The sequence below is a fragment of the Aquila chrysaetos genome, chromosome 10 (assembly GCF_900496995.4).
Source record: "Aquila chrysaetos chrysaetos chromosome 10, bAquChr1.4, whole genome shotgun sequence".
NCBI lineage: Eukaryota > Metazoa > Chordata > Aves > Accipitriformes > Accipitridae > Aquila > Aquila chrysaetos.
The window spans coordinates 18,342,084-18,918,799 of NC_044013.1; the positions used below are offsets into that span (position 1 = coordinate 18,342,084).

At 39.4% G+C, this 576,716-nt stretch overlaps 5 protein-coding genes and 4 long non-coding RNA genes across 33 annotated transcripts; 7 read left to right on the forward strand and 2 right to left on the reverse strand.

The window, feature by feature from the left end:
- Positions 1-261: 261 nt before the first annotated feature.
- LOC115347055 lies at positions 262-11,042 on the reverse strand. Of its 2 annotated transcripts, XR_003925361.1 has the most exons (5): positions 10,916-11,042; positions 7,535-7,607; positions 6,439-6,507; positions 2,106-2,184; positions 262-613 (listed from the first exon to the last, which is right to left on the reverse strand). It is a non-coding gene; the product is annotated as an uncharacterized LOC115347055 (long non-coding RNA). The 2 variants fall into 2 exon arrangements; XR_005933383.1 differs by having other exon boundaries at positions 262-2,184.
- Positions 11,043-21,770: 10,728 nt separating this feature from the next.
- On the forward strand, positions 21,771-34,161 carry SLC16A14 (solute carrier family 16 member 14). Of its 3 annotated transcripts, none has more exons than XM_030027955.1 (6): positions 21,771-21,820; positions 26,068-26,209; positions 26,480-26,756; positions 27,614-27,757; positions 31,156-32,151; positions 33,848-34,161. In XM_030027955.1, exons 3-6 carry the CDS (start codon positions 26,495-26,497, stop codon positions 33,994-33,996), a joined length of 1,551 nt encoding a protein of 516 aa, XP_029883815.1. In that variant the 5' UTR covers positions 21,771-21,820; positions 26,068-26,209; positions 26,480-26,494; the 3' UTR covers positions 33,997-34,161. The 3 variants fall into 3 exon arrangements, with proteins under 3 accessions (XP_029883815.1, XP_029883813.1, XP_040982657.1); XM_030027953.1 differs by having other exon boundaries at positions 21,800-21,820; positions 25,976-26,209; XM_041126723.1 differs by lacking the exon at positions 21,771-21,820 and adding an exon at positions 23,540-23,644.
- A 2,239-nt stretch (positions 34,162-36,400) lies between these two features.
- FBXO36 (F-box protein 36) lies at positions 36,401-68,646 on the reverse strand. 2 transcript variants are annotated; one of them, XM_030027956.2, is made up of 5 exons: positions 68,227-68,646; positions 59,952-60,026; positions 48,124-48,232; positions 41,832-42,004; positions 36,401-37,889 (listed from the first exon to the last, which is right to left on the reverse strand). In XM_030027956.2, exons 1-5 carry the CDS (start codon positions 68,320-68,322, stop codon positions 37,698-37,700), a joined length of 645 nt encoding a protein of 214 aa, XP_029883816.1. In that variant the 5' UTR covers positions 68,323-68,646; the 3' UTR covers positions 36,401-37,697. The 2 variants fall into 2 exon arrangements, with proteins under 2 accessions (XP_029883816.1, XP_029883817.1); XM_030027957.2 differs by lacking the exon at positions 59,952-60,026 and having other exon boundaries at positions 68,227-68,644.
- A 28-nt stretch (positions 68,647-68,674) lies between these two features.
- Positions 68,675-150,086, forward strand: TRIP12 (thyroid hormone receptor interactor 12). Of its 13 annotated transcripts, none has more exons than XM_030027933.2 (42): positions 68,675-68,897; positions 96,047-96,193; positions 104,784-104,909; positions 105,895-106,694; positions 114,260-114,365; positions 115,626-115,762; positions 116,711-116,794; positions 118,175-118,270; positions 119,221-119,369; positions 119,690-119,725; positions 119,813-119,908; positions 120,341-120,433; positions 120,567-120,728; positions 122,358-122,426; positions 122,533-122,698; positions 123,410-123,527; positions 123,665-123,821; positions 124,134-124,287; positions 124,829-125,057; positions 125,802-125,920; positions 126,558-126,765; positions 127,907-128,007; positions 128,133-128,307; positions 128,715-128,856; positions 129,808-129,999; positions 130,699-130,850; positions 132,685-132,857; positions 133,296-133,369; positions 133,476-133,675; positions 134,431-134,558; positions 134,849-135,000; positions 135,496-135,638; positions 136,938-137,094; positions 138,350-138,448; positions 138,991-139,105; positions 139,500-139,654; positions 140,172-140,336; positions 141,537-141,701; positions 145,351-145,464; positions 147,204-147,298; positions 147,499-147,602; positions 148,701-150,086. In XM_030027933.2, exons 2-42 carry the CDS (start codon positions 96,096-96,098, stop codon positions 148,895-148,897), a joined length of 6,201 nt encoding a protein of 2,066 aa, XP_029883793.1. In that variant the 5' UTR covers positions 68,675-68,897; positions 96,047-96,095; the 3' UTR covers positions 148,898-150,086. The 13 variants fall into 13 exon arrangements, with proteins under 13 accessions (XP_029883793.1, XP_029883795.1, XP_029883796.1 ...); XM_030027935.2 differs by having other exon boundaries at positions 132,700-132,857; XM_041126719.1 differs by lacking the exon at positions 68,675-68,897 and adding an exon at positions 70,335-70,355.
- Positions 150,087-153,372: 3,286 nt separating this feature from the next.
- Positions 153,373-161,172, forward strand: LOC115347799. Its single transcript, XR_003925612.2, has 3 exons — positions 153,373-153,535; positions 159,231-159,345; positions 160,532-161,172. It is a non-coding gene; the product is annotated as an uncharacterized LOC115347799 (long non-coding RNA).
- Positions 161,173-168,150: 6,978 nt separating this feature from the next.
- Positions 168,151-302,526, forward strand: DNER (delta/notch like EGF repeat containing). Its single transcript, XM_030028859.1, has 13 exons — positions 168,151-168,534; positions 220,521-220,817; positions 232,059-232,153; positions 234,554-234,720; positions 249,387-249,532; positions 256,301-256,454; positions 261,820-261,933; positions 271,868-272,092; positions 283,601-283,723; positions 287,032-287,145; positions 288,261-288,392; positions 294,214-294,460; positions 301,440-302,526. Exons 1-13 carry the CDS (start codon positions 168,271-168,273, stop codon positions 301,549-301,551), a joined length of 2,190 nt encoding a protein of 729 aa, XP_029884719.1. The 5' UTR covers positions 168,151-168,270; the 3' UTR covers positions 301,552-302,526.
- A 3,321-nt stretch (positions 302,527-305,847) lies between these two features.
- Positions 305,848-411,380, forward strand: PID1 (phosphotyrosine interaction domain containing 1). 8 transcript variants are annotated; one of them, XM_030028990.2, is made up of 4 exons: positions 305,848-305,933; positions 306,000-306,266; positions 355,937-356,083; positions 409,405-411,380. In XM_030028990.2, the coding sequence occupies exons 2-4, from the start codon at positions 306,120-306,122 to the stop codon at positions 409,879-409,881; spliced, it is 771 nt and encodes a 256-aa protein (XP_029884850.1). In that variant the 5' UTR covers positions 305,848-305,933; positions 306,000-306,119; the 3' UTR covers positions 409,882-411,380. The 8 variants fall into 8 exon arrangements, with proteins under 8 accessions (XP_029884850.1, XP_029884849.1, XP_029884852.1 ...); XM_030028989.1 differs by lacking the exons at positions 305,848-305,933; positions 306,000-306,266 and adding an exon at positions 320,193-320,345; XM_030028992.2 differs by lacking the exons at positions 305,848-305,933; positions 306,000-306,266 and adding an exon at positions 320,407-320,538.
- Positions 313,647-317,676, forward strand: LOC115347516. Its single transcript, XR_003925511.2, has 3 exons — positions 313,647-314,876; positions 315,091-315,491; positions 317,101-317,676. It is a non-coding gene; the product is annotated as an uncharacterized LOC115347516 (long non-coding RNA).
- Positions 411,381-436,489: 25,109 nt separating the features above from the next.
- Positions 436,490-451,357, forward strand: LOC115347806. Of its 2 annotated transcripts, XR_003925617.2 has the most exons (5): positions 436,490-436,703; positions 437,384-437,460; positions 441,221-441,350; positions 445,615-445,743; positions 450,031-451,357. It is a non-coding gene; the product is annotated as an uncharacterized LOC115347806 (long non-coding RNA). The 2 variants fall into 2 exon arrangements; XR_003925618.2 differs by lacking the exon at positions 445,615-445,743.
- The last annotated feature ends 125,359 nt before the right edge of the window (positions 451,358-576,716 follow it).

Genomic DNA, 576,716 nt, shown 5'->3' on the forward strand with positions numbered 1-576,716 from the left:
TGATCTCTCCCTGTCCTTATCTCGACCCACGAGCCCTTTGTTATATTTTCTCTCACCTGTCCAGCTGAGGCGGGAAGTGATAGAGCGGCTGAGTGGTGCTCAGTTGCTGGCTGGGGTTAAACCACAACATAGTAATAGGCAAATAGCTTTAAGCTTTGTTACAATCCAAGCACAAATGATTACTTAGTGTTTCACTGAGTGCACCAGTGGTAAATATTGCAAAGGCCAGCATATGCAGCAAGACACTGGTTAAGTGACATCAAAGTAAAAGCTCTTCTACAACTTGTTCCTTGTACTCCAAAGATTATCCAGATTACAAATTTTGAAGTTCTCACATCAACAACTTGTACTGTATAACAGACAGCACCAAGGTCACAGAAGAGGGAACAACAGAGGAGGTGACGGCACAGGAGAAAATACCAAACTTCTTTCTTCCTTTGAAAGCATTTTGAAACTATCTTTGTTATTAGCAACCTAACTGAAGTAATAAAAATGAAATCAATGCTATATAGGGATGTTTTTTACTACATATTCTATATGCAGTGATACTGAGCGTTTTCCTTCTGATGAATTACTGAACATGTTCATGATCTTTAAAGCCAGCTCCCGGGTCCTGTGAAAAAAAACAAAAACAAATCAACAAAACCCCCAAAGGTATCATAATTTGTACAGTGAGCTTGATGGTATTTTACCCCACAACCACAAGCATTGTTAGCAGCTATTCACAATAAGAGAGGTTTGTCTGCACACATTTGTTAGCTGATTTTACTGTAACCTTTACATGGGATATATTGGTTTTCATGGTTGAAAGAGTATCATACCAGAACCTGTAAAGCATATCCTTAACTGTCTCCTTTTGATAGCTACTTAGCAGAAAGATGAATACAGAGAGTATGGAAATGAAAAGTATCCTCATCATAAAAAGCATCATTTTTGATAGCTAAATTGATTCAATCAGTTGGGCAAACCAAGAGACAAACAAAGAGAATAAGATGCTCACTGAACTTTCTTGATGGTCCCTCAATTGGCAGATGGGTAGTGCAGGGAAATAAACTTGCAATACAATAAACCTAATGGCTAAAATATTTCAGCCTCCAAAATCATGATTCTAGAATCTTTCACAAGTACTACATTTACTAGAAAAATAAAGTACATTCATGATAGTATCTATATGGCACTTAGTATGATATAATCTGCTCTGAATGTTTGCTTTCAAATATCCAAATAGATGACCGTTCTGAACAGTATTTTAGATAAAATTTTAGTCAGCAGGATATGATTTTTCATTTAAAGACAAATTGGCTTTGCCAATTATCACTAGCGATTGGCTTTACTTACCAACTTAAAAAAAACCCACAAATGAAAAATAGATAAATATAAAAGTTATGTGCACAAAGTCTTTGAAACTATTCTGTTGTAAGCATCAGTCCTCCACTGAAGTTTAGCCATCTCAGGGTCTTGTATTTCTGATATTTCAATGCCTCCCCAACCTCGAATATTTTCTTAATTTTATTTAAATGCAGAATCTTTTAAATGCAGTCTTAAATGCTGGGTTTCCTTGAGATAACTTGCGATGTAATTTGTGTTTGATTTTCAGGCATCTTTAATAGATGCTCCCTGCATTTAACCAACGTACACATTACTAAGAAGACTGAACTTAATACTTGAAAACAGAGACGAGCACTCAAAGAATGATATTTTAGAGGCAAGGAGGATACTGTAAATGATCTGAGGAGTCTCAGCTTCTTCCGTGTGACCATCAGCTAAGAAAGTATGTATGTACACAGATACTAGAGTTTAAGCCTTTCCAAAGCAGTTAGATAATTTGGGAGCATAAGTCCTGTTTTCAAAAGTCATATAATAACTTTGATGCAAATTTCATTTTGCTCATGGCTAGTCGTCACTCAACTGTTAGCCACAGGCTTCCTACAGACAAGCAGGTTTCCAGGCTAATATGGCTGCTTCTGAGAACACAGTGGCCTAATTTTTATTACATCTAAGACCAGCCTGTAGTTGGTTATTAGATAACAGTAAGCCATAAACACAGGCACTACATATAGTTTCTGACTTGACAAAACTGTATAGCTAGATTTTACATAACATACCTACAGTTATCTTCTTCAAGAATACTTCTGAATACAGACAGTACACGGATGGGGCAGAGTCAGCATCTCCTTACTGAGTCTGCATGGTGCAAGAAAGTGACATGTAGTATCCATAGATATATGTGGCCTTTGAGCACATGAAGAAGAGATAAGCATGCTTTAAAATGATCTACACGTGCAGCAAAAAGTTTTGGGAAAAACACAGAGTACAGGAAGTTTATTTTGATGAATATATCAGGGACAAACATTGCATGTGTACTTGCTTTTCACAAAAAGAGAAACATTAACATTTTTTCTTTTATTTAAACAAACGGGAAAGCAGTGGCCAGCGACTACAGCTTCCCTCACAGGAGGCAGAGTCACCTCTTCCTGTCAACCTATTAACACTAATGCATTACTTCAGAGTTATGGCTCCAAAGCTTCAAACTACTCCACACAGGCCAGCTTCTGTTTTTACCAGGGTTCTGTGCAGTCATACAGCTTCAGTTCAACAGTGTCAACACTGGCATGTGGAGCTATTTTTAAAATGCACTGCATTGTCACAAAACAGCGTCCTGGTCTCCTAATATAATCTGTTTAGCAAGTGGGACATTTAGCTACTTCAGCCATAAATATACATATACAGTAGGCACTCTATCTTCCATTTGTTGTGTACAAGGATGAACTCATCGAAAGTATGCACTAAATACACAGAAAACTGCTATTGCTTTTGCTAGAATATGCAGAATAGACAAAGTAAAATTAAACCGCTGTCTCCTGTGGTTGTCAGGGGCCCTAGAAAGTTAACTTCATATGTGCATAAATAACTAATGCTTTGCTTAGTCATTTGTCTATCAGTTGGTCATTTCCTATGTATGGGCAAAAGGAAACAGTAGCTTAAGGGCCTTATCTGCAGTTTAGATCTGTATGCTGATTTAGATCAGTATGCAGGCATACTGTAAAATTTCAATTTATGAATTTTCACAGCTCTTGTAATGGAGCCATGGGGCCTGTTCACACAAGTCTTTACCCACAACACATTCAAGCATGGCTTCACACCCAGTGTGGGCAGCAGCTCCATACTGTCTGCAGTGCTCCTAGTTGGCATTTAACAGGAACCTCAGTTCTGTGCTTAGATGCGAGATGGCTATTAGGAGGTAGTCTGCAAAATCAGAAGGATCTTTAACAGGGAATGATCAATATCAATATGTCTTACCGCAGTGCATCTTTTGTGAACAACACAACCCGATTCAATACAGACACTCAGGTTTATCATATTACAGCAAAACTTTCACATGCTACATATCTTTATACTACCTGCCTGGTTAGAAATTCATAGAGTATTTTCACCTATCATATTTATATCACTCTTTGCAAAAGTGAAATTTTTTTTTGTTTAAAAAATCCAAGATTAAATGCATGGTCTGGGATGGCAGAGCCTTTTTTGACTCAGCATAGCAGAGCTTCCCCAGGATTTTCATTGGAAACTTGAGAGTTGAGGCACTGGGATGGAAACAAGATTTTGTTTTCATCTGCCACAAAGGCAATCACTGTCTATTGCTCTTATTTAGATTGGATTGGCTTTACACTAGTGTGACTCTATTAGCTTAATAGTAATTATGTGTGGGTGAGAAATACTGAAACAAAGCCCCACAGGTTTTACTTGCGTGGCTGAAGAAACAGAATTTCTGAGATGCCACAGTTTTAAGCCACCTTTGAGCTGTCCTCATTTGGTAGACTATTCAGCTACCAGAAAAACCAAGAGCAGCCTTCGGATCATCCTGGCAGATACTGAGAGACAGATTACCCTAATTTAGCAGTTTCTCTAACATTTCATGGGCTTCACCACAACAATTCCAGGACATCTTGTAAGGTCTAGATTGCATATCACTCAATGCCACACTGATACCTTTCTAGGATATTCTAGGATTTTTTTTTCTAGGAATATTTCTGTTTTTCTAGGAAATCTTCTGTAGCCCTCTGCCATAGTTGAAGGAATTTCCTGGTATAGAAGTCTTCATCTTGCAGATTTTCCAATATTAAAAAGCTTAAAAAATGTTAACACGGGATTTAATAGGAAATGAAACCTGTTTGTGCATCAGCAATGTTTATAGATGAAGCTAAAGCTTCATTTTAAAAGCATCACAGAATTCATTTGGAGTTTTTAATTAGACTATCTATAGAAGCAAAGCTCTTCCGTTTTGGGACTTACACAAAATAATAAACCCATGATATATGTTAGTTGTATTATTTCAGGCACTACTAATGGGCATTACACTGATATTACGCTGAAAAATTAGGAAAGATTTAAAGGAAATTAAAACCAGATCTCCACTCTAATCTGTCTTATACTATCTTTTGTAATTGCTACATCTATTGACTTTCAAAACTCCATACTAATTTTGACTGAATATGTTTAAAAATTTTTCATAATCTGAGTCACTGAAAATCTGAAAGTTTGGTCACTGTGGAAATAAAAAGATTTATAATACTTATATATTTAGCTGCTGAAGAGGTCTGGTAATGCCAATAAAACAGAATACACTCTCAGCAGAAGGAAACTCCACCCTCTCAAGACGGGCAGGCCAATCTGACATTCAGGACCTCGTATTTACTAACTGCTCAGCCAGTATCATGGTGAAGTGTCTGGATCTAAGGGGACTATGTGGTCCTTCCTGCAGTCAGTGATGCTGCTATGTGACATGAGAAGGAACTCCCCTTTCAACAGTGGCAGTAGCTGTGACAGTACTGACTCTACGCTGTCTGCTGACAGTACGGAGGGGATTTCACCTACCTAAAAACAGGCAGCTATAGTGTGTCCCACCTTTCAACCACTTTGTGCTCCAGAAGAATAAGGGTCTCCTTATTCTGACAGCCCCATCATATCTGACAGCCCCATATGGATGCCTTGGGCAACTCAGGATGTTTTAAAAGGCACTGGAAGCCTCTATTTAGGAAACTGAATTTCATCCCAAATAGCACCATATGAACAGCTCTGATTCTAGCCTAATTCTAACTGTAATCCTAATATGGGGATTTCAAACAAGAAAAAATGTGGATTACAATGTGAGTTGCTAGGAAGGCATCACTTGTGAACAGGTCACACTGATGTTCAGATAAGGTATTTCTAAACTGTTCATAATGTCATAAAGCTGACTGAATCTAATTCTATTTGGAAAAAACTCCACATTTGCAATATGTCTGTAGGCTTCTCTGCCACCTATGTGATATAGTAACAACACACTAGCAGAAACAATGTCTTGTTGCAAAACAGGACAAATACAACCACCACGTTATTTAAAGACAATCATCTCTCTACAGTGCAGAAGTGCCTTATTTACTTACATTGTGATGACTTCTTTCCTCTCAGAACTATTACATATGTACCCAGAATGTTCTATTATTTATGATCTGAACTCCTGATCTCTGATTTTTCATTTCCTCCTGCCTGGGACCACAATGGTCCTCATCATAACTAAAAACAAAGGAAACCCAGATGCCTGGAAGGACACTTTGTGACTTCTTTACTGTCCTTAGATGTAAAAAAACTACCAGAGATCAAAGTACATGATGCCAGAAAATTATGTATAATTCCTGCTAACATAACAGGTTGTCTTCCACTGAAGCATAAGGGTACTGCTGGTTTCAATGGGACAGGACTGGATCGAGATGGAAGCGTGATTGTGGGATTTGATGCTAAATGCTTTCTAGCTTGTATCCCAGTTTTATTCAGACTCATGAGAAAGAATGTTGTTAACTATAGGTAAAAAGTTAAGAAGATGGGACACATTCAAAAGTATTTTGGTTTTGTACCAATAACCTATTCTGAAATTCAGGAATGTCATTTGGAGAAGTTTCACAATACAAAAAGAGTATAGGAACACAGTGAACTTAAATTATGAGAATGATGATCTAAAAATAATTCAGAAGTAGGAAAATTTGGTAATAAGGCAATACTTAAAGACATATGTCATCAAATCTTAGGGAGCAGGCTCACTGAAGAATATCAAGATTAATTTTCAAATATATCCTGCAGAGTTTAAATATAAAAGTACATTTTCCAGGAGTAGTTTTTCTTACTACTGAGAAAAATAATCTGGTGTATTCCCATTCATCTGAAGTTTAGGCTACTGGGTATAGTTTTATTCTTTCAGTGTCACACAAACTGTAGTCTTAAATTCAACCTTTTATTTTTAAGAGTTTCATGTAGAAAATATCCAGGCTTTTATTTGGAAAGCATGAGTTTAAAAAAAAGAGATAATATGCATTTTAACAGTACACTCATGCCTATCAACACCTGATAATTAAAGGAATATGATATAATTTGATTGTATGTTCAAAAAAATTAACCTACCCTGTATTTTGTCTCTGTTGAAACTGGAGTAGTTCATGCTTCTGTTTCCTTCTCTGTGTTGTTAAAATACTGCTCATTGTAAAAGAAGAAGCAAAAAAAATTAAAAGAGAAGCTAAAATAAAGAAGCTACTTTAAAAAACAAAATGTCTAGGATGTCTTTACGTATGTAGAACGTGAATCTTTCTCTAGGCATTTACAATGTTTTTATGCCACCTCAGACTCAACCAAAAGAGTAACAGCAAGAGATACAAATATTGTCATAAATACAATAACCTCACAGCTATCATAGATTTGCCATGGTTGTCTGAATTTTTATAGAAACAGAAAAAGTAACAAAACTCAGATCCTCTACTTAGAATGTAATTCTCCTAATTAATTAGTTGTGTTAAGTAGAATACCTGTTAATAGCCTATGGCATATTATACACAATTGAGCTGCTCTGATTCTCTTTCACAGAAAAGGGAACATATACACTCATTGTCCAAATTTTTTGTTATTTGGGGAGGACGCTCTATCACTCTGTCAATATTCTTTGGGTTCCCAATGTATTTTCTAGGATTCCCCTCTGAAAATTTTACAAAAATCCTTCTTCCACCCAGGTAGAATAGAAAAAAAAGAGCTTTTGGTATTTTTCTTATGGCATGAATGATATAAACTATTTAATTGCATGTAGTTCACCTCACCTGTCCCTTAAACAAGCCTTCAAAGCTGTTTCAAAATTTTCTAAGAAATGCATGAAGTGTTTCAGAAATAAATCCTCTTAAATAACGGAATATTAAAAGTAATATGAGAAGGAATAGGGAAAAGAATAGCCCATGGGAAATAGGTTGAGTGATTCTTACAAGGTCATGGCACTCAGTAAGGTAAGTATAGATAATCAAGATGAAAGATGTGATTGAGCAAGCATACCTCCTTATACATCAGCACTACCCATTCTCACTGCTTATTACTCAGTTCTGCATCTGAGATTGGATTGTTGCTGTTTTTATAAAGTACTATGGCCTTCCATTTGTCCAGGGGGTTTCAAGAGAGCATCTTCTAAGTACTGTAGAAATAAATACATGTAAATAATAATATAACTGAAAAATTAACTCACCTTTAATGAAAATTCCTTCCTGGGACTCTCTTCATCACTTTTGAGAATATCAGATGTACACAGTGAATTTTAACTGTGGAAGAAAAACCTAAGTGGCTTGGAAAATGTGGGTTAAACAACCACAAAACCTCCATATTTTTGATCCAAATTTTGGTTCCAAGCCTTAGAATGACAACAGCCTTTCCCCAAAGCAGATGTCTATGAAAGTCCTAAGAAGTTAGCTGGAGCATTGTGATGGTCTGACAAATTATAGGTAATGTCTCAGACATTCGTTAAAGAACTCCAGTTTCAACAGAGACAAAATACCCAAGTGTCAAGTCAATTCTAACTAAGGAAATCCATGAACCTGAGTCGCTCCAACCTCGGGATACAACAAGCATGCCTTGCTTTGTTCATGTTCACTACCAGCTGCAAACTGGTATCCTGTGTAGAAAACAGCAGCAAGCAGGGATATCTGCACCAGAATATTTTGTGTAACGACAAGGGCACTGGGTAAAACATGTCTACCATCTTCTCTGACTTGCCCTTGAAAGCTCCTCCTTTGCTCTAGCCACCACGGATTCGCAGACAGAATTTCCTTTTGCGGGTTCCTCATGCTGAGTATACCTTGTGGCTATCTCCATTCACAGTATATGCTGAATCTGACTTACATTACTACAGTGCACTACCTTTTGTTGGTATTTCTCAGACAGGGCTTGTGGCTTGAAAGGGGCTGCAACGTGCTTTCAGCAAGACGCCAGCGCGCTTGCCAGCTTTGGGATTTTTTGGATACAATTATATGGAATTGGGGTCATAAAATTATTCTGGTTGATGGAACAGATGGAACACATCTGAGAAGCAGGTTTATTGCTATTTCTGAGAAAAAAAACCACTAGGCAATATGCTGCTTATTACCACCTTGAGTGGTACTGCAATTACTAGTATTCCACTTGTCAATATCAAAAGGTAAGGGCAGAGAGGATGGGGGCCCTACATCTGTCAAGTTATTGTCAAGCTGAAGATTATCAGGATACTGTTACTACAAGCAGTCCTCTCCCGGTGATGGTGAGCAAAGACTGCAAAACTGGTAAGGAGAATTGCAACAACACAAAGCCTGCTTTCAGCTAACATCCTACAAGAAGCCGCTACCAACATTAAATTAGCAATGAGAAGCAACAACGTGCAAGTTAATGGGTATGCACTGAGGCAGTAAGCAGGCCTTTTCATAGCATAGCGCATTTGGGGTGCGCTGCAATTGAGGTTTGCTAGGTGTGCTGCAAACTCAGGAAGTGCAATTTGCACCTCGTTGTGCCAGAAACGGAATGAGTCAGATCCTTAAAGCTTCAATTTTAGCTCTGCTTCTGCCTCCTCATTGTTCTGACTAATACGATGTTATCATAGCCATGCAAGTATGGTAAAAAGCAGCTGCACAGCGTCTAGGTTAGAGCAGAGCCAGGCTCACGCTGGTGTCAAAGCTAAAAAACACCCACAGATTTCAGTGGAGCAGCTGCAGGCCACTCCAGCTAACTGCAAGCAAAGAAGTTATTAACTGCACTAAGAAACACATAAATCAAGATACATTTAACAATACAACACACTGTACTGCTATCAAAGCATCAGAAGTCATTGCATCTCAATTTTTAGGTGTCAAATTTGAAACATCTTAAAGCAGCCAGAAGTTCAGAAGGAACAAAGCAGATGGACATAAGACCTCTAAAATATTAAAAAACTAATAATCCCCCCAAACAAGAGACTTAATATAGGCATCAACTTGAAATGCAAATCTAGCTCTTTAAACATAAGGAAAAAAAAACCCCAGAAAAATATTCTGTATCATTTAGGCCCCAGATGTGCACACTGCAGGATTAATGTCATACATGTTAACTTTTTATGGACTTGGTCCTGTGTAATAGGCAATAATGAAACTGATGTTTTTCATGAGACAGACTCTCTATATAAAGACTTCCTGGCAATTTTCATAGTCAGTGTACACATTTACTGAATCCAGGCTTCTTTACAATTTATTCCATTATTTATTATAAATAAAGTATTTCACAAAACATTTTTTATCACTGGGTAGGACTTTTTTTTCTTCTGTTTATAAATGAACTTTAATTAGTAGTGAATGAAACTGAGGGTAAAATTAGTTAAAATAATTTAACATTTGAAAGATTTAGTAACAGTTTTCTTTCCCTGTGTTCTCCCACTGAAACCATGACTTGGCAATCAGGTGATGACTGTTCCCCCTTCTGATTTTGCATAAGTCAAAACCTTGGTCTGACAAATGATACTGTGAGAACAGTTACCTAAAGCCGCCTGGAGCTCTCTGGCAGAATCAGGCCAAGGGACTTGATGAGAACTGTACAAAAGGTAATGAGGGTTTGCAGTTGGCTGTTGACAGAGTAAGGTTAGATTTGGTTCTATAAAGCTGCTGTAACTATGGAAAATGAAGACCTCATCATTTAGTAGTCTTACTAGTTAGTCCACAACATTTTTTTCTCAAAAACCGAGGATAAGGTCAATCCTCACCTCCCCAGAAGAACTGCAGGGAGAACATCCAGGGTAATTTAACTTCGACACAAAGGTCAGACATACACTTTCTGTACTATATTCTATACTCAAAATACTGCAGCCGTCAGCAAGGAACCCTCCCTTCTACAGATGTCAGGTGTGTTTCAGTAAGTATTGAAACCATGGATAGATTTCTGAGCCTGATGTGAACACCACTAAGGATTCTAAGGTTTACTGCACGCAATTTGTAACCTCCTTAGAGGCCCAGGATTATCAGCCTTACCCGCCTATCAAGCATTACCCGCTTTTTGGGTCAAAGAGTCATCAAAATGGGGTCAGAGGACTAGCTCATTATTTCCAGTCTTCTCAGCAGTCTGCTCCGCGTCTCTTGGCTTCTCTGTGACGTAAATGGCATTGTTTGTGAAACAATGTAATGTTTATAATGATTTGTAAAGCACTAGGAATTGTGCATACTAAAGATACTCAACAAGAGTTAACAGCTGTTATTTAGCGCAACAAACGTTTATAAAATTCCAAGGATACAGGCTAACTATTTGTTGAACAATAAATCCCCTTTTCCTATAATGGCCTTACTTAAATCACCTATCAAAACGTCAGTAAGTTGACAACAGCGTAAGATAAATTAATATAGGAATTCAAAAATATTTTAAATCTTATTTGGTACATCTGAAGCAGCAACTTTTTCAGATGGATTTTGGTTAAAACAAGTATTTTAAAAAGTGTATCCTTACCAAATAATTCAACATTTTCAGAAAGCATAACGTGTCTGATTCCTATGTGACCTGCTGTCACTCCACTGATTTAACTGGCATCATTCCCCACTCCCGCCTGCCCGAAGAGTCTGGTATGTCACATCTGCATGTGATGCACCTTACTGAGCTGCTGTTTTCATCCGTGACAAATTCAGGTTAAAGACGTGCCTAATTCGGACTCCTGGAACACAAAGCAAGCAGCCGTGAGGGTAAAGTCCTCTAACGGCACGACTCTGCAACACCAGCCTCCCCGCTCAGGCCTTCCGCCACTGGCCGCCCCGCGGGGCGCAGGGCCGCGCCGGGCCGGGCCGCGCCGGGCCGGGTTGGCTGCGCCAACAGCCCCCCCTGCTGTGGCGGCCGCCATCGAGGTCCTCGGCTCCTTCTCGTCCCTGAGGCGTCCGGGTTTGGAGGGGTCTGCGATGGCTGGAAGCCGCAGAGAAGCCCTCGCTCGGCACAGCAACTACGAGAGGAGGCGGCTGCCGCCAGCAGCCAGCGCGTCAGGGGAGCAGTATCTCCTCCGCCTGGGTACCGGGGGGAAAGGAGCAACCGGAGGCGCAGAAACCTTATTATTTTTAGGGACGGTGACATGTAGTGGTGACTGTTCATTCCGGGAGGCCTCATTAGTGCTAATTATAGCTTCTCATTACGGTCTCGTTACATTTCTGTTAAGAAACAAATTAAAAAATGCAAACTCGGCGAACTGTCAGGCCAGTAATGAAATGAGCTGAATAAAGCACGTGCCCTTTTAAAGAAAATCTTGAGGTCAGTAATGAAATGAGCTGAATAAAGCATGTGCCCTTTTAAAGAAAATCTTGAGAAATGGGTCTGCAATATTGAATCTTAAAAACAAAGTGCCCCTGAAAATACTAAAAGGCAGAAATCATCATCATCATCTCAAAGTTAGGAACACATTAACTGGGCGAAAAACCATTTCAGAACATGAACTAAAAGTGCTTCCAAAATGAAGCTTATAAAGGTTAACAATCATTCCCTTTCTTAACACGTAAAAAATAAAGTTGTATTAAAAATCATATCTGCATTCTCTATTAATGCAGCTCCACAGATGATCAACTGATTTAAATTAGAGAACATGTAATAGTTTTTCTTTTTTTTCTTTTTCATTTTGTGTGTTTGGTGCCACTTCAGCTGTAGCCATCGCAGCAAGCAGAAAGGGCATCTCCAAACATCTGCCAGGTCCTTTTGACAACTACCGACCGCTACAGCTCAAGACTCCATTTTGAAACCAGGGAAAAGTTAACAACCAGCTCTGAATGCCCCAGGAGCTGATGCACTCTCGCTCATAATAATCTTTATTACATTCTTATTACACTAAAGGGAAAGGAGTACAGCATTTGGGAAAACATAACCAACCAATACAGGCTGGTGTGTGTGATGACATTACTACGTTATCCTGGCCAGCAACCTATTACTTCTCTCTCCTCATTTGATAATATGAACAGTGAGTGGACAAATGTCCCTTTCACACTTTGCTCCTCTGCTTTTTGTTGACTGCCACCCTCCCTAAAACACCACACAAACTAATGGAGCCGTAAATACTTTGTAAAATTCCAGAGCCTGGGATGTGTTTATGCCAGCCTATCTCTATCAGGTCGAAGTGCAGAGCTGCTGCGACAGCCACAAAAGCACTGTCTCTTACATCCCTCTGTCCCTCCATTCCCTCTCTTCTTCATGCTGGAGGAGATTTTCAAGCACAGATAGTCAGGAGGCCATACTGGCATTTCTGAAGAGCATTCCACCATCTCTTCTGTATAATCTCTTAGTGCACTGTTTCACCCCACTCTTTAAGTTTCTATGCTACTTACAGCAATTGCAATTAGAGTGACTCATTGCACTGCAGTCCTTGGCGTCACTCCCCCCGTACAAGAAAAGAAAAAATTTTCCTTATTGCTAAGAGGTCCATTTTCTGCTGGTACTTGAATGGGACAGTGGCAACCCAGAACCGTCACCCAGCACTTCTTGTTAAGTAGCTTTTTTACCCTTTAGTGCCTTGGTAAGAACAACAAATACACAAACTCAAATAAACTTGAACTAAAATGCTAACAGTGACACACTCAGTGCAAGGTAGCGACTTGCAGGTGGAGAAGGCCCCTTTCCTAAGAGCTGAAGACTCTGGAGTTACCTACATCCACACCATCTTTCAGATTCCCCTGGACTGACAGCTTCTCCACCTATCTGTGTGAAGTTTTGTATGGCAACAAGGAAGGGAAAGAAAAATACTAATAGAGAAAGTGAGATAATAAAAACACAAAATAGAAAAATGTGCTAAAAAGAAGGTCAGCAGCAGAATAAGAAACTTTCCACTGAAAACAGTAACACAAATCTAGCCAAGAAACAATGGTCTTGTTATATTTTGGAAACTAGAAGTGGAGTAATTATAGGCACATCTTGTTTAATCAGCAATACATAAGAAGTATTTTCTACTACCCTAATTATGGACTTAGTCCTGTAAATCATTACTTACATAAGCAGTTTGCACTTACAACGAATACTAAGTGCTTGGAAGATGTTTATGCTGTTCTTTAAACATTTGTTTATTAGGAGACTGAAACAAAACAGTAGATTGTAACATCTAATTTTGAAGAAGAGAGGGATACACATTGCATCCAAGTATTGTGGCAGTCTCCTTCTTCTCTTAAGGTGAACACCACAAATGCTGAAAACATTTGGATTAAATTAAAAAGTTTATCATTTAGGCACATGCTTTTTAAACTGAGGATCAATCTGGCAAATGCCAACATGCAAGATGCTCCTGTGTTCAACATCAAGCATGCTGTATTTTACTTTTGAAATTAGGATTTATTTTTAACCTTAACCGCTAAGCTTGTATTGCTACTTTAAAATGTGTCTAGATACCTGTAAATATTTACACACATAAATACTTTACAATTTATACCATTAAGGATCTCCTTAAAAACGGTGCACTTGCAGAAAAAATATTAATATGAAAATATCTCTTATTACACTGCTATTCATATAACATTTATGTTATACATTAAACACAAATTATGATCTATTCTTGTTCAGAAAAGCTTTCAACCTCTGATAGTATTATTTCGTGGTTTATACACGCAAAAACGGAAAGAAAACTATTTTATTATCCTCCACTAGAGGGAGAGAGAGTATCTTTTGTTGCTAGGCAGATTCTGAAAAATTAATTCTACATCATTTAAAGCACTAATGTCAAATTTGGGGAAAAAAAAAAAAAGAACAATTTAGTCCATTATATTACCAAATATGAAGGAATTTCTAAAATATTAAAGCCCTGAAATCTGAAATTGCATTGGTGCTAGGTTACGTTCTGCGATCATTAGGACTGCACGACATGATGAACACAGATACTTTAATTTCATATGAACGGTCGACCACGGCTCAATTAATTTTTTTTTACTTCTATTTACTACACCATGTTGATTTCTTTAGACATGGATGTTAACATATCTATAAAAAAATCTAAAATAAATAGCAAAAGTAACAGAAATGGTAAAATTGAAAAACAGTTACTAATGTGACAATAAAACAAAATGACCTATATTGTACTTTCTGTTCTGTATTGAATGGGAAACATTCTTACAGGTACTGTATGGTTTTCACTGCTTGCTTAGAAATCAGAGCATGATTTCTTCCACCCAACAGGTCACCCCTCTATCTCAGAAGCTCAGAGAAGTCTTATCTCCCCAAAGACAATTTCACAGTAACTGCTCAGAATTTGTGGATGTTTCCTTTTCATATAAAAACCCTCATGATCCAGACCATGACATCCACACAAGTGATCTATCACTTTTAGTTCTACGTACTCTTGATCCTGTTGGTTTGCAGTTTGTCATATGGTAAGAAAACAAGCGATGGTGATCTCTGTGCCCCACACAGCACATGGGAACTGATCCAGCTCACAAAAGCATGAAACAGATGGTCTAGCTTTAGAGACTACTGATTAAGACCAAGTTTCTGATGCATGTAATGTCTTTTGGAAAGTGGGCACAGGATGCCGAGTACCCTTAGGACTACCATGGGTGGCATATCATCAAAGGTTGAAACGTTGACTTCACTTAGAGCTCACTGGAGAAATGTACTGCAGAAAGGGTAAGAAGAAATGTTGTGGGAGGGGTTCATATGTAGATTGGCATAGCGATAATATAGCACTGAAAGTTTAATTGACCTTGAAAAGTTGCAATTATTTCTTTATATCCTGACATATGGACAAACTAAGCACAAGGCAATGATTTTTTAGTTTGTACTCTTACCGATTTCAAAGGAAGCCCTCTGTTTATGGTTCAAGAATGAAAACTTAACTCAGGCCTTAATATAAATGTTTGAATTTCATTTTGAAGTTTACAAAATGCTCGCAAATAAAAGAAACATAAAATGTATTACTATTCTGCACTCCTGTTCATATTTATTTAAATTTTCTAAAGAACTTGAGGCAGCTTAATAAAGATTGAAAAATGATGGTCCAAGGATTGCATTCCTTTTCCCTATCTCTGTTTAGGGAAAACTGTGGCCCTTGAAAATATGAGTCCTACATAGACAAGAGATTGAAAAAAACCCAACAAAACAAGCAAGTGACATTGGAACAGTTACTGAGAAGGAAGGAATGACTCTATCTTGGACACATCACATCAGCTTTTATACAAATTGTTCTGGCTGAACTCTCACAGTGATCTCTGTTGCAGGATCTCTGGGTTTTGTTGGCCTAATGCAGATCAGTCGCATTCTGGCCCTCCAAAAATGCCCGTGCAGCTTTGGAGAGTGCCACAGCAGCAAAGTCCAGGAACACCCTGGCAGCTTCCTGCAACATGAAAATATCTGGTTCAAGTACTGATGCAGATGACCTTATGAGATTTGACCCGCTAATAGCACAATGCAATTTAGCTGTGAACTAAGTTACCTACTGTAACTTGGCTAAAATAGTTACAGCTCTTGTTCCAGTGCAGGACAGTACATATGTCTCCTCCTGTCTCTAATAATTGTTTCCTTGCTCTGTTCTCATGAATATTGTTGCAGTTCTTGTGTTTCAAAAATACCTTTTTGAAAAAGATATTGCTTTGGGATTTTATACACATCAAGTTATTAAAATTTTGATGTTAGTATTTCATAAAAGCTATGATATTTCATGAACTGTTTATCAAAAAAATGCAATACTTTAGCAATGGTGCTACAGAGAATAAAAAGAGAAACAGAAAAGAAAATCACACAGTTCAAATCCATCTCAGATGAACTCAAAGTTTACAAGCACAGATACTGTTTTATATAATATTTTCAAAATGTTTACAGATCAGGAGATTCTTTTGGCCTAAGTGCCTGTCAAGATAAGCATAAAGCAAATGACAGAACAAAGCTAGCAATATATTTAAAACACTATGCTTAATCTCCAGTAAAAACAAATTTATTGGTTTAGACAAGACATATGCAAAACATTTACTTCGTACCCACTGGACTAAAATATTTCGAGAGAGAAAATTTAGAAAACTACTGCACACAGATTAATACTGTGGCTTGAATGCCACAGACTGCAGGACTAAACCCTGGTACCACTGAAATCAATACTAGAATTTATATTAACTAGTTGAGTGCTAATTTGACTTTACTGGAATTTGCAGTTAATTTGGTATATTTGCAACAGGTGCGACGCATGACCAAGTCATACACTTCTCACTGAATGCTCTGAGATTTCTTATACGCACAAGTTTGACGCAGAGGAGGAAGTGACTGCAGTGCAACTGTGAGTCATATCAGAGGGCCCTTGAGTTCTTTCTCCTAGTACAGTACTTCTGATGTTTAACCAACTGCAACCACACCTTTAGGCTCACACGTTTTAAACCAGAAAAGCGAGATTCACCATGTGCAAAACGTGTGTTACAATAGCACTTAAAACTAATAGGATTTTTTTGATAAGGTAGTTTATTTTACCTTCTCAACATGCAACCTGGATTGCTAATGTACAAGGCTGAAATTAAATAATGCTGCAACAAAGGACTGGTTTATCACATCTTCCTTTGTTTTGTGAGCAAGTGCCATTTCTCCTGTGCTGTGACTTTCTGAAGCAGGGAAATAACTATAAGGAGTCACAGAATATCAATCCTCCAATTGGCTTCTTCATCTACAACCTGGAAACACAGGTTTGCTGCTGCTGCCGCCCCTGAAGCACTTAAAAGTATGTGGGTGGCAGCAGTTCAGTTCAGAAGCAGAAGCCACTATACATACTCCTACCCATCCAATGTCCCCTGCCAGCTCTCTGGGCTGCTTTTGCAGCTCAGTGTCCTTTTCCCACTCACTTTTCCCCTTCATTCTTGCTGCACTTCTTGTGGCAGGAAGAACCTGGCCCCAACCCCTCATGTGTGAAATAGCAATATTCAGTTTTGCTGGGGGAATCTCTAATATGAATCTTGACAAAGCACTGATGAAATAGCCACGCCACTCTGAGGCAGGATTGTTAACCTCTTCAGCATCCCCATCTGCTGAAGACCATCCTTTTGTCCTTTTAATACACTCCAGGAAACTTTCATATCTCTCACAGGATGCACATAATGGTTTTTTGGACATGGTGTCCCTAAAGGATCTAAGAAAATCAGACAGGACATCCGATCCCTCCCATATCTGTAGCTGCTATAATGCATCAGCTCTTGGAAAGGGAAGAAAGAGAAAAGACAAGTAGCTATTGTCCAAATGGAAATCTCCGTGCCAGCAATGATAAAAATGTTGCTTTTTCTTCCACTTTGGAATTCCATTCCCATGGTCTATCCTCAATCTTGAGTGAATTTGAAGATAGCAAGTTAGTTCATTCTTTCCCATTTGGGTAAGACTCTGCAGCTATCATGGGAGGAGGTGGGGGAACTGCTGAAAATGTTTATACTTGCTCAGGGTATTCTTTGAGGATGTTGTTTTGTGGTAAATCCACCGAAGATACCAAGCATTCTCTTCAGAAAAGCAGTGGGAAAAACAAGGAAGTATGTATATTTCTGTTTGGCAGTCCGGAGTTGCCAAAATGAAGAGGAACCACAAGCTTTTATGGTATCATAAGCAAGCTGTACTAGTGTGCAATCTCTATGCCAAATTAAAATATTGTTTGGCTTGTTTTCCTTTTTTTTCCTTTTTAACCCAGGACCTTCCAAATGCCCTTCCAAATATACAGAATTCTTCAGTAACCCAGAGAGGTTACTGAAAGAAAGAGGAGGCGAAATCTTTATATACCATAAATTAGCTTTCTTTTTAACAATAACTGTGTAGCAAGAATTGACCAGGTTCTTTGGTGATACTGTGCACTGGTTAAAAGTACAAGGATCAAACTAAACTGGGAGCAAGATGCTTTTCTCTTCTGCATCTTGATAGTGCAGCAACCAAGCTGTTATTTCAAATCTTTATTTCCTCATCAATCACTGCAGTACTACCATTTCATGGGAAGCAGGGTGGCAACGACTTAATGAGATCTTTAGGGAGGAGAGCATCAGCACTGGAGCAATAGTAGAGGAAAAGTGCTGGGAAGCTAAATCAGCACTTTATATTTTCATCAATACACATTTTCAGAGGGCTAAACGGTCTGTAAGCTCTCCAGCACAGCTGCCATTTTGAGCAATGGGGATTAAGCAAGTGGTTAAAGCCCAAGGTGAGGAAAAAGCTGGAGTATGATCTGGATGGATGAATGAACTGCTAGATGGGTTGAAGCTGGGTGGATTGCTTGAAGAGTAGTAATCAATGGGTTGATGTTTACTTGGTGGCCAGTGCAAGCAGAACACTCTGGGGTCAACACTGGGGCCAGTATTGTTCATTACTTTCATTGTAACTTGGATGATGACACAGGATGCACCTGCAGCAGATTTTCAGACAATACTAACTTAGAAGGGATGGTTCTCAAACCAAACAGTGGAGTTGAGAGGACTTTAAGAAACTTAAAAATTGGGTCAACAGAAACCTCATGAAGTTTAACAAGGAGTGCAAAGTTGTACACATGGGGCTGAATAGTGCCAGGCACCAGTGCAGGCTGCCAAAGCAGCTGAAAAGCATGTGGCTGTCACAGTGGACACCAAGTTGAATATGAGCCAACAGGGTGTTTTCATTGCGAATAAAGTGAACCACAGACTGAGCTACATTAGGAAGGGAGCATGGACAGCAGATGAATAGAAATGATTATCCCTCCTTATTCAGTGCTACTGAGTCCACAGCTGGGATAATGTGTCCTGTTTGGGGTTCCTCAGTTCAAGAAGGACATCAAGAAACAGGAGAGGGGCATGCAGAGGGCTGATGAGATGGTTAAGTGGCCTACAGCATATGACTTGTGGAGAGATGTTGAAGATGTTGGGCTTGGTTAGCCTGGCAAAGAAGAAAATGAGGGGAGATGGGCTAACAATCTAAAACTACCTGAAGGGGAATGGCAAAGATCATTGAGCTGAACTCTTCTCGGTAGTAGCAAATGGTAAAACAAGGAGCAAAGGCCACAAATTGAGTCACTGGCGTTGTGACTAGATGCATGTGATTGTGTATGGGTAGTGCTGCACAGGAACATACTGCCCAGAAAGGCTGTCAAGTCTCTATCCTTGAAGGCTTTCAAGGGCAGGCTAGGCAAAGCCATGGCTGACCTGAAATACCAGAGGTCACAGTCCTGCTTCCAGTGGAAGGCTGGACTGGGTAGACCCCAGAGAACCCTTCCAACCACCACTTCTATGACTGTAAAAGTCTAAGCCACCATAGTGGCCCCCAGATAGTAAGCAAAATTGAGTTACCAATTCCTCCTACTCCTGCCTTCTTCCCTCTCTCCCTTCCTTTGTTCCTGTCTCCCTTTAAGTTATATTATGACATATAATTAACATCATGTTTAAGGGACTAGTAAAAAGTTCCTCCTTTTCAGTTGGGGTTACTCTGCTTGCCATCCAACCATTTTATACAGTTACGATTTCTAAGGCACCAGGGTCAGTCAGACTTTGTTTACATCTTATTTTACTGGATCAGGCACCTTATGCATCTTTCCTAAAAACTGCAAACTTTTTGTGATACCATAGAATTGTCCTTCCCATTCTTACAAAACAGACATTTTTCCTTACTGAACATCATTTGTACCCTTGCTGCTAGACCTGAACAATTTCATGGTTAAAATTCAAGTAGACCCATACATACTCATCTTCCCAAGAGACAACATAAATCCAAGATTTTAGCCCAGAACCGCAATGACATATGAACCAGAACTGCTGAAGCAGTATGACACAGCTAAGTGAATTCTCCATCAGATCAAACTGTAAAAACAGAATCTCTGTTAGCACAAGGATTTAAGCACGCAGGTGGCATCTCAAGTACTAGAGAGAACATGGGTTAACAGCCAAACAAATATTTTTGTAACTAGTCATCCCACAATCCCAGTAAATCTGTTTCTGTGGTAGGTTTAATAAAGTATGTTAGCATATTAGATGATTCACAAATCAAAATGTATGTGTGTCAACCTTGGGTAACAACACTAGCCAATAAGCAGCAAGTTTCAAGTGTCAAGCCCCTTGCATTAAACCTTTTAAGAAACCAGACTCCAGCCAAAAAGCTAATGCCAAAGTTAAAATCTGAGATACGAATGCCCATACACTTTTGGGCAAGGTATTATAAAACACAAAGCAATCGGGGAACATGTATACTTCAGAATGACACACATTTGCAATGCAATACTGTAATCTTTTAAAATGGGATATCTAGTTTTGTTTACGAGGACAAGTAAATGAGCCCAATCACAAGTCTCTGACACTAATCTAGTTGTTTATTCTGGAAAAGGATTATCTTTTCAAGACTACAATGCAAAGCAGTAAAAGATTTACGTAAAGACTGAAGCCATAGCAATAGCCCATAGTCGGCGACACACTTGAACCAAAACCAGATAGAAGTGTTTCATATCGATATATTTGATGGACTAGATGTATAATGGAACAGAATATTAAACTTTAAGAAAAAATAGATGAGATTTGCATGTGTAAACAGCACATAGGCCAGAGTATGGTCAAATAAAAATTCAGAAAAAATATATAAAAACCCCCAAACACATATTTTTAAAGCCCCCAAAACCAATTCTAACAGATTCTGAACCACAATATTATGTACATAGACAGCATGTGTAACATCATTAAGACATTTCTGTTGGTCTCTCCTCATTTTGTCTTCTCTCAAACTACTTCTTACATCTTCTTGAACTGCCTTTATTTATGCTGCACAATGCACTGCTGTAGCACACCAGGATTCCCTGATCATGAAAGTTTTGTCCAGTGGCATACAATCACTTTAGCCTGGGTAAATGCACTGCAGATAGTCAAAGCAATAGTCTGCAATACGCAGAATGCATACCTCATTAATGTCAGATTATTCAGAAAGATACAGCTGAGGTCTGGATACTGCTTTGAAAAAGTAGAAGTATTTCTGCGACTCTTTTCTTCTCCTAAGGGAGGAATATTTTTGAAGCTTATTTATTGCACAAATAAGGTACTATACAATGAAACTTTCAAGCTTCATTCGTAGGGTGGTTTGGCTACATGAATTCAACCACCCTCTCTGAAGTAAACATAATCCAACGGCCATTAAGATCTTGATACTGGCTGCTTTTATTGGATTATATCCTCTAACTCACTCAGATGTGAATTTCCGGCGATAACCTGTGCAGCAATAAACTTCATTCAGCCACAAGAGTGTGCATGTGAGAAGACTGCAAATCTCCTCCGCCAAACCAGAATTAGCCGGTATCGCAGGAATGAAAGAGCGTGGAGATTTGAAATTGCAGGGAATGGAGACAAGGCGGTGCAGAAGACGAGCTGCCTGGGGGGCAGGAGGCCCAAGACCGGTGCCAGACTGCTACAGAAAATAAGCCCCGGGGCGGCGAGCGGGGGCGAGGCTGAGGTGGCGCGGGCGGCTGAGCGGAGCCGGGCGCAGGTGGACATCGGAGCCTGCAGCAGCTCTCGGGGAGCGGAGCTGCGCCGCGGGTTTGGCTCACAGCGGGGGCTCGGCGCCGTGGCGGGCTGGGGCGGCGGCGCTGGCGGGGCCCGGCGCGGTGAGTACCTCGGGAGGAGCCGGGAGCCGCCGCACGGCACCGGCACCCGCACCGGCACCCGCACCGGCCCCGGCGCGGGCGCGGGCAGGAGAACGCGCGATAGCCGCGCCGCCCGCGGCAGAGGCGGCCTGGCCCGGCGCGGTGCAGCGCGGCCGCGGGGCCGGGTTGTGCGGGGGCGGCGGGGGGCGGCGGCCCCTCCGTGCCGCGGCGCGCTGCGAGCGCCGCCGCCGCAGCGGGGTAACTAGCGGTCATCCTTTGTGCTCCGGCGGGCGGGCGGGCGGCGCCTGCAGCCGCGCCGTCCCCCCAAACGCCGCCCCGCCGCCCGGCCCCGCCGCCGCAGCCCCCGCCGGCCGGCGAGGCGGCTGCGCCCGAGCCCGCGCCCCCGTCCCTGCGCCGCGGGCTCTGCGACAAGCGCCGGCCCCGTGGCAGCCCGGGGCTCGGGGGATGGCAGCGCTCCCCGTCTGAGCAGCGTTTGGCGTAGATGAGCTCAACTTGAATGCTCGGAAGGGCGTAATATGTAAAGCTCCCAAATTTATTATCTTGGGGGGAGGGGGGGGAGTATATCCCCTGCCCGTCGGGCTACTCCTGTAGCTGCCTGTAACCGTTTACCGAGTAGAGGTACAGCCCCTGATGCAAACTGCCCATTCCCTTGGCACCAAGGGGAGAAGAATGTTTACTACCTGAGCGTATTCCCGCCGTCCCCGGGGACTTGGGACCAGTCGTGGGTCACACTGAGGCAGAACAGCGTGCCGAGGGGTCTCCCGGAGAGGTCTTCTGAGCAGGGCCTGGGAAACAGCCCTCGCAGGCAGAAGGGCAGCAACCTGAGTGTGCAACTTCATGCAAACTTGTGACCCTGGCAGTTAGCTTAGCGTTGTAAACGTTTAATTTCCCCTATTTACTCTTCCTTGCTGGGCGTGCACAGTTAACGCGCCGTGGCTCTGATCTGCAGAAGTGGCTAGTATCCACATCTCCAGTGAAGTCATGGGCAACTGAAGTACTTAGCGTATTAGCAAGCTCAGGTTAGGCTGCCAAAACTTATTACACCCAAAATAAACTATGTTTTTAACAATGTTTTTTCTGTACGTCTTCAAAAGAGAAATAATTACGTGTGGCATGTCTACTGGGAATACTGTGAAGCAAAACTCATTACTATTTATAATGCGTTTATGAGTTAGCCATTGGAAGTGCCTTTAAAGCACTATTTTATTCTATACTTTTTAACTCTAGGGCAATCAGGTACTAGCAGAGGTTACCCAAGTATATGTAAATTACTCATCATACGGACTTTTTATATCAAGATCAGATGTTTTTCGATGCTCCAGTTCAACTACAAGCTAGAGAGCCATAGCTCCACTGATGGTACAGGGAACTTGGGTGTTTTGCTAACTTTGGTCTTATTACAGCACCTGCATTTGTCCCTAAAATAGCTCATGACTCAGATTTTCAAAAAAGCTCCACATCTTTGTGGGCACTAATGTTTGGGCCAGTTTTCTAAGAGCTCTGCATGCTGTGTGTGCATACAATATAAAAAGCTTTTCTGAAAAAAAATCTAGTTCTTCTCCAGCTGACCAAACAAGAATCCTGATTATTCTGCCTTTAAGTGTGATCCCTTGTGAGGGGCTGTATTGAAACACTGTTACTGTGAGTGGGTCTTTACTACCTTGCTCATTGGGGAAATAGGGCTGGCTTCCCAAATCAGCTGCTGTCGTTTTCATTGCAGTTTCTCTAGGATTTCACAATGGCAAAGAGCCCCCTGGGCTTCTCTGCCTTCTGTGATACTGTGTTCTTGGCAGTGTGGTGGTGTGGGAGGAAGGCTGAGGGCAGGTAAGTGCATTTCTCCTGGGTGCAATAGGCCACGGGGCGATAAGGCAGTAGTGGGGAGAGGATCCAGACACCCCGTCCTTGCTTTATCCAGAGCCTGAGAGTTTGTGCAATTATTGGAAATGACCGTCCCTGCTTTTGAGTATATTCACTCTGAACTTGTGATGTTAGTGGAAAGTTAATAGTATAAAGGTAATAATAAGGAAGAATCTGGTTCAAAGGGAAAATACATGCATTTTCTGAAGATTTGTGGGGGTTGATGCAAGCATGACATTAACTCGCATCTACTCAATCTGAGCCCGTTCTGTCAGTAAGATTGCAAAAACGAGTGTCATATCTTTGCATCTCAATGTCAATTATTTCTGCTTTAAATAATTTAAAATATATAAAAGATGTATCTATTTCCCGTCCAAAGAAGAAAATTTCTGTGTCCAGTGTCAGCATTCACGTGCACACAAAACCAGTCAAAAGCATGAAAGAGAAAGGTGAGGCTCCACATTTAATCCTGACTCTGAATCTTCAGTTGCATAATTTTGTATTCCATTATCTAAGACATACTGTAAGATCCATCATACATTTTCATTAATCTTATACAGAGCGTGCTTAACAGCTTGCAATTTTCCTTCATTCTGCTACTTCTGATTATTTCCCATTAGCATGATTATTCACTATCTTTATTACCTTTATGCAGTTAGTATTTCTCTCTCTTGTGAGTGGGCTGAATCCTCCATAAGTAGTCATATAAATTACATCAATGGGGGATCTAGCTCCAAGTATACTAACAGGAGAGAGTTGAGATGTCATCTTTAAGACCTACCCTCTGTAGAGGAAGGATGAAGTATAAATTTAACTAAGGCTGTCCCAGGCTGTCCTCTTATGTTCAAGAAAAAGTCTGCACCACCGCATGGCTCTGACTTGTTCCCTTGCTACCCTTCCTGCCTCAGACACCCTGCAGGACCTCTAGAAAGACCTCAAAGCATAATCCCCCTTCTCTCTGCCTCTTGATTTGGAAAGAAAAAGCCAGTAAGTCATTTCAGTATGTGTTTCCACTGGCACCCAGGTATGGACTCATCAATTGGTCCCAGCTTATCTGCTCGTGTGGCAAGTATTCAATGTGCACAGTTCATCCTCGCTGTGTCACCAATACCTTCCATGGCCAAGTTAGGACTAGTGACAACTTAGTCTGTAAAGAGTATCCATCTATGAAAAATCTGATATCAGGAGTACAACATATTTTAGCTCCAATTCAATGTATGAGGCAAATCATTGTGCTCTTGGAGGAACCTACATGTTCAAGCTGCCCTTAGTTACACATAATTACCTGTACTGCAAGTAAGGGATATGTGGCACTTAACTACAAAGGTAACTTACCCAGCAGCCAGTCTGCAGAAGTTACATATATCAGCAGGTTTTCACTGTTGTCTGTGAAAGAAATGGTAGCTTTGACCAATTAGCTCAAACTTCATCTATGTATTAGTATGAAATACTTCAAGGCTTTCTCTGTATGTTTATCTAGCAATAAGAAAAAAAGTAAAATAGTTTGGAAAGGTAGTCACTTGAGAAGCAAAATATACTAATGTATTTAAAGACAACAGCCCAATTTTTCAGTTAGTACCGAATCTGAATTACTCCATTGACTGCCAGTTTTCAGTAGTGAGGACCTAGCACTGAGGCACACCTTCTGAGGGCTCACAGAATACATAAGGAGCTTTTTTAAACAATTTTTGATAACTTTCTTCTCTCTTTTGACTGTTGTGAAGCTGATGGCTCTTTTTATTTCTCCAGAGAAGAAGAGAAGACAGAAAATTACCATCTCTGGTAATTTGTATCATTACATTTCTAGTCTCCATGGAAACTTATGTGGTGCTCCACAGTTGGGTAACATTTCAGTACGTTGCAGCAGAAATCAGATGGAGGGAAGACTGGCTTCTGCACCTTGCCTGTTAATCAATTAAAAATGGTTTTGAAATTATTTCCACATTGTGTTGCAATCACTTAGAGTAACAGTGGAAGAAATTAAAGTAATCAAATTAAGCTATTATGGCCTGATCCTACATACACCTATGCAGATAACTCTGCCCCTCAGTTTGATTCTGATAGGCATTGACATGAATTTGGAAGAATTATTTGGTTTTAGTAGGATTATATGGATTAATACTATGGAAACTGAAAGCATAATAGCAAACTGTTTGTCAAGCTGACTCTAATAAAAAGCTTGCCAGAGAGGTAGTAACAATCCCCTTGTTTTAATTTATGTAAGCAAAGCATTTTGAAAATCAAGAACCTTAAATCTTTATCTTTCTCTGTCTTCACTCTTGTTCTTCCACTACTAAGGAAGAAACACATCTCAGAACTGCTTTCCTCTGAAAAGATACAGTAACTTCATCTGCCCGGCTCTTCAGGATTTCCTTGTTTTTTATTCCAAGCTTTATCAACTTGAACACAAAGGCACATAATCTTACGGGGACAGCAGAAGGTGATACAGAGAAGGAATATACAGGGAGAGACCAGTCTTTTTTTGTGACCACAGTCAACCCATGAAGAGTGAGTGCTCTCAGCCACCTACAAGTAAGTAAAGTATATAGTAATGGAAATAATGCAGCCTACTGTCAACCTGTAAATACTCCTGCATAGACATCCATGATAATAAGAAATACCTTAATTAGAGATTTTTCTAAGCATCTTAGATTTGAACAATGAAAACCCAGTATTCACTTTACAACTGCACTAAACCACAGTGGTGAAATACGGTAGTGATTTATGCTATTCACTATAACCAAACTACAAAATCTGATAATTTTGTATGTATTTTGAAGGTATTTACTGCATTTGTTTCAGAATACTGGGGAGAAAATGTATGCTAGTCGAGAGGATATTGGATACGATTTTGGAGATGACTCAAAAGTGGGAAGTAAGCCAGTTAAGCCTAATCCAAACATCGATGGAGGATGGGCTTGGATGATTGTACTTTCCTCTTTCCTTGTGCACATACTTATCATGGGGTCCCAAATGGCCCTTGGAATACTCAACATGGAATGGCTTGAAGAGTTTAACCAAAGTCGTGGCTTAACAGCATGGGTTAGCTCCCTCAGCATGGGCATTACACTTATTGTAGGTATGTTCCATAATTTATTTCCAAACTACATAAATTTTTAGAATATGTTTGCCACTCATCCCTCAAGTATTTTCTTACAGTTTTCCATTTTATTAGCAGAGCTGCCCAAGTTCTCCTGAGTTGCCTTTTTAAAGTCACCAGGACAAATTTTACAAATTAGAGGGAGAAAGGGAACAACAGGGAAGATGACAGAGAAGACAATTACTCCAGGAGACAGCATGAGCAGGAAAGGATGCCTATGACTTCAAAGTCTCACTAGAATTAAGAAAACATATGATCTGTGAAGCTTCTGGTCCTCCCTGTAATCTATCTGGGAGGAGAAAATGTTGAATTTGGACAGTTTATATTTCAGTTTGGCAGCTGAACTAAAATTTATTTTTTAAGTTGTGATTGGATCAACCCAAAATAATATCTGGAGGGGTATGTTTGTGTATATATGTACATACACACTTCTGTCTCCCTAAATTAAGATTGAAAAAGTTGTGTTTAGGTCTGCCTAAAATATTCCACTGAAAACAAAATAAAATGTTTACTTTCTAATTACTTGTGAAAAAGGCCTGCACTCCCACAGCTTTAGTATTGAGAGCAACGGTTTCAGTTTCTTACTCTGTTTAAACTGTCCCTTCTTCATGGGGCAACTTTGATTTTAGGTCCTGTGGGTATGTGCTAAGTATTTGGTCAGTTGATTGAATTTTTCTTTCTACAATTTTAAACAGTAATGAGAAAATAAACTGAATTGCATGAGTAGCCTGATGTTTAACATTTTGTTTAAAACATTAAGAATCTTCATGTGAAAAATATTAAAGAGTGTAGAGAATTAAATAAATAATTTATAATTTTTTCATGGTTTTTAACAGGTCCTTTCATTGGTTTATTCATCAGCATGTGTGGGTGCCGCAAGACAGCTATAATTGGAGGGATATTGAATGCCCTAGGTTGGATATTGAGTGCTTATGCCTCAAATGTGCACTACCTCTTCCTTACTTTTGGAGTGACAGCCGGTAAGAGCTGTACTAACGTTTGAAAGTTCTTTCAGTCATTTTTGATTCCTTTGAAGGTTACCTGTGTGAGTAAACAGGGAAGTTAGACTGTAAAGTTATTCCAGCTTTTCCTTCACTCTTTACAGCCTGTTAACTTTTCAGAAAACTTACTTATTTACTCTGTGGATTGGGCCCAATGACTTTTGTTGTCATTTAAGTCTGCCATGTGAAGATGGTGTTTTTATCACTTTCTCCCAAGTGAATGTATTACAGGACATTTTCAGTTAGAAGAATTAATGTAACCCAAACTCTAACGAGTAGAATTGAAAGATGATAAAACACTGTTGAATTACATATCTAGCTAACTAACTCCTCCCTTTGTCACAGGAAGAAACAGCAAATGTTTTCTACAGGAGTTGCTTCACATTAATAAAGTACCAGATTATGATAACTATGTACTGCTTCAAAACCCATTTTAAAGGGCATTGTGGGTTCCTGCTGGTAGGCAGCTAAGCTTGACACAGCTGCTCGCTTACTCTCCTGCAGTGGGATGGGGCAGAGAAACAGAAGGGTGAAAGTGAGATACGAGTTTAATATGTAAAGCAAAAGCTGCATGCACAAGCAAAGCAAAATAAGGAATTCATTCACTACTTCCCATGGGCAGGCAGGTGTTTAGCCATTTCCAGGAAAGCAGGGCTTCATCATGTGTAACCATTACTGCGGAAGACAAATGCCACAACTCCGAATATGCTCCCTTCCTCCTTCTTTCCCCCAGTTTTATTGCTGAGCAAGACGTCATATGGTATGGGGTGTCCCTTTGGTCAGTTGGGGTCACTTGTCCCACTGTGTCCTCTCCCAGCTTCTTGTGCACCCTCAGCCCACTCACTGGCGGGGCCACGTGAGAAACAGAAAAGCCCTTGATGCTGTATAAGTACTGTCCAGCAACAGCTAAAACGTCCCTGTGTTATCAACAGTGTTTGGGTCACAAATGCAAACCATAGCACCATATGAGCTACTATGGAGAAAATTAACTCTATCCCAGCCTCAATAGCATACCCATACCATAGATTTCAGTCATATAAATTCCTGAACAACAAACAATAATTACAGGCAGGGTTCCACCCTTTTTGGAATTTCTGTTTCCATATATATTGAATATAATCAAGCAGACAGGAATCTACACACTCTTTCTCTCAGCCCTTGCTGCTTTTCAGAAAGAGCATACACAAAATATCAGCCAAAAGGCAGAGATTATGCAGAGAATTTAAAGAGGGATGAAAGTCATATTCTGAGAAAAAATCCGAGGCAAGTTTTTACATGAGGTGAAGAAGTGAGATGCTGTTGCATGAGTAATTCTGGCCAGAAAACCGGTGTAGAGGTGCCTGAGATGCCCTCGGCCACCATCTCCTCACGCACCGTGCCTGCACTCATGATCCCCTCACTCACCCATCGCCTCAGCCCCCGTCCACTCACACCCCGCCTTGCTCACAGTCACCTCACTCACTGCCGCCTCAGGGAAGTTTCTTTCATGTTCTCATGGCTGCTAGATGTAAGACTGCTGTTCACTTACGGTGGCTGCCTCCTGCTGCGGTCACTTCTGGGCCTCCATGCAGGGCTTGTGGGCTTACTGATGGCTCCTGTTCTCCCCGTTGGTGACCCGCCTTTCCAGATGCCCTCACACAGTACGTCCCTACGATCCCAAGCTTGTTCCCCCAGCCGCAGCCACCCTGCCGCCTCAGCTCCTCTTTCCCAAAGTGCCCCTCACCTCAGCGTGGTTCCCCTCCCCCAGCTCCTCACAGCCTTGTCCCCTCACCTACTGGCCGATAGCTTCATCTCAGCTCCACGGGCTCTCCTCTCCGCGGCAGCAGTGGAGGGGGGGCAGAGGAGACTTCTCCCCCATCAACCGTCCCGGGGAGCCCCGGGGTGGGCGCCTGGAGCCGGTGGCAGCAGGGAGTCCCCGTGGGCTGGGGGGCAAAATGCCCCCTGAGGCCCCGCGCGGGGGGCTGGGGGAGGAGAGCAGAGCCGGCCCTGCCGCCGCCGCGGTGTAGGGTGACAAATCTGTGAGGGAAAGAGTGGCGAGGCCTGTGGCCCCTGTGTTTACCTGTGAAGGTGGCATGCCTTTGCATGTAATTAGACTACATTTTGCTATGTAGCCCACAGAATGAAAAGATAAGACGAAACAATTTTAAAAACGTCTTGCTTCTCGGGATGCGCAGGGAAGCGCGGTAAACGCTAACGCAAGCACGAGCCTGGGCTGTTTTTTCACAGCAGTCAACAGCAGGCTGGTGTCTGAGGAAGCAGGCAGTCTTCTGGGGGGCAGAGAGATTTCCTTCGAGTTTGTGGCTGGGTTTGGGGAGGGAGACCTTGTACAAAATAAAAACCTGATCATGTATTTGCATAATAGAAATAAATACTTCTAACAGGCGAAACAGGTACACTGCTGTGATGTTGAGGTGCTTTTTTTTCAGGCTTTGATGGAATGAATAACTGCTCTTTCCCCAATCTAGCTGTAGCTAGATCATGCTGTAGCTGCATGTAGCTATGTTATCAGCTATTTAGGAAAACTTTTAAGCCCAAAACACTCTTCTAAATTACAATCAGTGAATTTGAAAGCATCTTCTGCATATACCTCTTCTGGTCCAAATCCCCTCTGTCAGGAATTTGCTGTGAGAAAAACTGGGCAACTTTTGCCTTTAATGATGTGTTTGCACATCTCTCAACACTTTCTACTGTACCATTAATACCCTGTTTTTTAACAAGTGAGGGGTTTTCTACAAAATTAGAGATCTGCCTTTTAAGGATATGCCTGTGCAGCTACTGTGTGGCCCTCCCCTGGAGTGCCCAAAGAGAAACCTGGAAGCCACCCAAGGTCCCACCACCAGGCTAACATCCCGTGCAGTCTCCTGAAACTTACCTCACGGTCACTGTGGCTCCACAGTTACAAAGCAAGGACAAAAACTCAGTCTGGATCTTCCTTGCTGGTGAACTTAGGCAAAAGCAACAAGATGGGCCCACTAAGCAATCTCTGGTCACTGATACAATCAGATGCAAGTATTACAAATGCAGGTATTTTAAAATAGGTTTTGTTTATGTTTGTCCCCATATTAACTGTCACTGATTTACTGTGGGATGTTTGGGACTTTCCAGAGGGGTCATGCTGAACTGAACTAAAGGTTTTATTTTCCATGTGTTTCAGTTTCTCCCGCAGTTAAATAGCAGTATGGTATTCTCACTGGAATGAGCATTGCAAATTTTGGAAAATACAAGACAGAAATGGAAGCTAACATGAGAATTGAGTACTTATTCTCGGTTTTACTATTATGCTTGCGCAAAAGTTGGGAATAAAACTGATTTGTTTTTCACCGCTTTTCATCTTGTTGGCAAAACGTTCAGATTGATTTGAGTTTTTATTTTCATAGGCATTGGAAGTGGCATGGTTTATCTGCCTGCAGTGGTCATGGTAGGACAATATTTTCAGAAGAGAAGAGCGCTTGCACAGGGACTCAGTACCACGGGAACAGGATTTGGAGCTTTCCTAATGACTGCCTTACTGAAGTACCTTTGCATTGAATTTGGGTGGAGGAATGCCATGTTCATCCAGGGCGCCATCTCCCTGAACCTTTGTGTCTGCGGGGCACTTATGAGACCACTCTCTCACAAAGACATTGTTAGTGAAAAATACGTTGTGAGAAGTAATAGTGAAGATAATCAGGCAAAAGTTCTGTCCCACTCTGCAGAGACTATAAAATCTAATGGAGTCCTCAGTGAAGAACCAGAAAAAAAAGAAGCAGCAACAAATGAAGAAGTGCTTGACAGTGTTCAGCACATAGAAATTGGAGGTAAATCTAGAAGCGGAAGGAATATGTACGGACTGCGCATTCTTAAGACAGTGAGCCAGCTGACAGTTACAGTCAGAAAGGGCTTTGCAATATGGTACTCCAGCTACTTTGGAGCTGCATCACTGTTTACCAATAGAGTATTTGTGGCCTTTATAATTTGGGCTTTGTTTGCCTATAGCAGCTTTGTCATTCCCTTTATTCATCTTCCAGAAATAGTCAAGCAGTACAACTTATCTAGTCAGAACAATATATTTCCTTTGACATCCATTATAGCCATTGTTCATATTTTTGGTAAAGTGATACTTGGAATCATCTCTGATCTCCCATGCATCAGCACATGGAACGTCTTCCTCATGGCTAACTTTACCCTGGTCACCTGCATTCTTACTTTGCCGCTAATGCAAACATATGTTAGCCTGGCTGTGGTTTGTGCTCTAATAGGATTTTCTAGTGGCTATTTTTCTCTAATGCCTGTTGTGACTGAAGATTTAGTTGGAACTAAACACCTTGCAAATGCCTATGGCATCATCATTTGTGCCAACGGAATATCTGCATTGTTTGGACCACCCTTTGCAGGTAAAAAGTTCAAATTGCTAACCAACAGATATTTGTATAATAACCGTGTGACTTGTTATATTATTAAGCTTTCTTATGGTATGAGTATGTGTAGTTAACAAAATTACAGCTGCTCCAGGAAGGACCGTAACATCCAGCTTTACATTGTACAAATTTACAGATCCCATCTGCTGGGTACCAGCTCACTATTCACACATGACAAATTACAATCCTTGCAAATAACCCCAAATCTATTACAATCTATCCTTTCAATGGTATGTGTCCTCAGAATATTATCATATACTTTTTTAAAATGGGAAAGGTTTAACCTATTTTTATGTGTTTTGTTTAGTATATGCACTAAATATACTCATGCCTCTATCTAGATGAAAAAATGATGAATAATTTTCAGGGTAGGCAGGTGTTTGTACCATAGTATTACGCCCAAGAACTATAAAGTGTGTTTGGGCGTCACCACTCTGTTGATTTAACTAACTTAGTTTTGCCTTCCTTCAGCTGGAAGTACCTACTTTGGGGACTGCACTGCTCATGATCTCTTTACTGTCATCCACAGCAGAAGTATATGTATGTTATCCCTAAAGTTACTTAGGTTTAAACAAACATTCATTATAAATTTTCTCATAGAAAGAGGCGGGGAAGTACAGAAGAGATCTAGGTACTGATTGTCAATACTATAGCCAGACTACAGCTATCTTTTACAGAGATGCAAATCAGAAGAAAGCAGCAAGAAACCTTGTGAGTAATGGCTGTGATCAGCCAGGGATCACACTAGGCTGACCTGAAGCTATTAGCAGCACAAGCAACCCAGCAAAGCGACAACACTCTCACGTTCTCTCCCCACTACTGAGTGAGCCAATACGATTTAGAAGAAAGCTCATTCAGTGCCCTTTGAAAAGCAGCAGTGTTTTACTCTACGATATAGTCTTTCAGCACCTCTCAGTCTGTGCTGAACATGTCTTTGTATTTGGTCATTAGTAACAAAGCAAATAGGATGCAAGTAGTTGATGTCAAAAAAGCGTCTGATCTTGGGGTTACATCCAAATGCAACCAGCATGACATGAGGGAATTTTGCTATTTTGGGCTCTCAAACCTTTCTGAATTAACTTTAATGTATTTTTGCAAAGGAATTAAGGTTGGAATGAGAGTAATTGCAGTACTGAGATTGTATCTCTTAAAAAGTCTTTTATCGGTATGTGAGTCTTTCAGAAAGCTAATGGGAATGTGTGTGCTTGCACAAAGCACAGCATTTGAACTAGCCTGCAATATCAGGCATTTTACAAAGACAATACCAGGGTGGAAGAACTAATTGGTTTGGGATTCCAAAATGTCTATTTTAAAGTCAGACCTGTTTTAACTTGTTTGGAAAATGTACAGTTTTAGAGAGAAGGTTGCTTGGCTTCTTAGGATGGCACATAGCTAGAGTCCCATTTTTAGACTTCCGTGATACTTAAATGAGGGGATAGGTTTTGCACTGGTTTTGGGTTTTGGTGAATGAACAAGAGATTCTGTTAATGTTATGTTTCCATTTGTAGTAGCATCTAGAGGAGGAGACAATCACCACCTCTTTTTTCCACACAACATCTATGGATTTGACTGAAATGTCATGAGAGAAATGTGCAGTATTTTTCGTATTTTCCCATGCAATGTACCTTGTTGTCAAGGTTTGTAACGAACATGTTTTGTCCTTATTTTGCAGGCTGGATCTATGACATCACACATAAATACGATTTTTCTTTTTACATATCTGGCTTGCTATACATGGTGGGAATAATATTTTTACTTATACAACCTTGTATTCAAAAGAAACAACCAAGAGAAAAATCTACAGAAGAAGCACAAGTATAGAACAAATGCCAGAAGTTTTTTTCTGAATTTTTTTGTTTTTATGTTTCTATTGTATGACAGTATGAAGCTGTTTTTCTTATGGAACCAACCACATTGAGCTGTACTTAAGTGAAAAGCAAATGTGCTCCAAAATGCCAATAAATTATTAGAAATATGCTTTTAAAATGAGTTAAGGTCTTTTACTTTAGGACTAACAAATACAGCGATTAAAAGCACCCTGCTAGTCTTAAAATTGGAACAATGCTAGGAGCCTTTACCCTTGCTTCTCTTTTAACTTTTCACCACTACCCATTGGTGAAACTCCATTGACTGCAGTGCAGTTACTCCTGATTTACACTAGTCCTACAAGAGAATTTGATCAGGATATGAATGGTTTGTAAAAGTCCTTCCTACTACGTATTCTGTCTGATAAAAGATTAGTTACTGAGTATGAGAAAATGATTGTATTTCTTACCTGGCTAGTCAAGTACTGTTGAAATGCTGGTACAGTAATTCAGTTAATTCAGTGTATTAAAATTACTATTTCTGTCATGCAAAACTGAAGAAAAGTTCTTATATTTTTCTGAAACAACTCTCTACTTCAAGGATTTTTTTATTTTATTTTTTTAAAGTATCAACTGCATAATAAGGTAGCCATCTTCAATACATAGGCGGCATTATAAATGCTGTGATACTTAATGTTTCTGAAGTAAAACAAACATAAAAGCAAAACCAGGCAACATATGGAAAATATTCACAAACTGGAAAATGTTTCCAGGAACAGTTTGAAGTTTCTGGCTGCTTACCTAATTAGAGGTATTGTAGAACTTCGTAACGTTGCCATTGACTCCTTCCATGGGACTTGTTTGTCAAGTAAACAGTACTAAAGAAACAGAGCTGGGCAAAATTGGCCAAATACAGTTTTAGAAAGAACTGGACTACAGCATGCTAAATTTTGTTACAATTAATTTAATTATGAGCAGTCATATTGCTGCTCAATGTATGCCATGAACTGTCTAAGACTGGTGGCATTTGAGATGTTTATTCACTAGAAAATTAGATAATCCAGAGCATGGAAGAGCTAAAGACCATTTAAAATATTCAAATAAATTTTCTTAAACAACATTAAGCACCTGGTAATCAATGCAGAATGTTTTGCATGGTGGTACGAGACATACTTTTTTCAGCTTTGAGAGTCGAGTCGGATGTTAATTTTCCTATCAAATAAAAGTCACTGTAGTTTTTTTTCCTGCTAGCCTTATGAAAGTTTTTTCATGGCAAATCAGGTTCTTAGTTTAATACTGATACATGCTGCTGGAATTCTTTAAAACCAATTGATACTGTTCAATTATATTGAACAAATATTGCAAAACAGTTCATTATATCATTATACAGATCTTTTTTATAGCTGCAAGGTTGGTTAAAAAGAAGTTCTGAACTGCAGCTCGTATTGTTCTATATTGGAATTCACTGGCTTCTTAGTTTCACACTTCTACAACTGTTGGCAGGGACATACTTTAAAATAGATCACTGAAATGAGCCAAGTTAAAAAAGAAAACCTTAAGAAAACCCCAAACTACTTTAAGATTAAAATCAGTTCATTCATATAGGATAGTTATGTATGGCCTTTAAAATTCATATTAAAACAACTGAGGTGGCAGTGAACTGCAACACATGGTGTGAACACGCAGTCAGTAATTTCTTACAATTGGCTTTTTTGTTGGAGAAAATGTTCATGTAAACGACACTTTCACATCAGTTCTTCTGTTACAGGTTTAATGTCTTCTTGGTGTGAATGCTGCTGCTAGTTTATTTTAACTGAGTTATTGGTAAAATATATAAATACTGAAGTGACGATTTCCCTCAATTTCATTTTTTATCTTTTTGAAAGATATGTACCCTTCATACTTGGATCTTCACTTTGTCTTTTGTCAAAATCAACTTTATTTGCATATTATTGTAATGAATAATATGTTGTTCACTTATAATAGCTGCAATATATCTTTCTACAGAAGTCCTTACTAGGCCATATGATGGGAATAAACTTATATTACCCCAAATTCCACTTTCTGTTCATTTACTAATTAAGTTCATTTTTTTAAGCTTAAAAATGAAGATTCTCCTGCAAAATGATTGTTCTTATTTCTCGTAACAGAAGTGACAGGTACATGGTTGATCAAGGAGAACAGAAGGTGGGCTGACAACGTCAACTTAAATTAGGATTTTAAATTAATATTCGCTCAGTCCATATTGGCTAGCATGGGTTCTAGTTTCCCAATCTGAAACTGCCTAAATCTGTTATGAGAGCACACGCTAAGAAAAAATTCATTGGTGGTAAATTGACAGAAAGTGAGAAAAGAGGATCTGTTGTTTCGTAGCTCTGCTCACATACTGTAGTTCTCAAAATCATCCCTCTAAAGCAAAATCACATTTCATAGTGTTTTATTACACAGAATGGAAATTTTATGAATACAGTATTTTATACACATCATGAAATTTGTATTTGTCATTCTCCTAACAGGAAATAGTCACAAAGAGGAAAGAATATACTTAAGTGTTTCTTCTACCTAAAGATCTACAATCACCAAATGCTTCAAGAATATTGGTATATAGTTGTAGAACAAAATACTCTTAATCTAAATTAGCAAATATCTTTTAAGAATTAAAATACTGCTTTATAAAGAAACAATGATATAAGAACCCTGTATTCATAGTTTTCAATCAATTTATAAAATTCAAGCTTGACATGTTAAAAAATTGTAAACCTAATACACTCTTCAAATTTTTCACTATTATATCCAAATACTGCAATCGCTGTTTTTAATACTCAGGTCTTAAGTCTAGTCAATGACAAACGATATATTAATCAACATGTACTTTCAGAGTAGTAATATTTGGCCTCTTAATTACTGAAGCTAATTGTTGGAGTAAGTCAGTCATATAAGTAACAACTGCCTTCATCTTACAACACTCTTAAGTAACCATTGTTACAGTCTTGTAATATAGCTAATGTATCTTATCACATATGCAACTTGAACAATGGAAGTCAATAACTTTCAAAGGTTCCTGCATCAGCAACAACCAAGGAAAAATTTTGCCCATATACCATTCTAGCAGAGTGCCTCAAATGTGATTTTGATGGATTGTCCAAGGTGAGGATGATCGTTTGATCTATACCCTCAGTCACCAAAGAAGTTTCTTCTTGGTGGCAAAATTATTATTTGCTTGAAGTTTAGATAATTAATTTAAAAACATTTTAACACACATCAAACTCTGGAACCAGCTACATGTTATTTGCATATAAACATTGCAGATTTATCATGATGGACAGTAAAAACCTCAGCATTCATCAGCAATTTTTGTATTAAGAAATGATAGATGGTTTTTTATAAAGGCAATAATGACAATGCCATAGCATCTGATATAAAACATGGATCGTGTACAGCATATATACAAAATAGAGAAGTCAGAACGAAGAAGTACAAAGAAGCCACAACCTTTTCTATTGCTAGTAACTGTTATGATGCTGACTATAATACAATTTCAGGATGCTCAACATACTAAATGTATTATTTATATGTTGCTCCTAGTAAGACATACTTTGTTTTTCCTCTTTCAATCCTTAAAATAATCTGCTTTCCCTAGTAAAGAAGTCAGTATGTCCAACCTGATAAACACCAAATGCACACCTTAGAACAACTGCTTCAATGAAAAATGCATCTTTATTCAGTTACTTTTTTGTTCTGAGCATCTTGTTTCTGCCTCCTCCTTCGGAGCTGCAGCTGTAGCTGAAGTCTGTTTGTGAAGAAGAATTGTTTCCAGCCCATTTCCTGTGCAAGTTCTTTCATTTCTGGTGTAATTGTGTCACACAAGTTCTCCACAATATTTTCCCATAGTGCATTACTGTTACATATCTAGTTGTAAGAGAAAGCAGAGTCTTTAAAATCATGATTTGGCTTACTCATCGCTGATTATTTTACTACACAAAACGTGTTTAGACAACACAGATGCCTTGTGTGAAGGTCACTTACAGTGCAAGCTGCCCACTCGTCTTGAAAGACACAGTATTAGTTAAAACTCACAATGACATAAGTGGAAGTTTTGCCCTGTGTTGCCAACGCAAGACATTGCATGTTCTTCTGTGAAAAATTTGAGAAGCTTCTTTTGGTATGATATCAAAGGCCTTTATGCCCCACTAAAAGCAGCTGTAATGCCACATACTCTCCTGGTATGTAATTCATACAGCCCCACTGAAATCAATGAAGCTGTGTAAGATTACGCCAAAGAACTTGTCAGGATGTAGAAATCACATCACAAATACAAATCTGTTTTCAAGTTAAGTAAAAGAAGCAAATTGCCTTTGGACTTCATCAGAAATGCAATTTTAGGAAGCTTTCAGAAGCACTGTAAGGATTAAGCCTGTTTCTCAGGAGATGCTTCCCTCTTTCAGAATGACTCCATAAACAGAATTGGGCGGAAACATTATATTATAAACAGGAAGAAGAAATAATGTAATTTGTTAGATGACAGAACCATCACAAAAAAAGACTTAGGAAGATACTCTGTGTCATTGTATATTATCTACCCACTGTAAGTTATACAATACAAGAGCAGAGTAATATTGATTCTTCCCCCAAATGTTCCATTTTTCTAAATGTGTAATTGCAGGGACCTAAGTGGAGTTGTACTAGGTGACTCCAACGCAAGTGGCTGGTATGTCTATCACAAGTAGTAACAGAAATGGAAAAGCAAAAGTCATGGTATAACTTCTGTTACATACTGCTGATGTAGCTGGATACGTTAAACTACTTAATTCACTGACTACAGCAAAGCTGTATCAGAGTATGTATGGTCCTATTTTTGTTGTTCTTGAATTGTGAGGCAGGCACACACAACATGCTAGCGCATTTTAGCAAAGGAAAAGCAGGGATTATTGGGGCAAAATTGCTGTGGAAGTCCTGAAATGAAAACATATGCATTTTAAAAATTTTCTTTAAATTTCCTCTTGCTCTCCGTCTGTCACCATTCTGCTGTTCCTATGAAAAATGGAGACCATTAAGTTAAAAATAGTGGAGACTGTTTTTTTGTATCATCTATCTGTATTTCCAAATGCAGTGTTCCATTAAAAAAAAAACCCAACATACAGAAAGAAAAAGAGATAATCACTGTCATTATTGTGGTTTTCTTTCCGCGCCAATGGCTTCTGAATTGCGTCCTAACAATTAGACCTTCACTTCTGTAAATCAGAGGCAAGAGCTGCCCGGCCGGCGGCGCGGAGCCGGCGCTCACCGCGGGCTTCCTTGGGAGCCTGGCTCCCTCTGGCGGGAGTAGCTCCCTTCAGCTCATAGAAAAAAGTATGTTTCTCTCTGCAGTTTAATTTTGACCGTTTTGGCTATCTAAAGACCTTGTACAAAATAAACTAAACGAATCCTATCCGGAGCTTGTGCTGGGAGACATCACAATCTAGCAGTTTGCTCAAAAAATGTTTGGAAAACTACACAGTGCTTGAACGGTGGAGGACTTCGGTACTTTGTTTCATTTGAGATGGAGTTTCTTTTACCATACTTAAAAATAGTACCTAGCAAAAATCTAAAATACTTTGAAACACATATTGAAAGCATCTGAATACTCTGGAGAGCAGGATTTATGCTCAGAACTACACAGTCAGAGAAATGCCATGCTTTGGGTAACAAATGGAGATACCTGTTTAGTTCAGCCTACGAGGATGCATGGCACGGGATGGACGTACAGAGCCTTTCACACTCTACTTTTCAGTCCTGAGTGCAGAGACTGTTCTATTTTTTCCTATTTGAAAACCTGAATATGCTATTTTATAATTCCAGAGAGAGCAGCATTCCAGCCTACATAGAAATTAGCCTGGAAATGAAAACTCATAGTATTGGGGCAAATTTTTAATTCTGTAAAAATACTGCTGAAATGAGAGAAAGACAGCATGGCATTACTAGTTGTAATAGGTTACTTCATTGTGACAAAATCATATCTTTATTATTATGCAACTTAATTCTTTCTAGGATTTCCTTAAATTCCAGAATATCCAAGGCTTTGTGTTAAACTAATGAAAAGTTTACTGCCCTCCACAGTATCTCATCCTACTGCACTCACACTCTGCAAATGACAGATGGATTCCAAATATACTAATAAATAATTTCCTGACCTCTCTTCTATCCATTCTCTTCCTCCCCTTTAGCTGTTTTTATTCTCTCATCCTCTACCGGTTGTTTCCCAGTCACAATATCAACTGTTTTATCTTCAAACTGAAATAAAGCCCAGAACTCAGCAAGCTTATCTACCTCCATCTGCCCTTCATTTCTAAATTCATGGCATGCTCTATTTTGCTATCTCGCCATTTTCTCCTGTGTTTTCTCCTATTTCTTGTGCTCTCTCTCTCTAAAGCATCTATAATGTCTTTGTAGCTACACTATAGGAACAGCAGTACAGCCATGTGCTCTTGAACTGTCAGTCGTCTTCCACAGGACTTTTCTTGAAATCTTGGGCCTCATAGCCTCAAAATAATACAAACCCTGTGAGTAATCTCATCCTGATGCAATATGGAGATGTACTCTGTACCAGAGACATGTCCTGTTCTGCAAACTAAAAGGTTAATCTGTCTCTCTGAAGTCTTTCAGAGAGTATCTAGCTGTCACATCAGACTCAAGATGACTAAACCTGTTTTTATCTTCCTTCTAAAGTCTCACCATTACTTATGTTTTCAGTAACTGTACAACCTATAACTTGACAGGCTTCATTCTAGGCTCCTACAGCACCCCTGGGGATAAGAATCAAGTTATTTTTCTCTTTAATATGTTTCTCTTCCTATTTTTCATAAGGTAAAGCCCTTTTCTCCCCCTACTTGAGTTACTGCAGCAGCCTTTTCTCAGGCTCTGACTGGGATAGAAAATGCAATTTTGACGCGTTCAGACCCACAAAAATAAGGTTCCTAGATCACAGCTCTGAACATACTATCTTTCCATCCCTCCAGTTACCTGACCCTGCACAGACCAGGAAGTTGGAATAGACGACCTCTGAAATGCTTTTCCAACACAGCCTAAGTTATCCTATGACTTTTCTTTTTGCACCAACAGATTTGCCCTCATTCTCCTGGGACTTCCAGGCTATCCCTCCCTACTTGTTACCCCTCATTCAGCACTGAGAGGCTACCCATAGCTCCAATCAGCTAATAGTGGCAACTGCTGTTACTCACTCTTTAAAGTTTCAATTCAACATGTTCATCCTATTTCCCATACTTTCCTGATAGTTGGAAAGAGCTTCCTAGCAAGCAAGCATAATGTCATCTCTTTCTCTTCCTGCATTTCTTACAGCTCCTTGCTGCAAGGTCTACAAAAATCTTGAAAAAAAATCTCTTCCCTTGTGTCTTGTCTTTTGTCAAAGACTTAAAATGTAAGCTCTCTAGGAAAGACAATGACTTTTTTGTGCGTTAATGAATCTAGCGTAAGGGGATCCTGGTGTGTGGTTGAAGTTTCTAGACATTACAATAATACAAATCATAATGCAAAGCATAGGTTTTACATTTCAAATACTTAATCCTGGAAGTAGTGCATAACACCCAACCATGGGTTACAATGGAATTATCTGGATCACTGTGTTTATTATATGCAACAAAAGTTTGCAGGATAAGCACAGTCTCTCTAACAGCCTTTCCAAGATCTAGCTTTTACTGCACCCATTCAGTTGTTTGTATACAGATGATTAATTTATTGTCTCAAACTTTAAGTAAAGCAGACAGATTGATGATTATATTAAACGTGAGATGAATCAAAACAAAAACGCTACACAGCTAAGCTATCAATTTTAAAATAGAAATTTTTTTTTCTTACCATTTCAAATCTGCGTGAAACTTGAGAAAGCCTGGCAATATCTTCAAGCTCCAGAAAGGAAATGATGTACAGGAGCAATGGGACAGGAAGCCATTCCAGGAAGTCATAGTTACCTCGGCACAGATTGAGGACATGTTCCAGAACCTTGGCACCAAACACTATAGCAATCTGAACTGTGATAAAAAAACCCAAAACCCAAGAGACAACAGATTTGTAAAAGCCTGAAGTTTCTTTCCAATAATCCCACATTATTCAGATACATCTTAAAAAAAAAAAAATCAGAAAAGTCAGCTCAAATTTTTAAAATATTTTCTAGAGAAAATAACATATCTTATCTTGAACATTAGTAATTTATAGTATTCAATTCATCTTAAGAGTTGCTAGTGTCATCCAGGAAGCCTACGTAGTAAAACAAGGCTTTAGTTAAAAAAAACTGTACATTGCTTAGTAGACAGCAAACTCTTGTCTCAGCTGAGGAACTGAAACTTGTCCAGATCCATTTTGTCCACCTTTCCACACACATATGTATTTCTTTACATAAAGACTGTGCTATTTACTCAGGATGTTAGTAAAATAACTGAAAAAAGTACTTCAGTTGTATGCTTTGAGGAAAATAATGATGGTTGTGACATTAAGAGTCCCTGTACTTCTGCTTCTTGTCTTATGTAGGTACAGTTAAACCATTAAAATGAAATTGAAGACAGTTTTCTTCTACAGTGACATGACATTTTTTGCCTCATTCACTTTGTGATCCAGTACAATGCCAAATTCTTTTCTATAGATCTGCTACTTAGTGAGCTACTCCCCATCCTGCATTCATACATTCATTATTTCTGTTTCAGTGTTCAACTTGGAACTTGGCCTTTTGAATTTAACACAGTTTCGTCAGATCATTTATCTATTTTATCAAATTGCTTCAATAAAAATACTAGTTCATTATAAAACAGGATCCTGAATTCAATTTGCTACACTTCTAATGAATGGTCAGTGGTAAATTTTGGAGCTGCATGTTGTTTCCTAAGGTGTGATGACATGAATGCAGTCATCCAGATTTGTAAATGACTTTTTTTTTTTAATTTTCATACAGGGACACAGGGATCAAAATTTAAATTTAAAGCAGAATTACTACTTTTTGTATTACGAAATTATTCTAATGCACCTGAAGTGTTTTTTTTTTGTTATTGTTGTTTTGGGGATTTTTTGTTTTGTTTTGTTAACCAACCAGAGTCTATCTTCTCATGTATGTTAGTCATAAAAGGAAAGAAAAACAGAATCATAGAAATTGAAACTATACTGACAATACCCAGTAAGTGCATCCAATTTTGATGCAGCAGTTTTCCTTCCAAAATATTTTATAAGATTAGTTACAAACCTCAAGCTTATGTGAATACATTTGAAAGAGCTTTCCAAATTACAAGATTTCACTGTTAAGATGTTAAGACTTTTTTCTTCTCTTTTTGTTCCAAATATTCCTGAGGTAATTATGTAGAAGGAAGCTACCACCTTATCTTCCTTCATGTCTTTGCATAGATGGCCCAATACTGTTCAAGCTTTCTTTTATGTTGCTATATCAAACTGCAAGCACCAACAGTTTGCTGTTAGCTCTCATTTGCTTTTTTGCTTTCCAAGCATCTCAGTTCTATATAGTTTGCAATTTTCCTCAAATTCCTTATACAAGTACAAAAACGATCTACACAGTCAACTAAAAATTGTCTGGCTGATCTAATTCAAGCTGATACATAAGAATGATCCAAATCTTTGCATACTAGGGATGACGATAATAATGCTTGTAGTGTGCATCTATTTCATGTTGAATGATTAAGCAGGCTACCGCATTAACATTTGCTGCTCCTTGAGATTTTCTTGAAAATTATCTATTTCTAGAAATAATGTGACCTTGTTTGGCTATTTTAAAATATATTTAGCTGTATTTATCTTGCTTTATAAAATGTATCTGCAGCTAATGATGAACTAACTGCGAAAGTATCTTAAACTTCAGGTTTTCTGTGAGATTTTCATCCTATGAGTGCTGGCTACTACTTGATGACTTGTACTATTTGTTCACTCATCCAAAAATGTGAATAGACCTCTATTCTCTTGCCCTACACTATCATCAATTAATTTTCCATCTTTGCAAAACCATAATGAAAATCTAGCCATATACAAAATCTTGCTCTTCCCTCTTGGCTCTATCAAGATTATGAACAGAAACTAATGATACCTTACTTCACTGTCCAAAAAGAAAAGAAAACATTTCAAAACAAACACGGATGTTTACAGCTGTATGATAGTTAATATAAATTTACTAAAATGTTAATGTTTATTATAAAATGTTTACTTCGTCAGTTTTCTGTTGGATGCTTCAAATGCCTGTATGGGATACTGACAAAATGTTTCTTTTGCAGGGGGACTATTCTTCCTATGCCCATTAGAAATAATTTAAGCACCTTTTTAAAAAAAAAAAAAATTAAAAAAAAAAAAACAAACAACCCAAATTTTCTCTAAAAATCTCCAACCATGTGAAAATAGATAAAATCTTAGGAATGGGAACTAGGAGATAACAACAGGAAATACTAATACTTAACAAAAGATAAACGTTTTGCTGGTAGGGGTGTACTACCATGGGTCTGGTGAGGAGTCTTGTATTTGAACCCTCATTTGGCAAAAAATTCAGTAAGGATAATGAGAATACTATTCCATTATATATATTTGTGGAGAATTATAGGAAGAAAAAAAATCTGTAATACTTAGGAGAACAGCAGCAAAGCTCCTTTTAACAGGAGGTGAGAAGGAGGTGTAAAAACATCTGATTGTGTGGAACAGCAAGAGCTATGGACAGAAATAATATCAATATAACAATACAACTTCTCACAAACATAGTAATTTATATTCGTAATACTTCTATTTATGTTAGCATTTTTCTGGAAACAAAATAATTTTATTTTAAAATTTTACTAAAAACCAGAGGGAAAACCCCATGTGGTTTCCTATGGGATAGGAAACCTCTGAAGCACCAATAACACTTTTCAAGAAAAAGCAGCCAGGTTTTATTTGTAACCTACTGGTTACACAGGATAACAGTAGAAAACTGCATGTTAACAATAATTTAACTATTTGAATCATTGTATCCAGGTAATGTAAAACAGATGTTTTATTGTGACATTATATTAATACCAAATGCCACAGGAAAATCTTACAGTGTAAGCAATGAGGAAAAAAACCAAGCTAAAGTCCTCACCAATATATATTCACATATCAAATCTACTTTTATGAGGTAAATAAAAATTTAATTTTAATTTTTTTTAAAAATAAAAAACTAAAACCTATTGCTAAAATTCAGCTATAAATTCTGTGTAATTCTTGGCAAAAATGTATAGAAGACTACTTCTTTGAAAGCTCAAGTTTATAAAAATTGATAATCAATTTTCTAAAATTAAAATGTGGTGCAACTATTTGCATCAACTAATGGAGTGATTATAAAGACGTACTGCAAAAAAGCGTAGCATATTTAAAGACTCCCTGAGCACTAGCCAAATTCAACAGGCAGTCCATTTTCTGCTGGTTCATGATACATTCGTTCCCCTTCTAGCAAAAACAAGTAGTACTAACTGAAATTAAAGATTTGTTTTGTTATGGACTGTGAGTGCTGACTGAAACTTTTTCCACTGTTTGTGCATATATCCAGTCACGTGAGCTCAGAATGTGCAGCTTTTCCATCAATGCAGCACTAACAGCAGTCACATGCAATCTCCCTACCCAACTGCCTAAGGAAGTGGTATTATTTCAAGCAAATTGACTTGAAATTGGTCAGTTGCAAAAGTTATAATGGGGATCAGAAACACAAACCTAAACATAGATATGCAGACCACATTAACTCACCAGGGCTAAAAATGTCTTAATTGTGCTGTTGGAAGTGGTAGATTTTAATAAGCAAAGCATAGGAAACACGTTGGTCTTATTTCAGACCCTAAATGAAGATAAAATCAAGTTTACTCTTGAAAACAGGTATATTGTCTTGAGGAAAGTTTTACCCTTGTATTGGGTTTGTGTGGCAAGGTTTCAGTAGCAGGGGGGTTACAGGGGTGGCTTCTGTGAGAAGCTGCTGGAAGCTTCCCCTATGTCCAACAGAGCCAATGCCAGCCGCCTCCAAGACGCCACCGGCCAAGGGCAAGCCCATCAGCGATAGTGGTAGCGCCTCTGGGATAACATATCTAAGAAGGGAAAAAAAGTTGCACAGAAACTGCAGCTGGAGAGAGGAGTGAGAACATGTGAGACAAACAACCCTGCAGACCCCAAGGTCAGTGAAGAAGGAGGGGGAGGAGGTGCTCCAGGCGCCGGAGCAGAGATTCCCCTGCAGCCCATGGGGAAGACCATGGTGAGGCAGGCTGTCCCCCTGCAGCCCAGGGAGGTCCACGGGGGAGCAGATGTCCACCTGCAGCCCGGGGAGGACCCCACGCCGGAGCAGGGGGATGCCCGAAGGAGGCTGGGACCCCGTGGGAAGCCCACACTGGAGCAGGCTCCTGGCAGGACCTGCGGCCCCGTGGAGAGAGGAGCCCACGCTGGAGCAGGTTTTCTGGCAGGACTTGTGACCCTGTGGGGGACCCACACTGGAGCAGTCTGTGCCTGAAGGACTGCAGCCTGTGGAAGGGACCCACGCTGGAGCAGTTCATGGAGGACTGCAGCCCACGGGAAGGACCCACGTTGGAGAAGTTCGTGAAGGACTCTCTCCCATGGGAGGGACCCCACACTGGAGCAGGGGAAGAGTGTGATGAGTCCTGCCCCTGAAGAGGATGAAGCGGCAGAGACAACGTGTGATGAACTGATCCCAACCCCCATTTCCCATCCCCCTGCGCTGCTGCAGGCGGGTAGGTAGAGAATCCGGGAGTGAAGCTGTGTCTGGGAAGAAAGAGGCATGGGGGGAAGGTGTTTTAAGATTTGGTTTTATTCCTCATTACCCTACTCTGGTTGATTGGCAATAAACTAAGTTAATTTTCCCCAAGTCGAGTCTGTTTTGCCCGTGACAGCAATTGGTTGAGTGATCTCTCCCTGTCCTTATCTTGACCCATGAGCCTTTTGTTATATTTTCTCTCCCCTGTCCAGCTGAGGCAGGGAGTGATAGAGTGGCTTTGGTGGGCACCTAGCCTCCAGCCAGGGTCAATCCACCACAACCCTCTCCCCTACCACCTGAGATTCATATACTTCTTGGTAAAGTGACCTCCTCTGCCTAGGTATAAAGAAGATGATGTCTACCAAAGCTGTTGATGAGGAAAACAGGACTTCATTTGGAAATGACATCTTCCAAGTTCATTATAAAAACAGGATAAATATGAAGTCACATCTGTAACTAATTTTTTTTATGTCTGTACCTAATCAGAATACAAGAGTGGCTTATTTAAAAAAAAAAATCTCACCAATGCGAGGCGTTTTGAGTGCTACCTAGTCTCTTGGGCTACAAAAGCCTCAGATCTCAATCCAGTCCCTGCAGGTGCAGTTATGAAGTTCTCCATTTTCAGACCACGTCATAGCTCAGACCTCAGCTATTCACTGCAGTTGCTGAATTAACGTGTCTTTGGCTTAGTATTTTCAGGAAACTCTTTCCTCTGAGCCATGACCAACCACATCTTGTGACACGACATCTCTTAAAACTAATCAATTACTGAGAACCAAGATTCTAAGAAGATGCAGAGCAATAACTACTCAGGACACATAGTCCCATGGAACTTTGGGAAAAAGCATAATTATTTCAGATGTTCTCAGTGGCCAGTCTACCAGGAACAGGTTGGAAGACAGCTCCATAAATCTACCTTTTGAGATTTATTTAGTGGTGTCTCCGCTGCCTTTCTTTTTCTGGCTGTATGCTCCTAAAGTCATATTGCACTTGTATAATCCCAAGTACCTGTTGCACTTGGCGTTACTTATGTTAAATCAGATTGGGAATCCAGGTAGCTTTTATGACATGGCCATAAAAACAAATGTGCTGGCACAGACCATTTTAAGGACTAAGTTATTAGCAATAAAAATACTGCTTTCTGGCCTATTTTTGTTCCTAATAACTCTGTCATTGATAGTTTCATTATAAGACAATGTTGCTGGGATTTATCCTATATTTACATTTACTGTCATGTCTTTTTGTTTTTCCAGTATTCATACATTAATTTATATTAATAAATTCATACAGAAAAGCCTGTTAGCCAAAGAAATTACATCTTTCATGAAAGTTACTACAGATCAATACTGCTAGATTATTATATTATATGGCACAGCAAATTTGTAATTATTATTATCATCTTACTATGAAGAGATGAATCATCCAAGAAATCCTCCTGGGATTCTTTAATTTCCCCAGGTCTTGATTCATGAAATTTATTCCTAAGCGAAATTTTCCACCACCTGAAAATTACCTACAATTGTGGAAGAAGAAAAAGAAAAAAGGAAGAAGAAATTAATATCAAGTACCATGAGATAAGTACATTGCTAAGATTCAGGACTCTGGTTGTGTAAATATTACTACATTCCCAAAACAAAGTTATCATAAGAGATCAGACCATGGTTGCATTACCAGTGGCCCTACAATATGCTTCAAAGGACAATAAACATCCCATAATGCACCTAGACAAGTGTGAAATGTTTTTACATACAAAGAAAACGTTCTCAACACATGTGCAAATTGTTCGTAGAAATTAACACACGTTTAATGACATCTCAACTTGCAAAACTATAAACATTCTCCTTTTGTTCTTCATTTAGTCACAAACACAATTCATCAGGCATTAAGTTATGTGGTTAAGTAGAAATACCCATTCAACTGCTCAGGCTTTCAAAAGTGGCAGTATTAGAAGTTGAACTGTCATTTTAACATTTTGTTAAAATCAAAACTAATAGGACAGTTCAAAGCTCAACACGTAGACTGTCTGAAAACTCTGGAAAAGGCTCTCCAGAAGTACACATTCAACCCACATTTTCAGAGTCAGAAAAAGAAAAGAAAGCCTGCATTACAAAGCATGCAAGTGAGACAAAAGATTAATATGAATAGTAAATTACGTAGCTATGAAATGATGGAGAACAAGTAGCCCTAGCTATCAGTAATTTTCCCAGAGTTCTCTTAAAACGTTACATATATGCTTGAATAGTGTGTCAGCTTTTAATATCGACTTCTGTTTTGTTGCTGTCACAGCTCAGTCTACAGGAGAGGAAAGTCGTAACCAGGCCTCTTCCTTCACACAAGTTGTTAGCAAAGATCACACTCCAAGCCAAAAGTAGGATTCAGTTGTTCTTGTGGGCAGGGTTAAAAAAAAAAATAATCTTTTAATCTTACTAATATTAATCTGTTTTATTTCCCTCCATTTCATTGAGCAAAGTGAGGATTTTACATTGTTATATGTATAGGTGGATTCCTGACACAGAGAGCGATAAAACTGACAAATGAGAATATTACTGAGGTGTACATTATAAACACTCATACATGTATATAAAGAATACATTCCATAGAGTCTTATTTTTTCTACTGGCATGTAGAAAAGCAAAATTAAAAGCAAGCTTTGAGTTAACTGTCAATAAGCAACAGAAGACTACTCACATATACTGACTGAAGAACACAGAGTTAAATTTACGATTACAAATCTTATATCTGACAACAGTGGTTTACATCTCTCAACATGAAATTTAACTTTAGATCTCTCTGGTATTTCAGTGTCAAAATGTAGATTTTAAAGTTGAGAAGAATTAAGTATTTGTAACTCCCAATGAGTTGCATTCACTTTCATAATTCAATTTCAAATTAAAGCTCAGATTCCAGACAATCTGCTAAGGCAGGCCCACACCAATCACTTCTGTATTTTTCGAGTCTTACTTGTATCCTGTTGATATCTCACATACAGTAACAGTAAATAAGTCTGAATAAAGGCTTAACATCTACAGTTCAATGTCAAATGTAGACAGCTAAAATTTATCATTTTGATGTTTACTGTGGCTAATGTATCATTATAGGGGGTAGTTGGGATGACTAAATAATTTCTGATAGCATACATACAAAATAGCTTCGATTAACTCTCAGACATATCCACAATACTCTGTAAAATAACCCTTATTATGTGAATAAAAGAAAAAACATCCTCCTCAGTTGCATAAGTTCATCCTATTTTATGACGACACACACTATCTTTATTCCTTTGCAGTGAAACAGTTGCCTCTTTGAGGGCAAAACCCCCCATTCATCTAATCTGCATTCTAGAATTTAATATATGAAAACTAAATTACATCACTGAAATATTTTATAATAGCAGAATTAACATTTCTGTAATGTACATGCACAGTATAGACCACCATGTTGCTAAAATAACACCACTTAATATACTAGTGGTAATATGAGGATTCAGTGCAAAAGAGATTATAAACCACTTGTCATCTGTTCCAGTGATGATCTCACTACCTGGGAAGGCTTTAAAACTAGTATGTTTGTAGCCCACCATGGTGACAATAGGACAGTGAATGCTGTACTGTACTTCCAAAAGCTCTTTTTATCTCTAGCAATGTAGGGAGAATCAGCACGTAAGGCTACTTCCATTCTTATTTGTGGAAAACATGAGGCAAGAATAAGGTCAGAACAAAACTGATATGCAAATGGAGAAAGAAAAGACATCCTTCTACATGTTCCTCAGCTTGCATACCCTTCAAAATGATATGCAAGAATACAGTGTATTATAGTGAAAAAAAATCATTGTTAAAGGAGAAAAGAAACCTGGTTAATATGCATATGTGTGTATAGACTCTTAAATAAGATTTTATCTTTATACAATCCAACCAACCCTAAAATGGAACACTAAGTCAATACTCTACAAATTAAATACTTCCGTCCTATTTTTAGAGCAATTACAGTAGATGTTTTAGTTATAAAAAGTTACTTTCTTGTAGTATTTTTGTACAATTATAAATTACAAAGTATTTTAATGCTAATTTTAAAAACTTCAAAAAATTACAGAAATACATATTTCAATAATCTCTCCTCTTCTTAACTGCTATACTACGAAGCACACTGCAACAGAACTATCTGCCAGAATGCGAAGATCAGGCCAACACGCAGAGGCACAGGGAAAGTAAAATATTCAAGTAATTTAATATAAACACCACTGCGTGTTTTCTAAACATTATTCTTTGATTTACAAACTGTCAATAGCACTATTCCATTTAAAAACTTCTGTATGTACAAATACCCAGGACAAACTACAGTTACCTCAGTAATTTGTTAGCACATTGTTATTTCAAAGAAAAATATTGCACAGATTTTGTAATACCTATACTTTTTGCATAGATTAAAAAGATGAAGAATGGAAAGTATTATAAGTGCATCCTGGTTACCATGGACACATTTCATTCTCGATGTTATTTGGAGGTACAAGTGTTAAAGCAATTCACTACCACATTGCTTACTCCATTGGCATTTCTTCATGAAAGAAGAGAGAAGAGGAAAGGATGAGCAGAACCTAATCGAAACAGCAGCAACCAGCCAAGGTTTGGATAAAAAGTCATAACAAATTTTAAAACAAATAAACCAACTAAAATATTTAAGTGAAAATTAGCAACAAATAAACTATTTAGGAAGTATCTATTGTCAAAATTAATCTGGACTGTAGATTACCAGAAGCATAGTACTATTCAGTACTACTCACATTGTATGACAAAATAATATTTGAAGTTTGTCATATGGTGAGCCATCTTTTAAGGATGCTGGGCTCAACCTTCCCTTAATCTATTTCGGAAGTTATAGAACGAGTAGACAAGTCTCACATGACAGACTCATACTGTATAATGAGAAACCTCTGGGGGAAGCTGAAGAAAGACGGTGTGAATTGTGAAGCCCTGTTATAATGGCTGTTTCCTTCTCCAATACACATTTTTAGGATTTCAAATTTCTCCAGACTTGGCTTTCTGCTTTGCTTAAAACTAGTAACTCAAAATACAATTTCTCAGATTACAGGTTATTTGGAGATTAATTTTCCCTATTTTCTCTCAAGTTGTTCTACTTTAAATAGTTAAACATTCATTGGAGGAGGAAGGTGATGCCGGAATCTAGAAAACAGTGCTTGCTGAGATTTAGGAGATCTAGATTCAAATATTTTCCTCTGTCCCAGGTGAATGGCCTAAATCCCCAGTCTTTCTTTTTGGCCTTGGATTTGTCACTGCAGTCCAAGCTCTCACTCTCCTGTGCAGTGAAGAAGCCATTATGCCTTCTACTGAAAACAACAGTGACATTCTCAGTTAGTCTTAGAGACTTTACCTGTACTAAACCCCTTCTCCCAGGCTGTTTTATCCCATATTCTATTACTTTTCCACAGATTAAAAAAAAAAAAAAAAAAAAAGAAAAAATCTCTGCTTTTGGCTGGGTTTTGTGGATTGGAGGAGACTATAAAAATTTATGTTGCCTTACTATTTGATTTTGAAATTAGAGTATTCAAATGCTCCTGTCCCTCATTTTATCTCATTTTCTCTTGCAGATTATTGTTGCATTTTTGCTGCAATATCAAATAAATTATTATTTTTGAAGCATTCAATTTTCATGCACCTCAGTATAGAAATCACCCATTTCACCCTCACATAAATCATTACAAAATAAAAGTGGAATAAATATCAACGTTACTGAAACATCTTCAAGGAGATAGCTTTAAAAATATTTTATAGTTATGATCTGTATACCTAAATATCTTTCAGTTAATTGATCGCTTGAAGCCAGTATCAGCTAATCTCTTACCTGAGTTTGTAAACCTAAGCTGAATTTCCAAGCCATGAAGTCACTCTCACTAGATATATAATTTTTTTTAAATTCTGAAATTAATTAGCAGTGAAAACTACCAGCTTACCTGCTTCCTTCACCTTTCCAGTCCCTGTTAGTATAGATGCAATTTTACTTATGAAAAAGCACTCCTCCTGTCATAGCTTTTTCTACTCTTATTCTAACATAGCCATATCTAATTGAGAAGCTGATACTATAGTACTGTAAAGCTTTTTAAACAGTTGCAGCTACATCCACACTACAGCTTTGACTGCATAAGTAATAAAGGAAAATTTGAATAGGACAATAGAAATCTTTAGGTTTAGACAGAGCTATGCTTATTTTGCAAGTGAATGAAGCTTAGGCTTCTAGGTCACTTTAAAAAATGCAAAATAGGTACCTTAAAAATTTACTCACTTTTCACCAAGATGAGGCAACCATGTACTATATCCAAACTATGGAACCAAGTAGCACCAACAATGCACAGGTATTTGCAAAAGAACTAAAATAAAATGTTAAATAAATATATAAAGAGCTAGACTGAGGCTATCCTTATGCATTGACATTGATGCAGCTAAAGCAAATGCTATTTTGATCCCTCTGGGATAAGCTGTTGAAGAACGGTAAGACAAATGAGCAGTTTCATGCAAGGCTACTAATGGCATATTGTGATTAACTTAAAAGCAAGAATGCAGATCTTGTGGAACTGAAGAATCTGTTAAGTCTCCTTTTTTTCTCCTGCCCCCAAAACCAACTGGATTCTTGGCAATGAAAAGACACCTTTGTTTCAATAAATATTCTCACTGTGCCTTCACACAGCATAACAAGCAACATATAGGTATCTCACAAGATGTTGTGAAACAGTTAAAGAAAATGGCACTCTCATGTTTAAGTTCATTAATGATGGCTACACAAAAATTAAAAAGCTCTTTCATATCCACTGCTTGCAATAAGCTTTTTTTTGCAGCAGGACCTAAGCCCTGCAATCAGAGAGGCATCTTTTGCCAGTTTTATGAAATTCCATCAGCATCTCAATCTGTTAACACTGAGGTTTCTCTCTTGTGGCCTACTAGATTTTTCAGAGCCTTGCTATCATGTTGTATGGAGCTTTTTGGCAAATACGATCACCTGAGGACACTTACCTGAAAATCCAAACTTTTGCCCAACCCTATAATATGTATGGAAATAAGGTGAATGTTCAGCTGGCTATTTCAGTCCTTTGTAAATATAAAAATATGGATAAGAGCCAGCAGAGGATGAGGATGGATGGCCTACTGTACACCATCATTATCTCACAGCATTGAGCTTGACCTAGAGTATAAAAAGAAGAATTCATAAGGAATTCACTATCCGTCAGGACAAACGGTTATTTCCAGCTTCCTTATTCCATTTAAGAGTGAGATTTAAAAAACAAAACCCAAAAAACCCTCTTAATATATGTTTTTAAGTCTGCCTTATTTTGGAGATTTTGGGTTGCTGTAATAAACATCAGAGCTGAAAAGCAGTTGTAATCACTCATTGCTATTGAAGATGGGTATCTTCCATCTTTATCTTCTAAGCAACAACAGAAAAACAGCTTAATTTTATAACTGGGCTTTAAGATCATAAACATGAATAGCTTAATAGAAGACAAAATGCTTCAAAACTACTGCTAAAATACTTACCTAAACATTTTATCTAAAGTGAAAAATACTGTTTGCACTAAACTCTTAGCTCCACATCATACAACTTCACCAGTACTATCTTGAAAGTGATTAAGGCTCCTATCCGATTAAATAATTTGTTCATTTACCAATGAAAAACAGAATAATAGAAGACTCCTTATAACACATTGTGTCTTTAGATCCATCTCCTTAACCTGATCATTCTGCTATTACAGAGTTTAAAAGATGAGTTATGTTTTAACGGACATACTGGTGAGTCTTGTAAGATGTTCAGAGAAAAAACAATACTGTATGAGACAGGTAGAAGGACACTATTAAGAAGTGTAAATCAATACAGTAATATTTAACTCTGCTTCTCCCAATGGATATTGCTGTGCAAATAGTTGTAACTGAAGAGGATAAAATACAGTACATTAAACAACCTAACCAGCAAGACCATTCTCCCTCCCAATTACACCACACCAATAGAAAGATTTAATATGTTCACCAATTAAAGTAAGTCTCCAACTGTGCTAGGCTAGTGAGCCCGCAAGCTTTTATTGCTGCTATACAGTCGCTTCTTAAATATTCTTTTACTTTCTGACCAGCTACTCAGGGACAATGTTCCACCTGTCCTCTCACTAATTAAGTAGTATCAGCACTGTTACTTGTATATATTTGTGCCTCCCACCATTTAAAAAAAAAAAATCAGCACTCTAAAGTTTTAGATAGTAATCAGTAAAGACAAGTGTACATAAATATTTGCATAAGAAAAGTAGTTCTTGTAAGGTAGCAGCAATTTGAAGAGAAGACTGGTTTATCTGGATTAAATGACCATCTTCACAGTTCACCATTATTTCTTCTTGATATACTGAAATTCACATGTAATAAAACTCCTCAGTTTATTGAAGCATATAGAATACATTTGAATTAAAATCAGAACATTTATAATGCACTTAAGACCTACTTAAATTACTTTTAGAGTAAATCACATGGCAGTGAGGAATAGTCACACAATGCTGTTAAGGTACAACACATGAACTGCAGACCTGCACGTTTCTTTGGAAAGACCTAGAAAATAATAATGCCTCTTTAGCCTTTACAGCTTGCAGAACGTAACAAACTAACTGTGCTACTTCCATTGCAACTGTTTTCTTTAACAAACATCCAGTGGTCATAATTACAAACTCCACAAACTACGTCATAACTACTACAATATATAGCACATTTCCTACAGTCTTGGAGAAAGATGGATTCAGGAAGGATTGTGTGATTTGAAGTTTTTAATCATACAGAGAGATGGAAGCACAGAAGTAAACAGAGTTGATTGTTATGATTGCTTTGACTTCTTTTTTCTTTCTTTTTTTTTTTTTTTTAAATAAAGACTTTATTTTTCTGCTTGATTTAGAACATTTGCAATTAAAGCTGTTACTTTCCTATGATTGGCCAAAGGAGATTATTTTGAGAGTCTTGATTTGGTTAATATGCAAGAATGTAAACAATGTTTGTTAGCAAATGCAGCCTGGCAGAATGAACTACACTGGTTTCGAGGAGGGTGAGGGGGTGTGTGTGTGAAATAATACTTGTGTACCTCAAAATTGCTGGCAGGTTTTGACCTGCTCCATTGGATATGAAGGCAAAATGGACTATTAACAGGGTGCAGTTAACGAAGCCTTCATTTATTTAGGGTTCTCAGAAGTCTTTGAAGGAAAACTTTCTAGGAGTAAGAACAAAAACTGAACCATATCTGGGTGCAACAGTGCAAGAGTTCAAACTGCAATTAAACTAAACCCATGCACTGATGCCGTTCCACATTTCAGGCATGCACAGTATGAAATCAAATAGGTACTAGCTGCTGCCTGTTATGTCTGTGAAATTGGATGCTTTCTGCTCTTCTGGCAAATTATTACCTTTTTTCCAAATTTAAAGTAGGACTTGCGACACCCATGCTTCATTTGAAAATTGCTACAAAATTCTATGTTTGCATTTGCTATAGTACAGGAAGTTACACAAATTACTATTTTGTCTACACTGATAGGATCACATCTGTACAGAATAGTAATTTCCTTCTTGTTTGCACTCATGAGGAAAAAAAAAATTAGATGTCTCTGGCATTTATTAGACATAGTCCATTTTTCAATCTTTCTATGGGATGTCCAGTTCAGATATACCAAAGAGTCTGAAGTGCCAAACTTAATATGCTGTGCTAAAGAAACTGTTCTACAAGAAAAATAAAAAGTTCTCTCAGAGCATCAGGTTGAAATTTCAGACAACAGTGTGTACTTGCAAGTTTGTACAGATTCTTCTCAGGATCACAATAGCCATCATGCAAGCCCACATACTTCCCTCCCCTACATCTGCTTTGGTTTTGGAGAAAGAAAACCAAACTATTAATAGCAAGAAAAGATAAAACCATTTAGTTAGCAAACAAAAATAAAACAGTGACTGCAGTAGAGTACAGCTGTAAAGACAATGGCATATGGAAAGAAAGATGACTTCCTGGTGTCAATGCAAACTGTTCTGTGACTTGCTATTAACAAATATTTCAAGTGCATGGAGAAGAGGAGAAAAGAAACGTCACAGTTCCAAAATTTCATATGTAGCAACTACAAAGCTGTTAATTTTTCTCCCACTTCACTCATACTCAGAAACATGAACCCCCTTAAACTAAGGGATTAGCTCTGTGCATGCGTGTGTGTGCATGACTACCAAAGGTTTCCACTTAAAATATCTGAAAAATATTTTCGTAAAATACAGGAGGAAGATGGAATAAAAAGCTTGGAAAAAATAATTATCTTTTCCCTTGGGGAATGTAGTAGTTACGTTTGAGCAAGAAATCTGCTGCCTCGCCCTCCCTCTCTTCCCTTCCTCTCAGTTACATACCAGGTTTATTCCTATATTAGTATCTTTTCTCATTGGCTTTCCCAGAGCTTGCAGGGGGAAAGAAAAAATAAATAAAAAGGCAAGAAAATAAGCAAAAAAAAAAAGCTCAAGGTCTTTGTCACAGGTGCTTTGCAGCCTAAGTTCTACCTTTATACAGACTTGTGCACACAGATCAGAGGAAATAATACAAGAGCAGAAGAGTGAGAGACAATACAGAAGGGAGGGGGGTATGTGCTGAGGGGAAAGCAACACTATCAGAGGGAATAAAAAATTACTCTTGAGGATCAGAGTCTTCAATTATGAGCATGATACTTGCCATTTATTAACACGATTAAACAGGCAGACCCTAGATAAGACTGCCACAGAGAGATTATTCCACTATTTAACAGAACAAAGGATGCTAGCTAAGTGCAAGACATAACATTCCTTTCTATATGGATAAGACACTGGTAGGTTTCATCTGAAATCATTTCTTTTAGTTTCGTCCTCCTTACTTCAGTTTCAAGGTCTCCTTGTTACAATTTCAGGTCTTAAAATTTCTTCTGTTTGTTTTTTTTTTTTTTCTTTTAATTCTTCATTAGAGTAAAAAACCCAAACAGTCAGACTCCCTGCTATGTGTATAAAAAGTCCTAAAGTCCAGCAGTGTTAAAACGGAAAGTCCTTTTCTATAGAATCTGCATCTCCTTTAGCAGAGCATGTGAACATCACTGGCAATCCTTTTTATTACAGATGAAGTCTTAGTTCCATCATCCCACTGCTCCCTTCTTGGATACTTCTTATTATCCTGATTTGTATATATCTGCAACTAGTTTAATCTAGTATCTGCTGAAAACTGTTTTCCTATATTCTTACATGGTCAGCTCACTTTCAGCATTGACATCTCTTACTCTGAATTTTGAGAAATATCTATTGCACTGGCCCCTAAAATCTCATCACACTTTTTAAGAACAGACTAACACTCTCAATGAGTTTTTCAAAGTTCCCTTGCAGTATATTTACAGCTTTAATTCCACCTGATCAAACGACAGGAACACTAAAGAACCCATCACATTGTGCAGGTATTCAATATACTTGATTCCTACCTGTGTCTCCAGTTGTCAGAAAAATCTGTGGTGACAAGTATGCCCTTTTTCTCAGTACTACAGGTAGCATGCTCTCTGAAAAGTTGGTGTTTTTTTTCTTTCTGTTTCTTCAAACACTAGTTTTGTCCAGTTCAATTTTAATTACTGGTTTTACATTAAACTTAACACTTGTTACCTCTAGGTTTCAGTCTCACTGTAAACTGCACAGGAGGGAACAACTGCACAATTCAGCTGTAGCACCAACTTAGTGAATACTGAAATCTATCCTTTCATTATCAGTTGTCATAATCATTTGATGTGCATGTATATTAAAAACATACATTGCATTTTCTGTCACAAGTATCTGCTTGCTCTTTTGATGCTTTCCAGCTACACAGCTTCTCTTGCCTGCAATCCCCATCTGTTGTCATTCCTTTTACTCTGTTGTTCACAGTCATCCTCTAGCTTCAGACACTCTCTTCTAGGCTTCTGCTTCTACCATATAATTTTGCCTTTTTCGACAAATTATTTTAATCAGTTTGCTGTGCACTAATGTTCTTTCTTCTAGTTACTACACTGCTCCAGATAATTTGTCTCATTCAGGTTTCATCCAAAAAATGACATTTACACTGGTTGCACCCAGTGCACAATTTTAATCTAATTTAGCAAAGTCCATCCAAAAGCTGCAGGCACTTTTACTTTGGTTTAATTTAGGCTTATTTCAGTTTAACACAAATTGATTTAGTTTATACCCAATCAAAGTCAAGTAAATCTTTACAATAAGCATCCATAGAGCAGTTTAGACCAGCTGTCATCGTTTAACCTCAGCCAGCAACTAAGCACCATGCAGCCGCTCACTCACTCATCCAGTGGGATGGGGAGAGAATCGTAAGGAAAAAGGTAAAACTCATAGGCTGAGATAAGAACAGTTTAATAGAACAGAAAGGAAGAAAATAATAATAACAACAGTAATAAGAACATGACAATACTAATAAAAGGATTGGAATATACAAAACAAGTGATGCACAATGCGATTGCTCACCACTTGCCAACTGATGCCCAGTTAGTTCCTGAGCAGCGATCCCCTCCCAGGCCAACTCCCCCCAGCTTATATACTGGGCATGACATCACATGGTATGGAATACCCCATTGGCCACTTTGGGTCGGCTGCCCTGGCTGTGTCCCCTCCCAACTTCTTGTGCCCCTCTTAGCCTTCTTGCTGGCTGGGCATGAGACACTGAAAAATCCTTGACTTAGTATAACCACTACTTAGCAACAACTGAAAACATCAGTGTGTTATCAACATTCTTCTCATACTGAATCCAAGACATAACACTATACTGGCTACTAGAAAGAAAATTAACTCTATCCCAGCTGAAACCAGAACACCAGCTTTAAGAAGTTTGTTTAAAAACAAACTTTAAATTACACTGGTGCATCTTTAGATAAGACCTTTCGTAGCCTAGCACACCTTGAGATAAAAATCCTGATCCTTTTCTAGCTTTGCCTTCTACTCTTCTTCTTCCTTCCCTTGAACAGACTACTGAGTGCATTTAATTGATTTTTGATAAATGAACAAAGTATAAAATATACGGTACACCTAGTCAAGTAAACATATCTGATGGTTCTTCATGATGAATGCTGCTGTGTATGTGGAAAATAAGAAAATTGCTCTTAGTTAAAGGCAACAGAAAAGAAGAAATAATTATTTTCCTAACTTGAAGCAAGAAGAAGGGAAACAAGACAACAGATAGGAACACAAACTTACCTTTGGTAACACAAAAGCAGAATTACTCCTGAGGTTTCCCAAGACAGAGAGCAACAGGGATAAGGGACGTACTACCTAAAGTAAGGCAAGTGAAGAATATAACTAAATGTTTCTCTGGAAGAGCAAGCACTGACAATAATGATCATGTAAACAACAGACACTCAGGTACCTTAGGAAACATTTACTTAATTAAGCAGAAGACAGTGGTGATTGCTTACCTTGAGAAACTATTACACCTTCATGACCTGAAAATCATTCTTGGCAGGTAGAACTAGATCGAGCATGATACCTTTGAAGAAAGCCACAAATATTAAAGCATGCATAAAACTTAAAATAAAATGGGAGCTAAACCATTGCAATTCAGTGTGATACTGCTGTCTGCATACTAAAGACTAGTTATAAGTGGACAAAAACCAGCCTAGACAAAAGAAAAAATTCCTCTCTAGGCTACCAGTTGATACAGAAAACCAGATTAATAGTAAATAATGCTAACAGAGAATTAACTAAAATTACTTTATTATCTTTAACATACCTTAATTGAAATTGATATGAGAATATTCCAATGCATCTTCAAATAACAGCTCAACCACTATTGAAAAAGGAATTTTATAAGTCCACATGACAGTACTGAATTATTGTAGGCTCACAAACAACTGAAATTCACAAGTAATAACCACTGAAGGACTCAGTATCAGTTATATCTCTAATTTCAAATTCATAAATGAATGTTTCATGGGGTTACACATTTAGTAATGTTTCATGGGGGAAAAAACCCAAAACAACAACCCAAAACATGAGAGAATTGAGTCTTCTGGGAAGGAAAAGCCCCACCCCTTACATTGCTGTATGTGATGCCTTCTGCAGAGAAACCTTGATCCACCAGTAAGGAAAGCCCTGAAATGCCAATTTTGCTACTGCAACACATCACAAATTGCATTTCATTTGTTAGAAGTCCAAATTATCCTATGTCAGTTGGGTTCTTGTGCTGGATTACATCTTCAATGTTGCAGCATGACCAAAGAATCCCCAAATCTTCCCCAAAATGTTACGGATAAGTTCTAGCAACTGCATACATCCAGAGCTGGTGCATTACGGATGAAGTGAGAGATACTATCAGGCATCCAAACTATAACACAATATCACAACATTGCTAAACCAACATATTTTAGCTTTGGACAGAAATACCTGACAACAATATTCATGGTTTTCCAATACAGCATTATTTCCCCAGAGAAGCTATTTCCATTTTCCAAACAGCTCTGCTGTTTACTTAGATATCTGAATTAGAGACAGCAAAAAAGCAAAGATTTCCCTACGTATTTTAGGCATAACAAACATTCTCCTGATAATAATTGCTTAATACTGTATGATACCATTACCAGGAAAGTGTTCAATTATTTTGGAAATACACTTTTTCATTATAACAGAACATTTCCTGAGCTGGAACAAAATGGTTTCCTTCTCCTGAAGTCACCAGCCTATGCCTGAAACAATTCTGATTTAAGACAACAACAACAATAAGTTGCTAGTTTTATGCAATTAAAGTCCTCTATGCAAATAGCTCATAACAAAACTATCATTTTTAAAATCCTCTTTAGAGACATTTCTGCTCTCTTTTTGTTTGTTAAGAATTCAAAATTCTCCATTTGAAATGTCAAAGAGACTTGAATAGAATTGGTCCAGCTCGGCAATAACTGGTATGGCATCCTTCAGGTTTCAAATGCAAATAAAATAGTATGACTTTGAAAAAGGTTCACCTCCCACAGAGCTATACTTAAAAATCAGACTTATCTTGCAAAACAAAGTTTCATATAACATGAAATTAATTTCAGCTTAATTACTATAATAACATCTGTCAATTTTTTTTTCCCCAATCCCTCTGGCTTAAGCACTTCAAATGGCATCTTTTGTCAATCAAATAGGTTATATATCAAGTGTCATGATTAAGACTTAAAAACAAGCCCAAGATACAAAGGCAACACTTAGTTAACTTTACAGTACCATTTTTCAAAATGGAGGAACTATCCTTGCAGGTTTCAATAGAGCCTGAAGGTACTCACAACTGAAAAACAACCAATCCACAACCAGTAAAACAGTCACTTATTAATGTCTCATAAAATAAAAATTTTATTGAAAATGGTAAGGTTTGTTTTTTTTTTTTTTTTTAATTTAGGATTTATAGAGATCTGACATGGAATCAAGTTGTTTATTGGAAAGGGATTTATTTATTTTTTTTAAAATGTTTTTTAAGATTTAAGTCCTGTAGGTTCAGAAGTTTTACTTACAACTAAAAAAGCCAGAAAAAACCCTTATTTTTGAAATGAAAATAATGAATTACAGGATCTTTTAAGAAAATATTGTAGTTCTCAGTATCCAAAATAATATGCTGTGCTCAGAATATATCGATTTAATCAGAAACTGACTGAAGATATAGAAGTGAACACTAAACAATAGGAGCAATGATGGGTAAAGAACAAGAACAGTCATCAGAACTGTTTGCCTAGTTACTTACATTATATGCTCATCTAGATGTCCTGTATATATTTGTTAGAGAATCTAGCTGCTGATCTCTGACAAAACATACAATTCTGCAGTTACATATTCGATACAATTCAGTTATCCTGACTGTTATATGAGCAGATCATATGTGGAATATTGCACAGAATGATGTTAGTTTTGTATACATACGATGCCTGTCTTTTTCGGGTAAGTAGCTAAACATTTTACTAACATGACAAAATCCTCTGATTAGCACAGCATTCATTAAATGGTGACAGATGCTAGTATTAATTACACGTTGAGTGGATCATTTTCCCATTACGTTTCTTTTGTTACCAGCTTCATCTTTCTAGTTATCAGCCTGTCCTATAAGCACATTAAGCACCAGACTTTTTTTTTTTTTTTTTTTCCCGAGGCAGGGGTGGTGATGGTGTCTATATTCCATGTTTGACCAAAATGAGTGACCGACTTTTTCTACACTACCCCACCATCTGGATTCCTCTCTTGCACTTTTCAAAACCTGTACTTATCATCTGTAGACAATTTATAAGAAATTTTATTTTGAAAGGTTATTTGTGTGGCTATCTGAAGTCATCTTATGTTTAATGTTGGAAGCCATATGATTTATTGCTTGCTTTGTACAAACAGATAATGCCTATTGTTGTTTGTGACAAACCTTGCCAAATCGTAACTGGCATATCAAATATTAATTTGGCATTTCAAGAGTGACTGAAAAACACCTACAGTGAAAGGTAGGTGGAAAGGCATATGTTAAGTTGCCATCCTTGATGTCAGTCTTGAGAGAAAAAGGTTCTCATTCTATGTAATATTACATGCACTCACACAAAACAAAAACTATCCACTGTTCCCATGAATTCTAGCAGGATTCCTAGTACATGTTTTATGGCCAAGCATGTTTTTTCTATTCAGTATGTTTATCCTGACATGTACACCAACTTCTCCTTCATAACAACTCAAAGCACTCCTGGGGGGGGGGGATAAAAAATTGAAAAGTACAAATGGCAAAGTCATTCATTAGAAATAATTTCTGCCATAAACCAAAACTGAAAGTTGACAGAGGAGAAAGACATTGGGATAATAACTGATCAAAGGATGATCTAGAGTCACTGATGTGATTTTTGGTAGAGAAAATTAAATACAATCCTAAAATTTAAATCACACGGAATTTTCCAGAAGACACAGGGAAGTAACAATGCCTTTGCACGTGGCAGTCATAAGACTTATTATTATTAAGAACAGAAGTTCTAATGGGAAGAAATGCAGTGAAAAGATACTAAAGTGACCAGAAAGCAGAGAGCCTGTTTCACAAGTGGAGACTGAAAAAACAAAACTAACCCTATCAAGAGGGCATATTTATTAAATATATATAACATTTTTATACACACACACACAAACATGTATACACACATATATAACATTGTTACCTACACTCAAGGGCGGTATTCAAGCTAAAAGATATCCACACACAAAATAAACTGTAAATTAGTCTGTATAACTGCATTTGTAACCATCAGAGAAGTGATGATCTGGAGCAGTTGTTCTGTGTGAAGTTGCAAGGCAAAAAAAGCCTCACTACCTTTGAAACACATCAAGTCCCATTTATGCCATGAAAATCTATTATGTGGCTGGATGAAACAGCAGGGACTAGGACTTGATGACTTGAAGTCATCTCTTTCAGTCTTATATTTCTGCAGTGGGACTGGTAGATGCCCACACAGGGGAAGTATGTGGGATAGTTTCCCTGCATTTGTAAAGTTACGATTGCAGCCTTAAAATAGCTACTTGAAAAAAAAAATTCTTTTCACTGATGGTTCAAAAGATGTCTCCTTCTACACAGTCCAACTGGTTGAACTGTATTCCATGAATACTCACTTATGCATCTGTACCTCTATACAGTCTACTTTTAGAAGAGTTATTTGCAATGAGTTACAAGGCTCTCCCCTTCTTACACTTCCTCCTTTAAGTAGCTTATGTAGAAACTAGTTGGTAATCTTCCCTTCCTAACTTCTCAATGGAAGTGCATGCTCACTACTTTGTAGTCAATACCTTTGTTTATAAAGTCCTGATTAACGGCTCTAATTTTGAAATGTAATTGAAATTGAATTTGCATATGGGATGGCAGCTGTCTCTTGCTGCAAAATGGAAAGTTACCATCAGGGTCTCCTTGTCACATTTTGGACACAAGTACACCCACACAGACAAGTGGGTGTATTTCTACCTTTTTTTTTTTTTTTTCAATTACTGCTGCATTTGATTGATTAGAAAAGTTCAAAGTAGCCTCTGCTCTTGTCTTCTTCCAGTATGTTGTTTGCCCACAGCAGGCCCTGCTTTCCTCTTTCCAGGTGTTCTAGTTTCTCTAGATTCAAGTTAAACACAAACATGCTGAATACACCTTGCTATTATTACAACTGACAACATTGAAAGTAATAAAATAAATGTTTTTCAATTTATTTTTGCAGTAATAAAATAATTCACATGCTTACAACTGAGGATGTGCCCTGTGCTATCACTCTTTAGGTACCCTTTTTGTCTGTCTTGTCCTCTTTATTTGACTACTGTCCTATACTTAGCTTCAGCAAACTTCTTGGTGTATGCTTAACTCTGCTCTCAGAGACTTCCTTTAATTTACAGCAATTCCAGTTCATTTATTTTTAGTTATAGAATATACAACATTTTGGGCCTACTGTGCTGATCTTGAGGCAGTAGCAGGCTTCAAAAATGCCTTCATGGACAACATCCCTAACATACCAGGTTGCATGATGGAAGATAGATATCAGTTCCCTACAATAAGGGAAGAGCTAAACAAAAGCCACAGATGTTTCACACGACTTGTCTGAACACAAAGCCTGCTGCCATGGACTTGCTTTTCCCCCCAGATATGGCCTCCTCGTCCAACTAAATTTCTTACCCTAACACATCCTTAAGACCTTCTGTATTTGTACAAAATTTCTGGTTCTATGACAGTTTGACTTGATAGTCAGCTGATACCTGGAACTCCTGGCCATGACCACAGGTACATGCACTCTGGAGCTATATAAGACATGCCTGGTAAATTAGTAACTTCATCCTGAAGGAGCTGAATTTACTGCTCATGTAAAGACCATGTAGACCATTCAAAGTAGGGCAACACACACAGAAATTTGGGAGCCTTCATACAAATCCACCATGCAGCCACAAACTTCCTTTTTGTTTTTAAAGAAAAACAATGGACTGTTTTGAAACCACTGACTTTGAAGAATGGGGCTATTCAAAGTAGCAAATTTCAGCATTCATGTAACTGTGCGAAGTTGGGAGTCTTAGGCTGTAAGGTCTTTCAGGCAATGACTATTATTTTTTAGAAGACTGCAAGATAGCATACTGGGAATGTGAACCAACAAAACTAGGCCTCCTAGATGCTAACACAGTATGGCTAAATATATTTTACATGATACATAACTTGGCACATCAGTGATGCATATACCTCCAATTATTATTTTTGACACAGACAGCTACTCGGGAGATTCCATAGTCTGCAGAAAGGCTAACTAGCATCCAGAAGTTTTACATGTATGACAGTTAAAACTGCAGAAATTACTTATGTGAAGTTAGTTGTTTTCAGCAATGGTGAGTTCACATGCGATTGAATTGGGAAGTTTTGCTGGAATCGGATACATCAGCTTCAGAGGATATAGTGATATATTCAAATACATATGTTCACTGCATCATACTCAAATAAAATGAAGTTCTTCAAATAATCCAAAACAGTTCTTTTTCAATGACACTAACTTCCTGGTAATGCTTTTGTACAATAAACATTTACAGAATAATTTTAACTTATTTCCACTGACAGTTGCAAAGCTTTTTGCACAGTTTATGTTAACTGGCTTTGGTTTGTTTTGAGGATATATTTGGGCAGCTAAAAACAAAACCAAAAATAGATATCTGAAGTATTTATTTGACAGGAAACTGATATGAGAACCAAAAAAATGAAGATAATAAGGAACATCTTATTTTTATTATCTGAGTGCAAAAATGAATGGTAAAAAACCCGTAACACTTGATTACTTACTCCATGAACAAGCATGGCACTGATGTGACTCCCATGAGGTCAATGGGACGGGCCCATTGCAAGACTTCAGCTACAGAAAAGCACGTATTTCCCAGCTATTGTGCAGCACTGTAATTAGTCTCAATTTTGGTGGAACTCAAAGCTCCCTAAGGTTGCCTTGTCAGTTCTACCTTAAACATTTCTTTTGAGGAGAACAAAACCAAAACCCCTTCTGAAACTCCTAAAGACACTGGTGACTTAAAAAGAAAATCTCGGCACCAGAGAGACCAGAAGAAGGAGTATGTAATATACAGAACACAAATAATTTGGAATTGCTGCTGAACTTCAGTTTGTCACCTCCCCCTCCCTCTAATTTCTCTGTTACAAACCTGACAATTCCCTCATCCCTGGAAGAAAATACGTTCGCTATTTTGGTTTACTTTGGGAAAACCAAACCTTCCTCCTAGTTTCAAAAAACGCTGGTTTTTTGTTCCAGCGAGACATTTAAAAAACTTTCTCAGAAAAGTTTTTGAAACTTCACAACTTCTAAATCAGTATGTCCAGTGTGACACATGCTTCTATGTTCATCTCTTATACATACGACGTCAACCCAGTCAAAAATAGGTCAAAATGAAACAAAAATTATAGAAGATTTACATTTTTATTTCATAACCTTATAAACTCATAATCAGATTTGTTAAATCTCATTCATATACTGTCAAATATTCCTCACTGATGATTACTATTAGATTATTCTGAAAAGTGTTCATATAGCACATTTTGCAGCATATTTCAAAAAAAGTTCAAAAAAAATCTCTTCCAGGATATTTAGCATTGGTTATTTCCCTGATTGGAAAACCAGTTATGTACACAGCCATAAGACAGGACACCTAAACATCTTCAGGTACCATATGGAAAATATACACAGTCTTCCCATTCGCAAATGGGCAGTTTAATTTTACTTTCCTGGAATGAGATGTTAGACTGTTGTGTCCCCCCCACCTCTGAGAGTGCAGCTAAACTTGTCTCTCCTTAGGAGAAATACTATGGCATTACTTAAGGATTTGTTATTTATTTACTTTAAATGTTACCGTCTCATTTATTTGTGAGGCATTTCTGAGAGTAGACTTAAGTTTAAGGTTACAAAAATCACAGATGTGTACATACTTCTTCGCAAGGCTACTAAGTCACCGTTTTGAAGGATCTTTTTCCCCCCTTCCTCTGGCCCTCACCCAGAGGCCCTTTCCACAGGCTTGGGATAGTCGATGTAGAAGGCATCTCCCACATAGAGAGGCTCCTCGTCCATACACACTTTCGCCTACGCTAGGAAATAACCCTTTCTGGTAGCAAACCCTTACCTGCTCCCCAGCTGCTTACCGCCACCCCATCCCATGGCGGCATGCAGCAAGACGCTCCCAGTCCTCCGGAGGTCAAACCGGCAGCACTTACTGCTGGCGCCTGGCGGGTGGCTACCTGCCGGCGTTAATAGGCGACCCCCGCCCTTCCCCGGCATGGCGCTGCGAGCCCCTCCGCTCCTCACCCGCCCTTCCCCAAGGACAGGCCCTCACTGAAGCCACTGCTGCCTCAGGAGCCGGGGACAGGCCCCGGCCGCCTGCCTGCCTGCCTTCCTTCCCGGGCGGAGGAGGAAGCGGCGACCACGAGGTGAGGGGAAGAGAACGGCGGGGCTGACACCGCTCCCCGCCCGCGGGCGGGCAGCCCGGCACCCACCTCCCGCCGGGTGACGAGCAGCTGGCAGAAGTCCTTGCTGGGGGCCGGGGCCTGCCCGCGCGTCTCGAACACCTCCTCCCGCAGCAGCGACGCCATTTTGGGACGCTGGCAGGCGGTGTCTATGGCAACCAGGAAGAGGCGGACATCACGCGGGGTCACCGGGAGCCCAGCCCCCTCTTAAAGGAGCCGGGCCGGCAGTAACGCGGTGGCCGGGCAGGGTCTTCGCCCCCGCCGCCGGCAGAGCCCCGCTCCCCCGCCGGCTCCACCTCCCTCCCGCGCCCCCCGCCCTCCCCCGAGGGGAGACACTCGCGCGGACCCAGGGGTGACGACCCCGGCGGAGGGATACCGGCCGCCGGCCGCCGACCCCGCCGAGCGCAAGGAGCGGGGCGCGCACACGGCCGCAGCGGGGGCTGCGTGGGGGGCGGCAGCCGGGGCAGGGGCCGCCCGTCGGCCCGGGGGGCGCGCAGGCCCCGGCGGAGCCCCGGCGCCGGGAGAAAGTAGTCCCGCAGCCTCCCCCTCGCGCCGCTGGAAGGGGTTCGGCGGCGGAGGCGGCGGACGAGGCGCTGCTCGGTGCTGCGGCTTCAGCTGATAATTGAAGGGAAGAGAGGCGGCTGCTGCCGGGAGGAGGGGAGGCACGGAGCGTCTGCGGAGGCCGCATCGGGACAAACTAGGTACCCGGGGTCCCTCCGCTCTTTCAGGGGGCGCCGGGGAGGCGGGCGCGGGGTGGCGTGGCGCTGGGCCCCTCGGCAGGCTCCGGGCCGGGCTGCCGGGCCTGTTGTGTCATCCCCGGCATTAGCCGAGCTGCCCTTCCCGGCGGCCCGGGGCAGGGGGAGGGGAGCAGCGCCATCCCGGAGCATTGTTGCGGATGGGGGGGGCGGGCGGGAGACGGGGACGACACGACGCCGCGCTGGTGAGTCTGGGGGGGGGGGAAGGCCCGGAGGTGTGTAATGGGGCGAGGGGAGGGGGCCCTCGCTGAGGAGGGAAGCGGTGGAAACGGAGCTGACAAAATGGCCAGGCAGTCACCGGAGCCCGCTCTAGGGACATCCCCTCTCCCCCCGGCGCCGGGCAGGTCTGCTGCCTGCCGCGTCGCCTCGACCGGGCTGCCCGGCGTGTGGGGGGAGCGCGGCCTCCCCTCCCGGGGCCCTCTGTAGCTGCTGATACAAAAGGGCAGTGTCAGTGTTGACACTGCCGTACCGATTTGTATGCCCTTCCCCGTCTTCTCCCTCCCCCACTCCGGTAGGCCCCCTTTTCCCTTATGGCTCTTTCTTTTTTTTTTTTTCCCCCCCTTTTTTTTTTTTTTTTTTTTTTTTTTTTTCCCCCTGAAGGAGCTATCGAATATCTTAAACGAAAAAATAGCAACTCCTCTTTCCTTCCCCCCCTGCCCGGCTCGATAAAAATGCTAAATAATCGGCCGACGTCCATATTTCACAAGCTTTTGGAGGGGAGGAAGAAGGTGGGAAGAGAATGGAGGCGCCTGTAGGGTCGGAGTTACAGTGCTGGCTACCCACAAGAGGGGTTATTTTCGCAGTTAATGTTTTAGAGCTGATGTTTTTGTTGCTTTCAGTCAAGAAGCAAGTTGCCTGGTCCTCGCGTTTGCTTGCATAATGCGTCGTACTTGGAGGCTGATCAAACGCTGGGTTCTGCCTTTCCTGCCTTGCTCTTCCTCCTTCCCCTTCCCCGGCGGGCTGGGGGGGCTGGGGAGTGGGAGAAGTTTTGAGGTGCTGGTAGCACTGACGCCAGCCGCCTCCTGGTTACTGCTCTGGTTTTCTGGGGCTGGGAAACAAACCGATACCGGGGCTTTCGCCAGACCTGTAGGCCCGTCTTCCTGCTGTTCAACTTTTTTATTGTTCCCCCTTCCCCCCCCCCCCCCCCCCCCCCTTCCTAGTGCACTGGCTTTCTCGACAGCCAGGGGTTTTCACAGAACGGGAGTCCGAAAGTCTAGACTGTGAACCGGAAAATAATAGGGGAAAGAATGGAAAGTTATGTCAAGGGCTTTGGGGGAAAAACATCGACGTATCGAACAAAGGTCCTGCCTGTATTGGAGAGAGAGGCCTGCATGTGAGGCCTGATTGTGTCGCATTTACACACGGGGAAGAAATGAGTGCTTGGTACTGGCCTAAATTTATTCTGTAAGTCTGGCATGCAACTTGGGAACATTTTTAGAGTGTGTGCAGTTTGTTTTGAGGGTGGTTTTATTATGTGTAGCAATCCAATCATAATTTTAATTTGAATTTTTTTTTTCCAAAATAGTTTAGTGTTTTTTTTCCTTCCTGCCTTGTTCAGCAGAAATGATATTGATCCAGAGGTTCTAACACCATAACACAAAACTTTACTCAAACAGGGTAACTTCCACAGTTTATGTATTGTGTGTATTATGAATATTGAGCTTCCTGGTGCTTTAAAGGCTGTCAGAAAGAGGAGTTGAGTAGTTACCACCTGACAAATATGAAGTACATCCTTCATAATGAGAAAGAAGAGAAGTTCTAATCACCTAAATTTAAATTAATTTTACAAGCTTTTCTTAGGGGAACTGTCACTGTGGATATACTTTCTTTGTAAGACTTCAAAAGCTAGCAAGCATTGCTGTGATTACTTCTGTTTATCTCTGCTATATTCTCTTCTCTCCAGTTCTCTCTCTCTCTCTCTCTCTCTCTCTCTTCTCTCCCACTCCCAAGACTAGACTTCTAATTGTACAGGGGTGTTTTTTGGTATTTGATTTCTGCTCAGATTTGTGAGGTTTTAAAGTTTTTTTTATTAAGGTAAAACTTTTAAAATATATTTTTGTATATATAAAAATATGCATAATGAACAGGAGAGCACTTGAAAAATAACTGTATACCTTTCTATTGTTCAGTAGCCTTTTTAATAAACATTGATAGGAATGAAAGTATGTATGAAAACATTAGTATTTCAGTTTCTGCAGCTTATACTTTTAACAATTAATGTTATACTTGAACTAAAGTTTAAAAGCAGTGTTCTGATGAGTAAATACTGTAAATAATACTTCAAGTTTTCAGAGACTTACATGTTTTTAGCTTGTAATAGTTTCTATATTTGTAAAATGTAGCTGGCTGTGAATGGCTTGGGTCTGTATATAGACTGGTTTTGATCTTATAGTGGGAGGGTTTTTTTAGTTTTTATTTTGTGTATCCTGTTGTTGTGTTAGAAATATAGGTAATCTGATTTTCTTTTCAATCCTAAGGAGTCTCTGAAAAAATTGGGAGTACTAAGCTTGAATTGATAACTTTAAGTCTGAATGTTCTTCAGTCTCCAGATGGCTCCATAGGTGGGAGCCTGAACAGGTCTTAGCTATTAGTAGAAAAATTGTAGGTCATTCACAGTGTAACATTACTACTTACTAATATAGCAGATCTACTTCAGTAGGAGTGCCGACCTGTTGAGTAAGAGGCTTATGAAAATGGTGTCTTCTGATGTCTTGCAAAAGTTCTTCAGGCCAAAGTGACCATTAGGGAAACAACCTGTGTCTTCCCAGTAAATGAATAATCAGAACTGTCATTCTCAATCAGGATCATGCAAAAGTTCATTTTTTATTTTCCTTTTTATATTGCATATTGACTGTTTGTCTTCATACCCAGAATGTAAATATTACAGGAAAAAAAATTGTAATGAAAACTTGTTCTTATAAAATCATTCCTAAATTTGAGGCTGAAAGCTGTAGGTAACAAAGACACTGTATGCCTTCTGCAGCAGTTTAGCAAAAAGATAATGCAGTTGACTTCAATGTCATGAATGAAGACGTGATGAATTTCTGTGTGGGTCCTTGCATCACTGATAAGTACAGTTACTTACTTTGGGACAATCCAGGAAGATTACCTGACTAAATTCCTTTTGTTTCTAAGCAATGAAGCCAAAGCATGAGTAGGAAAGTTATTGTTTGACTAACTGACATGTTTGTACTTAATTTGCAGTGTAAGCGAATCTCAGAACTATGTGTGTTAATCTTATATTTATACACCGTGCTATATTTTCTAACAAGCTAATTAGTAAGCATCATGTAGAACACTTCTGATCATGAGTCTGTCTTCTGTCACACTGAGACTAAATTATTGTGACAAAGTATAATCAAATCCCAAAGTTGTACAACACGGTGTACTATCACATTGTTAAAAACTTAACCTGGAATGTTTCTGGGATTTCCCATTGGCCTGTTGCATGATCTGTGTCCTGTTCATCAGCTGTCAAATTAGAAACACTCCCTACAAAGCACTTTGTGGACTCTGACACTCTTAATAATGGAAACCCTTCCTCAAGCTGTTATTGCCACATTCAGTACTGACTCTGAAGGTAGTAGTACATCTGAATTTTTTGGTAGGGTAGAAGATTACTTTTGGGTCAGTGTATTTATTTTTCTGAAGAAGTAATACTTACTTTGAATTTGGTCTTAATATTTTAATCTATATATAGTATCATAGAAGATTTATGGCAGTATATGAATCAACTTCTTGCTGAGTGTTTTCATAGCTAAGTTTTAATTTGGGACATGAGGTTGGTAACTGCAAAACAAAGTCACATTAACTCTTTTTTTCCTCCTGATATTTTTTTCAATTTACGTGAAATAATGTGTTTCTCAAGGAGCAGAACTTTTTTCAGACTTCTCGCTGGTGATCAAGCATGACAGAGTGCTTCTATGTAGCTGCTTGTTTCAGGATGTCTTAACAAAATGATTAACTTTAAAACATTAATTCAGCAATCTTCTGTAACTAAAAAATTTCTAGCGACACATGATATCAAGCATACACTCTTTGTGAAAGACAGTGCTAAGTCAACTAGCTTCTCCACTGCATGCTTTCAGATGCCAGTGGTGGTTACTTTAGCGTGAAGGTTAGTTTTGAGGAGCAATTTCTCTCTGAATCCTGCCATGTGATAAAATTTTTCTTGTCAAGTTGGTAGAATCTAACTGTGTAAATATGCAGTCATATTCTCCTTCAATTCTGTCTGGCAGCCAGGGTTTGAGCACATATAACCAATCTGCTTACTCTCACTGTCTATAATAAGGCTTGTCTTGCAGTGTACTGACTGTTGCCAGTCTTACTTGACTCATGAACATACTCAGTACAAATATGGCAGAAAACTGTCATATATGAGCAATAGATAGTCAACTTCTGAAGTGAAAACTTTTATATAGGAAAAACTGGAAAAGTTAAGTATATATCAAAAAAGTTAATAATGGTGATCTAATACTGGACTTCAATACTAAAGATGCGTGAAAAGTATTAGCAATGGTATTCAAGCCATAGTTGCCTTTAGTTGTTCCAAAAAAGCCTCTCTTGCCATGATTCATAGAGTAAGCCAGTTTGGAAGGGATCTCTGGAGGTCACTTGGCCCTGCTTACCACTTGACTTTATCTACTCTTGAATAAATAGTTTTTCACTGATCACTGTGCTAATAAAATAACTCCATCTTCTCGAGTGATAAGAAAGGAAAAAAACCCCAACAAACCTACAAAGGTATGTGTGGAGAGGAAACTAGAAGGACTCTGCAATGTATAGCAGTATGCTGCTGCCTCATGGAGCAGGGAGGAAATCATAGTTTCTCAGTGTTTTCTGAATGGATTGGTCTGTTTTGTGAGGGTGTCCACAATAAAGTGCACATGCTGAACTGCAAAGATTTGACCTTCTTAATAGGTATGAAAGGGTCTGAGTCATCTCCTGGAATGGGAACCTTGAGTTGTAGGGAGCAATTTCATATTTCAAAATGAAAGCTGAGGTCCCTGGTACTTGTTGAACAAGAATGCTTTTTTTAAGATCTGGAGGGCAAGGTATATTTCATGTTTATTCTGCTTTGAGTAACTTGTTGCTGACAACCCTTGTTTTATTACATAACATCCAAATAAGTAAACTTAGTGTAAAGAAGGGCAACTACTTGCTAGACTTCTGTAATGGTGGAAATGAAAGAATACAAACATGTTCTTTATTTTCTGATGTACATGTGTTATTTGGGGACAAAGGTATTAAACTTTCAGAAGGCTGTCTAGTTAAGAGAGGCATTAGGTTCAATACCACCAATGTGTGTCTCCTTCAGATTTGTGGCTGACTACTGTTGTGTACTTAAAGCGTGGTTAATATCAATTGGTATTAGCAGAGCAGTAACTGTAATGAAGAATTTTTACTTTGATTTTTAGGCGTAGTTCCTAAAGGTAACACCATTAGGAAAAATAAGCCTGGGACAAACCTTCATAGGTCATCTGGTATGTAGTTCCACTCCAAGGTAACTAGGTCTAGTCTTATGCTATATTTGCTTTTAGAAAGCATGCATGCTGTTTTGTTCTCCCTTATCATTCTCCATGTCTAACTTCTGTCTTATTTGCTTTGCTATGAGCTTGTTATGGTTTGTCTTATCCACTCTGGGTAGGAGAAATTATCTTCTCTCTGTACTGTGGGCTTTTATGTGCTTGGAAGTCTGTTCTGTACCTCCTCTCTTAGTCCTAGACTGCTTAGATATAAAAGTAGAAGTGCAGGTAAATAAATGTGGAAATCAAAAATACACTTCTATGTAGTATCTACTAAGTTGAAAACATGATTTTTTTTTTTTTTTTTTTTAGGAGTAATATAAATGAGTTGAGGCACCAAAAAAGGAAAGATGTAAACAATGCATAGTAACACTAGTGAGGGTGGACTTCAACATCCCCCATGCCTGCCTGCCTCCCCCCCACCCCAAAGAAAAAGGAAACCACACACATATATGCACCCTGTACCCCTCTCCCCCCGCCCCCCTTTAGGGGACTTGCATTAAATGTCCTTGATGCTGGTATAATCATTAGATGCTTACTTTAACTCCTGGAGTTAGTAAGGAGAAGCTGTCTTTACATCATATATCTCTGTGGAATATGAATCTGTGGTAGATGTCTATTTTTGGACAGGATAATATTGTAAGATGTGGTTAACATCAGGGCTAGAAGATGGCATCTTATCCATGTTAATAATGTTCTGTGACTTCTAATGTCAAATCCCTTATGTAATTAGCGTATTCAGTATAGAGAGTGTCCCTTCCTGGAAGGTGTGTGCAATGTAACTGAACCTTCTGATCACAGGTGAGATGTGGCTATGCATTTAAAGAGAACTAATGAAGAAAGTAACTGAAGGTGCATATTAATAGGCTGTGTGCTGAATACAAACTTGGAACTCTGCCTTCTTTAGTGACTGTTCTCTTTATTTTGAGGATATACTCCATTATAATCAAGGTACTGGCTGCGAACTGTAATTTCTCTTTAAAACTTCAGTTGTTTTGACCTATGCAGTTGTTTCAGGTGTATAGCTTGATGAACTCAAACATTGTAAAAGGATGAGGGGAAAGTGAGAAATCACCAACTTGAACAAGGGTATGCAGACAGTCATGGTCTGGGTGAATAAGCCTGAGTGAATAGCACCTGAAAAGCTGCATAGCTAGGTTTCAGATCTTTAGGTAACACCAATAATCAAAATAAATGGATTCAAGTAATGAAAGGAGCAGGAATACCATTGGCATACATAAAAATGCAATTTGATTTGAAGTTAATAAGAAAATTTCTGGAGAAAACACCATTTCAACTGAATCTCATTTAAAGAAAGTGATGGAAGCTGCAGAACTTTGGCAAACTTTGTCAGGATTCCCAGTGTTAAAAGCTGTGCTTTAAAGATCTGCTACAGTCTATTCCACAATGTTTTTCATGTTTATGTAATGACAATGCCTGCTGCCATATTTTACTCTGGTAATATTCTGCCTGATTTATTTAGCAGATAGCTTTCTACAGTAAAACACTGGTAATAAAAGTGAAGACCTGCATTATACCATAAGATTATGGATTAAAGAAGTTAGTTTCATTCCCTTACTCAATTAAAAAAAGCTTGGCAGAAGAACAAATATATTTCTTTGCCAGAAATAAGATAGCAAATATGCTTTTTTCAGATTTCTTGTATGACAACTTTTAAGTTGATACAGTTCTGCTGCATACTCCCTATTTCTCATTTACCTCAAGTACTTGTAGCCTTGCAACTGAACTTAGACATGTTTTATACTAGACTCTTGACAACAAAACTCCAGCTCAAAACTTTCATCATCACTTTGTAACTGGAATTGGAGGAAGCATTGTTAAGAGAAATGCCATTGCACACCTTAATCTGCAAATTTAAATACTCCATGGAGAGAGTGGAAACTGAGCTTTCTTCACGTTAACTGTGAAGAGGAAAGATGAATTTTGTGGAATTTAGTATGTGAAGGAACGGTACCACTTAAATGCCTTCCATTAATGTTTAAATACCCGAGTACTATGGTCACAGTAGTAAGGATGGGAGTTATTTTCTTTTTTAATAGCTTAGGGTTTTTTACATACTGCCAAAACTGAACTGGAGTTGGGACAGAATGGGCGCTGAAGATTCTGACGTTAGCAATGCTGTATGCAGATGAACTCAAGTAAACTAGAACATGAGAACCTTTTATTTGGAAACTTGAGGTAAACGCAAATGTAATAAGTAATGAGTTACATTTATTTTAAGTACACTTTCAAAAATTAAAGTTTCTTGTGAGACTCCACTGAAGTAACAGGCAAAGTAATCTCAATCTGTCACTTTCAAAATACAATGCAATGAACAGAGTTGTTGCTATACTTTATTGCTTCCAGAGGTTGTCTGGAGTAAAGTATATTCCCTGGGTGCATCATGCTTTTTTGTCTGTCACAGACTTAGCCAAAAGCCGTTAAAACTATTCTTGCAGTTTTAAATAAAGTAGATTCCTATTAGGTAACTTAAGTCAATGGATAAACTTAATTTAGTTGTATCATCTATTTTTCAAAACTCTTTACTTCCTGTGTTTTGTTCAGATGAAGTCTGAATTTCTATCAGATTGAGATCTTACACTTAAATTCTAACTATGCTTCTTGCTGGCAACACCTGTAGTGTCACCAGAAACTGTCAGTTCCCTTAACCTGTTCTTAAGACTGTGCTAAACTAGTGTTGTGTCTGTTTGTGGTATCTGTTTTGTTGTTGCAGTTTCACAGCCACTTGAAATTACTGGAAACCCTATTAGATCTCACCTGTACTATTAATGCAATTAATTTTAATCTTGTTTTAGTGGCGTTGGAGTATTTTTAAAACTTAATCAGAAGTAAGCCAAGTAGGTTGCTGTGCATTGCAAAATTGCTTAATGTGTTTTCATATAAAAGCTGTTCCCCTTCAATTAAGAAATGGTTTCTTCCTTACAGATTTTTAGGTTTGCAGTATTGTTTTCCTTCAACAAAATTATGTCAAGCTATTTGGAAGGTCAGCTCAGTAAGATGGCAAATTAAAACTAGATAGCAGGCAATACTGTTAATTGATCTAACAGAATTAAATTAGTCTTTTGACTTTTCTCTGTTCTGTAACCCATTCTGAAATACTAGTTGTCTTGAATGTTGTTAATAAAAGTTACAAAATCTCTGTTGTACTTTATAGTGTTTCTATGTTTTTGTCTGCTAGTTCTACATGGAGCTCTTTCCAAAAATCGAGTAGCTGGTTTGGTTTTCTGAATGTATTAACTCTGGCATATTTCCACCTGCCCCGCCCCTGCCCTGTGTGCACACTTTTGGGAGATATCAAAAGTGAACATATGGGCACAGAGTGACACAGCAATAGAAGGATCAAGCTGGATAAACAACCTCTGCATAGAATAACCATATCCAAAAGTGTGGTGTATGGTTTGTGGTTTTTTATTTTTAAATCCTAGAACTCACTCCTTATTGCAGTAACTTGCTTTGTGGAAAGCTATCTTCTGCCTTCCCCCCCTCTTTCCCAGCAGAAGGTGTGGCGACAAGTTTTCTTTCCTTAGTCACAACAGAGTTTCAGTGGTAGGTGCTACAGGACAGGACAAGAGAAGCTTCGTGAACTCCAGATAATATAGGTTTGCTTCTTTGCAGTGTCTTCTCTGACTTCTTTTACCTTCTGAGAAAGAATAGGTGTTCTAAGAAGAATTGTATTCCAGTTAACTTCCTTAGCAAAAGATCAAAGTGGGGGTACTAGCCTTTTCTTGGAACTGAGCCTTTAAAGTACTTTCTGTACCTAAGCAAGTCAGTCCTGAGCAACACGAGCATCTCATCTCTCCATTGGTTGGCCTAGTAGAACAACAGAACTTGTTATTTGTCAGTTGTCTGTAAGGACAGTGAAATACTACTGTCTAGGAATAAGCTTAGTAAGAGACCTCATAATGTCAAAAGTGTAATCTGCTAATATTGTTGGTATATCACTTAAATCTCTTAACTTGCAACTGTCTAAAAAGCAGCTAAGGGCATGCGTTGGTTTTGTTTTCATACTTGCCTTTTTTTTTTTTTTTTTAATTCTTCAGTCCTCCTGAGAGATTCTTTCAGCATGTTGTTTCTTGAAATTTAGGATCATCTCATTTCCAGCCTGAAAGTTTCTCATAACTGTTTTGCCTGCTTACTGTATTAATGCTATCCTCTCACTTTAAGTAATTTTCTTCTCTTGGTGTTTTACCCTTGGCACTTACAGAAAGCATTGGTAACCTTCTTGTTGCCAGGCTAAATAATACAGGCTTTATTAGTCACCACCTGTAAGAGCACTTTTCTGTTCTTTCAACTGGAATTCATCTCTCTTGACCAAGGTCAACTGTGATGAGAGAGAGTATTCCAGATAAATCTTGTACAAAAGCACTGGAGAATTCTCAGTAACTCTGTAATGGTATATATACCTAAGCATTGGTTCTTCTTCCACATCCCCACACCTGCCCCCCTGTTCACTTGCAATATCACTCTGATTAACTGGAACATGTAGTCACTAATGTTTATGTCAACTGACAAGGGCTTGGCTTATAGTGAAACTTCTTAGTTTTAGTACTGGGGTATAGGATCTCCATGCTGCTTGGTATTATTGTACTTCATAGCATTGCAAGTGTCTCGTTAGAATACTGTTCAATGTTTTTGATGCATACTTACTATTTTGGGGGAGGGAAGGATGAGAGGAAAGGGAACTTGTAAGGCAACTTTTAAGTTTTGATAGTTTGGAAAAAAAAAAGGGGGACTTTTGAGGGAACAGCTCTGGCTTTAGATAACCATATAACCTGGGTAGTTATGTTGAAATAAGCAAAGCTGTAACAGTAATAAAGCTTTCATCTTATTTCATAGTTTCCTTCTATGGGTAATAGTCTGTTCATCATTACAAATGCTTTCTGCTAAACTCATATGATGATGTATTCTATTTGGATGCTACTTAACAGCAATTGGTTGTTTAAATAGTTTTGGATTTAACAAAATAGAAATTAAAGAATGAATGACCTCTCTTCTATAAGCCTGGAAATAGAAGCAAGTGTCCTGAGTTCTGCTGTCAAAAAAATTTTGCACTTCTGGAATCTACTAATGTCCTGTCACTACTGAATTAGGGTTTCAAGATTTAATTTCATCACAAGTTTAAGATTATTTCCTGCCTTCAAGTGTTACAAATGTTTAAGCACCCATAGCTTACAGAAGCTGTAATTTCCAACTTTTTCTCAACATTGAGCCTCAGTAGCTGTGAATATTTTAAGTCTAGCTATGTCTAAAAGATGGAAGTACTTTAAACAAATATTCATGCTCTAGTGTGTTTGCAGTAACACAGCTTTGAAACTGACAGGGCTGGAAAGCTGTAGTGTAATAGTCCTCATCAAAGAGTACTTGTACTCTTTTGCTAAACTCTGGTTCAGTGAGAATGTCTATCTACATATATTCATAGAGTACACAAATATAATTTCATGGCACTACTGACATAGTGAAGGAAGGCAGGCTGTCCTGTGAAAAGTATTTGAAAGAACCAGTCTTAAATCTTTGTTTCTCAGGAAAGGGAAGGACCTATTCCTGGAAATGCTGTCAACACTAATGGGATCTCTTTTTAAATAGATGTTTTTTATTTGTTTGGTTTTTTTAAAGCAAAGGGACAATTCTTCCTTTCTGTGTTTTTGGAACACTTTAGATTGGAGTACCTTACATGCCTGACTTTTAGCCTAAAATATCTAGTTGCCATCTAAAGGCTAACAGGAGGAGGAAAAAAAAAAAAGTGCAAAAGTATGTACAGGTGTTCAGTTTTTATACCTCTGACTCTAGCTGTATTGTCATAAATGTTACAGCTGTACCATGAAAGGTAGTTGCTCCCACGGGGATCTCTGCTGAGTTCTGTCAAGGGAAGGTGTACTAAAGATCTTAACCTGCCATGCTTAAGCTTTGAATGGCTGAGGCAAGGAATTCAAGGACCCAGAGTTTTGTGCCCATTGACTCATGAATGCTGCTCAAAGATTGGAGTGTGACAAGTAGAGAAGATGCAAACTACTGTATTTCCTCTGATTCTCAGCTTGTGTGAGACATAGCTGAGCTGGGGCTTGTAAGCCCCTATCTTTGCTTTATGTGTATTATCTAACTTGTTAAAAAAGCCTACTTCAGAAGGGTTTGGTCTTTCTGTTGACAATATCAAATGCAGAAAGTGACTAGTGCAAGTCCAGACCTGTGGCAGCTAAAAGCAGAAGCTCAACCTATAGTAGAATATAGTGATTTAAATGTCTAAGTTTAGTTAAGTCAAGGTGCATCCAAAATCAAGGTAGTTTTTTACTACTTAATAGCATTCCAGGTTATGGCAACAAACTGTTCAGAGTTGCACCTACTCTTGGTGTGTGGTTGGTGCGTTGCTGGGGAGGTGGGGAAGGTTGGTGGCCTAGCTTTGAAGTAGGAATAATTTTAAAATACACATTTGTGACTGGCTATCATCTAAGCTGTTTTGTTCTTTTATACTTGCATAGAGTGGAGTAGCATTTGTCATAGGAGGGTGGAAGAGAAGCTGATGTAATTTCAGGTTGCTTCAACAGAATTTGAAAGCTTTTACTGGTGACAGTTGGTGATAGTTCAAAGTGTTAGGTTTTAAAGTGTCTATATGAACTTGTACAGATGCAATCTTCTGTATTTTTGACCAGCTCTTGAAGTTCGATGTGCTGAATTCTAACATGAAAATGGTCTGCACAGGCATTAGAGTGAAACTAATAGTTGTACTCTATCCCTGTACCTTCCGAGGTATTTGTGTAAGTGAAGGAGTTTGAAATAATGACATCAAGGTAGAAACTTTGGATAAACACATGTAGTAGTTGAAAACTATGTTCTACCAAGTACACAAGACTTTGACTTAGTTTTTGGATTAGAGGAACTAACTTTCCTTTCTAATTTATTTAGATGACCGCACTCACTAGGATGTCTCCCAAGAAAAGTAGTTGGGTTTTTAACTTCTATCAGTTCTGTGGTACTCTTTTGAAAATAAAGTGGAGTTCAGCTGAAAAACTGCACAGTGCAGACTGATGGGTCTAATGCCTTAAAAGCTGGCTTGTTTAGGTTTTCTTTTCTTAGTCTGTACTGTAACTTTAGTAGTAAGTTAAATTGTGTATGAAGAGTATAAGGAAGTGTAATCACTATTAAGCTTAGAGTTAATAGAGTTATGAGGGGGAAAAAAAGAGGTGTGTTTGGCTCAGAATGTCTGTCATACTTGAATATGTACAGAATGTTTATGCTGTCATTTTAATTAGAAAAGTATTAATTATAAAACATACATGGCTATACCACATCTGAAATGTTTTTCCGGAAAATAAAAAAAGCACCCCTGAAACTGAGGGTCTTATCATGCAGCTGTTTAATGTAATAAATATTGTCATATTAGTATATGCTAATGACATATGCTGTCCTTGTTATTTGAAACTAGAACACCAGACTGCTGATTTGAAAATTCAGTGTTAGAAGCTTTATACCCTCAACACTCTAACTAGTCAAAATAAACATATAATAGGAAATAGTTGAAACTATTTCTCAGTAGATGCTGCAAGTTTGGTGAGCAGTGTTTTCAAACTATTAAACTTTCACTTCTGTGGAAGAAGTTCATGCTGGGCAGATCAGGCTGTTCTCAAGTTGCAGTACACAGTATCTGTGTCCCAAAACTGTTCTGCCAGGGGAGCCTTTAAATACAAGGAAAAACATACAAATAAAGTTTGAGAAGCATAGAAGACAGACCTAAAGTTAGTACAGTTACTTCGGCATCTTTGTTAGCTAATGGGGGTTGGAGGTGCTAAGAAATAATTGATTGGAGAAAAGACTTATTTCAAAGGCTTGAAGTGTGGAAGTAGAAGTAGTAAAGACACTGTGATTACTAGAACACTTCGTTGCTCATTAACCATATGTGAAATGGGGATGTGCGTGCTCCTAGCTGGGTATCTTTGATTAGCAAAACAGATATAGGATTAAGAGAGGCTGCAGCCTTTATGAATTACCTAAATTTTGCATTTGATAGGTTAAGATACTGTGCAGAGGGGAGGGAAGGAAGCAACTGTGCTCACTTCTGGGCCTACAGGTATTTTCCTTCTTCTTTCACAAACCTACTTCATATTCTTCCTTTAATCTTTCCCTAAAGCCACTCTGTTCTCTGTGTGTTTTTTTTTTTTACTCAAGTGTTATGAAGAGAGTTGTTTTATCTTGCATCATGATGAAGCTGCTCTCTCCAGTTAAATATCCTTTTGTCTGTCTTGTCTCCCTTACTAGTGGATTTTATTAAATGGCTTAAAATAAATAGTAAAGAGGACGACACGCGGAATAGTTCTGAAGCCATATGAGTGTCTTGTGGATATTTTTTAACCAAAAAAAAAAAACCCACCCAAGCAAAAAAGACAAGACATCTTGCATAGGAGTTAAGTGAAATTTGCTTCCAATTCCTTGTCATCTTAACGGTGTGGTATTATTTTCACGTTTGCAAACATGTCTTTCAGGAGCATAGGAAGATGGATGCATATCTTTGCTCCAACGTATTCTACCTTGATGTACACACAAAGTACTTAAAAGAAACACTGTCTTCCTTTCTTTCCTTTCTTCCTCACCATATTCTTTTCCAATCCTAGACAAGGCCAGAATCAGTGTGTGAGTTTGGGGGTGATAGGTTATAGGTTTGCTCATGAGGCATAGTTAAGCATTAGTGTAGGATAAAAGGTCGCCTGTATAGGAGGCAACTCTTGAGTATTCTGGTTTGGTCACAGAGCAAATTGCAAGAGCAAAGGTTTATCAAATCAACTATGGCAATATCTAGTTCTTAAATAATCATTTTGGTCCTAAGATCAAGCTATAGAAAGCTTACAGCTCTGCTTATTCTTTAAGTATCTCGGAGCTGTGGAGAAACTTTGTTCTTCTGATAAGTGTTCTGTATTACTGGTAGTCTGTGAATCCTTTCAGTACATCAGAGAGCAGCAGTTTAGCTGGGAGGTAACAAAAAGTATTGAACAGATTTAGGTAGCATCTATTGGAACATCTCCTTGTCAGGAAGTAAGTAGCTTTTCTTCCAGCTCTGAAGCGATTGACTATTGGCAAGGAATTCAGGCTTTGGCAAACCTGGCCTTGTTATGACCCTGAGGAAAAATACCTTATTAGTGTCAACTTGTTAATCTAGTGAACTATAAAATATAAGCATAGTTACAGTTGTTGCTTGTGCAAGGAAAGTGTGTGGATAGCCTGGGAGACGAGGTAAAAATCATTTGTGAGGTAAAGCAGAAAAAAGGGCTGGTGGTACTTGCACATAGGTGAAAGAAGAGAGGAATTTGTAGTAGACTTTTTTGTGTGTATTGAAGTTTGGTGATGGTGAGTTCTTGTCTAGCTTAAAATTAAGACTAAGGCTGGCATCCTGCTAAAAAGCGTTTGACAGAGCTCTAATATTTAGATCTGCTCATTCTTTAGATTTGCTCAAGTTCAGTATCTTAACCTTCTGTATTCAGGTTCTTGGGACACTCATTTGCCATTCCCATAGTCTGTAATCCCCATGTACAACACCTCATTCCCACAAACTTGTTTTATTTGTTGAGTACTGAAAAGGCACCTATGTGCAGAGTGGAGCAGACACTCTTGTCAATAAAGTGTGTCATAAAGTTGTTTAATTCTTTCATAAAGCTTCGTGCTCTGGCTTTTGATAACGTTCTTCATGACTCTGAAGGTTGGAACCTTCCTAAAATGCAGTTGTGGAAGCTAGTATTGTATGTTCTTATGTGTAGCTACCATGAAAGAATAGCTCTGAGCACTGTAAAGTCCTGATCCTATCAATGATAGGAACAGCTTTAAGACAGCTTAATCCTTAGTGTTTAACAGGTGTTTCTCTGGGTGTGACTTCCTTTTCTTCAGCTTTACACAGAACTTCTCTTCTGTTTCTCTATACAGATATTTGGTAGGTAGTTTGGTTCATGATTTCATACATTTACATAAAGGTAAATGTCTTTAATTGTGCCTATGTCAGTAATTTGGTATGTGTATTGGAGCTTGTTCTTAATTACATCACTGCAAGATATAATGTCAATGTATAAATTGTTTTTCTTTGGTTGAGAAGATGGCATCTGTGGCACATAATTCCAAGATACCATTGGTTTGAGCACTACCCAGTTTAGAAACCTTAAATATGTTTTAATCCCTTTGTTTGTTGTTGCAGTATCCTTATGATAGCTAAAGATCCACATGCAGATGCAGTGCTGAGGAAGCCGGAAACTTAACCTGTTTTAATTGGATTTCTTCCTCAACAACTACAATTAAACAATTTCCCAGATGGTATCATGTGGCACAGGAATTTTGCTATGCATTAGGCCTATGACCTTTTTTGTGCAGCATTTGGATAGAAGTCTTTGTTAAGGAGGATAGCATCACCTGCTTTTGAGACAGTGTAGGAAAGGAAACCTCAACAGACATCAGCTTTAGTCAGTGCTAAATATCAGTGATTAGGAGAACAGAAGGAAGACTCCTGATATCCTCCTGATTTGTCCAAACCTTTTCTAAATGGTATTTTGAAGATGCAAAAACTTGAGACCCATTCTAGTCAAGTAGAAAACAGATGAGTACTCCCCCTCCCCGCTTCCCTTGGAAATGTAGATTATTTTTTAAATTTTTTTTTAAAAGTGTTTCTGTTTAAGACGTGCTAGTATGAGTGAACAGGCTTCTCAACTTCTGGCATTTCTGTGTGTAAACTAGTCAAGCTGAAGCTGAACATTATCAAAATGAAGACCTAGTCTCCTCCCTCTTTACCTTGTTTTCAAGGTAGATCTACATAATGCCCTTAGACCTGTAATCTTGGGTTTATCTGTGATACTTGTCTAACCTGCATGTACAAGTCAACTGTTTTTTGTGTTTATTCTTCCAGCAGTAACTTCTGTAAGCTCTAGTCTCTGAATTTTTTCATTGTAGTGGCTAATTAATGTTCTGGTTTTTTTGGTTTTTTTATTTTTTTTTTTTTCCCCCTGCCTCCCCCCTTCTAGTTGCCTAGAAGACTGCAGAGATAATCTTATGTTAATTTAGACTTTGGGTGGCCAAACCATGTTTTACTAGCCACTGAGCTCGCTAGGTCTCTGCAATTTAAGACAGCTTGGCAAAAGTTGATTAGGAACTTGGCAGGGTTCAGGCAACCTGCCATGCTGCAACCTGGGGCATGTATTGTCTAACAGGCTCTGCAGGTAGGACATAGGTATGTACCATATCAGTATTTGTCTTGTGCTATTGCACTTGATTTTATTTAAGGGCTGTGTGTGCCAGATACAAGTGAATGGCGAACTGCAAATAAGGCACCATCTGGTCTATGGAGTTAGAACAGGGAAGAAGCTTGGTGTTGTAATAGTAGGTTCTGCATTCAGACTCATAATGTTGAAGTAAATGGTGCTGTGCAGCTCAAAGGCAGCTGGGCATTAAGAATTGGGTAGGGTACACTTGGAGTGGGTGATGGTTTTGGGTACTTCTTGGTTCACTTGCATGACAATACTGAAATCAAGCTTCTAAATTGAAATTTGCACTAATTGCTGAGCTGACTTTTCTTCACTGGTAGTAAACACCCCCTGCTCCAACTTTGCCGCACCTGTTTACTTGGTCTTAACTTGACCACCTACCTGCTAGCTTGTCTTTATTTCTGGCAGTATTGCCAATCTGTACTTCATGAAGGATTCTATGCTTTTGTTCATGTTGTCTCACAGAAGGTAAAAGCTCCTAATTCAAATTCATTCCCCTCTTCTGAAGAGAATGTTCTTCCTCACGCTTGCCAGGCAGCATGTTTTTTTATAATGTTGGTGAAAGCTTAAGGCACCACACAGATAGTGAATTTTGGCTCCTACTAAACAAGGTTTTCTAGATAAGCTGAAAATGAAGGACAGATGAGATTTTACTTCTATTGCTTGTGATGGGTTTTGTTGGGAGTCTGCTAGAAACAAAGAATAATTCACATCAATTCACTCTGGATACAAGTGGCAGAGTTTTGGTCAGAATTTGGCTGCTGGAAAATAGGTTCTTTTCCCTTAAAGAGATACCAGTTGCTCTTGTTTAATTTAAAAAAGGAAAAAAGTGAGTGTTATTTCCATTGTTGCTAACAAGTTGGAACCACACTTGTGTTGGCACCAGGTAGCAGAATTGCATACTGAGACTGTCATAGGGTAAACTTTTCTCTGTCTAGCAGCTTGTCATTCACTAATTTTAAAGTTCCTGTAGAGGTGAAGTCAAGGTCTTGCTGTAGGATCTGATCTGGCAGAGAAATTTTGCTCTGTGACACAAGTGTACAGAAGAATAAACTGTGAAGACACCTGTTCCTCACTTTCCCCTTCTCTTCCCATTGCTGTGCTAAAAGGGAAGAAGATATGTCAACAAAGAGACAGAAACTGGTTCGGTATTCTGCAGCTAACATTTGCTATGTTTATATGTGCCTCTTTTCCCTGTGGTATAACAAATCTTCTGTGTTACTGAGATGGCTTAAATATCTCTGGGCTGCTTCTTAAGCTGAGCTGTTGCTGGCTGACTTGCAGCTATCCAGATTAGACTATTCTTTTACTGAATATAGATTGATTCCGAAGTTTCAGGGTTCTAATGGTTTTGATAATCGTTATATCTGTGTGCAGAAAAAAATTTAAGTGCTGCAGAATTGACTGAATTATGCAACAGAACTTAATGTTTAGCTGGTTTAAAAAAACTAGAGCACTGAAGGCTGAGAAACTACAGGTGTTGTAAACATGAAAATATTTTCTTGAAGTGTTCAATCCTGGCATTCTGCCACTGAGAGAGCATTCCCTTCCTTCATTAATGAATTCAAGTCAAACCATACACAGGTGGAAAAACTTAAATTGAACTCGTTTGGATGTGTTACAAATGGTGACATGGAAGGGTAACAAACTCAGGTTTTTTGGAGAACAACTTCTTTGATTATTTTCTTTTTTTCTTTTTTTTTTTTTTACAAGGGCAGATTCTTTGAATTAAGTTGTGATCTACCCTTGTAAATAAATGTTCTGAGAGATTGTTTTTATAAACTCCATTGTTGATCCTCTCAAAACTGAGAGGAATAGTTGCTGACAACTATCCAAAGATACAGAATGCTAAACTATAGAGAAACAAGAGAATAAAAAGAAATGCTTTCTATTTTTCTTCTCTTTTGGATGAGGATCTAAGATCTAAATGACACTTGTGTGCTTTCGTGAACCAAAATGCAGTCTAAAGAGTGACACAACTTGTAGTATTTCTGTCCTTGATGAACATAAGAGAAACAAAGCAGTGAGGTGGCAGAACTGAAGAAGGATGCCCTCAAAACAGCATTATATTTCTTCCATGCAACTCCTTTATTTTTTTACCTCATACTGCAGCTTCCTGTCTTCTAGAGGATGGAGTATAGGAGATAAAGGCTTTTGCAATCTTAATGTTAGTTAGCCCCCTTAACCAGCTTGCAAGAATTCAGTTAAGCAATGAAATGAAGCTATGGATTCCTGTGTACCATGAGCTGGGGACACAAGTCGTACAAACAGATGTGAGACACCTGAGCTCACCTTTTATGTCCTGTTCAACCATATACAGAATAGAACATGAGCTGTGTTTTTTTGCTGCCTTTAAGCTGCCTAGATGAACAGGAATGTTCTGCTGTCTAACTTCTGCAGGTGTGCTTCTTTTAGCTAATTTTTGACCCTCCCCTTCATCCATAGTTTTCTCTTTGTTCTTGAGCTGTTTAAGTTCTTGAACAGTCAGTTGTACTGTTGACTGGTTATAAAGCCATGTGCCAGTGATACCTGTGCTTCTCTGTAGTTTTGAGTAGTGCCCTGTTTGCTATTTCAGTTTGACTTTTCCACAGCCCCAAAGGACTTACTAAGGTTCTGGCTGTGGTGTACAGGCCAATCCACTGTTTTCTTTTGAAACCAGTGGTGGGTGCCGGGTCTCAGTATTCTTTATGGAACAAGGTTTTAAGCTTTTTCTAGGTCACTGAAGACATCTTTGGTTTGCTTTTCTGTAACAGGCCCAGGGAAAGGCCTGTGCAGTCTGAGACTTCAAATTCACCTGACCTGCTTGAAGCAGAGGAGACTGTTCAGCTTTTGCAACTCAGAATGTCTTCCCACTGTCACAAAACTATTCTTACCAACACTGGAGCATGTGATAGCATGTATTTAGATTTTTTCTTAAACAGAATTTGACCTCTTGACTTCCCCAGACTATGTGTTCTCAAGCTATGGTATCTTTTGCACAGATATCTTCCAGTCCTTTCACCAGACAGAAGTCAGTAGGTAAGAGTGCTACTTTTCTGGCTCGGGGTGATGGCATGTGTAACCTGTTGGATCACACAGTCCTAACAACCTGGGCGTTCCTCTGGTGAGCAGTGTTGTGCATCTTCTCAGAGGCATTTCAGTGTTCTTATCTCCTGTAGGACCTTGTAAATCTTTAGTTTGAGGCAATGAATATTCTGACTGCTGATTAGCAGTATAGTTCCCCCTGATTCCAAACCATGAGATCACAAATGAAGGTATTTTTTGCTCTTCTCTCTTCCTCTTCCTTGCCAAGAATTTCTTTTCCCAGTCTTTGTCTATAGGTCATTGTAGACATATACGCATAGATGCAGTCTAGAGAATCTTAACCTGGTGGTTACATCCTTTCAAGTTCCTAGCCACTTGTTTTGCTGATTCTGTGAAGGTGGCCTTTGCATTGCCACTGTCTCAGCTAGAAGGCTAAGGCAAGGTCTAAGCTCTTGGAAGGCTGCAAGGGAAAGCTGACTTCTTCCTCATGTAGCAAGGCCCAAAGGTTGCTATAATCTTCTGATGGCTGTTTGTTGTAAAGTCAGTGGAACAGGGGGTAACTCCTGCTCCTTTACTGATTTCCAGCCCCCCCCCAGGAGTCTGTAGCTTGAGTGCATTTATGGCCTACTGGTATTTGAGAAGTTTTCTGCATTATCTATACCTCTTTTAATATATGGGGTATTTTTGAAATGGTTAAGAAATGCTTCTACTCTAATGATTACAGAGTAGCTGAATGAAAAAACTCTTCCACTGTAAATGAATCTGAGAAGAATATTGTGCTGAAGCTTTTTTTTTTTCTGTCAGCAATTCAGAAAAATCTGTCTCTGGCTAACAGCTTATGTATTGTCTAAAGTTACCCAGTGTAAAAATGGACATGTGAGCTAGTCCTAAGTCTATAAAGTGTTCAGTGACTGGACTCTTGCGATAATTGTAGTTTACATGCCCATTTTGCTTACTTCCTCATCTTAGTCCGGGTTACTGGATTATGTTTTTGAGGAACTGAAGGGGAGGGAATGCTTTCTGAGCTATATGTGATTGCAGTGAGGAACAGGGCCAGAGTTGTTTCTTTTCCCCTCAGAGAGGTTGTCCTTGGGAGAGATGGGGAGTGTGTCCTTGCACACCTGTACATCTACACAGATCTGAGATCTTGGGTTACTTGAACTGACATCTCTTGCATGACTTACCAAATGCTTCTGTTGAACATACTGTTTTCTGATAGTCTGTTAGTGTCTTCTCTGCATGCATTTATATCTGGCATGATTTTGATGTTTTTTTTTTTTTCCTTTCCCCTTTCTTCAGGGTATCTCTCTTGATTCACCTTTTGCCTTTCTCCTCTTGCTCAGAACTCAGAATATATTTTGTCATTGTGGTTGGAAATTCTCACTTTTCAGCAGAATGAGAGATCTCTAACATAATCTAAGGTCTTACTTTTAAAAGGAAGTTGGACCAGATGATCTGGAGAGATCCTTTCCAGCCAAGGTTTTTATAATGATTCGAACTTAACTCTTGTACTCCACTGGAACTCTGCATCAAAAAGGCATCCAGTCTGCAGAGTAGTTTGTGTGCTGTTAAACTCAGCTTGTCTTCCCATCAATATCTTAATGTCTTCCAAGAGAACTGACAAAAGTGATGCAACTATTTAAGTTTGTAGAAATTCTGTGCTGGAAGAGGTGTAGAAATCTTTCCTTACCACCTAACATGCTCATTTTAAGAAGAAACTTCCTCGATACCTGCTTGTCTTGTCTTCCCAGCAGTGAGGTAATGTTACAGTACTAGGAGGCTGTAGGATCTTGTTTGTCCTGAAGATTTTTCTGTATATACTGAATTTGCTTTGGTTAGTGTGCCTGTGCCTGTATTTCTGTGTGTAGTTTGTTTTGCTTTTGTTTTTTTTTCCTTTAGCATCGGAGGGGGAGAATACAAAAAGAATACAGTTCAACCTAATTAATGTATGATTCAGTGCAATTTTTTGTGGTTTCTGTACCAAGAGAAGTTAATCTGATAAAAGTCACCATGTGAATTTTACATCATTAGATGCAGCACAGCACGTAAGCCTTAGTGTATTCTAGCATCTTTACATCATGTAGGCAGCTTATGGCTATTCATGGGGAGAATGTAGAAGTGGAAGCAAGTAAGAAAATAAGTGGTAGTTTGCTCTTTCTATGTTGGAAGAAGAAAAGCTTGTCATTCCTTAAGGCTCAATGCTTTCATGCAGCTGAATAACTCAGGATTTGCATAAACGCAACCAAAACATCTCACTGTACCTTACAGCATCTTGCAGCTCATGGGACAGTATCTTTTTCCCTTGTTTGTGTATAGAAATGTGCTGTCAGGAAGAAGGGAGGGATAGTGAGAATTTGGGAGAGGTCACAGAAAATTTTTCTAGGAAATCTCTGGTATGTTGTTGTACCCGCTTCCTAAATTATTCCATGAACTATTCCTACAAGCAGAAGGGGCAAGAGGCTGCTAAACTGAAAATACAAGCTTCTGCCTGCATGGAACTTTGACATGAAAATTACATTTGGAGGTGAGGACTGCAGTTGAAAAAGAACTGGGCAGAGTGGATAACTACTGAATTTAGGGAGTATAGCGAGGAAGAATATTGTGTCAGAATCAGCTGTACAAGACTCAGTTTAAAGCAACTAAGTGGACTAAAGAGTTGTCTTAATAATTAATTTCTGAGTCAGCTGGTGAAGTAGTAGAAGTAATTGAATGAGTGCTTGCAAGTGCTTGCTTGCAAGGCAAGAAAATAGGTGTGTATGTTTGCAGGTAAATGAGGAGAACCTTGTAAGCAGTGAGCAAAAATGAGGTGCAGCTATGAGATCAGTTTAAAATGAAGTAATGTAGGTCCAAACCAATTCAGCAGTTACTGAACCATATACAGTAAGTTCTTCAGTTCAGTTGCAATTAAAATCTCAGCTCTTAAATGTGTATTGTATGTGTATATATTTAGAATGTTGCTTCTACTGTAACTGACTAGATTTGTCACAGATACAGTTGATCAAGTAAATTAATGTTATCCAGATTGAAGTGGAGGGAATACATATCTGAAGTCTTAGACTTAACATTTACTGATGAGTACGCTGAACTCTGGGTTATGGCTGGCAAGATGTGCAGCTTGCTTGAAGAAAATGTTCTGAACTTACAAGGCATATAAACATCCTCCTGTCTTTTCCTTCTTTCCCCCCTTTTGCCTAATACTGACTTCAGGGCAGTAAGTCTTTGCGATTTTGAGAAGCTGGATTGCTGCAGCAGCATTAAGTAAGGCACTGTTTTTTTTGGGCCAAGGTACAAAAGAGACAGTATGCCGACCAGTGTACTTAGGTCAACTCCAACCCGACAACAGGTGTTATAATGGAGTATTACAGGGAGAGGTGCTAGGCATATCCATAAATATTCAGGAAATTGGAGTGCAAGAGCCTGAAAAATTCTTGCACTACCAAGACTTTTCCAAAGACCTTAAAAAAAAAACCAAAAAACAAAACAAGAAAACACCCCAAACAAGTTCTTCTAGAGCTCATCAAAGCAGATTAAGGAAGCCCTTTTCTTGTGAAAGGGTTCAATTCTGTTTTTACGGGGGTTGTTACTGGTTTGCCTTGTTACAATCTTAGTGGCCTTAGACCCTATTGGAATACTTAAGTTTACTCATTCTCTTTTCATCTCTGTAGCCTACATCACAATAGGCTACGTTACAGTTCACAGTATTCTTCAGGGAGTGATTTTGGTGTTAAGTAAAAGCTGCTACAGGCTTCTTCTGCAGTTGTCCGTTTCCTCTGTTTGTTTCAAAGACATGGAGAAGTGTCAGTTGCTTCCTGTTGGCTTTTCCATGAGAAGAAAGGTGTAAAGGCTTCACTGCAAGTTGAGGGGTGGCTTTTGTATCTTGTGTTCCTGTGGAACCTGTCTTAAGTAATGTGTTGGCTATACATTAGCTATAGTGTTTGTAATAGGTACATTAGGTCTACAGAAAATAATTCTAGTTGCTTTCCTGTACAGTAACAAGATGACTGTTAATGGTATTCAAACAGTGTTTACTAAAACTCAAGAATATTATGCAAGATAATAATTAGATGCCAGTGCTGTTAGATGTCTTCAGAAGATACGCTGTGGATTTATTTAAAATGCTGGGTTTTGATCTAAAGAGTCTGCTTATGAGGAGAGCATCTGTGGGCCAGTGCTTTGGCATCGTTACAGCTAGGAATATGGAGTTGTGAAACATTAACTAAAATGGCTTGTTTACAGAAAACTTTATGCTAGAAGAGGACCTGAACTTAGAATTCTCAAATTGCAAAGCTTGTCAACTGGAGCACAGAGGTCTGATGTACAGTTCTAGCTTTTTCTTATTGTGGGTGTGGAGAGAATGCTCAGTGTAGTTGAGGAAATAGTCTTAAAATGTGACAGGACTGCACTGGCGCATTCAGCTGATCTACTGGGTTGCGCATCTCCTTTGAATTTAGGTATCTAAAGAGGGGGAAGAATAAGCCAAGTGCTGGAAGTGAGGCTTACAGATGGCAGGACAAGTCTGAATGAGAACAGTTCAGATTTAGGAACCTCAGGGCTCTTTTCTTGTCATTCTAGCATGTGGAAGACACAGTTGTGACCCACTGAAAAGATGTCTTCCCTACTGGACTAACTGGGCATGTGGTATTGTGTGGCTTCAGATGCTTGCAGTGAGATTTAACATCAAAACATAAACTTAGAGGTCATAGCCGAATCTTGAAGCAGCATTGTATTCAAAGGCAAACTGGGAGTCGTATAGTAACACACTACACAATAAGAAATGCAGTTGAGTTGAGAGGTTTCAACATAGAAGGTAACTCTGGACATCATCTTGACTTGACAGATGCCTTGCAGGATAAAACAGCTGCCATTTCATTCTTCTACACAGCTGAAATTATCATGTGTGTGACAGCACACTGCTGTATAATTTCTAAGCACAGACTACTTAAAGTGGCTGGCTGACCCAGACAGATCAACGTTGAACTAAAGTTTCCCTAGACAGCACCAGGATTGCCTGTGTGATGGTGTCTTCTTCAGCTAACTCTTCTGGTGTTTTGTGGAGGAGCCCGTGTACTGGCCTTAGGTGGGAAAGCATGTGGCTGACCTAGGAGAGCTCTAGAGTGAGCACTGCTCTTTGCAGAGTGAAACCTGCTGGAATGCATGTTCTTATAGTCCATACGAGGTAGTACAATAGATCTATGGCAACCATTTCATAGTATGACTCATAGTTTGACATTAGTACCCAATTTCAACATCAGTTGACCTTTGTATGGGAGGGCACACTACTCCCCCTTTTCAGAAAATGCACAAAATGTGTCTCTGCTGATGTTTATGAAGAGATGGTTTTTTTCATTTGGTGTTTGAATACTAAGAAATAAGAGAGAATGCACAACAGCATTTGACAGTGCCTGTGATCAGCTTCAGCTAGGCCCCCCAGGCAGTGCTGGAACCTTGGTCAACTTTCAGCCTGGTTAATGCTAGGCTCCTTGTCTTCCATCTACGGTGTACTCTGAAGAGAATGCTACCACTTACGCTCTCCTCAACCTCACTAATCTGGCTGTACCAGCAAGCTGGCATAATTTCCAGCTATAGCAGGCTCTTTCTGTTCTAGGGTATATCCTTTTGTGCTCTAAAGTATAAGAATTTGTAGACTAAAGGTATCATGTATTACTTAAAAGCTTTAAACCTTTCTGTTAGTGGGAATATTTGCTATGATTAAGGAGTTAGGATGAGAGAAATAATAATGAAGAGGGAAAGCTCAGCTTCTGAGGAGTAGGGTTTACAGTTTTCTCAACCTACCAGTCATCAAGACTTTTAGCTATGAGGTTCATTGAACAGCTGTATTTTGTGGGATTGTGTATTTTGTGCTCTATTTATATTCTTTCAAATTCCTAAGCATAAGGTAAAAAAACCAGGTAAAGACAATGATTTGCTAATTAATCCTACTTTTTGTTTTTGCTGTCTGCTGTTCTGTTGGACTCCTTAGTGGAAAGAACATGAACTTTCAAAAGATGCTTTTGACTCGTGTGGTGTGGGGGATTAGGATGGATAGCAATACTTCTGCCTAACTTGTGTTCTTATTTGATTCCCAGAGCTTATTTAAAATATTTCTGGCAAGCTAACTGGGATCCTGAGAGTTATTTTATTGGAGGCATTCAAATTTGAACTGAGCCTTAGTTATATGCAGCTGAAATGTTTTAAACTTTTTCATGGCAGACTTCTTGCTTACTGTGCTATAGATATAATAGATACTGGATCAGCATATAGAATGTTGTGTTCTTAAACTTGGGTTCTTTTCCTTCTTGTGGCTTTTTTCACCTGCAAATACTTTTTTTTTTTTTTAACAGGTTCCACACAATTAGGAACAGTAAAACTGGATTTGCTGGTTGTGGTCCTGTTGCTATGCTCTCTGCATAGAAATACCAATTTAGCACAGGATACAAAAGTTACCTCTCTTCACTGGGGAGCTAAGTGAGGCTTGATCTTGAAATACCTCTGTTTGAGGACTGCAGCTGGGTGTTATGGTAGTCTTCCATAAATAACTACCAAAATAATATCTGTGGACCTCTAGCAGTCACAAAGCAGTTCCAAAAGTAGTAATGCAAAGGCATCGTATTGATTTTTTTTTTTCCAGTAATTGTGTACAGTCATTAATTCTTCTGTCTCAAATACCTTTTGCCACTAATTAAGCTCTCATGAGCAAGAACTTCTTGCTTATATAGCTAGGTCTCTTCTCCTGAGTTACTGTGTATCTTTCTTTATGTAAATGGCAGTTGCTTAAATCTGACTAAAGAAAGAAGCTGTTTTAAAAGCACAGTAGTTACTTCTGTAATCTTGTGGATACTGCTGCTTATTCCTGAATCTGGCATTGTAATCTCCCACAATTAGAGTTAAAATACTTAAATACTATTGCTCTCTATCAGGCATTGAGTTTTACTAGTTAGTGTGTTTTTCCTTAATATTGACAAATACAGATGGTTCTAAATCGCAGTTGTCTTGCCTCCTTAAAATAGAGAAGCCTGCCAGAAAAGAAGCGTGTCATTATAGAATCATAGACTAGTGTGGGTTGGAAGGGACCTAATCCAATAGGTCATCTGTATGCTATATATACTGAATACTGGTTGCTCTGTATTAAGGATCCAAATGCTCTTGAGAAGAATCTTGGTCTATGTGTCTTAACTAAAAATTGTTTAAAGGTTTTTGTCTTTAAGTTTTTGCTTAAACAATAGCATTTTATATTTGCCTCTTGAGGCATGGCTGTGAGTCTTCATGCCACATGTCTTATGACTGTATCTCTCTTGTCTTTCAGTGAATGATAGTGTCTAGAAAGGGTATGTCCCTTCAGGAGAGAGGTGCCAATGTCCAACCGGCCTAATAACAATCCAGGGGGGTCACTGCGACGTTCACAGAGGAACACTGCTGGGGCCCAGCCACAAGACGACGCAGTAGGAGGAAGGTATGACTGTTATCTATGAGTGTCTTAATGTAGAAAAGCAAAATTGATGTGATTTAATTAGAGAATGAAGTTTTCCACCCTGCAATCCAAGCACTGAAACTTGCGTAAAACCTTTTTGCCCCTGAAATGCTACCTGTACTGTTATTGTGTGGGATGAAAACATGGATAAGTCACTATTGTGCATGTTCAGCTAGAATAGCAGTAGTAGATGTATGGGGGAAAAAGTTTAACTGACCTATAGTCCACAAATCACAGGTAGTAACAAATTACTTCCCCCTCTTTCTTCCCTGATAATAAAAATATGTGAGGGGGGCAGGGAGACTGTGGTACGTGAAGTCTGGGAAAATCTGTGTCCCTGTTAGAGAAGGCTGAATAACTGGCACGTCTCTGTTCCTTTGCACTGTGTATTAATCCTGTACAACTTTTGAATTATTCAAAACCAAAATGTTTGTTATCCTTTAATATACTTGTACCAGTAAGCAAGTGGACCAGGTTGTATTTGTTCTGTAAGTGGTTGCCTCTACAATGCAGAACAAAGAAGATTCTTGAAACTTCCCTATGGATGCTGACTGTGTAATTATTGCCATGTCCTTTGAGGAATTCAGAGTATTCATCTGAGTGAAGCCTGTATGATAAGTTTTCCTTTAATTTTGTTAAAATATTAGTCTAATGAAGAAAGGTTATAGTATCATGGTAGGCAGCATCCGTCTGTATTCTACTTCCTCAGAGGTGTTACTGGTGCAGTTGTTTGAATGTGTGTATCTTGGGCTTGGGTTTTTGGTATAAGAGTATTAAAATATTGCAGGTCAGTGGCACAAAATAAAAGTTTTTTACTATGAAGGAATCAGGCTATAAAGTATAATGAATATGAGGTGTATTTCTTACTAGTATAACATCTAACTGAGAACAAGGTCACTGTTGAATAGATGAAGGAGGCTAGATGTTGTTCTAAGGAATGTTGAGGGGAATAATTCTAACTGCGAAATGCAGAACTTTTTCTAAACTAGTCTCTACTGTACAAATGGAAAAGCAGATGATAAACACAAGGCTTCTGTCCTGGGCTTCTGTAGCATAAGGAGAGGGAAGTTGCTACCTTATGTAGCTGATTATTTTGCAAGCTAGAATTGTTTTTGGAGAATACTCCTCTTTTAACTGAGGCATGGTGAACTGTTCATTCTATTCTGTCTATTCTGTGTTATCTCTACATCTGAATGGGTGTTTAAGTTAGATATTGCCCAACCACCTCTTTCATTTTACACTGAACTTGACCTGGGGTAAATAACCCTCTCCCTAGAATAAAGAATTAGAGGCGATTTATTTGGGCGTGGAGTAGGGGACTCTTCTTTGGATATCCACTGTTTATTCAGATTTTATAGCAGAATTCCAGGGAGAAGCTTTACAGCGAGTCAGACAAATTGAAGAATTTTAGGGGTTGCACTATTGTCTTATAAGAAAGTTACTCATCCAGTGTTTTGGTGTATTGTGATCTGTTACTTATGCTATCACACAATGATGCAAGATGTAGCTTGTCTTAAATGACTGGACCTCTTCCACCTCTCACCGAATCTGTATTGGTCAGAGTTCCGTGAGCAAGAGTGTATTGCACTCCTGAACTATGTTAGACCTTTATCAGAACCAAAGCTCTTTGCTTAAGTAAAGTGGATGGAAGCTTACAGTCGACTTTGAAAATGCATGCTCTTTAGAACAGGACCTCCCCTGCCTTTCCATCTCTGAACAAGCATTTTTGGCTGGCAAAGCATATGAAAGGCCTGGATAAAGCATGCTGGTTAATATAAACTTTATAACGAATTAGGTTTCTTTTACCGTCTTCTGTATCTCCTCTTCACTAAGCTGCTGGGCAGAAATAGCTATTGTACAAGGAACAATCTAAGACAGATCTATCAGGTCCTTGAAAAATTTGTAGATGAAATGGAAAAAGACAGGCTCTCAGATAACAGTCACTTATTCTCTGATTGCCTGTCTTCAAACACAAACTTAGGACTCATCCTTCCACACATCTAGCATGCAGTGGGATAGTATATTCTAGTTCTGCTGCTGAACAGTACATAGGAGGGTCAAGAGTTCACAGCTTGATGTACCTTCTTCATTATGCCTTGCTCTACTCTGATATACGCTGCTTTGGCTGCTATATTTGAAAAACAAACCCCCAAAACAACCCCAAAGCAAACACCGCTTCCCCCCGCACCCCCCCCCCCCCCCACCCCCCCCCCCCAAGCAAACACACCTTTTCTTACATTAGTTTTTTGGAGACACTTGAGACACTAACTTATTTCCAGTCTCTTTCTTGTGTTTGTCATCCGTGAAGTGAAACTCTTCAATGTCAGCTGTAAAATCATTTAAATAGAATGGACGAACTGTGGGAAGACTGGTTTCAATAATATGCTTGCATTGTGCAAATAACTATGAACTTAGGATGCATCTGTGTTAATGTTTTAGTTGGGAATGTTCTTCTGAAGCAGATCTGTCATCCTCACCTGCTGTGCTTTGGCTAACATCGTGGAATGGTCTTGGAGCACTTGAATTGTAATCTTGGATGAAAGTAAACCCGAAGTTGTGCTCTAGGAGAGCAGTTCATGCATCCTGGTTGCTTGTGGTTGTAATTTGGTCTGCTTTGAAGTAGAAATCACTGAAATGTATAGATGGTGGACGTTGGTCCTTAATGGCAACTATCGTGCTTCACAGATTTTCTTCTGTTGATCTACTCAATGTAGTTGTACAGACAGTATGAGATTTTATTAAGCCACTTTTAGATACATGTGTTTCTTAAAATCAAACCAATACACAAATACACACACCACACCTCCCCAACCCCACACAAAACAAAAAACTCTAGTGTTGTAGAGGGAATTAAGCAGTAATGTGAGTCTGTAGGAGGTTGTTGCTTCATGCCTAAAATTAGCCGCAAAGTTTATAAGCAAACTTAAGGGCCACACCTTCTAAAGTGTTGGAGAAGGTTACTTCACTTTGGTCATAGATATGCAATCATAACCCTTCAAGCAAGGACAAGTTTCGATACTGTCTGAACTTGTGTACTTGATTACACTTCTGCTTTATATTAATAGCTTTCTAAATGTTGGAAATGCAACAGCTTTTTTCTTAAAGCTTTCTTGTTGCTAAGGTGCACACATTTTCAAAATACAGATTAAGTGACAAAAACTTGGAGAGTTTCTGCCGTTTGTCACTCATACTGTAATTTCAGACTTGGATGTGAAGTCCACTAATCTAATGTAAGCAAGTGGTCGTATAGCCACTGGTAGTATAGCCAAATGGCTTTGTAATAGCCTTAGCTTTGCCTTTGTGTCTTACGCTCTGACTGGAGTAAACACTATGATAGATTTCAGTTGAGGAAGGTGTTAAAAAGGAGAGAGGCTGGAGAATTATATCACTTCCAAGCTGAAATGCTAATGCCTGTCCTTCTATAGTCTTTGACCCTTTTGCAGCTTAAAGGTCTTTTGTTAAAAGTTTATCAGTTTAACTTGTTGAGCAGCCACTGTTCACTGGCATGAAGACTTTGGAAATTCCAAACTCCTCTCTGGTCTAGTGTGTAAAACCTAAATGCAGAATCTTCCTCCTGTGACATCTAATACTGGCAGATTTGGCTTAACCTAGAAGCAAGAATGCAAACCCATTTTCCTCTAGACTGGGCTTATTTGATGTCACCCTAATAACATCAATACTTTCAGTCAAAATGAGTGGGGGGAGCCTGTGATGTGTTTTCTGCTGGAGTTTGCTAGCAATTTCACACTCAACACAGTAACTTGCTATGAGCTTTGAGTGTTTGATTTTTACAGTTGCATTTGTTTAAAAACAATGATACTAGGTTCACAGACAGTGTAGAAAGATTGTTGCAGCACAAATTGGAAGTAAACTAATTGTCTATGATGTATGCTTTTCTCTAAAGGATGCAAGGGATGTGTGTTTGAAAGCAGGTGTATAAACTGGTGAACTGTTTGTTTTCCCCTCTGTGTATGCACATAACCAAACTGGCCTTGGTGAAGTTGGACTAATGTGATTCTTCACTTTTTGTGAAGTGAAATAACTTTGTGCTTTGGATGACTTTCTGCTCTTGTGGATATTACAGTTCTTACTGGCTTTACTACCAGATTGAAAAGTATTCAGTGTTATCCTCCTAATTTAGAATTACAGTTGCGATGGCACCTTCCTATTTGTACAGCATGAACCCTTGTCTGAACTACGTCTTCCAGCACTTTCCACTGAAAGATGACTCTTTGCAGGTTTTTAAGGAAGCAATAATGATACTAAAGCTTCCCTTTGCAGCAGTAAACCAAAGAAGAGTGGGAAGCAGATGCATTAATGAGAGCACTGTTTTCATGGGGGCAGGAGAAGGGGGTGGAAGGTACTTACTGTCACTTTCTTAACTCTGTATCCACATTGTCACCATGTGTGTTGAAGAATTGTGCCCTTGTGGCTTAAGTTCCCAGTGATGCCATAGTATTTACTTTGAATGGGAGCAATTTGGAAGCGATATTGTGAGGCACACAATAAGATCTTTTCTGAAAGTGGTGCAGTTGACTGTTCCTTTCAGTTGTGAGCAATGTTTCAGTGTATTGGTATGGAGTAATGCAAGTGGTCCTCTGTACTAAGAAGTATTTACTAGTGCTGCAAAAATGTTTTCATTTTTTTTAGTGGCATGAAATGAGTGGCGCTTATTTTTTAATCTGCATATTGTCACTTCTGAAATCTTTAGGAATAGCAGTATTTAAGTAGGATATAAATTTGACTTAAATGACTGCTATGCTCTTGCAGTTGTGTATGAAAGTATGATACTTTACAGAAATTCTAAGTTTTTGGAATGTAATATATATATGTTCTTGTGCATTTGGGATTGAAGGCTAAATGAGAAATGAGAGATCCTTGTTAGCTGCATAGAGGACATTGGTATAAGCAGAATCTGGAAGACACTTTGGACTGACCTTTTTCAAATACTAAAGCAGGAAGAATGCTTTTGTTAGTTATACTACTTTTGTTCTGAACAGGATTTATAATATGTTAACTGTTAACATCTTACCTGAGACTTGTGTAAAACCTAAATTTAATGTTTGAATTGGTGGGGAAGATGGTAGAGTATTTCTAGGGAGAGAAAGTAAGTTTTTTTACACAGGTTATTTCATCTGTGCTACTGCTTTTTTTAATCTCACTTTTGACAGAAGTAAAAGCATGTTTAGTTTTGTAGACTTCGTGTTTGGAAGCATTTAATACCTCATGCTCAGCTGCTGAGGAACATGACTTAGATGAAACACTTTGTTTATGAACTAACTTCAAAAGTCATGGGGTTTTTTTAATATGTACAGAGTAACTCTTTGACGACAGGTTCTAGTTGGTTCTTTATTATGATTTTGCTAGGGAAGGCTAAGGGCTGGCAGTTTCCATGAGATTTGTTTACATAAACACTGCAAACTAAATGGTGGGTCACTTATCAATTTCTGTATGTGTGTTACTCTAAACTGAGTGTCTTCCTATGAATTAAAACGTGTATCAGCAGACAGCTTTGTCCAGTTGAGTGAAGCCTTGCAGTAGATTATGAAACTGTCTTTAAGTTGTGGGGAAAAAAAAACAAGGAAAAAACAAAAAACAAACCCCAAGAAAAAAAAACCAAACCAAAAACACTTGAAGGTGCAGCAAGTGCTCAGTCTTCCTGGACCTGCCCCTGTGAATGGAAGTGGACAAACACAAGCTCATAAATACTTAGCTTATCATTTTTCATCATTAGTGAGGGACTTAGCCTCTCAAAATACTTGTTGCTAGAATATTTGTTTAAATGAAGCTTCTGAGTGAACGATACATTCATGGAAAAGAATCAAGAGCTTGTAACTGGCTAAGTTGCAAGTTAAAAGTCTTCAATCACGAGCAAAAGTATGGGTAGCTTACAACCTTTAACAAGAATCAATCTTCCAGCTGCCCATGTACCTTTCATAGCACTTAGTTCTCCAAGCGTTACTCTTTTTGTTTCTAGCTCATCAGACTATTCTAACTACCTTTATATGTAAGTTAACTTTTAACGAGACCTTAAGCAAGCTATCACATCCTTAATATAAATTGGGACAATGATATTTGTTGGTTGGTGCATAGTTAAAGTTGTTTTAACTTAATCCTGCAGTCTCTCCAAATTGTCAGTCTGCTTGCCATCATATAAATCTTAGAGAAGGGGAGTTAATGTCATGCTCCTTTTAACTGACATGCTACTGCCTGTACAGTTGCTATTGTCTTGTGTACCTTCTCTTTGCAACACGTGAGGTGAATGATTAGACTCAAAGAATGAGAAGTTGAGAGCACATTAGGTTTTTAAAAATAAAATTTAAAAATATTCTCATCACTTTTGATTCCCCATTTGTTATGCTTCTAGTGTAACCTTTCTGCTTTGGCTATGTGTGTTATTTCTACTGGTAGTTTGATGGATAAAGAAAATAAAGCAAATGCAAATAGTCTGCATGATACAGTATTCACAGTCCCCAGGATATGGTTGTAGCTTTATTGGTCCACATAAATTGGACATTGTTATGAAATTATATTTGTAAAACTTGTAAGAACCTGAAGGGTTTAAAGGTGAAAGGGGGGAAGCCTGGAACAAGTGGAAACTCTTTAGTGCATGATTTAAGTACTTGATGTTTTGCTTTAGCCATATTTTGGTTGAAAAGGTCTTCAATTATTTGTGTTCTGTGAAGACTTAAAACACTAAGTTGAATCCAGTTCTAATTAAAGCAAAACAAAAAATCTTTTAAGGAAAATAACCTTTAAAATATACTTCAGAATAAATGAACCCTGATCAGTTAGCTTACATAAAAAAATAGATTCCTGCCAAGTGTAAATTATGTAATAATGTCTGTTACTCCCATTATAAAAACATTTCAAGGGGAAAATTGAATTTTACAGCTTAATCTTTTGTTGGGAAAAGGAAAATCCAAATACTTAGGATTAGGTGAAACATTGCCAAGTTTACCTTGATGGAGTTTGCTATTGTGCACTAAAGATCTAACTTCTATTTTACTTGCTTTTGATAGTAAAAATGATTTCTTTTAGTATGAGAAACAAAAACAAATTACTGGAGTATGGAGAAGACGCTGTTAATTTAATCTTTTCAGACTGTTATGCTCTTAGAAAGATGAGCCACAGAAAATGTTTTGAATATGTGCTGTGTAGGTGCATTCGTCTGTTTGAGTAACTGACTAAATGAGAATACTTAGGAAGAAAACAGAGGAAGGAGAGTTATCAAGAAAAACAGTCATATTACTGAAGTTTTACCATTTCGACTCTGTAAGCAAATTATCATGTGGTTATCACTTAGGTGATTATGCTTGGTACTTTTTTCCTTATAAGGTTTATGTTTAAGTTTGTGTTGAAATCCTTAAGAGGGTAGTGAAACTTTCTGGTCGATAGCAGGTTTTAGCTCTGCCTTTGCTACTAGATTTCTGGCATTTGGTTGGAAGAAGCTATTTGAAAGCTTGTGGAACTCTTCTACCTCTTCTTCCACTTACTCTTTTGGCCTAAACTTTTTAATGTTTGGGGTCATGGATTGGGTTTGGGGTCATGGGTTGGAGCAGGGCACTTAAATCCGAAGTCTGTAGTTCTCCCCTTTCCCCCATATGATTCAAAGATGTTTGCATAGCTCAACTCAAAGGACTAGATAGTATAGGTTAATAGCATATAAACATATAATCAGCAGTTCTTTAACTTTGAAACGTTGGTTCTTCCAGCATTAATACTAGGCTAGTTTGAGATTTCATTAAAAGTTAGTGGTGCTTGGAGTTTCTGTATAGGTAGGATATGAGCAGTAGAGTTTTCCTGGTGAGTCAGGAAACGTACAATAAATTTTTTTTTTGCATGCAGCTGAAAGCTACTAGGAAGACCTCTTGTATCTTATCTATATGAAACTCATTACTTTCTCTGACATCACAGGTTTCCTGTCTCATCCAACTGCCTTCATCGGTAGCATGCATTTCTTCGTTCCTCTTCAGCTGTTACCAAATACCTCTCAAACCTTTGAATTGGTGGATCTGCAGCCAGAAAATAACTGGCAGGGTTGAGCTTTCCTATCGAGTGGAACTGCTTGCATTCCCTTTCAGAGCATTTGATTTTCTTAAACTGAAGAGCAGAGACAAACTTGTAAACACTCATAACTGGATAAAGTCTTAATGCATAGAATCTTGAGGTTGATGAGTATATATCCATTTCTGAGAAGAGGTCTTTGACAGGTATTCTAGTCTTGTCCCTTACTGTGCTAGCTTAGTGCTTAAGTGAATTATTCAGTAATCTTACACACCAGAAAAATTTGAATTTATCTGCACAGCTCAGGTGTGAGAAGATGTTTTATTCATTTAAAATGACTAAATAATTGTGTGCTTTACAGAACAGTTACACTGGTAGTGATTTGTAACTGCACCAGGTGATTCTTTTGAAATATTGCTTTAATGTTAGGGGTTGATATGGAAGGGTTTGAAGCTGTAAACTAATATTTGTAAATGGTCCAAAAAATAAATAATAATTCCACCTACAGGTTTGTATCTGTATCTTGGAATCCTGATAGCTTTCTGTTTTGACTTTCTGCTGACAGGTCACATTTAGGGCAGGCAAAACATAAGGCACATAGCCCTCCTGAGAGTAGAAAATCTATTTCAAAGACACCCAAAGTGCAGTCTAATACTACTTCTGAGCAGTCCAAGGGACACTTTTCTAAAAGGTAATTGTGCTTCATATTCATATGTTAACTAGTGTTATCTGCACTTCACAAATGTGTATAATATATCCAGTTATACAGAGTTCTTATAATATGTATGACTACTACATTTTAACTAATCTAGATATTGCATTCAGTGGATATATTTCAGTGTTTCACATTCTGTTTATGTTTTGTTTTTCTAACTTGCCAACTAAGAGCATTCCATCAGTGATGGGGAGGAAATGATTTCTGCATAACTAGTCCTGGAATACTTGCAAGGTCTTTCTCCCCTTTTCCTGCTTCATGTTGGGGGAAGATTGCCCAAGGAGTTCTGAGCAATGTTCAATATTAATTGAAACATGTAATAATCTAAAGTATGTGTGTGTTCAAGGGTAATCATCTTGGCCATGCTTTGTCTGCTTTTTATACACTTCTGCTATATTCACACTGGAACAGTTTTCTATCATGTTGAAAATTTTGCCATTTTTGTGTGTGATTCATTACCTCAATTTCAAGATTGATGAGAAACTATCCTTTCATTAAGAGTCTACCTTGAACTAGAATCCAGTTATGACTAGTTATGCATTACTGAACACTCCTTATTCTCTTGTGGAACTTATGTTCTCAAACATTCGGATAATAGCTTCATGGCTTGATTTTTTTTTTTCTTTTTAATCAGTTTGACGTATCTATAAAAAAAAATTAGATAGTAAAATCTATCCAAGATACCTCCTATCTTCCTCTTTAAAAAAAGCCATGTACTGTGCTTTTATTTTGGAATTGATTTTAGTTTTCATGCTAGCAAAGATTCACAGTAAGACTTTCTCATACAAGCATGGTTTGTTTTTTTTTTTTTCTTGTTTCAATGTAAACTTGGTAATCAACAGTGTTTCTTACCTATGGTTTTCTTTATTATGAGAGAATGCTGATGTTTATCTTGCAAAACTGTTGCAACTGTGAGGTTTCTTGAGTTCAACACTAATGCTGTTCCTGCTTGCTTCTACAGAGGCTGTAGTTCATCTGCCGTTTTAATACCACAACAAGAAGATCCAGAGAGAGTCAATACTTCAGAAAAGCAAAAAACGGGGCAAGTGCCTAAGAAAGACAATTCTCGAGGAGTTAAACGCAGTGCTAGTCCAGATTACAGGAGGACCAATTCTCCTAGCTCTGCTAAAAAACCCAAAGCACTTCAACACACTGAAACTTCCTTGGAAACTAACAAGCCACATACTAAATCTAAGAGAAGACACTTAGACCAAGAACAGCCCAAGTCTACACAATTGCCATCAACAAGTAAGGCTCACACCAGAAAGGGTGGAGCTGGTGGTAGCTCCCGAAGTCAGAAAAGAAAAAGGACAGAGAATCTGTCTTGTATAAAGAGTGGTTCAGCAGTTGAATCAACTGGCGCTGAAGAGAAGTCAGCAAAACTCTCCAAGCTGGCTTCAAAATCGGTGACCTCAGCCAAAGCTGGGTGTAGCACCATCACTGATTCTTCTTCTTCAGCTTCCACATCCTCCTCCTCTTCTGCTGTTGCCTCTGCTTCTTCTGCTGTTCCTCAGGGTGCCAGAGTGAAACAGGGAAAGGACCAGAATAAGGCTAGACGTTCCCGTTCTGCATCCAGCCCCAGTCCAAGAAGGAGTAGCAGGGACAAAGAACCGAGTAAAACAGGTGGCTCTTCAAAGTTCGACTGGGCTGCTCGATTCAGCCCAAAAGTCAGTCTCCCTAAAACAAAACTGTCTCTACCAGGCTCTTCAAAGTCAGAGACTTCAAAACCTGGACCTTCAGGACTACAGGCTAAGCTAGCAAGTAAGTTGTTCTTTTGTGGAAGAATAAGCATGTATGTTTTAAAATCAAGTCCTCTAAACAAATAGTTCTGTTGTTTTCAGGCTTCTTGGGATCTTTATAGAGAGATTAACTTTTAGTGTGTTCTGCTGAGCTTTTAAGTAAAGCTGTGACTGAAACTCTTTACAGCTAAAGCAAGTGATTTAGTACAGTCAGTAGTCTGTAAGTTTAAACTGCTGCTCTGTCTTGCAAATCAATTTTAAAAATAAAATATATGCAAAATAGTTGGATGTTTTGATGGGGACATACATGTTATAAAACTGTCTTGATTATATTCCTCCTGTCAGATTTTTTTTTTTCCCTCATTTTCTTGAGCTTTCTGTCCCAAAGTGGGAATGATAAATGCTGGAAAACAAGTGGATAGTATGTGGTTTCTTGTTTCAAGCCCACTTTCCTAATTTTTCCTTGCTGTGAGAATCTCTGATGTTACTTTAAGAACAGTAATCTTTTATACCTAGTGTACCTAGTGCCTGGTTTGTTAGTCACTTTATCCTTTAAATTGTTCTTAAAAGTATGTCCTCTCTCTGGTGCTGAACTTGAATAGCTGGTACTGTTCTTGGACATTGTCACAAAGAAATATAGGCTGACTCCAAGGAGAGCACCTGCTTGCTATTGTGCAGATATGCTTGTAGCTCTGTTGCCTTGAACAAAATTTTTTTTGAATAGTATTATGCTGCCGTTGTGTACTGTATGATTTACTTGTAGCATGTATTCTCTAAAACTTGATTTAAGAAGTTGGATTCCTAAGCTTGTTTGCTGTTGTTCCTTTACCTAGGCATGATCAGAAGTAGCCTGTCCCAACTGGGCTGTGTCCATAGCTAATGCTAATGCAGGAAATACGTGAAATAAACAAGAGCAACTGGATGTCTTCCTGTATAATCAAAATAGATTTGATTGACCTAACAGGCTTGTTTTGGATAACTTGCATGACTGGAGTATTGATTCTGGAATGACCTAACCTAATTGACAAAGATGGCATTGGGGAAGGGGAGAGACCTCTTTAGCAAGGTTTTATCTACTTACTCCATGGTTCAAGACTTAGTGGGTGATGAATTCCAGAGTAAAAACTCTGAATTTGCATAGGGTGGAGTGAGGCGGAAGTGGGTAGGAATCGGGCAAGAATGGGACTGACCAACAAGTTCTTAGCTAAGTCTGTCCTTGTTGCAGGCAACTTTTTTAGTAATGAAGAAAAGCAACAGGGAGGAGAAAGAATTTACCTCCAACAAGTGAACAACAAGAAGGTGAAGGCAGAGAGTAATTTATGTGACAAGTTACAAAACTTCAGCAAGGAGTGAGAAGGGGAAGGGTGGGATAGCACAGTGTGAGGGGAGGTGTGTTGAGTAGCTTGAAAAACAGCATTGAGAAGATGAGCCTAGACTGTCTCCACAAAGAATGTACTGAGAAAGCCAGCTTGACTAGCTTTAGCTCTTCTGTGACCTGAAAGTCGTCTTTTGCAAAAAGATAAACTTAAGTTGAACTAAGACATTTAGGTATGTCACAAAACCAAGTTGGTATGGACTTGTAGGTATGTGTGTATGTATAAAAAGTCACTGGTAAGGGGGATAAAGCATGGTGAGAGACATTTCTAGACTCCAATAGAGGTTAAAGTTACTTTCTCTAGATGGTGTCCCAGTTTTTGGGGGGAGGCGGGGGGAGGCACTAACAGGTGATACTAGGAAGTCTAAAGTGTCTAATGCCTCTTTATTTTACTGTAGATTACAGCAAAACTTATTCCAATGGTGGTTATATTGAATACCGTAGATCAGAGTAAGTGATTATACTGAATATCACTAGGTAAGAACTCGACCTAGAATAGAAGAAAAGTGTTAAACTATGGTATTTTCAAATAGTCTCAACCTTTCAAATAGTGCATTAGAGCTCTTTGACAACAGATTGAAGTGATCTTGGAATCAATAGTAACTATTGTTAGCTTAGCCCTTTTTTTAAAAAAGAGAAGACTTGTCTGTCATACAGCTTTGCTAACTTGAAAATATTGGTGCAAATTTGAAGTGTTTTAACAAAATAGGCATTTTGGATAATGCTGAGAAGTGTCAAGAAAACATTAAGAAAATAAACCTCCCGGGTAGGTTTCTTTAAGGAAGAATGGGTAAGTTTAAATTTATTTTCTGTAGCAAGCTAGTACCCTTGGATGATAAGTGAGCAGAAGTGATTTTTCACACAAATAGTGACACCCCTAAAGCTTTCTAAAGCTGTAGGTCAAACAGTGATCTAGAATAAATTATTGAGGTGTACACCCCTCTGCCTGGAGACATGTCCTTAGAAGTCATAGTAATCCTGTGTAGAAAGTGAAAGCTAAAACTCAGTAGGCTTATATAGGGGTATAATATGAAACAGATGCTTGAAGAAATTTGCAATAGGGCTTATAGAACTAGTGGAAGATAAATAAAAAACAAACATGCAAACCTAACTGTAAGGAGCTGCAAAAACTTCAGGAAAAATGATGGGGGGGAGTGGTTCTAGGAAGAAAAGTGGGAGGAGAGGGGAGATTATTCTGGCTAACATACAGTCAGTCATGTCTAAGCAAATGCAATGCTGTTCATTTCCGAGTATTGCAGTTCAGGAAATAGAAGAAGGATTATTAGTAGTTGTGATCTTTGAAGGAAAAACTAGAAGAGATGAGCTGGCTTACTCTACTGAAGAGAAGAATGAGGAGAGACATGGTTGCCATTTTTGCAGAAGCTTTTCACATATTGGAGGGGAATATCCTGAGGTTTCTTGTCCAGTCCTCACTGGATAATTAATGAGTGTTAAATGCAGCCAAGGTGACTTTCAGAGTCTTCAGTGACACAGCAGTCTGTGTAACTGAGCAGTGATGTCACTGAATAACATCTATAGAATTTGTTGGAAGAATAAAAACAGGCTAGACAACAATAAGTTTCTTGTTTTGCTCTCTTGATTTGACTATTTTCACATCCCTTTCAAGCCCTATATTTTGTAGGAGCTTTTTAAATGTTGTGAATCGGGTCATCTCACTGATTATGTAACAATATAAAAACAAGCTTAATTATGTCTCCATTATTAGGGAAATATCTACTGCCTTTTGTGTAGTGTTTTGTGGCCGTTAAGTAGGAAGAAGCTGGCAATGATGGCTGGGACAGTGCTGAGAGCTGGGTAACTTAGGGTAGCTGTCCCTGACTGAGAAGCCTCTACCTAATAGTTTAAGATTTGCGGGGCTGGAGAGATTATTGGGATACACTGAAAAGCCACATGAAGGTGAACACAGGGCATGAATGGTGTATAACTCTTGGCTTCAAGGGATTTGGCAGAGGTGAGGGAGAAAAGAGTCTGAAAATAGCTCTGAATTAGTTTATTTGGGTTTGTGGATGACAGTGTTGTCTGCGTGGTGGTTGCTAGAGCCTTAGAGTTGTGGATTTAAGATTGAGGAAATAAATTGTGGATTTAGGATTGAGGAAATAAGATGACTAGCTTTGAAATACTTGGTTTAATTGTGGTGATGGGCTGTGTGGAGCTGTAATCAAGAGCTGGGGATGTCTGGTTTGGTGCTGAGGGAGGGGAATAGCGGAGTATTAGAATCACAGGAGGTCATCTTGCCGTCCCCTGCCACAGCTATTTTCACCCTATCTTTATTGTGGGAGGAGGAGAGCAGCCCAGCATGGGAGCCAACCTCAAGTCTAAACTTCTAGTGCTAACAAGTAAATCTTTACTGATAATCTTTCTGAACTGCAAATAAAAGGCTTTCCAGGTTATGCACTGTGAAAGTTTGACTAACTTTGTTTTGGCCTGGGTAATACACTCAGACTTAAAATAAGTGAATGCAGTACAGCTGCATACAGAACTTGTTTCTTTCAAGCAACAAAAAAGCCTTAAAAAAAAATAAATGCTGTCCAGTAAACACACTTAAATGTGAAGGTGTTCTTAAGATTTTTTGTTTGTTTGTTTGATTTCTGTTAGTCTGTGCTGTTTCAGGTTTAGCCTGTTTCCTTCTGAGTCATTAACACGAGTGTTTCGCATGCAAATAGGATGATGTCAGGGCATAAGCAATATATCTGTTTGCCATAAGGAAACCTATGCCTCTGCTTTAATTCTGAAGTTTACATCTGAAGTTTTTGCAGTTGCTGAATATGAACTGCTTAAACCCAATTTTCTTTTGGTTTATTGAAAGTCCATCTCTGTTCACAACTCTTACTAGCTGTTTGAAACAGATCTCTTGATGATAGATCTGTGTATTACAGAAATGGTTTGATGTTCATCTCCAGAAGGTGTTTATTCAGCACTAATTCCCCTGAAAGGCCTTTCTGTCTTTCTATGGCAGTATGACTGGTACTTTCCTTCATCAGGCAGTCACAGGGCATCTCTGATCCCATCTCTGAATGCTGGTTGTGCCTTATGTACCAGTGAAGGCTTGGGGCTGTTAGCCTCCTGGAGATCCTATAGATGCAGGACTAACTTTAACGAGGCCATGCTGGCAATGTGTTAAGGGGGAGATCAAATTTTGACAACAATGCAAGTGAAAGGAAGAAGGTTCAGTCCTATGCTGAAGAAATTAGCAGTCCTGAGCTTATGGTATTGGGAAGACTCAAAAGGATTTGCCAAAGATGCGGGTGGTAAAATTGACATAAGAAGCCTTCTTAAACAGCAAACTTCAAGGGCAGAGAGTGGCATTGAACAGCAGGAAGGGAATGAGCTCTGAGAAGTCTTAACTTCCTTTTTAGCCTTTGAAACTAATAGAGGGAGGTGGAAGCTCTTATGTGCCCTGTTAGATACATCAGAGGTAGGGAAGTAAAGACTTGGGGAAAGAGAAACATGCAAAAAGATTTGACAAGTAGAACATTCTTCCTGAGCAGCAGGAGAAAATGAGCTCAACTCTTCTGGGTGCTCAGGCTGTGATATATTCTGCAGCTCATCCACCAAGCAGTAACTGGGTAACTCTTTACATTCTCTAAAACCCTCTTACTGAGGTAATTCAGTCTAAAGAGATGGCTTAGCTATTTAATGCCTCTTACAGAAAAGGACAAGCTATTTCACAGCTTCATTGCCCTACTGTTTCATGGTGTCTGTGCTCATCTGACCTGTGTTAAGCAAACTCAGCTCACCAAACTGGCAGAATGCTAATGGAGCAAGAAAGTGTATCAGGTGTGCACTTTGTGCATCTTGGGATTGGTTTAGGGAAAATAAGACATGAATGAGTGTACCATACTGTTAAACAACAGTAAGCTGTCAAGCTAGCTCTGCTGTTTTGTGAAAACTTTGCGCTTAGCAGAAATCCTATTTTGATACAAGTTAAGTTAATCTTGCTTCACTTAGAGTGGATGTGTGGTGCCTCATTGGTAGCCTATTACTAAGCTGATAGGAAGTTACTTAATATTTAGGTCTGACTACTTGAAAAAAAGTACCCATACACTTGAAGTAGTAAGTGGCATGCTGACATAAAGAATTAAAATGTATTTGTATATTTTTTTCAGTGAACTCTACTGCAACAGGGTGATTAACTTATTCTTCTAATTGTAAAGCAAAAGTACATCTCACTTAGAATTTCACCATACTGTTACAGGTACCAAGTAGCCTACTTTTCCATATATGCAATATGAACTCAAGAGTGGTAAACACGCTTTATCTGTGGAATAATACAGTGCTATACCTAGTGCCAGTTAAAGCATGCATTTTGTATTGTAAAATATAACCAGCTATGAGGGGAGTTTTGTTGTGTCTGTGCACTTCTAGTACTTTAGAAGCTTAGATAGCTATGGTGTGGGATCCTGCTACAACTGTTTCAAACTGTTTTTGTCAGTATCTCTACTTTATAACACATTCCTATCCCCCCCCTCCCCCCACCCTATGAGTGTCTTGCTGTATGTACAGTTGGAGTTGTGTATTTCTGTTGTAGCAACTTCAACTTAAATTTTTAGTTTGAAAGCATACATGGTAAAAATGCCACTGCTTTTTTTTGAATATTTGAAAAAGTTATATATTTTGTTCTATACGTACAGACCATCTGAAAACTCAAGTGGCTGGCCTGCTTCAGTTTAGTTCTTGGTGGCTGTTAAATACAGAACCTTGTTATCTTAAGGTTGCCAAATTTCTTGAGATAGTAAGCCAGGTGTGTGGTAAACACATGGATATCAGGTTAACCTTCGTGTGCATGGAACTTAACTGCCCACATTATTGTGTTCCTGGGTCAAATATAGTACAGTGTTTGAAGGGACAGACTATTGACCAAGTCAATAATAGCTTTTCAGATCACTTTTCCTTTAAGTATCTAGTCAGAAGCTGCATAGATATCATTTAATCCCTCAGTACCACAACTCAGCATTCCTGGAATGTTTTAGGATTAAAGAAATAAACAGGAGCCAGTTTGATAGGTACTGTGCTCAAAACCATTGGCCATTTAAATACGTTTTATTTCTGCTTTGTTGCCAGAAGAGGGAGCAGTGATCTGTCTCATCTTTTCAAAATTATTTACATCTGTTCTAGTAATATTATGTCCAAATTGAATGTTGTGGGATTCTCTTTTACTTTATTGTAGAGGCAGGGGGGGACTGAAGTGTAAAGCTGGGCCTGATAAAGATTTTTAATTTTTGACACCTTAATTATCAGCGTGCTGGTTTGGAAGCTGTTGGGGGATATTTCAGCCTGATAGTAAGCTTGCTCATCATCTGAGAATGTTGTATGGCGTGGTTTTTTCATGTATTTAAGATTTACCTGGTTCTGCAGTGGGATTTGTCAGCAGAACAATGGCTTCATAACCTAAAGCAAATAAATATCAGTTGGGTCAATTTTCAACAGTGCAAATAGTTCTAAATTAAAAACTTGAGAACTCCTTCTCTAAAGCTGTGAAGATATGCTTGGTTATCTGCCTCAAGGAAGACCTTATGACAGTGATAGGGGTTAAAGGGATGTAGTTGAAATAGGAACACAAATATTACATATGACAGATCTCAACACTGTCAGTGCTTGACTCCTGGAGGCGAGCATGGTTTTGATTTAAGGCAGTTATTCTTAAGCCATACTAATGTGAATGAAACTGATTAAAAATTACGATTCAGCTAGTGAAGAAGATTAAGTTTATGCTGCACAGATTTACTCAGAGGTGGTGGAAAAGATGTGCAACCACCACTGTCCTCCACCCCAATGTAATTTCTTTTTCTTTTTTTATCTAAAGCTAAAGCATCTCTTTTTAAGTGTTTTGAACATCAACATGTGAAAATAATAAATGTGTGTCCCATAATGTGGTATCTGTTTATCTTGAGAGACTTACAAGCTCTTGTACAACTGTAGTGTGTAGGGTAGGAAGAGGTGTCTAGGTAACTACTTGGAGTTTAGTATTACTTACCTCAAAATAATGAGTAAAAGTAAATATCTGAACCTTCTTTTTACTGGTGTAGCAGTTCAGTGTAAGGTGACTGAAAGCTGATGTTGGCTTATTGTGGTTCTTATGTAGAGGCTGTTATTCTACACCGAAGTTTCCTGTATACAGAAGTTTCATTTCTTTGCAGAACTGCTGTGTATTTAAAGACTGATTTACTCTCAATTCTTTACGTATTACATAGGTCTAAGAAAATCTACAAAGAAACGCAGTGAATCACCACCTGCTGAGCTCCCCAGTTTGCGGCGGAGCACACGGCAAAAGACCACGGGCTCCTGTGCTAGCACCAGGTAAAAATTAAGATAATGAAACATGATTACTGCAGTGGGTTGATATCACTGTCATTTTCATGCACGAAAACCAGCCTTGTCTATCTCTTACTTTGCTATTGTAGAAGTACCTGTAGCTTTTCAGGCCTACTGAGTTACTCTGTACACCAGTGTCATGGATAGTGCTTGGAATTTGTCACCTTCAGACCTTCAATAAGCCTATCAACTGTGGGGGTGCAGGGAAAGAAACACCCAAAGCTAATGTCACAAGCTTAAGCAATCCTTTCCTTAGGGAGGTGCTGTTTAAAAAGATACTAAAGACGGAGAGTGCTTAAGTACTGTCCATCATGAATAATGCAATAGATGGCTATTTTGAAAAATAAAAGACTTCATGGTACCAGACAGGAGTCTGTTTTAGTAGTGTACATGGTTAAGCTGACTCAGCTTGTCAGCAGCTGCATCTGAACAACACTACAAATGTCTTAAGTACTTAATATACTTTCTGATGCAGGGGAAAATTAGTCCTGAATTAATAATTTTAAACAGCTGGTAGATTAAACGGGAGGGGAGACTAAATGTGTCCTGTGATGAAGAAAATTTTTGTAGTTGCGTATATTCTGAAGCTACACTTATGAAGCTTAACAAGCTTTATTTTTTTTTTATGCCTAAACTGCATTTATTAGTTCCAGCACAATTTCTTTTCCCTCTTCCCTGCCATAAAAAAAAAAGCTTCTGAAGTCTGATTCTGTTGTCAAGTGTGCATTTGAATTTGACTGTTTACTTTGTAGGCATATATATATGTAGTAGTGATGACAGTGTTTAAAAAAGCAAATTTTAAAAAGGCTTGTGTCCTCAAACTTGTTATGGCACTGAAAACCAAGCTGAACATCAGAGTTCTCTGTGCTTTTAGTAGTTCAGAACTTCCTGTAAAGATATTCTGTCATAGGACTTCTTGAATGCGTACATGGTTTGTAACTAACAGTCACTTTAATCTTGCTCATTTTGACTATTATATTTTAGCAGACTGCTTTGTCTTGAAGGGTATAATGTAAGGACCTAGCTATAATGCATTAGTATAAACAGATCACTGCTGTGGTATGGTGCAAGGAGGGTAAAGAAGAGTTGGATAATTTCATAAAGACTGATTCTTATGTGAATCTGTTAGTTTCTGCAACTTTGTGATAGTGATCTACATAAATGTTACGTTTTTTAGAGTATCTCACATTAATAAATCTCTTGTCTTAGTCCATAAGGTCTGAAACCTTTTTTTTGAATCTTTAGTCGGCGAGGCTCTGGCCTGGGCAAAAGAGGAGCAGCTGAAGCTCGTCGACAGGAGAAGATGGCTGATCCTGACAACAACCAGGATGGAGTTAACTCTTCAGCTGCACGTACAGATGAGGCTCCCCAGGGAGCTGCAGGTAAGAAATTCCAGCTGAAGCATTTTTAGTATAGTTCTTGATATAAACTTCTTTGTATTTTAAAAAAACAATTAAATGGATTAAGTTTGGGGAGAAATTACTTAAGCTGGTACAGCTGGTAAATAATTCTGGAAGGTTTTTGAGTGAGAGGGACCTTTACTTTTGAACTGACCTCTTGGCTATCTGGTACATACTATGTCCAATTAAGTAGACTTTAGTTTTTAGGCATCTACTTTTTTTTTTGAATGTAACTTCAGCTGATGCTACATAAATTACTGTACTGATAACTGAAGAGACATCAAACTGTTCAGAATACAGAAGGCATGCATTTACCTGTAAAAGCTCTTTTGTAACTACTCATAAATATTCTACAAGTTTTCTGTTGAAATTGCAAGCATGTGTCTACTGGAGAAATCTGTAACCAAGATAAATATTCTTACTTGCACAGTCCTATTAAATGGTATTTAATTTTATCATCTGGTCCTAATCAGTGGTGAGTTCAAATGAGCTTTCCAGTGATTATGCTGGATTGTAGAAAATCTCCAATGTTCTTCACCTAAAATTAGCTACATCAGTACAAAAAGTCAAAATTAATGGAAACAAAGTGCAGCATAACACTCAATTAAGAAAAGCATAAATTTACTAAGGATGCAGGTAAATCTGTCTGAAAGGTAATTTGCTGATCTAGCTGTATTCCTCCCCTTGGCCCCACCCCCCTCCCCGCCCCATTATCTTTTGTTGATACAACGTCTCTCTTCAGCTTTTGGAAAGTGTTAGACCTGTAGGCTGGTCTATTGAAAATGACAATTGTCCAGAAGTATGATGGTGGTAATGTTAAATGCAGAGCACTCTTCTGATGGTGGACACTTTCCTTGATGGTGGATTGATATGAATTTTGTAGCTTTAAAGGCACTGTAACTTGCATTAACCTCTATTTTATTTCTTTAGCTTCTAGTTCTGTTGCTGGGGCTGTAGGTATGACAACCTCTGGAGAAAGTGAGTCAGATGATTCTGAGATGGGAAGACTACAAGGTATAAAAGTTGTTATTAATTTACCATTCATTTTTTGTTTGCAGCCTATAAGTAGCCATACCTACCCAAATTCTGTGTTATATGTAGTGGGAAGGCTGTATTTTGTTTCTCTGTCTGTGAACATTTTGCTTTGCTTACAGTAGTTCTGAAGTATGGAGTTACAAGCCTTAATTCAGTAAAGATGCAAGAATTTGGAAATAATGTCTGGAGGGGGTGGCATAGTGTCCTTACTCATTTACATGGGGTATAATACACTGCTATTGATGATTTTTCAGGAGGAGGTGAGGGGAGAGAATTGACAACTCAGTCTTCTTAAGTGTGTAAGCTCAAATATGAAAATAAGTCTTTGGAAGAATGTTTTCAGTTGACAGGCCAGGTTAGGCTTACTGTTACTCTGCCTGCTTCTGGATAACATTTTTTTTGTGCTTGTCATTGATAGCCATGTTGCTGTAAGCTTTGATGACCAGACAAAATCTAAATGTTCTTAAAATGCTTGCTTTTGTGCTTGGGCTAAAGGATTCAGGTTTCTCAAAACCTGAGAGTACAGACAGGTGTACACTCAGTTTGCATGTCCTGCAACTGTTTTAATGATTTTGCCACTACAATGCAAGGAGTTCTGAGATCATGATCTTACTTCCAAATTATGCGTTTTGGTTAATCTGGATATTTAATGTTGAAATGAGTGCTGTGTCACTACCAGTTGTTTATAGTCCTTAGTAAGCATAGGTATGCATTAGGAATATTGAGCTAAATTGGTTTTTACTATTAATTTTTATTGTATTGATCAGCAGTAGTCATGGTTGCTACAATAAAAATCAGAAACACCCACTTAGTCTAGCTTAAGTAACACTACTGAAAAGGGTTTTAAAAACAAAACCAAATAACCCCAAACACCTAGCAGAGTTCTTCCCTCTCCTCATCACCAAATAAAGCTTTGAACTTTTTTCAGTTTCATTTTTTCAGATTAATAACGTCATTCGGTTCCTGAAAATGTGAAGATAAGCTTAACCTGTTTTATGTAGTTTGAGTTCAGATTTGAAACTACAGTCTGGTGTATCTGCTAGTCTAGATCTAGACTTATAACAATTTATTAGACCAGATTTCTTCTGTGAAATATGTAACTCTGGAAACTCAGTGGGTGACTTCTTAAAGGGTCTTAATGCTCTGATGCATATAAAAACGAGTTATTTGTTCCCTAAAGGTCATCTTTTTGGTGTTTTTTAGAAATCAAGGTAGCTGCAGTCATCTAATCCTAACTCTTCTTTCTTAAAGCATCAAAATTCTGGTATTCTTAAATTATAGCATCATGGAATTTAAGCTTTAAAAAAAAAATATGTGTAGAAGCTTTGACAATGGCTGTTATCCTCTGTTTGCTTTTAGCTCTATTAGAGGCTAGGGGTCTTCCTCCTCACCTGTTTGGCCCTCTTGGTCCTCGGATGTCGCAGCTCTTCCACAGGACAATTGGAAGTGGAGCTAGTAAGCAAAGTTTGTCTAATTTGACTTAATTCTTTCCACTTCCAGACTAGTAGAATTCAGTCACTAGTAAATTCTGATACTGGTATTAGCTTCATAGTTTAATACAATATTTTACATGTTGGAGGTTTGTATGTCATGATAGTACTAGACCATTGGTCAACAATATTAATTTGCTTGTCTTCCTATAAGGAAGAGAAATTTGCTTTGGCCGTAGTTCTGTTCTTTTATTTTTTGGGGGGGGGGGCATCTTAATGTTCTCTTCTAGGTGGGGAAGGGAGGGTTCTTGCCTTTTCACCCCTTCCTTATCTTTTTCTTTTGCATGATGGGCTGCTTAGCAAAAGACCTCTTCAACACCCTTGGGTTTTTTGCTAGCTTTTAGCTTTAAAACTATTAGTAGATGTCCGTTCTAAGGTATGTTGTTTATACTGTCAAAAGTGTTTTAGGTTTCAGTCAGTAAGCATTTCCTTCAGACAGTGTGTCAGTGAGAACATGGGTCCTTAGACTTGTTCCACCATGTCTGCATTATGCAGCTGGATAAGATGCATACCTTCTAGTCTAACTCTGGCTTCTGTTACACTGTCTGCCAAGAAAAGGATGGGGTCTCATGGATATTCCATGTGCTGTATTATCCAGGGGGTGTGTTAAGTCTGTTGCTTTATAAAGGTGGAGTGGTGTGGGTTCTGGCACCTGCTGGCAAGATGGCTATGGTGAGCAGTGTGGTGGACTCTGTGCTGACCAGTCTGCACTAGAAAGACAGCCAAGATTGAGATTTTGCCTCTCTTTCCTATCCCCACCTTTCTATGACAGGGGAAGGAAGTGAAACTACAAGTACAGAGGAAAACAAACTATCTCTGGTCTTCCACTCTGGCAGAAGTATAGCATTAACAGTTCCCTTGAACACTCATGTTTTCTAATATCTTCTTTCCTAATCTTTTTTTCTGGATATCTAGGTTCTAAAGCCCAACAACTTTTACAAGGTCTCCAAGCCACTGATGAAAGTCAGCAACTACAGGCAGTGATTGAGATGTGCCAGCTGTTGGTCATGGGAAATGAAGAAACATTAGGAGGATTTCCAGTCAAGAGTGTTGTACCAGCTTTGGTAAAGATTAAATCTCATATTTCTCTTGGAGGATATAATATTTCACTCTATCTTGCTGAAATTAAATATTCTTTATTTATGTTGTATATTAATATGTATGTGTGCATATGTGTATCTTTCTCATTGTTTGCTTTTGAGTTTTGCTAAATTTTGATAGTCTTATTAATTCTTTAATATCTCAAGAATAGGTAGTGGCTCTTTTGAAACTTTTACCAACATTCCAAGTCCTGAGTCAAAAGCTATGATACTGATTTGAGCCCTTTTTTTTATGTTGTTACCCAGATGCTTTTTACTAAACAATACTTTTTTTTAAAATACAGATAACACTGTTGCAGATGGAGCACAACTTTGACATTGTAAGTGATTTGAAATGTTTTAGAAATTCCTTGAGATACAAAAATGTATCATCTGAACTTAAAACCAAATCTCTATATATTTAATAGATGAACCATGCATGTCGGGCCTTAACATATATGATGGAAGCACTTCCGAGATCATCAGCTGTAGTGGTAGATGCAATTCCTGTCTTCTTGGAAAAGGTAAAATGAAATCAAAACAGTGTTAAACTAATCTGAGGGGATTTTATCTTTTGTTTTAACTTTAGGATATACCATTAAGATAATGGTTTCTTTTCATAGCTTACAAGATAATACATAATGCATGAGAAGCTTTTAAAAACGGGTTTACTCTTTGTTCACACCCTTACTGAAAAGCACTATCTGATTCACTGGGAACTTCTTGTCTGATTGATGTTGCAAAGATACTGTGTAGTTACACAAACTGGTAACTCTTGAAGTAGCTGTATAGCTAGCTGATCTAGCCTTAAATTGGCTAGCTTGATTACAGCTAGCAGTGCAGCTGCATTAGCATATGTGTCTTAGTACTGGCTAACTGTCCAGGTGTTAATGAAGATTATTATTTTTAAAAACTGGTTTAGAAACTGATTTACCAGCTTTCTTGTTTTCTTGTAGTTGCAAGTTATTCAGTGCATTGATGTGGCAGAGCAGGCGCTTACAGCCCTGGAGATGTTATCACGCAGGCATAGTAAAGCCATTCTGCAGGCAGTAAGTAAAAAAGAAAGCACTTTTACCTCTACCAGTTCTACATCTTGGTGATCTTCTGTGAAGATGAAATAAGAAAACAAGTTTGTGATTTTAGCAGTACTGAGAGTGGAAATGTTTGTTTATTTTATTATAGGGTGGGTTGGCAGACTGTTTGCTGTATCTGGAATTCTTCAGTATAAATGCACAGAGGAATGCACTAGCTATTGCTGCCAACTGCTGCCAGAGTATAACACCTGATGAGTTTCACTTTGTGGCAGACTCTTTGCCACTGCTTACACAAAGGTTAACCCATCAGGTAAGAAGCTATTATAAAATGGAAAGTTTTAATTTTGACCTGAAAGTAGTATAAAGTTGCCTCCAGATATCTAGTTCTTTACTGTGTATTACTTGCCTTTTGCAATGTGATAATTGCCTTAAAGCTCTATACTGTCAAGTTGTGATGTTCTAATGTGCGTATGGACCTTTTGGTTTTTTGTAAATGTGCTGTAAGGGTTCATGAAACTCCTATTAATTTTGTAAAATGAGATAAATGAGGTACTTTAACTCAGAGCATGAATAATAGTGGTTTTGTAGTCCTTGTTGCCCATTAGTAAGAGGAAAACCAGTAGCATTATTGTTCTTTTTTCTTAACGAATGGGTTGCAAGGTTCCCTCCCACTTCAAACTTGGAAAAGCTTCAGTTTCAATTTTTGTGGGTTTTTTTTCTGATTTGACTTTTTAAAGAGCCCTAAGCCCTCCCAAAAAGGAAGTTCCTACTCTTGCACAATAGTTTTGAAGTGATGAATCCTAAATCATGGGGCTCCTAAGATCTGCCTATCCTGCAATGCTGCTATGCTCATAAATGAGCACTCACAATGACTGTTGCACCAAAAGAGATTTGGACATACTGCTTGGTTGGCAGATCCCTGTTAAAGAGGTGAAAAAGGAGAAATTATTCTGTTCCTTAACAAATGCAACTAAATGGAAGCTTCCGGGTAATGTTTTTCTGCATTGTTGTGCTATTCTTAATTTTGCCAACATCATCTTGCTGAGACACTACTTGAATCTTTGAGGCAGTTTCACAGAAGTCAAATGGCAGCTTTAGATGGTGCTCTGGAAACAGGAAGCCCCATTCTCAGCAGTAGTAGGGACAAGTACTAACTCCTGCTCTGTGAAGAGAAGCTACAGCCCACAAAAGTAAGATTTCAAGAAATGTTGAAGTGGAATTTTTCTGGCAAAAAAAAAAAAAAATCTTGAGTTAGCTCTTAACAGAATAGTTGAGGTTGGAAGGGACTTTTCAAGCAGGGGGTTAGTACTAGATAACTAAGTGGGTTTTTTGTTTGATTGTTTTTTTTAAATATCTCAAGGGATGGAGACTTAAGCTCTCTGGGGAACCTCTTCCAGTGTTCAACCACCCTTCCAGTAAAAGTGTTTTATTATGTTCAGATGAACTTTTTTGACTGTTTCAATGAACTTTTAACTAGAGCTATTTTTAGAGCAATCTTTACTATTTTGGTGTCTTTGGATTTGCTGTCTTGGCTGCACTGCATGATACAAAAATCAGGCTTCATGTAGTCTGTAGAACAGTAGCCTTCACTCCTGCTTATTATCTATATCTATGTTGCTTTGGCTTTGTAGCTCTCTTCCCTTTCATTTCCTCCTCGTAGAATCCAAAAAGAATATTGTGGATCTATTTATTCATCTCTAAAGGTATTTTATGTTGCAAGTGTGAGGTGTTTCCCAGGGAACATGCAGGAGCACAGCCATCTCAGGAGGTCAGCTTGGACTGTATCAATGAATTCAAAATTCAGAGCTGTAATATTCTGTAAAATGTGATTCAGCTGGCTTTTTTGGAGAAATTTTATGAATGCCTCAAAATGACAGGATAACCTAATGCAAGTTAAAATACTTTAATTCAAACAAATACTTAATTTTTTTTATAATAGGACAAAAAGTCTGTTGAAAGCACTTGTCTTTGTTTTGCACGGCTAGTGGACAACTTCCAGCATGAGGAGGTAAGGGAGTGGATTTTTGTTTCCTTCTTCCCTCTCTCAGTTTCTTCTAAGGGCTTACCTTTCAAAGTCAGACTAACATTTTCAATTTTACTGTTCCCTCCTGAAGAACTTGCTCCAGCAGGTTGCTTCCAAGGACTTGTTAACAAATATCCAGCAACTCTTGGTAGTGACGCCTCCTATCCTGAGCTCAGGAATGTTCATCATGGTGGTGCGCATGTTTTCCTTAATGTGCTCCAATTGCCCTACACTTGCAGTTCAACTTATGAAGCAAAGTGAGTTCTTACTCTTTCATATTCTGGGGGACCTAATGAAGTTAATGCCTACAGTCTGTGTGGAACTCTGTGCACTTGATTATACAAATACTGTGTTCTTTTTATTTTTCTCTCTTAATGTGATTCCCCTGGGATACAGAATTTAGTTAATGTTGTTGAAAGTTTCTTTTCTTCCTGAGGGTTTTTTCTCCCTTTTCCTGTCTCCAGCTGTTGTCACTGGAATGCTCGCCTAATTTTGAGTCTGTATTAGCTGCACAAGGTACAAGTTAGTCTCATTCCAACACAAGTTGAATAATTGTTTTGGTAGTCTTTACCAGGTGGGGGAAATACGTGATTTAAGGGCTTTTTCTAAGGGAAAATATTAAGAAAAGTAACTGTTGTGTAGCTGTCTTAGTTCTCACTCATTTTCTTCTTTGTATCTTGTAAATTTTGACTTGTCACTTCAACTCCCCTGTGTGTTCCCCTGTTTTCTTCTGTGCCCTGTATTATTGAGTGATATTTCCCCCCAAGATGTCCTGAAAAAAAAACCCCAAAACCCCACAAACCTCAGACCTGAGAACAAACACATTTCTTACAACGTTCAGAGATGGCCGTTGTCTTACTGTCTACTCTGTTTGCTTTGGGCAGCAGCTGTCTCTTCTGCATGGTGTCCAACACAAAATGGAATCCATATTTTGATATAGGCAATCTCATTAATAATAATTTTTATAGATATTGCAGAAACGCTTCACTTCCTCCTTTGCGGAGCCTCAAATGGGAGTTGTCAAGAACAAATTGACCTTGTTCCACGAAGTCCTCAAGAACTTTATGAGCTTACTTCTCTTATCTGGTAAGTTATGCAGCCCTAGGTTTTGGGTCTGGTTGGTATGTTGAAATTCTTAACTTCTCCAAAATGAAGGCAGTTTTCAGCTTAGATGGACTTTATTGTATACTTCCAGTAAAATACTGTTTTAATGTTCTTTACAGTGAACTGATGCCTTGCCTGCCAAAAGAGGGAATCTTTGCTGTCGATACTATGCTGAAGAAAGGAAATGCGCAAAATACAGATGGTGCAATATGGCAATGGCGAGATGACAGGGGTCTCTGGCATCCCTATAACAGGATTGATAGTCGAATAATAGAGGTAGTAATTCCATGTGCTTGTGTGGTGTTTTCTAAATACCTGTGCGGTTGTATAGGGGACTGAGTGCTTTCTTTACAGCTTTGAAAATAACAGCCTTATTCTTCCTGAGTAAGCAACACATGAGTTTCCTCAAACCTCCTGCTGTAATATTGTGCTGTTTTGGTATTCAGTAATGGGTGAACTGCTTAATCACTGTTTGTATTATATTTCTGTCGGTCATTGTTTTTCCTACTGTGTTGCCACTCTCTTTACCTTTCATATAGCTTCTTATTTGTTAGGGTTTTCTTACTTTAACTTCTTCCTTGTTTTTAGGCAGCTCATCAGGTTGGTGAGGATGAGATAAGCCTGTCTACACTTGGGCGTGTCTATACTATTGATTTTAACTCTATGCAGCAAATAAATGAGGATACTGGAACAGCACGTGCCATTCAGCGAAAACCAAACCCTTTAGCCAATACAAACACTAGTAAGTACAGCCTAGGAGACACCTGGTGTCTCTAGCTATGACTAATTTATGCTGGGTTATGCAACAGTCTGCTACTTAGCTAATACATTTCTTATGGTTTCATGTGAAACACCAAACTACTCTGATTTACGTGAATGAAGACAGCTTTACAACAAAACTCAAACTATTGAAATGTATTTTTTTTAACATGTAAACTTTTCCTGGGAACTGAAAATGCATTAATTTGGGGGGCAGCTGGGGGTGTTCCTGACCTGGGACTTTCTGAAACAGTTTTGTTCATATAGCTCTTTTATTTAACGAAGACTGTGTGAGGACTTATTACTACCGTAAAGAAATAAATAAGAAAACTGAAGAAAAAAGATTTGACTCCTTGAAAGAGGAGGATTTGTACCTATGTTCTTGCCATCAGTTTGACTTCTGGTTCTTTAATTATATCTTTTCAATTCAAGAGCTAAACTAATTCAGCTTTAACAAAAGAAAGTAATCATCAGAGCAGAGGTACAAAGAACTCTGCAGTGATTTGGTGCACAATTTCTCACAGGTGGACATTCAGAATTGAAGAAGGATGATGCTCGAGCACAACTAATGAAAGAGGATCCAGAACTGGCAAAATCCTTTATCAAAACATTGTTTGGTGTTCTTTATGAGGTATATAGTTCTTCAGCTGGACCTGCTGTTAGACACAAGTGCCTTAGAGCAATTCTTAGGATAATCTATTTTGCTGATGCTGAACTTCTGAAGGATGTGCTGAAAAACCATGCTGTTTCAAGGTGGGTTCATTAACTGTTGTGAATGAAACTAATTTTGAGCTTACAACTCAAACTTGTGATTACTTCTTTGAATCATCTTTTTCAGGGGAAAATTATACTTTTAAATTATTATTTATTTACTTTCCAAAAGCTGAGGCTGCCAGCTCTTCAGGATTTTCTTGCATCTTAAATTTTGCAGTAGGTGCCAACTCTAAGTGTTCTTATTAGAAACTTCGATTACCTATATGGCTGTGTGTACTAGTAATGTCTAATGTTAACATTTACTGTTTTCCTGATTTCTAAAACTTGCCTATAAGTTTTTCTGAAGGCAAGAAAAATGACTTTTGAGGTAATACGATGTGAACCATAACAGACTCTCATGGCATTCAACTGGCAAGTTGTGTTCATGAAACCTCTCATACATGTTATACCATAAAGTTAGGGATCTAGATAAAAGGATGCAATTAGAAAATAAACTGACTGGTTTATCAAAGGCAGTACCAAATTCCACAACACCATGTTCTTTAAAGGAAGAAAACTCTCTTTTCTTTTATGCCACATGTTAAAACTTGGTAAAAGTGATTTAGGTGTGAAGAGGACTTTATCAGTCCTTTTATTTATAGCTTTTACAAAAGCACAATGAAATTTGTTTGCTTTCAGTCTCTAATACTATATATGCAAGATGAACTGGCTTGACTTTTTAAAAAAAAAAAAAAGGCAAAAAATGAAAAGGCGAACCTAATTCTAATAAATTATCTGTTTTAGTCATATTGCCTCCATGCTGTCAAGTCAAGACCTTAAGATAGTAGTTGGAGCCCTGCAGATGGCAGAGATTTTAATGCAAAAGTTACCTGATATTTTTAGTGTTTACTTCAGAAGAGAAGGTAAATATTGCTTGTTTTGTTTTTTCTCTTCACCTCCTTATTTAGTATTTTAAAGCATGTGTGTGTGGAGAATCCATGTCCTTTACCCCCTGCTCCATCCCCCTCAAGCTGTAAAAAGTTAATATTGTTCTTGAATAATAAAGGCAAATCCATGCAATATATCTTCATATGACTAGGGTAGAGCTGACCAAGACTCTGGAGGAGACAAGCTTGTTTCTTCTGAATCTGGAACAAGTTTGTACAGGCTTACTATAGATGCTAGTGAACTTAAATTTTGGCTGAAAATGGCTTGCTGAAATTACATGGGTAGTCTTACTGGACAAAACTAACGAATCTTTGGCAGGAAGTTGTTGTTGTAATCCACTGGGGATTTGGGGGTTTCTTTAGCTACAGTTCGTGCTGCTGTCATTATTTTTTTTTTAAACTATGTAGGTTAACTTTTTGAAGAGAAAAGATTGAACTGCTTTTAAAACTAACTTAGCATTGATGGGTGGGGTGAGCCAGTGCTGCCATAGTCAAAACAGTTTCATATAACAGACTTAAATCTTTTCAAACACGTTTGTCCCTGCCACCCCCCACAAAAAACCCCTCCACAACCAAATCAACCCACCAAACAAAGATTTCTTCTTTTGCAAAGGGGTGATGCACCAAGTGAAAAACTTAGCAGAGTCGGAGGCTTTGCTAACAAGCCCACCAAAAGTATGCACTAATGGATCAGGAACGCTGGGTACCACTACAACAATAAGTACTGGAACAGCCACTGCTGCCAGTAATGCAGCTGCAGATTTGGGCTCTCCCAGTTTACAACACAGCCGGGAGGATTCTTTGGATCTGAGCCCACAGGGGTAAGTGCGCTTGTTGCTGTGAAAAAACAATCTGTTGAGGTTTTGGGGTTTTTTTGGTGGTGGTGGTTTTGTTGCTGTGGTTTTGGTTTGGGGTTTTTTTGTTTGTTTTGGGTTTTTTTGTTTTGGGGGTTTTTTTTTAAGTCTTGACTGACATGGGCTGCTACAGTATCATCTGCATTTTGCTGTGGTCCTTTCCTGTAAGGAAATAAAGTGGAGTGGTGTTGAAGCTATCAATGGTAGTTTTGATTCATTTGATATGAAATGTTTGGCGGGGGGGAGTGGGAAGACTAGTGACCTGATAGTTACAATGTAATGGTATGAAACAATCTGCTGTTTAGTGAGAGGCTGGAGAATGCCAAGATCAACAGCTGTACTCTCATGTAACTCCTGAGAACAGAGTGATTCTTTCAGAGAAATGATAGCTGTGGTGCATGGTTCCTTTCTGCTGGACACTGGAGGAATAAAAATCCTTAAGTTATTTTGTTGGAATGCAACCATTTTGAACACTTGTAGAATTAAAATCTCTTGTAGGAATAAACTATTTCAGTGTTACACAGTTTGCCTTTGTTTTAAAGGTGAAATGTTTGTCTTAATATATTGGTATAATAAGGAAACTCACTTTAAACCAGAATTGAAATACATGAACTTGGGAAGTGTAGGGGTTGGTGAGTAGTAACTACATAAATTGTTGAAAAAGTGTTTTCTGGACTTTAATAGGGGAGGCGGGTCAAATTTCTAGTGTCTTTTGCTGTTTATTCAGTAGAGATTTATGGATTATTTTTTTCTTTTTAATTGTACTCAAATAAATTAATAACCAAATGGTTACACAAATAAAAACATGAAAATTATGAGAACCTTTTAGTGGCACTTCTGGCTGTATTTGGCTGCCCATAGTAGAAAGGTGACAGCAAGCAAAACCCCTTCTTTCTGGATGGAGTAGTCACTTTGTTCTTCCAATTAAAATAGAGTTGAGGCCCCTTCTCCCAGAGCTCATTCTTCCCTTGTGCCCTCCTTGTTATGGGATGGAACTCTTGTTCAATTCTTGAGGAAATAGCTGGCAGATGCATCTTAAACTGAGGGATGGGTATGTGTATGAATATGGTAGATGGAAGCATGTTACTTTATTTTTAAATTTGGACAGACGACTGAGCGATGTTCTAAAGAGAAAAAGACTGCCAAAACGAGGGCCAAGGAGGCCAAAATACTCTCCTCCAAGAGATGATGACAAAGTAGACAATCAAGGTAAATAATTCTTAAAATGTGATACTCTATCTCCTTTTAAGTTTAAAAGTAAGCTTATAAGCTGTCAGAAGTGCTAGCTGTAATAAATTTGTTGATTCTCTTAATTTTGTCTGTGCCTCCTCCAGCTAAAAGCCCTACAACTACTCAATCTCCTAAATCATCTTTCTTGGCAAGTTTAAATCCTAAAACATGGGGAAGATTAAGCACACAGTCCAACAGTAACAATATTGAACCAGCACGAACAGCAGGAGTAAGTGGTCTTGCAAGGGCTGCTTCCAAGGATACCATTTCCAATAACAGGTACACACACAAAAAGTCAAAGTACTTGTAATATGGTGTTGACTTTGAGGTGCAGCTACTCTCTTATGATAAGCCATCAGCTGATTAAGTAGCACCTATCAAAGAAGTTTGAGCTTAACCATTGTTAAAATAACTCTGGAAGAAGAATCAAGAAATTAAGGTAGAGAAAATAACCTCTTAATAATTTAAAGTAGCATGGTGGGGAAAAATTGGATAATTGGGAAAAATGGTGCAAGAAGTAATCTGTAGAGAATAGACCTTTACTGTGTTGGAGTAAGAGGGAAGGGTTTTTGGCTGTGACTGCTATTAAACATGGGGAAAAATGATACTCTGGCTGTGTTTACTTGTCATAATGGAGTATGCAAATGCTAAGCGTGGCTGAATGCCTTTTGTGTGCTTCTTTACAGAGAAAAAATTAAGGGCTGGATTAAGGAGCAAGCCCATAAATTTGTAGAACGTTATTTTAGTTCTGAAAACATGGATGGAAGCAATCCTGCACTAAATGTATTACAGAGACTTTGCACTGCAACTGAACAACTCAACCTCCAGGTTAGAAATGGCAGGCTTGCTTGGAGTGGGGTTGGGAATGGAAGCAGTAGAAGTATTTAGGAGGAAGCTAAATGAAAGCTGACCATTTTAGATAGTATGGCAAATATTTTAAGCATAGATTTTGTGATCTTAAATGATGATATGGTGTTTCTTAACTTGCAGTGGTTTGTTTAGGATTTCTTTTAGAATTGGTATATAAGCTCTGACGCCTATCACTGATGATAAATGACGAGTATTAACAAGGGTATTCTTGATTCCTAGCAATGTGTCACTTACATAGAATTTTATTTCAAATTTAAAAATTTTACAGTTAAGTGTTAGGGATTGACTTCATACCTAAAGAACACCACAGTTTGTAATAAAAACTTTGGGGGTGAGGGGAGGACAAGAGGAAAGTAGCATTTTGTTGAAAAGATAGAATAAATATAGATTGGGCCAGATCTGCTAGAATCTCAAGAGCTTGAGCCTTGCTTCTCAAACAGTTGTGATCCTTGATAGATGGTCTAAACCTGTAACTTCTAAAGTAGCTGAACAGCTGAGTTATGTTCTATGCTTTGATTTTAAGCAATCATTAAAATATGAAACTTTCTTCCTCTCTCCCACACAGATATCATGTGAAATATATACCAATCTGAGGGATTTCTTAAATTTTATTTTTTTAAAAAACATTTGGTTGAAGCTTATCTTTACATTGCATAAGACAGAAATGGGGCCTTGCATTTCTCTTAAAATGGGGAAAATGTAGATGTTGCCTGTAACGTCTCCTCTTGAACAGAGAAGTTGCTTATCCTCACATTATTTGCCCTGTCATTGCTTGTATTGAGTTACTATACACTCCAGGCTTTCCCTTTTTTCTCTCCCTTTAGAGCTGTTCCATGCAGTCGGAGGAAAAACAGTATTTCTTAAGCCCTTAATAACTGGGTAGTAAAATACTACCTTCATATTTTTCAGGTGGATGGTGGAACAGAGTGCCTTGTAGAAATCCGTAGCATTGTCTCGGAGTCTGACGTCTCCTCATTTGAAATCCAGCATAGTGGGTTTGTTAAACAACTGCTGCTTTATTTGACATCTAAAAGTGAGAAAGATGCTGTAAGCAGGGATATCAGATTGAAAAGATTTCTTCATGTATTTTTTTCTTCTCCGGTAAGTTTTCTTGTTTATTCTTTTGTCATTCTTAGTTGTCTTTCTCTCAAATTGTACTTACCTGACCATCCGAGAGGTTCAGCAATGGGCTTGACTTAAAGATGGAGTATGGAAAGAATGTTTTGTTCATGGCTAAGCTGTATAACACTACAACTTTCACGTGGTTCGGTGTCTTTACAGGTCATGAACTTTTTAGAATACCCTGTAATTATAGAAAATTCCACTCAAGAGTGGAAAAAAATTCCCAAATGGCCAATTGTCTGAGTCTTGAACAACTTAAAAGTTGTTCCTGACTTTTAAGAAGTTGATATGGAAAGAGTTTGGATAGTAATCTTATCACTTGCTCTCTTTAGTCCTAAATACTGCAAGAAACTAGATTGTCCTGTTTTTAAAGGAAGAAGTTTGAAGTGGAAGAGAGGAAAGTAGATAACTACTGCTTCCATGAAGTTTATTGCTCATGGTTAAGAGTGAATGCTTAAAATCTGTAGGGATGTTTGGTTGAAACCAGGAGAGAAGAGTGTGTTCTTTGAAACAGGAACTTATGTGTCATCGTATCATCCTGATACTGCTAGTTTAAGTGAGAGCAGTGATTCACTTCCCTTTTTTTTTTTTTTTTTTTTCCTTAAACAACTTGTGGTATAAATTGTTTTAAGATGGATTAATTCAAGCACTTAACTAAAAGACTGGAATATATTTCAGCTTCCTGGAGAAGAACCCCTTGGAAGATTAGAGCCATTAGAAAATGCACCTTTGCTGGCGTTAGTCCATAAAATGAACAATTGCCTCAGTCAGATGGAACAGTTTCCTGTCAAAGTGCATGACTTCCCGAGTGGAAATGGAACAGGGAGCAGGTAAGGATTAATGCTCAGGTAACAGTTTTGTTGGAAGCTTTTGTTTTCCAAAACTTGTTTCAATGCTAAAAGTTTGAAGAGGTAATGGAAGCTTCTGACCCTATTAAAGACAAAAGCAATTACACAGTTGGCTTTTTTTTTATTATTCAGTAGAAGACTGAATGTTTAACCAAATGCTTGCTTGCTATCTTGAAACTTCTCTCACTTAGATTGGGGGTGATGTGTAATTTTAAATGCAATCTCTAAATTTAATCTTTAAAACCTCAAATGTCTTCCTTTTCCCCATGTAAAAAACACTGGAAAGAAATAATCTATTATTGCTGAGACACTGATATTTTGTAGTGAAGTAATTAAACTGGTGAGAGTTTGTATTACAGTGCTAAACTTTGTTATTCAGGTAGGTTCTGTTCTGTAGGATTATAACTGAGTGATAACTGTTGGCTGTCAACATAGTTTAAAGTAACTGTAGACCTGCCTTGTGACTTAAGATAGATTAAATTTGGAATCCAACTTGTTATTTGTGTGTTAAGTGACAAATGTGACTTACTGAAGACCTATATCTACCATCTCTTTTTTGTGCTTTAATACATCAACACTATTTTTCATCCAGGGTATAGCAGTTAGTAAGTCTATTTCATTATAAGTTGCATGTAAGTTTTGAAAGTATCTACTGGTGCTGGCTAAAACCTCAGTTTGATGATAGACATATTCTTATGACGATGTAGACATTAGGAGTGGAGGAGCATTGAAAATGAATTTTTGAAAACTGTTCTTTAAAGTTTGAAATGCCAAAAATCTTCTGTCTCTTGGGTAGTAAGATAGCGTGGATTTTTTGTATCACTAATTGTGACACAACATCTATTGTAGTAGATGTATTGGAGCCTCACACTATAGCATTAACCTAACTTACATTAAAATTCAGTACTTGTTTTTGTGAAACTGTTAAAATCCATGGGAATGCATACAATACATAGATTTCTAATACTTGGAGGAATTAATTGTCTTGATACTGGCTTTTGCAAACAGTATGTGCTCTGTAATCTTACAATGCTTCCTAATACGCACTATTTCTGTTAAAAGTGGTATAACTACAGAAGTTAGTTGCGAATCATAGAAGCAAAATTCTGCTATTCTCTTTGATAGCATATTAAACATGGGAAGCCAGACTACTGCAGCTTGCTTTGACTGCTAGTCTTACTGTGGATTATGTCAATGAGGATTTTGAGGCATTAAGATATGGTAGTCTTTCACTAGCACCTGGAAATAGCAGTCCAAGATAAGAGGTTTGTGTATAAAAATGGCTAGCTTGAGTATTAATAGTTTGGTGAGATGGAACATGTATATAAACTATACTTGGCAAGAAAAAACAGAGGAGCTTTCAGGTTATCTCTTTAGGTCCTTACTAAAAAACATATGAATGGATATGGGTACTTGCATTACCCACCCCTGTTCTGCTCCTTACTGCACTGCAGGTGAACACAGCTCTAAATTTCATGTGGCATCAGCTGACCACTGAACAACTTCAGACCTCAAAAATGGTCAGTATAGGCCATATTGTAATCAGTTGTCAGGCTGGACTTTCTCTTAATCCATGTAGCTTCCACTGGAAGTTAGATTTTTGTCCAACTTGGATTCTGGTGTTCTTGTAGAATAAAATTTTTAATATGTTTATCCAAATCTTAATAGCTTATTTTTAGAGAAATAGGCTGAGAAATAATACTCTGAACAAATGAGTTTGTAAATGCATGTATAAGCCTATTTTAATGCATTTTTTTAATGCAATTATGGTTACTAGATTCTTTGTGTAGCAACTTTTTTCACAAATTATTTTGAGTTTTTCTCTTAACAGAGGATCCCAAGCTTTAAAATTCTTCAATACACATCAATTAAAATGCCAGCTGCAAAGACATCCAGACTGTGCTAATGTGAAACAGTGGAAAGGTGGACCTGTGAAGATTGATCCTCTGGCTTTGGTACAAGCCATTGAAAGATACCTTGTAGTTAGAGGTATATATATTATACAGTCACATGTGTTTTGCTTCTTGGTATAGTCACTACTGTCAGCACTGTAGAGTCTGTAAAAATCAGTGAGGATTATACTGAAGACAAATGGGAGGTACCTATAAATGTATCTTGTTCACAGTGGAGGAGACTAAAGCTGCAGAGAATCTTCCCTTTTCTGGGACAAACTTTTTCCTGTTGTAAACAGTTCAGTCTAAATACTAACAGAAGTATAATCTAGTTGACTGTTAGATTGGCTGTAACTTGGCATTTTTGATGCCAGATGTTGATACTGTAACTTGTTCTAACGTGTCTGAACCTTACTTTAACTGATGTGTTTTGGAACTGTTTTGAACAGTGGAGTTCATAAAAGTCAGAGTATGAAAGCTTTGCTACATTTCATGTGAAAACAAATGGCGATGTCTTTCTCCTCTCTTGCCTCAGGCTATGGAAGAGTTAGAGAAGATGATGAGGATAGTGATGATGATGGGTCAGATGAAGAAATAGATGAATCTTTGGTAAGCTTTTGCTCTGGGGGCAAGGGGAGGGAACAGTGTGAGAAGAGGCTTAAAGAAAAGCTAGCAACAAGTTTCCTAATGTCTGTGGCTTTTTTGTTTTGTTCAGGCTGCTCAATTCTTAAATTCAGGGAATGTGAGACACAGACTGCAATTTTACATTGGAGATCACTTGCTGCCATATAATATGACTGTGTATCAAGCAGTTAGGCAGTACAGTTTGCAAGCTGAAGAGGAGAGGGAGTCTACAGATGATGAGAGCAACCCATTAGGAAGAGCTGGGATTTGGACAAAAACACATACCATTTGGTAAGTTTGCTAGAGAAATCAGGGGACAACTTCCTCAGTTTCCTAGATGTATACACAAAGAAAATTGGAATATAGCTGTGTTTTTTGGAGGTGGGGGGGAACAACTGAAGCTTTGAATTTCCTGATGTGATTGAGATACTTAAATTTTAGGAAGAATTCATTGTTAGCTACTGACATTTTTTCTTACTCCTGAGTGAACCTGAAGAACAAGAAATGGGGAATCTTAAATGACACCTGCTAGATGGAGGGAAATCATTCTTAGTGTTACGTAACTAAGCACAAACAATAGAGAACATGTCTGCAGTCTACAAGTAATGGTCAACTTCATACTGGTTTTCCTAGTTGATTGCTGTACTGGTATATGTATTCTCTGGCCATACTTTGCAAGGAGTAGTATTGACCTACGATTGTGCCAAACATTTTAACATTCAGCAGTGTCTTTTTCTTTCTAATATTTAAATATGTTATTCAGAAGCAAAAAAACTACTTTGTTTTTTTGCCTATACCTTCTGCTTCTCTCCTTCCAGTTCATGGAGCTGGAGGCTCCCTGATTTTTTCTCCTCCATGACATACTTTGCTACTCAGGGCCTAGCTTCAAAGGCTGGATCATATCCAAATGCATTGTTCTTGTCTGTCTGTGTTTAACTGTCATTTAAGTAAAATTGTGGTAATCAAAGAACTAACATTTTAAAACTGCTTTTGTTTCCATGCAAGTTATTTCACAAACATGTTTTTAACTTTAAATTACTTTCTAGGTACAAACCTGTGCGAGAGGATGAAGATGGTAATAAGGACTGTGTTGGTGGTAAAAGAGGAAGAGCACAAACTGCTCCCACAAAAACCTCCCCTAGAAATTCTAAAAAGCATGATGAATTGTGGCATGGTGAGTGTGTTGCCTTGCTAGTATGTTAGGTTTGTGAAACTTCTTAAAGGATGGGGAAGAAAAGTGTTTAGAGACACCATAGTGTTTCTTTTAAAGCAAGCATAGTATAAGAGAAGTAAGTATATATTAATATGTGTATTAAAACTGAAGATACTTACTGAATTGTGTAACTAAACTGTTGTAGTAAAGTGAATGCTGTGACTGATACTACCTAGGCTCCTAATAATCTTGGGAGGGAGGGAAGACTTATAATTGATTTGTTTCGATAACATACTCTTTTTTCCTGCTAGATGGTGTATGCCCTTCGGTATTAAATCCTCTAGAAGTTTACCTCATATCTACTCCACCTGAAAACATAACATTTGAAGATCCCTCATTAGATGTTATTCTTCTTTTGAGAGTTTTACATGCTATCAGTCGATACTGGTATTACTTGTATGATGTGAGTAGAGCACTTTTCAAATAATTTTCATACTTGATATAGGCAGCTCTGCCCTGAAACACCTTAAAATAGCCTTCTTCCCCTGTCTGCTGTCCCCGCCCCCCCAAGACAGAATAAAGCAAATACTATTTGCTTTAAAAAGTAAATTTAAAAAGCAAATAAAGCAAATTTTCCCCTACCTATTTCTCTAACTTCTGGTAAGATGAAGGCTATAAATTCTTATAGTCAATCATATTTCCTTTAACACACTATAAACACATTTGCCATGCTTTTTCCTTCCTTAAGTTCAAAGAACATCATTCCTGAAAAGAAAATGAGTAGTAAAAATCTACTCAGTCTTTTTTTCATGGCTTAAACTCTGTATGACCAAAGTAACAATGGAAATTTTTTTTTTCTTGTGATAAGCAAATTAGAAGCATAAAAAAAGTCTTCACAAAGGCTTGGTATTCCTTGTAGCATTTCTTTAACTAGAAGTACATTGTTTTTTTAACACAGAATGCAATCTGCAAGGAGATAATTCCAACCTCAGAGTTTATCAACAGTAAACTGACAGCAAAAGCAAACAGGCAGCTCCAGGATCCTTTGGTAATTATGACAGGAAACATACCAACTTGGCTGACAGAACTTGGAAAAACATGGTATGAATGACTTACTGTATATATAGTATTTCTAATTTGAGTTCAGCAGGCCTCTTGGCTGGGCAGCCTAGGTGCATCATATGTTACAAGGCTTTTGAAAGTGCTAGGGGACAGTAGAATGTACTCACAGAAGTCTTGCTAAGACACTTAGATGAATGTTTCCACCTATATTGCATAGTTTAAACCAAATATGGAGGGATAGACTAGCTGCAAAGTTCGGACTACTTCTTACAGGAGTTTGAGTCATTTGAAGTTTTCTCATTGAAATAGTAGTACTTGATTATTCAGATCTTTTTTTTTCTCCTGTTAAACTGCTTAATGGCATTTTTGTCATACCACTACATTTATCTTAGCATATTCAATATAGTACAAAGGAAGATATCTCTATAATTACTGAAAAATATTATAAATAATTTTAATAAAGCTATATTCATAGTACTTTGTAGTATGTTGATACACAGTGTAAGCTGTAAAACTCTCGTACTTGAAACAATGAGAAAACAGAGTTGACGGTTTGGATTTTTCAAGCACGTTAATTAAAGAAACATTGGTGACAATTGACTGGAAATACGTACTCTAGAGAAACTACTTGGTTTTTCATTTTAAAAATAAGGTCTCTAAATTTCTTGATAAACATTCTAGATAACAAATGAGTATGAATGTATATTATACAAACATCTGTAGCGGTATTTGTTCTGTAAAACTGCCTTTTCACTTAAATGTCAGTGGAGGACTACACTGTTAATGTGCGCATGCCTTCAAGAATAGTAGAACTGATAAATTAAAATAAGTTTCTCTGGTAGTCTTTCACAGACTAGTTGAAGTGCTTTTTGAAAATGGTGGAAGGTAGAATGCTGGTGCTTCTGTGTAGGCAGGTTCTACCCCCCCTCCGCCAACACCCCCTGCCATGGGAGCTTGAACCACCTTCTTAAAATCTTTGATCTAAGTTAGATTTACTAATTGTAAACCAGGTGTGCACAAGTAAAAGAATATTTATTTTCTGATATAAACTTTGTATAGCCAAGGTATTCAAGTATTTTGAGTTATTTTTCTGGAAGAGTTAAAATTTTCTGGCATTTTTTGTGGTTCCTTCTTATATTAAATTCTGTTTTTAGAATCTTGCTCATAAGCATTGTAACTAAAAGTGTGTTCTGGAAGGCTTCATTTGGAGGCTCCTTTCACCACAGTGTTTAATAAAGCACTAATTTCAGGCGTACTACCTTTCTATGGTGTTTTAAACTAAACTGTAGTCATAGATGCCAGTTGGAACCCAGCTAACTAATCCAATGCTCTTTACAGCCCGTTTTTCTTTCCATTTGATACGCGTCAAATGCTGTTTTATGTAACTGCTTTTGATCGTGATCGAGCCATGCAAAGACTACTGGATACTAATCCAGAAATCAATCAATCAGATTCTCAGGATAGCAGAGTGGCACCGCGACTGGACAGGAAAAAAGTAGGTATATTTTATTTTAAAATAGAATGAATGATCTGTTTATTTTCATATCGTCTTTAAGAATATCATTGTGAGCAAGATTTACTTGTAAAACTTCGGGTTTTGTAGTATACCGATGAAGGTGAGGTTTGTTTTATTAATTTAAAAGCCCCCGAGTAGAACGCACAATGTCTTCTAGGTGTCTGCCACTAGGTGGCAGAAGGGGCTAGCGTATGCTACACTTCCTCACATCCTGCTTCCTTTTGAATTGGCATCTTCACATAATTTCTGAAACTATACTCCAAGAATGAACTTTTAAGTTTTAGGTTACATTAGTGTTGTTTCCATATATTAGCTTGTAAACCTCCATTTTGCTTTATGTAGAATTTCAGAAGAATTCAAGCAATAGGATTTAGACCCGTAAGTGTTACCTGAATAAACAAAAACATTGTCCTTGTATTCTGGGAGAGTATTAAACCTCCTGTCACAACATAATAAAACTAAGCTGTGACTGTTTTAAATTGAGGGAGTCTTGGGTGCCTGCCTTGAGTCTGCAGAGATGTTATCTTAAACTAAGATCTGCTGTATAGTGTAAATCTGCCATATGGTCTTGAATATCTCTGGGGAAAAAACACAAGAGACATGAGAATCTAGTTCAGCTAGAATATAGCTTCCAACATGTAGGAATCCCAGTGCTGGGGGTGGGTGGGGGTGGTTGTGGGGTTTCTTTGTTTTGCGTTTGTTGGTTGTTTGTGGGGTGTGTGTGGCTTTTTTTTTGTTTTGTTTTGTTTGTTTTTGGGTTTTTGTTGTTTTTGTTTTTTTTTTTTTAAACCTGCTACTTTCCCTACTAGAGAATCTGCAAGGGCAGGGTATAAGATTATTCCTTTAGGTTGCTGGATTTTAGCATCTTTATTCTGTGTTTTCTTCTCCATATATTTGTTCGAGGTATGTACCATCACATGACAACACTTTTCTGCTACATTATAGTCTTACTGCCAGATTCGTGGCAAGACTAGTACCTATTAGTTGTACTGATACTATACAAATGTAAGGCATTGTTTTTTTTATTTTATATTGAACACTTTAATTCTAGTCAGTTTTCATATAGAAGCAAGACTTATTTTATCAAAGTATAAGCTTACAAATTGTTGAACTGTGGAACTATTAGCATGGGGTGGAAAAACTTGCATAACTAATTTTTTTTCCTGTTGTAACTGCCTTGGGAGCTGGGACTTAAAGACATAATTTCACTACTTAAAACTTCTCTAATGTGTAGCGCACTGTGAACAGAGATGAGCTGTTGAAACAGGCAGAATCTGTGATGCAGGATCTAGGCAGTTCAAGAGCCATGTTGGAAATCCAGTATGAGAATGAAGTAAGTAATATCAATGTAGTCTAATTTAACCCCTTTTTATTGAAGATTAATACAAAAAAGCTACAGCTTTCCTAGAATGACTTGGTCAGACTTTTGGTCCTTCCCATTGCTGGTGCCACAAAATTTTATCTATTAATTATCCCTAATCCACTTGGTTGTGACTTTTAGTTGATAGGAGAAACTCTCTTCTGATATACTAAATTTCATAATCAGTCTTATTCTACAGAGCACACTTTTTTCTAACTGTAAGCAAACAGCTGTGTGTGTTTCCTCTATAATATGATCATTAAGTGGTTAATACTTTTATTCCACTATTATTCCCTCTGATATGTGGTCCTTCTAAGCTGTCTCAGTCATATTGTAAATGTTGGTGTAGCTAGGTTCTCTAGATGCTTTTTGCAATGCAGTCTTCTTTATAGCCAATAGTGTACTATATTTCTCAGACTTAAGTAAAGATTTTGATATTCAAACTGACCTAATGGACTCATTTATTTATTTATCTCATTCCCCTTCCTCTCCCCGCACCCTCCCTCCCCCTGAAGGTTGGCACAGGCCTAGGCCCCACGCTAGAGTTCTATGCACTTGTATCTCAGGAACTACAGAGAGCAGACTTAGGCCTTTGGAGGGGAGAAGAAGTTACTTTAGCCAATCCAAAAGGTAAATGTTTTACTACCTAAACTATCAATATTGATCTAGTATTGAATTGATTCGAAGTTGACTTTAATTATGTGAATGGCTTTGATTGAAAGAGCACCTCAGTTTGTGGTCAGATAATATGCCTCATGATAGTGTGTGATAATTTTTGAGGTTTTTTTTGGGGGGGGTGGGTTGTTTTTGGGGGTTTGGGAGTTTTGTTGTTGTTGTTGGGGTTTTTTTTTTGTTTGGGGTTTTGTTTGTGTGTGGTGTGTGTTTTGTTTTTTTTTTTTTTCGGGGGGGGGGTAATTTTGTAAGAAGCTTTAGGTTATGGTTATCTGATAGCTGCTTTCAAACTTGCATCTGGAATGAAACTAGCAGTGTATGTATTAAACTTTTTTTCTTTTTTCCTCGACAGGAAGCCAGGAAGGTACCAAGTACATCCATAACCTTCAAGGCCTTTTTGCACTTCCTTTTGGTAGAACAGCCAAGCCAGCTCACATTGCAAAAGTTAAAATGAAGTTCCGCTTTCTGGGAAAACTAATGGCCAAGGCAATCATGGATTTTAGACTGGTGAGAATAAAATGGAAAATGTGATTCTGAAGGGTTAAATGAAAATTCTAGTTCTGACTGTGTTGGGGAAAAAATAGCACTAAGAGTTGCATGGAATTATTTTGAGCTCTTAGCAGTTTGGGTGGGGTGGGGGGAGAGGGTTGCAGCTGAACTTTTGAGGAGGGAAAGGGTAGTGTATGTTGAAGATCTTTACATTGGCTTTTGAGACCATAGTGAAAAAAGGAAAAGCTATTGACTGCTATGTGTTGCAATCTCTCTCCAGTCTTCTTTCAAGATCATTTTAGGTTTATTATTATTCCAGCTGCTAGCTTGCTGATTGCTCTAATGTATATGCACTAGGCAGTCAGTTGTGTTTTCTCCACTGTAAATTTTTCAGGTAAAAACACTCGGACACGGTGTTTTGGTGTGTGGCAGAATTGAGACTTAGTAAATAGTATTCTAGATCTAGTCAAGATAAAATAGCAAAAGATACAGTTTTGGAAGACAGTTCAATACTAAAAAACGTTTTGATTTCCAGGTGGACCTTCCTCTTGGACTTCCTTTTTATAAATGGATGCTACGACAGGAAACTTCCTTGACATCGCATGACTTGTTCAGTATTGATCCAGTAGTAGCCAAATCAATATATCACCTTGAAGATATTGTAAGACAAAAGAAAAGACTTGAACAGGACAAAACACAGGTGGGAAAGTAACCCTAAACTGGAAGAGTGCATCTTCACATATGTTTGGATTTTATGAAGTAGCTGTAACTGAGACTGTAATGATAGTGCTTAATACTGATGGTACTAGTGATAATGACTTCATTCTAATAAAAGGAATAGTTTTAATGTTATTAAATCAGTGGGTAGTAATTATAACATGGTCTTTTTGTAATGTAGACTAACATTAGAAATTTATTATGGGATTCTTCTGTATGATTAAACACAGGCTAGAAATGGCTAAAACTGCCAGATATTTGCCTAAGGTAACCTCTTTTTGGTTCACTTTGAAAAGGCTAACCTACTTTAATAATGGAGGAAAAAATATCTATCTTTGATTTTTGAACATTCAAAAGGCTTGGCTTTTTTATTGGTTGGTTTAGTCAAACTTCCAGGTTTTCTTGAAGTGCCTTTTGTGGTTTTTTTTCCTCCCCCACTGAAGAGCTTTATGCAGAACTGGTGTAAACTGGCTTCATATGTAAGCATACAGGTTGTTTTATAGATGCAGAAGAGTCTTAATTTTTCAAGGTTATCCACTCTTAGCTGAAAATAGTACCATTCACTGTTGAGAAGTAGTGATAAAAAGGTCTTTGGCATGCATGCTCTTTCTACTATCCAGTATTAATAGATGGTAGGTGGTAATAACCTGATTTATAGTCAGTACATCTGCATTGTTACTAGTGAAGTTATTGCAAGCTTGTGGGCCTTTGTTTCTCTTCACCTCACTGTCTCACTCTCTCCTTCATCACCGCTTTTAATTTCCCAACAAGAGTTTGAAAAACCTGAAACCTGGTGGATGAGAGCTGAAAAATGTCAGTATGAATGCTATTAAGTATTCTGAGGAAAAAACACAGCGTAACAGCCTTAGCATATTACACATCTTCTCTTGCAGTAGTATTTTCTAAATATATAATATGCAAGAAGTTAAAAGTAGTTCCAAAATTTCTAGAAAAAAGTGTACTGTTAGGTTCTTTCAAGTTTTTCCATTAAGTTAGTTTATTTGGCTTGTCTTGGTTTACTGTTATGTATGAAAAATATGGAAGGAAGGCAAGGAGTACTGTAACAGTATTAATAGTAATATTCTTATAGAAATGTTTGTTGAAACTGTTTTAGAAGTTGTAACTTTTGGATAAGTTAATGTGAATTAATTGTTCTCACTGGTTTTCACTTCCAATTTTTTAGACCAAAGAAAGTCTACAGTATGCATTGGAGGCTCTGACTATGAATGGCTGCTCAGTGGAAGACCTAGGGCTGGACTTCACACTTCCTGGGTTTCCTAATATAGAACTGAAAAAAGGGGGAAAAGATACACCAGTCACCATCCACAATTTAGAGGAGTATCTCAGAGTACGTAAAATCAAAGCTAGGACTAAAATTTCTTTATTCTTCCTCAGCTTTCTCCCAAGTAGTTTGTTTCCATATATATTTCAGTTCATTCTCATGAAGTGGGCACAGCAATAACTTTCCTATTGATTGCTTCTCTTCTGTACTAGTTTATTACTACAGAAAAACTGTTTGAATCCTAGTTAGTGCACCTGACTGGAAAATTATATAGTACAAAAAAGTCTGGTTTATACATAATAAAGTAATCAGAAGTATGTTTTTTTGGATAAAAATTGTTGTAGTAAGTGGAGTAGTTTGAGCTGTGGACTTTTCAGAATCTTTTAACAAGTTCCCACATCTGGGTATGGTAATGAATTTATTTGCAATAGTGATTTAGTACCTCCTACCCACACTTCAGTGGGCTTTGAACTGCTATAATAATAGTGAAATTTTTTTTGGAGTCAGACTTAAGAAAACATGAGTTCATTTCGGAATCAAAATTAGAGCAGTAGTGTAAAAAAAAAAAACCAAAACAAAAAACAACAACAAAAAAACCCAACAAACCAAAACAACACAAACATCCCCTTCCCTCTCCACCCCCCAGAACAGATAACAAAACAGTGCCATAGCAAGTTGACAGTACACCTGCATATTGATTTATTCCCATGTCAGAAGGGACATAAAACCTAGAAAAACAAAAGGGTGATATTGCTGAACAAAGGTAGGAAACTGTTTCTGTATAAGAAAGCATTAAAAGGAATAGGTTAAAAACAGCCTGGAGAAGAGATGAGGAAAGGCAGGAAGAATGCAATATTATCACATGAAGTCATAAGTGGGATGGAGGTTAAGAATGGTTGATTGCATCATGAAAAAGCCATTTTTCCAATTCCTAAATAATGCATTTTCTGACAGGTTAGTCTGCTGCCAGGTTCACTCTGAGGACTGTTAAAATTTTTCAAGCACTGATAAGAAACATATCTGATGTTTTGGTAGAAATGATTCAGTAAGGGACATATAAGCTCCTGGATATCAACTGAGAACTTTGCAAAGTTATTCCATAATTGTTACAACTGAATATTGAGCAGTTGCTGTTCATCTTCCAGATTCAAGCTGTTATGCACGTATCCAGTTCTCCTATCTTTATTGAAAGCAAATTCTGCTAAGAATCACTTGCAAAATTAAACATGTTTGGATATAAAGCTGTTTGCAGACTTACAGATGGCCAATGCCAACAACCATAGTTTGTTAGAAACAGCATTTGCACTCCCTATTTACTGAGGAAAGCTGAGCAAGGTTGCTTTCAAGTCTGATTTTTGTACAGTTTGCGGTCAGGTTTTTTTTGTTCTAGGTAACACGTATCGGATATCTGATATGGTGGGGAAGGCTTGCAGACAGACGTCTTGGATGGCCTGTAGTTGTCCTATTGCAGGTCTCTGGTGTTGTAAAGGGAAAGCAGATCACTACAGAAAGCTTGCTCTCTGCTTCTTTCTAAACAGCTTTTGGGACTATTTTCTTTAAGGGACACCTGTGCAGTTTTTCTATCCTTGTCTTTATATTCCTGCCTTATAGAGGAGATTTTAAACTAGATACTAGTGATTAGCATTACAGACTTGATGTGAAGGAAATAAAAAAGATTTCAGAGAGAAAATCAGTGTCCTCTGTATCACAAGTATGATGAATTGCAATTTAGAAACAGTGTATTTAATTTATCAGCTAGCCTGTACAGCTCCTGTGGGTTAGCTGCCCTGCTCTTGAAAATGGCATTTTCATTAAAATTTTGTGTGTGTATTACCATTAAAAGTAGTTTGTAAAGCTAGAATATCCTACTGTTACTGTTCATGCCTCTCCTGCAGCCATGTCATTCTACCCCCACAGGAGCTACCTTTTATCAGGAAGTAGAACTATTTGAGCTACAAGTATAGTGAAAGACTTTATTCTCTCTCCTATCCCTCCCCCGCCACCTTCCTTCTGCTCTGTTCTATAAAAAAAGAGGCCAACTTGCTTGTTCTAAGTTTGTGGACAAAAAGTTTCTGGAGTGCAGTTTTTTGCCTAGCAATTTGATGTCCTCTTTGAATCCACAAGAACACAGTGCAGTGTAATTTTGGCACACATCCCTGGTCATAAAAAGTAATCACAATTCTAAGTAAGCAACTCTGCTGTTAGAATAGCCATAGAATATTCTATGTTATAGAACACAATAGAACAGCCTTCTGTGCTGCTGGTGGTTACTGGCTTCCTCTTCAGTGTTACAACCTGATGTGTGAAAGTAGGGGCATGCATCCTACCTGAAATTCAATGCCTGACTCTTTTATAGGGAAAGCTTATCAACAGATCCCAATAGGCTTTTGTATCTGAGAACTTTCTGGACCAAGTAACTCTTCAGTTATTGGGACAGGGTTAAATACTTGCTTCAGGAGTCCATCAGTATCAGTGAGGTTTTTAATCATATTCAGATGCCATCCTTAGATGTCTTTCAAGCTTTTCTCAGCATTCCAGGTCAGAGCTTTTAACACATTTAAAAACCAGTAGCTGTGTGTTGACAACACATTTTTTATAACCAGCCTTCATTTCCTGCTAGAATTGAGGGTATCCAAGGCAAGTGTAATGATCAGTAGCACTACCTGACAAAAGAATCTGAACTTGGCATGTAATCTGCCATGTATAATATATTGCTTTATTTAGTGGAGAAATACTGGCTACAGGAGACTTAAAAGGAATTTGGTCTTGTTTGTGTCATGTCCCTTTCCCTCTCCCCAGTGATTATTGTTTCAGTATGTGCTGTCCACTTTGGAAGGTAAATTTAGTCCTGAGGGGGTAACTGCAGATACAAAACCAAACCAAAACAAAAAACACACCAAAAAGCCTAGGCTACTGTCTTACTGTCTTTTGCCTTATGATTCTTAACCAAATCCCAGTAACATGAAATGAAATTATTTCTTTTTTTCCCCCATGTATTTTTCCCATGTATTCTTGTTATATTAAGTAGCTTAATATTACAAGAGTAAAGTTATGGTTTTTAACTTTATATTAGAAGAGGGACCCATATGTTTCCGTGGGGGAAACTAATATAATACTGCCAGTGATACCCTAAGGATTTCTCTTTCAGTTGCTGAACTTTAAATGGATATCAGTGTACAGAGAGAACATCTAGGTTAGGCTTCTAAAAATATCTAATAAATGTTAAGCTTTGTTTTAAAATGTTTTGTTAAATAGGTTCAGTTTAATCAGCTGTTCTGAATTCCATGTATTAAGCTTGTTTTATCAAAAATAAAGGCAAATAAGTTGTTTAAATTCTGTATGAGTTGGGTATTAGGGTATTCTAAACATGGGGTTGTTGGAACTGAAATGACTTTTGTGAATTTGCAATAGCAGACCACATGAGAAAGCTGTAAAGAAAAACCCCAACAAATTCTGTGTCTGTTGCATTGCAGCAACACTGTACTTGCACATATGCAGCAATCTGAGTTTATGGATTAAGCCAGAATGAGGCAATGCTGTTGAGCAGCTCCATGAATCAAAGTTCAAACTCTGCCACAACTATAGTGAGCATATGGCTAGGCTTCTGTAGAGTCTTTTTCTGCAGTTGTAGTCTTTTGTACAGTAGTGATCGTTCCATGCTTCCTTTGTTCAAATGACTTTTTTTTTTTTTTTTTTTTTTTTCCCTTCCCTGCAGTTGGTTATATTCTGGGCACTAAATGAAGGTGTTGCCAGACAGTTTGACTCATTCAGAGATGGATTTGAATCAGTCTTCCCCCTCAGCCATCTTCAGTACTTCTATCCTGAGGAGGTTGGTAAATGTGTTTTTACTGATGCTTTTATAACCTTACATCTGTATGTATGGACAGACTGAACCTAGGTGTGCACTGGATGCAGTGCATTTGTGAGTCTGATTATGTTTCTGATGTATGTTTGTAAGACTTGGTGTTCTTTATATTGTATACTTAATCCAGCTTTCCTGAGAAAAGTGCTTAAATTTACGTATGCAGGCTCTATATTGGTATGGATACTTCAATTAATTCCTTGTATTGCAGTACCTTTTAATAGTTGTAGACATAGATGTGGATGCTACCTGGATGTTCTATTGAAAAAGTAGTCAGCTCTTTAACAAAGCTTTCAACAGTAAGAGGAGATTCTGATGAAGGGGTAAAGAATAAGGTTAGTTGGTGTTGCCTTGTTCTTACCACCCACCGTATCAATTTCCTTGTAAAATTCTTATGCTCTTAAGCGGTGGACTCAATTGAGACACAATTATGGCGATCTGGACTAGAAGAGAGAATGTTTTATTACTCTGCCTCTAGGGCATTTATTTGAAGACTGTGCTTTGAAGGGTTTGTTTACCTTCATAAACTTACACCTTTGACTTCATGAAGAAATGTTAAGCATGCTCTGAAGCAGTGTGTCAGCCAAGCTTTTGTGTTACTCTTTTGTTCTTGGTGCTTTGCAGTGTGAGAGTCTCTTAAAGCTGAAACATGTAACTGCTCATAGCGATTCTTCTTCATGTGTCTCTGTTGGTACTACTTTCAAAGAGTACCACCACCTTTTTTTCTGCAACAAATTTAAGGCTAGTAAAAATGGCAGATTATTGTAGTTTCCTTGGTGTTTTACCCAAATTTCTCCATTTTGTGGTACATGTGATGCTGCTCTGTCTTGTTGTTGTTTGGCATGGTTTGATGCTTGCTTCTGCTTGGAAATTTTGAAATACGGACACTAGTCGGTTGCTAATCTACTAATATGGTTGATCAAAATTAAGCCGTATGAGTAGTGTGAGATACATCTTTTCCTTGATAGAATATACATGTGTGATCTTGTGTTCTGTTGCTGATAGGTATCCAGCCATTTGAACCTTTTTACAAACCATTCCTAAACTATTGTAAAGAACTTGTAAAATTTTTTTGTGCATGAACAGAACAGCTAGGTGTGTCAAACCTCTGGTTTTATCGAGACTGGGACTTTACAACTCCTTGTGTATCCTAGAAGGATGTCTGTAGAAGCTTTTAATGTTTTGGCTGTAGCCTGTAATCTCTGCTTGCCCAAGTGCATAGAAACAACAGGCAAAATAATTTAAGTACAAAACTGCTACCTGATACATCCATCTCTGTCTAATGATTGATTTTATTTTTTTTTAATTTCAAAGAAGAGCTCAGAGTTCTAAAAAGCAAGTGTAAACACTCTATTCTTCCAATTCCCCTAGATTTCTTTAAAAATTTAGGATTTCCAAAAAGCTAAGGCATTTCTGGTTCTCCAGTGTAAATTGCTTATTGAGACTGTCTCTGTTCCAAGAGATGCATTCAGCATCTCATGTGGTAGTGGATTGTATGCAAAAGCAGATTCACCAAATGAGGCTATCACTGGGATGAAGCTATTGCATTCAAAGAATTTGGGAGGATTGCTTGGGGTGATTGAGGTTGTTCTGCAGCAAGCCATTCCAGAAAGTAGAATGCTGTAATAGTAGTCAGAAGGGACAGTACTCGTTCTGCCTCAGGTTCTAAATGGAAAAACTTACTTCCTTGTTTTTCAATTCTATAGTTGGAGCAGCTCTTGTGCGGCAGTAAAACGGACACTTGGGATGCAAAGACTTTAATGGAATGTTGCCGGCCAGATCACGGTTATACACATGACAGGTAATACGGTGTTGGTCTTGTTCAAAAATAAATAAGTATTGGCACTAGAAAATACGTATTTAAATAATCTTGATATAGTGTTATTCAAGCTAAAGGAATTATATGAAATTTATTTGAAAATATTCATACTGCACTGAATATGAATCTGATGCAATTATTTAAACAAAATAATAATAGCTTGCTTTTTTTCCCCTCCTTAGTCGAGCAGTGAAGTATCTCTTTGAAATTCTAAGTAGCTTTGATAGTGAGCAGCAAAGACTGTTTCTTCAGTTTGTGACAGGTAGCCCCAGACTGCCTGTAGGAGGTAGGTTTTGTTTATTACATATTGCTCTATATTAAATCAGTATTACTAATGCATTTCGGAATAAGTGGATTATTTCAGTATAGGAAAAAATTACTTAACTGTGTGTTTTAGAGGTTCATACCTGTTTGACATTTCTAGTTTTAGAAGTGGCTGGGTAGACTTCAGGTAGAATTCTCATAAACTTTGAGTTACTCTCATGACACTTCATTCAATTGACTGTCTCCAGGTTTAATTTATGTTACCAGATAACCTATCGGAGGACAAAAAATAGTTAAAAATTTAAACAAAACTGAAACCCCTTAATACTGTATTCCTTGGCTAGAGGTGCATTCAGTTATGACAACAACAAAATGTTGCATTGCTACCTGGAAACAATACTCTTTTCTAGAAAGGAGACAATACTACTTTGTTGAAGTGATAAACTTTTAATTTTTTCCCTTTTTGGATTTCAGAATTTAGATGAGAAGCAGCGAGGAAAACTGAGGAATTTACTGTCTTTGCTAGGGCCCATTAGAGAATACACATTATACCGTATTCTCAGCTGAATGCTTTGCAAGTAAAAACAGAATTTATGCATCTCTTCCATTACTTATGTTCTCTGGGGGGAAGAGTTGATTTTTTTTTTTTAATTTTTTAATTTATTTTAAATTGTTTCTAGAGTTGTTTTAGGGAGAGATGGTGCAGACAGGATTGAGGGTTAGGAGTATAAAAACCTTAGCTGGAGTAAAAAAAAAGATACCACAGTCATAGATAATTTCTGAGAATCTTAGAAAATGTGTATAAAACCAACCAACTCTTAAAAATACTATGATTAGAATAAGGTTTTTTACACATACAGAACACAATTAAAAGTAGATATGTCTAGCTTCTTTCTTTTTTTTTTTTTTAATTCATCTTGGAAAACTAATCTACAGACAGGATTTTAGGTATTTTTTCAGCTTGCTACATGACCTTATAAAGCCATACTCTAAACTTTTAAAAATGGAGATTTAGTCAGTTATGACAATGCATGCTTCTGTAACTGTTAGATGTCTACAGTATTAACTGTGGGTTTTCAAGAGGAACAACCTTATTCTGAATGTCTTTTCTCATTAATAGGCTTTCGAAGTTTGAATCCTCCGTTGACAATTGTACGCAAGACATTTGAGTCTACAGAGAATCCAGATGATTTCTTACCCTCAGTAATGACTTGTGTGAACTATCTCAAATTGCCGGACTATTCAACTATTGAGATAATGCGTGAAAAACTCTTGATAGCTGCAAGAGAAGGGCAGCAGTCATTCCATCTTTCCTGATCACAATGAAAAATGCAATGTCTGCCTGTTACAGCAAAAGAGAAACTCATGATTCTTTTCTAAATATATCACCTGAGTCAAGGAAACGTGTTACGCCTTCTTGTTGTAGAAAAACGGCTTGCAGATTATAAACAAAGACACTTGGTTGATATTCATTAAAGGCCCCTATGGACTTAAAGTGATCAGGCCCTAAAAGTTGTTGTGACAAGGTTTCTTTAGCAAGTTCTTGTTTAAATTATCATTTATTTGATGAGTGAAGTTTTTAACTTGCTTTGCTGTGTGAAATTTAAAAAGGGATGTTTTTCCAGGCTGGAACAATAAATGTCGCTGTGCAGTTTAATACTGGGCTGTGTGTATCCATCTAGCTAAAAGTTTTTCCTCCAAAGACAACTTTTGTACATAAGTACAGAAATTAAAATACACCATGTATTTGACGAATCTAGTTTAGTAGACTAGTTCTGTGTACCCTCACCTGCCTCTAATTTTACCCATCCTCATGTATTGTCTGATGTGCAATTCACTTGGTTCTTTTTGTGTGCAACATTCAACAATTGTTATGTTTTGGTTAGTATGGGCATTTAACTGCTCCATCCCTCTTTCTGATTAAGATAATTTAAATTTTACTGAAATCAAATATATATTGTCAATATAATTCAGCCTTTGTAACTAGGTAGACCCTTTCTTATAGCATAGTTTTACTGTAGTGGTAGGATATAATGGCGACAGTCTTTACCAGTCGACACTCTAGAGCTGTTTACACAGTGATTCAGGCAGCAAAAGCCTCTTACTAGAGGCAAGGAAGAATTATTTCTTTCATATAGTTGAAGTCCAACAGCTTGGGCTGGCCAGTGTGTATTGTGGTAAGGCCAGAGCATTTTGAATTGATGTAAAGTTTTTTAAAAGACAAATTAGTTGTTTCATTCCCTGTTTGAGTAAACAATTTTCTTGTTCTTGATCTAAGTTCCTGGTTACTTTTGTAGGATTTTTCTTTTTTTTTTTTTTTTTTTTTTTTCTTTTCCCCCAGCGCTAGCTTGGAACAAACAGTTCAGCCTTTGTCTTTTGACACAGATAAAGCACCTGTAAGCAATGCTCTGTCCAACTGTTTTATGTGCTGATTTCTCAAATCTGCAATAATTTACTCCATCAGGTTAATGTTTTTACCTGAATATAAATAAAAAAGTTTGCTTCACCTTTTTGTTCATAGTTTTGTACTGTATGCATAAAGTTCAATTGTGTAAATTACTGTAATGCAAGTAAATCATCCTAAATCTACTTGGCTAACAGCCTGCAACTTGTGGATGATTTACTACTAAAATAAGACCTTTTAAGACCTCCAACTTAGAGGGAAATTTTTTCCTTTCTATGGGTTAAAAAAACGGGCAATTACAAATATTCCTGAGATGTACCTGCTATTAGTTCATCTCTATGAAAATGTGATAGTTAATTACTTTTATTCAACTTTGAGAAATCAAAATTCATTTCAGTGCTTAGAAATTGTTAAATTCTGGCTAATCAGGCTAGTGTTTCCCCTAAACTAACAAGTTTTCTTTTATCTAGCTGAAGAACTTGTACTTCCAGAATATGTAATGGACATTCTTCCAGTGAACATTCACAGAATTACATGTGGTTGCTCATACCAGTGCCACTGAAATGTAATGCAAAGCTGTCATGAGCATGAGTAGAATGTGAAATCCTTGCACAAAGAACCTGATAACTGAACAGTTTCTACTACCGTATTAAAACTGAAAGAAGGCGCTTCACACTGTACATATAATAATGGTAGCGCACAGTGCGGCATAGTTTTCATAAAACTTCAAGGCAGTGTTTAAACTATGGACTGGTGTTTAAATTGTTCTGATAACTTGATCAAACTGAGCACAAAAAAGTGTTTATAGTGTGTGGATAGCAATTTGTTCATTTTTTAAGGTTCTATATTTTAAAAAAACTGACTTGTGTAAAAAAAAAAAGAAAAAAGCTAATATTTTGTATTAAAATATCATGTGTATTGATATTTTTTTACCCATGTTGTCTCCCTCTAGAATCTGGCTTTCATTGACTTAGAAATTTTGAGGAGCTTTCAAATTTGATATATAGCCATTGATGTAACTGTTTTAGTGGGAAAATAAGTTGTTGGTTGCCTGTTTAAAAAGGAAGGAAAAAAACAAATACCTGTGATGACAATTTTTGTTGTGCTGGCTGTCATTTTCAGCACAGACTAAGGATGTAGTTGGCCTGTAAAGGGAATGAAACCCTTCTGGGTGACACTCTTTTTTCCTACTGAGGGCAGCTTTTAGTGTATTAGAAGAGCAGCCTGGCTTAAAAGGTAAACATAGTAAATTATAAGAATAAATTGAAGAGTCACAGTTTGCATGACTGCAATACTTTCCTACAAACAGAAATATAGTGTCTAAGAGTAGTTTAGAACAAGTAGAGGGGTGGGGCAAGATGTTAGGGATTCAGGAACTTTGGATTAAGGGAAAAGCTCACTAAAATCAATCACAGGTGTGTGCGGATGCCTGTTGAGGACTATGTAGCCCTCAGAAGAATGTGTAGTCATCTTAGTACTGAACTGCTTTGTATACCTTTATAAGGTATAATAAAAGGTACAATAAGAAGTCTTATTTTTGAAAGTAGAGGCTTTTTTTTAACATGGTAAGTTCAACTGGTTTTGGAGAACACCAGCCATCAGTTACTATTTTGGATGAGTTTCATGTCCTTCTAAATTAACAAGAGCAGCAAAAAATCATTCATGGAAAAAAGTGCTATCCAAGCATTGATAGCTGCTACTATGAACTTGTGCAGTGATTTTTTTTTTTTTTTTTTTTGTTAAATGTTTGCTTTATACAGAAATCTTTTGTGTAGGCAACATTTAAGTAGTATCACATCTGACATGAATTAGTAAGTTGTAGTGCTGCTTTACTTCATATTCTGTAGGAAGGTGTACAAGAATTAATTCCAAGTGTGTAAAATCCCCATGCCCACTGCCAAACTTAATCAGATATTCAAGTTATGCAAACTGCTTGCATAATTGAATTGCCTAGATTCTTTTTTTTCTTCCTTTTCCCCCTCCACCATATGTTTTCTCTATCTCCTTTCCCTTACTGAGCTCTCTGCTGAGAAGGTGGGTGCCTAAGGGCAGGGACTAATGAAATTCCAAGTGCCTGTGTCACTTGTGCCCTCTTTTCTGGCCGCTGCTGGACGTCAGTCTGTTGTCTGTAGAGTTTCTGGGCCCTGTCCCTTCTCTTCAGCAACCTGTCTTCAAATGAATAATACCAGTTTCTATCATCTGAGAAGCCTGTACCTCTGCAGAGGGCTTTCTAACAGGACATTAGTCTACCTGACTTCAGGGATAATGCTTTGTTTTTAATGTGAATGTGCCTCCCCCAAGCCAAAATGATTTTCTGTAGCTAAAGCTGGTGGCAGAATGGAGAAAAATAAAAAGCTTTGCTTAGATGGATGAGAATAAGTTTGGAAGTGAGGCAAAATCTTACTGGTAGTTGAACCTTTTCAGGGCTTGTTGTGTTTGTCTTGTACTTCCCTTTCCCAGTCTCTTGATAGCTTGAACTGGAAAACCTCAAAGCCATGTGATCTCTTTCTGTGATCTTGCAAGAATTTCACAGCTGCATGCACTCAACTTGCTGTATCTCTCCCAATGCATTGTGTTTTTAATAGCTTTTCTCAGATGAGTGTAGCTGGTTGCTCCAAGAGTAGTAGTTGTCACCTCCACCCCAGTGCACCCAGCATAAGCTGCAGGGTCCCACACATTTTTACAGAACATTAATGCATGTTTATACAGCAGGTAAACAAATTTCCTAGCTCAGCTGCCTGTGACTAACAGTGAATGGTTCAAGGAGTAACTGCTTTAGTGGGCTGGGGTAGAAGATGCCTTTAGGGGAGTACTATGTCCTTTTCTCTTGGGATTGAAACGTGCATGTATTGATCAGACATCAAGCTGCTTTGGGGGTGGAGGAGGGACAGGTCTTGGGTCTCTTCTTTTGCTGTGTGTATCTGGGGAGTCATGAAATCTTGAACTGTAAACAGGAGAATTAAGCAGAGGGGAAATGGTGATGTTACATCCAATATTTTCAAGGCACTAGATTAAAGTTCCTGATAGCTCTAGATCTAGTTTGGCAGCAACTTCTGGAAACCTGGTTCAAAGAAGAAAAAGAGAAGAAAAAGGAAAAAAAAAGGGGGGGGGGGGAACAATCTCCAGCCCCCCAAAACCCCAAACCAAAAAACCATACCACCCTAAAAGGAGTAATAGCAGAGATGAAAGTGTGCCCCCCCCCCCCAAAAAAAAAGGGGGGGGGAAATTCCTGACTCTGGTGACATCTTCCTGTAGTTAAGAAGGAAACTGCTCAGTTCAAGCTGTAAGCAGCATGTGGGGGTAAAGCAACAAGTGTGTTGGGGGGCTGGGTTGGGGGGGGGGGGTGGTGTTTGTGGGGGTTTTGGGAGCTTTTTTTGGTCCTGTCTGTCTCTGTCCTGTTCCCCCTCCTTTAGTATTAGACTGTGGCTATCACTAAGCCCCTATTAAAGACAGAGGTAGATAAGCCTTGGGGAAAATGTGAGACAACAACCACCCTACCCTGTTGTCTGAGAACAGGGAGAGGTGGAAGGAGGAGGTTTCCCTTTGCAAAGGTAAGCTTAAACACAAGGTATTTTTATGTACTGAAAGCCAAGGCAGGTTGATGCTATGGAAATACTTAAAAATAAAACAGTTATCCCATGTCTATAGCTATTTCCCAAATTATTTCCCAACTATACAACTGAGAGAAAGGTAGAGAGAAAAGATATGAGATTTCATGAGCTGTCTGTAGACTACTCTTGGCTGCTACCTGCTTTTAACTGTCCTGGATGGTGGGATCCTACAGGGAGGGAAAACAGGGGATTTTTAGACTTTTGCCCTAGTATGGAAAACTACTACAACAAATTAGCAGCAGAAATTGTGGCAAATGGCTAACTGTATTCAATGATATTTTTGTGGCATTTAACTCGGGAGCTAGACATTACGGACTCCTGCTTCATCACTTTGCCTGTCCTCCCATTGTTTGGTTCTTTATTCCTGTGGCACCTTGTGGCTGTTTGGTATAATGGATGAGGTTAAATATTTGAGACTATTTAGTGTAACTTTTTCTGATACTATCAGGATACATTTCACAGATCTTTGGTAAAGTAAAACCTATGCTTTCAGGGAAGACAGCAACCTTCACTGATGCTTTGTAGTGAGTTAGTGAAATGGGTCATAGGAGTAAAAACAGAATTTAGTGAAATTTTGTCTGGTTTAGGAGGCCACTGAGCTACAAATGATGGGAAACAGAATATTTAGGGCAAATATCACTTTAGTGATATGGCTTTAGTCTTCCTTTAGCTGCTATCCAAGGTATTCTAGGCTAAATATAGGCCTGTCTGCAGCTCTTCTGTCCTTAGGACTTCTTGTATGCAGAAGCCTCTTCAGCAGGCAGGCCCTGCAAGCAGTGATCCAGAAATAGTTAGCCGATCTAGGAGGTGGCACTTTATTTCCTAGCCTCTTCTTCCAACCTTTTTTCACAGATTACTACTTCTATGTATCAAAACCGTTGAGGCATTGGCTAAACAATGAAAACTACCTGATTATTTTTTTCCTGAAGCCAGTATTTCCCATAGTCTGTGCTATGCTTCTCAAACAAATGGCAGTATTTAATCTTTATGCCTTCGTTTTGTAGCTTGGCATGCTTAATTTACTGAAAGTATTGATGTTACTAATCATTCGGAAAGGTTTCCCACAGTTTTGATATTTCCTTGGTATGCGAAGAAGCAAGCCTTGTTCTGGAACAATAAAAGTATAAATGCTATTCAAAAAACTCCTGCTTTAAAATGGTTATCAAACAGTAAAATTATCCCCATCTTTAGTAACACTAAGACTGGTAATTTCCAATTTATGGCCAGCAGTATCAGCTACTTCTGCTAGACCAGAAATGAGAGGTAAAGGGAGAAACTGGCTGGAGAGCAGCTCTGCTGAGAAGGGCTGACCACAGGTCAGCAGTGTGCCCTGGCAGCCAACGAAGGCAACAGCATCCTGTGCTGCATTAACAGGAGCGCAGCTGGTAGATCCAGGGAAGGGATTATTCCCCTTTGCTTCATATCCCCAGGGAACAGATTGTGCGGTCTCTCTGGGCTTTTCATGACCCAACTGGATAAATCTGTTTTAGTAAAACATGTTGCATTTCTAAAATTAGCTATCTGTAGAATTTAAAATCAAAACTGCATGCAGGTATTTACTATTGACTGAGAATCACAAAAAGTTGACATGCATCTTAAATAATGTTGTGCTGTTTTGTGCTGCATCAGTCCTATCAATTTAAATAAATTCAATGGGAGAAATTTATATGCAGAGAGAAAGGTTTTCTAAATTTTCCAATAAAATGAATGGAAATGACAAGGGTCATTATTACAGCTGCAGATTATGAGTAATCCCCCCTTCAGAGAACTCCACTTCAACTGTTGTGGTTTAACCCCAGCCAGCAACTAAGGACCACGCAGCCGCTCACTCACCCCCCCCCCCCCACCCAGTGGGATGGGGGAGAAAATCGGGGAAAAAGAAGCAAAACCCACGGGTTGAGATAAGAATGGTTTAATAGAAGAGAAAAGAAGAAACTGATAATGATAACACTAGTAAAATGACAACAGCAATAATGAAAGGATTGGAATGTACAAATGATGCGCAGTGCAATTGCTCACCACCGCCGACCGGCACCCAGCTAGTCCCCGAGCGGCAATTCCCCGCCCCCACTCCCCAGTTCCTATACTGGATGGGACGTCCCATGGTATGGAATACCCTGTTGGCCAGTTTGGGTCAGCTGCCCTGGCTGTGTCCTGTGCCAACTTCTTGTGCCCCTCCAGCTTTCTCACTGGCTGGGCATGAGAAGCTGAAAAATCCTTGACATTAGTCTAAACACTACTTAGCAACAACTGAAAACATCGGTGTTATCAACATTCTTCGCATACTGAACTCAAAACATAGCACTGTACCAGCTGCTAGGAAGACAGTTAACTCTATCCCAGCTGAAACTAGGACACAGGCCTTAATTATTTCTACTTTTCTAAAAAGGGTTTCAACTTTCAAAAGTTTTTCTGGCATCTTATTTTTGTTTTTAATATTGAGTGAAGTGGCATTTACCTGTGTTCAAAAGCTGTTATGTCTTTGTTCATCTTTGTCCTAGCAGGTGGCTGGTTGTTTGCAATTTCTTCCAGAGTAAGTAGTTAACATGATTTGACAGCAATTACAGAGAGATGCCATAATTCCATACAGGATTTTCTAGAAAGAGCAGTTCTTACAGGTATTAACCAAAAACAACACCCTGAAAACTGCCTAAAAATTGAAAGATTAGGTAGAACTAGGAGTGTGAAATGCAAAAGACAGGAAAAAGTTCTACTCCCATCCCACACGTCAAATTTGAAAAATGAGTACCCATACATGAGTGACCACAGCAGTGCTGTGTATGTCCATGGTGATGCTCAAGATGTTTATGATCATGTTATATAATTAACCTTCTGCTTTGCTGTGTATTTGCAAATTTTTAGTAATATGTACTTGCAAAATACATTTTCTACCGAGAGCTCGCTGTGCCGTTTACAACAGATTAATTTAGCCTTGATCCTATGAAATGTATGGGCAAAAGAACAGACAATAAGATGCTGTTTGATATCAGATGCCCGTTTTTTTGAGACCATTGTACATTGTAGCTGCCAGTAGAATTTGATATTGTTTTTGACAACTGTGGGATGCCTGATTTTGGGTTGATATAGATCGTCTATGTCCTTAACAGTGTAAACAGAAAAAGGTGTAGCAAGAAGCTACTGATCAGTTGAGATCAAGTAGGATTTCACTTTGTGTATCAATTATTTTGTTAGAGGTATTTATGGATGCACCAAGCAATCTTTGTTAATACAGTTTCATAGAAAAACATCTGTCTTAGGAATGACAGTGAAAAAACAATGATGGGAGTTAAAGCTAGAAAGACAGCATGTTATAGGAGGAACATACGGCTTCATGACCTAATGAGGCTGACACTGTAACTCGGCAGCTATCTGCCTCTTCTCTAGCAGCGTTGATCTCTTAGATATATTTACCTCTCTGAAAAGTAAGAGTGTAAGTAATGTACAGGAGAAGTCATATTAGGTGGACAGAGTGGACAGCTTTACAACAAATCCTTCAACTTGAATGTGGAAGCAGTATTAGTAATAAAATAGGGGGAGACTGTACAGTACCAACTTTATATAACTATACATTACTTTTCATCTTCTGTTATCCTTGTTATTGTTGCTACATACATTATATGTTACAACTGCTGTCCCCATTCTTGGTTTCCTGTTTTTCTTCTTTCACAGCTTATTTTTTCAGTAATCTTGCATTCAAACATGTTCAACTGCTACCTTTATATTAATGATTTAAAGGTTTTATTCCTCTGTGCTGGATCAGACTATTTCTGACCAAATTCTAGTCTTGATGTAACACCACCAATGTCCAGATGTTTAATATCTGTAAGATATCTGTAAGTCCAAAATAAGGCTTTTAATCATTCTTGCAAGAGCTTTAGAGCTTTAGCTTTTTTTTTTTTTAAATACAACCATCTTCCCTGTCAGTCTGGCCTCAAACTCAAAAATAGATTCTTACATCAATACTGGATCTGAATGTGCTGATGCTTTCTGCTTAACAGGTCCTCTCTTATCCACATATATCTTTCAATGGATATATCATATCCATCACATAACTGGCATTTTTGTTTACGCTTTCATTTTTTTACTAGTAAAGACAACTTTGCTTTGCTTATTCCCATTCAAAGGACAGATACGCAGACCACTTTTAGTCTATTGCTTTGCTTTTGTCAACCATCTCTTCTCTCCATGTGTATCTCATAGCTCCCTTTTCTCCACCACAGCAAATATAAAGTTCTTGTCTTTCAATGCTCCATGAAAGCACCTTTGTTCCCTCTCCTGTTCTTTATTGCACACCTGTACGTGTTCTCAGGTTATCTCAGGCACCTTAAAATTAATCTTTAAAAAGTTTTTTTGCCATAATGTTTACCGCAGAAATGACCATGATAAATGACAATTGCCGTTTATGCTTATGGCTTGTTGTGATGGTTGGTACTGTCTGACTGTGTCCTTTGTGCTGTGTTGTCTTTCTGTAATGCCTGGCTTTGCCCTCTCTTGTGCTTTAATGGTAAGCTTTTTATAGTGGAGAGCTTTTTTTGTCCTTTCTATGTACAGCACCAAACAGAACGTGGTTGCAAGTAGAGTATCACAGAACCGTTACCCAATCTGGAAATATGAGCAAAAAATTACCAGCTGCCAGGGATTTACTTTTAATCTTTTGTGAGAAAAGGAAAAAAAAAAAAGCTATTAAATTTGATTGTTATCTAAGGGAAATAAATTAATAGCAATAATTTTAGCTTTTTAATAATTGTCAAATGGAACTAGGCAATTCCCGTTAGTTAGTTGTCAATATAAATATTTTTATCAAAGATATTATGGCTCTTTCTGTTATTTCCTTTAGGAGGCCTGCCTATTTGATTCTTAATCATGAAAATGCATATGTTCACATCTGAATCAATGCAACGATCAGAATAATATATAAAACTATGTAATAATGTCTTTTAAACTTCACGTTATGGTTGTATAGTTTTAAAAGGTGTTAAGAAATCTAGACTATGTTCGCTTTGTATTACACAATATCAGCAGAACAGCTTTCCAAAGGGCAAATCTGTACCTTTCATTCAGTTTTTATAGTAAAATTACTCTGTGTGATTCCTCTTCTTACTTGGCCAAGGCCATTTATGAAATCTACTGGCAGATTCAAGTTAAGCACATTACTTCAGAGCTTGCCTCATTTTTCATTTGTTGGAGCTTTGTTTAAGTGTATGACTTTCTCCTCTAGAGCTAATCTAACAGGGATTAGATATCTTCCATTTGCTGCTATGCGGTACACAGCATGGGTATGTGCTGTACTGCTGCTTTTCTAAACAGTGTGGTGTTTGTCAGAGAGACTGAGCTATAGCACCTATGCGCATAGCTGAAGCTGTCAAACAGATGACACATTTATTTCTGCCATATGCTTTTTTGTTAAGAAGTAGTACTTAATAACTTGCCTTTCTGGCTATGGAGAGTAGAAAAAATTCATGTGCCAGTGGAAAACCAGACGCCATAAGATTTATCCCTTGCTCTATGTGCAATCAAAGAGAGCACTTGGTTTTCAAGTTCACAGTTTACACACCTTTATTTGATATCAGCAAGTTTACTGAAGTTTTTATTAACTCTGTTCCTCTTTTTTCATAATTATGCCATTCTTTTGCAGAATTTATAAACACTGAGGAAAGGAACAGTTTGCTTTAAAGTGATCAACACCTTGACACTGTCTTCTGCAAAACCAACCAGCCATCCTCCCAAAAGCAAAAGCTTCATTTACAGAGGTACCACCTAATGCAAAAGTGCCTGCTTGCCTGATAAAGGTAATTTGTAACACTGTAGCACACACCAAAAGTGCGTGCGCTAGATATTGAGATAACTAGACATACATCTTTGAGATAGCATGCCAAGTTTTTCTGACTTAGATTTCTCATTACTTGAACAAAAACCTATGTGCTAGGGACTTCAGTATGTGCCTCTCTACTCTGGAGAATCCTGTAAGCATACTTTCTTTCCTTGTAGTTAATAGACACAAAAACAGTTTAAATAAAAAAAAAAAAAAAAAAAAAAAAAAAAAAAGAAAAAAGAGGTAAAGCTGAATGTGGAGTATAAATGAATGATTCTGCATTTCCTATTTTGAATTATTGACTCGTTAAACCATGTAAGAGCATGAACTTGCTTACCTCCATGAGTGGCTATAAAGAAGACATTAAGAAAAAATAAAAAATTTGCTGTTGCTCTGTTTTTGTACTAGACAGTAGGATAGTATGAATACTTGTCACTGCTGTGTTAGTACAAAAATGTCTTGTGTGTAGCCATAAAGATGAAAGTAAGCTATGTAATGTTTTTAGTACTGTAGATTTCTATAATTTTTTTGGTATTAATTTCAGAAACATGAAATATTAATATATAATTTATTCACCCAGAACTAAAAGTAAAGGGAGTAATTCCACCCACTAGTGTGTTATACAGGATCTGCCAGCCTGACAGAAGCCAGGTTGGCATATTCAAGTCACTCCCTAAGATTTTTGAATTGGGTTGTGATACATCCTAAGCCACTTTCTGTCTGATTATCTCAAAGACTGAATGATTCTAGTACTAAGGCACAGATTAAGGATGTCTATATTTTGTGTTCCCAAGTCCCAAGACATTCAGAGCTTGAGTGATACAGCCGTGTTTGCATAATACTGCAGCTGACCTAGTGAACGCTTACCAGACAGTACCTATCCTGCTATGATTACTGAAAGCAATTAAGAATCTTTATTTATATTTGCATTAGTAATGAATTTCACATCGAGTATTATATTTATTTGTTTATTGTAACTTATGTGCATGTGACATTTACACAGTCTGGCATTTATTTCTCAAGATTTTTATGGTATAAGGAAAAGCCCATGTAATTTTTTGGCCTATTCCCTGTGAAGTTTTTACAGGCCCACAGTAAGCTAAATATATCGCCTGTTTTCTCAGAAACCAATAAATGTTCATGGGAGATGACTGCATGAAGAAAATGTATTTGCAGTGATTATACAAGGAGAAATGGTGAGTATTTAGCTTTTATTGCCATGAAATGTCCATGTAAGCTATAGCACATTAGTCTTAATAAATACAGTGACCAAAAGATGTTCAGTTCATCTAAAAGCATGTTAACAAATGGCTTGATCTTAGTGTAGAATCACCTACAGAAGTGCTACGTAAATGACTCTGATAGCATGTAGCTCCTTAGTCGGTGAGAAAAAAGTAAAACTAGATCCAATGGGTGACTGATGAAACTAGATTAATTCAGATTAAAATTATGTTTTAAATTCTTGAGAAAAATATACCTAGTCTTCATTTCTTGCGGTCTTCAAATAAAGACTGGATACTGTAAACTATGCATATTTCTAGTCTTGACATAAAATAAATGAGAGAGGTTCTATGTGGGAGGCCTAATGAAAATTGCCCTAGAACTGTCTTAAAATATTACTATTTTGTTTTCAAAAGGTTTTAAGAAACAGTGGATACAGTATATAACAAGCTATCATTAACACTGACTGTTGACTATGTGGAACGCCAGTACATGTCCATTCCCTCTGCAAATGGCACTGATACCTTGATTATGTCAAGTCTCCTCTTCCCTAACTTTCAATTGATGTTAACAACATGTATATTGCATAGTGCCCCCTTTTTCAGTATAAGTGCTTGTCATACTGGCTTCATTGTTTTCCCATAAATAGTGCATATATGACATTTAATCTGATTTTTTTACAGAATTTACAGCCTAATTGTTTTCTATAGCAAGCTTTATGATTGTGTAAGTCAGTAGTTCAGAGCTATAGGGTGAGTTTTCTACTTACCACTGGCTTTCTGTAGGAGGTTAGACAAGAATGCAACTTGTTGGTTAGGTGTCTAAATAGTTTAGGATCTGGGCTGGAGCTTGAGCTGTAAAATTGGGATAATATTACTTCCCCACCTCAGTGGAGGGCGGTGAGGAGGTGGCGAGTCATGATCAGCACTGAGTAAGTTAACTGGGAGCCTGAAGATTGAACCTATAAAGGAGTCAAGGTATTTTGTGGATCTACATTTACTAAAGTACCTGTACATATCTCTTATTTGAAAGAAATGCTTAGGGAGAGAATGAAATTGAAAAAAACAAGGTTGGACTGAGCCATAATCTACTACTTGCAAATGATGTGCAAGAGAACATAGAAAGAAGGTGACATTTATCTGTGAATTTCAAATCTAGTGAGGGTGATATTACTGAGCAATAATAAATTGAATAACTTGAAAAGAAATGAAGACCTGAAAAAGAAGGTTTGAAAGAATAATGTCACGAAGGAAAAAAATACCAAAACACATAAATTCAGTTTTGTATTTGCTGTGAAATTTTGTGTTGAGATTAAAACAATAAAAGCAGTTCTCTATTTAGGTTATTTTTACTGCTGGCTGCTGCCTTGAGAATCTCAGGTGCTGGCCCTTTTGTGACCACAAACCAGACAAAAGCATCACCTTTTTGTTTACTGCTCAGGAAGAATAACAAAGAGAAACATTAAGCCTTAAAACCTCTTACTAGATTACCTTATGACTTACCCCCTGCCCCCCTCCCCCAGGTAAAATGTCTATTGATATTTTATTTATCCTTCTCTTTTCCTCTGTACAGCTTCTAATGTGTAAGGTTTTCCAGTCAACCAGAATATAGATGTCATGTCCTCTGCCATATGCACCTTGAAATTCATAGAAATAAAAAGTCATTTACTTACTGGTTATAAAAGTAGTTCTTCTTGAGATATAGTACTTCCTTCAAGTTCTCATGGCCAAATACTTGTTCTGATAGCTGTCATATTAAGCATATCATTTGAATTGCTGAAGCATCTATGTAAATTCTAAGATAAAGATTTAAGAGAATTCTGACATATTTAAGATTCTGTGCTTTGCACTTGCTCTGTTTCTTTGACTAAAAATTACTGTCTGTATGAATGATACATTATAAATTATTTTTTATCTCTATTGAAATTGTAGTCACATCAAATTATTATTTGAAAGCCGAAGTCATAGCTTAAGGATAGAGTGGAAGACTGTGAATGGCAAAACCTATACATTCTTTCTTAATTATTTTGTTGTATCTACATCATAGGATTTAAACATCTTAAGCTACGGCTGTGTTAGCTGCAATGCTTGTTTTGTGGTGTTACTTAGAGACTTTTCGAACAAGCTCCTTAGAAGTTGATTCAAAATTAGTATAAACATGCAGGATTTTACCCAGCGTAGTTTTATTTGCTTAAAGGTGGGTTCAGATCAGTCTTTTTGTAAGATGAATTTCTCATTTCATGAAGTACAGTAATATTTGCTGTAGTGTCACACAGCATGGTGATAAAAAACATTATTAGAGTATAAAAAGCACATCTTTGCTGCAAAAGTGTCTACTTGCAAATTATGCGTATAGCTTTTTGATGAAAGGTGGAGTAGCTATTGAGACAATTTTTCTGGCAACTTTTAGAGGAAGATCTTAAACAGCTGACAGTCATTTTGTTTGTGAAACATCTATACTGTATAGAGGTATGGATTAATTTTATTCCATTGTTCTAAAAATGTATATAAAAAATACCCAGGATGATAAAAGTTCCTGTGAGCCAAACAAATAGGTGAAGATGTGGGAAATACTGCTACTCCTGAATTGTCTGTCTGCCACCGATAAAACAGGCATCATGGATTTTCACAGCACAGTGGTTTCGTGCTCCCCAATAGAAGAGTTTAATTTCTGCTCTGTGGATTTTGCCTTAAAACATGTTTTATGATTCCCAAGATTTTATGATTCCCACAATGATGAATACTTCTGTACTCGCGCTGGCAGCTCTCTCTTGATACTAGTTGTATCAACACCTCTCTATGTGTATGTGCCACAGATCGCCCAAACAGCAGACATTAAATAACAACATATAGTTTCACTGTTGACAGTGGTAAACTAATCAGCATGATTATCATCAGTTTCCTATATCAAAGTTAGCAAACAAAAAGAAGAAAACATGTTAGCAAACAAAAAGAAGAAAACATGCAAGCTTCAAACAGCTTAATAAAGTGGAGAAAAGTAAAATAAATACAAATGCAAAAACTGGGGAGGAAAGAAGATAAATCCATACACATTGTCTGGGAGCAGGGTGTTTGCCAGTCTTTGTCAAGATAAAAGAAAAATAGTAATTATTCAGGTGCATATGAAAATAAAGCAACATTTTCCTCTCATCCACCTACAGCAATGAACTATATATTTTTTTTTAAATTTTGTCTCTGTTCAGAGCCTTAAACTAACCTCCTCCTGTAGCCAAAATCTGCCCTCACAAACCCATGAAGATCAGCCAAAATAAGTTCCAATGTGAAGCACCTGAGCATGCAACTTCTGAGGAGAGTATTCTTACTGAATTCTGTGGGCTGCTTACATGTGTAAATGTGTACTTCAGTATTTTGATAAATTGAGGTGTGGATCATTCAAACAGTTATGTTAATAGAATTTGCTGGAATAGAAACTATGGGCTTGGAAAAAGAAAGTTAAATAGATGTACAAAACATTTTGAATAAATGCATTTTAAGCCTTATGAAACACAACGTTAAACAAACAGTAATAGTTTCAGTGATTGTGGCAATGATTTTCAAAAGGATTTACCTTTAATTTTGGCAGCTGTTGGATATGGGATTGGGAACATGATGGGCAATTTCAGAAATCTGACTCCAGTTGCATGAGTGGGACCCTTCTGAAGTTTCTCAAATGAAATTAAAACGCCAGTCCTTTTGGTAGATTGGAATTGAAACTCCTGAGATGATTTAAAGCAGTCACAAGCTGAGGGAGAGATGAAGAAAATGGCAATTCCGCACTCTGCAAACCAGTGTCAAAAAGACATGATTGCAGCCTGACCCCAAACATGAAACAAAAGAACCACAGTCCAGACACTGTTCAGAAAAGGCTCAACACAGTAACTCTCTCATCTGAATTAACTCCTATACTAATAAAGAAAAATGTAACCAATAGTTAGTGGTTTTAAAAGAATTAATCAATATTTAGAAAAAAGAAAATAGTTGTTATGGAAGACATTTAAAGCATATAACTTCCTCTTAGGAAATCACAGAGATTTTTGTTCCTCACTAAATATTTAATCAGAACAGATAAAAAAAATCTCTGCAAAATCTCCTTCAAGCCAATAGAGGATGAGTACTTCTTCATCAAAATAAATAGTTAAGCTGTAATGTAGCTTATCTAAGCCACACTAATAAACTATTAGACTGGTAATACAATTCAAATTCTAGCAAGTGTAAATGAGGCAGACAGCTCGAATCCTTATTGAATACTAAGATTAGTAATTTGTTTATGGAAAGCTGACTATAAAATTATTTAAACTATGCATATTGGAACATTAAAATGCATAAAAAGATAGAGCATTTTGGAAAATCACTAGCTAATTAGGTAAGCATAATATTTTCTGTTGTACAGTTAAATATTTCCTTATGAAAATGGCAATTATAATGCAAACATTGCTTATATATTTTGTAAAATGCTAAGGAAACACATGTGATATATTTATGTCCTATGTGACTCAGAACACTGTGTTATGTCCTGCTCTGTTGGTTGACTAGCTTATTTTTAAAGTTGATCTCTTCTGCAAATACCATGCTACTACATCAACAGAATTCATTATCTGATCTAGCTGTCAGTCTTGAAACCATCTTTTCCAATACTTATCTATATTGTCTTACTACTGAAAAGCCTCAGATATAGACCACAGTTCCATCAGAATTACTGAACCCTTTGGGCGTACCAAGAACAATTAAGAAATAGGGGCACTACATAACCAGTCTATTCAGGCATCCTGTTTGTTATGAAGGTCTGTCAGCTGGTCAACACAATTAGCATCAGCCAGAAGAGCTTGAGCGAAAAGAAAGATGGGTCAGGTTAGAGAGCAGAACGTCTTTTCAGATTGTCTGGTTCTATAAGATGTTTAGAGAACTGGCTGAAGCTAGTTATTAACTATCTCTGATGTCCTGTGTGGAAGGGTGAAGTTGTAGGAGATTGGAAAAGGACTGTCATGGTTTAACCCCAGCTAGCAGCTAAGCACCATGCAGCTGCTTGCTCACCCCCAGCCCTGCAGTGGGATAGGGGAGAGAATCAGAAGGGTAAAAGTGAGAAAACTCATGGGTTGAGATAAAGACATATTAACAGGTAAAGCAAAACAAGCAATGCAAACCAAGGAATTCATTCCCCACTTCCCATGGGCAGGCAGGTGTTCAGCCATCTCCAGGGAAGCAGAGCTCCATCACCCGTAATGGTTACTTGGGAAGACAAACGCTTAACTCTGAACGTCCTCCCCCTGCCTCCTTCTTCCCCCAGCTTTACATGCTGAGCATGACGTCATATGGTCTGGACTGTCCCTTGGGTCAGTCGGGGTCAGCTGTCCCGGCTGTGTCCCCTCCCGACTCCTTGTGCCCCCCCCCAGCCTACTCGCAGAGAAGCAGAAAAGCCTTGGCTCTGTGTGAGCACTGCTCAATAATAACAAAAATACCCGCGTGTTATCAACAGTGTTTTCAGCATGAATCCAAAACATAGCCCCATACTAGCTACCGTGAAGAAAATTAACTCTATCCCAGCCAAAACCAGCACAAGGACAAACATTTTTATTGAGAAGGAAGACAGAGAGGATTGCAGCCCAGCTGCTTTAACACCAAATGCCACAGCAACCTGGGACACGTATACAAGTTATTTCAGAGCACTTGGAAGATAACAAGGAGACAAGTAGCAGGCTCTGTGGACTTATCAAGAACAAATCATGTCAAACCAAATTATTTTCTCATAGAACAAGGCAATAGATCTTGTGAATGGAATAGAAGAAAAAACAGTTATTATAACTTGACATGGGCAAGGCCTTTGGCATTGCTTTCTACGACATTCTTATGAACAAGCTTAGCAAATTAACAAGAATATGTTTCTTATGGTTGCAAAATTGGTTGATGCAAAACCCATGCTTAAAGAACAGTAAGTAGTATTTCAGTTTCAGATTGTGAGAATATCTTCCTAGTTCCTGGATTTCACCAAGATACAGCATTTGATAATGACCAGTAAAGAAAAGATGATGATAAACTGGTCTGGTAAACACAGCAGGTTTTCTGTCTCAGCGTGTGAAGGGCTCTGATGAACAAATATTGGTAGAAAAAGTAACCTTAAGGAGAAGATAGTTGTGAAATAAAGAAACAACTTAGTTATATATATTTGAATTAAGTTTTTTTTTTTTTTTTTTTTTTTTTAATTTGTATTTCCACAGAGCCTATAGGCTTTAGTAAACGTCAGAACCCACCGTTGTCGGGGGCCGGGGGAAAGTAAATGAGATCAGTTTGAAGGAAGGGGTCATTCCAGTGCTCGGGACGCAGCCCCAGCAGAGGGAGCCGGTGCGGCACCGAACTGGCCGCCGCGGGGGGACAGGGGCTCCTGGGGTGATGGATGGAGGAGCAGTGACAGTTCACTCCAGCCTGGGTGCCGGGTATCGAGTATCGTGTTCAGGCTGCTGGAAACCTTGATGAGTTCTCAGTTCAATCTGCATCACTAATTATTTCTGCTCGTGATACAGGCTTCAGCCGTACGTGAAGTGTGAAGGTTTATGAAAACTGTAGCATGTTGCTGCCAGTAATCCTCCTGTATCCTATGATAGCGATGTGAGAAGTCGTTAGTTACGAGAGATTTGAATACTTCACTTTTGCAGAAGCAAATGAAGAGAAGGCCAGAGAATGTGGATTATCTTCCTGCTGTCCCTTAACTGATTTACAGACCATCTATCTTAGTTCTAATCAGAGGCAGTAAAAAAATCCCTGAAAGACTAGCAAAATAGAAATCGATTTTTAAAAATCAGCCGTACATAACCTCAATTGAGAAAACACGCCGCTTTTTTTTGCAATATGAGAGATAACAGGATTCATTTTTATGCCTTCCCTCTGCCTCTACTTCGGTCTCGATAGAACTTTAACGTGTTAATTATCCGCAGATGACACTTGTGAAACAGTCAGTAAGAAGCAAACGGTGAATCGTCCCGAGCGAGCAGTTTCTCTTTCAGGGTGGCTGCCTAACCCAGGGCAGCGCTAGCCCCCGCCCTGCGCTGAGGAGCCGAGGGCTGCTGCGTTGTGCCTTACAGCCGTCGCGCCAACCGGCGGCACCGACAGGTCAGCAACGCCTATCGGGCAGTTTATTAACGCACCGCTCCCCTTTTAAATCGGCGTGGCCGGTGCACAGCGCCGGTCCCCGTGCCCGGGGGAGCAGCTCGGGGCAGCCCGGCCGCCGTTCCCCGGCCCGGGGGAGATGGGGCGCGGGCGCAGCCCCGTCCGCTCCGACCCGAGCTCAGCCTCGGCTCTAGGGACGAAGTAACGGCGGCCTTGCCGCCCTCCGGAGCCTGCCCCCCGGCCCGTTACACGCCCAGGCCGGCTGCCCCAGCCCGGGGCGCGGCGCGGCCGCCCGCCGCCGCCGGCTGCCGCCTCCCTCCGCGGCCGGTGCCGGGGCCGGGGCCGCGCTGCGGGCGGGCGGGCGGCTGCCCCCTGCCGGGCGCGCGGCGGCGCGGCGGCCGGCTCCTCCCCGCCCAGTCCCCGCCCGCACGTTGCCCGGGGAACGGGGGTAGGGAGCAGCCGGGCGGCCGCCGCCTCCATCCCCTCCTTCTCTCCTCGCCGGTGCCCGCAGCGGAGCGGCACCCGCGCCCGGACGCCCCGCCGCCATGCCCCGAGCCGCCCCGCTTCTCCTCCCGCTGCTGCTGCTGCTCGCCCTGGCCCAGCGCCGCGCCTGCATTCCCGGGCCGGCCACCGCCGCGCCCCCCGGCCGGGACCCCTGCCTCAGCCAGCCCTGCCGCAACAACGGCACCTGCTCGCCGGTGCCGGCCCGGGGCCCCGCCGCGCCCCGCCGCCTCCAGCTGCTCCTGCCCCAGCCTCCGGCCGCCTACAGCTGCGCCTGCCCCGCGGGGGTCACCGGCACCTCCTGCCAGGTAAGGGGCGCGCCGAGAGCCCTCGGCGCCTCCCGGGGTGTCCCCGCCTCAGCGCCTCTCTCCCGCCCCGCGTCCTTGCGCCCGTCCCTGCCCTTGGGTGTCCCCGCTCGGTCTGCGGCTGGCTCCCTCCCGTCCTCGGGCCGCCTCACCCGACCCCGTCTGCGGGCGTCTCTGCCCGCCGTGCCTCGCTCCGCGCCGAGCCGTTCCGGTGCCTCTTTGCCGGCCCGTCCGCCCCGGGAGGCGCGCAGCGGCGGCCGGTGCCCGTTCCCCCGGCAGGCGGCGGCGTCCCCCCCCTCCCCTTCCCGCGAGCGGCCGCTCCCTCCCGCCGGCTCCTCGCGCGGCAGCCGTTGGTGCCGTTAACGGCCGCCGCGGGCAGCCGGGGCTGCGCGCGGCGGCCTCGGCTCTCCCCCGGGCTTTCCGAGGGGCTGGCGGCGCTTCGCGCCGCCGGACGCCTAAAGCGGGTGCCGGTACTGCGAGGGACGGGCTTGGAGCCGTGCCGCGGGCTGGCTGCCGAGCCGAGGGGAGAGCCGTCGCGCTCGGGCCTGAAACGGACCGACGGCGTGTGAGGGGCTCGGTTAGAGGTGACTGAGGATGGGGCTGAGCTCAGCCAGTGCCTGCCAGGTTAATCTCAGTACTGTAGCCACCCCCGACCGTCCAGTCCTCGCCGTTTATTTAGTACTGACTTATTTTAAAGTGGAAAGGATGGTCCTTGGAAGTGGATGCTGTATTGCGTTGAATACTAATCATTAAATCGTCTCTCTGGTGGTCATTTTGATAGATTAGGAGTGTTTGCTCCCATGTTTCAGGCACTTCTTGGATTGATTTTGAATTCTGAAAGGTTGGAATGCTCGGAGTAGGGATAATGATCTAAAATAGGGAGAGGCAGTAAGCAGTACCTTTCTAACGTGCTTGGTCATGTTGCGATTTAATGTAATAATACAATCGAATTATTGTCACCTGAAGATTGTAAATTTTTTTTTTTTGTCTCTAGCATTAAGGATGAAAATCTTTGCTATCACGGTCACAAATTCACACATCCCTAGTCTTCCGTGTCTTCAAATAAGGAAAAGCAAGTGCAGGGACAAAGAGGTTTGTTTCCTGCATATGTATATGATGGGTTACTTTCTGTGACAGCAGGGTACAAAAGGCTATATGGATTGGCTACCATTTCTTTATTAATGCTCTCTGTTTTAAGTGAACTTGACACAGAAGCAAATGAATTCAAGTAAATTCAGTCTGCTTTTAGTTTTTTTTTTTTTAACATTCCTTCCTTGGTCATGTAGTATCTGAACTATACTGTTGAATAGATGAAAGGGATAATACATTCACTGAAGACTTAATGTGTAGGTGAGTATAAAAGTCATTGTAAAGTAGGAGCACTATGCACGGAGTTCTGCACTTGCCTTGAAATGTCTCAGCTGATTCAGAAGTGTAACAATGAAAATGAAAATATTTACGCTAATGAGATTCTGTAAAATCAGAGCGATGAAAGTGGATTAAATAGATTTCTCTTTGGCTAATTTTAGCTCTTGTCCTCTTAAGAGTTTACTATGTTTCTATCACTACAAAAAGAGAAAGAGAGCGCTGCGTGTTTGCTTCTGCCTTTTGCTGTTAGACTTAAGTGTCTGAGATCCATGACTGAAAGATTAATGCCCCTTTTAAAGATTTAGTAAAATGTAATGCTTGCTGGCATCATACCTCCTGTGAAGTGTTATGTCTGGGGAACTGGATTTAATTGTTTTTCTAATAAAAGAGATAGGCAATATTTTCATAGCAGTTATGCTTTTTATTAACTAATAAGAGGAGGCTTACAGTGTCATACATTTTGTTTCTTTTTATAAAATACCGAATAATGACCCTTGCAAGGAAAACTGATAAAAAAATGAATGCGACTTCCAGCTATCATGTCAGCTGTTAAAGTATGGATGCCAGTTAGCTATGAAAAGTTAATATGGTTTTGAAATGTAACTTTAATTAACTAGAGGGTAGGCAGGCTTTTTAAAGGGGTAATATAAACACAATATATCCATAGTTGAGGTTTTGCTCATTTTATCAGAACAGGAAATAAATACATATTGTGCAAATGCATTAATTCTTGTGTTGCTCTGTTGTTCAGATGCCTAACAGCTTAATAGATGTGTAACGGCTTAAACTTCTACAAAGAAAGGTAAAAACAGTCATGTTTTCTAATTCAATGATAATAAATAACTGTAAGGATGTTTTCTCGTATCCCTTAAGGGTTATGCAAAAACTATGGGCTAGATCAGGGGATCATTGGGATATATCTAAACAGGGGGTTTTCATCTTACTGCTGAGGTTGTTATTGAACAGTTGGACTTGCAGAGGGGAATGCCAAGAGGGGAAAAAAGAACAGGAATTATTATGCTTAAATACCCAGATCATGGAAGGTAAGTTTGCATTTTTGGAGTTTGTGATGGAGCTAGAATTCTTTGGGAACCTCACTTCCCTAAAAATACAGAATTACTTTCATGTTACCTGTTGTAGTGAATGCAAAATTTCGCTAATTCTGCTCAGATGTGTTGAGACATAGAATGAAGAAAAAAATGTCCTAAATGTGCCTACAAGTCAACCGGGCACAGTCAAGTTGATAACATAGAGGGGTTGCTAACAGTCAAAGTTGGAGGTTGCCCACAAATTTTGTTACTGAAGTTTTTACTGTAACTTGTTTTAATGTACTTGACAATGCTGGTGCTGGCACGGGAAAAGAATAAAACTGACATCACATGGACATGAGATGCTTCTAAAAGTCCAGAGCTTTTCTATCACCAAGTGACGTATTTAACTTGGCCTTAAGCCAATTCCGTGATCTTGTATTATAATTGCTTTAGTAACTCATAATTTATTTAACAACAGAAATTACAGGTCCTCTTAGTACATCCATCGCGTGAATAATGCATGTGTATAGATCTCACATTGCTTACGGTTTGAATATACTTTGTTTTGCAGACTTCAGGTTTGTTTTGTTATGGATTATTTGGTTTTGCATTGTGGGACATTGCTCTAATTTAACTCAATTTCTTTTTGTGGTTGTGATTTTTTTTCCCACTTCTCTTTACCATACTTCTAGTCTCTGTGAAGAAGAAATAGAATTAATGTGTTGAAGCATCTTAGTCTGAGCAAAGAAATCACATGTATTCCCAAGGAAATTGTACAAAAATTATAGTGAATTCAACTGCCTTATTGCAGGAATTTGAAATTGGCCAACTCTCAACTTTACACTGAGAGAATTTGATGAATGGAGTAACAGATATTAAAGTTCCCTAAACTTTATATTCCCCAAATTTTTACTTATATTTTACTTTGAAAAGCAATCTTTAACCTTTGTTTCTAACAGCTAGTCACAGCTAGTCTAATGGCTACTTTGTTATTTCTAATGATGTGCATAATCCGATAAAATTGTTTTTCTTGATCAGGGAAGTTTTATGTAAAAATTGATTTGTGTTAGTGCCTTATGAAATAATTTTAGAGACATACTAAATAGGAAATTAAAAATTTCATGATAGACTTGGTCATTTGCTTAAAAATACAGAATCTGAATTTAACTAATTGCATTAAATTGCATGATGTTTATTTGGTTCCATGCTAGTGTTAATTTCATTAAAAGACTGTCACATTGATTTATTAATGTATTTTAAAATACTACCACACATGCTTTGTTTGTTTAATTGCTTCTCTTGTTTTTGTTTGTGTTTTGTTTTTTTATTTTTTTCTTCTCTCCTTTGGTTGATAATTTTCCCTTGTTCTTTTACTTTGGTGCTTTTTAATATGCTTTTAGTTATTTTGTAGATTGTGTCAGTAATCAAAGCTAGAAAACAAGCAGCGTCCAAGCATACTGAACCAGCATTCTGACTTTGCAGCAATTCTCTTCTACGTAGTCTTATTAGCGATGACTGGATGTTCCACTTCTGAGCGTGGCATGGTAGCCACTGATGTAATAGCATTTTTGAGTTAGTTTTGAAATTACTATTTTAGTAGCAAAACGATCTCTTTGGTCTTGGGGAGGATTTGTTGTATTCACTCTAATGGCTATCTTTCCACACCTATAACTGAAAATATTTTAAAAATGTAATTGTGGGCAGCTTATTTAAAAGGGAATTTTAGAAAGGTGTAACCTGAGTTTTAAAAAAGTCAAGGAAGGAACTAATACAAAAACTAATACAAGTGGGTAGAAGATTATCTTTTAAAGTTTGTTCTTAGAATTATTTTTTTTTTTTTATTTCCCTTCTTGAATTTCTGCCTGATTATGTTTTTCTTCATTCTCTCCCTTTTTTTGTGCTTTTGAATGCCAGGTGAATTTGTTCTTCTCTTTGATCATGGTATTTGAACCTTTGTAGACTATACTGCAGTGACTTCAGTTTTTTGCTCGGTGCCCCCTGCTTCTATTTTTTTTATCCTGTGTTGGGTTTTTGTTTCTTTTTCTTTCAATTTATTTGTGTTCTCAATAGATCTCTGATAACGTGCTGTTTAATGCTGAATGCAAAAATCCAGGGTTAGCAAACTGCTGCACAGAGAAGAATTATTGTTTCTTGACTCACTGGTCCAGTGCTTCAGGATAAGTAGTATAAAATTTCATTGGCCAGGTTATTTCAGGTTGCACTGGACAGTGCTGTGTAAAAGGACATCCTTTAATCTAACTGCTAAATCGTCTTCATGTCAGTATCCTGATTAATTCTTCATGAGATCCTGTTTTCTATTAAGTGCTGACATGCCTTCTGAAAGGTCTCTAAATAATCCTTGAATTCATAATGAATTCTCTAGCATATTTAGGATGCTATTTTTTCCATTCTGTACTCATTAATGAAGGGTATATACTTAGATTATGTGGTTATTGTGATGCAAGTGTTTTCTATGTGACCACTCTGTTTGCTCTTTTATTTTTAATAAGAATAAATTGTATAGTTAGCAGATGCCCTGGAATTTTCTTGTTTTATTTGGATGTAGTTTAGCTTGAGTTCTGAGGCACCATGTCACTTCCTGCTGACTAACACTGCTAACTCTTGCAGCCCGTTCAAATTGCAGAATTTAAAGATTTGCATTGATGCATATACTGTGCGTGAGAAGAGGCTGCGAGAGCTCGGTTTGTTTTTCTTGAAGAAGAGGCTAAGGGGGGGAACTAATTGCCATTCTCAGCTACCTAATGGGTGGTCATGGAGAAGATGAAGCAAGACTTTTCTCAGACACGGTCAGTGAAAGGATGAGAGGTGACACATGTTAGAGTAAGGGAAGTTCCAGTTCAATCTAAGGAAAAGAATTCCTCACGATGATGGTCAAACACTGGAACAGACACTTAGAACAGTTGTGGGATCTCCATCCTTGGAGATTCGGGGCTTGAGTGGCAAAGACCTTGAGCACCTTGGCCTAGCACTAGCCTTGGCCTGAGCAGGGGTTGGACCAGAGAACTCCTTCAGGTCCCTTCTAGCCTAAACCGTTCTGTGATTCTGTATATACACACACCTGTTTGTTTCTTTTTTCCTAGATTTTGTCTTTGCCTGTTGTTCTTGTCCTGTTCCTGCCTTCCCTTTGCTGGATATTTAAATTATTTCCATGTTATTATACATATATGTTTTACATGAAGTCTAGTCTGTACCTGGAAGCCGACAAATTTGTGTGCAGTGCAAGTAGGAGTTCTAAGATGGCAATATTACTATTAGATAAGATATCTGAAAAATCCTTAGTATAAGTTCAAGCTACTTTGTTTACAGCTCCTTTAGTTACAAATTAGTATGCTCACATTTCATAGTCATTGTTGAGTTTTTTTTCTTCAGGTAATAATTGTATGTCACACAGGATGGATATTATTTGTTTTCTGTGAGTTTTTATGATCTGTAAGTGAAGTGTTGTTCAGGTACCTCATGAACTTTGATCTCCATGGTTGCAGTGGAACTGGTGAAGTTCTGCAGAACTTCAATGGGAGGTATCAAATATAGGGAACATTAGCACAGAATATATGAATGTGAAAAATAGTTTCTTCACCCAATTTATTTTAGCTATTATAACATCTCTTTTCTTTAAGTGTAGTAGAAATATATTTCCAGTCAGAAATTTAAACTTTTCAAATTAGCATCTTGCCTTGAAGCATATAGTGAAAATATATTAGCGAGAGAGCTATAATTCAGCAATTTCCAAAGCAGTCAATAAAGAATTGTGCTGTGATTTTTGCCATGGGATCTAAACAAATTTATTGTAAATTTCTGTAGAATAAAACTGGAATAATGTAATAACCCAAACTGTCTCAATAAGTAGTAGTTATTTGGGTATCACCTGCACACTAACCTTTGTGAATCTTTGTATTCTCTCTTTTAATGCCTTGAAATACTCCCTTTAAATCTGTTCAAAATAGTTCTTCTTAAATGCTAGTCAGGTCATTGTGTAGTGCAAATTATTTGGTTCTGAAAAATTCCATCATATAAGTGAAAGTTTCAAGTGTTGGTTTTAATAATTTTTTGTGATTAAAGATTGTAAAGTAACAATAATAGAAGATATGCTATACTAAGATGCTTCAGCTTTTCATATGTCATATTTCATTGCAGTTTATGTTCTTTGATCTGAGAGAATTACTTTATAATGGTATCTGTTTAAAAACTAGCATTGTTTTACTTCCCTTTGAAATACCTAACTTGATGTTGTCATTTGTATATATGTAGCTCTGGAAATCCTCTTTAGTGGAGCAGGTTCCCAATGTACTAGGAGAATGCTTTATCTTGAATACAAAATAAGAAACAACATAATATGGTCAGGAAAACAAATAAACAAGAATATTGCTTGAAATACTGGAGTTATACGAGTTGATTCAGTATTACAAGAGGTAGAAATGCTCCCCTCTTTTTGAGGGCTCTCATAGAATCTTCTACATACTGCCCTTCTCAGAAGTACTTGCTTGAGATCAATGATTTCAGAAGTGGCATTTAGCAGGATTTCAGCTTGATCATGGGATCATGAGACCAAAAATCTTAGATGATGATGCAAGAAATTCCATTTTAATAGGCAGACACGAGTCTCCTGGAAACAGTGTCCACTTAACTCTAAACATAGGTTGGTGTTTTTTTGGTTTTTGGTACTTGCTCTCGTAGCTCACTCTGTTCTTGTTAAATATCAAGTCCCTCATTCCTGGTAACTCCTTTTGGCTGTGATACATTTATGTTCCACTGAATCCCACAGATTAATTGCATGGAAAACATAATTTTATTAGTTTTTATTTTCTGTCTTTCAATTTAATTGATTTTCCCTGTTGTTATTTTTTTTTTCCCTTTTAAAAGTGAGTTATTCCACTTTTTTCTCCATGTGCATGTAGTGAATATTTTTCTTTTCTGCAGTGTCCTTTCTGAGCCGAATAGCTTGAGCTGTTGGTTGCTGGTTAATCTAAATATAGTCTGTTTTGTACTTTGCTAAATCCCATTTTTTATGTATGCTGAGAGGTTACCTGTTCTTTTGACAACTGCATTAGAGGGAAGGCCTCAATAATATCCACAATTTTTTTTTTTTTAAACTTTTGGTTGATATGGGTGAACTGAGCTCAGGAACCTACCTAGAGGTGTCTGTGGTGTGGTGATCCCCACATATTTAAAGTGCATCCATGTCAATTGAAAGCACAGTGCTTGGCAAGAGTAGGGCTAATTTCATTAAAAATTTCTTAGTGGCATTTAAGTCAAAATTTGACAGTAAAAGCAGTTTAGTATACACATTTGACATTGTAGAGCATCATTTATTAAGAGTCTTTAATTGGTTCTCTCTTTTTTAAGCAAAAAAGAATAGTTTTGTTCAACTTTTTGTTTCTATATGGTTTTGTCAATTTATATTTTACAGGAATAATATAAACACTGAAATAAATGTCCTCTGGAGAGAAACTTGTCACTCATCAACTTGAGCTACACAAAACAAAAATTATAATTGTATTATTAGGAAAAAGTTGTTAAACTGCAATACAATTGTTGCAATTTTCCAACAGTTTTGTAAGAGTGGAAATGCACATCAAGATATAAATTGAGAAAAGTAATGTTTGCTTGATAAGAAAACTCTAATTTGTTCTATTGGTTGAGTGTAATCTCTTACAAAGAAGTACTCTTGCATTCAAAAGCTGATTTGTATGCCACATATGTAAACTTTGAGTTCAGCAGTATGTACTGTTGCCCTATATTATTTTTCAAGTTTGCCTTGGTTTGTTTTACAATTATACAGGCTGTAGTAAGTATAACAATTATACTGTATTATTTAGTATTATATTCTGCTGTAAACCTGAAAAAATAGCTGTAAACTTTATAGAAAGGCCTGAAAGTGATACGTTGTGACTAGGAATGGGAATACCAGGGCTTGGTGCTTGGAATTCTCACTGCCTTGCTGAGTCATGCTGGGCAAAACTCTTAGCACCTTCTTACTTAGATTTCTCCTCTATAAATTCAGATAATTTTGGGGGTTCAAAAGATTAATTTGTGAATGTGTATGAAGGCTTTAAGATTGTTGAGTGAAAAGCACTTTTATACATGTCAGTGGCCTGTCAGAATATATGTAAATTGTAAGGAAAAAAGCCTTCTTATTAAAAATAACTGAATAAATCAACCATGTAGACTATTTCTTTGTCTGGCAAGTATTCAGGCTAGCAGTCTACAGATTAATTTAGTTTCGTAATGTTCTTTCTTACTGGAAGCAGGGGCAATAGATCAATGATCAGTATTTCAAAGACTTCTGTAGCAAATGTGTTTGTGAACAAGGTGCTCTTGAATAAGCTAAGAACAGGATTCAATTTGACTGTGAAAGTAGGGTTGTTATACTGAGACAAGGTCACTGAATGTTAATGATTTTGGGAACTTTGTTGTACTTCATGTATTAGTTACAACAGCAACCGTATTGTCAGTTCGAGAAGACTTGGGTATCTTCAGGAAGAGTAGCTGTAAAAAGTGTAACAAGATATGATTCCTTTTCCTTTACAACAAGCCTTATTTTCAGTCTAGGTTGCCCTTATGTGGCCATTTGTATGGGACCTAATAAAGCTGAAGCTTGTTGTTGACAAATGCACAAGAGAAGGAATAATTTCAGCTAACCATGCATATTCTAAATAAACTGTGATTATTTGGGAGGAAGACCCGTATGTTCTGGTGGTGTTATGTTGAATAATCCTCACTGAGCCTGAATGCTCCAAATGCAAATAACTTAAAGATGTGCAGATAACGTCACAAGAAAACAGAAGCTGTTTTAGAATGCTGTTCCTTTCTATGATTGAACAGTATTTAATCCCCTGAAATCAAGTTCAGGTAACTTTCCTTACAAGATAGAGAGGGCAGAAATAGATATAACCAAGAGAAAGGGTAGCAGAAGTGATTAGTAGGTGTGGAAAGATTTGAATAACCTGGGAGAAACAATTTATTCACGTTTATACAGAGACAAACAAGAAGAGTCTGAATAAAAGGTAATCTTGTGACAAGGACAATGCTTAAAAAGAATCAACAGGAATGAGACGGTTAAATTCTTCTGGGCATCAGCTAATAATCAACTAATGTGGCTGAGGAAAATATATGAACAATTTTCTGTAACTTTCCATAACTGGTACGTTGCAGTGATCTACCTTTGAAGTATTTGGTAGTGGCGTTTGTCAATAAGGACAGTAACTATCACCATAAACTAGATGGCAGTTCTTATTCAGCTCTAATGATTTGTGCTTTAAATTCAGCAAATCTGTAAAAATTCATGCAATTTTTATTTGTATTTTTGTTTTAAACATTTTAACAGATGTATAGTTTCTTCTGCTGAAGAAATTAGACAAATTCTTAAATACCTTTTATCAAAATCAAATTAATGAATGAATCTCAGTAATGGGAACCCAAAATATATTGCTTAGGTTTCATACAGACCTAGGAGTCTATTAATAACTTGTGATTGACCATATGCATGTACTTCTATTGTAATCTAATTTTCAGGCAAATGTAACTGAACATTATTAAACAGAAGGAAGTAAAGATGGCCATGTAGAAGTCTAATAATTTATAAGCTAAGTGCCTTTTGTGTTGAGAGTCCTAATTCTGCTGTCTGGTTGCAAAAGAGTTGTTTTCTGGTATTTATTGTCACTATGGAACACCAAGGTTGTGCTCTTATATGTAGGGGTCTGAGAAACTTTCTCATTTGAGAATGCCTTTGAATTTCAGTGAGTTGAGTTACATGAGGTTTACTGACATAGGTAGGGTCTGTAAGACCAGATACTTCATTAATTCTTTTTAAGGCTACAGCATACCGTGTGATGACGGCATATGTGACAACTGAAGAAAATGGTGTTGAGTCCCCTGGGAAATTAACATGTTTAATTGAAGGAAGGACAAATTGGCTTAATTTACATAACTGTAATAGGACCCTAATGTTAAAATTTGGCTACGTATTGCCTCTTAAAAGTAATGGAAAGGTACTGGGTTGATGTTATAGAAATTCTTGATAATCTTTCTGAGGGTTCAGGGGTATCTGGCTTGTATAGACCATGCTAAAAATGTGGAATGATTTCTTTAAAGGGCTGCTTGAGACTCCACTATGACATCTCTTAAAGGTGAAGTAAAGTCATAGTAATTTCTTTGTCTATAAAAATAATAAATGTAAGTTTAAAACTAGTTATTTTGGTAACCATTTGAGCTTGGGTTTCTTGGTGCTCCTGAAATGTAGCAAAGAAATTGTCTAAGGTCAATGAATGTAGGAGCAAGGTGAGCTGTGCCACTTGCTTCCAAAACATCTTTCTCCCCAGTTAAACGGCTTCCCTTGCAACACCAAATTTTAACTGCTTCTGCAGGTGAGTGAGAAAGGACGGATTAATAGTTACAGTGATTGTGCCTTTTCACAGAGGCCTTAAGAACAGCATGATAGATTTATCAGTTACAGGTATGCCCTCTGATTATCAAGTCTTGCTAGGAGTAGAATGTAGGAAACTGGGGTATGGGCCAAAACCTTACTATATTTGATTTAGGAATATGGAGGATTTTCTGTTAGCACAACATATTGGTGAGTGAGTGATTTAACCATATTTTATGGTTATATGAGATAATCAATTGAAGGATACTCTGGAATGACAGCTGTGCTAGCAAACCTTATGTGTAAGTGACATACAGCAAACACAACTGTAGCATCTTAGTTGATTTCTGCATGATGTATATGCTTTTCACTTTGTAATCAGTACTGCAGCAGCTTCCAGCTTGGGATTTCCTGTTTTCAGGATGACATTTTTCTTTTTCAAAATACACTTACATCCAGTTCTATTCTGTATTCTCAGATTTTCTAAGCTCCTTGCCTAGGGTGTGAAAGTAGACCCTACTCGGAGCTGGGGCCTTTACTGCAAGCAGCTACTGAGCCCTGAGAGCTGCTGGCTGGTAGAAGCTCTTCCAAGCTCCTTGACACTAAGCAGGGTAGTTCTGTGAAGCTGAGAAGTCTTGAGAGCTTCAAGTTACCTGGCAGTCTTATGGCCCTGAAATTCTCTTCTGTGACTTTGAGAATGGGGTTGCAGCTCAGGGCTTAAAGGTGCTGTGTTCCCAGACTTGGAGCAGAGTACTAGAGCTGCAGTAGGGAGGGGAGCTACACCAGAAAGCTTCCACCAGAAACGTATCCGTGATTTGGCCTCCTCTGATGCGAAGTGCCAGCACAAAACTCTTTTTATTCAATGAAATGTCATTTTCTGATAACCCCTATGTTTAGTCAGAAGTTTCTACCAACTGTTAAGAAGTGTGGTGCGGTGGTGTCTAGTGGGAAAAATTCCTGAGTATGTAATTGTGTATTGATTTAGATGTTAACATTGCCATTATCTAATCTAATTCTGGAGATAACTGTAAAACTTTAGAGTATTGGTGGTTGATCTGCACAGTTTATTTTTCTCTGTCTTTTAAAAATAACACAGATGAGGTTCTCTGTGTTTTTCAAGGGAATTATAAAGGTGTTAGGTTGATTTTGGAAAACTTTAATATATGGATGCATAAAAGCAAGACTGCAAAGATCTGGGTGTAAATTTGCTAACTGTGTTGTTATGTTCCTGCTATTGATGCTATTAGTGTTAATGCTACACTAAATAAAGTTGGATTGAGATGGCTTATGTTTGTTTACTCTGGGGTACAACTATGTAAGTATGTGCACGTAAGTATGTGTCTTAAAGCGGCTGATGCTCTCCAAGCTCATCTCTGGTTTTATCCTGTAGTAACTTGCCTGTTTGTTTATGGAAATAAACATCAATGAAACTGATTCCTAAGATCTGAAAGTGCTGCCAGTTGGAAGTGGGATGAACAACAAATTGTCTTTTTGGCAGAGCTGAGATGATGTAGGTTTTGTGTATTTCTTATGTTAGAATCTGTGCTTTACTTTGTTTAATAAAATATTTAGTTACCTTTTTCCATACTCTCTCTATATCCAAAGCATTTTCCTTTTTCATTGCACCATTTGTCCTATAAATCTCAAGCTACCTTAATAATCCAGCTGGTTTTCAGTTACTGACCTTCACTGTTCTCTTCTCTCTCTTGCCTTTTTTTTTTTTTTTTTTTTTTGTCTTCCCAGTGTATTAACAAAATTGTCACATGGGAAAGTTGCTGATGGAGCTGGTATGTATCCCTTATTTTAGGAGAATTTGCTTTCTTTCTAAAGACAATAATGTGTCAAACACAGAGGAAACGAAATTTGATGTAGGGCTGTTCCAGTGCAGAAACTGATTTGGTTGCAGTCATTGAATTGTGGGATGAGTAGAATAAATCATTCATAGTCCCTTTAGACCTCGTGAAATAAGTGGGATGAAGAAGAGAGTAGAATATGTTGCTGTGTGTTTGCATTTCTTTACTTAAGATGTGAAATACAGACAGCATCAGGAAAAAACGGACAAAAGTTAAACTTTATAGGTTGAATATTAAGCTTTTATAACAGATAAGCTGAAATATTTGACATTGATTTCCTCGTTCTGTTATGAATATCTATACGTTCAGGCTTAATCACAGAGCACTTGTGCCTGTGTTCTGGAATTTAGCAATTATAGAAGCTTTGATTTAATGTGTGAAGTATACTCTGAGCAAGCGAAGTGTGCACTGCTGTGTTTGCTAGTTTGGAAAGGAAGAACTGGACTGGGGTGCTAGTCTGTCATCCACATCTACAGCACTGCTGCTTCTGAACCACCAAGCTGCCCTTGCCTTTGACCTTTGCTGTGTTTGGAATAATTCTGAGGATACTAGCTAGATGAATAGATAGATGAAACAGGTGGCCATTTTAGAAGGCAGTCTATTTGAAATAATTTCGACGTATGTTTTCCTGGTTTTGTTCTACCTTTAGAATAATAACATCTGTTCAATTCCCAGTTCATTCGATGCTTAGGCATCTGTTCAATGCCTAAGATCTTTTTCACTGTGGTTGCAGGAATGTAATTTCTGTAGCTTCTGTTGGTATCTTTTAACTCTGAGTTGCATAAATACAATTAACTTCTACAAATAATTTCTACTTTCTTTTTAGACAAAGAGGATTCAGATGCTGAAAAAGCCTGATAGTTTCTTTTCTTGCTTGAACTGCATTTCAATGGCATTGTGGGATTTTCATTTCAGTACTGACAGTTCTTTAGGTATAAGTAAAATGGTAGTTGGTTTGAATTTTCTGTCACAGCTAGGTGAGTTCACATGATGTATCTCAGAGAATCTGACTGTTGGGCTTTTCTTCAGCACCTGCCTGTATTCCAGGTCCGAATAAATGCATTAATGATGCTGCATAGTGTTCCAGGTGTCTTACTCTCATGGATATGAAAGGATTATGAATTTCTGTATTCATATTACATGTGACGTACCATTGTTCAAGTGGATTTAGCAACCTAAATTATTTTTACAGTTGTCTGTATGGATTTCTAAGTTCTACTTCCTCTTAAAACAGCGTTGTTCTATAATACAGAAGCAGACATAGTTAAACATCTGCCATAGGATTTCACAAGAATAGAAATAGGAAGAACTAATTTTCGGCATCAAGGTATGAATCGGAATATACAAGAAGCAGATAGTTTAGGGAAAAAATAATTAATTTTCATTGCTGATGGCTTTCCAAACATAATAATGATATTTTATTCTCCTTTCCTTTTTTCTGTAGCAAAACTTATTTGCATTTCCATAGTGAATGCTAGGCAACTGACTAGAGTGATCCAGGTGGTTTAAATTTATTCCTATTGGACAAATTATGGACTTTTCATGGGTAAAATATTATTGCTTAGCAGTAGTAACTACAGCAGTGACTTAACACTGTTAGAAATATTTTTCAACTTTTCAGTTCTGAAGAATTTAGTAAAATTTGCTAAGCACTTGACAAATTTAGTAGATTTCCCTACATTTGACTAACTTAACCCTGTCCAATTTTAAGCAATGCTGTTATTTCAGAGTGGTTTTTAGATCTTTACCTTCTTAGATCTTATTTCCACTTTGGCCAATAACTAATGTAGAAGTTGCATACCTTTTTGGTAAGATCAGGCTGCATAGTCATATGCATCAATTTGGAAATGCGAGTGGATTGCATCTATTCTTATTCCAGATCAAATGAGATGATTCTTCTAGAAAGGAAGTTGTTTCTCTAAAATTCCTTTCTGTGAAATATGTTGGGGTTCAGTCTTTATTGTTCTTCACTGCCAATAATTTTTGGTTTTATCGATGAGATTGAATTTCTGAGGGACTAAGGCCTTTAATGAGTTTTTCCAGATGCAGTTGCAGGTTGGTAATTGTTCTACTGTTTCTGTTTTCTTCTGAAAATGTATTTCTGGAGCAAGTAGATGGCTCCTATCACCGAGTTAGCAGAGGAGGATGGTGCATACAGGAAAGTGGGAACTGTACCTGCAAATCCTATGAAGCACAGAGGCATGATTGTGAACAAATTTGTTTTCAATATTTTATTGTTAAAGTAAAAATGCTTTGTGGAAAATAAGGTGACAAAAGTACTGTGGATTTCTTACTAGTGTCGCAATTCAGCTTCTTGCTTTGTTTTAACCATATAGCAACTTCCTTCTCTTTCTATACTTGAGATCACTCAGTGCACCTTGGTAGCATAAGTAAAATCTGAGATTCAATGTTCGTATGGTTTTTGGAATAGATTTTGAATAACCTATTGTTGAAGCTGTTTAACAGTAACTTCTTCCTAGCGACATTTGAAATAATTATCTATAATGGTACATTTGAGCTTAACAGTTGTACTAGACTCCCATCATTAATGTGTATATATAAATACACGAAAAATGGTGAGCCAACTGTGGTTTAATTTTTTGACAGTGGGTAGTGGTGGTGCTGATGTTCTTAAAGAAGCTTATTTCTCATTAACAATTAGTTGTGCCCAGACTGTCCAGGTACTCTGAAATTACTTGATTTCAGCACTGCGACTCAGAGGCCTTGCTCTAAAACCTTGAGTTGTTTGCTGTGCTGTGTTGTATAGATGTGGTAAGCACAGTTTGTCCTAGCTACCGTTGTCTTTTATGCTTTCGCTGTGCATTGCTGTAGGGTGAGTTCTATGTCTGATTCTATGTGAAGATAAAAGATTTGATGTGACTCGAGATGAATGAAGAAAGAAATAAGAGTCTGTTTTGCAGGCATATTTAAATTCATAATTAAAGACTGTTTCCATGGCTTTCAGCTGATTGTGGATTGGATCAATAGTCTGCAATAACGATTAATATCTGCAAGATCACATTGTTGGTCAATTCATATAAAATAGTTCTGGCTACAAATAATCAATAGATGTAGGAAAAAATCCTGCCCCTGCCCTGCTTTTTCTTCCTTGCCTCTTGCCTGATCTGTTAACACTGTCTTTTTGATCTAAAGGTTTGGAAACTTGGTATTGCAAGGCTTGGCTTATAACCTGCCCCTAGAAATTTTCTCAAAATTTTCTTCAACATCAAAAGTTTCTGTATCTGTATAATGTTGGAAAAAAAATATGTTCACACTTCAGTCTGCAAATCTCCTGATATTATGAGAAAAATGTGCATCTTCAGACCACAAAATGGGCTCTGTAATTTCATTTCAAATATAGTACAAACTTTCTTGTACAATCTAACAATATGGTGACCTTTTAGAGCTCATAGAGGTGCTCTTCAGAGCTGGTAAGTACTGTGGTTTTTCCCCTGCTGATACTAATTTACTTTCATTATAGTTCATTTTAGATATAGTCTAGAAGTTTTTTGGTATATGATCTAGCAATCTGGTGGATTTTGGTCCTGTATTTAGTTGTGGCAAGGTCTTAATTTGATCCCCCTTTTATTGTTACTTTTCCCACTTTACCTTGTCACAGGATGTTATTATAGCGAATTGTTTGTCTAGTTTGTCTTAATTTCTGCAGAGTGGTTCTGTGTCCCTGGAAATGTTCCCTTGTGTAGACTATAAACTTCTGGAATGCTCAGTAATGGTTAAAACCCTTCTCATTATAATGAAACATTTTCCCTCTATAGTAACAAGCACACCAAACGCATGTTTTATTTTTTATATTATTGTGGGTTTTTATTTGTGCACCTGTGACAATGCAAAGGGTCTGCTTTCTTCTACAGGTTAATTTGTTTAACCTTCTCCTTTCCTTGTCTGTGTTTTGGGGGAAGGGAAGTGCATACAGAAGAGCTGAAACTGGAGTGCAACATCTTTGGACAAAATCTTTCTTCTGCTAGTAGTCACTTTCCATTATCTTTATTTTTGGGGAAATAGCATGCTCCACATGGAAGAAAACTCCAGGGTACTGATGAGGATCATGTGGAGTCACCTACATTTGTCTGTGTAGAGCTGAGCTTTATTTAGAATGGTTAATGCTGATCAGGAGCTAGCAAAGCTCCTGACTCCCTGCCAGCTCCATGCACGATTACTCTGGTCCCTGGAGTGTGGTGCTGAGGCACTGCAGCTGACTAGTAATGCAGCATCATGCCAGAATTAACCCTGCTGAGCCAGCTCCAATGTTTTCCCCATCTGTAGTCTGCTTATTTTCCACCCTGAAAAATCTGCTAACAACTGAAAGCCAAATGTAGGCATCAAATTGTCCACATGAAATTCATCTTATATTGTATGACTATGAACCAGTTCTAATTTTGTGTCCTAGGAGATTTCACAAAACGCTCTTTACTAATTACAGTAACCTAGAGATGCAGAAATCTTTTTCTGCTCGTTGTTCCCTGGCTGCTGGGTCAGCTCACTATAAAGTTTGATGCACATCCAACTTTCTCCTAGCTGATTGCCTACAAATTACAAAAGTCAATATTTGAATGTCAGCAAATCACCTTTTCTGGACTTGGTTGAAGTCAGGACATTTTTCTTGGGAGTTGGGTTTTGCAAATAGTAAGTAGAATTTTTGGAAATAAGAATCCTTATTTGTGTCTGTTTCTCCTTGCCCCCCTGGATCCCATGTCATCATTGACTTCTTTCTGTAACTTGGTCTGCTACACAGAATGAGCCTTCTCCAGGAGAATCTCCTTACAGATCATGTGTGTGTCATCTGAAAAGAAGTCAGTCTTGGCGTATGACTGCTCTAATGGCTTCACTGTTGCTGGATCACAGACACGGTGTTTATGGAAAAGGTAGACCTCGTTCAGTTCTCCATTCCTCTGCAGTTAAACTTATTGCAGGTATCTGGATTGTTCAAGTGTTTTGGAACAAGAATTTTGAATGAGCTGTGAAAACTATCATGTAGATTCATGAAGTGTATCATAACATTGTTTACTAATTAACAAAATAGAAATGCCTCACAACTTTTAAGCAAAGCATGCAAAATGTAGGAATCAGAATATGTATAGGTAAGACATAACTAGTTAGACAAAGAACTTTGTATAGGTATAATGGGTCTGCCTTGATAACAAAAGGTTTTGAACTTGTAATAGCTGTAGTAATAAAAAAAATTATTCTTAATGGTTATCAGCCACTGAATGTCATCTCTTCTTTATGAAAGCATATTAAAACTGGAAGTTAAAAATTGGATTCAGCACATTTTTAAAATCATGGTTTCAGAATTGTAGAGCTTTGCAGTTGATATCTTTTGATCTATACATCAGTCACTGTCATGGCAAGGTGTCTTGGACTACTTTGACAGGACCTCCTACTTCACCTTCTATGTCAGTTCAGTCTTTTGTCCAACTGCTAAGACCAGTAAAAGTGTCCATTAATATCAGTTTCTAGGCAGGTGCCCTGATAGACTTTTAGGTGTCTATCTGGCAAAATTATGCTCACACTTCAATAACTTTAAGTGTCTATGAGATTGTGCTAAAGTATGTACTACTCATTAAAGGTCTTTGTCTCCTTAAAATTAACCTAAGAAATTCAGGATTCAGGTAGCTAGTTATGTACAAGTGCTTCTGTTTATCTTGCTTCTAAAATTTAAATAATAGTATTAAATAGAACTGGTTTTGCATTACAGTGAAAAGCACTGAATGATAACCATTGTTCAGTTTATCTTGAATCATAATTCAACTCTGTTTCTTAGAAATTCAGAATCATCTTATTCCTGTAATAAGCATACTATTCATTTTTCCATTTTGTGCGTATCTGTAATTCTGAAAACAAAAATATTTCTTTTGCTGTTGGAAATAGATCCAAATGGTGATAAAAAGTGACAAAAACAATTGGATTTCTCCAAAGAAATCCTTCTGCACTGGACAAATAAATAATGGACACTGTATATTCTTGTCTTACACCAGTTTTCTTTGGGGAAATTATTGGTGCTGTCTCAACTGAACGGTTGGATGCTTAGTTGATTTTTTTAGGAATGAAATAAACTTTCTCAGTTGTAATCCGTCATTTGGAAGAATTGCTTATAAACACTGTGGTTATACAGCCATCCATAAAGTAAGTGTTCTTGCAGTCTTAAATATGTTTAAAAAAGCATTAGTTTCATATTGATATCCAAAAGTGTAAATGTGATGCCCTATTTGTAGGTGTGTTTTAAACCCTCAGATCAAAGGAATGTTGAAAAGTAAAGTTTTACATGCTTGCTTTATTTCAGAAGACAGACTGCATGATTTCAAACTGCATGAGTCCAGTTGAGAATCACTGCTTTACTTCAGTAGATTTTCCTGGGTTCCAAAAGAACGGAAACTAATCAGCACCTCTGGGTCTTAATTGTTTGAATCATCCATGCATTAACCTATGCACATGCAAAGCAATTAAATGCTATCAGTGTGAAGTCTGTTTATGCAGCTTTGTTGTAAGATCCAGAGAAGAACCTAAAATAGTAAAATCTAATAATAGAGAACCTATGATAGAAAGACTTAATAATGTGGAACAAGTCTTTGCAAAGACGGATTCCCAAACTGCACAACAGATCTTTTGGTATTGCATAAGATAACTGCTAAATGCTAATATTGAACAGGTTCCCATCACTTTTTGTAAACTCGCCTTTATTCAAAATTTAGTTAGGCTGTGGTCCTTGGTGCTCCTCTGGTATGGCGGGAGCACCAGTCCAGCCTAGGGGCCCTGAAGTAACACTGTTACCAGGCTGGTTAGCAGTGGACCTTTACTTGATTCAACAGCAAATTAATTCCCGTGGTCGAATCTGTCACCTGTCAGAAAAGAGGATCCATGACCAAAATCCCACTGATACTGGTTGGAAAATGAACTCCTCGCACCATCAGGAGAGAGTTAGGGCGTTAAGAGCACCGTCAGTCGCGCTCCTATGGTGCATGCCAACGCCAGCCGGCTGCCCGGTCCCGGTCCCTTTGTCCTTCAGCCTAGGCAAGGCTGCTCGTTGCTAAGCGACTGTGGGTGAAGTCCTCTAACCTTGGCCTGCTGCTGCTGCTGCTGCTGCGCAGCTGCTGTCCTGGGGGAGCTGGAGAATCAGCGGGGATAAAAATACCTCGCCGACTGTAATAATTCAGTGATTAACAAAAAGTTTCAGTCTAGGAAATATTTTCATCTGTAGACACAAATTCTCATCTCCTTGCGATGCCATCTGCAGCCTTTCTTTCCAGTCTCCTGAAATATCCTTAACGCATTATTTGTATTTTACAGCTGTTGGAGATATGCACAATTAGCAAAGCAAATTTAATGTGACCTCTTATGTTAAAATTAAATGGAAAAAGGTTTATAAAATTGGGAAATATGGAGTTAGACCTGGAGGTTTTCTAACGTGTCTGTTTGTGAGTAGGAGGAAACAAGTGTTTTTTGCCGTTTCTTTAATTGTAAAAACAGTAACAGCGGGTCATTCTGATACTGCTGCATGCAGGGAAAGAAAAAAAATTATTTTCCTTTTACAAATGGGTTAATGATTGAGATTTCAAATGTTTAACCATTTAGTCTTAAATCTGCTGATTTCAGCAACAGTAGAAGTTTTTGGCATTTGCTTGATTCTGCACAGAGATAGTTTATTTCAATCTTCCATTCATCTGATGATCTCTTGCAGCAAAGAAAGGAAGAGGGAATGAAAAAAGGAGAAAGAGAGAGGGAAGTTCACTTGCATAAAGGGCTTACTTTACTTACTATGGTATTACTGCGATAGATGATAGCAGTCACGTTAGACGAAGAGGAAATGTTAGTTTAAGAAGTTATTATATTGACAGCTGAAACTCAAACCATTGATTAATTTCTGCAACAGTAGCTTCCATGTGTCTCTGGATGTGTGTTCAAAAAGGGTAGAAACTGTTTATGACTTTATGTTCAGACTTGCCTTTATGAAATGAAATAAACAATTTTGGCAAATGGACGTGGGCTAGAATGCTAGGTTAGCTCTCCAGCTTCCTTGTCACATTATCTGAATTCTGGGCAGCCACTAAGTGTGAGATATTTTGCTGGCTTGCACAATTTCAGGTAATAGTGGTAGTTTCTGTTGAAAACCATCAACCGTGCCAGATTATAGTGTCCCTTATCAGGAAAATAAGTTTTCTAGCTTGCACTTCTCTCATGAATGCTTAGTCTTGCCCAGATGCAGATATGTCGGTGAACTGGTTCACTGATGATGTAGTAAACCAAACGTGTTTCCTAGATGCTTCTAAAAATAAGGAATCTTTGAAGTTATATCGAAGTTCTAAGTAAAAATTCAGGGTTGCTTTTGGCCTGAAAGCTCCAGTGCTTAAATGACTTGTGTGCTTGAAGTTCTGTAAAGTTTTGTATGGTAAAAAAATAATAAATGAAATTGTCAGCAGCATACGCAGTGACACAATTTCTATTCCATTGCATTTCATGTGAGATGGGTTTATGTGTAAGAAATTAAATCTAAAGGGTTTACATCTAGTGGGAACAGGATTATGTTTTTAAAAGGAAACAGTTTTTTTTTTTTTTCCCCCCTGAATTACATGAAAGCCGATCTTCCTGATTTTGAAACGTAGCATTACGGTTTTTCTAGTTCTGAAATGTGCTCTTCTATCTTGGTGTCTAATTAAGGATTTCAGCCTTTGCTTAGTTGGCAAATGATACCTTACTTTCTAACCACTGCCAAAAGTGTAGGTACTACTGCACTCTACATTATCTTTCTTAAATGGAAATGATTTATATCCTGAATCTCTTATAACATTTATTCTGTGGCCTGTTCTTGTTTGCCCATCTGACAAATATGTACTTTTTGGTCTCTCTACCTTGTGACTGGAGGGCTGAGCTGTAATTTTTTTTGAACTCTACTCACTGAACATGGATAAGGCATTGGGGGCGGGGAGGGAAGAAGTTGTGTTACTTTACGTAATAGTTTCAAGATGTTATAGTCAAAGTGTATTATGACTGTCTCTCTTCTTTTGTGCCAGTGTGGTGGCACAGTATGGTGTCACTTCTGATATCTCCTACCTTGAATGATTTTTGAGATTTTGTTTGTTCCGTATCTAAGATGGTAATTCCTCATTAGTCTCAGTTTATTTCTGTATTTGCTTATCCACTTTAATAATACTTCTCAATCTTGCTCCATGTTATATAGCAAATAAAAAATGTTAATAAACATGCCTTGCTTAGTATTATACTAATGATGATACTTCTGATAATTCTAAAAGTATATTACTTTACTCATCTCTCTTTGCCCCCAGAAGTATTTGTCTCTCCTTTTTGTAATACATGCTTCAGTGTTATTGAGAGAGTAAAATTCGCTTCCCCCCCCTGCCCAGTTCTGGATGACTGTCACTGTCTTGATTGCTTCAGGCTTTTGGTAATAATGTGTTGTTCTTGCATTAATAGGTAGGCATAGGATTAAATTTTAACATTCTTCAATAGACAAGTTTGACAAGCAGAGAAGTTAATGACATAGTAACAAATGTTTTTAATAAATTTTTAACAAGGTATTTACGGGTGATTTGAGATCTTGCCAGTTACATTAGACCTGATTTTAATATCATATTTGTAATTAAAAATGGAAGGTTAATGAAGGTATGTTTGTAAGCTCGGGAACATTTTCTGCTGTAGTGTTTTGTTTTGGTTTCATTAAAAAGTAAGTGGTCCTACACAAAAGATTCAATAGGTAATGAATTCTCAATTATGGGTTGTAATCTGAATAGAAATGGGGAAGTCTGGCATTATGCATTATCCAGGAATTGAATCCAAATGTATGTCAGTCATGGCTAGCCTGTACTCTGTTCAGTAAAACGTAAGTAGTTACCTTTAATTATTTGTAGCTAAACAAAAGAAAAAAAAAATCTTCCTACTTTTTCATACTAATCTGCTTGAGAGCTTGTTATTGAAAAGAAACTTTGTGCTGACCAAAGTACTGCCTTTTAGATGATTTTTGCTTCTTACATAATATTTTAGTACCAGTGAGCATTGTTTCACATTGAAATCTGGATAATTTCAATGGCATACTTTTTTTCATACTCTTCAAAAACAATGAACATTTATTTTGCATAAAATAACACCAGCTGGATAGACTAAGTTGTATGCTATAGTAAAAAGAGAAATAATTTTATTGTCAGGATGCAAATGAGAAAATTTAGATTCATTTTTTGCTCCTTGATTTGACCATCATCATATGGATGACATATGGGTTTACATTTATGGGAGAATTTGAGTTTAAGTCTATTGGAGAATTCATAATAAATGATGTATAACATAATTTTATAATTTTTCCAGAATCTTTTGTGTTGGGCCTTTTTATTTCTAGGAGAAACTAATGGGATGCTGATTTTAATACAGGATTTTAAAAGGCAATCTTCTAAGTTGCTTTGTTTACTAGAGGATCTGTGCCTGACAGTGAAAACAAGTACATATAGAAAGATATTTCTCAAATGTTTTTATAGTCTCTCAATAAGAAACTAAAACTACTTTCGCCCAGTGATTTTTATGTTGCTGTTATTGCTTTTTGCACATAGTTTCACAACTGCTAAAACAACTTTTCAAGTCAGTTTTGTTACTGTCCTTTTATGCAACCTTTTTTGGGGTACAAACATTAAATAGTGTGCTGATCCCAACTCAAACAAGTGGCACTGAAAAGAGTTCTTGGGTTTAATGGATGAACTCTATAAAACACCAAACAGCTTACAAATAATGTACTAATATTGGGCTGGTGAAAATTAATCTAATCTGCATTGCGATGATTAACAGTGTTTGGAGAGGAGTCCACCATAGTATTGATATTGCAGAAGGTAATGTGGGACAGGACTGAAGAAGTTGCCAGAAATTATTTATAAGAAAAATCTTTAGAAGAAATAGTTATCCAAAATCTTGTTATATGCTGTTACAACAAATTCATTTTTATTGTTTCAGAAGGTGTATGCACGTTTTAATTTTTTTGAAATTGAATGAAGTAGCATCTTGTACTATAGCATAGTTTCTGAAAAAATAAGTTCTACCAGAGGGGAAAAGTTAACGAGAAGCTGGTAAGCTCATGACTGGAGGCTGTTAAATGCAGTGTTGTCTTGTTCTTGCTCACAGAGCATGCAGATTCTATTAGGAAAAGTGTGTCTTCAGTTACCCTTCTATCAGACTATCAGGATTTGATTTCTCCTACATGTATGGTTCATATATCCGCATCAACTAATTAACTGAATGGTCTAATAATGGAAAACCAAGCCCTCAAAGCAATATTCACCAACCTTGGCTCATGTTGGCTAGAGTTGTGGTTGTTACCACATATTAGTTGAAAAGTAGTAAAAGGAGGGCTTATTCTGTGAACTTTCAGCCCTCAAAAAGGGGAAATATAAGCTTTTATATAAAAAGAACTAAATGTGACAGCAAAACTTTTGGACAGTTTTTTTCCCCAATATGCATTGATTTCATCTTCATCTTTGTCAGCTGGCTATTCATTCTGGATCCATTTAAGAGTTAAACACTTAAATTTAAATAGAGAAATAACTTTAATTAGGTAAACTATTGGCTGTAACAAAGCATGCTTTTAACTGCTTGGTTACTTCTGCATTTCGTGTAGGCTGCAGGAATATTTGGTTTCAAAATAGGATTTATTTTTATTTTGCCTCTGAAGCCACTGACTTTTTTTTTTCCTCTGCAGATTTTTCATAGGTTACCTGAGGTAATTCTTGAGACATTTAAGCCCCAAATATAGAGTGGCCACAATAGAATTCCAAATGAAAGCTTTGAGTCTGTTCCTACATGTTTTATTTAACAGCTTCTCAATTTAGGGTCACATGTTTTGGATTCCAGCTGGTTAAATTTTTAGCAGTCTTCAAGGATGTAATATAACATACAAAGCTCTTGCATTTGGGCTTTCTTATGCTAGATTTTCTCAGGTATAATAGCTGAAAAGCAAAATGTCATTTTTCCTAAGCTACCTTCAGATAGAACTTTGGAGTTTTTAAACTCTTTCTCTTGGATGTAGACTTCCTTCCAGATAACAATAATTAGTGAAGTATATCCTTGGGCCAGATAGTTTTAAGCAGACAGTATAAAATACGCTCTAAAACTCTTATGCTAATGTTGAGAGCTGTTCAAGATGATTTATCTTGTGAAGGGGTGGAGTTTGCATAGCCTGTCAAATTTTGGGCAATAACCTCCCAAGTAAGATTCTGAACTTGCAGCCATGGTATCAACCAAGACCATAATTTGCTAGTCATCCTGCTTGTAATTGTTCATATATGTTGTTGTAGCATCTAGAAAATAAGCCATGAATGAGAATCCTGCTGTATTTGTATAAACACAGAACGAAAGAATGATTCCTGTGTGAAAGAGATTCCAGTTTGTCACAAAAGAAAATGGATGGTGTGACATGGAGATCTAGCAGTGTTTGCTCCATGGCTGGTTTATCATGACAGTGCAGAAAAAAATACAGTTAAAAGCTTGGCTAGTATGACATGAGCATGAAATATTTTGGGCTGTCTTCCAGAGTTACTGGGAAAGCTGCCTGTCTCCAGTCTAATAATCCTCTTGCCCAATCTCACCTTTCCCTGTCTTCCCCTAGCAATAAAAGCATAAGATTTTGAAGGCAAAAGTTCTCTTTAGTGGGATTATATAAAATTCTCATGCAATGAGAATGGCACAACTTTACAGACACAATTTAAGTTGAAATAACTATTTGAAAACCTATTATAGACGAGTCCTTGCACGAAGAATGTATTAGTTTAACAAAACCTATTTCAGTTAACCTGGCGTGACTTCTGAGTGTGGCCAGTAACCAGATTCCATGGGAATTGCATGCATTCTGCTAACCCTGTGTCAGAGTTTTCAAAAAATTGTTTCCTAGTTAGAGTATTTTTACTTCTCAGGTTCTCAGAGTTGAAGTTGCTGGTTTTAGTCTTGCTAAATACTGAGGCTTACGTTTATTCTGTTCTGACTGTCTGACATGTCCTGACTTAAATGTGTGCAGTAGCCCTTTGCAGGCACTTTCTCTGTCTTTTTACTCTTTACTGAAGTGAAATAAGACTTGGTTGCTAGATTTATTCAACATCTTAATTCAGGCAAGTGTGGCTTTATTTCCCCAGTGTCTGCTACTTATTGTCTTATCTGACCTACAGTTACCTCTCTGTAACTACCTGAAAGGAGGTTGTAGCGAGGTGGGTGTTGGTCTCTTCTCCTAGGTGACAGGATGAGAGGAAACGGCCTCAAGTTGCACCAGGGGAGGTTTAGATTGGATATTAGGAAAAATTTCCTCGCTGAAAGGGTTATCAAGCATTGGAACAGGCTGCCCAGGGAAGTGGAGCCACCATCCCTGGAGGTATTTAAAAGACGTGTAGATGTGGTGCTTAGGGACATGGTTTAGTGGTAGACTTGGCAGTGTTAGGTTTAAAGTTGGACTTGATGATCTTAAGGGTCTTTTCCAACATAAGTAATTCTATGATTCTATATTTTCCAGATGCATAGTACTTGATGTGTTCCAGGTTTTATTTGGACTCTAGAATTTTTCCTAGAGAATCAAAGGATGGAATGTCCCAAGCTACCTGTTTATTCTGCACTCTTCCAAAGAATAACAGTCTGGTTTGTGGTTTATTACTGAAATGCAAGAGTGAGTGTGGGATTGTGTGTTAAGAAAGCATGGGGTAAGGGAGGATTTCTACTGTCAGTCAGCACTATTTTCTACTTGTTTTCCTTGTTGGAGAGGTTTTTGGTCCATACTTTACATGCACAATGCAATATGTTAGATTAGCTATTTTAATAACTGAGTTATTAAAACTATAATATAAAACTATAATGGATTAGTTTTTTATATTTCAGATGTCATATAAGCTCATCTACAGTATATTGCTCCAACTAGATGCAATTTCACCTTACAATCCCACTTCGTACATTGATAATGTGAAGACTGATCCAAGTTTGTGAAGGGAAAAGCCTGTTGCTACGTATTTGTAGTATTGTCCATGTTTTGACTTGCAAAATACAGAGCAAAGTAGCTGGCCCATTGGAAATCCTCTTTCATTATTTCCTTATTCACCTCATTGTTTCTTTCAGTATGTATCCTCAAATGAAACCTTTTGAAAGTATCTGATTAAAAACTTCAGTTAAAATACCTGTTTTATTTAAAAATACCCATATATATTTTCTTTTCTGCTTTTACAAAGTGTAGAAGTGTGACTGCTTTAGTTAGTTATGGCAATTCAGAGATACGTAAAGTCTTATGGGGACATGAAATAAGGAACCAAATTACACAGCCTTGAAATATGACAAGGCAGGCTTATTTCTGCTGTAATAAGGTAAATTTTAAAAATAAAAAACCAGAATCCATTCATTTTTTTTCTTATATAACATGATATTATTAACTTGCTGAACTTTCTTAAACTTTTCAGTAAAAATTTAGGTAAATGGTTTTTAAACATCCTAAGCTTTCATATATTACTGAAAATAAGCTACTTGCTAAAGAGGGCAGCTGTAGTTTGTGAGACTTTTTTCATGTTGCCCGCTATTTTTAACTCGAGTGCTTTTATCTCATCTTCCTTACTCACACACACCTTTGGTGAAAATCATCCCTGTTTTTGGATCATGATAGCATCTTTGTTATGGGCCACTGTTCTTGAGCTAATGTATGTCTTTTCTGGGAAGCGCAACACTTTCGGCACACTACTTTCTCACTGTGAAGCATACTTTTGCTGCTTTGCAGATAAGACATAGTTCAATGAAGATTGCTAATGATTTTTGTTCCATTACTACATGAGAGTATGTTGAGACAAGAGATCTCCAAAGTGTGCCATGAACACAATGAAATGGGAGAAGGAAGAAAAATATTAAAATTCCTGAAATATGGTAGAGAAAATAAAACCTTTATTCAAATCCAAATACAACTAGAAGAATACAACTCATAGAGTAGGAATCAATTTGGATGCTATCGGTAGGGTTGGGAAATAATGTGTGGTTGATAGTAGTGAACTGAATTTACGGCATCTGCCGTCTTATATTCATTTCCATGCTGTCAGTTAAAAGTTGAGGAGCCGTAAAAGAACTAATTTACAACCACTGTTTTTAATTTTGAGCTGCTGGTTTTTCTGCTTTCCACATGGGATCCTAATGAACTGCATGCAAACTGCAGTATTGCTCATTAAATTTTAGGAATGTTCGTTTCTTATGATAAGTATATGTATTTATAAGTAGTTCCTGTTTATAATACAGACAGTGTCATCTTCAATGTAGTATTATAAGGCACCATGGAAATGAGCAGTTCGTATCTTGAAAACACAAAAATATGTTTGAGTGTCTTGTAAGGATACAACAATTTCTGTTGGAATATAGTTTAGGCCTTGATAGGAAAAGTAGTCAGGGATGTATTTGCTGTTGAAATTGGTGGAATTGTGGACATACCAAAAAAAGTATGTGCATTTTTTCCTGAATTAGGGCTTTGATGTTTGTTGCTAAACAAATCATTTCTAATTAAAAAAAAAAACAACAAAAAACCCAAACCAACCAACCAACCAAAAAAAAGGTGGTGGTGATGCATGCTCCAGTCATGAAAAAGTTCTTTCTGCATTACACTTAAGTATTATACTTTTATGTCTGCAGATGAATTTGGAGGCATTGGTGTATAAATACATAGGTAAGTATCTTTCTTTGGAAGGGATGTATTTCTGAGAATTATATATACAGAGGCAGGAGGGTTACAGCTGTAACTACATTTATTTATAAAATATAAGCACTATGTTCTATAATTATTTTTGTAAGTGTATGGATGCACTTGTCCTAAGGAACAAGGAAAAATTCTTCCCATGTGTTCGTTTTTTTATTTTTAAATTTTTTTTTATTTTTAAACACTTACTAGAGTTATGAAGGGTGCTTTGGTTGTGATTGCAGCAAAAGTAAGGAACAAACAGATTTCTGGATCAAGTTAATGGATTAGCTGAGGTTAATTGCTGCAATCTAAGATGCTGACCAAGTGGATTGTAGTAGGGTTTGTAAAAATATTTATAGCAATTAGAAATTTCAGTGTGAGGTGCAGAAATACCACCCTCTTGTTTAAGCCTTCTTTTCTTCCCCTGCAACTACTGAGTTGTACTCCAAATTTTTTGAATGGTTTTATACTTCTAAGAACATTGTTAGGGAAAAAATAACTTCTTGGTCACAGAGAGTAAAAATTATATGACCTTTATTAAAATGAAATTTTTGAAAGGTCATTTTTCTGGACCAAATTTTTATACCTCTCAGTTACAAGTAGTAGCTGTATCTAGAACAATTCTCCTAGGATTTTTTTCTAAAAATAAATTAACTATAGAGCATGTTATGAAAACTTTTGCTTCCACATTACACAGGCAGTTTAAACTGAATTGTGTTTTTTGTAGGCCAGCTAACTAATATTTTATAAGCAAAACAGACTTTAAGTAGGAAAATATAGATAAAATTAATCTCATCTGATATATTTTTTTGAAGCACAAAAGCTTGGTTTTCAATGTTTTATGACAGCACACACGCAGATGACATTTGTATTATATGGTATAAGGCTATGAAGCAAAATGTGTCAAGTGCCTGTTTTGGCTGAAGTTTGATGTTTTTAGGTTGTTGCTGTCACTATTGTTCTGTTCTGAAACAGTGAACATGTTAAAATATCCTTCAAGTAATTTTTTTTTTCTTTTAACCCCAGTTATTTTCTTTGATATCGTTTAGAAAGAATGGAAAAGATATGAAATACACATTTCATGTGCTTGCATAAACTGTAGATGTGGCCCTTAAGCACAGATTATAGATCGGGCTAAGAGTTCTACCTAAGTCAATGTCAGATAACAAAAATCCTGCTGTTTTACTTTACGGACTGATAACTCCAAGTGTTTTGACATGGATGAGCTTTGTGGTGGCTTCTGGATGGAAATGCATGTAGTTGGAGATTTTGTTGTCAGGTGTAGTCAGTTCATATTGATGCATGAGTAAGAAGGCTCATGTATGTGGACACTTAAAATATTGGTGGGTAAGCTAAGAAATTCTGACAGATTGGTCACTGCTGTAGCTAATCAAAGCCGTTGAGGCCCATTAGAATTGCCAGTACTGGGAGTACATATAGACTTTGTTCTGCTGATCAATGTTGGGCCACTAGAATATAACATCTTGTTAGAGGGTATGTGAAGTAGTAATCTAAGATAATTTGTTAGCTATTTTTTGGATGATGTCTGTGTATGTTCTTTGTAGAGTTCTAGGAATTCCATGGATTTTCCACGACTAGACTTACTCATTAACTTTTTATATGGTGTATGAAGTATCCCTTCCTTTATTCACAAACAATGTCAACAGAAGTTACTACCACCCCCCACCCCCCCCGCCTTTGTAAGCACATGAAATCTGTGAGGAATGGTGCTCCTGAATGACTGCTTGGACTTAAAGTGATTTTTCCTCATTTGTATGGGCTGAAGAGGTTAGGAGGATAAAAGTATCAAATTGAGGTTTTTATTTTTTTTCTAAATCTTCCTTATTTCTGTATAGTAGAACTTCACATTTTTACCAACCCCTGTTTTCAAAGCCCTGGTGAGGACAGCCTATTTCTATGTTATTTCAAAGCAACACTTTCTTGCTTGGCTTTAAAAGTACAGGCTCTTGCTACAGCTGTGGCTTCAGTTCATCAATTACAGCCTGTTCTGGGTGCTGCAGAATTCTGATAATGAGACTTTGTCATTTTATATAGGTCACTATAAGGACTCAAGAGCAGAAATCAGATAACAGGAAGCAATTGGAAAGAAAATGTGAAAATCCAGTAACTATATCTTTTAACAGGGAGCTAACTGGGTAAAACTTCTATTCCAGAAGTTTGATTAGCAAAGCCTCAATTATAATTTAAGACATTACAGTCTATGGCCTTTGATTTCTGGATGGAAGATATTTTGTGAGGTTTGTAGATTCAAGCACTTTCATCAGAGGGACACAAGTGCATCAAAATGCAGAGATTCACTGTACATGCCAGTTTTTTTTCATATAATCCAGGTGAAAACAAATATTAGTGAATATTTAACATTTTTGCAGGGATAATCACTATGCACATTGGAAAGGTTTTCACTTCCTCCCCCTAATTCTAAGCATCTTCTGGTTGACTTAGAAAAGGTAGTATTTAGCAGCTAAGGATATCCTGCAGTGTATGAAATCTCTCTGGAGAAACAAGGGGTTTTTGCATAGCAAGTGGATTAGTATCATTCATTTGTAGAGTTTTCTTTGATCTTTGAGAAATTGCAAAATTATGATGATCCACTTAACAGGGGATCCAAATACAATTCAGTAGATCATTAGTAAAATAAGTATTTGTGGTAGCACTAAAAGGCCAACTCAGGCTTAGATTAAACTATGATTTAGCATTATACGAATACAAAAAGAGATTTAGAACTTAATTCAGAGACGTAGTCTAGTGTAAATTATAACCAGTTGATACACCAACAATAAGAGGGGAATTCTGATAAGTGCATGCCTGTGTGAATAAAACTCACAATTAAATGTTCATTCATTGAAAACAAACCGATCTGAATGAAGTACAAGATTTCAGCAAGGAAACGATGGGGATGTGTGTCCATGAACATCAAGTTTTGCATATAAATGTTGGATGCAGGGGCCCACTATCAAGTCCTTGCTTTGCCTTGTTTACACCTGTAACTTAAGAACGTATGGTAACCTACAAAGCTATGTATGACTGTGTCCTTTCTGTAGGACCACTTCGAGTGCAGTAAACATTAAATACCCTGCTGGAGAGACTGAGACTGAAGAACTCTACCTCAATAGGAAAGGCACTTGCCTGGGTTCTGGTAAACTTAGTTTAAGTGCCTGCTCTAATAGATACATAATTAACCTGTCTGAAATAAAACAGCCTTAACGAGTAAAGCAGAGACCTACTCCAGAATACCCGTTATGCTGAAAGCTGGGACACTAATGTAGGGTACATGAGTGGGATTCAAGTCTTCAGTCTTAGACCTTACCAACGCAGTAGATAATGAGATTTTCTTTTTTGAAATCTTCTAGTTATTCTGGCTTATCCTTCAAAAACTTACTGTATCTTCACAGTAAGTGGTGAAAAATGTAAATCCACTTTTATTTATAAAACTAAATATAATAAATCTTCCATAATTTTCTGTCTTGAAAGATAAAAGGGCTCTAAGTAGGAAAAAAAAAAAAGTTGAAAGTATTTCAAAATGGAATACATTTTGGGAACAGATAGACAAAAAAGTATAACTGAACGTTTTTTCACTTTATGTGTAAAATTCTCTTAGCCAGTGTGGAATTTACTACTGTTCCATCTTATCTCTAAGAAAATGCTTAGAAAATTCAGGCTACATTTTCTTTAAAAGAAAAATGATGAATGTCAGCTTTGCATTTCAAGGATTAATATGATGAAGTAAAATTGTGCCTAAATGTTGTTATACACAATCCAAATTTGTCGATGTTTAGGTGTGGAGTTATAGCAAGTGTGTAGAAAGGTACATATTTCTGCTAAGAGATATTAAGAATTTAGCTTGGGGTGGTAGTGGAGGAGGAGAGTGGGGAGTTTTTGTCTTTGGCTAAAATAGGACCAAAGTTGTATAGTCAGTTATAGTGGTAGCTGTCTGAAATGAAGATTTCCGAACTCAAGAATGAGTTACAGAAGCCTGTGCTTGAAAGCGACACGTTCCCTAATTACCAAGACACATTATAATGTGTTCTGTTGATATCAAAGGATTGTGAATGGAGTAAATACCTATTTAGTTAAACAAGCACTGGAGTGAAATGTGACATTCTCTCATTTGATCAAGGTGGGAAGGGAGGGTGACTGCAACAACGGAAGAAAGGTGCTGGAACAGTGAATGGCACCGATGCAGTAAAAGGTCAGCTGTAAGAAAAAGGCATCTCATCTTGAAGTGAAGTCTCAACTACTCTTGACCCTGGACCAGTAGAGAGAGCATATCTGACATTTATGTGATTCACCACTCTTTTTTTTCTTTTCCCCTCTTGCATAAAGATAAAGCCACATTTCTAAAACAGTTAAGCAGATTTCCACTGTAAGCGTATGAGAGCCTTTATAGGATGGACCCACACTCTAAATCATAGAAATGTGGCCCATTTCTAACAGTCTCAGGCTGAGGGGGTCTTTTTTGAATGCCATGTATATAAAGAGAAGATCTCTTATTTTGTGTTATGTAAGTAGAGGGGCTATTGCACCATGGGTCAAACATAGGCTATTTTTCTTTAATTTAAAAAGAAACCCAAACTTGCTGTCTACTATGTTATTATTTTGGAAATTATTGGAATGGTGGTTCTGAGACTCTAAAATACATTGCTGTAAGAAATAACAAAAAGGTTTATAAAAAAACAGGGAAGCTTCTGATCCATTTTTTTGAAAATGCTTATGGTTTCTAAGGCAGGTGACAGTAAAAACACTGAAAAACTTGATATGGAACATTATATTTGGTAGAAAGTGCAATCTTTTTGGTTCTAACTAGGCTATTCGCATACTTAGAATTTATACGAGTCATATTTTGACTCTTTCTCTTTCAAATTTTGCTTTTCCTCTCAAATTTCTTTTTGAAAACAACCATAATTGTTATCTTTCAGGTTGTTTACTCTGAACCCTTCCATTCCTAATGCAATTTCATGATGCCCGTGCACACTATCTGGTGCTTGGCTTTTGGCCTGTGGGTAAATATCGATTGCAAGAAAATTTAAGGATGGTGTCCTGTTCAGTTCAGTTTTTCACTGTAAGGATCAGAGAATCTGTAATATTGGCTAAGTAGTGTGCAAACTGATATATTGCAAATGAAAATGTATGTGGTTCTGTGATTTACCAGGTGTTTTGACTTCACATCAATTTTGGGAGACTGTTACTGTATTTAAAGAATGTGAAATGTATTTACTAGGATTTTCTTCCTCAGCCGTGGGGGCGTTGCTTGCATTATTAGAACATTTCTGTACTGCTGCCTGTTATGGGGTGTAACTTGTCATATTATTGACCCTTTTAAAGCACTGCTGTTTGTTTCTGAGTGTGTACTAATGATCTATCTGTGTCAGAATTGTTTAGACTGCCATATTAAAAATAATAAAACCGAGAAAAAGAGCTAGACAGTCTAACAAAATCTGCTGTTTGAACATTCGTGTGTGTATGTATGACTTTAAAAAACTTTCTGCTTAATAAATTAATTTAATTACATTTTTAATCCAAAATTTATTACTCTATTAAAAAAAATTGTGGAGAAAAGACTTCCAATGCTAAATCAAGAGAATTTCTGTCATCTAGTTATGCAGATGCTTGTATATTAAGAATGTAGGTGTCATGTATTGCTTCAGTTGAAGGGTGTCAATACTTCTTAAAGAATATAAACTCTGCTGTCTTGTCACATCATTAGGTATCTTATTACTTGCTTTGTTAACAAATAGCGTATTCTGTCTCAGGGCTTGATTATTTTTTATAGTTCTTAACTAGCAACTTTAGTTCAGTTTTTCTTCAATATAAAAATACTTGATACTGGTTGGGATGGGGTTTGTAAATAAAACGTAATACATTTTGCTAGGTAGATTGATATAGTTGGAAAATCCAGACAAGCTAATAAGTGCATCTAATAGTAATCTTTGAAAGGATAAATTGTATAGTTCATTTATACGTAATATGGAGTAATATGCATTCTTTCCACCATCACAACTTGGCAAGAACTCTTTATGATAAATAAAAATTACAAGAAGAAAAGGTTGCAGTTGTCCTTGTGGGCAGAACAGGGAGTTATAAGATTAGTGTAAAAAAGTGTTCAGTGCACTGGATTTGCTGATCTGAGGGTAATGTAGCTTGGCCATAGGAAGACTGATGAAGTTACAGCATGTGTCCACTGGGATGGAGATAAAAAGATAATTCTATTTTTGGAAATATGTCTATAATAAACAGAGCAGGCTAAACAGGTGGAACAGATGTGGTAGTTTTTATTTAAAAAAAAAAAGAAAAAGAGAAAAAAAGAACAAATCCAACCCCAGTATGATAGTCAGTGCTTTGTTTTGCAAGGTAATTGCAATTTGAAATCGAATAAGAATTGGTGATGAAGAGCAATAATAAATCAGCAGGCAGAATTTTCTACATTAAATAAAAGAACAAGTACAGTTGCAGTAGGGTATATCCTAAATTATGAATAGAATTCTAATTTCAGCACTCTAGAATGCATTTTTAGATCCAAGCTGATTGCATCATGGGACAAGAAAATACGGGTAGTTACCAACATATGGAAAGTTATTCTAAAGGAAACAGAGTAATTATTTTAGGCATTTTACCAGATGGTTTGTCATCTAAAAACTGCTTTGCTTTGCTTTTATTTTTCTGACTTTGCAATCAAAGTGTGGACAGAAGGAATGTATCCTGAAGAAATTTAGGAAGGGATAGTGCCATGCTTCAATCTGCTAGTAATACTGGCCTTCTGGTTTCCAAATATTTACCTGGCAGATCTCTGTACGCGTTTGTGGTGGAATATGGCTTTATTTTTTATGTGGTAGATGCCACAGCAAGGAGTTACAGGCATGCCTACAGCACTGCTTGCTGTAATTCTACTGGCTTATGAGGGAGGAGGTTTCTGTGTTTAGCCGTTCAGTTAAGATAGCCAAATTTTTTTTTTATTGTTGCATTTCAGACATAAATAACATTGTCTGTGTTCTGCATAAGACTAGAATAATTATTTTGCATTATGTGTTTCTGTGGAGTTAGAAAATATGTAAATATTTCAGTTCTTTTTTTACAAATCACGATGTGAGGAAGTCATAATTCAGGCGGTCTAAAGGTTGTTGTTCCTTTCCTTTTTATGTTTTCAGGAGAAGGATTCTGTGCTTTATCAAGATTCAAATCCTGTTTGAGATCATAAATTAAAACGAAATTGCTAATTATTTTGTCCTTACTTGGCATTTTTGTGTGCAAGAAATTATTCCTGAATGTCGTCATAAAATATGCAGTCTGTTCCAGTAAAGGCTAATAGAAAAGTAACAGAAGTGTGACAAATCAAGCTGGAAATGTATTGGCAAAGCAATGTGACAAAGCTTGTGCAAGAGCTACCTGCTTTTTTCTTACCTTTCAGTCTCTCACTTTTTCCAAATTCAGTACTAATCCACAAGCCCAGGAAGACAAAGATCCCTTAAAATTTCTCTGGCTTCCAGCTTGCAGGCTTCTCTTTACTCTCTGAATCTATTGAGGGGCAGTGTGACTAGCCAGAACTGAATTGACATTTAACCTGAGTGTACGTAGTCACTAAATTCCAGTAAAACTCTCTTGGGCCCTAGTTCATTCCCGGTAAGCTGTTTTTTGAAATTAAAAGAATTAAATAGAAGTGATGCTTTTGGAGAAATGACAGCTTTGAGTATAATTAAGTATTACATTTTGTGTATACCTGTGTTTTAAAATACATTTGTTCCGGCTAATTATTTATGCAGGTGTTGACACTTTGATTTGAAGCAGCACATTTCACTGCATGCGTTGTGCTAGGCTTTCTAGTGATCTGTCCCTTTGTTCCATTTGATATGGCAAAAGCAGATAGTGAAGCAGAATTCAATCTTGCTGAAAGCAGTAATGAGCAAAATGGTTTATCTGATTTAAATGGGAATTTAATGTTTCATTTACTCTTTTTTGTTGTTGCTGTCACAGAAAGTTAGTGATTTGGCAAAGGAGACCATAAGAATAAAAGAAACATTTTATGTACTCCTGTATCTCTCCATCCTTGAGGCTTTAAACATCATTTCAGTACCATTTCACAAATCCAGGCCTATTTCTTTTAAGGAGGAAGACCATGAAGATTTAGTTTATATCTGGTTATGGTAGTCTTTTTCTTTTGATTTTTAAGACCTTAAATGCTATTTTGCTTCTGTCTCCCCCCTGACCTCCCCCATCCCCCCCATCCCCCCTTTTTTTTTTTTAAACCTGTATTTGGTCCTGGAATTCCAGGAGGTATTGATAGAGGATGCATGTGAGGAACAACTAACAAAAATTGACTGGAATTTCTCCTGATCAAATGCAGGAACGTTGGGATAATGAATTGGTTACTGCCAAGAGGCATTGATGCTTCCAGATGAGCTTGTAATTAAGCAGCAGATCATTTGAGCAAGAAGAGAAAATTGTATGGATTTGGTAAACTAGCGAAGCAGACTGTAAAGTTGTAAAGGAGGGATGCTTTTTCTTCAGCCATTTTTGGAGGGGAGGGTGGATTTCACAAGCTTAAATACAGCAAGAAATCTTCAAGACTGACTTGGAAGCCAAGTATCCTAGTGTAGCCTGCACAATGGAAAAGGGATTTTGTTCACATGCTGTTGTTTTTCCACCAACTGTACTTCTTTTTCTTTCATTTTCATCTAGTAAAGTGGGTTCATGTATGAAATCTCAGTGCCTGAGTGTTAACTGACTTCATGTCATTTCATTATCAGAGGTAAACGGTGAGCTAAAGAAGTCCACAGTGAAATTATCTTTGAGGATGTATGAGTTTCTCCTGAAATGTGCATGGACATTTGGATGATGGTGTCCTCCAAATAAGATATTAAAGAGATGTTGGGGATACATTTGAATGTGTGCTTAAGAATTTGGACCCAGAGAGACAATATTAAAACTGGACCCAGCAAATCAAATGCTACAGAAACCCAGGCTTCATTATGAAGTGTTCAGCATGTTTGTGAATATCCATCAGAACTGTATGGAAGATGTCAGTTGTTGACAGATTAATTCCTAATACTTATTAGGCAGGATAACTATTTTCTAGGATATTTATTTATTCTGTAATTTGGAGTCTTATTTTGATTTTGCAGCTGACACATCTTCACTCAAGGATGCAAAAATACATAAATGCCCATTGCTCATTGGTGGCTCAGTTCCACTGCATGTTTGATCATTGGTTGGATAAAAAAAGATCAAAACAGGAGGGTCTAAAAATCTGTAGTCTTTAAGGATGTAGTTGGAGTAGATGTCCCATGATGGTACTGCAGTTATAATATATTTTACCATTTATAGAGAACTTACAGAAAATTTGAACAAGAAGCAGTAGCGGGGTATGCTGGAGAGCTTGCAAAAAGCTTTCTTGTGAAAGTGAGCAACAGCCTGATTTTTCCAGAACAGGAGAGAGATGGGGCTAGATCATTATCAGATTGTTTCTGTTCCAAACCATAGGTCTCGAGTCGTTCTAAAAATTCTTTCTGCTGTGTGTCCTGCAATAAATGGACTTTTGTATTCCTCCTACATATTTATATTGTATGTAAACGTAATGGAAAGCTTATATGGTATACGTGCATAAATAACATTTTTGGCTTTAGGTTTAGAATTTAACTTTTTTCCCCTCTGTCTCTTTAGACTAACATTTCAGAAAGTAGTACTTGTGCTACTTGTGCTTTTTGTTTTAATGTAAACAATTGATATTCTATGAGTATTTTGCAGTGAATGCTGCAAGAACACATCCTTAGGTGGAGATTTCAGGTTAAAGATATAGCACCAAGTCTAGCAAATATTTAGTGCTGACTCATTTTTTTAAAATGTTTGCATATTCTTATGTAAAATACTTGTATTCTTCTGTCCTTGTAATACAAATCTATTTCTTTGGGCTAAAGAACTGTAGCACTAGTCGTATCTCTCCCTCTATTTTATCTGTAACTCAGCCTCTTGTTGCAATAGAGATAAGAATCTGAAACCCATGATTCATCATCTTTAATATTAGAAAACCAGACTTATTCTGTGACTAGATGTTTTGATCAATTAATACTTCTTTCTCTTGTATTGTCAAAATATGTTTTTGTGTCTCCTGGTCAACTTCTCTTAGCATCTTCTCTTCTTGCTCTAGACTCTCTCCCCCAGTATTTATTTCCTACCCTATTTGAGAGTCGTCCCCCTTCTACATTAAATAAGAAATTACTTGACAAAAGAACTTTTTATTTAGATTAAAAAAAAAAAAATCTTATTTCTCAGAAAAATATTTTGTGTCTTTAATTCAAAAGGAATTTCTGTAAGGCAAAAGGCAAGTGTGTTAATGGGAAGAGGTTTGCCAGGATTATTGGTTAATCACATCATGGTTTTCAGGTTTTTTTTGACTTTCAGTGGAATCTTGAAGGAACACTGAATCTGAAAGGTTTTCTGGGCATAAGGAAGCAAACCAGAAGCAAGACAAATGAAGAGAAAATTATTTTCATGACTTTTCTTTTTCTTGTCCATGTTTTTGTTATCCTTTTAACTACTTAATTAAAACAATTTTTGAACCAACTAATAGTGAGGGAACAGGGTCTAATGACAAAATTTATACCACAATGAGGTTATGTTGTATTTGCAAAATGGTAAAACACAACATTAAGAATCTTATCGTACTCCATTGCAATTTCTGTCCTCAGAGGGAATGGAAGTTGTGTAGTGTCTTAAAATATCATGTAACCTGACACAATAAGATACGTAGGATATAGCACAGCAGGGATTTAATGAGATTTTTTTTTTCTGTCCATCACCAGAAGCTTCCTGCAAGGCATGCCCATAGCAGTGGTTTAAAGTTGTTACATTTCTTTTCCTATCTTTTTTTTTTTTAAAGTTTGTTTTAGGATAAATGTATTTGCTGAAGGTCAAGGACAAAATATTGATGCAAGATGCGTATGTGTAGTTTTCAGTAATTTAAAAAAATATTTGACATTTGTCAAAAGATGTTATCTCAACCCATGATGTAAATACATGCATGTACAAATTGAATTTTATGTCAAGTTGGATGCGCCCCCGGAGATCTACTATTGTGCAAAATGTATTATACTGTTTTGCTATTTGTAGACTCAGTGTATGGCTGCCTGTTCACGTTTCCTAAATCACCATCTTTCAATACAATTACACTAGGAAAAGTAGCATTTTTAATATCATGACTAACACTTATATCTGAACTAAGCATTATGAGTGACAGTATGCAAGTGCCTCACTAATGCATGTGACTTGGAGGCAATATGCAGGGTGATAACCCCAGAAGTAACCTAAAATTCTTTTATAGTAGCAGGAAATACTCCCTTGAATTCTTGTAGCTGTTTCAAAAGGAGGCAAGTGCTTCAGCCCCTAAAAACCTGATAATCTGGAAGAAAAGAATATCCACAAACACTTCTGCTTTCCTCTGGAGTGCTATCAGACACTCTTGTGTGTCTTGCTACCCATTGTATCATAAATCAGTATGGGAGAGTACCTTTCAAAAGCCCTGATGTTTGCCACCAAAAATGAATGCTTTGTTATAAGAATTAATGGAATTTTGCAAAAAACCCACAGAAAACTATTAAAAATGGAAGGATGCATACAGGAGTCTAATAAAAGGCTGCTAGAGCTGTCTGCAGGAAGTAGAATTCTGCTGCTATTGTCTTTGTCTTCAATACAAAGCTTCCCAGCATGATTGATCAGATCTGCAAATCCTTACCCTCCTGATTCGTGTGGGTAGTCGCCATCATGTATCGTACATATGTGCAGGAGAATGGTGATGTACAGAACCTCAGAGGGTCTGTGTCTAAACCAGTAAAGGCAATCAATTTTGTCCTTGAATAAAGTGAATAGAGAGTTATGTGTCACATAGACAGAAAATGATATATAGTGGCAAAACAAATGAGGGTCATTGTTAGAGTTGGTTTTAATATTTAGATTGCTATGATGAAAGAACCAGGGAAAAGAGCAGGTAATATCACTATACCAGTATATAAATCCAAGGTATACCTGCATCTCTGGTACTCTCTCCCCACCTCAAAAAGGGACAGTGAATGATAACAAGGTATTTAAAACAACTTTTGAATGTCTAGGATTTTTCTTCTTCAACTCTTTTCCAAACACAGTTGTGATGGAAGTCTCTAAAATCATGAGTGATGTGAAGAAGAGAGCAACATACTTGCTAAATATCACAGGATAAGGAATAGGGACATATATTAAAATTACCAAACAGAAAATTTAAATCAGACAAAAGGAACACTTCCTCATTCAACACAGAAGTTCTACAGTTTAGTTATTGCCATAGAATTTTTTTAGATGCCATGAAGTATTGCTGAGTTCAGAAAAAGATAAATCTAATTAATAGCATCAAAACATTAAGGGACTGGGCCAATAGACATAAATTAGTATTGGCATTATTAGCTAGGACAGCAGATTTGAAGTCATTCAAATAGAGTAATAAAGGATTTGGAGAAGTAAAAAAAATATGGGGAATGATCTGTGACATAAGTTTCAACTTGTCTGGATACAGACTAATTCATGAGGGTAAACCATCAAAAGAGAAATTTGTATGAGTGAGAAAAATTGTAGAATGGTATTGCTTAAAAAAATACACTTGTTTCTAGAGTTTATAGTGGACAGCGAAATGACAGTGTGCACGCTGTCATTTTTTGTAGTATAGTTTGATGACAGATATAAGGTCATTTGATATATGACCTCATGAACAAAATTCATAGGAGAGCTTATTTAGGTCACAGCCCTGCTTTCCACAGTGCTAGAAAAATGGGCTGTAAAGTATTGTATCTGATTTTGTAGATTCCAGTGTTTAGACCAATTGAAAGAGAGACTGAAGCAAAAAAAGCTCTGTAATAATTTATGCCCTAAAGGGACAGGGCCCCTTCATTTGTGCCATTTCATCTAGAGGGGGCACAAATCCTGTCATTTCTTTCAGGAACTGTTCATTAATATTGTAATGTATTTGGCAACAGCTATGGACTTTAGGGCAGATTTAGAATGATAGATGATGAGTTTATTGCTGGGCACTAGTTTGCTGAAACTCGACTCGTTTTACCATTTCTACATGTATCTTTCCTCATGTTGAATGAGTGTGCATGGCATCCTGGAGACACCAGTAAGATATCTTCCAACTAGCAACTTTCTGCTTGGCATCTCAGATGTGACAGGGATAAAAAAATAGTAAACACACTGAGGAGTAATTCTCCTATTTGTAATGACAGGCTCCCTGTAACTTGCTGCAGGAGACCTCAGATTGCATGCCACTGTCAGAGAAGTGGGCTAAACACCAAATTTCTATTTCCCTAGACCTAGAGATTTTAGAGATGGTTTCCTGTTGGAATTCTCCTAGCCGGAAGGCACAGTCCTCTGCACTAAAGAAATGAAAAGTCTGTCTATATAACTGAAAGTTGTGAGAGTGAGCGAGAAGCTGAAATTACAAGAAAATAATCAAAACCTGACATTAGAAGAATTGTATTGGCATAGGCTAGAAAGATAAAACCCTGAACAATTGGTACTGTATATGTCATGGGAACAATGATCATCCAGTTTATTTCAATACAAATCTTAGAAGGTCTGTTGGACCACAAGATAAACTTGGTTTTAAAAAATAGCTCCAAAAAGGTTGTTATATTAACTGGGCAAAACAGCTGTTTCAGAGGACATTAAAAGAAGCACTGCCTCTAGCCACTGAATATAAAGACCTATTTTATGCATCTGAAGATTGGCTTATTCTCAATGTTCAGGCATATGCTGCTGTTGTCATACCTTAACAAGTTACTGTGTGTTAGCTGCCATGAAGTAACTGAGTTCACTCTTCGCCTATCATAAAATGTGAGATAAAACGTTGTAGTTTAAACTGCTTTCACAGAGCAAAAATCACAGGGGTGGAGAGTGTGACAATGGGAATGAGTGTCAACAAGAGTGAGTGATGGTGTTTAAGCAAGGAGGAGCAGGGAAATTTTGGACTTTTATTTCTGTTCCTAACATTGTACAAATATTTAATCCAATTACTTCTTGCAGTAAAATGATAAATTCTTCAGGGATTAGGAACGGGATGTTGATTTGAAACTCTTTGGACATTGCTCTTTACGTGCAGGCAGGTGCTTTTTTATGAGATAAAGACGCTGACTTTTCTATACTGCCTCCGACCCTGTCTTAAAAGAAAAAAAATCACTTGTGACCAGAAAACTGTTTAGGTTCCCAGTCCAAGAAGGAAGGCTGTGAGTCCTTGTCTGCTGTAACAACCAGAGAACTGAAGGCAGCTACTTCACACTGGCATCCCTTTACACTGATTCTCTTTAGATGTCGTTGATTATATTAAGTACTTGATGTGTAAGCCCCAATAACTATATTAAAAAGGCAGCATGGTCTTGGAATTCTAATCTGGAGCCCAAATGATTAAATTCAAGTATATATTAATATAAAGAGGAAAGAGTTTTTAAAATAGCCATCATGAGGCGTAACTTAATCCAGCACAGCAATATGGAGAATACATATTGAGAGAATGTATTCGCAATTTTTTTCATCTTTCTTTCAGTATTTCTCGAACTAGACAATATTTTAACTTTTGATCTGGCAGGATGTTTAAGAAATAAGAAAAAAGTCAGGAGACCACATACCTGTAATTTACTGTGTTGACAGTAGTACTGGATGGAGTGCAGTAATGTTAGTTGTAATGCTGGTTAGTTGAAAGTGCTGGAAGACCTATATAATGCTCATCTATTTGACCAGGTGCATAAGCGTTTTCTGTTTAAAGATTGCCAACTGTCTCGGCTGGCAAAATATCTCCTTTCTGATGTATTGTGGCTTGAAATTATAACTAGTTCTTCTTTCCAAACTCCCCAAATTTTAATTCTTTTTTCATACTTCATTTGGAAAATGTGGCATCAGTGGACAGCTGATTCTATCCCATCTCCTAGATACCTTATGGATGCGTTTATTATCTTTTCCTGTTTTCACAGCCTCTTGTGGGCAAAAAGCTATGAGAGTAGCCAGTAGTCACATCTGTTGAGTTTTTCAGGATTTCCTGTGGTGTTGATGGTTCAACTGCGTAGTTTTACTGCACAACTCACTGTGTTACTCAGTCCTCCTCTTGTTCTTACAGCAAAATAGGCACACAGTTCTTGTATCTCACCTAGAAAATGTCTGAAGCCTCGGACTTCTAAATCAATAAATGCCATGAGTACTTGAACTAATGAAGACTTGTTTTATGTGAATTTGTGTCTTGAGGTTGATTGATGTTGATGCTAAAGAAAATGAGAATGCTGTTGCTGTTCCTGTTGTTGAACTATGTAAGGGTGCTCTGTCTTGTAGCTAGCTTGCTGTATAATAAAGTGTGAGTTTATGCTGTGGTCTTTTTGCCAGTTAGAGCACTTATGGAGGCTTGATCTTCTATCTGGTTGGTTGTTCATGCAATGGAAGTAAAAGAAGTTGAATTATTTTTGAGATCTCTAGAAAGCTATCAAATCTGGTTTGTTCACTGGGGTAAAAATTTGTAATGGGGGACAGACACATAGATTGTGTAAAACTTGGCATACCTGAATAGAGGCTATAGCGTGCTGTTGTTTTTAAAACAGCTAAAAATTTAGGAATTCATGATCTTATTACTTTCAGTAGGATAAGTAATTTCTTTAGTCAGTTTTGAAAATCCCAGTAGCAGATTGTTTGGGATTTTTTGTTTCATAAAGATAATTTGAACTGTATTCCTCCCTGGGCTAGTCCTGATCTCATCATAACTCAAAGTATTCATGGCAGAACTTTAAGATTTTGAAATAATGTTATTAGCCTTGGATTAGACTGTGACCCATATGCTTAACTTCAAACTTAAATTAATTAGAATTAATTAATCTTTTATTTAAAAGAATCCTTTAAAATCTTTTGCATGTAAGTTGGAACACTTGCTTGTTTGTTTTTTATAGAATACTACATGTCATTTTTTAGGTCAATTACTGACTTCTAGAATAATATAAGGGAGTATATTTACTTAATTTCAGCTTCTCACAAGTGAATAATGTATTTGAAACTAGCAGAAAGTTCATTCTGGAAATAAAAATGTTATGAATTTTCATATCATTACATATCTTAATGTCCTATCATAAAAATATTTTGTGCACCCTACTGTTGCTCAAGAAAAAATTACTTCTAAAAAGGGAAAATGATATTAGGAATAAAGACACTATAGATAATTCTTTCACTGTGTGATGTTTTCATAATGAAATAACAGCATAAGATCTAAACAAACAAATGTATTGTGTTACTGTAACAAATTTAATGCTTTGTCTTCAGAATTACCCTCTAGTTTTACCACGAGTAGTAAGAGTGCCACTGGGGTCCCATTTAACAATTATACTGTAGGTTGCCAACCCTTACTGAGAGTGAAATGAGATGCTGCTGCAGTAAAAAACCTCAATGCTAATCTTCACAGATCTACTGGTACTTCTTAGATCCTTTCAGTTAAGTAGTTGACCTATCTGCAAGATGGGTATTCTGACTTCATATTGTTTTTAGAAAGCATCTTTGCTAAGTATGGGTATTGCTGAAAAACACAGTAAGTTGACTTAGCTTGTCTATGCTTGAAATGTAATATTAAATCCACTATATCTAGACAAATATCAAATAGTTTGAATGGCCTTTCCCAACAGGATAAAGAAAAACGTAAAAAAAATTAAAAAATTTAAAATAATCTGATGCAAAAAGCTAAGAAAAACTGTAAGGTGCTTCTCAATTATTTATGTATGTGCTTATGTCTAGCAGTACTCTGTGGTTAGTGTGAAGTAGATATTTTCCTTTTGTTGAGGGAGAGGGAAAGTTATCTCAATTTATTTTGTAGTTACTTCAGTGTGCCTCGAGGTAAGAATGTGCCTGAGGCTAGGTAGAGCAAAGCAGTTGATGTATGGTAACTTATTATGCAAGGGTAACTTAGCCATTTGCTGGAGCTCTGTTTTTAAAATCTATCATGCTGTTTAAAATTTGCCTTGTTATGTTTGCTGGTTTTTCAAATAGATTTGGGCAGCCATGCTTTGGTTCTCAATTAAACAGACAATTTCTTTAGGCATTTTTTTTGCTGCTTCACTGAAGTAAAGAAAATGTTTTATATCCATTTATTACATTCACTGGCAGTTTCATTACTCTGAATATTCAAAACTCATAGAATGAGAATGGCAGCTTGGAAGCAGTCCAAAATGCTCATAGTTAATGGTGTTTCAAAGAATCATGTTCTGAATTATCTGATAAAGGTTGCACTTCTTTATTAGATTTATTGATGTCTTTCCTGATGGGTTAGGGCATTGAGTGGAATTGCTAAAGGAAAACAGTAAGTGTTTACTTCTAGAAAAAAGTTGCTTACATTGTAGTTTCGGTATGATATAGTTCTTAGCATTAGCCTTCTAAATCTTGATTAATTCCGATTCTGTGTTGCAGTTTGTACTTAGTTTCTAACAACTGAAACTGATGTGGCTGCCATATGAATGTTTTATGTAATATATAAATGTTTTGTCCTGCTTACATTGTTTTGAGGGATGGGAAAGAAAGCCCTGGTTGCTCTGGTTCCAAGACCTCTGTATAAAGCACTTTCTATTACTTTGTGGCCTGAACCATTCTTTAAAGTTCCTGATACCCAGGGCTCAAATTGATGTAATTCATAGCATATGGGTACTTTTTAGTATGAAATAGCACCATACTGGCACAGTTGTTTTTGTTTTTTTTTTCTCCTGACAAATTGTGACATTCCGATTCCTGTATGAACTGGCTGGTATCTGACCAAGGTGGAGGTGGTCACCGCCCCCTGTGAGGCAGTGTTTCACTACGACATAGTACTAGTTCTCCACACGTGGTAGAAGAATTACTTACCAAGAGCGTCCTTAAACACAGAGGCAAAAGTAGTTGCAGGAAGCTTTTCAGTAGCAGCCATTTAAGGTGGAGATACCTATGTGCACCACGGTGCTGATACTGGTTAATTTTTACATTCTCATGAGACAAAATAATCTCATTCATCCTCTCATAATCACAGTGTATTAGCCACTCTTTATTTCTGTTACATTTGGTCACAGTTGGAAAATTAATGTATTCTTCAACGTACTTGTTTTCAAGCAGGTCCTGTTTTGATGAAGAGCATAGTATCTAAACATGCAATATCAATATAATTTTGCTGTCTTTTATGGGTTAATTAGAAAAGATAATTTAGGTTTTTTTTTTTTTTAACTTTAAAGAATCTTTGCTGGATATTTCTCTGAATACTTCTGTTTGTCTGTTGTCTGAGCAAAGAAGCGTTCAGAAGAAACCTGAATAGCCACAGAAAGAAACAAAAGAGGAAAGAATAAGAAAGAAATAAACCTCAAGAGCCACAGGTTACAGATTTAGGCTCGCTGTACAGAGATAGATTTCTTTATTATATTTATTTGTATTTCACTGCTGCTTGAGAGCTCCTATCTACATCTGGGTCTGTGCTTCCCATCCTGAAAAAAATTGCTTTCTAACCAGACAACACAGGCAGTGTGAGAAAGGAAGTGTAATCTCCATTTTACAGTTAGGAAAGAGGTAGAGATAGAGTCTGACTGTTCTCAGGTCACACAGGATGTCTCTGGGAGAGCCAGAAATTGAACCCACATATGTTGCTTGAGTCCCACTGAGTCACAAGACAGTCTTTTCTCAAAATAGAAGAAAATGTATTTACTTGATATACTGATCTCAGTGCTTTTTCTGTGGACACTTTTTGGAACATCTGGAGTTTTTTTCTATTTCGATTCATCCTGTTTTCTTGTCTTTCGTTTCCTATTTTGCATTAATATTTAATGTGTGATAGAATGGGATTTAAAACTTCACTGTGTGAAGGATTGAATGAGGCTGAGTTTAAATAATAGTTTGAACATAATTAAACCATTCTCTCAAAGAGATTACATTTCTAGATAATCTTTATTGCCATTGCTGTGTATAAGATCTAAATCTGTTTCTATCTCTCTTTTCATAAATTGATGCATATGCAAAGATAGTATGATATTTCAGGTGTGCTTGTAAGAAAAAGACTTAATTTTTTTTTTCTACTTACTGTATTAAAACCAAACTGATAATAGCTTAGACTGTAGGTTTCATTTATTTTCTTTCTAAAGTATGCAGAAGTTGATAATTTTTAATGTACTGTGCATAGCTTGAAATTGGCATGTCTGACCCCTTTTCTCTGCTGGTGATATGCCATGGATCTTCCCATGATCTCTTCCTGGAGACCAGTTGTCTGCTTTTGTATTGGGGAATTTCTTCAGCAATGTAGGTGCAAAGCCAGTTTTACTGATTTAAATTTCTCCTGAGATCTGTTTTTACCAGAACACACACAGAAACTAGCTGTCTAAATCCCAAACAGCTAAAGTCACTTTACATATTTGAAAACCACAACATTTTATCTTGTAACTGGAAAAATTATCTCAGGGAGACATTGAAGAGTTGGAAACTTTTGGGCTATGTTGGCTTTTAATATCTGAAGACTGTTTTGGAGGTTGTGCTACTGGACACATATGTAAAATATCAGCCTTTGACATTGTTGTGGCAGCTTGGCTTTGTTAACAGGTTGACATTCACTATATAGAATGGATTTAAACAATTTGCTGAATTCCTAATATGAGGACTGCGTTTACCCTGTTTTTTCTGTGTTTTACTGAAGTCGCAAGCTGGTATAATGTTGTCTGTGATTGTAGGCAACAGTGATAAAAACTGAGCCAAAAGTTAGTTTTGTCCTAACACATCTAAGAGGAGAGTCGCAGGTGGAAGACAGGTTTTGCATAGTGTGTAGGAGCTCATCTATAGCCTTCTTTTTAGGCTTACCATTCTATTTCTTGAAGCTCTCTGGAGGATCTAACTGGACTGTCTCCAGGTAGAACAAGTAGAACCACTCTGAAGAGATGCTGAGTGAGCATTAAATGACAAATTGGTGTCACCACAAGGAGTAAAGGCAGAAAGATCTTGCAGATTTACACCCTGCAGTGTTTTATCTTAAATGGAAACCTTAGGAAACAATTGGACTGGCTGGCAAGCAATCTATGTTTGTGAGTGTGATTCTTAAACAAGCCTAGTGTTTATACCATATTCAGTCTGCCTTTGGAAATTTAACTGCAATGTGAAGGGCACCTTGGTATGCATCTAAGGATTCTATTGGAAAAATACTCCAAAGATTACAACTGTCCAGGCATATGGAATAGTAATTGCATGCAAATACATTATATGATTTTTAGCTCAGCTTTGTCAGCTGCAACTGCTGACTCTGCCTATTTAGTCCATGAATGTATTATGAAAACAGACAGACTGTTAAATGGAGAAATAGTGATGAAAACAAGAGACCTAGATACTAAATATACTTTCTTAATCAAGATTATTGAAATTCTACACCTAAAAAAAAAATCTGGAATTTTTTAGTAGCAATTATAAGGTGTTCTTATTTAATCATGGGCTATATGGACACATATTACTTGCTTCCTCCTTTTCTCTGTGCAACAGTGTTTTAAAATACTGTGAACTTCACAAGGAATGGCTAAAAAAGGAGTCTTTTACTTGTGTACTCACAGTATACTTATGTTCAGCTCTCAGTTATGAGACCAAGGATGTTTACTTTTCTCTGTGAGCTTCAAAAGTTTGTTGAAGGTTAAGCCTTGAAATTTTGCTACCTTTTAATTCTGATGTAGCCATGCTGTTCACTGTGTCAAGATGTTTCTCAAAGCCCTTGCTAACCATTGGTGCCACCTTGGAGAGGACTAGAGGAACCACAGAAACATCACAACCAACAAAAATTAATACGTTTTATTTCCTTGTCTCTTTTTAACTGTTAATTAAAATGAACTTTCTTTAGTTCAACAGAAAACTTATGTGCACAAAGGGCATTGATTTGTTTTTGATAGGATTACTGAAAGAAAAATGAGCTTTAGAATTAACAGTAACTGAGAAAAGGGAATGGTAAGTTAAAACCCTGTGGAGTACTTCATAAAACTCAATTCTGAGAAAGTGCATGGCTGAAGTTCTACATCTACACTCATCTTTTTTTATTCTTCATCTAAACCAAACAGTCTTAATTATTTTCACTTCCACTGCGTGTGGAAGGTTAGTGGCGATTCAAAAGGCACAAGGCGTTCTTCGGTGCGTGGCATGGGCAGCAGTAAGCTGTGCATGTCATTAAGCACATCTGTTTCCAGTCAAACAAGCTCAAAACAGTTTACAGCAGATAACGTATCACAGAGCACTTTTTATTATTTTGCTTGTAAAGTGAATGGATATATTCACTGAGGGGATAAAGTGCCCTTTGTGATTGTTTGAAAAAAATTTTTTTTTTCTTGTTACTAGGTTTGCAAATAATAACCTTAACGTTTTAGGTGTGATGAGAACAATTAAATTCCTCAGAATAGAATAAATGCTGATTTTTTAAAAATAAAAAATGGGTTAATGTGAATTTGGATTAATTGTGAAAGAATGAGTAAAGAGCTTATCCAACAATAGGATAGCAGCATGTCTTTGAAACTCAGATCTAGTCCAAGCAACTAGAACATGAAAAAACTGTTGCAACCAATTTTTGACCTGGGCTTTGTTCACACGTCAACACTTTTTATCTTCAACACTCTTAAAGGAAAAGGAAATTTCTGTGAAAATCTCTGCTGCTTGGCAGTGGGAGCAAGCTTAAAATGTAATTGACAAACCATAGAACAGAACTAGGTTTTGTTCCTTCCTGGAAATTTTTCTTTTCTTTTCTGTCACTTAAAAATTATTTTGTGGAGAAGCAATCTAGAAATTGTTCTTTGAGAGCTTACATATTCTGTTGATTTGCAAGAGAAAGACTTTAAGGAGATAAGTCCATCTAATCATTAAAAGCCATACTTCCTCGACACTTGCTATATTAAGTTTATATAAAGTTACTATATAGTTGAGTTTTAAAAATGAAGAAGAGTCAGAGCTTGACCCTGATGTCTAATGTGTCACCTGATATGTATGAGATGTGTCCCCATGCAAAGTAACTAACATTCAGAGCTATAACCAAACCACAAGATAAATGAGTAGACCTTATATTTTGGACTGTCTTCCATGGCCTCTAACTCTTCTGCATCGGTCAGTACAAAATCTGACATTCATCATTAACTGTCTCCAAAGTTAACTTTCATAATAATGTTTCCTCTGTTTTCTGTCCAAAAATGTTACAGAGGCTAGGGTATAGAATAATTCCAGCCAAAAAAAGAATTCTAGCTGAGGTCAATAATAGTACTGTTTTATATAAGAAAGTGTAGTACTAGGATTTGGTGTCCCTGACATCAGGCCTTTGAACTGATGGAAAGGTAAAATTCCTAGTGTACACCCAATACTTGTTTTTATGACATTAATGATATATAAACGCTATGTAATTCTTTTGATAATTGAAACAAATTTTTAATAATAAATGACTGGTGCTTTATTGAGAAATATAATACGAAGCATTGCTTATGCAGGGAAGGACTGGAATGTTGTACAGGGAAGAACTGGGTAACCTTTCAGACTGGAGCACTTTGGTGAAATTTGCATTTAAAGACTGAGAAAATGTCAGTTTCCAGTGATGGGTTATCACTTTGATGTGAAGACATATCAAGGGAACTGCCTGGCTGGCTTAGCTGGTCAAACGATGGCAGTGAGTCACCAGTGTGATTTAGCTCTAAGGCAAACGTTTCTTAAGTAATATCAAAGAAGCTATTTCCAGGACAAAAAAAAGTATTGATGCATTTGCGAAAGGCAGTGCTAAGCTTTGGCGTCTAGGGTGCAAAAATGAATGGAGGGCTTGTCCTCCACAAGAAGTCTGGGCAAGTATGGCTTATTTAGTCTATGAGATGAAACTTGAGAAGAGTTTGTAGATGTAGTCTGTAAATACATTACAGATGTAAACATCAGCATAGAAGAGGGGAAGTGAGTGATGACATAAGAAACTGAGTACAAACTAGCTGTCGATAAATTTAAGCTAGACATTAGCTAGGCAAGCCTAGGACAGGATTTTTCCTACATTACTGAGCTCAGTCTTGTCCTATACTATTACAGATGCTGTTTTAAAAATAAGCATGTTTTTGCCCCAGCTTTCTAAGTCCTGTTAGAAAGTTTTCAGCACCAGAATGAATCAGATTCTGAAACTGCTGTCCACTAAACGAAGTGTGGGTAAAAGGCCCAGCTGTTTTAAAATGGAAGCCGTGTCCGTGAATAGGATTGTGTGATCTGGTTAACTCCGACAACACAGACCTGCTTCATGACCTGGTGATCTGTACGAGTTCTGTGCCCCATTCCTATTCCTGTTACTGCATTAAATTTCTGGATGTTGTTTTCCCTGGATAGGTTACTCTTTTAAGACTGTTTTTGAAAATTCCTGATTATGAACAGTGGCCATGTTCCTTCTTCATGTTTATCACTTTGCTTGAATGCGTCAACAGTGAATTAGCATGAAATGGTCTGAGAAAAGTGGTTAACATAGATTAATCTATATTCTTCTTTAATCCTTTGAATTTACTTCCTTGACAATACATCAAAGATGAGCTTGGTTCATAAATATGTTTAGAAGATAAGTACAGGAGGGCAAAAGAATCCTGTTTTATGGTCTTTGTAAAGCTCAAAAATAAATCCTTTATATGCAGTAATTGACCTATACGATATGTTTTTCCCAGTTTGTTTCAGATCCTTGTGCCAGCAACCCCTGTCACCATGGTAACTGCAGCACTAGCGGTGATGGCTACCTCTGTCTCTGTAGTGAAGGCTATGAGGGAACAAACTGTGAACACTCATTTCACAGCCTTCCCGTCTCTGAACGCACAGAGTCAACGTCACCCAGACAGAGCAGACCGGTCTCATCCACCTTGGAACCCGACATTGTTCTTCCTCGTTCAAGAGCAACCGTTACGTTACCTACATGGCAGCCGAAAGCGGGACAGAAAGTTGTAGATCTGAAATGGGACGAAACAGAGGTGAGAACATTCTGCCTAAATGAAAATGCATGGAGAGGAACTTTTAAGTGTTATCATTGTTGGGTTCTCATTTGTGCATGATTTCATGGATGCCTACGTGAGAGGACTGAAGATATGATCTCTGCCTTTGGTTAATATGCTAGTAAAATTAAATGCAAAAAAATTTGATACTTGTTAAAAGTAATGGGCTTAAGTTGGCCAACATGTTGTATTGGATATTTCTTTGAAATGGGATAATATCGTTTCTTCCAGTCGTTTGTATGACACCATACCTCCAACCATCAAATAAATTTAGGAAAACTAAAGCTTAAAGCAGTACCTTTAATATATTTTTTTACTATTTGCAGTTATAATCACATGTTGTTTTGAAAAATATGTGTCCCTGCAGTGTTAAGAAAACACAGCTATTTGAGGATTAAAAGTGGTAGTCAATATATTAAACAGTGCACAACTCTAGAGATGCAGTGATGGTGGAGGAAACTTTTAAACATTTGTTGTATCTCAGTAAAATGACAAACTTAACAATATCTGGCAAAACTACAACTGTAAAGCACACAACACATGATCCTTAAGAAATGTGATCTTTACTTTCTACTGTTTTGTACACTGTGTTATTAGTAATTCTTAGACGTCTTGCATTGACTCTAGTATCTGCAAAAAATAAAGTATCAAAATTAACCTAGTTACCATTAAATATTAATCTTTACATGTGAAAACCAAGTATAGATAGAAAGTATGTTTGCTCACAGACAAAGAAGAATTGATTATTTCTCTCTTGATAACTTTTTCATGTATTAAGTTCATTCTATCACATGACCGTCCTCCTCCCTCCTTCTTTGAAGTCCGTCACTGCAAGGATGATTTATAGTTCTCTTCGCTGTTGTTCTCTTACTTGGAGGTGCGAGACCACTACTTCTGCATATGCTATTCCTACAGCAGTTGGTACTGGAAGTCTCCAGCCTGATCCAGAGATCACTCACCTATAATAATATTATGTATGTGCAAAATGCATCCCAAAGAACAGTCTGCCGTAGAAGTGAGCATCTGTTTTGAGGGTAATGGTAGTGCCTTTTTTTTGGTTTTGTTTGGATCCAAGCACCTAGGGGTAATGAAGCTTGTTGGTGGAGAAATATTATCATTTCAGTAGGCAAAGAATTAAAATCTTTGTGACATCTCTTTCTTAATGAAAAATGCATTGTAAAGTAATTTCATTTGAGTTTATTCAGGAATAAATAGGTAAAACATCACCTGTATCTGTTTTTGAAGTGTTTCAAGGAGTGTGATTCTTCTGAGGTGTTTTTACATACTATGTAGTGAGAAAATGAACAGGCATGAGTTTAATCCTGGCAAAAGTATATTTTTCATCATTGTTTGCTAGCCCCCAAAATTTGTTCATGTTTAAACTCTAACATTTATTTAAATCAATTTTTTCAAAGTAAAAGCAACCTGTATAAAATCTATGTTTGATGTGTTATGACTCTCAAATTATATCTGAGGTACCAGTAGTTATAGGGCTGTATCTCATTTTAGTCAGAGTTCTGGTGGACAATGTCTGGAGAAAAGAGCTTTATTTCTTGGAATTCCATCTCATATATCTGTTATTTTACAGTAGAACATATGTCAGGTGCCAAGTATGGAGTTTGAAGAGAGCACTGAAGCAGAAACAAACAATGATCTGCTTTTATTACTTAGTTTAAATGCAGTGTCATCTCTGCATGGGTGCTCCATATGTCCTGATCAATTAAGGGCATGCCCTTCTCTGTACCAGATCTCTCTCACGTGTCTTCTTCAATCTGTGGTCTGGTATTGTATAAGTAACATTTCTGCCCGGTTTGCATTTTAGGTAGATTCACTAAGCATTTCAGCCAAACAGATCATTCACAAGTGGGTATTTTAATAGCTGAAATTCACCTTTCTGCATGTCTCCTGTTACCTGAGAAATACATATAGGTCATCAATTGCGACTGTGTTATTAACACTAACATGGAAATTACTTGTTACCCTATTATGAAATTACTTGTGTTGGTATGTTTTTAATATGTTGTGATGGGTCTTGTTTTTTTCACACTCTTTCTAGTGTAGCATAATGACCTTCTGTTCTTTGGAATTCATAGTGAAAGAGATGCTTATCCGAAAGAAAGAGATTTCAGTTGCTGATTCAAGACATTGTCTCTGATCTATATTAAACTAAAGAGAGTTGATTTGCCTGAAGGTCAGTGTTCCAAAGCCTCTTTGGTGGAGGCTTCAAGAATAAAGTGTTAAGCAGGAAAATACTGCCTTTCCTCATAGCTTTAAAAGCTTTGCAAAGCTTGATCCTTTCTTGCCCTCTTAAAAGGAAAAAAAAAAGTAACTGTAGGTTTTGTATTGCAAAAATCTACTGTTTTGATCTTCCTTGAGATTCAGAGGCAAAAAAGGCTGCTATTATTATGTGGGTTTTTTTTTTTTTTTTTAAATCTTCCAAGTCAGCCTGTTTCTCACATTATTCTATACTGATACTGCAAGTGAACTAATGTTCTTCATACTCTCTTGTCTGTCTGCTCAGCGAGAAATTTTGCCAGAATGTCTCCAAATGAAAGCTCTCACTGTGTTGCAAGGATGAAGTTTCCATGGAAGCATTTTCACAAATTTTTGGAAACTGAAAAAATGAACACCTGAGAGAAGTAAACTAAGAGAGGCATGATGTATGGTTACAGTTGGACATTTTTTCTGTATTCCTTAGATACTAGGGATATACTTGGTAGGGCTTGCTTGACTGAACCTTCTCGGTAATGTCTGCACCAGCAGACAACTTACAGATGTCTTTGGATACAGGTTCATTTCTTAGAGAGCTCGTGCTATAAGAAATTAATCTTTTCCTGATATGGAAATTAAGGGCTACAAACACAGATCATTGAGATCTTGTCTGTTGGTTTCTTTAGTATAATAGGACTTTATCCTTGTGCTCAGCTGTTGAAAGAGAGCTTTTTTCCCTACTTTGGGCAACTAACTTGTTCCATTTTGCAAGAAGGATACAACTAGCAATCCACGTTTCCCCAGTTCAATGATCTTTTGTGTTACAGTGTAGAAAAGATACATATTAGCCAATAATAGAAGAAAAAAAGAAACCATCTCCTTAATCCTACTCAACTAACAACCAGCAAAGGTATCTGTGTACAAAATCAACTGTAAGAATACCAGTACCGTACTCTTATATATTACTTTTCCTTAATAGCTCTCAAATTTTTTTCAAAGGAAATCAGCAGTATTATTCACATTTTACAGATGGAGACACTGAAGCACAGAGCAGTAAAGTGATTTGCCAGGTGCGCAGCCAGGAATTAGAATGCTAAGCACGTGAGTCCTAGTCTTCTAACCTTTTATTTATACTGCAATACTACTGCTCAGATTCAAGCTTTTGGAACTAGTTATTAGAGGCTACAATAAACTTGTAATTCCCCTTGCAGTGGGGACAGCATTTGTTTTATGTGTGTTCGTAGTCAGTAAATTATAAGCCTTTAAAAGGAGTATGTCTGGGTCAGGTGGAAAATCCTGAAAGAGAGTGCTCCTGCCCTACAGCAATGGAATATGCTTAAGGAATAACTCTGCTTGAAACAGACACCTTTGAATCTTTGCTTTATGAGTTGCTAAATGTTTGTGCATTTTTTGCCAAAGCATGCTACAGGTGCAGAAGGAGGCTGAAACAGAATCATGGAGGAGAGATCCATTTAAGGTTGCTAAATACATAGAAACTCGATCCTTAGAAATGACAGCTTAGGAGAATCTTTAACATGGAAATGGGTGGCGGCTGGAGGAAATATGCTTGCCCTTTTCTTATCATATTTTCTTCGCATTCCTTCTTATGATTGCTGTTGGAGCTGAAGTACTGGAATATGTATACTTCTGGTTTGACTTAGGACAGCTCTTATACCTGTATATAAGATTTGTTTTGGAAACCTCTATTATTTTTCTTTTGTTTTCAGAAAAAGATATACAAACAAATAAGGAAACTGAAGGAAACATAGATTTTGCTAGAATAATCTTAACTTTCTCCTAGAATAAATCTGTAACTTCACTAAATCTCTCCTCTACAATGTTTGTGTATGGAACTTTCTGTACAAACACCATTCTCATAGACAACTTGGGGTAACCATCTCTGGATAGGTGATACCCTTTATTATATTTATTTTCAAAACACACAAAAAAAGTCTCTAAAAGCTCAATATGCTCAAACAAAACTTATGTGAAGTTCACACAAACCTTAGTTTAGTATGTTCCATTCCTAAAAGATGTTTAATGCATAGTCATAAGTACTAGCTTTCCTAAAATCAAAACTCTCGTATCCCCTTTAAGGACAGAAATACCCTATAGAAAATTCTAGTGAGTGCAGTTATGTCAAGCTACTGAAGCTCTGCTTGTCTGAATCTATTATTGGTGGGTGGGCTCAGGACTTTTGGTTATCCAGTGCTGTCTTTAAAAAGTGTCTGGATTCTTAACTACTCCTTCAAGAATCATCCCATCTTGAAGTCTTTGAAAGTCTGAGCAAAAAACCCCGCCTGATGTGTTTACTGCCTTTTGGTGTTTTGGTGTAGAAATACCTATGGCTGACTTGATAGACTTTGGTTAAAGTTTACGTCCTAGCTTACTCTCAGTGACCTGAGCTCATACACTGTATGTAAAGATTTGACTATGTAGAATTTTTGCTCAATGAGCTTGTTTCCACAGTGTTTACCTTTATTATTCAGAACAGCTCCATATACTCTGGAATAAGAAATGACCATTATTTGTTTAAGGAAGTAATATTTATTGAATGACTGTGTCATGGTTTAACCAGAGGGTAGGCAGCTAAGCCCCACACAGCCGCTTGCTCACTCCCCCACCCAGTGGGATAGGGAAGGGAACTGGAAGGGTAAAAGTGCGAAAACTCATGGGTGGAGATAAAGACAGTTTAAAAAAAGGGAGAAAAAGAAAACAACAAAGAAAAAGACCCCAAACAAAACAAAGAAAAACAAATGATGCAAAAAATGCCAATTGCTCACCACCAGCTGCCCTGGCCAGCTTCCACCCCCCACTCCCTAGTTTTATTGCTGAGCATGACATCATATGGTATGGGATGTCGCTTGGGGTCAGGTGTCCCAGCTGTGTCCCCCCAAACTTGTTGTGCACTCCCAGCCTACTTGCTGGCAGGGCAGTCTGAGAAGCAGAAAAGGCCATGACTCTGTGTAAGCACTGTTCAGCAATAACTAAAATATCCCTGTGTTATCAACACTGTTTTCATCATGAATCCAAAACATAGCACCATGCAAGCTACTGTGATGAAAACTAACTCTATTCCAGCCAAAACCAGTACAGACTGATTGTCAGATTTTATGAAGTTGACATTGATTTTGGTGGTCAGCTTGAGACAAAAAGGCACCTGGCTAATATGATTACCCAGATAATCTATCTGAGAAAGTGTCATTGCGTAAGATAACCTACTGTGCCTGCTGAAGCATCTACTTCTTGGTGTAATGTTGGCATTGTTAAGCCATGACAGAAATACAGAGTTTTAACAGTGTTATCTAGAGGATTGCCATGCATCAGAATTCCCTGGATCCTCTTGGCAGTGTGATCGCTAACACTACAAAGTGGCTTTTGCTCAGATGGGCAAAGAAAGACAAACTGCCAGTGACAGAATTTGCTGGGTGGATATGCAGCCTTCCTTACATCACGTTTCAGTGCTACAATAACTGGCAAGCCTTCTTCATTTGATACTGTTTTTGGATGCAGTCTGTCAGTCTTCCCTTGGTGTTCTTCAGAGAGGTACTACTCCTACTCTAAACACTTTTGCTTTTCTCTCCCACTGGTGAGATATGTTATAAGTAAGCCTTTATTTTCTTTTGGTTCTGGTTTTCTTTCAGGCATTGTCCCATATGAAACTCTGCAGGGTAGAAACAAATACGCTCATGTAGAGGTTAAACTGTGTGACACTAGATTTTCAGAAGCAGTAGTTTTTCCATGCTACAGGGCAAAGGAACTGCTTTTCTTTCTTTTATAATTTTGTTCTGTCTGAGTGGGATTTCTGTGCCAGAAATGATCCTGGTTTATTGCTTGGCATCTTGACTACAAGAAGATAGTAATTGATCCCCTCTCTGATGGTTCTACTATACTGCCTTTTATTTTCCTACTTCTTTTTTCCCTTTTTGATTTTTTGCAGACAGCTGTTCAAGATCTTATAGTCAGGATCTAACCTGTTTTATTTCTCTCGCATATTATTTTTACCTCACTTAAGGAAGGCAGACAAACATGTTATATTTCTTAGAAAATAAGAGATACCTCTTGTCACCCTTGAAGGTTGGAAAAGAAGAAATCCTGCAGGCCTTATTCTGATGGAAAAGTAGTTACATGTTCAGAAAAGGCAAACCTGCACATTATGAAACTTGCTTTGTTGACTTGAAAGTTAACATGGAATCCCTTGGAAGAAAATTGGAAAGAGTTAGTGTTTGCAAGAGCATTCCTCATAATGCATTCATCGTGACAGTTTCTGTCCTACTGAAGAAACGAAAGGTTATCTTTCTTAATGACCATGTCGATTTTCATGGGAGACCACCCCAGAACATAGCCTTGTTTTTCTCAAAGAACTGTTTCACAGTTGCCATTAACATGTCTTTTCAAATATGTTTAGATTTTTAAGCATAAAGTTTTTTCTTTTAAGCACTGATCTTTTCTGTAAGATGAGTTTGTATTCATCTTTTATTTAGTTCAAGAATGATGTGTGGAAATGATGGGTGCCTTTGTGTATTCTGTTCAATTCCAGACTAATTTGCCCTACTTTGCTTTGGCTGCAGGACCATGCAGATTTCTTCATTGCTCCATTAGGAGGTAAAAACGGGAGAAGGCTTTTTGAGATGGAAATAGGAGATTAACCAAAGAGAATCTTTGAGGAAGGTGTCAAGTAAAAAAACACAGGTGTCTGTGTGTGCGTGAGTGTGCGTACACATGTGCACATACGTGTTTGTGTAACCTTTGGGGATATTTTCAAAATGAAGCACTCGTATGTAAGAGTGGGGTTTTGTGAAAGCCGTGATGTCTCTGAAGTTAATGGCAGTTTACGGGAAAGACTTTAGTAGGCAACTGGCTATGGGGTGAATTTTTACTCACAGAATCACAGTGTAGGTGAAGTTGGAAGGGACCTCTGGAGATTGTCTAGTCCAACTCCCTTACTCAGACAAGGTCAGCTAGAGTGGGTTGCTCAGAACTGTGTTCAGTTGAGTCTTAAATACCTTCAGGGGTGGAGGGTCCACAAGATGCCTGGGTAGCCTCTTCCAGTGTTTGGAAGTATCTGTTAGTTTTCAGAAATATTCATTAATATCTTGTTAATAGGGTAGTGAGGAATTGCTAAGGCTAATGCGAATTTGGTCATTCCACTTACAGACCACTTTTAGGTTTGAGGAAAGTGTGGCGTGTTTTGCAAGAAGTAAAAGCCTTCTGCAATTCTTTAAACCCAGGAGGCTGAGATACAAAAGAAATGCAAACATATATCATGGTAGCGGAATGGCTGTATTTTGCACTGTTCAGGATTAGTCTGCCCATGTTGATAAGGCCTTGTAGAATTACAAATGTCTGGTCAGCTTTCCAAGAAACATACTATGAAATTTCATATACAACAAATATCTTCAGAGAACTACTCTCAGTAGTAAGAGGCTGTGTATTTGTATCCTAGCATAAATGCAGACTTAGAGTCTGTATGTTAATTTCTTAGCCTCATTGAATTAAAGGCTAGTACACTTAATTTATCAAAGTAATAAAGGCACTCATGAAAATCTTGCCTTGGGATTTACGTATGCATTTTAGCACTTGTTGAATTAATTGTATATCTCATTATTCTGGTTGGTGTGTAAGGCAGGAGAGTATCTGTACAATTCACACTTGTTTCAGAAAAGTGGTAATACAGAAGAACAGTCTGTTGCTCTCTTCTTAGGTACCACACCTGATTACCTTTGCAGTCTAAGCTGTACTATGGCTATGGCCTGGTAAGGTAATCTTCCAGACAAGTCACTGCTGTCCTGTTAAGGTCCAGGTAGAGATTATAGGAATAGGTACTCTTCTGGAGATTTCACTCTTGCGCTCTCAAATGATGGTGGTCTTTTGCCCATGTAAAGACTTGGAAAATTAACACTGTTAAAACATTTAAAGGAGAAATGTAGCTTTTATGTATTATGGTCTTTTTTAAAAAACAAGAACATGATTTAGATGCGAGCTTACAGAACATGTATGTAAAGAGGAATTCTGTATTTCCTATCAGCAATTCAATATTTAAGCGTTTTACCTCTAAGTAATTTGTTGAAGAGCTGCTCTTCAATAACAGTCTGTGCTGATGTAGGAGCTTATCTTTGTAAGCAGCTCCTAAACATACTTTCGGCTCTGGCAGGTGCATGAAGATTTTGTTTTCTTTGGTAACTATTTTTAAAGTAGCTGCATCATTTGTGTTGTATCTATAAGTCTGTTCCCCAAGGAGCTTCCTTGCTGGCTTAAAGGTTCTGTACTGTTAAATGCTCCAGAGGAATTTTGGAAGAGTTTGATGTCATTGCAGTTATATGTAATGTTTTTTTAAGATTGTCTTTAAATGAATTTAGATGGTCTGTTTGTATTTTTTACTTTAGCCATCTCACTTTTTAAATTTTAAAGAGGAATTAGGATAGGAATGCTCTTTATTTTACCTTCTGAAAATCATTTAAGTATGTTTTCTGGTGAGTTCTGCTTTAAATATCTCCTAGCAGTTCTAGCAGCTGCCTTTTTTTTTTTTTTTTTTTTTTTTTTTTTGCGAGTGAGGCTTACAGATTGCTTTCATCTTCTGAGTGTCAATTCTTATTGTAACGTATTGGTCTGCTTTGCCCTCATTCTTCAATCTTTCAGTTTTGCAGAGAGCCCTGTTAAAACAGGAGAGAGAGACATACTTAAAAGTCTTTGTACAAATTTCCCACGGCTATGGAAAAACTGTGTAATTTGTTTCCTAATTCAGGTGTCAAAGCTGCAATTTTTGTCTCCATAGTATTTGTCTGAAATAGGACACTGCTGGAACCATTTTTTGTTCCTTATGAGAGCTGCTGCTTCTTCCTGTGGTTTTTGTCTGACCCAACTACCAGTTTTTTTTAATAAAAAAACAAACCAAAACAAAAAAAATCAAATTTCAGCTGTTGTAAAATCCTGTTTTTCAGTGTCCTACTGGTTTAGATGATTATTTTATCAGATTCCTAGAGCATGAAGTTAGGGCCAATTACAAATGGAGTTCCTAGATAGAGAAAGACATCAAACATTACAGATCTCTTAATAGAAGAGTCAAAATCCTGCATTTTGCCTTTTGCTCTTCTGATTACCATTGAAATATTTCCTACATGTGCTTTTCATGCTGAGTAATCCTTAATTCTGATGTGTTTGCAAACCAAAGTCGTCTTGGTTTGTTTTTTCCATTTTCACAAGGTTAAATCTTGGCTCTTGTTATGCCGCCACTTTGTTCAGCTCTTGCTTCTTTAATTTTTTGTTGTTTTTTTATTCTAGTTTCAGAGAGATCAATACCCTTTAATTTAAAAAACCTCTAATATCGAATATTAAGGTAAAGGAAATGCTTAAATTACATTTTTCCCCCTTGTGTTGCAAGGTAATAAATGCATGAAATTGTAAAACTATATAAATATTTGAAAAGCGAGTGTACTTTCAGATGTAGTATAAGACTCTGTGAGAATAGAGATGTTGATTTCTTTTTTTTTCCTTTGTTCCAGTAGGCATATAGATTCTCAAAGAAAATGAAAGTTCAAATGTTGGCAAATATAAAAGGAAGAGTGTCAGCCAAACTAATTTTAGATTCATCGTGCTTTGAATGTTAGCTCCATAATTTTGACTTCCAAGATTGAAAAATTGTAATGGATATATTATCTTTTTTAAAAGTTTATTTGAACAAATACAATAAAATTACAGCTCACTTTATTTTCATAAACTACATGTATTCATATTACATGTGCCAGAGAATTCAACAATGAATTGAGTAATCTAAACGTTTTTGGGAAATGTGAATACTGAGTGTTTGTCTTGCCTGAGTCAGAATCAACTCTGAGTTTCCCAAAATTATTACTTGCATCATATTCTGGACTTCTGTTGTTCATGTTTTCATAGGTGATTCATAGTAATATTTAAAATATGAATTTTAATTTTACTTAAATTTACAAATTAGGTTCTGGCTTTTTCCTTGATGGATGATTAATTCACTGAAGTGTGTCAGGTTGCATTTTCACTTTGCCAATAAGGTTGACGTAAAAAGGTTGCACACATATTCTAGATGGCTGAAAAAATAACATTGCAGAATCTGCCTAGCAATTTGAAGATGAAGCTGACTGATTTTTTTTTTTTTTTTTTAACAGTGTGATATTTCATAGGCAAGCTGATTGAGATACCTGAAAACTACTTAATTAAAAATACTGATGATGTTAATTTAGGCAACAGAAAGACTCAATTATGCCACATAAAATATTACTTATTTGAAATAAAGGTATCATTGGAAATGCTAATGGTTTTCAAACTGCCTTTATAAAATTACTACTTTACAAGATATGAATAATTAAGGAGTCTGTCTGTGATTCCTCTGTGTTGTATGGCATCCTGTATGGTGTCTTGATCTAGTTAATACAGTAAGTGATTTCTATGCCTACTAGGCATCACAGATTTGGCAAATACGTCCTTTCACTCTCAACTGTGCTCATAATTTTTTTCCATCTGAAAGCACTGTTTGTTCAAGCAACTTTTACTTGGAAAGAATAGTAATGGGCAAGTGGGAGAGTATTTTTTTAAAGTAATCTGTGTTTGGAAAAAAACATATTTCAATCTAGTAGGAAGACAATATCAGTATGTGCTATTATAAATCTTCCAAGATCACCTAAATTAATGCTGCAATATTTCTTGGATGTGGCAAATGTTAGAGCTTTATTTATTATTTTAAAAGACCAGAAGGCTATTCATCTTTTTCTAAACATGGTCACTTTTAAAGGAAGATGCCTTTAGAAGTTCACACTTATGTGCAGGAAGTTTTTATTAAAACAAAAACCTAAAAGGATGGTTATGTGAATTTTCAGGACGTCTGTTGACAGCATCAATGTTTTGTTGAATGTTTTGGTCCATCCTGCTGATTTTTAAAAGATGACTGCTGGACTCTTAGTCTTATTTTTAAAAAATTCTTTCATGTTTTTTGGTCACATTTTCTGGTTTAATGTTGAATATAACTATTTTTATTTTCAGATAACCCCAGATGTTGCTTGTGGAAATGCCAGTTCCAATACCTCTGCTGGAGGCCGGCTTATCTCCTTTGAAGTTCCACAGAATACATCAATAAAGTAAGAATATTTGTCATATGTGACAAAATATAAATTTTTTTTAATTTTCATTTGCCTGGATATTTTAGACAAGTTTTTCCCATAGGCAGATTTGTCAGATGGCTAAAAGTATATGAAAGAACTTCAGACAGACTTCAGGCATCTAGCAGTGCCACGACAACTCTTTGCTTGATATAATTTTTCCCACATATTTAATGTTTTAGAAGATGTAAGCATGTAAACTGTCTCTGAGCTATCAGAATGCATTAGAAATTGGGGCAGACGTGTTGAAGATGTCAGTTTAGAGAAGATACAACATTTCCTGTCTCCTTCATGCAGTGAACACTTTTTCTCAAGATGCACTTGCTGGTAGAAAGTGTTATCGTTGTCTATATAAATGCAAGTATTTTGTGCATTTGTATTTTATTTCTGGATTATTGCTTTGGGTGTCATCATCAGCTGTGAAATCTTTGTGTATGTCCTACAAACCACATTTCTCAAAAATTTCAATTTATTCTGTGTTATTCACTTTTCAAACTCATGCTTTTTCAATCAAATACTTGCTTTGTTACTTTTAATTAACAGAACCTGACTTCCTAGAAAGATCTGATTCTGTCAGCTGGGATGAGGCATTTTCTTATTGGAAATTTTATTTTAAATAAAAATCTGCCAACGTAGTTCTCTGGCTCACAGCTTTACTGCAATTTTAGACTTAGATTTTCCCCAAATAGCCTACTTTTCTCATACTGTCATCTTATCTTTTCAGAATCCTAGCTTTCAGTAAAAAAGGCCATGCTCACAGGAAAAAACAAACTGATGCAAGCAGACAAGCTGCAGACAGTTTGGAGCAGTAACTGTTAAATGTGGGAGCTGTTCTACTCTTCCCATGGGACTTTGAATCGTGCTCATTCATGAGCGTTAAGCCTAACTCAGGAAGAGATCTGTGAGCGTGGATGCTCTTGCTGGCTAGAATCTGTAAGCAAACAAATGTCTTTTCTTGACATCAGGAATAAGCTGGCCTTTGTGGATTCTACAGCTGTATTTAAGACCCTTGATGGAGTGACCCCATTTTAAAGGAGGTTGCAGAGTACACAGTCATTTTTGGTCATTTTTTACACTATATATCTTCAGTAGTGTTTTATGTCTGGGTAGATTAACGCAGGTCAGTATCTATCTTTATTTCATTGTATTTCCTGTGTTAAAGGCCCAAGCAACATCTCTGGTTCAATGGCTATCTATGCAAGGAAAATAATTTCAGTTTAATAATTTTATTTTGTTTTTATTATCAGGTGTGACCTAAACTGTGAAACTAGTTGCTATCCTGTTCCAAGAGTGAGATGGTAGGGGGTAGCGGTGGGGGTTGTTCTCAAAGAGGACCCAAAATACTGTCAAAAATTTGCTTCTCATGATGTCTAGTTGCAACACGTTTTCAACTTGTGTCAAACATGATTACAAAATTTCGCATTTCTTGTTTTGAACTCAAATAAGAAGTGACAAGGGAGAAACTGCCTTGTGTTTTTAGCAGGATTGAAACAAGTTCAGTACAGAAAATTGTGGAACAGAACTTCATCTCTGGGTATTTGGAGGCCTGTTTTCAGCAGGGGAGAATTATCAGTTTTGAGCAGTTGGATGCAGTTGTGTTTGAATTCTTGGAGATTGTTCAAACTCATTTGGGATTCCTTCAGAGGAAATTAATGTAAATATTTGGGAACTTGCCAGAAACATGACAGGTTTTTATTTTTTCTTTATGGAGGTGAGTAGGGGAAAAAGTATCCTGAGAGGGAAGAAACACTGACATAGATGCAGTGCTCCCTAGTGGAGCCGACAGTATATACGCAGTTGTAGATATTTATACAATCTGTCAACATTCAGGAAGGCACCATGGACTTGGTGACCTTGGGAGTATTATGGGACTCATTTGATTTACAAGAATAAACTCTTCTGAACCTTCGATCTGGTTTGTCAAATGAGGATTTCTACCAGGATCCATCTCCCTGTATTGAACGAACATCGAATGTTCTTCAGATATACTTCAGCTGCAGAAAATGATGGCATTGTAGATGTAGAACGGAGGTACTATTCAAAAAGGCATAAATACAAAGACTGACTAAGGATGCTTTACCGTTACGTCTTTTTTATATAAAACTCTTCTTGGGCACTAAGATCGTGTCCTTCAAGTATTAGAAATTGAGACTCTGTATGATTAAATCTGCTAATACATATACTATTATGCCAATCTTACTATTGAAGCATTTTTTTTATTTTTGTGGACATGCTAAAAACCTTTAGGCCTTTTCTGATTCCATACTTGCTACATTTAAGTTTTCCTTCTTTGTTGATAAGCTATTGTTCTGCGGTGGTTTACTTCCCAATAACACCAATTTCCCTCACTGTAAATAGTCTTATCGTTTATTTTCTTAGAATAAGGCAAGATGCTACTGCTTCTCTTATCCTGCTATGGAAGGTCACTACCACTGGATTTAAACAGTGTTCACTTATTGATGGCAGAAGTGTCACTCTTCTCCAGGCACTGGGTGGACTTGTTCTTTCTGAAGAAATGCTTGCATTAGGAAACAACTACTTTATTGGTGAGTAACATGCTGACTTTCTGTTTATCACCTCTAGGTGACAGCCGATGGTTTATCCAACATTTAGAGAAACAAAGAGGTAATTCCCTTAATTTAAGTGCTGCTGAAAGATCCAGATGTGACATTGGTTCATTGAAAGCAGACAAAAGGTACACTAAATTCTTACACAGGTGGCACCATTCAGTTTAAAATCTAGATGGTGGGTTTTGCCTGATACCTTTAGATGATTCAAGGTATTTTATAGGTTCTATTTTAATCAACTGTAAAGCTTTTGGTAAATGCTACAGTAAATAACTCTGAGCTGTTTCTTTGTCAGATGTTATATCATGGGATACTTTGTAAAGAAGCTTAAGCCTGTACACAGTAAACTTGAAAAAATATTTTAAAATATAATAGTAAATCTGATCTTCTAACAGTGTTTACTTGCACTACTTTTTCTCTTCTAGTTTTGTCTCTGTGAATATGAAACCTTAGAAATATACTATATGTTTCATTGGGCAATTAAATGTTAAGCATCTTTGTGGAAGGGATGTAATGAAAATAGGCTGATACGTTATTTTTAAGTGTATGGGAAATAATACTGATTTAATGCAGTATTTATGCATAGACACAATAGACTGAATTAAATTGAGCTTTCTGGGCAGATGGTTTATTATACCAATGACATGAAACCAAAGTCATTATAATAACAGCATTTATTGTAATTTGCTTGAAATGCTGTATATCTTATAATGAAGTATAAGCTGCCACAAGTTGTTATTTGGCAACTTATCATGCTAACAAATGTAAAATTAAAAGCATTCTGATGCAGAAACATTGGGCCAAATTCTAAGTGTGTAGCTAATACAGGAAAAAACCCAAATGCAGTGGTGGTGCCATGTTCTCTCCTTTTTGAGTGGTCACTTAGCAAATATATTGCTTGAAGCTTGTTAGTATAATCATTTAATTACCATCAGCAGTGGTTTCTTTTAGTGATATTTACTTTTTTTCAAATAATTTTCCAGTTCTTTATATTTTCTTTATAATTTACTTCCTTCCAAGATACTTAGTTTTAGCTTTTTTTTTCTTTTCATCTAGTTTTGCATTTAATTTATCAGTTAAAACTCTCCTCATGTATCTTCCTCAGGAATAAATTTTTGCATGTAAGTAAAAACTTGCTGAAGACAGGATAATTTGTAACTTTTATGCATTCACGAAAGTACCTAAAGGCATAGCTTGGTCTATAAGCTCCCAAATAGAGGGCCTAAGTTGCTTTGTGAAGGCTCTACTTGACTGTACATGCCAGACAGCATAGGCTATTCATTTAGATAACTGAAAGGAATCTTGTCTTGCTCTTTCATAGTTTGTCTTGTCCTGCTTGTCTCTCTGTAGCTGTCTTGCTGTCACTGGGATTTTTACTTTGAATTGTTTACTGTGTGCTAGGTAACATGAGGTGAAAATATACCTTTTCCTTGATGAATATAAACCAAGGTTTAGTTCATAAAAATTGTACTAATGATCTTGCTTATTTCATGCAGTACAAGTTTTCTGAGACCTCTTTTTACTTCCATCTGGTTTTTGATACTTTCTTTGGTCTTTCTTCTGAATTTCCTGATAGTGAAATTCTTTGTAGAATTTTCCAGTTGTTGTAGTGTAATTTGATTGATGTAAAGAACATGAATCATAAATACGTATGCATGGAGCAGCAGGGAGACTCCAATAATACAGTGATACATTCATGAATAGGAGCATCTGAGTGCTTAGTAAAGATGAGTGCACATATAGTGCATTTGAATTTTTATAAATCCTGTTTATTTTAGCAAGTGGGTGTATTACCTGTAGTGCTTTTGACAGAAAAAGAATATGAAACATTCCCTCTGCATACCTTTTAGTCCTGAGGCGTTGCAACTCTATACTATGATATAATCAAGTAATGAGATAACTGTTTTCTGGAGTAAATTATTTTATGTGGCCTTAATTTAGTTATAGCTTTTCCCAGAATAATTTCCTTTTATTAAAACACTTGAGCAGAAAAGGGGTGAAATACTAAAGGAACAGGGAAACTGAAACATGAATTTGTTAATTTAAAAGTGTTTGTGACCTATCAAGATTTATTGTAAGAAAGATAAACCAGAGTAGCCTCTGGGTTTTCTTCTCAATTGTATGGAAATGTTCTGCTTACTGAAATCCATAATTCAGCTAAGGTCTATATAAAAATAATTAAATCTTTATTTCGGATTTGATCCAGATGTATGGAAATGGTCTGTGAATCTGACACACCTAACAAGTTTTTAGTTTTCAATAAGAACAGATGAATAAAGTTTTTCTTATAGACAACTTTCCATCTGTTTCTTGATATACATAACAAACTTATTCTGAGGTACAATAAATTAAAATGGATGATTTTATATAAAAAAGCAATAATGTAGCCAGTGCTTTTATTGATGATATTTAAGCTAGAACAATCACGAGGCCACATGATACTGTAGGATGCTGTAAGCATAGAATCACGCAGTAAGGCTGTGGACCTTGCCAACTGATATATTTACTTTATGTAAATTTCCCCCACTCTTGTTTTGTTTATTCAAATGAGTTTTTAAAGGATTCTTCTCTTAATTGGTGAATTCTGTACAATGCAATTTTTTTGACCTTTAAAAAAATTTCTAATTAGAACGGTAAAAGAAAAATGGGGAAGATCCGAGTGGTGTTTGTGTGTGTGTGTGTGTCTTTTGATCTATGTTGTCTTTGAGTCACTTCTCACTGTGTCACCTCCGAGTTTTGTTACTCAGCAAGGTACTTTAATCACCTCTTGCAAATCTTTCTGAATAAGATGTTTATATCAAAGGTAAAACATTTAGGGAAATAATATTTGTTTTGTGTTATCTCATGGTGACACAAGTTTTAAAGTTGTTCAGACAAGATTGAAAAGACTGAAAAGTCGGCAGTAATGTACTGATTTGCTGATCATGTGATTCGGGGCACAATGTCTAGAGGTTGCAAAGAATGCTGTCTCTGAGATCTAAAAATAGACACCTTGATCATAGTCCTCTTTACCCCAGAGACAGTACCTGCACTGTATGAGAATGAAGGGTTTGAGGGAAGGAGAAGAGTGTGACACAACTAAACAAAAAAGAGCAGTCTGTTTTCTATAATGTGATTTCTAAAATGGCTGCTGCATCTGCAAACACTCTTTTGCTGTGCAGGAAAAGAGTTATGATGCTGTGATCATGCAGTATAATTATATTGTTAAATTAAAGCATTTACCCCATTAAAATAAGCCCCAGTAGATGGGAAAGAGTACTAACTTGAAGACTGACTTGTACTTTCTGTAACACATTCTTACCATGACTGCTTTGCTTAGGAGTATTTTTAATGGGTTTGTCTGTAAGATTTGATACTACACATGTGCCAGTCTTCTAAAATAATATATTAAGTTTTATTAGAAAGTATACTTATTAGCCAATGGGAAAAAAGACCAATATGGTTCAGGTTTTGAATGAAAAAGCCCCTGAAAGTACTGATTTGCTCAGTAGGTTAGGTGGGTTAGGTGTAGGATGAAGCACACAGCATATCCCAAGGTGCTGTGGCTTTTATTGCCAGGTTACTACTAGACAAAGGTAATCATTAGATGGTTGATCTGTAGTACAAGCCAGGTGAACTGTTGATCTGTGCTCACTGTTTGCAACAAAAATGCCTCATTTGATGCCAAGAGAATTTCAAAAGTTTTGTGCCTAAATTCAGGATTTAAAATACTTTTTTTTTTTTTTTTTTTTTTTGATTGAGGGCATTCCTGAATAGCAAATGTTTTTCATACCTGTACAGAAGAATATCTATTCTGTGGAGTGCTATGGGTGGGTATTGAGATTTGCCAAAGAGATAGTTGAGAAGTGAAGGAGGAGGGAATTAATAATTTTAAGTAAGAGATGGCAATTAAGGGATCAACATTTAAAACATTAGTTTATGGAAAGTCTGCCTTTTACTTTGTGGTGGGTTGACCCTGGCTGGACACCAGGTGCCCACCAAAGCTGCTCTATCACTCCCCTCCTCGGCTGGACAGGGGAGAGAAAATATACTGAAAAGCTTGTGGGTCAAGATAAGGACAGGGAGAGATCACTCAACCAATTGCCATCATGGGCAAAACAGACTCGACTTAGGGAAAATTAATTTAATTTATTATCAATCAAATCAGAGTACGGTAGTGGGAAATAAAACCAAATCTTAAAACACCTTTCCCCCACCCCTCCCTTCTTCCTGGGCACAGCTTCACTCCTGGATTCTCTACCTACCCCCCTCCCCAGCAGCACAGGGGGACAAGGAATGGGGGTTGGGGTCAGTTCATCACACGTTGTCTCTGCCGCTCCTTCCTCCTCAGGGACAGGACTCCTCACACTCTTCCCCTGCTCCAGCGTGGGGTCCCACCCATGGGAGACAGTCCTCCACTAACTTCTCCAACGTAAGTCCTTTCCATGGGCTGCAGTTCTTCACGAACTGCCCCAGCATGGGTCCCTTCCACGGGCTGCAGTCCTTCAGGCACAGACTGCTCCGGCGTGGGTCCCCCGCAGGGTCACAAGTCCTGCCAGAAAACCTGCTCCAGCGTGGGCTCCTCTCTCCACGGGGCCGCAGGTCCTGCCAGGAGCCTGCTCCAGCGCGGGCTTCCCAGGGGGTCACAGCCTCCTTCGGGCATCCCCCTGCTCCGGCGTGGGGTCCTCCCCGGGCTGCAGGTGGAGATCTGCTCCACCGTGGACCTCCCTGGGCTGCAGGGGGACAGCCTGCCTCACCATGGTCTTCCCCACGGGCTGCAGGGGAATCTCTGCTCCGGCGCCTGGAGCACCTCCTCCCCCTCCTTCTTCACTGACATGGGGGAAGCTTCCAGCAGCTTCTCACAGAAGCCACCCCCGTAGCCCCCCTGCTACCAAAACCTTGCCACGCAAACCCCGTACATACTTCAATAGAGTTATAGCTTCATACTATTTGTCCCAATGTTCTTTGAAGTTAATGAGTGATTCTTGTATAATTTATCATATTTATAAAATGTCTGATCGGTATTTGTTTTAATTCAGGATCTCTGCATCTTCATGCTAGCAATAATTGTACTAGAATACTCAAAAATGAGTAACTGCAAAACTTTACCTTGTTACAGTCACACACCTATTCTTCATTGCAGTGTATCTTGAAAAATTAAAATCACATTAAATACATTTTACAAGTCTGAAAAAAATGCAGTAAGAGTACCCTAATGGACTGTCAGTTTGTGCATGAGTCTTTCAGACTGAAGTTCTCATGAATAAATTACAGCTAAGGATCTCTGTGGTGAACTGAAAGTGCTGCTTGTTATGTGTTTTGGAGGGAATCTAATCCACCCAACAATGTGCACTTCTTTCAGGGAATAATATACTGGATTTGGGAACATGTGCAGGAATATATATATCTTTTTCTATACAACTTCGTTGCAAGTGCATAAGATTTACTAAATTGATTAAACAGTATCTCTCTTGAGAAAATAATGCATTAACATTTTCTTCTAGAAAATGCAAAAGGCCTTGCTGAAGGACTTTGAAGGGCATTTTCAGCTTATATGGCAACTCTCAAAAATCTTCTGTGATTTGTTGCATTCATCTTTTTTATCCAAACGTGCAATCACACTCTGAAAACTGGAACATTTATTCTGAAAACACAGTCTGCTATGGAAATAGTGAAAAAACCAAAACCAACACATAATAAAAGCATTAAATTTTATTTTTTTTTTTTTAATACTCACATTTTAGAAGTTTTACAGTGACTGTATACCATCTGTTTCTTCACGAGTCAGTTAATTTACTTTGGTGTTAAATTAATATACCTGTTCACTAAGGCAAGAATTCTGTGCTTCATGACTCAAAAGATACACCTGTGGATGTGAGAGTTGGTCAGTTGTAATTTTGCACAGTTTCCAGTCTACTTGGTAAACTAGTATAGGTATACCTATACCGGTATACAGTTAGCAAATTATGTTTAACAGCTCAATTCTGCTAGTAATCAAAACCATCATAACTTTTTGTTGTTGTTGTAGTATGAATTTGGAAATTGGGTAATAAAATTGCATATTGTATGATTATCGCTTCAGTTTTAAGAAGCGTTTATTTTGAGGTTTTGGGCATAACGTAGAGCGTGGAGTTGGCAGTGCTGACTCTGTGTGCATGTACCCTGTTTCCTTCCTTTCTCCCAATAACATAAAAGCAATTATGTTTTCAGGTCTTTATCGTGGTTATTAGGATATTAACTGTTGACAAAACCTGCTTCTCATCAGCTTCCATGATAAAATGTTGGAAAAATTGCTTTTTTGCCTTGGTGTGCCCACTGCTGAAGCTGCGAGGATGGGAGCTGTTTCAGAAAAATAGTAAAACAGACAGTTGGGCATTAATATTTTGCCTCCATTTCCCCATAGATAATATGATAGAAAAGTTTGTATATCTATAGTTGTTAAAAAACGCATCTAAATCACTTGAAATTACTTGCTTTTTGACTTTGTGCTTTATTTAGCACTTCCATGATACAGCTTAAAAAGCAGCTTTCATGAGATATTGATACATTAGGTTTTTAGTTTCTAGTCTGCTTATAAAATAAGAGGAAGAAATTTATAAGGAAAATTGCTAATTCTCAGCTAAGACCTTACAGATAATAAGGCAGAAGGTTTAACATTTAATATGAATGAATATTTTGATCTGAATAGAAAATAAATTCTCCAGCACAATCTTTAAATTATAATGCTTATTTTCATCACAACAAAGAAAAACTGATACAGACCGGGTGTGTAATCTGGTTTTCTGCAAGATGCCCAGCCTTTTAGATCAATACTATTTAACTAACTGGTTTAAACTATAATTATGAAGTATTTCAAAAGTATTTCCTTAAATAAAATTGGTACCTGTACAAACTCACTTGAAAATGGATACTATAGCATCTTTATGATGAGAATACTGATGCTATTCAAATGCCAGCACCTATAAGGCAGCTTGCTTAATTCCACAAAACTTCTTGAAGTTTTGCTTAAAAAGGAAAATTAATGCTTGGCTCCTCAAGCACAAGAGATCTGTTGCATTTTAAAAAGTGTGTGAACCATATGTATATATGTACCGAAAGGATAATATTTTCCTATCCAAAATGCTGTCCTGCCTTTCTAATGTAACAAAGTGTTTTCTTTAATATCTCTGCCCTGAGCAGTTATTTGCTCTCTTGATGCGAATTGGGTTATTTAATGCATCTCCTTGGAACATCTCATCATACATTAACAACTGGTCACCACTAAATATGACTGCAGGTATATTGAATAGGCAAAATGGAACTTAGTGTACAAAACACTACATTAAAAATAAATAATCTAGAGAGCTATTTTGAAACAAATCAGTCTATTTTGTAGTTCTTTTTATGTGGCTATAGAATTTCAGATTAGGAGGCAAGTTGTAGTAACTGCGTCTTTTGGATGGTGTGTTTTGTATTGTTACACGTCTTTAAAACGTGCACATATTTCCATTGAGAGAAAGAAGTTCGCTGCATGTTGAAATTGTTTTTACTTAAGCAAAAATGAAATAGGACAATCTATTTTATGATAGGAGATGTGTGAATTGAATTTACTGAAAGCCACGTAATCAAGTTACTCTAGCTTTAACAAGTTACCATGTGTCAGCTGAGCATCTGTGTGAGCTCCTAGCCCATGGCATATGTGCAGTCATTTGACTTAACCCTCTTTCACTCTGGACTAAATTAAATCACATTCCCTTGCACATGCTGCAATTGGAGCATTCACGCAGTTCTGCTGCTCAGCCGATGTGCAGTAACGGGGGTGTGTGTGACTATTTAGTTACTTTTGTGCAAGTCAGCCTTGCTGGTGGGGGAATTTGGTGACAACTGCTCCGGTTAATGGGGTTTTCGTTTTTATGTGTGCAATTTGCCTGGAAGGGCCCTCTTGTAGGCAGTATTGAGTATTGTGCTCAACTGTGAATATTTCCCTGGGGTTCTGGGCATAAGAGCTAACCTTGCAGAAAATGGCCTTTTGATAAACAATAGCAGCAGCAGAAGTGCAAACAGCATAAAACGTTCAATGAAGTGTTAATTTCAATGACTTTTTTAAAAGATAGCCTTGTAAGGCAAAATGTTAAGCATTCAGTTGAAATCTAAACCATTCTGAAGAATGCTGTTAGGCTATATAAGAAAGGGTATCCTTATAAATATGTTAAAAAATCAATATCCTGCCCTGCCCTTCATGATCGAGTTATATGTACATCGTCTCACATATAAGTAGATGTAAACATTAGACTATTTACTTTTTTATACATTGTATTATGTTTTAAGCTAGCATCTAAATAATTTTTACTCTTTGGAGTTGTCTTTAATTAATCAGTAAATTATTCAAAATTAATTTTTATTCACTGCTAGTTCTAGCAAGTAACAGTGGGAAATTATTTTTCTAGTCTATCTTTGGAGGTTCATCTGCTCAAATTTGTAATGCTTGGTGAAATACCTTTTGTTTGTTTGTTTATTTTTAAGATTTTTCTTTCTTCAAATATGACTTTTGTGACCAATTCACAGTCAAGATATTTACATTCAGCTGATCACATGGTTGTTTGCACTGTGAGATCTTGGGCAGACTGCTTAACATGATCTGTAAAATAAGGATACTAATGCATAATTTAAAGGAAAATGTGAGGCACATTCTAATAACGCCTCTAAAATACTCAGAGTTCTTCAGCTAGTAGTGTAACATACTGTACAATGTATTTAAAAGTAGGGTAGCCACTTATAAGTCTTTAAGTTGAACCAGTCACTATAGATAAATCCTAGCCAACCTTGCCATCCAATCTACTGCAGCTCCCCTTATCGCAGTCCCAGCTATGTCATTTGTATTCCGCCACACTTAACTGCTTTTGTGAAGTGTGGTATCAGAGATTCTGGTGGTCTACATTTGTGCCCAAAATAGTTCACTGCCAGCTTGGCAGCGTTGTTGATAAATAAGCACATAACAGGCAAATTGTGATACAGGAAATCTATTAGAAGATTAGTCTTGTCACCCTTCGCTGGGCTTTCACCATTATTTTGGACAGTAAGCAGAGTCCTTGAAGCCATGACAGAAGGTCACACTCTAAGCTACTGTCACATCTCCTTAATAAGCTGTATGCAAGTGGTTTCATAAGTGTAAGTGTACTCTTACTAGCTGACTATTTCATAGTCCTATCATGGGTTTTGGTCCAGTCAAGCTATTAAGTTGGGTAATTGTTTAGTAACAGTGAAATTCAGAAATTGCCATTTGTTACAGAGGAAATGTAACGGAACATATGTTCGGGGATTTTTCTATGCTAAGTGAATCCAATTGGTTTGCTCAGTTCATGAATATGTTTTAACTGTCAGGCCTGCAAAACTGAGCTCCAGCTTGAAAGTCAAGCTGTGTGCTATTTCTTCCCAAAGTTTCGATAATAATTTTCTGACACCCAAATTTTGCTTTGTTATACCTGTGTAACACTATAATTCTCAATCTGCTTCTGACGGAAATGCGGTACTGTTACTGAGAATATAATTTGACCAGCAGTACATTTATCTTTATCACTGTAATGGTGATTATGTCTGAGAAGAAAGTATATGCTTGATTTTCAGAGCCCAGGATGAGTCTTCAGTGTTGGGAGTGAAGGAAGAAAGCATATCTATTTTTAAACTGAATGTGACTATGATATCAATTTGGAGAAGAAAAAAAATGCAATGAGAAGTTTTACAGTTACTTATGAACAGCAACAAAAATTTCTTTAAATTGCTGTTTCATGTGAATTTTTTAAAAATAAAGTATCTGAAACAGTTCTTGAACTGATTCTCACTAAAATCTATGTATACTTTCAAAAGCAGTATCTGACCAAGGCTTCTGTGACAAAGCACAGTAAGCATGCTGATCTATATAGAATTTAGGAGAGTTGTACCACTTATAAATAGTGCCGTTTGTGGGAAAAATAGCAGTTCTGTTATTGCAGCTGTATTTTTGTATCCCCAGATGCTATGTTGCCTAGCAGTATCATTAGAGAATGATCTCAGATGTTCTGTACAAGTATCCTATGGTACTGATGGCACAGAAGTACTGCATCAAAGATTGTGAATGTCATTGACTACCTGTTTCTCACTTCTTGTTTTCTGCTTATGTATGATAATCATCCTAAGGCAAACTAGGAAACGATTCCTGACCCATTTTTTCAAATTCTGTAGAACAGTATTAGTGTCAGGGCCCTGAGGGTATTGATAGGCCTTAATGACCCTGACCATTAGTGTAATGAAAAAGGTGATAAATGATTATCTGTTTGTAAATCAAAATCATGCCTCTATTATTTCAACATATAAAGGTAAATTTTCACAATTAAGGGTATCATGTGAACATCTTGTTATGCTTTTTCAGTTGTTAGGTCTCAAATGAGTTGAACATGACTTCCATGAATGAGTGGAAAGACTGAGCTCTCTTAGATTTGCTAGATGAATAACCACTATTTGAGATAGTGATATATAGTGCCATAAGAGAGGGAAATTGATTTGTATAGTGAAACTGAATTTACTACTTTCTGCTTAGATCCACAAAGGCACTTAGGCTGGTGATTAGTATAGACCCCTGTAGTGGTCTTCGTAGTCTTGAATGTTAGCTCTACCATATGATACATGGACAGTGTGAGTATTATGGACATGAGATAATCTTTGGATAAAATTTGGACATGAAAAATTTTAGGAGAAAGGACTAGAATTCAAGTCTCCCTTCGTCTTTTTCTGTAATCAAAATTTAGTTCTCTTTTTTTCCTAGCTTCTTTTCTTTAAGTTATTCTTATGTCTACAAAGTCCAATGGCCACAAAGAAAAGACTGAGCATATTGACCACTCCTGTTTAGCTTCCTGTATAACATTTTCTCCTGTGATGTGAGAGATGTGGTCAAACAGAAAATTCCTCTTGGATCTTTTACACTTCAGGTTGATTCTATAACTTTCCATTATCCGTGGATGAACTAGCAGACATACTTATGTAGCTTCTATCCTGGACCACTAAGGCTTATAAACAATGGTTCAATATGCTGTGATAGCAGCTGTATTGTTTCTGGAAGCTGAAATCAGGTCTGGAAATATTATAGGTTCACTATGTTACTACATGACATGAACTGAAGATGGGGTGCAGGAACACCCAATACCACTGCTTTTCTCCTGAAGGACTGATACTATCTGTTTTTCTTCCATTTGTATATATCTCAGTTTCCCATTTTCAAATAATAAATCACTGACTGCGCTGTACACTGGGAATGGGGTGGAGAAATAACATAGAAATAACATCACCTTACTCTGGGGCCCTTTTTGGTTTTCCTACCTGTTTTGACTTACCAATGCCCTTAGCGCCAGGGCTATATACTGTGCAGGGAAGCTGTAGGCACTTAGTGTCTGTGAGAACTCCACTGCTTTGCAAAATGTTGAAGTTGGCTACTGACCCCAAAAGCTTTTGGAGTGGGAAAGTGTTGAGAGAGAAAAAGAGAACAGATGGAAAACTGATAGACATCCCACTGCTGTCTCATTTCCTTAGGAAACCAGGCTAAAAATAAGTTGAAAACTTGGGGACTGATGCTTCATTGTAACTGAGTGCCCGAACACCTTGGCAGTCATTCTGTCTCATCCAAGAAACCTTTAGGTGGACTCAAAGACCTATACTTTTGTGGATTGGAACTTTAATGTAGGGAACTATTACTGTATTTCTGCTGTAAAATGATAATCTATTATTTCAACCATAGGTGAATATATGTTGGAATACATAGAATATAGAGAAATCATCATACATGAGCCAATTGCAGTAGGCAAGAGTGTTTGTGTGTGTAATAGCACTGGGTGCACACCAAGAGTTAGTTATGGTTTGTAGTTCAGTCTTATGCCTTCCATTAACGTAATATGTAATAGGATAATGTTCCAAGTTGGTGGCATATTGGCTTCAGTCTTCCCTATTTTGGCAGGCCACTGGGGACCAGCTTTCTGACCTCAGTCTGCTGTGCATAAAAGGAAGGTATTGTTCAGAAATGGGGCTTGCGAAGGAAGCAAATCAGTTTGTACAGTATAGAAAATCTACAATCAATCAATCAATTAATGTTTGAGTAGGGGTAGTCTGAATGGCATGATATGATCTTGCTGGAAGCACCTGGACACGATGATACCTGTCATCTTTTATTTTGACTTTATTCCTTATTTTTTGTTCTTAACTTTCTTGATGTGAGAGAAACAGGAGCATATGTACTTTGTGTTCCTAGGTGTAAGTAGGTGAAACTTCCAGGGTAGAATGAGCTGTAGTGTATTTTACCACGCGTGCTGCCAATGAAATCATCCAGGCATTTGTCAGGCTATCAAATATGTGTGCACAGAGCTTGAAAATGCCTTCTCTGCAATCTAAATGACTACTCACATCATATTATGATTTATTAGGCTTTAAAATTGTTTCCGTAATATTACTGTAATTAGCTCAACCCTGAATTCTTCAACTTAAAATGCTCTGATGTCATTGTGTTAGAAAACCAGCTAAACTGAACAAAATTACCTTTTGATATAAACAGCTGTAATGTTTTTCTCCAGACCTTAGATGAAGGGAGATGTAAACATGCTTCTGAGATTTTTCACTTACCTAGAAGTTAAAAATAGAACTTAAAACTCACTCTAGTTCACTTGCTGTTATGGGAATTGGAGAAGGAATTAATTGAAGTGCTATGACCTGAGTTAAGCAGGGAGTCATATTTAGATGATCAGACAAGCTTCTTCTAGCCTTAAAACCTAGAGATCTCAGAAAGTTGTATGCGACTTCTATAGAGTGAAAATAAATAGCAATGTTTTTATTTTTCTAGTCTTTGAAAATTAGATGAGATAATTAGAAATTACAGAAAAATATGTGGCATTCCAGTGAGAATAATGATTTTTTTCAGTGGTTTGCCTAAGGGCTTTTGATACCAAAATAGTAACAAGATTCAAAGTACAAAGAAGGTTGATTTAATATTCCTTTAGGGAACTGTCCTGAAGAATATGTAACAATCTGCTTCAGACAAGCAAATGTGAACCCAAAGACATTTTCGAAATACCACATTCTTCCAAGCATTCACATATAATTGCATGACTGCCAGTGACAATCGCATTCAATTGTTAAAGGAAATAATTCTGGCTGCATTTTTGAACAGATGGGTAAAAATGAGGTGTGTATTAAGGCCAGAATAAATTGGCTTGCTTTGAAGAGGTCATCAGATTACAATAATCTTCACTAGCCAAAACAGACCATAAGACATTTGGAACTATACCCAATACATTTTTTTAATCTGATCTTTTTAATTTTAATCTGATCTTTTTAGAATATTTAGCTAACTTGTAGAGGTTATACTCAAGCCGATGAAGTCTATATTGGACATGAGATTTTCCTGCTTTGAAGATATGGTTTAGGGTTCTTTGTTTCTAGCACAGACAGCTAACTGTTCAAAGGATACAGTGTTTTAAAAAGTGAAATCTAAAAATGAAGAACAAAGAATGGAAGTCTTTCCATACTGATACTACAAACAGCCTTAGACCCTTACATTAAGGATAGTGAAGTCAAATTTAAGTTAGACAACTTATGGAAGGATCTTTGGGGTTTTTTTCATGCATATAATCTGCTTAGAGTATATACACTATACCAAACCCACACTTTTTTTGTCACTGCACATTTATTCTGCCACAAGCTCCCAGAACAAAACAGCTAACTGGTGCCACACACGGAAGGGCGGTTACCCAGGAGTCTAATCACTGTGGTGGAACAATGCAGTTTGAGCACAAGCGAAGTATAGGAGCAGGGTATATGTATTTTGACATGAACTCTGACTTAATTGTGTATGTCATGGGCTGTGTGTGTGCCTCATTTTATCTTTCCTGCTGTTCTTCATTTTATTTTCCAGATATATCTGTTAGAAATATGGGCGATAGGGATGTTGTTATGCTCCAGTGTGCTTTAATAACTTCCAACCAAGTGTTTTTTTAATTCCGTGCAATTACAGGTGCTAGCCAGAGATTCATGAATTTTCCTCTTCCTCATCAAATGTTCCAGTTTTCATGTTTTGTTCATCTGTACCTGGTATAGCACCTTCTAGAGTGATTAGATCAGACATTCAATAATACTTGTATTGCAAATATACAAAGAAATACTGTCAAGCTGTGTATGTACGTTCTTGCAAACTTCGTAAAAAATACAGCCAAAACTGTTGTCTACCTGCTACCAATGTAATGCAGTTTATGATCTGTGTGCTTTTTAGCTCTGAAATAACTTTTAGAAATTCATTTAAACATTTTTCTCCACTGAATTTGATTTTAATATTCCTTGTCATTAAAAAACTTAAGGAAGTATATTTTTAACTCATCAAAAAGATAGCAGGCAAAAGCATTTGATTATTTGAGATCTAAAAAATGATAGCAGATAGAGTTCTGGAGGTAGATCTGTTTCACCAGCCTGCCTTCCTTTTGTTAATATAATGAGTGTTTTTTTCCAAACTATAGTCTAATTTGTATTTATATGCATTAAATTTAGATAGGTGTGTATGAAATATGGGCAATTATGTTCTTAGCTGAGTTTCTTTCAATTCAGTTTTATTTGTTTGTCTAGTGATGGAGCATTAATGTGTATTTTCTTATGTAATAAGAATTATTATTTTTTTTTTTTAGGTTTTTTGAATGATTCAGTTACTAAGTGCATTGTGGCTCTACGCTTGACTGTGATAGTGAAAGTCAGTACCTGCATGCCTGCAGGAAGCCATTCAGATAACTTCCAGTGTTCAGGGAAAGGAAAATGTATCACCAAACCAGAAGAGGTAAGGTGAACTTACCAAGACCTTCCTTATAGTGTGGAAATTCCATGATTATATAAACACAGGGTAAATTGTGCTTGGTCCTCTGAGTGTGTGCGTACCTTGCTGCTGTGTAATAGGCTTCTAAAGCTCACAGATGTTACTAAATAATAACAATATATTTATTTGCTTTTCCTAAAAATCAAGCACTTAAAGTAAGAAAGTAACTGATATGAGATGCAAAGATTTATACCCTGCCCTGGCAATAAAAACAATTATTCAAATCGGGTATAAGGTAATGTGTACTGCATCTTACTGTCACTATACAAGAATATTTCTTTGTGAGATGAGGTGCACGTGGTGGGCACTTGGGATCCCCAATCTCCAGACCAGTGTGTTCCAGTTTAAGTCTTCAACCTTCTTTTGGTTTTAGGTCTGATTTCATCTAGTACTTACTTATCTCTCCACGTCTCAATAATTGCTCACTCAGAAATCACTGATCAGTGCAATGGAATTGTCTGAGCCTAATTATGAGAAGAAACACAATGGAGTAATTTGGTAATGTTTGGAAGTTTTCCTGTACAGCTTTTTCCTTTACATAATGTTACCTTGAGAGATTATAACAGCGACAGCAAGTCCACTGGCCACTGTGAATTTTTTGTGCGATCTAGTAACATGAGAAAATAAGAACAAAATGTGTCAGTTTTGCAGTCTGTATACTGCTTTTACAAAAGCAGACTAGCCTTCTGTGAATGAGATCCTGTATTCTCTGTTACCTTATATATGTGTTGATTTTGTTTCATGGATTAAAAGTAATTTACAGCACAAATATGTGCAGTAAATCTTTGGCTTTATTATATTCATTTGAGAGATAAAAGCAATAGTAACTGTTGAGTAAATATTAACAGCTGTGAGCCTGCTGGGAGCACAGAAAATTTGGCATATTTAGGGAATTCACTGTTAGTTCATCTGCTACCATTTTCTGATTTAAATTCTCAATAAGCATGTTTGATAGAAAAATGACATTTTGAATTGTAACAACAATAATTAAATTGCTACAGTAATCTATATATGCATGGCAGTGGTAACATCTGGAATAATTAAGTATCTATTTTATTTCTCAAAACTGAAATTTTAAAATGCTTGAGGTAATGTGTGAACACAATTATAGTAAGGAATGCGTTTAGAAGTGCTACTTTACCATACCAGCTGGCTGGTATCCAAATAAATTATTCATTCAGACACAGTGTCCTGCTTCATAGTCCAGTTTAGTTTTTCTGCTTTACTATATTTAATATTTTTATTTTATAAATTCACCATCTTGAATTTATGAAAAATAATATGTTCAAATTTACTATATATAATAGCATATCAAAATGTCTTTTTCCATTTTTGGTCAAGTTGAGAGTTAAAACCTTTGATAAATAGTCTTATTTTCTATTTTTTCATGTTGTTTGTCCATTTTTATGAGACTAATTTCTTTCCCTTATTGCATGCCATATGTCACAAAATAAAAATAAGTTACTTCCTGTATCTATGCAGAAGTATTAGTCACTCAAAAAAAGAGAAATCAGTACCTGTATGTCCCCACCTGTAATATTGACGTGGAAAGTTTTATATGTTAAAACTAGAACTGTTAGTGATAAATGAACCCCCCTCATGCACATGTAGTGTGTTGCTTTCGCTGGAAAACGAATAAAAAATTTAGGATTGTTCATGTCTTTCCACCTATTCTTTCTTTGCACTTCAGAGTAATAGCAGGAAAATTTATTAAGGTAGTGTGTTTGATGTAACGTGCACCAGGCTGTAGTTGGCTGACAGCCCTGTGGCTGAAGCCATGGGACATAGAAATCATGGTGAAGTTCGTTTCTGAAGAGGCGTCTATCAATTCATGGCAGTCAGAGAACTGGAATTAGCAGGGTTCTCAACATCTCTTATCTTCAAATAAAATTTTAACTTCAGAAATGTAATTGCTTTTATTTTCACTGCTACAAACTGCTCCTGAATTTTCTACAACTTGAATACATGAGGAATGTGCCCAGTGATCCTCTCGAGTGCTGTGACACTTATGCCAGGTAGCCTGCTGGGCTGGGGTAGCTCACTAAAACCTGAGATACAGTGTTTCCCAATGTAGAGAGTTTCTGTCCAGCTTCCTACTCCAGGAAGAATAAAAATGTTGTGTCTGTTCGCCCATAGTGTTTTTTTAAGTCTGTCAGTTTTCCTTACCCCTTTGCCCATTAGTTGCATAATGGAGCTTCAGCCAGGAAACTGATTCAGGCCCAGCGTAAGCAACATAAGTAAAAATAGAAGGTGCATATTACATTAAGCAGGATGTTTTTGCCATTGTTTAACTCATCTTAGGTGAGATATGCCCTAAAATACCTTGATGATTTCCCTAACGATGGAGCTAACAACTGCCAAAATTACATGCTTGATATGTACCAAGTGTTGTATCCGTTTCCCACAAGACGTATCTTCTGCACTTCTTTTTGCAGAACTGAAACTTTAATTTTCTTTAGGTTTACAACATGCCCTTTGTGATTTGCTGTTTGTTTTTATCTATAATTCATTCTGTTTTGCACGATCTAGTCTTGCAGGATGCAAAGCAAATTCTTAGAAGAATACATAAAAGGCCTAATACCATGCACAAGCTAAGAGCTCTGTCAGCTGTAGTCATTGCTTCCAGTGCCAAGAAGATTAATGATTGTCTTTGTGTTTTTATGTACTTCATAGTTTTATTCCAAATCTAGTTTAATGTAAAAGAATGTAGTAACACATCTGCTTAATGGGAAAGTTAAATGTAATTAACAATCTGCAGTGAAATAAGTGCAGTGGCATACTGTTATCTATGGAGTGCATAAAACTATAAACAAATGAATTCTGGTCTAACCTGGAGGTCTTGGCCAGTTTTTACTCATCCCTTGCTGATACATAACTTAGCTTCTACTCAGGTAGGTGCTTTTTATAGAGTGTGGACATGCGAAGGAAAGCTTTTAATTGCAGAGTTTCTTTTTCAATTACTGTTGCTTTTGAAAGGAACAGAAAATTCACCACTTTGAATAAAGTTCTGTGAAGTGAGGTGATGTTGAGTCAAAGTGATGCCTTTTCCTTCCTTTGTATGAACTTTGTACCTCTGCTTTGCTGTCATGCTTGCCATTCTTCCACAATGGAAGTGGGAACGTGTCAGAAGGATAATACTGGTCTTGGCATCATCACAATATAAATACCACTTTTGCATTCATATACTCACCTTTTCACCAGATTAAGTTGTCCTCAAACTAGTTAGCTGTGAATGGAAGAGAAAAATCTTGGTATTAACCCAAAGGGAGAGAATTCTTTGGTGTGAATTTCTGATTCCGTGTAGGATTTTAAAGTGAACTTTGGCCATCCATTGGATTTGAGCGCCACAATTTTGCTTACATATGGGGATAAAATGATTTCTTTCACAGCTTGCCCTGTTCCGTAGCTTCGGCTCTCCTATGTAAAATATGGAAGAGCTGACTGTGTAAATATGAAATTTTATAGCTAGATTTAGAACCCTTGAGATATACACAAAAAAAATTGGCCTCTGCCTGCACTGGGAAATGTATTGAACTGAACAGCAATATTTCCATGTCTTCTATATGGGCTAGAAGCTTTGGGGTAGATGACATGATTATATTTGTAGAAAGGCTAATTATAAAAAAGCCTTATGTATACCTAAAGGCATGCTCTCCTACATATGGACTTAGTTTCCTAAGAACAATATACTCCTAAATACAAAATATGTAATTATCATACAGCAATGTTTTGCTCAAATGTTATAGCAACTCGCTTTGAGTTGAAACAAATACTGAAAGTCTTTCTCAGCAAGAGAAAGAGTAGGCATTCATTTTGTTCTGGTCGTCTTAACAGCTTCTTTACTATAGTTTAAAAAAAATACGAGAGAAGAGGTGAGCTTTATATGGTATCTCTAGTCTGAATTTTAGAATCTGCTAAGCATGTTACTACTCTGCTTACTTAAAATAGGAAAAAAGTACTATATTCCAACTATATTTATAATATCATACTTACAGATTGGATAATAGAAAATTATTTTAAAGAATTTATTTTATTGCCATCCAAAATTATATATGATACATTTGCACTGCCATAGTCAAGTAAAATACACAGATGAACTGTCTATCGGTAGTAGATTGTTTTGGAATTCTTAGATAGTGACTTTAGTACTAGCATTATGGCAGTGTGTAGCTGCTTCTTGACTTAGTTTTCCTCAAATATGCTAGTACATGTCATCTATTCAGGAAAAAAATTAATAGTATCATTTGGGAAAAGTGAAGATGACATGCCTAATAAAAATGGTGACACCTAATCTTCTCTACGGAATAACTTGTCTGCATCTCAGAACTGTTATCTGTCATTAGACATTTTAGTTTGAAGTGTTACAATGCTTTTCTTTTGCTTCTTTAAAACCCATTTTGTTAACTACACTTGATGGTAAATTGATCCCTATATTGTACTCTTAAAGAGATATCAATATTATCTGAGCTTTTCTTAACTTCCTATTGCATTACTATTGTTAAGGCAATGCCTGATTGTTGCAGTGTCTAAATATATTAGTACTTACATTATAATAATCAGCTTCCATTGCTTCAAAATGAGATTTTAGTGCAAGCAGAGCCATGCTGTTTGCGTCTGTGCGGACAGTACAGACATTCCCTTCCTCTCTGATAAATGGTTCAGGTAATGATGTACTTCGCATCTTACTCTCAGATCTAGCATAAAACAGCCACGAACCTGAGCCTACCTAACAAACGTGGTACCTCTCTGTTCTGACAGAGTTAACTTTGATGGTATGTTATACTTCTTGGACCTCTTGCTTAGGGATGTCTTTAAGCATCAGAGAGACATAGATAAGCCTGTTCTCATTTCCAGTGCATACACAAAGACCAGAAACACATTTAAATGAGATCAAGACTCTGATCTCTTTAAATGGCACAGAATCTAGGTACAGTGCCTGTATCTTTCCACATGCTCTACTCATGTAGATTTTAAGAAAAAATGCCATTGTTTTCATAGTATGCTATCTCACTTTGTTCATCCGGAACAGGTGAGTTATTGAGACAGGTAGCAACCTTGATTTTATATTAAGTCTAAACTCAACACTCCATTCCAGGAATGATAACAAGCACTTTAAGTCAATAACATAATTTAGCATCAGTAAGAGTTAGAACAGCTGTGAAGGATGCTGCAGGCAACATGTTTATGTGCACTCTTTACCTGGGTCCTGATCCTGTGTATGCACAATGGTACTGCATGACTCCAATGATATGAGATGTTGAGGACAACACTAATTTTGAACCACTGATCGCTGTTGTCTCTGGGGACCAAAGTGATCCCTGTGCTGATGTGTTTTCCACCAATGGTATGTGGAAATGTGGAAATACTTGCTGTGTATTTAGTTAATTGTTTAGTTCTTAAAGAAAAGTGATTATTTGTTTCTCTCTGTTAGCCGCTTTCCTGTGTAGCTCATATGAATTATCTTCAAAGTAAGTTACTGTGCTGTGTGATTATAATAATTTTGACTGTGTTTTGCTTGCCTGTCTTTCCTTTCTGTTGAACTACGGCTTGTTTGGAAACCTGTCATTGCTTATGTGAGATATTCAGAGCTGTTTGTGAAGAGGCTTGGGTAAATACCAGAACATGTATAGACCATACACTTAGTAGGGACTTCTGGCACTCCTGATAAATAACATACCCATCATTTTGAGTTTTGGAGATGTATAGTATTAATCCTTGTTTAAATTCTACCAGTGTAATATTTGTAAGGAGGAATGAAATCTGGGTTTTACTGAGTAAAGTTTTTTATTTGTGTGAAGATGATTATTTTCTTTTCTACTTAGGTCACAGCTGTTTATTCATATGAAGCAAACACGAGTAAAAATAGAAGATAAATTACTAACCCCATTTCTTTGTTTCTAGTTTCATGCACATTCTGTACTTTGCATTATAATGTTTGTGCATGGGACAGCTGCGTTCCAGCCCTAAAGGTCTGGCTTTGAAACGCATGAAAGTGAGTGATGTTGCCATCTAGTGTTTAATGAACAAAGAAAGTAAGATATTTAATCTAAATGTATACTACAGATGAGAGAACTTTCCTTGCTTCCATTCTTTGAGACCTCCCTGGCAATCTTAGTGACCTAAAGATTTTTTTAAATCTAATTTTAATTATTTTATTACTAACAAAAATGTGCCATATCATGCCTACTGTAAGTATTTTAGATCTGTAACAGGTGTAGTGCTCTTGATCTTTTATTAAGCAGCAGGGTTTGGCAAAAGTAACAAATATGTTCATAAGACGACATATTTTAACAGAATTGAAGGGATGTGTTGCTACTGAAGTACCACTGCAGTGAGCCTCTGGGACCCCAGCCCTGCCCTTCACATAAAGGGTGCATCTTTGTAGTAGGATTTTGTTGCAGTAAATCTGCACATTAGTTATTTTGACAGTTATTCCAGTCTATAAATGTAATTTCTGGAGTGGAAGAAAAAAATTGTAGTGATTTAGACATTATGGATCTGATCCCAGCCTCCTCGTCTAGATGAAATTACCTGACATCATTAAAAATCATAGCTGAAGAATTAGTGCACGTTTAGTATTTCAAAGAGTAACTTTGTGCAGTTGATGTATTTATGGCAGCTACTGTTGTTACGAACAGGAAAACGACAAAAAAATCTTTGTTCAGTAGAGTATTCAATGAAAACATAATTTTTGAAAATTTATTGTGAAGTACATATCCTGTTTGTTTTTAGGCAACTTTTTTCTGCGACTGCGAGGATGAGTATCAGGGTTCCCTGTGTGAAGAATTTGATGCTTGTCAGAGCCAGCCCTGTCAGAACAACGCAACATGCACTGATGTAGCACAGAAACACGACAGGAACAATTTCACCTGCAGCTGCCCGGCTGGTAGGTTTTGTATTATGCTTTGAATAATGCATTTGTGTTTTAACATTCGGTGCATGTCTTTTGCAGAGCAGTGAACTGTGGAACTCCAGATACTAGGAAAGGAGAAAAATACTGCGACAACATAAGGGCAGTTTTTAAAAGGCTGTGGAAGATTCTTCATCTGTGAAAAATGCCTTTGAAAGCCCACATCTGAACCATAACCCAATGAGTGGATTATTTGTAACTAATAGAACTTTACCTACTAAGAAGAGATGACCAAAATTTAATTTACATCAGCTTTTTCTTAATCTGTTTTTTTACTTTTCAATGTAGATTTTAAGTATACATCATAACTAACCTTTCAATAAACATGCTTTCATTGTAACTAGTAAACTCTTTTCTTCAGTTGCACCAATCAAATGGAAGAAAATTCTCTCCACGCTATGCAGTTGTTGGATTGTTGCTCAGAATTAACTTAAATTTTCAAAACTTTTTAAAAATTCATAAACTAAACTGAGTAATTTGTGGGTTTGATTAATGAACAAGTGTCTGAGTTCTCTGAAGTTATTTTAAGAACATTTTCTTTAAACATTTGATCAAATGAATATAGACATCTTAATTGAAATAAAAATTAAACTAAATATGATGGTCATATGCTGGAGGGTAAATTAAAGATACATGCTGATGGAAAAAAACTTACTAAATGCTATTATAGAAAACTCTGCTATCTGAACTTTACATTTCAAAACCAAACTCAATTACCATAATAGAAGTTAGTTCAATATATATTTTCTAATATTATTTAAAAATAAAAGTTGGCTAAGATTAGGTATCAGTAGCAGGTAATTTATTTTGCTTCCTACAAACATATTACTGTACATTTTCATTTCTGTAATACTGGTCAGTTGATATTAGAGAGAAAGGGGACTTATCTGAACAAGAAAAAAAAAAAAAGGGGTGGGGGGGAAGGAAGGCGCTTCCAGAATTGACTCAAAGATCTGCAGAATATAAAAGCTATATCATAAAAAGCAGATAGAGAAATGAATGATTTGGTCAGGTTTCTAGTGGTGGTTGTGTCTAAATGGTTATTGACTGCCTTTGATGCTGGGTAGGTATCTGTGTGCATTAAGTGTATATAAAAGGTACATGTAGCAATACTTCCTTTATTCTGCTCCAAAGCAGGATCATGGAGTAGGTGTTCTGATATTCCCTTAGAGATGGGAATATTGTTATTCTTTACTCCAACGCATGTCAGCACAGGCTAGAGAAACTTCTAGCTGCAGTAGATCATGTGTAAGTACCAGCCTGAAAAATGGCTGAGCCAGAAGCAGGTGGATGCAAGTGATGCTTTAATGTGGCTGCCACGTACTATCCTCGGAACTGTTTTGTGAACTTTGCAGTTTAGAAAACCAGCAACAGCAAATTATTAAGCCCCCTTCATTTTCTCCAATGGCCCAGACATTTCCTTTTAATTATACTTTTTCTGCCTCTAGGACTTGCACTTTTTCCTCTCTTTGCTTAAAGTCAGCATAGTGAATGTGCAGCAAGAAAGGGATTTATATTTGTATTTTTACATAATGACCTGGATTTACGCTGCTCTGAAAAGAAGTGAAGTTGTTATGCAGGTGTACTCTATTTCATAAATTTGCCAAAGGATCAACTGTCACTTTAACAAGATATGTAAATACAGTTGAATAATGATTTAAATATGAGAAGAGAAAGATCAGAGTGGAACAAACTTCAAATGTTTGAACAAACCCTACCATTACTGTCATGTTGAATATGGTTGATTCAGAATTCTTTTGGATTTTGACAAGTAGCTTCCAATTAGAAAAGAAAAAAATGTATTTGTTTGTTTTGTTTGTGTTGTTTGCTTTTATTGAGATTGCTACTGTGGAAATTGTTCTACATCAAGTACTATTAGGCTAAATTTCTTTTTTTCAAATTCCCTACCTCAGAAGAAATACAAGAATGATTCTTAAAAAACCCTGCCTGAATTCCATGAAATCAAAATTTTTATTGGAATATAATTTTAATATAAAATACTTTTCCAAATACTTCAAAGTTCTTGGGTTTAGTTGTGTAAAAAAAAGCTTTAGGGGGAATATTTATGGTAATTCTGATGTGCTTATTGCAAAGGCTAAGACTGTTTCCACTAGGAAAGCTTAATATTTTCAAGTTGTACAGCTAAGTTTTGCAGAGTAACATCATAAATATACTTCCCACTTTTGTACAAGACTCCAAAAGTATCACTGCTGTTGTTACACTTAGATCGAGTCTGTGATAGTTCCTGCTTCAATTGGTAAGTTACAAATTACAGTGCCTTGATAAAGCAAATTGATTTTATTTGTGTAATGATGTAAAATCCTAGGGCTTTTTTGGTTATTATGATCCCAGATATCTGCATCAAGTGCATATGTATTTTTTTTAAATTTGGCCTCTCCATATTTTAAAAGCTGCCTGTGAGTTAAAAATGTAGTCACTATTAGGGACAGGCATTTCAATTGCTTGCTTCATAAAGTGTTAACACAACTGTAGAAAAATTGATACCATGAGATGCTAGGAAACAATATCTAAGATCATGACAGTTTCTTGAAGAAAATGTATTTCTCTTACATATTTTTTAAATATAATATATTTCCATTAATGTCTTACTGTCTTTTATCTTTGGATTTTATCCTTTCCATTTAGAAACTATTTCTCTAAAATATAATTTATGCCCTGTTATTTTCATAATTGTTTCTTCTCCTTGTCTCTAGAACAACTGTTAGCTCCTATTGGGGAAAAAAATTATGTCAAAATTCTAAATATTTCCATCTACAAAACTTCTTCTACTTCTCATGGTATAAAACAAAGCTTACAATAGATGGAATGAAATTATTTGGTTTCCATATATGAAGGCTTCCTTTCTGAATGACCGTGTGATCAAGTCCCTCTGTAAATCCTCAGTAAGCCATATATAGTTAACTTCATTTATTACCTTCTGGAACTTGCATGGTTGTGCTTGATGGCCTCCATGCATTATGTTTAGGTTTAGCTTTTAATTTTTTAAAAATATTTTTTCTTAATTTTTTTAATGGCAAATGTCTAATGTTATACAGATGGCTTAATCATTGTTAACTTCAGTGGCTTGTGTTTCTACTCATATTTTTTTCCCCCAAAATTTGTGCCCACACATCAAAAAATAGGAAAACTAGCTGTTTTCATATAATTATTAATTTCTAAAAACTATTCATTGCATATGGAAAAATATTAAATAAAATGGTAAATAAATATTTAATTATCATAAATGTCTCCATATGGAAGTTTCAGAAGCATTGTACGTAAATAGGATCATGTTTCCCAAATCATGATAGAAAGAAGCGTTATGAAGATCAGCATCAGCACCAAATGAATAGGTGTAATGATTCTTGAAGTGTATCTCACCAGAAAACTGCCTCCCCCCCCACCAATGATTGCTTAGCACCTCTTAATCTGTAGCACTTGCGACATATTTGCTGTGAAATTCCTGAATCATATTCTCTTTCAGATGGACAAAACATGCCCTATAGATAATAACAAGCTGAGACATTTATTTTCCTAAAGCTGACATAAAATTTTATCTCTGATGAGTTTTCCCGCAAGCTATAATGACAATCACAGGAAGTCAGATTCTTGTAGCAAGCTTCTGAGCAACGCAATCATTTCTGCTTTTCTGTGCCAACATTCTTTTGGATGTGCGTTGAATTCCAGGGTAATTTTTAGCTTTCACAAACTTGGTAGCAGTTTAAAGATGGAAACATGTTTAAATGAGTTAAGCTTATTCAATACTGTGTTATGATTCATAAAAATAATCAGTTGAATGTGAGGACTTGAAAAAAATATGAAGCCTATAGATGAAAGAAATCAGTTGATGTAGTTTTCTAGAATACTTCATTGCTGTTTTTGTAAATTTTATGTTAATTTGAGACCAGTTAGAATTACAGAAAATCAGTAGTTACACAGAGTGAGACTGACGTCCCTCCAAGTGCCTCAATCCGGTCCAGAGGAGCTACCTCATGAGAGCACAGTTCTGGTTTTCACCCTCATTATTTTTCTCCAGTTTAGGTGATTTATGGGCATTAATCCAGATGCAACATACAACCGAGTTTCTTTTCCTAGGTTTTGCATTGCAGAAAATAGGATCATAATTTAGCGCTCTATAGCATATAAAAAGCAGTAAGGTACACAGAGAGGAAAGTCTTATAGATCCTTTTCTGTAATAGTGCTTTAGCAACTCCAAACATAACAGTCTGTGTTGAGAGCTATTCTGTGGTGACATCAATAGATTTGAACAGGTATAGGTATTGGCCTGCCCAAAAGACTTAAAAATGTTAATTTTGATTGCATTAAAAATAATTCTTTAATAAAAAATAAGATTTTTTTTTTTCTTTTTTTTCTTTTTTTTTCTTTTTACTTTTTCTCCCCTGCATAAGCAAAATCCTAGTCCAGGCATGTCCTCTATCTCACCTTGGGGTCTTTGTCTTAGATACCTGTTCTTAGCAGTGTATTAACAGTGTCACCTAGTCATAGCTTACTGGTCTTTAACACCAGACATTGTGTTAAACATACTTGTATGGAAAATATTTACAATTTTAAGTAGGGTTCCTTTTAAAAAATAAAATGCGTCTGTGTGTAGTGTGTAGTTTCTTCTTCAGTCACACATCCAAGATAGTTTCTTGGACGTAAATAAAAATTAGAAAGAGGAATGTGTGGTATTTGTTAAGGAATTTAAGTTTGAAGTGTTTAATCATTTCGATTGTATTTTGTAAGTTTGTTCATTTTTTGGGGATGTGTTATAGACATCAGACATATGGAACAAAGTAAACTTATGGTCAAATAGTACAGTACACACAATCTGTAGCTTGTGAACTTAGTTGGAAGAGTTTGCAACTGTGCTGAGCAGTTCTTCACAGCTCCCACTTAAAATAAACACTCTTCTTGAAGCCCAGAAGTAGGAGCAAATGACAGTCATTCAGCATATGCACAAATAATTCATAATGTCAAGTCTTGTTTAAAGTCTTGCTAAAGATTATATGGGTGCTGATGAGGACCCAACACCAACCTCCATTATACTGGTGCTGTCAGAATATTGCTGCTGGTAAAATACAATTGATGTGATCTCAAGCTTTCCACTACTTATTTATATTTCTCCAGTGAAGTATAAGTTCTAATTAAAAATCTCATTTTATAAGAATGAGATTTATAAGAAATATAACAAATTAGAAGACTGTCCTGGATTCTGTTTCTTACTTTGGTTAATTTTATTCCGGAAAACTAATGATACTGTTTGAATGACCTAGTAATACATTTAGTGATAAAACCTCATTTTTGCTATATTTTCTGAATGTTTTGTACTGTTTTGTAGGTTACACTGGAGAGCTGTGCCAGTCAGAGATTGATCATTGCATCCAGCAGCCATGCCAAAATGGAGGTACCTGCTCATCCAACATCAATGGATTCAGTTGTCAGTGCCCAGAAGGTAAACGGCAGACCTATCTAGTACCTCATACAAGTTGGTGTTTTGCAGGGTGTACTTAGTCTAAATTTTCAGTTATATTTATATATATATTTTTAAATATTTTTAAAATTGTGCCTCGGACATAATTGTAGGCAGAAAAAAATCCAGATGAGAACTCTTTGTATAATCAGCAATAGTATATGAAGTATGGTAGGAGCTTGTGTTTTGGTGTATATGTGCTGTAGAAATGTTCTCTCATTCTCTGGCACCTCTACAGTAGAATTCAGGGTCCAGCACTGTGAGGAAGGTGAATCTGAGGAGACTTAGGGTGTGGTCTGATTTTTGTGTTGTCCAGTAAATGTGTGAGAAAGAGGTGCCTCCCTTGTAGTATTTGCATATTTCTGCATATCGGTCAGTTGGCTAAAATGTGTGCAAGAGCAGTAATTCAAAAACAAAGGAATGATTTCAATCCTGCAAAGTTTTAATTCATTCTTCTTTCTGTTTGGACTTATTCCTTTCTCTACATGAAAGCCTTTTGGTGATTCTCATTGGTAAATGCTGTAAAGGTAACTCTGCAAAATGAGGACACCACAAGTGCTTTCGTAACAGTTTGCTGACTGGAATGGCAGATGCCTAAATTGCTCATAAAAAAATTATCAGGAGTGAAAGCTCTCAATTAGGAAGGCTTCTATTAGTTATTTATAATTAAGATTAGAACCTCGAACTAATTATATCCCTGTTCTTACTTGATCTGTGGATGTTGTTTTTTATTCTGCCAACACCTTACGCTTACTCTAAGGGTACAAGTCTTTGAGAACTGCTGCGGTAATATATACTTGCTTAATAATGAAGATTATCTGTAATTTCTTTAGACTGATTCCTTGCTTTTCTAGAGTGTTTTGCTTTAATGAGTGACCCACTTAACGGCTGTGTTGACACACAGACACTGACATTTTGACAGCAGTGCAGATCGTGCATTTGGAAAATTGTTTGCCTTATAACTAGTAGCAAAATTCAGTGAGAAAATTATTAGATGTTAGACTTGGTCAATAATTTACTTGCGTTTTTCTTAAGATCCTTGAACAGATTTCATTAAGGATGCTTTGCCGGAAATGATCTTTCCAATAATAAATGCTTGGAAAAGTAGCTACTGGGGTTTTTCGTTGTTTTAGAATTGCCATATCTCCGTGTGTGGCATACCTTAATTGCTTGCTCCTGATGATCTGGTAAAGAATATGCTGACCATCTCTCAACTCCTCTCCTACCGCCATTTGAGACGCTGGCCACGGGGCAAGGTTACTGGTGGGCTGAGGTCCCCGCACGGCCCCATCACCCATCCTCTGCTGGGGGTCTGCTGCGGTGCTGCGCCTGCGATAAGGCGCTTGTAGCGCAGCTCTTCGGTGCCCTGCCGGAAGGCGTTTATGCCTTGGGTGCCGTGCGGGGTTGTGGCTGCTCTCCTGCTCAGGGAGCTCGTGCCAGCAGCAATTAGCCCGTGGACGGGAGCGGGGCACGCTGCCAGCTCCGCCTGGCCCGCAGGCCCTGGCACGGCCGCGGGCAGCAATGCTGCTCTGGCAAGTACGCCGGAGCCAAGGGCCCCGTGCCATTCCCCTGTGCCGTGTGGGAGACCTGAAGCACAGGAGAGGAAGACCTTCCCTTCTTCTCCGTCCAGAGCTGTTCTCCCCAAAGAGAGCGACGGAGAGGTTATCTGCTGTGCCACTGCTTGATGTGTAGCATTCTTATTGACAGCAGCTTTGCTGCTGCAGGAGAACCAAGTTCCTTGCGCTTCTCTTTTCTCAGTTTTACGTGTGTTTGGCTATCTCTGTGTCACACCACCTGGTCCTACATTCTTGTTGCCTGCTTTGTTTCTTGAATACTTATCTTCTGCTCCTTTCTTTGCCACTGATCCATATTTGGGTTTGATAAGTTTCCAGTTGTCACTGTTGTGTGTTCTGCTTTAAGTAGGCTTATTTTGGCACTGTCATTGTACTATCTTAGTATTTAGGCTGTGTGCTCTGCTCTTTTTCCTTCTGGGCACAGTGGTACCATTTTCTCAGTATTCTGGTATTTTTGTTTGTTAGCACTCTGTTCTAATTATGTGCTACAAACTTGTGCTCCTTTTCTGCTTGAAGTCTTGAGGTTTTCTATGGTTTCTGGACTTTACTTAAAGATATGATGGGCTTTTTGACCCTTCCAGAGGAAAGAAAAGAAATTACAGTTACTTAGCAACTTCAAGAAGTACCTCTACTCATAGACTTTGTTGATAGGCAAACATGCATTCTGGGTCACCTGTCTGAAACTTTCTGTGCAGATTTACCAGTTCTAGTCTCCCAAGATAATTTCTGTGTTTCCAAGAACAGCCGTGTTACAGAGCAAGGACGGAATTGGGGGAAGGGCTGTTACTCTGATTGCTTATTTATATGTCTAACATGCTCACATGGTATAAATGTTTTCAAAAAGCACTGGGGCAACACAAGAAAGAAATTTTACTGAAATACATTTACAACTCTTGTTAAAATCAGTTTTCTTACGTTGACCTGTATTATTTCCAATGCAGAAAAAGCCTTTGGAGGGGATAGAAATTTTCAGGAATCGCTTTCTGTCTGGACTGCCCAGGGTTATTTCCCTTAGAAAGAACAGTCTCATACATGCTGTGTCTGATTCTCAGTCCCTTGGACATAAGAAAATCATTCTTAGGTTTGCAGGAACAAATGCCATCTTGTGTGCACGGTTGCTCTTCTTGAGTGAGCCTGTGATAACTCAAGAGCAGCCCCAAAGGTTCTCCCTGACTCCCTAATAATTACTGTTGTTTCAAAGAGCGAATGCTTCCCATGAAGTTATGTGGCTGTGCTTCCTACTCATGTCCCCACCATCAAGAGGGGAGAGTGTTGGGGCAGAAGTGACACAGTCTGTCTGCAAGGGCCAGTGCTATTGCTCTGGAGTAGCCTAATGGGCATGTTAGATAATAAGATGTTGCTTTTCTCTCTTGTTCGGGAAGATCTAATGCCAATGAGCTCAGGAATTCAGATATTTTGTGGAGGGAAAGAAAGGGTTGGTTTAACAAATTATATTCTCTAAATTTACTAACAACTGCATTTCCTGTGATTCTTCTTTCTTCTTTTGAGGTTTGAAAGCTTTTGTTTGGGTTTTGAAGAGATCTGGTTATTTTTGTAAATACAACAAAGGATAGTTAATTGAAAATTGCAGATGTAATAACTTGCAGATTTGCTATTTTTTAGCATGTCCTCAAATTTTCCATTAAAAAAAAACCCTACCAAAAACCCATGATAGGTTTCTAATTTAAGTGAGGTCTCTTGCTCTGCTGCTATTCTCCTGCTGTGCTTAACAGTAATTGCTTGTTGAGAAGAGGCCTTCCTTTCTGTAGTGCTAATTCAGCACAGTGGGGGAAAGGTAGCCAAGGAGCTTATATATGTGTAAAAACTAAAAGACTGGAGATATAATGTAGTTAGGCAGAAAATGATAAGAGAAGATGGAAAGTATCATGAAGGGAAAAGAAAAGGATGGCAGAAAAAGGAATGAGACATAAACAATGAGGAATGATCTCGAGATTGTGCATTTCTTTTGCAAGTGAGATCTGTGGTTCATGAAAGTAGCATATGATTACTTAGAGAAGGTGAGATCGGAGGCACTGAAAGAGCAGCTTGAATCAGATATGAACATTTAATGATTATTCTTTAGACAATTTTACTGTCTTAAGAGTCCTTTAGTAAAGAAAATTTCTTTATGCTTGCAGATTCCATTTTCTGTGTGATGCATTGTAGATTTTAATGTCCCAAATATGTCAGAAAATAAACTGCTATCTGAAGTTGAGTCACCTGTGCTAAAGAGAAAATTGGATTTTATACTCAAATTTATAGTGAAGAAGCTTATGCAATACTAAGGACTGAAAATTTTGTTCAAAATTTTTACTCTTTATTATTGTGAAAAGGATGTTTGGGATGTTGTAGTTACTTACAATGTGGTAGGGATCTTTGATTGTCCTCTTTAAAGTTTCATGATAATAAACATACGTTTAGCAAATATTACCTTCAGATGACCATGCAAAGAAATTTCTAGACATTCTAAAAACCTACACATAGCAAACATATGTCAACCTGAACATGGATATTTGAAATTCATATTGAGAATGATTCCATAAATACCCATATCACTCTTAGATATCTCCTCTGATTTTCTTCCACTTATTGTAATGTATAACATACTACTGTATTGACAGTAATATTAATTAATTTCGAGTTGATTGGGGTACTGCTCATCAATTTATAAATTTGGTTACTTCATTTTCTTTAAGTCACTGAGAAGTTATGTAAATTCCCAAAGCACCCTGAAGTGGAATTCAATATACAAATAATAGTTAGAAACATAGAAAAAGCTGGTTGGAATAAGCAAATATAATTACAATAAATGTTTCATCGATAGAGAAACTAGTTATCCTTACTTACGTAGTTATTAAATTCATTGAAATATTTGTTAAAAGTTGGGTTGTTTGTTTGTTTGGTTGGTTTTTTTTAAAGTGTATGGAAATTGCCTGGTTGTGTGGTGAGGAAATGCAAGTCTCACTAATCTGTTCCTTACACATGCAAATTTTGTGAAGTTGATAGAATGAAAGACTTGGTACTTGTATATATATATGTTTTACATATTTTAAACATTTGGAGAGCCTTTGTTAATATTGGTCCTAAGAAAATTAAATTAGTAGTGGAATATAGTTTTGAACAAAGCCAGATAATAATGAGCAAAGCGCAGATCAGTTATTCAAAGAAATAAACTTCTGTTGCAAGATGTTTCTGAAGTTCTGTTACATGCAATTTTAATGTCCTGATGATGTGTACAGATGAACTGCATTCAGTGTTATAGGAAACATTAAACTTTGATAAAAATAGCAAGCATTCAGCTGGCCAACCACGTGAAACTGGCTTGGATTCTTGGGATTTTGCTACTTTCTCTATGCAGAGGTCACCTGCTCTGACAGAAGTGGCAGAAATCTTTTCATTCAGATTAATATATTTTTGAAAAATAGTCATCAGCAATAATGGATTTCATAGCCATCCTGTAGAAGGAGATAGAGAGAAAACAATGCTATGATTAGGAATAGATTACTTGAAATTCACATTTCTGGACTGATTTTATTTTACTATTGACAATTTGATTTGACTAGCTGCAGGTAACAACAGCTAGGCAACACACTGAGCAAAAATGCCCTGAAATACCTGCAGGTATTTCTGGAAATACTGGAAAGCAGCAAATTTATGAATGCTCTTACTGTGCTTTCTGTGGTTTAAAAAATAGAGTTTGACAGCTATAGAAGATGCTAAGTTGTGATTCATATGTGTTGATTTGCAATAGCAGCTAGAAAATGCACATTGTCACCATGAATTTTAATTGACTGGGAGAACAGAAGTTATTTGCCTAGATTAAGAATAGTTTAAGTTTCAAGGTCTTCACTTTTTCTGGGCTTCATTGTTCATGTAAAAGCCTTTTTCTATATTATATCTTGCAGATGTAATTCTAACTTCTTCAGGTTTACGTACAATAAACCTATTTATTGTCTTGATTCCAGGAAACTAGGCCACACAGCTGTTGCATATCGAAGATTTCCCAAGATTACTGGTGATTAGAGAATGCAGAAGTCTTCATGTTATCATAAGAGAGTTTAATTTACCTGAAAAACATTTTGTTGTTAATTAAAATTTTTTATGGCTGTTTAGTTTCTGGTACTTTCTGCTAATCTAATGTTTTTACCTAGCATCTTCCCAAATTGCTCTTATTTTTAATAGACTTCTCCTTAATGCTTTAATGGGTTTAGCGTCTGTTCATCTTTATCCATAAAGACTTTGTGAGGGTGAATTTTAATAAAAATCTTACAACTACATTTTAATGATTTCTAGATTCCTTATGATGAGTATCTTTTTCCCCTTTACAGAATTCTGATGAAATACCATCAGGCATCTTATATTTCCTCACAAAACAATTTTCTATAGGGAAAATAATAATTGCCTGTATTTCTTTTAATATTTATCCCTGTATTTCATACCCTAAAGGTTTTGTAATCCTGAGTCCTAGACTTAATTTTTCACATTTGTGTAATTCTTGGAATTCGGTCTAACATAAAATTCAGGCAAGTTGGTTGTTCCGCAGACTGTATAAAAAGCAGTTGTACAGTATCTTCAGAAAATGTTTAACTTCCTTGATTTGTACATGGCTCTTTTGCTTTCAATAGCCAAGTAATTAAAATCCCACTGTGATGAGAAATCTGGCTTTTATCCAGAGCTTTTCTATCTCTGAAAATATTTTCTAATCTAGTTTCTATCACTGCCCTGCAGGTCTGTAGCAATATATAAAGAATATCACCTGACTTAATACTTCTATTCTTCTTGACAACTAGCCAAATGGTCTGATCCATGTAAGCAGAAATATTGTATTGTGGTTTTTAGCAGTATAAATCTTTTCTAATATTGCCTTTCTCCTTTACCTTCTGTGTTATTCCTTTGGTAAATTTTGCATTCAGAGCTTTCAAACCATGAGTAGTCTTTACATTTCAGTCATGTCCCTGTTACACCAATAACGACCTAGATGCAGTGTTGGGTTCCTGTTAGCTGGCTGAAGAACAGTCCAGGGGATATTTATCCACAGATAAATAATCCTGTTTTTTATTATTTTTTTTCTCCAGCATTTGATTCCGTTTTCAACCAATACACCTCTGACTTTGTTTTTTTTAATTTATTATTTGCATTATTTGTTTTCAACAGTTTTATTGGCATGGACTTAAATGTACATTCAGAAATGCCAAAATAATAGATCTTCAGTTCAGATGTGTAACTACTGCTGCTTTGAGTATTTTTGGTTATTTAACTCATACATAAGATTTAAACTTCCAAAATCAACTAAACGCGTTTCGCAGTGCAGTCCAAGATAGCACAAGGGCAACATGTTTTAGCGTATTTTAAACCTGAATATGTTCCTGAAGTGCTTTGTCACTTGAAACATTAGCCATCTGCCAGTAAGCTTCTCTTTGTAGGGAAGATTATTGCAAAGGTTGTAGTGAAGCAGCATTAGTGTCATTGTGTGACCTCAGATCTCTTTGATCCTTTTTAATCCGGTTTCAGAGTTAGTGTAGAGATTTCACCGGAGTCATTGGCTGATCTCCTCCTGGTAATAGTTAAAAGTCCTTGCAGATTCTTTTAAATCTGTCTAGGATTTTATGATAACGGGACAGGCTTTTTCAATTTGTCAGTAAACTGTTGCTGGAATTAGATTCTTGGTTTTAGGGTTTCTGTTCTTTTCAGTTTCTGATGGTTATGAAGTTACCATCTACGGGAAGGACCTCTCATACAGGATTCCGCAGTATCTGTTCTTAAGCTCTCCCTCTTCAACACCGGTGTGCAGGTGGTCCTGCTAAAGCCCGTGAAGCAATCTGAGCCATAGGTTAGCAAAATGGAGAGGCCAGAAGGCTCTTGCCTGTTCTTTGCCTGTGCCCTGCCACACCTGCTTTTCTTTCCTAGTCTGTTGCTGAGTTACTTATGGCTAAACTGTTAAAAGTTCAATCCGTAGGTTGTTTCTTTTTTTTTATTACTTTTTTTTTAAATTGGATTATTTTTTCTTTGTTTTTCATTCCATAGCTCTGGCTTAAGATTTATGAGCATATGAGGGAAACATGGCTTTTTAAGTCATTTGTCCAGGACTGACTATTCTGAGGATGTTCCTAAAATCCTGCTGCCAACAGTGGCCCAGAATATCCTAGTTTTCTCTGGAACTCACAGGGCAGTTGTGGCCTTTCCATCTTTTTCTTAGTTACAATAATCTGAGTTTTGTTAATTCTCTAAGTAGATCCCTCTAGTACACTCTGTGTGGGTTATTCACCGTTGTTTAATACCATTTCCCTCTCTTTCTGATGCAGTTCACCGAGCTTTTGTGGATCTATAAATATCCTCAGGGTATTTAAAATTAATTGCCAGTATCCCTTTTGTGTGGTGTATGCTGGAAACTTCAATGTCTTTAGGCTGATTATCTTAGCCCTCACTCACTCTTCAAGTCTTGGAGCTCAGTCAAGTTGACAGACTATGCTCAGTTCACTAGATCTTTCTGGCCCAGGTTTTCAACAAATCTAATCAATCAAGAACAAACTATGTTTGTTTTTAGTAAATGTTTGGGGTTTTTTTGTTATGCTTTAAAACGTAAATTAATCTATTTCTTATGCGCTTGTTTTCAGAAATTGCAACCCCTGACTTGCTACCCATGATTACAGTGCTAGAACTACAGTTAAATAGTTAAACTCACCTCAATGTGAATCATGACTAATTAGAAAAGAAAGAAAAACAAAATGCCCTGAAAGTAACACATCTGTCAAAATTAACTGAACACTATTTCCTGATGAATTGTACCTTGCTTGAAATGTGGAATGACATTGTTTAGAACAAAAATATTTACTGAGTCAGTAAAAGATAACGAGATGTTGTAAAGTATGTATTGAATGTGGTATTTGGTCTCACTTTCGTTATTCATCATAAGCTTTATACAATATAGGGCTTCAGTTCTAATACATCAACTGCTTTTAATCCAGCAGCGAGACTTTACGGATACAAAACCTGTCGAAGTAAGGCCAAAAATCTGCTTCATTCCATCAGGGATAAGATTTCAATATTAAGTGTTAATCCAAAGTGTCACCTGTCATTGTTTTCATGCTCTGAGTTGTTTGCAGGCTGCTATATAACAGAGACATCTCCTCCATCTTGATCCTTTCTCTCACCACCAGGCATGTTTTGTGTGGTGGGTTTTTTTTGTTTGGGTTTTGTTTTGTTTTGTTTTGTGTGGTTTTTTTTTATTTTATTTTGTTTTTCTCTCTGATTAAATATTTTTCAAATCCTAGAACAGTTTTCATGCATTTACTTATTTTCTTTAGTGTCTGAAATGTTGCTACAATCTCCTGGATAGCAGTGGCAATGTGGTCTGTTCTTTGTCTTTTAGACTGGCACAACTGCAGTGGTTTACGCTTTCTGTTAGATTGGTGAAGCTGGCTTGCTGGTCTTGAGTGGAGGCTGGTCTGATTTGCTCCTAATTTCTCATTCCTGGTGTATTGTAATGTTAAGAGCTGTTGTATAATGTAAGATATTCCAGGGAACTTTAAGCCTGAAAAATAATGTTTTGTACAAATGGACCAAATACTCATCAAAAAATATTGGAATTGAATGGAAAGGACAATTTTCTCTTTTATTTGGAAGGGTGCTAGAATTTGAATATACTCTTCTGACTTGCTTTTGGGTACAGTAACCACACATCATGTTACTACATATATGATGTATGCGTATGTATAGATACAATCTAGAGTTATTATACTGCAATTTGTTCATATATTATTCTTTTCTACATCTGATTAAAAAAATTCCCTTGCAAGAATATCCTTTATGTCTAATTTTTACACGGTGTTGCTTCAATAAATCATTGTCTCTCCTGCTAACGAGAAGCATGTTCTTGTAAAAGATATTCTATTAAATTATCGAAGCTCAAGTAAACTCACGTGCTGCTTTAGAGGTTGTTATTCTTAACATACACATTAACAGTAATGAAAAAAAAGGTCAGCTTTGGCTTTTCTTTTTTTTCCGGGCTAGTCTGTTCCTGATCTTTAGAAAATCTTATCTGCTTTTCTAGCCAGACACACTTCAGAAAGTGGATAAGCACTGACAGTTTCAACAAATATTTTTGCAATTCACTGCCTTAATCATATGATAGTATGATTCTACCTGAAACATCTTTTATCATACTGTGTTACTGGGTAAAATTAGAGTTTAATATCTATAGGAAGTCTGTATTTTTGTAATTTTCATATAATTAAAAAAATAGGAATCTAGCTATATCAATGGCTTACTTTTAACTTGCTTCAGTTATTAATATTGTGTGCATAGCAGAATGCTTACTTATCAAAACTATTTATTTCTTTTAGGGTTTTTAGGAGCCTCTTGTGAAGACAAAATAGACCCTTGTGCATCATCTCCCTGCCAGAACAATGGAACCTGTTATGCAGACAGACTTGCCTTCTCCTGCAGTTGTAGTCCTGGATTTACAGGACCTACGTGTGCTCAGCTGATTGACTTTTGCGCTCTGAATCCTTGTGCACATGGCATTTGTCGCAGTGTTGGAACCAGCTACAGATGCCTCTGTATCCCTGGTTTGTACCAAACAGTTACATGTTTTGTAAATCTTCTAATATTTTTATATGTAGATTCCATATATAGTTTACAATGACTTCCTTTTTTTCTTTTCAGTGTATAAAACACATTGAGCAGATGTTCTGTCTGTTTAGAATAATGATAGGAATCTACACATTCCATTTGGAAAATCAAAAATTGCAGAGTGAGCACTGAAAATACCACTGAGATCCATATGGCTTGGTTGATATCTACAGCTGTATTATAAAACCATAGTCTGCAGGATAAATGTTTTTAAGGTGAGGTATAAGTGTCACTGGAGTTACAAAATTCGGTAGAGAGAATGGAAAATGTGACACTGATCATTGCGGGAGTGGAAACAAACAAGGTAGATAAACAAAGGTAGAGGAGGAAAAAAAAATCGGTTACCCCATAGGTTTTTAGTTCTGGCATCCATGTTTACATAAATTACCTCTCTTCAGAAGTTCCAGTGATACTGCTTAGGTGAGTATAGCTAGTAGACTCGGCTGGTAACTGTTTGACAATGTAGCCTAACAGTGCATGGTGTTTGGGTTGCATTCTGCTTAGCTCTAGATTTTTTTCTTCATTGTACCAATGTAACAGAATATCGGGGTGCTTATAGCTCCCTTTATACATTTTAGCAATGATAATTAATAGGTGAAGTAGCAGTTAGAATGAATGATATCATGCGCTGCATATCCACTACTGCTTAAGCACTTACAGAGTGAAAACCAATAATCTTTGTTTTCATTTGAGTAATTTTGGCACACTTTTTTTTTTAGTCTGTTTCTATAAAGCTATAAACTTGAAAACTGCAGAAGTTAAGGGGAACGTAAATTCCCAGTGTAAAAGGGATAAACTAAGGAGTGATACTGGACAGTTAGTAGCTCTATATATACGTAACGCTGTGACACGCATGTCGTTCTACAAAGTTCCTTTCAGAGGAATACCTTTTCTCTGCTACTTTACCTTGCCTTGTGGGAAACTAGTCACAATTCTCCAGCTCTTTTCCCTTCCTTCTCAGTTACCAGGATGTGCGGGTATCCTACCAATCGCAAAGCTTTGGCCAGAAGTAGGCAAGTAGTCCTATATGTGGTGAGTCTGAACATTAGTACATGCCACATCCAGATGTTTTCTTTTTAGCCTGTGCATAGAAAGAAGTCAGCTGCTTTCTCTTCCAAAAAGAAGTTTCTCCTTTTCGTCTCAAGAAAGAAGCCCACAATCTGTTCCTAGAACACTTCAGATTAGGGTAGTGAGGCTTAGGACAAAAAGAATGTAAAATAACTGTTTAATTTGACTTTCATGTATTATTGGCATTTTGAGGAAGAAAGATGCTGCTGCTTTCTGCTTCTTATGGCTTTAGAGCAAGGTGAAATGTAAAGAACACTCCTATTTTCTGTTAAGGGAGTAAGCTTTTATCTAAGATTCTGTAGCCCATAAAACTGGTATTTCGTCTGAAGAGAGATCCCTGAAGGCACAAGAATTACCAGCTAATGTCTTTGTCTTGGGCGGTATATTGAGTGCACAGTTCAAAGTGTTGCTTTCAGTAACTGATGCATGCGATCAAGGAAGTTCCACATGTTGAGGCTAAAGTTTGAAACTGCTTAAGGATGAAAGCATTCATCACTTCATAGGAATAATGGATTGATTTTGAAAATAAGCCATCACTCATTAAATCAATAAATGTGGCAAGAACAGGTTTCGGCATTATGCATACTTCATCATAAGGCTTTCTGTTGTGTAGCAAGGGTCTCGCTGGTGTATGCTATCCTGAGAGGTAGGCCACAACATGGTTGTGTTGTTTCACAGTTTTGTTGCTGAAATTTTCTTTTTGCAGTGTGTTTTGATTTTTGGAATGAAGATACTTTTAGTAATAGGTTAGACAACTGGCTATATAGTACTTAGTGCAGTTACAAAGTTTGTGCAGATGTAATGCAATTATCCTGATCCAGAGCATGATGTAACAGTGAAGTCTGTTTTGACTAAATTTTATAAAGCCTGTTGAAAAAAGGTAATTTTTGGAACTCAGTTCAATGAGCAGTCCTAACTTTTCTAGACCGTCTAGTTTTCTTACACTGATTCTGATAGGTCTGAATTTAAGTGGCATAGAAAACACTAACCGTCTGTGCATTTTGTGTTGAATTGTTTCTCCATCAGAATGGATTAGTTTTATTTGTGGATATGGGGAATTTGTAATGAAATCTACTAATGCAGCTTTTTTAAAAGGTGTCAGAATTAATCACTACTATTTAGAGACATGGAAAGGGCCATCAGAAGGTGTTTTTGGAGAGGTACTCACAAATGAACAGAAGCTAGTGGAAATTTGTAGTTTGGATTTGACAGATTTATAATTAAATTACATACTTCTTTATAAAGAAGAAAAATATGAAAGTGAAATGCAGATGATACCGTAGTAGTGTTATCTCATAATTCATGTGTTGTCCAGCAGATGTGAATTTATACATAAAGGATTGTAAGAATCTCATGCAAGAGCTTTAACCATTAAGACATATAAACTTATTTAACACACACACACACAGCAGCCTCCATTTTATGGGTAGTTTTTCAGGAAGCATCCTCAATTCTTCTGCTTGCAACTTCTCAGAAACCAGAGGGTAGATAGATTTTTGTGGCAAGATAGGTCCAGATGTTTAAATGACCTCAAATGTTTTCTGCTCAGATGTTTCTGTGAATGGTGTGAACAGAAGAATGGCATTATGTAATGCAGAAGAGTATTTCCTAACATGTGGTTTGTTTTATATATTTCAGGAGGTGAAGATGATAATTCTTTCATCACAAACTTTCAGTCTTCCTTTTTGAAGTGTTTAATTGCTTTGCTGTTTGTTTGCATAATAGAGGAATCCTTAGAGAAAAGGATTGGGTATTGAGATGAAGAGCAACAGGCCTAATCATATTTAAATAGAGCTAGCATATCCTGTCTTATCGAGAGCACAAACTAGAATTCATATCAGTTGATAATTAGTTCCATGTCTGACAAAATATCTTTTTGATTGCAGGTAGTTGAAATTGCCAGGTGCTGTTTTCCTAAATTCATTTTTAGAACTGAGAATTTAATAGTTTAATATTTACCCCTTCATTTTGGATATACTTGTCCTCACTCAGCCCCCAGAACGACTAAATAGCAGAGGGAGTGAACAGAAAAAGAAGGATTGAAGTTAAAAAAAAAATTCTGGAAAGACAGGGAAAAAGCACTCCGTGGGTAGGACTATGAGAGTTACTTGGTAGCATCAACCTATTCCTTGACTGGCTAGCAAGTATTTTGTTAACTTGTTTGGATTCGTAGCAGAAAACTGCTGTTTTTCTAGCTATTGAATGGTACAGACAGTTAGGGCATGGTCAAGAAAAACCTACAGAGGGTTGAGAAGTTATGGAGATGAGGAGCTGCCTAACTCTGGACAACAAGGAAAGCCATCAAAATGTATCAGTATGTTTTGATCTTTAACTGTTTTTCAATATATGACTGAAACCACAGTTGACTGCAAAAAACCCAGAGACTGATGAAGAGCATTTTTAAGACTATCAGTGGTGTGTATGCTCTGGGAAGTTCTGAAAAGAATTGTCAGGATTCAAATGCCTTGAATTGTAGAAATCAAAACACAAGAAGAGATATTCTACCTTTGTATAAGCAATGGGAAGATAAGTCAACAGAAACCTGAATTTCCCAATTAGTGTGAAAAAATTTTCCTCTAAATTTCTGTCATGAAAAGGGATCCCATTTCTGAACTGGAGTATTGGGAGCTGTCCAGCACGAGTGCCCTTTCTCAAGTCAGCCATGGTAGGAAAAACCAGACATTTCTTTTTCCATATAAGCCAGGGAAGTTTTGATCTTTTTCAGCATGTTCTTCGCCTGTGGTTCAAACAACAAAAAGCTAGTTAAATATTCTCGGAGAAAGAAAAGCTTTTTTTTCTGAAATGTGTCACCTACACCTGATTAGAAGTTGTTGGTTAGGTTTGTTCAAATTAATTCTGTGTCTCTCTGGACTTAAAAGTAGTCTCTGACCTCTCATGTTATGGAGACTTATTTTTATTTAAATAATATTTGTGCATTTAAAAGTTAGCCAGATGAGAAACCGTAGAGGTTGCATCCAAGACCATATATGGCACTTCTTTAGTTGAACCCTTTTGTGTTGCTCCATGTGTGAAATTTAATGGGAAGTATTTAAAAAAACAATTTCTTTTTTCCAAACCTTTTGTAGATGGCTATAAGCTTCACTTTTAAAAATGACAATTTGTTTTAGAAGGAATTCCCTCTACAAATAGCATTTCTTGCTTCATATAGAGGTGGAACTAAAGGTCAAATTATGTGAGCTTGTCACTAGTTTATCAATAATTTAAAAACTTGGATAACTTATTTCAAAAGATCATTAAAGAATTGCACCTAGGTGGTAGCAAGATAGGAATAGTCAGAATCGTTTGTTTCCTTCTTTTATGCCTTTTTATTGTTATGAACATACCATCGTGGGGTTTTTTTTCAGTTTTTTTAAGTCATAGGAGCAGGATTTGAACCAATTATCTTCAGAGATTTTCCCCACAAGTTAAAGGGGTAGTAGATAAATGGGATCAACTTCTGTGTAGATCAGCATTTAGGAGGCATCATAACACACACTTTGCCAGTGGTTTGTGTAATTCTTGCATGTAAAGCAGACAAGAGCAATTAAACTTAAGGATTCCTAGGTTGCGATTCCTAAAAAACCCTAAAGTAATAGCTATAGAGCATGGCCTAACACGTTTTTGGTATCTCTGTCAAAAAGCAGTTTGACAGAGTGGATGGGTTATGTGTCTGGTATATTAAAAAGCTGGATTCTATTTACAATTTTGCCTGCAGAAACTTTGACGGTCTCTGTTACGTTACTTGTAAAGTGGATGAATAAAATTTGTGTGCAGTTTAGTAGCATTATCAAGGGTTGATAATAAACATACTGAACTACATACAGAAATTGCCATACATTACTAGGAAAGAAATGATCTCTGCCACTTGACCCTGAGGCTTTCTGGCTTGCAGGCTCTCAGCACTGGTGTGTCAGCTCTTAGACTACTGACTTCTTTGTACAGGAGTCTTTCACTTTCAGACATGTCCCTGAATTCCTATACATTATTTTTTTTAGATATATTAATGGTAACTTTGTGAAATGACATTTTAGAATGCTATTCTGTTTTGATTATATGGTATATCTGAAACATGGTGTTTTAAAAACTTTAGAACCTGCCACTTTTTTTATTTGTGTTGAGCTCCAGGATGCCATGTTCTTTTTTTTTTTTTTTTTTTTTGAGGTATTTTACAGAGGATATGATTTCTTATTACAGAAGCAAAGCGCTGCAGAGTTTTGCTTATATGTGTGACCTGAATGTCACCCTTCCTTTATGCACTGTTTCTACTAGCAGGCATGGTGTCAGCTGGATTTTCATCTGTGTTACTTCTGCCTCAAAAATTAAACAAGAGAGGAATTTTAAACAGTTCCAATTAGCCCAAGGTCTGTGAAAGTCTCCTTGCTTGGTAGGTAGTTTGGTTTCCATGCTTTTTTGGCCAGTGTACAGATCTGAAGAAAAATAAATTATAGTTATTATACTTGCATATCTGCACAATTTGCAAAATGTGCACAACCAGGCATTTACTACTGTGTTTTTTGTGTGCTGGCTTTCATTGTGGGCATCATTATGGATAACCTACATCATCTAATAGCTTGTATAGAAAAGCTAATTTGTATAAGTTAACTTGGAAAGCAGTATAGAACTTTTGAATATTCCTATTTCCAGAACGGGGGGGTAAAAATCTGTAAGTTATTTCCAAGTTGAATACACTTCTTTTTCAAATGTCTGCTCAGAGGGCTCTGTGGAATTCACAAGCCTATGCAACCATACCTACTTTGTATTATGTGGGTGATTTTTCAGTTGCACATGTAACTTTACCTTTAAATCTTTAATTATATGCTTTCACACCCCAGTTATTAGTACTTATCACCTGGCCTTTTACAGGTAACAAAGAAATACCCAGTGTTTGGACATTAGATTCATAGTTTGTGTCGTGTTTTCATGCTTACCCCATGTTAAAGAACTAATCCTGATAAAAATTCTTGTGCTCATTTGTTAGATTTCTCATCTAGAACCTGGTTTGTGAAACCAGTGGGACCCCATTGTGTCTGTTCGTAGAACATTTATTTAGTCCCTGAATCCCAAAGCAGTTTCTTCCTCCTCTTAAACCTTTCGTCTTAAACCTTGTTTTGTCTTTATGCTCCGTTATTTTAATAGAACTGCTGTTATCAATTTCAAAGGCAAATGTTTAATATATTCTTTTTAATTTTGTCTGGCCCAAAGCAAAGAGATCTATGTAGAAATTGAGTAACTTAATGTCGCAACAAAGTTTTGCATTTGGCTTTCTTAAAGACATAGGGATATGGAGTTTGAAACTGCAAAGCACATGTACAGACATTAACACCTGCCCTTTACTTTATAAATATATATGATAGCACATACAGAACATTAAAAACAACAACAACAAAAAAAAGAGGAGTATCAGAAAAAATTCCACAGGGTATGAAGAGTGGTGGCAACTTCTGAAGTAGTACCGTGGAGTATGTTTCCTCTGCACTTGATTTTTTGCTCATGCAGCTTAATAGATGATTATAGGAGCATAGGTTTATCTTAGTGCCTTTGCAGAGGCAAGTGCAACATTTGTCTGCAGCAGCAGCAATTATTCTTTCCTCTGTCTTTTCCCTTCCCACATTTTGGAAGTGGGGCAAGAAATGCAAGCCCTGGCAGAAGTGACTTTAGGTTAATTCCAGTTCCAGATTGTCTGTGAGCCCTTTATTGCTTCTGTTTCCTCATCTTGTTTCCACTTCCACATTAAGACAACCCTCTGTGCAATCTGGCCATGGCTGGTAAGCATGCCTTCCTGCCATCTGGAGCAGCTCTTCTCTCCTTCTCTTATTTAATAGCTATACAAGCTCAGACTTTAACTGAACACATTTATTTCTTGACTATATAACATGCAACTCTGTTAGTGAGCAGCCATATATATATTTATATATTTATATATTTATGTACTGATGCTGTTCCCTGCAAAATAGAGCTCTCTTGCATTGTATCCTATTAGGCCTTCCCATAAAGATGGGATTTTTGTCCTGCTGCCTTGATTTGCTGAAGTCTTAAGTGTGGATAAGCCCAGGGAATCACTGTTGAGGAGCTAGCGTCTAAGCCTCAAAAGCTTTCCACTTTGTTCTTTATTGATTTGTAAAGGGAAAGTAAGCTTCTCCCTCTCTCTTTTGTTAACCTGATAGTGCAGATATTCTCAAGAGGTTGCACTGCTATATCTTTTGCTCTGTTAATGCTCTTGAAGGCTTTGACAAAACCCGTGGCTTCTCCTCATCAGCCTGCATGACACAGATTGTGTGCTCCCTTTCACGTTTTCTCCCTTTGCAGTTTTTAACATAGCCATGTGCAAAGGCAGTGCACCTTGGGATGTAGCTGTCTGAAGGCCATGCCAGAGAGCATCAGGCAAATATCCTGGCCTCTTCAAGGCCACCTCCCTGTTGCTTAAGAAGGAGAAAGAAGGATTTGGGAATCCAGAGGAGAGTGGCAACAGATTTGTTTCTCTGCCTTTGTAAAGACCAGTAGCGGAGGGACAGTCATGTAGAGGGAGAAGAGGTAATGTAGGGACATCTTTATTTTAGGAGGTTTTTTTAGGTTCCCTGTCCGTTGCTCAGCCTCTGAAGGGAGAACATCAGAATGGGACCATCCACTGGCAAGTTCTGCTTGAGTTCATGAAGGTGCTGTTATTGAAGGCATATCCAATTTCTAGTGACCTGGAAAAAAAACGTTTAGTAATATTAGTTGCCCTTTTCGAAGCTGCAATGCCCAATGTGGGGTTTTTTCCCTTCTCAAGGACACAGCAGCTGGGGAAGTGTTGTTAATGTAGGTATTAATTCTTTCTTTCTGACTATGTCCGAAGAACTGTTACACACCACAAAAGATGCAAATAGCTGTATTTGGCATTGCTTGTGAACGTAAAAGCAGCAGAATTGTAATGTTACTAGAAAGAGAGGAAGCAACTATACTAGAATCTGTTATTCTGAAGTTGTCTGTGAAAAATTCTCCTGTTTCCATCTAAATTCTTTAACAAAAATAGAGAAATTATTTATGTAGTCTTTTTGAAGATACATGTATGAATTCAGTATAATACATGGTTTATAATATCAGTATAATTTAAAAGCAGTAATACAGAGAGAAACGTTTGTTAAGAATGATATGGTGCCTCTTGGGTCCATGAGAAGAAACATGCCTTTGCCTCAGGTGCCTGGTGCCACAGCAGAACTTTGTCCATCACAGCAGTTACAGCAGAAAGAAGCTGCTGGCTCCAGGGTGAGGACCATGAGGGTGAAATCGTGTGTGGGCGAGATCTGCCCTCTCGTGGAGAGAGAAAATATCTTTCCCTTGCTGTGTGCATGTCTGACAGCGTGGGCTGTCTTAATCCTAAGGAGGTGATACGATAGCTCACATTGATTTTGGAAACCAGACAACTATTCAGTCACAAAATTCCCTCTGTTCCCTCTGAAAGGTGAGAAGTGGGAAGGATTTTTTCTGAAAATGTCTGATTACATCTGTGTTCAAGACAGGGAATTCCCGTATGTTTTTCTTTTAAGTTTTCTGATTTTGGTGGTTTGTGTGTTGGCTACAAGTGTCACTACATAAAGATATTTCCTTCATCATAGACTGATAAGAAAACCCATAACATTTTGCATAATTAATTCTGTGTTGCCTGCCTAACAGCTTTGGAGAAAGTGGTTCTGAAATGTTTCTTCATAAGCTACTAGTCCAACTAACTATTTACTATGAAAAGACTATTTGGTGCAGAATCAAATGGGTAATATTGTGTATATGTCTTGTGTAGTACTAACATGTTGTATCTTCATACAGTTTTATTTTGAATTATCCATAATAGGGAGGGGGAGGGAGGATGGAAATGGTGTCTGGAGGTGGCATTTGTTGTGTTTTCTATGGTTCTGTGAGAATTTTGGGGGAAAACTTAGACCAGGAGAGTGAATATAGGTTACTGCTTACTGAGATAAGAATCTGCCCCTCTCTTTGGTTCTTTGTTCATGAAAGATACCCTCATTTCATGTCTATAAGTTTTGCTACTAACTAGAGATTATCTGAAGACGTAAAATCACACTGCAGAATCTACACTTTGTATTTTAGGCCTTTTCCCTGGCATCTTTATTCATGCCCGTTGCATCTTTATTCTTTGTATGTTCATTCATCTATTGCTTTTATAGCTATATGTAATGAGTAAATCAAGATTTTAAAAAGTACATAAACACCATTCCAGTGCACCATATTATATTATAGATTACAAGCACATATTCATGGTATTATATCACACTAACAGGAGGTTGAGAGGGATAACAGCTATGATGAGTCAAGAAGGTTAAATGTTTAACTGATTTAACCAAAAGTAATCCCTGGTAGGGGTAAGAAGAGTCTCCTTATGTACTGTTAACATACCATGACATATCTTCTCTGTATGACTGTTCTTTGTGAAACAGTGTTTTTAATATGAAAGCATATTTGAAATTGCCTTTTTTAATGTGTAATATAGACCTTCATCAGAATGAAATTTCAAGAACATTGAGCAAAGTTGACAAATAGAGGCAAGCTTTTGTTTAAAACAAATAAAAAATTTCCCAGTCTACATTGCTTTCAGTACCAGGCAAATATTATAAAATAACAGCCCAACAGGAAAAACAGTGTGCAGTAACCACTGCGTACAAAGTGTCTCTGGCATTACTCTGTGGAAAATAGTATGGGCTAGAATTTCTATCCCCACCTTTTCATGGATGGGTAAAGAAGAGATGGTGCTATGGTTTCATGAAGCCAAACCATTGACTAAAACATCTGAAGCACTAATATGTGTTAATTATCGAGTCAATTCAGGTGATGTTAACTGCCTGGTCTTTGGTTTGCTTGAGAGGGAAGGTAGGCTGTGTGATGCCCCAAGTCAGATGTTAGGACTTGCAGTTGTTAGCAGCATGTAGCTAACAGCTGAAGAGGTGTAGACAATGCAAAAGTCTGGTCACTCAATTATTTGCTGTAATTACCAGGAAAGGGGTAACATTGTGAAAGATACATGTTTTAGTAGAAATTTTGTACTATTTTTATTTGTACTTTCAAAAAGATAAGACCATGTTCTGTTTAATCTATTAAATTCTGAAACTTCCCCTACAGGTAATTTGGCTAATTATGAAGCACTCCCTGTGCCCCCAAAGAGAGGGAAACAACTATTTAGAAAGGCTTGAGCAAATTGCCTGGTACTTTTTTCATTGGTCAAACACACCAGCAGTTTCTTCTGTGCTAATGCTTGTCTGTCAGGAAGAAAGCAGTGTTTATGTTGCATTTAAATGCATTATTTGTGCTTACTAAGCATTATGACCTATCTATTTTATTGTTTTTCTTGTTGATGTATTAATTGCCTATAAATTTAGACATTGTTTCTGGAGTTGGAAAGCCCCTACCTTAAGAAGGGTTAAAAAAAAAAGAAAGAAAAGAAAAAAGAAAGAAGAGAGGAAGCTTTTCTTTAACAAAAGTCTTTTGAAGAGGAATTAAATAAGCTTCTTGGTATCAAATATAATAGTCTTCAAAATGACCAGGCTTACGATTCTTCATATTTAATACTGAGTAACCAATATTATCAGGCAAACATTTTTTAGCATTAGAGCTAGTTTATTTCCTCTGTTACACTGTACTAATTAATGCTGTTACTTAATATGAGTAGGTACTACTTTGACCTGATAAACTATATCTAGAAAGTAATTCCACTAGTGTTAAGACTAATGATTGTATGGCATGCTAAATAATGAGAAAAGTGCTATTTTGAGTGGATTAACTCCTTATTTCTTACCTCATGACACAAATGACTCAGTGGCCATTAATAGGTCTCGTAGCTTTTCTGTGCTGCTACTTTCTATGTCTGCATAATGAGGCCATAATACCTGCCTGAGGCCTGGGAATACTGTAAAAAATTAAGTATCATAATGCTTCTAGGGTGTTTTGACATTGTACAGCATTAAAGTTAAAATATATTATCATTCTAACTACTGTTACACAATTATCACTACTTTAATGAAAAGTGGCTTTGATGCAAGGATGCAAGAAGGCTAGGAGATACGTCAATATTAGTTTATTCCTTTTTACAATCGGAGTGCAGGTATTCACATTGTTCCTGGTGGCCTTGGTCACCAGCTGCCGTGCTTATGGCCTCGCTGTGGTTTATTGCAGGGGCTGGGGCGTCTCTTGGAACATTGTGCTTCCAGGATTTTTTTTTGTTATTTTCACCTGGGGAGCAGGTGTCCTTAAAGTCAGTGTCTTAACATGTATCTGTCTGCACAGTATATTTCAATTAGCAAGCATCTGCCTGCAGTCTATAGTTGCTTAATTGTTATTTTTTACTGGGAAGTGTTTCATAGCTCGTTTTATTTCCTCTTCATGTGATTTAGGTTACCACGGCCTTTACTGTGAAGAGGAATATAACGAATGCCTTTCTGCACCCTGCCAGAACGGAGCCACCTGCAGAGACCTCGTCAACAGCTACGAGTGTGTGTGCCTTGCTGAATATGAAGGTAGGATGGGGTTTGCCTCTTGTTTTTTGAATTGTTCTATGTATTTTTTATGGTAGGTTCTGTTACAGAGATATACAATATCCTTCATTGAGCAGAAATAAAACCCACATCTAAAATTGAGGGAAACACACTTCAGTGTAGATCCTGATGCCATAATCTTTATTCAAATGAGTAGTTCAGATCTAGCTGGTCTGTGAGGAATGCATGTCTTTGTCTGGGGGTACAAATGGCTTCTCCCTGTTCTTCTTAGGTGTACTTTTTCCTGCTGTTTTTAAGATATGTTAGAAAGTGAGGAGTTTTTAATAGAAAACATAACTGTTAAATAAAATTTTTCATCAGTTATTGTTAGGAACCATCACATGGAGGGCTTTCCAAATTCTTTTTTTATTTATTTTCTCCGGTGAAGTGAGTTAAAAACATAGTAATAAAAGATTGGTATTTGAAACACATTAGGACAAAGGAGTAACAATGAAAGTTTTATGTTGATTGTTCATTTAGAAGACCATAAAGCCCAGAGACAGTAGTAGGTCTGTGAATGCTTTCCAATGTTAACTGCAGCTCTTCCTAGGATACGTTCGAATGGAATCAGTCTTCAGCATTTCTTTAGTAATTTATAAAATAGAGGAGAAAAGTGTGTGTTTTGCTATACAAAATCTTTTATCTTACAGTTGATTTCAGCTTTACATAGAGTAGCACATACCAGCTGTCTGTGATGTGTCTCTCTATGGAGGGCTAAAATGATACTTTTTTTGTGTATTCTGTTTCGAATCATGCTGTGAGAACATTTTGAATGTAATTTTATGTATTAGTATTAAAATATATATATTTTTTACATAGAATGACTATGTTTTAAGGAACATTACCCCAGCATTTTCTCATTAAGGGTATCAGTCCTTATCTGTGTCGATAAGTAACGCTCACTTAACAGCTCCTTGAGGCTAAATATGTATTTCATGCTGGTGATGGCACTGGTCTTTGACAATAGGATACAGAATTCATCATTTTAGAGGCTTAGTGAGGAAATGACCCTCAGCTTTTCATGACAGTTTAAAGAGCACTTAACCATAATGTTATGACTTCATGTTCTGTTCTCCTCTGACCTGTACGTGCAGCTGAAAGCACTGTGTGCCCAGCCCATTTTGCTTTAAATGAAAGCAGGGGACCTGGTCCTGTAAGCAGTTTTTGCTGATTACTGAGCTTTCATCATTCCGCTACTTAAGGTATTCAGTGATACTAATGAATAGAGCCAGGGTACCCAGCTCAAGATACTATGCGGGCCATGAGAGGCCTCAATTTTATCACCACCAACCCAGGACTCCCCATGTGCAGTCGCCCCTTCTGCCTCCCTACCCCCCGCGCTGGCGAACCGACAAGAGCTGTTACCCCTGGTCTGGGCCGAAGTACCCGCCAGCAGGTACCTGTGGGCTTCTGGCTCTGCTGGCTTCTGCTGCTTAGCTGCAGGGTGCTCGAACTAGAGCGCTCTGCCTTTTTGCTGCTGACAGACTGACCAAATGATTTCAGCAGGTCTGTAGCAAGGGAGTATGTGTGTGTGTATATATGTGTATGTATAGAGAATATATATAGATGTTTGAAATAAGTTGCTTTTATGTATTTTTATCCCTATTAACTTGAGAGGATTGTTTTTATATCACTCGTGTAAGCTTGCATCGCTGTACATAACTGCAGTGTTGAACACTAGAGAACTAAGTTCATTCCTTTTAATCGTTCACTCATTAAATAAATTTGCTTGTATACATAGATCTGATATTTTATGCGTCCAATTTCTTCCTTTTTGGTATTGATTTTTCTTTCTCGTATTCTTTTCTCTAAAGACTATTTTCTTGGTAATTTTACCTCTGTATAGTTCTGCATCTCAAACTCTCCAAATTCAAATTCTCAGACTGCCCAACTCCAGTGCAACACAATTGGTATTCATGAAAGAATTGGAAGGAGTAAGGCAGGATCAGCTGCATGTCCACTTTTCACATGTATTTGTCTAACCTCTTCTAGTCCTCCATCATTGTAGGTTCTGTAATCTCCACAAGCAACGTAATTTCTTCACTGTCATTCACTGCCTCATGATTAGAAACATTTTTTTGATGACAAAGCTGCATTGCAGTTTTTATACATAATAGACAATATGAGTTTATACTTCTATTGACTATGCATCTTTACAGTTTGCAGGACAGTAAGAATGTAGAAACATGAACCACCTTAAAAAGTGAAAAATGTGTGTGTTATTTGTAAGCGTTATCACGTGGAAGCATTCAGAATCCTGTCCTGCTCTTCAGTTTGTTGAAATTCTTGTAAAAAGTGTAAGAATGGGAAAACTTGAAGATAACTTAGGATTTTAGCTAAGTGGTCACTTTGGATTCATTCCCAGACAAACTGGTAATAAGATTTAGATTTAGACTTAAAACTTACATTAAAGGCTAAATTTCAGCAGGTATTTTAATTGCAAGCTAATTTCACTGTAGTAGATGTATTATAAATGAAGTCCCACCAATCATTCATTATTCACATATGTACATTTATTTTTTTTGTGTTTCAGTGCCATCCATGCACTGATTAGACTGTTCATGTATTGATTTTTCTATTTTTATCTGAAAAGTAGATCCAGAGAAAACGATGCATGTAGGAGTGGCAGTAGAGCCTCTCTCCCCATCCCCGGGTGGGAATCTGCTGTGCTTTATGTTCTGTATGCCAGATACGGCTTGCACTGTCTTCTGCAAGGCAAAGCTGCTGAATTCACATAGGCTACACCTGAGAATGAAAGAGCGAAGCTAGTGGCATGAAGTTGAGCAGCCCAATTATTTACTTTTAGCTATACATTTGAATAAATCAATTTCTCTTTTTATTGCCTTGGTTACTCCTAAGTTTCCTGCGAAAGTCAATGAGATGCTTTAGAATGCTTATGTATATTATTAAAGAAGTTACTACATAAAATTCTTACTGAAGACAATTATTGTTTACATTTTATTGAAGACTATTAGATAGCTGATCAGATTATGCTTTATTATACCATTGGTTTTCCATAGACACTCCAGCAGTTCTTGTTAACAGAAATTGTCCCACCTCTCTTATCCCAAAGCCTCAGTGGGTGGGAAGAGCAGAGAGGAGGCGTGTGTGTAAAAAGTTTAGCCACTATAAAATATACGGCTTTAGTCTTATGGCATTAGCCTAATAGGACAGGTTTGGAGGCTGCACATCGTTGTGCTCATCCAGGTGAACTTAAGTTATCGTATGTACTGATTTCATGCTGTCAGTATAGGTCACGTGAATGGCAATTACTAATTTTACCTTTTCAGGAAGGCACTGTGAATTATACAGAGATCCTTGTGTTAACATCAACTGTCAGAACGGTGGCACTTGTGACAGCGAAGGTCTAAATGCTACATGTATTTGTGCACCTGGATATACAGGCAAGTAATTTGTACATTACACAGAACGTCTAGTTGTCAGTGTTCACTGTGTCCAAAAGAAGACAAATACCAAGTAAGACTGTGTCTCTTCAAGGAAACAAATTAATTTGGACTTTGCTGAATTGTAACCAGTCTGGTGAGAATGAAAAGTTCTTGGTATTACTTGCAACTGCTATGAACTTTAAAAATTTTGCAGCAAAGAAAGCCTGTTACTAAAGAGAATTCACTAAGCTAACAGCTATTTAACGTGCCTTATGGCCTTACTGCTTCAGACTAGCTTGCATTTTTAAAGTAACACTTTGAAGACTTCCAGGTAAGCCAATATACTAATTGGACAGTGTTGAAGCTGGAAAATGTTTTAACATTGACCTTAGTTACCGTGAGCTGAAGAAACAACTTATTCCGTTACCTTAATATGCAATTGCTAAAAGCCCTAAAGTGCTTGTTATGGATCAATTTACACTTTCAGAGTAATGGTAAGCAGCCCATTTAATCCTTTGGCCTTCTATTTAAGCTGACATGATTGGTGTAATCCAAATATCTGCTGTTAAAATAATTACAACCTGATGCTCTGTTACTCAGGTAAGGTAATATCCAACGTGATAGTAATAGATAAACCCATTCATAGCTGTTTTATAGATCAAATTGTGCTTTTTGATCTGTTCTAATTTTAAAGGGCATTTTTTAAAAAAGAATTAGCTTTCCATTGTACAGTGGCTGTTTCTCAGAGGCACTGATTATGTACATTGTTGTATAGCACTTCAGAATATACATGATAAATTGTTATACCAATTTTTCTTGGGATGGAACTTATAGTTAAAGAAATGAGACACACACAATCTGGGTGAGGTTAGTCAAGTCACTTAGCCCTCAGACTTTGTTTTCACCTGGTTGAATGAGGATAATATTTCCTTGGACGCTACGTAAGACTTATTTCTTGAAATCGTTATAGAACACTTCTGATGTTCTGAGAATAAAGATGCTATTGAGTTATAAGGTGTTTTGCAGCTAGAGAAAAATTAAATGATCGATGATGTACCTGCTACATGAGGCACCCACTATATAGAAGTTTGTTTTTTCTTGGTTTTTTTTTTTTTTTTTTTTTCCAACATAAGGTGAAGAATGTGAAATTGATGTAAATGACTGTGACAGCAACCCATGTCACCATGCTGGAACTTGCATAGATCAGCCTGGTGGTTACACCTGCCATTGTCCCCATGGATGGGTTGGTGCAAACTGCGAAATACGTAAGTTTTGTAGTTTTCTAAAGATTTCTAAGAGTGATACCTTATAATAAAGAAGTTTATATTTGTCTCTAATATTTATCTGCACAAACACTCTGAATCATCTGTAAATTATCAATGTTCTGTTAAATGCATTTTATTTTAGGCCGTAACATTTCAAAAATGGCTGTGAAAGTTAGAAAATTCTGTTTCTGGGCACACTACTTTGAGCTGTGTTGGACTAGATTGCCAGAGATGCTATCTCACAGCTGGGTACTAAGCCGTTTGCCTTTTAATTGCACTTATGCTTTAGAACTTACTTTCATACTTACCTTGGGTAAAGTGTACTCCCACAGAGCTATAAGCATGGTCCTAACAGACTTGTACTGACTTCTGAGCACCTGCAGTTCTAGTGATGTTTCAGCAAAACAATTTTGAACTTGCTTACTTAAGGAAATAAGTTGTGTGTAATTCTGCTGACTTGTGTATGCATGCATTTACCAGCTTTTTCAGGAATAACTTTTCCAACCATAGGCCGATTTCCGCAAAATTTATTACAATGGCAAAGGTCTCCTAAACAAAATATTTCCTAAGCATTTAGTAAGACTTAGAGAGGTTTCATTGGTGGGTCTAGTGAAGGAACAGCTTCAGTGTAATCTGGCTTCTTAGTACAGAGAAAAGCATCAGGGTAAGTGCACCCTCCTCCAACTGTGGAAGAGTTAAAACAGAAATTAGGCTTCATTCGTTCTGCTGCTCACAGAGCTGCTTTGTATTTCCCTGATGTCTTGTTCTTGGACTACAGATGTTGTCTTTACTAGGGAGTTTAGCTGTGTATTTAACTGCTTGAATGCTCAGGTACTGTGGTCATAGATCCCTTCAAGTCATTATACAGATACACAAGTTTGTGTGAGGGGATTTACACCACTTAGCACAGCTAATGTTGCAGGGATAGGTAATAGATTAAAAAATAAACAGAAGGGACTCAGAAAGCTCCTAGTGTACATTCGTGAGAAAATACCTACACAAAGGCTGGAATAAAAAATGTTTTCTCTCTCTCATTTACACAAGGAGCATATGATGCTTCTCTTTTTTACTCTCTTTTACTTAAACTTTACTTAAACATATCGACTACTTTTTAAGTTGATTTCTATTCTTGACTTTAGTCCTTAATTTAACCCAGAAGACAACTCTGTTCACACTTGGACTGACACAAAAGTTTTATCTTGACAGGTTTATGACCTTCTCTCCCTGTAACTGTTGGTTGTGAATTCAGTTTCAGTGCTTTCTGTTGGAAGCCAAGACTGCAGAAGAGCATTGCGAGCTAGCCCAGAGATGGTAACAGCACGGCCTTTTTGTTGTCTCTGTGAATGGCACACACACTTCCCTGTGGGGTACAGAACCATTGTGATGTTGGGAGCACGATGTTGTGTGCTATCTGTATGCCATATCACTCATGCTAAAAGATGCTCAGATGAGTTTTTACTGACAAGGCTGCTGTTAGTGATACCTGAAACATGCATATCCAAGCTGATCAGCAAGGCAGTGTAATTCTACCTGCCTTAGCTAATAAGTAGTGTGCTGACAGACAGGTGTGTTTAGTTCTTGGAGAAAGCAATAATCATCCTGGAAAGATACTTCCTGGAGTACCTCAATGTAGTAACAATTACATTTCTTTTACGTTATGGAATGAATAGATGCCAAAGGGAAACAAATGGACTTGCACGCTTTCTGAGCCCTGCAGATGTGCTATATGAAATCAGTGATGCTTGTTCTGGAGTCCTCCTTTGGCTGTCATGCTCTAGTCACTAAGAGTTTGGCTGTTTGCACCACAGATACATAGTGAGGTGCATATAAACACATGGCAAAATGAGAGATGCAGAACAGAGAGTGGAAGGAGCCTTTTCTACTGTCCAGCTACTCAATTATTCCTGCTTCCCCCTGTGAGGGACGCATGCCCCTAAGCACTATGTATGACAGGTAGGTTCAGGCTTACATCTGTGGTTGGTCAATATGAACTCCCTTCTGACCTTGTTTGTAAGTGTACGAGAGAGAGAGTGGATAAAACTCTGCTTAAACTTTGTTCTCTTGAGCAAGGGGATTGTCTCAGTACGTTATTTCTCTACACGTAGCATCTGTTTATAGATGAACTGCAGTAGCCTTGCCTGCTCCTCAAGAACTTGGATTTTCTGCTTGTATTACACACTTGCAAACTGTGTAAGTCAAAATTATGGGAAGAAGCAACAGTACTTTATTGTTGCTGCTTTAAGCCTTTTACTGACTGATTTGTTCTTTTATCTTGTTACTGCTATGGCAGGAGGCAGGGAATTATCTGAGTGTTAAGTGGCATTGATAACACTGCAAGGCTGACTCTCAACCAGAAATATTAGACCTTTTCTTTCCATCTCAATATTTGGAGACTAAATGATATAGTATTGTTCATGGCAATTGTTCTCAATTGAAGAGGTTGAAATTACTGTGTTTTTTATCCAACAAATCAGGATAGCTAATAGCGTATTTATATGTAATAATAATAAAATAGGCTATATAAAAAAATGCAATCTAGAACATTCTGGTTTGGATTGGTCTTAAAGGAATGAAAACAGGAAAAAAAAATCTTTGCATAGTCACATAGATACATTTTGAAGAACAATTAAGTTTAAAATTTGAAGGTTACCAATAGTTTCTTCAATAAGCTTAACATCAGCAAATGTCTGATGTTCCCTTGCTATTGAAATCACTTTGACAGAGCATCAAAGTAAAATGATGTGTTGTTATGGGACACCATGATACTTCACAATAGTCAAATATAAGTATGGACATGCAGCCTCTCTAACCAATGCAGTGGCTTATATGCAAAGCTGTGGAAGCTTTCTTAAAGCACTTGGATTTTAACCAGTGTATAAAAGATTATGCAAATAGAGAGGGATTGAGTTTTGAAGAAATCACTTTGCAGAAAGGATTTAAAAGCATTTTGATCTGCAGATTTTTTTCTACAGAACTATGTATCCATGGGAAGATCTTTGTGCTCACTGTCTTTCCCTGAGCTGCGAGTTGACCAACTGATGTGAATCCAATTCTAATCATATCTAGAAGGGCCATATCCAGCTCTCTTATAAACAGGTGCAGCACTTCTGATCTCGCTGGAGTTGAGTCAATGGTGCAGTGGATTTCTCTTCAGCTCTGAGATTGAATCTATTACTAATCTGCTCATCTTTCTGTATCTCCGTGTCATATTTATCATATTGTTTCAGCAATTCCTACATAATGGTTAATAATGTATTGGAAATTAATTGTAAACACTGCATACTGGAGTGTATGGACCTTTGTATTGGACCATCCCTCTGAATGCTAGAAAAAGACATGATGAAGCCAGGGTTCAGGCTTCTCAAGAGGGGTACAAGCTGGTGTTCAGGAGTCATTTGACTAAATAGATTGCATTTTATCTTTTGTGATTTTCTGTTACTAGCCATGGAGGAGGCTGTTGGTACTTAGTCTTCTTTGTAGAACAACTCTCTGTTTACTCTTAATAGTTCCCCATTTTTTCACCAGCTGTTTTATCTGCTTGAAGTGACTACCCTAACAGGATTTCAGGGTTATCTTCTTGTCAGACTGTACTCTTTAATTTTCAGGTGCTGTATGTACAACAAACTAGACAAGATGTATGTTGCCTGGATGAACTGTGATACTTATTATATCATCTTATGGTCCTTACCAGTGTTAGCAATTCCAATTAAACAGGATTAAATTGGTCTTAATTATAAAGAGGATATTTTTCCTTTCAAAATGAAATTTATTTGCCTAAAAACTTAATGGAGCATGTAAAAATGCTTACAAAGTGTCTCATACGAATTCCTTAATGCCTGCTGATTATTTGTTCCATTATATCTATATATGTTTGCCACCTTTGTAATTATTAATGTGGTTACCACGGTAAGCCAAACCATGTGGTTACTTGAAAACTAACACGAAGAATTTCTAGTACAGACTGTGTGATGCGCATTGAAATCTAATTCTTAATAATTTTATGAACATTACTATGACAACTGAGAATACTGTGATTTTGAGCTGTCATATGTTCTTTCTAATCTTTGGACTATAAACTGTTAATCTTTATATTTTTATTTGGTGGAGAAGAAAGGAAGAAATTTCTCTCATCCTTATCATCCAGAGATGGAAGATACGGAATCTAAATCCGAACTGTCTTGCCATATATCTGTGCACATTAGATCTGGATTTGGCCTAGTCTGACAACCTGACAGAAACCACTGTGTGTGACAAATATGCTGCAGAACAGAAAGAAACCCATCCCAAACTGCACGGAGCACAGCTGTATTTTCTCCCTCATATCCTGACTGGGCAAATTGCAGTAACAGCACTTTAGAAACATTAAATCACTGAATGATTCAGGCTGATCAAAACTTTACCGATCTCTGAAAAAGATAACACAAACAAGCAGTCAGTCCTGTAAACTTGGCTCACATTTGTGAACAAAAAGTCTAAGCAAGCCCAAGCACAGAGGTGCTCTGGGACAACCTTTGCTATTGTAAACAAAGAGCAACCATTTCTTCAAACTCTGCCCAGGTGAATCCCACATGTTACAGCTTCAGGCTTTCTCCCTACCTTCCTCCAAAATGGATTTTTTTGTTTCCCCCCATACTTATACATTTCCCTGTATTTCTACCATAGATGGAGATCATATCCATCCATCATATCAGATGCCACTAAACTTATGATTTCAGCGCAGGTGCTCAAATCAGTTATCTGCCATCATCAACACCCTCAAGAGGTGGCTTCTAAGAATACCTTAACATTCCCAAAGCATATGATTGATAGCCCTGTTCCCAGACTGTGGTTAAGTGAAGGGAGTTTCTAAACCAGTGCAAAGCAGAAGACCATTTGAAAAAGGAAGTCACCTGCTAGAAATAACTTTTGCAGAGTGTCAGATTTCTGTAGTCAGAATGACTCAAGTCTGTTCCTGGTTTGAAATAATTTATGAGACCATAGGCTTAAAAGACTGCCAAAAATGAACCTAGAGGGAGGTACAGGTTAATTAGAAATACTCTGACCCATGCTAGAGAAAAACAGATCTGAGGACATAGGCAATTGATAGACAATCTGTTTGGCATTGATAGGCAATAGTTTGGGCATCAAGAATATTTATAAAGAAGATCTGGAATACATAAATACAAGAAGCCTCTTCCAGATTGGCTTTACTTTAAGGTCTGCTTTGAGACCTCTCAGGGAAATTATGCTTGAGAGAAGACTCTAGTGGGCTCAGTACTGTAGCACCTTACGAGATGCCCTTTTTGTCCTTGAAATGCTGTTTCTGAAGTCTCTGCAATCTGGTGGAGATAGGCATACAAAAGCCTGTGTTTCAAATTAAAAACCAAGCATGTTTAATACATTTTAAATCACACATTTTAGTGGAAGGGTTAGAACTATTAGAACAAACTGCACAGAGAATTGGTGGATTACTAGAAGCTTTTACATAAAACCTGCCTGCCTTTAGAAAGCCTATAGTATATTATAACATAATGCAAGAATAACTAGATGACTTTCTATGACTTGGGTTATACAGGAGATCAAACTAGATAAGTGTTCCTATAATGACATTAAAAATCTACAGAGAGGATGGGTGAAGGATCAAGATAGTGCTATTCAAATTTGTTGCATGTTAGGCATGGTGACATAGCCATAACAGAGCCTGGGAAGGTTCAAATTACACATCGCCCTAGCTTCAAACTTCTCCACAGAAATATTGAAAGTGCATATCATAAAAGAATTCTATTCAGCAGGAAGGATATAAATTACTAAGTAATGATAACCTTTTATTTCTTATCAGCAGATCTGCAGTGGAAGTCTGGGCATATGGCAGAGAGTCTAACAAATATGCCTCGTCACTCCCTCTACATCATAATTGGGGCTCTCTGCGTAGCATTTGTCCTGATGCTGATCATTCTGATTGTGGGAATATGTCGCATCAGCCGCATCGAATATCAAGGCTCTTCCAGGCCAGCCTATGAAGAATTTTACAACTGTAGAAGCATTGACAGTGAATTCAGTAGTGCAATTGCTTCTATCCGACATGCCAGGTTTGTTCTGGGGATGGTAATTTAAAAGACATCTGTTACGATATGTAATTTCAGTCCATGCGTAGTGCATCTAACTGCTGTTGGCAGAGAATGAGCTGCTTTGCGGTGAATAGACAGGATCACCAGCATTGCTCGTTGTTCTTTTTTGATCCCTTTTCTGTTCTCATCTGACGTGTGATAATCCAGCACAACTCCTTGAAAACAGAGGGAGTTATTCTGAGTTTATTTGGTGTAACTGGTGAAGAGGGACAGATGCACAGCCTGTAAGATCTTCTGTTTAAGATGTAAATACTCTTTAACTGATACAAGTAATTTGATTAGATAGCAAAGGCACGTTGATTTTAGTGACTAATTTACCAGGTTATTTAGTGATACTCTCTTCAAATCACTCATTTTTGTGCTCCTGTTTGCTTTGAAATTAGGATCTTTCTTACTTACTTTCCTAGAGAGAGTAATTTTTTTACTTAATGGAGCACTTGCAAGCCAGGGCATTGCGTGTCAGAATAATACAAAAGTAGGACTGGAAGGGATTCAAGAGCTCAAGTGTAAGCCACTGCACTGTTATAGCATTAATTATACCTAGCTCCCTGCCAACAGTTGTGTTTAAAAACTTCCAAAGGAGTTGAATGGAGTTAGAAAGAGCTTTCCTAAAATCCAACCTTGATTTTCTTTGCTATGAATTAGGCTACTTCTTTCTTATTCTTCATGACAACCTGAAGAGCAGTAATTTATCACTGTTTGCCTTATAGTAATCATGTACATCAGGTGTCATGCCTGTCGTTCCCCCCCCCCCTTTTTTTTTTCTTAAATAATAAAACCAACAAAGCAAAACAACCTTTTTCTTCCCTAGACTAGACTAACCCATTCTAGTATCTCCTTCTGAATCATGTCAGCTTCTTTATTGTCTCCCTAGGACACATTCCAGATTGTCTTTCTCTTTTTTTGAAGGGTGGTCCCTAAAGCTGAAAATAGTTCTCTGGCTGAAGCTTTACCTGTACCAAATCAGCTGAATAATCAGCTCCTGTATCTTATTTATGGCATTCCTGTTCATACATCTGAAAATGAAACCTGCTTGCCCCTTTTCTTTTTTTTTTAATTTGCATTACACTAGCGACTGATGATTTTATTTTGTGACCTGTTAGACCTTTTTCTCACCCCCAGATCCTCTGTGCCATTTTGCTTCCTAGCCAGTATTGTTTCTTCTGTATTTGACATCTCTCTTAATAGGGCAGAACTTTCATTTTTGTTGTTTCTTTTTCCTATTTCTTCAATTTGTCAAGCTCACTTCAAATTCCAACAAGAGTGTTCATGTGTGTTACCATTAAAATGATTTTAAAAGAATGGAGGGAGACACATTCCTGTGCATTGACATGGAGAAATGCATGCATATTGGTTGGTGATTGCTGGTAATTCATTTTCCGAATACTCCAGTTCTGTTTCAGTGCAAATTAAATAGGTTAATTTGTACCACCGCTGAAGCCATCAAAGTCATCTGAAATGGATGAGGAGTCCTACAGACTCAGCTAATCATGTTGCAGCTTTGGGCAGTAGCTCTTTAAACTGTTCCAACTAGATTTACAATAAAACATTTGTTCATTGTCAAAATATATTAGTCAGTAAATATTTTAAAAAGAAAGATGTGTATAGTTGATTTAACATAGCAATAAAATCAGTGTTCTTTTAAGTCTTCCCTTGAAGTCTCCTTTGCCACTTAGCCTTACATCTCTTCCAGTAGGAGCTCAGCATCTCCACACCATACACACCCTCAGAACTGCTTTTTCCTTTAGTAGTGTATTGGGAGAGGAGGGAGTTGCTTTATGGCCCATAAAAAGCTTTATAGTTTTTTATTATTTGGCTTTCTGAATGTCTACTGTTACGTACTACACATCTCCAAGGGTGGAGAGCAAGGTGCAAAATGATACTGTTAATCTTTGAAATTAAACATCTCCCTCCTACTACTGCAGCAGTGATGAATGTGTCAATCCTGTTCGGTTACTACTTGCTGAAGTGGTACTTTGAACTTCCCCAAGGACTGGAACCGGTCTTCTGAGGAACAGTGTGAAACACCTGGGTTTTCTTACTTATTTCTTAAAGCAAATTTGGCAGCTTTCTATCTAAGGGTACCAAGGAAAAGTGTACCAGCAAGGCAGGATCTTTTTAATCTGAATTTTCCCTGCATTTTACAGTTTCACTGGCAGGTAATGGAAATGGTAAAAGATCTCCTGTATGAAATCTTTCAAATCTTGGAAGCTGGACTAGTTCAGGTCTTTATCGCTACTGTCTGGATTACTCTGAATGAATCTGTGTTTATTACTGATGGCAGAAGTTTAGAAAAACAAGTTTTCATGGGGGTTAAATAACCTCCGAAGAAGTTCTTAGACTAGGAGATATTCATGATGATTTTTCAGATCCATATTATGCAGTTAAAAATTAACATTATTGGAACCTGTCAATAAAGGGTTTCCCTATGTTGGGAAAGGTGTTTCTACTTGATACAAATGAAAATAAATGTTTTCATTCCAAATAATTCTCTGTGCCTCTCAGGGAATGGATGCCTTATAAAAATCCAGGATAGAGCTGCCAAGTCAGGTAATTCACAGAGGTTTAGTGTGAAGATTATTGTGTTTATTTTGGTTTCAGGAAGATATAAAACACTGCTTTGGTAATTTCAATCCAGGAAAACGAGCACAACTTTTATAGTTATTTTTGCATAAACTCTTAAATCTGCATATTAAAATTACCAAGATCTGAATTTTCAGAATTGCTGTATCTAAGGCATCTACTTTCAAATAATAGATTCTCAGCATTTTCTGAAAATCATTCCCTTTCCCAGTTAGATACCCAAATTAGTAATTTTGGAAAATGGAGGCCTAAGGAATAGCGAGTAGATTATTTTCTTTAAATGTAAGGTTTCTGTTAAAGTCAGTAGGTGTCCAGGGAGTGTGGATGCCTGTTGCATATTCAGTAAATTATTTTAAAATTACTTGTTCATGTTCCTCAGCAGGTCTTTTTCTTGATAATTTTTTATAATTTGATCTTTACTAATCAAGGCACTTGCTGTAAGAGGAAGTGAATGTGCCCAAGGATCATTACTAATAAAAGTCTACTTCTAGTGAATGTTCTTAGGATTAGCAGCTTGGAACAAGAAAGTTTTCTAACCAGGTGAGGCACAGCTCTCTTTAATATTCATGATGCAGACAGTAAATAAATACTCCTTTTATGTTAAAGCTTATACATTTTAAAGCCAGAGGAGAACACTGTAATGAAATAGCTGACAACTGCCTACTGCAGCCATAAGACTTCACTGAATTGGAACCAGGATCTGTTGTTGAACTGGATCATTCACTTTAGAGAAGCATCCACACTGAGTTCACAAAATATCTGGTTACAGAGACTGTGCTACTGTAAACTTTTTGTATGTCTAGATATCAATTAGCAGTGGACTTCATGCACTACTTACAGTGTAGTTTCTTTAATTTTTACTTTCACGTGCTGACTCTTGTTCTGTCTATGTGTGGGTTGAAGAGTCTGGTTCATCAGGCTCTGATTAAGTCATCTTGTCACACTCCACTGCACATTCTCCACGTTCCTGTGTTCAAGTCGGCTGTGTTAGACTGGAACGTCCTAAGCTTCCTGAATCTGATGAGCTTCAGCACATGCTTTTTTCTTACCATTTCCTGACATAGGTTTCAGTGATGAGGTTCAGTCAGCTACCTCTTCGTGAAACTATGATCATATGCACAAGTACTCTGGTCTCCACAGTACATGCTAATTGTTTATATACATTCTCTGCCAGAGTCTCAACTTTGTGGGAACTCTAGGATTATAGTTCAATTATACTAAGGAACGCAAAGTACCACTTGCACACACGGCCTTTTCTCTGAATAATGCAGAGGAAATTGATCTTCGCATTCTCTCATTCTCCTCCTGTGGAGGGAAAAATAATCCCTTCCTCCTATGGGTACACTTTAAAAAAAAAAAAAAAAAAAAATTTTTGGTCTCCCTCTTTTCCTTCTCTTGTTTAAACTTTATTTGTAGACTCCTTATACCAGCTGCTGTTTTTGAACAGAGTAGCAACACAGGGTTTCTTTCTTCTGCTTCTGGGAAACTCTGAACTCCAGCCTATCCCACAGTAGTTGGGGGATACCATTTCCTTGGGGTTCAGCCATCCAATGTTCTCAAAAGTCTTCTCCTTGAATGGAATTGTTGAGGTTGATGACTCTCTACGGTTAGCCATCTTTTGAAATGTCGTTCTAAGGAAGTGGAGGGGCATCCCCATTCCATATGTGAAGTGGAATTTGCAGTCCCTATCACACACACATATATATACACATGCACGCATGGAGCTGCCTGTGCCAAGAAGAATTTCTACACTGAATATATACTGTCCCCAAAATTGTGACGGAACCCTCGGTCTCTCTTTGTCAAGTTACACAGGTTGTTCTTATTCAATGTTTCATTGCAAAATATATTTTCTAATTCTCATGTCATTTACTTGACTTTGTGATGATCCCTATGCCACTGGTAAGTATCTCTGTGTATATCTCCAATATACACATTGGAACACTATCATCACTCATGAATGGACATGTCAGTGCTAAATATAGAGGCCAGAGAACTTCTGATACGCTCTGTTTACCGATCTAAGCACATAATTGCTCATCAGACACAGTATGGCATTAAAGCCAATGTTAAACTGATTAACCGTCATATCCCTCCAGTCTCTTTCCAGACTCAGTGCTTCCCAGGATTGAGATTTCCCCACACGGTGTATACTCTTTGTTAGATGAATATTCTTGTATTTGGTTGCACTGGAAGAAATCTTTATTCATTTGTTTGTATGTGTTGTATTGTTTGTATTGTTTGTTTGTAGGCTGCAAGCAGCCTATTAATTGAGCCAGTACACTCTGTAGCAGGGACCTGCATCTTTTCACTATTTATTACCCCTTGAATCATTGTCCCTTGAAGATTGTATTGATAATTGTTTTATGTTTTCTTTTATGTCATCAATTAAATGATAAAATAGCATCCTTGTGCAATCCTACCAGATACACGCCCATTGAACTAAGACTTCCCATTTAACAATCCTATTTTGAGACCTCTGAGGTTTGTGTTAACTCTGTTTACTGTTACGAGCGGGGACTGGCTTCTGAACTGCCTGATCAAAGCAGTGTGGTCTACCAGCTAGATGGCTCAGCCAGGCCACAAACAACTAGCACATGTGCTGTGGTCTTTTCTCAGCATTTTCTAATTAGGGGCACATGTCAACCCTGACCTACACAAGAGAACAGATTTTGTACTGCTTCACCATGTACAACAAGCCATGTGTTCTCTACCTGTCAGAAAGGGCAAAATTTTACTTAAATCACTGGAGAATGTTCATCATCATTTGTATCTATGCAAAGCTCTATTTCCTTTAAACCCTTGAGAGTGATGGAGAAAAAGGGTCATTCAGAATTCATTGCTGCCTCTGATTTAGTAGGATGCCATAACTTGATTCCTTCATTCAATTCTTGGAATTTTATCTCATCTACAGAAAATCAGGTTTATCCATCATGACGCTAATGAGCGAACGTGCCCTGTCTGTACTTATTAAAGTAAACTACAGCAGAAAGCAGACATTCATGCATAGAAATGTATCTAGTGTGGCCTTATTGACAGCTGAAGTACTTTGAAAAATGAAATTTCCACCATATAGATGAAAACGTTTCCAGCCATTTTAGTTTTGTCAACAATTCTAGATCACTGAAAACAGCCAAGAATTAAATTGGAACAGTCAGGAAGTTGCATAAAAATCTTGGAAGAAAATCAAGTTAGTTTTGGTTTGGTCTAAATATTATCCTCAAAATCTGAATTTTCTGAATCTCCCCTTCCAGTGTGCACAACTTAAATTAATATAGACTTAATTTTGTACATAAGAAGGGGATAGAAAGAATCCTTAGTGTGGATCACTACATAAATAAGTCTTTCTGTTTGTGTGTTAATACTTTCTCTGCATCAGGTCCATAAGGAAAGCAGACTTGACCCTTTTTTTGCCTCATTTTCCTGTGATCTTTTTTGTTATTTAAAGCTCCTGTAATTGTAGTCAGAACACTTTAATAATTTTTCCACTTTCAGGTTGCATTCTTAGCACTATTTTTCTATCATAATAAATGATCGGAAGAGTGATAGACTGTCTGTGTGGTGCAAAGGCACCTAAAGTAGTTCTGGATGTGCCAGCACCGGGGCCGCAACGATACAGACAGAGCAGTTCTCTGCAGAGGCAGATACAGCCTGGTTCTTAGCAGTGATGGTTGCCCAGGAGGAGCACGCTGCTGATGTGATTCTGTTGCTTGTGAACCTTTGCTGAATTAGTATGTTTATGTGGTGTTGCAATATCCTAACTGCCATTAATTTTGCCAGTGTTGCAAATAGCGTGCAGCATGTTGGTAATTTGAATGTGCTTCTCGAGTGGATGTCAGGTGAGCAGAGACTTCCAAGTTCATTTTTAAAATGCTCTGTCTATAGCTTGTAACTCAATTCAGTGCACAACTTGCATTTCCAAATGCAGATGTCACATAGTTGCCTATTATTTACTTTTTGTAAATGTATATGACCTGACCTTAATATTGGTTGTTAGAGCACGCTCTAAAATAAAATTCTGGCCTTGCTGAAACTGTATCAGTTTCACTCTCACCTTCCACAGTCTTCCCATATTCTGATACTGCTGAATTTTGCAACAGAATTCCTGTAGCCTTTGATATGGAATCTATTTCTTGTTTGCAAGAAGATGTATAAAATAAAAAAATAAATAAAATATATTTCAAAATCCACAGTTCAGATATCTAAACTTCTGTACTTCTGGCATGTTGCAAGACAATTTAGAATTTATCTAGGCTCTCTGGGTTTTTTTCCTGACTGCATACCATAACTCAGTGGGATGTTGCCATTAACTCATTCATACTTCTGTTTGTCACCAAAAGCTTTCTTTTGTTTCCAGGTTTGGCAAGAAATCCCGACCTGCAATGTATGATGCAACCCCCATTGCTTATGAAGATTACAGCCCAGATGACAAACCTTTGGTTACACTGATTAAGACAAAAGATTTGTAATCTAGTGTTTCTTTTTTTGGATTATTTTTCAAAAGGATGGGCTACTAACCTAATTTAAATATTTTTAAGAAGAAAGCATAAGTAATTTAAACCATTAGATGCTTCAGAATTTTCTGTAGAATATTTAAGAACCAATTTTCTGCAGCTTTTAGTTTGGAAAAATATTTTAAAACAGAATTTGTGAACTTCATGAATTACATTTTAATGTACCTTGAGCTCTATAAACTATAAGCTTATGATAGTGTGTGCTTTTTTCTTGGTAGACACTATTACTAAACCCAGATGAGTTTCTTGTGGTTGTTACAGAAAAGAAAACAATAATTAATGAGGAGTTCTTTATGACATGTCAGTGCCAGCTTTCTCAGTAGAGGTAGGAAAAATGTGAAGCATAATATGATATATAATATATCCATTAATTAAAAAAGTCTAAAATGTTTGTGTTGTGAAAAAGAAACTAGTAAAAATTATTATTCCTAATCTGAATTAATTAGCTTTTGCCTTATTCCATGCATGGATAGATAACCTATTTCTCCATTATTTCCTGAAAGTTGCTGAAACATACTCTTGAGTTCATGTTTGACATTTTTGTAATAGTATTCAGGCTAGGCCTTGTATAATAATTAAAGTGCCTCTTGAGGCAAAGTAAGGGCATGATCCTTCAGACATTGAAATCAATGAGAGAACTTCCATTGACTTCAGTGGGCATGGGATTGGATCCTACAATTGGACTGAATCTATATTTTTCTTTAAAGGTTAAAGTTTTTTATATTGTGAGTAAACTAAGCATACGGTTTGAGTTGTTTGTTTCCTAAAGGTTATTGATGTACAGTATTGTTTCATGAAATATTGTGTATTTCTCATAGTGCTTCTTATTTAGGATCAGTATGGGGTTTTTGTGGCTGTATTTGATTGCTTATGGGCTTCTTAAATTTCTTGCTTATTTCAGAAAATATTGAATAAATGTTATCAAGTGAAGATTGCAGCTGTTTCTTTGTTTTTCTTCATTGGAAAGTGCAGTGTTGTCTATAAATTTGAAGGGACATGAGCATATAATGTGCTATAAATAATGCCAAAAGAAGATATTCCAGCTGTTAATTTGAAAAGGAAAAAATGGGCTTTATTATCAAGGTAATCTCTCAAAAGTGAGACAAATACAGCACCAGAGTAAAGATACAGTCCTGCAGTCCAGGCCATATGCTCCACAACCTTTTCCCGAGTGGATCTGATTGCAAATTTGGGCTCTGAGTTATAGCAAGAGTAAGGTTTTGTCACAGTACAACCTGTTTATGTGAGTAGGCTTGACCTGACCTTGTGTTTCAAAGAGGCCTGCTACTGGGGAAGCCAAGAGTGCATGGTACAGAGGCAAATTGCTCTAGCTACCTATAGATCCTGCTCCATGGTGCTGCGCTACATCCAGTCAGTACTGTTATGTTACAGGCTGATAAGCACTGAAGGTCTAAGCTCTGGTTGACCTCCTCATGTTGGGAAATCTTGGAATGCATCCAAATCTTCATATTTCACATAAATAACATTTCCAGACAGAAAAAAGATGTCACCAGGAACTTTGATTGTCTCTGTGCAAGGACAGCTGTTGTCTCAGGCAGTCCTTCCCTTTCCTTGCAACCGCTGACATCTCCACATCTCAGATCAGCCACTAAAGACAAATGTAATTAAGAATTGTAACGATAAAAAAGCTGCCACTGGTTTTACACTCTGCCCACCTAAACAAGACAGTATCTGGTATGTTACTTTTAATTTTGAATTTCGCATATTATTACAGCTTCTGGTTACAGTCATAGCAATTTAATTATTTTCCACATCTTGCACAATTAGTGCTGACAAGAGGTAGACAAACTATTGCAAATCAAGCTGTTGGAGTTGCTAAAATGTAATTTTTATTGTAAGGTTATGTTCTCGTTCACCACCAAAAAAAAAAAAAAAGTAAACGTGGCAGGTACGAGCCAAAGTTGAACTGTTGTAAAGGAAAGCAAATGAAAACATATTTTAATAGAACTGTTAACTGTTGAAGGGAAGCACTGCTCCCTTCTGTTTGGAATGGCTGGATGGTGAATATGCAGGTTAGTAACACTATGCTGTGTTTGAATTATGGGAATGCCAACTGCATCTCAGAAATCCAGAATACCTTTCTTGACATCCTGTATCTGCTACCATGGGCTTTCAACGATGTTGGCCTAAGACAATAATTACTAGTAAGAGACCTGAAGAAACTAGATTCAAGCCTCCCTTTCATTCTTCAGGCACAATTTTGTATGACAAAGCTTGTGCATTTGCACCTGGTGGCTGTCAGAGTAGCTTTTTTCATTGGTACAGTTTTCTGCTGCTGCTTTATTCCAGGTATGGAAACTTTCATTTATGGTGACTTTTAGGAATATTTTAAGAACCCCTTAGAAAGAAGGGTCAAGAACAAGCTATACCCTATGCCATTTTTTGTAACTTGTGTGGAACAGGGACAAATATATTGTTGTTATAATGGATTTGTTAATCAGATAGAAAGGAAATACTCATTCTTCAGAGGTTTTGGCCTTTTCAGTTGTAAAATATTGGTTTATCTTTGAAGAACTGCAAATCTATACAAAGTAGAGAAACAAGCAACTCTGTTGTTGTAGGGAACATACATATTCATAGTCCATATTTTACAAGAGAGACATTGCAATGAGCAGCGGCCCTTCTGCATACGAATCACACCTTAGTAGTGATTCTTGACCATCCTATATTTCTCTCAAGTGACTGACCTGAAAGATAAGTAATTTGTGAGGAGCTATTTTCCTGTCAGCTTGCAGCCTCTAGCTTCGGTAAATCATCCTGTGCTTCCTGTGAATTGTGCTTTGAAAATTACTTTTGCTCCTTCCAATTTATTTTATTGAACTCTGATGGCATGTTATGCATGCACTATGCCTGAATCCGTGCACTTCTGAGATATTTGTGAGGCACTGCACTGCCTGCCAGATGGAGCAGCCCTCAGACCTGGAGGGAACAAACCCATCCCGAGTTTTTTATCCCAGCTCTGAAGCTGCTAGAACAAGTAGGTTACTGTCTTTATTATGCCAGATCATGTCTTTCTGAGGATATATGTGAATGTGGACAAAGGACACTGATTATTCCATATCCTTTCCCAAACCAGAGGAGGTTTGTTCTGTGTAGGGAGCAAATACAGATGTATAGCATATACCACCTTCTGTTAATATACTCCACGTGGATTTTTTGCTGTAAATCATCCAGATGCAGAAAGGGGTGGTTGTATGTGCTCTTGCCCCTGGCAATGGGCTAACAGCCTGCAGCTCCTCCTGCAGATGGGGACAAGTCTATGGGTTTGTCATTAACCTCCAGTACTTGTGCGCTCCCCAGGTTTGGCTCTTTTTTCTTCCTCTTCCCTCTGGAAATAGGAAAACATCCCTGAGGGGTTTTGCCCCGGCAGCATGGACATCTATTCTTGCATGCTTTTTGGGGTGGTGTGAAACTTGCAGTTACAGCTCAGAGTTGTGATAGATGTGTTGACAGTAGAATGTCATGATTTACATGGATTCTAGATGGAGTCAGTCCAGAACAATGAAGACGGTGACCCTGTCCATGTGGTTCGGCTAATTGCAGTACAATATAAATACAAGGCCCAAGGGAACAGTGGAGCACAACGGCTAGAAAACACGTTGACTAAACCCATACAAATTATCCCCATTAAAACCTACAGATGTAACCCAAACTTTAGCTGAGTAGCAAAATTAGACCATTGCCACAGCTTCAGCCTCTCTTTGTGTCTTGGCTCTAGGCGGTGCTTTGGGAATTTGCACGCTACCTGCGTGGGCCCCAGAAGGGACGTGTGGGAGCAGCCTCGGTCCGCCGCAGGACGGGTTTTCAGCAGCAGACCTTGTACTCGGGAAGAAGCTGGCTCTCGATCCTCCCTAACTCTAAGACACTTCCTCTTCTTCCAAATACGTGGTGAAAAACGATGTTGCTGAGGGGCGCAGGCAGCTCGTGAGGGAAGGCAGGGTTTCCCTGCCAGCGAGGAAGGCCGCGTCCCCCTCACGGCGGTCACCTGCTGCGTGGCCGGCGCGCTGCTCCTTGGGTGAGGGGCCCTGGCCTTTCTGCGGCCGGAGCAGGCTGCCGAGCGCGGAGCCGTCCCTCTGCTTCGGAGGTCCGTTTTAAAAACGCCCGATGCGTCCCTGTGCCGGGCGTGCAGTGGCAGCCGGGGCCGGGCAGGCGGCAGCAGAGGCGCTGCCGTGAGCCCGCGCTGGGAGCGGGAGGCGGCACCGCCATTCCCCGCGTCGCGGCCGTCGGCCCCTCGGCCCTCGCCCTCCCGCTGCGCCGGCGGAGCGGGCAGAGGACGAACGGGCTGGGGACGTGCTCCTGACCTAGCTGGGCCCCGGGTAAGCGGCCGCCGCAAGCCTGCGGGAACTCTGTCTGTTCGCAGCTTACCCTGTTTCTGTTAGCAGGTTAATGGAACGGCGGGCTCGGAGGGTCCTGGAGGCTGACGGCCGGGGACGTGGGGAGAGCGCGGGGGAGGCACAGGGGGTCTGCGAGTAGTTGGAAGGAGACCTGAGGCACCTCCTGCCATGGATCGCCCTGTGCGCTGTCAGTCCAGGCTGGGTAACGTCCTGCACCAAGACCACCAGTCTGATTTTGCTGCTACTTCTGTCCCTGCAAACGTAGCCAACTGCTACGCTGGTGTGAGGGAAATGAGAACTGAGAAGAGATTTAAGGTCAGTAAAGTGCATCTTCAAATGGCAAAAGTCTCTATGTGGTTGATCCCTTTGAAAACAATGGGAGTTTGAAGATGATATTGGTGACGTTTTGGGGGAAACTGGTTTGGTGTCTCTCTGCATCTAAAAATATAAAAAATCTGACCAAAGGTGTGTAGCGCTACAGTAAACATTGCTTGCTTCAGTGAAGTCTCATGCGGTGAAACTTCAATCGCAGCATTGATGTTTTCATCCTACCTCAGCTTCGTTTCTGGAAACGGCTTGGCTTTTCTCCAGCAGGGCTTTGTTGAGAAATGCCTGAGCAGATATGACATTCCTGAAGATGTATAGTTTCTCTTTTGATAGCAATAGACACCCGATGAGGAATAAATTTAACACCTCTGAATGTTACTCTTTGTGTGGATGGCTGAGAGGAATTAAACAGCCCCTCCTCACTTGTGTTGCCTACAGGGAACTCCTTTGCCCCTTTGTGTAACTAAATCCTTCTGTGTCCAAAATTTCTCCAAGATTCCCTTCTCATTTTGCCCACAACCGCTCAGCTTTTGCAGAGCAGGCTGTCACACTGCATCAGACAGAGCTGTGCCCCCATCCTTACAGCTGAGCAAATCCAGCCCATCCTCCCTTTGGGTGCCTCCAGCCCGGTTTCTGTGCGAGCTCTTTGCTGCATGACCAGCTTTGGGAACCTCTTTTTTTTTTTTTCCCTACTGCCATGTTTCCAAGGTTCATGTGCTGCTCGATACTGGATGGGCTGAAATTGCTATTGGTATGTTACTCTGCTCTCATATTCCTGATCTCAGAGGGGGTGCAGAAGCATGGGCCTCCCATGGGTATCTCCATGAGTACCTCCTCCATGGGTATCTCTCAGAGTCTATTACCCCCGTGAAATGCTCTGCACAAGAAGGTGAGCGGTGAGAGAAGGGCAAAACACTTAGCCAGTGCCAAATGAGAGATACGGAGCTGATCTGCTTTATCTCCTTTTTGCAAGTTTGTCTTCCATTCCCTGAGACTTTGGCTGAGCACCCGCAAAAACACTGTAGTTTTGTGGGGTCAGGAGGGATGACAAAAGGCAAATTTGACTCTGAGCCACCTTTAGGTACATCTTAAATGTCTCATCAGGGAGATGGGACCAGCCCGAGTCTGACAGAGCAATCAGAATACTGCTGCTACCTGAAATAGCTGGAGGTTGTTACAAAGATGGGCAGAGTGCAACGTGCTCTCAGCTCCCACCAGCTCCTTCTCAGTCTGACATGCTGGTCACTGGAGAGGCCTCGGTCAGAAGTCATCTTGGTACTTCGTGACTCTTTCCTCTGCTTGCGCTAGAGGTGATCCCTCTTGTGCAACTTCGGAGCTACAGAGCACCCTCTGTGGGACCCAGCATCTGAATCCTTTATATCCTTTTCCCCCGTCATATTTTGGAAGAGCTCCAATTAGGTGAAGGTGATTCCTTCTGATGGGAAGTGGGTCAACCAGGGAAAACAAACAAAACTTCGAAGTGATTATGCCACATCCAGCCTCATCTGGGCTCAGTGGGCTTCATTTCTTCTACAGTGCAAAATGGATAACAAAAATGACCTCTCTGGAAAAGTCAGATTTCTCTGTTATTATGAATTCCAGTTCCAAATCCTCCTTTTAAGAAGTTTATGATAAGATGATTATTGTAAATAAGCTTCCCCTTTAGCAAAGAATAAATCATCAAATAGGCTTTGTTTGGTGAGATCTTTGGCAAAGGAATGTAAATAAATAAGCTAACTGAATTAACTTCTTTATCTCATGTGCTGAGCAGAAAAGGCAGCAAAGTTAATCATTTAGGAAAATAAGCTGGTCTGCTCTGCTTTCTTCAATAACAGACCAGGATGAGTCTAAGGGAAACAATCTGCTCTAGCTCACTGACACTGGGCTTTTTGCTAGAGTCCCACAGACCAGGAGAGATGTTTATCACTGGAAGCAATGCTGTCTCCTCAAGGAGATGCCCTTCAGTCTAGATTTTTTATTTCTTTTCCTGTGGACTGCTCTACTTCCCTTCAGAGGTAGCTCCTTACAATAGAAGAGAGATCTCTCCTGAAGCCAGCTGTGACTTCTCTTCCACCTCCTGGGAGTAGTACCCACATGGAAAATAATCTGAATTTTCAGTGTCTTAAACTTTAGACTCCATTCATGTTTCTATATGAGCAAGTTAGTGTGCATGTGCATGTGGTTCTACATGGATGTCAGTCCACCACTGCTCAAAGAAATCAGAGTGTGACTGTTTCTGATCTTCACCACAGTTTTTTATTGACTTACGTGGATTTGAACTAATTTGAAGTAAATCTGCCTGGAATCTGAGCCTGTAAGCCAGATATATGTTGCACAAGTTAACAAAAAATGTGTGTAGCTGCTGTGGAAAGAGAAAGTAGCCTAATGCAGTTTAGATGATTTTTGGCATGTAGCAGCTGCAATTACAATGTCAGCAGAAGACAGTTCTCACCCCCAGTCGTAATGGTTTGAGCGGTGACCATTGCTGAAATGTCTCTCGTCATCCTTTCTCCCCTTGTTTATGCTGTATCTTCTGCCTTGCCACTCTAGGGCATTAGCATCTTATGGACAAATTTAACCATTGGCACCACAGATGAAGACAAGCAAGAAAAACAGATGCAGATTGGTCAATGAAGAGTTCTCAGCTGTGAATCTCTTTGGCAAGCCAGATCAGGATGAATTTAGGACACCCTCTTGACTCATCTATCTCTGTAAATCTTTGATTGGTTCAATCTCCCTTCCCAGTTGGTTATTCCTCCCTTCCCATACATGCTTTGGTTGATGAAAGGCTGCATCTAGTATTGCATCAGGACAGCAGTATCTCAGCATGACATTTCTCAACCAGGACTGTAGTGTTTAGCACATAAATGATGCATTGATAGAGGTGGTGGTCTGTAGCCTATGCGAATGCCCTTGTTTGTCCTCAAGCCATGGCTTCCTATTGTTTCCTTGTTTCAAAGTCTCAGCGTTTTAGCATAGTTGCTTTTTTGCCCCTTTTGTGGTGTTCGACATACAAATATAAAGTCAAGATTGCTTGGAACTCTTCCTGGGAGGAAAGTATAACAATAACAAAGATAGGACATGTTTATGTCAAATATCAGCACAAGATGCTTCTGATGACAGACCACATGGATTCAACCTGTGAATGTATCCACAAGAAAAGAAGCATAGCCTCACTCCTCAGGCTGGTGGTTTGGGACACTTCCAACGTTTGAGTAAAAGCTTTTGCAAATGCAGTAGCATTCCGAGCACTGTCCTACAGCCATAGCTGGAGGAGACCACAAGAGATTCATGGGTTCTCACCATGAATCTCCAACTGACTATCAGCACAGTCCTTAAATTCACAGGGTAGCAATTTATTCTAAATTCAAATAATTGCATGTAATTAAATTCGCCTCCTTTGCACTAGGAGAGCTAATGAGTGTCTCTGAAATGTTCTAAGATCTTTTTATGAAAGGCTTTTATATGTCCATGATTCTAAAGAAAAAAGTTACCCAAAACTTCCCATTTAACTAATGACTTACACTGTATTTTAGTACATGTGAAATTTATGAATCTGTATAAAACCTACAAATAAAATCTCAGCCAGGTTGAAAAATATGATCAATGCCTTGTTGAACGTGGAAACAATATTTATGACGGACCTTCACTGCCAGCTCTTTTATACTCTTTGCCTAGTGTATCTGCCTTTGGGCAATCAGCAATTTGTGAAAATACTATCAGGAAGGCTGCTTAGAAATAGCTGTCCCATCTGATGGCTTAGCATACATTCCTGTATTAAAAGAATTGAAATATAATAGTGTATTTACTATCAATATCTTTCTGGGAATTATGTCTTAGGCCTCAAGCCTATGAAACTAAGACATAGAACCTTACTCAAGACATAGAACCTTACTCCCTTTCATCTGCACATCTGACCACTACAAGCTTCAAGAAAACTCTTTGGTAATGAGTATGAGGGCCATGAGGGCAATTTCATGCATGATAAAGCTTCATTTAGCCCAGCCACCTTCCAGAAGGTTGGCTTTAGCTTCTTTTTTTGGAAAAACAGTGGCTCAAGTGTACAGTTTCTGTTGTCTCCTAGAAGTCAGCTTATTTCCTATACTGTATTAAGACAAAGAGAACACATACAACAGGTTCCAGTTCCGATTCTTTCTCCAAGAGGACAATGCAACACATGGATAGGTTACAGAGAGCTGAAATCTGTATTAACGTGCTGAAAACTTTGTGTTTGTAGATCCCATTGTATGGCATTGATGTTTATTCTACAGAGCAGCCTGTGGTTGTTTGACTCACTACATTGCATCTGTCATGTGAAGAAGGCAACCAGGCAATAACTGTTGTGATGCAGAGTAATTTCTTTCAAGGATTTTGTACCCAAGATGTGCTGTCCATAATGTCTTATTTGTGGTCTGTACGTGACACCAGTACCTCCTATTAATTTAATTTGAACATATATTTTGGTTGTTTTCCCTTTGTATGACATTTGCTAGAATGGTCTGTCAAAACAAAACTGGCAAAACGTCATGTAAATAAGAAAGGATCTGCTTTCACATGTGCCTATTATGCCATTCCACTTTCATCTTGCCATGAATTTGAAATTGAGATTCTCCTACATATAAAAGATGATGACCAGTTATTTTTATCTCCAGTACTCAGCATGCTGCTTCCCCTCTTTCCCCGTGCCCTGTGTTGTCCTGCATGAGATAAGGACAAAGCCCGGAGGAGATTTTTAGAGCGCAGAATTAGGTGCAGAGTTTATCAGTTTTCCTCTGTCTTTCACCCATTTCATTTCCACAGAGAGAATATTTTACAATTCTGTGGAGATGCCTTAATTCCTGATAGCTTTGAAGAGTTATTATATGTTAATACATGCGAGATTTAAAATAGGGTGGTAAGCTAGCAGTGTTGACAGACGTGTTAGTTTTAAATCAAAATGTCTCACAGCTGTGATTTACTTAGTGATATATGTTGCTGAATTTTAAAAGATATCATTTGGAATAGATTATTGAATGGTAAATATGGTGATGCTTTGATGACATTTTAAAGTTTCATGCGATACACTACAAAATTTCTGTACAAATTGGTTAATATTATCTAATTTTGCTCCACTTTAGGGGACTCCTGTCTGCAGAGAAAACCAAAATCGCCCAGCAAAACCACTACCCTACCCTGGCGGTAGAGCTGGCACTACCCATGTTTTTGCAATTGTTTTTTAAGAAGCTCTGATTTTGCATAAGCAATATAGTCATCTTCTCTTTTTCCATCTGGCAGTACCTCTCAAGAAGGACAGAAATTGCGGGCAGAGAAATAATATCAGACTTCAAATTAACAGTTAAATGTGCTCTTCATTCAAAAGCAACTCAGCCTTGAGATTTCTGAGAATTCATTGTCTCTCTTCTTCGTTTATGTGTCGTCTCTGATTTACATCCCTCTTCTTCAAACTTCAGTGTCAGTAGTGATTTATGAGTGCAATTTTCTGTGTAATATTCTGCACGAATAGTTGGCAAATCCCTTCCCTCAGCATGGAGATGTATTCCTCTTTGTTACACACCAAAGAGACACACAACCCTTAAATTTGTTTAAGAAGAAAATGCTTAATAAGCTTTTTGAAAGGAAAAATGCAAATCCTGTCTCATAATAATCCATCTCATAATTACACATAGATATGTTACTTGTACAAAACCTGCTCTGGCTATGTGGCATTGGCATTTTATGTGATGGGTCCATCGAGAGCCCCTCTGACTGCCACGGGTCAGTCTGTTTAACTGATCTCTTGTTTTTAGCTTGAAACAAGTTCCCACACAGCATGGGGAGCAAAGTGTGTGAGTCCAGCTGCATTGCTGTACTAGGAACTGCTCATGCTGAAATTTAAGCATGAGCTTATTGAAGGACTTTTGAGGTTTGTTAATTTTCTGTTGTGTATTTTTGCCTCTTCTAGGGTTGAAGACATTTTACATGTTTATCGAGTTCTTCTTTGAGTTGCAAAACTTGGTAAAATCTTGTGTGAAATGTTGATGGCATCAGCCTTATACCTTCAGTGAGGACTCTGCATTCACTCTGGTTCCCAAAAACTTAGAAGGGACCTGAGTCCCACTAGATTATTGTACACAAGAGGGTGAATCTCGGGCTTCTCTGAATGATTTGTGAATCTATATTTACAACCTCTATAGGTATTTGCCAGCAAATCAGTTCACATCCACCCAGCAGCACATGTGTTAAAAATATTCCCGATAATCAGTGCAGTGCCCAAGGTTATGGACCAAGAAGGAGGCCCTCCATAGCCCACTTACCCATCTGTCTTTTCTTAATTAGGACTTGGGTGAATTGGAGCATGGTTTCATCCCTGAACTCTGCTCTGTTTCCTGTCTCACACATTTTATAGTCTAGAACCATTGCAGAGCAGGGAATATGTGTCCCTTGGCCTACAGTGCTTTTGCTTTTCTGCCCCTTTATGCGCTTTGACATCCTCAGACATTAGTGTTTTATCAGTACCCGTTGTTGATTGTGGAGGACAGTGAGTGCTTTAAACAAATGACACTGGTTCTGTTACACATCCTATTACACCCTCTGCCATGAACACCTCAGCAGTGCAATGTGAAAATGATCTGGTTTTAGCTGTGAAAGAACCTTTGTATGCGCAGGCAGAATTTGAGTTGTTGTAACAGTGGCTCTCTACATCCCTGTGCTCAAGTGGGGGAAGGAGAAACATCTCCCACATTGCCACATAGCTGACCAGTCTCCTTATGCCTATGAATAACTAGTGGGTACATATCACTGAAATAGGAAGTGTGGCTTCTAGTAAACTTCCTATTTTTTGGATAAACTCGAGCAGTCGGAAATTGTGAAATCTAGATGACAGATTGCCAAACCATTTTCTTGCTATAGTGATGCTCTGCAAATAAAAATATTGATTGGAGACTGTCAAAAGTCTCTTTTCTTTGTAAATTTTCTTATTCTGAGGGAATATCCAGTGCATATAAAATTGCTCAAATATTTATTTTTCACCTATGATTCTTCATTCCTTTTTATAATTCCATTGTCTTCAGTGCTCTCTCTGAAAACAGCTTATCTATATAGACATGATTCTCCTCTCGCTTATGTTGTTAAAATCAAAAGTAATTTACATTCTCCTCTGTGCAACTCAGAAAAGAGTCACGGACAGGAGCTGTGAAGTTGCCATGGATTTAGCTTGGTGTAAAACTGGTGTAGAATGATTGCGATCTCTGTACAGGTTTGTAGAAGTACATATTTCTGTTTATCACAGACAAGTAAATATTTAATAATCATCAGGGGTACTTCACAAATAAAGACAATATAGTCAAAGGTGCACAGAGCTGACAGGGGTCTTAAGAGGTCTTGTTTCAGGTTCTTCTGGACCTAGGAGAGAACGAAGATGCAAGTACCTGGCACGTGTCAACGTGAAGATTTTATGCTGGTCGTTTTCTGCTGCTTACAAGATTAATTGGTGCATTAAGAGCTGGAGTTGAGCTTCTTTGGGTATGTTAATGCAAGACTTGCTGCTGGAGGCTGTCTGGGAAATGTCCCTGTCCCTGCAAGGAGGTGTCTGGCCACCAGCTGTGTCACTGGTACCGTGGTGGGAGCGCTCCCTGAGGAGGTGAGGCCTTCTCCTGTCCCGGCTCCCTGGCCTTTCCTCGTCGCCGCCCCCGAACCCCTCTGTCCTTCGGCTTCTTGAGGCTCCGAGCCTCAGGTTTTTCCCCTTTCTCGTCCTTGCTGCCTCTCTCCTCCCAGTCCCACTTCCTCTGAGGGGATTCCTCAGGACGCATCCCACACTCGGCCCCCCTGCGCCCTGGATAGCTCAGCCTTACCCAGCACCGCAGCTGGACAATGGTGACTGCCACAATTACTCCCTGCGCCTGCCCTGCCTTTCCCCTGTCCCCATGCCTGCCTGCCCCGTCTGCTGCCGGGGGGCTGGTGCCCGGCCCGCAGCCTCTGAGCCGCATCCGCCGCCTCCTGCTTTCTCCAGGCGCTCTTCTCGCCGCCTCCGTGGCCCGGGTCCGGACGGCCTGAATTCCCCACAGCCCGGTCGGTGCTTCCTGCCCGCTGGCGCGAGGCCGCCGGGGCGCGGAGCCAGGAGGCCGCCTTTGCCCGGGGAGCTGGTGCAGCCGCAGGCCCGAGCCCGAGCCCTCCCCCCGCAGCACGGCCGCTGCCAAAATCCACAGATTTGTCCTTTCTTTCCTGGTGCTAGTTAGGAAAAAAGGGGCACGGTCGGTACTGATGTGGGGGGTTGGCAGCTCCGAAAGACCAACTTTGTGTTTGCTGGGAGGCTGATGCTCCTGCTTCGCTTGGTCACCGGGGGCTCCCGCCAGCAGCGATGGAGGTGCCGCCTGGCAGAGGTGATGGGAATACTAAGAATAAAACTTGCTTGCCCCTTTATTGTCATATATTTTGTCCTGCGCAGAACTGATGCGGACTTTTAAATCCATGCAAGACCTTTGCAGCAACCTCCCTTCTGCACTTGTTGACCTACCATGGCTTTGGTGGTTTATTTTCACTGCTGCTGTGAGTAGGACCGGTACAGTGCCAACGTGAAGAAGTGAGACCAAATATCTGCCTTTCTAAAGATGAGGCCAAAAGGTGAGAAGACAAAAGGGATATCACATAAATATGGCCAAATAGGTCACTATCTGTGCATTGAATGCATTTATCTAGTCCAGGCACCTTCAAAATCATCCTCCAAGTTATTTTTGGTTGAGGAAAAGCAGTAGCTATCCTGGTGCTCTGGGAAGGCCGTGGGGTAGTTACAGCTGAAGAGGTAATCAGAAACACAACCTCTTTTGGCACCACACAGGTCATTAAAGACACCTGGTTGCTATGGGAACCCCAGCAAGAGCTTCTCAAACAAATTGGAAATCAGGACTTCGTGATACCCAGCAAGCCCAGCCTGGATGGGTGGGAGAATATGATGTATCCGAACCTGAATTATCTCCCTTCCCTGGGATACTTACTGCTGCCTCAATTTCACAAATCATTAACGCCGCATTGCTTCAGGTTTATAGCATCTCCCGATGCCATTTTAAAATACTTGCGAAGGGGATAATGAGTCAGATGCACTGCGACCAGAAGTGGCCTCGGCTGAACCACCCTTGGTGGAGCTGCACTCCCGTGTCTGCGCAATCATCCCAGTGCACCTACATAATCAGAATAAAAATGACTACCTAAATAACGGTACTGCTCCGCTGGGATTATATGGTAAGCAAGTATGTAAATAAATTTCCCTTTCAATTTAACAAAACACAATACTGAAAGGAAATCAAAGACCTCTGGAGATATGTGGTCTGCATTTTGCCAGTATTTGAATGAAACGTCTTTGCTGTTGAATTGCTGCTACTTTAACAGCAACCATGCTCTAGGCAGCTCCGGGGTAAGGAATACAGAGCCAGATCTTTAGTCGCTGCTGTACCTATCAAAGGGTGTATATCTACCATTTAGATGTAAGCGTAATTTAAGTTGCTTCTCAGTAGCCCCTGAACCCTGCAGGTGAGTGAGTCCCCTCAAAATACAGGTTTCTGTTGTCAGCACTTGCAAACTGCCAGTGCTCTGATGCTGCCCCTAGCTACCGCTTGCCTGCATCCCATGGCTGGACGCAGCGCGGGTGGCCCAGCCTGGCCGTGTCCTCCCCTGAGCAATGCCCAAGCTGCAGCTCTCCCATGCCGTCTCCAAAGCATGCACCTTGCCGTGGGAGCTGGACATCTCTAACTTGGGTATTTACTCTGCCATATTTATATGACATAAAGTAGAGATCATGCCATCGTATCTAGCTTTGCCATCTGCAAGAGATGAAGTTCTACACAAAAATATATTTATTGTTAACTTGAATGTTAAAATATGATAGTTGTCAAAGGAAACAGTTTGAATTACTTGGATAGTGTATTTTGGGTTGCTTAGGCACAAAACATTTTTTCAGAAAGGTGTCAGAAAACTCATACGATATATCTGGTGTCCTTCATCTATGCAAGGATGCTGCATTTGCTTGGGGTGAGTTGACAACATGTTTAAGAGTAACAAGCATATTTAGGTTTTGGAAGTATGTTATTAATTTATGGCACTTTACAGAACATTAAATTTGCTAATTATACAAACTTACTCTGCAAAAGCAAATCCAAGGTAAACAATTCTTAAGGAAAAAAAAAAGATGTGTTTAATGACTTGTGTACACTTTGTAAACTTGCGTAATCAAAAAGAGGATCTTGGAAACAGGACTTGCGAAGTCTGCACAATATTTGGGGAAGCAGCATTTAAATAACTGAATGACTCTTCTAGTCATGTTTCAATGAGAATTAATAGTGCTCCTAAAGCTAAATGGATCTTGTGAAGTCCAATAATTCATTGGGATCAGCAATTAGACAATTTTAGTTAATTAAAAAGGCAATGTCTACAGTTAAAAAAGTAGTTTATTTTTGTTTTCAAATGCAGAGAAGCCATGCTTATATAAACACCTTACATTAGGATAGGATATGGTGCAAGAGGAAGAGAAACTAAATAACTAGGAGCCATTAAAAAAGAGAAAATATCCTGGAGTCACTGGAAACGCTTCAAATTTACTATGTGAATAAAAGTGAAATTCGTCCTACTGCATCAAATACTCCCTTTTGAAATGCAAGAACTCCCCTGGCTCCAGTATTTCTGTCCTATGAGCACAGAAGTGAAGGAAACTGAGAAAAGTGGGACCAACCTGCGTAATGTATTGCAGTCTTCGGAAAGAATTGTCTTAATATTAACTCATTACAAGAAGAGAAACTCCATAATTTGGCACAGTAAAAGGAAAATTAATAGAAAAAAAATCTGTATCTTCTTACAGGCACATTCTGGAACGCAGAACATCCTGGAAATATGAATTCACACTATTTATTTAAGCAAAAGCGAAAGATCTTTGACTGGCTGGGAGCAGGACTTACCTAATGCAGAACAGCTTAGATACCCAATAAAAAATGATTCTTGGATTAAAATATTAGAAAGTCTAGGTAAAAATGACCTCATCTTAGTGAGATTGTGACATGAAGTCACCCAAGTTTAATGGATTGTTTCCTGAGCTGAGCTCTGGCTGGTGCCCTGGCCACCCCGGCAGCGCCCAGTCCAGCTGAAAAGTGAGTTTACCGCAGAGGTGTTGCGGGGCATGTCCGAAAAGGCAAAAGCAGCTGAATTTCCTGACATGGCCATAAGCCATGCGATACTGAAGTACTCCTGGAGACTAAACAAACCTGAGCAGGGTGGCTCTGTAGCTGTCTCGTCCCCACAGTGCTGGTCACTGCCTTGGTGAGGGGTAAGGCTTGGGGAGGATGCTGACAGGGCTTGGGGGACTCACAGACTGCTTTTTAATCAACCAGTTTGATTTCAGAAATTTGCAATCAAGCTGCTCCTCTCCACCCCTACCTTCCTCTCATACAACCTCAGCCTGAAGCCTACAGCATTCATTTTCTCTGTTTTCATATCCTTTTGGAAATGGAGTGACTGTTTCTGCTTGCTTGTTCTAATAGCATGCCACCCATTTCGCAGTAAATGCAGATTTCCCCCCAGTTGTTTTATTTTGTGTACAAGTAACGTAAACTATGAGAGAAGCGGCCTCCAGCCGTAGGGTTGGTCGTCTTCTGCTAATTGCAGATCCTGAACTTACTTTGTGTGCTGCTGCTGCTGACAGCCCGCGTTGCGCCTGCACCCAGCTGGTTCAAGCAGCGATGGCGGCTGGATTTACCCATATGGGAAGGATCGATGAAACTGTTCCAGAGTTCACTTGAGGAAGAGTGAGGTTTTTAGAATATGCCGTTGCGTAGGACCGTAAGCATCAGCTGGAAGAAACAGGGTTTTGTGACAGGGACACGGTGTTTGCTCATCGAGTGGGAAGGGGAGAATTCTGGCGGGCTTCTCAGCCAGGAGCTTGTGCAGGGTTAGTGCTTCCCTTCCTGGAGAGAGGAGGGTGATGCATCAGTAAATGAAGCTGCAAGACTTGAATCACTTTAATTAGGCTGTCACTACTAAGGGATATACTGGTGAAGTGTTTTCAGAAACAATTTAAAAGTTTACATTCATTGAGGCCTCACTCTGAGCAGGTGCAGCCTCGCCTGGATCCTGCAACGTGTCTCAGGGTGTTGGTCCTGGAGACTGGCCGTGTGGCAGAGCCTCCCCGCAAGGGTCATGGTTTCTTCACAGGTGAACCTGGATGCCTGGCTTTTTGAGAAGATGCCCTTAAGTATTGCTTTGCTTTGCTATTTAAAGCACCGACACTGAAATGATATTGCACTTGCCCCTCAGGCTCACGCACCCACAGCAGGTTTGGGAGCCTGGCTTGCAGGCTGCGGGGTGGGGTGGTTAATGCTTGGGACAAGCATGAGACACGCTCCTCTGGTTTTTTAACAAATCTTCCCAGCACTCAAGCATGAGGTGCTGCCCAGGTGGCCCCAGGTCAGCAGGGAGGGCAGGTGGCAGCTTTTGTGCCTGGAAGAACATTCTTTGGTGCAGTTCAGGAGCCTGCAGAAACTTCCCCTTTTCTGTGGCATTTCTGATCTCCATGGGGAAGAGCAATGCCTGCATGTCCCTGCACAAGCCGGGGGCAGAGCATGCACATGTCCTTGCGAGTGCTGGGGCAGAGCCATGGGAGAGCCCCCATTGCTTGCCTCAGGTTTCGTGGCTGCACCTGGCACTGCTCCTTCCATTGTGTGTGGCAGCCGGGATGTGGCTCTGCCATGTCTGAAAACACGGCCTAAGCGCCAGAGTCATTTAGGGGCTGCTGGAGGTTTTGCCTTTGACCTCCCAGATAGCAAAAGAGGGCTCCAATCTGGTTTTTTGCCTTTTACTGCTTAAAGGGATGTCCCACACTGGTGTAGGGTGCTGTTAGCCGACAGCTCGTTTGGGGCCAGTAACAGCATCGCCCCCACCACCCGGCAGGCACCACGGAGCGGATCCATCTAAGGAGATGGAAACATCAAGTCAGATATTTGTGAGGGTGACGTGAATGTGGCGATTCACGCATCATTTTAATAACACTGGAAACAATTTTCATTATATGTCTGTGTGGCAGCTGGAGCTGAGATGGGTGCTGCTGCTGTGGTGTGGCTCGGGTGAGCTGTGGTGCAGGTGTATCTCGGCAGGTCAGGGGAGAGGCGGGGGGTGCGTGCTGTGGGACCCGAGGAGATGAGTTTTTGCACCTCAGTGTTTGGAAACAAATCTGTCGACTGCAAGTGCTATGCCTTAATCTGCTGCTGCCTGCGCTGCCAGACTTGGGGGTTGGAAACGGTTGTATTTCTGCCACTCCCGTGGCTCAGGCCTCGCACAAGGCAGGGGGCAGGAGGAGCCCAAAGTGCGGCGGGGCCCTGGGCTGGGCTGCGCTCCGACGCGAAGGCGAGTGCAGTGCCGCGTGCTGTAGCTTCAGCAGGGCTGGGGTGGCTCCTTGCGGCAGTGTGCCCCCACCCCTCCATCTGCACCTCAAATATAGCACCAGAGGTTCAGGCTGGTTCTGGGGAAAGGCAGTCGAGATGCTCCATGGGGTATTTTACCGCCCCGTAGCAGGAGGAGGCAGATCCCAAAGCCTGTCCTCCTCCTGCCAGAGCTGTTGATGGCGGGCGCTGTGAAACAGTTGAGCGTGGCCTTGCCGCTAGTGTGGTGCGGGCCCCTCAGCCACCTCGGGACTGACGGGGCAGGAGGGAGGGATCCTGACCCCAACCGGGGGCTCCCTGTGCTCCGCGCCCCTTCAGTGCCAGCCGCAGCCTGGGCCTCACGGAGCAGGGCAGCGTCCCGCTGACTTGGCAGCGGTTTAAACCTCTTGCAGAACAGGAGGAAAAAGTTTCAGCTGCTGTGAGGAAGGCGGCCTCTGGGGAGGGCTCCCCTGGAGGGCCCCCTCCATCCTCCCAGGCAGTGCACAGCGAATGCCAGTGGGGAGGCTGGCACCTCTGCCCGGAGAGAGCGATGCCGTGCGGCCGACGTTGGCAGCCGGGGATGTCTGCCCTGCTCCCCTTCCCTTGCGTGTCCCCCGGGGGCGGCTGCAGGTGGAGGCCGGGCCGCCGGGGATGCTGTGCCACGGGGACAGCCGCGCCGCAGCCGGTCCCCGCGCTGGCGAGTGGGTCCGCGCGTGGCCCCCGCCCCCGCCGCCCCGCGGCGGACACGCGTGGGCGGAGCGGCGGGGCGGGGCGGGGAGCGGCGCGGCGCGGAGGGGAGCGCGCCCGCAGAGAGCCGCGCTCGGCGCCCGCTCGGCAGCGCCTCCCGCCGCCGCGGCACCATGTGGCAGCCGGCCACGGAGCGGCTGCAGGTAGGCGCGGGCGGGGGGCCGGGCCGGGCCGGGGGGTGCCGAGCCCGCGGAGCTGCCCGGGGAGGGCGGCGGGGGCTGTGGCGGTGGGAGCGGGGCCGCCGGAGCATCACCCGCCGGTACCGGGAGTTTGTTGCAACTTCTCCCCCCGCCTCCGTGGAGGGGGGGTGTGCGGGGCGGGGGGACACGGGACACACACAGACAGAGTGCGGGGGGAGGGAGGCGCTGCCCCGGCGGCATCCCGGGTCCCGGCTGCCGCTGCCCGGCGGCTCCGGCGCTCCCGGCGGGGCTTTGGTGCCGGCGGGAGGGGGCGGCGCGGCCGCGGCCGCCCCGGCCCCGGGAGGCGGCGCGGCTCGGTGGGGTTTCGGCGGGGGAAGCGCCCTTTAGGGGCTTCTCCCCGCGCACCCCTCGGGTGAGGGGGACCCCCGCCGGCCCGGCCGCCGCCTGCCTCCGCGGTGCGGGAGGGGTCCCCCGCCGCGGTCGCGCGAGACCCGCAGAGCGGGGGCGCGGGGGACACGAAGTCCCGCGGGAGCCGTTTGCCACCCCCAAATCTACAGGTCCGGCTGGCCCGTGGGAACTTGGGCCCCCCCGCGCCGCCTCCCCGCGCCCCGCCGGGCGGCCCGCACCCTCTTGCAGCGGGTCGGGCTCTGCTAGCCCTGGCTCTCCCTTTTTTAAATGTATGCTTGTATGCATATTTCATATTCCCGGTGAAATCTGAGACAGGCAGAGAGCAAGATGAAATAAAACTCACTTTGTAGTTCCACTGTGTCGATTTCATATAGTTTTCCAGAGCAAGTGTCTAGTGAGAGAGAACTGGACGTTTTAAGTAAGAGTCAATGGTCTTAGCAGATGACAAGAAAAGGTTATTATTGCTTTTGCAATTCAAATTGAGAATTTGCTTTGATATCGTCAAGCAGAAAATTCAGTGGTTTGATTTGAGTTGATAGCAAAGCCAAGCTGAGCAGATCCCTGAGCTTTAATGTGCACTAGCCAGTAACGGGAATAATTCCCACTGTTAAAAAGGCATACTTTTCTCTACAACATGAAACTTGTTTTTTAGTGGATAGGAATGATGTGCCGCATCCATAGTTGATGGTTTCTGGGGTAAAAACTATGTGAGCGTGTTATTTATTTGCTTCTCACGTGTTAGCCAGAAACCTCTCTGTACTAAACACCAGCAGCAAGACCGCCTGTGTTAAGGAGTTAATGATCTTGGGCCGGTTGTTGAGGCCGGAGTGTTCCCTGGGGGGATGCTGCTGCAGGGGCAAGACCTGAGGTGAGGCTGCACCCAGCGGTTGGGGGCAAAGGAGAAGGTGAGGGAAGGGAAGGGAAAGAGAAGGGAAAAGCTGGAATTAGTAGTGTTGTACTGGTCTGTATCGTACAGACTAGCTACTTGCCCCCTTTGTGGAATTAGGAGGTGTTAAAATAACAAGATATTAATATCGCAAATATCTGATATTGCCTACAAGAGCACGCAAGACTAAAGAAAACTAAGTGCTTATGTTTTGCAGAATAAGATTGTGAGTGTAACCTTATTTAGCTGCCTTGTGTATCCCGCGCACCTGTAGGGCCTTGCCTTAGGGAGCGGGTGGGAAAGGCTACGTGCTGTGGGGAACCAGGGCTGCCTGGCGGGGGGATGCTCGCTGGGCCTCTCGCTTACCTGTTGCAGCACAACACTGGCCTGTAGTGAGGGGAGCCCGTGCTCCTCCCTGTTGCTGGAGCGGAGCCACGAGCACCAAAGTTCTCAACAGTGGCCACTGACTTTGTGCAACCTACTGTTGGTTGCTGCTAGCTGGAGGCTCCAGGCATCCTGAGCCTCCGGAAATGCTGAGTGCCTGTAAATGCAGTTCTTGCCAACAGGAGTTGCTGAGGAAGTACATGAAGAGCTGTAGGTGGTCTAAAAAAAAACAAGCCAGAGGGATCCAAAATTACAGAATTAAATGATGCTTTGGACTTGTACCAGCTCCTAAAATGGGGAGAAGGGGAAAGCCTTGTAAAAGTCACAAGAAGCCCATAATAATTCTGTGTTCACACAAGAGGTTAAATAACAACATAGTGAACGGTGGACAAAATGAATGCAGTGAGTGGAAGGATGCTGGGAGTAACTAAGATGTGATCCTGTAATTGAAAGCCAGATCCTAATCCACATGCACACGAGCCAGAGTTGCATGGGCGATAGACTACCTAATATCCCCAACCCCTTTGAATTTTTTTTCTCCAGAAAAACTTTGAAACCTGGTCATTTCAAGTAGCCTGATCTCCCCTTCTGTCTCCAAGAACCACGTGTTGTGCATCACCAGTCTGACCAAAGCTGCTGGCAGCGCTTGCCCGCCTCTCCCGAGGAGAGCTTGTGCAAGGCAATAAATGCATGTTTTTTCCCTTCTTTCTCCCCCTCAATGTCTTAATTCAGTTTCAGATGTCCCGTGTTGCTCTCTTTGTCCCAGGTTCCCTCTCTCCTGGCACCCAGCTGCTGTGAAACAAATCTTGGTGCCATCAGGGTGTTGAAGGGGGGCCCTCTGCTTGTCCCTGGCTTTGCAAGTGCTCACCCTGGCTGGCAAGCATGTGTTGGGAGGGTGCTGGGCATGGGATTTAGGTTGTAGCGGAGGGATATTTGGTCACTGGGTAGAGTAGATGACATCTTACGGTCTCTATTTGTGTATTCTGTGATTATGGGTTATGCCAAGTCGCTACTGTAGGATATTTGGGGGATGTATAATGGCAGGTCCAGCCCTGTCTTCTGTAGGTTTTCCTTCCAGCTGATGTATGGGTGCAGAAAGTATGGAGTTGGCACAGCTTTCTTGGCATTTTAACTTGTGAGTTTTATGTGGTGTAATTTTGACCCAGATGTGTCTTGTGTTAATATCCAGCCACGGCAAAGTGCAGGTTTGTTCTTAGTCCATGCTGTAGCTCTGTACTAAGTAAAACGGCAGAGAAAATATTTTCATCTTTCAGAATATTTCTTTTGGCTTGGTTCAGTAAGGGAAAGTATGAACCGACTTTGGAAGTGGATGCCTGTTGGTATGGGTCAGTCCTGCCCTCATTGCTAAGGCGAGCTGTGTATGTTTAACTTAAATGGCAGCGAGTATCGCGGTGTGAAGACTCCTGTTGTGTTCTGACAAAGTGTGCTATGGTCATCTATTGCTCGCGGGTCTCCTTTCCCAGTCCTATGCAGTGTATGACAAGGCTGCACGTTCCTGGTCTGTGGCCATTCGTGTAAGATCTACTTTTGTTCCGAATGTGCTCAGTCCTGTCAAGTTTCACAGTTTGTGTTGAAATTTTTGGCGTTGGCTAGACGGGTACAATTCCAGTAGTGAGGTCAGCAGCAGAGCTCACGCATATGCAATAGGAATGAAGTGTCATCAGCTGCTGGGTTACAAAAATGCAATGAGCTGGGGCATGAGCTGGACTTGTCCCCACTGCTGTCATGGCCACTTGCTGCTGACAGCTTCATCTGCTGCTGAAATGTGCCCCCCTTCCTGGGGCTTTGGTTTCTGGCTTTGGTGGAATAAGCCGTGATCGCTTGTTTTTTTGTTTTGTTTTGTTTTGGTTTTTTTTGTCACTGTGTTCTCCACTCCACTTCTCTCTGATGGAAGCTTTTCCTGTTATCCTGCTGCTTAATGAAGAAGCCTCGCTGTTCCTGGAAGATATGTTGAATTGAATTAAATGGATTAGAAGGATAAGTTAGAAAAATGTAAATATCCAAGTTTCTGGAATTTCCTTGAAAATATAATACAGAAAAGCCTGCTTTTTCTTCTGCTGTTCCTTTCCTTTCACCTTTTGTGATTCTTTCACCCATAGCAACATTGCAATTATGTGTATTTTCTCCAAAGTTAGTGGGACAGTCAGTTATACAGGAAACCGCACAGCTGGGATGTCGCAGGAGTATACCACAGGGATCATTGAGTCTCTGGTGTGGTACTCAAGAAGATTGTGATTTTGCAGGTAACACAGGCATTAGCATTATTCATGCTTAATGTAAAAGAGATGATCTGGGACTGTGTCTTTTTTGAAGACTTCTTCCCCTCTACTTTTTGTGGTGGCATTCCTGGTTTGTGTTCAGTGAAATGTGGGTGAACATACTGAACATGCGTGTACCTCCCTGTCTCCTCTGCTGGAGCAGTGACCAGGGGATTGTTCAGGTATTTATAGATTGTTCTCCTTGCTGGGAATGCCGGGGCTGCAGCCCAGGGCTCACTGTACCTTCTGGGTATGGTTTTCATTGCCGTGTTTGCAGCAGACCTTATCGATGGTTATAAGAAGTGCACTCTGATTTTTGGCTTGACGTTTGTGGCAGCGGCACTGGTTGAAATGATGCCGAAAATCTTCTGAAATCTTTCTTTAAAATTATTTCCAAATGTACCCTCTGTGCCTGGTTTGGGATGTGAGGGTCGGGAGGCCTCGTCGGTGCAGCTGGGATTTCAGAGCCGCCGGCCTCGGCGATGCTCCCGTGAGGACTCTGAAGTGGTTTTTGAAAACAAGCAACATCTTCGTGCAGTTTCATGTGCCTGTCTGAGAGATGACTGCTATTTGCTTTGAAACCTAAATTTTCCTGGAAGCTTGATGCCAGACATTGTTTCTAGATAATAAATCCCAGTGGCTGCATAGTTTCCAAGGTCATGCTGTTTATAAGCCCTGTTTATAAGTTTTCCTGCATCTCTTAACACGTGTGGGTAATAGGGATCACCGCATCCAAATACATTTTCCCCTGGAGTGGGAGACACAGCGATGCTGGTGCTGCCTGGCCTCATGCTGTAATGCTGGGAGTCCCTGAGCTGAGCGGTGCCCATGAGCCCTCCTTTTGGAGAAGCTCTCGCATTTCTTCTGCAGGTGGTACAGCTGATGGGCTTGCATGAGCAGGAGTCAGGTAGTGGGGAGCAGACAGGAGTGCCGTGTCGTGGAGCTGGCTCCCATTCTGCATTCTGCCCCTGCCTGCAGGTCCAGGTGGGAAAACGCTGTTGTTTCAGATGCTTTTCTTGGGCATGCAGTTGCTTTTGGCCAAGTGGTCGCTTGGTTTCTGCCATCATCTAGGCCAGCCCCAAACCACTGGAGGACAATGAGAGAGACCCCCTTGCCACCCGCTGCCTCCCCGTTTTGGGGCTGGACATCGTTTGGTGAAGTGGCATCATAAGCATGCGCAAATGGCCAAGTGTTCATGATAGGACTTCAGTGATTCTCTGTTTGCTCATCTGGAAATTCAATTTTCTTACCGAAACCCACAGTTTTGGGCCATTTCTGGGCAAGGATTTAATAATGGATGGCTGCAGCGTATTCTTATATTGCTAGAATTTGTTTCTTTCATAAAATAGTTCCTCATCTCTTCTAGTGTGCTGTGAAATACCGTGGGGGAGAGCAGCGGGTGGGCGAGATGCGATGAAGCGAAGCGGGTGATGGAGGGCAGGAAGCTTCAGGTCCTTCTTTACTGGGGCAAGTTTGATTCCCTGAACCCAGAGGCTTAATTTTGCCATCGTGTAACTTGTGGAGCCCCTCTGAAGTCCATAGGAAATAAGTTTGTGTAAGTTGCTTTACCATAGTCTTTGAGTTGCTGGTGTAATTTACCTCCGTATCATTAAGATATAGCAGTAAAAACAGTGTAGCTATTGGTGGAAGTGAAAAAGGTGAGAGCAGCAGTATTGGGGGTGTTGCTGCTCACCTTCTGGCCTGCCTGCAAGCACTGCTCTCTGAGGCTTCAGAAACACATCGCCTGTTTTGCTGGGATTTGTTACTATATCCTGTAACTGTGCATCTTGAATCTAGTAATACTTTTAGATTTTGGGATGATACACTCTGTTGCTAAATACATGCACATTACATGCATATTACATGCATCCACTACCACCTAGTATACACATCAAACGCCTTTCCCATGTCTGGAACATTGAAACTCTTCACTAAAGAAAAGTCAGCTCTGGGCAGACTTGCATGTGTGTGATGGCTTCGAGGTAATCACGGGTGCAGTGGTTTTGTGACAAATGTTTGCATGTGTTCAGACTTAATGTGGTTTTAGGTGCTACTGGTGCTTTCAAAACCAACTTCTCAACTTTCTGTGTCCAGTGTTCAGATGCATACGTATGTTGAAAAATGCAGTATACAGTCAGTTGAAACAACAGTTTTCCAATTTTTCTTCCAATTCCAAAACATATGGAAAACCTCCTTTTAAACCAAATACAAACAGGTTGTAAGTGTAAAGCACACAAACAGCTGTCTAGGCAGAAACAGCTGCAAGACATGTATAGCAGGACTGATACTACTACTGAACTCTAGTTTCATTAAGTATTATGTAAGAAGGAAAAAGTGAAAAGTATTTGAAATTTAAGCGTGAGTCATGTGCATGCAAACGTCCGGGAAGTCTTACAGCCCAGTGTTTTGGCACTATATAGCTTCAGGATATCTTTCAAGGCATCAAAGTTTTTGCACTGGTTTGTTGCTATGACTTTACAGCAGTCAGGGATCTTTGAAACAAAGCTCTGTGATTCCAGCAAGCTCATCTGGCACCACTTAGCTTGGGCAGTTTCTTTTTTCTACATTATTTATTCTTTGTAGAAAATGAATGGCTCTGGAAAAATGCTAATTTTGGGAAGCATTCTATGACCAAAAGAAAATCAAAATCAGTGACTGCCTTGTGGAAAGCCCCCTGGGAAATGATCTTAAGGGTTCGTTTATAGTGTACTACTAGTTTCTGTTTATGAAGCTGACAGCCTCTTTGATGACCAAGAAAAATAAAAAAAAAATAAATAAAGCAGTGATTTCCTTGAAGGAAGACAAACTGAAGCATTCAGTCTAAGTAGTTCAGAGTTTTAACTGCCTGTTTCTTATTTTCTCTTTGTCCCTGGTGGCAGCCAGCAGGACAGTCAGCAGTGGCGTGTCCAGAGCGTTACCATTTCCTTCCAAGCGTGATTGTGTTCGCAGCAGAGAGCCCTTCAGCTGGGCGATGGGAGGTGTGCTACGCTGCCCAAGCTTTGTGCTAGCATCCTCGCACATACAGCAGCCTGGTTGTGCCTTCATTTGCGATTTAGCTCTCTGTGTAAGCAAGATGAGAGCCTGGCCCAGAGACATGTAAATGCATAGCTGAAAAAGTCCCTTTAAGCAATGTTCAGTACTTGCCCCCCCCCCCCCCCCCCCCCCCCCGTGCTTTCGTGTATAATAATTGAACTTATTTGCACATCAAATAATAGCTGGAAAAGTTACAGGTGACAGTAGTGATAGTCTTCTGGGCTGTTTCTGAATAAGTGCATCCGAACACTTTAACCAAAGATTTCAAATGTGGGTGATTGTAAATGTATCCTGAGAAGACTTAATATGGCTTTTCATGATTTGTTTTTCCTGCTGAAATACTGAAAATATGGAGTGGCAAATATAAATCTTTGACGCATAGAATCTTAAGAAGAAAAATAAATTGTGTATGCTGGTACTTGATATTCTTTTTAATGATGGTGCTTCAACAAAATTATACACAGCCTCAGAATGATTAAGTTGATCTTGCTGCACTGACCCTTACCTTAGCAGTTCAGTGATGGCTTCTGAAGTGGTGTCTTTCTGAAGAACCTCCATATATGTTTTCATTGGAAGCATTTAAATAGTAACCACTTTTCTGACAAAATCATTATCAGTGGTAATAAGTCCAGTGTCGATTTGGAAATGTAAAAATTTTGCCTGTTCCAGCTCTGTTTCCTCGCAGGCTTCCCCTGCTCTGTCGTGCCAAGCGCTTCAAGGGAGAGGGGGTGGGAGGTCTGGAGCAGGTCGGGGGCCTTTTTTGGGCTGTTTCACTTCCCCTCTCACAGCTTAATGGCTGGTTGTGCTTCCAGGCAATGTTAACAGCTACATTTCTGACCTGAGTTACTAATAATAAGTTTGACTGACCAAGCTGTGCTGCGAATGCAGTGCTGTTCAGTTTGGGATCTCTATGCCGTAGCACTGGCGCAGTTGCCGCTCTTGCGCCATACCCCTTCATGGCATTGGGTCTGTGTCATGCTGGACAATTTTCAAACGTCTCCTCATGTGAAAACATTTTCTCCAGATATATTTGATGGGAACTGCCAAGAACACTGAGAGCAGATAGAAAGTTAATTAAGTGTCCTGAAGCTCAGATTTGTGGCCCTCTCTTTCTTCCCATGCCAGGCTCCCTCTGGGTTTGAGAGATGGTTATTCCATACGTTCTGTGTGAAGCTTTCAGAATGACCCTGAAGTAAGTTTCAAAGTATTCAGAGCCTCTGTTTAGGGCCAGACTTTTCCAGAGAGTGTTTTACCTGGTGGACTGAGCTCTTCTGAAAACTTGGCCACTCATTCAGTGCCTGGAGGGAAGTGATGTTCAGAGTCTGGTCGCACTGGTGGAGTACCTGCCCTGAGGATCTTGCAGTGGGATCTGGTCCAAGCTCTGCTGGGGTCAGTACCGACTTTGAGCTTGACTGGGCTGTAGAGCAGGGTAGCAATCTCGCCCATCCAGCTGTTACAGGAGATCCAGAAAGTTTATACAGTGTCATTTAACACAAACATTTCTCCGTGCTATGGAGCTTCTTCCTGAGAGTGTCTGCTGGCTGGAAGCCAGGACAGAGGAGTTTGGGGTCTGCAGGGGACCAAGGGCATGGGACCGCCATGGTGATGGTGGCAACATCAAATACATCATCTGAGCCTGCAAGTTTCTAGCTCTCCATTCCCTCCCTGAGCCTGGGTGTTTAGAGACAGAAGGGACGGTCAGACGCAGCGTTTCCTCTCCGGATGGCTGCAGGGGGAGGCTCTTCGGAGTGAACCTCAGCAGCTCTGCGGCTTTCCTGTAGCTGGGGACCAGCTTTCCTGCTGTCAGGATTAATCTGTGCTTTCTGAGCCGAGGACAACGATACTGACCTGAAAATGGTATAGTTTACTGGGGAGGGGAATTGCCCCTCACTCTAGTCATTCTGGTTAAAAAAACAGGCAAACAAAATTCCTGTTAATATTCATCAAAACTGTCCAGTCCAAATTAATATGCTTAACGTGGTTCCTAGTGTCATGTTAAGAAATGTTGTCCTCAGTTTTCTAGTATTTCCTTCTGCTGGGGAGAGGAACACCATGAGAAGAGTCGTGTCATGGTGTGCTGGTTCATCTGGCTTAGGCTTGGAGCTGGAGAGCGTAAAGACAAACAGCAAAATTGTTAGAAAAAAATGTCAGACTTCAAAAACAGGGTTTTAATCTTTTTTTTTCCTGATTTGAGACTTTTTTTTTAACAGAACCTTTTGCCCATGTTTAGCTTTTCCATCTGGAATGTTTGGGGTTTTTTTCTGGTTTTTGACCAGAAAAGTACATTTTGGAACTTAGGCAAACACCAAGCTGCAGCTCCCTGAGCTGCCTGGGTGTTGGGGTGTAGCGTGTACCTCTGCCGCAGCTTGCTGCACTGCGTGTCTGTGGAAGGTGGCAGTGAATTTCTTTCATCTTCCAGAAAATTGTCGTCTTAAGCATCAGATTAACAGGGATAAATCAATACAAACATTGGAGAGAGGATTTTGGCTGTGTGTTGCTTTGCAGCTGGGGATTTCAAGTTGTCTGATGGGCTGAGTGATGTTTTCAAGCCATTGTTTGCGAGGGGTCTGAGGAAGTATTACTTCAGGTACAGAAACAGCCAACTTACAGATTTCTCATATGTAACTATTTTAAGGCAGAGGTGAACCCAAACCTAGAAGCATTTGCATGTACGTGCAGAGGATGAAGTGAGATATTTCTGTGGCTGGCTTGCTTATCCCATAGTGTCCATATTGTTTTCTGTGCTGCCAGTCCCAGCATTGCTGAATGATATTAAATCAGTTTTAATGTGGGGTGGTTTTTTTTGCTTTGTGGTTTGTTTTTTTTTCCTTTCTTTCTTTTTTGCCTAGTCCATGGCAATTTTCTGTTCCTGACTATAAATTTGAATCAGAAAATGTAGAAGCTTGAATCTTGTCCCAGTGCTTTTAAGAAGAAGCCTGTACAGCACGGATCTGCACAGGCTTCAGTTTTCACAGCTGCGCTCTGTTGTTTGGGTTAGAATCAGAAGGAAGGATATTTTGAAAATTTTACGCTGGTCCTCTCGATAGTTAGGCTGAAAGGACCTATTGAGCTTGGTACTGTGTGTTTGAGAAAATCCCGATAGTAAAGACAACTTTGGTGCCTGCTGCTAAAATGAACTGCTGGAGGGATGTGCAGTGCTGTTAGAGTGCTGGGCCGTTAATTTTTCTCTTGGGCAGCAAGGAGCGAACCCAGCAGTGACTCCCGAGGCGCCCGAAGCCCGGTGATCCTCCAGCCGAGGACAAGGCACAGGGGTCGGCCTGGGCTCTGAGCCTGTCCCCTTCGTGGGCTGGGCTGCCCCTTGGGAACTGGATTTGTGACCCTGGCTCCCCCCGGGCTGTGCAGCACGGCCACCAGCAAAGCTGCCTGTTGGGATACGTGGTTGGGGTGACGGGGGAAGCGGAGCCCTCTCTGTCGCATGCTTTTTGGTGGAGCGTCAGTGCCAAGGTCTGCAGAAGGGATGTTGCTTTCTGGTAGTTGGGAGACGACACTTTGATAAATGTGTGTTAAATCACTCAGATTTAAGAATGCAGTCTTACTTCCATGCCTTTGAATCCATTAACTTTTATCTTGCCATTTGAGATGGCAATATAACTTTTCAGTGGTTTATAAGGAATGTTAGGAAACATTTGTCTGTGAGTGACTGTTTTGTTTTGATCAGGTGTTTAGAGGCTCTTTTTTCATTAAAGAGCCTGAAGCTTCCTGCCAGGATTTGTAACATTTTCAAAGGGCAACGTTTTACATTTGTACCTCTAAAATACAGAGTTGCTATAGAAGGAAGAGTTGCACAGTTTGAAAGGCTACAGGAGCTGAGGTGGGTCATGCTGTCGCCTTTTCCTGCAGATCAGCATTGCAATATTTAGTTCTTTCTCTTTCTTGTAGCTTTGAGGTTGCATGGAAGTCCTTGTACCTCCCCTTCGCTATCCAGCAGCTTCTGGCTCGGTAACGGGACACGCTTCCAAGGAGTTACCCCACTGCAAAGACTTGGGATTTTGTTTTCCTCAACAGTGACAGAGTTCAGATCATTTCCTTGTGGTGTCCAGGGGGGACTGGGCCTGCCTGGTGTAGGAAATAGCCCCATCAGAAATACCAGGCTTGCTGCAGGGTCTGTGGAGGTGAAGGGCGGCCTTTCTGTGCATCACGGTGAGTCTGGGACCAGTCTCTAAACAAATGAGACGACTGCCTTTCATAATCAAGGGTCATGAAAAGCCCTGGCACTTCAGGACAGTGAAAAAGTATTCACTGAAATTCTAGTTAGCCACTGCTTAATTGTTCCTTTTCTGAAGACACTCTCCCACATCCTTCTCAGGTTTAAAATGCTGACAAGTTTCAGGCTGCAGAAGTGGTGGAGCTCGTCTCCCCTAAGGATAGTCACATTTGAAGAGATCGTAAGCTGCAAGTGATAGCTGAAATGAGTTATGGTAAGATCTTCACCTGGAAAGAGACATCCCAGAGCTGCAGCTTAGGGATTTCACCCCCATGGTCGGCCAAGCTCCCACCAGTTTTCTGAGCTTGGGACAGGGCTCCAGCAGGTCAGAGCAGGGGTCTAGCTGTGCGGGGCAGCGAGGTCTGCGTAGGTATAGGTATCTGGAGATGTTTGTCAGAAAGGCAGAATCTAAGGAGGCTTTGGACTAACGTAAAATGCTTTGTAGAGATGTAGAGCTTCTGGGAGTAGGAGGAGCAGGTCAGCAGCTGGGGACCAGAGAGGTCCAGGAGCGGTCTGGGGTCAGGCACAGCCCGGGAGCCCCGTCTGCAGAAACTTTGCACTGAAACAGCTCACTTCTGGTTGGTTTAAATTATTTTCAGAGGGCATTTATATTGTTTTTTTAGGTTAGGATTTTTATTTCTCAACATCAGAAGTTATTCATGCTGCTTACATGATCTTAGAAAACTAGGCACATGCAGTGGGCAGCATTGATGAGGGAAATGCCTGTACCTTGTTTGTTCTGAAGTTTACTGCACCGATTCTGGAAGTAACAGCCTGACCTTTCGTTCCTCTGTTATGGTCTGAGGGCGTTCTTACGTGGATGTGGAGCTTTCCAAGACAAACCAAGTGAATGTGGTTTGGCATTTAAATCACTAATGTTGTATCAAGCTAGAGAATTTCAGAAGCCATTAATGTCTGAAGAGATGTCATTTTGTTCACTTGGGAATAAACTTTGCTCCTGTCTATATGTGGGTCTTTTTTTTGGTCCAAATTCAGGTCTTGAGAGTGTTGGTATAAATCTAAGTGCCATTGCTAATGCCAGTGGAGTTACTCTGTGTTTCTTTTACTCTGATTGAATTTATAAGTCCAAATCTTATCTGATTTTTTTCTTCCTTTTCTTTTTTTAAAGAGTAGATATATGTGACAAGATTTAATGTCTGAGAGCTGAACTGAACGTTTCTGTATGACTCTTCAGAAAGCGTGTGTTATTGAAGTCGCTCTGGACCGGGTCCTAACGCTGTTTGGATAAGGGGCTGCTACGTATCAGACAGAGGAAGGTCTGTGTCACGCTGTGAGCTCACACCCCACTTGCTTTGGGGTGGGGGGAAAACCGCTTTACAAAATATTTATGGAAGTGTTAATAAGCCTCACAGTCACACGGTTCCTCCCCTCTGCGAGGGGAAAAGGGAGCCTGGGTCCCTCACAGGAGGGTCGGCGTGGGGCCATGGCGGCTGCCCCGGCAGCAGGCTCAGAGCATCACTGGCTGTCAGCCCCAGTGCCCCACAGTGCCCGCAGCCGCCTCCCGGCACAGCGTGCAGCCTGCTGCCCGGCTTCGGAGCCTCAGCAAATATTTTCAGCTGAAAATCGTATTTCTTGTTTGCGAATCCAGTCTGTTCCTGAGGCCTTTTCTTATTTTCATATTTTCTTGTGAAAACTTCATATATTTGTTTCTTCAACGGGTTTAAAATGCCCACTCTGCTTTTTATTTTTTTCAGCATTTCTCAGGAACAAAAAAGTGTTTCTTACCCAGCAGCCCTCATTACACAGCTGAAGTTAGAGAGCAGTCTGCCTCATCCTGGGGAAAAAAACATTGTTCCTAACATTTTCTTAGTTTCAAATCCAGACATGGGACAACAGGAAAGTGCAGTCATATTCTTCCCCGTTACCCCAGAATCTATCGGGTGATTTTTAATTTTTTTTTTTTAATTTTTAAACAGCTTTCTGGGAGGTTTTAAAACTGGTATCCTTACTGAGCTTTACAACTTGGTATAAAACTGCATAAAATCAGACTGAAACATTTGCTTTAAAATAACCTAGTCCTTACAGTGCCATACCAGTGCCACATGTGACTTCCCATATTGGTGGTAAAGCGATGCAGTGAGTTTGAGGAGTCAGATAACGAAGATAGTCACTGTTAATCGTTGCAACTGTGCTGCAAAGCCATCAACACAGAGCCATTATGGCTGTGTAATACAGTTTCCAGAAACATTACAGTCTTTGTAGCATCCCAGTTAGTAGATGTCAACAGGCAGCAGTACAGTTTTATTTAAGATAGTTTAATTAAAGCCCTTTTGTTAGGACTCTCCAGCTAAAGGAGCAGGTGAAGGCTCCCTTCGCATTGCCAACGGGATTGACTGGCCAGGGAGGGAGCAGGGCTGTCGGGACCACTCTGCGGGACTTGGCGACTATTTTGCAATGGGAACAAACTGACACAGCACAACTTGTCCATCTGTTGGAGGTGTGAAGGAATGACTTTCAAGCATATCATCACCTCCTTCATGTAATCAGTTTTTCCACTTGGAAGGAGGTCATTGCAGTGCCCACAATGTGAAGGTGACGTTGTATACTGGATCCTCTATGCTGTGCAGTGACGTTACCCTGGTGAACAGAGGGTGTGATGCTGTCTGCACCAGAATAACACCACTTGCTTTGCCCGGGTGATTCACAATACTTGGCATCGTTGTCACACTCTTTGGCCCTTCTAGTCCTCCCTGTGTACAGGCACAAACAGGGTACAGAGTTGCTAACGTCCAGACCGCCAGCAGAGCAGGGATTTGGGCTGGCAGTGCACGCTGTTGTAGAGAATTGGGCTGTAATCTTGTGCTTTGTAAAATTCTCATGGATGCGGTGGTTTGTACGGGTCCAGCCTTCGAACGAGGCTTTGGAAGAGAGATGGGAGGTAGATGCCTGCCTGAGACTCCTGCGTCACTCAGTGCCTTCAGTTGCTTCCCTGCCTTGATAGATCTGTCCAGGAGCTAAGGGGATCCATAGCGAGAGTTTGTGCTGTAAAGGCTGTGCGGTGACTTACTGCTGGGTCTGGTTATCCCACGTGGTGGTTTACTGCACCCTTCATACAGATCCAAGGTTTGCTCTAGGAAATATTTAATGCTGTTCTGCTTCGTACGCCTGGCGGTCAAAAGGGAGTGTGGTTTTTCTAGCTAATCATCATCTCTTGCAAACTAATTGTAAGTAAAAAAAAAAAAAAAAGCAAAGAGAAAGTGTGTGGAGTTTGGCCAGTGCTTAGTAACATCTGAAGCAACTAGTCCAATGCAGTGTTATTTCTCAGACTTGATTTCACTGAACTTGTGTAGGATTTTGAAGTCTTACCCTGTGTAGCTTATCTTAACTTTCACTGTGCGGTTGTTGTTCTTTGTGAATTTTTTTTTCGAAGCCAGTGGGTCAATATAAAGAATTACTTTAAACAGTGGATGTGCGATGACTTAAAAAAAATAATGGTCATCGCCACCAGAGCTTACATTATAGATACTCCACTGGAAGTTAACAGTAAAGGGTCTAATGGGCAGGATGGTCACTGGCAGGGGTCAAATTTGCAAAGATCTGGAATATGTCTCCATTCCTGGGCAGTATTTGGTGGAGGGATGTGTCCTTCTCCTTTGGACCTGGCACAGGATGAGCAGGGTGCTTTGGATGGCGGGGAGGCTGCCCTCTTTCCTGCCATGTGAATGAGCATTTCCTTGTTTTTCTTTCTTGGCTGTTTTGCCCTTTCCTCTCCTCCGAGAGCAGCCAGACCTCAGATGCTGTGCATCCATCTGCTGAGGCACTGGACGGATGAAGGCTGGGTCCTCACCTGGGGAGCTGAAGAGTTACAACGGGGAGCAAGATGATTGCAGTTTCTAATGTGCATGTTTGGATTAATATCTTGTTAACCCTGTGTTAACCCCTAACGCCATGTGGTTACTGGTATAAATATTTATTCTTGGTATGTAGCTACAGATATGTGGTGGGATTAATGCTAAATTGTTAGTACTTAGTAGTCAGTTTAAGTAAAATCAGTTTGTCAGACTGCTTCCTTTTGTGTTGGTTTTTTTTTTAATTGGCAAGAGTATGCACAAACAGGGTTCAGATGGCCAGAGCCTCCAGAATCTCATTATCTTAATTGAAAAATGTCACCCTTTGACATTAATAAATGATTTAGCTAGTACATGATTTAGTCACTGGGGAGAAATGGAATTGACTGTTACAACCATCCTTCACTTCTAGATGATAATGATAAACTACAGCCCACAGCTCTTAAGAATTAATAGCTCTGGGTTTAGGACATTATTTTTGTATATTAGAACATCTCAATTCCATTATATTTGGTAACATTTTATTCCAGAATACCTTTACATAGAAAAATCTGGAAGGTGCACAAAGGACATCTTCCTGTATCCTCTAATGTCGCTCTTCAGCTTTTTTACAGCCTCCAGATGCGTTGCCAGGGCTCTGCCTCTTCTTTTTTTAAAAATCAAACTGTTTTGTTTCTGTTGACTATTCTTCACTTACAGGAGGAAATAAGTTGTTTAGACAATGTGTGGGGATTAGCTGTGTACTGAACTACCACAGTAAACAAGTAATTAATTCTCATCAAAATGTATACTGTGCTCTGTGTGTGGATTTTATGGAGTCTTCTGGAAAAGAAAATATTTTTCTGTCTAAAAAGCATTTCCTACCCAGTGACTAGCTGTAAAAGAAACAGCTTGAAAATATTTCCTGGCCGAAGGAAAGGATCGGTACATACTTTTGGTTTGCTATTGTGGTTAACTTCACTATGTTTTTCTAGCACTTATTCAGTTTTTCTCATTTTTATGTACCTAGTGTTAATAAACAGAGGTACAGAAATGACAGTCCATCTGAGCCAACCGGTTTGATCTTTTCTTTTGCTAACGCCGATGCTGGGATTTTGCAAAGGATAATCTGAGGATTCAGGCTTGGCTTTGCTTCTGTTTGAAATGACTGTTAAAATACTGATGACTTTGCTGCTGGATCAGGGGCCTAAGAGTTGCGCCTTGGGTTTTTTCCTTTTTTTTTTTTTTTTTTTTAAAGAACTAGATCAGTGGGCAAAATATAGCATTAGTGTATTGAAGGAGATAAGTGGGTAGGTCAGTGTGCCTGCTAGAGCACCGTGCACAAGGTGTGCACTGCACGTGGTTGTGCAAGTGCAAGCGCAAGCTGGAGTTTGCCATGAGATGTGTTTCAGAGTACAGCCAGTGACAGATGGGTTTTGATGACCAGCTTTTGCCTTTAGAAACAAAAGTGTAGTGTTTATTTTGTCTTCTAAACCAGGTTAGTGAATAACTCTTAGCAGTACCAGGCGACGTGCAGCTGTTGGTTTGCAGAGCGTAGAAGGTGTTTTTTATGCTGTCACCAGTCAGCAAAGGAAAGTTGGGGTTGGCAAATACTGGTATTTCCAGAAAATGAGAAATCAAAGGTGGCAAACACATATGTCCTCAGGATTTCTGCTCAGCCTCCCCATTAATGCAGAGTTTTTGCTGTTGTTGTCTGGCTTTGCCAGTTGCAGTTCTCCACGGGCCAGCGTAGGGGCTTTTGACACTTTGCGGGCAGTATTTCGCTGGCATTGCTCCCTCTTAGCAAGCTGCCCCACAAGCCCCCCGAGCTACCCATAACTCAGGAGGATGAAATTATTCTGAACTGTGAGTAGGCTTTTCCCTCTGACTTTTCCAGTATTACTCTAGTTGTTCTCACTCTTGCCCTCTCCCAGCCACCGCTCAGCAAAGCAGTGTGGTGTGTATTTGTATTTCCTAACCAGGTGCTTCCTGGGCGGCTCTGCGGTGTGGCCGTTTTCTCGGGTGTCCTGACGCTAAGGTTTCAGTGTCATTTTGCTGTTGTATTGTACTGCAAATGACTGCTTAACTTCTTGTCTGATTTCCTTTGCTGATTCCCAGCTGAGCTGTTTGCCTTCTTTCGAATCATGTATCGCTTTAGCCTGACCCTCATAGTCTGGGATTTCTGTAGTGCCTCATTTTCTATAGACGTGTGATTATGTGTGATTTTCTGCCTTAAATTGTTGTTGTTGCTTTTTTAAAGTTGGCTTTTATCTGTTACTGTCTCAGGCAACATCTAAAACTGTGATTCTGAGATGCTTGGAAAACCTGGAGGCAAATGAGAAGGTTCCTAAACTTATTCATCCCTTGCATTTGTTCATCCATGATGGTTCCCTACTAACAGCTCTGTTACAACTTTGGGAGATCAGGGGTGAAAGAAAGAACTGTTAGGGATGGTGACCTCTGTGGTACCAAATGCCAGGCTAGACAACCCCAGTGGTTCTTCGGTAGCTGCGTTCTTTGGCAAAAATAGGTTTGAAATGTTTTTGAAGGCTGGGTACAGAGTAAGACCCATAAATAGACCCTGTAAACGTGTTCTCCTGAGTTGCAGAACATCCCTCAGTAAGTCAGACCTAAAGACCACGAGCTATTCATGCTGTATACATTCATATGTGAGCGTACAGCAGTGAAATTATCACAAAACTGGAACTAAAGCAAGATGTAAATGGAAAGGCTGTGCCAATTGAAATAATAAAAAGAGGTGGCATGCCCCTACTAAATGCTGTAGTGTAATTGCTATAAAAGCATGCATGTATTTGCAATAACAAAGGTCTCGTTTCTGCAAAACTTCAGCCATATATGTATTTTGACCTACTGCAAGCAGCCACCAGTGCCCACAGGCCTGTGCGCTGCACGGTAAGTAAGGGTCTGATTTCTTGCAGGACTGAGGCCTTGCTAAGTATTCAATGTTGCAATGCACATGTATTTTTTCCGGAATTGAAAACATCTTTTATTCCCTGGGCTGAGCTGGCAGCCGGCACAGAAGGCAGTCTGCTTTATGTTTTATCAGTCCAGGGAGAAGTCCAGCTCTTGCGAGCGTATTCTCATCTGCCAAGAGCATCAATAGAAAGTTTAACTATCTTCCACTCTCTTTTTTTATTACTTAAATATGGCCATTCAGGGGAGCGTTTTAAATATGGCGAGGAAGACGTTAGTGAATTAAGGGTAGAGGGTTTAACCCCATGATTTCCGAAGCTTTGCCGGCGGCCGGCCGCTGCGGGTGGCTGGATGCTGTGTGAGGATGCGTGGTCTGTCGCGGGAGGTGCTGTGGGAGCATCCCGCCTGCTGCGGACCAGCCCCGGGCGGGCAATGCCGTCCCGCCGTGCCCCCCATGCCCCTCGGTGCGGGGGATGCTGCCTGCGAGCTGGGGCCTTCTTGGGGCACCTGCAGAGGTTTTCCTGTGGACCGTGGTTTTGGGGGAAACCCTGATTGAGACTATTGCTCTGTGCTGCCATCTATGCAGGGTGTGTTCAGAGAGAATAAGCGGCCTGGTCCCGATGCCTTAGTTAAGCTACTACGTTCATGTTAATTAGTCTAATTTAAGCTGTGATGTATGGTGTAAAAATGGGCCTTGATCATTTCGGGGCTTGGCTGAAACTGTGTGATCCAGGGCTGTAAATAAACCCCTGACAGTGAGTGAATGCCGAAGGGCTTTAGAAGGGATTTTTCAGATGATTCTTGCGCCTGTGTGTGGAGAAATGGGGATGTGTAAAAGGTTGTAGCCGAGGAAATTTTAAAAGTCTGTAAAGGCGTATTTTACTATCAGAGTTTCTTAATTATTAGAGTTCTAGCAAGAAAATTTCTTGCATAAATTGTGGCAGCCCATTTCACTAACTGAACACCAGGTTTATTACTATATGAACTCGATAATTAGTTTGTAATCCATGCATAGGCATTTCATCCTGGTGGTTTTCTCGCAGAGAATAATTTGCCTTTTATTTGTTGAGGGTGGTTTTTTTTGGTGGAAACAGAACTCCCATTCATGATGGGCACAGCAAATGTAGTAAAACACTATCATAGCTGGGATTTGTTGTACGCTATGGATTTATGTCAAGAATGTTAATGATTTGTTTATGAATAAGTGAGCCTGTAGTATTGTGAAACAGTATCTGGCAGGGCTGCTGAATGGACATTTTGAGAGCAGAGGATTCTTGAACTGAATAAGCTGTAGATATTTGTTTCAAACTAGTCATAAGTAGGCTTATGGATTTTAAACAGAAGTGTTTATTTAATGCATTATCATCGTCTACAGTGCTCATCTGGCATATGTATGGGCCACTCGATAACAAGCGAAGAGGTTGTTAAGTATTTTTTAAGGGCAGTTAATCTCCTTCTAGTGGGCTTTAGTTTAAAAATAAGGTTTTCTTCCAGAAAGCAACACGAAGCCTTAAGCAGAGCAGTGTGATCTTTGCAGAGTCGGTGTGGATCAAGAAGGTACCCTGGATTTGCAGTGTCTCACTTGTGTGTAGCACCTAGTTTAGCAGAGCCACCACTTGAGTTTCCTGATGGAATTATCACTTGGCTGCCATTATGTTGTATGGTCCCAAATACGCACCTTCCTAACGAGGGCTTGGGAAGGGTTTACTGCTTTCTTCTGATCCCTGTTTTCTTGGAAGGATACCTACCGATGGGTAGGAGAGGTGGTTTATTCCCATCATGTGAGTCCAAAGACTGTTATCTCCTGTGTGTTGGAGAGTACTTGTGAGAGGTGAAACACAGTCCCTCAAAAGAAGAATTTGGGGACTGGATTGAACTCCATCCCAGGTAACGATTCCTTGCTTTGCCTGTTATAATTTGCATGGTCAAGGTGTGGGGTCTAATCACTGGGATATCAAATCAACTGACCAACAACTGATGTCCAGCAGCACAAAGTGAGAGCTCTGTCACTGTTTTGGACTCGAGTCCTTAATCAAACTAATCTGTGACTTTTTGTGCTATGTAAACATCATAAAGTTTCAAAAAAAACATTCCGATATTTATCTTCTCTCCGACCATCCTTCCTGTAATGAGTTTTATAGCTGTTTAAATGGGTGCAAATGCTTAACCTGAAGAAGGGGTTGTCACTCAAGTGGGATTCATGCATTTTTAAATGCAGCTAAGCCTGTTGGAAAAACTGCAGGTAGAAGACGACGTGTTTATTGCTGTAGCAGGAAGCTTTGACCTGTGACTTCATGCACCATGGGCATCTGAGCCCAAAACAGAGGGACTTCAGAGCTGGATTCGGGAAGTGTCAGAGGCAGTTGGTATTGTGCATCAGGGCTGCTGCGTGGAGCGTGACTAAACTCCGCCCGATAAATTATGGCATTTCTTGAAATAGTGCCTTGTACTTTTTAATGTGTTGGGCTATCAGCTCTGCATCAGTGGATGGTTAAAATGAAGCAAGAATTGCTTTAACATTAAAACGGTGCCTGGAGGACTTCTCTGAGAACTTGCTCATGATTATTAAGTGAATATAATACAGTAAGACAACCTTGCTTCTTTGCTGTGCTTTTTTCATACTGAGTGCGGTTTTGAAAGTTGAAACGTGTACAGATGGAAAGTAATGTTCAAATGGGAATGTCTTTGGAAGCTGTGCAGTGCTCTCTCCCTTTGAACGTGGACAGGGAAGAGAGGTAAGACACAATTTATTGAGATACAGCTTTTATAGAACAATTGGATTTCCTCTAAATACGGTTTGATTGTGTGCCAAATGGAAAAGAGGCTGAAGCCAGAGCACTTCATGTGTGGAACTGGAGAAGAATCTCTCTTCCAAACCGAATGGGCTGGGGAAAAGTGAGCCTTGTATTGCTTGTTCCTTCTGTCATGTATGTACACATACAGCTAAATAAATGGAAAGATAGCCACCCTCTGTGACAATTGATGATGATGATGAAGCAGCCATGGGGGCAGTCGGGCGAGCTACAATCTAACCTACTACAGGGTAACAACACCCCAGCAGTGTTTTATGCAACCTAGGGCAGGTGGCATGGGTTGCCGTAGGTATCTCTGCCAAGTTACCACTGATTTACCCCTGCATCCTGTGTGTGTTATTTCTTCGATGGTGCATTTGTTGCTTACCCTGTTTTCAGAATTGTCTCCTGTTTCTTCCTCAGAATCATCTCGTCTGAGATGGTATTTCAGCAAATAAATAGTCCACAAGCTGCATGTTACTGCCATTCTCAAATACCGCAGCACACATTCAGGGAGGAAGGCAAGTAGGGAAACCGTACTGGAGCTGATGAACTAATTTGTTCTCTAGAAAGATGCTTGCGCTCTTTTCCCGCTCAGATACATACCACACCATTAAACACTATTGGCAGCTTTACAGTAAACTGCATTTGTGATTTGTCTACTGTGTAAGCAGAACAGGCAATCCCAAATCTGCTTCAGGAACAGCTTTACTCTGCTGGGTTGGGAATATCAGTGATAGCCACCAGAGTCTGTTAATTTCTGACTATAATGGTGATCAAACATGAAAGTGGAAGTGCTCATGTTGTAGGGCAGGAGTTGGAACTAATCACTTTTCTACAGATGCTACAGGGAAAATAGATTATAACCACAGCCGTGTTTCATGTGCTAGTTGAAGCTGGTTCCCTTTTAATCTTTATACTAGTGATGGAGCAGTGAATAGAATAGAATATAATGGTTTTCAAATTATTTCTAATCTTTATTTCTACAAATTAATTCTTTTTAAAAATCAGTGTTTAAGCAGACGTGCTTGTCATATAGTTTTTCATTGTGCCACAGTCAAAACCCATGGTCATCCTTTATGGATAACTACTGCATACACTTGCTTGAACAACAGAAAATGTTCGTAGTTTGTGTTCCTGTTTCTGCAGGGACATGCTGTACCTCTCCAATCTTTGATTTTCTCTGTTGTGCTTGTGGTGTGGATGACACTGAGATGCACGTGATACTGAACCAGCGCCTAAAGACAGGAAAAAGCAAAACGTGGAACGCTTCAGTTATGGTGGTTGCTGGATTGTACCTAGGAGGTAACGGGCTTTGTTGAACGAGCAAAGGTCTCCTGCACTCATCAGCTGCTCAGAATGGAGCAGACAGATGTTTATCTAGCTGATTGTCTTGTAAAACTGTAGAACTGGCTTGTGCAAATAGCTGTGCATGCAAAACTTGACTGATGTTATTTCAGAGGCTTTTCTAATGTCATCTGGAAATCTGTTCCAGGCAGAGAACCTGGGATCCAAAATGTAATAAAAATCAAACAAGGATACCTTCTGCTCCTAAAGCCATCTAAGACTGAAAATAGTGTAGTTGGATTAAAGGTCGGTATGTCGGAGGGGAACTAGCGGTGATTAATTGACATGGAGTTAAAGTTCCCTCTCAAAATCTGTGACTTCAGTTAACAGCTTGCCCAGACTTTCCACTTTTGAGGTTACCTGTTTCAAGCTTTGCTTCTGGACTGAAATGACATACTTTTTTTTTTTTTTTCTTAAAATGAAAATATTTTAGTTGCTGCGGTCTCTCACATAACTTACCAACAGTACAAACATTTTTACAGACTTTCCTTTAAATAATGGTAACACTTGGAAAGCAAGAAAACAGCCCTCTGTCATCTAGCTCAGAATCAACCCTCAGGAAGAGAAATGTTCATTTTGAGCGTTCGCCTCTGACCTCCCTCTGCCTTCCCAAGTGGAGACCTAGAGGCAAAGCCTTATTTTGTGCCCACATGGAACATTTTGTGCTGAATGTTCTTGACTAGCGTGTAGGCAGAGAAGCTTTGCAGTGGGCAGTCTTGAGGATCTCCGCAAGCTGTAATGAAAACTCTGATGGAAGTGAGTGGGGATGAGGCAGAAGTCTTGCGTAGCTGCTGCATTGTTCCCTGTATGCCGAATAGCTTCACCGATAGAAGCTCTCCACTGCAGTTCCCTTCTGATGATGGTGCTCCATCAGAGTAGTTGGCCTTGATGATCCTAGCTCATGGGTTGGTGTTTACTTTAATGACTTTCTAAATGATCCTTGCTTTCCAAAGATAGGAAACTGCAATAAACACTATGAGCTAGACAGTTACTTTTCCTAGAAGTTTTTGTGGAAGAGGCCAGGAAACTTGACAGATTCCCTTGAAAAGTCTTCTGTGGATTCTTCTTCCATTGCAGAGTTGGAGCTGACCTATACAGAAGCGGCACTGGAGGTTCATATTGAATCCCTGTGTGTATGCATCCATCTGCCTCATACTTGCAGTCTACCTGGTTACTACCGTATCAGTAAATGTTCAGAATCAGGCTTTTTTTCCTCTCTTTTTTCTTTTGGCCAGATTACTGTCATTGACATCACTTAGTTTGGCTTGGAGATTTTTGGAAAGAATTGTATGGCCATTACGTATGCAAATTGCTTAGAAAAGCACAGTTGAGAAGCCATCAGTAGGGCTACAGCATGAAGAATTTAAAGTATAAAAAAATGAATTATAAGATTGTTAACCCTTGTGCTTAGTGGTTAGAATGCAAATAACAAAAGCTGCAAATCTGGGCAGAGAGGCATGCTATAAAAAGCATTATCACAAGATTAAGCTGTAGAAGACACATTTTTGCATGGTAATCTACTGGATTTATTTTGACAATTATTTACTTGTGGTGGTGGTGGTTGTGAAAGTGGAATTTTTAGCAGTCTTGGTATAATTACAGAGGACTGAATTTGTAAAGCTGCTCAAATGTTTTGCATCACAGTTGTGTGGTTTTTTTCAGCCAAATACATGCCTTTTTTGATTAAAAGAAATATTTGTCTTGAAAGCTTTTTTTCCCCCAGAGGAAAGACTAATTGGTATTCACAAGATTCAATACTTTAATATTTTATCAGAGGCCCCTAAATTCTTTGACTCCCTTCTCTTTCAGGGTAAATAATTTAGATTTCAGATGCATCAAGTTTGATAAAAGCCACCTTGTTAACATCTCCTGTAGAATTACAGCTCTATGTGCTTTGAGGGATGCTGGAATAACTACATCAGTAATGCTTCTAAGTTAAATTGAATGGGGCAAAGGAAGAAGACAGTGGGGAGATGCTGGGCAGGCAGTTCATTTATTTTAATTTTGTTGGTTCTTTCACATCTGTTTAACTAGCTGTCTGACACAGGTACACTGGAGACCATAAATGTTATGGGTATTCAGAATACTTGCATCGTGTTGTATTACAGGAATATATATTAGATCTGCATCTAGGGAAGCTCAGGGCTTTAACAGCCCAGGCCCTTTCCCCTGGATGTTGATGTTCTATATTATTTCATTTCCCCTAAGCCTGAAACATGTTAAAATATTGTTTGCAATAATTGACTGTGTTTGCACCAAGAAACATTTAATAATAAAAAACCCCACCACCTCTCTTTTACATTCCTTTTTCTTCTGCAACTTCATTTCTCAAAGTTGAGTCAAAACTTTCAGATTCAAAATTGATTGGCTTTTTTCAATGCAAAATTATTTAAGTTGTAAAGTGGCTGAGAAGGGATGGTGTTTATGGTGGTCAGCTATCAATGAAGGGGGAAGAAAGTTGAGGCTCTGCAGAGAATAAGGATGTTCCTCTTTATTGCTCTGTGGGATTGTTTATTCTGCAGCTGTTTTCTGTGTGGAAAACTTGCAAATCATTGCTGTGTCAAACAAAGTTTGGAGCAGATTGGGCAAAAGTGAGAGTATAATTACTGGAAAAAGATGAAGTAGCTTTCACAACGTAAAGAGGTTGAATGATGATCCTTGTACAGGCCTGAAGCCTTTCAATTCCACTGCTCTTGCTGGAAGGGAACATTTGGATAGTTTTGAGTTCTTCTGTTTTCTTTAGTCAAACAATTTAATATTTCCTTCATTCGATGGTCTTCATTTCATTGGCAATGTTGAATTATAAGACTGAAATAGCAATTTAGTTACTACTCTAAAAAGTAGTAATAATTCTTCATGTAGGTGCATGTAGTAGCACATGTAAAGCAGCAGTAGAGATGAGGGTAGTTCTGTTCCTGTTGAACTTCAGATTTGTTTTGCTGCAGATTTCTGTGGAAGCAGGGTTGTTTTTTTCATGGCGTATGGGATGCCTAAAGACTGGGATTTGGTTATGAATGAGCACGTGTTTCCAGAATGGAATTACTTGAGTTTGTTCAATCAATTGTGGATTCCTCCAGAGTGACGCTGCAGCGCTTGTGTGAGGAGTTAGCTCTTTTTAATTGGTCCCATATGTACTGGCAGATAGTATATTAACCATGCCTTGGGGGGATAAGGGCGTCTGGTTGAATCTCATGGTGCATATTTTAGTTCTTTTCTGGAGGGATTTGCCTTTTTTTTTTTTCTTTGTTCTAAGAACCATAGATATGTATATATGTGTATAATCACTGGCATTTTGAAACTTAATACTCAGCCGAGGGATTAGTTAAGCTTCTGCAAAATTATCTGAACTTTGCTGACAAATAAAGAAGAAACTGAGGTTTTACAGAGAAACTGGAGTTTCTGAGTATCTCTGGGTTTGGGCGCTTAAGCTGCGAAAACTCAGAAGCTTAATCTCCCTTCTTGTCAAGCGCTAAGGACTTGTCCTTTGAAAATCAGAAAAATGGAAACATCAGAAAAGATGAATTACTTTTGAAAAACCTTGAAAACACCATGCAGATTTAACCTTTATATCTGGAGGACATGGATATGAGAGGGCTGTCCTGTCCGTGGGTGCTGTAGGTTAGCCCCAGCAAAGGGGAGCGCTGTCCTCAGCCACTTCACCTGACTCATTGTGCACTGGAAAAAGCAGAGTAGTTTTGCATCTGGCTGTTTTGGCTCAGCTTAACCAGTAAGGTAGTTGCAGGAGAAACAGGAATGTAAATGAGTTGGTTTGATTTTCTTTTGTAAAGGTTTGTTGGTGCAAATCCTGTCAATTATCCAACTCTAAAGCTTTGCTGAATTAATGAGACACTTTGCAGAAGGGTATTTTTGAATCACTTTCTGTAGACTCCCTTATTCCTGATGTAGGCTCTCTGGTGTGCTACTCTTATTCACAGCTTTAAGAAGGGGGAAGAACTACTGTGTGAAGTCCCCCTGGGGATAGGGGTTATGCATTTGCACTGCAGCGAGACCCAAATTTTGTCTATATTCCGCATCATCTGCTCAAAGGTTTGTATAGCCATAAATCCTGGCAGAGTTCCCCCATGATGAATAATTTGCTGGTGGAGGCACGAAAGGAGTAATATTGCAGAAGATGAAATGCCTGTGAGTGTAGTTAGGGCCAGGGAAGTCTCCTTGGGAAGGTGCATGTGATGGGACAGCAGTGCTGGCCAGACATGGTTCCCCTGGGGATGCTCTGGAGCATGTACTGATGGTGCTCATGGGGATGTGTGGAGAGAGGGAAGGCTAAAGCCACCAGTCTTCTTTCTTTGCCCTCTGCAAGGTTTGAGGGGGATGCACTCTGATGGAGGCTTTCCAAAAAGGCTGACTTGCTGAAGAAGCAGGTCTGTTCACTTGGAGATGGCTTGTGTCCATGGGAAGTAGGAGGACCCCCTCTCAGACACCCTCAGGAATGCCAGGCTTAAATCCTGGGGGTGTTTCAGACCTGGAAAAGGCAGTGCTGTAAATTAGCATCCAAGGAGTCAGTGACAAAATGGACAGCTTTAGAGGAAGGAATGGATTCTCATTATCTTGTAGCTGTAAATACAAGAATTCATTAGATGAAGAGTTCATTTGGTTTGTATTTAAGCAATACATAAGTTTTTTTGGCAAGAATTTGTAGTCTTTGTTTCTGCATAGTATTAGGCACAATGTTGCCTCTAGCAAATAATCAGGGCAAATTCCCTGTTTGTAGCAGGCACCTATGTCATCCAGTCCATATCCCTGTCTCAGAGAACAAGTCTTTCAAAGGCAAGAGAGAGGTCACTGAACTACATAACTGCTTAACAAGTTACTGATTTATTGCAAAAAATGAAGGAGAGAGGAGTGAAAGAATGAAGTGCTGGTTTTGAAAGGGTTGTTTTGGGGAATGCAGTGTCTGCCTGGCAGGTATTGTATGAGATGGGCTTGCTCTGCCAGGCACAGAGTGAGGAGAAAGAACTTTTTAAAGCATCCTCTGACACAGAAATTATTGGAAAGCCTCCAAGAGCAAATTGAAAAAGCAACAGCCGCCTTCATGCTGCAGGATTCCATTGTTTTAGTATTGGGCCAACTATACCAAATAATACATCTACTGGAAACTCATGTTAGGGGAAAAATATGTTGGAAAGCAGCTAAGGGGTCAGCTCAAAATCAAAGTGAATGAACTTGACATATCTATGCTGCTGCGTGTCCTATTTTGTTCTTTCTCTTCTTGTCAGCTCCTATTTCTTAATTCATTTCCACTTCCCCCCACCCCCCCCCTTTTTTTTTTAAACCATTTGTCTTGTCTTGGGCTTGTATTTTGATTGCCATTTGTTCTGAAAAATGCTGGGGCTGATAAATACCTCTGCTTGCACAGAGAAATTCCAGCATACTGGTACTTTTGAAATTGTAATCTGGTTTATAATTCCAGCCTTGCACACAGACACGGTGCTTTTGGGGAGGTACTGGTGCTCTGGTGATGAGAAGTTGAACAGCAGATAATGGGGATGACTTTATTTTCCTTCAGTGCTGAGTAATGGAGCTGTGCTTCTGAGTCTGGCTTTGTTTGCTGGACTTCTGAATGTAGTTTGAAGACTAACCTCATCAGGGATGGGATGGCAGAAAAAGGCAGAGTTCTTATTGCAAGTGTAAATGCTATTTACAGTGATTGCATTTAACAAAATACACAACACAGTTATCTGTTAATTAGGTTTGGGTAGCATGAGAGCTAGTTCAGTCGTGACAAAGTTATTAAAATTTGAAAGTTAACACTGATTTCTGCCAAAAGTTTGGGAGGCAGTTATTTATGAGAGCAGCTCAGTTGATACATTGGTGAAAGTCATTATGCTTTATTTCTATTGATGCTAAAAAAATGTTGTTCTGGTATAAAATATATGCCATGAACACCAGGCACTGGAAACTACAACTAATTTCAAAATATGTTTAACAGCCATAAGTAAATAATAAACTGTAAAAGCCCAAATCCAAGCAGACATATTTATATGTTCATCTTCCATCCACATGCCGAATTTCCACTGAAATAATGCACTGGGAATTTAAGTACTGTAGAGACTGATCAAAGAACTTTTTATTGTAATACTCTGACTTTTTTTACCTCCTCCAGTGACATTTTAGGGAGGTCTTATTTTATTTTCATGATTATGAGTGTCCTGAAATATTGACTCCTTCCTACTCTGATGTGGATCTCTATAGTGGGACTTCAGGTTTTGAGCAATTATGGCTAAACTGGGAACTTAGTCTCTGAATATCCTGTATATTTAGATTTGCTTAGGTCGGGGGGTTTAGTTTGGCTGAGTGTAGAGAGATGTTAGAGGATCAGTCCTGAAATTCTCATCTGGCTCTGAAGTTCCCTGCAGTTTGGAGGGTGTTTGTATCTGGGATTGTGTTTTGTTTGGGCAGTGATCCTGCTGATTGGAATCGCATAAGCTTGGCAACAGAACGGAGGCATCCAGCCAGAGCAAACTCAAAGTACACAGGGTCTGAGAACAAAACGTTTCACATGAATTAAATTGTGAGGAAACAGAAATTCTTTAAACTTGTAAGAAAACAAGGCAATGTGAGCATTGTCACACAGGCAGCTGTGTGATCAGGGCTATCGATAGGGAGCGCAAGTTTTATTTATGAAATCTTGATAGTTGTGTGTTTTCAAGAGATATGTCTTATCACCACATGAAGAAGAATATTCCCCAAGAAACTGGTGTTAGAGTGAGGTGGAATTACTCTGGGTGCTTACGTGCAAAGATCCAGTAGCATCTTTGTTGAAAGGCTTTTTGACAATCCACTGATTTTTGTTTCCTCTGTACCATACACTGCAGCTGGGCTTGCCATCCTAAAAAAGGTTCCGTGTGTCCTCATCCTGCTTTTCTATCTGCAGCCCCCCTTCCCTTCATCTGTCCGTTTTTTCTTTATATTGTAGGTTTTTCCATCAGAGCTTTATCCTTTATTCCCTTGGTACGTTCAGTAATGGCAGGAGAAGTCCAGGAGGGTCTCTGTGCCTGGCAGCAGGCAGCATTGCTTGCAGCACACTGGGTGCTGCCTCTCCTGGAGTTCTCCTTTCCCCAGTCTCACGCCTTGCTTGCTTTGATGCTATTTTCTGCTTGGTGTCCCCTGTCTCTCTTCTATGCTATCTGGTGGGGGAGTGGTGGGAGCAGGGCGACGTGAGGGGGGAAATGGTAGCAGGTACTGGTTCAGTTTCTAACGTGCAACCATGCAGGGTGGCATTGGGCATGTGGAGGGGTGGCAAAAGTGTTCTTTTGTTTGTTTGTTTGGGTTTTTTTGTTTGTTTTGTTTTATGTTGTTTTGCTTTTTGTGGCATGACATTTCCCGGATGCTTTGCCCCAAGATCCTTGGGGGTGCCATGTCCTCAGCACACTGAGTCACGCCAAGTTGTGCCATGGACCTGCCCAAGCTCCTCTACTTCCAGAATGTGTCACGGGCTGCCTGCAGGCGAGTCTGTCTTACCCTTGTGCCTGTTGCCGTTTCTTTGCGATTGAGAGATGTAAATTCAGATACGGTTACCTGCTTTTTCACCTAAATAACATGTTACCTGAAAGAGATTGAATGGATTTGGTTTGATAGGCTGGCAAAATACAGCTCTTGACATGCTAGATGAGATACGCTTTTAATAACCAGATTTCTGGAGCTGGATTGGTTTCGAGAAGATTACTCAGGCTGGATCTGCTTGAGTATAAAGAGTCGTGACATGATCTTGGATTTGTGCATGCCAGTCAGTTTTGTGTTACAGAGCAGGCTGCTGATGGGATGATTTCTGACTTTGATAAGTGTTTCCATCTCTGTAGTGGGTTTTATTGTTGTGTTCAGTACAATGTTTATATGAACTGCTAGTAAAGGATAAATAAATACAGCACAGTAAAGTTTAAGGGGGGGTAAACTGTATTAGCAATATTTGTTTAACAAGAAATGGATCAGATGTGACATTTATCTGTACTGGATAGCATTTGCTTTAAGCAAAACAAAGCCTTGAAATGGATCAGTTTTCATATGTATCAGAATTCTTCTTTTCTTGCCGAAAAGCTAGAGGCTTGGAGTGGGGTGGTCCTCAGGTCACAGCTGTGCTCATGTTGCTGATGGTGTAACCATATTGCTAAAGGACTACTGTGTTGTCATCTCCTCTGATCATAAGTAAGAGAGTGGAGTCTTGTATCTACAGACCGGTTACGTTGGTAGTCAAATTCCACTGGGAATAGGTGAAAAGGGACGTTTGGACTTTCTAAATTTCTCTTGCAGTTCATTGCACTTGGTTGTGTCTTTCCCCTCATAGGCTGCTGTGTCTTGCTGTGGGATGCTGTTGAAAAGTGTTGGTTTTATTCCAGAACTAAATGGATTCCAAAGGTAGAGGAAGTACTTCCACTGAAGTAGTAAATTATAGAGGTTATTTTTGAATTTCCCAGGGACTGATATTTTTCTAATGCTCTAATGTGGATTTCATCTGGGAATTCCTTTGTAGGTGCTGTAGAAGGATGAATTGCCCAGAGGATTGCTTCTCATTGTGGCAAACCCCTCTTTCGGAGGCTTTGAACTTTTAGAGTAACTCTTTTTCACAAGTTAACATTCTATCATTTTGGGGTTTGCACTCAATGTGTGTCTTTGGCAAAATTTAGCCAAATACAGGTCATCTGGAAACGTGGTGCCAGTTTATGCAGTTGTGTGTTGGTTGTAATGCTGATGTTAAGAGATAATGGGGGCTGAGGGCTAAGGTGCTAAAGACTTTCTTTGTTCACATTGCAACCCAATTAGCCTGTAAACTGTGTTCCATTTTGCTCATCCCCTTTTGCTGGATTACAGATTACAATGAGCTACAGTTCCCTCTTTCGTGACATTTATTTTTGTATTCATGTCTAATATATAACACTTTCTTAGATTTATTGAATTTGAGTCTTTGTTTTATTTCCATCATGAAAATGAAAAGATCCACTAGGCCTGGGCTTAGCTGCTGAGTACTCAATATTGTGAACAGCAGTGACTGTTTAGTTAAGACCTGAAGATGAAGAGCTGTGCCGAATTGTTAAGCATTATTATTACAAATTGTCAGTGCATACTTTTCTCCTCCAAGGCATGTTTAATTGTATAGAGTCACAGTCGTTTTCTCCAAGACATTTGGCCTGAGTTGTGGAAGTGACTGTATTTTTGCTGACAAACTAAACCAAAACTCAGATGCTGTTAATTTTTAGTTTTAACAGCAACAGAAATTGTGCTTGGACTAAATACATAGCACCTAAATTTGCAAATTCAATGTTGTGAAATAGTTAACGTAGAGCTAATGTGTGACTGTTGAGCTGGTAACAAAATATATGTTGAAAACAATTTAGAAGTTCTTGATTTTTATGTTCAATTAACCTGTAGCTAAGAGGGTTAGCGATGACAGGGTTTTCGCTGAAATAGGGAGCACTTTGAAGGTCACCAGGGAGGCAAGTATATACTGTACCTCTGTAGTGAGAGTCTTGGCCTGCTATGGGTTTGAGCTACCAGTTATACCCCCCTCAGTTTTCTTCTATAGGGGGGGAAAGGATGCCATTAAGACTGGTAAACTAAGCAAAAGAAAATGATGGATCTCAGATTCTTGAATAAGAAAAACTATGGTTTTGTATTAAGATAATTTTCCAATGTTATTAGGGGCTTTACTTAAATTTTACCCTAAATTGTTTCATTTTCAGCAAATAGGAAAATAGAATGCTAATTACAGCTCTGATCATTTCTTTGGCAATTAAGGTATTTTGTTTGCTCAGAGAATTTTAAAACTTGCTGCCAATTTCTCACTGTTATGTTGCTCCTTGGATTTCTTTCAAACTTAAAGTCTGTATCAGTAGCACCATCTAAATGGATAAAGGATGAATGATGTGCAGTTTTGAGTTGTTGTTACAGTCATGCCAGTTAAGAATGTCTTCTTTTGATGATTTTCAGTATAAGAGCTACCAAATGAACCTAGTGGTTCTGGCACCTGAAATGTGGATGGTATAATGTTCCGTGAACCTTTATTCACTGAATTGCCAAAGTCATGCTTTTCAAGAACTTTGTGAACTTAAAGCACTTTAAAGGAATATTCTGGGTTCACAGCAGTGGAGAGCTAATGTCTGTTCTCAAAAAATACATTGGCTACTATTATAGGTCAGCATTTGCCAACGGTTTCCGCAGGAGATGCCAGTTTGGAGTGGAAACTAAGAAATAAGTTCAGCGAAGCACTTTATCCTGTTCTTGGCTTAAAGCACATGAATAATCCCATTGACTACCCACGTGTGCTTTACTGGGACTGCTCACATAGTGAAATTTAGGGATGTGTTTAAATAACTTCCTATTTGGGGGCTCACTGTGTGATGTCTCCTGGCTGAGACTTGATTTTCTTATGGCAGCCATCATATGACCTGTGTGCAGGGAGCACAGCGTTGTCTGGGCTAGCCATACAGTCTAAAGCAAAAGCTATTTCTGTGTCCATCCCCAATCTGTCCTGCACTTCTCTGGCAACTAATTATCTGTTTGCTGCCAATTGTGCTCTAGTGTTTTTGGCACACAACCACTCTAACTTGCTGCTCATACAAGTATTGAATTGCCTTTGTAAGGCAGAGAGTAGTCTTTTCCTTGTTTAAGACTGTATATGTGGTTGTTACAACATGAAAAAAAGAAGATCATTGTCATAGTTTTCCTCATTTTCAGCAAATTGTGCTCTCTCTGTCAGCAGTCCCACTGAAGTTGATAGAGATGCTAGCAGAGGAGAATAACCATTTTGGAGGTCCAAGCTCAGTACTCAGAGGGGCTAAATGGAGTTTTTTCATCTATTGAGTATCTAATGGAAGCACCTTTATTCGAGAACCTCTGTAAACAGATCATCTATGGAAACAGAGCTCTTTCAGCACACAGGGAAGGAGAAGTTAGATGTTAGGATAGGATCATCTTCAACCTGGTATTTTGCAACCATTATCTCTGGTCTGAACCAAAATTGGCCCACCAGCAAAATAGTACAACTTCAGGTTAAAAATACATTTAGGTAGGTTTTCCACCTCTGCCTTTCTCTCCCATCCCCTGCATGCACAAGGCAGCAGATAACTTTGGAGACAGCATTTGCCTGTGCTTGAAAAGGGGCCGGTCATAGGTGGGGAATCACTGCGACCCGTGCATGGCAGGTCTCCGGTACCCTCTCCCTTCTGCATATTTTCTCCTCCAGGAATACAAGTTCTGCAGCAAGTTAGCAGACCTAGAGCCTGTATGTAAAAGCAAGTCAAGTTAGTAGAGAGAAGTACAATAGTAGTAGACAGCAATTAGTTAATGGAACCAGCAAGCCCAGCGCTGCAGTTGGTAATCAGCGGTGCTCCTTCAAACTCAGGATCTCAAACTTTGAGCTTGCTTTACACTCCTCATGGCTGGTTGTCTGTTGTTTAGTGTTTGCTAACAACTTCACCAGAGAAGCCTAGGAAACTCCAAACCAAAGGCTGTTAATCACAACTGAAAGGTAAATTGCAATACTTTTTCTCATTAAGTTTAGTAATCCTGGCTGGCAAAGAGCTCTGTTATCTTCAGAAACATGTCAAAGAATGTTCTTTAATGTATAATCATCTTAAATGGGGTACTCTTTTCCTGGAGCTGTGTTTGGGAGAGTGAATGGGATAACGTGTAATATGAGCCAGATGAAAAATAAAATGTGTAGATTTTTTCACTGGTATGGAAACTTGAATGCTTGCACAAACAGCACGGAGGCCCTAAAGTATCACTGTAACAGGCTGTAACTTCACGCGTGAGGTAGGAAAACAAGTACTATTTTCACAGACTGTTAGTGTTTATGCCTTGAATATGCTTATGAGAGTGTTTAAGGTGCTGTAGATCTAGTATCATAATTATTAGACCTAAACACTGATGAGCTAAGGATTAAACTGTTTCAGAAGTGTATTAACAAGCTTTCAGTTAGCTAATGATAACGTATTTATGAATTAAGTAGAAAGTTTATTTCCAAGAAATTCTCATGCATCTTCAATGGAGTACCCGAATCCACAAAAATCCATATGAAAACAGCATAGTATCTAAATAGCTGATTCATGGCCTGCATATAAATAAAATGTTTAGTAGGCACTCTCCTCACCTAAAGCACAGGACTGAAAGACAAGGACCTGAGTTGGTTTTCTAGCTCTGATAGACACTTCTTGTACAGTTCTGGGAAATCACTTAGCATCTCTCTTTCTGCAAGCCAGACCCCATAATGTTTGTCTGCCTTGCAGAGGTGGAGGGGAGGCTGAGGAAAGGGGTGACTGCAAAACAAGTTAAGAATCTCCCATCAAAAGTCAGAGCAAATGTTTTGGTTTTGATGAAAGTAATCTGGAGCCATTGCACATATGTCTAATAACTGCTGATTTATAAGAGTCAAGTTATGGAGCTTTAATAAATGCATACTTCTTTAGACAGTGCTGCAGTATGTTACTAGCTGGGAATACTACCTTGATTTGCTTCATATCTGCATATTTTCTCCCTTAGATATGTAGTAGCAAGTGAAAATGTTCAGTTTCTCAAATGAAGGTCAATTCAAAGAAACACTTAAATGTTGAAAAATTTCTCTGAGTCCCCTGATTCTACAAAATTGATTTGGAAATCTTTCAAGGATTGGCTTTCTTCACTCTAAGAAGTTGCTGAGAAAGTTTTCGTTCAGTGACTTTACTGTCCACTTGGATAGTTCTTCACCCAAGCCTGGGAAGTTATTTCTTGTCTGTTATAGCAAGAGACAAGTTTTGAATGACATCTATTCATTAGTACCAGTAGTGGCATTTACATTGCAGACTGAAGGAACTATTGCTTAAAAAGGAAGCGAATTTAAAATTCACATGCTAAACACAAACCAATGAGGCATTCAGCTCAGTGGGAATGGTAACATCTACAAAGGTCAATGGGATGAGACTTAAGTGCAGAGGAAAGAAAACAAGAATGGAGGAGTCCATAGTTCTTCGAATGGTCTTTGATCCCCTGTTCTTCCCTCTGTATGGTCATTAGTAGAGGAACTGGGTCTATGAACAGTTTTATGATAAGCCTGGGGGTGATCAGAGGTTGAATTTAGACTCTTTTTGGGACATACATGGTTTCTAATGAATCCTCTCATTTTGTGTGTCTATCTTTTTTTAATTAAAAACAGTTTCCACATTGCTGATAGTAATAATGAATGTTTCCTGTCTTAAGTTATAAAACTTGTTAACTTTCCCCATGGAAACTTCCAAGGCACTGAACAGCAAGTGAAACACGCAGATGCGTCAAACTATTAACTTTCATTTTTCTGCACTAGAACTGGAGATAATTGCTTTTCTTTCTCTGTTTAGCACTTTCAGACCATGTTAAAGACCAAGTTGAATGTCCTAACTCTTCGGAAGGAGCCTCTCCCAACAGTGATCTTCCACGAACCAGAAGCCATTGAGCTGTGCACCACAACTCCCCTCATGAAGTCCCGGACTCACACTGGATGCAAGGTACACGGGAGTGTAAACTTAAGGAATGAGACCAATGTGGAGGTGTCCCACGTATGTGTGAGGACTCTAAAGAGCCCAGAGTAACCAACATGGTCATTGTTGCTGTTCTGGAAACCCCATTAACTGCTACTATTACTATAAAGTTTTTAAATCAAAAAAGTCATTGGGTGTTTCTGACCAAAACTTTTGAGCTTCAGGAAAAAAGGGTTTGGGTTGTGTGGCACAATGCAAATTGTGGAAGATTTCTAACAGCCTGCAATAAACATTGCTTGTTGTAAACACTGCCATTGTTTCTGTAAGTGCTAGTGCTGAGATAGGAAATGAAGGACCAAATGCTCTGTCTTTGCATTTATCAATCTGTACTAACAGAGGTTTATACCTACTGAAATAGGGTTGCAGCTTAAAACTCGAGGTTAGGTTTTTTTTTGGTTTTGGCTTTTTTATTTTTTTTTTTTTAAGAGAGAGAAAAAAGGAAAAAAAAAGGGGCAGGGGAGAGACTTAGATCCTGATTTGGTTAAGTGACAAGATGAATTTGCCCAGTTACATCAAAGCACAGCTTCTGAAAAAGCCCTTTTTTAAAGTTTAATGGCTTAAGAGCTTCGAGTATGTTCTGTGGTAAGAAACCATATAAAAGTAGCAAACAAATCTGCTCTGTTTGCATCTCCTGTTGGAGCCATTTTACTTGGTCGCAGAGCTCGCCTAGCCTTGCAGTGACATGGGCAGCCTTGCAGACTGAGCTGGGTACCAGTCTGGCCTGTGCTGCCAGTCAGGGCTTGGCAGCCAAGTCTCCTTCACCTAGCCTGGCTGTCAGTTGTAGGGAGTATTGGTCATGGTGAAAATGGAGAGAACTGGGCTTCAGCCTCCACTGCTCTGTAAAGTGTCAGCTCTAGAAGAGCCATTGCCTGATGCTACATGTACCGGATAAGGTCCAAAGTGTGATTAAATGTCCTAGCCCCCTCCCCTGCCAGTGTGTATACACACACGCGTGTGCACACACTCTTCCTTGTTGGAGGATGTTATGTGAGTGAGATGGGGTTGGAAGAAATTGCTTCCTGGTGTGTTCTCCTGCTTCTCTTGGCATACTGTGTGGATGGCACAGGCTGTTGGCATGCTGTGAAGGGCTTTGCTTGGGCACCTCCAGGTCTGGCACTTCATCAGCAAAGTTTATTCTTGGGAAGTGTCATTTTTGTTTGACTTCTTGCCTGTCACAATAGCCAAGAAACAAGACTGCTGCTGGATGTTGAAGCAGTGCTGCCCTGTGCTGACACAGAATAATGCAGAGCAAGTGACCCTAATATGCTTTGTATGGTAGCTCGTTGCATCTGCTCTTCCATGGTGATGTCTTTTGTCCTTTATGTTGACATCTAATGAATTTTTAGAGAATATTAGCTATCATAAAAATGGTTCACGAAGTATCTGGCTTTCACCCCTAGTGAGAGAGAGTTCAGACATAATAATGCTTTCTGAAATCAGTTTATCACTGTGAACGTGTGTAGAATTTAAATGAACCTTTTTACTTAACCTACAGTCCTTCAACTGGAAAAGATGGATTGCAGAGAGATGTTGAACACCTTGGTGAAAAGAATCTCATTCTATATTTAGAGATCGCGTTTATTTATTCATTTATTTTTCCTGCCATGTAACATAGTAGTGATGACTGGCGAACATCTGCTGCCACAACACTCCCCTTTCCTGCTTACGCTGTTTCTCCTTCTCCCATTCCCCCTGTAGCTAGCTCGCCTCCTGCCACTGCTGGAGTCTTACGGTGGTGTTTTTGGGGTGGTGGCCAGCCCCTCTTCAGTCTATTCAGCAGTTGTGATTTCCAGTACCCCCCCATGGGAAGATGATTCCATATACATATTGTTCCTATGGCTAAGAAATCCTCTCCAATCATTAACTGAAAGGCTCTGATTTTACCCTGTCTCTCTAGTCACAATCTCTTTCTTTTCCCCTCTCTTTTTTTCTGACTAAACATATTCTTCTGTTACAGGGCTTGTATCCTCCAGCTGTTTATAGGTAATTAGCCTTCCTCTCCTCTTTCCTGTCTGATTATTAGTTTCTTGCTAAGTGATACAATAATAGTGTTGCCATAACAAAGCCAGTATTTTATAATGCAAGTTTTCATTCCGGGAGGTCTGATCTATCACTGTTATTCCAGGTGTAAGGGGGGAGATGCTGGGGTGTCGCTGGTACCACCAAGCCTCTCTGGTTTTGAGACATGGGCTTTTCAGGCAAGAGCACAGCATCCAGTTTTTACTTTCTTTCATGAGTCACACTCTTTTGATCCTTAATCATTTTATTCCTCTTGACTGAAATCCCTCCAATTTTTCTATGTAATCCCATTAATGAGATAGCATCATTCTTCTGACAGAGGCTCCAGACATCTAATTTCATTGCACAGTTTTAACATAAGCCTCAGCTGGCACCATCTTGTTATGGGAACTTGACACATGCAATTGCTTTGCTGTTCAGAGGTCTCGGCATTGGTTTTCTTATGCAATTGCTCTTTTCCTTGTCCTTTCATCGCAAGACAGGCTTCTCTTTTCTCTTTCATTTGGCGTTAGCTGCTGAATCCTGAAGAAACAAAACTTTTCTGCTGAGATCCAATCTCATTCTGTAATTGAATGGGATGGTTTTAAGAATAGCAGAGAAATGTCTTGCTTGAAGTAATCTCAGGGGAACCCCCACAAAATCTGGAAAGTTAAATAATTGAACAAATTCAGAGAGCTGCTCTTTCCTGCCCAGTTCCAGATCTGATGCAACTTTGTTGCCATCATGTTTCCTAAAATATATTTTTTACTTACAGCAGAAGGCTTAAGACACCTTCCTCCTGTTACTGCACATCTACACCCGCCTGCTTGGGCTGGCTGTGCTGTCGCTGTTCTCACCCTTCTAGACTCGTGGGCATGATTTCACCAAACAGAAGAAACAGATAGTATTTGCATTGATTTGCAGCATGGAGCTTTAGGCGCACACATTTCGGAGTTTGTGGTGCTGGTTGCTCAGTGAGACGGGGGTTGACTCGGAGGCTGTAGTACCCAAAGGGCACCTTCTTGCCCCCCTTCCCCTCCTTTCCCCACCAGTCCTGTTTGCAAATGAGGAGTGACAGCCCTGTACCCTGGGGTTGGACTGTTGCAGCCCCATTCAGTAGAGAGCCTAAAACAGAGCAGGATTTCTGGGTACAATAAAGCACTCGGACTCTGGGTTTTTCTTGGGGGGTCGTTTGCTTTTGTTTCAGTCATGGTGTATTTTAGATGAGAGGCAGGTCTCTGGTCCCAGAGGAACCACAGCTTCTCGTCCTTCTCCAGCTGAGACCGCTGGGGCAGGGCAGTGGGATGCAGTGCCCAGAGAGTTGTCATCTCTCTGGCAGCTGCAGTTGAGCACCCACGTGCATCCTGCCTCTTCCCTGCGATGGACGTGACGTTTGTGAATGCTGGATCACTAAGTGTTGAGGTCAGTAGCTACTCCAAAGAATGAAAAAACCCAGCTGGCTTATTGTATACCTGTAAATGGCAAGTCTCAGTTTAAGCTAAACCTCCCATTGCTGGGGAATGGCAAAAGAGAGTGAGAACAAGTCTTTTGTTCTTCCTAGCTGGACCACACTTTCAATCACAGGTTTCTAATTTGCTTTTATTTAAATAGAGCATGTTGCTGTATTACAGGCATGAGTGTCATTTAGATGCATGTATATAAAAATGTGTCCATCCTTGTTCAGATGCTAAGAATTTTGATTAGACTGTGGCTGTCCTGCTTGTAGGTCTTTCACGTCAAATGTTGTGCACTCTTGTGTTTCAGCTGGAAGCCTCCTCTTCCCTTATCACAACACTAAGTACCACCAGATGGAAACTGAAAATCTGGAGTATCTCCAGAAAATAAGTTGCTCTCTACTCAGAAATGCATGCTTTCTCTGTGCCTTTTAACAGATTTTGTTTTAAGTTCTGTGTGTTTTATTCTTCCTTAATGTCCTAATCGGCTTACACTGATACTAATGTTTCTTGATTTCTTTCCCTTTGAGCTATGGTGGTGGCACGAAGGGAAGTGCCTAAATGACTCTCTCTCTTCTGCTGTAGCTTTTCCAGTCACTGCTGCAGTAATGCAAAAGGACAGAGGTTAAAAATGCTGCCTGTGATTTTTGAAGTGGTGTCATAGGTTTAACTTTTTTTTTTTTTCTTCTTTCTGTTGGAAGGCTCTTCAAAGTGAAGTCAGTGCTAAATAATCAGTAGCTCGTTGTTAGCCACCTGGGTCAGGCGATCTTATTCCTCCAGTTCCCACCAGTGAACAAGCTTTTCTCAGCAGCCTGGGAGACTGAGAGGAGAGGAGCGTAAACAATGCAAATATTGCATTCTTAAGAGTATACTTCTATTAAATGGGAAAATGTATATTAATGATATGGCGTTTGCAGGCATGATACTTCTTGCTTGCCTGTCTTATTGGATTGACTTGGTGAGATTATTAGTTCAGGCTTTGTGGAAAGTATGATGTTGAAATTTCTGCGATGGTGTATCTTAGTTGAAGGTTGATGAAAGTCTTGTTTAGCAATTTGTATAAACGGCATTAGAGTGGTACTGGTGTTTTAAAATCAAGTCTCGCACCTATTGATAGAGATTTAAAACTTAGCTAAGAAGTAATATGAATAAATGGAGCTTGGTTTTTCAGAATGGCTTAATTGCTTCACTCACAAGGCAAAAAGAAAATGGATCCTGTACTAAGCTTGCTGCAGGGTGGTGATTACGGTGGGGTTTATTCAGGGCCTGTATAGCAGAAAGGGGCTGTGGCCACCATTGGGCTTTGCTGGCACAGCGTATTGTCAGCAGTTAGGCACCCAGCTTGACTGTTGCAACGCTGGGACACACCTGATGTTGTTACACTTGTGTCAACCTACTAACTGGATTTGAGGTGTTTTCTGGAAGAGCTGGGCAGTGCCTGAGGGGCCTTAACCTGTGCAATGCCAAGGGCCTGCCTCTGCATTCCTGCAGCCTGCCCTCCAGTTGCAGCCGTGTGCCCTTTCACCAAAGCCACTGGGGCTGCCGGTTGCCCTTGTTGCTGCTCTTCTCCTGGCCTTGCTGGCTGCTGCCAAGAGTTTTCATTTTCCCTTTTGTTGCTCTGTCTTTTTCCCATTTTTCTTTTCTCAAAAGTAACTTTCACCATTAGAGACAATGCATGCCATCAACTGTGGGCCCTACTAATAAATCTCCGTGCATGTGAAATTGTCTCAACATGCTTTGAGAAACAGGATTTACATCAGTGTAGTAGAGACTGAAGTTAGTCTGCAACGGAAAAGCTGATAATAAGTTTATGGGATGAATAGCAAGTAATATTGATCGTGATCTGATTATGATCCATAGAAATAAAACGTTTCTCATTGGGATACTTATTGAATAAATAAAACATTGTCTTAAAATTGCCCTGCTAGGCCTGATTCTAATTCCTTGTGTAAGAGAGTCATTTAGGAATAATGTCTGCTCAGATATTACTGCCTATTTTTGGTTTTCTGCCTGGTTAATTTTGATTGCAAAAGCCTTGCAGCAGGACTGTCTCTTACCACATGCTTGCAAAATACCCCATTCCTACTCTACTCTAGATGCCTCTACAGCAAATTTATTAATGCTCTGTTGCTGCTTTTATTGGTCATTGCGCTTTTAAAACTTACTGTTGTTCTTTGTTGTTTTTTTCCCCCTCTAGATCAGACTTTCCCAAGCTGTTTTGCCCAGCATTTCTGTCCTATGCAACCTCTGCCACTTGTGTCCCATCCTAATCAGCTCAGCCTTGGCAGTGGCCAAATACCTTATTGCTCTAGCTTTCAGGAGACAGCATGCTCCCCATCTCCTGGGTCTGGTGGCCCCTTAACATTCAGAAAATGCCCAAATTCATGAACCATCCTCCCAGCCTCATGCAGCCCAGCAGCCCACATAGCGTGGTTTTGGTGGTGGCAACACCAGCCTCATGCCTCTTCTCCTTCATTGCTCCCCAAACCCAAAATTTTTGCTCTGGCTAGCTGAAGAAGTAGGCGAATGGCTCCCCTCTGCCACACTGTTACTGTGCCTGGGTTGGTTTTGTGTGTCTTGATACTAAATCAAAATTAATGCAGAGAGAACATTGTCTCTCATTTCAATACGCAGAGACCAAGGTGCTCTTTCTTGTTTGTACTGTCCTGCTGGCTCAAAAGGGCTGAAAATGTGCCCTAAGACTTTCTGAGATGGGGAAATCCAGATGACATAAATGGGTGGTTAACAATCTAGTGTTTTACTTAAATTTCCATAGATAATGGAAATTAAAAACCCTACTTCTCTTGAACATTTGTTGCTATTTTGGCTACTGAAACCACAGCTCCTTGGAAGCTGCACATATTCTTAAAACCACCTCACTTTATCTTTATAAAGCTTAATAAAAATGTTCTCTTTGCAGCTATAGCATGGTCAGGAATGATTGTTTTGAGTGCAGGTTTATCCAGCTGTAAATAAAAGTCCAGCTAGCTGTCTGCTCTTCATTACCATTTTGCAAGCCTGTAATATTAAGATGGCCATTAACTTTAATAAAGAAACAAATGAAACAATTGAGACAAGCTAAACTGTACCATCACACCCCAGCCTACTGTTTTCCACCATGTTTAATGTGAGTGTGAAGCACAGAGCTTATTTTTGTCTTGCTTCATTAAAGGCCTTCTGTTATCCTTAAGCATTACATATTTCGTACTGTGAATTGAGAGCTTGTTTTTCTGCTTCTTTCTCCCCTCATCAAATGAACCAAAAGGATGCATGTGAACTCTTGCATGGGGCTAATCTTAATAGTTCCAGTATATTTAGATATAGTGCTCTTTGGTGAGAGATACAGAGGCTTTAATGATGTGTTTTCCAAAAGTGAAGTACAGCAAATAAACTAATGCCCCAACAAGTATGCTGTGTGAAGATGAAGTATTTTGTTTACTTTTTCTTCATGTAGTGTTACAGAAATGAAAAAAAAAAATAAAAATCTTGATACTGAAGTTAGGGAAGAGTAAACTGCTTGCAGAAGCCTTACACATGATTGTATCCCAGAGTGCTTTAGAGAGTTTGGCTGAGTCTTGTTCTAATATGGAAAATGGAGAGAGTTGCATGTGGTCATTTCTTTTTCAAAACATGACCGTATGGTAAGGTCCTGCCCTGCACCTATGAAGTTAATGAGAGTTTTGCCATGGGCTCCATTGTGAGCATGGTGGGATGTAGCCATGCAGGACAGCAGCCGCCTTCAGGCAGCACAGGCTGTATGGTGTTTGGCACTGGCTGCTCTCAGCTTTCAGCTTCAGAGAGGACCACTCTTGCATATGATTTTTTTTTTTTTACTACATGCATGGAAAGCCCATTTACGTCAATGAGGATTTATGCTTTAAATGAGTGCAGAGGAGCTAACAGAAATATGAAGAGTAGATGCAAGTGGAGAATGTTGTTAAAGCATTGTAATGCTTCATTTCATGAAGTCCAGGAGACTTAGGTGGAGAATATAAATTGGCTAAAGCAATTGAATTAATCTTAAGCTGAGCCTGCTTTACACAGGATCTTCTGCAGCGTTCAGTTCTGCTGTGTTGGATGTACTTTGGCATAATTTTATTTGCTTACTGGTAAAGTGGCATTGTAAGACCAATGTATTCTGAGAGCGGTGGAAGTTATGTCCCGTCAGAGATGTTGCTGGTATTTTTTTTTCCTTAGCATTTGCACCGGTGACATTTTTCAAGCCATGGTTCAAGTAAAGGGCATCTTGTTATTCAGGAAGTTCTTACATCCCATCTAAAAATGGTCATGTATTTCAGTCAGCTTCACGTTTCTGCTTTAACTACCTTTATAGGAGAAAGCATATGGCTGTTTTCTACATACGGTGGAGTAACTTTTCTGTGAATATATGTATATTAATTAAAGGAAAGCAGTTTTGCCTATTTCTGTTTACTTTTGGATTTTCATTAAGAATATGTGTCTCAGACCATTTTAAAGAGTTCCATGAAAAGAATAAGACTGCCACCTTGGGAGAAGAGCACTGGTGACAGAGAGGACAGGAGGATTTCTGGGAGGTACCCTGCATGTTGGTGTCCAGCACAGGGCTTGAACTACCCTGGGTGCAGGGCCTTCTCCCTGTGGTTCCCCCTTGGATTTGCTTCAAGAGAGAGGGAGCTCAAGGCTGGGCGTATTGTGAGGAAAATTAGGGAGTGAGCTGGGTTTCACAGAGATATTTGCAATGAAAATAGTTGTGTGTGTGCGTGTGCGCACTCCCAGGAGGACTAGAGGATTGTGTCCCCTGCTCCTTGGGCTGGGTAGGAAGGCTTCCAATTATTGTGGACCATGCATACAATGCCCAGACCGGTTCCTGGGAAGAGAGGTCCCCCCTAAGTCCTGACAATTAGTGTGCTGGGGGTCTCCTTAGCTGTTTCTGGGAGTGAGGCCCAGGGTCCCTGGCTTTGTGTGTGGAGTGACCTGTTCCCAGCGCTGCTTTGTCTTGCATGAAGAAATAGGAGCAGAAGCGTCGCACCGGGTAAATCAGACTTTGCTCAGATATATGTGTGTTCGAGCCCATTTTTCTTGGCAGTAGGCTGCAGAAAATATCCCCTAAACAACAAAAACCCCTTGAAAAACGCAAGGAAATAAAATGTCAGAGCATCCCTTAGCACATTGTGCTTTACTCCTCCCTTTGGTGCATGTATTGTATTGCTTGCACAACCATTGTGTACCTTACATTTCTTCTTATTGCTGTAGTTCTGTCCCTGAAGTGGCTGCAGTGAGTCCCAGTGAAGACAATGGGTGATGATGCATGATACAGAGCCTGGGAAAAAGAGTTTTTAACATAAACAGAAATCCCTTTGGCTGGAATCAAGCACTTCCTTTGGCTTCAGAGCTTTGATGTTACTAGTTGCCTTTGATTGAACAAAAGCTTGAATTGGAAGTCATCAGCTCTTCATTTTGTTAGCAAATGGTATTTATCAGCAGAAATAATCTAAATCAAACCTCTTAATGTAAAACAAGGCACTAAACAGTTTATATTTCAATTAGTTGTGGAAGAGATAGTGATTGACATTCAAGGAGCACTGTGTAAAATGCAAATATATAGGAATTAAAAATGCTTTTTGTGACTTGGTTGAGAATGAGCGCCGGCCATGCCTGAATTTCACCCTTGCTTGTAAAATCAACTGGGAAACTTGTGAGGTACCAAGGAGGCCAGGCACTGTGTGCTGGGGAATGCTCAGTAGCTCTTTACTATGTATCATTTGTACTTCTGTAGTATTTCTCACCCAGAAAGATCCCAAAACACCTTCTAAAACAGCTCTGTTGTCCCCTGCTGTTCAGCTGCCGTTCTCAGCCAGCAGCCCTGTTTGCAGAGGTCAGATCAGCTCACCAAAGCTCGGGGGAAGGCTGTGTGGGCACACTGTACTGCAGAGAAAATATGCTAGGGGAAAACTAAAAAAGATGCTGAGAATTAAAATGCATACTTCTATTAAGTAGTAATGCATTGAAAAAAGGTACTAAAAAGCAATATATATTAATGAAATTCCTTTGATGCATAAGACTCCATGGAATACTTTTGTGTCTTGAAATCCAAATGTCTGTCTTTTTTTTGTCAATTCTAGAAATCCCACTTTTCAGGTTACTTAGAGCTGTTGTCTAATTATAGCTGTCTTTGTAGGCATACCATAGCATACTAAAGTAGTTTTCTCTGAAAGAATATTTAAATATTTAAAAACGATTTGATCTTTCTACAGCAGGAAATATTTACATTTTGAAATTCTAAATTTCCAGAATTCCTTAGGAGATAATCTTCAATTACACAAATATATAATGCCATATAGTGCATGCCAGGAAGGTCTATCTTTTGCAATCTGGCACAAAGCCAAGATACCAGTATGAAGCACAGTGGCATCTGTAAGGTCCGAGATAGCTATAGACATGTTAGGGTATTTATTTTTTATGCTGTAGAAAATATTGTGCTCATCACAATTGTTCAGGGAAAGCCTTCTGGTCATAGGAGCTAATTGCTTCCATAATAATTAAGGTTCAAATATCTAAGACCTAATAGCTTTTGGCGTATGAAAATTAAAATGAGATTGAAATTTATTATGGTGGTTACGCCGAGCAGATGCTGCAGTCACTGTCGATTGTTTTGTTCTAGTGTGTCCTTGAGAAACATATCCATCTTGGTGCGGCTGTTTCAGCGTAAGGATGGAGCTGTGATCTGTGCTGCTGGAGAGCACAGGGTAGCTGGTGCTTCTCCATATGGGCCCTACTGTGAGCTGGCTCTCAGGAGGAGAGGGCACCCTTCCTTCATAGCACGTAAAGTTATTCTTTAACAAAATCAAAGGACTTCTGGTTCTGTGGCCGTTGCTCCCTCATATTATTGCAGTGGGCACCTCCCCACTCAGCAGCATGAAATGTGCTGGGAGAGGTGTTGGCAGATCTTTTTAGGCATGCTTTTTCGCAACAAAGACATGTGCTTATTCTGTGAAGGTATTCTGTATGGCTCTTCCCCCGAAGCCATGGATATTGTTTCTTTGATTGCCATTAGAATACTGCAAAATTTGCATTTGGCACTGGGTACCCACTGCTCACACCAGTTTGAGCCAACATGAGCCTTCTCAGGAATTCGTAATCTCTGTTTACAGCTGTACTATGCCCAAAACCATCAGTTCTTGTTTTGGGGCTGATCCTGTGTGCTGAAAGCTTCCCACTGAAGCAAATGACACTGGCGAAAAAGGAGGCTGCAATTGGATTACAGATCCATTCTTCTGTAGAAGAGGTACCGTTGGCCATGTTCATAGATGCACAGGCTGTGGGAATGTAGATTAATGTTGCAATCAAAAAATATTATGTCATCAGAGAAAAGAATGTCCTGTATGTGCCACCTCTGTTTCTGTTGGTCCCAGGAGTAATCCTGTTCTCCTTGTACTGTTGCAATACAGTCTGCAATGCAGTGTGATGTATCAATGCATTAGCTTAGAAGAGGAAAGAAATTTTTCCATTCCTGGGGCTGGATGTCAGTGTCTGAGACTAATAACATTTTTGTTCGTTTGTTTCATTAAAATATTTTTTTGCTTAGTTAATGAAAAGTTCATAACAATAGCCATCTTTAGGCAATAGTTCTGGGCAATTTTAAGGGTTGATGTATGTTATCTATTGTTGATCAACTACCTTTATTGTAATCTATTGTGAATATTTGATTTCAGGCTTGTGGTAATTCAGTAAGCGTTCTTCTCTGAGATTCTAGGTAGTATAGGAATAAATAACAAGTGCAACAGAGGTATGATTCTTATTATTATTTTTTTTCCTTTAAAATTGATCGGTCTCCTTTCTTAAAGTTTATAGTCTGGTTTCGAAAATCAGTAATTACTCCTAGGTTAAGAACTTCCCTTGTACTACTGACCCAAGAATCTCTGGTATTCACCTTTAATCATTTCACAGCAAGATCCTATTAAATGATACATATTGTCACAGAAATAACATACTGAATTTCACAGCAATGTAAATTTGGAATTAAGTTTATCAACTTTTATCAGTGAATGAAAAACTAATGTTGAATTGGTAGTGTCCTGTTAACTTTGATAGAACAGAATACTATTTTATACCCACTGAGAGTATGGTCTATCCCTTTTTGGGAGCTGATGTTCGTTTGCCTGTTAGATACCAGGGTTGCTTTCTGATTGCTAGAGCATAGCACACTGGTGAAAAAAAATTAATGAGTTAATCAGCTGAGAGATGGTCTTAATTCATTATGCTCTTTGGTTTTTTCACCTGTAAGGCCATGATGACATGATCTTCTGATTAAAGTGCTCTCAAGATTTAGATGGCATGGCAGTGACCTGCACTTGATAATAACAAACTCAAGATGTGTATAACCTTACATTTAATAGGTGCCCATACACAAACATTTCAAGTAGAAGGAAACTACTTCAACTTAAATTAGCAAATTTTAGAAGAAGAGCACATTGAAAGTGTCTTTATAACTGTACTTTATAAAGTTCACTGAAGATATATTGAACTGTTTGCTGAGAAAGGTTTGTCAATGAGTAGTTATTTGGTGGGAGTTTTTTTCATCCTCAGAGACTTGTTTTATTTCAGTGTGTTGTGGTTTTCCCCCTGTCCCCCAATTTATTTTTCAGTAGCAGAGAGAAAACAGGAGGGGAAAAAGCAAGCTTCAAGTCAGAAACAGATTTAAATTAATATCTCCAAGAGCAGAGAATGATCTGTGTAAAGATTGGTGTAGTTGAGTACTAAATTGGGAGAGGTGATAAGGAAAAGACAAAATAAAATAAGGTAAGATAATATGACTGTTGTGCTTATTTGAAGAATGTCATTGAAGTCGATTCTCAGTATCTTCTGGGACAGGATGGGCAGAAAAAAACCTGGTTATCATTCTTTATGGTAGCTGCTTTTTTGACTGAATTATCTATAAGCTGCAAGTAATTCCCCTGTGCTGATGTCTGAATCATTCTTACAAATAGCACAATAATACACTTCAGCTTTGTCAGCTATTTGTAACCACAGTGGCCAGAATCCCTATGGGAGTCATTGTTAATGGGATGCAGTTTTTGGGTTGGCTTTGCTATGGTATAAATTGGCATGCTTCCTTTGACTCCACTGCCATGCTAAGTTATATCATCTAAGAATTTGGCCTTTTAGTTTGACATGTGGCTTGGGATTCCTAATGATTGAAAGCAGTCGGTTAATGAAATCAGAGTAATTGAGTACAGCATATGTGAACCAGTGCTGTTTGTCATTTGTTATTAGGCTGAAGTGTTAAAAATATTAAGTAATTCTTGAAATGATTTTTATGAAACAGCTTGATAGTTATTTAAAGAAAGGTGTGTTTTCACCCCAGAGCTTTGCCTTGAGTTGCATTTGAAGGTCTTCATACAAGGCCAAATTGTGTGACTCTGCATTCCCAAGTGGGAAATATGATATACACCTAATAAATATGTTGTACCTATAATTTAAGTTTGGAATAGTTTACAGCACTTCCTCAGAAATACTGGGGATAAACTGAATGACTTTAATTACCAGCGACTTACTGATGAACTGCTCTAAGGTTTTGTTCTGCAAGACTTTCTGTATCTGTGTATATAGTTTTTGTTTAATGCTATCACTTGTATGCAGATGGTGTGCATCTCCAGGGTGAAGCTTGTCCCAAAGCTGTAGCTGTGCTCTGAAGGAGGTTTAAGGTGGGGCGGGTGGGTGAATGTTGGCTGGAGTGGGAGACACGTCTCTTATCAACAGCTCCATGCTGGTCCTCCAAGGTAGGATGTGGGTGCGTGGGCTTTGGCCACCCTGAAGTCCTGGCTGTCCCATCCCGCAGCAGCTCCCCTGTGCAGGGACATATGGCATCACTCCTGGCTGTACCACCATTGAGGGTGAGGGGCCTGAATCGCACCCCAGCAGCTGCTCTGCATTACTTGGCTGGGTAGTGCTGCATACCCTCTCAGTTGAGTTTCTCTGAGTGATTACAGCCCCTGAGGAACTTGCGTGACCTGCTGCCCAGCCCCAATTGCCCCAGGCACAGCTTCACACTGCTGCTGTCTGACACTGATGTGTTGCACGACTGAATGCTCTCGTGCATATTTACATAGGGTGCAAATGTGGTCTTTTTTTTGGGGGGGGGGGGGGGGGGGGGGACACACTAAATAAAAGCTGGCAAGGAAAACATATGCTGGGATTTCTGTGGCTTGGTGATGCTCAGCAGCTGTAGTTGTGTCAACTTTTCAGGTTCAGTGGGTGGTAATGTCACAGACAAGTGAGCCTGGCTTTAAATAAGTAAATAAATAAATGGGAATTGAACAGACCCCAGATCTGGGATTTCTGTGTGCATCCCTGGGATGCTCACCCCACCCGTCAAGGACTGGGCTGCTCCAGGCCCAGCATGGCCTGTCACCTCCACGCACCTGGGGCCCTTCACTGGGGTCTGTCTCAGGGCTGTGGTGGGGCTATGGCAGGGCTGTGTGTTTCTCAGTGGCTGCTGGCTGTGTCAAGTGGAGCAGGGGTGGTTTTTGTGTGTTCTCCACCTTCAGGTGGCCCCATCTTTTAGGGCCGGGCGGTGCCTCCTGCCATCTGGGTACGGAGGAGGTTTGAGGATGTGTCCAGCCTTGTACCGGGCCTCGAAGACCCGCGCTGGCCTCTGCGCTCTGACCCAGGTTTCCACAGGACCCGGTAATGCCCCACAGCAAAGGGCCGGGGCTGGTACAAGACAAGTCCTGAGGCTCCCGTGTGTGCTCCTAAATGTCTCACCATCTTCAAAACAGGCAGCTGCCTGTGCCAAAGGGCCGTGGTGCAGGCACCTGCAGCTTTTCTGCAACCTTTGTCATCTTGATAACTTAAGTCAACAGCAGTAAAACCTTCCTACCCCCCCCAAAAAGAAACAAAAGAAAGCCCTCTGGGGTGTGTTTGGGTGGAGGGAAGGCCATAACACCCATCCCTTTCCTTAGATCCCCCTTGTTGGCCTTTTCAAGGAGGCTTGCGTGTTGTCGTAGGCCTGAAATCAGGCATTGGTAACTTGTGGCCATTTGAAATACTCTCATCAAGAATTTATGCAGTGGGAATTAAATTTCTATCATTTCAGGCAAAAGACTTTCAATCTGAGTCCTCCACTGTGGTGCTAGAGGACTCTCTGAAAGTCTGTTGTGAAACCAGAGGAGAGACGTTTAGGTAATTTAGCCCCCGGACTTTGTAGCATGAGCCTTGTGAACAATCATGAGGCACTCTTACTGTCTCTTTAAATTGGTTAGTGTGCCCTCATTTTGCAGTTGAGTCGTCATCTTCTGCTGTGGGACTCAGTATGGCATGGCTGATGGGTGCCTTGCTGGGGATGGGTGAAGAGCAGCAAGGCAGGGGCAGGCTTGTGATGGTCAAGAGCCCAACTTGACATTTGCACTGCAAGGCAAATGGCCAAGGGAAGTGCATCTTTCAATTAAAGATTAAAGTACAGTTTGCAACACATTTCATAAGATCATGTTTATTCCAATTACCTCTTCAGTGAAGCGGTGAATTTTATTTTGGAGTGAGACACAGAGATTATGATTACAGAGATCCTTCTGTAATTTTTCCCCCCCTCTTTGAATTAGGTTGCATCTTTGCTCTCCGTTAGTAATTACCTTCATGTCAGTATGAGTGCAAGGGGTTAGAGAAGTGCACGATGTTTCTTGCATTGTAGCAGCTTTCTGCATACCAACCCCTTTGCCCTTTTGACTACATGGAAAACTATAAATGTGTCATGCAGGAAGATTTAAATGAGTGCTGTTAAGGTCCCAGACATTCATTCCAGAGCTGCAATTTCTTAAGAGCTGTCTGAGCTTTACCTTACATGCAGCCATCACAGTCATGCCGACTGAAATCCTGCTAATTATTTTGGAGACATTTTTGTATGACGTGTCTTGAGAAAAAAGTCTGAGCATCTGTGAAACAGATGAAGTGAAAATTCCTCTGGCATCTATCAGCAAACATAAGCAGGTGGAGCACATCCAAGTTTCTGCAGCTGAGGGAGGGGCTCCAGAAAACATGGTTATTTGCAGCACAGAGGGAAAATCAAAAGAAAAATAATTACTTGTATATCTTAATTTGATGGTGCCATGTCATATAAGACCAGTCGAGGAACAGCAGCTTTCTGCTTCATTTCAAGTGCTATTGTAACTCAATTGTCAGGTTTGTATAGGAAATTAACAGGATGCTGCAGACCCTCTAAGATGCAAATTGCTGAATCTAGAGCTGTACACTGCAAATAGGGCTCATTTCTCAGTTGGAATTGTGTTACAATGTTTACACTTCTTGCCTGTGCAGGGTTAATCAAGGTAATCGCTGAAATACATTGCTGCATCAATCTCCTAATTATAGTGTTCCTGAAAATCAAATACTTTGTATGTTTTAAGGCAAACCCCATGAATTCAGAAATAAAAAATATGCTGCTGATGCCCACTAAAGGAAACGTGTGTGGTAAGAAGTTGTTTTTGCTGCCTGGGATGAAAGGCTGGCTGGCATCAATTAGTACTTTATGCATGTGCACTTTTATAGAAATAATTTTTACTGAGCAGGTCTCAAAGCCTTTTAGTGTCACTTAGTTAATCCTTATAACTATCCTGGGCAGAGCTGCACCATTATACACATGGGCAGACTGGAACAGTGAATCAGTTCCGTCCCATCCTATCTGTCTTTGCAAAGCAGCACTAGCTTCACTCAGAAAGGAAACCAAAATACAACATAAAACTTATGGCAATGGTTGTGTGGTATGTTTTAGAACATCCTGCATGAAGCAATGCCTTTAAACAGTGTATGGGATAGAAATAAGATTTGTTTATTACATGAAGGACAACTGTAAAGGATTAAGTAATTTGTACGTTAATTGACTTCTCTACATCAAGTGCATTGTTGATGTACTTGGATAATTGCATAGACAAAGAATGACATTTCCCAGTACGTGAAAGGAAGCTTTGCCTTCTTCTCAAGAAAAAAGAGAGACTGGAATTTTTTTTAGATAAATGCTTGCTTGTTCTAAGAGCATGACTATGCAAAAATGCGGGCATGCCAGATTTGACCCTGTGTGTGAAATGAGCAAATGTCCTTCACTACTTTCTCTGAAGTTTGCACCCACTTACAAACAGTCTGCAGTCTGTTTTCCATAGTAGTCTTTAAAGGCCAAGAAAGTGCAATTAAAATATGCAAATATGTAGCTAACTCAGTAGTTCCTCAGTGTCATGATCTGACCCTTGGATGAGAGCTCGGTACCTTGCTTTACAACTTTATGGTGCTTGGGTTGTCTGTCCCCATCACATGTGGGGTGGGGAGGAAGTGGGAGACGCTGCAGGCTGTATTCAAGAGGGAGGTGTCAGAAATGTCATCCCTAAAGTACAGGGCCTTTCTCTATAAGATTCCAGGGTGATAAGGAGGAGTTTTACTTTTCGTCTTTTTTTTTTTTTTTCCTTTCTCCTGGAAGGTTGTTATAAAGGGAGCAGGGAATTAATAGAAAAAAAAAGCCTAGTTCCCTACTATCTCATGCTCCTGTTGAAATCAGATAGTATATAGACAAATTATCCTGTAGTCATGCCTGACTGTAGCCTCAAGATATGAACAGTGTTTCTTTATTTCCAGCTGACAAGAGGTATGACTGATGGTATAAATGAGGATCATCATTGTGAATGAGCTGGAGATGCCCCGTGGTTTAACCCTTGGGTTTGGTTAAGCTGGTGTGTTGGTTCATGTCTCAGGGCTATCTTTCCAATTATTTCTCCCAAAGCTGATGAGCTGAATAACACAAAATGTATTGGGGCACATGTGTCAGGTGATGGTGAAAGTGCTGCCTGATTATATGGATATGAAAAGATGTTTTTAATAGAGCGCTGTATATTCATAAGCAAATTCCCTATTCATTTTATAGCAGTATAACTCCACGGCAACTGCACTAAACTTCTGTAATTGCTCTGGTATTCCACCACTGCAATGTAAAGCACTGCTTTAAGTTCCTCCAAGATGAGAGGAGTGTTACATAAAAGAACCCCTACATATAGTCTAATATAGGAGACATATTGTTCATATTCTACCAAGTGAAATCTGTTTCGTATTTCTTTTGCTGAGTGTCCACATCATATAAATGATTGTGGCCATTGCTGTATAGCGCAAAGCAAGCCATGGTCTTTTTATGTCTGGAACAGTTTGACATAATCAACATGTATCTAAGATATTTAAGACGCTTATTCAGCATCTAAAAAAAACTATGGCTCAGGCTGCTATTCCCAACTGTAAAATTCAGGGATCTTTAGTAGAAAATGAAACCCCCCAAAAAGCCATGCATTTGTCACAGATAATATATATTAACTTAATCCAGTGTTTCATTCTCCCCTTTCTAAACATAAAAGCAGGGTAAGATAGTATGGGCTACTGTTGTCCTGATCTCCTTATAAAGTGTGAATAATGCCTAGATCCCTGACTTGTCCCTGTGTCCAGTTACTTTGCACATCCAATGAATGGATTCGGGCAGGAGATGGGTATGAGGGTGGTTTCAGGTTTCACATCATTAAAAGTGTGTCCCAACAAATCTTCTGTTCTGACCACTTCTTGGTAAGGGCAGGCAGCTTCAGTTTAGATTTCAAATTTTGCACTGGGGATACAGACCATGGCCATATAATACTGTCCATCTCTGAATTATTTTGTAGAGGCCATACAGAAAAACTGGGAGAGTGGTTATGCTGGATATATAGCAGTACACTCTGGTATTGGTACCATGACTAAATCCTCATGGTTGCATTGTGGTGAGAAATGAAGTTATTTTGTTTTATCAAAGTTTCAGTAACTCAAAATTGATTTACCTGGTTCTCTTCAACATGGAGGGATGACTGATGTGGACATTGCCGCCCCCCCCCCTTCTTTTTTTGTAAAACAGGCACTGTTATGTTTACCTTTGCCTATATTTAAGCACAACATTTAATCAGGTTTCATGTATTTTCTGGGGGTAAGATATACAGATGGAAGGTTGTATGCACACAAGAACAATTCCAGTTTACTATGTGATATTTTTAGCATCCTTCAAGACAACTAAAATGGGCACCTGCCTCAAAGCAGATCAAGGCAGTATTGCAGGCCTGTGAGCAATATGGATTTGTCTTAGACAAGTAGCATTGGCTGGAGATGTTACTTTCACATTTATGAACAGTCCTTTAACAAAATCTCCACAAGATTAGTTCAAACAAACAATTTTCCAATTTATCTTGTTTTTTTAAAAACAAAGAAAATAAATTACAAACATTATAAGGATCATTTTTCTTTTTCCTTTTGAAGCCCACAGAAATAATGCTATCTTGGGGCCCTTTTGTTCCTCTTTGCAGAGTGCCATGAAGAAAATCAGTTATTGCCTTTTTTTCTCTGTCATTTTCTTTAGATTGAATAGAGATTGATTGCTCTTCTGGGATGAGAAAAAACAGGCTGTGTCATTCTGTGATATTCTGCCCTAGCAGCAGTGGAGAGTATAAAGCAAGCAGTTTAGTGGTGATCTTGATTATCAATGAATGTAGATTCAATTAAGCCAATTTACTTATATTATTTCCTGTTCATACAGTCAGTTCTGCTCTCTCATTGTCTGGAAGCTGCTTTTTTAATCATAGTTTTAGATACAATTTTTAGTCCTGTTTGAAGTTCATGATGAATCTTCCTTTGATATTGGTAGTAGTTAGATTTGGCTGAAGGGTACTATTGCTTTTTATGACTCCTGTTTTGTTGTTTTTTTTTTTTTCTTTTTCTGTCCATTAAATAGCATACCTTTCACAAGCCGATGCTGACCTTGGCATTTTGTAGATACAGAGATACTAGAAGAAACAAATTTTTTAAATTGCTTATTGAAGCTATTACCAGAAGCTGCAAAGCAGAGAAAGACAGTTTGAAAATTCACAGTGGTCAGATACTTCTTGTGGTACTTGTTTATTTTCTGATATTTGCATATGCAAAGAGACCCAACAGGCACAGTAGTGGCTCTTTATTGGTGGAAATACTCGCTTGCAACCGCAGTTGAGGTAACTGCATATGCAGGCAGACCCCATTGATGTTCTGTGTATTGCGTGTCCTGAGTAGTCCGTAGAACAGAAGTTATAAAAATGACTTCTTAGGACTTTGTTTCCAACGGCTTTTCTCACTATAAGGAAATGTTTTTGTTCTTTTGTTATGTATTTTTATACTTACGTGCTTTTTGGCATTCAGTTCCCCATAAAATCAACATCTATGTTTAAAAATATTTTTTAAAGGCAGGCAGTCATAAAATGCATATGGATGTGATGGTATTAATTTAAAATTATATGTTCCAAAAAAACCCACAGAGGTGAACTCATTTGAGGAAACAGGTTATCTCCATACAATGCAACATATGTTTACCTAAAGAATGTTAATATCTCTAGGGATATTACCAATGAGAGAGGCAGCAAAGGCGAAGGATCATTCACATGTTTGGAGGAATGCTTTTAATTTCATGTAATCCTGTGGTATGTGTTTGAGATATATGGAGAAGTACAAGCATTTTGGCTAGTCCAGGCTTGCCTCCCCACTATCTGTATGTACTGAGGTATTTGTGTCTCATCCGTACTTTGCTTATGTGGTGTAAAACAAATGGACCTGAATCATCAACTTGTTCTGTATTTCACCTCCAGCAGTGGATGCCGTGAAGAAGGAGAAACTGAAAAGTAAACAAGACAGTGCCTGCACCTGGCTGATTGTTCAGCATCTAAAAGGGTGTGGGGTGAAGTAGCTTGTGCCTGATCTCAGCTGGTGATCATCCTATGGATCCTCATATCCTTCAAGCACGAGATTTGATTACCTCAGGTCTTTCTGTTCGTGCTCACATTGCTGTAAATATAACACCTGCAGCGTTATCTAACTTTGTAAAATGACCCAATTTTATAACCCTTTAACCAAGGAAGTACACTTGGTTAAAAGAGGGAGCCTCTTTGTCTCAGCCAGTAACATCAGGCCAGACAAAGTAAAAGTGATTTTTCCAGCTGTGACCTCTGCAAAAGCTCATAGACTACCTCTGCTACACAGCGTTCCTCAGGTGGAGGTGTCCTGCTCTGTATAATATATGATGCATACATGGCAATATAAATATATTCAAAGTTAAACAGACCAAAATGACTGCACCTGCTGGTGGTCTTATAAATGGCTCAGTCATGTAATCTGGAGGGTGAGTCTGAATGAGAGGTGCATTCAGATCAGGGCTGAGATATTTGAAATACCTCTGAATCCTCCATGTTAAGCAGAACATTTAGAAGGATAGTGTTGACAATACTAAGAACCTGGAGGTATTTCCTGAGTGCTTAAATCATAGGTTACAAACCAAACATCAAATCCTGTGCATTTAAAACCTGATTCTACATATTTCTCCTAGGATGTAATACCTACAGAAAATGTCATTTGAAGTGCAAGGGCAACTGAAAAGTTTTGCTCGCAGAAGGGAATATTTTAAATTATTGATAAATGACTGGGCCATAGGCATAGCAATCCTTATTTCCAGTGCCAGTCCTGAAATGCAGCAGCACAGTTCAATTGTATTCTGCAGTAAATTTATGCAAATTAATTGTCTTTCATACTGATGAAAGCTGTTTTCACTCTGGGCAGGATGAAGTGACTCTGATGTCTCATCCTGTTTTTTCCTCCCCTTTTCCCTCCACCCTGATCTCTGGGCGCACACTCTCATTGTTTTTTCTTTTTTCCCCTGCAGTTCCTCTCTGTATTCCAGAGGAGGAACCTGGTTTTAATTTTCATGTGTCATGTCTGTCTCATAAAACACACACACTGGATCATATGACTGTTGTGCAATATTAGAGCCCTGTTGAAATGAGTATCACATAGAAGGACTTGTAAAGTCATCTTGAAATAAAATGTACTGTTTAAAATTTGAAAGGGGCAATAATTCCATACAGATGACAGAAGTAAAGATACACTGACCATGAATAACAAGTAGCTTTAAAAACAGTTCTTGTGGCTTCAGCCCCAGTCACTGTCACAACAACTGCCCCATGTGGCCCTGCTGAGCACAGGCAGGTAGGGAAGGACTGTCTCAGCCCCTCGAGCGGGACATGGTGGGACTGTTCTTATGCGCTTCCGTGGGGCTGTATCAGCATGGCAGTGGCCCCTGTGTTGTGCATGGAAGAAATAGGCCATCCAGCGTTGACCCAAAGCGTCATATTTGGATCAGAGTCAGTGTCCAGTTATGAAACAGCTACAAATAACTTATGTTATTCTGCCCTGTCCTAAGGCTCTGTGTGACTAATGATTTAATAAGGTTTTACTTTGCACATGCAGGCATAGCTCTTTGTCCAGTGTACAAATTCAGTAATGCAGTTTCAAGAAGTCTGTGGGAATTAGGCAAAGGAAGAAGATCCTTCATGGATGTGGGCTGGAGACTTTCAGTGGTTTCTCTGTAAGGCTTGTGAACTAGGACATCACTGTGTTATTCATTCTCTTTTGCAGCTAATGCTGCATTTTATTTTTTTTTTATTATGTTGCAGCAGGAATAATTACAGGAGTTTTAAAGTAAGTAATCCAGCTGAAAACACCTTTTTGCTCCCAGACATTCAGACAATAATACACTTCCTAACATGAGACCCCAGATGGGTGTCATACAGGTAGATACATCTCTACTGATTAAGTGGAAAGATGTGGGGATTTTAGTGATGCACGTTGCTGCTGAATTGCCATGCTGATCTGGAAAGAGCTTGTTTTCCTAGGACTCCTGCAGCGTCAATTCTGCAGCACGTATTGCAGCAGGACCCAAACTGTTTTCAGGCTCTTTGCTCTGGGAAGGGTGAACTGGAACCAAAACCAGACCTTCCTCCTCCGCTCTCTTCCCCTCCCTTAGCTGAAGCAGCACAGCAAAGAGCCAAGCTGCTGATGATCTGAAGAATGAAAGAACAAGGGAAACTGTAAAACATGTAGGATGTTATAAAAGCAAGTTAAGAGACTTTGCCAAAAAGCGCAATTTTTTCCACAAAAGTATGAACCTGTCGTGCATGTGTTTTAGACATGATGCAAAACAAGAGGAGAGAAGCTTTTAAGTGCCCACATGGAGGGGAAGGGCTGTGCAGCTACGTGGTGACTGACAGGACATCCTCATTTTGGGATGACTGTTTCCTTCAGGATAATTTGGTATTCCTGTCTTACAGAAATATGAATAGGGGGAGGAAGGAGTTCACAGAGAAGTCTCTTAACCTGGAGTACTTACACACAGTCTCCTCTTGTTACTGCTGTTATTACATGCATCTGTCTTATTTGAGAAAATGCTCTTTGCTTTTCTTTTGTGCTTTGTTTCTTGATTTGCTGTCATCTGGGTGTGTTGAATTATAGATAGCTTTCATGAACAGAATAACAAGGGATGGTCAGCAAGGGCAGCCATGCTGTCATGTTGCTTCCTTTTTTTCCTGACTTGGCTTTCATGGGTGTGGGTTGGGGTAAAGAAGGCATGAAGGGGCTGGAACCTAGCAGAATATGCCCTTTATGTCTGACGTGCCTGCTGAGTTTTGGTTGGCCCCTGTACTCTTAACAAACTGCTTGTTTGATTAAAATGCTAGGCCAGGCAAGGTTTTCCTTGCCCCTCTCCTTTGCAGCTTGTCCCTTCTTCATCATGTTGCTTTCAGATTGAGAGCAAAGGTGTGAAAGTGCCCTTTACTGCTTCTGGACATGCAAACCAGCAAGCAAGAGAAGCATCACAGCCTTCCAAATTTGTATGAGAGATCACTCATTTATTGCAGAATCGCAGCCCTGTGATACCAGGCGGTGAGAGCATTCTGCAGTGACACAGCTCAGGGAGGCTGGGGCTGCTGGTCCTCAGTCCATGGCCGAGGGCTGCTGCTGCCATGGGCTTTGCCGAGAACTTTGAGGTATTTCTTCCCGTCACACGCCAGCTAGGAGGGCTGAGCTGTTTGTCTCCACATCTGTCCCAGCCCTCTGCCGAACCCTGCTGTTGCTAAGGCTGGCACCCAAACAGACTGTGGAGCCAGAGGCGGGAGGTTTTTAAGATCATATCTCATGGTCCTGAAAACCTCTAGTTTTAAAACACTTAATTTTTGGTAGCTCTTGCAGGACAGTCTCCTAGGGGAAAACAGTGCTTAGTGAGAAAAATTGTCTGGGAAGAAAATGCTGATTAAAATATAGCTTGCTTTATGGAGCTGCTTTAACAAGTAGGAGGCAGTCTTCTGTGCCACGGACTGGAAGCAATCGTTTGTCAAGAATAGGAGTTTTTGGTTCTTGACATGCAGCTTTGTTTTTTAGAAAGACTGTAGTTGGTGTACTGCACTCTGGAAAGCCAAAAGCAAACAGAAAGGTCATGGTTCCATCTTATTCCTCCTCTCCAGGTTTAGGAGAGGAGGAGGGAGTGCAGCACACAGGTTTCCAACCAACCAGAACAGGGTACGGCAGCAGCTGCAAACACTTCACTTTCGGGTGGAGAGGTAATTTCAGCACTTCTGTGTGCTGATGTTTTGCAAACTGCAGTTGTTTCAGAGGCACTTTTTCCACATGTGCATACTTGGACAAAGCAAAATATTTTTGCTTAGGATTCTTGGAGGATTCTTGGACTCCCCTTTGTGCCTCTCTTGTTGTACAGAGATTCTTGGAGTTCTTCGGGCTTTTTGTAGAGTTTCTTTACACTGACTCAGAGGAAGATTTCACATATATGGTGGCAAATTGTAGTCTGACAGGCTAGTATAAACCTGGAGTTGTTCCAGGGCAGTAACTGAATCAAAATCTGGCATGGAATTACACTGCTATTTCTAGATCCTGACCTTTCCATGATTTTGTTCTAATTTGCTTTATCTTGCACTGCATTATGTTTTAACAATGCTCAGAATAAAACAGATTTGTTTTCATAGTGAGTATTTTTAGAAAAATTATGACTTCGACTAACTATTTTTACTATCTGGGTCTGTGTTGCTTATGTGCTTACTTTCTCCATGTTACTCCTGTGTGTATCCAAGGATAGGAGTATGCCCATGGTGCCATGGACATGGTGAGAGCTGCCCACAGACAGAGCATCTGTGCCTGTTCTTGGGTCTTTTCTTCCATTTTCGTTCGCTGAGGATTTTTGCTTTGCAGGATAAATGGCCATCATATACCCAGAAGAGGTGGTGTTTGCAGGCTGCACAAATGTATGGTAATGCAAACCTGCAGAATATCTTCTTTTAGGGTGCCCTGTATTATTTCTATTTCAGCATATTCTGGCTGCTGGGAAATGCAGGTTGCAAACATGAGCTGTGAGTTCTCTGTTTCTTGGCATGCAGTTTTGGATCATGGTAACCAATTGCAACCACATTTAGAAGTCTCCTATTTTATTTTTTTTTTCTTTTCTTTTTTTTCCTTTCTTCTTGTTTCGTTTCCCCAAGTTGTGGCTTAAGCGTGGCCATGAATCACAGTGGGGGAATTGCTTCATCCCAAATCACTGGGGTGATGCTATTGGGCTATCCAAATGAATAAACTCTTGTTGGTTTGACTGTAATTTTGCCTTATTTAAGGAGCAGTTCCTAAACAAAATTCGTATTTAATGTTAACATTCTCTTAGTCTCAGAAAGTATCAAAACCAATCCACAGATTCAAAACTAGCATAACTAGAATGCCACAAATCTCTTCACTCTCAGTGCAGGCAGAGATGAACATTTCTTCCTGGGATCTTTGCAGTGGTGGGGCAGACAGGTCCCTTCTTTGGGTCACTCTTTTGCTGAGATGACAAGTAGAGACAACTGTGCTCAGCCCCACTGGCTGCTGCTGCCAGCGCTGCTGGAGGAGGGCCTGGTGGTCTGAGGAGGTGTCCTGCAGTGCGCAGTAAGGGTATGGCAACTTATTTTTTTAATGTTGCATTTCAAAATGAAGAGGAATATGGTTTCTGATATCAAAGTAGGTGTTGACGCACGTGGCCAGATGGCTTTCTTGCTCACTGGGTTAGACAGGGCGTAGGCTATCTTTCTTTATAACAGATTCAGGAAAAAGAAAAGTAGTAGAAATGGGAGTGTTTAGCAGATGAGCTGGGTTCTGGAAGAAGTTTTGAAGTAATTAAAAAAAAAATTAATTAATACTTTGTATTTCTAGAAAATTAGTTTCTCTTTTGATAACAATTTTAGGTACCCTTTCCAGTTCTCATGGTTGAGAAAAATTTGTTGCAATGCTTGGTTTTGAAGACTTTTTAAAACAATATATATGTATATGTGTATTTGTGTATATGTATGTATTTATATATAAACATTTTAAACCTGTTTCAATGGCATGAAAACACTTTTATGGAATCCTTTCCATTTGCTATTACCAAGTTTACTCTGGGTTTGTTTGGTGTCCTTCCTCCCCCCCGCCACATCCCCCAATTAATTTGGTGTCAGATTTGTTATGAAAATGTCCTTGTACTTTATAACCAGTACATAAAATAATGAATTGGTTTTGATTAAAGGATTGCCCTCATTAGGGTCATCCTTTAGTTAGTGATTCTTCCATAAAAAAGTCTCCTGCTGAAGACAATAGAAATTCTGTGCACAGACCCACTAGGGGCCTGGGCTGCAGTGGCCTCAAGGAAAGATCCTAAATTCTTTCATGATTACGTGTTTTGACTATAATGTTTCACTGTTGTCTTTGTAATTTAGCCATTCTTACAGCAAGTTAACAATGTTTTTTTTTGCTTGGATCGCGATAATGATTTCTGCAAAGCTCACTGAATTTGCTTTCCTATGTGGCTGTGTCCCATGTGGGGTTTTTAATTTTGCCCCAAGCTCAGCCTAAACTTCTTCATTTAAATGCGTTTCACATCAAAGTCATGGCAAACACAGATGTTTTCCTTGGTTTTTAATGACATTACAAAATTGGCAAAACATCATTTAGCCCTGGGCCTGGGTTCCCCACCTAAGGAGAGTTGCTACCAAAGTTACCTGAATTTGCAAAACTTGGTGGATAAAATAATGTTGTTTATGGAGATGGAAATAAGCAAATGATGGAGATTTGGGAGAAATTCATCATGGAAAAGCTTCAAAGCATTCTTGAGTCAGCTCCTGGTTTTCTAATCCTTTCTATCAATAGAGGTCTTTTTGATGCACACTAAATGATGCTTACCAATTGAAATGGAAATCTGTTATTTATATTAGGGACTGATGCTTATCAAATAGGCATCCATGATGAAAGACCTACACTTCAAGGAGCTCATCTCCAGCAGCTTAGCAGTGAAGCATTGATAGTTTTGTCCCTGGAGCCAGAGAGGACCAAGGGTGTTCCTGAGGGCAACCCATCTCTGCTGTGCTAACTGCAGTCTAACATGTCCCTGAATTTTCCACCTTTGCCAGAGTGGAATCAATTACTCTTCCTGTCAGTGCAAATCCAACGCTGTTTGAAGGGTGGTTGGAAGATTTGTGAGGCATTCTGATAATTGCAAGGATAAACTGCTTTCTTACTTAGCTGGGGAATCCTTTAATTATGCAGTTGGAGGCTCTGGATGGCGAGAACAGAACGTCAAAGGCAGGTAGAGCTTCAGCTGGCTGCTTGGGACAGGCAACATCGGCAGGTGCTTGGAGGACCGAGAGATAGACTTTCTTCTCTGTCCATACCTGCCTCTGTGCAGTCAATGCTCTGGATAGGGAGTCACAGCAGGTGGTGGGGAAGTAGGTAGCTACAGTGAAACTAAGCCAGATTTTAAAATGTTAGGTAGTAGGGTGTAGGAAATATCTTAATCCCAGCAGATTTCTATGTCAAACCCACCTTCAATACGGTGTAGGGAGAAGCTGTGAATGGAGTACCAGGAATGAAGTCCAAGTGGTCTGGCAGTGGTCCTCGGACGCCGACTTGTCCCAGCACCCCACAGCTTCACACCACCCTGGAGAAGAGGGGGGAAGCCTGGGACTCACCTCTGCAATGCATTTCCTGTAGCAGTTCATCAGGCCTGCAAATCAACAGGCTGGTAGTCTGCTGCTTCAGCCACAGTCCATGGCAGAATACATTCCTATTTCTGTGCAATTCTTTCTAAAGGCATTATCTCTTGAGAGCAGTTAGTTTCTCTCAGCGGGAGCCAGAGGTTTTTGGTGTGACTTCTGCAGTCTCATGAGGAAGACAGAAAACATGGAAAATCTTTTCTACTACTTTCTGCAGAGTTTCTTTTGGCATGCAATTGCTGGTATGCAGCTTTCCTTCCAGCTTTCCTCCAGGTTGCCACCTGGGAAATCCCCCTCTGCCCTGTTGCACATGGCAGGGGGAGCATAGAGGATGTGACTGTACTGTGATCCACCAGCGAGTACCTTGCAGCCGGATTTGTGGATATCCAGACAGCACAGGCAGGACACCGTGCTGCAGAGCATGCATCGAAGGGCAGTGGAGTGAGGTACCCCAGCACAGGGCTGCAGGGCGGGTGCTGGTGGGCAGGAGGGGAGGATGTGACCTGCTCGTAGCAGTTTTCTTGGCTGGGTGTCAAAAGCTGCGCAGAGCTGGTCAAAGAACATAAGCCAGGCTTATTTCAAAAAGATTTTCTATTATTATTTAGCTGTAATGTATGTTTTACTGAGTCCTAGCAATGTTATGGTCTAAATTAAGTCATCTGCCACTTGGAAAATGCCCTAGTATTGGTTTTACAATACCCTCGGTTTTTAACTTCTTAGCCGTAACTTGCCAGGGAAATCCCTGAGGAATCTCTGCAAGCCTAGCTGTGAAATCATGTGGGTTTTATTGATTTCCACAGGATAGATCTCTGATTTCCCATTTTATGTACTGCATAAAACATCTTCACTTTACCTGTGCTGTTAGGGATGTTGGCCAGCAGTGAGATAATACACATTTGTGGAAACAGAGATTTATTACTTAAAGTTTTGAGAGCAGGAGGCAACTATATTAGTTGCTATGATATAAAACAGCCCATACCAAAATGTTTAGGACTGCTGGGCATTCTTTAGGGAATGTATGGAAGTGAAGAGCTGGGCTTAATGGCAACTTTTTTCAGTAATTACAGTATGGCTTATATTTAGCCAAGGTGAATCAAATAACCTGTAGTGATGAAATAGGGATAGGACCATTTGTGACGGTTACAGCTTCAGTTTAACAGGTTATCATGCATGAAATTAGTTATTAACTAATGGGTCTTTATGCTATGATAACATCTGGTTTTGTTTTTTCTGCCTTCAGTTCTTGGCTTTATCCCAAAAGAAGATGCACCTTCTCTCTGACAATCAGTTGGATTTTCCAGCTGCCAAGTCAGAGAGCAAGCTCATTTCATACCTTAGAATTCTGGCTGTGAATCCAAAGTAATTCGGCTGATTTCAAAGAAGTTATTTCATATATGTCTGCATATATATCTGATGGAAAGATTCAACCTATCATCCCTTGTAAAGAGATCTGTCCATCTCCCCTTATATTGTACCATATGAGCTAATCTTGGCAATGGAAGTTTTATCTGTTTCAAATGCAGACTTAGGAAATGATGACTCCTGTGATTTTTTTGTAGTTATCTTTCTCTCTGACTTTCCCTCAGGCATGCGAGTACTATCTCTCTAGAGGAGGCTTCAGCAGCAGACATTAGGAATGGGGAAGAGTCGCATGATATGAGTCATTAAACAGCAATAAAAAAAAAAGATGATAAACTAGAGCTGTCTCAGAACAGGAACCACCTATTGTGAATTTTCAGGATTTTTGTTTGCTTTTGGTAAATGTCTGCTTCTCCCTCTAAATGGGAAGCTGAAAAATGGGCTGATGAATGGGCCTTGTGCACTTTCACGATTAGTAAAAGCTTCAGTCATGTCACAGAAGTGACTCAAATGTCCCTATTTCATTCCTTCCCCATTTTCACTCATCTTAGGTTTCTTGCTTACCAAGTTACTAGTTGCATTTGGGAGGGGAGGAAGGGCTGTATTAGGAGCTTCTTTTGACAGCCATCTTCAGTTCCTAGAGAAAAAAAAAAAAAGAAAACAAAACCCCCGTAAGATCTGTCTGTTACAGTGAATTATTTCTGCTGATTCGGGAAGGCTGTGATGTGGAGGGCAGAGTTGCATCCAGTCCCCGGTCGGGGCTGTTGGGAGGCATTTGAGACGGTGGCTGAGCTGTGTCCTGGAAGGAAAAAATACAGGTGGCTTATTTGCAAATGAACTTGAGGGGCAGTTAAGGCAGAAGCTGGACCGTGGCAGTCTGTTTTCCAAAGCTGAGCCCCTGCTGTGACAGATGCAGTACAGCCACATGCAGTGGGCAAGCTCTCCATCTAGCATGGTCAGAGCAGCCTCGGCAGTAAACACTCCTTGCTGCACATCAGCCTGCAGAATGTAAATATTTAAGGGGTCCTGTTGGAGAGTAAACTCTTTCAAGAGCCTTCTGTTTATAATCATTCACAAAAGTAAATGTTTCCTATTATACAAAGAGCACGTAGTAGGTTCCTGTGCTTAAGCACTTCCCTGAAGTCGTATGAAAAGCGTAAGGAGCTGGTGAGCTCAGCTTGCTGCTACTTGTTGGGCATCCGACAAGCTTCTGTCCGCATGGTAGTGGGCTCTGTGGGCTTCTCCCAGCCCACCGCTGCCATCCTCAAGCATGAAACTGGTTGGACTTCAGCCTCCTTGAAATGTGGTTGTGGCACATGTCACATCTTGAGTGTGTAGCTCACCTGCTCTCAGCAAATCGTGTCCCTTTTTTTCATTTTCAAGTGCTGAATAACACAGGATGCAGCTGCCTGCAGATGTTCACTGGTCAGATCACATTTTTTATTAGGACACAGGAATTTAAAGGTAGTTGGAATATACTGTTTTTGATATCTTTGAGGGCAAAACCAGATGATGGCTTTGTGGCTGATTTGGTGGAAATGTTGGCATCTTTCTGGGCTCTGCTAGCACCTCCTCTGCAGAAGGATGATGTGGTTTCAGCACACCATCACTGTTTATTTCTAACCTTTTGGTTTAAGAAGATGGTGCTATGAAGAGCCTTCTGCATTCCAGAGTTGCTTCTCCTGGCCCCTCATGCGGTGAAATCATAGGGAACAGTGAGCTCCATGATTTCTTACAAAAATCCTGTGGGTTTTGTCTGATGACTTTACCTTGTTCCTTTTTTTAAATTATTTTTTTAAAAGAGAGACATTTGTGCTTCCACAGTGCAGGCACAGTTGCAGTGACCTTACTTTGTATCACTGTAAATATTTCCAGCATCCCAGGCTCAGCTGAAGTGAACAGTGTAAACGTGCCTTCCAGTAAGGTCCTGAGTCTCCGAGGTTTTCCCACATGGGTACAAGTATCCCACACAGCAACTTCTGGCTTTATAGGCAGTTTCTTGTTCCTTTAGACTGATGCCCATGTATTAATCATGTCAGGGCAGGAGCCTTGCCCAGTGGTGTGGATTGATGCAGGATGAGTTAATGTCTTGTTGAATTAAGAATTCGTTGTCTTTTCCTGCCTTATGTTGTATTTGGCAGTTGTTTATGGTCTGATATCAAGTTCCAATAAAATACTATTTTTTAATCTCCTTAAACTGATGTGGATGGGTTATTGAAGAATGCCAAATATTCAGCTAATGTGATCTGACTGGGGTTTATTCAGGTAGTAATATTTATCATAGAAGTACACTCTGATTAGGTTTGTTGAATGTTACCATGAGCCATTTACCCTTGAGAAAAAACAAGAGGTAAAAACGTTCTGGGAGGCTGGCCAGCAATTTGGAAAGCTCATAGTAAAAATATGAATAATAATGGATGTTTGACATTGTTTGATATAATAAAATCTCATTTCTATAGTTAAGATTCTTCATCCAAGATATTCACTTCTGCTCTCCCATATATTGTGCTATCCAAGGGGAAAAGGAACAGTGCAAATAACTCAGGTGATTGTAAGGAAGTTCTGAAATTTTTGTAGTGTTTCTTGAAATTTTTCTTATTCTCTGAAGGCTCAGAGATGTGGGTCATGCATAAACTAATTTTCTCCATCTCTTCCTTTACCACCTGCCTGCTGTGTGGTGTCTGTGCTGAACTTGAGTGCTGCTGCTGGTGGCTGCTGCTCCTGTAAAGAAGCAAGCAGGAACACAAAAATCCCTGTTGCATCTCAGTGTCTGGGTCGCAGCTGAGTAGGAGGCAGCGGAGGTTTTTTTGATGGTACACGGAGTGCTTTGCCCTCGAGACTGGCCAGATCAGAGTGGTGCAAGTTCAGCTCTGGCCTGGAGTTATGAGGTACTACAAGTAAATAAATAGTAATTTATTCTCCTGTGATGGCAGCGTACAAGTGGTACCATAAAGAGATGCTCCCAGCTTTACAAGCTGCTGCTTGCCTGTCTTAGTTTCTGATTCGTTCTCTGTAAAATAGGCATATTGGCTTATGTGAAGAAACCAATTGTTTAGGTTAAAATAAATAAATAAATACAAGCTCCTCAGTGCTACAAGATGCAAAGCTACCCACTGGTGAGGATGGGTTACAGGTCCCTCTCTGTGCTTGGTGCACAGAGGACATGTTTGTTACAGCCTGGCTCTGGAGCTGCTTTTTTTTGCGCGAGAGGTGAGAGATTTGGCTTTTCAAGGTGGAGGTTCTCCAGTTCACCAAGGGCATGTTGACTGTCACCAGAGTCCCATGACCGGAGTTTACATGAGGAATAAAAATGTTTCTTATGATGTTAGGCTGTCATATAAGCAACTGCAGAATGATTGTTTCCAAATCCAGTAAATCCCAAATTGTAGACTCTACGACATCGCTTGACTGGTGCTAGATACGTGTCTACTACAAGAATGTTTGTATTTGGCCACCGAGTGGCACTCCAGACCCAGCAATCTAAGAGGGGCTGAGTTTATTTCTGCCATCAGGTTGTAAGGATCTAAAATACAATCATTTGCAAGTGTGTAGACACCATTGAATCAAATTGAATTGCTGAAGGTTAAATTACTGTCTTCAGAAATGTTTTTATAATATCCATCTTGACATTTCATTATCCCAGTACAATATAAATATCAAATTTGATTAGCTGTCAAGCAGCAACAAAACCCAACATCTTTCCATCATTTTTACTCCAGAAAAATAGGAGGAGGAATCGTAAAAAATAGCTGGTTGCCAAAGGTGGATTAAAGTTTAAAAACATGCATTGAAAATGGTATTTGGTTGGGTTGCTAGAATATCTGTTTCCCAGAAGGTGCCATTATGAAGAGTGTTGGTGTTGGAGGCAGAGGTTCAAGCTGCTGCATCCATTGCTGGATATAACCTATTGCAGTTTTGGCAGTGCCAGTTTTTTCATCCAGCTTTAGTGTTTCTTCCAAGATCCATTCTCACACTTTTGAGATTGCATTGTGCTTACAGGACCCAAACCTCCCAGTAGCTTGCCCGAGATTTGTTTTTTAATCAAGCAAAATTCGAATAAAACATCATATTTAATTGACCTTGTTGGCAAAACCATTTGCGGGCAACTGACTGTATCCATATTTTTAAATTATGATATTATGGGTCAAGCAAACCTCTGGTGTGAAACAAATTCAAGCTTCCATAAATTTGAATATGGTCCTGTGTGCTGGAATTTAGGCAATGCAATATTTAAAACATTATTCAGTGTCATAACAAATCATCCATCATACTCTGTGGATCTAGAATTGTTTATAACCATTTTTATTACTATGAACAGTTTCTAGCTCATAATTACTATTCAAACTACGTGACATCAATCTACTTCTCTTTTGTGAGATTAATGGGTAACTCCAGCCTACTATTTTGCATATGTAACTGTGAAGGCAGCTGTTGGAAGAGGAACTTCAGCAATAATTCTGAATAAATGCACTTGATAGAGCTCCAGTTCCTAATGAAGATGGGATATCTCTGCAGCTAAGAAAGAATTACGATTCCTTCTGGAGCGTGTCTGTCGCAGAGCATTGTTAAGTTTAACAACTGCTTTTGAAAAAGAGGGAAAAGTTCATCCCATCCACTGCAGATTGCTTCCTTGTTTCACATCATGCCTGGTGGTGATCACACAGCCCCGGGTGGGATAAATGATGGCATATTCACTGACATCTGTGTGGCTACAGATTTGCACTGGGCACAGACGTCATCCAGCTTTCTCTAAACAGTCTTTTAAATGTCAGCTTCCCGTATCAGGCCGTATCAGACCAGGACTGAAATTTCAGAGCTTCAGAATTCTTTCTTACAGTTTTTTTTTGACTGCAAATGCCAATTGTGTTTTCTGTTGACTTGATATTTTCAGGAATCTTTGATTCTTTTCAGTTATATAAATTCATCTCACAAGTGACTGTGTACTCTATATGGGTACCCATGGGGGCTGTCGTCTTGTGACATTAAATACTCTAGGGATTAGTGTGCAAACACTTCAAGAAAAAAATCTTTATATGCTTTCTGGTTTGTATTCAAGTTGCAAAGAAGACCATTACTTTCTAGGCTATAGCTTAATTGAGATAAAATTAAACATTGTGAACTAAAGTTACAATGTTTTATAAGGGATTTGTATGTACTGCATTATGACCTGCATCCTTAATGACTGATAATTGCAATCATTTTGGAAGTGTTATGTTCCTTTTTCGTGGTAGTAGAACTACAAAACAGGTTTAACAGCAGTGCAGCAGAAATAGTTTATCCTTTAAAGGCTTAAGATGGGAAGCCATTCTTCATTTTTATCTTAACAAATGAAGAAAACACTTTATGTTTTCCTTCTAAGTAGCAATGAACTGTCATGGGAAAATGTATGACTAATTTTTCTTGAGTTTCTGTTCTTGAACCTGATTTCCAGTGATGATTTAGGGGTTAAAAGAGGCATTCAGGAAGTTAAGCCAAACATTTGGGAACCTTTAGCACTTCACCCAGGTAACCTGGTGGAGTCCTTCCTTCTTTATCACGAGTTTCCATTGGTAGTGTCTGATAGTTACACAACAGAAACATACATTTACATTTTAGCATTTAGCATATGTAGGTTGTAAAATGCTGAGCTGTAACACACTTCGATCACTCTGAATTTTTTTTTTTTTTCTTTAAACAAAGAAACAAAAGGTCTGATTCCCTGCCCCTGATGTGGTAGAGGTGCTCAGACCCCAGAAGCACCTCTGAAGGAGCAGGTGCTGCTACAGCCCACGTCCCAGTGACTGAGGAGCTCTGCCAACTGGTGCTGGGAGATGGGACAGCAATGTGCGAACGCCATCTCTTGCTCTCTGGGTGAGCACCCGGCTCACCACCCAGGAGACAGAGTGGGTACACGGCCCCTCTTACTCCAGTCTAGTTTGGGTGAAGATGGCAGCAGTGTAGGGTGCTAGGGGCTGTGTGTGTGTGTGGGTGTGGGTGTGTGTCTAGGGGTGTGTGTGTGTGTGTCTCTAGGGGTGTGGGTGGGTGGGTGGGTGGGTGTGTGTTCAGGGTTGGGCTCCCCGCTGCCATCTCTGCCTGGGGTAGTGCTCCCCACGTGCACCATCCTCCCTGACAGGCCAGCCTGCGGTGGTTAGAAATGTTTTGTGGGGTGTGACTGGGAGCTGGGAAGGACGTCATACTCATGCTACAGCTGTACCAATGCTACCGTGATGGTAAGCACTTTATCTGACCTCCTGGGATTTCCAGATGTTGTTGGTTGCTCTGTTTTAGTACACAGTGTCCTTTTCCCTTCCTTTTCTTCCTCTGTCAGTCTGGAGAGATCACACATGCCTTGCACAATAACTTCTCTGCACTTAACTCACTAATCTAACCCGTCCAAGCAAGTGTGTCATCTCTGTATGACCATGAGCTTTCCTTCCTAATAGGCTTGATCATGCCGGAAGACTTTATAAGCCAGCAGAATGGATATTGATCCCTTTCTGTTTTGGTGCAACACAGCTGTTACAATGGTGCCTCAGCACATCAGGGACAAGCATGGTATTTTTCTTGGCTCCTGATTCTTATTCACCATATGGCACCACAACTTCACTCTCATCTGTTATGGGAGATGCTGTAGTAGTCCCACGTTTCCCTACGTGACATTGATGTACTACCGCCCTGTGCATAAACCTGGTGTCTCAGGCATCTAGTCTCTAGTACATCTCTAGTGTACTAAACACAGATTTCCACACTGAAAACACAGTTTGAAGTCTTTTTTAGTTCTTTGTCAAATCTCTGTGAGCTTTCCAGATTTGCATTTCAGTCCAAGTCCTTTAATGCAAGTGGCCATGGGCTGTGCAGCTGAAGAAGGAGGTGAAGGAGTAGACGTCAAAAACGCTTCATCATTAAAAACCAGGGATTGCTTCAAATGGCAGACATCAGTGTGCAAGAGACTGTGCTGGCTGCCACATTTCTGTTTTCTGTGCTCTGTGCCAGAGGTTAAAATCATATTTGTTTCTTCCACTTCACAAATGCTGGTGACCAAGTGCAGAGTAGGTCAAAGCCCAAACAACCTTCCTCTTAGGCAATGGCTAGAAAGAACTTTGGGGCAGTATGAAATACTTCAGATAGATGCCCATACGACAACTTGGTATTCAAGCCATGAACCAGGGCCAGGGCTTTGCAGTTGCTTCAAGTTGTTTTACTGGCTAGCTTATCTTGGTTATGATAGATCAAACAAGACCATATCATAGGACTCATAAAGTTTTTGGAAAAGTATTACTACTGCTGTTGCTGAGGAGAGGACTGTTTTCCCTCTGTGGTGTTCACTAGTAGGAGTTACCTCATGTGTTACCACGGCCCCCAGCTCTGCCCTTGGTTTTCTCCCTGGCCCAGGTATCCTGACCAGCTTTTACGCCTTTCCTTGTTCAAGGGTGTCAAAATCACATTTTCCTTTCAGCAGTTGCTCTTTTGCATGAAGTCACTCTAAGGGGAGCAGGGAAGAGTACTGCTGTGCTCTGCTGCCTGAACGCCCAGTAAATTCACATGGGCTGACATAGAGCACTGGAGAGCCCAAGGTCATTTTTGCTTTGTGACGTTGGTGAGTTCCTGCTGTCTGTTGCTTTGCTATCAAAGAGTTGGACACCAGTCTATCTTTTTAATTAAAAAAAAAAACAAAACCCAAACCCAGTCATTTCTTAGTAACTTCAAGCTGATCATCTGTTGGAAAAGAGATGAGTAATAATTCCTTACAACCAGGAATTCAGTGGGTCTTCAGAATACATATTTGGTTTTCTGGCAGTGCTATGCATGTGAAAATGTCCTTCAGGTGTGATTAGGGCTTTGTTCATCTGAGAATCATCTGCCGAGAAGTGCCTATGAAGTAGAAGAAAAAGGGGATTATAAGAGTTTGCATTCCCTAACAGGTTATGTAGTCATCAAAGAGAGTGACTGTACACGTATCCAAGTCAAGGTCTTTAAGTGTTATGAAAGCTGCTGTGTGTGGCTTTATCCATCGATGTGGAAGGATTTGTGTTAGTCTTTTGTTGATTCTTGCAGATTTTTTTCCAGGCCTAAGATGATGATTGTGCCATCTGGCAAACCCCAGAGCTTTATCTCCTTTCCCACACTTGCAGGACACCCTTGGATACAAATTTCTGTTCTGTTCTTTTACAGTGTGTGTGTTTACTTCATTTTCATTTCAAAAAAAGGAGGTGCCTGAAGGTGGCAGCTTAGTTGCTGGAATTGGGGAAGAACACAAGCAAGACGAAACCTGTTCTTGCCATTGCATCCTTGATTTAATTTGTTCAAATGGAAGATCTTGGTTATACCTGACATCGTGTTGTGTAAGAGTTTTAAGTGTTAGTTGGAAAGTGTAAAGGACATTATATCTCCTTTGCCTAAAGCATAAAAGGAAAAGGCCATTTTCCTTTTTAAAAGAAACTCCAGAGCAGTTTGTGCTCTACATCAGAGGGAAATGTTTGGTTTCCTGATCTCTTCCAGACAGTTTGTAATACAAGTCCAAACCCAATCTACGTAGTAGCCAGAGTGATTTTTGCCTTCTCTCAAGTTCTCACTTGCTAAACCTAATCATGCTGGCTATGTATTTTTCCAAAGTGCAGCAGCCTTATATCATGGAGAGTAGATTTTGCTTTGGCGTGTGGTTCCATGCTGTCATCCTCTTGGACCACCTCCAGCACTGGGGATCTCACAGCGTCTCTGTTTTTATTAGCCTTTCTGGCTGGTATCTTCCACGGTATGACCCACCCCTGAGCTGCACTTTGTTTGGACCACTCCATGGAATTTCTTCTGTTCACCTTCTAAAGTTTCTTCCCAATATCTTAAATTAAAAATGTCTGGGTAAACCTTTTGGTGTTCATTCTAATCTTTGGTTTATGATCAGATTAACTCCATTTGAGGGCCTATAAGGAGCCTAGGAGTATCCGTAAGGATCATCCAAGGACATCCGCACACTTCCCTGTGAAGGGTGTACTCTGGTTTGTGAACTGCCCTGGAAAGAGCGGCATATCCAGCAAGAGCTTTCTCAGGGTCATGTCATGGCTCTTTCCCTCTTCCACACATTTCTAGTCTTCCCTGTATGAAGTTCCCAGTTGCTGTGGTTTTCGTAGCTTCCACACTCTGTCCAGGCTCTGTCCCAAGCAGATGCAGCTCACACCTATTTCCATCGCCCGGCTGATGCGGGCAGTGCTGGTGGGGCACTTGTCCATTGCTAGGATTGCACTTCCCTGGGAGGGAAGGAAGGAAGCAGAGCAAATGGCAGGCAGGAAGGAAGGCAGATGCAAGAAACCAGTGAAGTTACCTTGCTTCATGAATAGCTCTCCTTTGTATTTGCTGATTCTTGGGTGTTTACGTAGCTGGGACCTGCTCTGCAAAGTGAGTGGGAGTGTAGCAGATGTGGCGGTGTAAAGGCAGTGCTCCCCCGTGCTGTTGGGAGACACCTCTCCTAGTGACACTGTGCTGTGAATGAGACAGACAGTGTCCCAGGCACTGCAATCATTGGAAAACTGTGTCTCTTTTTGCAAGGGTAGCACTCTGAGCGGGGCTGCTAAAGCCCAATTTCCGTTTCCATTAATTACATTGCTCCCTCATAAATTGCCCTTGCAGTTTCCCTTGGTAATACTGTTCATCACCTCCTCTTCTAAACTCTGGATTTGGGGTATACAGGGACATGTAGGCAGCTGCTGTTTATATTTTAATGATACACCTTGCTAAATGCTTCTTTGAGAAGAAAGGTGTTATAAATAATTCAATGGAATTATTTTGTAGTACCTATATATGTATATCATATCCTGTTAGAATAGCATGGTGTCAGTTTATGCATGCAGATAGGAAGCTGTCTATGTGCACTGCTGAACAATTTGGGATCTTAGGAACCTGAGGCTGTGACAGGCATTACGACATGATGCATTAATGCCATTTCTGGGCGTTAGCAAGTTCATCCCCAGAAGGGCTGTGGTCCAATTCACTAGTGCATATTGTGTGATCTTGCTGCCATAGGAGGGACTGCCTTGTGGCTATTTTACATGTGGAGATTTTTATAATCTCTCTTTGGTGCTTTTGTGGAGAAGGGAGATGCAGTTGTTTTGTATCTACATTTTTTTAATGCAAATAAAAATCTTACCTTGCTAATGACAAAACATGAAGACAAATTACAGTCTATATTGTCTGCCATACTACTTGGTTTTTCAGGTGGGGACTAACCTCTATTTCAGCTTTTTCTCCTTGGGAAAAAAAAAAGATAAACAAGATCCTCTGAAGACAATCACGTGCTGGCTGCCCTTGCCTGGAGTAAGAAACGCTGCAGGGGGGTGGTTTGAGGGTTTTTTTCCTGTTTTTTTTTTTTTTTTTTGGTGAGTTTCTTGTAGAAGCAGGATGTTTTCTTATAAATAAGATTCTCTCACAGGAATAGCTAGGTTGGCCTCTTCAGATTTGATTTTTGCATAGATGGCTTGAACTTCAATGCTGTTTGTGGCTTTGCACTGTAATTAAAGAATCTTCTACTTGGTTTCAGCCCAACAAGAGATACCAACTTGTTTTGATGAGGAGGCAGCAGAGGAAAAGAGTGGAAGGCTACAGACAGATGATAGGGAGCAAATAATATAGTGTGTGCTTTTACTGTAAATATCTACATTTTTAGCATAAAGTAAATCTAAAGTAAATTCTATGTTACCCAAAATGCTCTTTTCTCTCTATCGTGCTGTCATATTTAAGCTCATGCATAATTAAACCTAAAATATATGTTATTTTCTATTTAAAAGTATTTAACCAAAATAATAACAGCTTTGATAGGAAACCAGACTGTTAGGAGAGACTTAGAAAGGGTTCTAATTCTGTGAGTGAAAGTACAACTGTGTCTCATACCAGTGTTGTATCAGGCTCCCTAGGAACAGGAGTGCTTTGACTTTGCTTGCTTCAGCCTAGATGGGGAAAGCTACAGAATTTTAAAAGACGAGTCATTCCTCATTTGTTAATGCACACACCGATCTCTCTTGCCAAATTTCTGTCTGTATTTCTAGATACTGAAAGAGTGGTCAGCTTGTCTTAAAATGCTCGACACGTGTTGCTGTCTGTGCTCTTTTGAAAATCTGTCAATATCTCAAAGCAAAGGGAGAGAGCACTCTAAACCCATGGGCTTTCTTGAAATGCCTGGAAATATTTGGTTCCTGCTGTTTGGGGAAGAGAAACCTTCCCCTGTGGGCAGTTTATTCCAGTCTTGGCCATTGCTTTGTCAGTTCAAACCCTGCTTCTTTATTCTTCCCTTTCTGTCTGATACAGGAAAGTGCTGGAGAAAGTATTATGCACTGGTTGGACACTTAGTTTGGTATGATCAAGAAGCATTAAGCTCTTAAAAAGATCTGCTTATTCTATTAAATAATTTTAGTAACTATACAGAAAATTGTAAGTGTAGGATGATGATAAATGGTTAAGACTGAGTATTTACTTGTTACAGAGCTGTGAAACACCTTGTTAATGAAAACTGTTCGAGTCATTGTTTATATAGAAAACAATCATCAGACTTCTGAGTTTTTTACTAGATATATATTGCAGTCACAGTTAGCAATATGTTAACTTTTGGGTGGTGAGACCTCATTGAGCTTATTGTGCTGTTGAATGGCCTGTGCTTTGTAGGATGGATGTATTTTGCTTAGAGACAGTGTCATAGGCAGCCTGTAATGCTCTTTGCTTTAGGAAGCTGTATTCTGTTGTCATGCTGAAGAGCGATTTCAGAGAGTTAGTGTTGCTTTATCTAGAACTCACCCTCCATCCCCAGGTAGGCCAAGCAGCAACTGGACCAAAGGTGTCTGAGCTTCAGTGACAAAGCACCCAGTAGGATCTCTGCTCCCTATGGCTTGGCCATGTAGTCCCAGTGACTGCCAGACTGCGAAGAGGAAGACAGAAAATAGGAATGAGTGGAGCTGCTATTGTATTTCTTTCACCCTAACTTCTCTTAAAGCAACATAGGTGATGGAGAGTAGATGAATGTGATGCTCTGTGGGTTCAGCAGTTGCTCTGAATCAGTATTGATCCTACCGTCATGGTTTGCTACTGTATCTTTATATCCTTTCTTACTTACTGCTCATACAAATACAGAAATCCTCTGCAAATATAAATTGGAGCAATTTTTTAAATCCAGATGGCAGTTTTCGTTGGCTGAGAACTGCAAGACTGGGAGCTTTTTATAATGTTATTGATTATTATATTTTTAACTGCAAGTATTTATAGTTGCTTGAAGACAATAAGTGTCAAGAAAAACAGTGAAGGGTTTATTTATTTCCATCATAAGTAGTTTCTTTTTTTTCCTTCAATCCTTAAAATTTGCACCAGTTTGTCCTTCATCAAACATACCAACAGCAGGGCTATTCGCTATAGATTTTTGTCTTTACAAAGTCAACTTCAGGGCCAGTGGAAACTATGAAAATTAATTTTCTGCCCTTTGTAAAAGCCATGACCTCTGTAATACCAGAGAGATGAACTGTGGATATGAAGGGAGCTCCTAGGATTTTGCTGTACAACTGGTGTGGATAGTGATTGGGTCTGACCTGCAGCTGTCTGAATTGTACTGGGGGCAAGATACTGTAATAGATCATCTAAATTGCAGCAGTGATAAGTAGAGCTGTCCCCAGAGAAGAGGACCTTTGCCCCCTTCCCCTTCTTTCCTCCAGACAGTCCTCCACTTTGGAGTGCCACCTTCCAGGCTTTCCAAACAAAGGCTTGGTCTTTTCTTTCATCTTGGCTGCAATTAGCACGGTAGAAGTCTCCACGTCTCGTTTTTTGCTCCAGGTGGTTGAGGACTGTGCTTTCAGGCTGCTCTGTAGGCTCATCGCCTTAGAGCTGAGAAGTTTCATAGTTTCCACTGGCCCTGAAGTTGACTTTGTAAAGACAAAAATCTATAGCGAATAGCCCTGCTATTGGTATGTTTGATGAAAGACAAACTGGTGCAAATTTTAAGGATTGAAGGAAAAAAAAGAAACTACTTATGATGGAAATACATACAAGAAATACATGCCAAGAGAATGCATTGGAGGCAATGTAGCTTTTTTTGGAGAGGCACACAGGTGATGCTGTGATTAAATGAGCCAGAAAAGGAGGGAGGCTCCCTCTGGGTCATTGTAAAAGACCTCTCGCTGCCTGGAGAAGTTCCCAGGAGACAAACCTCTCTGGAGCCCAGGTAGCCTGCATGAATACCCAATTCACTGGATGCTCATGGGGGCTAAGGATCGCTTTCAGATCTTTCTGTACTGGTTAGAAAGACATCACCTAAGTGGAAAGTGACTGTTGAAGGCACAGGCAAGCACTAAATCCATTGTGAAAACAGGACCTTGGAGGCACTGTGAACTGTGGCTTTGGAAATGAATGAAAAACTGCATGGCACCATTGTCTTCCAGCACTATACTCTATGGGATATACTTGTTCTTTTAAAATCTTGTGTTTAGTCTGCTAAAATGTTGCATTGTTGAGTGGGAAAATTCTGTTTAAATTGTAATATACTGTCATAAACCTTAGAGGCAGCAACGTTGTATTCCCTCTGTCTGTGCAGAGCCTGTGTTGCTATGGCCCTGATCCAGAATTTGATAACACAAACAAACATAAATGATAAATCAAGCATATTTATCTAAGGGCTCATTTAACAATAAAAAGAGTTGTTTAACTATATTTTCTTTTTAATAATGTATTTAGTGCTTGTTATTAAGTTGAAATATGCAAGGTCTGTTTTTCATTGCTGCAGTATAAAAGCTCCATCCCAGTGTAGACACTGTATTCCTTCTTCAGCCTTTGAATAAGACTTTTCCTGGAGACACTAAAATTTGAGGACTGGAAAGATCTCTAAGGGTTTTGCTAAGTCATGGAACTCATTTCACATAGTGATGCATGAAGGAGATGTAAAACTAATGACCAAGTACCTTAATAGGCAGATGTACCTTTGCAGATGCAGGTACAGTTACATTTATATGGGGGGTGACATTTCTGTGTTCCTCCGTTCTCTTCAGGGAATGTGTTTCATTTGCAGTGTGTGGAGGATAGCTGCCGTTTCTGGGAGTCTCTCATGTCCGTGGTTTGTCTTGTAATTTTTTCTTTTTTTTTGAATGTTACTGCTCTTAATGGCACTCAGGGGGAGGAAGAACTGAAATAGTTTAGTTGTCATTATTTTTCTTCTGTTCTTCCTGCAACGTAGGCCTGACCCTTCTCTTGAAATACAAACCCAATTTGTAGTCATCTTCAGTGGTCCCTGAAGCTGGCTCCCTTCCCTTTTGCTCTTAATTTCAGGTGTTGTCAAGTTGTGCCAGGAAACAAGTGCAGTTGAGATGTTTGGTCTCCAGAACTGAATGCCTTAGTAACACGGGCTTTGTTCAGTTTTATTACTTGGCGTCTTCTTTTAAAAGGAAGAACTAAAGGGGAAATACAAGGGTCTCGTAGGGAATGCTCAAAGAAGGGAACCCTGAGGACAGATCTCTTAGGCATAAAAGATCCTGAAAAACGTGCACTCTGCATGGCTTTCTGGGAGTACTTCACTGTCCAAAGTCTTGGAGAGTATGTAAAATGCACATGCCTCGGTGGAAACAGTGGCCCAAGTTATATAGCCATTCCCGTACTCCTTCTTCGCATGCTCCATTAAGTACAACTGAAGGTTTTGTGGGACTAGTGCCAAAGTGAGCTTTCTGTGGATTGGAAAGGAAGGGGAACAAAGTAAAAGCAAACAGCCTGCTCTGCCCCCCTCCGCCTGTGGGCTCCTTCCCTCTGCTACGAGACAACAGCTGTGAGGACCCCAGGACCAAAAAGGTTTCTGAAACATGATGAGTTGCTTAATCAGATTTCCATGCTCATTTTCAACCTCATGTAAATACGGAATGTGTAGGGAAAAAGCTTGTGTGTAATTTGAACATAAATGTCAAGGTAGGTGTCTGTTTAGGGGAAGATCATGATCAGACAAACATAACGCCACTTTCTCCTGGCAGAAGGGACATTCTCAAAGTGAAGGTTTTGAGGTGTCAGAGGAGAGGTTTTGGAAGGAATTTGTGTGACGGAAACTCCAAGTAATTGCAACTAGTGACTGCAGTGTGGGTTGGTTTTCTTCTCATTTCCCTGGCTGCCTCCACATCTCTCCTCGCCCTGGGAAGACTCCTGAAGGACAATGGAAAATGAACTGGCTTATCCAAGAATTAATTTCAACCCAGTGGTAACTGAGCACAGAGAAAGGAAGTTATGTGAGGCAATGAAAGGAGACAAAGAAGGAAAGTGATCTGAATAGCAACATAAAGAAAATATTTGGGAATAAAAGTAATCATCAACTTGTACAGTAGGGTGTCCAGCAGCCCTGCTGAGGTTGTGTATGATCGATGTATTTGTTCATTCAGTTATGTCTTGCACTACAACTTTTTAAAATCGCTGCTAGAATTAAATTGATTTCTTGAGTTTTAAATAGTGCAGCGTAAATCTTCCACTCACACCAGGACCCAAGTGTCTCCGACTGCAAGCTAGCTGCAATTTGCCAGTTCCACTTGATTTCATTTCAGACTCATCCCCGCAAGCCAAACCACAAAAAGAGCTTCCTGTCCAGTGGAAAATGCAATGCAAGAGGCGATCCTTTTGTTGCTAACGGGAGGTTGCAGGGAGCAGAGCTGGCTCTTGCTGAGGTTGTGTTTGGGCTTGGTTAACTATTTTACCAATTAGGCAGAGAGTCCTGGTCACTGGATGTAAGTTAGATGCTCTTAGGTCTAACTGAGGACAGTAGTTTAATACCCAGGGTAGTTTACAAAGAAGCTTGTTGAGCAGCAGCCTGACGTAATGAAAGGTGAAAAGCTTGGACCGTTGAGTTTCTCAGGGTTGTGTTTCCAAAGAAGAGCTCTGCCTGCTGCCTTATTTATCCTGCACTGGCTACTTGGCCTGTGGAGCCAGTGGGCTTTTTCTTGTTTGCTTTTGTTCCTCTCAGAGCTTACAAATTAAGCCATCAAGGGTAAATTTTTTCCATTTCAATACATGTATTTACTAAATCCTAAACTTGCCAAATGTCTATGTTTTTTCCCCCCTCTCCCCCAAGCAGTGTGGGTTGGTGTCGGTGATGGGGCTAGTCACACTGGGTAAGGAGGGCTCTGTTCCTCTGGGCACTCTTCAGAGGTTTTTGTCTTCTGCTCCCCTCCCCAGGCGCCATCAGCGGCAGACCTGGCAGAGCTCTGCTGTGGGAGGACTGAGGTTTTATTTGGCTGGGAAGAGGGGCTCTGGGATGTCTGTGTGCTCTTGGGTGTCTTGCTCAGAGCTGGGGCAGGATCTCAGAGATGTACCCTGCTCTTGACGTCCATCGTCCTCAGTCCTTGGAGTGTTTGTTCTCCTCTGTGTCTGAGGAATGAGATGTCCTTTGTGAGTGAGCTCTGGCCTCCATCAGAAAAGTCCCATGTCCGAGATGCTGCCCTGGCAGATGTGGGACTGGACGTTGGGACACCCACCCTGGACCACAGTAACTCATCTGCTCTGCCTGCTGCTATGTTAAAGGGCCTTCCTAGACTAGCTCAGAAGCAGCAGTGAAATTGGTAATAGGTTTTTCTTTCTACTGGGGATGAGCATTTTTCAAGAAAAGGTGTTTTCACCGTGCCCCAGCTCTTCCTTCTCCTTCACCTGCTACAGCTACCTGGAAGCACCAAGACTGTAAAACCTGAAAGAATAATGACAGATTAAGAATAACCAGAGCTTTTGTATCCTTTAAAGGGATTTAGTTGGATGATTGAGTTATGTCTAAAGTGACTGCCCAGCGCTATCACTTTACACCTTACTTGTGTGGTGAACCCTTCCTGGGACTAAACTAAGGCAGGATCTGCTGCACGGTCACAGCTGAGAAACACATGGGAGAATAAAGGCACCAGTGAAGGGCTACTGTGAGCGTGGCTGTGGGGACAGACGGACGGAGGGAGGGAGGGAAGGAAGGAGCAGCTGCTGCCCAGCAGTTGTTTTTCCAAAGGAGGTCTGAAGATGTAAAGGGTTGAATGCATTTCTTGCTGGGCTTGTTTATTATTTTTGTTTTTGAGGGGGAGTTTTAGCATTGTTTTAAGACATAGGTTCAGCTTTGTTCCCACTAAAGGAGTCAGATGCTGGCTGTTGACTTAACTGCTGAAGAGGTGCTGACACTTCCAGATTTTGCTGGAGCTACTCTTTGATTCCTCAGAATAAATCAGACATTAACTACAGATCTTTTTTTTCCATCCCTCCTATACCAGAGGGCAGCCGTCAGAGTCTATGGTTATTTTCCATTAAACGGTTGCCCAGCTCAGTCTGCTGTCCCTCTAAATTTCGTCTCCAAAATAAAAGAGCTCTTCACATATTTCTGTAAGCCATGTTACTGCATTTACTGAGTATTTCTGTGTGCTGAGGAGCCCTGCGGTTCCCACGGAGACCCTCAAGTTTGTGCTGCGAAGGCTTTGGCTGGATGGTGGGCAGCGTGGGTGAGGAAGCAGTGACAGGCAGAGGGAAACTGTGCAGCCTTTTTCCTTAACTGAGTTAGGTTGTTGGGTCTTACTTAAGCAAATATTGCTTGAGTGCAGTTCACGGTATTTGCTCAGTGATCCAGTGGAATGTCTGGGATATTTTTGTTTTTCTTCTAGAGCCAAAAAGCAGGTTTTGGCTCTAAATCCCAAAGCCACCAGCCTGAGGCAGAGTCACTCTGCCTGAGGGCGAGGAGAGCCAAGCTGCTGCGGTGGTGCGGCAGGACGGGCACCCTGGCTGGCACGGAGTGCTCCCTCTGCGTCAGGAGCTGGGTGTGTTAATTAAAGATGTTGCAAATGACTCTACAGCTAAATTTGCTTTTACTGAAATGAAAGATGTGCCATGAGTGACTGAGCTGCCAGGCAGCGTGCTGCAGGCCTGTCCACTCGTATCCCAGCTCTGCTGTGGATAAAAAAATCCAGTTTCAGCACTCAATGCCCTGCGACCCTCTGTGAGCCCCGACCCTCCCTGGCCACCCAGCGTGGGAGACACTGTGGGTTTTGTGCGCACCACCGTTGCAATGAAGCTCCCTGCTGGCCACCTTGTCTCCTGGCTGGCTTTCCAAATGCTGCACTGTGTCCCCTAGCCCCCAGGGACCAGGGGATGTCCTGGTGGGTTCTGGCAGGCTGCCCAGGGCTCCTTCGGAGAGTCTCTCCAAAGCTTTGTGACTGGGGACAGGAGGGTAACATGCTGCTTGAAGGGGAGGTAGTCCAGGTGGCAGTGGCCATGGGGAAACATGCCCTTTTAATCTTATTTTTTCTTATATATATTTTTATTTATTTTTGTCTCTGAACTAAGAAAGGTGATGTTTGAAATCCACCAGCACCATATCTAATATGATCTTCTGATGCATTTTGGAGGCACTGGAAGATATGGGGTTGTATCCAGACAGCTCTGGACCACACCAAGCCTGGTGTCTGGTGGTGTGGCCGGCTGCTGCGGCTGCTGGGGCACAGGGAGGCCCAAGCACAGGTTTTCTGAGTAGCAGCTTCTCACAGTGTTTTCCAGACCTGGTAATGATGTGGAGATCGAGCTTGCTTTGTTCTGGCCTCGAGAATAAGTGCATGGAGGCTGGGTGAAGCTTGGGCTTTCTCATCATGTGTGTGCTTTTGTATTGCTAACCCAGAGTGTGTCTGCATGTTTATCTGTGTTCCAGCAGCAATTCATAACAAGACATGCACACGTCCTCCCAAACCTGCTTTTGGCTGGTTTTCCTTTCTTCAAGTCTCCTCTGTATTCCTCTTAAACATTTTTGCAAGTTTAGCCAATCTTTAGGCTGGTACTTCTTGCTTGGCTGGGACAAGCTGATGATTTCCTTGCTGACTGGAGAGTCTATACTTGTGCATCCTGACACAGACCCTTCCAATCCTTTTTTCATTACCAAATGCCCTGACGTTGCCACAGGAGAAATTCTTCTGATTTCAGGAAGAAAATGTCTCATTACCTCTGCTTGCCTCACCTTTAAGTGAGGAATATCTTACTGTCTCGGATCAAATATAATCAGTTGCAACTAGACCAAATTTGAGGCTAAAAGAATGTTTCTTTTAAAATACAGATCGACAAAAGAGACAGTCACCTATTACTAAGATTTGCGTAAGAGTCAAGATCTTCTAGGGCATCCTCTGGTGACTGCAAATATGCAGAGTAAACACCTGCTGACTCAAGTTCAGTGCTGTATTTGTTTTAATTTTTTCATTTTCTTTGTTAATTTTGTTAACAAAGACCCTCATCCAGTGTGGAGGAAATACTTACATTAAAGAAATAACTAAGTAGTTAATTTTCCATATGGTCCTTTGATCATGGTCTTGAATAGTGAGAGAGCCCAGAGTCCTCTGTGTGTATGTGTTCCCGTGCCAGACTCCTGTGCCAAGAGAGCATCTGCCCTCATGTAATGTAATAATTATGGATCTTTACAACTTGGATCTGCTTTCTTGGAGCAATGGTAGTCTATGGACTGGGGATAGGAACGGATGGAGAAAAAGAAATTGGGCTGCCTAACTTTAGATGCCCAACTGAGGCTCGTGAGTTAGGAGCAGTGCGGACTTATGGTCCATAGGGGAGTCAGATCTGAAGTCAATTCGACACATGCAGGAGCTAAGCTGTTCTTTATCTCATATGAGCTGCAAGTAAACAACGCGAGGTCAATGATAAAGAAAAGAATTGAGTATGGAAAGTAAAAACCCCTTATTACTTCTGACAAATCATGCTGTGTTAGAAGTGAAAATTTCTATGGCAGCTGCTATATTGGTCTTTTCAAAGTTGGTAAGCTCTTGAGCCTAGTTATTAAAAGATATTTTCACTATACATTACTGGACTGAAGGGGTTGAAAACAACAATGTCAAAATACTCAGATGTTTTTGTGTGTCCAGGACAGTGCATGAAAGATGACATCGATTAATCTTCATGTCCTTTGACATGAGACATCTCTACATGTCAGGTGGCTGTAGTTGTGTTACGAAAGGGCAAAGGCACAGCCTTTTTCTGTTGAGGACGGTTTTGTCAGATACTGACACTGGTGTTGGCAAGTCTCTAGGGTGAAATAAGGAGCTCTTCAGACCATCTTGGCTTTTGCTAAAGGTTTGAATGTTTGCAAGCACAGAAGTGCTGAAACCACAAGTGTATTTTGTGTCATGTTGGGTGACAGTGGCTTGCCAGGGAGCGAAGGATCAGATGGGAAATGCCAGTTTGCCATAGAAAGGCTGGGAAGAATATGGGTAATATTTAACATGCACAAGAAGTTGTTGCGAGTTGTATCTTCCAGAAATCCGTGGGAAAGATGGAACACACAAACCAAAGCACTGAAAGTGCCATAAAGAAATATATTCCTACCCCTGGAAGAAGATATGATATGAAATGCTTTCATTGCTTAAGGTTAACACAGTGGCATTGAGCTGGCTTTTCCATTCCTTTTCTCACTTAAAATACAGCGTCCAAAACAAGTAAAGGCTGCAACAGCTTAATCATAATTTACACGTTACAACCAACCTGTGGCTACTCTGCCTTGCACTGTGGCTAGAGGGGAGGGAACACGGTTACTGGCCTCGGTGTGTGTAGGATGACACTTGCTATAGGACGTGCCATGCTGTCACAAATAAGTCATCTTCCTGGACTGACATTTACTGCCAAGTGACCTCTGTCCAGTATTTCAGAGGAAGGAAAAGTGTTATTCAGTCCTGGTGAAGTTTGGCTGGTGGTCAGACCTGTAATATCGCAGATGTGGCTTTCAGCCTGAGCTGTGGCTGTTGCCTGTCCTTGTCGATGATTGCTCTCTAGTTAGTAAGGCTGTACAGTTGATTCTGTTCAGGCTCTTCTTCACTGTGTGTTTGCACATGCACACGTAACAACAACAACAACAATAATAATAATGTCTTTCTGTGCCCTTCACATCTGGTTCCTATGAGTATTAAAGATGAAATTCTTTTTTTTTTATACTTCCTGCTGGCTTCACACTGATGAGACACTATCGATTTTAATGGAAAAGACCACCAGTGGGAATTTTTGCCTCAAAATAATTTTCTTCTCTATCTGATAATGGAAGGAATAATCTGTTCTTTGATCTTTGTTTGGCAAACTTGGAAATCAGAAAGGAAGATGGTTGTACTGTAATAGCTTTACTCATGATGTGTGTGGTCAGTGGTTTCTGGGCATTTAAATAAAGGTGGGTGTGCTGTGAGGCATGAAGAGGTAGGAGCCAAAATGCAGGGAGCATTGCTTGTGGAATAACCTTGTAATTGAGAGCTCAGGGAGAAGTGCCCTATAAATCCATCTTTTGCTGGTTTTAGTTCAAACCGGTACCGTCCCTGCAGTTATGCAAATGTTAATATATGTTACTAAATTGGCCAGCTCCAGATGGATTAATATGTAATGGATAACATGTAGATGATATTTAATCATGAAGAAAACTTTGTTCTGAAGAGGTCTCTGCCTTTTTTGTGTCGAGTATTCGAGGTGTCTCACCAGCCCCTGTATCCCTGTTCTGTATTTAGCAGGGGACCATGAAGCAATGAAATGTTAGACATCTGTCTTCACTAAGAGCTACAGTAATGCTACTCTTGTGAAATGCTTGTACCTCAACCAGGAAAAAAAAAGAAAATTTGTTTTAAAAGAAACAAAAAATAACAACATTAGTAGGTATTGATGTCTCTATGCAAGACACAGTACAGGAGAGACTCTAAACCAGAAGTTTTGTTTATTCTCTTTCCTGTGAACTCTTTGTTGTAATGTGTAAGCACCTTATAAATATTTATGAATGTGTCCTCAAAGGAAAATGAAATTTATATAATGGAGATGCGAAGTAGTGTTAAAGGAAGCAACTTTCCAAAGGTTTCTACACAGTTATACTCTGACAGAACTGGGACAGTAATCAGACTATTACATCCCATTTTGGTAAATAAGCCATCTTCCCATCCTTCTTATTAGTTACTTTTGCCTTGGCTGCTTTCAGAGTAATTCACTACTTTTCTTTGTAAAATACAAATACTTTATTTGTAAGGAAATACATTATTTTTTTGTAACTTCACACTTAGGCAGGCCATGCACAGACTGACGGCCAAAAGGTTGTTGTAGTTAGTGGCAGGGAAGGAATACAGAGAACATTAAACTCAATTTACACTCCCATGTGACAACCCGCTTTGGTCTTGCTCCTCAGCTGCCGGAGGTGTCCCGAGCATCACTTGGGAGTCATCTGTGCTGAGAAGCTGATGCTCTGTGTGCTGGGGGTGAGTTTGCAGCACCGAGCTCAGCAGTGCTAACTGCCTGGGAAGACCCATAATAATGCTTCCTAAGTGGGAGGTAGCTGCTTTTGCCTTCCTCTCTTCTCCCATTCCTTATGCCATTGCGGCAGGGCAGCTCACGTGCTGTCATCAGCTTCCTCTTGCAGACAAGCCTGTAATGAAACAATTCCCTGCATTTACTGTTGTGCACTAACAAGAGGTGCTTATTTCTGCGTGCTCCAAGTGATACTGGTCTTCTCCAAACAGCAACTGGGCAGGCAAAATGTTGCAGTGGTGGCAGCATCTCTCCTGTGGCCGGGGATAAAAAACTGTATTTGGGCAGTGAAAAAGTGCATGAGCAAAAGGCTAATTCTCTGTTCCTCAGGGTTTAAAGGCTTTGTGCAAATCTCTTTGAAGTCAGTGAAGGACTTCTGTTACTGCAATGGGCTTTGAATCTAACCCCAAATGCTCAGTTAATTTACAGTGTGTGTTAGTCTTTTGTTAGCCGGCTTGTGAATATGAAATGGTGCTGAGCGAACCTTCGGAGAATATATTGAATGCGCAAATTTGCACACTGATCTTGATCTTTTGAAAGCAATATGACTGTGGATATATGTTGAAATACCCCCCAGTATGTTGCAGACACATATTCCTCTTTGGTCTTGTACGTGCTGGTTGTATGTGTTTAGTTGGCACTATGAGCTCTGAGGTTTTCTTTTAAGTTATTCTACAGTACTTTAGGGAACTCAACTCTCATCACTAATAAAATAAAATAAAGCAAAACACTGGTGGGTCTTGCCTTGTTAACTGTTCTAGCTGTTGTGTTTCCCACTGTTCCAAAAAATATAAAGCTTTATAAGATTTAACATATTCCCAGTGCAAAGCATGAATATTTATAGGCAAAGAATAAGATTTCCCATTTTGAAATGTCAATGGTATGAAATTGCTTTTTTGGCAGGCACGATTAAGCCACACAGACTTCCAATAATGTTTTGTAAGCTTTTTCCTTAATTATGGCTTAATTTAGGTCTCTGAGTTTAACAAAACCTATGAAGCTTGCAGCAAAATATTTTTCTTGTGGAAAATTTTGTTTGCATGGAATACAAATCCTGTATTCCTTGTGGGTATGATTTTTTAATGTGTTTAAATGTGGAAATCCCATATTTTTTCTTTGCATTTCTTAAAGCATATACAAAATAAAAATAGCTGATACTGTGTGTTTAATACAGAATTTTGAAGAAATTAGTTTGGAAAGTGCACGTGATGACTATTTTTTTCTCCAAATGCCTTGAGTAAAATGCACATGAGGTTATAAGACATCAAGCAAGAGGCACAAAATTCTGTCTCAAGCAATTACTGCTGCAAGAGACAAATTAGAAGCAATTTTGCTTTCATATAGTTGTTCTTAAATGCACCATTCTGACAACAGCAATAAATAGAATAATTCGCATAATTGTATTTATGTGGCACTGATCTGTCTTTTCTAGAGAAAATCCCTTTTCCCAGATAAAATAATCTTCCATTCATCTGTAAGTGGAAGAAAGCCTCTTTAGCAGCTGCACAGATTCTGCACAGGCTTAATACAGAATTTTGATATGGACCTCTCAGTGGATTTGGTTTTTGGTGAACAAAATACAGTAAGGGCACTAAAACCACCTTGCCTTCCTGTGCAGATTGGATAACAGGATATTTACTCAAAAGAGCTAGACAGAAAAGCACAGACATGATGTGATTAAACTAAGGTAGATTTATTGCTAGATTTTTAACAGCATGTTTTCTTAAATTGATGTAATAAATGTCTCAGCCCTGCTCAAAGATAGAGTCTTGAACAGCTTTGAGCTATTCCTGGCTTAAAACTTAAGTAGAAACAGCAGAAGTGGTGGAAAACCGGGATCATTTTTGAAAAAAACATTCAAAACAGTTTAAAATCCTCTGCTGTGATTGTGCTTTTCTGACCCCCTGCGGCCTTGTATTATCAAACTGAGAATGTCTCAGTCTCCCTGATATTAATGTTTGAAATATGATACAAATAAATCATCTGATTAAAGTAGTAAGAAAAAAAAGCGGTTAGCATCGCTGCTACCTGGGGCCTGCTCCACTGGCACTTAAACTTGCTAACATGAGCTTAGAGGTACGGTCATGGGCTCTAAAGCTGGCCTTTTCAGGGGACCTGAAGAGACTGAAATCCCTTAAAACTCAGAGACTGAACATTTCTAACATCTGAATTTGATTGGTGAAGTCAGCATCTGAAAAAGCAAATATCTGGAAAGCAGTTTGAAAACTGTTTTACTGAAGATGCTGGAGAAATTGGGGAGTTTGCGGGGTGGGGGTGCTTTTATTTTCCAGCTAAAGGGAAGTTCCCTGGAATGGCAGAAAGTAATGCTGGAGCCTGCTGTCTGTGTTTCACCTATCTTTGCTCTTCTTTGCAGGTTACATATTTGGGTAAGGTTTCCACAACAGGGATGCAATTTTTGTCAGGCTGCACAGAGAAACCAGTCATTGAATTATGGAAGAAGCACACGCTTGCCAGGGAGGATATTTACCCAGCTAACGCCCTTCTGGAAATTCGCCCTTTCCAAGTCTGGCTGCATCATCTGGACCTCAAAGGCGAGGCGACAGTCCACATGGATACCTTTCAGGTAGCACGTATAGCCTACTGCACTGCTGACCACAACGTCAGCCCAAACATCTTTGCGTGGGTCTATCGGGAGATCAACGATGACTTGTCCTACCAGATGGACTGCCATGCTGTAGAGTGTGAGAGCAAGCTGGAGGCCAAGAAGCTGGCCCATGCCATGATGGAGGCCTTTAAGAAGACTTTTCACAGCATGAAAAGCGATGGCCGGATCCACAGGAACAGCTCGTCAGAGGAAGTGTCTCATGAATTTGAATCTGATGATGGCTGACTGAACTCATTCACGGTTCAGCAAAGGCAGAAATGGCCTAGGGAATGAGATCTGAGAGATGAATAAGCAACAATTGAAATTGGGGAATGAAAGGACTGCCAAACGCTTGTCTGACCAGCTTTTTAAATCAAAAGAGCAATTCAGTACCTACAGATATGCATCATTAAAGTAATTAAGTTACATTGAAATCTGCTGCTGTTGTAAAAGTGAGAAAAAAGCTCCCTCCCCCATCTCTCTCACCCACCCATCACTGTGCCTTTCTCATCTCTGTAGTTCAGGTGCATACCATGAAGTAGAATCATTCCTGTTTGTCTTATAAGACTGGTCAGGCAATTTTATTAGTTGCTCCTCTGGCATTCCTAGCTGGGGGCTGATGCACAAGAGCAAGTAGACCTGGAAAGCCCTAATGGTTCCCGAAGAATCTTTCTCCATGATGCATCACAAAAATCCTTTGACCGTACGTAGGCTAAGACAGCCATACATAGCCTTTTAGACTAACGGCCTGGCATTCTGCAGTTAATTCACATTTCACAGATAAAAAATGAAAGAAGATGCTTGTATGTACACATTATATCATATGCTATCCTTTATTTTATTCATTGTACCTATTTTCTTAATATACCTGCTGCCACGTCCTTCACCCAACACCAGTAGTCGCAGTTTCAGACTATATACTGCAGGATACCAAAAAGAGGAAAAATACTCCGCAGTGGCTAGGGGTACAGCAGGCCAGCACCACTATCTGTGTGTTTTCCAACCCTGATGTGATCCACGGGAGCGGGGCCCACTGGTAAGAGTTGAGGGACACTTGGGTCTGTTAGTGTTTGAACTGTGACTTCTCATCAACCTCAGGTCTGAAGTGATATGAGCATGGTAGCCTCAACTCCATGTTACCAGTCTCCGCATTGCTGGTCAAGTGGCCCTGGTGGGATGGAGCTGGTAGTGCCTCGTCGCACAGCCAGGGCTGCGTTACTGTAAAGATCAAAGGAAACGGTCCCTTGGGAGTCAGGTTTGAACATCTGTTCTGGTTGAGAAGCTCATTTTAAGATTCGCGTTATCTTTCCTTTTTCACAGATATACAGAGTCATGCCTTTCTTAAATGCAGATGTTTAATAAAACTCAAATAAAAGGAAAAACCTGTTTCACTTGATATTTTTTAAGGTCGAGAGCAGATCAATAGTTTGCAGGTAATGCTGCTCCTTTATACAATTTTGTTTGTAATTATGGTAATGTTAGGGGCACTAGGGCACCTTACAGAAGCCTTAAAAGAAATCTAATCGAAGCAGATAGCTCTATGTCTGTGTTTTCTGGGTCTATATGTTTGTATGTGAGAGTGTATGTGTGAGTCCCGTGTTAAAGCATGTAGATTGAGCATGGAGACATATTGAGGAGGGCCCACACCTCTTGAAAATATGCTTGTTGCTTTACAATGTATGTAAACTATTCTCCAGCATAAATGCATTCATACTTTAATAAAAAAAAAAATGTTTTGAGTTAAAGCTTGGGAGTTTTAAGCTGTCTTTCCGATGCAAACTCTGTGGTTTTGTTTTATGTGTGTGGGTTCTGTGTTCATTTCATTTAGTGGAAAGAAAATGTTAATTTATTTCCATTTAGTATTACATCAGTCTCCATGAGAATTACCTTTAATATTTTAAAATTATTTTCTTTTAAATATTTAGGTAAATTATTGCTGTGAGGTTTTTGGGTTTTTTTTTTAACTTTGCTGTGTGTGGACATGATTTATAATTTCTGCTTTGCAGGAGGTGGCAGAGATACCCCCCCACACACACACCTGGCCAGCTGAAATGAGCTCTGCTGGGTGGGAGCAGTATCTTGCCCTGCTTACAGAAATTGCAGAGTGGCTCAGGTGCAGCATTAGGTGGTAGGATGGGGAATAAAACTTCAGGCCAGAAGCTTTCAGAACTGTTTCTGTCTGAATCTTTGGATGATCCAGCGTTTCCAAATATGGCCCTAAAAATGATTTATTTTTTTCTTCCCACAACACTCATTTGGAAGTGGAGGGTCATGTATGGGCTATATGCTGGTCAAAAAGAAATAATAATAAAAAAAAAAAAAATCTGAGTTCTGCCATGTACGTATCTGTCTTTTTGACCAAAGGGAAAATTAGGGAAGACTTTCTTCAACTTTTGACAAATTATTTTCTTTTGCTCAGAGCTGTAATCATGCGTTAGTTTCTTTACTTGTTTGAATGCTCTGCCACCAGAGCTGTTGTGAATCAGCCCGTGAAATCCCCTGTTTCATCCTCTCAGCCAGATGTCCCTGCTGACAACAGAGAGGTTTGACTGCGAGTTCCAGCTCTTAACCAAGGGCTGCTCCGATGTGGGAGGGTGAGAAGGAAGATACCAGCCCTCCTCACACACGGGAGCTGAGGTGCCTCCTGCCTGCCCTACAGAGGACTATGGTGGAAGATTTGGGTTTGGGATTTCCACTTCTGGAGCATGGGGTGTGTTCCTGCTGCGGGGGTGGGTGTGATCCCTCTGACTGACACAGCCTGCCCTTCTCGCCAAGCAGTCCCAGCCAGAGCACAACTGGACAGAAGTGTTGTCATCATTTTACTTTTAATCATGGTCTGTCCTCTAACATGCTGGGAACTGCTGAAAAGATCCTATCTCCCTAAGTCACCTGCACGTGTGGGTTACGCAAAGAATACCTTTGTTGGGGTTTTTGTTGTCTATTTATTTTTTTACTTTTTTTAAGGACAGTCTAAATTTCTGCAAACAGTGCTGGCTTTATTTGGGAGCAACACACAGAAACCATAGACAGAAATGCAAAGAGTTGCTCCAATGTGCTTTTACTCTACACCCTGAAGTGATGTCTTGCTGCTCCCCTTGTCATGTTTGTGACTGGCAGCATCTGCCAGCAAGAGCCCTGGGCTATGGCATTACTCCCCCAGTCGCCCACAGCCACATGGTATTACCCAGAACAGGAATAATCTGGGAGTGTGGTTTTAAGCTGTTTTGTCTTCAGACCATTGTCTACAGTGATGCCCCATGTCAGGGCATGGCATCACGCATTGACGTTAGCAGCACCGCAGTGCACTTGCTCAGTGATGGGGATGCAGGTTACTCAGTTGTGGTTTCGGACTGTTGTATTTCATGGCTTGGTGTCAGAGAAATCGATGCTTTTGGGAACACAGGGCTTGCATGTTTGCTAGTTGCCTATGTGCATTTGGAAATCTGTGCCTAGGTGCTGATAAGGACACTGAAGGGACCATTAAGTGAGGTGGCTGCCATGTGTGCAGCCCTTACTGACCTTGCACTGATTTACAGTGATTTACCTTGCAAAGGTATCTGATATTGTGGCATCTGTGATAATTCCTCAGCATTTAGAAGCTGTGGATTACATGAGAATTTTGAATGATAAAAAGAAAATACAAAGGAGAAAATTCTAGTCCTTGTGATTAGAAAATCAGACCCTTTGAAACACAAAACAGCTCTTTTCCAAGGGTTCAAACTTGCAAACGAATATGAGGGAATGTGAACTCCAGTTTGTCTTAGAAAACATGAGATTTGAAAAATAATCAGTATCATGAGTTTGGATCCTTAGATAATTTGGAATTCAGGCCAAATCCCTCTGCATTATCAATACCAAATGTGTGATGCCATTTGCATGAAGGAGAAAAGCTTTTACTCCTAAATTGCAAGCATATCAGTTATCACTGAGTATCAGTTGCCAATAGATACCAGAATGAAACATCAAGTTAAACTTTTCCTTCAATTAATCTGTTGGAGAAGAAGAATCATAAAGTTTCCATCAGAAGTCACTTCCAGTTGGCTAAAGACTTTCCTTTTCAACTACAAAGGGCCCAGTTTTGGATCTCACTGCATCCCGCTGTGGGTTGACGAGTTCCTTCAGCGTCAGCCAGGAAAACAACCAAGGGATTTCTTTCCCTCTTCTGTTTGTAGGGGAGAGTAGAAAAGGGTCAAATATCTAAGTATATTATTAGAACTGCCGAAAAAGTAGAGAGCATTTATGTCATCACACCTCAACATCCATATGCAACATCACTGGTGTTTTATCAAGGTGATTTTCATAATTTTTCTAACTACCTTAAGAAAAAAGAAAGTAAGTGTTATTCTATATATAGTAAGTTGGTTCAGTTTTCAAGCTCTGAAGTCAAAATATCTTTTGTTCATACCAAGTCTTCTGTGGAGCTGTGAGTGAATGATGGTAGCTCAGGAGCAGTTGTGCTATGGGGAGAGCAACGCACCACACTAGCGACACAGGTTGCTTGAGAATTGCTTAGAAGTGTATGGGGTTTTTTTGCCTGTGGGGAAGAAGAAAAGCAGAGGGTCATTTCTTTCATGTTTTAAACTCAAAGGCCCTTAAGAACAGCTTAATATTTTGTTTTGTTTTTAAAAAAACACTCAAACCACAACCAAACAAAAAAAAACCTCTGCAGCTGGTTCCACTCCCTAACTTTCCAGTGGCGAGTGGGTTCATTTTTACATAAAAAAGCAGCTGGACATTGCCAATGAATTATATTTCATTTTCCTAAAACCTGCAAATAAGGCATGTGATTGAGAACGTTTGATACAGAGACAACCCTGTGTCAGTCTCTTAGAAAACTTTACATATATGTGTTACTCGTGGAAGCTTTGAGACTTCAATATCTGTGTATTCACAGTGAATTTTATTTGAATTGTAAGGTTCTCTGTGTGTCTGTATACACATTTGTATGCATATATATACATACACATGTACACACACACATCTTGAAACATGATGCTCATTATTAAAGATTTTCTGCATGGTGGACATATGTAATGGTAGGTGTATGTGTGAAAGCAGTCGTGCATGTTAGTGTTGAGATAAATGGTCTACTTCTTAAAAAGGCCTTTTTCCTTAGTGGCAAGCAAATTAACTTGTCTATCTACATGCAAAATTTGATATACTATATGCATTATTTACCATTTACCACCAGAGCTGGCCCGCTCCACGCCCAATTAGCTGCCGTAAGAATGATGTATGATTGGGCTCATTTTTCCCTGTGGCAGTGAATTATTAATTTGTGTATAATTGGGAAGCGATATCTTAAATGTGTGGTTGTTATCCTGTAGACTAGAGTGTTCAGTCTGCCAAGAGGTTACAGTAAGAGAATATATCCTTTTGTGGAAATAGGGACATTCATTATACCTTTTTTCTAATGTAATTTTAAACAGAAGCAGCGTGGTTTTTAAAAGTTCCTTTTTAAATGGCTTCCTTCCTTTCACTGTACAATTGATCATCATTGGCTGCTTTTACCCATTGCCCCAAGGCTCTTTTATCGCCAGGGCACGACTTGTACACTGCCCTGGGGCCAGGCTGGGGGAAAGCCGGAGATCCTCCCTCCTGCCCCAGCAGGGCACCTGGCCGGGTGTTGGGGTCCCTGTTGCTGCAGCCGCTGGGCTCTGTGTGCCCGTGCCAGGGGCACGGTGTTTGCAGGAGGCTGAGCTGGGACAGAGGAGTCGCTGGGTAGCTGCAGGAGGCTGTAAGAAAGTTGGGTCAGGCTGTCGGTTTGAATTGTTATAGCTAAGTTGCACAGGCCAAGCTTGAAGTCTGGGGAGACCTCTCTTGTATGGCAGTAATTCATTGTAAGTGCCATGACGATTTCTTCAGTTAGGATTGTAATTAATTTTGATCGGGGCTGTTAAAGCAGATACAATGATTTATTGAAAATAGTTGTATGTTTGGAGAGATGTTATCCTGTCTTCTGCTGTGCCTTCCCTGAAAAGCGTTGTGAAATATGTTGGAAGCACTGACACGATGCACATGCTGACCATGTGCTGCAAATGAGATTAAAGCTGCAGGCTGTTAAAGCTGCATGGGGGATGGAAGGGCACGGCAAGGCTCCAGCAGGGAAGTGTGTAACTATGGGATTAGGGAGATGGCCAGGCTGAGATTTTTGCTGTCTGATCATGAACTGGATATGTGAAAACCTGGATAGTTCATCGTTCTTCAAAGGGCTTCCCCACACCATACAGTTCAGTGAAGATTGAGGAGTGAGGATAAGCTGCTGGAGAGCTTTCTGTGATCAGTTCATCAGAGATCCCCAGTACAGTTGAGTGATAAGGAGGTCTTCACCGGAATGAATATATGTGATGTGCTCAGCTTCCACGGTGGTGACAGGGTTAGGAATGCTCTGGTGTGGCCAGTGCCTGGAGGTAGTTGTGTTTGTGCGCGTTGGACTCCTGCCTGGTGCCAGGACGTCACGGAGCGTGCACAGCAGCAGTGAGTTGCTGTGTTCTGGTGGGACATGCCCGTGGCAGGGTGCTCGGTTGGCTCCTCGGGTAGCACCATCTCTGTCCATTCTCCTTTTCCATCGGTTGGTTGATTTCAAATAGTTACCTACCTGATTTACCCCGCTGAAAGAGAGGAGCTTCAAATCGTTTATCCCAGCAAGAGATGTGGGTTGCTGCAAGCTCTTTTCAGAAAAACTGGAAGTTAGGAAGTAGGTTTCCAAAGTACAACTGAGGAAGCATTAAAAATGCTTGGAGTAACAATCTCTTATCTACTGAGCAGGTCCTGGTAGCACATTTGAAGACAATCCTAACACTGTGCTAACAGCCTAAGGAGACGAAGCCTGAGCCAAGCACTGAAACATTTTAGCAATAGGTCCTGCAGGCAGTAGGCTTGATTTCCAGTTATTGCTAGAAAGATGGGAGATGGTGTCTGGGGGTGTTTGTTTTGGGTTTTTTTAATGTCTGTGGTGGAAGGTGTATGTGAAAAGGCCATTAATGTTTTCTCATCAGGAGAAAACTGCTTACGTATTAATGCAGTGACTTGTTCGTTCACTTACATTGGCAAGGTGAAAACACCTATTGAGAACATGCCATTGGAAGTAGCCCAGCTCTGATGGCAAAGGAGTGCCTTGTAATTACTGTGCATGTCGCGTGGTACAGAATCCATGTGTCCCTTCACGAGGGGGCTATTACTGTGCAGACTGGAGCATCTCTCTCCTTTCCTCACTTCCACCATCAGAGTGAGAACATAGTACTAGATAACTTTTATCTATTATGCTTTGATTTGCGTTGGGCTTTACATTCTCTGTTATTTTCCTGTAAATTGTATTGCTCTTGGAAAGAGAGGAAACGTTATAATCCTATGAATAATGCATCATGTGGCTGGTATGTTTTTCTGTGGGCAGTATAGATTTTCTGAGAACGATGGACAAGAGTGGATTTCATTCTTGGAAAGCAAGTAATTTTTCAAAGTTGATATGGGTCATGTGCATGTGGAAAGGTCAGTCATTGCTATCTCAAATTAGTTACCTCTCATTTAGAGGTAGTAGAAATAGTTTTAGACATAGTAACTGAGCATATAATTAATCAAGGTTTTCTTGCACAGTTGGGTTAAATTGTTGTGGCTGAGTGCTTAGTACCATACTGGTGCTCCCTGGCTCGGTCTCATCTTTAATGGATTCCAGATCTGGTGGTTTCAAGTAACAACAGCTTTTCCACATCCCAAGACAATAATGAAATACACAGAGGAACTTCAAAGGACACTCCTCTAGAAAGAAAAAATGAAGTTAAGTGATGATATAGTCAACTGTGGGATATTTTTATATCCATAAAAGATGTCAGGCCTATCCCAATGCAGCAACAGGTGAAATCTGAAACTGTGCTTGACTAATAGACCGTGCTTCACATCTACCCAGACTCTCCTAAATGGTTTGGGACCTGATTCTGTCTGGGGTTTCCAGGTAGATTTCTTTGTGTTTTTTTGAGGCAACTCTGGCCACACAAAGAAAAGGTGTTTGCATCTCCCTTCCTTGCCTTTAACAGTCTTTGCTATTCAGTAGCGACGGAATGGCCCGGGACGACCTGGAGCCAGGTCTACTGTGAGAGTAGCGGCGTAATCCCTGCACCCACTCTTCTACCACGGCCGGCCGGCCTGCTTTGCCTGTCCTCGGCGTCCCCGGGGGGAGGTCGCTGTCACTTCCAATGAACCCTGCTCTGCTCCCTGGGCCATCGCAGTGTCTTCAGCAGGTAGCGTGCTCTGATTAAATTTGTGTGACCTGACAGAAAAATACATCTTTTCCTACCAGAGTTGTGGAAGTGTTTATATGGTAATGCATTAGTCTGTGCTGAGCAGAGGGGGAAAGGCCACAGTCTCCTTCCTGCAGTTTGCAGAAGGATGACCAACAATAATTGTCCAGCGTTTACGAGTTGACTCATTACAGGTCTTTGCTGGTGTGCATGCAGTAGGAGAACCACGTCTGTACTACCTCAGGTCATTAAAGTCTTGATATCAGGATGGTGGCATGGGACAGGACTGGCGGTCCCAGTTGGCGCACGCATCTCTGGGACGGCAGCCACTGGTGGGCACGCGGAAAGGCACGTGGGGCCAGGACAGCTCTGGCGTCGCTGAGTGTGGGTGCTCTTGCAGCTCCTTCATCTGTTTGCAGGATGAAATGATGCTGAATTGTGCTGAGCTTTTCCTAAGGCAGCATGGTCTCGTGCAGCAGGTCACCTCATTCCCTGTGCCTTACTTAGAGAAATCCTAATTTATGCCATTAGAAATGTTAAGAACAAAGAGTTTCAGCGTGGTTCACATTTTGCCTGTGCACTGCAGTGGGTCTCAGCTAATTCATCAGCAGTGGTTTGTTCTGCTTGAAATCCTGGAGAATGGCTCCTCTCCCGAGGTATTTCTTCTGACTTAATTGCCAAGTTATAGTGAAATATGAGGTTCGTTGTTGTCTGCTGGAGCGCTGGGGATTCTGTTTTGTTGGCACATTTTTCATGACCTCGTGTCAGCAGCATAACTAGGCTATGAGATAATTTGTATGCTTTAGATGAGCAGCTGCATGCATCTTAGCCGGAGAGAGAAGTAAGTGTGATCAGTCCAGTGGAGTTAATTAGGTAAAACAGAGAATTAACTCTAATCTTGTAGATTAAGTGGTGTCAGACCATGCAAGATGTATGTAACTTTCATGCAGGTGGAAATCAAAATGGTCTGAACTGGTACACACCAAAATTTAATAAAAATGAGAGAAACAATAGATGCAAATGTGGAAAAAAAAACCTACAGCCATTTAACAGCTGAAAAGGAAAAAGTGTTGGACCCTTATTTCCCTGTGTTGCTTTGGTTCTGCAATGGCTTTGCACTCATTTCATAATTAAACAGTTTTGAGGTTGCAAGGAAGGAGGGCCGCTCTTCAAGCCCCATTTCTCGTCCTTGTGCTGTTGCAGGTGTCACACGGTTATCACAGGCTTTTGGAAGCTAGTGGATTTACTGTCATTTTGTTGGCAACAGGGATGAGGGTTAAATAGCATAGGAAAAAGAGAAGCAGCAGACTTGTAATGGTGTCTGATAATCCTTAAACTGCCTCTCCTGTGGAAACTGTGTGAGTTGCTTTGAGGAACAATGGAGGACAGATTCTGCACTGGCTTTTGCCGTGCAGAAACCTGCCTGCATGGGAGGTAACCAATGCTTCGACAGGAGACCTGGTCTCTTGAGATGTCACCCTGAGGAGGCAATGGTTAGACATTAGCTCTGTACTGATAGTCACAGCGTTTTTCTTATATGTTTCTCAATGTATTGAGTGTGTTTTCAGTGTGTAATATTTGGGTGGAGGAGTCTCATCTAAGCTGTCTTTTGGAAATCTGGGAATTACCTTGAGAAAAAGATTTAGGGCTATTTAGTATTTGTAGTTCAGAAAAGCAGCAAAAGTATGTTATTAAACCTGCTTTTACTGAGTTTTATTGAGCCGCAATATCTGTCATCCTGGGCATCCTTGACCGCTTACATGGTTTGGGTGCTTCTGTGGAGGAGGATGAAAAAAATACAAGAAAAAAGCCGCTGTAGTTTATTATAACTATGCAATTATCATCACTTGGAGTGTGTGATGAGGTGTCACCTCACCAGGTCTTTCTGCTGTGTGCTCCCGGGGGGAGCGACACAGCAGGGGAGGCCAGCTCCCTGTCCACCTGCCAGAGATGATGCAATTGGAGGTGGCTCCACTGTCAAAACTAAGCCACGATACAGAGAAACATGAGCATAAAAAATAGGTGGGAGACTTGTGGAAGAACCTTACCTTGGTGCCTACTGCACGGAGCCTGGTGGTCACAGCGGAGCTCCACCTCCTTATCTTAATGCCCTGTGTCAGCGTGAGGTGCCAGATGTTGTAAACCCCAGTCCCTTCGCTGACTGATGGTGTCTGCGATGCCATACGGAGGCACACCACCTGAAAGGAAAAGGAGGGCGATTGTTGCATTAGCATGTTGTTACCTGCTTGAAAATTTACACGGGATTTTCACATCATGAACATTTTTAAACCAAGTAAGGATTGCAAGATTTTGTCCAACACAGTAATAAATGAACATGCGGCAGCAGAGAGCGTATCTCAGGAGAAAACCAGCAGAATTTAAAGGCTCCATTCCTCAAAATCTCATTACCCCATTCTTGTTTGTTGGTACCTGTTTCTAAATTCAAGGAGTCCCACAGTGAAGAGCCAAGATAGAAAATCTCATGCTGCAAGCAAAAGAAAATGAATTTAATGAGTGCTGCGTGTTCTACATCCCATAATTTTATCGGTAAGCTCTCAGACTTCTAGAAATTGCTCTGAAATTGGCAGCCCAGACTTAATATCTTCTACCATTTTGCCGTCACATGCAATTTTAGTTCTCAAGTGACTCCAATTTTAAACTCCCAGTGATTTAAACAGCTGCATTGTGCAAAGGCTGGAGTGAGGACATGCTTTTGTAATCAAGTAGCCCGACTCTAAATTTTATGGCGTGATGGTTACTGTGCCATTCAAACTATGCCCCATTACACAGAAGTGCATTCCTTTGATTTTACCAAAGAGACCATAAATATAACAAAAAGCATAGTTGGAAAACATTATTTCATGCCTGGATTTTTCAGCTTTTTGCTACTACAAAGAATAAATGAAGTGGTCTCTGAAAGGGGCATATCTTTGCAGTGAATTATGTTTGTATTATTTGTATGGCTAGCAGAGCTCATCATTAAGCTTACCAGAAAATGTATGCCTGTTACAACATTTAGAGAAGCAGGGAACTCGGTTTTCAAATCAAAAGACTAAGAATGTAACTTCCTATTTCAGTAGTTTAAGACGGTTGAGGCTCAGGGTGTGGGGGGAGGAGGTTATTATGCTTGATATAAAAATGTAAAAGGTGTTCCATAAATGCATAAATAAAATTAATCGTCAGCAGTCATATGCTTGGCAAACTATAAGGCTTCTTTGCCTTAAAATTTCTATTGTATCCTTTCCCTTTCCCCCCAAGGTGATGTAATGTTTTCATCTCTGAAACCTGGTTTCAAGAAAGATTTGGCTCCGAAATGGAAATCTGCTTTTGATTCAACATTAGATCCTAGCAGACAGTACTTTTCAGTCCCTTTTGTTTGATCACTGCAGCCTTCCTTCAGAAAAACTCCCAGTGCTTGTTGCCAGCCATGACTGGCAGTGTATGGCCTGCGCGGTCTCTGTCAGTAATACTAAAGCTTAACTAGGTTCTATCATTAGTTCACCACCAATGTGAAATAACTGAATAAATGCAATAAAAATTTTAAAATAAAAATGAATAGCTACACCATCTGGCATTAGTGAAGCAAAAAATAAAACAGCATGCACAGGTACAATAACTGAGAATTTAATTTGGGTAATTAAGTTTAATACATAATAAAATTTTGTAGTAAACATTTAAAATGCTCCTAAAAATATAAGGGCTTATTTGCTCAATGTTTTATAGAAAGGTACTTATAACAAATCGATCTATTGGGTAATTTTGCACTGTGAGTTTTTATGTAAAGTATTGACTTACATGAAAGCCCGAGTGCAAGCCATTGGCAAGCGATTTCAGCCAGTGTTGGATTAGATCCAGTGGGGCAAAGGGCAAGCTTCGTGCCACCTTTAAAAATATAATTGCTCTCTTGCAAACATCAAATCAAGTATTCTTCCTTGCCAAGGGTTTGTTGGTTGGTTTTTTTTATGTCCAATAATAGATATTACTTTCCCTCCCTCCTCTCCCCTTCCCACCCTCACCTTGATTGATGCTTCCCCGAGTGGTGAACCTGGTGTCCAGGCACATTCCAGCACCATTTGCAACAGCCAAAGGCAAAACAGTACTGTGACGGCTCCTGCCCTTGTCCCACTAATGCTGCTGTGCTTGGGACCATCAGAAGTCAGCAACCCTCCCCGCCGCTGCTGCGCCGTCATGCCGAGGGCAGGTTGGATGCCATCAGTGACAAAGAGGAGGTGATGGACGGATGAGCCCTGGCTGAGGTTGCAGTCAGATGGACCGGTGGGGCTGCAGAGGGACAGGGTTAAAGGCTTCTTGCAGTTCTCCATCCCTGTTTCCTTCTCAAAACATAGGTTAGTCCCACCTCTGATTTTCAGTGCTTGGGCTGATAGCCCGTGGGCCCCACTGAAAGTGTGTGAATAAAAGGGCTTCAAGGCACTGGATTTTGGACGTTATCAGGGAAGAGGTAATAACAATAATGCTGGGCTGCAGATTAATGCCTTTAGAAATGTTGATAGTGGTAGCAATTTGCTAAATTGTTTATGGGTTAACCACAGCTTCAAGGCTCAGTGTGCTGTGCTTCACCATCAGCTCACTCCAGAGAATCAGGAATTCTTGTCTGGAAGCAGCTCAGAGGCGCCGGGCACGGGCAGGATAATGCCAGTAGAAAGGCAAATTGTGCAATTTTACATTTATGTGGGTAAGAAGCCAAAAATTCTTGTGTGCACTTCAAGGATAGCAAATACTATTTTTTCTCAGACGTAAATGTAAGAAGACACAGTAAAATGTAATATGAGTCCCTTCAGTAACTGAGAATTACCATACCAGGCAGAGCGGGGGGCCGTTTTGTGCATTGTCAGGTCTTTGAAAGTGGCTTGTGCTCCAGGCTACAGATGATGGTCCTGTAATGCTATACCTGCCCACTGGAGGACTTTTTTCTCTGGTCTCATGAGTCTGCCCTGAAATATGAGTGTTTACATATTTTTAAACCTATTTACCTCATTCAGGACCATCTGATGTTCTCGTTTTCTGTGGAAATGCCTAATTTGTATGTGAACCCTATTAAGCTATTGAATGCAATGATAACGTGGCAATGAGTTAATAGGTTATGCACATGCTGTGCAACTTTTTTTTAAATCAGCAGTAAATCTTTAAAGCTGTTTAAAATCTGTTTGCTCCCCCGTGCACAATTCTTCGCTCTGACACAGTGATAATGGGTAAAATCACCCCATTCTTTCCCGTTCTGGCATTATTTATGCAACTGAATAAGTGCCCTTGTGCTTGTGCCTGCCCCAAACTGAAAACTTAGCATATCATCATGGCTGATTTTTATTTCCTTCTTATAGGTCTCCAAGTTTTGCTCTGTACTGTCTGTAATAGGGACTAACCACTCAATCTGAGTTGCAATAAAACTCTCAATATTTCTCTTAGAGTGGTCCTTCCGTTCTGGGCAGATCCTCTGCCTTGGTACTGGGGAGACCGCTATAGACTTACGCCAGTGGAGACATTTAAAATCATGCAGAGCATTTCAAAACCTGGTGGTTTGTTAGCAGTTTCTCATGCTCGATGAGCATCAGTAGAAGAAATATGGCCACAAGCACTTGGAGACTGGTGGGCAGCGCATTTTGGGGCAATGCTGGATCCTGATGCTGGCCAGGGGTTCTTCCTAAGAACCTCCCCTTGGTGACAAATATTCTTGTCCTTCAGTTGTTTTACATGACTTTAGAAAGTCAAGCACTCCAAAGTTCAGAAGTGTCAAACATAAGGCCATTTGGACAACTTTAACTCAGCTTTATTTTGCCAGTGAATGGCAGACACATTGATTACACAGAACTGTTTGGTGAGTGTGTGGTATTACAGCACTCGAGGAATGCTAGAGGGCTTTGCATGAAGGCTCCTGCTGTCTCTGTAAGCTGTGCTCCTATTTGCAACAGCCAAAGGCAGGTAACAAATGAGGGAGTCAGGATGTGGCTGGGAAGGAGAGACCAGATTGATGGTGGAGATATTTGAATACCAGCCAACAATATAATGTAAAAGTAGACCTGGCTTGAATAGGTTTATGTCAGGGGCAGGAAACCCTAAAATTGAGATAATGTAATAATGTGTTGAGCTGGGGTAGATGTCCATGTCTTTGCAGAAAGCTGCTTTCTGTTGATACCATTACTTGGCCTGTTGACTCATCTGTGGTTTTCTCACTCGAGTTCTGCATTCGGGATTGTGGACCTTGTTCAGTTTCTTTGCTTGAACGCAGGTGTCAGCGGTCTCTACAACTGCTGTGTCCTCTCACATCCTCTGTTTCTTCTCCCCCTTAAGCTGACCTTTCCTCTATCAAATAAACTAACTCCCCCAAACCAGATTTTCTTTCATTGCACTGCTCGCTTTTCCCATATACTACACTTTCTGTCCCACGCGGGGTCTGGGCTCTCCATTTTGATCACGGGAGCGTAGCCAAGAGGCTGTTGGTGTTCCCTGTGGGACACATGGCAATGGGACTGTGCTTTTCACTCCTTGCTTGGGCACCACTGGATATCAGTAGCACCTGATGTAAGTGTTGTTTGAACATCACCTCTACGCTTTAAGAGAAAACCCCTCTTTAAAATCTCTATGACAGTGGGAAATGGGGAGACTTTTATCCTCTGTGTTGGTGTGGTCTGGGGTGCCAGCTTTTGACATGCCGGCAACTACAGCCGAGATCATGGAGCCTTTGCTTGTGCCCAGTTCTAAGGATGGTGTGACCTGCTCCCGAGAATATGTTGTGGATTCGGTGCAGGCAAGCATTATCCTGTGGGTTATGATGGAAAAGACTTTTTAAAGCAAAAGATCTTACAGGAGAAGGTAAGAACAGCCGGACCTCTGGTTTGTCTGGTCTCAGTGCTTCTTTTGACAGCTGGATCCTTTTAGCCAGGAATGTCTCATCTTTGGCTTTCACTCAGTTGTGTGAAACCTTATCAAAGCCATAAATATTACCTCAGCCCTTGAACTGGACTTGAAAGGGAAGTGAAAATCCCTCCACCCATAGGCCTTGGAAAGGTAGGATTTTCAAATAGGTCTTTTCTTTATGGCTGTGAAACAAAACCCTTTTACCAACAACAAACCCGGGTACACCTAAAATACAAATCCCAAATGCAACACTTAAGCCATGTCCTAGGTGATGGAAATAATGAATATGTGATGTATTGGTAAGTCTTGTCTACGGTGCGGTAAATCTGTCTAAAATTTTGTAGGAGTTCCCCTACAGTGCGCTATCTTAGCAATAAATCATCTCAAGTCATAGAAACAGGACAAAGCAATGAAGATGCCACAACTGAACTGTAGAGCAGAAGCTAAATAATTTCCAACAAGTATTCACTTTATATAAATACATATGCATAGTACACATAAAAAATTACATATAAAATATATATTCGTATAAAATCTCATTACAGGGCATGTCAGGTACACAGGTTTATGTGTCGAGTACAGCTTCTTTACATAACTACAAAAATGTTCCACGGTGCTTTGTTGCTTTTAACAAGTCTGCTCTTAAAACCACAGTTCATAACCTTGAATATCCACATTTTGAACTGGAATGTTTTATAGCAGTTGTTTTTATAGTAGTTTTCTCACTCATAAAAATATCCTTATGTTTGACATAACTATGAAAAAAATATTTTCATCCATTGCAACTGATAATAGGTATTTTTTCACTAATTGGCAAGAGACCTGTTAATCTGGAATATATTAGTTTCCATTGATTTGGCAATTGTTTGTGATTTTGCACTCTGATAGAACAGTTCTGTATATGTATTTTGCATTGCGCTGTAGATAAAAAACCTCTGCCAACTTGGCTGACAAAAGTATTCTCCCTGTTTTCGTCTTAAATTGCAGCATTGGTATTAAAATGGGCAAGCTTGATAAAAACAAGCCAGGAAGAGGTAAAATTGCCTTGAAAAGGAAATACGGCATTCACTTAAGCAATTCTTTTGTCTACAAAATTTTCTATGTAGACTCTTGTATTGCTTTGCTGGACTGCATCGCTGGGTACATACGGGACAGTCTGACAACCGTGGAGGTACCGGAAGGAAATGTTATGATGTTCAGTATCACAGAAGCATTTCCAGTCCATGCCTGTTAAGCAAACACATAGATCTGTAGTGAAATTTATATGAGGCTTATTTGGGAATTTTAAAATCTGTTAAAATAATATCATATTGTCAATACAAGTCTTAACCCTTCTGTTAGGGTTTCCAGTTGATGTCAGGTGCGGTGTTTGAGATATGAACTCCTGTCCAGTGTGAGAATGTGGAAGCTTTCAACTAATTTCATAGCTCTGTAGGAGCTAGTAGATTATATTAATTTTATTCATTGTTGCAAAAGCTGCAGCTGCATTTTACTTGCTCAGTGTCCTTTCTGTGGCCTCTGGTCCACCTCTGTGGTCAGCTGCCATAAGTAATGCTACTGACAGTAGCATGGCTGCCTCATCCCACAACATGGGAGCAAGTGCTTGCAGCTTACTTTGTGAGTAAAGAAAACCCTTGCTTTCTCTGGCAATTAACAAACGGCATAACATCTCATTTGTGAGTCTTCCCAGGTCTCGGTGGGCAGCTGCTCAGCTGACCAGCCCCATTTTGTTCAGCGGACTGATAACCACGTTATTTAGCACCGTATGGCCAAGCGAATCCTTCACTGCTGCTGCACACTCCAGCAAAAGCATTTGCTACGTACCTCTGTTAATTACAAATTGAAGGCATCCACATATTCAGGATAACTGCAACATTTTCCCTGGGCATGTGGGAGATACTTGGCATTACCAACTTCGAAGAGGGAGAGAGGGAGAGAAGGAATATAATTCTGCTTGTGTATGAGGTAATGTCAATTCCTTGCAGTCAGGAGGCTGGGGCTTAATTGATATCATATGGCTAACAAATGTACTCCAAAGCCAGCCTCATTTGATTGCTTTTTAATAACTAATAACTCTCGGTGGGAGTCCAAAATATGTATGTATAAAAAAGCATGTTGGAGCTGCCTCTCTCGCCTGCCAAGATCACTGTTACTGAAACAAATTTGTACCTTTTTCAGTCCTGGACTAGACACCAGCAGTGGCTGGACACGTTCTCTCTCCGCCAGCCCCGGCCAGGAGTGTCTGGAGGAGCTGCAGGGAGGTTGCAGGGAACGTCCTCGCCGGCGGCAGCGGTTGTCCGCTCTCGCTGGGGTTCGCATCGAGCTGCGGCTGGAGGGGGGATTGAATCCCTCCTGGTATTCTCCCCTGCTTGCCCAGGCCGGCTCCTCGTGAGCGCGCCTGCCCAGAGCTGCGGAGCTCGCGAGGGCAACGAAGGGCCACTGAGCAATATTTCTGTCACGAATCATTTTTTCCCGTGGAGTCCATTGCCTTCCCGAGTCGCAGATCTCAGAGCAAGGAATCGTCCTCTGTGATGGGGCAGGAGACTCATAAAGGGTTCAGCTCCCCAGTCCCCTTCGGTAGCCCCCAAGCCGCCCTCCCCAGGTGCTCAGAGCCTCCCTGCTCGCTCCCGAGCAGCTGCCGGGGTGGTACTGGCTGCGCTGAGCAGAGGCACCGGCCGTCTCCCTCGGCCCCGGTGCCAGCACAGCTGCCTCCAGTTGGATTTCCCTGAACAGCCTGTTATACAAAAGCTCTGCCTGCAGAGCAGCGTTTGGGTGCAAGCAGACTTTTGCAGAGCAGGGTATATGTAAAAATGTGACGCGTCGATTACGGCTGACAAAACCGGAGGCCGAGGCCCGCTTTCTTCCCTCCTCTCCCTGCCCCAGCAAGGCGGCTGAAGAGGAGCAAGAGGGTGGCGGTGTCACTGCTGTGTCACTCAAGGCCGCGTGCCCCCTCCCACCCGCCCTCCCAGCGGGTCTCCCCTCGCTTACGTAGTGGGTGAGTGGCCAGGGCAGGGCCGCGTAGGACCAGAAGTCGCGACCGCCGGCTGGCTTCCCAGGGCACCTCGGTCACTGGAAGCGGGTCATGAAGCAGCTGCTGTTCTAACTCCTGGCAGTTAAAATAGAGGTGGGCGAGGACGCGCCATGACTTCGAGCGGTGCCCGGGAGCCTGCTGTGAGAGCTGAGCAGCTGCAAAGGGCAGGCACTGCCAGGGCAGCGCCCGGGAGGAGCTCCCGCGCTGGACATCGGACCTTCTGCTTTATGGCATTTGTGAAACTTCTCAGGGGAGGTTTTCGGGCTTCGGGTTGTGCTCTGAGCTAGAAGTGACTGTGGGGAGGGTGGCTGATTTTACTTTCTTTTTCATGAGGTGCCCTCTTTGCAATGTAGGGCACTTGGAGTACTCTCCTGCCTTAGATAGTTTTAATATCCATCTAGGCAGAGTTCAATGCACCTGAAGCTAAGAAATAACAGAGTGAAGTTTCCAACACATAAATTTCTCTTTGTTTGATGCCTTTTTTTATGACCTATTAAGCTAAACATTTAACTAGGAAAGAAGAAAAGCAAATGCCACATTATATGCACACAGCACAGCTGAGTAGAAGATTCTAGCAGTGTATTTGATTTACCTAGAGAACTGGGAGCTGTCAAGAAGGGGGAGGGGGGCATTTCTTCTCTGACTTGGCACATAACCAGTGTTGGTGCACTTCTAGGGGCACTTAGTGTATGGACTTAAATTAAATTTCTAAGACTATATTATTTATTATTGGAAAACTGCAATTCAAGTAATACAGGCAGAGATAATTTACAGTAGCATGACATGTCTCAGCAAATTTTAAGGTGGACTGTTTTGGCTGCCGTCTTAGACCTCAGTCTAATTTTGGATAAGTTTGGATAAGTTGTACTCTGCATGTTAAGATGGCAGTGCCTGACAACAGCAGTGTACCTACTGACACTGCCCTAATACCGAGTTAATGGAGTGGAGCCAATATGATTGAAGAAACTCTTATGCTAAACTTTCAGCCTAATATTTAGGTGTAGGCTACAATGAATTACTTTTCAACACTACAGATGCAAGATGAGCAAATAGCATTAGTTTTGTTTCCAACATTGGGAAAAACAGGATAGCAGTGGATGGTAGATGCAACCTGACTTTTTAATGATAACACCCATGAATGCAAAGAGCTAAGCAAGTAGGTGATATGTAGGGAAATGCAGTGTCACTTGTATTTGAGTCATGTATAGAGATTAAGATAATGTAAAATATCTCATTCTTTTCTAGTACTGAAATATCTCTCCTGATGGAAGTCACTCCAGATTGATGCCCCCGTGAGAAGAGATTCAGGACCACAGTGGGCGCGCATCGCAGGTGCTTTGTAAGGTCCATCTCCGGAATGGTTGCAGGGACCATTTCCATGTGAGAACCTGTGATTACGAGCACTGATGATGTGGGTCCATTCAGCAGAGTTACGTAGGCAGGGTTCAGCTGGGAGTTCTCCGTGTGAGGGAATTGAACTCAACAGGAATTGTGCCTATTAGCTCATTATGGTGCACTGGAGAAACAGTGTGGTAGAAAGCAGGGGAGCCTGGCTTAAGGCCACTGAAAGTTGGGGGTAGGACACAGTTATCTGTTCATCTTGCAGAGGTCTGGAGTCATCAGGAGAGTGCGGGTAGGTGCAAAAGGGTTTTTTGTTTCTTTGTCTGGACTTGGTTTTGTTTGGGTTTTTTTGTTTGTGTTTTTTGTTCGTTTGTTTGTTTGTCTGTGGTTGTTTTGGTTTTCTTGTCCAGTGGCCCCAGCCTTGAAAAAATGCTGATCCTGTGTGTCTCTCATTCTGTGCATGGTCAAAGACTCTTCTCGCTGTGGTTGCATCTGGGTTGGTGTCAAAAGGAATTCAGATGGCTTGTGTCTAAAATCAGAGCTAAAACTGGGCAAATTGTGCTTGGGATAATTGATACGTATTTGACTTCTATCGCTTAACAAGAGGATGCAGGAGCAGGATTAATTGAAATAAGTTTGCAGGAAGGGTATCAAAATCCATACACTGAAAGCAATTAATGAGGGACCTCCCCTGGGATTATTAGAAAGACTACTAGGAAGATAGCAAATTACGGAAAATTAAAGATACTTGATGCAGGGCAGAAAAAGGAAAACAAAACCCAGGCTGGATAATTAATTATGAAACCAAAATGATATTCTATTTGGGTAGAAAATAAACACATTGAAAGAGTCCAGAGATACTTCTGTGAGTAGATGATTGGGGCACTTCCGCTGTTTCTGTGAAGCACAGGCAATGTTTTAAAATTAGTAGAAAAATTAGGAGCTTTTAAATTTATTCCTCAGAAAAGCAGAGGTACAATGCTAGAAATGGCTATTTTGTGTTGCAAAAGGGAAGAAAAATTAATTCAGTGTCTGTTCCCTTGCTATTCCCCCTTCTCCAAACCAGCAGAGGTAACAGGCACATCTGCCCTTCTCCCCAGTTCCTACAGGCAGAGAACGGGGCCGATTTAGAAATATCATTCCTGCAAGGAATGTCAGGAGCTGTTGTGGACTGTTACCATTAAAACAACTGGTGACTTTGTTTTACATATATGTGTGCTGATTTTACTTCACCTCTATAAAGAGGCCTTTGATTAGATTTTTTTTAGGACTCACACCAAACTGCACAATACTAACACAGTTATTTAAGTGGAGATCTTTCCTTTGGCCTTCCACTTTGCCTGTTTCTCCTGTCCATCATAGCTCAAAATGACTACATTTTTCATTTCAGAGTATTAGATAATCAAAGGGCACTGTTATTTCATAAATGTCCATTAAAAAAAACACAAAACAAACAACAGAAAGCAACTCTTATTGCAATGGAATATTAGCAAGTTGTTCTGAAAATGGATACTTTAGTTTTCAACTTCAGTAAATAGAGCTCATCAAAGCTCACAAGAACTAGCTTACAGCTCTTAAAAACAAGAGCGATTCTGTGCAAGTTAATGATGAAGCAACGTGGTTGGTAATTGTAGCAAATGATTTTGGGCTGCTTCTAGGTAAGATTTGGTATACCTTTATACAGTATTGATAGACTTAAAAAACCCAAACAAACAAAAAAAGGTAAAACCAAATAAGCCAACGCTGGTGCCCTGTTACAGGAATGGTGCTGCTGCAGGAAAGAATGGGAGGAAGTGGGGTTGATCTTCTGGCCTTTTCCATAAGGTTCAGCTTTACTGAAGGCTGAAGATGCTCAGCACTATGTGTGACTAGTTCCTTATCCTGTCTAAAATGCAGATCTCCCAGCCTCTTCTTCTTGATTCAAGTGAGTTGTTTAACCTCTAACATTTTATTCTCTGTCACTTGGGCACGATATTGGTAATAGTAATAGTTTACAGCCTCCTGGGGACCTAAAGGATCAATTATTAGGGTTTATATAATTAGAGGTTGTGTCCTGCCCTGTTTGGTGTTACCTCCCACCCCAAAAGGTGCAACACAGCCTCATAATTTATTTTTCACCTGCCCTGTCTCTGCACTCTCTTAACAACACCACAACTGCTGCAGACCCAGATCCTACCCTTGGAAAACTGAGGCGGTTCCTTAACCAGTGCCTCGCACCAGCTTATGGAGCTGCTCCATTAATGACCACCGTGGGCAGGTAAAGCCACCTTTACCTCTGGTGAAAGCCACCTTTACCTTTGGCGAAAGCCATGCCTGGCTCCAAGTGCAGGGCCAGATCCATGGGGAGTTGCCCTGCCACAGCCAACATAGTCAGTGTTCAGATGTGACAGCACTTCACTTCATTGTTTCCATTTCTACAATAAGACGATGTAAAAATTCTTGTGACTGAACATGCAAAGGCACTCGTAAAAAAGCCTATTAATTTTTATGCCTCATAAACGTAAACCACAATTCTCTTTAAGTTTGCTGTGAAAACATTCCTCTTAAAACCTGAGTTTGTAGGACACAGAACAAATAGGATTTCAGAACAAAAGTCTGGTTTCTATTCTCTTGAGAATTCTATTATTGTTAATTAATAATTCTGGTTTGCCTTTGTTTTCAAGGCTTTTCAAGGGAAATATTTCTGAAGCTCTGCTGTTTTACTGCTTTTCTTTGATGAATATTTTATCAAATAGTAATCAACATCTTGTAATGCAATTGTATGGTTTACAACTGTTATACACTGAAACCTAAAGCAACTGAAAGAAGCAAAAGCAGAAGACAAAATTATCAAACCTTTAGACTTTCAGAAAAGCTGGAGTGCCATAATACTAATTTATGCTAAAGCCAAGCAGCATGTTGCTGTTTTGCTACTGCCTGTCACTTCCCTGAGTGGTGGGATTTGTCTGCTAGCATTTAATCACACATTTAATCATACTTTTGGAAACGTGGGCATAGGAAGCGGTGGTGTTAGCGAGGCCACCCACTGTTGTCCGAGCTGTAAAGCAGAGCCCTGGCAGACACTGATGTGTGCTTGTACCTCTCTCAAGGTGGGCCATTGGTCTTGATGACATTGCAACCTTCTACATGCCTGACAATTATGGGAGCTCATCAAATAGTAGACTTTTTAAATTTATGTATTGAAGAGCTATTTGAAAACAATGCGGTGGTTTTATGGTCTGAGCGTATGGCCATTTCTCCTCAGCAGCTGTGCTGGGTGCCGTGCTGCCAGCTCAGCACACAGACTCGCTTCTGATGCAGAACATCGCTGCTGGATGAGAGCATTTCTAACACGTGATTTATTTACAGGCTGACAAAATGTAGGCCTTAAGGCTGAATATTAATGTAATAACCCTAACTGCAATAAACCGGCTGTTTTTCAGAAGTGCTGATCTCCCACAGCTTTCAATGGCCCTAATTTTTCCCTCCCGTATTCTTCAGTGCTCTAAAAATCAGAGAGCTTTCATTTCACTCTCTAAATACAGTCTTGTGTCAAGGAGCCTTCAGTGTTACCATTTTGTTTTGGGATTGATTCCTGTGTTCTGCTAAAACCAGAGGCTTGCAAACTGTTTGGGGGACTGTTTTTAAGTTTTTGTGGGTTTTTTGGTTTTTGGTTTTCGTGGGGGTTTTTTTGGTTTTTTTTTTTTTTTTTCTTAAATATTCATTAGAATAGCACTATATACAGCACTCCCCTGAACAGTACACAGGAACCACAAATATGCTGTCACCATTAAATGACACCCCTAGGGAAGCTTCAAACAGTTTAGATGCAGGAAATCTTTCTGGTGGAGGAGCACTGGCATGTTTCTGTGGTGTGTGTTACAAGGATGTATTTAGACCATTGCTGTCATTCATATTTTAAGTTACCAGGTGCAGAGAAAGGGCTAGGAAAGCCTGTGCCCACCCTGCCTATAAAGATTCCTTTTCTCCTGCCATCACAATTCTTTGTTCAGCCCCAATTTCCAGCTGTATGAGCGGCAGCAGCTTTCACCATCCCTCCTCAGTTCGCAAGGTGATTTCTAATTGTTTTTCTTTGCTAAGAAATGGGTGGAAAAACAAAGGCCGCTCTGTGGTGGGGGGAGGCAGAGCCCCTGCTTGTTGGGAACCACCGTCCGGAGGGGAGGCTGAGGCTGGCGGCCACGGGGCAGGGTATGAAACAGCAGCATGTAGTGAGATCTGGAGACTTGACCTCGCTGCACTGCTATTCCTTAGACTTCGTTTTCAAAAAATGTATTTAAACCTGTGAGAGCTGTTTATCTTATACTGATGTCCTTCCAAACGATGATTCTTGTACAGCAAAGCCCTGCCAAATTTTCCTGTTCACGTGTGGTCTTGGGTTGCCGATATACTATTCAGTAGGAAATAGAAGGCCTAAACCCAATACTTGTGGAAAGATGATCAAAAGAAGGTGAGCAAGACTGTTTCTTGCCCCTAAAGAGATGACAGGGGCAATGGCTTGAGGAATCTTTGCTTTTCTATGGCTATTTTCATGTCTATTTCTACAAGTATGAAGTAGGAGGAGCTGCAATGAACATTTCACAGGAGCAAATCCTGTTCAAGATCAATAAACTAACTTCCACAAGCTTTGGCCCCAGTTTATGTACTTTGGAGTGGAATTTAAAAAAAATAAAAATGCCAGAACCAATATACAGCTCTGAGCAGACAGAGGGTTTATCATATTCCTATTTTATGATTCTTTTGCCAGAGGGAATCTTTTATCATAACTGTGCTGGTATTGTTGCATTCATTAAAGAAAAAAAAAAAACACAGGGAAATTATATTGCTCACCCAGTGTTTCATTTCTGATGAGTGGTCCCGCACACCACGGGAGCTCAGAGGCAGGCATGTACGGGAAAGCCCTCTGACCTCCCCATGGCACTAGGTGGCCTCAACAGCACGAGGGTGATACTCCCCATTTTGCCGTCGCCCAAGGCGGGCGGTGGCTCTGTGCTGCTCTCTGAGGCGTTTTTAGGGGGTTCACCAAGAAGGCAGCAGCGGGAGTGGAGCTCGACTCGCTGCCCAGAGCCCGAAGAGTTGAGGATGCTGAGCAGCCGTAAACCGTCAGCTCTGCTCCAGGATGGGACTGGGGTGAGGGTGAGAAAGAAAATATGGTGGGTTTTTCTCAGAATAACAACCCCTTTACTTCCTCAGATGGGCTGTGTGCACAGAGGAGTTGCTCACCTGAGTACACTGGGCCAATACAAATTGCTCAGTGGTGGTATTTACCCCAGCTGAAGAGCCAAAGTTTGGGATTCTTTCATCCTTTCTTTAGCCTGAGTGTCTCCCCACCTCTGTCTGCTGTGGGCTGCTTTAGGCACAGCTGGCCTAACCAGCAGGAGCTGTAGCACATCTTTCAGACCAGATCATGCTAGTGTTTATACGAAGTTAACAGAAGGATTTAAGGCAAATTCACAATACAAGTGAAACTTCCTGGCTGTGTGTAAATCCCCATCAGATGGCATGTAGTTTCCAAGGTAATATACAATGCATGGAGGAAATACATCCTTGCATCCCCCGAGGCAGTGAGCGAGCACAGACTGTGGCTGTGCTCCTCGGAATCCTTTCGAACAGCTCTTGTACCCACGGGGAGCTCGAGGGCACAGGAAGCCTGAGAGCACACGGGGACAGCAGGTCACTCTGCAGCCGAGGATGGGCACATCGGCACTTGGGCACCAAGACCTTCGTTGGGTGGGGAAGCTTTATAGGGACAGGAAAGATATTTATATTTTTTTACATTTATTTTTTTTTACGTTGGAAGGATGACTGAAGAATTTTATAACTGTTTCATTTAAATGCTGAGCTCTCAAGAAACTGCAGCCAGCCTCCTGCCAACTCCGTGTGTGCACTTACGGTCGGTCTACAGGTGTCAGACAGTTGGGAAGAAATGTGGGTGGAAAGAATCATTTGGAGCATATTGGATTTTAATGAAACAAACTGTTTCTGGGATAATCTTTAATCTTCTCTGTGTCCTCATGGTGATTGGGAGCCAGCCTTTTTATACATTGCTAACTATTCGGAGCAGACTATTGCTACACCCTGCAGCTGAAGCCAGACTTTAAAAAATCTTTAGATACCTAATTCCCTCTAAAATCAATACTTGCTAATTAGCACATGTATTTAGCTTCACACACATACATATAAATTGCATATTAGTGATGCCCTGCGCAAATATATGCCTTGGTCTCCAGACATTATTTAGAAGGATATGTTAGAGGAGTTGAGAAGGTACCTGCAGATCAATTAGTATCCCAAATTACTGCTCTTGGATGCTGGTTGTTCTAGGTCCACACACAGCTGGGCTTTTCCTGGTGGAGGTTTGCCCCTGCTGTAAGGTGGTTAGGTGACCTGTCTGTGCCTTTTCCCTCTTCAAATTTAATCTTTACAGGGTTGAAGACATGTTTATGGGATTAGGGAGCTTGAGAGTACCTTTTTCCTTGGAATTTGTTGTGGTGTGTAAGGGGAAATTGTAGCAGAAAAGGCAAAGAGAGCAATTGGCCTTTCAAGTTTCCACCCATCCCTGGGTATTTCTAAGGGAAGAGGCAATCAACCCCACATCACGCGACTTTTCCCTTCTCTAATGCAGAGAGGAGTAGGGGCTGAAGTCCTCCCTCTCCCCAGCTGAAAGGAGGTGACCTGGGCGTAGTTAAACATCAACGTATAAAGCCTTAAATTATGTGCTAAACTGCAAAACAAAACCTGAAAGCAGCTGGTGATTGCTTATAGTAATGCAGAATGGAAAAGAAAGAATGCAAAATGAGCAAAATGCCAAAAAATGTAATTCCCTTCAAAACATGAGCCTGAGAGACCCCGGGGAGGGGGTCGGACGCAGGGGCAGGCAGGTGCCTGTGCCTGTGACGGTGCAGTGGGAAGGCACAGCTCACTTTGCTGCTTTGGAGATTCACATCACTGTGTGCCAGAGGGCTGAGATGCCTGTCCTTGCTGAGCAGAAAAACCCAATCCACCATGAAACTGCTTGAACCCCTTTTTTTGGATTTAGGTGAAAAGCCCTTTTTTCCCTTCCACGTTTGGCAGGTCTTGGCCCTGTTTCCCAGCTTCAGCTGGTACATCCTTCTCAGAAGGCCTAGGGCTAGCTCTGGGTGCTGCTTCTTGGGGCTTTGCTTTCCAACCGGGGCACTCCGTTTTGGAGTAAAATGAGGGTAGAAGAGATGTTCAGGAAGGTGTGGGATGACATACAATTCTCCCTGCTCCTTAGCTGGGCAGTAAATATTCATACTCTTAATGTTACCTATTTTAATGCAGCTTTATTGACCAAGTACACAACATGCATATGTTTACTCTTTTCTTTTTTTCTTTTTTTTTTTTTCCTTCTTTTCTGATGAGAGAAAAAAAAGATCTATGCATACACCTCAGAGGCACCAACTACTTTTGGCTAACAGATTGATGCTGCTCTACTGCAACTGGTCTTTTTTCAAGAAGTACTGAGGACCCTTCAACCCTGAGTGAACTGAACTGAGATGCAGGGAAAGGAAACCTGGGGCATCTGTGGGTGGTCATGCAAACTGCAGGCACGCAAAATCAGGACTCTGTTGGTAAAGTTTGGTCTTTCCGTTACCTCCTTTTCTCTTCCTAGCAGGCACTTTGCGCTATGAGTTCAAGGCGTTTATGAAGGAGATGAATTCGTTGTGTATTAGCAGTAAGGGCAGGGCTTGTCAGAGGGCGTTTGGCCACTAACCAGGCACCTGCTCCTGTCCGCGGAACCTGTGCCTGTGAATAATGCTGATCTCCTTTTCCCTACATATCTATGTATGTATAAAAATCCTGGTGCAGCAGATTTCTAAGCAACATGTATCTGAATTCATTATGATAAAATGGTCTGGTCAAATTTTCTTGTAATTTGATGTGAGATAATAGATTAATGATTTTAATTTTTTACTCTGTCTGCAGTAAAAATCTAACAGAGTTCTTTACATGTTCTTTCAAAGTGAGTAGACATAATTACAATTGACAATTCAATTTTCTAGTGGTCTCTGTGCATTTTCTGTTCCCTCATCAATAAAGGAAAATAGCGAGGAGGCTGTTTGTAAGCAGCAGTTCTTGAGGATTGTGTTTTTATAAGGTTTTTACACCTCCTTTGTGTGGAAAAAAAGCAAGAAAATTAGGATGAAACTAATGCAAACAAAGCCTTCAAAAACGTGTCTTTTGGTGATGTAGAGAGACTAAGAAGAAAGATCTGAGCTTTTGCCCTTCTTTTCTTCATTGCACATTTCAGATCAAATCCAGCGCTGGACTCATCTTTGGAAGCTCCTAGGTGCTTTAAATCTGGGATTTCAACATATTTCCAGCAAGGTAAGAAGCTTTTTATGTGCTAGGGAAAGGGATGGATGATGAAAATAGCCAGATTTTCTCCTTTCATTCAAGGTGATGTAGATTAAGTGTGACTCCTCTGAAGCTGGTGCAGGACCTGCACCAGGGGATATGGGTAGATGTAAGATAGGGCTGATTGTCCTCCAGTATGTTACGTCTGAGCAACCAGTTTGGATTCGGAAAGAAGAACTGGGAGCGTGCAGGGTTTTGGAAAGGGGAAGAAAGGAGGCAATTCTGGCTCAGCTGGTAGGGAGCGGCGGGATGCTCAGAAGCTGCGTGCCAGGCACTTTGGCTGATCCGCTGTGAAGGTTTCCCTAAACTGCCGAGGTTTTGTGTGTTGCTCATGTCCACAGCACAGGAAGCCGTATTTGCCAGCTGACCTCACACGAAGTGGTGAGGATTGACCGTGGCTGATTTGAGCTCTTATGGTTGCTTGCTAGGACAGAGCTTTTCTTAGCCACTTGGCAGCAAACACTGGCGCTGGTGATGGATAGCCTGGCCTAAAAGGACAGCAAGGACCAGACTGGATTGCCCAGGCAACTCAGACTTGCTCCACGGGGATGGAGTTACTGTTCACTGTGATTTCTTTTCTGCTGACATCGTGCTCTGCAAATTATGAGATGCAAAAAATATGTGGGGAAGTTTTAATTGTAAGGCTAATTAAATGACACCATGACTGTGTTAAATCCATGGATCCATTTCCCAGGAACAGTAGGAATACAGGAGAGCAGGGCTGGGACCTTGTATGGATGCGTCTGCGTATTTCCATCAAAGGCAGTCATTTGTCATTTTATGCTTGTGCAGGTTTTTGCCCTAAAGATCCCGTAAAAAAGTATCTTTTTAGGGTGATTTTTTTTTTCCATTAAAAGTTGGACTGCTCCTAAAGATGGCTATGCTTGTGACAGCTGGGAAGAATGTGGGGTAATTGTCTAGCCCTACCAATTTTACGGACAAAGCATAAAACAGAGCAGTGACTAGGGGCACAGCTTGGGCGTCTCTGTTCCAGAAATGCCGTGTCTGCTGTTGGGGTACAGCCCCGACAGGAAATGCGCAGATAGGCAGAAATACATGAAAGGCCATCAAAATGGTCGTTGCCCGCCAACCTCCCAGAGCACAGTCCTGCAAGGACCCAGTGAGGTACCCTGGGAGCTCACCGTGCTTCAGCCACGTGCTGAAATACGACTGGTCTTGTCCTAAAGCCAACCAAATCGACAGAAGCTGTGTCAGTCACATTTTGATAGGCTGTCATCTGGCTATGGCACGCTGCAGTCTGGCCATGCCAGGGCTCGGAGCCCGGGCTTGTCTGTGTACTTCATGGGCTTCAGAGTTGACTGCCTTCACCGTCGTGACTGGCATCCAGAGAGGAGGTTGTTGTCGCAGTCAGGTCTTGCATCTTTATGGAGTATTAAAGAGCCATCATGTGTCTTACTGGGGAAGACCAAGAGAGCTTTTGGTCTTCTAATCAAGATGCTACTAAACCCAGGTTTTCTAACGGGATGCTCCCACTGTATGCTGGATCATTGTCTTCTTGTACAGGTGCCTCTTTCATCTTTAGTTTCAGGGCAGGAGATGCCCGGTCACAGGAAGGACCATACTGTGCCCTTAAAAAAAAAAAAAGAAAAAAGAAAATTATAGGTCTGTGATTTCAGTGCTATGAATATCACTTGTTGTCAAGGTGGGAGTTTGGAGTCAGAGACCAGCACAGGGAACAATGTACCAGCCAGCCTGCTTGAACTTCAGTCCTTCTGAACCAAGAAATACTTTAATTATTTTATGCAACACGTGGCCTTTTGATTCTGGCAAGCAGAGGCAGAAGAGAAAGTTGCTATGCAACCAAGCAAGCAGCTGCTGAGCTGAGGAGTCCAGGAACTGGGAACTTTTACAAACAGGGATTGTCTTGAAAAATACAAACAGGCAGAATTTTATGATTACTTCCAATTATCATATTTGTCATCATCTTGCTTCTGAATTTATTTAGCCAATGTTGGCAAAGGGTCATAAAAATGTTGCCTCAGGTGCAGTCTGGCAGCCTGTTTTGGGGACTACAAAACTATGGGAATTTGGCTTTGGTGAGAGTGACATTCTGTACATGCAGCTGACAAGGGACTTTATTTCAGCCTAGGCTTGCATTGAATCCAGAAAGCTCCCCCTGTAACCGTAGTGCTAGCTCGGGCCTGACTTCCCTCTGGCAGCAGTGCAGATCCAACGTGAGGTTGAGCCCAAAGCCAGGGGCTTGCAGGGATGTGCTGGGAGGTGGGGGGGGGCACGCGCTTTGTTTCTTCCTAAACCAAAATGAGATACAGGGTCAGGGCAGGGACCTTCACCGTGGGGTGAACATTTGTTAAGATGAATGGCTGAGTTTTGCTCGTGTTGTCTGCAAAAGTAAACCCGGCTATCTTTGTAAAGACTGGGCAAGCAGAAAACTCTGGTGCTACCCCTCTGCTCGCTTATAGTTCTGATACGTGTTGCTAGCAGGGAGACCTGTCTGTCATTAGCCTTTTATTAAATAAATAAATGAATAAATTGTAGTGAAAAACAAGCTCCCTTTTGTTCCCTCAGATACACACTATGAGCTAGTAAAGGTTGCTGACAACCTTTTTAGTGGAGTTGCAACTGAATTACAACAGGACATAAAATACAAGCTCTGACTACCGCTTGTGCCATTTAACTACTTAATAAATTCCAAAGCAAGTGGGCATTCAGGGCTGTAAACAAGTCCTTTACTACCATCCCTTCCCATACAGGTTGTAGACACTGTTTAAACACTCTGACTTAGAAGTAATCTTTTGGAATAATCACTTCTCCCCCTGTGCCACAACGTAATTCATGGGGGGGGTTAGGTGAAGCCCCTGCAAGGGCAGTTTGATGGTTGAAGAACTGACAAGGAGAGCCACAAATCCTTTATCAAATTACAGCCAGGGTGTTCAGGCTGCCTCCTCCTACTCTTATTGATAGTATCTAGACAGTAAATTATCATATCAAAGTATAAATTCAAAGAAACAGAATGATAATCATCTCCAATTCCTGGTGGATAAGCAACTAATGGGAGATTTAATGTACTACAAATGCAGGACATAACAAAATAATTACAAAATGGCAAACTGCTGAAGATTTTTAGGAAGAAGGACAAGGAGAAAAATGTTTTTCAAGTAGTGCTTGTTATAAGGAAAACATGTATCAACAGCCCATCTTTGAACAGATGCATTAAGGAAATTATACCCAAGCATGTCCACTTGGTGTGTTTCCTTGTTCTGCATGTTCCTTAAATTGTGTTCGAGCAAGAGACCATCATCTTTTTTTTTTAATAGTAAAGCTCATTTCCCTGGTCGCAGGAAATAATAGTCTAATTTGTCTGTTCATGGTTTGGGATGTTTAGAGTACATACAGTGAATGGGTAATGGTGCAGACACCCAGGAAGCCTTTCAGCCCAAAAGGCCATTTAAAAATACTATTATAAGATGTTAAATCAACCCGAAGGAGCTGAATGGGAAAAATCAGAGAGGTTTCTGTCTGCGAAGCTGCAATGTGTCTGCCTGGAGCTGGGAATTGGTGAGTGACGAGGCAGTGGGGGATGGCTGGGTCTGCCGCTGGGTGCTACATGCCATGCAGCAGTCCACGAAAGGTTTCTGAAAGCGGATGAGCAGCAAGATTGAGTTTGTGAGGCAAGATTGTATCAGATGGGAGATGTATTGCTGGTGAAGTTTTTTTATGGCTGAATATGTAAGAAAATTGCATCTTACAGATATTATGCAGCAGGAATCTGCAAAATGAAGCCATGCCCTGATCCTGGAGGGGGAAGATGGATGCTGTGCTCAGGTCCTAGGTCTGTCTGCCAGAGGGGACCGTGCTGGTTGCAGTGGAGACTGAGGCAGGTAAGGGAGGTTTGGAAAGGGGGTGGAAGGTGGACTTGGGCTCTGCTTGGCAGGGTTGTGCCTGTAGTGAGGATAGGGCACCAGGAACTTCCAGAGCGGCTGAGAGTTTAATCTGGACAGAAATGCAACAGTTGAGGAAGAGCAGAAAGGCAGTTAGGAGCTGAGTTGTGCTGTAGGAGTGAATGAAGGATCTTATGGTGGGTGACAGCTTGAGAACAACAAACCGCTCCTTGGGAAGAAGGAAGCACCATTTCACATGTCTGTGAAGCCATCATTTGTCTCCTGGTGAGTGCAGGCTGAGCTGCAGAGACTCTGGCCTTTTCCAAACACTGAAAATAATTATCCTTGTTCCAAAGAGCTTACAGTCAAAACCAAAAGAAGACAAAGACGAGTTCAAAGGAAACAAGGACAAGAGAAATTTAAGAGTGTACAATCTTCAAAATGTCATTAATTGTAAATAATGATTTGCCTGACCTTGGCACTGCTCCCAGGAAGTCACACCAGGCTCAAGAATGCAACACAATGACGCACAACTTGAAAATATTGTGTCAAGCACCACCTGGTTCCTGTTAGCTGAATGCCTCGTTGACATTGCTCATTCGTTCTTCACTTGACTGAAAACTCATGGACTCATTGATGGATGGAGCTTGATGGAACTGCTTGGCAAATGTTAATGGTTTTAAAATGTTTAATAAATTACTAATTAAAGGAGGGGAAAAAACAGAGCTCAAAAAAGTCTGCAAGAATGTTGTTTTTTTTTTTTTCCCAACATCTTGAAAGTTAAGTATTTTAAATTGATTGACAAAAACTTTTTTCTTTTTTTTTTCATCTGCCTTTAGGATGTTTATGGAAACTACTTTGATAGGTATACCCAAATACTGACAGTGCTCCTTGTCTCTTCCTCAAGGATCTTGGTATTGCTTGTGAAGATATCATTTCTATGAAACCTGTAAGTGGATCACACCAATTTGTTTTTTGAAGCAGAGCTTCATGGGAGTGCCCTCTCAAAGTCCAGCTGGTAGGAGATACAATGTTCATGAACTAAATATCCATAATGGTTTTTGGGAGGAGTATGCATTGAGTAGCTTTTCATACCTCTAAAACAAATACAGAGAAGTATTTTAACTGCTGGCATCCGTCTTAGTCTCCTGCAGACTAGCTGACCCATCTGCTTTGCTTGCTACTGCCACAAAACTGGACTTTAACTTCATGGATGAGAAACTTCGAGGTGACCATAGGGAAGATGCCCAAGTATAAGGATTCATGTGCCATTTTGTCCCCTTTTAAAAATGTAGGGTTAATTTCCTAATTAATAGTGGGATGATGTTTGCTCTTATTTCCTTTCCCTATGGGGAGAGGTTTTTGACTTTTATAATATTGTGTGTGTGTGTGTGTGTGATGTGTCTATGCTCATACAGATCATGCACGTGTGGATATTTATGTCTACATATCTGCCTTTCTGTCACAGATTGCTATGATTGCTATCTACTTGTGGCTGAGAAAGCAGGGCTAAAATGCAGCTTGAATGGATATGGGAAGCTGGAGACCCTGGTGGTAATAATTAGCGTTTCTTGAGGAGTGACTCCATGTTCTTGAGCTGACCCCCAAGGAGAAAATCTCTGCTTTAAGGGGCACATGTTTTGCTAGAAATACTCTGATTCAAGCTTGGCTCCTCCTGTTGTGCAAATGAACTTGGATAATGAAGCAGTTGTAATTTTTAAGATTGAGATTAATGCATCTAATGAGCCTCTGCTCATTCAAATTTACACTGAACAGCTTCTCCATGTAACAAGCGGATAAGAGGAACATGGTTTATCAAGTATCTTCCCCCCATCCTATTTCCTGATAATATAAATAAATCTTGCCAAGTTACTTTTTCGAGAGAAAATACAATATTCTCTGGGTCTCAGTGAGCAATTGTGAAATTAGCTGTTTCCTCTATTCTTTAAAAATGCCATTTGTATCTAATTATTCAAATCAGAAATGTGAGGAGGACCACATAATTCCTTCTGAGGCCTGAAGAGATCTTGCTGTGACTTCAAACCCCAGCAAACCTAGCAAAATCAAAACAACCCTAAATAATGACAGCTGAATGGAAAGGGGGGTTTTCTTCTTCTGAAAGTCTGCAGTTCTACAGGAATTAATGTTTCTTAGTCATCTAAGATCCCATATTGGCAAGCAAAATAACAAAATGGAGAAAATGTCTAGAATACCTTCCATAACAAAACAAACAAATCAGGAATTTTGCCAAGATGTAACTCAGGCAATTAAACAGGGAAAACATTCCTGCCTTAATCTTGCAGTGTGTTTATTTGTTCATCTTAAGTTAGAATTAGAACTTGTAGATTTATGTACTGTATAAAAAATAAAATAAAAAAATCTCTGCTAGAACACTTCTTTCTGCACAGAAAGTAATGTTTGGCAGAGGTGATTCTATACTAGCAGATTTGCCTTTCAAATATTCTCACAAATTAAAAAAATTTCTTGATGAACCAGTTTAACTATTCTGAGCACTGAAGAAAAGCATCCATGGATGACACAAACTGAAACACTAACCTGAACATCTGCAGCTGAAGTCCTATTTCTGTTGACAACTGGAATCCCTTGAGCCAGGCCAAGCATGGCAATGGTGGCAAGGCTATCTAGAAATACAAATACCTTATAACCAAGCCAACCTTTGCCTCCTCCTGCCCTTAGGAGACCCTTCCCTCTAAATTGGTGCTTTTCCTTTAGGTTCAAAATTCTCTGGAGAATTTCTCCTGAACCAGCTCCTACCCCAATTTTTTTACGTGTTATGAGCTCGATTCACCCTTTGCTACTAAAACTCTGCCGTTCTCCCAGAGAGAGACTGACAAAGCCTGGGTCGGGAAGATTTTGTTCAGTTCATAAAATTTGCTGACTTTTTACCAGGTGCTTTGCACCCAGGTGAGAGTAGTTCAATTTGCTGGATGAGCCAGAACCTGCCCATGAAAGAAAGGCCGGGTGACAAAGGGCATTGCTGATGCCTCTGTGCGGCTCTCCTGGGTTTGACATGGGGAAGTGTCCCTGGAATTGGTTTCTGTGTTGATGAAGGTGTGGGGAGGTGGAAGGGCAAGGGCTTTTCACAGTGTGAGATAGCAACGCACTGTTGTAGATGGCTCTTGTTTCAATTCTGCATGCCACTAACTGCTGCTAAGCCAAAGATAATATTGCTGCTGGTAGAGAGGGGGCTTCTCCAGTTTTGGTAGCCCTAACTATATGCTATTAAGAGAGGGAATCAGAAATGTTGAGCATTACACTGAGTGCCTCTGATGCCTCTGCTCATTCCTAAAGCATGGGGATTGTCAGGGCTTAGCAGAGATGTGGACTGAAGGAAATCTGGGCTGGTAAATGACCTACTTCCAAACTTCTACAATTTCATGTGAAAAATAGTGAAAACCACAGTAAACATGGGATCACAGAAAGCTCTGTTTCTAAAGGCACTTTTCAGAAGAACCTCATTTTAAGGCAACGCTAGCTCTGGAAATAACTTATTACACTTATTTATAAGATGCTTATGAATAATTTACGCTACATTAACTTGTAAATGTGATAGCTTTTGAAATCATTAAGCTCCAGTAGCTTGCTTTGTAAATCCATTGGCTGGGTCTCATTATTAAAAGCTAATTAGCTCGTTCAGCTGGAACATATTTTGTAAAATAGCTATGCTAGTATTCTTCTTTATATTACAACAGATTATATTAATTCTAAAAATATTCCAGCAATGGCATAATGGAAATATTTAATAATAAGGATATAAAATTCTATACAAACAGATAATTCCATTACATCTTTAACAAGTTTTCTAAAACCTGGTGAGTGAGGTATCAGGATTATGGTTGCTTTTATGAACATATGATATTGGAAATCTCTGATTTATACATTATTTCTTTAAATATTAAATATTGTAATTTATACATGGGAGGGATATTTTCAAAGGGTTAATTTGGATGTGTGAGAAGCTTGGGCTTTGCTTAAAAAGTTATACTCCCAAAATTAAATTTCTAAGCCATGGTTGGCACTAGAAAGGATCCAGACACGAATAAGTGTGAGCAGTGCACCCATGACAGCAGGGGCAAGAGGTGGGGCGATGCATGAGGCTGCTTTTGCCTCCACTCACAGGGAAATACTGTGGCTGCCAGTCAGTTGCAAAGACTTTTTTTCCATGAAAAGTGTTTTTTATTTGCTATTGAATTTTCATATTGAGGAAACACTGCATTTTTCTTTTGCGTTGTTCCTCCTATAGGTGTTATTTCTGCCACCAGGAAAAGAAGTAAGAGGAGCAGAGGAAAAATAGGCACCCACTGAGCACATTGCACCTCCAGTGCTGGACCAAGCGTCGCACCCAGCAGAGCTCCACAAGTGCCAAACCCAGGTGTCATAAACACCCCACTGAGCCACCAAGCACCTGCCTGTGCCATACCATGGGGAAGTTTATCTTTGCATGAATTACTTGTTCCCAAGTCGGCCCATCCCACCCTCTCTATCAAAATAATCACAGTATACCCATCCAGCACAATACCAGAGGAGCTGTTTTGTAGAATGTTTTTATTTCAGTATAAAGTAAAACATCATTTAGGTTCATTTGTGCCAAGGCCCTGGCTTTGGGAGAAGAGGCTCTGTAGGAAAATCAATAGCCACTGGGCATAAAAAAAAATCCAGCTGCTTTGATAATAATCATCTGTGTTGTATTTGAAAAGTATTTGCTATGTAAAATATCCAAACATTCTTTTTTTTCCAAATATTTTGGGTTTATGTTTGTCTCTCCTTCAAATTTAAACATTTTTAATCTTCAGTACATTTAAATCCCTATTACCAGCTTCTAAAGGGATTAGGGTAAATGGCTTTTATTCTGCAGTTACAATACCATTGCTTTCAAATACATCTTCTTGGATTTCCTGTTCAGAAGAAAAAAAGGAGGAATTTAAGTAATTCACAGCAAAGCTACAATGTCTCCTTCTGCACTGATGAATGTTTCCCTTCAGGAAAGGCAGTTCTCTTATTAATATAACATCTGGCTTTCATCTTGAATAAATACAACAACTCAAAAGCAGGAGAAAAAGAGTAGAAAAATGTGAATTTTCCGGCATATCAAGCAGCCAAAAGGCCTAATTAACAGAAATAATATCTGGCAAGAAATGCTCCTCGAGAAATTGCCATAAATGAATGTTCTGGGGCAAGGCGTTTCAGAGGGACCACTTGGTCACCCGGAGAGCCAAGAGGAGTGGGATGGCAAGAAGAACAGAAAACAGCATGGATTTATGATTCTGCACATCAAAACGGCCATTATCAGTGGGCCCTTCAGGGAGCCTTTGCTGTATTAACTACAGCAAGAAAGCTGTATAGTCTCACTAGCTGCTTTGTATCCTAGCCGCATGCGATTCAGTGGCATACTGCCGCCCTTTGCTGCCCTTTCCTCTTGTCAGGCAACGTGCCTCACTCCTGCAGGACCCATCTCGAAGTTCTCATGCCTTTTAAACTGCAGATTTTGAGAATTAGTCTTCCTGTTCAGGGAAAAAAATAAAGAAGATATTTAGCCATTTTAGACTTTTATCATTAAAAAATGAAAAAAAAGCCAACCCCCCAAAAACCCACCAAGAAAATCCTCCAGAAAACCAGTGAGGAGGGTAGAGATTTGACAGACATCCCAGAGACGTTTTGTTTCCGTGGCTGGAGAGTGGGGCTGTGGATGTATGCACATGCTCCTGATGGAGGTACAAGCCCACGTCAGCATCTGCCAGTGAGGAAGGTCTCTCTGGGTTGAACCCAGTTCATATTTCTTGTCCCTCTCCTTTCCTATTGGGATTGCATTGATTTGCCCTTGTCCATCAATGAGCAGATGTCGTGGTTTAACCCCAGCCAGCAACTAAGCACCACGCAGCCGCTCACCAGTGGGATGGGGGAGAAAATCGGAAAAAGAAGCAAAACCCACAGGTTGAGATAAGAACGGTTTAACAGAACAGAAAAGAAGAAACTAATAATGATAATGATAACACTAATAAAATGACAACAGCAATAATAAAAGGATTGGAATGTACAAATGATGCGCAGTGCAATTGCTCACCACCCGCCGACCGACACCCAGTTAGTCCCCGAGCGGCGATTCCCCGCCCCCACTCCCCAGTTCCTATACTGGATGGGACGTCCCATGGTATGGAATACCCTGTTGGCCACTTTGGGTCAGGTGCCCTGGCTGTGTCCTGTGCCAACTTCTTGTGCCCCTCCAGCTTTCTCACTGGCTGGGCATGAGAAGCTGAAAAATCCTTGACATTAGTCTAAACACTACTTAGCAACAACTGAAAACATCAGTGTTATCAACATTCTTCGCATACTGAACTCAAAACATAGCACTGTACCAGCTGCTAGGAAGACAGTTAACTCTATCCCAGCTGAAACCAGGACAGCAGACCAGCCTGGCGAGTGGGATGTAGTTGGTTATTTATGTGCTGACAGTCATTATTCCTGCAGGATGCGAGTGGTCTGGGAATGCCCTGCATGGGGCAGGGACTGCTGCTCTGCTGGGATGGCAGCATGGTTGTGGCATGGGGGTGGTACCACAGGGACCTTCTCAGGTGCTTGGAGATTCCTGAGCAGAGTTTTTTGCAACTTAGAAAATCATCGTGTTCCGTTAACTGGAAGCTGAGCCCAGCTTGCAAAGAAGTAGTTGGCAGGAGGGCACTTGGCTATAAATGCTTTTTTATTTCTGTTCCGTTTGAGCTACTGTGTAGCATTTTGATCTGAAAGCTCTCATAATTTAGAATTTTTAAATTTAATTTTATGACTTTGCGAGATGATAGCTAATCTCATGTTTAATTTTTACCAAGACTTACCTTCCTTCTTTTCTTTTCCTTTTCTTTCTTTCTTCCTTCCTTTCTCTCTTTCTCTCTTTCTCACTTTCTTTTATTAAATCCTTCTGGTCTTGTTTGTAAAATGCACTGTAAGGGCAAAGTCCTGGGAAATGCACCCAAGAGCTGCATTTGCCTCAGGGACTTGTATCTTCTCCCTTTATTAGGTCTGCTCCTGTCAGCCTTAAAACTCTGCAGCTTCACAGCATGCCCCTATAAGGCAAAATTCAATTCCTCCTTTCTGTAGAGGGGAAAACTGATGCACAGACCAGATAAATTACCTGCCCAAGGTCAGAGTGTGGCTGAGGGAGCAGTAGCACACTGATGAAACCATCTCTATCCCATTTTGATAAGCCTGAAAGTGGCTCTTGGTAGGAAGCACTAGCATGGGATATCTGCAACAATGGAAAAAATATCTTTTTACCCCTTTTCCATGTTATCTTTTTTTTCTCTTTCCTTTAGCTTTCTGCAGCAAACCTTCACATAAGTCTTGGTGGTAAATTTTGTGGCTGATGGATGACTAGGCTACTGGTGGGTGAGGGTAAATGAGCAAAAATAAGTTTGTGGGACGCAGGCAAAATGTTACAAATAAATTTGCAAGAATGCACTATCTTCTATCCTGCAAAACCATAGGGACCAAGTCTGGCCCCAGACAGCCATACTTAATTCCTACTCATCTCGATTACCATCTTTCAGCAGTTTCTGAGGTGGATTAGACCAGGAGGGTAGAGTTGAGTTCTCTTGTGACGGCCTCTTTCCATTAACTGAAAGCAAAGACCTTATGTTTCAAGAAGCTATTAGCTAATGACTTGACTTTTGCTTGACAAATAGAATATTGTCAACGAAAAGAGAGGAGTCACTTTTTCAGTATGGTGAAAATATAGAGAAAGATTTCTATTGTGGGGTAGACTTCTGTTTCCTGCTGGGAAAAAAAAAATCAGTCTTTTAATTCTTTTATATCTCTTCTGTTCCTAAACATATAATCAGTGGTTGCCCAGAAAAATAGCATCAAAATGAAAGAAGACCTTTTAGTCATCCTTGCCCACACATCGAGGCAGTTGAATTTTCAGCACCCTCTCTTATTCCCCCAGCGCCTCATTGCTGGTGGTTTTACCCCTGCCCCCTGAGAGCCAGTCAAGTCACTCACTCATCTACATTTTCACAAGCACTTTCTCCCCGTCAGCTCTTAAAGCAACTTAGTGGTCTGGCTCTGGCACATCAGTGAATTTTTCTGGTAATTTTCGTCTGGTGATATGTTTTAGTGCATTAGATTGCTACAAAGAACTCCTGGAGAAATATCATATGATTAAAACAGTGAGTATTTGAAAACTCTGTAGAGAAGGAAATTAGCTTAACAGAGATTCACGACTCCTTCCAGAGCCTATTCCAGTTCCCACCCAATCTAGGGGGATGCTGTCATCGAACCAAAAGGGAAAATGGTGAGGTGCTAAATGTGCATTGACATTGAATGCTGCTGAATACTTAGGTAGGACTAAGAAAAGACAGATGGTCTCAATAGCTAATTGCAGCTATGGAGGTCTTGTGAAATTAGAAGGAAAATGCATTCCCAGATTCAGATACAGATACTCTGAGATTTATTTTTTCATCTTGAAAGGCATGAAGATCAGGACAGTGGTTTTAATTGAAACACATCTAAGTTGTTTTTTTCCCATATTTCCTGTACGTCTGCAGGAAATTGAAACCTGGAAATAGCCAAGCTGTGATAATTCCATCACCGCAAGGGTTTGTCTCTTGCTGCCTTTAGCTGTCCATTCTGATGGATTTGTCTTAACCTGCTCTTTTCTTTCCAATTACAGTGCTGGACCTGGAGCTGGGAGCATCAGAGCTGGCCCCTGCGGCACCGACCAGCCCTGCAAGCACTACTGCAAGATCAAATAGCCCAGATGATGATGGTGAAAGCAGCAGAAGATGTGAGGAATTTTCCCCAGTCACGGGACTTTCTCAGCAGCACGCATTATTCAGTCTTTCCATTTGTAATCATCACAGAGTCAGTCTTTCCTTACAAGTAAGAAAGGCACACTCCTGCTGACATTGAAAGCACTGGCAAAGGGCTGTAGACATCAGTGGGAAAAGACCAGGCCTTAATGGGTTTTGCCTCTTAAGTAAAACCTCAAATTGAATTCTTTTCTTCTTGCGTATAACCCTCTCAGTAATCTGAAAACATTTATTTCTGTGACCATGGTTCTGGACAATAAATAATTCTTCCCTTTGATGGGGAGAGAATTGATGTTCATAGTCCGTAGAGGTGCCATTCTTTTTTTGAAAAAGGAAGTCTCAAAGGCAGTTTTTCTAAGTGGTTTGTGCAATCTTTCCAGATGCTGAGTACCTCCTGGGCAGCCCAACTGCACTCAGGTGTCACCTCACTCAGGGGCTGCTCTGCCACTGTTTCTAGGTGGTCGTTAAAAAACAGCTCAGCATGTACGTGTAGCTTGGTTAAAACTCATCTGTTGTGAAATAGCGTGGTTTTCTTGTTTTGCACAATACTCCTCTGTGGGTTTTGGGGCTTTACAGCAAAATATAGACTCAGATATTCTCATGGCATATTAAATACTGTTGTAATGTACCCAAAGACTCCCCCCACCAGCGACCTGGTGTGATGGACTCTAAAAGGAGGTGATGGCACATTACCTTCACCAGGTCTTTATAGGAGAGCTCTGTGTATTGCCCTGACTTTACTGCCTTCTGCTAGTGCAGCCAACTCTATGGGGTAGTACAAGTATTGCAGCTCCATCAGCAGCAAAAAGGAGGAGAAAAGTTGCAAAGAAGGAGTCTGACCCTCTAGCTCTGGCACCAGCCGATGTTTTTGGTAATGTCGGGTGTGGTGGAGGTCCAGCCTCGCACACTGCTTCATCATCGCTGCTTGCCCACGGATGGTGACTCTGTGCTTACCATTAGAGATCAGCCCTGAAGGTTTCCAGGTTGTAATGAACTCTAGGCTGAAAGAACTCAAGTCTCCAAGGAGATAATCTACAGGTGTGTTACCTGGTGAAGAATACCACTGCTCTTTAAATAATTTAAAGAATAATTAAATTTTCTGTATGTAACCAGATCGGTAGCTCTCCAAAAACTGGTCATCACATGCATTATTTAAAAAAAAAAAAAAATCCTGAAATTAATTATGCAATAGGCTTTGTGATTATTTTTTATTGCTATTTTCTTGACTGTGTAATTTACTGTGCATAAATAAAGGGAGGTGGGCAAAAAGAAATCTTTTATAGTGTCCTTTGCTGCAGTAGTGGAAATCAGTTTGTACAGTGATTGCCTTGTGCTTGGTTAGTGGTTCTGTCTTCACATGGAAAAGGGTTATAAAAAGCTTCTTTTAAAAACAGGCTGTAATAATCTTAATTTTATGCCAAATTTCTTAGGACAGGAGGCACTATTGATAGGTTCTTGATCTTTGCAGAAACTTTCCCTTCAGCCTTCCGGGGAAGGTAGAGAGCAGAGGAGGGAGCAAATTCAAGAGCTGAAAATTTTCAAACGAAGATCAGCTGGAGATCCAAACCCAAGTAGCAAAGAATGGCAGCAGTCATGGGCAGTGGGACCGCCACTGCGTCAGATGTTTTCTCCGGCTCCTTACATAAAATCTCTTACTCTTGCTTTGTGTGTAGTTTGGAATACCATGGGATCACATTCACTGAACAGGAACAGATGTACTTTATCAGTGCTTGTGTCCTCATTGGAACTCATTTTGTTTTAGGTATCTTTAAATGGGCATGAAAATGGTAAAGGTGAAACCAATCAATGCAACGAAACTGTTTTCAGTGAACAGGCAGACACTGGACATTTAGTATTTTTCCCAATCTGCTTAATAACAATCCCTTGTATAACATGGTCTACTTCTGTCATTTATTAAAATCTGTGATTTGGGGGGAAGAAAAAAAAAGCAATATATTTGAGCCTCAAAGGGTTTCAGCAGGGTTCAGTTTGTTTAAATTGTCAAATGTTTATTATTTTCTTTCAGAAGAAAATCCTTATGCTTTGTTGCAGGAGGATATTTTATTAAGTTCAGACAAACTGAACTGGCTTTCAGCAAATAGCATTTGGCTCTTGAATCAGGAGGAAATAAAATAACTTGGTATGGTGTCATCATATTACAAAAGTGGTATTATGGCTACAGGTCAGAAATTCTGGTGTTTGTTCATTTGTATTGAGTATATTGAATTTGTGATACATTATTTGGGTGCCTGGCAGTGTTTTTCTCAATCAGAACTTCACCCTAGTCCAGAACAAAATGCAACCAGTGTGCGGTCTATGTTCCTAGAAACAAATGACTTCTTAAAACGTCCACATTACCATGTGTGGGTACTGGACACGCAAGCTGCTCCGGGTGTGCTGAGCACATGGCCAGCCCAATGCCTGCCCCTGGGGACAGTGGTCTGTGTATTGTAAATGCAGGCAGCTGCTGCCCGCTTCCAAATGGGTGGGAGACACGGCCTTCAGGAATCGCAGACAGGTCTGTCGCTTTGGGAAAGCCTCTTGCACAGCCTCCCAGGAAAGACTGTTCCTCCCTATGGTTAGCATTTGCCTCCACAAAACTAGACCTCCAGTCAGCTGCACTGGTTAACGTGCTGGTTAGCTTTCCCTTGTGTTGGCTCTTGGGTTGCTGAATTTCTTGATGCCGTCACTGCATGTCCCACTAAGGCCATTTTGCTGCTGCTTATCTTCCTGACTCATTTAGTTTGGAGTTTGTGGGTGGCCTGCACGTGTGGCCCTGGCTGTGTGTGGCACGGCGGGAGGGCAGTGGCTGCTGCATGTGTAATAATTAATGGCTTTTCTGTCAGGGACTTCTTCCAGGTCAAGGAGGGCATGGCACACGCTTGCTTCCTGCAAAATGGTGTCACTAGCCCATGAAATTCAAATAACCTGATCATCTTCACAAGCCCAGAATTGTTTCTCCTCATGAGGTGGGAAGGTTCTTGTGTCGTGCCTCCCTGCAGGTTTGCTGGCAGAGGTGAGAACATCTGCTTCTGCTTCCTGTTCCTAAACACCAGCGTACAATGACGCAGGCTCAGCCGGCGGTATTTCCATGCATTTATGCTTATCCCTTCATTAATGACAGAACAATATCATGGGCAGGGACGAAGCAAGGGGAAGGAGGACATAACTGAAAAATTCTGGTTGGTAATATTCTATTTTCTTGTATAAATATTAATAATTTCACTAGGAGTTGCAACTGAGTGCAAACACAGTTTATTGGACTTTTTTTTTTTTTTTTTTTTTTTTTAAACCATATTAGCAGAAGCACAAGCAAGGGAATCTCTGTGACAACTGTGACCAACAGAAAATTAATTAGGATTCTGAATCTCTAGTGCTGGTGTCTTAGGGCTCTTTGCTTCTTTGGATTAAGTTGCATTAAACTCTTTATTAAACAGAGCAGGCAGCTTGGCACTGGAATCAAGCCCACATCTGCACCTGGATTTTCCTATTAAAAGTGGCTAGAGTAAAAAGAACGCTAAATCCTTTTATCCATGATTCAAGACATACTAGGCCGGACATAGAAAACATATTTTCTTTTTTAAGGTTTATAATTTTGGGTATTTACCTACCCTAGGTTTACAGTGGGTTTTTTTCCTGTTTGTTTTGGAGCGTTTTGTGTGGTTTTTTTAACGCTTAGAACATATCCTTTTGTACCAATTGCCTGTCTGGGATCCCAGGATGAATGTTTTTCTTGTATTTTAATGAGGCTGAGGTTAACATGGGCATGTTTGTTAACAACAACATACACAACTTTTTGCCTGTGAAGGCACCTTTGTTTGTGTACCGCTGTCATCAGCTCTTTCAGCAGGATCAGGGAATAAAGCTGTTAGTTAACTTCTGATGCGGACGGAAAATGAAACATTGAACCTGAATCTCCTCTCATTTGTGTTGCTATAAAGTGTGAGTAACTCCCTCTAAGTCAGCTGAATTATATCAGAAATAGGGAATTTGGCTAACATTATTCAAGGTCTTGCACAAATAAGAGAGATGTTTGAGTCTGGTCTAAGGATCGGGTCTTGACCATTGAAATTAATGAATATTTAGGAGTAAGTCTTCAGGGATAAATAATGACAGGGTAATTTAAAAAAGGAAAAAAAAAAACCCCAAACCCAGATAAAAGAAAGTGTTCTTCAGGTTCCAGAAAGTGCTGGAGGGCACATGATCTTTTCTCTCTCTTTAGTAGCTAATTTCCTCCTGATAGCTATTTTGGTTTTTAAAAATAAATGAAGTGGTGTATCAAAACCATTGGCACCTCTGAATGATGAGCTGTGGGTTTTGTCCCTTCATGCTCGCTTCTGAAATTTAGACAGAAAGTCAGAGGTTGGCTACTTCAGACTCAGGATGGAGATTTCAGAGATGGGGTTATAGTTTTGAGCTCTGTCACAGACTTCTCCCCTGTAAGCCTCAGTAGCTCACTCTGCTTCGATTCTCCATGTAGGAAAGAAGAGTTTGCCATCACCTTCTCCCTGTCTCAGTTCCTCACCTGTTTGTTGGTCAAGGACAATGAAACTTTGACTCCCCCTGCCTGCTTCCACTGTTACCTAATCCGGCAACATTTCAGGGTAGAAATTACCTGTTGGTTTGCATTATGTCTGGCTTGCTGGCTCTTGATCTCACCTGGGGTTTTGGGGCACTACCTTGACACAAATGAATTTAATGGCAACAACTGTGTTACGTATAAGTCGGCAGAGCCCTAGCATCCTCCAGCCCTGTCCAGAAGCACCGGGGAGCCTCTCTGTGTGTTAAAGTACATGTTTCTTGATGCTGTGTGCACTTTTGAAAAACGTTGTCGAAATAATATTTCCGAGGCAGATGCCTGAGAAGTGGTTTTGTGGTCATTGCTAATATTTGGATGTTAAAGTGTCTAAGAACTGTCTTCATTCTTCTGCAAAAGTAGCTGGATGAACGTCCCGCTTTCTCACTGCACAACTATGCATCCTGCCGTAAAACAGAAAGGGGAAAGAGCACTGGCAACTCCTGCGCCTGCTGAAGCTTTGCAGCTGCTGTAGGCTGCTCTTCCTCAACTCTCACCACAGAGCCAGGACAGCCCCAGCGACACAGGGTGTGAGAACAGAGAAATGAAACTACTGTTCTGCCATGGTGTTCAGTAATGTCTCTTTTCTCTTTACATTAATGTCTTCCAAGCGTAACCCATGTTTTTTTATTGCCATGTAGGGTGGCATCCAGGAGCTATGTGGTACTGAGCACAGCAAGCAGTCTGCTTAGCAGAAAGCAGGGACAGTGCCTCCAGTTGACTACTTCTAAATATTAGGGAATATAAATATAAGGGGAATAATATATGAGTTTGCTGGATTTGAGGAAGTTTGTAACCTGTTTTGTGCATAAAGGTTACGCACAGGCTTCCAAACCTTGTAAAATCATTTCAGCCAGTGCAGGGACAGATACGAGACAAAAGCCTCCAAATGTACCTACGCAGTCAATGAGCCACTGGAGGGACGCTCCGGACGAGGGAGCTGGGAGGGTGCCAGTCCCCCGCCCCGCAGCAGCCCCTGCAGAGCCACCACGCACACGTGCCAGTGCCTGCGGTGTCCTCTGCAGGACTCCGGCTGATTTTAGAAATGGTTTTACCTTCAGAAAACATCAATGTTTTTGCATCTCATTGGCGAGCTCTGCCTTCTCATGGAGCTGGGCTTTTGTTCCCAATGCAGTGAAAAGACACGAGGAAAGATGAGTGTTCCCAGCTGCCTGTGGCCTCCTTCATATTTTCTTTCCCACTGCTATTTATTCTGCTGCACCGCAGAGGAGCGTGCTGACTCACACCTCTCCGGTTTGGGGAGGTGCACACTCGGCACCCACGTGCACGTCGTGGGGCCTGACCCTGTCTGGCACTTGCTGCCGCAGCAGAGGCTGGACCTGGAGGTTGGTCTCTGGCATATGCTCCCACCTAGCCCTCGTCAGCAAAGCATGGAGAAGACAAAACCATTTGAATTTAGGGCCACTTCGTAGTCTCCCTGAAAATACTTCTCAAAGGTGTAAGTGACTCCATAAACACACAGCAGTGGAAAGCCTGCACTGAGATTTAAACCCCACAGATCCGAACATCACAATGAATTAAAGCCAGAAAACCCTGCTGTGCGTTTAATCAAATGAGGACTTTGTCAAGGAAAGCTTTGATTTTCCTCTATAGCTTTTTCTGCATTTTGTTTAAATACGTTCTGGCCACAACCTGCCTCTGGTTGCTACAGTGTGATGCACCCTTTGGAAAGACTTCTGATGTTTTTTGGAAGCATTTCTATATTTCTACTTCTAGTTCTACAATTCAATAAATATTTTAATTTCTGATTCACTTAGGTCTGGCTTTAACCCAACCTGAAAGTCTCTAGGCCTCAGGAATGACATTTAATTTTGAAAGCATCCCAGACTTGGCAAGGTAAGAAAAACGAAGCTCTCATTAAACATAGGAAGGCAACGTGTTGTTTGGTTTGTAGTTTAATATTATTCTTTCTGAACAGCTTCTCAACAAGTGGCTTTGGTCTTGTGCAACAAAAACATTCCTGGTTCTAATCATAGTAAAGCTTTGCATGAGTAAAGCAAGAAATGTCATTTACAGTAAGCTGGAAGTCCCCAGACCCTATACAGAAGAAATGTGCATAATTTACTGAAATAATGTGAACTCCTCAAGGTGGTCAAGGACTTTACTCACTTTCCATGCTCTCAGCAGTCCATCAAGGCATGGAAAGAGCAGAAAGACAAAATGAAAATAAAAATTGAAAGGAAAAAGACTGAAGGGCAACAGGAAAGGTATGTACGAAATACGGCAGAAATAAAACACTACAGTAATGCTCTTGGAATACCCTTTTACCCCTGTGCCTGGTTTGTTGGGTACCTGCCCTAGAATTACCTGCATTCATCATCAGTAGCATTTGGCTGGTCATGGGAATTCTTGCTTTTCCTTCATTACTGGACATAAAATAAACTCTTTGCTTTACCTGATTTGACAGGGTCATTTATGAAACGCTTTTTTTTTTTTTTAAGATAAAATATAATGCTTGTAAATGCTGTAACTAGAACAGTAAGCATACAATTATGCAATTTTATGTCTTAAAGTAATGCCATTCTGCTCTGAGAAACGTGGCTGCATAGCACAGCCAATGTTACATTCTTCTGTGATAGTTTAATGAGTAAATGAACTATCTGTACGGTATCCTGGGAATTTGATCATTGATAGATGATAACGTTGAAAACAGAGGTAATAACTAAAACCAGTGTGTCAAGTCAATAACTTGAAGGTCTTTATTCCTCCCAAGTGCATTTCAGTCTTCTATTTTTGTAGCAATGTGTGGGTGCACATAAACAATATTGTCTTGATGCAAGCAGACCTGGTGTTAAAAGCAGTTTAAATATTGCACAGGTAATTTCTTCTGGAGTATTTCCTGGGCAATGCCTTCTGAGCTTGGACTCTTCCTTGCCACCAGTGCAGCATGCTCCCACTAGGATTTTGGCTGTTGCTGCGAGGCAAGGATGACAGTGGGCTGCTAGAAGCCCAGCTCATGAAGGCTCCTTCCCAGTCTGCAGAGCTCATCCTTCTTCTTGCTGGTGCTGCGTCACACCAGGTTCATATAAATCATTTTCTCACGATAACAGCAAGGTTGTGACAGCTCCCTGAAAGGATGTAGTGCACCTTTTATGAGTGTGTACCCAAAATTAGTCGATGGGGAGTTTTCTTCCAAGAAAAGAAGAGGACAGACCGTTGAAATACTTTTAGATGCTTAAACAAGAGAGGAAGAGAGGCCTCGTGGGATTTTTTGAGCCCTTCCTGGGAGCTGTGATAATATGGTCTGAACACCTTCAGAGATCTGGTTGCATTGTTGTTTCCCCTGAGTCTGAGAGCCCCTCGGGCATTCCAGGCGTCCTAGGGTAGCACTGGGATCGTTCTTTATCCCACTGGGAGGTGGTGTGACCAGCTCGCACTGACCTGTCTCTCCTGAAGTTTCCTGCCACCTGCCAAGTGAGCAAGTCTGCTTTGAACAAAAAGTCATTATTTGCCAGGTTGGAGAATTTTGAGGTTGTTACATACAGAGAAGTTTGCGTCATTATTCAGTATTTCACTAACCACATACACCCAGAAACACGATTTCATGGACTTTATTTTACAAAGTAGGCAATGCAAATAGTATCAAAGAAATGATACCGAAAAGCTTGCAGGCTGGGAGTCTGTGGGTTTCCACAGGGCCCATAGGCACAGAAATCTTGTCGAAAACTCTGCCAGAGAGAGGGAAGCCCACTGCAGAGATGGGCGACTCTTCCCCTATGCTTAGCCCTGTTTGCTGGCCAGCAGTGACGCTAAATAGGGATTTGGGGGTCACAGTGGGTATTTTGCTAAAATGTAGTGGAAACCACCATAAGAAACTACAGTGACATCTGACATTGCCCCATGGCACAGATTGCAATTGGTGTTAGGTCCTGTTTTCCAGCTGCGTCCTCATTCACCACTACCACAATTTGTCCTAACAAGTCCTTCACTTGCTGTGCTTCAGCTCTTGACAGTGAAGTGATGTTTCATTAACTCTACTCTGTTTTCCTAACAGTCTTCTCAGTGACACTGACATACTGTAGAGCTAACTCAAAACTATTTTAACTACATTACTTTTGGTAATTTACACTGCTAATCGTCTTCAGGTACTTTCTTCTCTTTAAACGTGTGGCTTAATGAATGACAGCAGACAATAAATTCTGTGCTGCTGCTGGTACCAAAACAGTCACCTAAGAATCAGTACATCCTCCAGCTGCTGATGCACTGCTGAAATGCACGCAAAGAAATCAAACCACTGCAACTCAGTCTGTTGTCATAAAGCTCAACCTTTCCAATCCATTTCTCAGCAAATTATTAATAATGTGAAATGGCCAATCTTTTGTGAACATTGCGTAGAAAATATAGTAAGATATAGAAAATCCCTGACATTTTATTTTCTGTCGGAAAGTATTATTTATTGTAAATACTGCCAACTTAATGAGAGCAGATGGATTTAGTCATTTAGCTGCATAATCCCAATGCCAATAGTCTCCAATTCCACAGAGGTTTCAAACCCATCCCAGAGAGTGGCCTCCTGTAAGTGAGCAGGATTGATGCAGGGCTTTTTTTTTCCCAGTCGTATCAGTAATGTACCTTCAAATTTGATGGGCCATGAAGAGAGACAGTGAGCCTTTGTATTACAACAGATCAGTGACACAAGCTCAGGAGTGTTTGTGATGGATAGGGATTTAAGCATTCACGGCTAGTGAGCAGGTTGAATGTTGTGAGACAAGAATCTGTCAAGCTGCATGTCTGACCACATGGGCAGTACTTCTGGAGTTCAACTATGTGTGTAAATTATATTTCTGCTGCCTAAAATTCCTATTCAAATGGAATAACTTTTTTTTTTTTTTTTAATAAAAGAAGTTAAGAACAAAGACATGCAAATATGCAGGTCTTATAATGTACATGCATTCCTGGGTAGAATATCTTATTCTTTGGATGCCTCTGCAAAAAACAGCCAAAGCTTTTAATTGGATTAAAGCCTGCAAGATGAATATTTCTACATAAACGTGGGGGGGTGGGGGGAAAGACATTACATTCAGTTACAACTCTTTCCTAAGAATGGATTGTGGTACAGACAAGAAGCTGGTGCTGGCATTATTAGTAGGATTATTTGTTCTTTGCTGATGGCCATTAACATTGTCAGCAATTTGCATACAGAAGACTCAGCTTCTGCCCCTGCAGAAATTACAACCTGAATCCATCATTGGTAGCACACCTCAGACATTACACACTAAATTCAATACCACAGTAGATAAACATCCAAAGAGTTAAGAGGTTTAGTTAGGATTTTGTCTGCAGCACATATTAGCCTTTTTAACGAGATCAGGTGCCTTTTAATGTAAACAGACAAACTTGAATACTGGCCCATTAGGCATAATACCTCAGAAATATCCTCAGAGTGGGCTTGTTTCCCCTCCTGCAGACAGCTCAAACCAGAGAGAGGAACAAAAAAACCCCAAAGAAAACACAAATTACTGACAACAGAAGAAACTTGACAAGGCTGCAGTCTCAGCTTGGGGATTCGAATCAGGACTTGTTTTCTCTTAATTAGTTTGACATTTGTGGCTGAAGTGACCTAGAGCAGGATGAAAAATGCTGGGGGACAGGAGGCAAACACACGTTTTTCCCTTCTCTCTCCTGGGTTAGCGGCTCTGTGAAGGCTTTTGCTCACCCAGCGGGAATGACGTGAGCATGATGTGAGCTTGTCGGCTGGGCCGGCAGCTGTGTCTTTGCACCCTGGGGCTGCGGCTGGGGACACCCGGCACCAGCTCACCCACCAGACAGGCATCGGAGCATCCCCGGGAGGAGGATGAGGGACGGCGTGCACACTGCCCACCCTCGCACCCCACCTGTTCAAAGGCTGTTTCTTTGCAAACTTTTAGTGATTCTCTGCTCTTTTAAGCTTCGTCGCAATTATTAATGGACCCACCTGTCACTCATACCGCTTGTGTTCTGCTTGATAAATATGGACTGTTACACCTCAGGTTAGGAGTTTAGTTCTCTGCCTCTGCTGCTGTCAATGATACCTAGCGTATCAACTGTCTGCTCTCGTTGGATTGCTACCCTTGCTTTTCCTGTGGTATTTCTACCCTCTGTTGCCCAATTTTTTCCCTATATCTTCTTCGACTTCATTTCAATTTTTAAGCCCATTCCATGAATGACCTTACTTAACCTGTGGGTCACCCACCTTCCATAACATTTCTTTTGTACCATCATGACATCCACATACAAAGTCTACCTCATCCCAGTGCCTGTCTGTGAGTTTGAAACAATTTTTCTGTGTGAAAATATTAGTTAGGTTGTAATATATTTCACTTTTTTTTAATTGTCCTTTATTAACAGACATTCATAAGGACAGGAAAATGTCTCTGGTACTCATCTGTCCACTTTCCCAACATGGTGTTGGGGCTGCCTTTTAATAATCATTGCAAAATAAGCATGAGCTCAGGAAAACTATTTTTTTTTCATCTCAGCTCATCTTTTATTGTGCAAACCAGCTGGCATTTGCAGCAGCATACCAGTTGTGCCTTCATTAAACTCTGCAGCCACTCTGGTGAGTCTTGAATGTGTAATCTGTTTTTCATAGCATAACACTGATAAACAATACAAATTAGGCACATAGATAATTTAAATTCTTACAGAAGATGCTATCGTATTTCTAAAAAAAAAAAAGTAGTCAGAATAACATCTGCAGATTCAGTAGAGTAAGATAACTAAGTCTGGATTTTTCCAAGAATTGCACGTCCCAGATGAGTAGCATTTTCCCATCTTTAACTTCGAGCACATAAATGCCTTCCGAAATCTCTCTTGGCTCCTCTCCCTCCCCCAGCAACGTTCAAGCTTTTAAGTTCTTTGTTTAGCACCTAAATCTGAAGTGCCTGATTTCTGAGAGTGCAGCTGTGCTGGTACAATGGCCGCTGCCAGTGCCCCAGGAAAATAGTTGCCATTGAAATACTTGGGCTTGGCTTTTGAGAGCTGTCGTTGAGTATGCTGCTCCGAGTGTTAATCCGAATGGAGACTCCGTGATCTTGGATATGAGAAGGAGGAAATTCTGCAGAACGCTCCAGCAGGCAGCATTTGTTCCCCAAAGATGGGGCTGTCTCAGAAACATCCTATGCACGCCAGCAGCTTGCAGAGGCTCTGGTGTCCCATGGGCAGCCCTGTGGTTCCTCCAGTGAAGGCTGGTACTTGCCTGGGGGGGTCGGGTGGGGCACAGGTGGCTGTTCTCAGGTGTTAGTGCCTCAGGTGATTTCTTACGATAAGTACTTGTGGTGTGAAGGAGCCCCTGCTACTGCAAACAGATGTTTACTCGTGTTGTAATGGCTGCTGGTAGAAAGGTCTTGCAGAGGCATTTAGGAACCGGAGAGGACTCTGCCTTGGAGGCTGGCCCTGCCCCTCCGCACTGGCTCCTTGCAGGAAGAGGAGACAATGCCAAATTCCTTCAATTTCTACGGTATATGAAGGACTGGCTTTGGACAGAAAGACCAGAGCTCTTCATGCTGAAAAATGGCGGTGGGCAGTGTGTTGATGATGATGACCGACAGCATTGGTGCAAGGTAGCAGGAAATGTGCTCTAGTGTGAGATCTCCCATTTGCTTCGCTTTGTTTTGCAAGATGGGACAAAACAGGAGTAGAATTAAGGTAACGATTTCATGACTTCATTACTATAGGTGCTATGAAGAAAAGAGAAAGAAAGAGTAAAACTACTTTCTGCAAATATTGCAGAATCTCATGTGATAACTCGGTATTTATTGCCCCAATATGTGTCAAGGTAAACAGCAAATGCAGAGGTCTGCAATCACTGGACAGTAATGGAGGTGGGATGACATTAATTAACTCATTCAGATGTGTTGCCAAAGTCCTATTATACCCATCCTATGGCTTTATTTCCATAATCATGGATGCAGCTTTGTATGCTGGAGGCCCTGTATCAAATCCGTGATGGAAGCAGTTGTACATCAAAAAGCAATCTTCACTGCTCTCCAAAAGCAAAACTGAAGTGCTCTGTGCTCCCCAGCCCAGAGCCCTTTCTTTACAACCTTTGTCAGAAACAAACCAGCCAGTGTTCCGCTGTTGGCCCAAATCAGGACATTAACAAGTAAACTGCTGATTAATACTTCAGCTGTAACAGCATCAGAGGTTTTCAAAGCAACAGCAAAGTTTTTTGAGAAGTAGAAAACCGGCAACAAACCCCAAAGGGGGGGACAGTCACTTGGAAGTTTGCATTCACCTTTACTCCTAGCTGCATTTTATTTGGAGTTGCTTTCTCTTCAGCCCTGCTTTGAATGGCTGGTTATGTGATTATTGCAGCCTGCCAACAGCAGCGCAGGTTATAAATGTATAGATGACTTTGTAGCATTTTCCTCTTAGTTCTGCTGTGTTCTTGGTGGCTTCAGGTGGCTGTGCTGTTGATATTTAATAGAAGAATTGGCATGTGCCCAGCAGCTGCTGCTGTCCTGTATGCTAAACTAGTAACCGCTTAGGGTTGGCAAGTTCGCAAGCAGCACTCTTTTGGGAAATACAGTAAGAGAAATACTCTAATATGCACAGTCTGCCATTGTCTTGACTTCAAAGGGAGCTGGAAGCTGAGCTGAGCCATGAACAACCCTGCTATACTTCCACATCACTCCTGAAAAAGCAAGACAAGTATCACGCCAATGGGAGTGGATGTCTTTGGAGACAGCAAGAAGAAGCAATGAAAGCCAGGATCAGATTATGAGAAAGTTGTACAGGGCTGGCAAGGCTATAACACTGCATCCAGTTGTGACTTTTCCAGGTTCAAGTATCTCTGAGGGTTGATCAGCCTTGGGTGTGCAGAAAAAAGTCTGTGATTCATCCACTGTTAGCTAATTTATTTCTGGAAACTAATTACAGAACATTTATAAAGTATTCTGTAATATTATGATAGGCCTCTGTTGAAGTAAAAGGAGTTTAAGCAGTCTGGTGAATGATGGAGTATAACTCTGCATTGCTTTTCTCTATCCTGAGCAAAGTATGGCTGGCAGCTGTCCACAAATCTGTATTACTTTTAATGATATGGCACTTTTCAGACAGGGGGAAAATTAATTCAAGTAGTTTCATACTAAGGATCACACTTATAAAAGTGTCTTACTCTTTTTTTTTTTTTCCAATTTCCCATTTCAAAATGCAGTTCCTAGGTTTTGCTTTTAGTGGCTGCGTAGGTTGGCATTCCTACAACTCAGACTTGTTTTAGGATAGATAATGTTACTCAGCATCTGCTGTACTTTCTAACAAATAGTCACCTGATTCAACCTCTTATCAAATATATACTTAACACTCTGTAGAGCTTAAATCCACATTCCTTTCCTAAAGTCTGTTCCAATGAGCAGAGAAATGAACAATAATATTCTGTTGAATTTAGCTCAGCATTTTTCCTCAGGCTGGCTATCTCCTAGACTTCTTCCAGAAAGAGCCTGTACTATGTATTACCTTGCTGTGGACAGCTATACTAGTCTGCCTTAAATCTGTGAGGGCTCAGTGAGCTGGAAGAAAATGCTTAATATTCCTTGATATCAGCACATGCCAAAGGGGTAATTTTTTTTCACCCAAACCCTGTCGCTTACATTCTCTGATACAGCACAGAAATATGGCAGTTAATATACAGGTTTTTATCTCAGCTGAAGGACTGTTAAAAATGACACTGTTATCTGTTATCCATCAAGGAGTGTCAGAAGCCAGATCCAAAGTAAGCAGATTTCTAGGGTTTGCCTTCTTTCTGTCCAGAAGTGATCCAGGGCTTGAGGACATGCCAGGTAATACATTAGTACTTAGTTTTAAAAAATGTACAGTTTTTATATATGCATACAGATATATAAAATGCAAACATAATGCATATATTTTATACAGCTGCTACATAAACAAGTATAAAAACTTAGACATGAAAGCGTTTTCCTTTTTAATGCTATAAACAAATACAGTCCTGCAATTCTTTTGAATATGTATTTGTTTCTATCAGTGTACTGAAGAACTACTTTATTCTGCTATATATTTCTTTCTCCTAATGGAAGCAGATTTTTTTTATTTGTCCAGCCATTGTCTGGTACAGTAATATGACTCATCCCCCAAATCCTGGGATATAGAGTAAATCATCTGCAATCCACATTTACAGCCGTTCATTCTCAATAACACAGTCCCAAAGAGAGCTAATCCTTTTTTTTTTTCTTTTTTTTCATGAGAAAGTGAGTGTTTTCCTTTGGAAATATCTTCACTGGTCATTGAATGCCTTTCCTGTTCAGTTTTGAAAGAACACAATTAAGTATCTGATTAGATCTGTCAGTGCAGTCAAGAGAGTAGCACAAGAATGGCAGGGCAGAAATACCTTTCTACAGCAGCAAATGGCTCATTTACTCCAGGGATGCAGCAGCCACACGGTGCTGTTATAACTATCAACCCAAACAAATGCTGAATGATATTTTAAATATTCTTTAATAAATGGTATTTTACTTTTTTCCTCAAAAGGAAAAAAAAATGGTTGCCAGCCGGGATAGTTGAGATACTTTTCATCTGCCTGTGGGGCTGGCTTCGGTTAGAGCAGTTCAAGGAAGAGAGTTTGCTGGCCTGGACAAATACTCACTCCTGGCTTTTCCCTGCCTCCATCCCAGCTGGGAGCTCTCAGTACACCCTTAAATGGTGACGGTGGATGTCCAAGGACTGTGGCATGAAATCCCATGTACGGCTCCTGCACCGATCTCTTTAGGTCAGTGCCATCTTTCAGGACTGAGCTGGGAGGGGCGGCTTTGTTTTGGCTGACCTCCCTTGGCTTACGTGTCAGTGAATTTGGCCCATCTCTTTCTCCCCAGGCTAACAACAACTATAAGTCAATCATATTGAAATTGATATCAGCAGTGGCTATCTCCAGGGAGCTCTGGAAGGAACGAAGGCCATGAGTACCAGTGGGATAGTAAGCAGCATTGCCCCCAGTGTCTAACTGGGATTGCTGGCTGCAGCTTCCAAGCCAGCTGGTGAGGATGTGAGTCTTGGTAAGGAAAGAGGCCTAAAGGAGCCTTTAATTATGCTAGAAGACTTTGCTGAATAACAAAACTAATAAGCTGCTTTGCAACGTTGAGGTCCTATGTGAATCCATTAGAAAACCCCCACTCATTTTCTTTAGGGTCAGGATGGAAACGTGACTCCACAGCGAATCCCATATTGAAATCCTGCTTATTTAATTACTGCAACTCAGCCTTAAGGCTGAGATTATGTGTCCAAAGACTTGCTAATGCCTGCTGTTATTATCAGGTTCTTCCTTTCTCTTCATAGTGCGATGACATTCACATCCATCACAACCCAAAACAAAGGCAAAACGTTGTATGAGCTTACTTTCTGCTGTTTGCTGCAGAAGACATCAAAGCAGTCTTATCGTCTGCATTTTGGGGTTTGCTGGGGTTTGGTTTTTTTGTTTGTTTGCTTGTTTTTGGAAGCAGTGATCTATAACAGCTTGAGAACTATTGAAATATATAGTCACACTGCAGCGATCTTGTCAATACAAATTCATTGTACCAGGCCTGTGGATAAAACTGCCTTTGCCAAATAAGGAACTGAAGAAATAATACCCCGACCATTCTGCTAGATTCAGTAATATACAGAATTTCTTCCCAAGAAAAGTTAGATGATCATATCAGGCAAGTGTCTATTGATTTTCTGGTGATGCTGAGGAAGGGAGTGTGACAATAAATCTCTGTAACAGAGTTGCAGAGTGGCTTTCTAAGTGGTTTGGAACTTGCAGCAAACCATTACTAATACTTAATATCTATAAATAACCTTATTTCTTGGTTTGTTTTGAATGCTGTTGTGTCTACCTTTAGTATCTTCATTAATTGCTTTAGCTTTAGCTATTCTAGGGTGGTTTGCATACATACATGGACAATTAGTTCATTAGCTTCAACATGTGCTGCACTTATGTGCTACCATAAAATTGTAAAGTTTGTTAAAGTTGTAAGGTATAGATGGCATTTACATAATCCAAAGGATAAAAGACACTAATTTGTTTGAAGTCTTCATTTAAATACTTAATTCACTCACATTTAGATTTATTTAACCTTTAAAAGAATGTTTTACTTTGCTGATTTTTTTTTCCTGTTCTTACTCCCACAATTAATTACCACAATCTGTAGTTCAGCCATTACAGTCACCTTTTATCGGATGTTTTCACAGGCTACTGCTTTTTGTAGTATCTGTCTTGGGCATTCAAGAAAAAAACCAGCTAATTCCAGGGGTGTAAGAAACTGTTTATCATAGCGCTTACTCTTTCACCATTGTGTATCCCTCTGATCCCCAAGTATTTTGCAGAGCCAGATGCCACAAGTGTGGCTCAAGCTGCAGCATTGAACTGCCCCATGCTGTGACTGGGAGGACCACCCTTCTCTCAGCCCTCTGGTTAACCCACGCTCTCACTTGACCTTCCCTCCGTGATTGTACGAGGGGTCCGTCCCTGGCTTTGTCTGACAGGATCTCTGGTCCCAGCACTAAATACATCCCGGACCCTGCAAAACAGCTGACGGGTGTACTGAAATGGGTGCCATGCCTTGTCCCACCAAGGAAGAGGTTGCAAGAGAAGGCCTGAGGCTTATTTCAGAGCCCATCAGTCTGGCAGAGGACAGATGGAGACAGGCGGGTAGAAGGTCCTGGAGGGAAAGCTTGGTGGAAAAGCTCTGAGCCAGCCAGGGCACTCACCTAAGGTGTCTGAGGTTAAGCTGATGCCGGGACATCACGCTGAAGGGTGGAAATAGGTCTGAGTGACCAGGCTGCCTTCCTCTCTGCTAGGACACTTGGACACTGACCCAGTGGGGAAGGGTAATGGAGTGCCTGCTTGGCATCACTGATGCTGTGGATAATTTTTCAGCTTTGGCAAGGAGCCGCCAGTGATAAACTTCACCGTGGCTACAAAGACTGGTTGCCCTCTGTTCAGAGAGACTCAGCCCAGGGACAGCAGGCAGCCATTAATTTTGTACCTGAAATTCTCCATGTGAATACAAATAAGGCTGTTATAAGTCACCATAAGAACACTTGCATGGTAACTGCAGGTATTTATAGACTTTGGAGAAGGAAATTTTCAAAAGTGCTTAACTGTGACTTCTGTTCATTGAAACCCATGGAAGCTTTATTGTTTTACCACCTTTTAACACAGTGGTGGCTATGTTTCTGGGTATTGCTGAATATTTGTATATGTTATCCTCACTGCATAGTTAGGTTTTAATTACACTAGATGTGTGTTTGAGGTGTCTGCAGTGTGAGACATGGAGGAGGAATTGGCCCATAGCAAGGTAGTTTTTAAAAGTGCTGATCATCACAACGGTTTGTTAAGCACTCTTCAGACAAATATGCAGACACTAAACAGATTACTGCATCTTCCTTGGACAAACGTTGCAGCTGTTTGGAAACACGCAGCAGCTGTATGTGATCCTTGAGAAAAGGAAATACAAATGCCTTTTCTTTTGACTTTCCAGGGCACTTAAGGCAGGCTGCGTTAAATTACCCATGTTGTGCTTCATCATTGCACAGACGTTAACAATCTTCCCTGTCCAAAAATGCTTGGAGACTTTGGTGACAATAAAGTTAATAGTCTTTGTTCATTTGGGGCACTGCAAGATTAACAACCTCATAACCTTTCTTGCTGTATTGATGTCTTGACGATAAAGAGTTGATCACCTCAGTCATTAGGTGGTTCACCCACGTCAGTTCTGAACTGTGCAAGTATGAAACTAACATCGAAAAAAACACCTGTTGGGATGCTTAAATTCCCATCAAAAAAAGGTATCTAGGCATCTCAATTTCTCCTGTAGACTGGGCATACAACTTCTCAAGTCCAGAAAGTATCCTGCTGATCAGGTAGTTTCTCCCATCTCCTACCTTGCAGATGGCCTAACAGCTCATTTTTCAGTTGTATTTTTCTCCACAGCTCCATGAGTATTTAATATTGGGAAAAGTGGAGCAGCTTCAAGAGAAAAGTGTCTCCTTACAGGTAATCTTGTGGTACCCATTCTTCTGCTGAAGCTGCTCCCTTTTTCTCAATATAGTCAGATTAGTCCTGCACAAACCATAGTAAGCAGCTTCACCACCCTTTGATAAATGCAACAGCTGGGAAATAGGAAATACTAGTCCAAATGCCCATGCCAAATTCTATATCAGAAGTACTCAGAATGGGATTTCTACATCCTAGTTAAGGGGTCTGATCAGTGGGCTGAGAAATGGAAAGAACAAAAGTTTCACCACCTCCTCCTATGAGAGAGTTAGTCTGACTCATGCTCCCATATTTAGGAGTGGTTTGGTAACTGTGGATCCTGCATGCAAAATCATGTTTCTCTCTGGACTGGATGTAGGTCCCAGCCAGATGCTTCCTTCGGTACTCCAAACAGAAGGTGATGTAGGGTACTGCTTTTTTGTGGACCATGTTGTTAGGCACGTTACTGTTCCCATGTCTGGAAACTCCTTCAAGGCCATGGTAGCAAGGTAGCAAGATACCAAGATGCAGATATTGCAAGGATGAGATTAAATTTCCCTTATGGATCTAGAGCCTCCTTCTTTCACATTATTTTCATGTTTCTGATATCAAAGACAAACTGTGTGTTGTGAGCAACAGCTTGTTATGGTTGAGTAAATGAAGCACAGTGGATATTGAAAGAATTAATTATTTTGGGGAGACAAATGTGCAATATCATCAGCTTTAGATAGTTCAAGGGACAAGGGAATTAACAGGACGTGTTATGAGGTGGATTAAATGTACCCATCGGAAATTATTTTTTGCCTTTATTATAGTATGTGTGCAGATTCTCAGGACTTTGATGATATCTTGATCTATTAATCAATTTAACATTCACTCAAGGTGAACAGAAGGAGGAAAGTAAGAGTCATTTCTGATTTGATATTAGTCACAAGTTGAATGCTAAGGTCTGATAATTGTTTGAATGGGACCCCCGTTTCCTAGCTAGTCAGGAGACATTGAATTCCATTAAATGGGATTACTGGGTCATGACATCCACTGTATTGTGAATAGCATTTGATCAAGGAGAATACAGTGAAATAACCTTCAGACAAAGTTGTCAACACAAAAAGACATCTTAAACGAAACCCGCTTTACTATGAAGCAAATCCAACAACCTTCAGGCAAAATTTCCTTTGTCTGTAAAAGAAAGATACTTAACTGCAGACTTACAGATCAGGTTCAGAACTCAAAAAAAGGCTTCAATTTTTTATACAGCAAATAGACTGCTCCACATGGGCTCAATACAGTGAACAATGTGCAGATGGGCTCTGCCTGCTAGGCTGAATAGACAGTCAGCTTTGATTCCCAACTCCCAATGTGTTTTTTCTAAGGAAGCCAGGGGTTATATTTGCTGCCTTCTCTGCCAAATCTGGGGTTGGCACTCCCTGCTCTGCAGACCACCATTGTACCTAAAGAAAGCAGGTAAAGGGACAAATAACCCATCGTAAAAAGAGTAACATATTTTTTCCTGCCAAAAATGCCTGCTCCATTGGACAGAACTACTTCATCTTCTTCAAAGCTGGCAAGGAGCCAGGAAACACTGGTAACCATCAGTGAATGAGTTCATAAGTGTTAAGGAGAAGATTAAGTTGAAAGCCATTTGCTACGAGATCACAAATTCAGTTATGGATAATAAACTGCAGCAAGTGCCCACATGACTGTCACATAACCCAAGCCACCATTTAGTCCAAGCATATTAGGGTTCCTGACTGTTCCTAAGGAAACAGTACCCAATGCTGGCTCACTGCTCCCATCTTGCCAACAGCTTGAATATAGTCCATGAAACATGAGAGCAATTCCTGTTGCCTCTGCTGATCCTGTATAACAGCTGCTTGTGACACAGCTAGATACCTTGGCTACGCCTTTCTCCTGGCTTACTGCTACAAATGCGGAGGTCAAACTATCTGAGAACAGGGAAGGGCTGGCATCGTGTCAACTGAAGTCCTGGTGGACCATGTACAAACATTCTGACCACATCTCAGTGCAAGCAATCTGGTGTTAGATGAAGCCATGAAAGTGTAGGTGTATTGCTAACACCGAGACAGAAGTGATCAAGACAGGCACAATTTTCATAACCTGATGTTTTCTCTAATGCAACACTCAAACTTTTCTATCACTGCAGTTTTGGCGTAACGACAAAAAGTGGATTGCTAGAAAGGTGGTGGTGTTGCAGGGAAGGCTGTGCCTCAAAGGAAATTGCAATAAGGTTTATGAGAAAAGATTAGGCAATGCAATTTAATCACCCTCCAGCAATTGCGTGCAGCAGGGTATGGCTGATTTTTATTGGATGGAAGTGTTCAGGGCAGTGTGTCAAATGGGTGCGTTTCAGCCACGTGTCACTGATGGCCTCAGAAACCCAAAGTTCACAGGATGTTCTGGGCACGTGTGAGGAGAAATAATTTGAAACAGCATAAAATGGACAGCAGTGAGGTGAGGGATAGGGAAAATACATAATGAAATGTTAAAAGTCTTTTGCAAAAGATAAAGTATCCCATTTAACAGTTCTGCTCAGGTACAAAAGAGAAGAGAGTGAAGTGTGTGTAAGGAAGACTGAAGTGAGTCACCTGGATAAAACACTGATGTGACCCAAAGCCCTATTTGGTTATGCAAAGAGTTCCTTATGCAATGCTTTTAATGGAAAAATACTCAGGGAGCAGGTCATTTTTCCTCTCTATGGTAGTTCTGTACAACCTGGAAAACGACGAGCATGATGCTGAATGCTCTTTTATCACAGTAGAAAGAGGAACCATGTCATTAATATGGTTATCATTGTGTATGTGTAAGCTGGAGGTAGTTTATTACTTCTGATTTTTATATTTTTAAAAAAGATCCTATGAAGTCACCCAAGGGTTCTTGAAAATTAAAGAAAACAAAGCAAAACGCTAACCAAACAAAGCAGTCAGGTGGAGTGAATGTTCAGTGTGCCTGGACTGGTCTCATTTAAGTTCAAACGTCTGGTCATCAGCTTAGAAAAAAATACCGAGAGAACAGTATTAATTAGGACATCTATTTCTATCTAGCACTTCTTTACTTTTCATCCATGCAGCCTCAGAGAAAACTGTGAGAAAAATGTGTAGCAGACAAGAATGCTGGGGCTCTCAAAGATGTGCAACTGCTTATTCCATGCAAATTTCAAGGCACTGAGGAGGAAATGCTTTTGTAGTGGAAGCCATAATGTCAAACACAGCTGTTTCATGTCACTTTTTAGTGTGCAGTACCAGTCTCAATTTGGCATGAATGTAGTTATTTCATTAGCAACTCAGAAGGTGAAATCGCTTTTTCAAAGCGGAGTCTTTAGAATGAAAACGTTTTCAGTTCACTGCAACTCAGAAGGCATCACAGCAATAGTGAAGCCCTCTGTGTGACATCCTTCCTCCTCCACTGTGCCTTGGAAAATCTGAAACCATTTCTGCAAAGAATCTGTCGCTGAACCTGGTTATAAAATTCACTGGAGGGAAATGCAAATGGCTGCTAATGTGCAGGAACAAAAAGAGAAAAGACCAATTCATTTCTATGAGACACAGCGATGGATCATGGTGTGACACACTATTGAGACTGCAAAGGAATAAGCTCCTCTTAGCATGGATTCAGTGATTATTTATGCCGTTAACATCCATCACCAAAAGGGCAGGGTAGTGGTTTGGGTACTGCATCATTACTGTGCCTATTAGAAATGCACAAGAGTGTAGCGGAGAGCTGTCTGAAAGTGGATTAGCATACTGGCTTTTTGGACTGAATCTTCTTTCGTAGCCTGGAAAAGCATTGCACAAGAAAATTATTGTTCATTACTTTAAACTTTTAGAAGGAGAGCTGTGATATGTGAGAAACAGATCCACTTGCCTTACAGCATATGCTAGGAGATACTGACACAAAGAGAATTAATACTCTGCGTAGCCCACGTTTCTTCCCCTGTATGTCACCTGGCCCCTTTTCCAAAGCACATGCATAAAAAAGGGCTATGCCAGGGCTGGCAAGGGACATACTAAGAGAGGTAAATCTTCAGTGAAAAGAGTCAGGATCTGGCACAAAAGCTAGCTATGGCTCGCTCAGGATCACTACGCTGCATCCCAGACCAGCTCGGGGTCACGGGAGCAGAATAGTGTGGCTGACTAACGTATGACTAGGCTGCATATGCTCTGTCACACCTTGGGGTTAGGACATAGGAGGCAAAACCAAGACAACATTTTTTCAGTTTTAAACTCTAGTAAGTGCTAGCACCCCTTCAAAATACATGGCTGCAGATATGGGACGGAGGCCCTAGCATGTATAATTCAGTGTAACTTTAGGGAAGTCAGTGTTAGTTTACTGAGGCCAAAGATTTAGCTTCTAGTAATGAATGCTGAAATGGAAAGGAAAACAACCAGTTAAAAAAAAAAACAATCCTGCATCAACACCGCCAAATTAGAAGACTTATTATTAGCATTGCAATAACCTCATAACCTTTCACATCAAATCAAAATAACTTCCCTCTTTTACAGCAGCAGATTATCTGCTCTTTCTGGTATTGCTGTTCTTGCCGTGTGCTGCCTGTCACTTGGGACTAGGATACAGCGAGTGGAAAGACGATGGCTTGGCAAAAATGACTCAGCCAGTGCTCATTTGTAAACTGACAATTGTATACTGGAAAACATGAAGAGGAAACCAAGTTTGCTTTGTAAACAGTGGGAAATATTAGCAATATCTGGCACAACTGTTATGTAACGCCTGAGTGAGACACCGTGATTTCTGGGCGATGCCTGCAACGCCATAACAGAAACACTGAAAAACAGAACATCAAAGAGAAAATGCAACACAAGTAGGAGGATAAACAAGTAAAACCCTAAAAAACTTGAGAATTCAGAGGCTACTATAACAAATCATTGAAGAGATTATGCATAGGTATTGAACCCAAGAAGCAAAAGAAACAAGCATCATGCGTCGAGAAAAAAACATTCTCCATGGTCTCAGTTCTCTTGTATGAGAGTTTTGGTTGACTCTATAACACAGGCTAGCTATTAGACTGCGCCAAAGCCTGCCTCACTCTCTCTGCTTCCTGACTGCCTCCCACAATCCGGGGCAGAAACATAGAGCAATCACTCACATCTGCTCTTGCTGGTCTCTCCCTGGTCCTGTCACCCAACAATTCTGTGCCTCTCTTGGAGGTGTGAGATGCAGCCGCACCTGAATTAGGTCTCCAGGGGGACTGCACAGGGTGGTTGGCTATTAAATGAAACAAAACAAAACAAGTTTAAAAAAACAGGGGAAGGAAATGAACATTTCCATATATAACAGGGCTGGGTAACTTTGTTGCTGGAGTTACTTGGGAAGGCTCAGGCTTAGGTGAGCGTGAGCACCAAGCACCCACGGGGATGCTGGTTCCCAGCTGGGGTATTGCAAATGGTCGCTGTTCAATGCTCTCTTTTGCCTACAATAAGAAAATAAAAGTATTAAAATTGAGGCATGAGCAGAGATTTTTGTGGGGTGACCATGAGCAATCAGCAGTGACATGGTGCCTCTTCCCTTTCAGTATCTATTAGGTGACCTGTCTTTAGCTTCGACAGGCAAAATGTGTGACAGATACCCTCCAGGGCTGAGGTATTCCAATGTGCCACAGAGAAGGTAAGTCAAGTCGAAGGTTTGCTTTCATATTGTGGTGTGCTTTCAATATGGTTTTACCTTTTTTTAATCTTTTTGCTCATTTGCTACAATTCTCTGCACAGCTAAGCTACAATAGTGGTAGAAATCAGCCAAAGGTACATCTGAAATGGTCGTAATAGGGGAGAGAAAATGCCTAGATCTGCACAGTATTAGTGGTGTCAGTCAAAACCAGCCAGGGTCTGAATCATGTGCAATGAGTGGCATTTTCTGTTATGCTTCTAAAGTAAAATGAGGTTCTATTTCTGTCCTCCTAGGTTAAAAAAAAAAAAAAAAAAAAAAAAAAAAAGTTAAACTTTAAGCAAAGCAGAAATGAAATGCTGCTGAGTCCCTGCATTGCTGATGAGTCCATGGTTCAGCAAAACAGATACACACTGCTAACACAGGGGTATTGTCTGAAAGGTAGAGAGAGGTTTTAAAAAAACCTCTCACCTTTTATTTCCTTTGAAAATCTTTCCAAATTTAGGGCCTAAAGATCATCCCTGAAGGGTAATTTCAACCAGAGCTGAAATTTTGGGGATGCTGAGCATAGGTGTAGGAAAATAAAAATTTGAAAGCATGTAGACAACAGCTCTGTCAGCCCCACAGGTGGGTCTCTGTGGAGCAGTTGTCCTTCTGGCCACATGGCTTCTTGGCTATAAGTAAGTTGCAGCCATTGTCTTGAATCTGGATTTTTATTAGTAATAGGGCCAGTTCCATACATCTAGTCTGCTAGGGAATGAGGACATGGTCATACTATTTTCTCTGAGTGCAGCCTTTGTATTGAGAATCTTTCTATAACAAAAACCATCTTTGATTTGACCTTTCTACCTCTTGCCAATAAGAAATCCCTTCTAATTCTCTCAGACTATGTTTAACCCCAGTACTCCCTTAAGGACTTTCTGGGATGACCTCTTCTAGAAAGCACCTCCCAAGGTGATCCTCAGCTGTAAATCAAATTATGTTTGAGCTCCATTATTTCTATCTGAATTAAAACTAAGTGACATTTGCAGCACTGATTTACTCTAATTAACCACAGCTTCAACCAACTACTCAGTTCCAACCCAGGCTCCATTCCTGAAGAAATTTATGACACTGATTTCTCAAGATGGAAATTGTAGCAGACAGTAACAGACATTTAAATTGCTCTTCTTCTGTGAGGACCTGCACATCCAGATGAAGTGCTGAAAATTTCTATCTATTTCTTTTTCATTTGCTTGGCTCCCACTTGCCTTTAATGACCAGAAGAATTTTCAGAGCTGATCCATCAATGACTACGCATACACCATAATTGACCAGCGTTATGCTATTGCTTTCATCAACATTTCTGTGGCTCCTGATTACTCATACAATAAAAAGTTCCACTCTTGCAATCATTCTGAGTAGATAGAGAGGGCTAGTCATGGTTAAAATCTACTTTTTTTGTGGCTTTTCAGGTCATTCTTAATGGGCTGATAGCCTTCCCAAGCTGATGACTTTAAACCAATAGTACTCTACTGCACACTATGACTCCTGTGCAACCTTCCTCTGACTCATGCTGTTCCGTAAGTAGTTGGTGGATGTTTTATTCAGAAAAAGGAAGTACATGAGTACAATTTAAGTAGAAACAAATGACGTTTGGTGCCTATTTTATAAGACATATTCTCTTGTTAAAGGCAAATCATAAAATGATTTATTTTTCCACATTGCCAGTGTTCTACTATTAGATTTTTTGATGATTGCTGATTTTGATAACAGGCTGGTATGGCCATTGAGCTAGACTGGGTTAGATTTTCTCCTATACCATACACATACTTAAGGGACCATTGATGCTCGAAGGTTTGGTGTCACTTTCACTAAACCCGATGGTAGCAGCTCCGACCTATTCTGTTCTACAACTAACCAAAACCAAAAGCTGGAATTTTGCAGGACCTGAAGGGAACAGATGAGTGGGAGAGGTGTGGAAGGGAAGCAGGAAATACTTGTCACGTTGTCTTTCTCCTGGTGGCACTGCGGTGTGTGCATCCGTGAAGTGGGTGCTGTGGACTGGGAGGTGCTGCTGCCCTTGCAGGTTCCCCCCATTGCTCCCCGACGGGCTGTGCACGTTTGGCCAGATCATGGGCTTTCCTAGCCTCTCAGTTTACTCGTTTGTAGATCAATTTAATACTGCTATGCCACAAGGACATAATATGTGAGTTATAGTAATTAATTAATAGATCTTTTTAAGCTCATCAATGAAACCTGTTACAGAAATTACAAAGCATTACTTCTGAAGATGAAAAATGCTGTGTCTGGCTGCATCTCCTGCTATTTGTTGTCCTTTCTTGCCTCCTTTCCAGTTTTACTCTATTTGTGCTGTAATACATTTTGAAGGGTGCATAAGAGTTGGCCTCTCTGTCTGACCAGGTCCTGTGTGTGGCCAGTTCACTTGCTGCATTTATCAGCGTCCATGGGTTATCACACAGGCTCTCACCAAAGCAGTTCAATGAGAAAAGGTAACCTTAAAGATAGTGAGAGCTGCTTGAACTGACGTTGGATCAATTGTAGAATTTACTTCTTGTGAATGGAGATGGTTTTCCACCAACCAACTCTGATCAGAGCATGCAGTTTTCTTTGCTATTTCGTGGCAGTGAAGGTGCACTACAGCCGCCGTGGCTCAGGCTGGGGCCTCTCTTATGCCACGACTGCCAATTGTGTCAGATGGTGTGCAGTGGTTTTATGGTGTGGATTCCCTTAACCACCAGGGACTGAGGAGAGACCACCAAGCTTGTTACATTTATAGCTATTTCAAAATTAAACTCTGGTTTTGAAGTGAAAGCTTAATACCTAATCTACTCAGCTCTGATTTGTTGTTTTGTTTATTTTGGTTGTTTTTTTTTTTCCTTTGGGCATGCCATAACACCTGGACTGCTCTGCAGCATCCATCTTTGGAAAACCTTGAGACTTGCTCCCTGAGAGAGATTTTTCTCTCTATGATGATTTTACAATTGGTACCAGTTTTGTCTTTTGGACTTGATTCTGTGAAGCCTCTTGCACAGCCTCAACACCTACTCCCATAAGTAGCTGGAATTAGAATTACTCAGCATGTCAGGCATTAGTACTATAGGTACTCAATCTAAGAAAATATTTGGAGAAGAAAATACAGAACGAATCAAAAGAAAGAGCAAGGGAAGCTGGTGCCAGATAAATGCAGACAGAATTATGACTGCTAGACAGCTGTGTTTCCAGCTTCTAAATTTTATCTAGACTGTGGTGATAAAGACAGACTGTCCTTATGTGTGCCAGACTTTATGCATGTCTTACTTTAAAGCATAAGTTTATACTGGATGAATCCTGAAGGTGCCTGACGCTTAATCTTAGAAATAGTAGTTCAACGGAAATAAAGTGCTCAGGAAACAAAAGACAAATGATCTTTCCAAAACATTTTTTTGTAATTTGATCCTCCCATGTAAACAAGAGACAATACAATCTTCTGGGACTCTTGTTAGCCAACAGTCTCCAAACTGCAATGAAAGAAGGATTTCAAAACTATTTCACAATTGTGTTTGGATGAAACATGTGTTTACTGTATGTAAATGAACAAGACATTCTGTTCTTTTAGGGTTCATCAGATCCTCACTGTGTTAGCCAGTTTGGCATATGTAGGAAAGTGGTCTTCTTCAGAAGATGCCAGACAGACAAATAGTTGTATTTCACTGGAGGTTTCCAGCCTTTACAAAAAAAATATACTTAAGTGCAAATTTTTGGCTCAGAAGTCACTTAACTTGATGCTCACTTATTTTTGCTAGCTAAAAATAATGACAAAATAAGTTATTTAATGAAAGAGATGTGGAGTCAGGATTTCCCGTGACAATAAGTTGCTGTTGCACTGTTCACGTTGTCAAGCAGCATGTACTCAAAATGTGACTAGTCCCAACAGCTTGAAGCTGTTGATTTCTCTGTATGAGAATTTCCTTTAATAGCTTGGGTGCCTGCATATAGCTTGTCTATGGCATGGCATATGTACCAGCAAGCCTCTTTCCAATTAGCTAAGGGAAAACCCAGCTTCCATTGCAGATTGGTAAGTTGCTCCTTTACCCAGCTGTTTGCGTAAGGAAACTGCATAGTTATACACTTTATTTCTTTGCTTTTCTGTTCACTGTTAAGATATCACTTGCTGAGTTATGGAGGTTTCACCATTGTGGTGGTAGTTTGCATCTCGGACATTTTATCTGGGTGCAATCAGAGGAAAAAAATCCTCTAAATGGGACTGTGAGTTTACATGGGCCAAAACCTTCTGCTCTTTTGTGAGTCTTGCTGCAAAGGATGACTACTGCAGATCAGAGTCTGGGGCACTGGCACAGGGGTGAAATAAAGAGCATTTTATTGTTCTTCAGCCTCCTCTGCATTGCTGTGCAACCACCTCTGCTGCTGATAGAACTCCAGCTCAGACATACGTGTTTGCCTCAGCTGGAGCAGAGGATGTGCCTCATGGAAACTGTTGATGGATCTGTTTATCCAGGCTAGCAATGGCCTTGTATAGTGCTGAGGAACAAATGTGGAGCTGGATAGTGATTTATTGTTCCCAGGCCACCAAGCAACAACAGTTGTGATGTGCTTAGACTGCTGACGCTACACTATAACCTGCAAAATTCCTCAGTCTGAGTTGGCTTTTGTTCTCACCACCATTTCAGGCAGGTACTCTGGCCAGCCTGGCCACGCTTGACTGAAGGCCACAAGGAGCAGGGAGGGACAATGGCACAAGTGATTCCCTGACTCTGGGCAGAGGGTCTTGTTCATAATCCCACTACTGGCTGTCTTAGTGATAACTGCTTTTATGGCTCTCTTTCTTCTTCGTAACATGAATCTTACGACTTCAAACAAGTTCAAGATGATACAAGCATGTTCGTCAGGAAATTTTGCTCCATGTCATGAAAAGAGTATTTTTTTTTTTTCTGGTTCTGTGTGTGAATATTTAACTGATTGTTTAGTTTTTTCCCGGTTCCAGTCCCATGCTACTGGTGTTTCCAGTGAGAGGAAAAAAATGCAACCTTCGTTTTTCCTCTTATAGCTTTGTTGCTGGAATGTCGTTCTGCTCAGCAATCACAGCTTAAACTACATGGGCATTTCTTCCCTGTTTGATCTCTCTAAATCTAAATCTCATCTAAATCCATCAAAATACAGCACAATCACCAGTCCAGCAGTGTTTTTTTGTAGTAACTCTCAATTTAAATATTGCAGTAAGGAAAAGTGTTACACATGTACTGACTCCCTAGCACAGTCTGCTGTTGCCATTTATGAAATGTTTGCTAGGTTGCAGTACTTTAAAGTCTGCAAGATATTCTGGACTATTTTTCAAACTTATTTCGCTACTTCTTTATTTGGCTGTCTAGAAATCCAACACAACAGTGAAAATCTTTTCAAATAGTAAACATAACTAAATACATAATAAATGCATCATTAGAAATGTCTAAGAAACCCTCTTCCAATAGATCACAATGTCAGCTGTTTTACATTCATATGGTAATACAGGGCAGAGACTACCCAAGAGAGTACAATTATTTTTAAATAACATATGACTGCTTATTTAGCCATGCACTGGGCAGATGCTATGAGCCTCAGTACAAAACTGATGCAGACCTGAAAAATCTGTTTTGGCATTACGATGTAGGGATTACTACCAACAGCTACATGTAGATACTTTCCATATCTTATGGCATTTGAGTAGCTCTGCTGTCAAACAGACACAGTGCATCTTTTAGAAAAACTTAGTCTTCATTGTGGTACGGTTTTTATTGCTCTGTACTTTGTACTGGCTCCCTTCCATCTCTCTACTCTTATCAGTCTGCATCTTTTTCTGTGTATTTTATTATTCACACTAAAATACGGAATTTGCAGCATCTGGCTGTTCCTGGATGTTTCCTGCTCTCCTGCCATCTATTCTGTTCTTTTACCTATTCTAGATGTTTTGCAATCTTTTACGCACAAACTACATAAGCCAGATTTGGGGATTTTCCTCTCACACCTCTCTGCTCAGTCTGCTTTGTGGAATTGGAGGATGGGGCGCACAGCTTCCAAGCAGCTCGAAGTATCGCTGCTGGAGTGCTGACACATCACCTCCTTCATGGTCCGAACCACTGGAGTAAATAATCTGAAATTGCTTTTAATTAAGTGTTCAGCATATATGATAACACAGTTAGTTATTAGACTGGCTAACAGAGGTTAAACCACAAAAGCTCTAAAATTTGCTTTACACTGGATATACTTTTCAAACATCCTTGCTGGGCTGAATTTCTCAGGAGAAGGCAGGACTGATGCAAGGCTGTTATTTGAGAGGCTGATGGGTCTACATCGGTACAGCTTCTCATTTCATCTACCTCATTTGCTCTTGCTGGCCCCCCACCGCAGTGGCAGAAAAGGAGTTGCCAGATATTGGATAGAGTCTGTTGTAGCTAGTAACCTAAGCTCATTTTATGATAGAAGTTTTATTTCAAATGTACTCTGTTTCATCTTTTCAAAAAGTATAAGCCTCACAATACAGTGTCTGTACAGATGTATAGAAGGAGACTGTAACTGTAGAACAGGCCTATTGCATCTGTTGATCAGGGCAATGCTAACTCAAGCAGCCAGTTTGGGTGTCATACATAATCCAGTTTTATAGGCATGAGTAGGACATTTGGCCCCTAAGGCTTAGCAATCTGCAGCAATACAGTAGTTTGCGGTTGTAATATGGGCTGTGTTTCTCAGAGGAGTCCAGAGCCAGCGTAATGAACCTGCTGTTGGCTCTAGGGCAGAGGTGGGCTGCTGTTATCCCAGTCGAAACAGAGCATGGCTTTGTTGACACATGGCCATGATACATCCCTATACGCTTAACATACACACATCTATGTTCATATACATACGCAACATAATTTTATGAACCTGTCAGACACTATAGGAAATGGGGACGCTGTTGGTAGTGGGGATGGGAAAGAGACATGGAAATAGGTCTTAAAAGAATGGTTCAAACTATCCACATCAGAAGATGTGAAAGGGGAACTTGTCACAGGGTAGGTAGTGAACATATCTGCCAAATGTGCACTGTAAAATTATGCTGAGACTGCTTTCCCAGAAATGCCCCACCAAGTCACTGTCTCCTGACTGGCTCCTTGTCCTCTATTAGTCATAATTCTGAGATACTGAACCTGAACATAGTAACTGGGATGCAGGTTTGGATGAACAAATATATCAGGATGGCAATCTGAATATATCTGTGATGGCAATCACAGCAAGACAAAATGTATAAAAAATAAGAAATGAAGATTACATGACCTTCCCAGTCTTCTTCCACTAAAAATTGGCTCCATAGTTCTCCAGTATACATACAACCTGGCCAAAAAACCCGCTAAATCCATTTTTCAATGTGCAGCCATTAATACTATGCTCAGGTATCAAAAAACTGGAGATGTTTTAACTGAGGAATCCACTTCATCAGTACTATTTGGCAACTAGAGAAAACCACAATGTGACATTTTAGCTTTTAGTTGTTTTCATTATTTATTTTTATAATCATTCTTACTCAGCTGTTACTTCTTAGTCTGGACCCTTTTTTTGCATTTTAGAATTTGTTCAAAGTCCAAGCTATAATTAAGCAAAATAGACAAGTAGAGAACTGATGTAAAAGCAAATAGTTCTGAAATATCAGTGACTGTAGTCTACAATAGACAAAAGTACTATGCACTTCAGTCAATCGGTCACTTTAATTGATAGTTGCAAGGCCATATTTCAAAAATTCAGTGAAATGAATAACATACAGTTACCCTGACCTTGCAAAATAAATAGCAATGCCCTGAAGACACACTAAAAACATAGAAGGAAGTAGAACTGTTTTCTCTGTTTTAAACAACATTTCATTCCGTGGAAAAAAAGCCAAGGAATACATTTTTCCAGATGATTTAAGATGTAGTATGCTGATACTTGTCTTCCAATAGCAACAATTAAAATAGCTTGCTTGTGTAACCAGACTGTAGACATTATTTTCACCATTAGCCCATGCTTCTTTAAACAGCATTAGTTTCTAAAAAACTGCAGTTCCTTTTGAACACAAAAGCATTTGATTTTTCAGGAGTTGTGCAGGGATTTTTTTTCCTCTTTTGTTCCAAAACCTACTATCAGGATGGTAATCAGTGGTAAGTCCACACAAGAAAGTTCAGCTCAGAACTCAATACGTGTCTCCAAACTTGAAAGTGCTTTTATACTGAAGCCTTCTCAGATTGTTTTGAGGAAACAGGGTCTGACAGGCTACAACATCTTGGGTCTTCAGTCAAGGCTTCCCTAAAAGTCAGAAATGTGCTCAGGTCTAATTTTTCAGTTTGTATCTTTTTATCAATAGCACTGTTTAAAAACAATTCCTTAAATAATTTATAACCCATTGTTTAAACACAGATGGAGGGTCTTCTCAATTAAGGAGTGCTTTGCAGGTTCTACATCTGTACTTGATCCTCTCAGTTTAATTCTAACAGTCATTTGCCAAAATAAATAAATAAATAAGAATCTGAATAAATACGAATCTCTTCTGTGATGCATAGCAAAACAATTATATTGCTTTAGTGCAGGAGGCTACGTTCACGCCCAAAGAATGAATGATGCTGCTGCTGGGATGAGTAAACAGATGAGAGTCATTTCAGTCCATGCTCCATTAGGAACAGTGGAAAGAGATGATCACCAAATTTGAAAATGCAGAAATAAGAAAAAAATATATATTTTTTTCAGCATTTCAGTTTTTCAATAGAAAGCTATGAAGGGAACTTCTTAGAATGCTGACAGAAACCTTCAGGGAATGGGGCTAAACCTCCATGCAGATCAGAGAAGCTGCCCTAAACACTCATGGCAGCAGCTGTATTCTTGTCGTACTGTGGCAAAGGTGGACATGTAAAAAACAGTCAGACCAGACCGTATCTTAATGGCAGGTGGCCGTTATTAAAAAGTCATCATTTGCTAGCATGCACCACTCAGTAGTATGAGATTTTTTAGCCTACATCTTTATTCAACTTTATTGTGTGGTTAATGCTGGTTGATACTCAGTTCTTCAGTTGTTCTTGGCTGTTTATAATGTCTGGGGGACCATGGAGAGGCAGAACTGTCCTGGGGCTACTCTACATTACATCAGTAATGAACTGCTCAGCCCCAGAAGTTCAGAAAGACAAACATAATGTTAAGGAAACTTTTCTTTCCCTCCTGTTGTAGGCATGGTGGTCCTATGGATCTGAGCTGATATTTCTAGAAGTATCAGTTTTGTACTAGTGATTGTGTTTCCTTTGAGAGCAGCTTAGACCCACAATTCCAACTGAAATCAGCTCCACCTTTAGCCATCACCTCTTGAATGAATTAGGCCTCTTGGGCTTCTCTGATTTGCTTGGTAGCTTTATGTAAAGAATGCATTTTAGACTGGATTAAATAAATCAGAGGTTTTTTACCAGTTCCTAAATCAGGAAGATGCAGCAGTTAATCCAGCTCCCATTAAAAATGCTACCCTGTCTCTTCATTTTGTCAAAAAGGATTATTAAGAAGAGCAGAGGTCATGCACATTGCAAATGTTCTTCTGCTAAAGCAGCATGTTCCTGGAGGAATAAACACAGACAGTACTGAATTACTTTGTCATCATTAGAAATTGTCAGAGTCCCATAATGCTCAGGAGAGCAGACGGGTTGGCAACTGCACAGAAAAAAAATGCTCACACTGAAAAATGCAATGAACATTTTAGTCTAGTGCACATAGCTTTCTTCAGCTGATAGTAATGAATAAGGTGGGCTGCTGGGAAGGAGTACAGTTTTTAGCTGCTTCAGTGGCTAATGTGGGAGAAGGTTTGCCGGCAAAAAGACTGCTTGGTGTTGTACCTTAATGAGATAATTTCCCAGTGAATGGCCAAGGAACCACTTTTCTTTTGAGAAAAACTGATAATTAATATAAATAATTTTCCAGAAAAATAGAAAAACGATCCTGTAAGTATTAATAGCCCATTTAACTCCTGCAAAAGAAAAGTTTCTATGATTTGCTTTTTTTGAATGTGAAAATGGGATGTGGTAATGACAGTCTTTTTCAAAGAAGTGCGAAGAAAAATGATTCATTTGGCAAATGCATACTGAGGAAATGCTAGTATGATCAGATTGCTTCTTCTTCCTCATCTGTAACGATGCTAGTTACAAACATTAGCTTGAAAAGTTTGCTTTGCTCCTATAAGATTCATAACTAAAAGATTTTGCTTAACCACTGCTTTACTCTTGAATGATGGTCACTAATATTCTGTCAAGATGGCCAATCTTGAGGCAGTGATGGTTCTGGGGAGATGACTGCATTGCTTTGTTGGATCATCTGGTTTCTCTTCCCCTCTGAAAAATATATGTAACACAGTGGAAATATTGCTGCCACATACTGTAATTAATAGCATAGCTGGAAAGTTTTAATGGGCAACTTCAGACTGCAGTTAAAAAAAGGTAATTAAAAAAAAAATCGTTCCCAGATTCTAGACTAAAACAATTCATTCTGGGAGATGTTTTCAGAAATAATCTAGACGAGTTATTTTATTTATATGGTGCCTCACAGCACAAACACTTGGAGGTGTGCCTGCCTCCAGGTCTTCCTTTGCTGGTCAGACACAGTTCCTAAACTTCCTAATACAACTGGCTCCACCGAGGCTGCAGTAACCCCCTGTCACTGCCAGACCGAAGTCTTCACTGAGTCACATACCTCTTCGGAAGACACTCACTGTATTCACCTTTTATTTCAAGACAGAAACACCTTCCCTTGTCCTTTCCTAATTTCCATTAGCCAGATGGAAAGTGGGTGCGACTGTCCAGGGCATGTGAAGTATAGCTCCGTGGTCCTTTCTGCCTCTCTCTGTGGATAACAGCGTTTCAGTCTCTCTGTCTCCAAAGCAATTGAATTTTAATTGACCCAAGTGCAACATCCACACAGGCAGGGCAGGTAAGAAAATGCGTACTAAGTCTGTGTGTTCAGCCCCCCTAATGATCACAGGTACAAAGAGATCTCCTTTCTCAGGGTTGCCATGAGCCATCACAAATGCTTATTGACTGGAAAGGCTTGACTGACCAGTCAGTAAAATAATTTGTTAGACTCTTTCAGTTGGAAGGGACCTACAATGATCATCTAGCCCAACTGCAACTGCTTCTGAGGTAATTTGTACTTCTCAGTACAAATTCAGGTATTTAATTTTATTTTACTAGAATCAAAACTTTCCCCTACATTTTTGGAATATATTCATAGAGGAAAAAAGATGCAAAAACACCACAAAAAAAGAAAAATCATAGATTCTTCACAGTTTGCTAGTAATAATATAATATGTGGGATATAACAGAGTACCATGCTGCTGTACAACTGATTTTACATTTCTGACCCTTTAGAACTTTTAAAAGATCTTGGAATTTGGGCACGAGCATCATTTCCATCTAGCTATGAGGTGAAATATCAAACCTCTTTCTTTATCTGTCCCCGGAAATATATTCCTCACTCCCATATTAAACTTCTGCTGAAAAGGTATTATTGTCCAAGTCATAATCACTCAGAATATAGCAGGTAATTCACGGCGTCAAGAATTCTGGAATCTTTAAAATATACGTGTGTGTGTGTGTATATATATACGTATGTGCATCTTATATAGAGATGAAGTTCCTGAATCTTACCTGTAACTGACTGCTATCAGCTATGCAGTTTCCCTTAGCCTCATGCAATAGCATTGTCCTGAAAGAAGCTCAAAGGGAAGATATCTGTTCACCGTTAGTATTTTCACAGTTCTTGGGGAGCTTAGGGAGATATGGCATGCAAGGACTATGTGAGGCCAACTATTCAGATCACTTCTATCTGAGAATTTAGCAGATTTCATGATTCTCTAGCTAACTAGGCCACCATCATGAAGATGAATACAGGTAGGGCTGAACCCATCCTTGCCAACTGCTCGGATCAGAATAGCAACTTGGAACCATGTGAACATTTAACGGGGTAGAATATAATGCAAGAGAGAAAAAAGGGAGATGCTAGAAGTACTAACATAGAAAACCATGAATTTTGATAGTTTCTTGAAACTTTCTTTGTCCCAGAATCTGCCAGAACTCTTTCAAGACTTGTTCCTCTCACTGCACTGATTCAAAATAACAAAGAATGCAGCATTTAAAATGTTTGGCTCATAGGAAACAGCTTGTTAGAGCGTGAGGCAGCTTTGTGGTGTACATTTTTCATGTCCTGCTACAAAAAGATCAAAACACTGTGAAAGATGTGTATTCAGCTGAGAGATGTTAAAAATGCCACTTCTAGCTTAAGGCATACTTTTGATATTGTATCTACTGCACATCTAAAACTGTCGGGCTACAATGAAATTTGTCACCTATATTTTACACTTGTATTAAGTGAGAATGTGAAAATTGACCTCTAGAAACACTAAGTTTGACAATTCTTGTACGTATAACTGTTACCAGAATGATTTTAGAAACCAAGGCTGTCAAACACATCCTGTTGTAATCTTTTGGGAGACAGAATGCTACGCTATTTTTTTAAAGCCATTTTAACTGTCTTACAATGTTCTTTCAGGTCATATTAAATCATTTGGAGTGAATTATTTTGTTAGGCAGAAGAGCTTGTCAATGCTGAAACTGAGAATTGCTCTGTCAAGTTAGAGTTGCAAAAAAAAATCTAATTTGTGATTTAATCCATGTATCCTTTGAAATGAAGTACCTAATCTAAAAGTAAGCAAAGTGAAATGTTTAGAAGTACAAGAGACAAGTGATATCCCTCCTGGCTAGCTTCTAACTTCAAAAACCATAACAGCATGGCTCAGACTCGTGCATGAAATTCTGCAGTTCGGTTTTTTCTTTTTGCACATTTTGTATCACTGCACAGTCTGTGCCTTGGCAGCACCTGAGCCAATAGTTAGCATTTGCTTAACTCCGTCTTGATAGCCTGAGCTTAATCCTCTGTTTAAAATTGGGCATATGCCAGGCAGCAAAGTTTAGCTGAGGCTTTCACATACATACTTTACACCAGAACACATTGTAAATATTGAAAATAGTGATTTGGGGGTTTGTGCCATATTCCTAATGCTTTTGGGAAGGTACAGAATGTCTCGATCAAATGGAAGTTGACTGAAATCCTGTTACACTCACTGAAAATGAGAATCATGAGGAAAAACAACTACCCTTGGTATGCTGTTATAAACTTTGGATGAAATTTAAGAAAATATGCAATATAATGCAAGACATTTTCCCCTGACAATTTTCTCAGAAAAATAATGTTAATTTTCTCAAGTGGAAAAGACAATTAATTAAGAGGAGGTGGGAAAGGAACCCCACGGTGTGCAGGACCTTACTGCATGCCAGCTGCCATTAATGAAAAGCAATCAATCAGCAGCGTTGCGTTAGACCTGGACCATGTACTTCATGGAGGAAGGGGAGAGCAGTGGGAGACGGGCCACAAGCACGCTGCACGTCCAGCTCACTTGCTCTCTCACTTGTTGAATTTAATTTTACACAGTCTCTGTCCTGAACGGGAGCTCTGTATTTCAAGACCTGCATAACGTCGTATAACTAACTTGAGAAATGGGTGTAACTTTAGCTCAAGCCTTTTGGAGTCTCCATATTTCACTGCGTAGGTTTTTTTTTTTCTTCTGAAATATATCATCTGTCAGCACTGTGTAAGGACAGTCTAAACAAGCCTCCATTCACCTGCCATTCAGCGTTTTGAGACTCTTCGCCACAAAGTTCCTTATGACAGTTATTTATAGGTCAACATTTCAGTGAGCTAATTGCAGGTAACACTCCTGGAAAGGCAACTAAACAGTTATTGCTGGTACTGTAAGGAGAAATTATTATGTTAATTACCAAATCTCTTTGATGTGCTACCGTTGGACATGCTGAACCATGGGGAAAATTTCCAACCTGGCTCCCAAATCTGGCAGTACTGCACTTGGCTCCAGGGAAGGGCTGCTTTGCCAGGACCCTTGGTGCACATCTCTGTGTCTTATTAAATCAGGTGTGATGTTACTGTCTTCCTGGTGTGTTTTCAGAATATTCAGAAACAGAAATGCCTTCGTCTCCCTTTCCTTTTCAGAGCGTTTTCCTGTGAATTTTGGTACCCTGCGCAGGCTCACCTATTTTGTACCAGTCAAGCTCTGCTCCTTGAATGACATTTTTGCTTGACATTGGCGTGCTTTCTGAAGCTACGCTCAGCTGATGTGAGCTCATTATCAATACTTGCTGTATTCCCCAAATTCCTCTTGGTACTGATGCTAACTTTCGAGAGTGTACTGTGATTCTTTCCATTGAGGTCCTGCACATGACATGGCGATTAGTCATCCCTCTCACGCTGAAACCTCTTGTTACAGAGATCTTTTGGCAATTCCATTATCCTGCAGTTTTTCACAAAATATCATATCTGATATGAGCCCAGCACCTGCTGCGATGATACACACTGCAACCAGGGCATTTCAGTCAGGGACTGACAGACTGTTCTGTCTGCAGTAGTTCAAAAGCAAATGTATTCAAGTTTTTCTTTCTAAGCTGCTTTGAAGCTGACGCCTATGAATTTGTTTTCTCCTTGTTAATACGTACTGTAAACTCTCCTTGTAGCTTTACTTCCTGTTTTAAAATGATCAGAATTTGTATGTAGTTTGATAACATGAACTGTACCAATTGGGCTGAAATGAAATTCTGCTTTGATTCAAGCAATTCTCCCTATTAATCTTCATATTGTGTTTTGGAGATGCCTGTTAGGTTTATTTAGTTTTATTTGTTTAAGCTGTGCTTAATATTTGCTGTGTTTGACTCTCCATTCACATCCATGTGTAAATTCAGAGTAAATATTGTAAAGCCAATGAAATTAAACCTTAGATTCAGTTGTAAGAGAAGGAGTAACTGCAGCTTCAAGGTTAAGTCTTTAATCACATTCACACCCAGTGGATTTGGCTCTTTATATCAACTACTGCATTTCATTGATCGGTATTAATAACAAATTAATATAACACAATGGTGTAAGCAGATGCACAGATTACAAATAGTAGTCATAGAATAAATTAAAAAATCTTTTAGCAAGAATATTTCTTTACTTCACAATCAAGCTCCCACATGATTTTGCTCAGATTTCTAACAAATCTTTATATTTATATGCCAGTATTAGAATATGGTCAAGATTAATTCCCAATTCTAACAAAGTTAAATTAAATAACCCCACATTGTTATAATGCAACAATGCTGAGGGCACTTGAAACAACTCTGCAACTGTCATATTTGGAGTATTAGGTGTCAAGAAGTGTGAGTTTCTGATCTCAAGTAATGTCTTCCTGGCCTTTGAACGTTCTTTGTGACTTATTGGTATGTACAGGTGACCTTATTTCCAATGAGAGTGTCCACCTTTAGCATTTGGCCCCTCCGCTTGTTTGCTGTTTGATAAACGGGTTCTTGTTGTGGTTTAACCCCAGCCAGCAACTGAGCACCACACAGCTGCTCACTCACTTCTCCCCCACCCAGTGGGATGGGGGAGACAATCGGAAGGGAAAAGGTAAAACTTGTGTGTTGAGATCAGAACAGTTTAATAGAATAGAAAGGAAGAAAAGAATAATGATAATAATAATAATAATAATAATAAAATGACAATACTAATAAAAGCATTGGAATATACAAAACAAGTGATGCACAACGCAATTGCTCACCACTCGCTGACCAATGCCCAGTTAGTTCCTGAGCAGCGATCCCCCCAGTTTATGTACTGGGCATGTGACATCACATGGTATGGAATATCCCTTTGCCAGTTTGGGTCAGCTGCCCTGGCTGTGTCCCCTCCCAACTTCTTGTGCTGCTCCAGCCTTCTTGCTGGCTGGGCACGAGAAGCTGAAAAATCCTTGACTTGGTATAAACACCACTTAGCAACAACTGAAAACATGAGCGTTACCAAAATTTTTCTCATGCTGAATTCAAGACATAACACTATACCAGCTACTAGAAAGAAAATTAACTCTATCGAAGCTGAAACCAGGACAGTCCTTTGTCAAAATGACTGCTGGAATTAGCAGAATGCTTGTACTCTGTGTCTGCATGCAAGGTTGAGTAATTGGGAGTCATTACTGGAACTGTTAAAAGAGGAAACAGCAATGTGGGAATCTATGTCCTGAGGGCATACAGTGCTCTGAGAGTCTATTGAAAATAAACAAGTTTAAATAAAAACAACACAACTCACAGGAACTGAACAGAGTAGATAGATACAAATACAGTTTATCCAGCAGATGATATTCAGTGACAGTGGCAGACTCAACAAGCCAAGATTTTTAGTTTATCTATTGTTGAACACAAGCCCAAAAGTTGCTGAACTTTAGTAAGACATCCTCCATTTAAAATTATGGTTCTACCAACTCCAAACCATGAAAGAGTTTTTCTGGTGGGATACAGAGTGTGTTGGTGTGCACCAATAAAGAAAACTTAGAAATATTGCTCTGAAAGAGACAGTGCGTTTAACAGGCAATGGTTGATTTCCAGCAAATAGTATTTTACTCCCAGGAGATGAAGGCAGTACTTTGACCAGTACGTACACAGTGTGCTCTGTCAGATCTGCTCTGGAGAAGTCTTCTTTTCTTCAGGTGCTGCATGTTCCCTTCGGAGCAGATGTGGGGCAGATCACTTGCATTCTCCCATATGCTTTGCTACAAACACAATTATCTGCAGGTTGTGCCTCAAGAAATGGAGTCTTACCACATTGGTTAATGATAGTCGTAAGGTCACTTTACCTGTCTTTGCCTGAAATAGAATTAACCCCCCTGGAGATGCTGAAAATTTCATTTTGGCATCCTCAGACTGAAACAGGGAGGAGATCTGAGGGGGGGGGCAGTATGTACTGGAATGTTTATTACCTCGTCCTTGCCAGAAAAGCTAAAGCATAGTCTTTCTGGGCACTATTAGTGGTTGAGGTGAACTGAATTTATGGCTCTTAGTCACTTGCTTATTTTGGAAGGGTATCTGAACTCATATATATTGGAATAGAGTCCAGGACACTTGTGGCATTTAAATCCCATAATGAATCACAAGTTGAGGATATGATTCAATATCTCAAATTGCATTATCAGATTTGTGACTCATGGTCAATGACACCAAGTCTGGCAGTGTTCTAAATGATGCCTTCAGGAACAACAAGTTTTGATCATTTTTCTTATGGTCATGAGGTCAGGGTGGTATGCACTCAGGTCACAGTGCTATGTTATTGCAGTACAACCAGCGTGTTGCAAAGGAAGTGCTGTGTTTCAAAAGCGCTTGCAAAGGGCTAGTCTCCCTAACTTTCACCAGCTGTTCCAAACTGTAGCAAGAGTTTCAAAATGAGATACCCTCAAAATACTGCGTATATGCTATATAGTATACATATAATTGCAGATAACAGTAAAAATGCTTTCTATCCCTCTGTGTCCTCTGCTTCTCAGTGTACATAGTGGCAGAGAGGCAGCACCGGTTAGAGCTCTCCTACCTTTTGTAGTAGCATCTTGGCCTATATCCCTCCTTGCTGGACTGGTTTATATCCCTACGTGATTCAGTGTTGTGTGACTGGCAGGAGCTGCAAGACTGGCCAAATGATAATGTTTCAGATCTATGCTGCACAGCTAGCAATGACTGCACTAGCAGCAAGGCACTGGGCATTCAGGCTTCTTAAAGCAAAGACTTTTTTACAGGGAGAAGAAATAAAAACAAGAAAAATGGCATTTTTAAGCAAGGAGATTAAGGAATAATCAGTTCTAACTGTAAGCATTCAGAATACACCTTGGAGGAACCTCAGGCTAAGAGGAAGAAAGTAAGTGAACTAACTATTTGTAATATAGCCAAATTAAAGAAGTTTTTGAGTTACCTTCACAGTCCTCTTGCCAATTTGAGAGGAATTATGCTATAATATACGCAGTGGTATCAAAGGCTGTGCTGAGATCCAACTAACAGCAAATACTCATTCCCCTAACTAGGGAATGAGTTGTATATTTAGTTATCTTTACAATACTAGCAACAGGAATTATTCACAGGTCTCTCCACACTGAAACTAGAAACAATGCTATAAGTCAGGCATTTTAGAAAATGTCTGTGAAAGAGTATGAACAGAAAGAAATCATAAGCAGCCCCTTTCTCATGAAGTTTGTCTACAGATGCTGACAAAGCCATACAAGTGGCTTTGCTGCAAGAAAGCCTCAGATCTTAAGGTTGCAATTTGGGTAACATCATTAAGCAGAAGACAATATGCTTCTAAACCTCCTTCTATGATTCACACAGTGAATAGTACCACCCACATCTAATCTGTGGTTGGCTGAACTTCCAAAGCATCAAAATCTGTGAAGAAAGCAGCCTACCGAATTTAAAGTGGGTGCCTTGCTTTGAGAGAGCACTTTCTTAGGACAAACCCTCCAAGCTGGGGGAAGCTTAGCATGACTCGAAGTCTGGAGTGGCTAGTTACGGTGGAAGTTAAATCATTTCCTCGTTGCTGACTCCTGTTAAGTACTAAAGGGCACAATGCTAGTATCTGTAGTAGCAGAGGACACACAAGTTGGGAAATTCTCCACTTTATAACCTACTGTTTCAGTAGAAAGTCTGTTCTTTCAAGATGCAACGGACGTGGGTCCCGAGCCAGCAAAGCCCTAACACACCTCATGGATGGTAGATCCAGTGTGCTTTCTGATTACTTAGCTGTTAGATTTTCTCACAAGTATCCTTGCGCTTTGCTTCCATGGGGCCAATGTGGCTCAATGAAGCGACAAAGCCATAATAACATCTTCCTTCTAATCCTTCCCTAAAGCTCCGCTTTCCCTACCAGAGGTTCGATGGCAGTTAAGCTTGCAGATTGCACTAGGGCTGTTGCTATCCATGCTGATCAAATATTAGCTCATGATTTCCATGTGATCCCCGAGCTGCATGGACCCACGTGTTATCTCTGAGATTGTAAATGCAACATGGCAGGAACTCCCACTTTCTGTTCACAGCCAAGAAAATAAAATCATTGTCCAGGAAACAGCTCCCAGGCATAATAGTAATAAAACTACTAACGCTCAAGTAGTAACATTAAGAACATACTGAGCAGCCCTGGAAGATCAGGAGGAGACTGATGAACATCCTGTAGGATAAATCACTTTTGTAGACAAACAGGAGCAAATTTTATCTATGCCTCAAGATGACAGGAAGCAGACCAGGTTGCATACAACAGGTAATTAAGATACACCACTACATTCTTAGGGTTTTTTTAATGTCAGGAACTGTTCTCGTTTATTCCTGCTGTGTTGTAAATTCTTTACTGATGCTCAGGTAACACTTACAGTTTCTGTGTCTTGGGCATGTTACACTCTTAGTGTAAAAGAAGGAAGTTCAGCTTCATCATCTCACAAAATGGCTGCCTTAGTCCAGGCTGGATAAAACTAGTTAAAACCCAAACAAGCAGTGCTATGCGCTCAGTGCTTTCTCTGCTGCGAGGTGATGTTCATTTTTCAGAGGCAGATAGAACAGATGGGGCTGGTGACAGGTTGACTAGGATACACAAAGTGAAACCTATGCATCTGTCAGGAGAGGAATTTATTGGTTCGGTACAGACAATAATTTTGGATTTACACAGATCTAAGCCTTCGATTTGGGCTCTTGTCTAGGAACAAGCACTTCAGTCATAGTAACTAATTACTATGGGTTACTGTGGGCCTGAGATTTTTTAATTAAAAAAAACCCTTTTGATATTTATGCTGGTAGGAATGGTGAAAATCTGGAAGTGACAAACTTTAGTTGGAAATCACGTATTCGCTGGGACTCTTTTACACCCCAGCTCTGGTACGTGGGTTTTTTTCAACATTCATTCTCCCATTCCTAAAATGATCTGCCAGTCAACCTCACTTCTTTACTTAAATCCTCTTAACAGCACACTTATTTATCTTGTCTTGAGCATAACAGCAATTAAAAAAACAACACCCAAACGCTGTATGATAAACTTAATACCACCACATCGCTGGTAATCTGTTTTAGTTTTTGCCCAGTTTATTCCAAGAAAGCAAATGCTCAGACTTGTTTTCCTTTGAGGAGAGATAAAATAAAAACTGCCTTTAAAACCCACAGTATCACTAGATCACTAAAGGGGAGCAAGGATATTCTCTCATCTCCATTTGAAGATCTAGTCTCTGACAGTGAGGTCTGACATGGGACTAGCAGTGGTGTTTCTCCACTGGCTTTTCCATCACTTTATGTTGCCACCATGGATATGCAAAACTACCTTTTCAACATATTTTTGTTCTGAAGAGCTTAAAGCTGTCCTGTAGCATTTTATTCACCATCACATAAGTATCGTGCATGGGTCTTTCCTCTGATTAAGATATACGATATGAAAAAGAAACGCAAAAGAGAGAAGCACAAGAACAGCAAGAGTTTTATTCCCACAGACTTTGCAGTTTTTCTAACTATTGTCCCAACCTGCCCCCAGGGAGCTCCAGGGAACATGATGCATCTATTGCTGTTGCTCTTTTGACCTCCAACACTGATCTGTTGCCCAATAAAATATCTCTCAAAGGACGGCATGGTGTCACAGCTGGTTTAGAACCTGAGAAAACCAGCTCTTTGCATAAACAGGCTCCATCTTCTCTTTGTCCTTCTAAGAAATGTAGCCAATGATATATTTTTTTATGGTATTACCCGCTAGCCAGTGCCCTCCACTTTGTGCAAAGCACAATACAGAAAGTCATTAACACAAGTGAAGGATGTCATGTAATGTAATATCCTCTGCTTGGCCACCTCATATATACTTTTGTACTTGACTGAGTAGATTAGGTAAAGTACAATAATTTATAAAGAAAGACTGTAATATAAAGAAACTTACTTTCTTTTGTAGCTTCTCTGTTCATCTCTTTGTCATGGATCTGCTCCCTCCTACTGCAGTGGAAAAGATACATTAAAATTAATATTCTAAGCTGGGATTTTCAAAGCAGACTATGGCAGTGAAGTGTCCAAAAGCCACTGACATTCAATGGGAGCTAAGTCCTTAACCCCTTTGAAAATTCTCAGCCAAAACCCATTAATGCATACTTCAAAGAGATATTATTCACAGTTCTAGGAGTCATTTTCCTAACAGCCTTTCATTCTCATTTCTAACAGGCCCTTCTTCCCTAGATCCTAACCCCCTGTTGGGGTACAAAACCAAATTGCTTCCATGTCCTTTATAATTCAGACCTCAGCTTTAGCTCTGACCCTTTTGAGGCATTTGTTTTTATATTTAATGACACACAAGGATCTGTGTCTAAAAAGAGAAAAAATGGAACTCTTTAATATTGCTTTTCCATCTTTATCTTGTCTCGCCAGTCATTACACCTCTTACAAATGAGCACAGGCACCAGTTCATCTAGATATTTTGACTCCTTACTGTGAAGAGTTAATTAATTCTCATGCTGTGTCTGTTGCTTATGGTCAGTTCTCGTATTCTGACAAAAATGAATTCACCCCCACCAGTCTAACATCTCACTTTGTCAGCCTTTCCTTCTAAAACACAGTGCTATAGTATTTATAGCCTGTAGCTTGTGGCTTGTCACATTTTTTACTTTGGTAATTTATACTAATTTTCTCCCCCTCCCCCCAATCATAGCATGAGAAGACTTCATTGATTAAATAAATCAGGTACAAAATATGTGAGCTGACCTGAATTTTTGCAATTAGCTATTCAAATAACCCACCAGAAGGCAGGTTTTAATTGTATTAACCATCAAATGATGCTGTAGTAGCAAGACCTTACTAAGAATCTGCTACACTATATTGACACCTTGTGGCTGGTTCATCATAATGCAAAGTATTCATCCAGACTAGTGTAAATAAGAGGGATTATAATATAAAACCTGTAGGGAAAATATTTTCATTTTCAGTACTCACAATGGATGGGAAGCTGATAAAGGGTGTCTAGGTCAAACCCAATTTTTGCTTTTAGCCTGATCCCAGTGCAAATTCAAGTATATATGTTCTTCAGTGCTGAACATAGGGCCAAGACCTATACATTTCCCATTTTCACTACAATCCAGATCTTTGTGGGATCCAGCCTTGAAGTGTGTGCCCTGAGCTTACCTCAGATTGCAGTATCTCCGGCTGACATGTTGTACTTCAGCCTCCACACTAAAGGTAGTGGGATAAAGAAGGAATAGCTTTTGTTGCAATGGCACCTGCTGCCAAAATAGAATGAGATTCAAATTATATTTGCAGAAGGAAATGCAAACTTCGACGTATGCATGTGAAATAACACTCTGGAAAGGTCAAACGGAATGAAGATGCTACATGCGAGCAGTCTTTTTTACTGCCTACCCGATAAAGAGGAAATGGCACGATGCAGGAAGCCTATTTAAAACAGGCAGATGGGCTGTGACATAAACCCGAGACAGCTCATCTGCTCAATATGTAATCATTGTGTTTGAAACCATTTTCATACAATCATCCTGAGTAATACATAACTACCACGAGTCTACAAAGGAAAGGAACTGCTGAAATGTTAATAGAGGGAAGGATTTGAAAAGGATTCAGATAAATCAGTTACAAACAGCGCTCTGGCCAGCAGTCAGTGAATCACTGAACAACATGTAATGATTTCCCAGGAAGACTGCCTCCACCATATGACCCTTGAAGACAAATAATCAAATAACACTGCTAAACCTCACAAATAAATTACCCTTCCCCAAAGACTGTTGAATCTGCTTTGGATCATTGCCTTGCAAAGTTGGAGACTCCCTGTATCAGTCAATTGCATCACATGAAAATCTGAAGTTAATGACTTTGGCTTTCTGTGGGCAAATACTGCCCCACAAATTAAGGGCTAGTTATTCAGTTTTGGGGAAAGAGGGAACTGGGCATCGAGGAGTCCCACATTTCTCCTGCTTATTTTCTGCTTGGAATAACAGGAGGAGGCTGCTTGGGGGCCCTGCTGCTGCCTTGGCAGATAAGTCAGTGTGAGCCACTGCTGGAGATGGCACTCACACCAGGAGCTGGGGTGATGCTCTGGTGTCCACGGGGACCTCGGACAGATCTCGAGTGCCTCTGGGCAAGAATGGTGGAGTTGTGAGCCTGGCTGCACGGGTGGTGGGGCCTGACTGGGTTGTTGGTGTAGCCGAAGGGGCTTGGCAGAAGAAGAGAAGATATAGAGATTTTTATGCACAGTGGGGCCTCTTAAGTTCAGAAGAGGAGACGGTCACAGTGCCTCCACAGCCCTCCACAAGTATAACACTATCCTGCAAACCCAGCTCCAAGGTCAGGCAAAATCAAGGATGTGAGATGGAGAAGGAGAATGGCGGGACTGACTGGGTCTGCACCCATTTCTATCTCTATCCAGAACTCCACAACAGTTGTTCTGAGGTTTAGATAGTTTAAGGGTTATTAATTTCCTGTGCCTGTTTAATTCTATTCATTGCGAAAAAGATGTGGTCCCTGATGGTCTTTTGACCATGTGGGAGTCTCTAGTGACACAACTCCACCAGGATGCAGGTAGGAATTGAGTGATGTGTGGCTCTGCCCATGGGACAGCTTCCAGCAAAGCCAAGACCCGCTGGGTAAACCCTGCCCCTCACAATAGATCTCAGCCAAGTAACCTCAGCACAATGACAGTCATTAACATTAAACAACCTGCAAAATTTTGTTAGCTCAAAGTTTGGTAGAGTTAAATGCTGATTCTTTGAAAAGAATTACAGTAATCTATTCATTTTCATTGAACAAGATACAATTAAAGAAATTCCTCCGAAAAGAACTCAATGTTATATACTTTTTGTTCTAAACTGTTTTTTTAAAGATTCTTTAAGTGAACAGTAATTTACTGACCACAAAACAGTAGCTCAATGCAATAATAAGTACCCTCAATATTGCCATGCATGGAGTTGCTGGAGAACAAACCAGTCTTTGAGGAGAGGTATAAAGGCAGCATGTCCTAAACCTAAATTGAAACCTTGTGTCAGTACTGATGGAAGTAAATTGATTGTGAACTTCTCTTACCTCTCCATACATACTTATTCTCAGTATTCAGAAAAGGAAAAGACAGCTCTGTGAAATTACAGAACTTTTCTTCTCTGAGTCAAAGGAGAAGTGGGGTCTGGAAGAAAGTGGAAAAGACATGGAAAACATTCTTGGGAAGTCCAGCATCCTGAAGTACAGCAAAATGAACTGCATCTGCTCTCCAAAGTTTATGTGAGGACACAGCACATCTCGGCAGCAGGATGCCTTTCTACTCTTATATAGGAGTGATATGTACAACCAGCTGTAGGACGGATCAACCCAGAACTGTAGCCATTCCCCGTGTTGTTTGCATTAAAAGAAGCCTTCTGTCTTAGCAAGCTCTTCAATATCTCGAATTCATTTCGCAACTTACACAGCCCTCTTCACCATGGTACACCATCCCCAACAGCCAGTTTGCATAAACGCATTGTGTTTTGGGGACTGAGACAAATTCACTAACATACATGTAAGCTGTTCTATGCCTATTGTCCTCAGTGACTGTGAAATTTCCCAGGGATTTTAATTTTTAAATTTACTAAACCAGAGTGACCAAGAAACATGCTCGAGGCCACACAGAAAGTCTATGGTATAGCAGGGAATTGAAACAGATATCAAGGTAATGCTCTAAACACAACCCAGGTTTCCTTTTTCTTTCTTATTGTTCCCTTCCTCTTTTAGTCTAATAAGACCCTATGAAATCTCTTCACTCTCTTTTAAATCCCTGCCTTCCTACCCTTTGGGATCCTGCCCAAACCCTTTCCTGTCTACCAAATATTTCACATCCCCTCTGCTCTGCTCTTCAGATAACTACAGGAGTGAGCACAGCGGCTGTCTGGATGACAGCCATCAACCCAGCTCTCTCTGCTCTGTGGTTTACACAGCTCTTGCAATGAATACATACTGACTCATGAAAATGATAACAGATGTGAAAAAATTAGCTTCACCACCTGTTGCTAATGTAATGGATTTAATTACTGGCAGACAGCTTGAATTATTTTGAGGTCTGTTAAAAAAGAAGACTTTTTTCCTCTGTGGGGGACCCTTGTTGAGAAACTTGTGGTTCCATAAAGGCAAATAGCTACAGGGGACAACCCTGTGCAGCGAAACCCTCTGGTTCCTTACAGACTTCTCCCTGCCAGGAATTTCCCCTTGCACCATTCTATGATGTGTTAATTATTTCTTTGCCTAATTGACTTGATGAATTTATCTCAGTTATATACTTTCAAACTGTCCACAAACTGACCATAATTTCAGTAGCTGCTTTGCCCACCATGCTGATACTCACCCCTGTACTGACCAGTGCTTTTGCTACAATCATTCACACTGAAAAGAAAGGGCAGTAAAACTCAAGCCATACTCACTTCAGGTACTCATTGCAACTAGGAAGGTATCTGTGAATACATCCTGTGTGGGTACTTTTTCATTCCAGCTATGGCCTTGTTCACTGAAATTGTTTCTATGCAACATCTATATGGATATCCAAAAACTTCTGTATTGATACTAATAAATGTGAGACAATAAATTTGATTGAGCACTAGTATGTTTGAGGTAGAATGTATCCTCAGTATGTGCTTCAGGCTGGGAGAATGGGAATTAATATTCTTATTTATAGTATCATGTCTGCTGAGTGGCCATTGAGCTCAAGAGGTTAAACTGAGCTTCTTGGTTAGGTATTGACCTAGTAGTATCCAGACAGAGAGGGTAGTGGGCAAGCAGGAAAAGGAAGAATCTTGTGCCATCCTCTCTATTCATTGGTGAGAGAACTTGATCTAAGATCTGGACCTTTTTATAGAAAATTTTGACCGAGTCCTTACTTATCTGCATCAACTGAAGACACGAGTGTGGGCACTACTCATGGGAAAGAAAGTGAAGACCCTTTCCTTGCTCATGGTTCCTCTCTGGATAGGAAAAAAGAAAAAAAGCAACCCCTGTGCCCATTAGAAACCTCTGCTTTCTTCATGACATAACAAAAAGTTTCAAGGATGCATCTAGTGAAAGTAAAGGGCAGCCAATGTGAGACAGACAACAGTTGGTACGTTTCTCACTCTGTGGAATACCACTGTGTAAGTAACTGTCTCGAGACACCACTAGAGATACACTGTTAATTTAAAATATACTTACCTAGTTAAGTGAGAACTGTTGGAAGAGCAGTCAATGGCAGAAACCTATGACCCTAGAGACAAGTAAGCAAAACAGGGAATCAGTTAAAACGCAGCACTAATGGTCTTTTCTTAGCAAGCAACTACAGCAGGTGCCACAAGAGTGCCTTTGAATTCAGTGGGATAACTTACGTGTTGAACCACAACACATATGCTGTTGAATTGTTGCCAATTAAGAGCTGGAAGAAAAGGAGAAAATAAAACCAAATGGAAGAATAAGAACAGGAAGGCACAATGTAAAGAAGATATAGTCTTACTCCCACTTTTCTCTCACTTTTTATCTCCAACCCAAATTTTCTATATAGAGTGGTGTATTTCAATTTCATTGGCATCATTTTCAGCTACATTGGAAGGTCATTTGTGGTATTGTTATCGACTTTGCCTTATTGGCTGCAGCGTGCAGCTCAGCTTTTGCTGGTTGTTTTCTTAGTAAGCTCTTCTCAGTCCCAATTTTTGTCATTATAGGGCCATCATTAGTTGTGTTCAGTAGTGGAGAAAAAAAAAAAAAAAAAAAAGGAAAGAAAAGAAATCTACAATTAAAAAAAGGCTTCTTCAAATTCAGCTATCTGCTCTTCAGGAAGCTCATCAGTCCTCCTGAAAAGAGGTATCAGGGGTTGCTTGGGAATAGAAAGATGACATCCTGCCTGTCAGATGGATCTTTTCAGATTATTTCCTAGATAAGTACAATAATTGCAGGGAAGCATCTTTTGTGGCTGAGTGCCCCCTTGCAATGTCTAGGTTAACACAAGGAGAAACACTATGCTTCAGCTACTGTACTGCAGCTGTTGGCATCTCTTTTCATATTTAGGAATGGCTGCCATCTGTCCAGACATAACAATGAATGAAATAAAGGTTTCACTAGTGATTGGGAACAAAAGTTACTACTCCTTAAGAAAGAGATTTAGGTTATTAGAAGTCTGATTTCCCTAAGCAAGAGCATATCATGGTACAAAAAGATTATAATGGGAGGACTTGCACATGTACTTGAGCACATGTGTGTTTAGAAATTTTTATAATTCATTTTGTGTGTGTTTAGAAATTTTTATAATTCATTTTAAGTTGTGCCTGCACATCATTTTGCTGTCACTGTTACAGCCTGCTTAATTTTATTTATTTTTCTGGTGACTATCACAGGGAAAGAGCACAAAAGACACTTACTCCTCAGACCTGCATTTCTTCCTGTGGCCATGCAGCGGCACAGGAGACCAGAAATCGCTGTAGAATTGCACTACGCATTTGGTGATTTTGAGGCAGGACTTTGCTCAGGTGCGAGAGTTAGGAGACTGACGAATGAATTACCGTGTACCTTACTGCTTGGACTGATGACTCTTACCACAACACCCCGTGATGTCTGCTGTTCGCCCTGACTCGATGGACGCGGAGGCTCTGACCCGCCACAGCAGCCCGGTTCCAGCAGACCGCTGGCCTGGTGCGCCGTCCTCACCGGGGCGAGAGGCAGAGCTGTCCAAGCCACTGCCCTTCATCTCTCTCTTTCTTTCTCCTCCTATACACGTATCTGATAGGCAGCATTATTTATGGTGTGCTTCGCTATGGCTCCTGTATGAATTATCTGCCCCCAGCCGCTGATATTTACTTTGAGCCCCTGGCAAGACAGCAACTGCTCATGCGGGCATACCTGTCTCACTTGCATGACTGAGTGCTTCTACTAATGTGTTTCTTGCTGGGTTAGTGGTACGCTGTGATGGTTTTGGCAGGTCTACAAAGCCTAACGCCTGCTCTGGGAAACGGCAGTAATTTCTTTCTTTGACTGGGAAAGGCTGAGAGTGCATCGTGTACTGCATTTACGAGCTTTTCTGGTATTGCCTCTATTAACCAGGCTCCTGCACTCAAAATACCCATTTCAGACCTGGTAAGGAGAGGATATCTACAGTCTTCACTGGTGGTCCTTGGTGCTCAGTGAAACCATCCTCAGGGCAGATCTTCATCAGGTGTCAGAGGAATGGGAAAAGCTGTTTAATTCAGGTAGGGAGGGCTGTGCCCCTTACAGACATCCTGGCGACCGCAGTAATGCCGTGGCTGCAGCATCCTGGTGCACTTGCAGGGCAGCACTGGTGAGGTCCGTGTAAACACATAATTGGAAGTTGAGTCTATCGTGTGCAGCCCTTGCTGGAATGATCATGCTTGCTGTACTCTAAGGAATATTACACCTCATACTTGGATCATTTCTACTGCAGGATCCATTTCTTCCCTCGGACATTCCCTGGCAGCAAGGAGAAGGGGAAATAGTTGTCAGCCTGAGCGAGGATACTTAATGGCTTTGGCTGGATTTCATTTCAGGTTTTCATACCTCCTCAGGGTGAATGAAACAGGTCCAACTTCAGAATTAATTTTTTGGTTTTGAAATTGAGCTTTCTTCCCATCTCCCCAACTCTAAGCCCTAGAAGAGTCCTAAAACTGCAAGCCAGATTTAAAGAAAAAAAGCTGAAAAGAAGCGTGGAATTCTGACCCCTTCCACTGCCAATGCCATCCCTCCTGTCTCCTGTCTTAAGCGAGAGAAGACATACAGGAATCTCTTCTGAAGGCACAGATATGTCATCTGTAGAGCACAGTACTAAACAAATAAGCATCCGGGCTTTAGAGTTGTTTATTCTGGTCCAAAGACTGATAAAAAGCCTAACTACACAATTAGCTGGTTCAAATTACCCCTAACGATAACCCCAGTGGCAGAAACTTCAAGCTTCTACAATTAAACCCTTCTCCTCGGGGACACCATACACATCCTGTACTGTGGAGCTCAGAGTAACGACTATGAGCAGGCAAAGAACACGCTAACCCTCCAGATGGCGATAAATCCGTATTTTACTGTATTTTTTCCTCTGAATTTGACAGAAAAGCTGTTGTTTTAGTTTCTGGACAGCAAGAACTTATGATTTAAAATTTATATGCAAACACTGCATTTCCTTTACAGTATTTATTTATAGTGACAACTATGCAGTGTATACGTATCTATGTATAGAAATATATTTTAAAATATATGTCTTTGTGTATATACATAGATACCCACACCTACTTCTCACTGTAGTCGTGCAAGCTACATGTCTGCATTCTGCTCTGCTCTGCTTAGGCAGAACTCTTCTGCAAATGAATAAAGAAGATGTCCTGGTGGGAAGGAAAGAAGAGTGATGACAGCAGTTTAATTTCTAATTAATTAATCCGTCATGATTAACTCCTGACATTAAAGCAGTTGTGTTTAGTCTCTGCTGAGTGCCTAATCCAAAGACAACGGCTGTCAGTGTTGCAAGGGAGGACTGATTCAGACTGGGTGGAGATGGCACTCAGGTGTTTTTGCGGTGGGGACTTCTGGGGGTGCATGGGCTGGCATTCCTTCCCTCACCATTCACTGTGCTGGTTTCTAGCCAGCTCCAGAGCGGGAAAGCAAGGAGACAGGCTGAAGGGAAATCCAGTTGTGACAATAAATTAAAAGGAGGCTCCTCCTTGCCTCTTGCTACTTGTAAAATATGAAAGAGTGAACTGAAAGCAGGTGTATCTCTACTAGGCTCAAAGGAATGTAAAGTTTCAATCAAGTTGTTCTTCTACAGTGAACAGTTTGTCTTGGTTGTAGTCACACTGCAGTGGATCAGGAATTTTTCCTATGCATTCCGGATTCTATAGCAATGCAAGATACATCGACTGCAGTTTAGATTAGGAAAAATGAATGACTGGGAAAGCATTATTATTATGAGTTTACTTCTTCGTATGTACCGAAGTGGCATAGTTAACAGCATGCATATTTGCCTCAGAGCACCATTTGGACTTTGACATGCCTTCTGGCTGACTGTCACCCACAGTGCACTAGGGTTTACATTTGCTTTTCTGAATCTTAGATTTCTGCAACCGCCTTGGAAATGTTCTGATTCACTGTCCCTGTGGCACTTGCTAGTCAGTGAGCAGCCAATACAACACGAGACTCTTTTGGTAGAATATGGTGTTTACTTTGATGAATTCATGAATTATACAGCTGACCTAATATCTTTGAATATTAAAAGTGGAATTTCAGCTTGTGCATGAAATGTAAATCAATGGCTGAAAAAATAATCCAAAATAGCACCACAGAAACAAGATGAAATGAGTCAATGTATAATTCAAACAGTATAGCTAGGAGCAACATTTCTATTTTAATACTATGAATGTTTCTAAATGAAAAACAGGTTCTGATGTTTGATTTTTTTTTTTTCTTTGAGCCCATTTTTTTTGTTGTTGGAGATATGAATGGTAATTAAAAGTAACAATGAGGTTATTAAGAGCTGAGGTTAAAAATTAAATAATGGAAGTACTGTGATTTATGTTACTGAGCTGTTATGGCACATTTAAAGCAAACTCACTAAGAAATTCATGCTACTTCCATGTCAGCCATTTTATTCAATACAAACCTCATTTGCTGAACATAGCTTTCCAGGTTGCAGTTAATACTCAGTTAAAAATTTAGTTTGTGGTTCAGGTCAATATATTAACTTTTGAGAGCCATGTCATTAGTGGCCTCAGGTGAAAAACTATGTTAGAGCTTGGCTAGAGGTTAGGATTTCATCCTGCAAAAGTAAAGGTGATGTGTTTTGGGTGGGCTCTGCAGAGCCAGAGGTTATTTTTATGAGAAGTAGCATAGTCCATCTATGCAGCCCCTTGTGGAAGCCTGATAGGGCCACTTACCTGACTATCATGAAATCAAAACTTACTGCATGTAAGAACTAATGAGCTGCAGTGCTTTGTGGAGCTGGACCTGCTTTTAGGGCTGCAGAGCACCCAACACCCGCATCTTTCCTTAGGGGATCATTACTATAGCATATATCTATATTACATATATGTATATACTACAGGGGGTCTTTACTACAGTTAACAACCACTGCCTAAGCAAGTTGCTTGATCTGGCTTGGTTTGAGGTTCCTGCCTTTGTAGCCCAGGACAGAGCATTTACTTTTGGGCACCTAAATGCTCATTTGCCTTTGGTTAAGGATTGGATTAGGATTAGGTGTGGGTTGTGGTTGTTAGGTTTTAACGTCTCATACATTGCATGACAGTAGCTTTGAAATGCTCTAAGATTTTGATTCAGGTCCTGCACATAGAGTAAGGCTACTAGTATCTAGCCAGTACCTCCTGTAAGCCTTTGTTTTAATCTGGAGAGAACCATAACTAATCTGCTGTTCAAATACAGCTGAGATCCTTGTGCTATCTCTAAAAAAGTAATGACATACCAGTGAACAAATTAGAAATAGCAGTGAAGGGATCTCTTTGCATTTTTCTTTTTTAAATCTGTTTTGTTTTAATACCATCATGTATATGAGTTATGAAGAATGCTCCCCTTATAAAGTGCATTTAACAACAGGATCTAATAGAAGAGAGTAATTAAATACCTAATTACTATTGCATAACTGCTTTGAAACATGACCATGTTTCAATTTTATGTAAACCATTTGGGGAAGAGCCCTAGACCTACTGTGAATTTCTTCAGGATCTGAAAGAAGAAGAACTTTAGAGAGGAAGCTCCCACAGTGTTTCCTTATTTTAATTGATATAATTACTGTAAGAAACACTATCATTAGCCCACTTTCTGTTATATATTTATAAAAAATTCAGGTGTAGCACCATGATATTTTTCTCAAGCCTTGACACCTCCATCAATAAAGAAAGATGATTTTAATTACTCAGCAGTATAGAGACAAGGGTGATTACTAAATATCATCCCATCTCAATAGGCAATCAGATCATTTTCTGTATATTGGTACAAATGACATGGATATTTTCTTCTTTGAAATACCATGATGCAGAAAGAAAGAATGTGTTTATTGTGTTTTTTTCTTGGAATCTACAAAATCAACATAAAAACAAAGGCATGTTGTCTTTTGGCTAACATTCAAACCCTAGGGGACAGGTTTATAAACTGCTGGAGAGCATTCAGCATCAGAATGATTTAATTCATAGAGGCTCCATTTCTCACCTTCAATAAATTACAAAAAAATATGTTAAAAACAGATCTTTGCACTGTCGCTGCTCCCCACTGGGACAGAAGGGCTGTAGATGGACTGAAGGTATGAAGGGGCCAACATTCAACTTGCATCAAATGAACCAAAAAACCACAGGAGCAGAAAAACCTGCTCCATCACCTACAACATTCTCCCTTATCTACAACAAAAGTAACAACTACAAAGGACTGACTTATCAGACATGGCTCACAAATTATCACCAGCACAATCACTTTATTCCCTTTTCCTTGTTTCTACTTTAAGGTAGGTCTACTTTAATTCTACTTTAATTAGGTCAGTCTGCAGCCAGATAACAAGATCTAGATAAGGAGATGGCTTCACAGAGAATAGGATGCATACCAAAGCTGATGTTGCTAGTATTGGAACTGATTATACCTTATCAGGCATAATGATTATACCTCTTTTTTCATGGAGGGGATATTTTATCTCAGAGTGCTGTGCAACTAATGTTTTGAGGTTTTCACATAAACATCTATTGAAAGAAGAAGCTAACAGGTCAAACTGTTCCTTACTGCAGAAGAGAAAGCATTGAGGTCCAACAATAAAACTGAGGATGTATATTGACCCAGGCAAGAAATTAGTGAAAATCAGAGTCAGAGCAAAATAAAGACGACAACCATGGCTTACCCCATGTATCTGCTAGCTCACAATATCGGTCAGCTTCTGTCCCCAGGCACCTTGAGAAGAGGAAATAGGACTTGTTGACACAGAGGAGTGGCTGGAATTTGTAATACAAAGATAAATTTGTTGTAAAGCACTACCACTTTTCCTTAACAAAGCACTCACTTGGCTGTGACTGTTGCTTATTACATGAAAGATAATATTCCTATTACTTAGCACTCTGTTTACCTGTTTATTGTACTTCTCATCCAGCTGTTGTTTCACCTACAAGCAGTCTGAAGCAAGTGTGACATCTTTGGTAGTCGTTTGCAAAGATCCCAGTGTTATGAGGCCTAGGTGCACAAAAGAAATGTTTATGCAATAATAAAATGAAGTGACAAAACACAGAAGTTCAGTCACAAAATGTTAAGGACAAATACAACAGCCTGAACTGTTTCCTTCTGATTTCCCGGTTTTGATGCTCCTGACTGCACTGATCTCTGTGAGATTGCCTGGGTGGGACTGAGAGCTGACCCTGAGCCAGCTACTAGCAGCTCTTTAGGAAGTTTGTCTTACATAGATTCAAGGTAGTGCAACAATATATAACCTTTTATTTTATTTTCTGTACTTAAGTCAGAGTCCTGGAAGTTCATACTCTCGAGTTGCTGGATCAAAATCCTGCTATAGGATTTGCCCAGATCTATCCTTAACTGTACCGTATTGACTTCACTGTGATTCAGCTTACTGAGTGCCTTTTTATTGACACATTGGAGTTGTAGCTGATAACTTAGAATCAGGGAAGCTAAAAAAAAAGCAGCAGGGAGGCAATATGTAAGCAGAGGCACACCTCTTTCATAATGCATGCAATGCTTGGAGTTTCAGCCCAGAGAATCAGGATTGCAGAGATGGAGTGATCAAGCCTTGTTTTATATTGTCTATAAGAAGTTGAATTGCCAGAAGGTCACCAAACCGTCACTAGAAAGGAAAAACAACTTTGGTTATCTGAAACGAATGTGAATACTATGATAGGAATTAAAAATGCTCCAAACAAATGTATCTTTAAAAGTCTGAAGCCTGCACCAACCCTGAGGAAACATGTTACTGCTTTTATTGTTATTTCTAATAATATTACTGGATAAGTAAATAAGATGATAGTAATGAGAAATTATAGCAGAGATTGTGGGTCCAGAAGGTACTGCTGTCATATAGGATCTATGCTGCAAATTTTAAAAGTACCAGAACTTTTTCTAAAAGCATTGATTTGATTATTGGTTCATTTTGCTCACAATACCATATATTTTTGGGTTTTTTTAAGAATACTTTGTTTCCTCTTGTTAATTCTCCTCCTTTTCCTGTCTTCAGGTCTTGTTTATTGACAGCCTTTGCACTAATCTAATTTGACTAAGCTGTTCTGTGTCCATTCATACTTTCAATTACCTTGTATGACCTGCTTTTTGAAGCAAAGCATCTTTGCATGCCTAGTACAATCCCACTGCTGTGCTTTCTTTGCCCATCACCATCATAGTTTTCTTCCTGTCTAGAATATCAGTTCTCCACTTGAGCAAATCTTAATCGATTTGGGGACAGGCTGCTCCCCAACAGGCAGATGAGACCTTAAGAAATAAAGCTTGATAACGTTCCCTTGTTCTTTCCCATAGTGTCTGAGCACAACAAAAGCACAGGGATGGAGGATCATGTATTTCTCAAAAATCATTCCTGATAAAGTAAAATATGGAAAGTTTATTATGTTCCATTTATTAAAGGAAGTACTGTTATCCTGACTTTGGGAGCTTTGATCTCCTGCACAAGTGACTCTACTATTATGAGTAGCTTTCAGTAGCAACAAACGGCCATTCTGCTTTTAGAGACACTGAGATTATCAGATAGATGCTGCTGGATAGCTGGAAATCCTGTTGAAATGCTGACAAAACTGTGCAAATCTTTCTAAATCACATATGCATTAAGTCTGACACAATGTATACGCAAGGTATTGCTGATCTGGGCATGAGTTTGCATCAACAGCTTATGTACAGGTGGTTTTGCAGGCTGCTTTCTTTAACCTAAATGCTAATAGTTGCAACCTAAATGCTAATAGTTGCAGAATGGGAATGTTTGTCGTTGTAACAACTCTTTTGACAATCTGAAGAAGCAACAATGCTATAAATAAGGCAGCTTCCATGGTTAAGTATCCAGATCTTACAATTCTTATTCAGGTGAATCTTTCAAACTGGTGAGTAATCATATTCCATAAAGAAAACCCAGCTGAGGAATCATTGCAAAGGTAGGTGAAGCAGCTCCAGTCTTAAGGGTGCTTCACGATGAGGAGCATTGTAGGAATTCTTCTTAAAATGTTATAGTTGTCTAGATGTGAATTCATCAGCTAGTGCCACTTTTTTTAATGTTATAGTTACAGACATAGATGTCTAATGTCTAATGGTAGCCCAAAGATCACTGGAAATATTTGTTTGAATAGATAAATCACTTTTAAAGGTAAGGGTTGTAGAACCTATTCATAAATAGTAAAGACTAACCCAAATATAGTTCATGGTAATTTTGTTGTGTTGGAGTTGACTATTAAAATAACATTCATGTCATCAATAGCTGGGTTAGTAAAATGGAAAAAAAGAATCACAAAATCAACACAGACATAACTGTAGATAATTCTCTGTATACAATCCAAATATGTGGTAAACATCCCACCCCTCATCTCTTTTGCTCATGGTCTTTACAAGTTGTGGACCCAACCTTACGGTGTTTAAACTGAAGAACACTATTATTTTTAAGATGCCCATAAACTGTGCCTTAAGAAGTTTTTATTCCAGACCTGGCAGCGTACTGACTTGTCTAAACTGACTGAGTTATGTTAAAAATCACAACTTTGATTTATTATTCTCTCAGTTGTAGCACAGACTACAGAATACAGCTCTACCAGAGTTCAAGTAAGAACAGTCATTTCCCTTAAAGGCTTTGGCACAATAGATCGTGGGGCAACTCATGTAAAGATCAAGCTAATGATAAAGACACAGTATATCTGTACAGGGAACATGACTTTGGCTTCACCTGGATTACTTAGGAGAGGTGAGGACAGTAAAATAGGGCCCACCTGTTAACGCTTGCTAATGAGACTCAACTTTTGAGCCAGTTGTCGTAAATGACCAAACGGAAGGACAGTAATACCAGGGAAAAAGATTGCAACAGCAATTGCAACTTTTTTGCTAATAATGCATTTTCAGTGAAATGTGGTATGGAATGTATAGAAAAAGCCCATTCTCGGAACTAGAAATACTCAGATCTGCCATTCCTTTATGAAACTAGTAACTATTATTCCCATGCTGCATAGATTGATAGTACACAGGGACAGGCTTGGAGCAGTTGGTCATGTTATGAATTACAGTAACATAATTGTACGCTTTAAAGGAGTGTCTCTTTATTTATTCTATGTAACTGTGAAATTAATGTGATCCAAACACATTAAATTTCATTCTTTTATAGAACACAGCAATAGATTTCTCCCAAGAGTAGTACCCTGTACATCCATAAAAATTGCCATAGTTACAGTTAACGTTAAGGAATTTTAGCATCACAACTAATTTAGGAAGAGATTTGCCTAATGTAATTTTCTCTAGAGAAAATGATTGTGGTTTCTAGTTGTGTAAATTAGCCTGACACTTCTAACCAGTAGTTTGCTCTACAACCTGCTGTGTTATTAAATGATCCTTATCTAATCTTGCTGTGTAGTACTGAATTAAGATAATGATGGTTGGCTCAAGTGAAGTTCAAGAAACCTCCACTCTTCTGCACTGACACATTTGCCTAAGTAATGAACAGACTCCTTCTTAGATAGAAAGATGTAACCACAGACTAGAAGTACCACGAAGCAGAAATTAATCAGAAAGTATGTGTCATGTCCAAATATCCTAATCTATGGGGAGACATTTAATGGCATTTTATTTTTCCAAGCAGTGAAGGAACAGGGTAGGAAAAAGAAGAGTGGTCACAACTTAAGATTAAATGTGTTACCCAAAGCAGAAAAATTATTTGAGGAAAATTCCCTCGATAATATCTGAAAGTGCAGGGCCTGTGAAGAAAAGAAGCATGCATAAAATGTTAGTGAAATTATCAAAAAGAGCCCCATCTCTAAAATACTACCACAGACTAGAATTTCAGTAAGCCAAAAACTTTCAGAGCTAGATGTAAGGTGAGTACCTCCTGCCATCCAGCTCAGGCTTGATTGCTTGCTTGCTTTCTTGAGAGTAAAGAATTGTTAATAGAAAAGTCTTTCTCTAGGCAGGAGAAGGTGTGAGGTCCACAACTTGACCCTGAGCTGTCTGAGACCAGAATATTGCCTGCCCCTCTCCCCAGCCCCCACATGCAGTGAGGGAGAGAAAAGAAAATGAATTTCCAAGTTTGGAAGTGGCTTGTGCTCTGCTCTGTTTGCCTCCTGAGATTTTCAGACTCTCAAAGAGGTGGATTAACATCCCAGGGGCCCTGTCGTCCCCTTAATGGAAATGCTTTGGTGACGTTTTATGTTCCCTTTGGAAAATCTGACACACAGGCATCTTTGAGAATACTATATCTGAAAATATAGAAAACTCTATTTAGCTATTAAGTACTTTACAGAGATTATAGTCCAGTTAATACAAGTGCCTGTGGCAATTCCTAGCAGGCAGGAGATTTTAATCCTCTGTTTGAACACCCTGCAGTTAGCTGGTTAGTTGTGCTAAGCACAAATTCCAACAGAAATATCACTCACAGCACTTGGTGTTTTTAGGCATGGTATGTTCTTGTTGGAGTTTATGGGACCTATGTGATAGGATTAGAGCCCAAACTGTCATGCTGAGACAAAGAAAAACAAACCTCAAATTAGCTTAAGGAAAAATAAAATAACAAAGCTCCCCTAGGGAAGACGCATTTTAAATTTCTTCATTTCAAAGTCATACTTCAGTTATCTTGCCGATGCTGAACAAGCCTCTCCCTGGTTCAACTTTGTTGTTGACATTGTAGTCAAAATAGGGCAGAGGATGGCCTGTTGTTCACGCAGGAGAAGAAAAAGTACCTAATGTTGTTATGGAGAACACAGTGTACCATGGAGAAATACACTGAGCTATCAGCCACTCCAGCTGAGCAACTAAAGCTGCTACCTGGGCTATCTAAGAAAAATTAATAGTATGAGGTGAAGGGAAAAAGGGTGCAGGACCTTATGGTCTGTTCTGTGAGAATAAAAAAGCAGTAGGGAATTCAGCTCAGAGGAAAGTCCCAGTTTGTAGGCACATTGGGGCATACATCCAGCAGTGGCTGAGCACTGCTTCATACCCCAAGGGTGCGGGCACCGAGACTGTCTGCTTCTAAGGCAATTTCACGAACATATGAAAAACTGCTGGTAACAGCACCTTAACATTAGCTTCACCCTGGCTGTAAGGGTGACCTTCCAAAGGCACCCCAATTAGCCAGCACCAGAAGCAAGGGGACAGGGCTGCTTTTGTAGACACTAAGAGGTAACAGAGCAGAGGGTTTACATTATCTCTTTACCAAATTTTTTTGCTCTTTTACCTTCTGGCACCTGTCATCAGCTTAGCCAGCTGCACCTTAAAGCTGATACAATTTCTATTTTAATCTGGCATTCCTGCTAGAAAGCAGCTCCAGAGCCTCAGATTTATGATAAACTTGAATTCTAATTCCAATTTTCATTCTAAGTGCACTTATATTCAGCTTTTTAAAATTGTGCTTCTGTGCTAGGCACTGCCCTCCTGCTTAAGTAGCCATTCCCTCAGCCTGCCATGTATCTCTAATATTTATAGGAAGCAAGCCTGTCCTCCCTTAGCCTCTGTTTTGGCAGGCTACACAAGCTAAGCTTATCATGATCTTCCTGTCAAATCAGGCCTCCCTTTCCTGGTCATCTCAGAAACACTTTTGTTCACCTGTTTCAGTTTATACCCATCGGTCTCTAACATGGGTGGTCAGGAATGCATGGTGAACATCAGTATTGCAAAACGGCCTTGAAGAGCAGCACTAGAATCAACAAATCATGGAATACCAGGTTGGAAGGGACCTCAAGGATCATCTGGTCCAACCTTTCTTGGCAAAAGCACGGTCTAGACAAGATGGCCCAGCACCCTGTCCCATGGAATCTTAAAAGTGTCCAATGTTGGGGAATCCACCACTTCCCTGGGGAGATTATTCCAATGGCTGATCTCATCATGAAAAATTTTCCTCTTTTGTCCAATCGGAATCATCCCAGGAGTAACTTGTACCCATTATCCTTCGTCTTTTCCATGTGACTCCTTGTAAAAAGGGAGTCTCCATCTTCTTTGTAGCCACCCATTAAATACTGGAACATGGTAAACACTAATAATTCTCTATGGCTGGGTGTCCTTCCCCATGTTCACGTTCAGAAATAGTTAAAGGTAAAACAGAGCCGTTTGGAGGAATCTGGAAGATAAACTGCCTATCACAGCATACATCAACCTGATGCTATAGAGCATATGGAGAAAAGACTGTCAGAGAAAACTGCCTTCAGAAATGCTGAGCAAAACCCATGTCTAGTGTTTCCTCTCTACACTGCTACAGATTTATATCAGGATTTATATTGCCACGAGATTTACAGGGCCAGGCTCTCGCAAAGGACTAGATGATGTTTAAAGGTCCCTTCCAACCGAAACCTTTCTGTGATTCTATGATAAAATATTGGGTGGGGTCTAAATTATAAATACAGATGTAGTACCAAAGTTTGTGTCAAAACCCTTTCCTCTGTAATTGTAGGGCTTGGATCAACTCTTTACTCTTACTGCTATCTGCTATGCCAGCTGGGTATGGGCACTGTGCAGAAAAGGCATAATATTTAGTCCTCATATGATTGACAACAAACATAATTATCAAAATAAGTTTTAAAATATTTTCTGGGTAGCTGTTGCATTCTTTCCCTTGCACAGCACCTACTGAGCTGTGACAAACAGCCATGTTACAGAAACAATATTTTTCAATTGCTTTTACCAGTGTGCTGATAACAGACTGACCGCCAAGCCTCAGCTCTTATTACCTAGTATCTCTGCAGTGACTTCAGTGATTTAAAAAGGACTTTGACCTGCCGCAAATCTAGCTTTGTAACATCATGACTTGCAAAATATAGAATTGAATTTTATTTTAATTTTATATGTAAAAATTCTCTTTTAAAATTCACATCTCATCACACAGCACAAGGACTGAGAAGGAAATGCATAATTTGCTTAGAAAGAAAATTACTTTTAAAATTAGCATTACTGTCAGCAAAATTGTTGCTCTGTGGCAGTAGGTACTGCCTCTTTCCCTAGAAAGTACTCTAAAAAGTCCTGTGTCATGGTTATGGCATTTCCCCTTCCCCTTAATTAGCTGCTCGATGTCTGGAACATCATGAAATATATGCATCTTACAAAATGCTGTTGCTATGGAGACTTCATTTATTTAATTGGAGAAGAAAGAGCTGAATAAGCTTTCATTTACAAGCCCACAAAAGGTGCTTTGACAGCCTTAACTCAAGGAATGCTTTCTTCTTGTTTGCTGCCCTTACACTTCCTATTTTAGTTTTGTTATATATTCGCAAAACAAACGTTCCCACTTATTTTTCTACCGAGTTCTGTCTGTATTTGAACAGAAAAGGTTTTTAGGAAATCCAGAATGAGGACTTTCACTTGAGATAAGAATGGTGGCCTTTATACGTTTCTTGTTACAACAGCACTAATAGCTGAATGGTCTGCATTTTGTGCTTTAACCAGAAGGAGAAATTGGTACCCTGAGCACATATAGCAGTATTAGGACTGAAAAAAAAGTCTGTACTCCTCAGCTGTGACCAGTTATTCGCCCTTAAAAATGCCTTCAGTGTCTAGGACTGATCTGATGAGTTTGCGATGAGTGAAGATACTGCTTTTTAAAGACAGCCCAACAGCTATTTCTCATTTACACACAGATCGGGATAGAGTAGCTGGGTTGGAGTTAAATGGGATTCTTTAAAACTCTCAGCTCCAGCCTATGTTTTTGGGGAAGAGAAGTCTGTGCACATTTAAGTTTTGCAAGAACAGTTGTGCAAATCAACCAGAACCGTCAACTATATTTATGCTTTCATGAGTTTCAAATTTTTTTAAACCTGAGATGGTTCAACCCTCCCCATTTGCATTTCTTCCTTTCAGCAAATGTCAAATATATTCCCTAAGTAATCTCTAGAAAACAAAATGATGTTTCTTTCATAGGCTTCAGAATAAATTCTGTTTCCTGACAACCTCTACACATAAAGCTAGGTAGAGCTCTGCTTCTTCCCTAACGAGCAGTTTTCCCTACTAGAACAGCTGATAATTGGAACATGGCTGAGGCAGGAGATAAATTCCAGCTCGACAACTGCAGAATGACACGAAGAGGTCTGATCTGGATTGCAAACTCTCCAACACTGAGCACGGCAAGTTACCCCAGCCCTGATTTAGCCTCTGGATAGATGGCTAATAGGGTAAAGTCAGGGCTCAGCCATATGTTGAAGCCTGATGGCCATATGTTCTACCAAATGCTTTAATATTGCTTGTGAATTTCATTAATAAATTATTACAAAATTAAAGGGATATCTTGCTATAACTAAACACAGATTTAATCAGTGGCTTGGCTGATTTACCTCACTGCTATCTGCAGTTTCTGGATTTTTTTTTTTTTTTCCAAAACCACCAGTAACTCTAAAGAATGAAATAGAAGTATTCGTACAAACCATATAGAATCTGAGATTCCTGTATCTCGGTGTGCTTACAAATACTCAAAAATACCTAAAAGGAATTCACAAGTTTCACAAAAGCAGAATATTCACTTGGTGGTTCCTGAATGCCTGGGATACTTCTAATGTTTGTTCAATTCTTCCATGACCCTTTTATTTGAATTTGAACTATCTACTTAATTGCTTACTGTTTAATACAGAAAAAAAAAAAAATTCTCTGAAATTTAACTAATGTGTATTGTATCAGAAGATGGATTGGAGCTTTTAGATGTGATTTTATGTCCTGGAAACAACCAACTTTCTTGATGGAGTAAATGACAATTCTAGAGTTGATGTTTCAAGGTAGATCAAGCTACAGCAAGTACTGAAATGAATCAAGAGCCTTAGAAGCAATTGCAATGATGTAGAAGAAATGTTGAAAGCCTTTACATGGCTTTACTCATAAAGGACTCTGCAACTAAGTGATTTTGCTGTAGTGCTGCATCAATGGCAATAAAGTTTTAAATCCTCAGAAAATGAGTATCAGTGTAGCATGATGGCTGCACCCTTAGAGGGACTATAACAATGATTACAAAATCATTGCCTTATCCGCTGAGATCAGGTCCTCACATGAGATGTAGGGGTCTCAATCAGTTTGGGAATGGAAGAAAAGGTCACAACATGGCAACTTGCCCAGGGAAAACCAGGCTTGAGGTACTTGACTTTCCAGTCACAGAAAATGTTCCTCCAGAATGAACCAGCGCATTTGTGGTTTTTAAGGATTTTGAAAGATGCATACATTCAGTGTGGATGCGAGGGCACCATTGTGTTGAATACTGAGTTAGATTCTGCCAGATTATCTCACGATGTGTTGGAAAGAGTAATTTTTTTAAATTTTTTTTAAAGATATCAACAATTCAAACAAGTGGGAATTATGCTTCCCACTGTACCGTCATGGGAACTGTTGATGTGCATAGACAAGCGCTGGGATAAAGGATAATTAATGTAAATAAACTGTGAATTGAATAAAAAGAATACATCAGCTATTCTGCATGGGTTTAATGAGCAGTTTCATTTGTCTTTCATGAAGCCTCCCTAGTGTCCAATTGGGTCTGTCCATGTCTAAGAGAGCTTAAACTGCACTGTGTAAACACTGGAGATTCATACTGTGGTTCTCCGCTGATTTCCAGAGCAGATACACTCCAAATGAGGCTACTGAAAAAGGAAGACTTAAAAATAAGTCCAACTTCTCAGCAGTGTTTCAGGCAGATTCACAGGGCGGGGAAGATTTCTTTTTTATTTTTCAGATTAAAACTAAGAAACTAAATGCTCTAAATCTATTCTACTATTATGGTATCTCTATCTACAAACATACCATTTTTTAGCAAGAGTTATCCTTTTTGATTTGATAACTTGTCCATTCTAGGGATTCTGAGGGACAAAAATTACTAATATTTGGATCATTTACCATCTGAAAGTAATCTGCAATTTTGTAGAAAAAGAGTATAAACAGAGACCATATGTTCTGCAGCTTGAATTCCTCTCCATGGCCGGTGGGTCTTCGCTTTGCCCTTTCCCCTGGGCTCTGTGCAGTTGGCACTGGGAGACGTGTGCTGAGCTGGCATTTCCTCTACCTAAAATTTGATTTTGATTTGCATTTTAAAATATGCATAGCAAAAATGGTACCAACTACCAAAAAAAAAAAAAAAAAAGCAGCTAGAAATTCTCAGCTTCAAATAACAATGTCAATTCCTAATTAAGGCATATTTTAATGGTATAGCAGACAGGTTTGAAGGACTGCAGTTGCAGATCTATTTCCAGATTCCTATTTTAGGTCTCAATTTCAGATGTTAAGTACTTTGCATTATTTTAACAATTTAGATAGTCCTGCTGGCTTCAAATGAGACTACTTTTGCATTTAAATCCCTGGATGAATCAGGCCCTTAATCTGTGTATATTAAACAAATTGAATTATGTATAAGGAAACTCTCAGGACTTGTACTATTATCTTTTGTGGCAATATTTGAGTTAAGTCAACATCAATGAGATCCACAGCTTAATACATGTGTAAGATACAGAGGTTTATGATTTACGCAGTGCAACACAAAAATGTGGTTCTGTAACAACAGAAATTAATTTAAGCTGCAGATGTGATAATATCCTGGAATAAGAATTCCGAAAGGTTATTTATTAATATAACTGTGATATATATTTTATCTGATTTTCCTGTAAATTTACAACCAATATCTGTGTTAATAGTTTCACAGTATTTTATGTCACCAGACAAAATTAGTTTTAATGAACTGTCACTAAGAACATTTTAATTATACTTGGTTAAAATGTTTTCAAAAGGTCTCTTGTAATATGCAAAAAGACAAGGTGCAGTTATTTTTTTTAAATTTTTTTTAGGATAGATTTTGTGGGTCATCTGGACTTCTGCCATGAATTGTGGGGTTTGACTATACTGTTAATCTGAAAGGCTGTACATTTCACCTGTTTGTGGCATGGTGCAAAAAGTTTTTCCTGCAAGTCTTAGAAAATTTTTTAATCTGATTTCAGTAAGAAAAGTTTTGTTTTAGAAGAATTGATCCATTTTACAGCAGAGACTTGACCCAAGAAAGCATGAACCATGAGCCACGTCTTTGCTCAGCTTTACACAGTCCCACTTATTTCAGTCCCTTGATAAGAAACTCAGAATCTGAGTAACAATTTTTACATGGATGACAATTGAAAATGCTCAATTTCCTTTACTCTTTAAAAGCTGGAAAAAAAAAAGTTATTCTAAATCAAAGGAATTTACTCTTGGGCTTGTTAAAACTCTCCCTACTATGAATTATATAGGTTCATTGAAGTCCTGTTTGAAACCGTTGCAATCTTCTTACCATCACTGAGTTTTGGAACCTAGAATGAGTTAATGATACTGTGTATGTTAGGAGGAAAATTTATTTTTATATATTAAGAAGTCTTTTTTTCTGCTTACATAGGCATGAAATTTAGTACTGCTGGTTTGAATAAAGACCTCTATGGTTGGCCTCTACACAAATATACCACAACTATAAAGCAATTAACAAAGCATTAAGACTTCACAGTTTTTTACAGTCTGTTGTTATTTGGGTGTGCTTTTTATCCACTATAGAACAGGCATAAGCAAATAAATCTGGTAATATAAAAAAGCATTTATTGAAATGTTTCATTTCTGCTCCATTTAATTTTGTCCATTTTTCCTTCTGTTTTTTTTTCTTCTTTTTACACAGAAATATACACTTATGTGTTGTAAAGGTTATACCTGGTAACTTCTACAAGCTGTTGCTCAAGAACTCAAATTTTGTCTTTGGAAAGTTTCTGCTTCCTGAATTACAGAACCCAGCAGGCAGAGTTCCTATTGTGGCAGTAAATGACAGTTCAGATAGCAGTAGTTTCTAGCTCATATCCATGTAAGGTCACATTTGCAAAACGGACATTCCATTTCAAAGCTACTGCTTAATAATCAAAGCAAACAAAAGTCAACTAATGAGATACTGCAAACCCAAGGAAAATACATATGCATAATTGAGGACCTGAATTACTGGAATGAGAAGAAGGTGCTAGAAATTCAAGCATAGAACAAATCAGATATTTCTTTAGTTTCACTCTAAGGCCAGACCACCGTGACCGTTGTTGCTTAAGTTTGCCAAGCTCCCAGGCAAGCAACATCTTTCGAATTATATGGCCCTTCCCTTGTCTCAATACAATCTATATTGTCTTTCTAAATGAAACTCTAGTCAAAATCCTTATCCCTATCTGTTGTCTCTGGTTTTTTTTCTAACTCTGCGAACACGCTACTGGAGGCTTCTAGGCTGCTAAAATGGAAGAAGTTCCTAAACAGTGGAAAACAGAATGAAAGTACTTGGTCCTAAGCAACAAAACCCAACAGGGAACAGAGAGGCTGATTATCACTTATACACACTTTCTACCTTGTTTAAATTGAACTTACCATGAAGGATTTTATTTTTCTTTCTTGGAAGAGTAAGGGTAAAGTGAACAGTGTTTACAATCTGATAATTTTTTCTTTGTTTTTCATATCTTGATTTTTCTTTATAGTCTTTGTGAGTTGGGTGAGGACAGATATTTCTTTTCACTGGAATATTTCCTTCACAGTCTAAAGTTGTATGTTGTCTCTATATATGTCTATAAGAGCCCTCGTCACAGCATCTAGATGCTCTGTAGAGTAATTAAAGATATTTTTACACTGCGTGCAAAAGGACATTAACGTATTGCCCCAATATAGGCGCTGAACATACTGTGTGTTTGGATGAAGTCACAGGTTCCCAGGTGCTGTTTCTATCAGATATTGCAATGGAAACTGTTCACCCCCAAATTAATCTGACATTGCTGAGATAGTGACTTGGATAAGGGGGCTCAGGAGCAGACTGTCACATAAAGAACACAGTATCAATCTTTGGACTATTTGGTGCTGCAGGAATGAAAGTGAGGTGAGTTCAGCATGGTGTTTTACACAGACCCAGTTTTACCCCACTGTTTCCAGTGCAGAGTTCTAGCAGCATCCCCTGCTAGAAAAAAAACCTAGTAGCAACAATGATAGTTCATTCAAATAAGATAGATTCTACCCTTTGCCTGCTGGGAAATCCTCCTCCTCATCATCTGACTTTCGTTGAATTGCATTTGAAAATAACAAAGTCTGTACAATAGGGAGACATATACACAACTTCAAAAGAAATTATTTATATTGAATGCCTGCAGATTACACCAACACTAGATATTGCCTCTCTATATAGCTTCATGTATTTCTTGCACTGTATTTTCTTACTGCTATTTTGCAGTACAGAATGTGCTCAATATATGGGCAAGTATTCAGAAATCCATATTCAGAAACCTAAAGCCAAACCCGTAATATTTTCTTGGAGCTTCAGGAGTTATATGGCTTAGTAGTATGTTTGCAGGTAGAATATTAATGTTTTTGAGTGAATTAATGCAGAAAAGGACCAATGACTTTAAAAAAAAAAAAATCCATGAAGACCTGTGTAAGTGAACTATGGATTGCCATAATAATAGTTGACTGTGCAACAGAGCTGGGTGATGAGCTGCAAATCCGTGAGGAGTGGTAGCTGGAAATGTGCTTCAGCTTCAGTTTCCATTATTGTTGGCTGTAATCTACTGTGTGGTTGTTTTAGGCTTATTTCTATCCCACTTGTTTATTTGAGAGAGAGTCCGAATAGTAGAAAAACCCAACAAAATTTTTAAACTGTAGCATTAGAAAATTGCTATGAAATAAAATCCACATATTAAGACTCAGACAGGAAAAGCTGGTTACTTTTAGGTATGCTGTCTTTTACTGGGTTTCATTTTCACAAATGAAAGAAAACTCATAAAGAAACTTACTACAGAACTACATTGCAGACCTGAAAACTATTACAGATCTTTGAGCTGCATAAAAATATGTATATGGTATAGAGTATTAAGGATGTAATTACAGCTATTTAATATGATCAACACCTTTCAACTGAATTTAAGGAAACGATAGCTAACAAAATACAGTATTGCTGCAGCAAAGGTCTAATCTAACACATCTTTCCTTTTTTTGCAGCTTTGCCATTAGATATGGTTTTTTAACACCATTTTCTGAAGGCTGGATATCTGTTTAAGGTCTGAGGATACCACTTTTGCTAACTGAATACTTCAAAATGTGTAGGGGGTAGCTTTTCTTGCAGTGCCTGGCCTTAGAATGGGGCAATTTCATAACATTTCTTTTCACTACACAGTTAACTGAAGCCAGATACTCAGGTTATTTCTCTTCAGTAAGGTTAAATTCAGTAAAAGGCCATATAGTAAGGTGACATAAAGGTCAGTGTTAGTATGGTAATTACTTATGCCTCTTGTGAAAATTCAAGTGCTACATCTCTCTTTATACTCTAGTAAAATTTCTATTATATACCCTTTCCCCTTTAATTGTTAGAGAAATGGCTGGTGCTTTATGCGAATGGTAGAGGAACTGTAGGAGACAGTGGAGGATTAAAGACATTCAACCAGCACCTGTCTTTGGCTAGTCATGGAAATAGCTGACGGTGCTGATTCAAGATCCAGCCTTCCCTGTAGCAGCCAATTCAAATGAAAAATGTCACTGTAGTACTTGGGTTAATGCATTTTGAGTGTAGAAAGGCCTCAAGTTAGGAGGCTCTGAAACATCACTCAAAGTAACCTAGCAGTAAAGAGAAATCCATCCTACCAAAGAAAATCACTATCATTTCGTATCTCCAAAGGTACCTCCAATACTTGCAGTACTCTATTATATTGATTTTGTTCTTGGTGCATCTACTAGATGTTTTTTATTGACTTCTCATGAAAAATGTTCTGGTTGAGGCAGATGTGTTTTTTCTCAGAAGTCAGGGACAATGGACCTACAACAGCATGTTGAATCCTGGTATCTTCAAAATGGTAGAAAAGAACAAACTGACAAAAATAAGTCCCGTACATCTCCATTCCCTACAATTCTGTAAGCTACTAAATATAAGCAGTTGTTGACTTTTGCTAAGATCTATATTGAATCTTAATGAGTAAAGGCTAAGTGAGAAAAAATGGAGTTAAATACTTACCTTTGGGGCAATAAATTCCACTCACAGTTTGGCAGCCATGTCTGTGATGAAGAATATTTTTGAAATAAAAAAAGCACTGCACTCTTTTCTCTAGATGCAATAAGATTTGAGTGGAGCTATAACAGCTTCAGGAGAAGAGGAGAACCTTTAAGCTCAAAGAATAGATAAGCATGTAAGGATGTACTGTTAATCCAAGCTGGTTTAGAGCCAGTCACCCCTGTGCAAGGTTTTTATAGAACAGCATGTTAGCATCCATGTGCCAAGCCAATATATATTAAAGAGAAAACTGATGATGCCAGCAAGTCCTTTCTTCCCTTCATTGGTCTCCTATTCCAGTTAAAATAAATAGTAACAAGGTGCTCATCCTTGATCTAAGGTCTCCACAGCCGAGATTAGCTTTTGTAAATTTATTATGACAATAATCAGCACAGCCTTTGGCTGTAAGTTCAATAATAATGGACATTATTTGAAAAGTTGTTTATACTTCTCAAGTTCCTATCTAAAACATAGCCAGTTTTCAGTGTGCTCCTGTGCTCCTCAGTACTCAAGCCTCTTGACTAGTCCAGTGAAATAACTGCCATAGAAAGAAACCTTTTGATACAAGACAACATGAAATATGTGCTTCTAGAAGGTCAAGGAATATGCTTCAACCCTCTACTCACTATTGTATTTCAAGATTCCTTTGCATACTTTACATCAGTTTGCTTTGCACAGGTCTGGCTATTACTTCAAGGACTGGCCCTGTCAAAATAGCTTAGCAATAACCTGCATTGTTAACTTGATCCTTTCTTCTTTTTACAAATGGCTTGAAAGTCTCCATAAATGCACTTGCTGCTCACAACTGCCACAGAAAAATCTTTAAAAGAGTTTTCAGTTTCTTAACAGTGTTTATCTAGCCACTCTTCAGCTTGTTGGCTCATTGGCCTGTGGTGTTATTTTTATGGGCTCATGTGGATGTACAGCTATTTTTGCCCAAGGATGCTGAGTGGACAGCTCACGTGTTTAAAGCAGGCAACTAGTTACATTACTGTTCCTTGGTTTCCTGAGGCTAAGGAGGGAGAGGCTAATAAGATAGAAATACGCTTTGGGCATAGGATAAGGACTATTTTTACTTCCAGCCTGCCATATTTGTAACACATTTTAAACACGGAAACACTGATCCACTTTTGATTTGACAAGGAAGATGGCTTGGAAATGAGTTAAAACTGTCAGTGTTATCCTTTGTTTCTTTCTTACATCTGTCTTTTGTTTGAATAGAAGTGGCAGTTCTGGTAGAGCTGAGTGGCTTAGTGTGCATCCCTTAAAAATGTTAAACAAAACATTTTGTGCGTGTCCTCTCCATAGTAGAAAATAAGAGTTTAAAAATAAAAGCAAGCTAATAGAAGCAGAAGCTGATTAGTCCATCTTTAATTCTCTAAAACAAAACTAATTTTCTACATGTTTCTATATAATGCAGAAGGTTCTGAATGTTTTCATATGACATTATTTCTTGCAAAACATTACAATTTTAGAGTTTATTTTAAATTTGGTTGGTTGGGTTTTTTGTTTTGTTTTGGGTTTTTGTGGGGTTTTTTTGGTTCCCCAGAAATGCAGACATTGCAGATTAAATGAGAAAACTTTTCATATAATAAGGTTTATTCAGCACACATCATTTCTTCCTGCTGTCAGCTGGAATTAAATTGAGTGCCACAGGAAAGCATCGAGAGGAAAATGTGCTCTACATGGACTTCTAAATTTGGAAAATCTGCATCCTTCCTTCAGTACAGATGCTCTGAGTATTAACAATTCAGAGGGGAAGGTATCATGACAACTCGGTGTGCTCTCCTAAAACAGCCTGTTCTCTCATCCTTTTCACACACACAAGGGAGACTCTAATCAACCACTTACCTGAGATGCCTTGTTTGTCTCTCATTCCATCTTCTCGGGACTCTCAAGAACATATTAGTCATTTAATAAATGGGGATCAGTGAACTTTATATGAAATGGCAGCGATAGTGGATTGGTAACAGTATTCATTCTTTGGATGGAATCAACAGTGCAAGATCCTTCACTACTAAATGCTGGGTATGTGAGAAGCTATGTCCACCTCTGTACATCTGCTTCGAGATACAGTGCTTTCAGTCATCTTCAACCTGCCCCAAGCTGTATTCTCATCCTTTCCCCTTCTGCTGTGCAGCAGAGTGGTTATCCGCTCTAATCTAAAACTTGGATATGAAATAACTCAGAAGTACTGCACTGAAGGGCATCGACACCATCAACATGCAGTAAGTGCCAATGTTGTCAAACACTTTATCTATAATCATGTTGTTCTTACGTATGGCATGCAAGTCTCTACAGTGATACCCCAGCTGGTGCAGAAAAAGCCTTGACACTGTGCGAGAACTGTTCAGCAATACACAAAACACTGGTGTTTTATCAACACTTTTAGCCACAAATCCAAAACACAGCACCATTCAGGCTGTTACGGAGAAAGTTAACTTGATCCCAGCCACACCCAGTACACTCAAGCTGCATGGCTTTTATAATGGTTGCTCAGATCCACAATTTCTGTGCTTAGAGGAAGGCCAGGATCACTTCCTCCACTATAGCAAAGTATATATATATTAAAAACCTTTTCAATAAAACAAAAACACTGCTATAGTTCCATTCCAAAGCTAAAGAGTAAGTGGAGTTAATTTCCTCTAGGGACGTAAAAATACCAGTAGTTTGCAAGCAGAGGCTTCCCCAGCATGTCTTCCAAAGTAGGAGTGTGAAGGGTAAAGTGAGCAATACTTGCAACTGGATAAATTAAGGTAGATTAATTTCCTGCAGCTATCCAGAAAAAGGAATTAAGGAAGACAAACTGCCATCCAGTACCGGGAGACTATCCAGGAGGAAGTTTTTGCAGAAACAGATTTCTGCAAACACAGGGCCTCCCACCCGCTTTTGGCCTCCCACCTACTTTAGCCTCTATTTAGGGCCTCCAACCCCTTTTGGACTCTAGCTTATTTCTGGCCTCCCACCCTTTTGGAGACTACAACCCACCTTTGGCCTCTACTTTTTTTCTGCCCCTGACCCACTTCAGTCCCCCACCCCCTTTCAGCCTCTATTTTATTTTGGGACTCCAATGACCTTTTGGCCTACCACCCCCTTTCACCTCTACTTTACTTCCAGTCTCACACAAACTTTCAGCCTCCCGCCCCTCTCAGACACTACTTTTTTTCTGGCCTCCCCCTTCCTCTCAAGCCTTTGCTTTATTTTGGTTCTTCTTTCAGCCTCCACTTTATTTAAGACCTCCCACCCCTTTTGACATCTACTTTTTTCCTGACCTCCCACCTCCTTTCAGCCTCCCAAAGTCTTTTGGCCTCTACTTTATTACCAGGCTCCAAGCCTGTTTTGACTTACCACCCGCTTCAGCCTTTGCTTTATTTCTAGGCTTCCCACCCACTTTAGACTAATTTATTTCTGGTCTTCCATGACCTTTCGGCCTCCCACCCTCTTTCAGTCACAGGCCAAAAGGGGGCAGGAGGCCAGAAATAAAGTAAAGGCTAAGAGGCATGGGAGGATGAAAGTGGGTGGGATGCCAGAAATTTTTCATTTGAGTAATATTAGCTTTAAAAACCAGTCCATAGGTACATTTCTGAATACGGAAAACCACATCGGTGGTCAGCACGAACCAAACAGTGTCACTGGTGCCTTTCTCGTGGCAATAACAGCCTGAAACCTCTCGATCAACACAGACTTACTAATAGTCTGTTCCAGATATAAATCAGCAGCCTGGCAACAGCAGGAACTAACATCTTTCTCTTCCACCGAAAGGCCCCTATCTGCACCCATTTGTATTGGTCATTCTCTCTGATTTTTAGCAGTGGGAACAGTAAACATTAACAGGGCTCCATGCTTTGTGCTGAACATTCAGTTGCAAATGTTTTGTCATAACATTTATTTCTTCAATATGCTGACTCTCAAACATACTGAAATTTCTGCAATAGCTTCAAGGAATCTTGAAAATAATGTTCCTCCTCCTTAGATCAGTATGGCAGTAAATAGAAAAAATGATTAATAGAAATAACACAAGGCTTATTTTAATTTCATTCTCGATAGAGCAGGGTATTTCTGATTTAAAAAAAATATTTGTATATCCCTATTTTTAAAAAGCCCTGGGTAAAAAATAGTTACTTTAAAAAAGAAGAGAAAAAAAACTCAAAACAAAACAAAACCAAAATCCGCACATAAACGTACACAAGATTAACAGGCTATGATCAAGTTTCTATAACTGCAGAGTTTGAGATGTTTTCTGCAATTTTCTCAACATGATATTGTCCCTTGCAACTACCTGTAACTTCTAAAACTACATTTCTATTTAAATGACTGCATGTAAGTAAGCACAAGAGCTTCTTCATTTCAGTCATTAAACATAATTCATCAGATGCTTTTATGAACCTGTTTCTGCCAGTACAAGATACTAACAATTTAAAAGTGGGACACAGACCTTTTTTCCTTTTGAGGACTAATCTATGTAGCCAAGGGCAATTGCAGTCCACTTTTAAAAATGGTTTGTGCTCCCAACATTGATGAAAAAGCCATATAACAGATATAAATTGGATTTCTCATTTCACTGCTCTCAGAAGAATCAGAAATCAATTTGTCTCACTAGGCCAAATTCTACTGTTTTGGATTAAGAATTTGTCTTTATCTCAACGGGAATGCTATGTGCTAAAGACTGTAAAATTTAGCCTTATTTATTATCTATTTTTCTCTCTCTCATCCCCAGTACTGTGAATCCTAAACTTTTTGTTAGTGTTAACTTGTTGAGGAATTGCTACATCAATTTGTAATATATAAATCTGGAACAGTTTTGATGGAGGTAATTTGAAAGACTGATTTTATACCACTGGAGTTAAAGGAAACTTTGTTATTAAAAGCAACAAGTGCAAGAGCAAGGCAAAAGTCTCCTCTGAGACACACCAGCCTTTGAGAAACACTTCAGATAGGCCAGAGACATGCTTTCTACCTTCAAGATGTTTGAATGAGTAGCATTTACTAAGGACATTTGACTGCGTTTTAAGTATTTGATCGTTGCCCCAGCCTTTATCAAAGTTATATTACTTAAGAGAAAGAACTTTTCTTCTAATATACATTTTTTTCTCATTCACAAGCAGAGAATTTAGTGGATTGATGTTTACAACAACCCTGCAGAATTGCTGTATGCAATGTCATAGTGCTCGCTCTCTGGAAAAGAAACATGAGCAGAAAAGACAGGAGCTGGCAATGAGTGTAACAGGTTCCCTCCTTCCTTGCTCTGTCCACTCCTCCCCAACAGGAGGATCTTCATGTCCCGCCTACTGCTATTTCTCTTCAAACATACTCCTTAAAGATCTTGACCTATTTCTCACTGCTCCATGACAGGAGGCATCAACAGGAGAGGCATAAGGGCTGAAGAGTCTCACCAGAGCCCCATCAGACCATGCCAATACGACTGGAAAGACTCCCCTGGTCTCCACCTCGCATCCTCTAAATTGCAACGCCCACGAGTCAGAAGCACACTGAAAGTCATCAGCGCCTTTTTAAAAGTGGCTGTTTTACTCTTCACTAATTTGTTTGGCATTTTGAAGGATTTAGCAGGTGTCTCTCAGCTTTGCAATTAGCTTGTCAGGTATCTGGGGGCATGGTGGCTCTTTTTCTTCAAAATCTGCATAGTGCTCATCACAGCAGTGGCCTGGCACACAGATAGGCAAGACTGGGTAGAGAAGGGGCCGCTGAACCCCTTAGGAAAGGCGCTGTCTTTACAAATATACAAATTCTAGGTGGAATATCAACCTGTCATTTTGTTTTTTACTCTGCTGAATTCATAGTGAAAGGAGAAATGTATCCTTAATTTAGATTTGACATTACAGGTAGACATTTATGTCCCTTGATGGAGCACAAATGAAATCTGTTTGAAAATCTGTCATAGGAGGCTGCAGTCTAGACAAGAAAATGGCATGGGTGCAGTAATGCGACACTAAGGAATCCAGCAACGCAGTCAATAGCATTTGGAAATGACAAACTACCTTGTAAATGCCTTGATATGAACAAAGTGTCCATTTTTTACTGGAAAATTGGAATATAATATGCAATTGGTATTTTGTGTTGGTGCTAACTTATGTCATATTTTTATTTGATCTAAACATTTATTATTACCAGAAATCATCATATGAGTTTCTGTTATTTGCCTTAGTAGATGTAGAAATAAATACACATCTCATTTTCTGCATAGTGCAGCAGTGAATTAAAGAAAGATTGGGTATAACAAATACTAAGTTTGATGCAAAAAGACAAGGAAATTTTAAACTCTTCTAGCCCACCTTTCTTCTAGCCTGATTTATACATATAGCAACAACACTTTTTTGTTGTCTTTAGATTTCTGCTTTCATTGTAAGATCTCTTTCCATGCTGTGCCTTTATTACCACTCAGTCTTGATGACATGGAAAAAAAGTAATGAATAACAGCAATTTTGATAGGGATATTAAGTTACATGCCTCAGCCTTAAGCCAATCTCTAACGATTAAAGACAAATGACATAGTGGGGAAAATATATATCTTTTAGCTGCAGAAAACAAATTTTCTTCTGAAACTCACTATGAATTTCTTTTTTCGGGAGTGACCAAATAGAACTAAAGGATCTCAGCTTTATCGATTATAGACTTATGTTCCTATGATGTTCCTTACCAACTGGCAGATGGTAGAGATTTATGAGAGTCAGAGAGAGACAGATAGACAGAAAGGCAGGCAGAGAAAGATAAGGAAAAAGATTATGCCAATTTAGTAAGTTTAAAATTTTTTTTTTAGGAAGCTTCACATTACAGGTAGGGAAATAGAGGAAGAGCACTCAGTTACATGCAAATATAAGCTTCTACCCTGTAATTGCTGGTAAGAAGTCAAATGTTCTGCAATCAGAGTCGCAGCCTTAGCAGTAAATTGAACAATTCACCTGTAAACTGCGGATGTTAGCACATGTTTTATGCAAGTCAAAATTCAGAGCTCTAAACTTCTTCTGCAATTTGGCTTTCATTAAATCCAGTTATTTCATACTTGGTAAAAAAAAAATCTATCTTTAGTTTTAAATTAATCATATAACATTTGGGTTATAAAAATTATTAGCCCACATTTTTGATCAGGTCAGAAACATTTTTCACAGAATTGCCTCCTATCTTCTACTGTTCCATTCTGCAAGTGAGCTGAGTGTTGCCAGGGAAGAAGCATTTGAAATTAATTTACAAAAGATGACTGAGAGCGCCAAAAGGTTTAACAGCACTGTGAGAGCAAATTTAGTGAGCCTTCTGGCCAGCTTTTACTCAGCAACATCCTAGTTTCTATCTGGTCCCACTAAAATCCACTACAATTACCAATAGGGTCAGTGTAATTGAAGTCTATTACAAATTTAAAACCCCTTTTTGTTTATGGCATAGCTAGTACGTGTTTTGCCCGTACCATAAATAAGGCAGGTAATAATTCAATAACTAAATGATTCCAACATCAAAAAAGCAAAATGCTGTTTTGCTAAATTTTCTACATTATCCTCCTTTCTGTAATTAAATAATGAGAAAGGGTTTCTAGAAGTGAAAGGAGAGCTTTGGAAGATTTAAAGATTCTTAGTAGACAAGTACAATTGCACAGAATGATCACCCAGTAGTGTAATTATTCCAAAAATACCATTAAAAGGCAGCACTGAACACTTTCACAAAGCCCAAGGAGACTCAATTATGTGCTTTTGGAACTGCTGGGTCAAAGGAGTATTGCTATCTTCAGCAATTACTAGAGGCAATAATTTAATCGCCCTAATAAATTTCTTAATGTTCTAAACCAGTCTGTCAATGGAGTTATCTTGTGTCAAAGTGATTAAAGTCGAATTTTTCACTGTTATTTACTACAGTAAACTAAAAGTTAAGGATTGGGAATTTATCCTCAAATAAGAAGATAATTTCAAGGAACTTAAAGAATTAACCAAAATTATTAAGCATATTATGGTCTAAAAAAAGCTTGGAAACTCAGAAAAATCTCATATTCAGAATCCCTATCGCCATCACAAAGGCATGAAGCACTTTCATTTATTAAAAATTAATTTAAATGTTTTGGAGATCATTATACTTTTCTGAAATCTACATACATTCACTTTAAGCTCTTTGAAGAAGGTTATCTTACTCTTTAATGTTCATAGGAGTAAAGAATTGAAGGCCCATGCCTTGCCAAAACCAGGATTGAAATTAAATAATTAATCATTCCCTGTACCTGCACAGATTTTCTTTCTCCTTTAGATTCTTAAACATGGTTCTTGTTCATTTTAGTCTCTCAAATAAAGTGTTAAGGATTTTCACCTTTCTTGGAAATGGTGTTGTTGATTTCAGTGATAGATTATATTACCAATATTTCAGCAGAATCTACAAAATCTCACTCAAGATCAGAACCCATATTTTGTTGAGTAAATCAAATGAATAGCTAACTCATAAATATTCACCAAGTGATTTACTTGAATGAGTTTCAGGCAATGAGCTTGTAATGAACCATTCCCTTCCTTGCCTTGCTATTACTGAGCTCAATAGCTAACTTGAACAGACCAGATTTTGGATGACTGAAACTCTAATAAAAAAATAAAATCATAAAATAAAACCGACTTCCAGGTCCAGATATAAAACTACAGACATTACAAACAGTAGTATACAGCAAATAGTACAGCCAGCGACTATTACACATTAAAACTTCTACAGAGCCTGGTGGATAAAATTCCCATTCATTTATTTATGCAGTTTCTCATCTGGAAGCTCTGTATCTGGAAGCTGTGGGAAGACACCTTTGCAGGCAGGAAGGGAAGAGGCTGAGCCAAAGGTACGTCTCTGCAGGGTAACCGTGGCTTCAGGCGGCCCCTGAACACAGCAAAACCCAATACATCGTCTCACTGTGTGCTTGGGGAGGTTGCATGAGGTTGTATCTGTGGGGCTAAACTGCGGTGAGAATAAGAGACAAACTAGGTTCTGAAAGGACAGGAAAATCTGAAAAACAATCCTTATACTCTAGGTTTTCTGTCTTTTCGTTGTGCCAGAGTTAACCACATAATCAGCTTTCCACACGACACTTCACAGTTTTCACTTTGGCCCTGTCCTTAACTTCACCATGGACAAGATACACCAAAAAGAAAACCGTCTCTCCATTTATTTCAACTCTCAGGCAGATAGGATTGAGTTCAAATACAATGAGCAATGTTCCTTTCTCCAGCGTGAAATTTAAAGATTTATATGACATGCCTGCCACCTTGTCCTCCAGTCTTCCACATACATAGGCATTTTTAAAATCGCATTAGCTGACTATCTCTTGCAAACATAAAAAATGTGAAACAGATACATCAACACCAGTTCACTTCCATGAACAGCATCCCCAAGTGGAACGTGTTGTCATACTCTGAGTGGGTCTTACAAAAACCCTTCACGAGTTCCAGTTCAAATACACATCCATCCCACCTAAAACCAGCCAATGATCACTCCATTTGTTTTTTCAAACACAACTATTTTTATGCAGGAAAAATTTATATCATGAGTAACTTAGGCAAGACAGTACTGACTTGTACATCTTTAGAGAACACTGATTATATTCCAAACATCTCCTACACTGAACGAACTGCTAAGTGTAAAGAAAATGTTCTCCACTTGCCGAAACAAGAAAGTAACTATGCTGTAGCACAACCTTTTCAGAACTGATTTACAATTTACAGATATCAGATGGGTAGACAGATAGCTATAGACATAGTAAAAAAATGTTTAAAAGTGTAATTTAGTTGTAGGAAAAGTCCTCATATGAAAAGCAGCAGAGACACAAACTCTGAAGATTTTTTTCCTTACTACTGGTGGTTGCATCTCTTTTAACATTGTCATTTTACCTTCAGAGAAAGCTGGCACCTAAAGCTCTGGAGTATGGAATATGTTAGTTCAATACGTTTGTCCTGCCACCAATGCCAATTAGTATTTCTTTGTTATTTCCTACTTTTTATAATCTTCTTTTACTGTCATTGCAAATAATGGCCATCATAACTGAACAAATTCTCAGAGTTTTAAGTCCCAGATGAAATGGGAAAAAAAAAGAAAGTGTAACTAAATATAAACCACACAGAATTAAGTGGATGGGGGTGGGCAGCTTCTGAAAACTTGCAAAGTTTTATTGCTGATTTAGTTTTAGCTTTTCCTTCAATAACTATACATAAGAAAGAAATAAACTGATCTGACATTTAAGCTCAAGAAAAATTTCCCAGGTCTGAAGTTTTATTGCCTTAGTAATCAAGATTAGACCAAGATAATTAAATATGCAATTTGCCACAAGTACTGTGAGGATTGACGGTATTTTGAAATTACCATTTGCAGTGGTTCTTGATGTTGCAACATTGCTTCTCAGTAGGTAAGAAATTAGTTCTTCCTCCTCCTTTTTATTTACCTATTTCTGTTCACCAAATGTAAAAAAAACCAAACCAGCAAAAAGAAGAACAAAAATCCTAATAACAGAATATTCTAAAATGTCAACATGAGCACACTAAAAATTGTACAAAGCTAAAAACATTTTAGTAAATTTCTTCATGGCTTGAAAATTAAAGTAATTGAGAAAAGATTGTTATTTCCTATGGAAACAGAAAAGGTTTCAAAACCATTTTGAATAGAAAAATGCTCAAAGCAAAGGTTAATTTTAGCAGTTCACATAATTATGGTAAAAAGATACAAACTCTCTAAAAAAAATACCTTGTAGGAAGGTTCTTCCCTTAGATACCACTAAAATAAACTGTATCTTCCTTCCTTCACAATATCTGTCTTTCCAAAGTATCAAGTAAAGCGTCACCAAACTTTTCCTATGAGGACATGAGGTTCAGCATTTATCTTTTATTAAGTCTCTTAGATCCAAGAGTCTGCTGGGGAAAACTTCACCACACTGAGACAAGAGCCATACGCTGCTGCACATGTTTATAGACATCTCACTCCCAGAAGCTTTGTCACAGGTGACATTGGGATAATTGGAGCTATTTGACAGCATATCCTAAATAAACTGGTTTGTTACATCTTAAGGACTCTAATATCATACAGCCTATACTTAATGAAATAAATCAGAAGATAATACTGAAGGTACAAAGAACTATTATTGGAAAATGTAGACTTTTCCAATGGAATTAGAAAAGTGCTTATACAAAAGATATTTATAACCTGGGACTCAACTGCTGTTGTCAGCTATACCCAGGGCTGCACTTGAGATCAGAGCTTCTCCCAGCTCTGCAGCTAGCAGATCAAAGCAGCCCCTGGTGTCAGGTTGTGCAGCCAGAGAGCTGTCGGCATCGACTGCACAGCAGCCGAAGGCACTCTCAGCCTATTTCTACCGATGTCAAATGAAGTGGTCCCCAGTTACCCACCTCTTCAGTTCCAATACATGAGCAATGACTTAGCTAAAGATGTAATTGATAATACGGCCAGCAGTGAAATAGCAACTACGACATTAAAGGTCACTGACATCTGTACCTATTGAAATAAATGAGATGGACCCTCCAGACATGTAGTGAAGAGACACTTACTGTCATGCTGAACAGATGATTAGTTGGCTGGACTGAGTGAAAAAGCCTTCTGTCCCTGGGCTCCAAGTGATTGCTGTCCATCCTGCTCCAGCAGGTTAAAATCCAGTAGAAACCATTAAACTAGATACACTGGAGACCTTTTTTTTAAATCTTAGAAAAATGACAAATAGAAGTTTTCTATTTTAATGTAAGAGGAGCAGACAAGCTGGAGCAGTGGGCTGCCATCCCCCATCAACATTGGAGTTACCTATCTGGGAAAAGCAGCTGTGATTTTGCTCACAGCTCTCTGGAACAACTTATTAGTTGTATGGCACCCTTCTCAGTGAACATCAGACACATGGGAACCCCCAAATCCACAAACAAGAAAGGGAAATAAGTTAAGGAAAGAGGCAGGCTCACACCCAATGGCTCAGTCATTATGCAGATAAGCTGCATTTATTTTCCCTTTGTACTTTACAGTTCAGATATAAATGAGAGCTGTTACTGAGCAGGGGTCTTGTCAAAGCATTCTCCCTAGCTCTGTTTCCATCTTCTGTATCTATTTCCAGTGTGCATTAAAATAACTTGAGTTCATTTGCAGCATCAGCTCTGATCTCTAACTACTGCTGCTTTCATATCTAAAAATAATACAAGTTTATTTATGGCATTGTTTTGACTACCAAACTGCTGATGTCAACCAACATCACAGAAAAAGAATCAATGACCAGCCTTAGATTATTTTCAACCACAGACAAGAAAGTTTGACAAGACTGATGATAAATCAGGATGACTCTGCAAGAAAGCCTCTGAAATGTACTAGCATTTCAATTTTATTAAGAAATAATAAACAGCCTCTAGCAACAATATGTTTCCACATGACAGTTATGCTATAGCAAGTGTGTGTATGCCAGTAATGAGTTATTTTCACACCAACTTGCTTTGGATGTAAAGCATTCAGACGTTGTACTTACACAGTTGAAATGGCATGGGTACGGAAAGCTATGTTGCCATCCCAGACTAGACGGACTTGATAGGTTTGTCCTATATCTTCATCTTTTGTGTAGCCATGAAAAACTGTAAGGATTTAATTTTTTTTAGGATACAAAATTGTCCTAAGAATTCAGTGGCTACATTTGGAAACTGCTTCTGGAAATAAGTAGTAGTATCACTTTCTGTGGAAAGTATTTTTCATTCCGCTTTTTAAATCTTTATTATTTTCATTTTTAATAGCTCAGTTTTAATGTAGAACTTTTGTCTTTCTGTGTCATAGCTGGAACCGTAGACCATTTTTCCAATTAAATCAGTGAATTGTGGCTGATTCATCCCTGACTCATTTTGCTAAAGTTCTTAAATATATCCAGAAAATCAGGCCTCACTTCAAGCAATTTATTTTCTTTTTTCTTGTAGGTAGAAATCCCTTTGCTACTGGCATTGCACAATTTAGGCTGAAAATAAAACACAATAAAATTCAGCAGCTCAGTTAATTTTGAGAGTCTGAGTAAAGCCAAATATTGGAATTATCCAAGTGTGTAAGAATAAAGCCAAGGTGTTTGTCCTGGGGGCCCTACAACAGTGACTTCCATTTGTGCAGTACCTTCATGATCCATTACACTGTTCTGAAGCTTCTAAATTGTCTCTAACATGAAAAAAAAAAAATAAAAAAAAAATCAGGAAGTCTCAGCAGTTAGCTTTGAAACAGATTTTTTCTAAAAAGTTTAATTTTGAGCTAGTTTGAAAATACTGCCATTTTCATTTTTTAAATAAGAAACACTGAAGGCATGATTTGAACCAGTCACAGTATCTCCAGACAAGACAGCAAACCGAATCCTCCATCATATGAATATATTTACACCTGTAGAATTGCTATTCAGTTCCTCTGTGTCATCCTCTTGAAACAGCCTGACTGGAAAAGCAAGGAAGCTCCTTCATAGCTGATATTTACAATTTTATGTTTAAGATAATGCCATAAAAACTTTATGCAAAAGTTTGTGTTAGTTCTGCAGTCTGTCTCTTGTATCAGATTTTTAAATATTAATGGAGAACTTTTCCATCAAAGGAACCCCAAATCTCTCCAAGCAAAAAAATTCCTAATATAAGATGTTTGCTGAGAATGGTGTTTGCACAAGGACCCACAAAAGGATACTGAATACTGTTGAATTTATGGGATTTTTTTTCTTGCTATTAACAATTCCCCATTTCTTCATATCTACACATTGATAGCTGATCCCTTGCTACTACAATAACCTTGAATACATGTATATCAGTAAGACAAAGAAGAGTAAATGCATACTGAGGGTGAGGTAACATAACAGTTCACCAACTTAACATACAAGAAATACTCACATCAGTGAGAAATCCTTTAATAACACTGAACAAGCTTAATCATTAAGCAGGCATGAAAGCGTACGGTAATGCTTATCTACAATTTGAAATGGATTTGCCAACTTTAACCCAATGCTCTCAAGCAGTGTAGAGTAACAGAAACAGGATCCACAGATTTGTTATTCATCAAGTCTTTTTATAAACCTGATCTTTTATGACTAAAATCTGCTATTAATGCATTTTTCAATTCACTAATTCTGAAGGAGTGGAGCAATTTACATGAAAATACTTATTTTTAATGTGCTTTTCATGAAATGCTTATCAAGGTCAGGCACTATAATTTCAAGAGTGAAATATGCTATCTCATTATAATACGTTTGATTTTATGCTGTTCAGAAGCATTATTTAAAAAATGCTCCTACAAATGTGCATTAGTTACACTGAATTTTCAATTACTTTGTTTTCTTTTTTCTTGTAAAGACATAAATAACCTCTGGAAATTCCCTCTGGCCACTTCTATCTAGCACAAGAGATTGCTGTCATTCCTTCATATATGCTGCTCACAGAAGCCAAAGCCCTTCAGCAGCATCAGCTGCTCCTCTGGAAACAGGCACCTTGTGCTTTGCAGACATCTTTGCAACTGCAGAGCAAGTTGCAGCGGTAAGGGCAGAGCTGCCAGGCAAAGCAGCCAAGCTGCTGTGCTGGCACTGGTGCAATGGCTCACTGCTCCCTTCTGCTCTGCTGGCAAAGGTTTTCCAGCACGGGCACTTTTAAAAGAAATACGAACAATCAGAAGTAAAAACAAGAGCACTTTTGCTGTGGAATGTCCTCACAGCTCCTTATGATGGAATGCCGCATCACTCGTTTGTATCATCCGCATGCTAGAAGCTTGTAGCTTAGTAGCTCTTCACGCAGTAAAGGGATGCTCCCGGAGAGCTAGGCAGAAGCCACATTCACCCCTCAACTTCTGACCAGCACAACAAAATGCAGGTCCCCCCGACTGCCCTCTCTTCCTGTGTGACGGAACCCTTTGGGTCTATTTGACCTGAAGCAGAAGGCATCTAGAGAGAAAATAGCAACAAAGAATTACTGATAAATATTTTTTCCTCACAGTTGAAGCAGTTATACTTTTTTCCCCTAGTCCTAGCCCCACCTGAGACTGTACCTCCAGAAGGAAACACAGCTACCCAAACATGCCAACAAAGACCTGACTCCAGTTAAAGCAATCCCACACCCCCCTACTCAGAGACAAAGTCTAAAATACTACCATCACTTTTTGCATGATCTGACCCCAACCATAACTCTCTTGGTTTAGAAAGCAAATAAGAAACCAGCACAGAGCAGCCTCCTAGCATGCAGCGTTAGAGACTTCTGCAGACCTGTCTGTAGTCCCTCACGTGCTTTACGTGCATGTAAGGGATACACCTTGCAGGGAGGGTGAGGCTTCTATCCCAGCTCAGGCTGGAAACAGAGGTCACCAAAAGAAAAACCGAAAGAAGAGGGGTCACAGGTGAAAAGCAATAGGAACAGCAAACTTTGTGTATCTGACACTCAATCCATGAGACCAAGTTAGTTCAGGCAGCCACTGAATAACATTTGATTACATTTGTACCTAGCTCATGCACACACAGGGAAAAAAATGATGTGTAAATTCTTCGTATGTTTGCATTAACAAAGCTCTTGTGATTAGTTGAACTGGGCCAGAGCATGGTACTGTCCACGACAGAACTTTTTGTCCAGTTGTAGCCACGAACAGGTGCTCAGCCCAGAGTACAGGAACTGTGTGTAAATCACATTTCTCTTAATGCTCTTCCCAGCTTCAAGTATTTTAGCTGAGGGATGCTCTACACTCGCTGCAGTGACTATGTATTTAGCAACTCTCAGTGGTTACCTTTTCTGTGAAGTTATTTTGGGGGGAGGAGTTCACAGCTTATTATACACCCTTTTTTGCATGAAGACTCAGCCCTTTCCAGTTGTTCTGAGGCTGGTTGCTACCAGTTTCATGTCATGATCCCTACTTTTTCTATTAGAGGGAAAGAAGGCAGTTTATTCTTTTGCAATGTCTTCAGGCCAGTCCTGCCTTATTTAGTTGTTCCTCATACAGAAGCCATTTTATAAATTTGATTAATCATCTTCCATTTTCTCTGGACTTTCTCCAGTTCTAATCTTTTTTAGATGAGCAGGCAGTGTTCAAGACACAAACATTGGCTTCATACAAAAAGAGGTTCTCTATTCCTGTCTCAGGATCCTTAACCTTTGGGTTCATTTTGAGCACTGCTGAGCAATAGGATGTTTTTATTGAATTATCACAGCCTGAAGATCTCATTCCTGAGGATTCCACCACAGGAAACTTCTGGTTTGTTACACAATGAAAACAGAGGATTCATTTAGCTTCTCTGCAGTGACTTTATCTTCTCTGAGTACTGCCTTTCTGCCACGATCATCAACACCCTACAGACATTCTGGCAGGCTTCCTGTGTATGATGTGCTTGAAAGTTTATTCTTATTCTGGTTTCCTTTTGCTTGTGTTTCCTCCAATTTTTTTTTTTTTTTTTTTTTTTTTTTGGCCTGCATTTTGGCATTGAGATGAGGTAATAAAATGGTGGTGTTATGGGACGGTGTTCCTCTAGCACTGAATTCCCTCAGGCCTGTGTGCACCATGAAACCCTTACTCCTTTGCAATATCACATTTAAGACTTGAGTAAAATGTACCTCCGACTGCATTTTTAAATTATATAGCCAGCCACCTGCTAGAGAGCCTTAATATTTTGGAGCATATACACTTGTGTATGAAAGCTCCTTTTCTTTTTTTTTTTTTTTTTCCCCCATGATTTATAGTAGATATACTTCTTTAGTAGTAGATCTAGAAAGAGATGTATTTCTTTTTTATGTAGTACTTGTTTTTTCAGTGCCTTGTTCTAAATTCACATGTTGTACTCCATGAATGCTGTTATCAGGGAGGATCTTCCGCAGCAGCTGCTTGCAGTTTCTGGTTTCTGCAGTCTCCTCTTGTCCCCAGCTCACAGCTCGCTCAGCGCAAGGAAGACAAATGCAGGGAGTCCAGGGTAGATTAGGAGCTGATTAGGCTGGTCCCCGCTCCTGTGTTGAGGCTGTAGCAGGGTTTTGCTGCCTCTCCCCAAGCTGCTGCCTGAGTTGCCGTCTAGCCTACCCAAGCTGTACGCCACATCTTGCTTCCTAGCCCTCTACCACTCACCATGCGGCCTCCTTCTTTTGTTCAAAAAAATATTGCAGTTAATGCTCTCCTACACTGAATGCTTTACAAAAAGGAGCAGGTAATTTTTTTCATGTTAATGCATGCACTTAATTACCTACCATACTAAAACACAGTCCTGCAAATGCACTGGAGAGATCCTGTCAGAGTAATGAATAATAGTCCTCCAGCTCACCAAATGATTGACCGATCCTTACTTTCATTTATTTCCTAGCCTCCTCCTTAGTGGACTTTCTGCAATAAAAAACCCCATTTTTTTTCTAAGTAGTCACTAAAAGCTGCATGCACAAATGCTCTTTAGCACCTCACTTCAACCCCCTGCAGCTACATGGAAAGCTGTGCCATGCCTGTGGCAGAGACACACAATACATTAATCATCAGGGAAGATGGTGCCAAGTAACTAGGTAATAGCTTTACTAATATTTGTGCCATTAAAGACCAGGAAACAACAACTGAACTTTAACAATCTTGTTAAAATATAGTTTTCCTAAGAGACTTCGCTATTCCAATATATGACAGCCCATTGATTCAAAATATACAGATTACCATAAAATACGTAAAGCTAAGGCTGCTGGTAACTCATTACCGTCTCCATGTCAATTTAGGGTTATTTGCCATGCAAAAGGGAGAACACACAGACGTTTCACATGGGTGCGCATCCAGGAGAAGCTCCAGTCTCTGGGGGCTGGACCCAGGACCAGAGGGAAGAAAGGCCGGCGCTTTGACGCAGTTACAAATTACACGAGACTGGACCCAATCGCTGACCAAGGTTGTGTTTTCACTGCAGGAGAAGACAGAGTCACCTCCACCTGGAAAGGTACCGCCTAGCAGAGGCTGTTCTATCCTGTTGCATGTAGGAAATTCAAGTATTGCACATACTGCTACTTGCCCCTCATCTTTTCTGATGCACTTTTTCAGCTTCATAGTTTTTTGCTGCTGTCGTATGCTATATCGTGTCTGTCTTTTCTCACAGATATGATTACTCCCGTTTTTTACATTTAATTTGTGATATATTTGGAAAATATGGAAATGTCTATTGTGTTCATCTGGACCATCATATTTCATGCCATTGACTGAAGAAATAGCTTCCATTTCATAATCTAATATCCCCATCAGAGAAAATTAACAGAATTGCTTGTCCATTTATCATTTCATGTTAGATTTAATGGCAAACTGCTACAGACTTAAATAATACAACAAATTTCACATGTAAACACAATAATCCATAATTAACTAAGACTGTCTACATTGAACAGAAAAGTGTGGGTGGATAGGAGGGAGAATCATAAGGAAACTAGCATTTCTTTTGACAAAAAGCCACAATTTGTTTTTCATATTTTGGTCATTTAGATTCATGGCACAGAACAGTCTCAGATTTTTAAATTCGCCTTATACCTCCTTTTCACATGTTATGACTTCAGATGGTCACTTTTCTTGTCTTGCTACTAAAAATAAAAGGGAAATAAATTTTGAGCCATATAACTGTTATCTTCTAGCTGAGTTCACATAAAGGAGAATAAAGAATCAATGACACTCCATCACTAGGAAACCAGTGATGGGAGAACTATCCCTTTCAGACAAGAACTACTTCAAATTTTTTTGTTCAACGGCTGAATTACAGTGATGAGCAGTTACGGTTTAGACACACAGAGTTCAGAGATAATCCCCCAAAAGGCCACATTATAAATATTGTGTTCACAGTGGTAGACACTGAGTTGTTGCCTTCAATGTGACTGACAAACTGCCTGAAAGTCTAGATACTCCCTGACAAACTCTCAAGACTCCTATGCTTGTTTCAGCCTCAGTATTTGAAAGTAATCTAATAATTCACTCAGTAGCGAAATTAAAAGTGTGTAGACCTAAGTAATTTAACTTCTTAAAGACAAAGAAGATACATGCATTTTTTTGCAAGTCAGTATAGTCTGCGAGGATGTTGCATACAAAGCTATAGTATTTCAGTCACACAAAGTAGTGTGTGACAAAGAAAGACAAAAGAAGGAGTTTTTGTTTAGTCCAGTATAAATATAAAAGCAAGCCTGGTATCATGACATGTCTGAACGCTGTTGTCTGAGTGGTATCACTGGGACCTGCAGATTGTATGTAAAAATACATACATTTAAAAGCACAAGGTAAAAACAGGTCCTAGAAATCTTAGTTAAATGGTGAACATGTACATTGCCTTTACTTGCTCTTTGAATAAGTTCTGCATTTACAAAAGGCAGATTATGCCACATTCCTTCATGCAGCATTCAGAAAAGGAATCTGTCCCTCTGGGACAGGAAATAGCACTGCAGAAAGGCCGTTAATTACTAGCAATTTTTCCTTCACACCAAGGTTGGAATCATGACTAGTAAATGGGCCACAACTTGAACAATGAGGAGATAAAGTACAAATAGCTTTGTTGATTTTGTGACTTAATGAAGCTGGAGACCTATGAAAGCATAGTACAATCAGGCTTGATTATAATAATGAATTATATCGTATATTATACATACAGGAGCACCAGTTCATGCAGATGGTCTGACTTTGGAGAACTTGAGTTTATCATGTTAATAATGTGATACAACTTATACGGGGTTGATGCTGCATATCCCTTCCTCTCCGTATGAGGAAAGGGAGATTCATGGCCATACTGACATTATATGTTACAGTGAACATGGGACCGTCTGGGGAAACAGTGACAGAGGAGAGTGAATCTGCCTGTTTCTGGAAACCCTGGAGACCTCTGGGTAGAGAAACTGCACCACAGCTTTTCTGCAGCCCCATAACCCTCTCTTGGTTATTAATGAGACAGAAACAATAGAAACTGAATTTTCTAGGGCTTTTTTGTCTAAAGGACTTACTTTCTCCTGTGGAGATTTCTGTGAAAGCATATATGTGGCCCAGACAGTGTCTCGCAAGTACTTCAGCACTGTTTTTCAATACAGATGTCAACCCACATGGACCTTCACTCACTGCTCATCCACATGTTTGCACAGAGCCTATATGTAATAGTGTGCAGATCCAGATACAGTTGTCTGGGTGCTACCAGCAAAAGGAATAAATAATGAAGAATAAATAAGGCATCTGAGTTTTCAAAAAACTTTCATCCTAGCTGGTGTAAGATTCCCATAACCTTCTGAGATTTCTGTCCTGAGCGTGCTCATGATAGCTTTGAATGTTCTTTTAACCAAATGAGCTAGGAAATGACCTGAGATCCTGCTCTGGTCCTCTCCTGTGAATAAAATACAGATCCAGTTCTAAGATATTTGAAGAAAATATGCAGAAACTTGGGTGAGCTAATTATTTCAAGAAAAAAGTAGCTTTATTCACTCAGTTCTTGGAAGAAAGAAGTCCACTATCTGGTTTGGAAATTATTTAGCTTCTCCCACAAAATATATGTATTTTTAAGACTGGTTTTGCATGGCTAAAATAGAAATTATTTTCCTTGTGCTACCTTTCCCTGTCAAGCTTTCTCATTGCTTAGTATGAGCAACTTCTGCTTCATTAGCAGAAGTTTGTACAGCATTGTTGTTGACGATATTGGATATTACATCAACTTCTGGCCGTAACAAATGGGGCTTAGAATAGTTTCTGTTCATTTTCTTACAAAACAAACTGTTCTCTCCTTTCTGTTTCCTTCTTGATGATTCTCAGAATGCCAAATATAATTTCCATTTTTTGGCTGAAATGTAGTTTTCAGAAATAGAAATGAGTAGTACGAACTGCAATTGCCCTGTGTCACCCCCCCATCCCCATTGTGGCCTCCTGACAGCATCCTGTTGTTAGTCTAATGGGAAAACTCAAAACATCGGTTGGCACTTGGTTTGCACAGCAACATTACTCTATCAGGAGTAATATCGTGATATGGCCATCACAATAACAGAATATAAACAAAAACAGCCTGGGAAGGAAAAACTGTTTTCTGTGGCCTGTGTGGGCAGACAAAGGACTTGGCAGGTCCCCTCGGCTCTGGGAGGGCTCTGTGCATAGCTGTTGTGACACTCATCAGGAGTCTGCAGAAGCAGGGATTTTGTGAGACACCACAGCATGAGTTTCTCATCTAAAATCCTAAGTATCCTGCTCAGTTTTGTGCCCTTCAGGACTGTGTGGAGGGCTAAGACTTTGTCCTGCAGAGTTTGTCTTATCATCCGATCATAATAAATTGATTTATTCCATGTTCCTCATAGTCCTTTGCACGGAACCCCACAAAAGCCTAAGGTTGCAGTGTTCTTAACACTGGGAACACAGAAACTTGCACTTGCAAGATTTGGGAAGCAACAAACCCTGCTATTCTGCCTCTGAAATTTGTGTCAATATACTGCATAAACAGGATTTTCCACAATCACCATCCTGTTTGCATTCAAATACAACAATAAACTCTTCAATTGAAGTTTGCTTCCTTGATTATTTGAAAAAGGGATAAATTAATTTAGGACATTTTTTCTGGCCTAGTCAAATTGACAACATAAGCCACTTCTCTAGGGTAACTACAACTGCACAGTATGAAGATGTCTGAAAAATACAGATCCGATACAATCTCTCAAAGCTACAAAAAAGCCTGACAAAGCCATAGCTGAAACCTCACATCTCACAATCCTTCTTAAGTTGAGAAACTGAAGCAACCCAAAGCTGTGTGTAGCTGTGAAAGAAGATCCCAGCTGGCAAAATGTTCAAAAACATCTTATGCTCCATCATCATTTCTTGCCAATGGAGCTGACCAATTACCATTGCCCATGACAAATTCACATGAAATAGTGTCCTTTATCACTTCTCTGCTCTTCTAACATAAATTAATTTTATTGTCAAAGGACGTATTCTTCATCCAAAGTAATACTTAAGCTTCCTGCTTTGCAAATATGGCAAGCTGTATTTCTACCGTTTTCTTTGTAGGATCTTTTCTCTTATTAGAAAAAATGCAAAATAGTAATACAAGTGAAGGCTGCAATATTTTAGTGTCTTGCCTCGGTCTCTGAATTAGGGACAACCATAGAACTGTCTGTGCCAGTTTTACTTTCTGCTTACATGATGCATATGTGGATATTTTATGTTATAGGGATTTATTGGATGTCCTGGAAAAAAGTGCCTATGCTGAGGAAGATATCTGCATTCAAAAATCTTCAGTCTGACTCTATACAAACATTTCACCCTAAATAGTAACTTTATTTTTAAAATAAACTCTTCTAAGCCTCCTGTAAAGCCAAGGCTCTCCTCATCAAAGTAGGAGTAGGTACAATAATCAACACAAGCAAAACTCCCCTCTTAAAATAGACTAGCCCATTATCTCACTTATCCAAATGTATTACTCACATAGCTCTCTGCACACACCTACACCTCTCTGAAAAAAGATCACAGATAAATATCCTATTTGTAGTTCATCGCACTTGTGTTGTGCCAATGCCTCCACTGTTCTCTGCAGCTTCCAGGTTACAGGAGAGATTGGCTACTTCTCTGGTTGGCTCAGTGGCACCAGTGGAGCATGGAGCTCTTTCTATTGGCTCTTGAACATTACAATAATGATCATGATTAATAATTTTGTATCAATTAGTGATTCATCCTTTTCCCTGTTGTCTAAAGCTGTAGCCTGGCATGGGATAAGACATTGCTGCCTGTGACCGTTCTATCCGGCTCACCAGTGAGAGGTCACCAGCTTCCCTTAGAATAGCAGCTGTGTGCTCTCTCCTCAGCGCCTTTCAGGCAAAGCAGCCAGCAGCAATTAGTGTAATAGTATAAATTAGTATAACAATATAAACAATTTAATCAGCCCACTTGAATCAGACCCGTGTTTTTTTTAAAAATGGATTACTAGATAGCATGCTGCTGTGGGAGCCTGTGCCTCCAGCAGCAGGGCACTGAGGGGAGACTAACATCTTCACCCAGCCAGCCTCTAACTGAATGAATTTCTGTTGATAGCCTCATGCCTCTGCTGTTCTTCTCCTTCTCCTTCTGCTTCCTTGTGTTTTCCTCCTGCTTCAGTTACCCAACATCCTGGTACTGAGCCCAAGAACAGGATTGAATATTTTTGTAGGTATTTCTGCGCACAACCACCTTGTCTCTTGTGCTCCACCTGTGTCCATGGTAACAATCTCCATCTTCCCCTTCTGTGAGGAATAAATTTGGGGTTTTTGTAGTTTATATTTTTCACTGCTGTCAGACCCATTAGTGTTTTCTTAAAAAACGAGTTTGAAATACAAAAAAACCCCACACCTTCCTTGTTCATGGGAAAGGGCTCAACTTAAATGACTGTCATGTGTTGAAAGTAAAATGAATTATTGTTCAGATCTCTTGAACAGCATAAAAAAGCAGTCTTCAAAACAGACCTGACTCCAAAAGTCCAAATGTAAGTCCTGGAACATTCACTTCCCAATAAAGTTGGAAGCAGTCCTCATTATCCGAGCAAACTTTAAAAAAGGGTAATTGTGTTAAAATAATAAGTCAACTGTCAGACATGACTGAGGGAATGAGAAATTTTCCTGAATGCTGTGTGCACATGGTGACTGATGCAGTATTCCTTTTTGAAACAGCTTTCACTACAATTTAGTAATGCATTTTTCCCTCTCAATGGCTGGATTGAAACTAGATAGCGATTGCACTTCTCTAAACTGAAACTCAGTTTCTAAGAGCAGTGTGTAAAGAACAGTGGATAATTCTCAATTATAAAGGGGACACTTCTTAAATGGCTGATAGACAAATAAATTAGAGGAATAGAACTCAAGACAGAAAAAATTCCTATTCAAACACTCTGCCTTAACACATAAGCACATAGCTAATATGTGATACAGCAGCATCCTGAAGGGGTCCCACGGGCCAGTACCTGAGCAGGCCTGTGTCTCCAGGACCATGCATAGGGATGGACTGAGATCTAGCCTGGGAAACCACCTCCCAGGAAAAGAGACAGCATATAAGCAGGCAAAACTCAGGAAGGTCATGGCCTCTTTTCCAGGGTATACTCCCATTCCTCAGACTTTGTACCCTGGAAACATCTGGTTTTCTGCCTCTAGTGCAGGTTCAACATCATCAGCTTAAAACAGCTCCAGTAGCAATGAGCAGCAGAACAAAGGCAAAGCTTATCAGCTAATTGAACTGAGTAGTTATTACACGTGCCTGTCTAGGCACACCTTATAGCACACAAACATTCTTGTGAGCTTTCTGTACACATCCACTGAGAACCACAGTCTGCTTCTGCTTTGCCTCCATTTCCATGTATGGCTGGCCCATCCGTATGCTTTCCTAAGACCCCGGTACAGGTATTTAATGTTGTTCTTGGCTGGCTAACTTGCAAAATATTTCATTTTGAAGGCTAATATTCTCTCCCACCTTTAGCAAGTCTCAGTGCGATGTCCTTTTCACTTTGTTTCCTTGCACACCATTGTGCAAGCACACCATTTACAGCAACTTCAGGAATAATATTTGCTTGTCTTGGATGCACAGGCTACTTTGCTAGAAATAAAACTTGTGATTTTCTGCTCCTCAGTATTTTATGCTGATGATCCTACAAGACCTATAAACTATTTAGCTGTTACCTAACAGTGTTATATAGGCAAAACAGTTTTTCCACTGTTTGCATTGATTTTTCTGCTAGCTCATCTGACTGTGCAAAGTAAAGGTTTAACAACATGTGCCTGAAATGATGTATTTAAAAATATTGCCACAGTTACTTAGTTCTGTAGATATCATGACATAAGTGTATGCCTTCTCTGACTTCAGAAATGTAATTCACAGGAGAACAACAAAATTCTTTGTTTTGGAGCCTGTCAACAGGGAACGGCTCCAACTGCCAAAACTGAAATAAACAGAGGAAAATGGATCATAAAAAGCATTTTGGATTTCTGATTGCCTTTGGCCCAAAAGGATCTTTTGAACTGAAAGGAAATGGTTATTGTACTACTGCTCAATTAAAAACAATTAAGCTTTTGCACATTGCACTGAATATCAATATCATAAACCACCGAAAAACCCAATTACTCACTGTGGTATTCCAGATGAGTTAATAAAGGATAAATGGTGCACGATCTATGCGTGATTCATCCCAAAGATCCTCTTTGGAACACACATCCAATAAAACCTATTGGGAAATGCAGCATTTTGTCATACTAAGAGATCCCTTCCAACTGTAGGAAATCAGCGACTATCATTGGTTGACAGATAAACAGTTCTTGCAATATTACTGATCATCTATGCTCCTCTGTTCTAGCGTATCAAGTGTACTCAAAACTAAAAGTAATTTAATCAGAATGCAAAATGTAAGTTTTGCACAGGCAAATGAAGGCTGATAAACTTTACCAAGAAGGAACCCATCAGCAGTACAGCATTAAAATGTGTTGATACAAGGTTGAAACAATAAATTGAAGCTATGTGAATGGATTATCTGAATATATCTCTGATTGTCTTGGTAAAAAAAGGAAAAATGAGGTAGACCTCATTTAGACCAGATGTCTAAAAAGTCTCATTTCTTCTTATTACAATAGACTTAAACATAATTATTTAGTCATTTTGCTACCCATTTTCAGATAACGTAATACAAATACAAGGATAAAGGCACTATTAGATTCATTGATTTCTATATACTCAAGGCCTACAAATAATTATAATCCTAATGGACTAGAAAACGATAGTTAAACATTGTGAACAAAATCTTTTCCTTTCATCAAAAGAACAAATGAAAAGGGTATGTATAGTGAACCCCGTAATGACTAAGAAACAATTATTTCTCCACCATCCTGCAGCTTTTCCACAACCAAGACTGCCACCTTGTGCAGGGCTCTAGCTACTCTTTAGCTAGTGACCCTCCTTCCATTTTGTCCAGTTTGCCTCTTGTGCACTACGTTCAGTAAAGCTTCCTCTAGTGTTTGGGGATGGGAGGGAGTTGCCTACATGTTTTAACAAAACCTATTGCATTTATTCAGCATAGGAGAGGAAGTGCTTTCAGAGTACAGCTATGGGTCCACTATTTGGGGCTCTCAGAAGAAGGCCTCATTTAGAAGTTCTGAAAAGATACCTAGTAAACAGAGCGGCCACTGGTGATTCACCGACAGCCAAAGTGCTGGCAGGGATTAAAACCAAGCAGCAGGGAGATAACACCTGCCTGAACAGGTGGAGGGATGCTCTCGGGTGGAAGCTTCTAAAAGCATCAAGAAAGAAGGAGAAATTCTTTTCCAAGCCATCTCTACTGCCTTTAGCAATGATTTGCAATGAGAAATTGAAAGTAGAGAAGAGATCTCACCTCCCTAACAATAGATAATATTTATTGTTCTGAGATGCTACAGCAGAAAAGGGTAAAGCTTGATGAGGATCTCATGAAATGTCACCAACACAGCAACACAAAGACTCTGCCTTCAGTATTACTTGTGCTGGCTGCACCTGTGCTCAAACTGGAAACCTAGGCCCCATCCTGGGTGCTGAGTCTTAAGCACGACTGTAGTACCACAAAATGTCGTATCCAGGGAAATGTCATATCAAATTGGTACAGCAGCTGCCCTGCACATCTGTTGACTGCCAGATGTGGCTTTCCTGCTTCCTTGGCCACCTGCTCACTCTTTCATTTTGCCTATCTGGTACTGTTCATCTGGTTCCTGCTAGACATGGACCTTTCCTGCCACCCCCTGGCTACCAAGTGCTTGATTTTGACCTCTTGTGTCACCAGCCAACCTACAGCTTGCCAGGATTGCACTTTACGTTTTTGGAAGTCCTTCCCCAAATAATATCATTAATGTTCAAAATTCTCTGGAGAAAAGTTTTAATTGGGTTACTTACTGAAGAAACTTTTAATCAGAAAAGAGGCAAATGCATTACAATCTATGACCTTTGGAAACAGGGATTTTATCACGTAGAAGACATTTCACTGATGTTTTCGGTACTAAGGAAAGACCTACTGTGCCAAAAAGCTTGTCTTTTCTTTCTAACTGTATATAATACAGGATACTGTCTCTCCACAAAACTCTATTTTGCTTATACCTTATATGACTAGACTATGGCAACACTATTTCCAAGAAAGCTGTCACCTTTCTTGGAAGAAAGGGCTGGGATTACTTTAGAGATGTAAAACTTCTGCACTCTGAAGAGGATGGTTCTAAACATGGTAATTTACACACCTTCTTAAGCTCAGGGTGCAATATGTTCTTAAAGAATGAATCTGTATTTTCAAGGCTCATACACTATAAAAAATGAATTTCAGAATCATAGCAATATAAAACTACACATAAAGAAGCAGCTGTAAGTTGCAAACTCCAAAGATAACTCCATAAATATCTTTAAAACAATTTTTCACCTCACTCATTTTTTAGCATTTTTTATCAGGTGACCCTATATATGTGTATTTTATATGGTATTACATATATCTGAAGAAAACTTATATGGCAGGCTAACAGAGCATGCATAGGACGTCTTAACAGAAAAAACTAAAATAACCAGAATAAATCAGGCCAGTCTGATCTTCCACTCTTATTGTATGCTTGCTTTACATCCCCTGGCTATATGCCTTCATAACTTTGACTAGACATCACATCTAAAATTCTGACTCAACGTCCCTGAACTCTGAAGAAGGATTAATAGCAAAAATGTTGCCTATAGAACAGCTTGATTATTCTTTTCATGGGGAATTTAAAAGCCAGACAAACATCCAGGAACTACAAAACAGAAACATTAAGACCATGTTTGTGAGTAGTTTCTCTTTAATTCATTTCAAGAGTTCTTTCTATGAGTTTTTCTGGAAAACAGGAAAGGGAGTACTAGTACATCACAGGAAGATGTGCTGGATAAGAAGTCTTGCAAATATAGCAAATAGTGTGATGTGCAAATATAATTTCTTGATTTTTTTACCTTGTTCTACAATTGCAGATGTACCTTCTCTCATAAGAATCTACTGCGTTAAATATAATGCACAACAGTAACAGTTGTAGCTTAAAAAAGGAGGATGCTGGAAGTGGTCAAGTGGAAAGTGAATCCTCCATCGTATCTGCAAAGCAGGTATCACAAGCTCAACACCTCTCAGATATATCCTGTTCCTCCAGGACTTACAGTGTATCACCTCTTTGCTTTAGTAGACCCTCAGGTAAAAACAGTCAAGAGAACAACAAACAGGGCAAATCTCTGTATCAACAATGGCTTTCAAGGATTAACTCAAATAATACCCTAGCCTCTTACAGCAAGAAGACTCCCAACCAGAAATCACATAGCATTAACAGATGGATACATTTATCAAATATTTCATAGCAAAAGCAGCTTATGAGAAATTATGACACAGGCAGGCTTTTCTGAATAATCTATCCTTATTCTAGGAGAATGAAGCACTTAAATTCCATTTAATTTTTAAAAAGTGTTTAGCACCTTAGTCCTTTCCTCTCTAGTGTGTGGAATACCATTAAACTGGTATCCAAAACCTTTAGTAAATTAGAGAAACACTTAAAACTACGTGGGTTAAAAGCATTAAGCATCTCATCCTATACTCTATGTGACAATTTGCTGCTGACAACTACAACATAAGCAAAAGGGGGACCTGTCACGTTAAAAATGTTGGTCCTAATTATCCTGGAATTGTATCTGCCTGTGCTACTTGTGGAGAATGAGTTTCCCCTCTGTGCAACAGACAGCTGTCTTGGTAAGATCCACAGTTTTGTATTTCCACCTGGCAGTTCTTCCTTACTCTCATTCACCTTGCTCCAGTTTCACCAGTTTCCACTTAAATGTTCACCTCTGCCCAGCAAAGAACAAACATATCCCAGGGCATCTGTGTGCTGGACCCTGGGGTAGCAATGAAGAGAGGGCAACTGCCATTAGCTGCTGCTCTAGCACCAGAGGTGCCCCCCATGCATTGTTTCCTTCTGCTTATGACTTGGGTGTGTAGTCTTGATGACATTTTAGTTTTGGTTGTTCAGACAGTTGTAGCATTAAATTATACTGCTTTTTTGAGGAATGAAGAGGAATGAATGTAAAGGATCTCCTTCCACTTTCAGCTTTTCTGGATAACAACCTAATATCAAGTGGTTTTTTTTCTCAGTTTCTAAGTGAATTTTTACTGGCTTTGTGACAGATTAGCAATTAAAATATCATTGTTTCCACCATCAGGAAACTATATCATATTACCCAAGACATTGCTTCTCCAGCATGTTACAATCTCTTGGAAGAACCTCTGATCAGTGGTTTATGGAAACAGATTAACACCTTACTTGAGTTCACTTTTAACCTTCTGTGCAGACATTGGATATCCTAATTAACCTTGGGAGAAACAAGGGTTTAAAAATGGTCTAGCTGCCACTGGTCTAACAATAGACTCACAAAAAAATGAATGACAGGAAAAAGAGAATACAAATAAAGTCACTCTTGCCTCCTGTGGTGCTCATTATGTTCTCAGTGAGTAGCATATTTGTCCCTGCAATGCATGACTGTTAAAAAGCACCTCATGCATTTGAGTAGAGAGATCAGAAAGTACCTCTCTGTAGCAAGAACTGAATGCAGACTGGAAAGGAGGTTGCTCCATTAGGAAGGTGACAAAGATGTGACAGGATCTGTAGTCAGCTAAGACTGAAAGATATAAATAAGCCCTTTCAATAGCAGGTGCAAATCCCTATTGACTCAGAAGCAGCAGAAAAACAAAACAAGGGAGACTGCCAAAAATAACAACCAAAAGTCACAAGAGACACAAATTCCAGTCTCTTAACAGCTATGTCTCATCTTATTTCTCTCACTCTTATTACTTTAGGTAATACGAAGTAATGCTTATATTTTACTGCATAACTTTTAGGGTACTTTCAAATTTCAGATAGTTAAGTGAACCTCAACCCCTGTATGAGGGATAACTCTAACCTTGGGCAGGGGGTGGGGGGGGGAAGTTAAATGACTTGGACTGCCCTATTTTCCTCCTGTCAAATGAAAGTGTTAAGAAAATGCTTTAAAGCTTTCATCTTTCTTACACCTATCTGCTATATCCTCATTTTTTCATTCCAGAAGAATATTTTCTATTCAAATCCCAGGAAAAACAATGAATCAACTTCAAAGCAAAAGAATAATATTGCAGCACAAGTAAGAAGAAACTGATGGTAAACAGTTTACTCCAGAAAAACACCATGTAACAATACTAGTGGAGATTACAGTTCTGCTATTTCTCAACTTACATCAATATGCTGGAATAAGAAGATGAAGAAATTATTCAGTAAACTATATTGATACATGTGGATACGAATCTACTCTGATTTCTGCCATATACACCACCTTTTCAGAAAATGACATCTGCTTCTGTATTTTAAGAGAAGCTACCATTCTGAAAAGATGCATACAGGACTTCTTCCATGGAGATGACACTTCCTCAGTTGATGTTGGTTTTGTATGTTAATGTAAAAAAAATGCTTTCAAAATGAAACGATCTCCATTTATAGAAGAAAAAGTTTGCCAGGTGAGCAAACCAAGCCACATACATAGTATTTCCATATGCAGACACAGCTATAGCATGCATTTTGTCACAGGATTATTTAATTAGAAAAGAAAGAAAAGTAAAACAGATGTTCTGCACTGGTCTCCCACAAACATAATAACCCTATCATCTGTAAAGCTTTCTGAATTGCCTGCAATACAATTTGGTGAGCTGTTTCCAGCTTTTGACAAACTCTCTCAGTCCCAGGAGCCAGCTCCAGTGGAGTACGTGCCTCAGCACTTCAGCGACAGGATGGGTGAGTACCAACACTACCTAAGGAATACCCGGTCATTTGCAGGCCCTCCTTGAGTTGAGATTCCTACAAGGGCTTGATCATACGTAGTCCAGAAGACTACCTATTAAACATCATTTTATTTGCTTGCTTCTGCCTAAAGGAAATGAAGAAGTAAGCTTCTCAAGGCATACCTTTCCATGAAATTTTTCAAAGCTGGATGCAACTTTGAGACACGTAGTAGTTTCTGTTGAATTGAGGACTCTTATCCTCCAAAACCAATGAAGTTGCACAGCGATAGTGAAAACTAGGCCAACTATTCAACTGCGTGAACAGAGCACTGGATTTCACATCTGAGATATTCCCATTTAAAAGCATCGACTCACAATCTGAGTAGGTGCTTAGCAGGAACTCCACAGAAGTCATGCAGACTCCACAAAGCATTAAACTGTGCAGTGTTTTGAAAGTCAAGGCCTTTCTTCAAACAGATCATGTGATGCAAAACCCGAGCACCCAGGAAAACTCCACAATGATATTACAAATGCAGAAAAAAAAAATATTTTGAGTTTTGTGTTCCAACAGCCTTTTGAATCAGAAGTGAATTAATTCACCAGATTTCTGGAATATATGCCAACAAGCTGAAATTAGCAGGCATTCACATTCAGAGTTTATAGTCGACATAAAATACTAGAAAAACATCTTAAAATTTGCATCTCTATTTCCTTAGGAATATGCAACTATTAAAATACATAGTTCAGCCTAAGTGCAAGCCATAGGTGATAACGGGAAATTTTGTATTCCCTTGGGCCTGTACCGTTTCACTGGTTACGTATGCACAAAATGTCATTCACAGAACATGTGATAAACTATATTATCAGGATCAGCATTAAAACAACAGCTAAACTGGTCTTTTCTCACTCGTGGAGAATCTCATGCAGAATCATTTCAATAAAAAGTTATTCCAATTTAGAACACACAGGAGAGCTCCTCTAATAGACAAAGCATAAGCATTAGTCAGGACTAGATTCACTGAAATCTCTTCCATTTACTCTAAGCACTGAATAAATGGCATGCCTAATCTGTCCAAATAGCAAATTGGAGGGTAAGCAAGAGACTAGGCACAGCTGTTTCCGGTTTGAACTATTATTAGTGGAAACCTTTCATTGTGCAATTGTTTTCCTGCCCCTATGGGGTTCCAGAAGTAGTTTGACTGCTGACCTCTCTCTTCTAAATTATATTATAAAAAAAAAAATTAAAAAAAATAGTGTCTGTTCTCGTGGACTTCTCAAGGCTGGACTGAGACTCGTATTAACATGTGGTGGTTTTTACCAGAGTATAGCAAACTAACAGATCATAGTAAATTAAATAAAGCATGATTTAATCAGTTGCATTGTAAAATAAGATATTAGGAGCATTGGTTAACTTGAAATCACAGAACCGTAGCACAATATAGGTCAGAAGTCTCCTGGACTGACCCACTGCTCAAAGTGGGGCCAATACAGAGCAGGTTACAGCTACTTACAGCATCTTTGAGCAGCTTCTTTTAATTAATTTAATAGAAGTAAATAAAAATTGGGAGGGGGGGGAAGAGTGAGTGAAAGCTACCTACATTGTAGTAAATAATTATAGTTGGCAACAGAAGATGATTTTACAGTGGATATCATTCTTAAATACCACTATATCGAGATGGAAAAAAAAAAGATATTAATAGCTAGTGAAAAGGAAATTAAAGCCTTAAGCAAAACAATAAATGTCATTGCTAGTTCTCAGATGGAGCTGGTGATACTGTGATATTAGCCCCTTTCACTTGAACCAAATGTTGTCCTGTACTTCACTATGAAGTACATAAAGTCAGGCAGAACGCTCACAGAACACACACAAAGATAAAACCATTTCTGAGCACAGCCACATTTGTACCACAGAGGGTCCCAAGAGCCTCATTCAGAAATTTGAAGACAGAATTCAACCACCAACTTTTGAAACCAATTTTCATTAACTTGTTTATATTTAACCTAGAATTTGAGAGGAATTTAATCTCGTTCATACTCTACAAAAACCCTAGGGAAATCTATTTTCTAGAAATTATTCTCAATTAAAGGAGTAGAACAAAACTGCATGAATGAAGTGCAAGAAAATAAAAAATTGTCAATGTTTCAAGAAGGAATTACAGTTTTCTATGCCATTATCCATTTGTTTGATGGCTTTATTCTTAGATCTGTATCCCTGGCACACAGCTTTCAGGAGTACTGCAAAGCTCCTTGTAACCTTGGGCTACTCACACTGTGGTTTTGCTTACTGTATGTCTGGCTAGAGCTAGTGTAGGTGAGGAATGGAGAAACAGAGCTTTTGAGCCCATAAGAAGTTACAGATATAAACAATAATGATAATTGCCTGAAAAATCTCAAAAAGCTCAGAGATTTAGCTTCAGTAAGAACCCAGCATGGAAGTAATGATGCAAAAAATATCCAGCTACCATCACTATTATGTTTTGGAATCTTCTTTATTCATTATTCTTCATTTAAATGTCTAATGCAATATTCAAGACCTCATTCCTATCCTCCATAGATTACAAATTATCTTAAAAGGGATGTGTTTTTTTTAATTGTCAGCACAGTGATGTTCAGGCCAAATAAATCATTATTATGTAAGATGCTGTTAAAAGGGCACTATTACAAATACTCTCATTTTGTGTGGACCTTAGGGCAGTAAGCAAAATTGCATTCTGCAAAAGCAAAATTGCTTCTTTCAAATAAATGCACAAATCTACTTTCTACCTTGGGGTATGGTTATGTGGAGAATTTGCCACACTGATGGCTACTGGTCCAAGTGAGATTATGAAGGGCAAAATTTATCACTGACTGTTGAAAATATTACAGATTTTTGCAAGCTCATCTGCAATACACCTAATTCTGAGCAAAATTTGGCCCAAAGTCAGCTCACAAATTTCACACACATTTTCTTCTTAAATTGAAAATTAATCTAATTTTGAGGAGCACCTTATAAACTCTGTGTTAGCTGAAGTACAGGAAACCGCAGACAAGACATGTAAACAGCCCGGGAATACAGGATGCTTCTTCTCATTCTCAGGCTTTCCTGTCATCAGCTGTCACACAAGGAATGCATTGAAGCTAGTGCTAGTGGATCTGCTGTCATTGTAACAGGAAATCTGGCTTTTAGGACAGCCTAACAGTCCTCCTCTATTATCTGTGACCTAAATATTATTATTTACTTACAGCAAACATAGAAAACTTTGATCTATTAAATCTTTAAAACCCATTAAACCAAAACGCAAAGCTCAGTTAAATTCAGGAAGTAACCTGCCTTTTTTGGAAATATATATACACACACAGACACTGTGCCCCTGATTTCTGCTCAGAAGTAAACGCAGTCCCCACAAGAGATTCCTACCAATCTGTTCTCAGAGATTATGTCAACTCATTGTAGTTTTAAACAGAAATTAAATTTAAAGTTACTTTCTACTCAGCAACAAATACTTTGTACTGTTTTATAATCCACTCTGGTAAATAAGACCTCTTCCAAGAAAGAGGAAGAAATTTCAGAGTAAGGTATAGTGAATATCCCACTCCATAAGAGGTTTAAAAGATTTAAGTTCCCATATTCTTCTCTGAATGGTATATTTACAAGAGTAAATGCATTGCACTTATATCCTTACAAAAGTGGACAATATGATTATCAAAAAATCTAATTAGTTGTTTCCTCATATCAACTGTCAATCTTTTTTCTTCTCCCTAACTTGCAACCTGATGAAGTTATGCCAATGCCATTCTGCTCTGATCTGCCGTAAGGTGGAGCCCCAATAACATGGTCCCAAACTGCTTCATGATCTGAGTTCAATTCTGCCAGATCAGCAGATCTGAAGGCATTTTTGTCCTTCAAGCAGAGGAAGTAAAACTGTCTGTGGGTGGCTTTGAGAAAATCAGTGTATATTAACATAATTCCAGAAATGTCACATCTGAGCTGGGAGACAACTAAATCAGACAAAGAATGACAAATAAAAAGGAATGAAACACAGATCTAAAATTAGCTGTGACTTCTGGGGAAAAAAAAAAAATAATTAAGAGAAAACAATCAAAAGTGTTTGGTGTACATCCCACAACAGCTGAACAAACCACCTGGGTGAAAAGTAAGAAGCATTAAGTAAATGATAACTGAGAAACAGAAACTAAGCTTGTACACTTACAGCAAACAAGCAGTAGATAAAAGAGCTACTTTTGGAAAATCGTTGTCAAACGTTTCACTCTATCTTCCTAAGGAAGAACAGTGCAAAGGAAATACAAAGAAAATCTATCAGGAATCTCTACCTTTTGTAAGATATGAAAAGTTGTGTAGATTGGGAAAGGAGAACGAGGTTTCCCTTCTTATCTCTACCTCTGACCTTTTCTTTATATCTTCCAGCTTTCATCTCACAATGGCCTTCGTTAAAAGCCCACAGAAAACAATGGAATTCCATTTAAAATCTATGCCTATGTCTTGATTATCAGAATGTGACTTTCCAAGAGGCAGCTAAAATGATGCCAAAGGTGAATAAACAGCTTACCAAATTTCATCTTGCCATGGGAATTGGTTCTATTCAGAGTGGGCTTAGGATCACAGACTAAGGCAACAGCTAAGCATAGAAAATAGGCTTATGCCGTAGATTTTCCATTTGTTTTACGTGTACGGGCATATTTCTTTGAAAAGCTTAAAATTTCCACTGGATTTATACAGCATTTGCATGAATTCTGTGTTTCCTGTCAGTATGGAGAGGGTACACATAGCCCTATCTACCTCAGCTCCATTCTCCCTCTGGAACTCTAAACCATCTTCTACCTTCACAGACAACCACTCATTCTCATGAAACTTGGATTTAGCCAAAGAATATTACAATCTACTTCAGTTTTCGCCATACAAACAGGAATGATAGACCCTTTGTGGTTCTTTCACTCAGTGGCAAAGGATGTGAGCTCAGTCTGATAGAAAAATCAAGGCTCTTCAGTATTTTATCAGGAGATGCTTCTGTAGGAAAAAAGATAGTAGAGAGATGTTTTTAGGAAAGAAGCAAATATGGTTTACAAGTTTTGGGCATCACAGACAAGAGAGAGGGAAGGGAACAAAGGAAAAGTGAGAGTTGGCAAAATGAAGACGACAAAGAGGAACGTGAAAAGAGAGGAAAGCTGAGCTGTGGATTGGGGTAAGGTGATGAGATTTACCAGTAGTTGTAAGGTGACAGATTTCCAGATAGGATGAATAAACTGAGCTGATTCATAAGAAAGACTGATTTTTTTTTTTTTTTTTTTTTTTTAATGCTTACACAGTCGCCACTGCAGCCATAGATTTGTAGCTAGTGCATAATTCCTCTGAAGAATCCCTACAACATCCATTTTTTGATTTGGGTTATATCGAACCCTGTGGGCCCTCAGAAAGAAGTATTAGGGACAAGTAAACATGGAGCAGCAGAGGAGCATGCTACCTCTTAACACTCACTACCAACTGACATGCACTGAACTGTTTTTCTTGGATAAAACCTCCTGATGCCTAAGTGATTCTTTGTTCCTAAATGAAACCGACTCGGACACCTGCAGACAAACAGGCTCTGGTCCTAGCTCTGAGGAATTTACCTAGAAGCAGTCTATATGTTTTAAGACACCAAAATGTACAGTGGTGGTGCTCTCCTCAAGCGTTTGCAAAGCTCTCTGCAGTGAGACACTTCCTGCACTAACATTTAACTATCTTTAAATTTAACAAGGTTGTTATTTTTAGTTACAATTTGTAGAATCCTGTGACATGTTTCTGCAGTAACTTAATCTTTCATTAGTCATGGAGATGAAAGCATTCAATTAGCTGTTTTGACACTTTTGACTGTACTAAATAAAATCTTCAAGTATTTCCCAATGATAATGCTCCTATCTAACAGATTTTCTAGAAAGATTGCACGTAATGAAGGGAATGGAGCCATAATCAGTTATACAGACAGTCCACCAAATGAAAGGATAATGCCAGAGGAAAAGCCTCTATAGAAAATGAATAGTTGCTCATTAACTCATGCTTAGAGAGCTCCGGAGTCTCAGTTCTGTGGAGATCTTTTCTAACATGAAAAACACTCACCACAGCTAGCAGGGAGAAAGCCCTCAGAAATACACCTGAGTATCTACAGCACATTATATAATACATTTTGAACACAAATAGAAGACAAACAGCTTCCTCCCTTAGAGAAAACTACCATTTGACAGCAGCACCTCCTTCCATCCTGGCCAGACCTATAGTTCAGACAAATCTAGTATCCTTTCAGTAGCAGCATGTGTGAACTGGGCCAACGAAGGTACATAAAACCTTGAAGAAGATCCTTATGGGACAATCTTGGAAGCTGTTTCTTGAGTATGTGAGCCAGAGGCTTCAAATATCCTGAGGCTAGTGGAGCTAAGACAGTCCATAGTGAATACATGAAACCATACAGTCATGGAAGGACAGTGTTTGCCCTCAGGCAAGAGGTGTTCACAACCAGGTTGCTGTGGCTTTAAAGACAGAGACGAGACCTGTTCAACCAAAGCCCTTCATGCAGTTCAGCTGCTATTCTAGGATCAGAAGAGCTTCTCCAGAGCTTGGTTTAATCAATTTTAATATAATTAAAACTTTCCATCACTAAGACTAGCTGGTAATATCTCTCGTCGAATGAGTCACCAAGATTAGCCTGGATTGTTTGCTGATATGGGGAAACAGTGTATTTGACTATGCTCCCATTCATGCACAGTCATGTTGGGATGCATTATAGGCTGTACTGACACAAGCTTCATTGCACACAAAATAAGAAAGGTTTTAAATGGTAGGCACAGGAACACAAGGGCTAACGTATTCACTGGGAGACAAACTGCTAGTGTCTTTAATAGGAAAATCCCCAAGAGAGGAACTATCTGTTTTTGGGTTGTGTAGAGATTCTAGTTCAGAGATACTGATTCCTGTTTTGGTATTTTCCTTAAAATTATCCATCTGCTTCTGAGTGGGAGTTTGGCTTTTGTGATAAAGGCTTTTTTTTTTTAAAGTTTACATTTTCTTTCTTTACACTCAAGCAATCTTTGGGCGCCCCTGACATGTGTTAGCCAGGTAAAGGCAAACTTGGCAACTATTGGTTAGGAAAGTTCTGCAGAAAGACTTAAGTGTTGCCTTTGCTTGGGATTTTTAAAAACAGCAAAATGCAGAAGATTTGAAAATGTGGATCAACAATCATTACTGTATTTTTATGTTATATTTTGTTTTGCTTTTCCTTTTGATGTCCAGACTTCCTAAGATTCTTTGCATCAAAGCTATGCCAGCGCAGCTTAAACTGAAGAGGTTTTTGGTTGAAAGAATGAGAAGATTTGAACTTAAAACATGAAAAAAGTTCATTCTTCAAGGACCTAACCCTGCTGCTCAGGCTGATGTTCTGAAGTCAACAGGACTTTTGGTAGGAATAAGTATTTACTTGCAGGATAGACTTGTCTAGCCAGCGCTAATTTACTTCATGGAAAGATTTTTGCAGTAAGATGCAGAGGTCGTCTTTTTGTAAGGACCATAGTGAAGAGGCATATTCTGAAGCAGCCCTCCATGTTATCACTGGAAGAAAATAACATCTCTAATAACAATGAAGTCAAACAAGTACCAAAAACTTGCCCTATCAAGACATCAGAAATCTACTGAATTGAAAATACTTCATCATCATAAGATTTTCCAACCATCAGCTAGCCAGAGCCATCCCCGATGAGCCTTGAGTGGAAGATTTTCAATATTCAGCAGACAAATGTAAGATTTATTTTTTTTTAATCATTAGGAAAAAGCATACCATAACCCTGAAAAACTTTAATAAATATTGAGGCAACTGCACCTTTTGAGGTCAAGTCACTTTTGACTTGACTTCCTTCACCCCTTGTTACACTACTTAATACACACTTGTCTAAAGTCCAGCTGCTTTGTTCACATGAACTGTCATCTGTTTCTCTACATCCACGAAAGTTTAGACCACTTTTATCTAAGTAAGGGTCTGTTTGGTTTTGCTTATCAACGCTACCCTTTCTACCTTATCTGCCTTCTCACACCTGCCCTTCAGCCATCATCCCTATGTTCCCCATTATCTACATTAGATTTTGGAGACCAAAAAAGATTACTTTGTCCTTAGAACTGCCCAACCAGCTAGCCTAGCTAATCACACTAATTTTCAAAGAGAATTTGAATTTTCTGTAGAGAAACGCATCCTATAGCACAACTGGTTGATGCAAGTTTTAACATATGTCTTAGTTAATTTTCAGTCATAAATGAAGATGTATGTTACGGAGAAGACTGAAAAAAATCCTAGTTTTCAAATAAATACATTTTGGCAGAAATCAGCAATTGATCTTTCTCTGTCAAAATTACAAAATTATCTAGGTGATACTATTTTAAATCCAACAGTACATGGAGAAGGATAACTAAATGCCTTTTTTTCTTTTTTTTTTGTTTCATTGCAAATATCATACATAATCAGCAAAGGTTCAGTCTTATTTTTTTCCTTAAGCTAACCTCTTTCTCCTAAAAGCATATATACTCTAATCTTCCATAAGAGAGAGACATTGCAAACTAAGAGGCTTGATTGCCAGATACACATAGAAATGTTCACATAAAAGTCTGAGTTGAAGGCTGCTGAAGTCCTTGGGCATTTTCTACTCAACAGGTTTTGGATAAAGACCACACTAATCACAATTACGCAGTTCATATCAAAAAAGACTTTCCTGATCGGTAATGTTAGCTGTAGTTGAATATACTAATGAAATATTAATTCTGCCCTTTGAGAATATTTTATAAGACTACTGCAAAAAAAGTATTTGATCAAAAATGAAACACAAACATAAGGGCCACAAATTTAGCAACTGTGTTGAATTTTGCATAAGGAACCACAAACAAGGTCTAGAGACTGAATAATAGAGATAAATCAGAGAAATGAATAAGCCTGTTTTTGAAAGCTGCAAAGTTATGTCAGGTCTGAAATGAGACTGGGAAAAAAAAAAATCCTTTGTTCCATGTCACATTTTCTTCCCAAGGCTCTCACACTGCCTATTCTGTAATGGAAATATATGTCTTTCATCAGAATGGGCTGAGTTCAGAAGACCTGCATCTGTATATGGGCATTCATTTTCATGAACGCAATTGCATGTTTGGACCCTAAAGTGGAAAACTCCCCCGTCTCTTGAAATAGGATATCAATTCACAGAGAATGTTCAAGGGATGAAGATATATATATATAGTTCTTAGTTTTTCTCCTGTCTGGTGAGTGGGCAAAAAAGGGCACAGCCTCCTTTACAACAATTCCAGGTTCTTCATTATTAAACAAAGAATATGTTTCAAAACATAGGGAGCTCAACCTGCTACGGTTGCTATTTTAACCAGTTTCTTTTCTCCCAAAGGAAGATGGAATCCCCCCTGGGTTGCCAAAGCAATAACAAGTAGAAAGGAAATGACTGGAAAAAGCATGGCAAATGCTAGTGCTGTCATCTCCGATCTGTGAAACCTGCACGGCTGATAAAATGAAGGTACAGTGAACACTTCTTAAGATATAGGATTTAAAAAATCTTGTGACAACTTAGATAAGCCCTCAAGAAGGAGGAAGCATTCCCTTGGGTACATTTGCATTTTCTAACAACTCCATAGAGCAAATGAGTTAGGTAAATGGTGAGGAGAGAGTGACCATCACAGCTGTGTTTGGTAAAACTGATCGCTGTTCCTAAAATTGCACTCCTGTTAGATAAGTGATCAGGAAGGAAGGACTGCAAGAAAAGAAGTGAGAGGTAGGAGGCACATCCCACTTTCAACACTAGGGACACAAACCACAGACTCAGAGAAATTTCCAAGACGGGATCAAGCATGAAGTGAGGGGGATATCAGATCTTTAAGACACGTGGGATGTGCCAAGGAGTCCTTTTTCATCCAGTACATCTCCTACAATACATTATTGTTTTAATATTTTAATAAGGCAATATTTTTTTCAAAACTGAAAAAGAAAGTTTATAGTGAATGAAAGGTGAGAGTCACACTAGCTGACAACGGAAGGATTCCTATGAGCTAGAGGGAGGCAGGCGTGACAGGGTCTGTGCTTAAAGCAGGTCTTTCATTCATTGACGTCACTGTTGTATCAGTAAGATGTAGCAAAGTCTACAAAAGTCTGTTTTCCGATGGACGAACTACTAGTGAGTTGTCCCAGATACAGAGCGCTACTGATAAGGAAAGCTAGGTGGTTACTAAAAAAAAAGCAGACTCCCGAGAGCTATGGAGCAATCTCACACCTGAATGAGCACAGAAATGAAATGCGGAGGAACAGGAAGTACAAATGGCTGTTTGTGCATACTCAAAGCCAAATTATATCATCAGTGGGAATGCATATTCAATCAAAAGCACACTTGTGCAAGGCTCACCACAGGAGATATGTGGTCTGAGACAGACACTCCAATACAAAGGATCTGGCTGCAGTCCTGGCTGGAAAGCAGAGCTTTTCTGAGAAGCAGTGCCTAAACACATGGAGGTAGGGACCTGAGCCAGGACACCCTACCACATAACTGACCTCTGGTTATACAAGTGATCATTACAGATTTGTAAGAATATGTTCTTAGAGGGTGCTGCATGAGCAAATGAGCCATAAGGATACTTCGTTAAAAACTGCATGACTCTGTTTATAGGCTTATGTGTTTTTATACATATGCGCATATATATATATATTTGCATAGGTCTATGCCTGCAAGAAACTAGTGGTAACAAAAGTGTATGACTGCGTGACCAATAGCATTTGAGTTACACACGTAGATCTAAACAACCTGCTTGTGCAGCTTCAAATTGCCACATTTGCAGAGGAAAATGTCACCAAGTCAGCCAGTGACAAAGGACATGTCAGATCAGGATGTATTGTCAGAGTCAGGATTCAGACTGCTGGAAGAGCTAGCGTTGGGCTACCTTGGGTAAGCCTACAGAGACTGCAAACACACGCATGAGTTAAAAAGCACAGACAGAGTGTTTCCAGCATGTTATGCCACAGCTGTATATGGTAAATAATTGTACTATCTGGGGCTACGTTAGGGTTCTAGTCTCCTCAGTTTCTCTGGATAATCAATGAACAGAGATAAACACATTCAGGCAACAGTTTGGATCAAAAACCTGGGGTAACTGTGTTAGCCTTACTGGAGAAGCCACAGATGATAGCTAGAGAGCCCAGCGATATCAGCCTTGTCGGCAACTTAGGTTAAACTATGACAGCCTAGCACTTACTATCTCAGTCAAATATTTGATGTTGAGGATGCAAATACCCACCCCATCTTCATGTTTCATAGACTCAGCACAAGTAATGGGACATGCTGGCATGAAATAATCATCAGCATGGATTTATAACAGGTCAAACACAACAGGAATGTGTTCTTTATTCTTCCATGTGTTCACGGTGGATTTAGACAAAAAATAACAAATCAAAAGTACAAAATTATATTATTCAAGTATCTGAAGTTAGCTGGATTCCTCAGAACAGCAAATGCAGTGCAGGAACAGTTTTCAGGAAGGCTTACTTCCCAGAGACAGAACAAACTCTACTTGCTCAACTCAGTGAGTGCATAGCTGAAGTTTGATAATCTTTAGGGAAAAAAAAAAAAAAAAAAAAAAAAAAAGGGGCTGATCTTAAAGCTCATTTTTCCTTACAAAACTGAACATGGCAATAGAAATGGCAGCATATTTTTGGAACCAGAAAGATGTTGAGTAAGTCTATTTCTATAGACACAGCTTCTGTGGATAGCTGACCATCTCAGTGAAAACAGTTGCTCATCAGCTTTCTGGAACACAGAGGAAGAAACCTGGGTAACGCAAGTACTTTAAATTCTTCAGTTAAACAAACAGTACACAGTTAACTCTCTGATTTGAAACTCATACTAAAACCGTTGTGTGCAGCAAAAATCCTTAGATTCCAAACATTTACTTTTTTTGTGTGTTTGGAAAAATAACACAGCTTTTCAAAGGCTTTAATAGCTATCTAATTTCTTTTAACCAGGACTGGAGTTTCTCGCCACTATTTTGTAAGTTTATATTAGTATATTCAAATATGGTTTTGATTTATCATACTCATAACTTCAAAAATTATATAAATCCAGAAAGCTATGATTGATAATACCAGTAGGTAGCCAACATCTAGGGAAAGCCTCAGCATTAAGGCAAACAGCATGCAACAAGAGGACTTAAATCTGAGAGTTATTAGCATAGTGATACTAGAAGAAAGAGAAAGCTTTTGAATGATTCCCTAGATCTATATAATTTAAGAAACATGTAGACTCAATGCTGTTTAGGTATTATATGTCTCTGCTGAGTGAAAGAATCAGGATTGTGATAGATACTTGATAATGGCATGCCAATTTTAACAAGTTTGGTGGAATGGATTTTTATGTGCTCCTAAGGTGCTTTCAGGCATAAAATTTATTCTTGCAATGGTCATTGAATGCAAACCAGCTTTAATATCAGAGTTAGGCTCTTCCCATAATTTTTCTGTTTGTGCATTCACTCTACACTCTTCCTTGTTAGGAACCAAGAGGTTCATTCAAGGGATTGCCAAGGATTTTACAGTCTTTGGAGACGAGAAGCAGATGGTCCCAGAAAGGCAAGCACTTCAAACATTGCAGTAGATTTGGGAAACAGACCTACAGCTGCCTGAGGATATACTTGAGAATTTAAAAAGGTTTTTAACTGAACTACTACAAGCAGGGAAAATAACTAAAACCAAGATGCAATCATTAATTGCTCACTTGAACTTTGCCTATGATGTTATTTCAGCAGGAAGAACATTTTTATGCTGACTGACTCTAAACAGAAGTTACAAAAGGACATAATTTTGTAAGATTAACAAGGCAATTAGAGCTGGTTCTGCTTGAAATTCTCTGTGAATGCTGTACATTTGAATTCATTAGGTGACAGTAACTGCACAGATTCATCATACATGGAGCACCTTTGTCCTGGAGTTGACACTGACAAACTCAACTGTTCATTTTTTTTGGTTCACACACAGTTAGGAGAAATAACAAAACAGCTTTCAAATACTCCGAAGAAGCTGAATTTTAGTCTCCCACTGGGCAAAAATAGTCCTCGTGCATACTAAAGCTATACGTGTAGCATAAAAACCATAAGCTACCACCATTGACAAAAGACTACATCTTAACAAGGCATAGCAAAGCCATCTCTTGTCCGTATCTGCAAATTAAAACAGAAAAATAAATCAAAGCAAAACGGAGTCATCACTGAGTTCTGACAGACAAACAAACCAAACCTTTAGTCTTTAAGAGATTTTAAGTATTTGCAATGGAAAAGTAACCGGATAGAACAGGCTGAAATGTCACTGATGCCAGCTGAGAATTCACAAGAGTGGCAAAAATATTAGTGTAATCAGCTGCAATATAAAATTCAACCAAATGGATTTCAGATCTATTCTGCTGTAAGATTTAAAGAAAAAAAAATGATGAAAATTGAAGCTAAGAACTTTTTATTTGCTATGGCTGCAAGAGCTATAAAAGAAATCCGATACTATGAAGCAACATCATCACTTATGAGGTATTACATACCCCTCCAAGCAGATGCACAGGAACATACAGAATAAACATTTTGTAGGCTGCCAGCAGTGTTAAAATACAAAGTAGACAAGTGCCTCATTGCTTAAGCAAAACTGTGTGTTGGTTGTAAAGAGGAGTATACACATACATACTTTGCAGCCAACACACAGCTGCTCAGAAACAGCAGCAATAGAAGATTATCTGAAAACTGGATTTGTTGCCAAGTGGTTCAGAAGTATCCCATGACTAGAGACATGAAGATCGATCTTCATGGAATGAAAAGAGAACCGTAGCTTTTTCTCCTGGATAAGTCCTCATTTTGTGCAGCTATTGCATTAAGGTAGGATTTCAAGAGGAATATTAAGTGAAAAGAATAAAATGCCTACATTTTAGCAGGAACGTTACCATATCATTCAGACTAGAAATGAACTGCTCCCTATCACCTTTTCACCTTTCAGTAATCTGCTGCTTAGAAGTTCCATGAATTCTCCCAGCAAGAGGCTATCAAGTAATATGACAATTGCTGTTATCCAAATATGAATTGACAAACATGTTCAAAATTAATTTTGTAAATAAATGTGAATAGGAGAAAATATATCCAAGAAAAACATGATTTCCCTTATAAGAGATCTGGAAATAGAGACAAGTTTCAAAATTTATTCAAACTGAATAATACATCTGGCTGCCTTAGCCACTGTGCTGTGGTTCCAGGGCGGGACATCAAGGTGGATATCAGAGCATTTTTAATATATTAGGGAATCTACTACCTTGCTTTTAGCATATGCAAAAATGCATGCATGGTAAAGCTCCAGGACCACACTGTCTTTACTTGTATTTCAAAATATACTCTAAAGTCTGCAAGTTAAGGCTACTAATATAAACACGTGGAGCTTTCTCCACTGTGAGCTTTCAAATGCGTGCCATTCCCACCAATCTCCTTTTCAGCCTGAGCTTAAATGTTTGTAGATACTGTAGCTAGAGCATTTTCCTGGCTGTACCTATTTCTCTGCCCAGGACTCCCAGACTTTACTAAGGAATGTTTAAAAAAATCCAGCATTTCTTTTATTTGCTCTTCATAATGTCCATTTGTATCTGTGGAATTGCAGACATGTATTCATGTTGTCACATTCCAACAATAATTTTTACTATGTGGCCCAATCTTCTAATCATCCCTAAGAGTCCTTTCGCCCCCATTTTACATACTAGACTAAGTTATCTGAATTTCAAGCAGAAAAATTAAAATTATGCTCTCCATTAAAGTCACTCTGATTGTTTCTGTGTTTGCAATGAGATATCTATATAAACAGTTGCACTTTGGTTTGTACTAAGGTTTTACAAAATAATATTTTACAATTTATTAAACCTTATTATCTCTGATCTCATTCCAACTAGTTTCCTTGCTCTCCACCTGAATCACATATATGGTTCCTTCAGTACAAATATCAAATTACATGTGCATGCATCTCATGAGCCATTTAAGCATCCCAAAAGCAAAAATACCTCCCTTCAGTGTTTTCCCTTTCTGTAGCAGTCTTGTTCCCTCTGTCAATGTGATCCAAGGATCTTTATAACACTTTTAACAGGAAAATCTACCAAAAGAAATGTTCCAGTATCTCTGCTTTTGATAAGCTAGCCAAGACTCTAGGCTGTTGCTGGCACAGATGTAATCCCTGACTGAGCATTAAAAGTACACTAAGCTTTGAGCAGTTTTTCCTCCAGGGTCAGATGACTCGACTGCTGCTTGGCCCGATAGGAGCACAGCATTGGCAGCTTCATAAAGAACTGAGCAAACACGCTCTTCAGCACAATTTATATTCCAAATGGAAATGTAAATACAGCAGCAAACCCCAACAGGCTTTTTGTCCTTCATGAAATCATTTTATCTTTGATGATGAGATTATGCATAAAGATTGAGTGCCATATTTTGCAGACTCTTGCTCACCCAAGGAGTTTTCTAGATGCGTGTTTCCATTGCTGAGGGGTGACATGCCGCTGGGGTCCACGAAACCAGGATATTATTTTATTAAACCCTGAAAGGTAATGCTTTTTTGTGTGTGTGTGTGTGTTTTTGCAAGCAAATGATAATTTACATTTTTAGAACAAAAGACCTACATAGTATGCTGTGGCTCTGCCTCTATTATTCTTCAAATTCACTTATTTAAAAAGAAAAAAAGAAAAAAGAGAGAAACAGCTGAAATCCTAGATGCTGCTGTGATACTGACTGGTTATGCTGCAAGAGAGAAAATGTTTCTTTTCTGGAGTTTTGGAGCCACGGGGGCTCCTCATTCTATGCCCCCAAACAGCTCACCTGAGCGTTGGGTTGGGCCAGTGTAGTCAGCCACTAAGGATATTTTTGTTTTCCACATCATCAGATCAAAATGAAAAGAGAGACAAACTTCCTACATCAAAATTTAGATAAACACATGCAGTTTTGGGTTTTCTAACCCTACTCTTAGCCCATTTCTTTATGTCCTTTATAATGCACACTTAATACCATGGTTTAAACCTTGGGCACACAGAATCTGTATTAGTAAGTATACCAAAGATATATGTTAAAAACATCAATTTATGTTTAAGAAAGGGATGATTTGTATCCAGAACTACATACTTCATATGAACTAAATTCTGCTCACTAGATTCTGTTTTAAAGCACTGTTCAGAACAAAACTTTTTTACAGTCGAATCCACTTAACTAAACAGATAAGGGGATAGGAAACTTGTGTGGCATTGGATCTATTCAAGGCTCACTGTGCTTCCTTTGAAACAATATAATGTGACGTTACTAGTAATGCAAAGATTTGTATACTATTGAAGCTAAATTTATCCTCAGACTGAAGATTTCTTACCAGTATTTTGCTCAACTAACCAACTGCCAATTTATTTTCCATCTGTACTTTTTTTTTGTTGAAATGCCAAGCAACAGATAATGAATATACGCACCTGACTATAGTTCCTCCCCACACCACTGCCAGTATCATATCTTTCCTAGTCTTCCTTTTCATTTGGATTATACGGGTACATGCACACCTGGAGTGCATGTCAGAACATGGACAACAATTCAATGAAAATAATAACTTTGCTGAAAATGTTGACAATTCCCATCCCTCCATTTTCCAGCCATCAGCAATGAGTTGACAGCAATAGCTTTATGTATCATCCTATTAAAAAGTCAGCATTGCCAACCATACTATGCAGCGATATTTTGCTTCATGTTTAAATCCCACATTTTAGTATCTATATAAACAAGCGGCTGTTATGAATCTACCTTAATAAAATAAAGTTCTGTGCAGCGTATTTTGATGTAAACTTTGCAAAACATAAGAAAACTCATTTCAGAAATACCCACGCACCTGCAATATCCCAGGAGCTGGGACAATGGGGAGGACAAGAGAAGCTTGCCTTGCTCCCTAAGGAGACTTGAGGCAGAGGTGGCAGCTAGTCTGGCCTTAAATTCTGCTTTTCTCTGGGAATAAGCTCTCCACATTAGGACTACAGTAGGTATAGACTCCTCCATCTTCTCTGCAGGTTCAGTTGAGAGAGTTTCCCAGGGTTGAATCACCAAATACAGACCTGTTCTGCTCCTCCCAAGCCTCATGGACCAGCTGGGAGTAGCTGCTGTCGGAGGCTGGACGCCAGGTTAGAGGGGCATCTGGCCTGACCTTGTAATACCTTCTCACGTCCTTAATAGATGGAGAGCTAGAGCTGGTACACCATCCCGAACAGCCTCCCGTGCCTGCCCAGTGCTGCAGACAGCCACATCCCCATGCATGGGTACAGAGGAGTGCTCGCAGTGAGACTGTGTTGGGGCAGCTGGTGTCAGCACACCACACCATAGTCTAACCACATGCTGCCTCCCAGTGCTTCAGATGCTGAGCAGACTAATTAGCTCAGGTTCAGCAGCATTATTAGTGCTCTTCATGGGTTGGTACCACTCTGCACATCAGTTAATAAACCTTCCTGACCCTCCTGCTCTCGTGTCTTTCTAGTCTCGGGGCTCCAATAACTGTTATTGGGCTAAATCCAAGATAATAGGCCCATCTGGAGCATTGAGAATACGTTTGTACTCAGCCCCATCAGCACGGTGGAGGTATCTCAACTTATATGAATCTGTCAGCAGGGCTGCTTAGCCATAATCTGCACCATAACAACATGGCTGTGCTGCTTCTAGAGCGCTGGCAGCTGCACTGGTGTGTTCAGTGTGCTGTATCTCAGGCATGAAAAACCTGTAATCCATCTTATTAAAGAACGGCCTTGTAAATTCTGCTGTTTCTTATTCTTTCAGCTTTCAAAGAGACTGTTTTACCGCATCATTCCATGCTGCTCCCATTTTGCCATCATTTAACACACACTAAAACACCGCTGATGGTGTAAAACATAGTGAATGTGCCTGATAACTCTTTAACAAATATTATGAGACAAAAAAAAAGCAAACAACCTATTAATGATTTTCACAGTGACATTTAAATACATGCTTCAATGCGAGTGCCAATGTCACGTTTACTTTCGAACTTTCCAAACCCCTGATAGCCTGCACAGGAAGATGGTGAGAAGAGACACAGCAAAGCAGTAGCAGTATGCTACCTTCAGCATAAACCACACTTCAGCTTATAGAGAGGTAACAAGAAGACCAAAGCTTGACTATGACTTAGTATGGACCCTCTGGGCACTGAGTGCTGCTGACTCACTAGGTGATTTCACCATTTCCCTGCTGCTTTCTTATGGTGGCCCTTACACTAGGTCTCTCAGACTCTCTGAACTCCTTCTCCCTCAAAACACCCTTCGCAAAGGCAGGCTAGCACTGAGCTGCTCTTTTCTTTTCACCCAAGACCTTACTGTCCAAAATAAAACTGACATTTAAAAGCAATTCCATTTGAGAGGTATTTATTCTGAGGCAAAACCTAAATGATTAAACAGATTTTGCAAATACCTGTTTAATTTCTGGGAACTGAGTTATCTTACAAGACAACTTCTGGTTGTTTGGTTTGTTGTGCTTTTGAAGTAAAAAACACCAAGTAGGAGATGCCGCATCTTCAAATTAATGTGGATGATGGACAACAGGCTGTGGTACCAATTTAGCGATAATGTCAGAAGCAAACTACCAACAGATAAATAACAATGCTCATGTAACAGCCAGACAGCTGAAATATGTCCTGCTCAATGCACTACAAAGATAGATTTTCTGTACTGTCCCATTCAATTATTCTTCTTTTGTTTCTTGTTTCCCAGCAGATAACTGGATTTTAAGAGAAGGCATCTCCAGTTTCTAGGGCTTCATTTCTCTTCTGTTTTCCTTCTGATTTCATATAGACACTTATCCCCAAGTCCTACACAGAATCAGCCAAAGCCTTTCTAAACTTCTAAGCTTCTCTTGAAGCCAAATTAAAAAAAAAAAAAAAAAAAGTCTTGAAAAGTTAAGGACTTGTTCCTGCTAGGTGCTGAGAGATGTTTCTAATGTGCTGAGGGCATCATTGTTATCAGTGCTGAGGAATCTGCAGGAACACAGGACCCCACACAATCAGTCTCTTAATAATCATAAAATACGATTTAACTGAGGAAAAGAAATTTCAACATTATTTAAGCACACATTCAAAATAAGAGTAAGAAACTAGTGACTGGTTCTATCCTAATATTAAGACCATTATTCAGAATGCATTCCTGTTACAGCCTTCCTTCCATAAAAAAAGAAGGTATTGTCACGCACTGTAGGACAGCATATACCTTTTATTAAAAACTGTGGGAGAAATTTCTCTCCTTAAGACTCATAATGTGCATATAGCTTGCCAGCTTTCAGTGACTTTTTATTGCTGTTTGTTCAGATTTTATCTCCTTAGCAGAAAATAAGTGCTCATAATAACTTAGAGAAAGATCTGAGTTGACTACGATGCCTTATTGGGTGGCAAGTAAGGTGGGTGGGTGGACAAGAGGTATTCATTTAACTGCCTTCTGAAAGACTGAACTACCAATTATTTCTCATTTGCAGACAAAATCTTGCTTTCAGCCCAGAAAGGCAATACTCATAAAACTCTCTGGGCAATTCTTTCCCAGCAAGTGCTTCCCTATCAATTGAAGAAACTGAGCACACCCTAGTTATTTATAGATCGGTGCCTTCCCCTCCCACACCAAGCAAGGTTGTGATATTGTCTACATTTTGCTGATTCTGAGGGTGATGTGCCTACAAATGCCCAGGAGGTCATGCTGGGAATGGAGCCATAAACTGCAGGGCACCAACCCAGTACTAGCAGCAACACAGCACCTATGTGACATAAGACAGCACATCAGCAAGTGCTGTTGTATGTAGCTATAGCATTGTAAGTCCATTCAAGCTACTTTTGAAAAGCGATGTCTACAGCTGCAAACTCTACAGATATGTAAAAACTCAGTCAGTCTGGCTGGAGCGTACATGGTTGTAGGGCCTCTGAGAACAATGTCAGAAAAAGCACTGGAAAACCAGATGATATTGTACACACAAGGCTTGTTACACCTTGAGAAATGAGTAGGACTTTCCATGAGTAGCCCATGGAAGGATCAGAATGGTTTTCACCTCATTCTCCCCCTGAAGAGCTCATCAGATCTCTCTTTTCAGAAATAGCCAGGGAGCTTCAGGCTGCTGAACTAATTCCCAGGAGCTGCTCTGGACCTGCTCAAGTATGAAGCAAGAAACCATAAACAGCAGCTTGCCTCTTCAGTTTACTTCTGCAGATTGCTTGCCCTTCTGTAACACTGCCAAAGGAGCCTCAGTGCCTATTTTTACCAAAGGTTTATGCGCAATGCTTTGACACACTGTCCAGACACAATACAACTTGTGTCTTGTTATCATCTCTTTGTTCTAGTGCCCTCTGTAAATCTACAAAGTAGTACCACTATTAAAGCAGTGCATAAGTATGTGCTACATAAAATCTCAAATATGGTCAGTAATTGTTATCTACAGCTATAACACTACCTTGCTATAAAGCCTGAATAATGAGATAGGCCAGAAGAAAACAGCATGGAGAGTATCTCACCTGATCTATTTTTTTTCCAAATGAAATTATCCTTATACATTTTGACAGGTTCAAAGCCAACCCAGGACACATAGCCATCTGGCCACAGGACGGCAATAAATGTGGCTTCTGTTACTCTCTGAAGAAGATGCCACCTTCAAGCTGGGAGTAAACGTGTGTAAGCCAAGGCACTCCAGGAGAATTCAGGTATTTTCAAATCACCCTTATTCCTCAACCATCTCTCTTTTTAGCTTTGGAAAGTGTCTTTTCAACAAAGCTATTCTCATCATCTTTGCATTTTATTTTCTACAAACCTGCTTAACTCCCTTTCTTAGTGCTATAGTACTGACTAAAAAGGAAAAAATACCATGTTTTCCAGAAGTTACTAAGGTTACATTTTTCCTTAAAGGGCAATTTATACAAAGGTTATGGCAGCACTCTTATTATTGCCTAAAGGTATCTGTAATTCTTGTTATGCCCTTTGCAAGCATTATGCAATTGCCATGGTGTAGGCTGAAAGAATTAAAAAGAAAAATATATTGTCATGTGCTCATGTAGTCAAGACTGATCTTTAATGATTTATCAAGCTTTCATGACTCAGGGCTGTATAGAATAAGTATTGCTAACTAGGCTTACTTGACAACTTACAGGACACATCTTAATTTGGTTAATCATTACAACAATTATCTATTAAGTATCAGAAACCTACATTTTTCCCATTTAAAATCTAGGGGTTTTTTATTAAAAAATATAATCTGATTAATGGCTATTCAGAGAAGTAGAAGGGTTAATAATGGGTTAGGTCTGTACCCCAAATGGAGATGATGCACACTGAAATCCAGTTTCTAGCTTGGTTTGGTAGAAATGACATGGAAAAGAGAATCCCCATGGCAGGGAACAATGTACAAGCCTCTTCTGCAACAGCAAACAGAAACTCTTAAGTAAAAGTGGTTGTTTGCCACCACTGACAAGGAGCATAATTGGAAATGTTAGTGTGCTTGACACAGAAAATGAATAGCATTCTTTCAAACTACCAAAATTACTTCAAAGAGCTCCTGATACATTGACTTTTTTTCCTTGACATTAAGATAAAAGCAGAAAGATTCCTAATGGAGTCTCTATGAAGTGTGCTGTCCTGCTAAAACTAAAATGGAGCCTACAGGAGACAGATCAGTAGGGAAGCCTGCATTCATCTGGCCACAACGGAGATTACTTCAGAGCAGCATTGTAAAACTTCTGTTTAGAAATCTGTCTGGACATGACACCCGTTAATTCCAGATTTGGATGTAGCAAAGCACACAGAGCAATTCCATTCATCCACATTGTGGATGTCGTTACAACAAACAAATTTAGGTATCTACCTAAATACCTTAGGTTACACTACTTATTTAGACTTTAAGACATTCTCTAAGTATTCCACAACGCTTCTGTCATCAATGCAGTATGGATATATTAGAAAAAATGGCTGGGTTTAGGTGTGCTGAATTTCTCTCTTTATGCTTTTCAGGGGGAATTTTCAAATGCCTTTCCTCAATCTTTAGTCTGCTGAATGATGGCTAAAATGTACAATTAGTTTCATCCATACCAAATGAGGTTGTTATCACATGCTAATGCAGATAAGAAGAAATGACATTACTATATCCCAGAGGTACTCTTTGAGAATGAGCTAAATATAAAAGGTCTAATTGTCTACTTATGTAAGTTAAAAAACTTCAGCTTTTGCCAATGCTTTGAATGGAATTCAAGAATTGTCATCAAGAGAGAGACTTGCTACACTCATTGGCAAACCACCACCTAGATTTTCTACCTACCTTACATCTAGTGCAGAGGAATGCTACAACATAGATTCCTAGCATAAACAACGAGGTTGCACGATTCTTCATCAATAGCTGATTTTCCAGTTTCACATCAATTCTGTGTTGTCTTGCATGTCAGCTAATGTGTTGTATTCATGTAGATCTGTTTTGCAGTCATTTCCCCCCTCCCCGTGTTTGCTCATGTACCATGTATGTTCAACTTATCTGTATGGTTTCTAAAAGTATCACTTAGCCAGTATCACTGACAGTCTCACATAGCATGCCTGTGGACCTTTCCTTGAGTTCTTGCCTTTACTTCAGAACTAATGATACATAAATATCATCACTTCAACCTTCATAGCTCAAGAAAACTAAAGCATCCTGAGGGCAAATGTAGGTATAAAGGAAAGCCATTTATGTCTGCAGTCTGTTGAACTCACGTAATAAGACTATGCCTCAGGCATTTTACCTGTCATTTTAATGTGTCAACTGAAGGGGTTATTGGCTTATTTCAGAGAACGAACTGTCTCATTGTGAGGGGACGTCTTGACTTCTATGTGACCTGGCTTTCTCCCTGATTAGCTAGACTTTGATTCAAATGCAAATATCTTCAGGGCAGCTTTCAACACAATCGGTGTGTAAAAGCCATCAATAAAAGGAACAAAAAAATGACTAAAAATAATAAATGTCAAGCATGTGAGATGTCCGTTAGTTTCTTCCTGACCTACTTCCATAAAATAGAAAGCAAACAGCAGGTGTCTGGCAAATTGATCTTCAGGAGTGCTTAGAAAGCTTAACCTTCTTGCCCTTAGTCATCCACATCGCTCCACTGCATGTTTAGCCCACTGAATACTTCCAGCTCTCTGTGCATTTCACCTTACTTTTTCTTTATGAAAAAGAGCATAACATTGACCCAGCCTCGCTCTGTGATTCTCATTACTCCAGCTCTGTTTGTCAGGAGAGAGATGCAGGAAAACAAACAAATAGGCAGGAGCTCTCTTTAATCTTCTCCAACTCTTACAGAAATTTATGCAAAAGTTAGAATGGGCTGCAGAGACAATTTTTCAGGCAAGTTCATACTAGAAAATCTTGAAAAGGTATCTGTGGTGTGAGGAAAGGTCCAGGTGGGAGCTGAAATCCTTGGCCTGTACCTTGTATGGAGTGTCTCAGAATTACCAGGGACACTGTGCATCCACACAGACAGTCCCTATCCCTTAAGGATTTAAAAGTTACAAATAATTTGCAGGGTGGACTGTACATAAAGAGGGACTGTATTGTCCAGTATGTAGCCTCCACTTACCTTCTTGTTTTAGTGAAAGGATGAAA

Coding starts and splice junctions, on each gene's coding strand:
- SLC16A14 (XM_030027955.1), top strand. CDS start 26,495: ATGTATGCTAGTCGAGAGGATATTGGATACGATTTTGGAGATGACTCA. Junction 26,757..27,613: donor GGGCATTACACTTATTGTAG/GTATGTTCCATA, acceptor GGTTTTTAACAG/GTCCTTTCATTGGTTTATTC. Junction 32,152..33,847: donor GTTTGGACCACCCTTTGCAG/GTAAAAAGTTCA, acceptor CTTATTTTGCAG/GCTGGATCTATGACATCACA.
- FBXO36 (XM_030027956.2), bottom strand. CDS start 68,322: ATGGCGTCGCTGCTGCGGGAGGAGGTGTTCGAGACGCGCGGGCAGGCC. Junction 60,027..68,226: donor TGCTCGTCACCCGGCGGGAG/GTGGGTGCCGGG, acceptor GCCTTACTTTAG/GTAGTACGTCCCTTATCCCT. Junction 42,005..48,123: donor GGATGATTCATCTCTTCATA/GTAAGATGATAA, acceptor TTTTTATCACAG/TTCAGATTGCTATAGTGTTT.
- TRIP12 (XM_030027933.2), top strand. CDS start 96,096: ATGTCCAACCGGCCTAATAACAATCCAGGGGGGTCACTGCGACGTTCA. Junction 119,370..119,689: donor AGAGTGTTGTACCAGCTTTG/GTAAAGATTAAA, acceptor TTTAAAATACAG/ATAACACTGTTGCAGATGGA. Junction 130,000..130,698: donor ATGTATTTTTTTCTTCTCCG/GTAAGTTTTCTT, acceptor AATATATTTCAG/CTTCCTGGAGAAGAACCCCT.
- DNER (XM_030028859.1), top strand. CDS start 168,271: ATGCCCCGAGCCGCCCCGCTTCTCCTCCCGCTGCTGCTGCTGCTCGCC. Junction 234,721..249,386: donor AGGAAACAACTACTTTATTG/GTGAGTAACATG, acceptor TTTTTTTTTTAG/GTTTTTTGAATGATTCAGTT. Junction 249,533..256,300: donor GTATCACCAAACCAGAAGAG/GTAAGGTGAACT, acceptor GTTTGTTTTTAG/GCAACTTTTTTCTGCGACTG.
- PID1 (XM_030028990.2), top strand. CDS start 306,120: ATGGATCGCCCTGTGCGCTGTCAGTCCAGGCTGGGTAACGTCCTGCAC. Junction 306,267..355,936: donor GAACTGAGAAGAGATTTAAG/GTCAGTAAAGTG, acceptor TTCTCTGTTTAG/CACTTTCAGACCATGTTAAA. Junction 356,084..409,404: donor GGACTCACACTGGATGCAAG/GTACACGGGAGT, acceptor TCTTCTTTGCAG/GTTACATATTTGGGTAAGGT.